The 511,773-nt window shown below is 45.4% G+C and overlaps 2 protein-coding genes and 1 pseudogene across 8 annotated transcripts; 2 read left to right on the top strand and 1 right to left on the bottom strand.

Annotated features, from left to right (window-relative positions):
- The first annotated feature begins 68,036 nt into the window (after window positions 1-68,036).
- On the top strand, window positions 68,037-447,944 carry Pdzd2 (PDZ domain containing 2). 6 transcript variants are annotated; one of them, XM_036206831.1, is made up of 25 exons: window positions 68,037-68,331; window positions 217,554-218,347; window positions 339,920-340,424; window positions 353,651-353,793; window positions 356,681-356,813; window positions 364,384-364,539; window positions 386,995-387,106; window positions 395,303-395,448; window positions 398,313-398,432; window positions 398,590-398,704; window positions 402,256-402,329; window positions 402,451-402,682; window positions 403,576-403,693; window positions 405,820-405,952; window positions 412,552-412,633; window positions 414,594-414,628; window positions 415,592-415,748; window positions 417,352-418,142; window positions 422,253-422,397; window positions 429,538-433,468; window positions 434,479-434,596; window positions 437,836-437,937; window positions 439,025-439,295; window positions 441,906-442,040; window positions 446,045-447,944. In XM_036206831.1, the coding sequence occupies exons 2-25, from the start codon at window positions 217,872-217,874 to the stop codon at window positions 446,206-446,208; spliced, it is 8,394 nt and encodes a 2,797-aa protein (XP_036062724.1). In that variant the 5' UTR covers window positions 68,037-68,331; window positions 217,554-217,871; the 3' UTR covers window positions 446,209-447,944. The 6 variants fall into 6 exon arrangements, 5 of the variants coding, with proteins under 5 accessions (XP_036062724.1, XP_036062726.1, XP_036062727.1 ...); XM_036206833.1 differs by lacking the exon at window positions 364,384-364,539; XM_036206835.1 differs by lacking the exons at window positions 68,037-68,331; window positions 217,554-218,347 and adding an exon at window positions 253,160-253,671.
- Window positions 157,185-157,334, top strand: LOC118596586 (annotated as a pseudogene).
- Window positions 447,945-458,341: 10,397 nt separating the features above from the next.
- Golph3 (golgi phosphoprotein 3) lies at window positions 458,342-492,512 on the bottom strand. 2 transcript variants are annotated; one of them, XM_036207283.1, is made up of 4 exons: window positions 491,976-492,512; window positions 471,083-471,214; window positions 466,779-466,893; window positions 458,342-460,216 (listed from the first exon to the last, which is right to left on the bottom strand). In XM_036207283.1, the coding sequence occupies exons 1-4, from the start codon at window positions 492,198-492,200 to the stop codon at window positions 459,792-459,794; spliced, it is 897 nt and encodes a 298-aa protein (XP_036063176.1). In that variant the 5' UTR covers window positions 492,201-492,512; the 3' UTR covers window positions 458,342-459,791. The 2 variants fall into 2 exon arrangements, with proteins under 2 accessions (XP_036063176.1, XP_036063177.1); XM_036207284.1 differs by lacking the exon at window positions 471,083-471,214.
- Between the last annotated feature and the right edge of the window lie 19,261 nt (window positions 492,513-511,773).

Here is a 511,773-nt window from a genome sequence, read left to right as displayed (position 1 = left end):
TATAAGTTGCCTTGGTGATGGTGTTTTATCACAGCAATCGAAAAGTAACTAAGATATCTGCCTTACTAAATAAAGTAGAGAATGAAGAAGACACCTAGACAACCTCTAACTTACATACATACATACACACACCATATACTCAAATACATGTCAAAAATAATAGCCGGGTGGTGGTGGCACATGCCTTTTGTATCCCAGCACTCGGGAGGCAGAGGCAGAGGCAGAGGCAGGAGGATCTCTGTGAGTTCAAGGCCAGCCTGGGCTATAGAGTAAGTTCCAGGAAAGATGCAAAGCTACACAGAGAAACCCTGTCTGGAAAAACCAAAACAAAACAAATAATAATAATAATAATAATAATAATAATAATAATAATAATATAACCACAACACAAGAACACTAGGATCCAAGGTATTCTAAGGACTGTTATTTGTTCAACTGTGTTGGAAAGTGCTTCTGTTGGAGGTATCTCAGAGCTGTGGTTCAGCAGACAGCAGTAGATGCAGTTCAACCTGCTGGCTCTGCTAGCTACCACACCGGGAGTCCTTCTCAGGACCCCCACTCGGAAGCAGCCAGGGTTCCCCATTTATACCACAGAATATCATTTCAGAACAAGTCAATGCAAAGCAAAGCTGCAGTCCATTAACAAAAGGCTCTCTGCCTCTCCCTCTCTTGACAGTATCTCACAAAGTGCAAACCTGCAACCCTGCCTCCTTCTGCTGAATAGTGGGATTAGGACTACACAGAGCCACCACACTCAGCTCGAAGAAAAGGTTTTAGGGGCCAAGTTCCATCATCCCAGCACTCAGAAAACAGATGCCAGAGGATTGCCCACAGTGGTGAAGGCCATGGTGAACTCCATAGCGAGTACCAGGCCAGAGTGGGCTACATAGTAAGACCCTGTCTTATAAGAACAGGAGGGAAGAGAGAGAGGAAGGAAGGAAAGAGATGGTTGAGATTTAAGTAGGGGCATTAAGAAAGTGGAAGAGAAACACATAATGGAAGGACAGTAGTACACAGCAGTATTAGCTAGATGGTCTCTAGAGTCACAGAACTTATGGAATGAATATATATGTATATGTATATATATATATATATATATATATATATATATATATATGTATATATATACATATATATATACAGGAATTTATTGGAATGACTTCCAGGCTACAGTCCAACAATGGCTAGTTGTAAATGGAACGTCCAAGAATCTAGTAGCCTGATTGGGGGTTTAGCTCAGTGGTAGAGCACTTGCCTAGCAAGCACAAGGCTCTGGGTTCAGTCCTCAGCTCCAGGAAAAAAAACAAAAAGAATCTAGTAGCTGCTCAGTCCCACGAGGCTGGGTATCTCAGCTGGTCTCCTCAATGTGCTGGCAAGGTGAGGGCAAGCAGGTGAAGAAGGACAAACCCTTCCTTCTTCCATTGTCCTTACATAGGCTTCCAGCAGAAGGTGTGGGGGCGGGGCACAGAGACTCCATCGTGAGGCCTTATTCCATCTTGACTCAGGGTCAGAGGGTCGAGTTTGCTTTGCCCTGCAAGGTTGTGTAATAGGATGTTTTGTCCAAAGGCGTGGTTATCAGGTGTCTTATACTTCAAGGCCTAATTACAAGATGCTTTGCCATAAGGCACGGTTACCAGGTGTTTTGAAAATTAAGGAACAGTCTACACTTGTTTGTACTTTGTACCTTGACCTTGAAAGAGGTCTTTTGCCTCTCCCCTTGCTGGTGTATAAAAACCCCATTAGGAATAAACTCAAGGCGACTGTGGTATTGACCCAGAGCCCTCCTGAAGCTATCCTGTGTCTGTCTTTTTCTTTGTCTACTTCTGTATTTTTCATATCTATTGTTTCTCAGTCCTCACTCCTCTTATAAAGGACTGTTCCACAGGTCATGCTAGTCCCCAACAGGTGTGGCCCAGATTAAAGGTGTGCCTTCCAGCCTCAATGTCTGAATTAAAAGCCTGTGTTTTCTCTCCTCAAGGTCTGGATTAAAGGCTTAATTATTTCCCTGGCTCAAAATCCAGATCACAAGTGTGCCCTTCATGTAGAGATTATAGTTCATTCCAGATATAGTCACGTTGACAACCAAGACTAGCATCACAACACCCTGACGTGGGCTTTGGTTTCTCAAGGGAACATAGTATTCTTAAGGATAGCTATATATACAATTTTTGGTGGTTATCCAAGTTACATTGTTCACAGCATTTAAGGGATTAAGTAAGAACATTTTGTTATATTTGTTTGCGTCTAAGGAACTTGTCTTTAGTGAGTCATGAGATCATGATGGTTCTTAGGTACTTGGTTCCGGATAACAGTCTGAAACCATAAAACAGGTTTGTAATGTTCCAGAAGAGCAGGGAAACACTCAAGAAAACCCAAGAACTTTATCTTATTGGTCTTCCTTGAATGTTTATTTGCATATGCTGCTGACATTCAGAGAAAAAAAGGAGGACCCTGTTTATCATCCATAATATATGGGCCACTCAGTGGATATGGACAGGGAATGTGACTAAATGATAAAGTGATGCTTGCCTGGCATTCATGAGACCCAGATTTGATCTCCAGCACCAGTAAGGTAATAAATGTCTAGTGGATGTTGTGTGGTCACCTTGCCCTGGCTGGCCAATGACAATAAAAAGCGGGTCTCAATCTGCCACTACTAAAGAATCGACGCTGACCTGTTTTATTCCTCTCTTCCTGTAGCCCCTTTAGGACTTAATTTTTTTTTTTTTTTTTAATTCTTGTAAGCTTAGTTCTGGCTAGTTTGTAAATGAAACCAGCACACAGGACCCTCTACTCAACTTCAGAGAGAGAGGCAGAAAAATCAGGAGTTCAAGGCCATGTGCCTAAGCCACACCAGACCCTATCTTGAAAAAGAATAATAATAAAAAAAAAAACCTTATATAGTATATATATTATCAAGCAGCATTTGGACTTACATGCCTGCTTTTGTCAATGGGAACTATTTTAAGAGTTATTTAGTATTATTTTTATATTTACTGAGTTTTCCAGCTAAGGTCAATAATGCTTTGCGGGGGGGGGGGGGGGGGGGCAGGATTTGAGGAATTCTAAACACTTAGTAAACATTTTTAGACACTGAGAGAAACGTTTCTTTTTCTGTTCATCAGTTCCAAGTTAAAAAAACAACAAAAAAAAAAAAAAAAAAAAAAAAAATGGCAGAGGAAGTCTGATTTAATGACTACCATTTGACTAAAATATAAGTAGCATATCTGTCCCCAGAAAAAAATTAATTCTATGGTAGGCAAAATAAGGTTTGCCCCCAAAGAGTAGTAAGTTAGTATATCAAACCTATAAATAGGCTGTGTTATATGGCTAGGGAGAATTAAGGTTGCAGTTAGGAGAGTGGAGATTGGAGATTATCCTGGCTCACCGTGGTGGGCCCAGAATAATCGGAAGGTCTTTGTACATGGACAAGGACACAGTGTCAGGGTGATGTACCCTGAGGAAGAAGCACCACCCATGACTGACCCTGCAAACATGAGAGGACCACCCGACAATACAGTCTACCTTGACAGGTGCAAAATTGAAAGCAACATTTTCTGGGTCCCTGAAAAGGAATGCAGGCCCTGCTGGTCCTTTAATTTTAGCCTGAGGTCTGTTTCAAATGCAGGATTCAAATGCAGGATTCTAGAACTGCCTGTGCTGTTTTTAAGCCAGCAAGCATGTGATAATTTATTGCAGCAGTGTAGAGGCTCAGAAAATGACAGGCATTTCAGCATGCTGAGCACTTTGAACTAAGGGAAATTGGAAGGCCTGAGAATCAAGGTCCCTGGGATGTTGTTTCCTCCTCCCATGGTGCAGGGAGAAGCTTTTCTCTGCAGTTCCCTTATCTACCTACACACAGGATCCAAAACATAAAACATAAATTAAAAAAAGCACATAGTTCCCTCCAATCCTCTTACTGAAATTTCATTAACCAAAGAAGATTAAATTCATCAGAGGGAGCTTCTGAGACTCAAACACCACATGGAGAGCCCAGTGAACTCTGACCCCAACCATTGTGTGTTTTGTGGACCTTTCAACTCTCCTTTAAAAATGTACCACCCACTCTGGATTGTCTAGCACCCTCTCCACCATCCCTCAATTTCCCTCTCCCCTGTAAAACCAGGTACATAAATACACGACTCTTACTGAGTTACTGGGGACTCGCCTTCCTCTAAAGCCCCGCACACACAAGCACACACACCTTTTCTCTAACCTGCTGCCACTTTTTCAGCCAAGGGAAAGACTCTAACCCTAGAAAAGTGCGAGGGATTCCCTCTGCCCCTTAGCAGCAATAGTAAACTGACACAGCATCTGCGTTCATTACTCATCATGTAATTGAGGAGTTTGGACACGAGATGGCAGGAGACGACCAGATTAGTTTGCACGTCTCCTCCCTTCAGTGCTGTTGGTCACCCTAGAACTCGGTCTTGATGCATTTCTCATTTTTTTTTTTTCTCTTTGCTTAGTTTTCTTTCTTATATTTAAATTTTTTATTTAAGTTTTAGATATCTTTTTAAATTTGTTTTTAATTACACTCGTGATATTCATTAATTACATTCATATTAATTACATTTGTGGTATTCATTGGTTACATTTGCCGTATTCATTCAATACTTATATTTATGATATTCGTTAATTACATTAATTGCATTGATTTATTACTTTCATGATATTCTGTCCTGATACTACTGTACATTTGTGGGGGTTTTCCCATCACACAAAACAGAGATTCTGTACTTAGGAAATCGTTGCTCTATATTCCTTTCTTCTCTGTCTTGAGATAACAAATTTTCTTAATTTTTAAGGAAATAGCCTCTGCGGAGCTAATGGATTGAACCCAGGGCTTTACACATGCTAGGAAAGGGCTCTACCCCTGAGCTGCATCCCTAACATTTAACCTTTTGAGGCAGGGTCCCCCTGTAACCCGCTCTGCTGTTGACCTCTGTGATTATAGCCCAGGATTGTCATCCTTCAGTCTCAGCTTCCCTAATCGATGGGGCTACAGACCTGAACGCCAAGTCCAGCTTGAACTCACTATGAAACTCCGGCTGCTTCCGGCGTTACAGCTCCCCAGGCTCCAACTCCTGAGATCTGGGACTTTAGGCTCGCATTGCCCCACAGTGACTAGTCCCGGAACACTTTGAAACCGATTTTGGCAATACTGTTTTATATCCAAATGAACTGTGGACAAATGAAATCCCAAGAATACATGTCACAACAGTAGAACATTCTGTCTTGAGTGCCCGGAACGCTAGTGACAGCCCTAACAGACGCCCAAAAAGTAATTGAATAAAAGAACATCTTGTGCCCATTTTGCATATATAAATTATTGCTTGGGTCTTCCCCCCATTAACCTGGATAATCTGGAACTTGAATTAGAATCCTTTTCCCAGGACTTTCAAAAGTAGCGCTGTTCACAGAGCACTTGTTTATTCAAATGTGCTTGCGAAGCTGTCTCTGTGCTAGAGAGGAAACAGCCATTTCTTGTTCTGTAGATGCCTCTGTGCCCTCCACCCAGGTGTGTCCAATTCTAACCCAATGCCCCCCACCCCAGCTGCCTATTCACCTCTCCTCACAGGTGAGTGATTTGGAGGGAGCGTGTGTGGTCAGCCCAACAATGAGCCAGTCAAACACCTGGGGACATAAGGGACCTTTCAGTATTCTGCATCTGTCACTGTCACCTGTGTGTATTTGGATGCTCTGTGCTAGCTGTCTCCTGTGGGGTGAGAGGTGAGGCTGTGAGGCCCTCTCCTGTTGCCTGGCAAGCCCACCATGTCCAAGGGAGAAAGTGTCCTCTCAGGAGATTCTTGCAATGGTAGCAATGAAAACAGTTTTTTTTCCCTTTATCTTTCATAGTTCTGAACTGGAACTTCATATAATGAACGAAAGAGGAACAAGAGAAAAGCAGACATGTTGGTTAACAAATTCCTCAGACCTCCTGTATGTGTGGAAGAAAACAAAGAAATCTCCAGAGATTAAAAAAACAAAAAACAACAACAACAAAAACCACACACACACACACAAAAACAAAAAACAAAACAAAAACAAAAACAAAACAACAACAACAAAAACCCAAATATTTAAATATCAGGCTTAAATACTATCAGCTATGAAGCAAAGCTGAGGATAAAGGCCTGGAAAAGCATCCTGTAACAGAAGCAAGTTGTTAGGTGAATTTAGGTCCTTGTTTTCTTCACTCTTTGTTCAGGGATCAAGCCCAAGCCTTGCATATGCTGGGGAAGCCCTCTTCTGTAAGCTACACACAGGCTCACCCAGCCCCCTCCGCCACCCCACCCCACCCTTTCTTCCTGCTGCAGAGAAGACACCTTACAAGTGGGATTTCTTTTAGAAATGTAAATTCTCTTACAAATGGGTCATTCTTCGTGTTACTGAGGCCAAACCTAAGTAGCCCTCTACCCCCTCTACTCTCTCGCTGATGTCAGAATCCTCCAGTCTGAGCTCAGCAGGGCAACCCTTCATTCTTTCCCCGCTGACTTTATTGTGGGCACCACCTCTGGAGTGTGGGCAAAGCTAGCAGCTGCCCAGGGTGGTTTTCTGGGACTTGATGCCATTGTTACTAAGACCCCTGACTTCTCTTGGGTCTGCAGATTCTGTTTTTGTTTGTTTGGTTGCTTGTTTGGTTGGTTGGTTGGTTGGTTGATTGGTTTTTCGAGACACGGTTTCTCTGTGTAGCTTTGGTGCCTTTCCTGGATCTTGCTCTGTAGACCAGGCTGGCCTCAAACTCACAGAGATCTGCCTGGCTCTGCCTCCCGAGTGCTGGTATTAAAGGCATGTGCCACCACTGGCCAGCAGGTCTGCAGATTCTGAACGGTTTCCAGGACAAGGGGGGTCTTGGCATCTCTGCCTTCATTTGTGACTGCCACCTTTGCTGCCTCGGTCTTTCAGTGGGAATCTCCAGTTCTGCATATAGAGGTGGATGATTTGATAAATGCTTTGTTTGGAACTGTAATGCATAAATCAGCATAGACTTGCCTTGTCTCTCCCTCACCGGATTTCCTTAAAGGCTTAAGAAACCTATTAGCCACCTTCTCCATAAACACCAGACCATAAAAAGAGGTGGCATTCAAATTCCTGGAAGATATGGGCCTATTCCCAAAAAGGCATGAATATATTAGGCTCTCTCATTCGTTATTCCTGTCCAGCCTCCGACTCCTCAAACCCCTAGAACCAAGAAACTGATAATGTGTGCAGAACTGCCTCTTCGCCCTTTACCACTGAGTAAAGCTGTCCCCTGATGCCGGTGTCTCCTGGACATTGGCTTTCTGCAGAAGCACCTTCTAGACCTGGGTTTGGCAACAGTCAGCGCTATTCTTACATCGGCAGTCTCCCAAAATAGCCAGCTCAAAACAATCAATATGCCAAAAAGGCATATTTTAAGGATGGCATATTCTGGTCTTGTCCTGGCTGGCTTTGTGTGCCAACTTGACCCAGGCTAGAGTCATCAGAAGAAGGAGCCTCAGCTGCAGAAATGCTTTCTTGAGATCCAGTTGTAAGGCATTTTCTTATTTAGTGATCAATGAAGGAGGGCCCAGTCCACGGCAGGTGGTGCCGTCCTTGAGCCGCAGCTGGTCTTGGGTTCTAGAAGAAGGTGAGCTGAGCAAGCCATGGGAAGCCAGCCAGTAAGCAGCACCCCTCCATGGCCTCTGCATCAGCTCCTGCTTCCAGGATCCTGTCCTGACTTCCTTCAGTGACGAACAGCAATGCTGAATTGTGAGCTAAATAAACCCTTTTCTCCCCAACTTGCTCTTTGGGCATGGTGTTTCGTCACAGCAATAGAAACCTCAAGACAGGTCCTGAGTCTCCCAGTACCCTATAAACTCTGACGCTTTTGCCTTCTCCCTTTTCATTTCTTTCCTAGCTAGCCGTGTAAAGTGGCGCAAGATTAGAACTCCCAACAACTGTGGTGCTGCATGCCTGAAATCCCAACACTTGGGAGAGGGAGGCAGGAAGCTTGGGAAGGAGTTCAAGGCCAGCCTGGGACACAGGAGAACCTGTCCCAAGAAACTCACAAAAAAGTAAAATAAAATAACAATTCCCCATAGAGAAGGTGTGTGTTGTCCTTTGATGTATTTGCAAGACCCAGCCCATAATGGGAACAATGGGAACACTCCTGGAAAGAGGGAAAGAAAGGTTAGGGGTCAAACTGATACCAGAGTATGCCACTCTGGCATACTGGTCCCTTCAAACCGAGGACAGCCAGGGAAAGGCTTTCTCTGAAGTTGCCTTCACTAAGCGATGTTCTTCCAGAAGGGATGCCCTTGTCCTGAGCTAACCTCCCCGCCGCCGCCCCCAGCCCCCCATAATGTCATCAGCTAAAGAAAACTGACTCACAGGAAAGGGGCCTAAACGTTTGTACTTATAGACTTGCTTTTGCTTTGTTGCTGTTGTTTGGGGGAATGAGGTCTTGTGTAGCCCCGGCTGGTCTCAAATTTGCCAGATAGTCAAAGGCTAGTCTCGAATTTGGGGCAATTCAGCTTTGGCTTCCCAACTGTTAGGGCTACAGGTGTGCATCACACCATGCTCGGCCGTCCCATCAGTTCTGAACACAACCACCTGAGAAACTCTGCAGCATGGCCTGGCAGCCTCTGCTCAGTGAACATTTTCATAAACATTAAAAAGTTGTTTATTATTGTTGTTGTTCTTGCAATCCTGGGGATATATGGTCCTTGTGAATGCTGGGCAAGTGTTCTACCAACCAATTACATTGAGAGCCCGCTAATTATTATAATTATGTTAGTGAATGCAAAAAAAAAAATGTATAGTTGGAATTGTATAATACCTAGAAATAGGAACCTTCAAAATATACATGGCCACACAATTTAACATAAATAAAAAATTATTTAATCAGGAATTAATAGCGAAAGGAAGAGAAGATTTGGAAAAGCCATTTTTCACTTTGTGATATACCTCGTAAAATTAGAGTTTTAAAACTGTGATAATTAATTCATAAAAGCTTGACAGTTTCATTCCCACTTTCTGAAGTGTATTAATATTTAAAGCCCGAGTCTGTGTTTGGAGCATAAAGAATTTTATCAAATTAAAGAGTGGCAAATCACTCTCTTTTGAGGGGAAAAAAAAAATTGTAAGTTGCCTTCAAATCCCTTCCTTATCTTTTAAAAAGTAAAAACACATTGGTTTTGGATCTCATCATATTTTTTATTCTAAGGGCTTGCAGACAGAAATTTTATGGAAATAGACATAATCTTGTCCCCCCCCCCCCAGTTAAAGATATACAAACATGCATTTGTATATCTTTTTTTTTTTTTTTTTTTTTTTTTTTTGGTTGGTTGGTTTTTCGAAACAGGGTTTCTTTGTGTAGCTTTTGGAGCCTGTCCTGGAACTCAAACCAGGCTGGCCTCGAACTCACAGAGATCTGCCTGGCTCTGCCTCCCTCCCAAGTGTGGGGATTAAAGGCATGTACCACCACCACCCAGCTTTATTTTCTATTTCTCTTTGGAATTTTTGTTTTGCTCTCATTTTGTATTTTGGTTTCTTTGAAACAGAGTCTCACTCTGTATCCCAGGCTGGCTTGGAACTCACTGGTCTAGCCTGGTGTCAGATTGAGGCAGTCTTTCTGCCTCAGCCTCCCAAGTGCTAGTACTTAAGGTATGCATCTACATGCTTGGCATCAGCCCTTTTATTTGAAGGAGAAAGGGGCTGCATGTGGCATTCTTGACTGAAAACTCTTCTCATGGAAATGTGTAAGTATAGCTCCATAATTTTTTACCTTCCATTTGAGAAAGTTGATGTTATTGGGATTTGGTTGGTTGGTTGGTTTGGGTTCTTATTGCTTAGTTGCCTATAAGTGAATGCCATGTGTGTGTAAGTACCTAAGAAGACAAGAAGAGGGTGTCAGATTCCATAGAGATGGAGTTACAGGCACTTGTGAGCCACCCTATGTGGGTGCTGGCAATTGAACTCGGGTCTTCTGAAGAGCAGCAAATGCTCTTAACTGCTGAGCCATGTCTCTGACTGTTGAATATTCATTATAAAACTACCATCTTGTTTTGTTTCATGGATACAATATTCTCCCCCACTTCTCTGAAAATAGCAATGGCTATCTTCTTTTTTTTTCTTTTTCTTTCTGATTCTCATCTCTCTCCATCATTTGAGTTTTCTGTGTGCTCTTTTCTTCAAAACAACCAAACAGCCACAAACCTGGTTTGGTCTGGCTCAGTAGGTAAAGGTGCCTAGGCCTGGAGACTCAAGCTTGGTCTCTGGGCCCCACATGGTAGAAAGAAAGAGCCAATTCCTTCCAGTAGTTCTCTGTCCTCCATAGGCATGCACACACACACACACACACACACACACAAGTAAAGAAAAAAAAATGTTGTATTTACTGGAGTATAATTTATATGTGATGAACTGTATATGTATACCCACTTAAATTTTTCATCCTTTCTCTAGAAAGGATCTAAATTTCTCAAGAAGACGCCTGCTCTGTTCTCCCAGGGGATCTTCCTAGCTTCTAGTGTTCTAGAATCAGGAGGGACTGGGAAGCTAAGATGTTCTGTGATGCAGTGCACAGACTCACTCACCTCCTTGGCTTTTAGTCCTCTCCTCAGTGGCTGAGCAGAGGCGATGCTCTAACAGCCTTATGCAAACCCATGGCCTCAAAAGCCTTGGGGTACTATTTTGAGACAGCAAAGAACTGAGAGAACTCAGTGGGGACTGGACATCTTTTATTACTCACCCAAGCCTCCACCTAAGCCAAGCCAAGGGCCCACGTGGTGCCTATAAGCAGCTGAAGTATTTATACAAATGCTGAACAAAGAGAATCAGACTCAAGGCTGCACTAACTCCTAGTGGGTGCATTCCCTTGTTTGCTCCACCTTAATTTCCATCACTATCTTCAGAGGAAGAAAATGGCCAGCAGCCCTCCTCCTCCATCAGACTTAAAAATCCACAGAACACCTGCATGGACAAGTTCATGGTGGCCACCTCAGGCTGCAGACGCTGGCACTGAAATGTTTCTCACACAGATTTCTCACACCCATTTTTCTTTCTCCTTCCTTTCTCCCTCCCCGCTTCCTTTCTCCCTTCTCTTTCTCCTCCTCCTTCATCATAATCTCTCATGTAGGCAAAGCTGCCCTGGAATTCCAGATGCATCAGGTTACACGAGTGGGCTACCACACCAAGTTTATTAGCAGACTGTTAGGAAATTGCTGTCTTTTCAGCCCAGTTTCTGAGTCTTGGGAGCCTTGCAGTGTAAAGTGGGCTGGCCACCTACCTCTCTGTTCTGCTCACTGCCAATTTGGAATTTGTTTCTTTGGGTCCACTGACTCATTTGCCATTTTTTCATCTACTTCCCAGTGTCCTGACATTGTTACTGCTATTGTTTTCCTACCAGTTTTTTGTTTGTTTTTTGCTTTTTTTTAAAGACATAATCTTTCTCTGTAGCCTAGGCTGACTTCAAACTTGCAGCAATCCTTCTGCCTTCAAGAAGGTGGTTCTTTTTGTTTGTTTGTTTGTTTTTGTTTTTGTTTTTTGAGACAGGGTTTCTCTGTGTAGCTCCAGCTGTCCTGGATCTTGCTCTGTAGACCAGGCTAGCCTCAAACTCACAGAGATCCGCCTGGCTCTGCCTCCCGAGTGCTGGGATTAAAGGCATGTGCCACCACTGCCCAGCAACTCCCAGTTCTTATCATGGATTTCTGCTTTCCCAAGATGTTTATTCTGGGTCAGAGCTATAGCTCAGTGATGAATGCAAGCTTCTGTGTTCCAACCCAAGCTTGGCATAAATAACAATAACATTTATTATTCGTTCACTATTTGTCACAAATGTACCATACTGAGGGAAACACTCAGTGAGGGGCACATGGGTGCTCTCCACTCTCTACAGCCTTTCTGAAAATATGAAATCATGATTTGGAAATATTATTTGAAAAGAGAAAACCTTTGTTATGTATCCCTTATTTAATATTATTTATTGTAGTTTTATGCAGTAATAACTTTATAATCTTGGCATCTGTAAGGACTGATCCTTGCATACTGTGCTTCCTCAGAATAGTGTTGGTGAGTTTTGAGCCCTTTGGAGTTCTGTATGAATTCTGTGAATCATCTTTTCACATGACCTACACCACTCTGTTGAGATTTTGGTTGACTTTGGCTTTCTAGATTTATTTGAAGGAGTCGAAATCTTTATGATATTGAACCTTCTACCTAGGATACAGCTTAACTTTATGAAGTGGGTTTGGTAGGTTTCTTTGCAACTCTATTAAGGAGTCTAGACAGGTGGCTGGCAAATCCTATATGCCCAGCACTCTGGAGGCCCATGCAGGAAGATTGGGAATTCAAGAATAGACTGAGCTATAGCCTGAGACCCTTTTACATAGAAATGAAAACCGACCTGCAGAGCCTGTTCTCGACGTTGGCTCTGGGCTGGCTTTGCTCTTTGCTTTATTTAACAGTGTGACAAAAGTGAATTTTGCAAGTCCCAGAGCGAGAGGTGACATTATTTCTGTCTTCTTTCTCTTGGAATGCTGCTGCCTGCCTTGAGAATGTCATACCATGCCAAAGTCCAGGATACAAACCCATATGAAAAACAGAAGCCCAGCCCATGTTGGCAGCCCCAGTGACTTCAGCACAGCTGAATGTATCTACATCAGTGAACCCAAACAAAAGGCAAGGGGCTGCTTGGGCTCTACATGGAGTTATATAAAATGGTAAACTGTTGTTGCCTTAAGCTACTACCTTCCATGGTATCTACTCTAGAGAAACTGGCATCTCATAGAGGGGTGCTGCTGCACTGAAACTCGGCACATGAAGCTCTGACTTTGGGTCTTGGTAGTGGACAGTGAAGGACGAGAGGAGACTTGGGGGAAGCTAGAAAAGCATGGAGGGAAATACTATAGTCTTCTAGAAAATGAACAACCCATGTCCTGTGTGAGTGAAAATCAGCAAAACCACTGCTTGGGATGACTAGGAAGACAATGTGGGAATTCTTACTTCAATAGCCCTGTTGGGAGAAAAGACTTCTCCTCTGGCACTAAGGATCATGTTTAAGAGTCCTGGGACCAAGGGAATGCACACTAGTATGCATTGATGTTTGTCTTCTCCTAAGTTCATGCTGAAACTTAAAATTGTCATTGTAACAGTATTAAAGGGACCATGCGGCGGGAGAGTGCAGCACTTTGGTGCACACAGAGGCCAGAGGGTGTTTTTTTTTGTTTGTTTGTTTTTTAATGTCTTACAAAATCTTTATTGACAAATAATTCACATTGTATACAATTTGCCTGTTTACACAATTAGATAGACTTTAGTCCAGCATCCTCATAGGCCCATGACACCATCACCACTTTCTATTTTAGCACATCACTGTCTTCAATTTCATACACACATATAATGTATGGTGATTACATTCCACCTTATTTTTTTAATGAACATAATATTTACAATTGTAACCATTTTTAAATTCACAATTCAGTGGTATGGATTACATTCAAGATATTAGCTACAAAAAATAAAAAATAAAAAGAAAAAATAAAAGAAAAATTTGAACTATTAAAAAGACATATTTTGCTAAAGTAAAAAAGGGGAACTAGGGGTCCATCATTCTTCTCCATATTCTATTCTTTCCCTTGTTTTATATATTTTAAATTTTTTATCAGTGGATTCTGCTGGAGTATCTGCTGCAGATAAGCACTGGAGGGCTCCTGTTACAAATCACCCTCTGGAGTGATGAAAGGATCTTTCTCCTGGCACTTGGAGGGGACCCAATGTTGGTGTTGGTGTGGGCCTGGGGTTCTGTTTATGTCTTTCCTCAGGACAATGAGGTTCCTCTTTGTGTTCCTGAGCGCTGTGTGTGCCCTGTGGCTGCTCCTGAAGCCCAACATGGCAGAGTCCTATTGGGCCTTCATGAAAAACTCCCCCCTTCCAATGCCAATGTGGATTGGGAGCCCAATATGGCCAGCTTTGGCAAGCATTAACATAAGCCTAGGAACTGTAGCCATGCAGTTGGATTCTCCAGAAGGTAATGTATGGTAACTTGTAGATGAACAGTCTTATTATATAAGAAACACAGAGCCAACTGCAGAGTTAAAAGCCAAAAGGTCAGAGCAATAGTTAAGATCTTAAAACCTTTTCTTACCCTTCACTGCTGCTGCTGTCCTTCCTCTCCAAAAAGAGAGCAACTTCCTGTGTGTCTGTCTTTTTTATAGACTTTCTGTTCTGCCTTCTCATTGGTTGTAAACCCAAACACATGTCCTCCTCATCACTGCCTGTCTGTGCAGACCTTCAGGTCTTCTATGGTTTAATCTCAATACCTGCCTGGCTTCTGCTATGGCTTGCTATTAGCTCTGACCCCCAGGCAACTTTATTTATTAACATACAAATAAATCACATTTCAGTACAAATAAAATATCACCATAGTAACTGCTTTTTCAAGTATGTTTGAGAATGTGTCACCCAGACACCTTGGAGATTAAGGATGACCCTGAAGGTCACTGACCTCTATTTGTTAACAGTAGCATGCCAGCTAAGCCTTTTCATTTTCACAATCCTCTTCAAGCTGGTGTGGTACCTACTTTTCAGGAGTGGCTCTGTCTGTCCCCTTTGAAGATACCTTAATGGGGGGGGGGCGAAATTCATTTAGTCCCCTTTGAAGATGCCTTAAAATTTGTGAGCCTGAATGTAGCCATTATGAGACCATTAGTTCTGCTTCTTGTGAGCTGCCTGTTTTTTTTCTTTTTTCTTTATGGTTCTTTTGCAGAGCTGCCAGCTTAAGTTGTGCTGGGATCAAGAAAAATGGGCCTTGGAAGTTCGTGTTCCTGGAGTTGTGTCCATGCCAGTGGATGCCCACACGCTCCAGAAGAGAATTTGACATCACTGCTGCCGTTGTTGCTGTTATGGCAGTGGTGGCCATCGCTACCACTGTTTCTGGGATTGCCATTTCATAACTGGTTACTACAGCTAGCACAGTGGAGACCCTGGCAGCAAAGTAGCTACCACAGTTAGTTAATCTTTCATTCTATTGGGCATGATAAATTGAATTCAATAGTTATATACATTTTGATTGGCTTTGAAAGTTATAAATTTATAAACTCAAGTTCCATTTGCTTTAGGGATACCATCTTATAAGGACTCCAATTTGCAGTAAGGCTTATTAAGGAAGGGAATGGCTCAGTTGCCTTTAGCCTACTGGCTATGGGTGGGTTAGGACTTCTGTTGGTCTTTTCTGTGTTGAACACACAGATTGCAAGCCCAGTGCCACTTTGAGATCTTTGGCAGCAGTTAACTCTGCAGTTCACACATGATTGAGCCTGTATGATAATGAGTATTCAAAGACGGGTAATACCTAGGGGGTCTCATCAACCTAAGACAGAGCACCTGTGTGGCCTGGACAGGTGTCTCCATGATGGGTAAGGTGACCTGTTGATGTCCCATGCAACCTAAGTCAGAAGCTCATTTTTTTAGTAAAAGGGGGGACCTGTAGGGCCCTGGCCCCATTTTGAGTAACTGTTGCCTTGCTTGCCGACCTTGACCTTGATACCCTCCCTATGCTAATTCCCTGCTGGGTTCCACCCTCCTGAACACTTAAGGGAAGTTCCTTGTCTGTGTATCCTGCATATTGGGCATTAACAGCTTAGATGCAAGAGTATAAAACATCGGAAGCGAACTTCTGTCCTCCTGGGTTCTCCCATTGTGCTATAAGCCTGTATTTAAGATCTCCTCCCTCCTTCAATAAATGGCATTCGGCATTCAAAAAATAAATAAATAGCCGGGTGGTGGTGGCGCACACCTTTAATCCCAGCACTAGGGAGGCAGAGGCAGGCAGATCTTTGTGAGTTCAAGGCCAGCCTGGTCTACAGGGCAAGATCCAGGACAGGCGCAAAGCTACACAGAGAAACCCTGTCTCGAAACAAAACAAAACAAAACAAAAATAATAAAATAAATAAATAAATAAATGAAAAAGAAAAAAAAGATATTAATTACATTTGTGAGACCCGAGTTCTATATACAGAACCAAAAGAAAAAAGGGGAAACCTTTAAGAGGAGATTAGGCCTGAAGACCTTGCCCTCATGAATTAAGCAATGTCATTACTAAGAAGGTAAGTCTATCATAACAGGGAGAGTTCAGTTTCTTTTCTCGCTCCTGTGCCCTCTGCTGTCTTCTGCCATCTTATGATGCTGCATGTGGTACATATGTTATGGTGCTGCCAGAAGGCCTGTGGCAGACAGATGCTGGTACTGAGCTTGGGCTTCCCAACCTACAGACTGTGAAAAAAAATCATCTTCTATTCAATGTAAACCATCCCATTTCCAGTACCTGATAATGCAGCACAAAATGGTCTAAGACAAAAAAAAAATCTACTTAATACAAAGTTTATGTGATAATGAAGAAACAAAGTCCCATCAGAAATGAAATCCCTACTGGGTGTGGTGGCCCACACCTTTAATTTCTGAAGAGGGAGGCAGAGGCAGGTGGATCTCTTCAGGATCAGCCTGAAGTGAGTTCTAGAACAGCCAGGGCTGTTAACAAAGAAACCTTGTCTTGAAAAACCAAGGGGGGGGGGAGAAATGAAGGCCCCAGGAAACTGGGAAATAACTGGTGCATTTGATAGACATTTGTGGGCTGGAGAAATGGCTCAGAGGTAAAGAGCACTGGCTGCTCTTCCAGAGGACCCGGGTTCAATTCCCAGCACCCACATGGCAGCTCACACCTGTCTTTAACTCCAGTTCCAGGGGATCTGACACTCTCACACCAATGCACATAAAGTTAAATTATTCAAAAAAAATAAAGACTTTGTGCTGAAAAGGTGAGGAAGGACAATAGGGTATGATCTTCGGTAGCATCTGGTGGTAATTTAGCAAGACTTGACTGTGGTGGTGGTGAACGCCTTTAATCCTAGTGCTTGGGAGGCAGAGGCAGGCGGATCCCTGTGAGTTCGAGGCCGGCTTGGTCTACAGAGCAAGATCCAGGACAGGCATCAAAAACTACACAGAGAAACCCTGTCTTGAAAAACAAAACCAAACAAAAAGGATCAATCAGAAGCCACCAGAGAGGCCGACGTCTGAGTACATGGGCTGCAACTGTACAAAGAACAGGGTCCCAACTGACAAAAGAAATTGCAGAGGCCACTGTCACAGGAACCCTAAGGTCACTATGAAAGGACTATGGGATTTAAGTGCGATGTTGTGAGGGTTTGTGTCTGGGATGGTTTCAATTAGAGAAAAGATAATGGCTGACATTTTAAAGACCTTGACTGTGGTGGGAACTATCAGAAGAGAAGGAAGAGCCATCAAATGGGTACAGGAGTCATTCAGGTGAGCAATGACCTTGATGAGGGCAGTAGCCAGGACCATGCTGTAAAGAGCATTGGGCAGAGGCAAGCTGTGAATATGTGTTGCTCTGACTGGTTGATAAATAAGGCTGTTTGGCCAATGGCGAGGCAGAATAAGTGTAGCTGGAGTTTTTCTGTTCCTGCCTGGCCCACGGTCAGGACAAATCTCTCTCGCCTGCCAGTCCTGAAGCAGCTCAGACCCAACCAAGTAAACACACAGAGACTTATATTGCTTACAAACTGTATGGCCTGGCAAGCTTCTTGTTATCTACTTCTTCTATCTTAAATTAACCCATCTCTGGCTGGGCGGTGGTGGCGCACGCCTTTAATCCCAGCACTCAGGAGGCAGAGGCAAGAGGATCTCTGTGAGTTCAAGGTCAGCCTGGTCTACAAAGCGAGTTCCAGGAAAGGCGCAAAGCTACACAGAGAAACCCTGTCTCAAAAAAACCAAGAAAAAAAAATTAACTCATTCCTATTAATCTATACTTTGCCACGTGGCTCGTGGCTTACCAGTACCTTACATCTCCATTGTCATGGTGGCGGCTGACAGTGTCTCTCCCCCTCAGCCTTCCACTTCCCAGAATTCTCTTCTCTGCTTGTCCCACCTATACTTCCTGCCTGGCTACTGGCCAATCAGTGTTTTATTTACTAACCAATCAGAGCAACACATTTAACATACAGAACATCCCACAGCAAATAAGATTAGGCAGGATATTTGAACTAAAGAGAGAAGAAGAAAGGAGAGTTGGAGACATGCCAGCCCGCCACTCAAGGAGCAACAAGATGCCTGCAGACAGGTAATGCCATGAACTCATGGCAAAGTGTAGGTTAATAGACATGGGTTAAGTTAAGTAATAAGAGAGGGGGATCTGGTTGGTATGTAAAATGAATAAAAAATTTCTTAATAGAAGAAAAAGCATGGGGACACAGGGAAGAGAGAGCCATTAACGAGTAAGGAAGAGCCCTTTGTCAGCACCAACTGCACTTTGATTTTGGACTTCTCCATATCCAAACTTTGGCAGAGCATGTCTTTGTTGTTTAAGCCGCTCAGTCTGTGGGCACATCATTTTAAAGTGGCAGTCCAAACAAGGTAACACGCTATTATTTCTAGGAAGACTATCAAACAGGGTCAGTATTTTAAGTACATACAGTGAAATATAGGAAGACTGGGCCAAATAAGCAGCAGTTGGCAAGCAGAATTCCAAGAAAATTGAAGCACCTATTGGGTTAGAAATTTAAACTGTTTTAAATTTCCAATCTTCCAAACTGGTGAAAGGTCCTCAGAATTATGATACATGGCCTGTGGTGAAATTCAAGTGTGTGACTGTAAGACCCCTTTGGAAGCCCTCAGGGACACTTAAGTAGAACCTTATAGAGCTGCAGAAAAGTACTTCTAAGAATCCTAACAGCATGGTCCCATCACTTCTCACATGCCACAAAGGAGCACGAGACTTTCCTTGGGGGTGGGGGTGTGGGTGGCTGAGCATGGGGGTACACTTGTAATCCAAGCACTCAGGAGACTGAGGCAGGAGGATCAAAAGTTGGAGGTCAAGTTGAGAGTCTTGGCTCACATCTACATTCACAGCATGTGAGCTAAAGCAGGAATGTGGCCAGTCTCTGCTCCAGTATGGAACCCTATCTCAATAAAATGGAAAGTGAGTTGGAGGCCAGCCTGGGCTCCGTAGGCTGCTACTGAGACCCTGTCTCAAAAACACAGAGTGAGAAAATAAGTCTTCTATTTAGGGTAAGAATAGACCCCATTCATATTCATAGGATGCTCATAAGATTTTAATGTTCTTTGGTTTGGTTTGCTCGTAAAGGTGCTGTCATGTTGGCTAAAACAGAACAGATGTGGTTGGAAGAGGTCTCTACAGATGTGGTTGGAAGAGGTCTCTAAAGTTTCCTATAGCTGGAGTATAGGCTGGCAATGCTGCTCAGCCACTTCTTACATTGTAAACATGTATTAGAGGCTGGGCAGTGGTGGCCCACGCCTTTAATCCCAGCACTTGGGAGGCAGAAGCAGGCAGATCTCAGTTCAAGGCTAGTCTGGTTCTAGGACAGCCAGGGCTACAGAGGGAAGACCCATCTCTAAAAACAAAAAAGTTTTATTTTGATTCATGGTTTGAAACCACAGCCCATCCCGGTGAAGGAGGCATGGCAGCAGAAACATCTCAACCCGTATTCCCGTGAGTGACCCCGTACCTGTATTCTTATAAACAATCCCAAGAAGCTACTGGTTCACTAAGCTAGAGTTGGGTGGTTTTTTTCTTCTGTCTGTTGTCAAGGTCCTCTCTGGGGTGAGCAGACAAAAGGATGTTTGCATCTCCCCAGAAAAAAAAGTCACACAACATCCTTGCATCTCTGCCTTCTCACATCCTCCAAGGTTGTAGTAGCTAGTATTCTACTCTCTAAGAGATCAATGCTTAAGCTTCCACAACTACAGTATATGTCTTTCTTCTTTTACTTATCCCAATGTCTTGTTCAGGTCCACCCATGTTGCTTTTGTATGTTTTGTTTGTGTTCTGACGAATAAAGTTTGATCAAAGTGCCGAGCTAGCCAACAGTTAACCATAAACTGGCAGTGGTGGCACATGCCTTTAATCCCAGCACTTGGGAGGAAAAAGCAGGAAAATCAGGAGTTCAAGGCCACCTTGGGCTACATGAGGGTGAAAGTCTAAAAGAGAAATAGAGCCAGGTGGTGGTGGCACATGCCTTTAATCTCCAGCACTTGGGAGGTGAAGACAGGCTCTAGCCTGGCCCATTTAGTCTGAGGATTGATAGAAACAGGATCATATCCCGCCGCCATTTGGTCTGAGATTTCATGGAGGTAAGAAGTCTCTGGTAGCTGGCTTCTCTTATCTTTAAGCTTTCACCCTCAGTATCTGACTCTGGGTTTTTATTGAAAGACTAATTAGGATCATGCTTCATGTTGCCACAAATTTCATTATTGTTTATGCCTTGCCTCTGTTATGCCCAGATTGCAGGGACCCCCAAAAGACCACCACAGAGACTGAATCCTGCATATAAAAGCAAAGAGGCTTTATTTCAAGCTCTGGAGCTTGGTCACTCTGTCTGAAGCAGCAGTAAGAACAGAGGGCCCTGAGCTCAGGTGGGGCAGACTCTTTATCATAGCAGAAGTTGGGGTGAGGGGACTTCCAGGGTCCAGGGCACTCACTGGCTGACAATTATCTAGGGGTATCTGTAAAACAAAAATAGGTATGTGTTAGACTTAGGGACATCTGGCCACCTTATCTAATGGTTAGAATGTTCGGGGTGTCAGGTATTTCATCATCCCTGGGTGGGTCCCTGGGTGGTATCAGTTTGAGGCTTTTCCTGGATCTGGGTGTTGCCTGTCACAGAGCTGTATATAGGCCTCTAAGCCTGTCATGGCTGCTGTCTGGTCAAGCTATTTTGGGGGGGGCCCTTCGCACCTCCTCCCACCAAGCTACTGAATAAGGCCCCCATGCATGCAGGGCAAGTGATATACTGCTAAGATATAATCCCAGTCCTCACAGCCTTTTAAAAATTATTTAGTGTGTGTGTGTTTATAGGGTGGCGTTTCCATGTCCTTGCCAGAGTGCACATGGAGCTTGGAAGACAACCTTCACGGTCATTTCTCTTGTTTGACCATGGGAGCTAGGACGGCACTGAGGTTGTCAGCCTTGTACAAGTGCTTTTGTTCACAGAGTGGTCCCTCCAGCCCCGATTTCTGGTATGAGTACTTTTGGATTTCCATTTCACCTCTCCTGTGGTTTGTTAGCCTCTCTTTTACTGTTCTTAGTGATGCTCTAGGGCTTGCGGTACTCAGTCTCTAAGTGCATCACAGCCTACCTTCACCTGACACTTCCGCCTGAAATGTAATTACCCTCTTACTTCCTCCCTTTTGTTCTTTATGCCTTGTTGTCAAAGCTCCACCGTCACCCACATTAGACATTCTAGGATATGTTATTACTTTTTGCCTCACGTAATCACATAGTCTCTACATAAAATTAAAAGCAAAAGGAAAATCTTACATTTGCAGACTTAAAAAAAAAAAAAAAAAAAAAACCACATCATTCCCATTCCTCATTTCTTTGTGAAATTCCAGGTTAACCCCTATTATCAAACTGGACTTTTTGTTACATTGCTGATTTAATTTGTAATAGTAAATTTTGTTCTTCCATACTTTCATAGATTTCCACTGTGCTTTTGTCCCTGTCCCTCCCTCACCCTCTCCCATTTCCCTCTAGCCTCTACCAGACTCCACCCCCGACATTAATCTCTTTCCTCTGTTAATTTGGTTTTGTGTAGGACACTGTGGTGTTTAATCAGGGCTGTTTGTGTGATCCTGAGTCCGGAACTAACATTCAGAGCCTGCTAGGTTCTCTGGTGTGTACACAACTGAGTACTGTGCCTCTCTGTCTCCCAGAATCTGTTGGTTGACAATGGATCAACAGTTGGTGGTGGAGGTCCCTGGGGATTCCTTTCTCTCTGCAGCTGACTACTGGGAAGGCCCAACTTCTGTGGACCCAGTGCCAGAACGCATAGCTGTTATGAGTTCTCGTTTGTTGCCATCCCTTTTAGATAGACGACACTTCAGCTTCTCTCCCCACCCTACAACTCTCACGTCCCTCTGCTCCCTTTCACAACATTCCCTGAGCATCCTTCACTCTCAGCATCTCCTGCAGTTGTGGGTCTTTGCTGCCAAGAGAAGCTTCTCTGTTCAAAGCTGAGTAGCAGAGTAGTAGGTATACACACAGGCATGGGGCAGGTACTATGCCAAGTTAGCTAAGCCTTGGGTTCCCAGGGTCTAATTCATGGGTTTTTGGTTTTTTTGGGTTTTTTTTGTTGTTGTTTTGTTTTGTTTTTTCAAGTCACGGTTTCTCTGTGTAACAGAGTTCTGGCTGTCCTGGAACTTGCCTTGTAGACCAGGCTGGCCTCAAACTCACAGAAATCCAACTCACAGAGATCCTCCTGCCTCTGCCTCCTGAGTGTTGGGATTAAAGGCATGCGCCACCACTGCCCGGCTGGTTTTTTGGTTTTTGAGACAGGGTTTCTTTGTGTAGCTTTGAGCCTTTCCTGAAACTCACTCTGTAGATCAGGCTGGCCTTGAACTCACAGAGATCTGCCTGCCTCTGCCTCCCGAGTGCTGGGATTAAAGGCGTGCGCCACCACCTCCCAGCCTAATTCATGTGTTTTAAAAGTAGGTTTACAGTAGTAAGCGTGGATTCCCTGTTATTAGGCCCCAAATTCAATTAGCAAGCAGCTAGTTACCCACACAACAGTCAGGATGTTGTTATGCTGCATCTTGCCTGGCAGGTTGGTGTTATAGTTCATAGAGTTCACAGCTGAGTGAGACTGTTAAAACCTTTATCCCACAGCACCATGCAGCGCCATGTGAGCCAGCTAGTCAGGAGGACTCCTCCAGGTCCGTTCCAGACTAATTTCTCTATAGCTTCTAGCCAAGGAATGTTTTGTCTGCCGCAATGGGATCATGCCTACTTCCTAGCTCTGGTAAGTAACCAAGAAGAGTGGTAAGATCCTCTATTGTTTTTTTGAGGGGGCTTTGTGGCTCTTTTAATCAACAGTTCCTACAGAGGTGTCCTGCAGCCATCACTGGGGCCTATGTTTAATGCGTCATTGTTTCTAGAACCTGCATTGTCTAATTTTGCAGGGTATAGTACCTCATAGGTTAAATGAGGGTGAGGAATGGGTATATTGTAGGTAGGAGTGTTCCAACACCAATGATCTCCTTGCTTATTTTTGTTTATCTTGAGGCATTTCTTTTTTTATTAATTTATTTATTTTTCTATTGTCAGCTTGATACAGTATAAATTCTTATCCTAATAGTGAAATGTTTGATTGAGGCTTGCCCAGTAATTGAGTAAAACCAAATTATAAGCCACAGTCATCCTAGGGTCCCCCCTGCTATATAGCCTCCCTGGTTCTGTGGGATGCAGTCTGATTGTTCTTTGCTTTATATCTAGTATCCACTTGTGAGTGAGTACATGCCATGTTTGTCCTTCTAAGTCTGGGTTACCTCACTCAGGATGGTATTTTCTAGTTCCATCCATTTGCCTGCAAATTTCATGCTGTCATTGTTTTTCTCTGCTGAGTAGTACTCCATTGTGTATATGTACCATATTTTCTTTATCCATTCTTCAGTTGAAGGGCATCTAGGTTGTTTCCAGGTTCTTGCTATTACAAACAGTGCTGCTATGATCATAGTTGAGCATGTATCTTTGTGGTATGATTAAACATCCCTTGGGTATATGCCCAAGAGTGGTATGGCTGGGTCTTGAGGTAGATCGATTCTCAATTTTCTGAGAAACCGTTTGAGACATTTCTTTTCCCGTATTTTTGAGACAGGATTTCTCTGTGTAGTTTTGCTCCTTTCCTGGATCTCGCTCTGTAGCCCAGGTTGGCCTCGAACTCACAGAGATCCGCCAGCCTCTGCCTCCTGAGTGCTGGGATTAAAGGTGTGCACCACCACCACCCAGCTTGTTTACTGTTTGTGAACCAATTTGCCATCCGTATTCCTTCATGTACACCCACATAGGTCCTGATTGGGTTCCTAAATCTGTAAACACTTAGAGATTAGCATTATGTTATCTAAATATAAAAATTTTTTACTGAGGATGAGCAGTTTACCAACAAAGTCCTAAGCCACCATCCCCTAATAAATAGTGGGGTCACAGAGATAACCTTTGTGAAGGACTCTGAGAGTCTGTCATCATCCGTTTTGAGCGAGTGTCGGGTGATCACCGAAACTCGTAGCTGAGAAGATACTGAGGTAAACCATCAGCAAGTTTTAGTAGGCACAGGAAGATTTGTGCATCTGTATCAGTTAGCTGGCTGTCTCATCCTGGCATGCCTTTATAAGGCCTCTGTGCATCCCCCTGCGAGCTCAGTGGGGATGGCTGTACCTGACTAGTCTAGGCTAGAGCCAATGCGGGGAATAGTTACAACAGGAGAGCTGGCCCTGCCCCTCAGGGGAGAGCTGCATCCCCCCCAACTTGGGAAACATGGCCCACCCCTCACCACAGGCACGCACCTCACTTGGGTAGCACATTAGAGCTGACCCTGTTGTCAGGGGTGCAGGTGAACCAGCCGGGTGGTGGTGGCGCACTGCCTACCTTTTGTTTCTGGGCTTTTTCCTTTTCTTACTTCTCTATATCTTACTTTCACTTTTACTGCGTGGCTGGCTGGGTGGCTGGCCCCTAATGTCTTCTTCCTTCCTCTTCCCTTCCTTCTTTTCTTCCCAGATTTCTCCTTCTATATAACCTCTCTGTCTGTCAGCCCCGCCTATCCTTTCTCCTGCCTCACTATTGACCTTTCAGCTCTTTATTAGACCATCAGGTGTTTTAGACAGGCGCAGTAACACAGCTTCACAGGGTTAAACAGATACAACATAAAAAGAATACAACACAGCTTTGCATCATTAAACAAACGTTCTACAGCACAGACACATGTAACACACCTTAAAATAATAGTTTACAACACCATGGGGAACAAGTCAGTAGGCAACACACCTCCACGGCCTCCACAGCAGCTCCTGCCTCCAGGTTCTGCCCTGGCTTCCTTCAGTGATGGTCTGTAAATAAACCCTTTCTTCCCCAGCTTACTTTTGATCATGGTGTTCCATTACAGCAACAGTAACTCTAAGACACAGACTATGTCTCCACCTGCCTCCTGGGCTGGATTAACAATCTCTACACCCAGTAGAGAAATATACATGGTTTACTCAGGGGACACAGCTGCCTACCCCACAATCAAACTTATTCCCTTAATCAATATTGATTTATATCTATGTTTATTGCCTTTGATATTCCTGGGAGTCACCAGGAACCAAAGCACACCTGCAATGCCTAATATTTTTAACATTAATAGAAATAATTAAATCTATAATTTAGCAGGGGACTTTCTGCATGGTCCCTACCGGAAAGTGCCTCTGGCCATTCCTTTAGGGAAGTGGCTTGGGAGGTTCCCATCCCTGGAGAGCTCCTTTTCTCCACTGTGGAGGGTGCTGAAAAAATCATCTGTACCTCTCTGCTTTTGTTCTACCCCTGTAGAGAACTAGTAAGCCTTAGGCTCACCAGCACCAGATTTGGTCTTCAGTCAGTTTTTCCTCTAGGGACTCTGGCTTGATGCAAATTTACCCACATTTGCCTTTGGGTGACACAGAGAGGTCCCTTTGTTTGGCTTCCTCTCTTGTTTTCAGGTTTCAGCCCTGTGTGGATCCATGTGTTCACGTGATTTTTCTAAGCCAGTGATGTCCTCCAATGTCTTTCTTATGCCACAAAGACCATGTCCTGCCATGGGGCTCACCAGAGTCACCAAAGCTCCATCCCAGTCCCAAGGCTGATGATAAACTTATTCTTTTTTTTCCTTTTTTTAATTAAGAAATGTTCTATTCACTTTACATACCAACCACAGATCCCCGCCCCCTCTTCCCTCATCCCACCCTCCAGCCTTTCCCCCCAACTCACCCCCTATCCCCACATTTTCCAAATCTAGGTCTCCCATGGGGAGTCAGCAGAGCCTGGCACACCCAGCTGAGACAGGAACAAGCCCCTCCCCCATGTACCAAGACTGTGCAAGGTGTCATACCCTAGGCACTGGGTTCCAAAAAGCCTGCCCATGCACCAGGGATGGATCCTGATCACCCTGCCTGGGGCTCCCCCAAACAGTTTGAGCTAAACAACTGTCCCCCGTATCCAGAGGGCCCAGTCTAATCCTATGGGGGCTCCATAGCTATTAGTCCACAGTTCATGGCTTTCTACTAGTGTGGCTGGTCATCTCTGCATGTTTTCTCATCATGGTCTTGACATCCTCCCTGCCTGCAGAATCCCTCCTTTCTCTCATTTATTGGATTCCCAGAGCTTAGCCTGGCGCCCGGCCATGAATCTCAGCATCTGTTTCCATCAGTCACTGGATGAAGGCTCTATGATGACAGTTAAGGTAGACCGGTCACCAGAGTAGACCACTCCAGGCACCCTTGCCAGTAGTCCAAAGTGGGACCATCCTTGTGGATTCCCAAGAGCTTCCCCAGCAACCTGCCTCTTCCTGTTCCCATGATGTCTTCATTTATCATGGTATCTCATTCCTTGTTTTCCTACTCTGTCCCTGTTCCAGCTCGACCCTCCCATTTCCTTATGTTCTTATTCCCCATTCTTTGCCTTCCATTACCCCCCAACACACAGTGGATGGAACTAGAAAATATCATCCTGAGTGAAGTAACCCAGACTCAGAAGGAGAAACATACTATGTACTCACTCATAAGTGGATACTAGTTGTAAGGCAAAGGATAAACAGACTGCAACCCCCAGCTCCAGAGAAGCTAGCTAACAAAGAGAACTCTAAAGAGAGATACATAGATAGCCCAGCAAAGGAGAAATAGATGAGCTCTACATGATAAACTTATTCTTTTTCTTAAGTCTTGGATGACGGAGTCTTGTCTGTTGAATGGAAGAGCAAGCATCACTTTTTAAAACATTTAGTTCTCTTGGAATTCTTTTTACCTGATTTTTCTTTGTTTTACTATCTTTCTCTTTCCATGGGTTCCAAGGTTTTGGATCCCAGGATAGGCTCTTTAACAGATTTAACATGTGTTCTTTTTATCCTTGTATCTTCTTAGTTAGGGTTTCTACTGCCATGAGGAAACATCATGACCATGGCAACTCATTTTTTTTTCCAGTATGATGAGGCCAAAGCATTTATTAAGGAAATGTACAGATGAATGAGTTGGGCTATGGTAGTCATATGAGGCTTGAAAAATTGTGGCCAAGGTTGGAGCTAGCTGCTGTATTTCAAACTGATGTGTGTTTAGGGTTTTTTCTTTTTACTTTTTATTTATTTATTTTCATTTTATAAACCAATCCCAGTTACCCTTCCCTCCTCCTCTCCTCCCCCACCTCCCCTCATCATACCCCCACTCCATCCACTCCTTAGAGAAAGTAAGGCCTCCCTTGGGGAATCAACAAAGTCTGGCATACTAAGTTGAAGCAGGACCAAGCCCCTCCCCACTGTGTCAAGGCTAAACAAGGGATCCCAACCTAGGAAATGTGTTCCAAAAAGCCCGTTTATGCACCCAGGATAAGTCCTTGTCATACTGCCAGGGACTCCCCAAACAGATCAAACCACACAACTGTCAGCCACATTCAGAGGGCCTAGTTCAGTCCCATGCATGTTCCCCAGCTGATAGGCCAGAGTCCATGAGCTCCCCACCACTTTGGGTCAGCTGTCTCTGTGGTTTTCCCCATCACAGTCTTGACCTCCCTCTCTTCAGTTAAGGTCAAGGAACTCAGCCAAATGCTTGGCTGAGGATCACTATCTGTTTCCATCATTTACTGGATGTTGGTTCTGTGATGACAATTAGGGTAGTCACTGATCTGATTATAAGGAACCCTCTCCATTATTGCTAGGAGACTTGGCTGGTGTCATCCTTGGACCACAGCAACTCTTATAAAGGAAAACATTTCATTGTAGCTGGCTTACAGTTCAGAGGTTTAGTCCATTATGAATGGTGGGAAGCATGGTGACAATGTAGGCAGACATGGTGCTGGAGAGGTAGCTGAGAGTTCTACATCTGGATCAGCAGACAGCAGGGAAATAGTGAGATACTGGGTATGGCTTGGACATCTCAAAGCCTGCCCCTGGTGACAGACTTTCTGCAACAAGGCCACACCTACTCCAAAAAGGCCACATCTCCTAATAGTGCCACTCCCTATGGGTCTATGGGGGCCATTTTTATTCAAACCACCGCATTTACTAACTGTAAAAACAGCATGATAGCTTCTCTACTTCATCCTCTCTTACATAAGCATGTTCCCACCGAGTAGCTATTTCAGCCTTAGACACATTTTATTTATACTTAGCTGGGGCTACACTACCTCTATGGCATCTGTTTACACTTCCTTCCCTTGTATGTTACACTTGTGAACTGCATTTTTTTTTGTTGTTGTTGTTGTTTGTTTTAAACTTTTTAGGGGCATTTTTTAAAAATGGTATTTTAAGCCTGTTTTTTGTTTGTTTTGGTTTTTCGAGACAGGGTTTCTCTATGTAGCTTTGCACCTTTCCTGGAACTCTCTTTGTAGACCAGGGTGGCCTCGAACTCACAGAGATGCGCCTGCCTCTGCCTCCTGAGTGCTGGGATTAAAGGCATGTGCCACCACCACCTGGCTATTGGTGTTATTTCACAGGAGTATGAGTGAAGTGCTACTTATAGGAGCAAAAATGACTCAGAGACAGCTGCATTATCAAAAACTTACAACAGCATGGGTGAAAGCTTGTGAGAGCTAAAAACCCTGGAGCTCACTGTACAGCCCACGCAGGACACTGTCCTTTCCTGGGTAGTTCTATTAGCCTGAGAGTCTTCTAGGTACATTGTCTGGTCTCTGTGTCTTTTTTTTTTTTTTTAAGATTTATTTATTTATTATGTATACAGAAGAGGGCACCAGATCTCATTACAGATGCTTGTGAGCCACCATGTGGTTGCTGGGAATTGAACTTGAGGACCTCTGGAAGAGCAGTCAGTGGTCTTAACCTCTGAGCCATCTCTCCAGCCCATGGTCTCTGTGTCTTTTGGGTAGCTTGGCTGACCTAAGAATGTCTCTCAACAGGCCTTACTGCTTACCTATGCTTAGAGAGGAAAGGGTCTAGAGTATCTAGTCCAGTTCAGTGACTTTATGAAACCTTTGAGTTGTTACTTCCAGGGTTGAAAAGTTTTTTTGTTTTTTTGTTTTTTACTTTTTCTATTATTTATTTACTTATTTATTCAGCTGAGGACCGAACCCAGGGCCTTGAGCTTGCTAGAGCCCTGCAGTTTCCCCTGCAGGATAAAATGTTTTATCCCACCCTACCCTTAGAATATTCTATGTCACCAGGCATAGTGGCAACCACCTTTGATCCCAGTACTGAGGAGGCAGAGGTAGGTAGATCTCTGAGTTCCAGAACAGCCTGGTCTACACAGAGAAATCTTGTCTTGTAGGAGACAGAGACAGAGTCGGAGGAGTCAGAGGTGTCGGAGGAAAGCGAGACGGGGGAGTTAGAGGTGTCGGAGATGGAGAAGACAGAGGAGTCGGAGAAGACAGAGGAGTCGGAGAAAACAGAGGAGTCGGAGAAGACAGAGGAGTTGGAGGAGACAGAAATGGAGGAGACTGAGACAGAGGTGTCAGAGGAGATGGAGGAGGCGGAGGAGGCGGAGGAGACAGAGGTGTCAGAGGAGATGGAGGAGGCAGAGGAGTTGGAGGACACTGAGACAGAGGACACTGAGACTGAGGAATCGGAGGAGTTGGAGACGGAGGAGTTGGAGGAGATGACAGAAATGTGGGAGATAGGGAGAGAAACTACAGAGATGGAGACGGAAGAGACAACAGAGGAGTCAGAGGTATCGGAGGAAATCGAGACGGAGGAAATCGAGACAGAGGAAATCGAGACGGAGGAAACAACTGAGACTGAGGAGTTAGAGGTGTCAGAGTTGGAGAAGACAGAGGAGATGGAGGAGACAGAAATGGAGGACACTGAGACAGAGGTGTCAGAGGAGATGGAGGAGACAGAGGAGTTGGAGGACACTGAGACAGAGGACACTGAGACAGGGGAGTTGGAGGAGTCGGAGCTGTTGGAGGGAAGCGAGACGGAGAAAACCAAAGAGTCAGAGGAGATTGAGACAGAGGACACTAAGACTGAGGAGTTAGAGGTGTCGGAGATGGAGAAGACAGAAATGGAGGAGACTGAGACAGAGGTGTCAGAGGAGATGGAGGAGACAGAGGAGTTGGAGGACACTGAGACAGAGGAGTCAGAGGCGTTGGAGACGGAGGAGTTGGAGGAGATAGGGAGAGAGACTACAGAGATGGAGATGGAAGAGACAACAGAGGAGACAGAGATGGAGGAGGAGACAGAGGAAATGGAGGAGTCAGAGGAGATGGAGAGAGGGAGGATACTGAGGAGGAGAAGATGGAGGAGATGGAGAAGACAAAGGAGATGGAGGGGACAGGAGATGGAGGAGATGGAGGAGACGGAGGAGATGGAGAAGTCAGATGGAGGAGATGGAGGAGTTAGAGGAGTCAGAGATGGAGGAGATGGAAGAATCAGAGAAGACAGACAGGGACAGAGGAGTCAGAGGAGACTGAGATGTAGAGGCAGTTGGCACCAGTTATATAGCCCAGACTAAAACTAAGTCCTCTCTGCTTTCCTTACCTCAGCCTCCGAGAGTGCAGGAACTCTAGACATGTGCTGCCTGGATCCAACTGTCCACTCTTGATTTTAAAAACTCAGCTCCCCCTGTATCCCCACCTCCTACATACTCTTTTCCCAAACGTTGTCTCCTTCTTCCTGGTTCACAAGCCTTAAGCATTTGAAAAGAAGCAAAAAGGACAAAGGAGGAAATAGAATACTGAGCCCAGTAAAAACTGAAAATGTGGAGAAGGGCAGGCAGCAGTCAATGGTTGGGGAGGGATGCAGCTCCTGTCAGAGGCTTAACACCAACTCAGAGGAAAGGAACCCAATTATAATTGCTTTTTCTCACCCCATCCCCTGCCATAGTTACACAATGGCTACTGCAATCCAGTTATCAGGGAACTTGGGACATCCAGTCCACCACGGTCCCCTCCTGGGCAACCCCAGTAGGGCTGAAGACCAAATGTGGGTGATAGAATTCTGCCCTCACTGCAGCTGCAGGACAGTACATGTGCAGTTCAGGAGTTAAGCAAAGGATCTTGCGTCATCGGTGTGTGCTGGTGATCACGTATGCACGCATAGTGTGGTCACACAATCTGTGCATGCATGGCATGGCTCTGTAAGCCCATCTGACTCAGACCCCACCCTCTCTCTCTTTGTTCTGCCCCCACCACCACCATCTTTCTCTCTGCCCTCCGCATCTGCTCTTTCCCAGGCCTGGTTCTTCCCGCACCCCTTCTTCCTCCTAATAAAGCTCACTACTACCGGGTAGCACGGCTGTGACTCATGACCTTTTTGTGTGTAACCAGTGCCGTTTATCATTCATTTCAGTGGGGACAAAAGGAGATCCATAGATGCATGATGACTGTAGGAAGCTTTGTTGTACTACTTAGGGGAAAGCAAGATGTGTGAAAACCTACACATACTCAATTACATAGTGACTGAAACAGAAAGCCAAAACCACTCCGTGAGAAAACATATCTTTACTTTTGAGGCACCTCTTCCCCCCCCCCACTCCTACCCCGCCCCCAACTCCCACCCCTCACCGTCCCCCCACCCTGCCAAGCTATGGCGGAAGTTTGGTGCTCCTTCCCAGCATCATACACTACTAAGTGCTGTGTCTTGTTTCCAGCTGTGGCTTCTTTGGCCAGGAATCAATTCATAGAGTCTAGAGGACTGTGAAACTCCTAATATCGTGAGATGTGGGGGCATGAATATGTTTGGCTGAGGAGGCCTACTATTCCCATAGATACGTAAGGGCTCTGCCTTCCTCAGCCTCCGTATTAATCAGCACTATCTAGTCTTCATCCTGGTTGACCTTTTTACCTTCTAGTCCATTGTTTCGGCTTATATGTTATTTATTCATTAGGTATCAGAGAAAATCTCAAGGGAGTACAGAATGTGTAGGCAAGTGTGGCCAGCTATTTTAATGTTGAGGACCATGGCTAAATATAAAAATATTGAATATCAATAAATGTTTTGGGAAGAAAATATGGGTGAAGGGTGACAGAACTGATAGTTTGTTGCCATAACATAAAATGGGGGGTTAGGAGATCGCACAGTCAGTAAAGTGCTTTTTGGTCAAGAGTGAGGAACTGGGTTCAATCCCCAGTGTCGACATAAGAAGCCAGGCATAGTGGCTATGCTGATTAGGTTTAACTGTAAAACTGACCATCTAGACACACCTGGGAAGAGAGTTTTAGTGAAGTATTGTCTAGATCAGGTTGGCCTGTGGTTATCTTTGGGGGATGATCTTGATTGTTAGGAATACCCACCCATTGGTGGTGGTACCCTTCTCTGAGCAGGGCATTCGGGATTGTATGGGAGTGGAGTGGGGAGCAGCTGAACATTAGCATGCATGTCTGCGTTCATTGCTCTCTGCTCTTGACCGTGAATGTAATGTGGTTCAAGTTGGCGGCACCTCGACTTATTTGCAGTGGTGGACCATAGCCTAGAATTGTGAGGCGAATAAGCCCGCCTTTAAGATGCTTTTATTGGGGTATTTTATCACAGCAGTGCTGTGGGATGGTCTGTCTGTATGCTGTGAATATGTATTGCTACCATTGGTTAATAAAGAAGCTGCTCTGGCCTATGGCAAGACAGGTTATAGCCAGACAGGAAATCCAAGCAGAGACACAAGGAGAAGAAAGGAGTTAGGGCAGACACCATCCAGAAGCCCAAGGAACAAGATGCCAGCAGACTGGTAAAACCAGGGCCACGTGGCAAAATATGGATCAATAGAAATGGGTTAATTAAGATGCCAGAGCTAGCTAGCAATTAGCCCGAGCCATAGACCAAACAGTTTGTAACTAATATTAAGCCTCTGAGTGATTATTTTAAAAGTGACTTTGGGACTATAGGATTGGGGCAGGAGAATGTCCCAGAGAAAAGTGTCCAGCTACACAGCAGCATGCAAGAAAATGAAGACAGGTGCGCACACACACACACACACACACACACACCTACCTATGCACCTTTACCACACAGAAAAGTACACATACCTTTATATACACATATGCCCTCTCTACAAACACGCACAAAAACATAGACTATAGAACATAACAAAAATGCTTTCCTGATAGTATTAATGGGTAGCCTTAATAGTGTTTCAGGTGAGAGTTTGGAGTGTAAAAAGTAAAAAAAAAAAGTGTGGCAATATTTTTCCCAGAATATAATGACATGTCTCTAAACATGATTGGTCTCATGATCTGGAGATGATCCATTCTCTCAACACAACTTCCCTTGTATTTTTCCAGGGATTTTTCCAGGTGATAGAACTATATTCTCCAGCCAAGGTGGTTATAGGCAATACTGATAGAAAACATCATACTCTCTCTTAGTAATGGTCTACATGTATATAGATAATTATTTTGTGGTGTGGCAAAGATTAATATACATGGGGGTAAGGCAAAGGTCTCAAAAACAAATGCCTACGGGGGCCAGGAGTCATAGAAATAGGGAAGTGGTGTTAAAAAAAGGAAAATTCTCTATGTCTGAAGGGGGCAGCCTTTACTCAACACCACTTTTTAGATTAAGAAACATTACAATTTGTAGAAGTTGGCAACTAATTAAAAACATTTTAAAACAGTGTGTGGGATGAACATATGTTTTGAGGGTGTATTTGGCCCAAGGGCTGTTGGTTTGGGTCTCTCTGTAAAGGAGTCGTTCCCAAGCCTGGCTGCAGATCAGAATCATCTGTGGAGCTGAAGAAACAGATGCCCAGTCCTCTCCAGACGTGCTGAGCAGAGTCTCCCAGGGGATGCAGACACACAGTGAGGTTGGAGACTCAGGAGAGCAAGGGCTAGCCGGTGATCAGCAGCCACCATCTGATAACTTTGAAACGACAGCAGGGCAGAGGATATCAAAGGAAGATGACCACCATCCCAACTTCTGGAAGTGCCTTAAACCAACTCTCTGCCACACCACCACCCCATCTTTTGTCTGCTCATTTTGCTTTTTGAGTTAAGGTCTCATGGTCTATCCCAGTCTTACCTTGAACTCAGGATCCTCTTGCCTCCACTTTCCAAGTGCTGGGATTCTCCCAAGTATACACATCACCATTCCTGAATTCTTTTTCTCCTTCTATGCTTTCTAAAATGGTGACTATTAGCCACGTGAGGATACTTAAGTTTAGATAGAAGCCTGGTGATGTGTCTCTGTGCTGTAGGACTTGCCTAGTATGTATGAAGCCCGGGTTTAATTCCTAGCATTAAAGAACAGTTAGTTTCTTAGCTGTGGTAGCCTATTTAGTGCTAATCACCGAGTGTGACTAGAAGCTATTTAATTGTACAGCGTGAGTATAAAGTTTCAAACACTAAAGCCAGACTCACTGGACATTCCAGGTATAGAGAATATGTATGAAGGTCAAGAGCACTTTGAAGACCTTTTAAGCCATTCACATGAGACTCTGCTATTTACAGGGTATAGCAATAATTAATACAGGATATAACATTTCAAAATTGGCCACATGAGCTTATTCCCACTAAGAGAGATGCTTACTTGAATGCAAATTAATTAGTAGGCAGAAAGACTTTTTAAGTGAAAAGGCATTTGTGCAGTCACTGGACCAATGTTGATCTAGTACTTTCTAAATGCCAAGCACTTACTCTTTGGGTTCTAAATTATTCAAGTAAGGTTAAAAAATCGACTTGGGCAGCTTCCAAGGGTTATCTTCCCAGGTATGCTGAAATGTTTTAGTTTCCATGTCTACATTTCTCTTTCAATTATATGGAGTTTTCCTTAACTACAACAGCCACCACCAGGTTATGACATGCCATTTAGTGTCTGTGATGTCACTCAGTTATTAAAAAAGAAGGGAAGTGAAGCCACAGTGGTTAATAGTCAATTTTATCTCTTCCCAAAGTGTAGCTTATCTGGTGAGTCTTGGCACAACCATGTCCAGATCTGGAACCTGACTCTCTACCTAGCACAGACCATATGACACCATCCAATTTGAGCAGCATTCTACTTGGCATTCTCTGCCTCAGTCCATACATGCATCTTCCTCGTACCCAATGGCTTTCATTGGGTCAAAGTCTCTAGGAAGACAGAACTCTAGCACCAAGGGCTGTGGGACTTGTGGTCAAGGGTAAACCTTTGTAGAGATTCAAACCTTGAATTCATTTCCTTGGTTAGGGTTACTCCAGTTGCCTCATTCTTCTGTATGTGGATGCTCTTTTCCCACATCCACCTCCTTTGTGGTCATTTGTTCTGTCTTATTCTGTTTAAGTCAAGGTGTTGTGGGATATTTGTATACTGTGTGAAGATGTGTTGCTGTGATTGGTATAATAAAAACTGAGTGGCCAATAGCTAGGCAGGAGAAGATAGACAGGATTTCTGGGGAGAGAAAGGAAAAAGAGAAGAAATCTAGGTACACAGGAGATGCCAGGAAGACACTGAAGAGGTCGGACATATAGTATAGAGTAGAGGTAACCAAGCAACGTGGCAAAAATGTAGATTGAAAGAATATGGGTTGGCTGGGCAGTGGTGGCACACACCTTTAATCCCAGCACTCAAGAGGCAGAACAAGGGGGATCTCTGAGTTCGAGTCAGCCTGGTCTACAGCGCGAGATCCAGGACAGGTACCAAAACAACTCAGAGACACCCTGTCTCAAAAACACAAACAAACAAAAAACAAATATATAGAGAGATATATTTGTGTTAATTAAGTTGTAAAAGCTAGTGGGGCAAGCCTAAGCTAATGGCCAAGCTTTCATAATTAATAAGTCTCTGTGTCCTTATTTGGGAGCTGGCAATCCAAACACAGTCCAACAATAAGGCTTGCTACATCAAGGTCATATGTAGCCCTGGCTGGCCAGGAACTCAGGATTCCAGCCTCATTTTGAAATAATTTCCCCCATCCTTTTGAATTTCAACACTCATTTTAATACTAAACCCAATTCTATGTTTGGTGATTCTGTGTGTCCTTGATAGTAAACCCAATGTTATGTTTGTTTGTTTGTTTGTTTGTTTGTTTGTTGTGTGTGTGTGTGTCTATATGTGCTTATTATGTGTTTTTTTTTCCTGAATTTTGAAAATCACAGCAAAGATAGATGTCTCCCTTCCAATATCAACCCTGAATTCCCTTAGGCCCCCTTTAGGGGCTGGTTTTCCAGCAATTGAACTTAAATAACTATACAGAAATAATCCGAAGCATCAGCCAGCACACTCTTTCTCCTGTGTCAAATATCTGATGAAGACAACATGCATAGCAGAGGAATCAGAGGTGTGCTCCTTTAGTGTCTGCACCCAGACTCAGGCATTTTCTAGGTAAAAGGTATAAAAAGAAGAGTATGACAAGCTAGTGGGTTTGGACACAGAAATGTAGAAATAAATACTGGCTTTTCCACCTTACAGCCTTGAGCTCATGGTGTTTATGTGCCCTGGAGCAAGTTCCTTAACTTTTCTGAGCCTCAAGTACTTGGTCTTTAAAATAGGAGTAATATCTAAGGACTAGCTGCAGGCCTCTAGTCAGTGCTTAGTAAAAAGTGGAAGGTTCTGTTGAAAACTCATTCCTCCTCGGAACTGAAGCCAGCAGGAGGAAGCAAGTATCATCATATTAGGATCCTGGGTTGATAATTTTCTGTTGTTTAAAAATAAATTTAATTTTAAAACTTATTCTTGGAGAAACTCATAGATATATCCAACACATTCTGATCATACCCACCCATCCCCTGACTCTAAGCCCTGTGGACTCTACCCAACACATCTTCCTCCCAATTTTTACTTTGTCTATTTGGGATATGTGTGGGTACCAGGGCTGGGGAGGAACCACCTCTGCCTCCCACCCCTAGGTGAGAAGCTATTGGCAGTTGCTGGTGGCTGGGGGGGGGGGGAGGAGAATCATATTTCTTTGGGATGGTAGTCACTGGCGAGGTTACTCATGCTTCATTGGATGGCCCTACTTATGTACATACAAGCCACACTAATTGGATGCAGTGAGATACTGAAAAAACAAAGAAGCAAAAATTGTTCTGTGTTTCTAAATGATCCAAGTAGTTTGTCTCCCTTGTCCTAAGCATCACAATAGAGTGGGGAAAGAATGATATGATTGGCAAGCATGCAAAATGCTCACAAAAGACCTTGTTGGCTTGGCTTTGCCAGCTACCAAAGGGTGCCTGAGAGTAGTACCCAGGCATAGGATTACTGTACCAGGCTCCACAGGAGCATCTAAATTGTTTATTTTTATTCTTTGAGATTTTCATACACACATAAAATATATTTTGACAATACAGCCCCTCTTCCCTCCAACTTTTCCCAGACCTATGTCCACCCCCACCTTCCAACTGCATATTCTCTTTTGTTTTCTTTCCTTATAATCCCCTGTGCTCAATTAGGGTTGCCCATGGCACATAGGTGTAGCGCTATCTTCTGGAGCATGGCCATCTCCTAGAGGCCACACCCCTGAAGAAAACTGGCTCTTCCTGACCCTAGAAGACCCCAAATGTCAATGGCTCTCTGCTGGAGGAAGAACCTCATGAAACTCTCCTTCATCCAATCTGGACTGTTGTTCGGCTTGATCTTGTGTAGACAGACGCCATTGCTTCTGTGAGCTCACATGTATGACAGCTTTGTCATTTACAGAAGACATTGTTATGTGACAGTTCTCCCTCACATCTGGCTCATATAATCTTCCTGGTCCCCCTTTTGTGGCATTGCTTAGGAGGAAAAAGATGACAGAGATCCCCATTTGAGTCTGAGCATCCCACAGTGTCTTATTATCTGTACTTTGACTAGTGGGTCTCTGTATTAACTGTATCTATTGAGATAAGAAGCCGCTGTGTCTGATGAAGGGTAAGAACTGCACTCATCCATGGATAGAAGGGTATTAGAAGGCAGCCTGATGCTGTGTCCACTTAGCAAATTATCACTAGCAAGTTCTCTTCTAGGACATGTGACCTCCTCAACCTCTTGGCCAGGTCCTTGATCATGTTTCCAGTGCCATGTATGAATTCCCTGCTATAAAGCAGGCCTTCATTTGAATCAGAAAGTGGTGGGGTATCCCCATAGCATGCATGCCCCTGCTGTGCAAAGAGGCGTATCCTGTAAAGCTGATTATTATTGCAGTCTTCAGCATTCACAGCTGTGTAAGACTCTTGATGACTCCCCCACCAAGGTAACCTGCAGAGCATCTTCTATTACCATGAAAGCTAGCCAGCAGGGAAGAAGTTCCCAGGTCGGTACCGGATTAATTTCTCCATGTCCTAGGACCAACATGTGTGGTGTCTTCAACAATGGGGCCTCACCATCAAGTTCTAGTAGGTGACCAAGAACAACGGCAGTGGCCTGTGTTGGGGAGGTCTACTCAGGGACTCCCCTGATGAACAATTGAAAGGCAGATATTCTGTACCTGGCAGTGGGGCTTATGTTTGATAACCCATGCAATCTGGTAAGAGCATCCTCTAGTCCCTCCCAACACCCAGTGTAAGGGAACTTCAATGAAACTCCTTTTAAAGATATTTTTAGGGAATGTATAAAACAATAGGTTTCCATGTGACTAACATCCTCGGTGTTAGTTGGCCCTCCCCGACCCCTCCTATGCCATACTACTTAGATGCCCCCTTTAGTCCCCTTTACTGATCTGGGGAACAGCAGAACAGTGGTAGACTTTGGAAAAAACATCTAGACTCTTGAGAAGCAGAGGATCTAAATTTAGAAAGCAGAGTGTTAGGTTTGAAAATCACACACTAGTTCAGGGGAAGACATTGTTAGATGATGTTAAGAGATGGGTAACATGAAGTAACTTGGTGGTGAACCTGCTAAGGGTAGGCAGCTGTGGGGTGAGATGGGAAGATAGATGGTGAGGTAAGATGGGAGCCTTGGTGTCTTTCTCTTCCCTCTGGTCATAAGCAGGCAGTAAACTTCTTCAGGACATGAGGATTAAACTTGAAAAGGGCCTAACTAGTTAACAGTTTTGTCTGCGGTATGTATCTAATTGGGTATTAGGTAATGTCAGTGTGGCTCTGAGGATAATAAGAAGGGTGGGGCTGCTTTGGGAAAGTAGGAAGATGGAGTGAGCAAATATTCTAATTCCTTATCTTGGTAGTGACTGTATGTGTCTAGTTGCATTAAGGAGTTCTGCATTTGGGACTTCCTCCCAGGAATTTTGCTGATAGTCTCCTTTTATTTTAGAAATCTTGGTTATCTTAGTCTTATCTCACAGTAGGAACGAGCTCCGTTACGGAAATGTCAGCCAGGTCTGTTGACTCATTATCATCAATGAATGCCTTGCACAAAAAAGGGGACTATAGCAGCCAGGCGATGGCAGCACACGCCTTTAATGCCAGCACTCAGGAGGCAGAGGCAGGCGGATCTCTGTGAGTTCGAGGCCAGCCTGATCTACAGAGCGAGATCCAGGAAAGGAGCGAAACTACACAGAGAAACACACACACACACACACACACACACACACACACACACACACACACACGAGAGAGAGAGAGAGAGAGAGAGAGAGAGAGAGAGAGAGAGAGAGAGAGAACCCTACCTGTAATGACAACCATGCTCCACGATGAAGCAAAATATCTACAAAAGCTCAGACTTGGGGCCAGTAAGATGGCGCGGTGCATAGAGCACCTAGTGTCTAGCCTGAAGATCTGAGTTCAATCCCTGGGTCCCATCTGGTGGAAGGAGAGAACTGATTTCTGTGAGTTCTCTGCCCTCCACATGCATGCTGTAATAAACACGCTCACTCATATACTCTCTCTCACACACAGAGAGAGACAAATAAATAGATAGATACAAATAAAATACTAAAAAAATACAAACCCTGTTCTTGAAGACATCACATCATATTTCTGAGGGGAAGTATGAGGACATAGAAAACTGAGGGAACAATGTGGACACAGACAGGTTGAGCCTGCGGGAAGCCACTCCCCTTTCATTACAAAACAGACAAATGAGAAGGGTGAGTACCCAGGCTGTGCACAGCGGTGCTCACCTATAACCCTGGCACTGCACCGCAATGGTAGAAGGATCAGGAGTTCAAGGTCAGCCTTAGTTCGAGGCCAGACACCCAGTCTCAAGTCCAGTCGAAACAACAAAACATGGAGTACTTGGGTGTGCTGTTAAATCCAAGGCAGCCTCTTTATGATTTAATCTTGGTCACCGTTCCTGTGTTGAAACGGCCCCGATCCTCCTACCACCAGACTGGACCCAGCTGGAGGAAGAACCTCAATTGAAGACAGAAAGGAACTAAGTAGCTGTCTTGGGGTTACTGTTGCTGTGATGAAACTCCATGACCAAAGCAACTTGGGGAGGAAGGGGTTTATTTGGCTTTCACTTCCACATCATTGTTCATCATCAAAGGAAGTCAGGACAGGAACTCAAGCAGGGCAGGAACCTGGAGGCAGGGGCTGATGTAGAAGCCATGGAGGGATGCTGTGTAATGACTTGCTCCCCATGGTGTGCTCAGCCTGCTTCCTTCCTTCCTTCCTTCCTTCCTTCCTTCCTTCCTTCCTCCCTCCCTCCCTCCCTCCCTCCCTCCCTCCCTCCCTCCCTTTCTTTTTTTATTACATATACAGTGTTCTGCCTGCCAGAGGAGGGCACCAGATCTCATTACAGATGGTTGTGAGCCGCCATGTGGTTGCTGGGAATTGAACTCAGAACTTCTGGAAGACCAATCAGTACTCTTAACCTCTGAGCCATCTCTCCAGCCCCTCAGACTGCTCTCTTATAGAACCCAGGACAACCAGCCCAGGGATGGCACCACCCCCAAAGGGCTGGACCCTCTCCCCATTGATCACTAATTAAGAAAATGCCTTACAACAGCATCTTATGGAGGCATTTTCTCCACTGAGTCCCCTCCTTTCAGATGACTCTAGCTTGTGTCAAGTTGACCAGCCAGCATGGTAGTTCATAAAAGAAGAGAGTCTCATAACATCAGTATGGGATCTAAACACTATACAAGTGAGTCTATTCTTTTGGGTGAGGAGAAGGTTGGTGATCCTGGGCAATTTGGAAAAGCACAGAGCCAAGAACCTCAGGCCAATGTCTGGAACTTTCCAGTATACATGTCTGTCTGTCACGACTGCAAGCAGGGAGATATTTGGCTGATGCTGAGGAAGAGTGACGCAGAACAGCACTAGATGCAATGGTATTCACTGGAGTCCATACACATGGAATTAAAGAAATACAAGCAAGACCATACATTTTGGATAAATTGCTTTACGACATTTTTTATGAGGGGTGTGCCTGGCCATGGGTAACCAGTTATCTTTGTATCGATGATATGAAAAACAGTGACATAAAATGCAGTTGTAAAATATTATCATGGGGAGGATAAATGAATCTGTAATACCTGCAAAATATCCTAAACCATCTGGCTGCTTTTCTCATATGAAAAGCAAGAACTGAAAACTATTTGTTCCCCAAGGGATCCAGTCTGCACCCCAGCTCCTTTCATCAAGTTGTCCAAGATTAAGAGTTCTCCCTTGATCTCTAAGTATGGCGGTACACAGCCATCATCTCAACACTCAGGGAGCTGAGGTGGAGGTTTGAGGCTAACCTCAGCTACATAGCAAGATCAAGGCCAGCTTGAGCTACATGTGAGACAAAGTCTCATAAAACCAACAGCTGGCGATGTTGCTCAGTAGGACAGTGCTGGCCTAGAACGCACAAGACCTGGATTTGATTGCCCAATATCCACCCTCAGAAGGTTCTCAAGAGTCAAACCTGCCCTGGGTGTTATACAAAGCCTTTAATACCCTAAGCTGCTCAAGGCATATGGATCTTTTATCTGTCTTATATACTTTTTATCTGCCCTGTATTCAGTCCTGACACGTTTAGGCTGGATGAATTCTGGTTGACAGCTAGTATTACCTACACACTAAGTAATGACTATTTTGAATTGAACCCAGTTGTATTAAGAATGAGTACCCATATGTAGTATAGACAAAATAAAGCCAATGGTTCTATACTTTTAAGCCAACAAACTTTAAAATAGTTTTCTTGGATCAGTCCTCATCAGTACATTTTAAAAGAAAAACAACCTTAAGATTATTTTTCCTTTAGCTATTTCTGGAAGGAAGAGATTCATTCGGATGTGTAAGTTATGGTCTGATAAGAAATTACTATTTATAATAAAGAGGAATGTGCAAGATAAATTTTGGGTTATTTAACTCAGGAAAGATTATATCAGGAAATGCAACCACCTTTCTTTTGAGCTGTGCCTACAATCCCACAAATGAGGAAAAAAATTTAAAAATTTATAAATCATATTAGTTATTGAGGCATTACTATTTGTATATTAGTTTATTGAGACATTACTGTTTGTCTCCTCAAACTGTAAAGAGTCTTAGCATTACTAGTGGCTGGGAGTCACTTAACATTGTGATACTATTAAGGTGCATCTAAATATAAGCATTAAGTTATGACAAAATAAAAACCCTAGAAGAGCTGAAAACATGTAATTTTCTATCCTGGTGCTAGAGCAGACACATTAATAGCTGATTAAAAAAAATGTAAGAAGTGCTCTCGCTTGCCCCGGGTGGCCGCTGTCTTCTAGGTCCGGTGAACTGTAGCATAAGTGCACGCACTCACCTCGAGTTCAGGGTTAGCTGGCTCAGACCCCATTCATCGATGAGCAAGGAGAGATATTTAAAACTCTAGAAATGAGCCTCTCTAACCTGTCCTTGATATTTGTCTTTGCGGAAAATGCCCCCAAATACGCATGTCCGGGGACCAGCCATGAACTGAATGAGAGGCTCTGTGTAAGGAGTGATGGATTTAGAGCTATTCAAAGCTTTAGTTGTATCACACTTGCAGGTTTGCTTTCCAAACTCTTCACATATGATCTTGGTATGCGTCCCAGGATATCTCTAGCCTCTTTTTATAGACAGAGAGCCTGCAGGAGAAGGTTTAATGATTTTACTCATCTTGGCATGCTCAGTGTGGAACTGAGGACAGACCTGCTCCCCTCAGCTCCCGACTTCTGCCTTGCTTTACAATAGCAAAGGTTTCAAGAACAGAGAAGTCGGCGGGCGTTGGTGGCACACTCCTTTAATCCGAGCACCTGGGAGGCAGAGGCAGGTGGATCTTTGTGAGTTCGAGGCCAGCCTGGTCTACAGAGTGAGTTCCAGGAAAGGCTCAAACTACACAGAGAAACCCTGTCTCGAAAAAAACAAACAAACAAAATAAGAGAAAACCAAATGGAGGACTACCCATGGGTGTGGAAGGGTCCCACTTGTGCTCACAGGTACCTGCCTACCCTCTTGCACACTTAGGGTGTCCCCAAGTGTGTGGCACAGTGCCTGGCCCCTGCCCAGAACCCTATGGATATTTGAACAGAGACACTAAAAGGCCTCCTGGGTATAAAGGAGAGAGTGAGCTGGCCAGCTGGACTCCCCACAACTGCAGGCCTTAGCTGTTAACACTCATGGAGACCTACCTTTTTTTCATCTCCAGAGGTCTCCCTGAGGGTGTGTGTGTGTGGGGGGGGGAGTTGTTTTTCTAATTAGCCAGATGAAAGTTATTTTGATTGCTCTGCTCACTATGCAAGTCCTGGCAGCCATGTGAGAAAGGAAGGCCAGCCATGAAGTTTTCATTCACTTGAAATTTGGCTTTGTTTAGTCAGTCCCAAGGGTCCTACTGTGAAGTTGAGAGGAACCGGCAAGGCCCTCCAGGAAGTTACTTGATTTATAGCAGACTGCCTCTGTGTTTAAGGTTAGGCCTGGGAGTCAGCCCTCATCAGCTGTCTTGGGGGAGAGCCCACCCTGGAGGCTTCTGCACTGGGCTCCACTAACACCACTCAGCAAAGGATGTTTGTCTCATTCAAGGAAAGAGCTCACAGTCCGGTGGCGAACTCTCCGCCACACTCCACAAGCTTCTTGCTTTCCTACACTACTACCTAACTGCAGGGCTGCGATCCAACTCTCTCCAACAAATATGGCTGCACCGTTCACCCCAGCTCCAGCCAGCCTTACCTTCCATATGTGGAAAGCAACCCTGGAAGAAAGGATGATATATGATAATTCCCAAGATGCAAGAAGGGCTTTGACAGTCTTACTCTACTTCCAAGAAAGCATTCTCACACCTTTTATGAGGCACCGATGACTCTTCAGAAATCATGTTAGCTATCGAGGCGTTACTATTTGTGTCTCAAACTGAAGGTTCTCGGGGATTTCTAGTACTGGCAAGGACGGACTGATCATTCCAGCAGAGAGTGTGCTCCTCTGCCTCAGCCCTTTTGGAACTCCTCTGTGAATTCCGGGGTTACAAAAAGCATTGCTGACGAGAGTGAGAAAACAAACCAGTGAGGACAAGGGAGAAATTGTACTTTCTTCCCTCTCCTCCCATTTCTCAGAGCAGTCATCTTAATTTCTAGGTCAGTAGGTGTCCTTCGGGAAGCTCTGAGGTTTTTGGTTTTTCGAGACAGGGTTTCTCTGTGTAGCTTTGCGCCTTTCCTGGATCTTACTCTGTAGACCAGGTTGGCCTCGAACTCACAGAGATCCGCCTGCCTCTGCCTCCCGAGTGCTGGGATTAAAGGTGTGTGCCACCACCGCCCGGCGAGCTCTGAGTTTTTAATTATTAGGAAGAGTAATTAAAGTATGAGGAAGCAGAACGTGTAAAGTCCTTGTTGCCCAAGCATGAGGACATGAGTTCAGATCTCCAGCACCTGTGTAAAAGCCTGGAGCAGTGGCATGCATCTGTAACCCCAGTGCTGGATATGCGGAGAGAGGTGGATCTTGGGGCTCACTGGCCAGCCAGCCTAGTCACTTGGTGGGCAGCCAGTTCAGTGAAAAAACCTGTCTCGAAAAATAAGGTGGAGAGCAATAGAAGAAAACACCTAATTTTGACTCCTGGCCTCCATAAGCATACACATACATGTACACACACACACACACACACACACACACACACACACACACACACACACAAAAGAATAGAAAAAATATCGTCTTAGCTGATGCCCTTAGTGCATATAGGGTCCATTCTGGAAAGGTTCTATGAAAATCAGTGGTGTATAAACATCACCAGGCATCTGGCTACAGAAGTAGCAAGACCTAGTGTGTTGTGAAGGTCAGCCTCCCTCCCCACTGGTGTGGCCAGGCCAGGACAGGTAACATGACTTCAGTACAGGCCTTGGCTCAGGAAGGCCACTGAACGGCAGTTCTTGGGGGTTACTTTTCTAGCCTCCTACCAAAGGTTTTTTTCTTTTTCTTTTTTGAGAGACCAAGAAAGTTGTGGGGTGTGTGTGTGTGTGTGTGTGTGTGTGTCTGGATGAAACTTCGTCCTTAGTCTTGGCAGGGCATTGTGAGGAAGACTCCCATGAGATATGACAGCGTGCCGTTCACAGGCATGTGACTGGCCAGAAAGCCGCACTTGGCCTTGTGATTCTCTCAGGAAGAATTCTCAACCTCTGATTCCAGCGAGGACTAGGAGCTGGTCTCCTGGTTTGAGCAATGACAGCCAGAGTACGGCGCAAAACTATCTGTAGCTCTGTCGCTCAGGTGCCATGGGAAGTTGGCACTGTGCCATGTCTGCTTATAATAAGATTTTTTTTTTTTTAACTGAGTTGGGAAGGTCTTTGTTTTTAGGGAGTCTCTATCTAGCAGAATTCCTAAGTAAGTGAGGGAGAAGGAAAAAGACAAGACTGTGGCTTTGGGTTACTGAACCACCTGACCTACTTGGTAATTCATCTCATTCCTACTATCTAACCCATCTCCCAAGGGCTATCCACCTTTCCCTGCCTCTTGGCTCAATGACCAACCTTCCTTTCCCTTTTTGCCCAGTGATTTCCCTGCCTTCCTCTCTGCCCACTAGCTTACTTACCTCATCACCACCCCAACTCAGCGCCTGCCCTGCCGGCCCTCCCCTATGCTCAATGGCCACCCTGGCTTCTACTGTGCTGCCTCTCTGGTAGCCGCAACTGTTTTCTCTCCGTATGCAGATGGACGATGTGGTTCTGTGTCTGGCTTGCTGTACTGACATAACTCTGCTGCCAGGTGGATGGCAGAGCATCTTGACTAACACCACACCATGGCAGCTGCCATAGACCAAGGCCCCCAAACACTGAAGCCAGGATTCTCCATCTTCTAGGCGGAACTTCCAGGGCGGAAGTGTATCGCCCTTGCGGAGTTCTTCCCAGCCCCCACTTGGCTCTGCCAAGCCCTTTGAGAAGCTGCTAGTGGAGGGTATACTGATCTGGCGATGATGACTGAGCCCTCGTGGCTCTCTCCAGAAGAATTCTCAGGGGTCCCTAGGTTCCATGGAGAGAAGGAAACGTTTCCCTGGGAATCGCAGACCACAAAGATGAGGAATCCAGAGCCAGTGCCCTGGAAAGTGAAGGCAGAGAGGAAACACCAAGAGCATCAAGACAAAGAGGGCCGTGTGCAAAAATGGAGAAGTGGGGTATCTTGTCCATTGAGTCCCCCGAGGAGCAGATTCTTCCAGAATGTGGCAAGTGCCTGTTATCCAAGCTCTCAAGAGTCTGGGGCAGGGGGATTGCCATGTGTTTGAGGTCAGTAGGGGCTACATTCTGAGTACAGTGCTAGCTAGGGCTACATAGCAAGACCCAATCAATCTCAATGAGGGCTGGAGGGGAGGAGTGGAAAAGGAAGAAGAGGAGGAGACCCTACATGAAGATCTGCATGCCCAGAGCTGCTCAGTGAATACCATCAAAGTCAGCCCCTGTGAGCAGACTGAGGAAGAGGACCTGGGCAGAGAGGAGCTGATGTGTGATGTCATCTCAACAGAGGTCCCAGCGAACCTGGGGAAACTGGATTAATTCTAGAGTTGCCCTGAATCAGAGCAAGGGCTCTGGGTCTTTATTCGGCTTCAGAAGGCACATGTGCCCTTGGGCCAGGCAGCTCTTTTCAGCCCAGACAGTTCCCAGAGTGCCGATTGCTAACTGATATCCTTGAAGGCACATTTCAGCAAACCGTGCAACCTAGCGTTCAGTAGACCACAGACTGTGAGATATCATAGCCAGGGTGCTCAAGGGAAGGAACATTCCACCAGGGCTGGGAGGCATTAGAGGAGAGCTATGTGGACCATTGGGACCAGGCCAGGAAAAGGTCCCTGTGTCCTGGCATAGCCTTTGTTTCCTTGATAATTATGGCGGTAGTGATGTGGTTGACTGGAGAGGGATCCTCCCAGGATTTTCGCCTCCCTGGGATCAGTTTGTCTTATAAGTTTCAGGAAAAAAGAGTGACTTGCTCACAAAGAAGTTTAGATTTTACAATAAGCTAATAAGGGGCGGCTCCCTACTACCCAGTTTTCCGGTGTGGACTTGGCCCCAGGATACCAGTTCTGAAACTAGCGGCACCACAGCTTTCTAGAAGATGGGCTGCTGTCCAGTTATTTGAGGGTCATGTGGGGATAAAGATGAACCTGAATGAACCCTGGTGTAACCCAGCTTTCCTGTGCCTGGAGTGTGAGTGTAGGGCAAATAGCCATGGCCTGTTCTGTTTCTCTTTCCCTTCAGAGGTGTGCCAGGGCTAGACTGATAACTTATCATAATGTATTTTAACCACCAAAAACCCATTGGTATATTTTGTGTTGTCTGTTTTGTTTTGGTTTTTTTGTGGTTGTTGTAGACGAAATTCTAAACCATCTTATTAAATAAGAAACACAGAGCCAAATATAGAGCTAAAAGCCCAAGAGATCAGAGCACTAGTGAAGAGCCTTTAGTTTACCACTTGCTGCCATTGCTTTCCCAAAGAGAGAGAGACCTTCTTCCTATGTGACTATCTTTTTATTGCCTTTCTATTCTGTCTTCTCATTGACTCTAAACCCAACCACATGATTTCCTCGTCTCTACCTGTCTATACAGACCTCCAGGTCTCTATGGTTGGTACTCGGATCGGATCCGTCACCGTGCTTGGCTGTGTCCTTGACCACACAGAGACTCTGCCTGCCATGTGATCTGATTAAAGGCGTGTGCCACCACTGCCAGACTTCTGCTAAATGACTCACTTTTAGCTATAATCCCCAGGCAACTTTATTTATTAACATACAAATAAAATCACATTTCAGCACAAATAAAATATCACCATAGGTTGTTGTTTTTCTTTTTTGTCAACACAAACTAGAGCTATCTGAAAAGAGGGAACCATGACCAAGAAAATGCCTCAGTAAGTCTGGCCTGTAGGCAAGCCTGAGGGAGTATTTTCTTAATTAGTGATTGATGTTGGGGGGGAGGGCCCAGTCCATTGTAGGTGGTGGCAGCCCTCGGCAGAGTCTGATGGGATAATCTAGAATGATCTGGGAAGAGAGTCTCAAGGAGGGATTATCTAGATCAGGTTAACCCTCTGGGCACATCTTCAGAGATTTTCTTGAGTGATTCAGGTGGGAACATCCATCCTGCATGTGGGTGGCACTGTTACATTGGCCTGAATGAAAAGGAGAAAGCTGATCACCGGCGTGCAAACATTAATTCATTGCTTTCTAAACTTGATGGTGGCTGTAATGGGACCGGCTGCTTTGAACTCCTGCTGCATTTGCTTCCCTGAAATGATGGACCGCAACTTGAAGTTATGAGCCAAATAAACCCATTTCCCCTTACATTGTTTTTGTCTGGGCATTTTTGTCACAGTAATGGAAAATGACATCTGTGCAAAGAGCAATGCCATCTCCTATGTTGTGAGCACTGAGAAGCCACATGGAAGTCCTCTAGGAGCAGCGGATCAGCTGGTGTCATGAGTGAGTGGCATAGCTCTGCCAGCCAGCACCCAGTAGTTCTACCCTTGGGCATCATATAAAAAACAAGCCACTGAACAACATCAAAGAGGAGAGGAAGCAAATTCTCGCTGCTGCTGGACACTCACTGGAAGATGAGGCCATTTATAGGAGGTGAATTGGCTGACACCACTGCTGCCTGTGCCTTCTTGTAGCTCTATAGACAGACCTTAGAGTCTTCTTTATGCCAGGCCTTTCTCAATACCAACTTCTGGTTCCTTGTCTGCATGGGAACGTCTTCAGGAAGGTGAAACTATATGAGAAGATGTCCTGGTTTGATGCTAAGAAGTGTGCCAAGAGCTCTATGAAGGAAAGGCATCTGCAGGAAGAGAAGTAGACATCCAAGGCCAAGTGGAAAGGGCAAAAAGCTGCCGCAGCTCCAGAAGAAAACATGAACAAAGTAGGCACTAGCTGCTGAGCTCAAGACCAAGGACCCTTTGCCCCAGTGTCTAAGAGTACCTTTGGACCGGCGGCAGTGGCACATGCCTTTAATCCCAGCTCTCTAGAGGCAGAGGCAGGCAGATCTCCATGAGTTCGAGGCCAGCCTGGTTTACAAAGTGAGTTCCAGAAGAGCCATGGTGGTTACACAGAGAAATCCTGTCTCAAGAAACTAAAAAACAAAAAAGAAGAAAGAAAGAATACCTTTGTTGGATCAATGAAGACACAAGTATTCCAATGAAGTCAGCCTTATTGGCACTGCCATATTTTGAGGAGCACTTTGGTAGAAGTGGATGGCTCCTGTGGTGTGGTGAGTACTGCCTCCTGAAGAGTTCACCAAGACCCTCATGAGTTACAACTTTATCACTGATGTCTTCCAGCGATTAGACAAGCTGGAGAATCACATCTTTGCCAGTATCATCCTCTTTGGACCCAACAATGGCAGTGCCATTTCTGAAGCTTGGGTGTTCAGATACTATAGGTCCAGATTGGCAGAGAGACTATGAGTCACATATATAGTACCAAATGACTCCTGGCAGCAAGGAGACCCAGACCCTGGTTATAGAGTTCTTTTCCTGGGAGGGGGGTATTCAAGAACGTGGGCAAATCCTTCAATTAAGGCAAGATCTTCAAGTGAATATCTCTTGATGTTGTCTAGCTGCCTATTCCCACCCTGTAAGGAGATAGGAGTCATTAAAGGAAGCTGAATATTGAAAAAAAGTCACAGGTCATCATTTGAACACATTGGATATTTTTTTAATTATTTCATTGGCTTTAGGTTTGGTTTCTGAGCTAGAATGCAATGGATTTTTTTAAGAGTAAATTCCATCTGCAGTTTCAGTGAGTCCTGGTGGGCCAAAGGGTAGATATTTCATACCTGCCATACAAGCATGACTGATGTGGGTCCTATGCATGGTCATTTCCTTTCTTCTGTCTTCCATTGCTTTACAGGGTTGCCCGTCATCAACAAAGTTATGAGGACCTGAGTTCAGAGTCCTAGACCCCACATAAAAGTCTGATGCTTAAACAGAAACAGGTAGTCTCCTGGAGCTTGCTGGCCAGAAAATCTAGTAAAATCGGTGAGCAAGAGGTTCAGCGGGAGACCCTTTCTCAAAACATAAGAGAAACAGCAGTAGAGGAAGACAGTTGACATCAACCTCTGGTCTCTACAAACGTGCACATGTTCAAACCCACCCATGTGTACCAGTAGGCAAACACACACACAAACACATACATCACACACTCAGTGCACACAATACATCCTTATTGTCATAAAGGATATGAATTGTGTTTAGGATAAGTGGAGGACATTTGATCAAGTAATGGAAACAAACAAAAAAAAGCCCCCATGTTGAGACACCCACACAGTGGTAAAGCTAGCCCGAGGAGGGTCAGATTACTTGCATTTGAGTCCTGGCTCTTCCTGTCATTGAGGCTAGAGCAGATTAATTACACTCAAGCCACTTAAGATAGATTAACATTTCAGGAAAGGTTATATTTAATGAAAACTGAAGTTATAAATTATAAAAATTTTATTTCATCCAATGGAACATAGGTTATAATTCAAGCTACATGCTCATTCTTGGAATGAAAAAGAATAAATCTCATGAATTTTTCTGGCATTATCTTTAAACTAAAATTCAATGGTATTGCATGATACAGTAGTCTTCACTTTGTGTGTAGCTTTGGCAAATGTATTAGAAAGTGGCATTCATTTTCCCAGGGCTTTCTTATAATTCATTGGCATTAAGTCATCACTTATTCTTACCATCCTTTGAATTTTCTTCTTCAATTGTTAACTGTTTTACTCAATGTGGTAGTTTGAAAGAAAATGGCCTCCAAAGGGAGTGGCATTATTAAAAGGTGTGGCTTTACTGGAGTGGGTGTGATCTTGTTGGAGGAAGTGTACTACTGTGGAGGTTGGCTTCAAGGTCCTATCTATGATCAAGACACACCCAGTGAGACAGACCACTTTCTCTTGCCTGCAAGTCAAGATGTAGGACACTTGGCTACTTCTCCAGCACCATGTCTGCCTGCCACCACCATGTTGCACCATGATAATGGACTAAACCTCTGAAAATGTAAGCCACTCTAATTAAATGATTTTCCTTTATAAGAGTTTTCTTGGTCACGATGACCCTTCATAGCAATAGAAACCTGAATTAAGACATCCAGTTTGTGATGGTTGCTCATATGCATCCAGTAATGTCTTATTACTTTCACCAACTTCATTGACTCCATCCTTTAAAATAATTTGAAAGGTACTTTGCTGTCATGTTGTAGAATATTATTTTAAGCTGTGTTACATTTGTTTATGCTCTGGAATATTTGTTTAATGATGTAAAGAGGTGTTGCACTCCTTTATGTTGCATTTGTTAAATTCTGTGAAGCTGTGATTCTTTGCCTGTCTAAAACACCTGATGGTCTAATAAAGAACTGAACAACCAATAGTGAGGCAGGAGAAAGGATAGGCGGGGCTGGTAGGCAGAGAGATTAAATAGAAGGAGAAATCTGGGAGGAGAGGAAGAAAGAAAACAAGGAAAGGAGGACACTGGGGCCAGCCACCGAGCCACACAGCCAGCCAAGGAGTAAGAGTGAAAGTAAGATATACAGAAGAGAGAGAAAGGTAAAAGCCGAGAGGCAAAAGGTAGATGAGATCATTTAAGAAAGACTGGCAAGAAACAAGCCAAGCTAAGGTCAGGAAGTTATAATTAAGAATAAGCCTCCATGTATGATTTATTTGGGAGCTGGGTGACAGGCCCCCAAAAGAGTAAAGAGTAAAAAAACCAACAACAATAACAACAAAAAATCAATTTTTCTTCCTTCCTCCCTTCTTTCTTTCTTTCTTTCTTCCTTCCTTCCTTCCTTCCTTCCTTTCTTTCTTCCTTCCTTTCTTTCTTCCTTTTTTTGTGGTTATGATGCTTTAATGGCTGAGCCATTTCTCTAACCCTCATTTTTTCTTTCTTTCTTTCTTTCTTTCTTTCTTTCTTTCTTTCTTCCTTTTTTTTTGAGCTGAGGATCGAACCCAGGGCCTTGTGCTTGCTAGGCGAGCGCTCTACCACTGAGCTAAATCCCCAACCCCTCATTTTTTTTCCTTATTTAATTCTTCCTTTCTTTTTAAAAAAGATCCATTTTTAATTCTGTGTGTTTATCTGTCTGAATGTGGATACGTGTATGTGAGTACAGGTGTCTGAGGAGGCAGAAGAAGGTGTTAGATTCCTTGCAGCTGGAATTACTGATAGTTATGAGCTGCCTGACATGGGTGTTGGGAACTGAACTCAGGTCCTTTAAACCCTCTAAACCACGGAGCCACATAACACCCCCCTCTATACCAGACACTATACTCATAATTTAAAACAAATACGGATAAATAGTACTTTAAAAAACAAAAACAAAACAGATGTAGTAAGGTGAGATGGCACAGTGAGAGGTGGTACTTGCCACCAAGCCTGACAACCTGAGTTTAATCTTCAGGTGCATGCACACACACACACACACACACACACACACACACACACACACACACAAATCTAATTTAAAAAAAAACATTCAGAGCACCCTAACTAATATCCTTCACCAAGATACTCCAAGTGTTAAAAACTTACGTATCAGGAGAACAATGTTCAGAATCAGAAAATCAATATTGGAGCATAATTTAAAATAAATTGATTGGTTAATTAATTTTGTATTGCCAAGGACTACATCCCTAAGGTGTCCTTTCCCTGATCATAGTGAAGGCGTAAGTCACATTCCCTTCATCTAACTGGGTTAGCAGAGTTTCTTAGGATCTGTTATTTCACCCTAGAAGTTATTTTAGCTACAGGAAAAAAAAATTAACAATGATAATTGTCAAGACACCGTGAATGATCAACATTCTAAATATGTCTGTCTCTCTAAACACACATGGGTAATTACTGAAATGATCATTTTACTCAAATCTTTACCACATACTAGGCATTATTCAAGGTGATTTCCTCAGTACGACTCACATAATCTCTATGCAAACCCTGAGGTAGTGTCTTAAGGTTTCTATGGCCATAATGAGACACTGTGACCAAAGCAATTTGGGGGAGGAAAGGGTTTATTCAGCTTACACTTCCACATCACTGTTCATCACTGAAGGAAGTCAGGCCAGGAACTCAGACAGGACAGGAACCTGGAGGCAGGAGCTGATGCAGAGGCCATGGAGGGGTGATACTGGCTTGCTCCTCATGGCTTGCTCAGCCTGCTTCCTTATAGAACCCCGGACCCCCATCCCAGGAATGGCACCACCTACAATGAACTGGTGCTTCCCCCATCAATCACTAATTAAGAAAATGCCCTGTAGACTTGCCTACAGCTTGATCTTATGAAGTTATTGTCTCATTTGAGGGGCCCTCTCCTCAGATGACTACAGTTTGGGTCATGTTGATCTGAAACTAGCAAGCACAGGTAGACTATTATCATCCCATTTTACAGCAGAAGAAACAAAGGTACATATGCATTTGAGTTCATATTCCCAGAAGTCCTAACTATGTTGTAACAGAGCTGGAATTCAGGATGGGCAGTCTGATTCTGCAACCTGTCCTGTCTCTGTGGGAGACGCCTCCTGCCTTATGCCACCATTAGTTTTGCATTTGAGCTAAATTAAGACTTACAGAGAGTTGTTTTTTTTTTTTTGCTTACTTTTTAAATTATTGTATTTGTGTAAATGACATGTGTGCATGGGGCGGTGCACATCAGAGGATGTTCTCTTCTTCCATGAGGGCTCAGGTTCTCAGGATTGCACAATAGGTGTTCTTATCCACTAAGTAATCTCCAAGCACTTTTTTTCCCTTTAGCTTACCTAATGGGTGACTGCTTCTCTTTTTAACGATGGGTAGAACTTTATTTTTCTGAGGGAAAAGTTGGGACATAAAATGGAATGTTGGAACATCTCTCATTGGCAAGACACCTTGGGGAATCATTGTTAAGGGCAATAGATTGATTCATTAAGAGACTAGGACCTTGCATCTGGCTCTAAAGAGGGAATTATTTCAGCTGGTCCTTTGGCCATATGTGTTTGGCCTCTTGTCATTTGCTAAAGATATGACAATGTGCTCTTTGCTTGGGTTTGCAGCTAGGAGACATGTGTGTGTCTGTGTGTCTGTGTGTGTGTGTGTGTGTGTGTGTGTGTGTGTGTGTGTGTGTGTGTGTGTTTTCCCACCTACCTCAGGAATGCAGCCAGAAAAAGCAGTGGCATCCAGGAGCCATCTGGGAATGCTTCCTGAACCTGCTCTAAATTGGGGCACAGAGCCAGCTGCACACTTACAAGCTTCAGAATTCACCTGGATTAGACTCACTGCAGAGGATTTGTCACCAAAAGAGATTTATCTGGAATGCCAGCTGTCTGGGAAGCAGCTGGGGGACAGCTATCAGTTTAGCAGGTGAGGTTTGGAGCTGAGGGGCTCCTTGACTCCATCACTGCCAACCTCTAGAAATCTGGGTATATACCTCTCTTTGATTGTTTCCAGATGTTGGTTGCCTACTGGAGAAATGGGGATAATGGGTACCTCTGCTCAGGAGACATCAGCCCAACCTTTTGGCTAGCTTAGAGGGAGCATAGAGACACGTGAGAACCACTTCATACTATTGATTTAGGCAATGGAATTGGACCAGCTGGGGTCCTCTCAGAGAGCAAAAGCATAGTCAAGGGAGAATAACTAACTAAAGAGAGTGTAATTGACAGGAAAGTCAAGGGAAAGCAAAAGGGATGAAGTATGCCAGAGGCAGCAAGTGCAAGGAGCTATGGCTAGCCACCCTGGGTCGGAAGAAACATGAGGAAGGAAAGACAGTGTCTGTGAGTAGCCAGGTGGGCCTACTGATGCGTGCCTGTAATCCTCACACGCCAGATAAGGAGGAGGAGGGTGGAAAGTTAGGATCCGGCCTAGGCTACATAGCCAGACCCTATCTCAAAACACAAAAGAAAAGTAACAAGAGAAGGTGCATGAAATGGCAGATTAGAAAGGTTCCTGGTAGGAACTATGACCTTAGGGAGAAAGGCAGATCACATTATCAATCTATAACCCAGAGGAGGAGGGTGGGGTGGGGTCAGATGCCTTCTCCTTGCTTTCCTGCCTCCAGTCTTTGTGGTATCTACTGCTCAAACCCAGAGAGGAAGCAGAAGGTAAAGAGCAGAACATGAGGTCCATTGGTGCGTCCAGGGGCCTGGAGCTGGGGAGAGAAGGGTGGGCACCAGTGGAGGGTGAACAGGCATAGTCCAAGCCAGGAGCCACACAGTAGCGTGATTTTAGACCGCTAGGTTTTGACATAGTGGCTTTTTAAAGGTCTCACCTTATGAGCAACTAAATATGCTTGCAACAGACTGCCAAGCAGGAGCAGTCAACCAAAGAACAAATCATACCACATATGACAAGGACAAAGTGCTGTTAAGATAGATGTCTCCCCCCACCCCAAATCAAGGAGCCTAGAACGAATTCAAAAACAGAGCACAATACTTTTTTTTAAAAATGTTATCTAACTTTTACAAGTACCATGAGATTAACTAACTGGTATGTGTATTTTTCCTCCTATTATCCTGACCACAGCCCTATGAGATTATTATTACTCACCAATTTCTTCAACAAATATTTTCTGAGTAGCCACCCTGTGCCAGTCACTGGTAGTTTCTTCTCTAAACCAGATAAATATAATATTTCCTATCATGAAACTTGTTCTCTGTCTGAGAAAAAGTAAATATTAAGTGGATAGTGTCACCAAGAGTTAAGAGCAGTTGAAATACAATTTTTAATATACAAGCACTGCCATGGAATAAGGCGTCTAGCCTAACCTGGGGAAAACAGTTTTCCTGAAGGGAGTGAGAGTTCTGGAGAAGAAGAAGGAACTTGAGGAAGGGCAAGATGAGAGAGGAAAACATCACTCATGGCAACAGAATCAAAAATGCCCAAGTTCTGTGGAATGAAACAGCATCGTGGTCCGTTGGAAGGATGGAAAGACAGAACACTTCTGATGTGTGTGTGTAAGATGTGGTGGTTTGGATGACAATGGCCTCCAAGAGACTCATAGTTTTTGAGTACTCAGTCACCAGTTGTTGGAACTATCTGAGAAGGATTAGGAGGTATGGCCTTGTGGGGGGAGGTGTGGCCTGTCACTAGGGGCCATCTTGAGGTTTCAAAGACTCAATGCCATCTGAGGTGTGCTCTGCCTCCTGTTTGTAGTTCAAGATGTGAGCTCTCAGCTGTTTATGCCACCATGTGTTCAGTCTGCCATCTTGGATGCTAATCCTCTGGAACCATAGATCCAGTTAAACACTTCCTTTCCTTTTACTCTCTCTCTCTTGTTTTGTTTTGGTTTTCAAGACAGGGTTTCTCTGTGTAGCTTTGGAGCCTGTCCCGGAACTTGCTTTGTAGACCAGGCTGGCCTCGAACTTACAGAGCTGTGCCTGCCTCTGTCCCCTCTCCCGACCCCTTACCCTCAATGCTGGATTAAAAGAGTATGCCACCGCCACCACCACCTGGCTATACTTTCTTTTCTAAATTGCCTTGGTCATGGTGTTTTATCACAGCAATACCACCTGGCTATACTTTCTTTTCTAAATTGCCTTGGTCATGGTGTTTTATCACAGCAACAGGTAAATAACTAAGACATAAACAATGAGAGTGAGAGCAGACCAAAAAGGTTGGTCTGGGGACGTGTTTCAGGGGCCATGAAACTTTTTTAAAAGATGGAGAAGGAATTCTGAGAAGCACTGAGGTAGGACTTGTTGAGGAGATTCCTGCAATAGTACAGATCTAGGGCTGAATGGACAAAACTCTCTTGTCAAGGGCCAGGTAGCAAATATTTTCAGCGTTACGATTCTATCATACCATGTCCAATACTCCTGCTCAATTCTGCTTTGTAGGGCAAGCAGCCATAGCCGTGGTCTGGTTCAGTTTCTTTGCCAGCCTCTAGCATTTAGAACAGAGTGGTCAAGACTATAAGTACTTGAGGAAGAATTGAGGGGACATAGTTTTGAGATTTGAGAGGCAAGGGTCTTTGAGAGTTTCGGTTTGGACAGCGGGGGATAGCTGTGTTTTATTTCCTGGGGTGGCTCAGAATAGAGCAGTTTTCAGAGAAAAAAAAAATCATGAATTTGGCTTGTAGTTAAGGAGGCAGAGGAACCTGAGGGGTTTGTAAGTAAAGTGATGCCTCCTTCATCAGGAAGAGGGAGATAGGTCTGATTCAGGGAAGTCCTATCAATCTGGAGAATTAAGAAGGAAGGTTATTTTTAGAAAAGACAAGGAAGTCATAAATTAATAGAGAAGATAATGAATAAATAGTAGAGTGGGTAGGCCATAGAAACAAGTGTTGGACATTGTTGAAAGCCACTTAAGATGGGCAACTGAAAAGTCACCATCTACCAAGGTTTCTGTATCCTTCCTATGAGCATTTCAACAGACAGTACCAACTCAGGGCAGGACAGCTTTCGTGCTGGACTGGAGTGTCCCCCCCCCCACCCCTGTAGTTGCCACCCAGGGACAAGAGTGTTTAGATAAGCAAGTGGGGGAAGTGACTGGACATAGAGTTCCTCACACTACTCCTGACCGTGCGCTATGAGGTTACACATGTTGTGATCAAACAAACAGACTCCTCTAGAGACAGCTGCTAGAGAGGCTGGGATGTCAGTGGAAGTCTGGAGCGCGAAGGAATGTTAAGAGCGGCTGAGGACACGGGGCCACTTGTTGGCTGGGGGGTGGAAGGGGGTTAGGAGTGCTAGTTGCCACAAGGGTTTGGGAACATACAAGAGGAAACCACCTCAGGGGCTAGACAGGGCATTTCAGTGACAAGTCCATGGTAAATGGGGATCACCAAAGGCTTACAGGGGGCACGGACCCATCAGAAAACGAAGGTGTGAGCACTTAAGTTTCCCATGCCTCCCGCAGGCTGCTGAGTGCTCAGGCAACAGCATTCAGTTGATGTGCAGAAAATAGAAAGCATGGATATGATGGTGCCAGAGCAGCCTCTGGCGACTGTCGGCCAAGTGTTGACAATTGTGCTCTCAGGATATGTGTGGTCATCCAGCAGGGAATGAGCGAGGGTGTGGGCAAGGAAGAGAGCTGAAGGGTTGCATCTGGACCCAGCTTTCCCAAGGTCACCCCCACAGTCATTAACAAATCCTAAACATGTCTCCAATTTGTGTCATTAATTACTACCATTGAACTTTTGGCTGCTTGGTGTCCAAGCCTTCCAGCCTTCTGAGTTCAGGCTTCTGCATTCTATGGTTCTGTAGGAGAACCAGAATCAAAATGGGGGTAAAGAAAAAGACTCTTGAACAGTCTGAACATCCCGCCTCTGTTTTCAGGGCTGTGCCCCATCCAGACAGCTGCTGCCTCTCCAGCATCCGGTTGCTTCACCCTAGTTCCCACCACGTTCGGATATGCTTCCTTTGGGACCATTTGCTTTGGATTTGAATCAAGATTTGCCAATTGGCTGGCCAGTGGTGGTGCACGCTTTTAATCCCAGCCTCAGGAGGCAGAGGCAAGAGGATCTCTGTGAGTTCGAGGCCAGCCTGCTCTACAGAGTCCCAGGACATCCAGTGCTACAGAGAAACCCTGTCTCTAAAAACCAAAAACCAACAACCAAAAATGAAAAAAATAAAGAAATAAGGAAGAAAGGAAGGAAGGGAAGGAAGGAAGGAAGGAAGGAAGGAAGGAAGGGAGGGAGGGAGGAAGGAAGAAAAAGATTTTCCAATTAACAATTCCATGAAAAAATAGGTTTGCTTTTATAATAGATTGTTAGCCTTTGCTAGGAAAAAAAAAAACCAAAAAAAAAACCAAAAAAAAAAAAAACATGTTCACCTACAGTAAAGCAAGTTTGAGAGACTTTATTCTGTGACCCAGGCAGTCACATCTGTTAAACTGTTTGATCTCTAAAAGCACTTATTTATTTATTTATTTATTTTTTGCAGTTTCATGCTGGAGATACAATATTGATAAGCTCAGTGACATTCTGACTGACAGCAGAGATTTCAAAAGAGTGTAATAAGAAAAATAACATTCTTTGAGGAGCATTTGGAATTTATCATAAGGAATTAATTTATAAGTGGGCTGCCCTCATTGGAGATTAATCATCTCCTCTGGGCCATGGAACAGAGGTATGCATCTACCCATCTGTGGGAGGGAGCGGGAATGACCTTAATTCTTGAAGCTGGCCCACAGTGTGGGATGTAGATGGAGTCCTGAGTGAATGTGTCTTGTTGACGTGAGCGAGCACGATCACGTCAAGGACCTCAATGCGTCAAACCTGTGGGAATGGCAAAGCCTTCCCCAGGTCAGATTCGGGGAAAGGGCAAAAAGCCTGTGTATGGGTGTTGACAGGTTATTCAGAAAGTGTGGACTGCAGCTTCCTCCTCCAGGATGTTTACAGCCTGAGACTGCTCGCTCCCCTCTAAGAGGTAGACTCTCTACCTCTTACTGAGATTAGCTAATCCAGCCGCCTCCTCATGTAGCTATATACAAGAAACCCACCTCCTCCACCTGCAGTATATATTAAACCTGATGCTCTATTAAACTAGCTGTATCTCCATAGAGCACATGGCCCACCTGATACATGTTTTCTGTACATGTGGCTGTCCTCTCTTCATTGCCCCAGTCAGGTGTCCAAGGCCCAGTCACACAGGTCACAGCAACTTGGTAGTACTTAGCATTCCAGTGCTCCGGAGGCTGAGGCTGGAAGACTGAGAATTTGAGGCCAGTCAGGGTTACCTGTCAAGTTCGAGGCCATCCATCCTGGATAGGGCAGGGGGTGGGGGACTTCTTCCTAGGTAATTAACAAACCATACTGAAGAGGTCACCCTTTGGAAGACTGGAGAGATGGCTCAGCAGTTTAAGAATGCTTACTGCTCTTCCTAGAGGATCTGGGTTCAGTTCAAAGCATCACCATTAGGTGATTCACAACTGTCCATTATTCCAATTCCAAGAGGTCCCTTTTCTGGAGTTGGTGAGCACCAGATACACACATGGTACACATACATATGTATAAGCATTCACATGCATGCATAAAATAAAAATAAATAAATCTTTAAAAATAAAGGGGGCCTCCGTTGGGCTCTAAAATTCTGGGATTTTTTGCTTGTCAACACCTGTTTGGCTTTCATTTTTAAAAATATGTTTAGAAATTTCATACAATATATTTTGATCATATTTATTCCCTCCCTATTTTGTGTAACTCCCCCTAGTTTCCCATTTCTCTACCCCCCAACTTCATATCCTCTTTTTTTTTTTTTAATCAATTGATTCCAATTTGAACTGTTCATAAACTCCTGGATGTGTGGGACCACCAACTAGGGTGTGGTCAATTCAATAGGAGCCACGCTCTTAAAATGGTCTTTCCCTCACCCCCAAACTATCAACTGTCCATTGCTATTCAGTAGGTATAGGGACTCATGAACCTCTTCCCACTCCATACTAGAATTTTGGCTGGCCTCATCTTGTGTCCTTCATGAGTACAGAAAGTCTGTCATGTGCAGATGACACTTTTTGCTCTGCTCCTCCTCAATCCCTGGATCTTACGATCTTTCCTTCCCATTTTTTTTTTTTTAAATGGTCCTTGAGCTTTAGGGGTGTGTGTGTGTGTGTGTGTGTGTGTATGTGACAGATGTCCCATTTGGGGTTGAGTACTACAGTGACACGTTCTTTGTACTTTCACCAATTGTGAGTTTCTACATTAACCACCATCCACTGCAAACGGAAACTTCTCTGATGAGAGCTGTACTAATCTGTATGAGCTGAGAGATAAAAATTATACTATATCCACTTAGCAGAATGATAATAATTGGTTCACCCCTGAAGCCCATGAGCTCTCCCCAACTATGGGTCCTCAACCAGAATTTCAGTGCCATGCATTTGCTTCCTCCTGTGGAGTGGGCCTTCAATCCAAGCAGAAAGTGGTTGGTTACTTCCATAACCATTGTGCCACTGTTGTACCGGTAACGCCTATCCTGCCATGCCTTCGTTATGGTACTTCACATGGTTCACAGCTGACTCCCCCAGCCATCTTAATAGCAACTTCCAGTATTATGAAAGCCTTGAGCATTCAGTCTTTGGCTTCTTCCCACTTTATCTCCGTGTGATCTAATCATTCAAACCACAACAGCAAGCTACTTATTTAAAGACAATCTAAACCCTATGTGGCAACACACACTTGTAATCTCACCACTAGGGAGACAGAGATGGATAAATCACCACAAATTTGAGGTCTGTGATGATTAATCTTCAATATCAGTTTGACAGGATTTAGAATCACCATGGAAACACACACCTGGGTCTGTCTATGAAGGCATTTCTAGAAAGATTTTAGAAGGCAAGACCCATCCTGAATGTATGTGACACTATTCCCTAAGCTGGGGTCCCCAACTGAATAGAAAGGAGAAAAAGCTAAGCAACAGCCCTCATCTGTTCCTGTCTCCGGCTTGCAAACACAATGTGGCCACCTTCCCCATGCTATTACTGCCATGCTTCCTATGCCATGCTGGAACCTTCACCTAGGAGCCAAAATAAATGCTCCTTTCTGGAAGTTTCTGTTGTCAGACATTCTGTCACAGAAAAAAAAAAAAAGTAATTAATACAAGGTCAATCCAGTTTACAAAGGGAGTCTTAAGCCAGAGTTGCCTGGTGAGATTTTTGTCTTAGAAAAGCAAAAAGATAAAAATAAAGGCAGTTTAAGTTATTGGCTTTATTGATAAACACATCATAATAAGGAGAAGGAAAAGATTCATTTTCCCTGGAGACATGAAAAATTTAACATTAAAGAATCCGTATGTTCTCCTATTAGCCAGAATGAGATGAACGCCTTCAGTTAAGTAAAATCCAGCCAAGACCGTGATCATTTGGGCTCCATCAAGGCAGCTGAGTGGAAGACCACTCGGATGGGCAACTGGTCTTTGTTTTTACTACATGTAACCTTTCAAGTTCACCTTAGCATCTCACCCAGGGTTCTAATACCTGTAGGTTTCATTGACTGATGACGCCCTTGCAGACAGCAAAGACGCAACGTGCATTTTTACTACCTTACTAATTGACACCCCATGTGGAGAGGATGCACATGATGACTTATCAAGTGTTCCTGGTGATGTCCTTCACTCCTGAGGCAAAACGTAAGGCAGCACCTTAGCTGTGCACACTTCCTGACAAACTGAAACTGGCAGTGAGTGGCTGTTGTTCACACATGCTTCCCAATCGAAGAGGAATTTAATTTCTCTGGAAGTGCTACCGTATGTATCTATGTTCTCTTTAGGGACCCAAGATCCTAATGAGACCTTTAGTGGCAAGTAACATTATCGTCATTTTAGAGAGCCTCACCCCAGGTTATGCCCACGCCTCCTGGTGTTGTGATTGGTCCCAGAACACAGTGCTCACACCCTGTTGTCTTCCCAGGTGAATTGTCATTTCTCTCTTCACGTTCCAAGCACCAGTAAAGACAGATGCTAAGATTGGCAAAAGAGATAAAGAGCAAAGAAATATATCTAAAAGAAAGGAAACAGCACACATGAGTGATACATTTCTTTCTATAATTACCTCTTTTTAGATGATTTAGTGAAGCTACTTAGAAGTAAAAATAGCGTGCGACTGACTTGAAAGTGACGCCTTCTCCCTGAGCTGTGTAGAACAGAACAAGGATGATCAGCAGGGGAGCTGGGACGGGATTGATGATGTGCTGTGCACAAAATCAAAGACGTAGCACGTGGCTTACCTATGGAGTCACGTGTCTGGATACGCAGTGATTGGACTAAATTGTCCCAAGTCTTGGAGAGTACAACTGTTCTAGTGCAGCAGAAGCCTCAAGCCAGAGAAGACTCACTGCCAAGTTCCATCTCTGGTTTACAAAATGAAGACAAATGATAAGAAAACAAAACAACTCCCCTCCCCCAAATAACCCCTCTGCGCCTATGTGACTAGTACGGTCGCTTCTCTTAGCGATTCTGATGGCTAGGCACAGGTTATGCTAGCAAAAACTGAACTTCTCCTCTCTTTCTTCCAAGTATTAGGAGATCAGTGTTGCTGGCACCCTAATTCCGAGGAGCAAGTAAGCTCAGAAGTAAACCAAATGTCCTCGTCACCCGCAGGAACCTATTGGACTGGGCTGGGGGAGTAACTCCTATAGTAAAGTGCTTTCCTCACATGAATGAGGCCTTGGATTTGAACTCTAGAACTCTCTGGAACTGGCTGTGTGGTACACACCTGTAATCCCAGTACTCAAGAGGTAGAGGCATGAAGATAAGGAATTTGAGGTTGGCCCTGCTACATGACATTTTTGTTTTGAAAAACAAAACAGGATCTATTGGATCCACACTACATTCTGGAACCCTTTTACAAAAAGCATTGAGTCATCTCTCTCTCTCTCTCTCTCTCTCTCTCTCTCTCTCTCTCTCTCTATATATATATATATATATATATATATATATATGTTGTGAACATAATAAATAATATGTGAACTGTACTTGCTAGTATAGAATTGACTTTTCCATCCAAAATGGATGAAAAAAATTAGTGCAGTAATCAATGTTTTCTTATTGTAAGTGGAGAGCTGAGAATCAAAGTAATAAAATAATAGATTGGCTTGGCTGTCTTAATCAATCAGAGCGTGATTTTGTAATGGTGAGCCCACCCAGGAGAAAGTCAAAACATCTGCATATGTGGAACTTCTAGATAGCTCTGAAAAGACAAAGCACATTTGTCCAGGTTCCAACATCATGCTGATGTCTCTCATGGAACATCATCCCGTTATGTGTAAGAGAGTAAGTACTTACGTCTTTTCCTGGACATACCTTTTAAAGAGTACCCATCATTAAGTTCATTTTCTATATTGGCTCATAAAAGATTTAGCCTGAGACCAACACACATTACAAAGTTTTCATCAGGGTTTAAACTAAAATCTATCACTGCTCTGATCAGGTATAGGAGTGTGAGCCTGGACTGCTTCTTGTCTGGTAGCTACTCACCTACAGAGTTTCTTTAAGGCTGCATTGTGCTTCACCCAAATAGCAGCCACTGAGCTTCGGGTAAAGAATGAAAGATGCAAACTCCACCTGCCCCAACAGCAGCTTCCCCATACCCAGAGCATGATGACCTCAGGGGTGAGGGCCCAAGGACAGACTTTTCCTATCTCTTAGGAATCCTTAAACATAATTTGGGGATCCAGCTGTTACTTTTCTCTTTAAGCCCTCCCTTGGCCAGGGGATGGTGTATTCCAGTTTGAAGTCATGCAGTGGAGGTTTTAGGGAGCACAATGTGCAGAAGAAAGAAAGGAGGTGATTAGCTAAGTAAACATGGAACTAGAGTCTAGCTCGGGGGATAAAATGAACCCACAGAGCCTGAGAGCAGACAGGGAACCCAGCAGGCAGGTGACTGAGGTTCCTTTTGCTCCCTGGAAATGAACTTGGAGGAGCGACAGGAAAGGACTGAAACTTTCCATGTCTCTTCCAGAAATATACAAAGAAGCAATCTGGTGGGTAGATTCTGCTTCACGAGAAGCAAGCTCAGAGGTAACTAAACGGTCTTTAATCTCTCACTGAGAGATTAACTGAGATAATAATAAATGAGATAATATATTTCTTTCTGTCTTCAATTTTACCTTCTGTCTTAGTTAAGGTTATTATAGCTGTGATGAAACACCATGACCAAAGGCAACTTGGGAAGGACAGGGTTTATTTGGCTTACACTTCTACATTATAGTCCATCACTGAAGGAAGTCAGGACAGGAACTTGAAACAGGGCAGGATCCTGGAGGCAGGAGCTGATGCAGAGGCCATGGAGGAGTGCTGCTTACTGGCTTACTCCTCATGGCTTGCTCAGCCTGCTTTCTTATAGAACCCAGGACCACCAGCCCAGGGATGGCACCACCCTCCAAGGACTGGGCCCTCCCCCATCAATCACTAATTTAAAAAATGCCCACAGCCAGATCTTATGGAGGCATTTTTTCAACTGAGGTTCCCGTCTTTTTAATAACTCCGGCTTGTGTCAAGTTGACATGAAACTAGCCAGCACACCTTCCTTTCCTCTCAAGTCTTAGTTTTCCCACATTTCCTCCTTCCCACCATGCATGTTTTCAACTATAAATTAAAGCGGCAACTTGGACAGATGTACTAATCTGTGACTAAGTATTTGACAAGAGGGCAGAAAGGATCTACATTGTGATCTTCAAACACCGGAAATGAGATGACTTCAGCTGCCAGCTTTCAAATCAATGAGACTGCAAGGGCAAAAGAAAATCTCCACGCACTTGATGGCCCTCTTGTGAGTCAAGCTGTTATCAACGAGCAAGAACTCATGAAAACATATGTGGAAAATAGCAGATGAAAACTGATTGGAGCCGGGAGTATTTTAAGCAGGTCAGCAGGACCATGTCTGAGTGAGGCAGATAATAAAAGCATTCAATTGCATATATTTATGTGTAGTCAATTCACACACAACACATGTGTATATTTAATAACTCAGTTATCTTTGTACATGTGTGTGTGTGTGTGTGTGTGTGTGTGTGTGTGTGTGCCATTGCATGCATGTGTAGGCCAGAAGACAACCTAGGATGTTAGTTTTGACCTTCCATCTCATCTACAACCTGTCTCTCTTTGATTGTTGTTGCTGTTTTCTGTTCTGTATGCCGAGATGGGGGCTCCTTCGGACTCCCCTACATCTCCTTCTCATCTCCTCGAGGGAGCATTGGGATTAATGATGCACTAACTACCATGCCTAGCTTTTCTATTTGGCTTCTGGAGATTCAAACTCAGATCCTCATGATCTCAGGCTATGTGTTCTTTACCCACCGGGTTATCTCCTCAGCACCCTGAGAATCCATTTTACTTTGGGAAATACTGTTTGAGAGGTTGGCTGTCAGGTTGGACACCATACTGCACTGCACTTTAGAAACACCATAAGTTCTGTTCTGTTTTGTTTTCTGTTTTCTAATTTCCAGGAGCTCACAAGCTAGGGATATGCCAGAGAAACGCTACCAGATCCATGATTTAACACACCGGAGAAGGGCTCTAGTCTCAGTATGGACCAGGTGATACCTTTTCAGCAATTGATGAGGAAGAGGGCACCTGATGCTGGTGCTGAGGATGCCAAGGTCTCCCAGAAGAAGTCCTATTCAATGCTGGGATCTCAGCACAACCCAGAGAGTGAGAATGCCATTCTGGCAAAAGAAAGAGAATTTCCAGGTTAGAGCACAGGGATGGGCTGAAAGGATTGGAACCGGCTGGGTAAGAAAGAACAGTGAGGACATTTGGAGCCACGGCCATTTGTGATTTCAGTTGAGTGCTGAGGGCCAGGTGCTGGGTACAGAGGCAGAGAAGACACAGGTGGCCTGCCTCTTCGTGGTTCCTGAGATGGGGGGCGGGTGGTGGTGGTGGTGGTGGTGGTGGTGGTGGTGGTGGTGGCAGATGAGCCTGGGATCACTGAACAAGCAGATAGCACTGCATAATTGTGGAAAGATCTTTAGTGGCATCCTAATGGCACCTTTCTAGACAACAGTGCCTGTTTCATTGAACACCTCCTAAGGGCTACACAGACCAACTTAATTGCTGCTCCTCACTCCGTTCTGCACGGTAAGTGTTTTCTCTATTTATAGACAGGAAAAGACGCTCCTGGTCCCGGAGACCGTGCAGTTTGTAATACATGAGGCCTGGATCTGTACAGGCATTGATCTCTGAGGGTTGGGAACTATAAAAGCCGTTTGGGAACTATAAAAGCTGAGGAAAAGCTACAAGAATGTCTTCACCCCAACCCTGGCTTAAAATACTATCTAGAAATGCCTTGGAACTACTCTAGTCTCTGATGCTGAGGGACAGTTCTGTGGGGTCTTCAGGTGATCTATGCCTATCCGCTCTTCCAAGATACCAGAGCTTAATGCTTTGCTGGGCAAATCTAGAGCCCAGGCATGCTCTCCCCTACCCCCCTACACACACATACACACACACACACACACACACACACACACACACACCTCCCTCAAAGCAAAGATTTCCAATTACTGCTCTGCAGAAAATGTCAAAAGCATTATTCAACAACTCATGATCCCGAGGTTTGTAATGTTTCGTATGTTTTTACCCTTATCTGCCAGCACTTGAAAAAGACCAGCTTTTTCCTCTCAAGAGAGCTTAATTTGCAGAGCTGTGCAGTCTCCCTATTATGCGCTTATCGTCCTCTCCCTGTGGTAGGCAGAATGAGAGGGATGACAAAAAAAAAAAAAAAAAAAAAAAAGAGAGAACCAAAAATATTTGAAGGCTTCCTGAAAATCTATGGGAGGAAGCATCCTAAAAGCCGAGGCTTCCGTTCCCCCAGTGACCTGGAACAAGGCGAAGGGCGGCTGGCCTTCGCTTTCGAGGTCCCCTCAGCAGGAGCCCATGGCTGGCGCCCTCAAGGTCCAAACCCTCCATCCCGGGGGCCCATGGAATTTCCTCTAGCGGCTTAATGGAAGGATTAACAGCTCTAAAAGCGCAAAGAGGTTCTCTCTCGGGAGGAATGCTCATAGCAATGCCATATTAAGTTTTGGTATCGTAAGAACCAGAGGAGGCCAGGGCAGCTTGGGATAGATGGTTGGCTCTTCTGCGGTCTTCCTTGGCCTCCCCACCCATTCTCCGACAAGGCAATTGACATTTTTCAAGTAGCTGTACAAAAAGCAAGTTCAAGTCTCCTAGCTCTCATTCTTCCACCTAGATGGCGCCCCAAACCCTGCTTGCATAGCAATTCTGAGCCGCAGTCTCCCTGGATCGGTTCCTCCCAGGATCCCCAGGAAGCGGGCGCACCAGGACGGCTGCTTCCCTGGGAGAGCCGCCCTGCCCACCCTGGGGCTCGCTCCGGGGGGAATCCCCGCCCACCCTGTCATTCCTGCAGGGGAATCCCCGCCCCCTGGGCCTGTCACTCCGGGAAGGTAGTTCCCGCCCCTCGAATCCAGCCCTGGGAAGGAATCCCCGCCCATCCTGGAGGCTCGGAGCATCCCCCTGCGCGGCGCAGCGAGGAGCTCACTCCCAGTGCCAGTGCGTGCTGGCGGCTGGCAGCGGGACGCGGCGAGGCGGCTGCCGCGGGCGCCCTCCAAACGCCGGGCCGATCGGAAGACGCTCGGGATCGCGCCTCCCGCCGCAACCGGCGAACCCCTGCGGCGAGGCAGCTCCCGGCAGGCGCGGCGGCGGCGGCACCGGTGTGGCAGGGGCGGCGGTAGCTTGCGCGGGCACCGCCGGGCACCGCCGGGCGGCGCCCGGGTCTGGACGCGCCTGGAGCGGCTCAAGCCTCCGCCGATCCACGAGCAGGTGAAGCGACCGGGACGCTGCGGCCGCGACGGGGTGGGGTGGGGTAGGGTGGGAGTCTTCGGGTGGGCTAGGTAACCTCAAGACGGTGTGCGCCGGGAGAAAGTTCAGTTGACGATCGGGTGCGGGAATCCTAGTCCAAGCGATGGGGTGAGTGAGGGCACCCAAGTGGGTCCCCCCACGTTAGGTGGCGCAAACTCCTCTTCCCTCCGGCCGGAGGTAAGCGGGGCGCAGTGAAGGAGAGGGTTGGGCCGAGAGGGACCGAGGCAGAGGGATAACCAGAGGCGCACTGCTTGGGACGCCTAAAACCGGCCAAGCGCCCTTACCCCCGTGTGTGGGCTGGTCTCTCTACCTTAATCTGTTACTGCCTTAAAGGCCATCCTCCCGAGCTTCATTCATCTCTTGCTAACCCCCAGCCCACTAAGTGGCGCGAGAAAGAGTAGGCATAAAAAGCTGGGACATCTTTGGAGTGTTAACGGCATCTGCCAGAGAGAGGAGGGATGTTCCAGTAGGGAAAGTATTTCCCCTTGAAGTCTCCCCCCCCCCCGCCCCCGCCCCCCGGGGTGGTGGGGGAAGGATCCAGGACCGCGAACAGAAGTTTACCAGAAGCCCTCAGCTGCCCTGCTCTGTGCATAGTTCTTGATAAGGAATACTGGAGTCAAACCAGGTCTGGCATGTGTTGGTGGCAGACACTGGAAAGACAGACACCCAGACACCGGGGCATCCCAGAGGTTGGGCATTGTCGGAGGCCTGAGCTGGGTCTCGCCTTTTCCATGTGTTTTGCTTGACAAATCATGATAAAACTCCACGATAGGTAAGTGGTTGCTGAGTGGCCAAAGAAAGTGAGCTCCTCAAGGAGACACACCCCTGGATCTGCAGGGCACCCCCTGGGGAGGGGGTGCACTGCCACACTCCTCTCTGCTCCTGGCTTGGGCTTTAGGTCCTCACTATTTCTACTGGGTCAGCCTTGTCTGGCCCGTGACTTCTGGGTGGGAGCCAGGTAGGTACAGGCTGGCAGGTACGGTGTGGGAGGGCCTCTTGTGAAGGCGGAATAAAATATCTCAGAGCACACCCCTGGCTGTGGGTGGCTGTTCTGGCTACATGAATTTCTTCTTCCATTAGGACGGGCCAGGAATTGCTGCTACTATAAAAGCCACACCGTGGTGTGAGCTTGTGTGGCATATTACGGGGTAGGAGGAGTGGTGGGGTGGTAGATGTTGGGGGAAGAATCAGAACCATGTGAAGTGTATAAATGCACCCCCTTGACATAGTTAATAAGCGCCTGGAAAAATATTGAGTCACACTTTCAATCTATCGTTGAAATTGATTTTGGATGCACTCATGGCAGTTTACTATTTAAGGAAACGTAGGATAATTCCTCTATTCATTTCAATCATTTGGTGCACCTGTGGTTTGCTGAGCCTAGCGCTTCCAGGGGACATGTGTAGGGGAGAGAGGCTCTGTCCCTGCTGGGCATCATTTCAGTGCAGCAGGAGAGACATCTCTCCACAGTGATGGACAGTGCCCTTCTGGCCTATAGTGAGTTCCCTGTGTTTAGTGGGTGACGGGTTGAAGGGATAATTAAACGAATAATTCAAGTGTGTTCCAAATGAAACATCTTGGGGGTGTGGAAGAGAAAAAGGCCTCTCTTCATGGTGGAGCTCTGAAAGCTTTATGAAGGACCCCCTAGGCGAGGAGGTATGTGCCAAAAGGTCAATCCCATCTTCAGATTCGTCCATGGCAGAAGAGGCTGAGCTCTGACCCACAGGATTCTAATTTTCCGGACAGTTGGGAAATGTTTGGGATTTTTGAGCAGGGTTTATTGGGATCAGGTATGTGCTTTTGGGCAATCTCTTGCAGAAAGATTTGAGATGGGGAGAGAGGAGAGGCGGCAAGTCTGATGGAAAGAGTCTTGCAGTGCGATGGTGGGGGAGGCAGTGAGGTCCTGAGCTGGTGGATGGAAGCTTGTGAGGAAGAGTCGAGTCATCAGCTGTGGGGTTGAAGTGTGGGCACGCGTGGGATCTAGCAAGCAGAAACAGAAGCCACCTGCAGATTCTAAGCGCAAGTAGGTGAGCTCAATTAGGGATTTGAATTTTCACCGTTCGACAAAAGAGCAATCTGGAGAAATCCTTCTAGACTTTGTGTACATGTATATGTGTGTGTAGGCGTGTGTGTGTGTGAGTGTCTGTGAGTGTGTGACATGGCTCGTGCGTAGAAGTGAGAAAGCGGTTTTGTGGAGACCGTTCTCTCCTTTCACTGTGGAAGTCTAAACTGGTTCCAGGTGGAAGTACCTTTACCAGCTGAACCACCTGGCCAGCCTTCTTTTTCTCACTGTTTGTTGTAAAACTTGTCAAGGCTCTGGGGACCTATGAGGCAAACCATTCAAAACTTAACTGTCTGCCTAGATGTCTCTCTTGCCACATTACCCAGCACACACGCCACACACGCGAGACACACACACGCGAGACACACACACACACACACACACACACACACACACACACACACACACATACACCAGACCGACACACATATGAGTCAAGGAATAGTCTTCCTTAACTGCTATTGTCTCTGCCTTGCTAAGCCATTTTCCCTGGTGGGGGATTCTGGAGTATCCTTTCTTCTCTGGCGGTCCTGACAAAGCTCTTCGTCAAGATCCAGTTACTGGGCCTCCTCTGTGATTGTACCACCATTCTCCCAGGAGACCTCAGGGTGCTTTCTTCATTACCCACCCTCTGCAGAGCCTGAGGATCTGCTCATCAGGCTGCCCTGTTTCTCTAGGACAGCGGTTCTCAACCTGTGGGTTGCAATCCCCACAGAGGTTGGATATCAGATATCCTGGGTATCAGACATTTGCATTACAATTCATAAGAGTAGCAAAATTGCAGTTATGAAGTAGCAATGAAATAACTTTATAGATGGGGGTCCCCACAACATGATGAAATATATTAAAAGCTCCCTGCATTAGGAAGGTTGACAACCCCTGCTCTAGGATGTTACTATATACTTATGCACACATAAGACCTGGAAGAGTGGCCTCAGGCTAGACAAAGAGTCAAGGGGGAACTGCCCCAGGCTGATTGCACTCTGGGGTCTCTAAAACCCCTGAGAGGGAGCTCCTGGTGGGTTGGCAAGGGAACAAGACTATAGATGTTCCCCTGACCTAGATCACATAAGAACCTACGAATCATACCTTGGTGGAGGAAGCTTCCTCATCTAAAGGTAGCTCCAGGCCTGGCTGGGTACATCAACCACAAGGGGAAAAACTATCCTAAAGAGGAGGAGCCCACCAAAGGTCACAGCCAAACCCAAGGAGAGGCTGAACCTCTGGGAAACTTTGTTCTGTCTTCAGGAATGTCCCCAGAGTGCCAAGTAGGAGGCTGAGCACAGCATGTGCTTGACACAGGAAGAGCTAGGTAGGACCTAAGTGGGTGGGGGTGGGGGAGACAGTGAAGCTGATGCCCAGAGGGATGAAAAGGAATGGTCACTGACCCGAGACTGAGAACAGACCCACCAAGTGCCAGCCGCACTGTGGCGTGTTCGGAGAAGGTAGTGGGACTTGAAGGGAGGTGTTTGCAGGAGCGAGTCCCAGGTTCCCCTCCCCGGGCCTGTTTGGCAAGCCGCAAAAAAGTGCGAGAAAATGAAGAATCCAAAATCGTGGCATTGGAGAGGGATGAGGTTGGAGATGATCAAGAACAGGTACAGGGAAAGAAAAAGGCTGCCATTTGCCCTCCTGTGAGAAGGAAGGAAGGTGGAGGTTGGGAGAGCTCGGGAGAGAGGAGGCTGGGGGGCTGTGGCAGCCAGGGGGATCATGGACTCAAGTCTTCTTGGTAACCCAGGAGCCATCTGCTGAGAGCTGGCATGACATCTACTTAGGTTATGAGTTTGAAAGGAAGAGGCTGCCGTGCCTCTGCTAGCCCTGGGAGGTGAACCCGGTTCTCTCTGAGACAGGTAAGGGGAAGAAGAAGGATTCCTGAATTGGAGAAGGAGACTTGGCTGGAATTTAGGCAATGCAGAGAACTTCTTGATGGTCAGGTCATTGGAATTTCAGAGTAGCTACCTCACAGCTGTTTTTCAGAGGTATGCAAAGAGGCGCTGAGGTGAGCAAGTGCCCAGATGACCGCGTCTGGTATTCTGTGGGCCCTTTGGAACAGTTTGATGAGAAGGGAATGAATCTCTCGCCAGAGATTTATTCTCATTTCCCACTGAATGGAACTGGGGGAATGTGAGAGAATGCTCGGCCAGGCAGGCTCGCCTTCAGTGTTGGAGGAAGAGCTGGCTGCTCTGTTCTACCTGTGCTGCTCTCGCCTCAAGGAATCCTTTGGGTTTTTTATCCATTGGCTTACAACAGTGGCTCCACCTTCTGATGTCCCTCTTAAGCAAAAGGTCCAGTGTCTGGACTCATCAGGACGATCTACCCCTATCCCCTGTCATCTGGAGAGGGACCATACATCACCGTTCCCAGTTCCTGTCTTTGAGCCCAGGAAAAGAAGAGTAGCGACCCCATCCCCCAGCTGGAACTGGAATTACAACATGCCCTTCCTTTACCAGAGAACTCTTGTCAAGTTCAAAGCGGTTGAGCCTGATGAGGTGGGTGAAGAAGCAAGCATCGTACCACCTGGGTTTTATTAATGAGTCTTTGTCTGCACACAGGAAGATGAAATAAATATTCTTAGTTGTTAGTGAAGAAGGGGAGACATAGAGCACTTAACCTTCTTTACTAAACACTGAATAGATGTATGCCGACCTAAATTAACTTGGGTAGAAATGTGAAGAGTACTTCTTAAGGAAATAGAAGTCCAGAATTTTTTCCTCTGATTCTTCAATCTCCATGTGGATCGTTCGTGCCTGGGTCATGTGGTCCTTTGGGCGTATGCATTGGTTACATGTAAAAAGATAGATGTGACATTTAAAACTTGAAAATCCTTCATATTGGCGAAATGGGGGTGTGTGGAGTTTGATCTGGGTAGATAGACATTTGAAGCCAGGCAGGTCATGTGATTCAGCCTGACTGTGAATTGAAGGGTTCTATATACTGTTGACAAATTTGTTCGGGAGAACACCATGTGTGTTATAGCCAGACCCTACTCAATGGTTGCGGAGGTCCCGTGTGCTGTGACAAGGCCAAGGAACTAGCTTGCTAAGGTGCAGGTGTGTGGACAAGACATATTTGTCTGCTCAGTCTCTGTCTCACTGGGGAGAGACCAACCTGGGGGCCATTGCTGTCACAGATGTCAGATGGTACCCTCTCCACCCGACTTGGCTCCTGTCACATCTGGTACTGGATGTCCCATGCTTTTACTACTTACTTGAATACAGTATGAGTAAGTGGTTGGTTAGAAACTTACAAAAAATTAAAAACAAACAAACAAACTTAAGATTCTTAACTCTTTGTATCACAGTCTAGTGAAACCAGACAGCCGTGAACATCGGGCCCATGAAATCTTCCTGGGTTATTTGTATTTAGGTGAATTTCTTTTCCTATTACTCAAAAGTACTCTCAAAACACGGAGGTTTGGGGAAGCAGGGATGGGGAGCCAGCGTGTGCAATGGGGATTTATTCTGTACATAGGATTATTCTAAGTTTTGGATAAAATAATAGTAAGAAAATGGAAAGATTTCTCAGAAGCAGCTGGAAATGACTAGGTCCCTCCAAGAGGATAAAAAGGAATCGGAAACTCAGCAAATCCTTGAGCAGGATCATCTACTCCCTTGCCCTCAGGTTGAAGTAAATTGAGGCCTTCCCAGATAGCATCTGTACTGGTTTAACAGCTTCCCAGGCAGAGAGGCCTCTGTGGCCTGTTTGTCCTTTGCAGAATGATGCCTCAGACAGGGTTCTCTGAGGTGTTTTGCAGGAGTGGAAATGGATGTGAGCAGATTTGTCCCTGGGCTCATTCTTATCAGCACTTGGGCACCTCTAGTACTTGACTTTGTTAAGAACTAGTTTCTGTTACCTCAACTGAACCATCCAAACTACCACATGTGGCCTCTGTTGTTCTGACCTCAGAAGAGTGAGCATCCTGCTTTTCTAAAGATAAAGATGGTATTCAGATCATGCCGAAGGAGAGTCCTACTGTGAGCAGGGGCATAGTTGATACTGTGTAAACCCGAAGTCAGTTCCTGGCTGGCACCTGCCTGTGAAGGCAGTGGGAGTTGAGTTGAGAGGAGGGTGGGCCAGAGGGCAATTTTGGATGCTGGTGTTCTCAGTAGGGGAAGGAAGTCAGGGAGCTGGGCTTCTTCACAGGAGTGATTTCTGGGTGCCAGGAGAAAGCTGGTAGCAGGGGACAGGGAGCCTGGGAGCTTTGACTTCCTGGGGGCCTGCCTGACTACAGTTGTCCCAGGAGATGTAGGAATCCCTCAGCAGGAAGACAGAATAAACGGTGACTCTCAACTCTTCACCAAAGGTCAGCCTGGCTCATCCAGTTTAAATATGCTGGGTTATTTATTACTGTAATTCTGATATTCTATCCTGTGCCCTTCCTGGACAGTTACAAGTGCCTTTTGAGTTGACTGTAATATCTTGGACTGACTTAAACATGTTTGAACACCCAATAATGCTTGAACACCTTGAAGAGTTCTAGTGATGTGGCCACCAGAAGTGTCTGCACAACCTGACCCCTCTGTATAGTGAGCGGTAGGTCGCTCATCATATGACTCAGGTTTGCGCATGGGTGAACACAGGCCATCTCAAACTCCTCCCAAGTGTTCCGGCACTGCTCTTTCTGCACCCAAGAAGCTGAAAATGGAGCCAAGGTTAATGAAACAAGATGGCAATAAACTGTGTGCGTGTGTGCATTGGCCAATAGACACTTATAAAATGTCTGATTTCAGCTGTGCTTCAGTCCATTCCCGACACCCTGTCCCCTGCCCCATTTGGCACAGTGTATTTTATAGAGATTTGGGTAAAACTAGATTGTGCTATATGGGTCTCCTGGTGAGGAAATTAACTTTCAAGGCTAAAGCAGCCATGCAGATATTATTACAAATCACCCAGCATACCAAATGGGCATGGCTTTCTCCCACAGCTTCCCCAACCCACTCTCCACTCCTTTGCTGCCCTGGTCATTGTGGTTCCCAATATCATTAGGCTAAAAGAAGAGACAGCTGTGCCCAGAAAATGTGCTCTGAGTGTCCTCATCAGCGTGGGTTCTCGTGAGAGCAGGCTGTGAGATGGCATGAAGAATGTACTGAAATGTACTGGAAAGGATTGCATTCACCCTCTCTCTGGACCTGGTGCTGATCTTGGAAACCCTGAGCAGATGTAAAGCTGATTGATTGCTTGATTGATGATTGCCGTGGAGCAGCAGTCAGCCATGTTGGGCACCAGGGAGATATGCCTGGTACCTGCAACACTTGTCTGCTGTCTGGTCCCTCACCTACCCAGTTTCCTGGGCACTGTCATTACCTTAAGCATGACTTATCTTAAGATGAGCTGTCATTCCCCTTTGCTCTTCTGGATCTGGCACAATGTTGAGTGCATGGTAAAAATTAAGATGCTTCTAACGTTCACTATTTGGCAAGCACTATTCTAGACTTTCTACATTTCAACTCATTCAATTCATAATAATCCAGTGAGGTGTATCCTTTGTTGCTCTTAGGGCTGCCAAAACAAATTAACATAAGTGTGGTGGCTTAAAACAACAGAGATGCATTCTCTCGTGGTTCTGGAAGTCAGAAGTCTGAGATGGAGCTCTTTGGCAGGGCTGTGTTCCCTCCAGAGGCTTCAGGGGGAAAAATGCCTCACCTCTTCCAGCTTCTGGTAACGGTTGACATTCCTTAAGACTGTGTTACCCATTCTCTGCCACTGTCCTCACATGGCAATCTCTATGTGTGTGTGTGTGTGTGTGTGTGTGTGTGTGTGTGTGTGTGTGTGTGTGTGTGTCTCCTCTCATGATTGCATGATTCCACTGTGTCTTTTCTAAGGACATTTGAGATTAAATTTGGTGACAACCAGATTGTCTTAGGATAGAATGAAAATATATTAAAAGGGTGTTTATTCAGCTTATACAACACCACAGCCTAGTACTCCAACAATGGTACCTTCATGTTGAAGAGGTTGAGAACTAGTGAGAACCAGTGGTTACTCAGCCGTAAAGCAGGCTTCCTCAGCAGTCCCAACTTGGTGTGGACAATCTGGAGGATTCCTGGAGAGCGACTGGCCTTTAGTCCACGTTGGAAACTTGAAAGGGCTGGGTCTGATATCAGCAAAGGAATCTTAGCATGGGCTTCTCGATGAGTCTCACACTCATGCTCAGCACCTGCATCTCCAATATGGGTGAGTGTCAGATATTACAAATCAAATCCAAGGGTATTTCTTCTTCCAGGGAGTTCTCTCCTCCTTCTATAGTGATGCAAACATCTACCAACAAGCCCAGTCTCTGGAGTCTAGAAGCTACTCTTGACCTTCTTGTCCTTTAAGCAACCCTACATCCAAACCATAAGGCAGCTTTTCCTCTAGTGTCTGCCTCCAGAGAAGCCACACTAAGCCACTGCTGATTAGCTCCTGGGTTCCCATTGTACTTGTCCAACTTGGATACGTTCTTGAAACCTTGAAAACATCCTTAAACCCTGGTCCTTTCTCCTCAGAGCACACAGAGGGCTTTTTTTTTTTTTTTTTTTTTTTTTTAAGAGTTTTTTTTTTTTTTCCTAGTATAATTTTAGATGTACAGCCAAAATAAGAGGAAAATACAGGTTTTCTCATGCATACATGATCTCCCCCAGTCTCGACATCCTCCACTAGAATGTTGTATTTGTTAAGTTGAACTAAGAAACATTGTTATCACCTATAGTCTATCTTCTCCATTAGTGTTCTCTTGGTATCATCCTTTGGCAAATACATAAAGACATGAATCCACCATTATAGTAGCATAGGAATGTATTATCACTGCCGTGAAAATCCCATGATCCTCCTGTTCATCCTCTTCTCCCTCTAACCTATTCAGATATTTTAAGCTTTTTAAATTTATATTTTTTGTTTTATTAATTTTTTTTTTGATACAAGTTCCCACTATGTCGCTCTGGCTGGACTGAAATCACTACATAGACCAGGCTGGCCTCTAGCTCCCAGAGATCCACTTACCTCTGCCTCCCAAGTGCTAACATTAAAGGTGTACCCTACCACCACGTCTGGCTCCCTTTAGGTCATTAAAAAGCACAATTCAACATTTGAAGAGGTAGCTCAGCAGTTAAGAACACTTGCTTATCTTCCTGAGGGCCTGGGTTCAGTTCTCAGCACCCACATGGCAGCTCACAACCATCTGTAACTCCAGTTCCTGGTGACTGATGCCGTCTTCTGGCCTCTCATGGTGCTGGTTATGCATATGGTACACAGACATACATGCAGACAAAACACTCAGATACATAAAATAATAACATTTTAAAAGATAGTTTTTAAAACACAGTTCAAATTATGTCACTTCCTAGCTTAAGACTACTTAAGGTGGGGATTACTTTCTGTGGTTTCTACGTTTTGTGTGTCCCTTGGGCAGACCCATATCTCCTGTGACTGTTACCACCCATTGTCCCCCCCACCTCCTCTGTGCCTAACACACTGTCCTTTCACTTCTGGAACCTACTGTGTCTCATCACACATTGGGGGCTCTTATCATGCACTGGGGCCCTTCCACTCTTGTAAGCTTTTACCCTAAGATCGTCACAAGCTGTTCTATAAAATAGAACCTCCTGGGGCTCCATAGCACGATTCCTGTTTGAAAGATAGCCTTGATTTATTTGCTTATTTTCAACATCACCTCTTAGAATACAAGCGTCGTTAAAGCAAAGACCTTGCTTTGTTCCTGTATTTTAAGTACCCATTACAGTCCTGCCATAGAGTAAGTAGTTCATGCTAGTTGGAGCTGGCTTTCCACCTCTAGCACATTGTCAACTGTTGAACACACTGAACACCTCACTGTTCTCAGTGATCCCCATTTCTCAGATCAGGGACACAGTCTCAGAAAGGTTCAGTAACATGAGGCCACGCACCCTCTTCATTTGAATCTTCATCTCTGTGTCTCCTCAGAGAGATGTGTCTCCAGAGCCTTCAGCCATATTCTACATGGAGTCTCTGAGAAGCAGCAGTGGCCTAGGATCCTGGCAGTCCCTACAGACTTCTGAGCTTTCTACAAGTTCATTTCCTGCTCACAGATGGCTAATACATAGGGAAGAAATCTCAGTCTCAGATTCTCAATTTCTCTGAGAAGTTGGCCCAGGACTTCAGCCTGAGAAGCCAAGAAGTTAATTTTGCTTTATCTTCCCTTTGGGCTCAAGACTTCCTGTCATCCATTGAGACTTGATGGGTTAAACTGTCCTCCTTGAATCCTCACAAGGAAAGTAGAAGATGACCAGGTTGAATCCTTATAGCCAAGGGTGTTGCGCATCAGTGTCCTGAGTTTATGAATAGGAAAGGAACTAGAAATCTCAGAATCTGTGGGGAGCATTGGGATCTGGGCTATTCCTGTTTCTCGGAGATTCTGTGTAGAACATGGCTGAAAACTTGGGCTTGGGAGATGGAGTTGACTTAGAAGAGTCCCAGAGGTCTTCATTAGCCTGGTTTTCCTTACACAAGAGCACTTTTCTGTCCTTTTTGGTTTTTTGTGGCCCCTGCATCTCTTTCCAGACGATGGAGCCCTTGAGTGAGTACATAGATTTCTCCCATAGGTTGGCAGACAGCTGACTCCCTTGAGTCTTACTAAAAGGTTGTTCCTCTGTCTTCAGCTTTGGGCTAGTCATGGGAGAAGCCAAGAACAAGTTCTTGCCAGATAAGAAAGCAGCTACCCTCACCCCCTTTGTTTTTCACTCAATCTTTGTTTCTTTGGTTTTTTTTTTTCTTCCCTCCCTCCCCCTCCCTCCCTCCCTCCCTCCCTCTAACCCCTCTCTCTTTCTCAGAGTCTTGCCATACTGGCCAAGGTGGTCTTGAACACTTAGGCTCAAGTGATCATTGCCTCAGCTAGGATTGCAGGCCTGACCCGCCGGGCTCAGTTTAGACATCCTTTTAAAAATAAAGCTAATCTTGACAATTACACCAGCATGCCAGTAAGTAAACATCCAGATTTTTTTTTTGGGGGGGGAACCCCACTCTTTCAGGCCAATAGTAATTATAACTGAGAATGTCCAAGACTGGCAAGTGTTGGTTGGGCTTCCCTCATGGAGAGGGCCACAGCAGCTGATCAGTACTCCTGGCAGACAAAGCTGCTTTCCTGTGGGAAGGCAGAGCCCTGGCTATTTGATACATCATGCACCCCACCTCTGCTGTCGTAAGTGGGGTTTGCTATGGTAACCAGAACTTGCCTGAGGGTTGTGCATGTAAAGTGCCACTCATTGGTAGTACCCTTTATTTTTAGCATCTACCAAAGAGTCACTGCTCATTGTTCCTGGTAACAGGCAGGTGGGTAGTCACAATGGAGCCAGGATGAATTCTCTGTGCTGTTCTCATGTGGAATGTTACCACCCACCACAGTTCTCACTTGTTGGATCATGGTGTGCTTCTGGAATTCCATTGGTTCAGATCCTCACTGGAACCTGCACGCTAAGATAGTTGGACTTACTATTTTTTAATACCATGTTCTCCACTGCTGTTCCCGATCTTCGTCTTGGCACAGCATGCCAACTTTATAACAGCGGTGGTCCTGCAGCTAGGAGGTGGGTAGCTGCCCATTAAAAATCACTGAAAGCTGGAGAAACAGCAAACATTGGGAGGAGGAGGTATTTTTCCTCTCAACATGCTGCTCAGTTTTCTCTTAGGGCTTACTCTTTGTCCTTGATGCTCCCAAACTTTTCTTCCTTTTTTTCCACTCAGTTGATATTTATTTAACACATGCCACATAAAGAAGTGTTGCATATGTCTCCCATTCTATACATGGGGCAAAAGAAATGAAATCCCAATTTCTTTGACTTATTGACTCTATCAAAGTGCTCAGGAATCTCGGAAGATTGACTGGAGAGATGGTGGCTGCCTGTCGGGCCCTTCCCTTTCATCCTGTTCTCACCCCCTGCCATTACAGTCAGAAAGACAAACATCCCATAAGCTGAGTCCAGATGAGTATGTTTTCTCCCGTTGATCCACACTTCCAGCTACTTACAATCTGCTCTCCTGAGGGTCGCTGACGGTGCCACATTTGGCATAGCTTCTGACCCTGTCCTTGATCCCTCCAAACATCTGATGTTATCAATCTGTCCTCAGCTGCCTTGAGGTGCTCCTTGGTTCTGAATGGCACAGTTTGTAGACATTCCTCTTTACTTCCCAGTCAGCATTCTTTTTCATTTTCCAGGCTGCCTCCTCACTCCACCCCAACCTTCTTGTAATAATGGTGGAGAGCCCAAGACTGAGCATTTGGAGTTTCTGTCTGTGATGTCTCTCATGCTAGGGCTCCAAATGCCACCCAGAAGTCAAGAGTGCTCACCAGTATACCTCCATCTCATACTGCTTCCATATGTAACTACTTACTTGATCCATATGGTCCATAGGGCTCACCCTCTTCTCCCTCCTAGCCCCCCCCCTCTTCCCGCCTCTTTCCCCCTTCCTTTCTCCTTCCCTCTCTTTTTAAAGTCTTTCTCAGTCTCATGTGCCCTTGGCTGGCCTGATTTTGAACTCTTGATACTCCTACCTTTACTCCCCCACCAGGACTAGGATTACAGGTGTGTACCACTATGTCTGGGTATGTAGTGTTAGGGACCAAACACGGGGTTTGGTGTATCCTAGGAAGTCTACCAACTGAGCTGTGTTCTCAGCCCTCTTTTCCTCCCTTCCTTTCTTCTTTCCTTCCGCCCTCCCCTTCCCTCCCTTCCCTTCCCCTCCCCTCCCCCTTCCCCTCCCTTCCCTCCCCTTCCCCTCCCTTCCCTTCCCCTCCCCCTTCCCCTCCCTTCCCCTCCCCTCCCCTCCCTCCCCTCCCCCTCCCCTCCCCTCCCTCTTCTTCCCCTCCCCTCCCCTCTTCTTCCCCTCCCTTCCTCCTCCCCTCCCCTCCCCCTCCTCTTCCTTCTTTCTTTCTTGACAGATAGCCCAGGCTGGCCTCAAATTCATGACTCTCCTGCCTCAGACTGGAATTACAGACACATGCCACTATGCTCAACTCAGATGATACTTGGTTCTTTAACATGTATCTGGAACCTAACCATTTCCCAGCACTTTCTCCTCCAAACTATCCCCACCTCTCAACTGGGCTATTTTAGGACACTCCCTGTTTCACCAATAGCTCCCAGTTGCTGCTTTCTCCCTTCCCCCTCATAGTTTATTCTCAGTGGAGCATCCAGAACGACGCTAGTACAATAGAGACCCTTTCATTGCCACTCTCGACCCAGATCTTCCCAGTGACTTCCTGTTGAACTCAGAAAGTCTGCTCATCACAGAGCCACTGGGCCCTTGCTGGTGTTCCCCTGCCCGGGCCGCCCCTCTCTGACTTTATCTGATAACTCCCCTGCTGGCTCTAGCCACACTTGGAGGATTCTGCCTTAGGACTATGATGCCATTCCCTCTAGAACATTCCTCCAGATCTCGATTCAAATTGGTGAAGTCTTTTTGCCACCCTATTCCATCCTGAAATTTCCTGGTTCCCACTTCTCATCTTTATTGTCTTTCAGTATTTACATATGTGTGTGTATGTGTTACAGATATATATATATGTATTGCATACACATATACATATATGTGTACACACACATATCTTGCTGACTTAATTTCCTTTTCTGCCTGATGATTGCAATGTAAGACTGATGATGTTATATATTTGGAGGGAGGGATTTTATTTGGCTTACTGCTGCCTTTAGAAAAAAATGCTTGGCTAGTAGCAGGCACTCAGGAAATATTAGTTGAGAGGATGAATTAGAATCAGTGGTATTTTTAATTTAAATATGGATGCTCCGGGGACTGTGACTTAATTGGCACAAGGTACAACCCAAGCGCTTATATTTCTTGAAGGCTCCCCAGGTGATTCTAATGTGGAGCTGGGGTTGCCAACCACTGCTTTGTGATCTGAACTTTGTGGGCTTTTTTTTTTTTTCCTCTCTCTCTCTCTTGGAATTTTACGTCTGTGGCATATGCTGTTATATTCTTAGAAAATCCATTCATCTCAAAACATAAATTGCAGTGAGTGTTTCTAATAAAACTGGTGCTGTGTAGGGTAGCATATTAGGGTTTTAATTGGCACATCCTATGAGAGTGAGTATTCTGGACATCCATCTCTGTATAACCTTGGCTGAACTTGGGAGGAACAGGTTCCATATTGCAGAGTTGTCTGTGAGAGCCCCAGATTAACCTTAGACTTTTAAATAAAAGAGGGGGGTTTGACTGTGGCTGTTTCTAAACTCCATTTGCTTGAGTGAGCTAACCACATTTTCAGCCCCTACCCCCAGACTGCCTGTCCACTGTCTAAATTCTGTCCATCTCATGAGACTCAGGTGATGACTCGTCTTTTCTTCCCTGCCTGCCAGCTCCTTCCAGGACACTCGGCACATACAGTTGGCATCCAGCTCATGCTGTGGAGCATGTGAGCCCACTGCTGAGGACATCTTGGTTTCGTTGTAACTTTATTTTTTCCCTCTCAGACTAGACTAGACTTTTTCTAGGAACACTGGGCTATGAGTCCCCAGAAGTAAGTGGTATGTAGATGCTGATGGATCGCTTAAACTATTTCTGTTTACTGTATGGACAGCATTATCTGAGAAAAGTTGCCCAGGGGAAGGATGCCACATCCTTCATAATAAGGGATTATCTCTTTCATATACACCCTGGCATTTTTTCACTCTGATTTATCATTGATCTATATCATTCTCATTTTATGATTTTTTTTTTAAAAAGCAACTGAATATACATCTTAGGAGATTTAAAACCCCAGGATTTCCGTACCCTGTTTGAAAGTGTACTCAAGGAAGACCAGACATCATGATATTTGGCCTTATTTTCAAAGATCAGATGCAAAGGGATAGAATTGTAATTGCATCCTAGGCCTACCGAGAAGACTTGGCCAAACCGGTCAGTGAGGGCATCTTAGGTCCCTCTGTCTATTCCAAGGAGTTGCCTTTCTTCTTTAAAAAAAAAAAAAATGCATGTTTTGCTTTTTTAAGAGTTATTTATTTATTTACTGTATACAGGTGTTCTGTCTGCATGTATGTCTGCACACCAGAAGAGGGGGGACACTGGATCTCATGGAACTATAGTTGTAGGTGGTTGTGAGCCATCATGTGGGTGCTGGGAATTGAACCCAGGACCTCTGCAAGAGCAGCCAGTGCTCTTAACCACTGAGCCATCTGTCCAGCCTCCAGAGTTCCTTCTCAACTAGAGTCATATCTCAGTGACATTCTTCATTTCAACAGCCTTGGAGAGTAGGTAACCTGGTACACTGAAGTTGGAGAAAGGCCTGAAACTAAGCCCTTAACACCTTTATGTCCTTTTGAAACCCTTGGCTTAGGGGGAAATGATACCATGGTGAGACTTTGGGAACCGTCACAAAGCTATTCACAAAGCTATAAAATGCCGTAAAGCGATCTTCATCTGGTTGGAGGTGAATAAGAAACAGCAAAGAAAGGGGTATTGTATTCTGACATGAAGGGGTAAGGTTACCAGAACAGCTCACCAGAGGGGTGCTGTTGATCTAGACCTTTTAGCTAGGGGTTTGGAAGGTGGATACCTCTATCTTTTCATTGTTTTGTCTAAGACAGGGTCTTGCTGTGTAACCTAGATAAGTCTCAAACTTGCCTTCCTCCTCCCTTTCCTAGTGGAGAGCTTGAATCACAGGCATGTATCACTGCACCCAGCCTTTGTGGTATCTTCACAAAGATATGGCCTGGACAGCAGTGGCCACAGCTTCATGGGGAGATCTTCAGGTGACCAGCTGTCTATCCAAAAAGGTAGATGGATTGGTGTCCATCACCCAGAGAGTGGGTTCCAGAGAGTGAGAGTCAGGCACAGCCCTGCCACTGGCATTATCCTGTTCCTGTTCTAACGTTTTCACCTACAACCTGAACAAAGGCGTGGGTGACATGTTTCTCCCATTTGCTCATGACCCAGATCTGGGAAGCATAGTGACCTCATTTCACTCCAGGAACCAGAATGGAAATGGAGGCCACGCCTCACAGAAGTCAGCCAAGGGGCTCAAGTGAAGGGCCTGCTCTCGGGTCTGAAAAAGCCAACTGCGTTTATTATGGCATGGCCAGGAGCCTGTCTGAACAGCTACCTTTGTGGAAAGGACTTAGTGCTTGATTGTGGTGTGCCTCTTAAATAAGGTCAGCCCCAGGTATGTGGGGCCAGCCAAAAGCATGGCGCTGAGTTCTGCCCTGGGGCCCCACATCTAGCCTGCACTGCTTGATGAAACATGAGGTGTAAGGCGCCATATCCAGAAGAAGGGGCCAAAGCAGGGAGTTGGTGGGAGATAATTCTAGGAAAGAAACTCGCTGTCTTCCGGGGCCTTCCCCTTTCCAGCTTGTACCCCTGTGGACCATCACTTGACCAGTGTCTTGCCTGCTGTCACAAGCTTCCTGCCCCCTTCCCAGGCCCTCCAAAGTTTCCACACCAAGTTCATCCACATCCTGCATTTCCCACCCTTGTGGTCTGACTACTGAGCATTTCTATAGAAAAACAAACAAAAAGCACCTAAGATGGGTGTTGGGGTGTATGGTCCAAAACCTCACATTTGGGAGGCAGAGGCAGGGGGCTCCCAGCAAGTTCTGGGCCAGCCTGGTCTCCAGACACCAAAAATCCTAACTCCAGTCAGATCCATCCAGCAACTTGCACTGGTGTAACTGCTGTAGAGTGAATCTCTAAAGCCATCCGATGCACAGGCTAACGCTACAACTGGTCAGTCTGGCCCTGGACCACACCAGTTACCACCCTAGCATCTACTTTTATTCTTACCCTCCTCGCGGCTCAGAGAGAGAAGCAGCAGGAATTCTCTCCCCATATTCCCTCTTATTACAGACTACCCATTTCCATGCCCAGCCTGCATGCCTCTCTTCCCATCTCCTGTCACCAGACAGTTTAGGGCTCTGGGAGACTGTCTCCTCTGGCTTTACTCAGAATCACACCTGACTGAGGAGTCTCTCTTTAGCCTGTCTGTGTCTATGAGAGTTTCCTCACCACTCTCTAATTAAGACTGCTTTGCCCTGTATCCATAGTCACAAGTCACTTGAAAAACTGGTCCCTCTTGGCTGTTCCCATCCTGAAGCTCCCCTTAATTCCTCAGTAGGCTATGAGATCTGATTTCCAGCACACACTCTAGTCAAGTGCCCTTGCACTGAATCTCCCTCTGTCTACTGTGTCTAGACCACTTTACCGGAAGGGATTGCTGGAGGCAAGTGCTTTTTCTAAGGGGATCCAGCTGAGTAGATAGACTTCCGTGAGAGACCTGCTATTCCCCAGGCCTGCTCCTTCTAGGACACCACTGTCTTCCATTTGGTAGTAGAGATAAACATCTGTTCAATTGAATGCAGCCAGTTGTTCTTCCTCATTGGTACAATTAAACCTTTGAGGACAACAGAAAGAAGCAATTCTGTGATTTGAAGCTTAAATTTGGAGCCTATGTTCTGTTAAAGGGGTCTCTATACTTCCTCCATTTCCACAACACTGAGTGCGGTTTTCTTTAGAGGCTGCCACATCTCTTTTCCAGAGGTCTTGGAGAAACATGTGAAGAAGGGTGGGTTAACTCTTTGCTTTACTTAGAAAGGGTTTTAATTAATCACAGGCCCTCGACTCAGAGGATCCTGGCTGTGGCTAAGCAGTTTGTGGTGATTTTGATGAGGTTCATCCTGGGTCTTCCTTTATAAGTTGGCAAAAAAGGAAAATGGGAAAGATTTCAAGTATAGAAAGGAAACTATGTATATAATATATATAATTACAAATATATGTATATACATACAAGTATTTACCTCCTTTTAATTTTTTTGGCCTCTAGACATTCTTTGCCAGACACTGTACTGGTAGGACACAGAAGCCTGATTGAAACAGCATATAATCAGCAACCTTGGAGACAGCATAGGACATGAACCAGGAGAAAGGACAAGGGGGTCAGCTGAGTCCAGATCTGCAATCGAGGCTGGCAAGGCTGGACTCGAGGGTCGGCTACGAGCGCTGTCTTGATAGCGCTCATTAGTGGCTGCTCTCGGCACTCAAGGAGAACTCATCCTTTTACAGACACCGAGTGTGCACCGGCTCTCCCCTTCCTTCATCTGATCCTAACATTATTGTTGTACTAGACCCAGAGCTCGCTCAGCCTGTGGGCCCGAGGGACCGCCACGGCCCAAGTAATTAAAGTTTGCAATCATTCCTTACCCTAAAGATAGATAGAAATAACCAGCTCCTCCATCCTGCCTTTTCTCAGAAGCCCAGGTGAAAAGTGTCAAGTGGAGTGGGGTGTGGGTGGGCAGGGGGGGGGGGCGGAGGAAGAGGGTGGGAACGGGGACTAAAGTCTGGAGTGGATCAGCAAGAGCTCTGTTCTCTCATTTAGACTGTCTGTCTGTCTGTCTCTCCCTTTTTCTCTCTCTCTCTCCCCCTCCCTCCTTCTCCATCCTCGCCCACCCCCCCACCCCGCCATACTCTCCTCACTCTCCTAGGGAGGCGATGATCATTAGTAATTCCCAAAGCCTCTTTTATCAATTAAAAAAAAAAAAAGTCAACAAGCTGGGTGTGGTGGCACACTTAGGCATGAGAACCAAGAATCCAAGGTTCTCGTTGGCTATAAAGTGAGTTTGAGGCCAGCCTGGGTTACCTGAGCCCTTACTGAGAAAACTAAAATAAGAGAACACGTCTGCATCAGGAGTGATGTCGTACAGATACCTGTAATTCGGGCATGTGAGACATTCAGACAGGAGTTCAAGACCTGCCTGGGCATCATAGTGAGACCCTGTGTCCAAACAACAACAAAACCAAAGTAAGCCGGGCGTGGTGGTACATGCCTGTCATCTCAGCGCTTGAGAGGAGGCGAGGGATCAGATGTTCAAGAGCAGCTTCAGTTACATGAGGAGTTTGGGGGGAGTCTGGGCTGCCCTGGCTCAAACAATGACAAAAGAAAACGTCCTAACATGGAGGGTTCCCCTGCCCCCCTGATCTCCACACCCCCTGCCTTAGTCCTTTTTGCTTCTCTGTAAACAGACTATAAATGATGTGGCTTATAAACAACTCAAATAGATATTTCTTGCTGTTCTGGTGCCTGAGAAGTCCCAATCAAGTTGCCATTGAGACTGGGGTGGTCATGCTGGTTCATGGGTGGAGGTGTGCTTCGTCTTGTCCTTGAGAGGTACCAGGGGTTGAGCTGCTTGCTCCCTGGGTCTTTCTGAGCAGATGTGTGATTGCCGTGAGCATTCGGCAGTTAGAACTCAGTCACCTTCAAAAAGGCCCATTTCTTTTGGACCACTCCATCAGCACCATGGGGCTGGATCCCCAGGAGGACTTAGGGAGAGTCCCAGACATTGAGACCTTAGCGCTGGCCATTGAGAGTGTCCCCTTACCGTCTCTTGACTAAAGACGCAGCCACATGGGTAGTGGCTTGGACTTCACCTGGCCTGGATGAATAAATTCCTCTAAGCTACTCATGAAAATACCCCATTTCTTTTTTTTCTTTTCTTTTTTCTCTTTCTTTTTTCTTTTTCTTTCTTTTTTTCCCCCAAGACAGAGTTTTTCTGTGTAGTTTTGGAGCCTGTCCTGGAACTCACTCTGTAGACCAGTCTGGCCTCGAACTCACAGAGATCCACCTGCCTCTGCCTCCCGAGTGCTGGGATTAAAGGTATGCACTACCACCTCCCGGTTGAAAATACCCCATTTCTGTTAGGAATAATTTCTATGGACAGTCAAAGATTCACAAGGTGTAAAAGAAAAAAATAAAATAATAATTTCCTCAGACCTTAGAGATCATCTCTTCTACTTTTACATTTTATAAGTGAACAAATCCAGAAAGGTGAGGCAGCTTTCTAAGGGTCACACAGCAAAGTCTCCAGCAAGACGTTTCCTCACTGCCCCAAATGGCAAGATACTCAGCACTCGGCATTTAAAAGAAAATTATAGTTTCATTTCCAAGAGGGCTATTTTTAAACAAGAGATTCATTCACCTTGGAATTTTTTTTTTTTTTTTTAAGGAGAAAAAAAATAAACAAGTGCTCTAGATTTGTCCTTTTAAGCCAATTTAAAAAGTGTGCCTTCTCTGCTGTTGAAACTGGCAGGCTGGCATCTTGCAGACAAACTGTTCTGGTCGGCTCGGTTAGTTGTTATCCCAAACGCCAATCTGACTCATGGGTGAGATCATGAGAAATCTGGACCATTTTTCTCGGTGACTTTTTCTTTCCTATCCCAGTTTTCTTTTTTGGTATTTGGCTGTATGAGATACCCATGCTGGGCAGCAGGCAGCCGAGTCTTGAAGATTGTCTCTGGGAGGGTCTCTGCTGTCATATGAACTATAGATAGCCAGAGTAGGTGTGGGTCTTGGTGCAGGAACTTAAGGGTGTGTGTGTGTGTGTGAGTGTGATGAATTTCTGTTTCCTGGGATTTGAGTCTTCCGAATAAAATAGACTACTCTCATCTAGCAAATGCTTATTTAAGGGTTGGTGAGATACCTCTGTGTGTAAAGTGCTTCCTGTGCAAGCTTGAGCACCTGAGCTGCTATCCCAGGACTCTTAAAAAGCTCAGTAGAGCAGTGCACACCTGTAATCCCAGTTGTGGGAGCAGAGACGGGGGGATACCAAGGGCCCACTGACCAGCCAGCCTAGCTGCACCAGGTTCAGTGAGAGACCTTGTCTCAAACACGAAGGTGGAGAATGAGTGAAAAAAAACACCCAGTGTCATCCTGTGGCCTCCACATGTATGCAAACATGTGTATACATTACAGGCCTGTACATATATATTCCACCCCCAGTGCTTATTAAATACATGCACTCCTCAGTGTTGAGACATCTTGGGAACTCCCACCAAAATAAATCAGTAGACAGTGCCTACTCTGTTGTTTTAGGATGATGATAGGTTTGGTGACCATTCAGCCACCAAGGATTAGTGTCGTTTATGTTCACTTAACATAAACAAAAATTATTTCTCAGCCGGGTGTTCGTGATGCGCACCTTTAATCCCAGCACTAGGGAGGCAGAGGCAGGAGGATCTCTGTGAGTTCGAGGCCACCCAAGACTGTTACATAGAGAAACCCTGTCTTGGAAAAAAAAAAAAAATTTTCTTTCACACAATAACCTCATGCGGGAGCTCTTGTTAGTGGGTGTCTTCTCCTTCATGGAAATTCAAAAACAAGGGTCTTTTTTCTGTCTTCCACAGTTTCTCAAGGTTGCAGATATTTTGTCTCTAGCTGGTAGAAGAGATTCGAGATGGGGGGGGGGGCGTCAAGTCATGCCTGTCTCTGAGCTGCATTGGCTTGGAGAGCATACCCAACACATGGCCCTACTTAGACCCACCTGGGATGGGAAATGCTGCCTGTGATGCATCTGTCTGTGCAGTCTAAAAGGGAACATCTGGGACTTCAGAAACATGTCAAAACTGGGCTGCTGGTTCTGCTATTGGGACCTTAGAATGTACTTGGGACACTAGCCACTCATGGAGAGGGGAACCCCAACATGGATCTGCAGCAGAGTTATCACTTGGCCCTTCGTGAACTTGACTTCAGTTCTCCATGCTGCCTCTCTGTGTCTTTCTCACTGTTGCATCTGGTCTTTGACCTTCCTCCCATCCCATCTTCCCTGTCCTCTGCAGACCCAGCTGTTGCGTGATATCTTGTTTGTGTTCTGACAAATAAAGCTTGCCTGGAGATCAGAGGGCAGAGCTAGCCACTAGTTAACCATAGGGGCCAGGGAGTGGTGGCACACACCTTTAATCCCAGCACATGGGAGAATCTTGCCTTTAATCCCAGCATCGGGAGGTGGAGACAGGAATATAAGGCGGGTAGGGACAGGATCTCACCCCATTTAGTCTGAGGATTCATAGACACAGGATCGCCCCCTCCCCCGATTTGGCCTGAGATTTCATAGAGGTAAGAAGTGACTGTGACTGCTGCTCTGTGTCTCTGATCTCTAGCAAGCTTTATTTGTCAGGACACAAAGAAAATATCACACAACACCCAGCTTTCATTCTATTGGGAAGAAAAGTGGCATGCATTTCCCCCAGAATCCTTTCTTGGCCCCACAAATCCAGTTCACAGGTGTGTGTTCCGGCCGACTCTGAAAACAAATTATAATTTCTTGGGATTTAAGGCCCTTGGTTACTTGTGCTTATTGGACAGAAATTTTAGGTGTCATAAACTTCAGCACTCAGAAGAGAGAGGCAAGAAAGCCTTGGGATCATGGGGAAGAACAGGTCTTGCTCCTTCTAGCCAGTGGGAGGGAACTCTGCAGCCCTCTGAGGTAGAGGGGCTAGAGAGGACAGGTTATTTGCATTCGTGAGCTGAGGCTTCTGGTCCTGGCTCTCACTAGTCAGTTGAGAAGGCTCACTTTAAAAAACAAAAACAAAAAGATTTATTTATTATGTATACAGTGTTCTGCTTCCTTGTACGCTTAAACAAAAAAGAGGACACCAGATCTCATTATAGATGGTTGTGAGCCACTGTGTGGTTGTTGGGAATTAAACTCAGGACCTCTGGAAGAGCAGTCAAGTGCTCTTAACCACTGAGCCAACTCTCTAGGCCCAAGAAGTTTCCTCACTTCTAGAGAGTAACTCTGTAGCCTGCTTTCTTGGACTACCATCCCTCAAATCATGACATGGAGAATTATTATTAATTATGAATGCTCAGCCTTAGCTTAGGCTTGTTTCTAGCTGGCTTTTTTTGTAACTTAAATGAACCCATTTCTATTCATCTATGTGCTACCCTGAGGCTCCTTTACCTCATCTACAAACTGTCCATTCCTGCTTTCCTGCTTCCTCTGTGTCTGTCTGTCTAGGCCCCAAATGCCCCCCACTACCCCTGCCACCCTGTCCTCTTTTCTCTTTGCCCACCAACCCCAACCCCCCATTCCCCACCCCCATACCCCATCCCCTTTTCTCCCTGCCCACCAACCCTACCTATCACGCCTCTGCCTAGCTATTGGCCATTCAACTTTTTTTCCCCCAGAGCTGAGGACCGAACCCAGGGCCTTGCTCTACCACTGAGCTAAATCCCCCACCCCCCACCCCCACTCCCCCTTCAGCTTTTTATTAGACCAATCAGGTACCTTAGGCAGGCAAGGTAAACAAATGCAACACACCATTATGTAGTTGAACAAACACAGCATACACAAATGCAGCACATCTTTACACAGTTAAACAATTATTCTATTCCACAACATAACTCGGGAGATTTTGTGCATGCTCACTAAGGAATGCAGTATTTCCCTGGGGACAGAGGTGCTGTTCTGGTAGTGTCTGTTCAGCCTAGGGCCAGAAGGAATTATTTACCCAGCCAGCCTCAGTCTGGCACTGAAGCTGAAGGGCGAAGTGAAGAATTTTCCTGGGCCGAGATGATCTTGGAATGCATCTTCATGTCCCAATGGTCCTTGATCTTACAAAAGGACCTTACAAAGGTTTTAATGTGGGGTGTAAGAAATTAGCATGATTCTGTAGCCAAACTTATCCCCTTGCTCAAAAACTATTTTCTCCGAATTATTTTTAATGATCTCCAGGAAAAGTGCTCTTTTGTAGTTATGTTGACAAGTTCACACATGCAAGTGCCTGCTGACCCTGCATTTACAAGGTGATGGCTGCTTTTATTGGTTAGGTTACCACTCGTGTTACCTAAAAATAGACCAGTGAACACTTGGCAGCATCCATTAGGAATGGGAACAGGAGAATGCCATTGGCTCTCTGCAATCTGAAGGCTCGACTCTCTGAAGCCACTGTCTGGTTGTACCAGGAGAGACCAGTCTTGCTATGAGGATGATCGTAAATGCCTCAAGGGCAAAGTATCAGCAATATATAGAGGTACCTTTTTAAGGTTGGGTACACGGAGCCCTTCTTGATTAGCATTTTTTATTTACAAACCCTCAGTCTCTTGGCCACCCAGACAGTGCAAGCTCAGACTTTCTTCACATACTAAATATTGACAGAGCTTTTGCTGTGTGTCTGGGGAGTCGGGCTGCAAGCTTCTGGGCCTTGTGTCCGCCGCAAAGCCAATGAAAACATAGTCAGGAAGCTAAAGGCTTCATAAAGAAAATCAAAGCAGGTTAGGGACTCTGTAGCATGGAGGCGCTGCTGTGAGGGATGGCCGCTGGAAGAACAGGGCATTGGCTCAGAGGCTGGGACAATGAGGAGCTAGGCACTGATCACAGGGAAGGGACAGCCAACGGGAAAGGATGAAAAGGACTCAAGGACTAGGGCTGGGGGAAGAGAAGATGCCTTCACACAAACTACAGTAGTCCTCTCCAACCCTCCCGTTCATAGTAGCAGACCTCTTTATAACCAGAGCAGTCCTCCCCCAAACTCCATCCTTCTTCCTAGTTACTGCGGAAGTCCAAGCTTTGGTTACATCCCTCCTCCCCATCACCACTGCAGTCCTTCCTTCCATCCCATCCATCTTCCCACGCATTTCATCAGTCCCCCCTACCTCCATGGTCCTCCCATTCACCATGACAATCCTCCCCATCACCATAGCAGCCCTCCCATCACTCTGTTGATCCCGCCCTGCCACGCTGCTCATTCTTGAAGGGCCTGTAGCGGCATAACCGGAAGGCAGGAGCTGTGGGCTAATGGTACTTCTGCGGCACTGCCCTGGTTTGGAAGGTTAAAAGGGAAGTCTGTGGAGTGAGTAGCATTCACTAGCAAGTTAAGTTTCTCATTGCTCTAACACATGAAGCTCCGGAGGTCTGCTGTCTGGTCTTTGTAGCAATTTGTTTTTGATATAAATGAGAAATTGGTGAGCACAACCAACCTTGAGCACCTGTTTACAGACAACTATTTGGAAGCTGGCAGAGTGTCAGGCAGTCCTCTGTTCCTCTAAACCCCAGAGCTGCTCATTCCAGGCATGTGCTGGCCCATGGGGGTGCTCTGACTTTCATCAGATCACTTGGGGATCATGTCCCATTTTGCAGCAACCTTGACCACTGCCCGGAGAAGCCATCAGATCTTTCTGATTAAGAGCAGCGCTGTTGTAATAAATCCTTTGAAATCATTTGCCCTTGCTGGGGTTTTATGACACATTTGCATGTCAGGATCATCCGAGTTTTGGAGTTTGGATATTTCCTGCTGTTTCTAATGTCATAAACAGATAGTGATAACTGCGGTGAGGGTTATGTTCTGGAGCTGTGAGTAGATGAACCTTAAAAACATCAATCCTATGTGCAGGCAAATGTGGCTAATGATAGACTAGGGAAAACAAAATAATCCTAACTCGGCAGCAAATGCTTCGTTGTTTCCCAAAGCCTGTTCTTTAATGAAGTGTAGTAGGGAATGAAGGATGGGTGAGAAAGGTAGGTGCTAGCTGGCTCAGAGACTCTTAACACTCTCATTGGTATTGTTAGCCTAATAAAAACAAAATCGGGCCAACCAAGGCAAAGGCAAAGGACTGACTCCTCCCTGACAAGGCAATCCAGAAAAATGAGTGTTTGATTTGCTTTTGGCTTCTGAGGGTTAGAATCCATGATGGTGGAAAAAAGGAACAGCTTGATTCACAACCACTAGGCAGAGAGAAAGAGGAGAAGGAGAATGTAACACAAATCTTAGAAGGTCTTATTAAAAACAAACAAACAAACAAACAAAAAAAAAAACAACTAGAGCCAGGTATTGGGGTAAAAACTGAAAGATCAGAACATAAGCCAGCCATGTCTTACCTCTAGGAAATCCTCAGCCCAAGAAAGTCTCAAGAGCATTAGATCCTGTTTCCTTAGACTGAAAGCCTGTGAGTCCTCACCCAAAAGGATCTCAGCTGAACTGCTTTAGTTCCTGTTTCCTCACGCCTTATATACCTTTCTGTGTTGTGCCACATTACTTCCTGGGATTAAAGGTGTGTGTCCTTCTCAAGTAAAGACATGAGCTCTCAAGTCCTAGGATTAAAGGCATGTGCCACCACTTCCTGGCTCTGTTTCCAGTGTGGCCTTGAACTCACAGAGATCCAGATGGGTCTCTGACTCCCAGTGATAGTATTAAAGGTGTGTGCCACCACTGTCTGGCCTCTATGTCTAATATAGTGGATGGCTCTGTCCTCTTATCCCCAGATAAGCTTTACTGGGGTACACAATGTATTGGGGGACAAAATATATCAACACAGGAAAGAGGGAGGAAGAAAGGAAAGAGGGAGGGAGAGAGAGATAATGCATCAGGAGTCTTTTGAGAGCTCAAACTCTACCCAAGCAACACCCCTCCCTTCAAAATGACCACACCTCCCAATCCTTCCCAAACAGTTCCACCATTTGGGGACCAAGTGTTCAAATATTTAAGCCTATGAGGGCCATTCTCATTCAGCCACCACAGTCTTGCTGTATATCTCAGGCTGCCCTTGGCTTTGCAATCCTCCTGCTTCCGCATCCTGAGTGCTAGGTATGTAAATATGAGCCAGTATACCTGGCCCCAGGCAGTTGTTCATTGCTGAATTGTCTGTGCCTTAGCCTGGGCTCTGCCCACCATGACTATACCCCTACAGGGATGCACAAAAATGTCTTTAGACATGGCCAAATATCCTGGAAGGAAAACAACAACAACAACAACAACAACAACAACAAACCAAAATCACCCTACTTGAGAATGCCTAACCTAGCTGTTCTAGAAATCAGCCTCTCAGGCTTGTATCTGCAGGACTCATCTGGGAGCCTTGTTTAAACACAGATGGAAATTCAGCAGGCCCCAGAGTCCATTGCTGTTGATTCGTAAGTAATGCTGGCACTGCAGGTTGGTTGGGTTGTGCTCTGAGGAAGAGAGGCCCACACTATTGAGTGGAAATCTTTGGCAGGACCCAAGGCTCAAGGGTGTCTGCAAAGGATTGGTAAGTTGTTTAGTCCCCCTGGTTCCTTCCAGCTTCCCCACATGAAGGACATCTGAGATGGCTGCTTCCCATCCCCACTGGCCTTCCCCCTGCTGGGTGCCTCCTGTCCTTGTCCTGGGAGGGGAAAGTTTTTCTTCCTGGTTGACAGTAAACCTGTTTTTCTTTGATGCCCTTAAGGACCTCACTAGGACCTTCTCCATCTCCAGAAAGCCCTATTTGCTCTTTTGAGTCTTCTTCTTCTTTTTTGTTTTAAAGAGAGAAATCTAGACAGGAGCTTCTGTGTGGAAAATGAGAAACACAGGTGTGTGGGCCTGAACTCTGGGGAAGTCTAGAGAGTCTCTGGGACAGAGGAAAACATTCGAAGATCTGGAAGAGCAGCCACATTATACACTGGAATGGGGAAGGCTCAAAGCAGATGGGACTGGAGGGGAGGGCCCCTTGTACATACCACTGAACCCCAGGAATTCTGCTAATGAAACTCTTTCCAGCCTTCTAGAAATGTTGTCACTTTGCCCAATTGTTATTTTTAGCCATTGTCTGTTTCCTATTGTTAGGAGCAGTGAGAATTCTTGGGAGACCTTTTCTGTGTGCTTTAGCGATACTTTTGAGATACTGTGGGAGGAAAAAAAAGTGACTACTGTCTTGAGAAAGTCCCCTCAAGAAATTACTCTAGTGTAGGGAGTGAAGGGGACCTAGTTTCGAAGGTGAGTGGCGGGGTACCAAACTGGGACTGTACTCGTTTGTCTGTTTGTTTGTTTTTTGAGACAGGGTTTCTCTGTGTTGCGTTGGAGCCTGTCCTGGAACTCGGTTTGTAGCCCAGGCTGGCCTTGAACTCACAGAGATCCACCTGCCTCTGCCTCCTGAGAGCTGGGATTAAAGGCGTGTGCCACCACCGCCTAGCTGGACAGTACTCTTACCTGTGGTTACTGGTTCTGAAGGGCTGTGAGGCCTGTGTTCCAGGCAGCACAGCATGTGATGACAAATGGTGGGAATTTCCTCCTCATGGTCTCTCTGGGACAATGAATTCCAAATTTTAAAATGGTCTGTTGAGGACTCCCATTGGCAGGCTAAGGGTACCATACCTTATGAGCTCTACACACAACAGAAGGTGAGTTCTAGGTATGCTTGAGTGGGATGGGCAGGAGAGAGACTGATCAATGCTGAGAACTGAATGCTTGTTTCCCTGTGTTGGAACCCTAATCCCCACATGATGGCATAGAGAGATAAGGTCTTTGGGAGGGGATAGGACATGAGGGTAGAGCCCACACAAGGGCATCATTGATCAGGAAAGACATGAGGAAGTCCATCTCGTTCCCTCTTTCTTCTTTCCAGTGAGGACGTACTGAGGAGGCAGGTCTTTACCAGGATCTGTCAGCCCTCTGATCTTGGACCTCCAGACTCCAGGACTGGAGGAGTTGACTGTCTATTGTTCTTCAGCCACCCGGTCTGTAGGACTGCTTTGTGATCACAGCTCCTATGGATTCGCACAGACAGGAAGATGACAGGTCTCTGAACTTGTAATGCCATCTGTGCAGAGATGGGTAATGGTCAGTGCTCAAGGGTTAGTCTGTTGAGAAACTAGGGAAGTAAAATGCATACAGTGAGGTTTTTCCTAATGCTACATAATTGTTTTAAAGAGCAGTGCTGTGAGCTGCACTGTGGTTTTCCTGCTCGGAGGAGATTAAACTATGAAAGAGTGGTGTTACTCAGTTATATTTATTTAGTATCTTTATTGCAAAAGAAATTGGAATAGTTTTGTTCCAACAACAATTTATAAAAAAAAATTTTATTGGCTTGCAAAATCCAGATGTGTAGAACTCTTGGCTTTGGGATATTAGAAAGGGAGGCAGGATGGGAAGAGAGACTCGGGTGTTATCGACAGGAAGGGCCTGGTGGGGGTGGGGGTGGGGGGGGGGAGGCCAGAGGGGTTGTGTCAGGCTCTTTGTGGGTGCCTCTAAATATGGGCAACCCAGTGGTGACAGGAACTTTTAGAACATGTAGAAACTGTGGAAGGCATGGATCTGGCCACAGATGGAACATTCAGGAAACATAACCATAAAAGTATGAATGGCTGCTGCCTGTGGAGGCTCTGGTGCTATGAACTCCAAGTCTATGGGTTTATTTCGTCAGTGTAACAGCCTTTGGAGGATAGTGGTGGTGTTACCTCAGGGTTACAAATGAGGCCAAAAAAACAGGGTTACAATGTCCTCTCACTGAGCAAGGCAGGTGGAGGGTGGGTTCAAATATGGGACTCGGGGAGCATAAAACTTGAGAGGCACTGGGTCACTGTGTTGTGCCACTGTCTATGGGAGAACTTGATTCTGGGCTTGGGTAAGATCTGTCTGATGAGAGAAATGGAAAGAGAGAGTAGAGCAGAGACTAAAAGTAGTTAGTCAGGGTCTTCAGAAGCCCCCAGATCCTGTCACCTACCAGACAATCTCCTGAAAGGAAAAAACACCTGTATATAGAGATCACTGGATGGTCAGCGAGCACTGTTTTGTGGAGGCTCCATATCCCATTGGGTAGCCTGGGATCAGCATCAACACACATGCACACATGTATGCATGCACATGCATACACACACAATGTGTAGGAACACTGCTCTGCTTGGAACGAATAACAAAATAAAGTGATTTTAAGAATCACCCAGTTGGACGGCATTACCAATAAGAGCTAAAAGCTTCAAAGTTTCCAGTGCAATTAAGGGCCATGTTATTGTCAAGCCCAGGGTTACTTGGGTAGATGGGAATGTTGTGCCTTCCCTGGTCTTGTGTTGGGCTTTGGAGAGCTCCTGGGAGGAAATCATGAGGCAATATGTTCGTATAGTGGAATAGTACTGAGCGATAAAAAGAAACAAGCTTTGGGTAGATGAAACAATATGAACCAATCTCAGAATAGTGGTCCTGAGTCAAAGAAGCCAAATAGAATGGGTCCTTCCCATATATACTCATTTGTATAAAGTTCTAAAATAAAAATCAGGCTAGTTCATGAAGATGGTACTATAGAGACACTGGCCGCCAAACCTGACAACCTAAGTTCGATCCCTGGAATCATAGACTTGACTCATACAAGTTGTCCTCTGATCTCCACAGGGGCGCCTTGGCACCCTCTCCCCCAAATAAATAAATGTTTAAAAGACACAAACTAATATTTGGGAGCAGGAAGAAGGCAAGCATTTTCTGGGAAATGGGGTTGGGAGAATGGCAGAAGAGAGTAAGAGAAAAGGAACATAGGGAACTTTGAAGGGGGGGATGGCTCATGGACTTGTTCGTTGTCTTCCTGATGGTTGCATTGATATATACATATACTAAAAGCTAGAAGTTGGACCATGGTGGTGGATACTGATCTGTCCTCCCAATCCTTTGGAAGACTGAGAAAGGAGGATTACAAGTTCAAGCCAGCCAGGGCAATTTCGTGAGGATCTGGAAGAAATAAAAAGGAAAGAAGGAAGGGAAAAAAGGAAAGGAAGAGGCTGTTAAAATTAGGGTTTCTAGTGTTGTGATAAAAACACCATGACCAAAAAGCAATCTGGGGAGGGAAGGATTTATTTTGCTTCTGCATCACAGTCCAACATAGAAGGAAGTAAGAACAGGAACTCAAGGCAGGAACCTGGTGGCAGGAACTGAAGCAGAGGCCATGGAGGAACCCTGCTTACTGGCTTGCTCCTCATGACTTACTCAGCCTGGTTTCTTATACCATGCAGGACTACCTGCCTAGGAGTAACACCACCCAGAGTGGACTGCACCCTCCCATACCAATGAGTAGTTAATAAAATGTACCAAAGGCTTGTCCACAGGTCAATTGGTGGTGGTATTTTCTCGGCTGAGGTTCCCTCTTCTAAAATGACTCTAGCCTGTGTCAAGTTGACATAAAAACCAGCCAGCATAGAGACTGAGGGAAGAGTCCAGTAGCAGAGCAGTTGGTGTAGCATGCATGCGGCCCTCACTTCAATCCCCATTCATGCAAAAAGGAAAGAAAAAGAAAACACATCAAGTTGTGTGGTTTAAGTTCATTTCATTGTAGTTCATCAATGACACCTCAGAAGAGCTCTTTATAAACCCCCAAACATGTTGGAAAGATGGCCAGCAGGTATCCCTCGGAACCCGATGTGTGTTAGTGGTTAGATTCTGAGGGGGTGAGCATGCAGAGCCTGGAAGGTGGGAGAGGCTGGGCAGAGGGACAAGCCGGGTTGCAATCCAGCAGAAAACCCCTGGGATCTCTGGGCTAGGACATCCCTTAGGAATTGTCCTGCGTAGTGGAAAAGGAGCCCGGCATTAATCCTCCCATGTTGGAACCAGCTACTGAAGGCTGTTCTCTGAGAGACTGTGGCCAAGTGCTGTGTGCAGTGGTGCGGCTGGGCTTGGCTGTCAGTTGGAACATGGTCTGATTGGGTCTTCACAATATTCTCTGGAGTCCAGACATCTAAAGCTGTGGTTCTTACGTCTGGTTATTTTTTGTTGTTGTTGTTTTGTTTTGTTTTGTTTTTTAATTTTATCAGAGGATAAAATTGATGGATCTCACAACTCCCTTCAAGTCACTTGGTGATATATATTAAAAAAAAAAAAAAAAATTGCCCTGCCAGACTATCTGGGAAAAGGTGGCATGGGAAAGGTGGTTGTGTTGAGTTCTGAGCCAGCCTTTATTGAGCTGGCCAAGGAGGACTCTCTGGTGGGGGGCGGGGCCGTCATGGCACCCCTTTATCAAGTTTCACAGTCTGTGATTTCAGTTACAGTTATAGTCAACTTCTTGCTGAACATGTTAGTATTTGTCTTGACTCTTTTGGGGTGGGACAGGATGGAAGAGAGAGAGAGAGAGAGAGAGAGAGAGAGAGAGAGAGAGAGAGAAGAGAAGGGGAGGGGAGGGGAGGGGAGGGGAGAGGACAGAGAGGAGAGAGAGAGCACGCACATCCACATAGCTTTTAGTGTAGTTAATTGTTATAATTGCTCTGTTATTAGTTACAGTGCCTAATACACATTACTCTTTACCAGAGCTATGTATGTATGTATGTATGTATGTATGTATTTATGTATGTATGTATTTATGTGTAGGGAAGTGTACTAACTATTTGGTACCATTTCCATGGAATGGGTGATTTGTTGATTCAGGAGACCACTGTACTTCTCACAGTGCTGTTAAGATGGCAGGTACTTCTCCTTTCTCTTGACTGAAAGTCTGCGATGGCACAGATTCCAGATTTTCTGGGGGAAAGCAAAATATTTGTTTTCATTTCTGCAAAGCGGCTTCTGCTTAAGGACATTTCCAGCAGTGCATGCTCTCAGAAGTTTCCCTCTAAGAAACAGGACTTTAGAAAGTGGGTGAAAGCAGCTTGTCTTTCACCCGTGAGATGTATGTGGTCTCTAAGAACCACACCAGGTTCTCTCCAGGGTCTGGGGGAACCTGAGAAGATACTTGCCACTGTACTGTCTTGCACGGCATCTAGTTATATTCTTATGTTTCAAGCAGTTAAGTAGGGATTGCCATGTGCCAAGCATTGTTCCCTGTGTCTCAAACATACTATTCCATTTAACTTACTCTTTTCATCAAGCTCATGGAATAAATACCTTTTAAAAGATGGGCAAGAGCAACCTCTGACTTATGGACTATAAATTTGGAGAGTCACATACTTATACCCACTTAACTATTATTAGTCTACCTTGAGAAATGAGTATCAGAATTTTGAACATTCCCTTCTGATTATCTCAGCTCCTGTAATACTAAACCTGTATAAACTAAGGATCACCAAATGTGCCCTTACATAAAATTTGTCCAGTTTTCTTTTTTCTTTTTGTCAAGTCTTTGAATACCATGATTTCTCCAAATGCTCAGCTCCCAAAGTTGTAAGTGCATCTTCTTCTCCCTCTTGCTTGAGTACCAGATATAGGATCATTGTGTGTCTATGGTGCACTTCATAAAATGATGTAGAAGACTTGGGACATCCCCATTCTTCCACTCCATCTTCCATGTGTAGAGTTAGAATGGCTGTCTCTGAAATACAGGATGGAGCGGGGCTGGGAAGAGCAGGACCCCAAGATGGCTGCCCACAGCAGTCTGTTTTCTGTCAATAGGATGAAATACCTGAAGCTGGTATTTCTAGAGAAAAGAGCTTTATTCAGGCCAAATTTTTGAAGATTCAAGGGTATGATGCTGGCATGGACTCTGCTCCTGTATGGACCTTATGGCATCATAATAGTGCTTCCAAGAGGGAGTGATTGAATAGGGAGAGAGAAGCCAGGCACGACCCAGCAGCCAGTTTAACCTTTTATAACAAGTCATGCTAAGAACTAACTCAGGAAACCACGAGCCCCTGGGCATTACCTTAGTCCCATCCAATCAGTGTTCTCAGTGCTCTAAGCATCTCCCAACGGTTGAGAGCTAAGCCTCCAACATGTAAGCCTTTGATGGACAAACCACATTTAAACTGTAGCACTCTCTGTCACCAAGATCGTAGGGGACCAGTCTGTTGATAACATTTGCTTCCCTTTCCAGGTAAGGCTCTTGTCAGATGGGGAAATAGAACAGGTGTGTGTGGGGGGGAGGGGATGGGAAACATTTGTTTTGTAGATGTTGCAAGGGAAAGACCTTTACCCATCCTTCAGATCAGAGAAGAAATAGGGGTCTAACTAGAAGGGTCCTAAGTCTTCTAAATCATGTTATGAACACAAAGCACACCATAGACAGACACACAATTGTCCTACGTCTGCTACCCAAGCAAGAAGGAAAGGAAAATGCACTCAGAACTTTGGGAGCTCTAGAGTTGGAGAAATCATGGTATTCAAAGAATTGACCCCAAAACTGACAAATTCAATGCATTTATGTAAGTTTAGGCATTTGGGTCCAAGTAAAATCTCTGAGACCTACTGCTACTGGGAAGTAAGACTGAGCTGAGTGTGGGGTTCAGTCACCTGAGAGCTTGCAAAAATCTTTGCATTTGGAAGGTCATTTTTCACAGTCAAACCAGCCTCCACAAGCTAAGTCTCTCTATGCTCTCTAGAGAGGAGCTGGAACCAACCTGTATGCAGCTCCTGAGTGTGTGGCCAGACCCTGATGGTGAACACATGCCAGCCAGGAACAAGCCCATGGCTCTTCAGCCTTGCCTGCCAGCCTTCTGCGTGGACATGTGAGCTTAATTACTCTGCTGCTCTCTGGAAGCAATGCTGGCTTGACCTTGAAACCTCTGAGCAGGTGCCAGGCCTTGCCGGGTTTGTAAATGCCTCCTGTTGTGGGTACAGTTCGGCAGTGCCCAATTGGGCAGCTTGTCTCCTGCAGTTCTAAGAGATGCCCCATAGCGGCAGGGCATCTTGTGTGTGCCTCTTTTACCAGGCTGGGCTTCTCAGATCATGATTGACTGGTGATGCCTCTTCAGGGGATTGGCTAAATCTGAATTTCTCCTTTTGGCTTCCTGAGCCTTCTTGTCCTCAAGGTCAACACCTGTAAGGTAATTACCACCATGTATGGAAATGGCTTTGCTTTTTCCATGAATGGAGGCTGCTGCTTGGGTGGGAAATTGCTTCTGTTTCCTGTACCATGTGATAAACATTAAGGGCTTCTAAATGTTGGTTTACCAATGCTAAATAACAGCAATTTTATTTGCCATGAATTTTTTATTCTGGAATTATTTTATTATGTGCAGAAAACTTACACATATTGCAAGAGTTGGTCCTGGCCCCATTCTGTTCAGTTATTTATTTACTTATCTTTGAGATACTCATAGAATTAATGCTGTGTCACTGACTCAAACTCTAGTGTGTGTTCCCACTGTGGTTAATGCGCCGCACAGCTATGGTATATCTGCCAGAGCTGAAGACTGGTCATGGTGCATTTTTCTAAACTAAATTCCATCCTTCATGCAGATTGCATGACTGTCCTTTATTTGTTCTAGGATCCAATCCAGGATCCCACAGAGCTCTTCAGAGCCTTACAGCTTAATCTCAGAGTATCTTATCTCAGAGCATTCAAAAGTCAATAAAAAGAGAGCAGGAAGATTGGAGTTTCTCTTGCAGAGAAGACATCTTTACAGCAACGATTAAACAACAATTAAACTTGACCGCCTGCTGTCACTCCTGAGTCGCCATAGTTTTCCATTGGACTAACTGTTCAACTTTGGCTTCATGCAGTCACCTCTGTTTATGGAATTTATGCCCTCAAAAACTACAACTCTGGGTTTTGCTCCTCTCATAGTACATTAGTGTATATATTTCTCATATATGAACATTTCATGTTTGTGATATAGATGCACACATGTCTGTGTGTGCCTGAGTCTCCACACCTGTCCACACTTGCCTTTCCTGTTATATTGACTGTCAAAGTGCCATGTGGGTTCTCAGACATGTAGAACTCTTCACAAGTTAATCACTGTAATAAAAGGTTTACCTTTAGAGAAACTAGATTAGACCTCATTTTGTATTTTCAAGCTGATTTTAGCAACTGTTATTAGTATCAGTGTTGTTGGGTCATGCTTTTGGGGAATATAGAAATCTTGATGTATAAACCTCAGCCTGCCCAAGCTAATTTCTCTGAAGAGAAGTACATTTAAAAGAAAGCACAGTAGAGAGGTGTTCACACCAACTAAATATATTGTAGTAACATAGTTTAGATTCCTTTGCCAGATGTAGAAAATGCTTAATATAGGACCAAAAGAAGGGTATAATTTTTTTTTGAAACACCATATTCTTTTTTCTCTCTAAGGCCCACAGAGATAATTATATGATTGGAAAATTATTCCTAGGAGGCAAGCTTAAAGGAACCAAGACTGGCTATATCAAAGGAGAGGAGAGGAAGGGGTGAGATAATGGCCTGCCTTTCCCTAGAGCATGGTTCTCAGCCTTCCTAATGCTGTGACCCTTTAATACTGTTCTTCATGTTGTAGTGACCCCCCCAACCAGAAGATTATTTTGTTGCTACTTTATATTTATATATGTATACACACACACACACACACACACACACACACACACACACACACACATAACATAAATATCTGATATGTAGGATATCTGATATGAGACCCCCAAATAGGTTGCAAACCACAGGTTGAGAACATTGCTGTAGATCAAGAGGCAGGGAGAGGTACAAACATAATGTTGTCTGTATCTTGGTCAGTCCTGAACATGACAGAGGCCAGCATTTGTTTGAAAAGCTTTCAGGTCAGTGATCAGTTTTAAGTTTTAGTATGCAAGGCCAATGCTAATAATTTGATTTGTTCCAAGATGCAATGCCTAGAGTTAGGAAAATGCACCCAGGGAAAATATCAGCACCTCATGATAGCTTTGTGTTTCCAGAAGCCTGGCTTCCCATAAAGTTAGTTAATTAGGAGAAGTGGAGTGATACACCCTCGCTTCCAATTAAAAGCAAGGCTTTATTACAGCAAATGACGTTAGCAATAACTGGTACTATTAACTTTGTATTTAAATAAGGCATAAACTTTTAAAGACTTTTTAAGAAGTACAAATAAGGGCTAATTGGGTACCTCTCTTTGCCATTTAAAATTCTTGGCAACAACTTAATTGAGTTTTGTTCATTTGTTTGTTTTTCTCCCAGGTTAAATAGAACCAGATCACTTTCAGTCTTTAGGCTGTGTGTGTGCGTGCCCATGTGTATGTGTGTACCTGTGTGTGTGTGTGTGTGTGTGTGTGTGTATGTGTGTGTGCGTGCCCATGTGTATGTGTGTATGTGCCTGTATGTGTTGTGTGTATGTGCCTGTATGTGTGTGCCCGTGTATATGTGTGCCCATGTGTGTGTGTGTACCTGTGTGTGTGTGCCCATGTGTATGTGTGTATGTGCCTGTATGTGTGTGCCCGTGTATATGTGTGCCCATGTGTGTGTGTATGTATGTGTGTGTGCGCGTGCCCATGTGTATGTGTGTATGTGCCTGTATGTGTGTGCCCGTGTATATGTGTGCCCATGTGTGTGTGTGTACCTGTGTGTGTGTGTGTGTATGTGTGTGTGCGTGCCCATGTGCATGTGTATGTGCCTGTATGTGTGTGCCTGTGTATATGTGTGCCCATGTGTGTGTGTGTACCTGTGTGTGTGCCCATGTGTATGTGCGCCCATGTTATGTGTTCAGGATTCACCCATTTTGGGATTTCAGGACAGTTAAACACCGAAAGCCTACAGATGAATGATCACATTGGGCCGAACAATCCATTGCCATCTCAAACTCTCCTGTTCCTTCTCTGTCCTCAGGTTTTTCTTTCCCTGGCTTTCAAGTCTCGAGTGGAGATATAAAAACCTCTTTTCCTACTCCTTTGGTAGGGCATGGACCAGCTGCATGACCCTATGACACTCCCCACCCCCAGTCAGATAGGAGCCATTGATCTTTCTCTAGGCCTGACCAAGGCTCTGACTTTCTCTCTCTGAAGGATCTCCTACCTGACCCCTGCCATCTGCTCTTTACTAGTTATTTGCATTCAGCCCTTAAGTCTTGCTCATTAAACACCCTAGTTGGCAGCCCTGTGGCCCCCCTGCAACTTTTACAGCTTGGCCTTGGATATTGGCTGTTTCCAACAGAGCCTGCAGGTACAAAATCTCAGAATATTGAAAAAACAAAGAAACAGAAACTCAAAAAGAAGGTCATACAATGTTCATTCAGGCTCAAAATGAGTTGTCCATAGTTCAATGGGAGTAGGCCCATGTTTGTTCCTTGACCTTTTTTCTTCTTTCCTGTCTTTTAATAGTACTTAACGAGGATGTTGTTAAAAATTATACAGGACTAGAGTGATGACTTGGTGGTTAAGAGCACTTAATGTACAACCATGAGCATGGGTTTGGATCCCAGCCCCTATCTAGTAAGCTGAGTGTGGCCATGTGCACCTGTAACTCTGCACCCTGGGAGATGCAGAGAAGAGGATCAGCAGGGCTTGAGGGGGGCACAAGGGAGTCACCACGTGTCCTCTATCACACTCAACTTTATGCCTTTGACAGTCTTTCCCTGATGCTAAAGTTTGTGATTTTGGGCAAGACTGGCAGCCAGCAAGCCCCTCTCAAGGGTTTCGGTTGCAGTTATGAAGACACAAATAAAAATAGCAAGAACTTTTGTCCATTTTGCTTGGTATCCATTAGTCAACATCTTGAATAGTGCCCGGAACCAGTAGGCACTTGAGCTAAGTTTTGGAAGGTTACTTTGCACTATGTCCTGTCTCTTTGCTCTCCACTGCCAAATTTCTTTTTATTATTATAGTTTCACAACAAGCTTTAATGCCTATGAGACCAGGCTTTCTCTTTCACAAATTCCTCTTTCATAATTTTCATGGCTATTATATGTCTTTTCCTAGAGGATTTTTCTAAAAGACTCCTTGTTGGCATTTTAATTGGATTCATATTGAATTTATAGACCGAGAATCAGTCATCTTGAAATTTTGTTTCATTTTATTTTTTTGCTTTTTTGAGACAGTATCTCACTATGTAACCCTGCCTGGCCTCAAACTCATTATATAGATCAGATGGTTTCAAACTCACAGAGATCCACCTGCCTTGGTTCAGGTTGGCTTAGAACTCACTATCTAGCCAGGTGGACTTTGAACTTGTGGCAATCCTCTTGCTTTATCTTCCTAAATACTGAAATTACAGGCATGAGGTACCACAGCCAACTTCAACCTTTTAACCTAAAAGCAAACTAGACCTTTTCTTTAACTTAAAATTTTTTGTCTGGGGCCTGGAGAAATGGTAATTCTCCTGCCTTAGCCTCCTAAGTGCTGAGCTTTGGGCATAAATCACCACTCCCAGACCCACTATAATTTTCATATCATTATTTATATATATTAGAACTAATAGCTTTTATATAGTGTCTAATCTGTGATTTATTAAATTTTCATTATATATATGTGTGTGTGTGTGTGTGTGTGTGTGTGTGTGTGTGTGTGTGTAGAGAGAGAGAGAGAAAGAGAAAGAGAGAAAGAGAGGCAAATGAATTTTACAATACATATTAGGCTGGTGTACAGGCTGTGGTCTGGGTAGTCAAACAGCCATTCCCTCACAATGGAAGGCCAAGAATCTGGTAGTTGCCGGGCGGTGGTGGCGCATGCCTTTAATGCCAGCACTTGGGAGGCAGAGCTAGGTGGATCTCTGTGAGTTCGGGGCCAGCCTGGACTACAGAGTGAGATCCAGGACAGGCACCAAAACTACACACAGAAACCCTGTCTGGAAAAACCAAAAAGAATCTGGTAGTTGTTCAGCAAGGCTGGCTGTCTTAGCACTTCCTGATGCTGGAGCACTAGAGGATTCCTGGAGAGTTGCTGATCTTAGAATCCCTAGGAAGTTGGTTCTAGGAAGCAGGTGAAGGGATGCCCCAGCAGTGGGGTAGATGAACTTGCCAGTGAGAGTGAAGAAGGTTAACAGGCAAAAAGCGAAAGCCTCCTTCTTCCACATCCTTTTATGCAGGCTGCCACCAGAAGCTAAGGTCCAGAGTTAGGTGGGTCTTCCTGCCTCAGATAAGCCAAACAAGAAAATTCCTTACTGGCGTGCCTGGAAGCTTGGGTTTTAGTTGATTCTAGATGCCGCCAAATTGACGATCAAGATTAGCTATCACAAAACCTGAACTGATGAGAAAGAATTGAATGTTCATAGCGAGGTCAGGTTGGTCAGTAAAGGTTACCCGAAGTAATGTCCAAGTCTGGCAGAGAAATACCAGAGCATGAGCTCAGCCAGGCTCTTGCCTGCTCCATGAGGATTGATTGCTTTTCCTTCATTTTCCAGTGTGGTGTCCTCATGGTTTGTATCTGAGACCTGACCAGAACGATCTCTTTAGTGTCTGTAATTGTTACTTTTCTGTTGCTGGGGTAAAATACTATGGCAACTTAGAAAGAAAGCGTTTAATTGGGCTTACAGTTTCTGACAGTTAGAGTCCATGATGGCATGGTGGCAGGAACATCGGAGAGTTCACTTCTCACAAGCAAGAGGCAAAGAGTATACTGGCTAGGACATGAGACTCTTGAAACCTCAAGCCTGTTCCAAAGGTCACACTGCCTCCAACAAGGTCACATCTCCTAATCCTTTCCGGACAACTCCACCAACTGGGGACTAAGTCTTCAAACATATGAGCCTATGGGGGCCATTCTCATTAGTCCACCCCAGTAACCACATTTGTGTGAACTTCTACTGAAGCCAGGCTGTGCTTTTTGTAGCCAGCATGCTCCTTAAATACCCTTTCAATCTCTGTCCTTTGTCCCAAAATACTAGTACCAAAAATATTTCCATATTTTAGTTATTTGCCACAGCAGTCCTCTGTTTCTTAGTATCAGTGAGCTAATGCTGCTATAACAAAATACCAAGGCTTTAGTGACTTCAAAGAAATGCATTGCTCAGAGTTCTAAAGGCTAGAAGCCTGAAATCAGGACACCAGCATGGGTGACTCTACTGAGGGATCTCTTCTCGGCTTCTGAGTTCTCCCTGTGTCTTGCCATGGCCAAGTAGGACGAGGAGGAGGTGGAGCTGGGGAGAAGAAGGTGGAGATCTGGTCCTTACACACATCTGTGTGTATGTGTGTTCCTCTGTGTGTACACACCTGTGTGTACTCACCTGTGTGTATACATGTGGACTCCAGTGTAAGAACCCTCTATCTCTCACCTGTGTGTGTGTGTGTGCGTGCACATGTGGGATCCAGTGTAAGGACCCTCTAACTCTCACCTGTGAGTGCACATGTGGAATCTAGTGTAAGGACCCTTTCTGTATCTCTCACCTGTGTATATTCATGTGGAATCCAGTGTAAGGATACTCTATCTCTCTTCCCCTTATTTTTTGAGATGAGGTTTCCCACTGAACATGGGGCTTGGCATTTTGTCCATACCAACTGGCCAGTGGGCTCCAGGGATCTTCCTATGTTCTTCACCCCCAGCACTGGGGTCACAGAAGTGGGTGGCTGTGACTGACTTTTACATGAGTGCTAGGGATCCAAACTCGGGTTCTCAGGCTTGTACAGCAAGAACTTGACCTTCAGCCTCCTAAATTCTGTCTTGCTGTAGTCACGTGGTACTAGTGGGATGAGGAGTATTGGGATTTCAGCATATGAACGTAGGGATGGAAAGGCTTTAATCGTTTATTCTTGGAATGGCACATCGATGGTTCTGTATTGGGAATCCTTGGGGCCAGATGTGGTTTAGAGCTCAGCCTTTCAGGGATCTTAGGAAGATCATGTGATAGCTGTACTGTGTCAGGAAGTACTTCCGGTGGGGTTTGGGCTGATGTCTTGTTTTCAGGTGAATTACTATAGCAGCAGCCCAATGTAAAAGATGACCATAAGGACCAGGTAAAGAGAGATTAAGTGGTCCAGCAGTGCAGATCAGACATCTTTGCTGCCACAAGACTTGGGAAGCAAATTCCCAGGCCAAAGCTATTTGGCTTGGGGAGTCCAAACAGATTTGTGGCCCTGCCTTAGCAAAGGCCTTGGTGATTCTAAACATCTAGAACTCCTTGGAGGTGGGAGTAGGTGGGGGGCAGGGGTGGGATGGGGGAGAGGAATCTAGCAGGACTATGCCCTCCTCTCCTCTGGGATTTTTTAACCCTTAAGATCCCAGGCCTTGGGGCTTCCCACCTAGCAAAAACCAGGGCCTTGTACCAAACATCAATCCAGGGTCCTTGCTATGCCCCCACCTCCACTCCCACTTCTTTCAACAGACCCCAGCAAGTCCCCTGCTGAGCCTCTCTTCTGCTTGTCCTTCTGTGCTCCCAGGTGACCCAGGGCAAAGAGCTGGCTACCCTTGAGACCACACAGGCTGAGAGCTCTTGGGGTGGGTGTGGGGTGGTGGCTTGGCAGGTTATCTTCTCCAGAAAGCTGCGGAAAAGCACTTCAGGGGAACGCCCAGGGCCCTACTCTCCATCTTCTCCTCTGTGGAGATTGAATAAATACCCAGCTGCTGCGTTGACTGAGCATTTGCTCTGCTTGAGATCATTGGATTTCGTTAGGAAGGGGGTGGTTAGCCAGGTCACTATGGGGCAAAACTACTCTTTGAGAGCTTTGTGTTGAGTTTACAGGCCTCCTGGAGACCATTAGCATTTTCAGTTACCCAAGCAGCCCTGTCAAAGGCATCAGCCAATTGTTCTTATACGTGAGGACCTCCGAGAGCTGGAAATACGGGGTTTAGGATGGATTTTTCCCCGCCCTACCTCCCAATAAAGTCACATGCAGCCACAAGGTATATTGCTGTTCAAATGGGTCCAGGCCATGTATAGCTATATGGAGAGTCTGATATGTTAAAATATTGGGGTTTAATTTAGTCCCCACATTTCTCCTCTCTTACTGGATCCTGCAGGATGCTGTCATGGTGGATTGTACTCACAGATTCCTGGGCACAGCCAATTGATTTTTCCCTAAGGAGGGTTCCAGAGAATCTTCAGGCATTTGTTTCTGATATACTGATCTCTGGGTCAGGCAGACTTCTGGGAAGTTATACTTTCCTTGTGAGTCTAGTTTATAATAATCTCTCTGCAAAATAGGGCAGGCTTGTGTTTTAATTCATCACTAATTAATTAATTGCTCAATAATCAATGCTGAGGCATCTCTGGGTGGTGTCTTGGCTTCCAAAGATTTCCTTGTGAAGAAGAAGGAGAATCACCCTAGAGGCCCACCCTGAGCTATTTAGGTACTGGCAAATCCAGCAGAAACACTACTCAGGTCATTTGAGATCTTGTCTTCTTGTCCCCACAATTAGTCATTCCCTGACTTTCTGAAGGAGCCAAACCTCAGAGATAAGTCTAGTAAAAATATCATTTGAGATCAGAAATAAGTTCAGCCTGATGTGCACATTCTTGAGGTGGCTCCCTAGAAGTAGGACACTGTCCAGGCACTTCTGGTCTTCCAGTTGGAGAAAGAAGTCCATGTAGGGTTATGTTCCCTCCATCCCAATCCACCTTGGCCAACTTTCCTCATTTAGTATCAGTTTGCCCATCTGATGGAAATAGCACACAGGGTTATTGGATAACCTTGTACAATGCCTGGTGCCTAGAATGTACCAGATCTGTGCCAGAGATGCTTCCTGTCCTGCTGCTGCTCAGAGGGTCAGTGTGTTACCCTCCAAACACATGACTGCTGAGATGAAACAACCAACCATTTGTTTCCTCTCAGTTCTGAGTGCAACACAACGCTAGCAGGGCCACACTGCCTCTTGAAGCTGCTGGGAGAGACTTCTCTCCCTCACCCAGCTGCAGAGGCCATACAAGTTCCTGAGCTATGGTCGTCACCATGGCTGTCCTTGGCTGCTGCCTCTGTCCTCACTTCTGTGTCTGGTCGCCTTTCCTGTAAGTGTATGTGACATTGCATGTCAGGAACATCTGGATGATACAAGCTAAGTATCTCCTTCCATGGTCCTTCACTTCATCACATCTGCAAAGACCCTTCTTTCAAATGATGTGACGTTCATACGTTCTAGCAACTAAGATGTGGACACTGGAAGGGACCGCCATCCAGCCCTCTATATGAGATAAACACTATCTGTGAGGATTATGGTGACCTTGACAACAAGGACAAGACAAATCAGTACAGAAGTGCTGACACATCCAGGGTCCTGCCTAGGAATCCCCAGAGGTGGCACCTCAAAGGCGTCTAGACTCTGGTCTGGTTCAGCTTCCTGCCCTTCACTTCTGTTCTGTTTTGTATTAATAACTTAAGGATAGGAGGAGGCAGTATTGGGATCTGGTGGTTCCCTGCATGAACACAGTGAAATTCTGGGTGAAGAGGACTCTGCAGGTTAGAGTCCAGCTGTGCAGGGAATGACAGGATCGAGGTTCAGTCTGCCTGCTCAGAGCCGGTGGGTGGACAAGAGTTGGGAAACTCTTTTCTGTCTTCATAGATGGAGCTTTGGGGTGGTGTAGCCTCCGAGAGCATCCATAAAGGAAACTCAGATGAACCTCAGTGTCTGTGTGCATTCACAGTTCCCAGGCATCAGCTTACTGCGAGAGTTACTCAGCCATTTAGAAGGCATTAGAGAGAAATCGCTCTCTGATGCGCTAGTTCATTCCCTAACTCGATTCAATGAAGAGCCATCAGCACTTGGAGACTTGGAGGGTTGGGAGACTTGGAGTCTGGTCCCAGGGCTGGCTTTCTGGTCAGGAAACTTTGAGGAAGTTGCTTAGTTACAAGTGAGAGGTGAGAGTGCTAAGCCAGCTTGCTGCCCATCCCGAGAGAAGAGCAAGTGACATGTCTTCCATGTGAGGCCTTCATCAAACCGTCATCTCTAGTAACTTCAAGGGATTAAAAATATTTGACCAAAAATGATGTAATATGGACAACTCCTATCTAAGATACTTCTGCATTGATGGTGGCATTGAAAATATCAACAGTGAAGCCCTGTATCTAGAAGTCTACTGTCTTAGTCATGGTTTCTATTGCTGTGAAGAGAAACAATGGCCACAGCAACTCTTAAACTGGAAAGCATTTAATGGGGGTGGCTTACAGTTTCAGAGGTTGAGTCTATTATCATCATGCGCAAGCAGACATGGTGCTGGAGAGGGAGCTGAGATTCCTACATCTTGATCCCACAGGCCACGAGAAGTCACCATTTCACTGGGCATGACTTGAGCATATGAGACCTCAAAGCCTGGCCCCACAGTGACACACTTCCTCCAACAAGACCACATCTGCTCCAACAAGACCATACCTCCTAATAGTGCCACTCCCTTTGGGAGCCGTTGTTTGTTTGTTTTGTTTTCAAACCACCACATTTAGCAACTAGGAACACCAGAGTTCTTCCTTCAGCCACAGCCTGTCAGGGTTGTTGTGAACACCAAGGGGCAGGTAATTGGTCCTTCTGTGTTATTCCAGGCTTCTAATCCACTGATGAGAGCAAATGGCTCTTCTAGTCTCATTCCAGACTTGGCTCTTGGCTTGGGTAGTATTATTTATTTTTCCTTCATATGTTCGTTTCTGTTTATTTTCCAAAGTCCACCTTCTGAGCCCTGAAGGAAGCTTTTCTGACCTTATCTATAGAGGGTGTCCTCTATTCCTGCATGTGTTCCTTCAGGGCCCACCTACAGTGGAGAGATGTAGTCACAAGATTGAAGAGATATCCAACATCTCAGTTATCAAGGTCAATGATATTTCAAAATATCAGCATATTTTTAAAAATCAAGATAATGCCAATAAATCTCTGTTGAACCTAATGTGTATTTGAAATAGGAGGCCAAGGGCCTGGCAAGATGACTCAGCTGGTAAAACTGCTTGCCAACCCTGACAACCTGAGTTTGAGCCCAAGGTTACTTCCCAGGTTTTGGTAGAAGGGAAGAATTGAGTTCTTCAAGTTGTCCTCTGACCTCCACATATCCTGTGGCACATGTGTCCTGTCCTAGATAGATAGATAGATAGATAGATAGATAGATAGATAGATAGATAGATAGATAGATAGGTAGATAGGTAGGTAGATAGGTAGGTAGATAGGTAGGTAGATAGGTAGGTAGATAGGTAGGTAGATAGGTAGGTAGATAGGTAGGTAGACAGACAAACAAATGTAGATAGAGACAACATCTTAATGTACACTCAAATGACTCAGCCTCACTCACTTTTATGTTATCCCAGCTCTGCCCACAGCAAGTGAGCTGGGGAATGTAGCTTGCTGGTTAAATACTTGCTTAATATGCAGGATGCCCTAGGTTTGATCCTCAGGGCCATATAAAACTGGGTAGATAATGCATGGCTATAATCCCAACACTTGGGAGGTTGAGGCTGGAGGATTGGAAGTTCAGGATTGTCCTCAGTTATATGGTGAGTTTGAGTCCACCTTATGCTAATTTGAGAGCTTTTCTCAAGTAAAATGCAAAGCAAAAATATATAAACAAAAGATTATGAATGCTTACCTGTGTGTATGTATGTGTGCCATGTGTGTGAGTGGTGCCTGAGGAGGCCAGAAGAGAGTACTGGATTCTTTGAAAAGCATTGTTGTGAGCTGCCATATGGGTGCTGGGAACCAAACCCAGGCTCTCTGAAAGAGCAGCAAGTGCTTCTGATCACAGCGCCATCTCTCCAGCCCCTTAATACTTATTATTCATTCCTTCCTTCATTTATTTATTTTGTTTGTTTGTTTTCCTTCAACTTTTTGTTCAAGGTCCGTTTCAGAGCTAGTCTTGGCACACACAGTCATAGGTGTTGCTCTATTTATGCGGTTCCCCTACCACTGCACCACAAACTGTGCAGGTAGAGACAATCTCTTTTAATTTGTGTGTGGGGGCCTCTACGCCCAGCTCTTTTTACTCCCACCTCCTCCTCCTCTTCGCGTTGAGAACAGAAATAGCGCTTCACTGGATTCAGCCCAGTCAGTCAGCAACAGCCTTTGCTGAAGGATGCGGATTTTACTGACAATTCTTCATGGCGGAGCTAGGAGCGCAGCATCTTCAGAATCCTCCTGGAGACCGTTTTTGATTCTCTTGCCCAGGGTTCTTCATTCCTGCCAGCTGCCTTATCCCCTCCCATCCTTCTTATTTCCACGGCCTCTTAAGATAGGAAGAAAGAAAACAAAACAAGAGAGAGAGAGAAAGAGGGGGGGAAAAATCAGCATTCCAGGGCTGCCCTGGGTTTGTACAGCCTCTAAGCCCAGCAAATGTTCACCTGCTGTTATTCCTTAACATTCCTCAAAGATGTCAGCTATGGCAGTGTGTGTGTGTGTGTGTGTGTGTGTGTGTGTGTGTGTGTGTGTGTGTGTTAGGGGTGGGGGGTAGGGGGTGGGCTAAGTTGATTATACTGCCCTAGTGGCTCAGTATTGCCCCGGAGATGGCCTTAGTATATAAGTGGTGAATGAAAGAATTAATGAAAGCATGAAGCCTGAGCCTGTAATCGGAGACTTTTCTCTGTCCTGCCCCATTGGGTCTGAGGCGTTGGAGAGGTAAGAAGTGACTGTGGCTGCTCCTTTGTGTCTCTGATCTTCCGGCATTTACCCTGATATCTGCCTCTGGGTTTTTATTGTAGGACTAATTAGGATGGCGCTTTGTGAGCGAGCTGGATGGGATGCCTGGGGGAGGTGTTCTTTCCCCACAGCTTTTGTTTGTCACTCTTGGGCTAGGGTCTTGCCGTGTAGCTCAGACTGCTCTCAAGTTCATGATCCTCTGGCCTCTGCATCCCAAATACTGGGACCGTAGGTGTGTGCTGCTGCTCTTCGCTTCCCCATGCTTCTTACCTGAACCCAAAGCACCTTTGTCTGCCTATCCATAAACTCTGGGTCCTCCGACCCATGAGTACTGCTAATAGAAAACCTAACAGTATCAGAGTGAACCCCCCAATCCTGTGTTAGGAAAGAAACTTACACACCACACACACACACACACACACACACACTCATGATACGCTTGGTGAGTCAAGGGTTCCATCGTCGTCATAGGACCCCTGAACCCCAGGTCACAGAGACCTGACCTTCCTGTGTCCGTTTGCGGAGCAGGACTGAGGGCTGTGGCTTGATTCCCATCACTGAGTCCCTTCGTTATTTTTCTATCACCACAATAAAACACCTGACCAAGGCAACTTACAAAGAAGGGGTTTAACCTGGAGCTCGTAGTTACGCAGGGTTCGAGTGCATGACCGTCATGGTGGGGAGCATGGCAGCAGGCAGGCAGCAGCAGCTGAGAGCTGACATCTGGTCCACAAACATGGAGAGCTAAATGAGAATAGCATGGGCTTTTGAAATCTCAAAGCCTGCTCCTGGTGACACGCTTCCTCCAACAAAGCCACACCTCCACGTCCTTTCCAAACAGTTCTACCGACCGGGGGCCAAGTATCCCAACATAGGAGCTTTTTCATTCAAACCATGACTCTGAACAGAATTTACCTGAGACCCAACCTTCCTCTGGCATGGAACTGCTCCTTTATTAAGAATAACATGAGCCCTCCTCGCAAATCCTTCCTACCTCAAAATATATTGTATGGAAATTAAACAAAGGAAAACGTTTGAAAATTTAAAAAGAAAAAAGGATGACATGGACATTGTAAATTGTAAATGCTGTCAGACTACAGAAGTATTTCATTGTAGAAAGCTGAGAAAATAGGAAACAATATAAGCAAGATACATTATCTGGAATCTTGCCCTCTGACATAGCCTTGGCTAACACAGTGTTTGGGCTGTCACTCTTACTAGCTACTAATGGGTCAGGCTGGGTAGCCCATACTTTTAGTCCCAGGAGTTGGGAGGTAGAGGCCAGTTTGGTCTGCATAGTGAGAACCTGTCTCAAAAAAACTTTTTTACTCATCAGGGAGGGGCTTATGAAATCCCACCCCTATTTGAGGAGTGATTGGCAGCTGCTGGCTTCTCGGGGAAGGAGAGTCAATTTTCTGCAAGGATGCAGCCTCCTCTTTGTCTTGTCAGATGCTTCCTCATGTCTCTTTGCAATAATAATAATGATAATAATAATAATGATGATGATGATGTCCATTTGGATTAGGGAGTGAATCTCTGCCTGTGAATCTTTCTAAGCTATTCTTCGGCCACTGAGCCAGTGGGCGGTGATGGAGGGTGTTGGCACAAAGCCCTTGAAGATGCTTCTTAGGTACAGAGAGGCCTCAGAGATACCTGTGTTCCAAGCTGAGGAGCATGGTGACCTTGGGACCTGGTTGGGTGCTTTAGACAGTGGTGTCCCTCCAGGGTCACAGTCCAGGGCCAGTCTTTGTCTTCTTCCTTGTTTCCTAAGGTCCAGTTGCAGAAGATGGGAGCTGCCAGTGTGTGTTATGAGTACAGATTTTATGAGGCTCTGACTCTGTTTTGGCACCATGGGGAGAAAAGGGGAGCAGGGCTGGGTGGAAATCAGAACTAAGCATCTAGTAAATGCTAACTGTTTTATATAATAATTTCTTCTGTTCCTTGTGACATCAATGTGAGTCATTCTTACCCCTTTATTAAGATTGAGAGACCAGGGCCAAGGAAGCTAGGGACTTGGGGTGCCACCAAGGGTACCTGTAGTCCTGAGTCATCTGCCTCCAGAGCCCTGGCTTTGGTGTGTGGTGGGGCTAGAGAAGATGATCTTTGCTTTGACTGTTTTCAGGGGGGGATCTGACTACTGAGCCTGACCTGCTTGGAGGGTTGGTGCTGTTTGGCATATACAAGGTTGCAGGTTTTCATGTATTCATCCCATTCACATTGTAATGTGCTGCCCATGGGGGTGGAAGTTATGTTTATGAGTTTCATTTCCTACTTGTGTGATACAGGGCTGACAATTGCAGCTTCCAGAAGGGTTTACTTGGCTCATAGTTCCAAGGGTACAGTCCATCATGATGGGGAAGTCATAGCAGCAGGGGCCGGAGATAGCTGGTCACATTGTATCTATAGTCAAGAGGAAAGAGGTGGGGATGAATGCTGGTACACTTCTTTCTGTACTGTCTGGGGCCACACGGCCATGGAATGGTGCTGCCCATGTTCAATGTAGGTCTTTTGACCTCCATTAACCTAATCCAGATATGCCATCATAGGCGTGCCCCGAGGCATGCCTCCTAGTGATTCTAGACCCAGTCATGTTTACACTCCGTATTAACTGTCAGGGAGTGTGAAGTCTGTCTGTAGTGGAGTTATGTTTTGGTAGAAGAGAAACACACATGTATAAGCCGTACTTTTCACTGTGTTAAGAGGACGGGGGAGGAAACCAGAAGCACTGAAATCCAGAACAGTCTAAGGAAGGTGAGTGAGGGGTAAGTTCCAGAATGCTTCTCAGAACTGGCAGTTTCTGAGCCGAAATTGGAAGGCAGAGAGGCATGAAGCCACGTGGAGTGTGTAGGGATGCACTCACGGTTCAGGGAGGCTATAAAGGAGGGGAAAAGGGCAGAGTAAAGAGCCTAGAAGTTTGCCCAGTTAGAATGGAGATAGGGGATCCTCCCCTGCTCAGCCGGACTTGGGTGTTTGGCAGGATTCATTACCTCTAGTCACATCTGTTCAGAAATGATCACATGGAAAATGTTGGAAAGGATTTTTTTCTGCAGTCACAGCAGCTTAGAGGGCCCACGGTAGGATTCTGAGACTCAGCTGCACACCATAGAAAAAAAACCACCTTTTGGCTTCTGAGTGGAGAACAGCCTGGGTGGGAGATGAGCCTGCAGCAATGGAGACGTGCTTCATCAAGTGTAAGGTGCACGGTACTCTGAATAGAGTGATGAAATCTTACCCTGTCCTGGCCAGAACCTGGATCATCTCTCGGTCCAGTGTATCCAGGATGTACACACTGTCCATTGCTTTCCTAATCTGTTTCAGTTATCAGACCCCCAGTCTCCATATCCAGGTGCTTGTGTTAAGTCACTCTTACTACTTAATAATGGGTGGGGCAGGATAGTGCATGCATTTAGTCCTAGCATTCGGGAGGCAGAGGCCAGCCTAGCCTACCTAGTAAGTTCTAGACAGACTGAGGCTACATAGTGAGACTCTTCTGGGCGGTGGTGGCTCACACTTTTAATCCCAGCGCTCTGGAGGTAGAGCCAAGTGGATCTCTGTGAGTTCGAGGCCAGCCTGGGCTACAGAACAAGATCCAGCGAGCCAGAGCTACACAGAGAAACCCTGCCTCGAAAAGCCAATAAACAAACAAACATATAAATACATTTTAAAAACAGGGGCGGGGAGTTTATGAAGTCCCTATCTGAGAAGCGATTGGCAATTAATGGCTGCTGGAAGAGGGAGAATCAGTTTTCTTCTGGGATGCAGGCACTATCCATGCTCCAGGGGATGTTCCCACACCCATGCACATATAGGCAGCACTAAGTAGACACAGCTGGTCTCTGTTTCTTCCAGGCAGCTGGTCTAGTCTCAGAGTCTTCCTTACACCTTGTCTTCTCTTAGGGTCTTTATAGCTTGTCTTGTCTCAGAGGGACTCTCAGCATTTATCACTGCCTCTGGCCAGGAGGGGGCTAGTGAATCTGGTGAGTTTCAGGGACTTCCTGGAGCTATTTAGAGTTGTTTACCTTCCTATTAAAGGAGCTTCCCTGCTGGATGGAATGTTTCAGTCTTGGAGGGAAATGATACATAAAGTTCTATCTGCCCGCCCCCCCATCTTCTGCAATGATCCCTGAAGGGTGGATGGGATAGATGTCCACCTATGACTATAGGTGATGAGTTAAGGCTGACAACAACAGTGATGTATGGGTGTGAATGCACATGTTCAGAAGGCAGTTTTCAGGCATATCACATCCATCTAGAACAACCATAGAAGTTGCTTCCTCATTGGGACCTATTACCTCCAAGCCATAGGTATCAGTTCTGGCTCACATACCAAGCTTGAACTTCCTCTTGTGGAACAGGTCTTAAATCAGCTTGGAAGGCTGTTGGTGTTAAGATAGCTGGGCCACCATTGCACAAGCAGGAGCATCCTTGCCTTGCGTGTTGGTGTTTTAACAGGCAGGGGCCATACCCAAGCAGGAATGTTGATGATGTCCATACCAGAAGCCTGCCTGGCCTCTCCTTGTTGTAGAATATTATTTTAAGGTGAGTTACTTTTGTTTATGCTCCAGAACATTTGTTTAATGATGCAAAGATGTGTTTGATTAACTAAAATTCACCTGCGGTCAGGAGGCTGAGTCAGTGCCTAGCTGATAGGAAGTGGGAGGGAGGAGCCAGGGGGAGAAGGGTTTTGAAGGAGGGGTGAGGAGAAGCACGAGGGCTTTTTGAGAACTCGAGCAAGGAGGGGAGGTGAGTTTTATGCCAAAGACACAAAATGGGGGCATGCAGTACAACCATGGGAAGGTAGCTATTAGGAAAAGCTAAGTATGTATAGGGCTCAGTACTCATACAGTGTTGAGCATCCACTGGGAATCTTGGAGGGAATTCCCTATGGGTGAGCTGATACCACTGGGGTGCTGGGGCCCCAAAGGCTTAGAAGAGCACTGTAGAATTTTCAGGAGTCCGTTCCCTGTGATAGAAGACTACCTCTTGACTTCTTGCAGGGGTGGAGATGAGCCTACGGCAATGGAGAAGGGACACATTCAAGATGAAGGACAGCTGCATGGAGGCAGGAGGAATAGACTTAAGGGGATGAGGTGTGAGCCAAGTCAAGAGGGGTGGTCCACGCTGAGATGGGGAATGGGCCCAGAGAGAGTAAGAGAGCAAAAGAGTAAAGCTGCTGCCCAACTTTGGACTGCGCTGGGGTGGAGTGGAAGGGAACAGAGGCGGGCTTGGAGGCCAAGGAAGGGTTTTGCAAAGGAGGGGGCCTATTGACAGATGAGCATAAGGAGCCCATGAGTTAAAGAGTTGGTTTCCTTTGGCTGTAAGTGTAGAATCTGAAAGCTCTGCCCAACCCCACCCACCCCCAATTCCTTTGTTCTCCTTCTGTGTCACTGATCCTTGTACCAACACATGCCTGCCTTGCCATGTCCCACAACTATCCCAGGGCCCGTGGCGGGGACTATTTGATATTCTTCCCACTTTACAAATAAGGAGACTGAGGCAAAACTGTCCAACCTGTTGAATAGTCAGAGCAAGGGGTGGATGAAGGTATTGTCTGGTCAGAGGAAGAAGGAAACGCAGAAGGCATAGTCAACTCATCCTAGTTTGCCAGGGCTGATCTGGCAATGCCAGGATGCCCTTCCGTCCTGTGTATACTGTTGATTACCTAGACTGAGTGGGGAGAAGACCCAGAGTCGCGCTATTATGATGGGAGTACTCTTGGCTTATGTCCCAGTCCCCCAGGGGCTGCTATGTCATGGCTCCCAGCCCCTCTATCTCAGAGACACACTTGCCAGGTTAAACCTGGGTCATCACACACTTGCCAGGTTGTACCTAGGTCATCCTTGACTTTGCCTGAGAGTTGGCAGGCGTGTTTGGCCTTCCAGAGCCACTTGCTGTCCAGAACATGAATTCTCTGTCCTCTGTGATAAGCCTTGTACAGACCCAGCACTGAGCACACAGAGAACCACCACCACCACCCCCATAAATATCTATCCATGGGTCCCAACTTTTATGTAGCCAAGTTGAAGCTTGGATAAGTAGTTTCTCCTAATGTATTCAACAGCACCCTGTAGCTATGTACACACACACACACACACACACACACACACACACACACACACACAATATCTCTGCTCACACACTCCTGGCAGCTTCACCCAATTTTATTTAGAAAATCCAATAACTTTCCTAATCTCCCAAAGCCCATGCCCTCCAGGGTAGGGGATGAGGAGGGGGCGGTTTCAGGGCTCAAGGCAGCTTTGATGTCATACATTTGCATCTGGGAATGGATCTCTGGTCCTTTCTCACTCTCTGAAACCATGGGGATGACGGGCAGATGTTTTTCTAATAATGAGAAGATGTGCAGGCGCCAACACAATGAGAGTAGTTTCCAGTCCCTAAGTTAATTAGCAAGCTGGGGAGCCCAGATAAATAAAGCTTTCTATTTCCCTTTCTGCAGCCTAAAATACCGGATCTGGAGGTTCCCTCCCTGCCTTCTCCTTGACTCCGAGCATCAGGATTGGAGGGGAAGCTTTTAAATGCCTAGTAATTTGTGTGAGGGGGAACTGCTTCCCACACAGCCGGTGTTCTGGATGACACATTGGCTCTTGGACATGGAGTCCATTCTTAGTAACTCACTGGCTAATTCTTGCTACCTCCTTGCAGGATTGCTTGAAGACTGCAGGAGATACGAGAGTACCACTAATAGAGGACTTGGTGGATAAAGATCCCTACCCGCTCTGCACCCAGTTATGATGCAGAAAATGTAAATACGGAGAACAAATCACTCAGCAGCATTGTTTTTCCATTGTACAGATGGGGAAATTGAGGCCTAGGCAAGTTAAGCTCTTACAGCTGTTATGTAGGGAAATGGATTTAAAGCCAGGTTTGTCTATCAGCAGGCCCAAGGTCTTTATCACTGAATGTATTTTACAGTTTAAGAAGAAACAAATCTTTGCTTGTGTTCACAGTGTTCAGGGTGGACTCTAGCTAGGGCCCTGTGTATGCTAGGCAAGCATGCTACACTGAATTACATCCTCTCTCTACTTTTCTTTTAAAGGGTCTAAAGATACTTCTCTAACAGGGACATCCCAGGCACCCTCTCCCAGATGCTGACTTGAGATGGACTCAAGTTGGATGCTGAAGACAACTTCCTTGGTTTGGGTCACTATTGTTCTGATGAAACACCATGCCCAGAAGCAAGTTGGGGAGGAAATGGTTTATTTGGCTTACATTTCCACATGGCAGCCCATCCCTGACAGAAGTCAGGACAAGAACTCAAACACAGTAGGAACCTGGAGGCAGGAGTTGATGCAGAGGCCATGGAGGGGTGCTGCTTACTGGCTTGCTCCTCTTGGCTTTCTCAGCCTGCTTTCTTACAGAATCCAGGACCACCAGCCTAGGGATGGAACCACCCACAATGGCCTATGCCCTGTCTGTCAATAACTAATTAAGACTCGAATATAGCTTGATCTTATGGAGGCGTTTTCTCAACTGAGGCTCCCTTCTCTCTGATAACCCTAGCTTGTGTCAAGTTGACATAAAACCAGCCAGCACAGCAACAAAGCCAGCCTTCCAACTCTGGGGCCCCAGTTTGTCCTCTGTGGTTCATTGGCTGTCTCCTCTCCATTCCTTTCCATGTTTCAGATGTTAGCCTATCCAATTTTGTTGTTGTTGTTCTGAGAAAGGAAACACATGGGCCCAGCTAGTACTGTCTGTCAGAAGGTAGCACAATTTTTTTTTTTTCCAGATTTCAAAGAACAGAGCATAAGGAATTCTCCAAATTTATGACCACCAAAAGAACTGTGTTTCTTCGGGAAAGAAAGGAGAAAAAAAAAAAAAAAAGTCCCCAGAACAGCAGAATGAGAGACTTGGAATTGAACGAGAGTGTCCCCCTAGTTGACGGCATGTTTACCAATTCTCAGTGTCTGTTGCTAACTGTGCTTTGAAACAAGAGACATGTGTTTTTAATAGAATTGCAAGTTTTATGCCTTGTTAAAAATACCCACATGGATGCTGGCTAGGACACTGGCGGGATGCTGCCGAGGGGCTATGAATTCCATTCCCAGCCTGCTAGGACAGACAAGAGGAAGTGGGAAGGATGGCCCATGCCCTCCCATTTGCTTGACTGTGTACAGCCCTCCCAGTTCTCTTTGGAAATGACTCCTGGCCCCCAGCCGAGCTCTCCAGCCCACCCCTGTGTGGAGCGCTGAATGGCTCCTTCCTCTCTCAGCAGGATGACAGCATACTCATTTTTCAATTCCAGACAAGCTTTTGCTGTAATTGGGAAGAGCGTCCATTGGACTTTGTGGAAAGCCTGAATTACAGGGTTTATAAAGATGTGCAGCCCATATTATGACTTAACAGAATATTTTCTGAACACCAGGAACAGGGGTAAGGGCCAGACCCTGCAGTCACTGGCCATCCTCATATTCCCCAGCGAGGCACATGTTACCAAAGGGGTCCTTTGAAGATGTTCTTTGACTTCAGTTTTCAACACATGAGCGTGAGAGTGTGTGTGTGTGTGTGTGTGTGTGTGTGTGTGTGTGTGTGTGTGTGTGTGTGTTGTGGAAAAATTATGAGAAAAGTAAATTTAATTTTGTCACCTATAGATGCTTTTCATATCAAGAAATTTCTTTTTAATTTTTGTTCTGTGTGTCTTATATATGGATATATAAATAGAATGCTTCTAAAATTATGGTCATATTCTATAATTTATATACTGCTTTTTCTCCAATATAACAGTATATTGTGAACATATTCCAATTTCACTAAGGAACCTTTGAAGTGTGTCTTTTAAAAATTAACAAGGGGCTGGAGGTGGGGCTCCATTGGTAGAGTGCTTGCCTCGCATGCCTGAGGCCCTGGGTTTGATCCCCAGCACCCCATAAGCCGGACATCCTGGCACACACCCATCATCAGGAGAATCAGAACTTCAAGGTCATCCTTGGCTAAATAGTGAGTTTGAAACCAGCTTGAAATGCATGAGAACTTTTCTCAAAAACAAAAAAAGAACAAAAATGTGTGTCTAATCTCAGCCCAGTGACTGTCTCACAGTGATATATAACTAGTGTCCTTTTCCTCAAGTATTTTGTCTGCAAATGTTTACTATCACGGGATGTGTCATAGGAGCCTTCTCCTTTGCTTCTAAGTATGGGAGGTGTCTCTTTTGCTTGACTAAAATAAAGACATGTTCTAGCAATGTAAATCACGTTTCTTTTGAATGCAGAAGAATTCTACAAGTTAAGAACCTTGTGGTGTTCCATAAACAGGGCTGCTGAATTTCAAAGGTAGAAAATAGCAAGTAAGCATAGGAGAGAATGTTTGCATAGTCCATCACCTTGTACATAGACCTGGACTGTATCCTATGGATGAAGAATACACACTGGATGTCAAACTCCGTCCAGAAGTTTACTATCTGCCCTGCACGGAAGAACAAAAGCAAAGCGCATGGGAGAATACTACAGGCTATGCCGCTGATGAAGATGCACTAAGAGGAGACGGAAAGAGAACTTGGCTTTAAAGAGTGTCTGGGATTTAGGAAGATAGAAATGACCTTGTATTGAGTCCCAGTAATGTGCTTACACATATCAATTACAATTTCCTTACAGTAACCCCGCCTATTTTCCATTAGAAGAGCTGCACTTTTCATATACACATACATACACATACAATAAATTAAAAGAAATAAATAAATGTCAAATCTAGTTTTTAAAAAATGACCAGTTCGATGACTCATTGGTATTTACTTCCAAGCCCCATGACCCGAACTTGACCCTGGGATCCACATGGCAGAAGGAAAGAATAGATTCTTGGTTGTCCTCTGACCTCCACAAGGTCTCTGTGACGTACGTGTGTGTGTGTGTGTGTGTGTGTGTGTGTGTGTGTGTGTGTGTGTATACATGTACTCACATACTAAATCATAAAAAGATAAACATATTTGGTGTGTGTATGTATACATATGTATGTATACATGCACTCATAAACTAAATCATAAAAATTTAAACTTTTATATTTGGGGTGTGTGTGTGATCACACAGACAATTTATGGGAGTCAGTTCTCTCCTTCCACCATGTTAGTTTTGGTGATGGAACTCAGGTCATCGGGCTTGGCAGCAAGTGCCTTTACCAAGCTAAACCATTTCACCGGCCACCTAAATTTTTTAAAAAGTAAATTAGGCTCTGATAAAAGCATATAGTTCAATAAGGTCATAACATGTAATAAGACTGAAAAGGTGTGTATTGTGTCTTACCCCTGTCACCCCAGCACTTGGGAGTCTGAAGCATGTGGATTGCTGTGAGTTTGAGATCAGCCTAGACTACATCATCAGTTCCGGGACAGCCGGGACTACAGCGTAAGACCCTGACTCAAAGCAAGAAATCCTGTGAGTTCGATATGTTTGGAAGTGGAAAAAGACAGTATCTTTTGAAATAAATCATAACACAGGGAAAATGAGGGCAGGAAGATGAGACAAGGTCTAAGTGGGGGCTAGAGAGATGGCTCAACAGTTAGGAGCACTAGCTGTTCTTCCAGAGGACCCGGGTTCAGTTCCCAGCACCAACATGGCAGCTCACAACTGTCTGTAACTCCCGTTCCTGGGGATCACATAAAATAAATTTAATTAAATTTTAAAAAAAAAAAGCTGTAAGTGTTATAAGAGAGGAACTTCTGCTCAATTTGTTCACTGGTAGATCCCACAAAGCTGGAGGAATGACTTCATGTGGCAAGTGTTCTATAAATATTTGCTGCATGAAGGATGGATGGATGGATGGATGGATGGATGGATGACCAGGTCATTTGCTAAGTGCACTCGAGTATTTGGGAATAGCAGATGCAGTTCTGACTCTCAGTGCCTTTGATGAGAAAGGACATAGTGAAAAACATATGAAGTAACTTCCGTTAGTGTGGCAGCACGGCCTCTAATCGTAGACCTAAGAGGGCAGAAGCAAGTGATTCTCCATGAGTTCAAGGCCAGCCTGATCTACTTAGTGAGTGACAAGCCAGCTAGAGCATGGTGAAACATTGTGTGTGTGTGTGTGAGAGAGAGAGAGAGAGAAAGAGAGAGAGGGGGGGGGGAGAGGGAGAGGGAGAGAACACACTGAGGAGATGGCTCAGCAAATAAATGCACTTGCCAAGCCTGAATCTGAGTCCAGTGATGCCCACATGCATGCCATGGCACACATGTTTGCTTGGATATTTACACATAAATAAGTTAATAATACAGTTAAGTTTTAAGGATAGAGGTAACCTCAGCCTATAAATAAGGAACAAGTTTAATGGCAGTGGGGACAGAATTTGACCTGCTTCTGTCTGAAAGAGGGGCTCCATCCCCAGGGCTGGACTGCTGTGGGTCCCTTTGGAATGGGCAGTGCTGAGTAGAAGCAGCCTGGTGGTCCATTTGGCAGGTAGGGCATGTTGGGGGTCAGAGCAACCTCCTGACTGGGGCAGAGTACATGGCAAGAACCTATGCAGAAGGTGTAGTGAGAATGCTGGCTTACTTAGAAGTAAAGCAACCTTCACACCCACTTCTCAGACCCACGCCCTTTGCTAGGAATTGAGTTTTGCCCTGCCATCTGTCAAGTTCATGAGATAAAATGCTTATACCCAGGATGACTGAATTTGGAGGTCAGAAACGTGAGACTCTAATCCAATAGGACTAGGATCCTTGTAGCAGAAACATACACCAGATGCCCCCTTTTCTGCAGCATGCATGTGCACACCAAGGAAAAGTGTGGGACATTGATACTGGACTTGAAGCCTCAGAAATGAACAAAAGGCACCTAGTCTGTGGGCAAAGACAGGAGACAAACTCATTCCCACTGGGGGACTACTGCCAGTGTCACATTTGGTCCCAGAAGCCTAAAGCATCGCAGCGTTGAGCATTTTTAGCAGACTTGAAACATGATCAGTCCCCTTTTCTGCTACATGTTGGCCCCATCTCACCTCTTCAGGGCGGTCTCATCAGCTTAGATGCCCTCATTCTTAGATGGAGGAACAATGCCAGAATCGGGCAGCGGGGAAGGCCATGCCCATATAGATTGTCCTGATGGTGTTCGATCTCCTCAATTTTGGTCTGGCCTTTTCTACCATATCTTTTGCAACCTTTTTATCTAAACCCCTGGCCCCTCCTTGCCTGGCCCTGCTCCAGCCTGATCTCAGATACTATCCACCCACAATTACAAATCAAAATTGCATATCCTGGGAGTGGATAGTACAGGGACAATCATGGTCACTGAATACCCTTTACTTTTGGCATCCTGCTCCAACCATAAATTCCCCGGGGGGGGGGGGGGGGGCTAGGAGGGACCATGTGGCAGGAACTGGGGCATTTGTTTCTCTTTGTTGGTCTTCTAGGCTTGAATTAGGCTTATTCCCCGCCCCCTCAATCTTCTAGAAGCCTCAAAGATTTTTTAAAGGGAAAATTGATGCTTGGGTTTCATAGTATGAGAAAGTTCTCTCTCTCTCTCTCTCTCTCTCTCTCTCTCTCTCTCTCTCTCTCTCTCTCTCAGTCATTTTGAAGCCAGGCTGTCATGTACAGTACATGCCCCCATCAGATTGGGGAGCAAGATTCGCCAAGCCTACATCACAGACTCAGCTCCTAGTGTGCAGCATGGTGACCCAAGTCTGGACTTGTAGTCTGGTATCAGGCCAATATCAATTTGGAATCACTTATTCATAAGTAATTTCATTCAGTCTCTCTCTCTCTCTCTCTCTCTCTGTCTCTCTCTGTCTCTCTCTCTCTCCCCTTTTTCTCTCTCTAATATATATATAATATATATATATATATATATATATATATATATATATATATATAATATATAAAAGCAGGGGAACCCCCCAAGCTTTGGTGTTCTCCTTTGGACTCCCTTCCTAAATGTCTCTGAGCCCCAGTTTCCTAAAATATAAATACAAGATAAATATCTGTGAGCCTCACTTTATCATGAATACCACTGTGGTGGTCAAGGAGATGGCTTCTGTCTTAGAGTTTCTATTACCGTGAAGGGGCACCATGACCACAGCAACTCTTAGAAAGGAAAAAACATTTAACTGGGGCTCGCTTACAGTTCAGAGGTTTAGTCTATTATAGTTATGGCAGCGAGCATGGTGGCATGCAGGCAGACACGGTGCTGGAGAGGTAGCTGAGAGTTGTACATCTGAATCTGCAGGTAGCAGGAAGAGAATGAGACACACTTCCTCCAACAAGGCCACACCACCTACTAGTACCACTCCCCATGGACCTGTGGGAGCCATTTTTATTCAAACTGCCTTAGCTTGCTTGCAAAGCCCCTGGTAGAGCGTCTGGCATACAGGGAGTTAGCTTGTGTAATGAAAAGTACATGTCACAAGCCATTTCCAGGAATTAACTATTGTTGGAGGAGCTGTTTTGATCTCCCCCTGGGTATTAAGCAGAGGTCATAGCAGCTAAGGGTATGTATGTCCAGATGCTGGGGACCAGACATATGTGACAGATCTTGGCAGAGGGATCTGGACTCTGTCCTTTTTGCTAAAACAAACCCAAGAAGCCTCCTGCCTTGTGGTTTTTTCCGCAGAACATGCTATCTAGCCCAATTAAAGGGCAGAAGGAACTCTGCCCCACTAAACCAGAAAATGTACCATTTCTAAGCTACTGTGTGTGTGTGTGTGTGTGTGTGTGTGTGTGTGTGTGTGTGTGTGTGTGTTAAGGGTGGGAAGGTTTCAAATACAGGAGTCAGCAATATTAGTTTTCTTAGGGTGAAATGTCATTGAGCTCTTACATAGAAATCCACATTAGCTAGGTTCATGTTACTACAGTAAAATACCTGAGATGACTGAGATAAACTGTTTATTTTTATTTTTATATATCCTGTGAATTACATTTAAATTTGGAGTGTGTGTGTGTGTGTGTGTGTGTGTGTGTGTGTGTGTGTGTGTGTGCATGTGGGCAGGTGCACACGTGCGTTCATTCATGTGGACATCAGAAGATGTCTTGTGCAAGGTCTGTTCTTTCCTTCCACCATATAGGTCCTGGGGTTGAACACAGGTGGTCAGCTTGGACAGCAGGCTCCTTTTCCTGGTGAGCCATCTCACTGGCGCCAGAAATACTTTATTGAGCGAGCTCACAGTTTTGGAGGCTCGGGTCTGAGATGGAGTGGTCCCCATTGGTTTGGGCCTCTGGTGAAAGACTCCAGATGGCAATGGCAGGTGTGTGTCAGAACACACAGTCACAGGTACGTCTATGGTATAATGAAAGACTTGAAAGAAGAGGAGCCCCCACAGTGGCCCCGGAGGTCTCCCATTAGGCTCCATTTCTTCAAAGTTCACAGCATCTCCCACACTGCTTCCCAAGACCAGGATATCCCCTGCATTTAAATGGTAGCAAGACCCAGAGAAAAAGCAAGCCTGTTGCTTGGCTGCATATGTGTCTAAACCCAAGAGAGCCTTAAGGACATGCACAAGCAGCATGTGATAGAGGACACATTTCCCGCATCCTGCCAGCCTCCTCTCCCCACCTCTACTGTCCATGCAGGGAGGAGGAAGCAGAGCACTTCTAAACTGAGTCAGGATGAGTACCAGCTATACCTGTCACTGTTTCTGTTGACCCTGAGCTAGTCACATCTTACATATAAATCTCAGCGCCATCTTCTAGAAAAGGCCCCAGGTGGGCCCTTTAAGCTTTAGGGCCACATATGGTTTTAACAGATCATAGCTGGAGTCTATGATCACCTGATGCCTGGACACGGGAGGGCTTTCTTATCTAAGGCAGCCTTGCAGCTTGGCTCTGGGGTCTGAACCACTACTCTCAAGTACAGGCACCGGCTGCCACCCTCAAAGGCACCAGTCTCAGGAGGAGGAGGAGGAGGTGTTTGCCCTTTGTAGCCCTTAAAAATAGAACAATAAATAGACAACACTTAGAACCTTGGAATCTTGAAGTCAGTAATTAACTTGTGTTCCAGAGGAATTGTACATGTCAGCCTAGGAGAGAGGTTGGCAGTGAGCAGAGGCCATGGCTGTGGGGGATCAGAACTATGATTTATCGTTCCAAATACAGAGTCCAGTCCTGGTCTGGATGTGGTAAGATTCTGGGGGACTTGCATGGGAACCCAGTGACCCAAGAAGTGCTTTCATCTTCCTGTAATGTGGATGGGGCCAGAGCACAGCTGATCGCACGGCCCATCTCAAAGTTAGGGGTTGCAGCAGCCATTGCATATGAGCTCATGATCTTGTGGCCCAGGAATTTGATAGAATTTAACCAAACAACTCTGTTCTTGATGTGGGATCATTGGGTCTCCAAGTGGGATTCAGCTTGTGACTGGGCTGCTCCAGAGGGTCTGTGAAGATTTGCTCTTAAGTCAGAGGTCCTGGCAGGGAGAAGTGGGAAGGCCATTGATTTTAACTGACACTCTGAAGGGACAGCAGTTTCTTTCTTTCTCCCTGTGGTCACAGGGCCTCTCCCTTCATATGTGGTCTCTTTAGTCAGGTCACCGTAGTCTTCCAGGGCAGCTCAGAGCTTAATAGAAAGATGGGGGTCACTTCTGCTGTGTTCTACTGGTGCAGCTGTCATGGAGCACCTCATCCTCAAAGGGACAGAAAAATGGGTTTACATCTCTAGGGAAGAACGATTTGTGTGCACATGAAAGGAAGTACTGAAGACCACCATCTATGAGAACAAGGTACCACTGGGCCATGAAGATGGGAAAACTGGAGCCAGTGGTTCTATCAAGGGTAATGAAGACTGATAACACCCCAGTGCCTTTGAGGTACATGTGGTGATTTGAATGGGAATGGTCCCCATGGTCTCATATATTTGAATGCTTGGTCCCCAGTTGGTGGAACTGTTTGGGAAGGATGAGGAGGTGTGGCCTTGTTGGAAGAGGTGTGTCACTGGGGATGAGCTTTGAGATTTTAAAAGCCTTTGCCATTCCCAGTTAGTCCGTGTTCTCTCTCTCTTTCTCTCTCTCTCTCTCTCTCTCTCTCTCTCTCTCTCTCTCTCCCTTGTACTTGTAGATCAGATGTGAGTTCTCAGTTACTGCTTCAGCACCATGCCTGCCTGACTATTGCCACATTCCCTGCCATGATGGTCATGGATGCTTGCCCTCTGGAACTGTAAGCCCCCAAACTAAATGCTTTCTTTTGTAAGTTGCCTTGGTGATGGTGTTTTATCACAGCAACTGAAAAGTAACTAAGACAGTGCAGAAGCGATAGCTCACAAGAAAGTATTCCTTTTGAGTCTGTGGATGAGATACTGCCACATAAACTCCTTGCTGCTTTTACCCAGGAAGTAATGTGGTCACATCCGGCTCCAGAATTCGTCACCTATCCTAGGCTTGCTTAATTATCTCTCAGGGAAGACTAGGTGATTTTTCTCATGAGTGCTGATTGATTAGTTGTAGCTGCTAAGAGCATAGTGGCCAGAGGGTCTCTGGGAAACCCACCATGATGTAAGTCCCCATGATCATCGGTGCCACGATGTAAGACCTTGTGAGCATCAGTGCCATTATATATTGATCATGTCCCTCTTGGAAATGGGATTGTGCTATTCAGATTCATTCTGTACCTGAGTCTGACCGTGCTGTTCTTGTCTCAGAAAGGAAGCAGGTATATCCATTGGTGCCTAAATGGATCATGTGGTTTCTCATATACCCATTTACAGGATTCACTTTCTTCTTGGTGTTTGCCTACAACCTGGTTTTTCACAGCCTGCCTCTTCCTCGATCTTTGCTAGGCCCCCCTAGCTTCTGGATTCCCATAACCTTAGACCGTATGGGTGTTTTTGCCATTAGAGTCCACTGTGCAGTAGTAATTATCTCTATATCTGCATGATAATTATTCCCAGTTGGGCTACCAGGCAACTGGATCACTAAAGTCCAGGCTATTTCTTGGTGTCTGTTTTTTTGACCCTGTGAATTGTCTTATATCCCGATGATAGTCACTTTAAAAAAGCATTAGAAGTTTTTTGTTTTTTGTTTTTTTCTAGAGAGGTTGTCATTCTATCCCAGGCTAGCCTGAAACTCACCCTGAAGCCCTCAGGTGGGCCTCAAACTCACGGTGATCCTCCTACATCTGCACATCCAGCATTGAGATTATAGGCATGAGCCATTACCCAACCAAGAGAGGACTGAACATCTGGAATCTATTCTGCCAATAGGCGTTTATGGCAGGAACAGGTTTATACCCACAGGCTTGGCTCTGTGGATGCTGCCAGGAGTGTCTACCTGGATTGGAAACAAGGGTCCCTGTGATGGGCCAGTCCTTGGGTACTGACTGGTTCTGGTTTTGGTTGTTGGGTGGTCATTGTGAATGTGTTTGTAATCTGTTGGTGGGTTTCATGTTATCCAGGCTTCCATGGTCCTTGTTCATGGTTTGAATTACTGTTCTAAAATGCTTAAATCAATATTCTGTTGTTAAATCAACACATGAAAGAGGCTTGAGGCCATCAGAGAAGGAAATAATATAATTGGGGTAGCAGGAGAATCTCTAAAGGAAGGTCTCCAGAATGGGAACTTATGACTGAGCAGCTGTATTTCCAACCTCATACCTCCAAAGGAAAGACTTTGTTTCTTCTTGCCCCTGGAGGGTGACTACTTACTGGGTACCCACACTCTTGTATCTGGAACCCAGAACTGTGAAAATAGCTTTGGCAGTATTCTTTTGTGTTGCTATAGAAGGTTTGTCTCTTTGGGCATATAAAATCCCCAGAGAAGACTGAGAAGAAATAGACACTACCGTTTATATTACTTATTCCCTAATAATGGAAGCGACTAATTCTGTGGAACCTGGATAGCTCTATGGTGTAGTGGGAACTTGTTCCACCAATTAGCTTTGAGGTATAAACCTTGGCGTGTGGCTTCTGATCTGAATATGTGATTGCTTAAAAGGAGAGGGAGGGAAGTGTCATGTCCCTTCTTCTTGGGGTGGATTCAGTCGGCCGGATCCATTCACTCCTGGGCAGAATGGATGGCAGCTGTTCACTGGGTTCTATGTTCGTGAGTGTATCTTCCCTTTATTACTTTAATAAATCCTTGTTACCCCCCCCCCTTAAACAGATTCTTGTGGATTTCTCATAATACTATGGGTGGTAGTGCAAGGGGAGGAAGTCAGTTCAGGGTATTATTGTGGATACCTGCTTTCTGTATCAACTCTTTAGTGGAGAGCTGGGAAGGCAGCTCAGTTGGTGGTGTGTTTGCCTCGCCTGAGCAAAGCCTTCAATCTGCAGCCTTGTGTGACAGGGTGTGGTGACACAAGCCTATATTTCCAGCTCTTGGTGGAGGACGGAGGATGAGAAGTACATGGTCATCCTCTGCCAATGTGAGGCCAGTCTGGAATATGGGAGACACTGTCTCAAAACCCAAACCAAACCAGATCTCTAGCAGAGAAGGACTTGGTCATTTTGGTTCAAGATTAAATGGGTTCTCCCCTGGAGATTTACACGCACATGGCTGATACATCTGGAAAGGGTCATAGTTCTTTGGATGTTCCACGGATAAGTCATGCTTCATCCTGGTCCAGCATTCAGCAGGTCACCCAGAGTTTCTGCAGAGTCCTTTTGTGTACACCCAAGAACCAAATTATAATCAGGATAGACTTTTTGATCATTAAGAATCATAAGCAATTCAGGTTACTCTTGACATCAGAAGCTGTGCAGCATCTTGAAATGTGCCAACATCATCCAAGGAAGATGAACTTATATATAGCCCAGCCACATTATGGACTGAATTTGATTTTACTGACTTTTTGTAGTCAGTCACCTAAAAGCTGTTAAAAAGCCGCTTGGAGAATCTGCTTACCACTTGCTGAGAACAGTTACGGCAACTCTGATGATTTGTGGAGTGCTGGCTTGTGAGCATTCACAGACACAGGGCAGCATGCTTTGGGCACCTGGGATCTCTGCATCCTGGATCTGTGGGAGCTTCTGATGCTGTCATTGAGAAAACACATGAAAGGGGCATTTCCTTCTCCTCTTTGTTCTGTGGGTTTGGTTGGATTTAATGGAGCCATTTCTTCGAAGGAAGATGTGATGCTCCACTTTGATGCAGAGTGTTGACTGGATCATCTGGTCCTGTGTTCCTGGCCTGGCCAACCTCTGTCCCTACTGAAGGAAGGCCATCTGTCTTTCTGTAGATCGTTCACTCACCACTCTTGCCCCAAACACACGACTGGGGACTGCCTGTGTTTGGGCTTGGCTCATCTTCTCCCCAAGCTGACTTCCTCTTGTATTCACTTTAAACATACACACACACACACACACACACACACACACACACACACACACACACAGAGAGAGAGAGAGAGAGAGAGAGAGAGAGAGAGAGAGAGAGAGCCATCCACCCCTCCTTCTTCTCTTTCTTTCTTTTGAAGATGTGCAATGTGGAAGTATTGGTTAATTTTACTGACTGCTTATTCACATTCAGCTGTCTGTTTTCAAACACACCTGTGATTTGTTTTAATCAGATGTGGTAAGACCTTTCTGTCAAGAAGTTTATATTCAGGGCCCTCGGAGGCACAGCATGCCACTCAGGACTCTTTGGGGAAGTGCCTTGGCTGATCAGGAAGCAGAAGGATGGAGAAGGGAAAGCGGGGCTCAATGTCTTTGTGGCAAGGCCTGGGCACGCCCCAGCAGGCTCAGGAGAGCAGGGCTGTCCCTAGTACCTGGTCCTGCAGATGAGTAGAGCCAGCAGTGGCAAGTGAAAACTGAACAAAGGAGGGGTTATGGCCTCTTGACTGAGATGAGATGAGAGAGAGAGACGCTGTAGGCCAGTGGTTTAAGGTCACACACAACACACAACACACACACACACATTGGTGCTTGGGCATGAGTGCATGGACCATTAGAGGTGGCAGAGTGTGTCAGATCCTTAGGAGCTAGAGTCACAGGTGGTTGTGAGCTGCCCAACTTGGTGTTGGGAACAGAACTTGGGTCTTCTGAAAGAGCGGTACACACTTTTAACCACTGAGCCATCTCTTCAGCCTTGGGTTGGGATGTATTTAAAAGACATTTTAAAAGACATTTTAATATAGAGTTTTAAGCACAGGGTTAAGAAAAGGCACTTGGGGAGAAACAAGACACACTTGAGACATGGGTTTGGGCTTTTCACTGGGAGCCAGCTTCATTGTGGGTTTTGAAGCTATTATCATGAAGAGGTTGCTGAGGGACCTAAAGGAGATCACAGGGTGGCTCCTGACAGGATTACAGTTGATAAGATGAAAGTCTAGACCACAGGGATGCTAGAAGGCAGGGGATCTCTGTGTAAACAACTAACTTCTTATTTGAGATTCCAAGAATGAGCCTGGGAAAAGCAATGAGGCCCTACCCAAGGTCATATATGGGCTGGCCTTAAGCCTGACTATTGCTGCAATAACAAAATATCTATGTATGAAAGGAATATTATCTTTATATTGGTGACCTTCACTGTCAATACTGTTAATGTTGAAATTCTCAGCCGGTGAGAGGCTTCGGTAATTCCAGAATGAAGGGGCTCCTTTATCTCCCATGTCCTCAGATTTTCCGTCTTTCTACTTTGCCTTAGGAAGTACCACGAAGACACAATCCTTTAAAACAGTGGTTCTCAACCTGTAGGTCACGACCCCTTTCACAGGGAGTTACCTAAGGCCATTGGAAAGAGCAGATATTTACATTACCATTCATAACAGTAGCAGAATTATAGTTATGACGTAGCAATGAAAATAATTTTATAGGGTTGGGGATTTAGCTCAGTGGTAGAGCGCCCTGGGTTCCATCCTCAGCTCCAAAAAAAAAAAAAAAAAAAAGAAAGAAAGAAAGAAAATAGTTTTATGTTTGTGTTAAAGGGTTGCAGCATTAGGAAGGCTGAAAACCATTGCTGCATGCTGAGCATCTGGCCTTGGCAGCTCTGGGTTCAGTCAGGAACTGTTCTAGGTCCTCTGTGCATGTATCATGCTGAGCCCAGACATGTGCTTGAAACACCAGCTCTACCCACAGGGAGAATACGTCTAGGCTGAGAAAAATATTGAAATATATTATCACCTGGCAGTTGCCATTAAACCTACAATCATCTCTAAACCCCTTTCTCCTGGGGGTCTCTGGTATAGAGAATGGCTGTGGTCTCCCTGGCCACGGGAACCCAGAGGGTTCCTCACTCCTCGCTGCCACGGTATTAAACAATTTTTTGGGGTCAGTAGGAAGATGATGCCCTGAAACAGATCGGTGAATTAACCTTTAGTCCCATTCTCTGTGGGGAAACTGAGATTGGAGAGCCAACAACGATTGACAGAACAGACGAACCAATCCTATTGTCCCGCCCACCCCTGGGGCTGCTGCACGCTGAAATTTCTGAGTTCTGAGTCTTGGGCCTGGGATCCCCAGGAAGCTGCAGGGGCCCTGACTCCTAGATTCCTGAACAGGTCCAGTCCTTCCTGCCTACTCAACCCAAGGCAGAGTTTATACCTTTCTCTCTCCCCTGGCTTCTCTTCAGGAAAGCCACGTCCTCCCGGCTGCCCCAGGGTCTCTCCTAAGAGCCTGTCTTTTGCCCTCTGTACCCAACAGAGCTCTGCATGTTAATTTGGAGCAGCAGTAACCCATCAGGCCTTCTAAAGGCAGCTGATGCCCACTGACTGAATGGCGGCCTCTCTATCTATGAGTAACTTACCACATTAGTGGAATTTAACAGCTTCTGTTTCTTATTGTATTTGGGCCAGAAAAAAAGAAAGAAAGAAAGGTAAGGAGGGCATAATGTGTGTGCTCCTGTGCATCCTCAGAATTTGATCCTCCACCTCCCCAGCCAGGGATGTGGGGGACAAACTGAGGCAGGGGACTTGCTTAGGGAAGGAAGTTTGGTGTGGGAAGCTGTGGGTCAGGTTCTCAAGAGGCGAGGAGGCCTTGATGGATATAATGAAATACTCCAGTCTGTGTGGTTTCGCAGAAACTTATTCTCATATTCTAGAGGTCAGAAGCCTGTGATCAAGGATACCGGGAGGTTTGGTTTCTTCTGAGCGCTGTTTCCTTGGCTTTCAATGGTCACCTTCTCCATGTGTCTTCCCAGAGCCTGTTGCCTGTGTGAGCATCTGTGTGTGTCTTTCTGTTCAAATTCTCCTTCCAAGGACGCCAGTAGACTGGTACACTCCGACAGGCTGACTTACACGAAATTACCCTGCGAGGGCCTGTCTCCTTCTGTAGTGGTACTGTAGCTAGAGGTCCAGCTAATTTTGTTTGTTGATTTGTTTGCTTTTGTGAGGGGAGAGCACCAATTCAGCCAGAACAAGATAGCATGCTCGGGCGCGTGCGTGCATGCACACACACACACACACACACACACACACACACACACACACATGCACACACGCACACACAGAGCAAAAGATGGACTATTTAGAGGATGAAGGGGACTCCACAGCAGGGAGCAGTAAGGTGACTGAGGGGCGTGTGTGTGTGTGTGTGTGTGTGTGTGTGTGTGTGTGCGCGTGCGCGCGCGCATGAAAATGTCATAACATTATTTTGTACACTTACATGCCCCCCAGTTTTTCTTCCACACATAAAAACCAGATAACTCAGGTGGCTAAGAATGGGAGCAAATCTGCTGCAAGAGAATAAGAGGTTGCCTTGTCATCTGAAATTCCAGCAGGCAAATGGCGCAGGGCAGGGGGAGCTGGGGCGAAGCTGACCAGCCCAGCAGTGTGAGGTTTTGCTGCGGCATTTGCGTGCACAGGGATTGCTGGCACAGTCACTTTTTACTGCTCTTACTGATGAAGAGCAGAAGCCACTGCTGTTCTATTTTAGAAGTTTCTGAGCTGAAACTTGGAGCTGACAACGTCCTTCTATTAAACACACTTCTCCATGTATTTGAGGAAATGGTACTACTCTGTCTCAGCCACAGAAACACCACAGTGGTCCAGGGAAATGTAGTTTGGGAAGCACCATGGGAAGCAATGTCTCTAGGCTTTCTCTCACAAACCAGAGACTTCGGGAAGAAGGAATGTTTTGATCACTGATGGAAAGAGGAGACGAGAGGCTGGGTATTTACAGCCTGGCTTCTGTGTTTATTTTTTCATTTATTCGTTTATCTGCTATCATAGATTGTCCTCAAAAAATGCGTAGCATGCTGCCAGGCACAGGTGATGCTAGAATGAGTGGGATTCTACCTACAGTGCTGAGTTGTTAGTTAAGGAATTTGGTTGAGAGACTGGGGATGTAGCTTACACTAGAGTGCTCAAGGCCTGGAGTTCGATCCCCAGCACCCCTACTACATCAAGGAAGAGACAGGATGAGAAGGAAGGGGAGGAAGAAAGGAAGTTACAAATCACACAATTCTCTCTAGCTGTCCAAGCAGAGATCCTCTAGCAGAGGCAGAGCTGGCTTGGGAGCAGAAATCGAAACAGCTGCTATAGTTCAAATCTTGAATGTCCTCTGAAGGGCCCTGTGTGAAGGCTTGGGTCCAGCCCATAATACTATTAGGAGGTGGTAGTACATTTAGGAGGTGGAATGCAGTGAGAGCATGGTAGGTAAATGGGGAGATGCCCTTGAAGGGTGTGTGTTGGTATGAGTGAACAATGTCCCCCATAGTCTTGGGCATGTCAACACTTGGTTCCCAGTTGGTGGCATTGTTTAGGGAAGTTTAGGTGATGCGGCCTTGTTGGCAGAAATGTCACTGGAGGTGAGCTTTGAGGTTAAAATCCTCTGGCCACTTCCGGTTTACTCTGCTGCTTCCTGCTTGTCGGTCAGGATGTGAGCTCTCAGCCTTCTGATCCTGCCACCATGCCAGTGGCTAGCCGCTGTGATGGACTCTTACCCCACCTGAACTGTGAGGCAAAATGGACTCTTCTTTCCGTAAGTCACTTGTGGTCATGGTAGTTCATTCCAGCAACAGAAAAATAACTCCTCCAAAGGGGATGTTGGGACTGTTGATTTCTTTTCTTTTGGACTTCCTAGATGCTGTGAGGTGAGCAGCGTTGCCCTGTTGTTCACCACATTCCTCATCATAATATTCTGCCTCACCCCAAGGCCAAAGCCCTTGGGTGCTGTGGATGATTAATGGATAAATAAAACGCTGATTGGCCAGTAGCCAGGCAGGAAGTAGAGGCGGGACAAAGACAGAAGAGAAGTCTGGGAAGTGGAAGGCTGGGAGGAGGAGACGCCAGCCTGCCGTCCAGGGAGCAGCATGTAAAGGGAGCAGGTAAAGCCATGGAACAGGTGGCGACATATAGATGAACAGAAATGGGCCAAGTTTAAGTGTAAGAGCTAGTTAGTGGTAGGCTTGAGCTAATGGCTGAGCAGTTTAATTAATATGAGCTTCTGAGTGATTATTTTATAAGTGGTTGTGGGGTCCTTGGGGCTGGGCAGGACTGGAGAAAATTCCAGCTACATGTGAGCCAACTAAACATGGACTGACACCTCTGAAATAGTGAGCCGGGGAAGAAAAAATAAAAAACAAAAAACAAAAAAACCTTTCCTCTTTTTAAGTTAACTTATCCCAGGTATTTTGTTACAGTGATGAAAAACAACTTAACGTCATTGGCCCCACTTCAGGAACCTCCTCCACCCCACACCCCCAACCCTCCTGCTCCCATGGGCACCAGGGCTTGATGCTGAGCACAAGACACTGTTTTCTGATGGCTTGGTCCGTTTTCTGTTGCTGTCATAGACCACCTGAGACAAAGTAAGTGTGAGGTTTATTTGCGGTCATGCTTCGAGAAATCCCGGGGCATGGCTCCAGCATCTTATTGCTTCTGATGAGGGGCTCTTGCTGTTTCTGAGTAGTGGGAGAGCAGAAGGCCAGTGAGAGAAAGCCAAGGAAACTGAGCCAGCAAGCCCACAACCCACCCACCCTCCCCAGCCCAAACAACCCCATTACTGCTCTTTTCTAGGTCATTTCTCTCAGCGTGACCAAACACAATTTCAAAACAGAAGCGTCTTGCTGTATAAAACTTCCCAATGCTGCTTTTCCATGGGGAGAGGAATTAGTCTTCCCCGCGTGACCACATCGATCCGTCCCTCAGAGCTCTGCCCCATGACGGTAATGAATTACTGCTCCCCCGCTGCTCTGATTAAGCCTCAGTATGCGTTCAGTGTGGACACACCGTGGGAAGAAGAGTCTCTGCCACTGTCGTCGCTGAAAATTGCATGTGTGAGCCACCTTGGCCAAATTGGCCTCCACAAGAGAGAACCACCTTCAGCCTTTTGATTGGCAGAGCCCGAGTCACATGACTACAGCCAGCCAGCAGAGGAGGATGGGAAAGCAAGTCTCTGGCGTCTGCCAAAAGTTGCGTGGCTTCACGAAAAGGGGAATTTTGCCATCCTAAAAGGTTAGGAGGAGTTGGGGAACAAAGGGGCCCGATGAAGCACAGGACAGAAGTTGCTAAGAGTTTCGAGTGATCAAGGAAGGCTTTCTGGAGGAGGTGATTGATGACTGAGCTCATCTTGATGGATGAAACTCTGTGTGTGTGTGTGTGTGTGTGTGTGTGTGTGTGTGTGTGTGTGTGTGTTGCAGCCTAGAGCTATAAGGGCAAGGATTTTCACTGTCACATGCCTTCTCAATGAATGAGCTAGCTTAGAAATGGGAGCTAATGGAACAAGAAGAAAAGACAGTTTGGAGCGCCTAGGTGAGGATGCCACATGAGAGCAGCTTGGGAAGTGCCTCAGGGTGTCTAGCCCAGAGCTGTCTGCACAGTGGCTAGCCTTGAATCTCTTTTCCTTCCCAGCTCTGCTCTCTGTATGAAGCTTCCATAGAAAACAATGTTTTCAGATTATGCAAAGCCTGATTCCAAAGGCACATATCTTTCTTCATTTTTTTTGGTTTTGTGTGTGTGTGTGTGTGTACTTGTACATGTACTTGGATATATGAAGGCCAGAGGCTGACATTGGGTGCCTTCCTTAAACACTCTTACTTATTTACTTACTTAATAATTTATGTATATATGCACTCACATGCCGTGGTGCAGTCTGTAGAGGTCAGAGCACTACTGCAGTAGTTGGTGTTCTCCTTCTAACACATGAGTCCTTATTGGTTAAAATATTAAGGCCACTCCACGTAGTTAAAAGGGAGGTTTATTTTGTGGGGTAACTTACAAGTGAAGGGATAGGTAACAGGGTCTGGGAAAGGTGCAGCGCAGTCCAGCGGTGTTTTCTGGACTGCTCAGTCTACCTCCAGCATCCAGGGTCCAGGAACCAAGGGAGCCGGCCCATCTGGATCTCGGGTCTTCAGGGTCCTCTCTCAGCTCTGCCTTGTAGGCATGACCATTACCATAGCCTCAATGGGGCTGGCACTTCCAGGTCAAAGCTGGACCGGCTACCCACTACAAGTCCTAGGCACAGGCTCAGGCCATCGTCATGCTTGGCCACAAATACCTTTACCTGCTGAGCCATTTCTCTCTTGCTCTCTCCCATATCTTTTCATCCCTTTTTTATATTTTATTTTATTTTATTTTATTTTTGGAGACAAGCTCTCTCACTGAACCAGAACCCAGCTGGCCAGCAAGCTCCAGGAATCTTCCCATCTCTACCTCCTTAGCACTGGGATGGCAGACACTCCTGAACCCCAAACTCTGGTCCTCATGCTTTGGCGGTCTCTTGCTGACTGGACCATCTCTCTAGCCCCACCCCCTTTCATTTTTTAAAGAAATGTTATTATGAAAGTATAAAGTAGGAAGTTGAGACTAGGCATCTCTCTACAACGAATAGGTGTGTATTTCGGTGCTGTCTTTCAGAGATGGCCTCCAGTGTAGTCACAGTCTGCCCAGAATTTTGCAAGCTTTTCCTGTTTCCTTACCCTTGAATGTTTAGAAAGTACTCACTTGGTAGCAGTGCTTTGAAGTGGTATATTTGGTTAATAACTAGTTATTAATAATGAGGCTAAGATGAGAATGTTTTTAAGGCTGAGAGAGTTGGAATCTGGGCCCTACCTCCATCCCTGTGGTGGTTTGAAAGAACATGGCCCCCAAAGGGAGATGGCACTATTAGGAGGTGTGGCTTTGTTGGAGTAGGTGTGGCCTCATTGGAGGAAGTGTGTCACTATGGAGGCAGGCTTTGAGGTCTCATCTATGCTCAAGCTGCTCTCAGTGTGCTACTCAGTCTACTTCCTGTTGCCTGCATATCAACATGTAGCAGTTCTTTCTCCAGCACCTCGTCTGCCTGCATGCTGCCATGCTCCCCACCATGATGCTAATGGACGGAACCTCTGAAACTGTAAGCCTCACTTAATGTAACCTCACTTAAATGTCTTCCTTTATAAGAGTTTCCATGGTCATGGTGTCTCTTCACAGCAATAGAAATCCTCACTAAGACAATTCCCTATGTATGTTTCTTGGTAAGATTTCCCCATCTCAGTTCTGTCACTCAGGAATTTCTTCAGGTCAGAAAGGCAGCCATCAACTTCACCCCACCAAGTGGCCATCAATGACTCCATGGGTTCCTCTTACACTTTCACCTCCAAGGTCCCCTGCCCAGGTACATGTGCACCACTCACCTGAGAGGTTCCTTCCAACAGAGCCAGAATAATCCCCTTACTGCTCCCATCTGAGCATTCCACTTATGATGACCAAATGAAATTTCAAAACAGCATCCTCATTGCACGAGACTTCCCAGTGTTCGCTTTCCATTGCTGGCACACAAAGTTCAGCCTTGCTGAGACAGCTGTAGCGACCTTGCACACTGGACTCTTCCTTGTCACTGCTGGCTAGCCAAGGACCACTATGAGCTGCCAGCCATGCCTTGAGTGTGACCTAATGCACCTATGCCCTAGACCTGGGTAGAGAGCCTACCCTCACACTGCTGGTTTATTCTTATCTGTTAGGCCTCAACTGAAATGTCACATCCTCTGAGAGACTCATCTTGTATCAGCCCGTGTCCTACCTTCCCCAACCTGGAATTTTCTGTGTGTAGTTTCCTGTTTATCTATCTATCTTCTAGCCCTATCACAAACATCTATAGGCTTTGGGCTTACACACACACACACACACACACACACACACACACACACATCTTCCTAGAATCAGATTCTGAGGAGGTACACATCTTATCAGCCTTTCTGAATTTATACCTATCACATCTGGCCCAGAAATGTGTGATAATGCTTCCTGAAGGAGCAAGGCAATTTGGCTCTATGCCAGAACTCTGCTCCCCTTTGAGAAGTGCTTTCTCTACCTGGAGAGGCTATCACTGACCTCACAGTTGGCCCAGGCTGTCGTACCTGCAGTATACTCTGAGGATGTGCAGGCTGTGAGTCTTGCTGGCTCACCCTCAGCCATAGTGACCCATAGGGGATGATATATTTCATCTTGTGTGGGTTAGTGAACCCAGCCTGTCTCTGCGGTTCCATTGGAGAAGAACTCCATTCCCTGCTGTATAACAGGGAGAAAAATCAAAGAGGTTCCCTTGGGTCTCTCCTGTAGATGTCTAATGGAGCAGAAAAAGCACCAGCCTCCAAAGTAGGAACACAGTGTTGGGCCACTGCTTCCTCGCCCTTACCTGTGCAACTTTGATTCCCCTTTTCCTTGCCTGCAGAATGTGAGGGGCAGTCCTGCTCTCAGTTCTCGAACAAGACTGTGGGAGTGAAATCTGTGCCTGCCTGGGGCCAACTATTCATCCCGGAAGTGTACTACCCAGCATGCCTTGTCTTCATTTGGAAAGACAGGGGCTGCTTTAGAGATGAGAGCCAGATCGATACAGTTGCCTCGACAGAGTTTCTGCATGACCCAATACATCAGAGAGTCCCGGGGCTGGACTTGGGGGACCATCTACCTGAGGATGTACCTTGCACACTCCCCTGTGGTCAACAGCCCAGATTTGACCCTAGAAGAACCACCATTCAAATAATGGGCTGAAGGAGAGCTAACATTGTAGAGAGTGGGTGCTGACTCTGCCTGCTCACTCTGAGACGGCCTCAGTGAGAAAGTGGCTGCTGGGAAATTCTCCTTTTCCCCAGTACCATCTATCACCCTTTGCAAAATTGCCAGCCTGCTATTAATGCCGGGCTCTTGTTTCAAGAACAGCTAAGACATAGTGGCTGGTCATGTGGGTCAAAAAATCTAAAGGTTTCCTCTTTGTCCCTAAGGCAGGAATTTTAAAGCTCAAAACTAATGACATTTTGAGTGGGATGGTTTTTTGTTCTTTTGGGTTTTTTTTTTTTTTTTTTTGTCATGAGAGAGACGATTTTCTTGCCCATTATAGGAAGTTTAACAGCATCTTCCAGCCTCTACCCACAAGGTGCTAATAGTACAACTCTTCCCCCATTTGTGATAACTGAATATATGCTCAGACATTCCTCTGAGAGCAAAATTCCCTCCAACCCAATACATACACCTGTGGAGAAACATTGGCCAAGGGAAATAGTACACAGGATAGATGGAAAGAATTGAGAAGAGGAGGAAAGTGGGGTGCCAGAAGCAAGTCACTGGGGGGCCTGGCTGCAAAAGAGACCATGCTTCTGCACACTGTGTGGGTGTGGGAAAGCGCCTCGTTGTAAAGGTTAGTTCGTCTCAATAAAGGGCATGACCCTGAAACTGGGATGTATTTGTAAAGTGAGTGAGGATAGGGGCTGTTGGGAGGGCTGATAACCATGCAGCTGCTCAGCCTTCAAGTCATAGCTCTTTACGAGTTATTCATTCATTTCTAAGTCATATGGTATTTATATTGTAGCTGTTATACAATGTGTCTTGCCTATGGTCTATTTCTATGTCTGTCACATTTGATGTTATAGATCTTACTTGATTTATATATTTTAATATAGACTATTGCATATTTATTTTTCTTTTGCATATATGTATGTGCACATGGGTGTGTGTGTGTGTGTGTATGTGTGTGCAGTGAAAAGGTTCACATGCATGTGTGTGCAAGCATGTGGAGGCCAGAGAACAAGAATGCTGTTCATTCCTCTGAGACAGAATCCTTCACTGGCTTGAAGCTTGCAAAGTAGGCTAGACTGACTGGCCAGCTACAAAGAGCCTGCCCATTTCTGCCTTCCTAGCATTGGGATTATAATGCATGCTTGCAGAGCAGTGTGGCACACACCTTTAATCCCAGCACTCACTCAGGAAGCAGAATAGGCAGATCTCTGTGAGTTCGAGACCAGCCTGGTCTACAGAGTGAGTTACAGAACAGCAGGGCCACACAGAGAAACCCAATCTCAAAACACATACACACACACACACACACACACACACACACACACACACACACTCTCTCTCTCTCTCTCTCTCTCTCTCTCTCTCTCTCTCTCACAATGCTGACATTTTCACATAGGGCCTGGTGGAGATTAAACTCAAGTCATTATAAGCTCTTTACTGACTGAGCCATCCCCCATCTGCGTATATTTAAATATCAATTAACATATAGTTATATGTGTATTTAATTTTGATGTTCACAGTCACCCATGAGATAGATGGTATGATGGTATGACACCCATTTTACAGATGGGAAAAAGTGTTATTTCGTAAAGTTTAGCATCTTTCCTGGGTCACACAGCCTGTATAGGGATGATGTTGGAGCTTAGCTCATTAGGCCTTCAGGACCGTGAAGAGTGGTTAGAAAAAAAAGGTCTGGTCCCAGACTTTTTCTTCCATCAGCTAATTTAAGAACAATCTTTTCATCTGAACATTGTTTTTGTGGAATAGATACATCTGTTTTTAATACATCTGGTCCCACTGATGTCACTTAGACATAGAGGACATAGCGTTTTTCCTGAAACCCTTTGGACCTCAAGTGTGATACAGAGAAAAGATGCTGCCTAACTATCTATGGTTTGATTTTGTCTCCTGAGTACTTCTGGCAAGATTCAGTGTTTGAAGTGGAGTAAAAACTCTTCCTGCCTCTTAAGGGATGGAAATTCTATCTTACAGTTTAACTCTGGAGATGAATTCTTTCTTGCCCTCTAATTTTAGACCCCAGGAACAGCAGCTGTTGTGAGAGGGTGCTTAAATAGGCACTGGCACTTTGGGTACACACCCCTCCTCCTTGTGCAGGGTGTAACTGTGTTAGTGTATGATTTTGATATGATGAGCAGCCCTCCTGAGCTGGGTCCCAGGAGAGGGTCAGTGCTCCATGCTGTTATAAGCATGATGCAGCTAACAAATATCTACTTCAGGAAATTGAGTGTGGTATGTGTTTGTATGAGTATGTAGAGTGTGGGGCACGTGTGTGTGTGTGTGTGTGTGTGTGTGTGTGTGTGTGTGTGTGAGTGAGATGTGCTTGTAGCAGTTCTCTACCTGGTAAATGGGGGCTCTCACAGTCAGCATCTTTAGTGGTATCTGGAATTAGCCTCTGGGTGAGAAAGTCGTTAGCTATATCGTGGGTTGGATCCGGAAATTATTTATATTTGAAAACATGCCATGTATTCTTACTCTAAAAGGGAATGAAGCTTTGAGGCAGAGAATAAAGGAGTGAATGTTTGGGTGCTAGCTTGCCTTGCTGAGTCTGCTGAAACAGCTGATTAGGCAGCCTTCAAAGGCTGCTGTGTCTTCTCCAGGTTGTGTGATATCGTAATTGGTGGGAAGCGAATTCCTTTGCTTGAGTTCCGCTTTAACGGTAAATGACCGCTCTCACCTGTTTGGGCTCCCAAGTTGTTTTGCAGCCCGAATTGCTTGGCCTTTTGGCTTGCAGGCTGTCGCTGCCTCGTCTCCATCGCTGGTGCTGGTATTCAGAGCCCCCAAAGCCTTCTCAGGGTGGCTCTTGTTACAGTTGCTGTTTTGGTTTAGATTTCTAAATCCAGAAAATGGCTGTGGTTTGGGCACGCCTGCCTGGGTAAGAGGCCCAGAATGATAGGGCTCCCTGATTGCTGGGCAAATTGGGAGCCCATGATAGCATACAGCCTGCCAACTCAGGATTGGCTTTATTCATGGCTTTTTGTTGTTGTTGTTGTTTGTTTGTTGTTTCTTCCTGGAAATGAACTAATTTAAAGTATATACTTCAACGAGGCTGAGTTCATTCACAGGGTTACGTATCTGTCTCCCTTGTCTGGTTCCATGACATCATTGTCACGCCTCAAGGGAGACCATGTACCCACTAGTCACCTCCATTGGTTGCTTTGCATAGCCCCAGGTAGCTCTAATCCGCTCTATCTCCATGGATTCAAACAGTCTGGCTAGCATGGAATCATACAACCTATGGCCTTTTGTGTCTGGCTTCCCTTACTTAGCATGGGGCTTTCATCTGTCCTGCGGTGTCTGTTGGATCTTTGCCCCCGTTTTGGCCCAACTGTACTCTGTTGTGTGAATAGAGCCCATTCTGTCCATACATCCACTTGTTGCCTGGTGCTTTCACCGTTCCTGCCTTTGGGCTGTAATAGATAGTGCTACTATGAGCATCCCATACAAACATTTGTTTGGTCTCTGGTCTTGGCTCTTTGGGCATGTACTTTGGAGTAAAACTGCTCAGCTGCATGGTAGTTCTGTGCTTTAACTTTTTGAGGACTTGGGGCTGGTGTACATGGTTTAGACTTTGCTCTACTGTTAGGCTTTGTTGGAATGATAAATTCTAAATGTTGGAGAGACCCTTTCTACCCTCCATCCTCTCCACACAGTTCTAGCACAGAGGTATGCCAGCCTCCCTTGAATGGCCATTTCACCAATGGCCAGTGCTAGCTGATGGCTTACAGTAGCCCTGCCCTACTGAGAAGTTCCTTCCTGGAGTCTCTAGCCTTTGGGGATCTACTGACAGCTGAGTTTCAAGGCCAGGAGGAGTTTGTGATTTTCACTAGCTCTTTAACATTCTAGGGTGACCCAGTGGTCTCTTTTCTCTCTTCTGCTCATGGAGCCTCTGGAGGCATGCTGGAACATCATCACTGAGTGACCGGTAGCCTTCTGCCAACTGCAGATACCAAGAGCAGAAAGGGCCATGTTTCCCAGTGTTCACCTGTGAAAGGACAGAGCTGAGGCTGAACAGTTGTGTAGAAGAAGGTAGGAAGCAGAGAAACATGGCAGATCACTCCCACTGGCCCTCCTTGTCCGCGATCTTGGACATCTGTGGTCAACTGCAGATACCAGAAGAATTTGAGTGTTTGGTTTGGGGAGAAAGCCATTTCTCAGGGAGCTGAGAAATCCATTGAAAGTTGCATAACTTATGTGTTGATAGGGAGGGGAAAATAAACCAGAAGCAGCTCGTTTTAAAAATAAATGACTTGCAAAGTAATATAGAAGTGTGTGCCGGGTGGTGGTGGCACACGCCGTTAATCCCAGCACTCAGGAGGCAGAGCCAGGTGGATCTCTGTGAGTTCGAGGCCAGCCTGGGCTACCAAGTGAGTGCAAAGCTACACAGAGAAACCCTGTCTCGAAAAACCAAATAAATAAATAAAGTGTGTAAATTGCAAACTAGTACCTGCATATAAAATATGAACTATAACAAGAGAAAAAAATTACCTATTGGGTTAGGAATCAGGATATTGGTTACCTTTAAGTGGTAGAGCCTGGAAGGGAGGCACCAGAGCTGTCCATGTGGTGCTGCCATGTTCTGATTCTTGATTTAAGACAGCTCTTTGTAACTTAACTAAATCTGCAGTATTATTTAATAAATGCCCAGTCAAGGAGAGAGAAAACCCAAGGGCTTGAAGTAATGCAGTCAGCAAAGCCATTGTGTTTGTAAATGGTTTTGGTGTGGGTCTCCTCAGCATCCTCTCTCTGTTCTTCTGTTTGAGATTGCCCTTGCTCATGGTTGGCCCATGTGCCCTGTGGGTGGTCTGTCTGGCATACCCTCTGGCAGAAGCAGGCATGGAAGTCGGGGACAGGCGAGGTAATGAGCCCATGATTCAACTCAGACCAAAAGTCTGCCTTGAGACCTTTTCTAGAACCATTGGGAAAGAGACACCTGCTTCCGATGCATCGTACATGCAGGTAGGATAGAAATCTCAGCTGTTGGGGTTGCCTGTGTCAACGCATGCAGAGTGCCAGCTGGAGATGAAGCTAAGTACTGAGACAGAAAGGTTAGGGTTGGGTTGGAATGAGAATCCTGGGTACAGGGTACATAGATCCAGCTGGGCTGAGCATAAACCCCGTGTGATGTGCTGTTCCCTGGCTGCAGATGCAATGTGAATGTCTGCTTGAGGCTCCTGCCTCATGGCTTTTCCACCACAATAAACTGTGCCCTCAACCTGTGAGCACAAACAAACCATTCCTCTCTTAAACTGTTTTTATTAGGTATTCCTTCCCAGAGATGTGTAAAGTAACTGACACACCCTCACGGTCTTTCCATGTACCGATGTGGGTGACATCCCCTTTGTCCTCTGCTCTTGGGGTGGGATTTCTAATCCCTCGCCTCCAAGGGCTTCTGCTTATGGGTAACAGGCTAGTTGCACAGGGATGATTAGGTCAGTTGGAACCTTTAGATATACTCAAAGGTAGCTTAGTCTCTTGGTGAGTCCTGCTGGGTGACAGGTTAATGCAGGAGGAAGGTGGAGGGGAGGGGAGAAGAGGATTTTCAGGGTGGCCGCTGACTTACTGGAGAGTTGGTCTGAAGGGACCGGTTCTGAAGTTGTGCTGATACAGCTCACACACTGCTTTAGCGTAGTGTGTTTATTTGGAATGATGGTGGCGGGTGCTTTGGACTGTCACTGGGCCACTGCTCTTGCCTATTCCCCTGGCACACAGACCTTGATTCTCTTTTAAATATGGAATATAGAGGGTAAAGAAGTCAGTGTGAAGAGCTGGGTGCTCACTCAGCTGCCTGATGATGGTCATCAGGAAGCACATAGTGGTGGCTTCCCATGACCCACGTCACGTGAATGCCGCATTTAAAAAGGTCCCCCCAGGAAGGTGTTCAAAGATGGCTTTGTTAGGGGTAATATTACTAAGAGGGACTGCTCTGATTGGCAGGGACCCTAAGTCCCAATCATGTAGCTATAGGTGACGCTAACAGAAGCATGTGTCCTGCTCTATGGATTTTCATCTGTTGACGTGGTGGGCAATAGTCTTCAATAAAACATTTAGTGATTTACGAGCAGTTTGTAAGCAAACACAGAGGAAATCATTAGAATAATCAATATCTGCCGTGTTTGGCATATCCTGCTGCTGCTGCTGCTGCATCCAGAGCTGAGGGCACTGCTGTATTGTGTGTGAGGACCTGTGCCAGTGTTTGGCCGCCAGTGACCTGACCTAGTTCCAAGCAGAGTTTTTGTGCTGAATCCAAGTCCGCCAGCAGCTCTGTGACCTTCTTTTCAACTCACTGTCCAGACTTCTTTGACTAGGGTGCTCACCCTGATGCGAACAGCTACAAATACAACAATGCAGAGGCTTCTACAAGAGCCGTAGGGAGGAAAAATAGTTTAGATCTCAAAGTCACTTGGAGGCCAGGGCCACATAATCCTGTGTGACTAGAAAGAACGTAGAGATGACCCTGACTCAGTCACCTTATTTTATGCGACACAGAAGTACTTGCTTACACAGTGGTAGAATGGGCCACACCCGCGTCTAGGGTGCTGTATCAGCAGAAGGTGCACACACCTACAGCTTAAGTTTGGCATGGTCTCGGCTGCTTCATTGAACTTCAGGGCATATTTGGATGGATCTGTGGAAGGTCCTTCAGCTGTACTGAGTTCACTAGCATGCATGGCTCCGTCTCTCCATGTCCTCTGAGGGATGCTAAGCGAAGGCTGGAACCTCCACAGGTCATTCAATAATTTCACTTTTAGCTATGGTTTCAAATTCCTCCGCCCAGTGTGGCTTACAGGAATGTAATATGGATGGAACTTTTTAGGTTTTATCTCTTTCCTTTGACTTCCTCTGGCAGGAGACAAGAAAGAATGGAATTCAAAAGAAAAGAGTGCCAATAATTTATAGCCGGATAAATCTGCTTTTGAACCATACCCTGACCAATAGAATTAAAATCATCACTTGCCGGAGGCTCTTTCTACACTAGGTACTTTATGTGGCTGCTCTTATTAATTCTCACCAACCTGCAGCAGGCAGATGTTGTGACCGGACCCACTTCTCTGCAGAGGGAGCAGAGTGTATGTGTATTAGTTACTTGCCTCCCTGCTGTGGCAGAATACCTGATAAAAGCCATCCAGAGAAGGAGAGGTTTGTCTTGGCTTACAATTCAGGTCATACAGTCTATTGAGGGAGGGCAGGAGGAGGAGGTGGCTGGTATTTGAATGTTTGATTTACAATTAGACCGTTTAGGGGAGAATTAGGAGATGTGGCCTTGTTGGAGGAGGTGTGTTACCAAGTGGGTTTTGAGCGTTTCAAAGCCCACACCAGACGCAATCTCTCTCTTTCTGCCTTCATCTTGTGTATAAGATTTGAGCTTTTGGCTATTTTTCCCAACACTAGGCCTGCCTGCCACCATCTCACCACCATGATAATCATGGATTAATCTTCTGAAACTGTAAGCAAGCCCCCAATTAACTACTTCCTTTTGTAAGTTCCCTTGGTCTTGGTGTCTCTTCACAGCAGTAGTACAGTGACTGAGACAGTCCTCAGTCAGGAAGCAGAGAGCACCAAAAGCTGCCACTCACTTCCCTTTCTCTTTTTATCCTTATTTTTATGTTTATTTCATGTATGTGCATGTATACCTGTGTGTGTGCACACACAAGTTTGCACAGGTCAGAGAATAGCTTTCGAGAGCCAGGTCTTGATCCTTCCCCCATGTAGGTTCTGGGAGATGGAAGTCATGTTATCAGGTTTGGCAACAAGTACCCTTACCTGGTCAGCCATCTTGCTGGCTCCAGCCCTTTCTCCTTTTTATTCAGCCTAGGACCCCAGCCCTGGAATGATACTACCCAAATTGAGAGTGAATCTTCCCACTCCATCTAGAAAATCCCTCACAGACATGTTTAGAGATCTGTTTCCATAGTACTTCTAATTCCTGTCAAGTTGAGACTCAAGGTCAGCCGTCACATTGAGGTCTTGTGAGGTCAGATAACTTGCTTACAGTAACCCAGGTCTGCAAGGACTATTTCAGTCACCATGAATGCCAACATTCCCGAAGAGCAGCATTGGAGATGGCGTTCGTGGAGGTTACAGAGATGGACATGACAAGGTATGATAGCCTCAATGAGTTTAGATGGCAGGTAATTTTCCTAAATCATACCATTCCAATGAGAAAGGATACTCCGTGTGTATTAGTTACTTTTCTGTTGCCCTGATAAAATACCTTGACCAAAAGCAACTTAGGGAAAAGTTTATTTTTGGCTTACGAGTCCAGAGGGCTAAGCGCCAGGATGCAGGCAGCGGGCATGGTGACCGGAGCAGGGAGCTGGGAGGTCACATCTTTGATGACAAACATGAAGCGGAGAAAGAGAAGCAGAAGTGGAGCAAGCTTACCAACTCTCCAAGCCCATCCCCCAGTGACTGCCCCCACCCAGCACAGTTCTGCCACCTAAACCCCCTCAGCAGCCAGCGACCCAGTACTATAAAACGCGAGCCCATGGGGACAGTTATTATTCATGCCACCGCACCTTCTCAACCCAGAGGGAGTTCTCAGCTCTAAACCCTTTCTTCAGGTCGGCAGAGTCTAAAAACAAGAAGAATTTACCTGAAGTGAAGGGAGACGCTGCTAGGAGAGTTGTGCTCATGTTGGCTTGTGCATTTTGTGTTCCTTGGTGTTGGGGGAATGGGGTGGGCTGTGCTGGATCCGTCCCTGTGAAGAACGCAGGGAGGCCTGGCAGCTTCTGAAGGCTGCAGGCGGATTCCTGGGGAGAGGGTGACCCCTTAGCTCCAGTTCACCTTACAAGCCTTGTTCTGCACTTTCTAAAAATACCCCTGACAAACAGCTAATGGACATTTTGGCTGAACAGACCTAAACCACTGCTTGCCATTTCAAATGGAACGCTTCTTCAGGCCTGCTCATTTTGATTTATACGATTAGGATGAACTGAGCCATTCCATAGAGCTTCCCAGCAACCTTGCTCACACAAGGCCCTTCCAAACCAGTAAAGCGCAGTTTTGCATCTTTTAGAGTTCTGCTGCCTTGCTCATCAAAAATGAAATGAACCAAAGGCTTCACTGGAAAGCACACACCGGCAGCCACTGCCCAAGTGCTGTCCAGCATAGGCATGGGGAAGACCCCCCAGCCCTCTAGAAGACTGGTTGGTTCCAAAATTGAAGAGGAAAGGGTGAGTGATTTTTTTTGAAACTGTACAATTTTATGTAAATTGCCACAGGTTTTTTTTTTTTGAAAGCACATTTACAATAAATATGAGCGCGCATTGTTACACCCAATTCCATTTCTATAAATACACCTTGAGAACCAAGTGAAAATAAGGATAGTTTTATATTCATCAAAGCTTCATTTTATGATATTACAAAATGGGCTATAACCTGAAATCCCAGAAATAGAATTAGTAAGATAAATAATTTGGTGGTTTGTTCATTGTAGTAGTTTAAAGTTATTAAAATCTTTGAAGAATTATAATAATATAGAAATGTTGATAAAAGCAGTTAAAATACATGCTCAAAAATGACATCAATGGGGCTGGTGAGGTAATTCCGTAGTTAAGAGCACTTGCTGCTCTTCCAGAGGACCCGAATAAAGTTCCCAGAACCCATGGTCAAGTGGCCCACAGCCACTAAAACAAGAGTTCCAGGGATCTACATCCTCTTCTGGCCTCCTCAACCACCTCAACATATCTCTCTCTCTCTCTCTCTCTCTCTCTCTCTCTCTCTCTCTCTCTCTCTCTCTCATACACACACACACATATTTTTTTGTGTATAATTAAACGTGTGAAATACAGCATTATGTAAATTCCAGGTAAGATTAAAGAAATCCAAAATCATCATTATCTCCTGGTTGATGACACTGTAGGTGATTTTATTTTGCATCTATCTCAAGTTCTTGCCTTTCCCTCTCTCCCTTCCTTCCTTTTCTCTACTTCTTCCATTCCCTTCCTCCAGTCCCTCCTTCCCTCCCTTTCCTTCCTTTGCTCAGCAATGAAATTGACTTAGTTAATAGGATTCTCTTTGTCTCGGAAAAAAAATCCATCTCAGAATTTTCCTACTATCGTGTATATGGACATCCGTAGCTCCATAGTGAATTCAAAACCAGCTCTGGCTGGGTCAGAAACCGGTGTGAGATAGAGCTTGTTGTAGCAGAGGAGGAACTGACCCTCATGCAGTCGAAGAGACCTGTTCTCAGAATAATAGACTTCTCAAACAAACCTCCCTCCTTGGTGGTAGAGCTGTCCCAGTACCCCCATTTGTGGGGTCCCTTGGAAGAGGAGTGGATCTGTCACTGGTAGATCTGGGCAGCTCTACAGAGGCAACAAATATGTGCCAATCAACTTCCCTTTTGATGTTTGCTGTCCCTCACCATCCTCCCAATGCCCTGTCATTCTAATCCTGTCTGTACAGGAAAGAAAGCTGCTGGTTTACAAAGGACCTGGTTCATTCCTTCAAATACACAGTCACTAAATGCATGGTGTATTGACTAGTGAATACTGAACCTATAGCCGTACTCAGAGATTGCTACATTTTTCAAAGGGAGTAGGAAATGACTTGTAGGTCAGAGGACGATGCTCTCTCCAGCAACTACAAAGTCTGGACCTATGATTGTGTAGTAGTGAGGTTCCAAGAAACCTAGCTAACTCCTGAGGACCAAGGCTGAATCAAAGCTCTTTTCTAAAAGTAGATGCAAAGTCACTTACTTGCTCTGAGCCTTTGTAACTTGCTCATCCCCACATCCATCCACCTGGGTGGGGTCGCTGTGAAAACTGGACCATTGCAGAGGAAATGGTCCTTGGCAATGCATCAGGCAGAGGTGCCCCTAGGAAGCTGTGACTTGGGCTTGTTTCACTGTTGAACAAGATTTCAGAGTTACCTTTCTCTCTCTCTCTCTCTCTCTCTCTCTCTCTCTCTCTCTCTCTCTCTCTCTCTCTCTCTCAGAAAGACTTTCCTGCATTTGAGAATCAAGTAATTTCACATTTAAAAGTGTGTGTGTGTGTGTGTGTGTGTGTGTGTGTGTGTGTGTGTGTGTGTGTGTATGTATTCACTCACATGAGTATGCGTATGTAGGTGCAAGCTAACCCCTGGGATCCTCCTGACTCTGCCTCCCCTGTCCTAGAATTATAGTCACATGCCAGTGCTCCTGGCTTTTCATGTGGGTGCTGGGGATCTGAACTCAGCTTCTCAGGCTTGTGTAGCACATACTTTACCCAAGGAGCCATTTTCCTATCCCTAAAGGTGTAGTTTTCTTTAAAAGGATTTTCTTGATTTCCCTGGGCCCTGGTATTCTGGTGTAACATCATTTTGCCAGATCCTAGTGCTGGCTACTCATGCCCAAGGGAGCCCAGACCTGAGGACCCTGTCTGTGCTTTTGAATGGATTTCCATTCTGGGCAGTGGGAGGAGGCCTGGCGGTGAAGTCAGAACTGCCTTCCCTGAGTCCTGGCGCTGTCATTTGCTGGTTGTATGAGTTTGAGCAATCCACTAAATCAGTGTATAGTTAATTTTCCTTGTTGTGATCACAGACCTGAGAAGTAGCAACTAGAGCAGTGGTCTCAACCTTCCTAATGCTTCGACCCTTTAATACAGTTTGTGTTGTGGTGACCGCCCCCAACCAAAAAATTATTTTCGTTGCTGCTTCATAACTGCCATTTTGCTACTGTTATGAATCATAATACCTGTGTCTTCCGATGGTCTCAGGTGACCCCTGTGAAAGGGTCGTTCACCTCCACAGGTTGGGAACCTCTGAACTTAAGGAAGTGGAGGGGGGGGAGTTTTGTTTGGCTCATGGTGTAGAGTGTAGACCCTCCCTGAGCGGAAGGCATGGCTGGCTGCAGGACCAGATCGTAACTGTGGCTGCAGGTGTGTGAGGCTGCTTGTTCACATCTGGATGGATCATATCACAGACATATCCTGGGACAGGAAGCAGGACTGGACTGTAGTACTTAGCCTTCCCCCTCCTCCAACAACTTCACCCTGCTCCACAGGCTCCCCAAGCAGCACCACCTCCTGAGGTACAGGCGTTCAAGTGAGCCGGTGCAGAGACAGTTCATGTGCACACCATTAGAACTTCCAAAGCTGTAGCCTACTGAGGCCTCTGTTTCTTCATTTGCACAATCTTCTCAGAGAACTTGGGCAAGAACCAAGGTTGGTGGGAAATGTGTGTACTTAGGACAGAACAGGCAGAGGTGTTTCCTAGGCATTTCCTAACAGCCTCTGAAGACATTTGGCTGTCTAGCTTCTAGCTGAAAGATGTGAATCAAGTGATAGCTATTGCTTCTGTTGCCCTACCTGACTGTTTACCCATCTGTGTCGTTTAGTAGTCCTAGATAAAGTGTGTGTGTGTGTGTGTGTGTGTGTGTGTGTGTGTGTGTGTATGTATGTATGTGTGTGTGTGTGTGTGTGTGTGTTTGGAAGGGTCTCATTATGTAACCCTGGTTGGCTTGGAACTCCCTATGTAGACCAGGCTGACCTTGAACTCATGCAGATCCAATTGCCTCTGCCTCCCAAGTGCTGGGATTACAGTTCTGTACCACCATGCTTAGCCAAAAGTAGGATTCTTAATGAATCCAGAAATTCTTCCAAAAATGCCTTTAGCTTAGTCAGTCCCCCCTTTCTTAAGAGGTAATGAGTAGCTTTTCCCCTTGGTGAATGTCCTCATATGTTCTTTGATCTAGACCTACTAGTTCCCTTTAGCATGGACTGTATAACAAATTTCCTATTTAGTTACACCCTGCTTCCCCTTGGTGACTGTCATCTTTTCAACTAGGGGGAACAGTGCTGTTTTCTGTCTTTATATCCGGCGTGATGCCTAGTGTATTGGAAATAATTGATGCATTGCTCATGGAATGAATAGCTAAAATTGTTGCTAGAAAGAGGTAACTCTTTTGAAAAATGAGTGGGGAAGCCAGCCAGTGGCATCTGAGTATTTTAGAACAATCATTTACAGTAGTAGCATTTGCCTGCCCCTTCACCTAGACAGCTCTGTATTTTGAGAGACTAATAAGTAAGTAAATAAGACAAATCCTTCTAGACCCACAAGTAGGCTAGGCAACATCAAATGTGGAGGGTTAGATTTCCTTTAAGTGTGCCTGTTTGTAACTATAAATACAAACGACTATACTGCCTGCCTTGGAACATGGAGCCTCAGGGCTGGTCTCCACAGTCCCCAGAATCTGGCTTGGCCTGGGGCTCTTTGGGGTAGCTCTGTGCTGCAGACTTCTCAGTGTTTTCTCCTTGGCTGGGCTGAACCATGGTGTGTGGTCTCTTAGAGGCTATGGCTTGGTTACCACCTTAGACAGACCAATCAAGTTCCTTTTTCAAGTCGTGCCTATGCATTGAAATTTGACAAGTTCCCTGAGATTTGGTGGTCTGAATTCTTTTCAAACTGCCAGCAGGGCAGATACCATGATCACAAAGGTGGTTTTCCTAGGCAAGGCACATCTAGAGCAGGATGGCCTCTGTGATGTCCCCAGATGTGCGAAACTTGGCTGCTTAGTTTGTCATGGTGGGAGACTGGGTTCCCAGACTCCCCTAAAAAGGAAAGGTTTAAAAATTAACAAGTAGAAGTAGGCTATGACTTACCTCCTTCATGTTTACTGGAAGGTGACAGAGGGGGTAAGGGGTGCATGTCACACTGTTAGGTGACCAACAACAGTGGACATGTCCTTCCTGATACAACCAGTGCTCAAGAGAGGCTGCTAATTCATTTCCAAGCAACAAAGGAAAGAGACTAGCTTACCTAATGAGTATGTTTTGATATTGAGCTCATTTGAATGAGTCATGCAGTCTTTTGCTCTTGGCATTTAATATCTTCTCCAATATTATCTTGATGTGAATTGTAAAGAATGAGAGAGAGATCTCCCCTCTGTAATTTGAATAGGAAAGAATCTTATTGTAAAAACATTGTATTCCCATCCCCCCCCCTTTCTCTATGTATAATTATTAAAGCTAAGAATACATTCAAATTATTTCAGAGGATTTTTTTTTGTAAACTTATAGAAAAGCTTAATAATACTAAAAATTTCTGAAGAAGTTTTTAGAGCTGGGCATGGTGATACAAAACCTTTAATCCCACACTCAGGAAGCAGAGTCAGATGGATCTCTGTGAGTTCAAGGCCAGCCTGGTCTACCTGTGAATTCTGGGCTACTTTTTTACTCTGTCTCAAAAGAAAAAGAAGAGAATTTCTTGGGCTGAAGAGATTGTAGTAAGGCACCTGCACCAAGCTTTATAAGCTGAATTTGGTCCCAGGGACTCACATGGTAGAAGAGAGACAGCTCCATTGGCTGTCCTCTGACCACCACAAGTGTGTAATGGCATGTACACTTACACATGCAATAAATACATGAAATGTAAACAAAGAGGAATTCTTAATTCTCTGCATTAAAGGAAGCAATAGATTATGAGTCACTTCTGATTTTTTATTAAGAATTTTTTTTTAATCATTTAACATACCAACCATAGATCCCCCTCTCTTCCTTCCTCCCGACCCCAAACCCAGCCCCATTCCCTCCTCAGACAAGGCAAGGAAGCCCTCCCATGGGGAGTCAGCAGAGCCTGGTACATTCAGTTGAGGCTGGTCCAAGCCCCTTGCGCTGCATCAAGGCTGTGCAAGGTGTCCCCCCATAAGTAATGGGTTCCGAAGAGCCTGCTCATACACCAGGGATGGATCCTGATCCTACTGCCAGGGGGCTCCTTAAGCAGATTTCAGTGGTAAATTTTCCTATGTCCTGCCCAGCAAACTGTATGGCCTATGGGAGGCTTTTTCCTAATTAGCTTTTTTTTTTTTTTTTTAAACTAGCTTTTATACCTTAAATTTTACCCATTTCTATTCATCTGTGTTTTGCCATGTGTTCCATGGCTTACCAGTCTGCTGGCATGCTCTTCCTTGGGCAGCAGGCTGGCATCTCTTTGGCCTCTGCCTTTCTTCTTCCTGTCTCTCTCCTTGGGTTTCCCACCTGCCTCTAAGCTGTCTTACCATAGGCCAAAGCAGCTTATTTATTAACCAATGGGAACAACATATATTCACAGCATACAGAGAGACATCCCACAGTATCAGATCAAGCTACACCACTGTCTCACTTATGCAGAGCACCTAGTCCAGTCCCATGGAGGCTCCACAGCTGTTGGTCTAAGTTCGTGAGTTCCCACTACTATGGTTTGGTTGTCTCTACAGGTTCCCCATCATGGTCTTGATGCCCCTTGATTGTAGAATTCCTCTTCTCTCTCTTTGACTGGACTCCTGGAGCTTGGCCTGGTGCATGGCTGTGGATCTCTGCATCTGCTTCCATCAGTTACTGGATGAAGGCTCTATGATGACAGTTAGGGTATTCACCAATCTGATTACTGGGGTAAGCCAGGTCAGGCCACTCTCTCCATTATTGCTGGGGTCATCCTTGTGGATTCCTGGGAATTTCTCTAGCACCCGCTTTCTCCCTATCCCTATGATGTTTCCCTGTATCATGGTCTCTCTCATTGCTCTCCCACACCATCCCTGTTCTAGCTCAACCTTCCCATTCCCTTATGTTCTCATCCCCCATCTTCTACCTTATATTGCCCCCCCCCATCCCCAGTTTACTCATGGAGATCTAATCTATTTCTCCTTTCCAGGGCAATCCATGCATCCCTCTTAGGGTCCTCCTTGTTAGCTAGCTTCTCTAGAGCCATGGGTTGTAGTCTAGTTATCCTTTGCTTTACATCTAGTATCCACTTATGAGTGAGTGCATACCATGTTTGTCCTTCTGAATCTGGGTTACCTCACTCAGGATGATATTTTCTAGTTACATCCATTTGCCTGCAAATTTCATGATGTCATTGGTTTTCACTGTGTATATGTACCACATTGTCTTAATCCATTCTTTGGTTGAGGGGCATCAGGGTTGTTTCCAGGTTTTGGCTATTACAAATAATGATGCTATGAATATAGTTGAGCATGTATTCTTGTGGTACAATTGAGCATTCCTTGGGTATATGCCCAAGAGTGGTATAGCAGGGTCTTGAGGTAGATTGTTTTCAAATTTTCTAAGAAACCACCATGCTGATTTCCAAAGTGGCTATACAACTTTTCACTCCCACCAACAGTGGAGGAGTGTTTCCTTTGCTCCACATCCTCTCCAACATAAGCTGTTATCAGTGTTTTTGATCTTAGCCATTCTGACAGGTGTAAGATGGTATCTCAGGTATCTCAAGAGTTGTTTTGATTTGCATTTTTCTGATGACTAAGGATGTTGAGCAATTCCTTAAATGTCTTCCCACCATTTGAGATTCTTCTATTGAGAATTCTCTGTTTAGCTCTGTAGCCTTCTTTCTTTAAGTTGGATTGTTTGATATTTTGATGTCTAGTTTCTTGAATACTTTATATATTCTGGAGATTAGCCCTCTGTCAGATGTAGGGTTGGTGAAGATCTTTTCCCATTCTGTAGGCTGAGTTTGTCTTATTTACTGTGTCCTTTGCTCTACAAAAGCTTCTCAGTTTCAGGAGGTCTCATTCAATTGTTTCTCTCAGTGTCTGTGCTGCTGGTGTTATATTTAGGAAGTGATATCCTGTGCCAATGTGTTCAAGACTACTTCCTACTTTCTCTTCTATCAGGTTCAGTGTAACTAAATTTATGTTGAAGTCTTTGATCCACTTGGACTTGAGTTTTATACACGGTGACAGATATGGATCTATTTGCAATCTTCTACATGTTGACATCCAGTTATGCCAGCACCATTTGTTGAATATACTTTCTTTTTTTCCATTGTACAGTTTTGGCTTTTTTTGTCAAAAATCAGGTGTTCATAGGTGTGTGGATTGATGTCAGGATCTTCAATTCGATTCTATTGGTCCAGTTAGTTTTGGTCCAATACCAAGCTATTTTTATAGTAGAGCTTGAGGTCAGGGATGGTGATGCCTCCAGAAGTTTCTTTATTGTACAGGGTTGTTTTAGAAATCCTGGGTTTTCTTGTTTTTCCATATGATGTTGAATATTGTTCTTCCCAGGTGTGTGAAGAATTGTGTTGGGATTTTGATGGGGATTTCATTGAATCTGTAGATTGCTTTTGATAAGATTGCCATTTTTACTATACTAATCATACCTATACATGAGTGTGGGAGATCTTTCTATTTTCTGATATCTTCTTCAATTTCTTTGTTCAGAGACTTGAAGTTCTTGTCATAAAGGTCTTTAACTTGCTTATAGTTAGCACAAGGTATTTTATACTATTTGTGGCTATTGTAAAGGGTGATGTTTCTGATTTCTTTCTCAACTCGTTTATCATTTGTGTATAGGAGGGCTACTGATTTTTCTTTTTAGTTAATTTTGTATCCTGCCACATTACTGAAGGTATTTATGAGCTGTAGGAGTCCCCTGATAGAATTTTTGGGGTCACTTATGTATACTATCATATCATCTTCAAATAGTGAAAGTTTGACTTCTTCCTTTCCAATTTGTATCCCCTTGATCTCGTTTTGTTGTCTTATTGCTCTAGCTAGAACTTCGAGTACTATATTGAATAAGTATAAGGAGAGTGGACAGCCTTGTCTTGTTCCTGATTTTAGTGGAATCACTTGGAGTTTCTCTCCATTTAATTTGATGTTGACTGTTGGCTTGCTATAAAATTGCCTTATTATGTTAAATGTGATCTTTGTATTTCTGATCTTTCCAGGACCTCTCTCATGAAGGGGTGTTGGATTTTGTCAAAGGCTTTTTTAGCATCTAATGAGATGATCATGTGTGTTTTTTCTTTCAGTTTGTTTATATGATGGATTACATTGACAGATTTTCATATGGTGAACCATCCCTCCTGCATCTCTGGGATGAAGCCTACTTGATCATGATGGTTGATTTTTTTATGTGTTCTTAGATTCTGTTGCCAATATTTTATTGAATATTTTTGCATCAATGTTCATGAGGGAGATTGGTCTGTAATTCTTTTTCTTTGTTGCATCTTTGTGTGGTTTGAGTATTAGGGTAACTGTAGCCCTCATAGAAAGAGTTTGGCAGTATTCCTTCTGTTTCTATTGTGTAGAACAATTTGAGGAGTATTGGTAATAGCTCTTCTTTGAAATTCTGGCAGAATTCTGTTCTGAAACCATGTGGTCCTGGGCTTATTTTGGTTTGGAGACTTTTAATGACTGTTTCTATTTCCTTAGGGGTTATTGGACTATTTAAATGCTTTATCTGGTCTTGATTTAACTTAGGTATGTGGTACCTATCCAGAAAATTGTCCATTTCTTTTAGCCTTCCCAGTTTTGTGGAGTACAGGTTTTTGAAGTATGACCTGATGATTCTCTGGATTTCCTCATTGTCTGTTGTTATGTCTCCCTTTTCACTTCTGATTTTTTTAATTTGGATGCTCTCTTTCTCTCTCTGCCTTTTGGTTAGTTTGGATAAGGTCTTGTCTGTCTTGTTGATTTTTCTCAAAGAACCAACTCTTTGTTTCATTGATTCTTTGTATTGTTCTCTTTGTTTCTATTTTATTGATTTCAGCTCTCAATTTTATTATTTCCTGGCGTCTGTTCCTCTTGGGTGAGTTTGCTTCTTCTTGTTCTAGAGCTTTCAGTTGTGCTGTTAAGTCACTAGTGTGAGATTTCTCCATCTTCTTTATGTGTGCATTTAATGCTATAAGCTTTCTTCTTAGCACTGCTTTCATGGTGTCCCATAAGTTTGGGTATGTTGTATATTCAGTTTCCATGAGTTTGTAAGCTTTTTGTAATTTGTGTTGTTGTTGAATTCTAACTTTAAGGCATGGTGGGCCAATAAAATACAGGAGGTTATTCCAAATTTTTTGTATCTGTTGAAATTTGCTTTGTGACTGTGTATGCAGTCAATTTTAGAGAAGGTTTCATGGAGTACTGAGAAAAAGGTATATTCTTTTTGTGTTAGGGTGGAATTTTATGTAGATATCTATTAAGTCCATTTGAGTCATAACATCTGTTAGTTCCCTTATTTCTCTGTTAAGTTTCTGTCTGGTAGACCTGTCCATTGGTGAGAGTGAGAAGTTGAAGTCTCCCACTGTTAATGTGTAGGGTTTGTTGTGTGACTTAAGATTTAGTAATTTTTTTTTTTTTTACAATTGTGGGTGCCTTTGTATTGGGGGCATAAATGTTCAGAATTGAGACTTTATCTTGGTGGATTTTTCTGTGATGAATATGTAATATCCTTCCTGATCTCTTTTGATTGATTTTAGTTTGAAGTCTGAAGTCTGTTTTGCTACATATTTAGATAGCTACACCAGCTTAACTTCTTAAATCCATTTAATTAGAAAGTCTTTTCCCAGCCTTTTACTCTGAGGTATGGTCTGTCTTTTAAGTTGAGGTGTGTTTCTTGTATGCAGTAGAATGATGGATCCTGTTTTTATATTCATTCTGTTAGCCTGTGTCTTTTTTTTTTTTTTTTTTGGTAAATTGAGTCCATTGATACTAAGGGATATTAATGACCAGTGATTATTAATTTTTGTTATCTTTTGGTGCTAGTGTGTGTGTATTTCCCTTCTTTGGGATTTGCTGCTGTGGGGTTATCTATTTCCTGTGTTTTCATGGGTGTATCTAACTTAGGTTGGAGTTTTCCTTCTAGTGCTTTCTGTGGGGCTAGATTTATGGATAGGTATTATTTAAATTTGGTTTTGTCTTGGAATGTCTTGTTCACTCTGTCTATAGTGATTGAAAGTTTTGCTGGGTATATGAGTCTAGGCTGGCATCTATGGTCTCTTAGTGTCTGAATGACATTTGTCCAGGTCCTTAGGCTTTCAAAGTCTCCATTGAGAAATCTGGTGTTATTCTGATGGGTCTGCCTTTATAAGTTACTTGGCCTTTTTCCTTTGCTGCTCTTATTATTCTTTCTTTATTCTGTATGCTTAGTGGTCTAATTATTATGTTGCAAGGGAACTTTTGGGGGTGTCCAGTCTATTTGGTGTTCTATAGATCTTCTTTAAGTTGGGTATGCTTAGTGGTCTAATTATTATGTTGCAAGGGAACTTTTGGGGGTGTCCAGTCTATTTGGTGTTCTATAGATCTTCTTTAAGTTGGGAAAGTTTTCTTCTATGATCTTGTTGAATATATTTTCTGTGCCTTTGAGTTGGTATTCTTTTCCTTCTTCTATCCCTATTATTCTTAGGTTTGGCCTTTTCATGGTATCCCAGATTTCCTGGGTGTTTTATGTTATGACTTTTTTGGCTTTAGTGTTTTCTTTGATGACTCTATTTCCTCCATTGTATCCTCCACTCCAGAGATTCTCTTGTCCACCTCTTGTATTCTGTTGGTTATACTTGCATCTATAATTCTTGCTCGTTTACTCACATTTTCTATTTCCAGCATTCCCTTAGTTTGTGTCTTCTTTATTGCCTCTTTTTCAATTATCAGGTTTTGAACTGTTTTCTTCACCCGTTTAATTGCTGTCTTTAAGGGATTTATTGATTTCTTCCAATTTCTTGTTTGTCTTTTCCTCAATTTCTTTAAGGGAATTTTTCATTTCCTCTTTAAAGTCCTCTATCATCTTCATAAAGTTATTTTAAGGTTACTTTCATTTACTTCTTCTACATTGTGATATTCAAGTCTTGCTGTTGGATAACTACTAGGTTCTGGTGGTGCCATATTGCTCTTTATTGTTGTATGTGCTTTTGCACTGGCACCTACCCATCTCTCCTTCCAATAGATGCAAGAGGTTTCTGTGTCTAAGGGAGCTGCTCATGGTCCAATCTGTGCTTGCTGTGTCTGTATCTCAGGGGGCCAATCATAGCTCTTTGTATAATTGGAGTTGGGGGATGCTGTGACTCAGGAAGCCACTGAGGTTGCAGAGGGATGGGTGGGTTTAGGGTAGGGAGTGGGTCTTATAGATTGCAGGGTCGGATGGGGGGTGTTGGTGGAGAAGCAGCGATGGGTGAGGGGGACATAGGCTGTGCCCCAGGGCCTAGGGCCTATAGGCAGGACTCTCTGGGTGAGAGAAGAGTCACTCACCTCTTGGTCAATCAGAGCTGGCAGATTCTGTGTCTCAGGAAGCCACTGAGGTCACAGGGGGATGGGTGGGTTTGGGGGATGGAGTGGGTCTTGTAGATTGTAGGGGGGTATTGGTAGGGAAGCCTGTCCACAGGAGTCTTCCCTGTTGGCCTGCAACTGGGGCAGTGATGGGTGGGGTAGGAGGATACAGGTTGTGCCTTAGGGCCTAGGGGCCTAGAGGCAGGACTCTCTGGTCACTTCTGTTTTTACCTTCCTTTCCACATAGTTGCTCCCAAGTCCACCTGGTGACAGCTTCACAAAGTGTCTAGAGAGAGAGCAGTATGGCAATTGGCTAGGTTTCCCTGTTCCCAACTTCATAGTCCTGAAACATAGATATCGGGACCCATAGATACTGAGAGTCCTGGACATTCCCATTTCTCTATATTGTGTGTTGCAGTGATTTCTTTTTAATAATTTAATAACTATTTTTTTTGGTTTTTTTGGAGACAGTGTTTCTTTGTGTAGCTTTGAATATTTAATTTTTTGAAACAAAACTCTAACTTTTATTCTCTCTGTGTGTGTGTGTGTGTGTGTGTGTGTGTGTGTGTGTGTGTGTGTATGTGTAGACAATAGGACAATTTTTAGAAGTCTGTTCTCCTCCTACTATTGGGTGGGTTCCCAGGATTGAATTCGGGTCCACAGGCTTGCATAGCAAACTCTGCTTTTATCTGCTGAGCTATCTTACTGGCCCTAATATTTTACTTGGTAAGTCATATTTTTTATTAATAAAGAAATTCACGCTGTGTGTGGTGGTTCATGCCTTTAATATCAGCATTCAGGAGGCAGAGGCAGGTGGATCTCCATGAGTTCAAGGCTAGCCTGGTCTATGAAGTAAATTCTAGGACAGCCAGAGCAGTTACAGAGAAACCCTGTCTCAAAAAAAAAAAACAGGAAGGAAGGAAGGAAGGAAGGAGAAAGAGAGAGAGAAAGAAAGAAAGAAAGAAAGAAAGAAGGAAGAAAGGAAGGAAGGAAGGAAGGAAGGAAGGAAGGAAGGAAAGGAAGAAAGAAGTTCAAATTTGTTCCAGAAAAATTAAACCATGATGAACGTCGAGGAGGGATGAACATCAATAGTCCCAGTGTCAAGATAAAAACATAATCAATACGGCCATCAGATATATCTGTGTCTCAGGAAGGAGGGAGAATGGTTTAGGGCCGTTTATTTTGCTCATTGTTTTTTCTCCAGTCTCTAGAATCATGCCTCATACACAATAAGTGCTCAATAAAAGTTGGTTCAGAAAGTAAAAATGGATTCCCGAGGGCACTGAAAGTGCCCCACAGGAAGCTTTCACATACCCCGGAGAGCCTTTCCCCAGGTCTGTGGCTCAGCCGCTCTCACTCATCCCTCCATGTTCTCCTGCCTCCCAGCTTCCACACGGACTACTTCTTAGCGTCTCCTGGGTTTCTAGGAAGGCGTGCAATTGACCTCTTAATCTTCCTGTGATAGCGCTCTCTCCTGTTGGGAGGCAAGGGTTTTTTTGTTTTGTTTTGCTTTGTTTTAATAGGGAAAAGGTTGCCCTCTATTTCATGTTATATACCACGTCACCATGGTCCGATGGTGGTCCTGATGCATTTTGCAATAGGGTGTTCCTAACCATGCAAATGAATCTCGATCAGAAAATAGAGTCTAGGAATCAGCAGCTAAACTTCAGCAGAATTTTTCTCAGTTGTGTCTCCTACCACTGCCAAAGTCTGAGAGAAGAGAAAAACCAGTGAAATTTGATACGCAGAGCCAAGCCGAGGGCCCAGAATTAAGCAAGCTGCCACAGACTGTTCTCACAGCAGAACAAACAGCCAAATATAGGGCTCTAAATAGAGCTGTGCACTCTCGCTGGCTTGGTCTGATTGCAGCTCAGAGGCTGCTGGTTGTGTTCCGGGCATCCTAGGCAAGCCTTGCTGCCAATCCCCAGAGAAATGTGAGAGTGATGGTCGGGGCTTTGGCTAAGACAGATGCCTAGGTGCAGTAAGAGCAGGATTTTTGTGGCTTTGTTCTCCCATCCTCAGGGCTTCGATGAGGTGTAGACTAGAAAGGGCCAATCAGCATTGACTCTGCACGTGTTTCCTTAGCTATTAAGGAAGTGTTTTCAGAAGATTCTGTGGCTTGGACTAGGATCGACGGGAAAGGTGGTCCATGCTGTGGGTGTGGAAGTGACTGCTGTACTTTCCCCAAGCTAGAGATGGCTCGAAGGCTATCTCAAACATTCACCTCTGGGAAATGGAATAAGCTGATACGGTTTTCCATTCAATTAGGACCCTGCCCCTCTTTTGAGACAAGACCTCAATGCATAGCCTTGGCTGGCCCGGAATTTATTATATTGACTAGGCTAGTCTTGAACTCACACAGATCCTCCTGCCTCTGCCTCTTAAGTGCTGAGATTAAAGGCATGCACCATTTGTTCTCTTGACGTTAGACCTTCTGACTGAGGTGAGATGCAACGTCAAAGCTGTTTTAATATATGTGTTTCTCAGATGGGCTAAGGATGTTAAACACTTTTTAAAAAAATATCTAAAATTTTAGAAATCACTTTAAAAGTGGGTGTGGTGACATACAACTTTAATCTCAGTACTTAGGGGGCAGAGGGCAGGTGGATCTCAGTTAGTTTGAGGTCAGCCTGCTTTACATACAGAGTTCTAAGTCAGCCAGAGCTACACAGTGAAACCCTGTATAAAATAAATAAATGAATGAATGAATGAATGAATAAATAAATAATAGGCCACAAAAGCTATTAATAGTAGAGAGAAAGAGGAAGCCTTATTTACTGCTGGTGGGGGTGTAAACTAGTGCAGCCACACTATAGAGATAAAAAGGGAGGTTTCACAAAAACCAAACCAAACCAAATCTAAAAATCTGAAAGTAGAGCTACCATAGGACCCAGGATGCCCCTCTGTGTACATACCCAGGGGATGCTAAGTCCTGCTATAGAAGGACCCCACACACCTGTGTTTGTGCTGTACTCTTGCTAACAGCTGGGACAGATATGGGTCCAGACAAGATGTCCACCCACAGAGGAATGGATAGGGCAGGTGTGCTTACTTTTAATAAAGAGTGGTAGTTGGAAAAATAGTCTTGCACAAAAGGGTATGATGTAACTAAGGACAATAAACTGGGTGGAGAAAATGGGACAGGGCCTGTTTATTCAAATCTATCCTGCGTCTGCAGAAAAAGGATGTTGCTTTGCAGGTCACCTCTCCAGGGAAGGTCCCAGGACCTGCTTCAGAATGGAGGGACAAGAGGGAGTGGGCGTGGCCTCCTTGCATCTGCTGTTTTCTCGGGCACCCAAGCACCATCTTTCAGGATAGTCCTGAACCCTGTCAATCTCAGCCCCTGCCCCCACCCTTCTCCCCAGTAAATGATGTCGTCAGTCTCAGCTCCCCCAGTAAATGATGAACAACCCAAGTGTCAGCTACCTCAGGAACCTGTTGACTGAGCTTGGACAACTTGCAATTGCCCTCTTATGCTTTTAAAACATGGGGTCAACATCTATTGCCAGGAAGGTCCCCGGTCCTCAGATAACTATGAATAGGCTCAGGCAGTGTGGGACTGAAGTCACCAGTTAAAAAATGATACAATAATGAGTGGCTGACCCCAGACCGCAGAGGTTCCTTCTGGAGGTGGCTCATTGGCAGTATTCCTAGTAAATGCATTGGTCCTGCTCAGATGTACCAGCTGAAAACATTGGCCCATTACCCAGACTGGGCAGCAAGACCTTTGACTTGCTACAGCTCTTCATTTATTGTATTCATTTGATCTAGCTGCCATCTTGAAATGAGAGTGTCTGGTTCAGGAGACTTTATGCAGGAACTGACCTCACACATCATCTGGATTTCGTCATGTCTTTTCACTCTCCATTCTTCCTCTGGGAAGTGGCTGGGTGGACCATGAAAATGGTCATCAAGCCATTCAGGAAGTGATGCCCTCCTATTTTTCAGAACGTAGCTTGGAATTGCAACATCCACAGTTCAGATGCTCCTGGTGGGTCTCAGGGCATCTCTTCAGTGGCAACACAATGGGTCTTTTGGACTCCCCCCAGCAGCCAATGATCGATCCTCCTTTCCTGCTCTCAGCCTCTCAGCTATCTTTCTGAGAAGGCTGTCCCTGCATGAAGGCATTCCGAGCAGGGGGTGGTGGGTGGGAGAATTAGGAGATGAAATTTAAATCTCCCCAGTTTGCTGCTTGTCAGCAGCTCTGATCACACGCTTGGCTGGGGCAGAAGTTGAAACCAAAGACGCAAAGAAGGTTCAGGTTATCTGTGCACTGCAATTCCAGGTGTGTTTATCGGTGCATTGCGGGTCCAGGTGTGAGGTTATCTCTGCGTGGCAGGAACAGATCGTAGGCTCTCTGCGCTTTGCAGTTCTGCTGGGCTAGTTTCATTGCTCCTGGGAGTATGAAGAGTGGGTGGACTGCTCCATTCTTTATCTCTCCTGAGCACCGGTTCTCCAGGGCAGTGGTTCCCAAGCCTGGAAATAGCACTTGGAATAACCCTGATCTTGAGATGCACCAGTCCCTTGTCAGCACTTATTAAAATTAGAAGCAGCCCTAAGCAAATAAACACAACAGAGTGACTTGTTCCTTTATCTGGATCTCTTAATTTCTAGTCACTCCTTGAATCCCTGCAACACCCTAGGAGGAAGGGTTTGTTCTGAAGATGTTTCCTGGCTTATTTTTCTCCTGGTGGAACTGACTCTGCCTTTCAATATCAGCCATGATGTATTTATTATCTCTAATCTCTTGACCTAGATCACTGGTACAGAGTAAACCACAATAGTGGGCGCATGGTAGCTTATTATTCAAGAGCTGGATTGGCTAATAAGTCAGGACATGAAGCTTAGAGGAACGGGTGATTCACTTGGAACTAAGTCTGGAATACACACCGGTTTCCATCCTGCCCAGCTGACTCCAGAGTAAAGAGGATAGCAGTGTGGCCCTCACTGCTTTCAACTCCTGGTGCTGGCCTGCATTGTCTGTGGCCCCTGGTTTCCTCACTTGCCCTGTAGGCTTATTCTCAGAACCAAGCTGAGCTGCCCCTGGCACCTTCTTCTTAGTGAGGCTCTCACCTGGATGAGGTGAAGTACAGCATTGGTTAGATAATTACTGTGTTGGGTTTCGGGGGTGGCTGAGTCAGCAAAGTGTCTGCTGTGTAAGCTTGAGGACCCTGGATCTTCACCACCCACATCAAAAGCTAATGCCGCAGTGTGTGTCTGTAACCCAAGGCATGCTGGGAGCTGGGAGGAGACTGGCAGATCTCTATATCCGAAGCCAGGTCAGAGTCCCTGTCTCCCAAAATAAGCTGGAGGGGCTAGAAAAATGGCTCAGTGATGAAGAACACCCACTGCTCTTTCAAAGGAGCTGAGTTTGGCTCTCAGTACCCACATTAGGTGACTAACAATGATCTATGGCTCCAGTTTCAAAGGATCCGGTGCTCTCTTCTGACCTTCTTGGGTATGCATTCTAACATATGTGCATACTAACATGTACACACACACACACACACACACACACACACACACACACACACACAAATAAAGATGAATTTTGAAAAAAGCTGAGGTGAAAAGAGATCAAGGAAGACACTTCATACTGGGCATGGCGGCACATGCCTTTAATCCCAGCACCTGGGAGGCATAGGCAGGTGAATCTCTGAGTTTGAGACCAGCCTGCGCCACAGAAGAAGTTTCAGGATGCTCAGGGCTGCACAGAGAAACCCTGTCTTGAGAAAAAAACAAACAAACAAACAACAGCAGCAAAAAGAAGACACACCTCATGCCAACCTCTTACCTCCATAGTCATGCACACATACATGCATGTGTACCTGCACGTCCACATGCACACAGACACACCAACACATACTCCTACACAGGGTGGGGGATATGAATGAAAGAATGGCATTGTCCTACTGACTGGGTTTGTTACTTTCATCACCTGCTCTGTGGCTCATCAACTAACTCCATGCAGCCATCCTGGTACTGCACCTGCTTGCTTGGGATGAAAGGTCACTCTTTAAGCAACCAGGCATTGGAAACTGGGAAAAGTCTTGCCCTTTGGACAATGTTATTGCTTGCTAAGAGACCCCAGAAACTAACCTTTGGGTCACTTGGACCAGTTTGCCCTCGTCAGCCCACTACACCAGATCCTGCTTTTGCGTTTCCAGCCATGGCTTCTCTCTTACATGAAAAGTTACTGCTCTTGCTGGAGCACTACCACAGATGGCACCAGAAACCCCTCTCTTCCTCCTCACCCCTGCCTCCTGACACTCAGGCTCCCTCAGCTCATGTATGCGTCCTCCATCCTGATCTCTGCTAACTCCTTTGTATAGAGCCTGGGGATCACCCTTATGTCAGTCGATCAAAACTGGTGGTCCATTGAGATCTGAAGCACTCCCTGAGATGCAGGGATCCTCAACAAGAAAAAAGACCATTCCTTGCCCCCCACGAACCTCACATTCTAGTGGGGAAGACGGAGAGGAAACACAAGATCTCCTAGGGGCGATGCTGGCATGCAACCAAAGAGGAGTGAGGAGCGGGATAGTGAAGGCTGACATTTACGGAAGTGTGTTGGGAAGGCCTGAGTGGGTGACAGGGTGAGCTCTGTGTGGTCCTAGGTTCGGATAGTTTCAGATAGAGGGGACTGAAGCAGTTTCATGTGGGAGACCAGCACCCACACTTATTTACCCCAGGGACTATTGAGGAAAGAGGGATAAAAAAACTTAGATAGAAATATAGAGGGGATAGAAACAAACACAAGATAGCCTTGAGATCCTTATCCACCCACCCAGAACTTTTTTCAAAAGGACTTTTTATAACAATGCCAAGGAGGGAGGCAAAAAGACACCCCACTCCACCCCCGCTAAATACAACAAAGTGTAGACGCTTCCAAACACCTGGTACCAGGCTCATAGTCCCATCATTCTCTTACACAGTCCTGCTGGGTAAAGCCACCAGGAAACCTTGGCGGGCTCCAACAGTTTCACTGCATTCAAGAAAGAGCAACAAGGGGTTAGGGATTTAGCTCAGTGATAGAGTGCTTGCCTAGCAAGTGCAAGGCCCTGGGTTCAATCCTCAGCTTAAAAAAAAAAAAAAAAAAAAAAAAAAAAAGAGCAACAAGCCAGGCATGTTAGTACATACCTAAAATTCCAGGTCTCAGGAAGCTGAGGCAGGAGAAGAGTGAATTTACATAGTCTAACCTAGACTATATAATACATTCTCTAAACTTGGGCTATTTATCCTATCTAATAAATAAGTAAATAAATGAATGGCAAGGGTGCACTTTTCCAGTGTATTCTTGGCCACAGGGGGATGCTTGGCTCCTGGTAGATACCTGGTAGCCAGCTGAACCCTGTGCCTGGAGGGTAGTGAGTGGATAAGGTTACCCCACATTTTGAAAGCCACTGTCGGGATAGTAGGTTTTATGCCAAGTAGGCAGGGAGGCTTGAATGCTAAGAGAAATTATGTTTCTGTCCTTCCTTCATTGTGGAGAGCTCACCATGTGGCAGGGCAGGGGTGGCGGAGGTCAGGCAGGAAGACCAATTGAGAGGTTCTCACAGAGGCCCAGATAGGAAGTGATGAGGACGTGGGTTGGAAGATGGCTATAAAGATCATGAGAAGAGAGTAGACTCAGCGTGAGTGCATTTTGAAGGTAGAGGTTGTGGGTTTGAAGACTAGCTTGGATAGGGAGCTTCTGCTGCGCTCTAAGGCCTTTTGTGTCAGTACCAGACCAGACCAGACCAGAACAATGATATGAAATCTATATGTTTGCCCACTTCCTTCTTTGGGGTTCCTTTTGGGGACAGAGACCATGGCCTCATCCCCAGGCAATACTTCCTGCAGGGCCCTGATAGCCTAGTGGTCACTTCCGAAGCAGCCAGCACCACACAGATCAGCAGCACTGAGCCTGAAGCCCTCCATGATGTCAGCATCCCCCCCCCCCGGGGGGGGGGATGGTCTGGATGCTCTAGCACAGAAGATCTTGGTGAGGGTGGTTCTGCACAGCATGCAGCTCTCTGTCATCGAGTAGTTAAGATGCCACCTCTGCTTACCTGAAACCAGGTTGGTGAGGAGGTGGCAGCCGCTCGACATTCAAGTACTTCCCTCCTCCCTTCCCAAGAATACTATTCGGAGAGTTACTCACTGTTCCCTGTATGCCCTGTGCTGCTGTCTTCCAGAGCGTTCTCCCACTCTCGATTGCTTGCTTGCTTGCTTGCTTGCTTGCTTGCTTGCCTTATCAAAATACTGCCCATTCCAAATACTCTTTGTGCCCCATAGCACAGGACAAGCATGATGAAGGAAGGGCATTTCCCACGTCGGGAGGAAGTGGTGGAGACTCAGGTGGGCACAGAGCACGTATCCGTTTATTCATGCGAAGTTCCAGCCAAGTCTTGCTTCCGATCCTTGCCACAGTGTTGCTGGGCAGTCGCTTTGCCAAGGGAAGCTGCAAATTGAGTCTCTTACATGGAAAGCGCTTGTTTCTGGGTGCTAACACGTGACTCGACCCTCCACCTGCCACCCCTGAAAACCCTGGGAAGGCCTGGCTGCCAGGTTGAGATCTATGATTTATACAGGCATTAGACTCGGTTCCCCCTGAGAGAAAGAGACAAATTCATGGTGAAATCCGCCCAGGTGCTTTTTGGTAAGAGGGGGATGTTCCGCATCTTGTTTTCATCTTCCAGCCTTTTGTGTCTCATTGTCCTGCTTCCACTTGGGTGGGAACTGCAGGGTTCCTATTACCAGTGTATGCCCAAGTCCCAGCTTCGTGCGGCATAAGTGCTTCAGTCGCTTGCCTTGAACTCTGTATCTCGGGCTTTTGATTTCCCTCAAGGAGTGGTTTAAATGAAGGCTGCATTCTTCTGCAAAGTATAATTGGTTTTAGATTGTAGGTTTAATAATGATGATGCTGGATTTAATGTGTTACCTCTCAGGCTCAGCTTGCAGTCCTTGGCAACCAGCAACTCATTGATCCTGTGCTCTCCTTAGGAGGGGACAGCTTCTAGGACCCAAGCCCATCCCAGAGGAGGAGAGAGCTGCAGGGACAGACGCCTTCCTTAGCCCTGGGCCACTAGGCAAGGAGGTGACGGGATCCTTTTGTGCCCTGGGCACTGGGGTTGTGCTGGCTGTATATTCGGGTTTGGGGCTGTCTTCCTCCTCCTCTTTCTCTACCTTTGGGTCTGCCCACAGCTCATTAGGAATTCCATGGGCAGCTGAGCAGAGGATCTCAAATTCCACCATGTGCTTTCTGGGCAGAAGACTTAATTGGGAGAGTGTATTAACTTAATTGGCTATCATCAGGCTTCTGGCTGTTTTCTGTATTTTAAGGAACTTTTTCTCATTTTCTCTTGCTCTGGCCAGTAGAGCATGCCTTTAAAAGATTAAATCTTGTTTTCCAGTCTCACTGAATGATGAGCACTCTGGCTTTGAAGTCAGAGCCTGGATTCTGATTGTGGTTTTTCATGCAAGATCTTAAATTCACTCACCTTTCCAGGCCTCCTCTCCTCATGGGCTAGAGGAATTAGGTTAAGTTACATGACCACTGAAGTCCCTCCCAGGGCCCTCCATGGATGGCTTCAATGTTTCTGTGAGACGACACTCATTCCCCCTAGGATGCCAACTGGCATGTTTCAGAAGTCAATCAAGATACCAATCTACATATGTTATACAACAGACTCACCAAGGCTTGGCCGAGCGAGGGCTTGTTCAGCGAAAATGCAGCATTTATGTTATAAAAAGCACGGCGAAGGATGTGGACGCTGTGTGATGTGGGGTATCCTGCTGAAAATTACAGGCAGCAGAGGCAATGACAGGGCCGTGGTGTGCAGGCCAGCCAGGGGCTGCCTGTTGCGGGCTTTCCAGGCACACCCTTGGGACAAACCACAGACGTTCAGAACTTCAGGTCTCGTTGACTGCCTTTTGCACCCCCTCACCCCGCCCCCGTGTTTCTGGATGGCTTTTTTGTTTTTGTTGTAGATACGAGTAAATTATAACATGGGAAGGATGAGTGGGAGCCAAAACACAGACAGTGAGCCTGAAGACATTTCTGTGGGCTCCAAGTCTGTGGTGGCCATGATGACGACCAGCGTTATGGAAGAAATAGGGATTGTAGAGTCTGAAGGCAGCGCTACTAGATAGTCCGTTTTATACAAACGTGGTCTCCGGTAAAGCTCATCATTCATTCTGTCCCTTCAGTGGGCACACTTTGTTCCTGAAGCCCCCCGGCTAGAATTCACTAGCATGTCTCATTCAGGGTTTTTGTTTGTTTGTTTGCTTGCTTGTTTCCCTCTAGATGGTGTGTTGTACATTTTCCATGGGTAAATAAGCAGCAGATGCTTACAAAGCTCTGTTCTCTTAAACATTCATAAAAAGGACGGGATGTAACATAATGGCAGGTTCATCAGAACAGAAAGCATGGCTCTCTTTCCAGAAACTCTGCCTGGCTTTCTATGAGATACAATCTCAGCTTCTAAATGACAGAGAGCTGTAGCTAGTGAAGGTGGCCTGGCTGTGACGGGGAGTAGGGGACTGTAACTTGGAATAGAGGCTGTGTATTTACTGCCTGTGAAAGTTAAACTTGGTTGTAGATAACTGTCCATGGGGACTCTGAGTCTGAAAAGAAAGGTCTAGGTCTTAGCTATAGAAGACTGTTGTCTTTGGATTTTAATTTTGGGGATGGGGGCAGACTCTCATGTATCTCAGGCTGGTGTCAAATTTACTGTAGCTAGAATAACCTTGAATTTCTAATCTTCCTGCTCTACCTGCTGAGTATTAGGATTACAGGCGTGTGTGCAACCACACCCAATTCCTGCAGCACTGGGGGGTTGAACCCGGGGGCTTTGTGCATCCTAGGCAAGCACTCTACCAACTGCTACATTCTCAATCCTTCAGACTTCTCGAGAAGGGCGGTCATGATGGAGAACTGCAGAAACAGCTTTGGAAGAGGGTAGATTTGGGCAAAACACTTTGGGTCGGATACTCCTAGGTCATGGGGTTTGCCTGCCTATAGCTTGTGATCAAGAATTTACCTCTGATCTAAGAGACCCTTGAGAATGAGACCAGGAGTGAAGCCAAAAGTATGGAAGGCGCTTTCCAATGGTTACTAATATGCTGTGAGAGAGGCCGCCTTCTCTCTGAGGGTAGGACCACTTTCAGTGTGTTTATCGGTACCTCTGAAGTACCCATCAGTGAATGTTACCACGCATGGATGTTTGGTAGAAACAAAGAAGGGTGGAGAATTTAGGGAAGATCTTGTATTAGTTCTAGCCAGCCTTTTCCTTGAGTTCATGGAGATCCTGTGGCCACTGCAAAGCCGTTGGCACGAGTAGCCCTGGAGCAGAGCGCCTATGGGTGGTCACGGAAAAAGAATGTAGCAAAGGGACACTGGTGTCCACAGCATTGGAGACGACACATTGGAAGATGTGGCTGAGCAGAGGTGGCTTGCAGGATGACAGTGCCTCTCACAAGGACAGTCTGGGGACTGCTGTGCTGACTTAGCATCTACAGTGTTGCTGGATACCACCACTGGGTGCCTGGGCTGCCTCATGCAAGGGACCCTTGCTTGTGTGAGCCTCGGGGGTGGGCAAGAGAAAGACAGGTGTACCCTGGAGCCCGAGTAGTCTTGTCCAGTAAACCCAAAGAAAGAAACAAAACCAAAACACTGCTCCATACATTTCAGCGGTTTCTTTCTAAAAATCCTATTCTTCATTAAGGGATGTGGGGGTGGGGGGGAGGTGAGCATCCCTTGGAGTATGTATAGAGTTCAGAGGACATCTTGCAGGAATCGGTTCTCTCCTTCCACCACGCGGGTTCTGGGGATGGAACTCAGGTTGTCAGGCTTGGTGGCAAGTGCCTTTACCCACTGAGCCATCTTATCAACCCATGTTTTGTTATTTCACTTTCCATCCAGTCGAAGTGGAACAGGTCAGGAGGTGGCAGTGTATAGTCACAATACATGGATGGAGGCATCCAGGGCCCAAGACAGCTCAGTGGCTTAGGTAGCACTCTCAAATTCCTTCCTATCAGTGGAAGTCTTCTTACGATGTAAAAGAGAACAGCCAGGGTGGTTTTGTTATCAGCTCAAGCCCGAATTCTGCAGATGGCCCTGGGGTGGGTGGGGCAGCACCAACCCTGTCGGTTTCTCTGTCCCAGTGGCCAGCTGTTCTGAGCAGTCATTTTTCCTGAGGGCTCAAGGTCAGGGGGAGGAGCCAGCCAGGACTGTGAGCTTGGCCTTGTACCCTGTGAAGTTCTCTGCTTTCTGGGGGTTGAATTAGTTCTTGTTTTTAATTGTGGCTTTAATACTAGTTGCTGCCTGTCTCCCTAATTCATTCCACATGCCGGGACCTCTCTGCCCTGGCCAGGAGCCATCAGTCTGTCCTCATCTACCCAGTGTCGGCAGCTCCATGGGAGATCTCTGAGAGTTCTTAGGTGCCACAATCAGGGTGGCCTCCTTGCCTCTCAACCTTCTGGCTTCTAAACTTCCTGGACCTTCACCACCTGATGCTCTGTGCCTCTCTGAGCCCGACAGGCAGCATAGGCTCAACAAACTATTCCATCCCTGAATGGTTCAGTGTACTTTGGAAGGCCGCCCGCCCATCATAAGCCCTGACAGCCAACACTGGAAAGAGCAGGGATGAAGTCATCCCAACATGAAGACATGAAGTTCGGGTCATTTAACGCAAGGAGGTATACACTGGGGCGGGGCACCTCATGTGGATCCCAAAATGGATCTCAGCTAGCACTTACCACTGGGGAGGCCCGTGGCACATTTGGTTGAGCTGTAGTGTCTACATGGGCTCCAGATCTAAGAGAGAAGAGACGGGGCCTTGGAAGATTTTACACTCACACTTAGGCCCTGGACAGTCCTGTCCTTCATGAGCCCATAGTCCCGTGTTGTCTTCAAGGAGAAAAGGGATCTCTATCTTGGAGTTTTGCAGATGTCTTTCCCCTCCAGCCCTCCTCTTTCCTTCCTTCTTTCTGACCAAGTCCTCTCTCTTAAGGTAGAACAGTGGAGAAGGTGAATAAATGGGTCTGTTTCGGGATCTAGCCACCTCCCCCCCACAGCCCGGGCAGTGAATGGCCTCTACCTGAAAGACAGAGTGAGAAGTGTTGCTGGTCCTACCTCCCCACATTCCATCATTCCCACTCTTTCCTTCCCTCCCTCCTCTTCCTGCTCCTCCTCCACCCCATCCCCAACAGGTGCTCACCCATGATGAGCCATTAGCTTTGCCCCCATTTTAACCCCATTAGCAATACTCTAAGAAGCCACATGGCGAACACCCCCACACCAGCAGTCAGCGGCAGCACCCACCTCCCTTTGTCTGCACCCACCCACCCACTCCCCCACCCTTGTCCTCTGCCGTTACCATTGTTGTTATTTCTGGATGCCTGGGAGGGAACAGCGTGAGCGTGCTGCTGCTGCTGCTGCGGAATGACAGTGTATTGTGACCACCCTCCTCACAACCACAGCGTGCCTTAAAAAGGGTGCGCGCCACAGCTGGCGTCACACATACACACGGTCTTTAAAGAGGCTGGGGCGAAACGGAAGCTTCCCCGGAGGAAAGGAAAAGAGCAGGTTCTTTATGCCTTCTTCATCAAAAACTTCCCTGCCGATGCTCTTGTTAAAGTTGGAATTCGAATGCGTGGTCTATGAAAATTAGTAGGTGGTTCTCAGAAGAGAATGTGAGGGCTGGGAGTGTGCTCAGTGGTATCGCATGTACTTAACATGAGGAAGGCACCACCAGAAAATGGGGGGTGGGTCGGTGTGATTTTGGAACTCACTGTTAAATTCTTTTACTGAGAGAATGCTAACTGGTTGAGTTTGGTGAGGGCAGGGCCTGTGTAACTGTTGCTCATCCCAATGCCTGAAAGGAAAAGATTTTTTAAAAAGATTTTGTTTTTATTTTAGATTATGTTTATCAAACTATGTCCATACAAGGATACATAAGCATAAGTGCAGTGCCCATGGAGGCCAGAAGAGGGCGTCAGATGTCCTGACACTGGAGAAACAGGCAGTTATAAGCCACCTGATGTGGCTTGTCCTCTTGTCCTCTAGAACTTGTCCTCTCCAAGAACAATTGGTGCTCCTAACCACAGAGTTTAAATCTCCAGTCCCTGGAAGATTTAAAAATGAAGTGATTCATGAGAGAGTTGCTCACAGTGTCTTCTGCCCTGAGGATCCCACACTTGAAGAGCATCTCTCAGATGGGCTGAGGGTGTGTCCCATTCTAGATGGAGCAGTACAAGGAGGAAGGGAACAGTATTGCTTGGTACTTTTTTTTTTTTTTAAGATTTATTTATTTATTATGTATACAGTGTTCTGCCTGCATGTATGCTTGCAGGCCAGAGGAGGGCACCAGATCTCATTACAGATGGTTGTGAGCCACCATGTGGTTGCTGGGAATTGAACCCGGAACCTTAAGAAGAGCAGCCAGTGCTCTTAACCTCTGAGCCATCTCTCCAGCCCTGCTTGGCATTTCTTTGGAGAAGTCAGATCATAATAGGAGAAAGGTCACCCTTAGTGGATAAAGGACAAATGGGTTGGTAGCTCTAATGTTGAACTCGGGCACAGTTGGTTGCCTAACAACATGTATTTACTGGGCAGCTGCCATACACCCAGTCTGCTTCCTAGGAAATGTGCATGCTGTCTGCTAAGGTGCTCTAGCGACAAGGACCTTAGCCCTGGGCATGCTTCAGGGATTCGTGAAACAAGTCTACATGAACAGAGTGATCTGAGACAGTAGAAGCCAACAAGTAATACCTATGAACAGCAAATGTAAGGAAGAAGGTGGACGGGTTTTATTATGAAGACATTTGGGGGGAAAGTAGACGTGGGGCAGATGTGACACTGATGGCCCCTTGATAGCGTGTACAAGCCCCAAAGAAGGCCTCAGTCTCCATTTTGTCCACACATGTTCCTAAACACTTAGCACTCGGCACAAGGTAGCCGCAGTATACACTTTCTGAGTCAATGGCAGAGTAGAGGAGAGAGGGGGAATTCCGGAAGTGGGCTGTAGAGCAGCAATTTGGGGCAGGGCTGCACTGATCCCTGATCCATGGGGGTAGGATGAGTGGAAATGGGGTGAGGCTGGGGATGGGTGGGAGTCGGGTAGAGAGATGGGATCAAATGGTAAGGAACCTTGAATATGAGAATGGAGAGTTCATCTGTGGTATGGAAGGTTTTTAATTTAGGAGATAATATGAGAACACAATGAAAAGCCACTAAGATGGCAAAATGGCCACAGTGGTGGTGATTTAGTTCTGATTTTTGGCCTCATCATTGGTGGTGGGATGAAAGAAGAGCCGCATTCTTCCCTGTGGGGTGTTAGTGGTGGGAGCAGAGAAGAATAAGGGGTCCAAGAGATGTTCCAAGCCAAGTAGAGTTTGTAGGAAAAGAAAATAGAGGTGATAGCCAGAAGCAGAAGTTTAGCATCTTTGCAGAATGTGAAGGCATGTCTGAAAGTCCAGATTTGGGTATGATCATGGTCACGTTAATTAACAGTGATGACCGAACAGCCTTCATAAAGGTAGCTGAAAACAGTTGGTTGAAGTTTGGGTGAGAAGCCTTAGAGAGGAACAGAGGAAAAGCGAGGGCAGTGGAATGCAATGGTATATTCATTCCTGCATCTGAACATACTTGAGATAATAATTCCTGCATCCGAACATACTTGAGATAAGGTGGGTCAGCTACAGGGAAGTTGGGGTCTGTAGTTCTATAACAACTGAAGGCCAAGTTCATAGACAAGTTAGAGTTTACTATGGGAGGGTTTGAGGAAGACAATGTATGGCCCCAAACAATGCTTCATCCAATGTGGGCCAAAGAAGCCAAAATTAAGTCAAGTATAAGAGCTGAGATGTTCTAGAAAGTTCCTGACTCAGACTTCTGGGTTAATAGGCACCTGATGCAATTCTGTGTACATTGTCCTGAATATACAGTTCTCTGCTGTACAAATCTCATGCTTGGTTAGATGTAAAAGAAATCCCACCATATACTAATTTGCTAATTCAAGCTTTCTGGTCTCATTGGTTGCTTCTCACTTCCCATAAGTGGCTAGGTAAGTGAGCTACTCTTCAGGTTCATAGCAGTAACAGGTAACTGAGATGTCAGGGCAGTTGTTCTGAAGCACAACAGCTCATTCCTATTCAGACAGAGCAGCTGGGTGGCTGTCTACTGTACAACCTACTGGCTTTACATTTTAAAATCATAAGATGAGAAACAGGATGGACTGATATTTTGTGAAGATCAAATGGAGTTGGTGGTAGTGTTACTAGACAGAAGAGACAACCATGTTCCTTTGGGTGTGTTGGACTGAAGACCATCAACTAAAGGCTGTGATATGAGTATAGCCAGACTAGGCAGTCACAGTTTCCAGGCCTGACCCTGGGAAATCCCTGTACAACATCTGGATTAATTTTGTAGAGTCCAAGAAGCCCAGGCAGGAGCTCAGCTATTAAGAACATTGTTCTTCTACAGGTTCCTAGCACCCATATTGAATGGCTCACAACTGTGTGTAACTTCAGCCCTAAGGGGTATGAGGCCCTCTTCTGGACTCCACAGGTACCTGCATCCATGTGCACATGCCCACATATACACACAATTAACAAATAACAAACATAAATCATAAAAAAGGAATCCCAACTGCAGTCAAACATCAGAAGTCACCCCCAGCAGGCACAGGCCAAAAAGCACAGTACTGAAGACAGGACAGGTATAATTGAACAACAAAAAAATTGTCCTGTGATGCATGTGCTAAAATATGTGAAGCATAAAATTGATCATTTGAATCTGCTCAAAACAGTCGCTTGAAGTAGCTTCACCTTTCATAACTGACATCACTATCTGGTTCCAGAACTGTTTGATCATCTTCCAAGCGACACACTCCCAGTTATTAACCATTCTCTCTCCATGTCCCCTCTCTACTTACTGGCAACCACTAACTGGCTATTTGTTATGTAGATTTGCTTATTTTAAGTACTCCGTATCAATGAGATCATACAGTGTGTTTGTTTTTAATGTCTGGTTTCTTTCACTTAGCATATAATAATGTTTCAGAGATCATCCATGCTACAGTATCCAATTATAACATTTCTTTCATGGTTAAATAATAGTCCCCTAAGGACTAGGCATGAAACTCAGTTAGTAGAGGGCTTGCCTAGCATGCATTTGCTTTCCTGTTATCCCAGTACCAAGGAAGGTCAGAAGACCAAAGTCATCCTCTGCAACATGTCAAAATTGATGCCAGCCTGAGATATACAGACTACCTCAAAAAAGAAAATGTGTGTGTGTGTGTGTGTGTGTGTGTGTGTGTGTGTGTGTGTGTGTGTATGCACACAGTATTTTGTTTATCTACTCATTAGCTGTTGGGCTGTTTCTACAATCTAGCTACTGTGAATAGTGTTGCTATGGGCTTAGTGTACACAGCTGTGGCTTTGCACTTGTTTCCATACTTTGAATATGGAGCCAAGGAGTGGAATTGCAGGGTTGTTGTGGTAATTCTGTTTAAGTTCTTGAGGAATTGTCAGACTTTTCCACAGTGGCTGCACCACGTTACACACCCACTGGTGACATGGGAGGGTTTCAGTTTTGTCTCATCCTTGCTGGTATTTATTTTTCTCTAAGAATTTCACTGCACGGTGCTTCTTCTTTGAGGGTCAAAGACTGGCCCCAGTGAGTTGGGAAACATGGGTCTCAAGACTCGGCTCTGTGATGGACTACCAGCGACCATATTGGTGATCAATGGGGAGAGCTGCCTTCAACCAGGTGCCTCACATTCGGCTTAATGGTCTCAATTCACCACCTCACCCATCAGGCTCCCTGCCTGGTTACTCTGTCTCTTGCCCAGTTCACCATCTAAACGGTTGGAAAACGCAAGCAAGGGAAGGATAGGGATACTTCTCCTGCCAGAACAGACCCTGCTTTCCCTTCAGTGTGACTGATCAATACCAATTCACTGTTGTCCGTCAGCTGTGATAGATGCTGTGTGTCACGCAGCTGCCGAAGACAACTGGCTGAGCCATAAATCAAAAGTTATCAGATGGGAACGCTAGATGGTATCAGAGCTGGGGAAGAAGGGGGTTTTAAATGAATTTGAGAGCTCACCCAGGCTTCTCTCCAGCTCCCAGGTGTTTATAGCTCCCTCCAGATGTTTATACTTGGCCTAACACTTACAAGCATCTTCAGCCCCTCTTCTACCCTCTCCCTCACACTTCCCCTCAGCAATGATCGAACAGGGGATAATTTGACTTGAAGTCAGGGTGGAGCTCAGCTGAGTGGATAATTAAGGATGTGATTTTTAAGAAGCGCCCAGGGATTATTTGAAAGGAGAATGTCTATTTGGTTACTGGTATATGAAGGCAGTGATTGACACTTTGTTCTCCTTGTTCTTGGAAGCTGAGGGGCTCCGAGGATGGCCCTTAGTAGCTCAGGGTGGACCTTGCCAGCACCAGCATGTCCCCATTGAGTCCCTTTGTGTCAGGGGCTGAAGCTCTTGACTCTGTGGTACCAGACGTGCAGGCTGATGCTCCCTACGGTTACCCAAGGCAGAACCCAGCATATTATCTCTCACGGCCACAGAGTGTTGAACTTAATGGCTATGCAGTTTCTGGATTAGAACAGACTGAGAGAGAGACAGACAGACAGACTCATGAGACAACAAGAGTCAACAAGACAACAACTGACCACAAAAAGCAAATGGTGTTTAGGCGCCACACTGGAGGGAAAGAATTTAGAACGAAACCACTTTGGCAAATCCTTCACATAAGTTTTAATGATATGTGTATGTTCTTAACTATAACTTGGAATTAGAAACACGGAAACTCTGAGAAGCAGAGACACAGAAGGAACAGTGTCAACAAGAAAGAGTATAGGTAGCTGGAGATGTGCCTCTCGCCCACAGAGACCTTGAGCCAAAAGCAAACAGACCGGGCCTCTTGTTAAGACTCAGAAACAAGCAAAGACGCACAACTCACACCAACACTTAGCCAGTGGCACCTAGCCGCTTTTGGCTCAAGGTGGAAGTAGCCAGTGTTTAGCAGTGGTCAGAGCATATCAGCTGAAGGAGGCAAGGCAGGCCTCTGATAACAAGACACAAGCTCAGTGTGTGACAGGTCTTGTTGGAGAGTATGAAGGTCTGAGCTGTGACCTTAAGTTCTGGCCAGACTAAAGGCATCAGAATAGGTCATCTCAGAAGGTGTTGTGACTTCTGGGGCAGTCTGGCTGTGGGACACAGTGAATGCCAGTTCTGCTTAGGACTCACAGAACCCAGTTTCTTTCCATTCTTCATCTGAGACAGTTACTACTGATGGCCAACTTGACAGGATCTATAATCACCATCTTAGTTACTTTTCTAGTGTTATGACCAAGACAACTTATAAAAGGAAATGTTTATCGAGGCTCAGAGGATTAGAGTCTGTGATCATTATGGCAGGGAGCATAGCAGCAGGAAGCAGATACGGTGCTGGAACAGTAGCTGAAAACTTACATCCTGATATGTAGGGAAGACAGAGAGAGGGAGAGAGGGAGAGAGAGAGAAAAAAAATGCTAACTAGGAATGTATGAACTTTGGAAACCTCAAAGCCCACCCCCAGTGACATACTTCCTCCAATAAAGCCATCCCTCCTAATCCTTCCCAAACAGTTCCACTAACTGGGGGGGGGGGGGGGAGTGTCAAGCATTCAAATATGGCCTATGAGAGGTGTTCTCATTCAAACCACCATAATCACCTAGAAGACAAATCTTTTGGTACATTTATGGAGGAGTTTCTAAATTAGTGTAATTGAGCCGGGAAGAATTACCCAAACTATGGGCAGCACCATTCCAGGCTGAATGATGACTAGGGCTGAATTAAAAAAGAGCAAGCTGAGTGCTAGCATCCATCTCTCTCTAGCTCCTAACTGCCGATGCCCTGTGCCCAGCTGCATCACATTCCTGCCACAGTGGTGGACCACACCCTCCAACTGTGAGCCAAAACAAACTCGTCTTCGCTTACATTGTTTCTATCATGCACTTCGTCATAGCAATAAAGAAATGATCCAGTAGTAATCCATCACTCATTCCCTTTTGTTGGACTACCTTGAGGGTCACATGGCTTAGGAGAAAGGAGTAAGGCATGGAACTTTCCTCTTTTCGTTTAGTTGCATGTTCTTGTCTGTGTGTGATTGGATGAACGTGTATGGCAGTGCCTGTGGAGGCTGGAAGAGGATGTCAGAGCTGCAGTTACAGGTGGCTGTGAGCCTCTGGTGTTGGTGCAGGGAATTGAACTCTAGTCCTCTGCAAGAGCAGCATGTGCCCTTAGCCATTGGGTCAGCCCATCAGCCCCCGCTGACTTGTTTGTAAAAGGAAGAAATTTAGGTAGATGGGAAACCACATAACTGGCATTCTCCTCTTTACTTCCTCCTTTCAGAATGGTTGGGGAACGCCGGGTCACGCTTTCTCTGTGCACATTCAGACAGCTGTGAGCCTGTTGCCGTCTGTTCTCACCCCTCTTCACCTCTGGCTTCCCCTTTCAACCCTTCAGGTCTCGGGCATGGGATTGAGTCCTGAAGATTGAGGTCACGGGTTGTTGCTCTAGACCAGATAGCCCAAACTTCTGGAACTTCTGGAATACGTTCCTCAGGGAGAGATAGGAATTTCAAGTAAATCTCCTTTTGGTTTACACAAATTCAGGCAATTTAAAGATTCTGAAAGAAAACATTTGTTTCCTCTCATAGAAATGTTACTTTCTCATTTAAAAAAAAAAATGGGGTGGTTGTACAAGATGGCTCAGCCGATAAAGGCGCTTGCCACTAAGCCTGATGACATGAGTTTAGTCTTCAGGGCCCACACAGTGGGAGGAGAGAAATGATTCCCACAAGTTTTCTTCTAACTCCCACATGTGTGCTAACGCACATAAACACGCACCAAATACATAAATGCAACAAAAGTTTGCACATGCCCCCGTGCTCACCTGACCCATATGTTAGACCCATATTCTTGATCTAGGTTCTGCCTCTCACCCTCTTTCATCACGCATTCTCCCAGTGCCCTGGTGTGCCGGTGCCCTGTTTCCGGCATCATTTCGTGAGATGGTTATCACTGCTGCAGAATTGTCCGAAGGAAGCAGGCGGAGATTGGGTGGTCTCCTCTGGCTCACCAGTGACGGCTCCCTCTTCAGGCACCCCTCACTAGTCACACCTGGCATCCATCCAAGCTGCCGTCTTTCAGGACCTGCTGACCTTCCTGCCACAGTGCCGCTGACGCGGATGGTGGCTGGAGGGGAAACCGCACCTGTCCCTCCATGGATGGTGACCCTTCTGACTCCCAGGCAGTTGATAGCGGCCATGCGTCCATCCCTTGAGGTCTCAGCCACTGTCTTTCACCCTAAGTCCCAAATCGACAACTGGGCAAGCACTTCTTGCGTGTTCAGTGAAACGGTTTAAAAATGGCAATCTAACCTATAATGAGGACAGAAGGCAATTTCCTGCCCACCACTGCGTGTTCCCTTTCTCTCCCTCCCCTCCTTCCTCTCTCCCTCCATCCTGCTGTATTCTCTGAAAAATACAGCTTGAGTCAATATGGCCCTAGGGAATAGTGGATTTGAGAAAGCTGCGGAGCCTGGGCTGAAAAGCAATTAGTTGTCCCGGAGTGGTCTCCCAGCAAGCAGAGGCACATCCCTGAGGTGAGGAGGTAGCAATATGACTTAGTTCTGTGTTGGGTGGCTTGCTGGCAGCATGCTGTATGTCCTTGAGTCCCAGGACAAGTGGCTGGCAAAGGCAGAGGCTACCGCTTACCTTTGCAGTGACCCTGAATCCGTGAGTTAGAAAGGGAAGACCAAGGTGGGCAGGGACTGTGGGTGTGTGCCTAGTCGTGAGCCATCTTTCAAACTTAATACAGTGAGTTAAAATTCTGTACGCTTGGGTTTGGCTGGACTTTGCTTTTTGTTTAAAATGCAAACAAAACCAAACTTTGGTAATGGCATTATTTCCCACCCCTTGAAACTCAGATGTGCACATCTGAGAGATGCTAATAGACAGGTATGAAAAGCTGAATTCTGTGATCAAATAGGTTTCAAAGGCTGCAGTTTACGAGTTTAAGCCTTAAGTAGCTTTCTCTAGCCCAGGACCTCCCAGAGCCTTCTCTCGGAATGGTAGCTTCAAGGATACATGCAATAGATAGCCATTCCCAAATGTCTGACAGTGGGAACCAACCCTTCAGCCTTATTTGATAATTCTCTTGCAATATATTTGGTAGAAAATGTTTTGATGTTGTTTGACAAGTTCCTACTCCCAGACTTTGATTTTTTTTCTTCTTTTTCTGTTCACTCTTTCCTATCTTTTTTTTTTTTTTTTTTTAAATTGAGGTGGGACTCCATATAGCCCAGGTTGGCCTCAAAACTGCTATGTAGCCAAGGCTGGCTTTCAACTCCTATGTCCTGAGTGCTGGGATTACAGGTGTGTGACCTGACTTTGGCTCTCTATTGACCCTTCAAAGCAATCGACTCCTTTCTCTGTATTCATTTCTCTGTTACAAACAGTTTTATTATTATTTTATTTTAAGAAATGGACCCCTTTGGACCATGTCTTTAAAAAGATAGACCCACCCTCTTGAAAGGAGATGAGGATTCTTTTAAAGTTTGCAGTTGGCTTGTCACCTGAAGTACTAATGAAGAGGAAGCATGTCTGTGATCATGTTGCAGGCCAGGCAGGCCAGGGTGAGTCACGTAGCAGGATTTCCCACAGGCTGGTTCAGTGTCCATCCTCAGGTGTGTGCTTTTCCATGCAGCATCTTCTTGGAGGCTGAGGACTCGGCTCTTCATTTGTCCCTCTGTTTTTTTTTTTTTTTTTTCTTAATCAATCTCTCTCTCTCTCCCTCCCTCCCTCCCTCTCTCCCTCTCTCCCCAACCCCCCCCCCCCCCCCCGTTGTTTTAGAAAAGGGTTTCTGTGTGTAGTTCTGACTGTCCTGGAACTCACTCTGTAGATCAGGCCACCCTCAAACTCAGAGATCCACGAGGCTCTGCCTCCTGAGTGCTAGGACTAAAGGCGTGTGCCACCATGCCGGCTTAATCCATATTTCTTGAGAGGATTTGTCTAGGTCTCTTAAGCCACTGCTGTTTTGACAGTTTCATATTGTCTGAGGTTAAGCAGAGAGATCCCCTGACAGGTATCTTTTGGGTGATATTTGAAAGCAAGTCAATAAGATGGGAGCAAGTAGGGCATTGCTCTGCAGTTCCTTCTTTGTACACCTCTGTTTTCCCTGGGTGTCACCACACCCGGAGGATTGGCTCAGACAATAGCAAAAGGATAGGGGGCAGTGCCAACCGCATGAAACCCCACGCTCCTGGAATTAGGTCTCTGCACGGGTGAGGTAGGAGTGTCTATAGTGGAGGGTCTGGCACCAGCACATAGGCTTCGGGGGAAGAGTGCCAGGCCTGCAGAGGCTGGTGAAAGTCAGAAGGGAAAGCCAGCAAGCAGCGGGTAGCACAGCACAGCCATCCGCTCAGGGGACAGGGTGACGTCCCAGATGCTACCGTGAGAGCTTGCCTGAGCTAGATGAGGCATGAACCGTTAGAACTAGGGCCAGGACCACCAGCAGCAACGAGGCTAAATTGGTGCTAAATTAAAGGGTATACTTGAGTGGCTCTTCTCTCTTTCCCACCTAAAGTCACAATTGCACCAAAGGTCCCGGTAGCACCAGACAGGAAGGGATCCATGGAGGGAAGAATGATGGCCAAGACCAGATTGCACACTGTACTTTCTCTACCCTATCACTGTATTCTTTATGTTCATGGATGCTCCCACAAACTCCCTAACATGGGGGACATTGTTTACCTCATCTTGGTACCTCCTGTGCTGAGCACAACGCTATCCCCAAGGTGTCAGTAAACAGTATGAACAAGTGCACGGGTGACCTACTTAGCAGCGGTGTGGATGGGATGAAGTTTGCATGGAAGCCTTACGACGCACACCTTCCATTGCTGTGGGCAGTGAAGCTGCTTAGCCCATTCCACACAGTGCGAACAGTGCTGGCTGGACAGCCTGGAAATTGTGTGACTGAACTAACCTGGCTGGAAGTAAACGAAATTGGCTCTCCAGGCTGCGAGTGTGTTTCCTTTGAACCCTTTGTCTGGTAAACACTGGGCAGGCTCTGTTTGCCTCCCTGAGGATCAAAAAGAAGCTCTGAGTCCCATGGAGTGCCAGAGTTTCAGGCCAACAGTGACACTTCCAAAGTCACTAGTGAGTGTTTCTCAGTTGCCACTTGTAATTTGGAGTTCCAGTGTGGGGAAAGGACACAGATCAGACATTGAAAGGTGCACATCCTCCAAGGTAAAAAATAGGGAAAGTCAATACTGACTTAATTTTGACTAATAGTACCAGGTTTCTGTCCAAACTGAGCACTCGGACTTTATTTTCATAGCTTTCCATCCTTGTCCTCTAAAACCCTGGTGTGTTCTGAGTCACTGAGGATTGGGAAGAGGGCAATGAATTTTTCATGCACAGTGCAGAGTTTGGAAGTGCCTGACTCCAGGCCTAGTCACAGCATCTGGAGGAAGAGCTCATGGACTGTTAGAGGAAGTTTGCTGTCACTCAGCTCATCAGTAACATCTTGATTCTTGTTGAACACTTTCAACTAAATGTGAACTCCCTCCAAGGGGCTGGATCTGGATTTTATTATTGTCTGGTTTGGTTTTTTGTTTGTTTTTTTCCCTCTCCTGCCTGGTCTCCTGTGAGTCTCCCGAGTGAAGTCGCTGTGACTCATCTGTCTTGGTTGGTGATGTCGCTGAGACTTAGGAGCTCTGGCAGATGGATGCAGGCTCTTCTTTTCCCAGAGATGAAAAAGCATGTCACTGGAAGTATTAGGTGGCAGAAAAAGCTTTGTGAGTTCTGCATAACCACAAAGAACGGGAAAGTAGGTCACATTTGGAGCCCGTTCTGTTTGTTGAAGAGGAGGAAGAAGAAAATGTCAGATAATTTGCTTTTGGCATAGCTTCTTAAGCCAACCTGATGGCGTCACAGGCATGAGGTGTGACACTACTGTGGCTCTCTGGCCTCTCAGAGGCAGAGACTGTCATACAATGAGCACTAACTAACACAGCTGGCCAAAGAACATTCCCTGCCTATTTCTTTCAAGGATAATTTCCATGGGCACTAAAAGGCAGGCTCCTGTATTGGAAGAAAGGATCTGGAGGTGGGTCTCTTTGGGCCAGGAGAACTGGAAGTAGCTCTTGGCCTGGTAACCCTAGGCTTGCCCTACCCCAGTTCTAGTTCCATTCATTGGCTGTTGTTGACCGGCAGAGAGGATCGGGACTAAATAACAGCCAGAGTTCTCAGAGGGGGCTCTTGCTCCCCTTGCTTTTGGGGCCATGGGATTTTTTTGGACTAAGCCACCCTGAGGGAGGTACTAAGAGCGATGTCGACCACAGATTAACCTGCCCTAGACAGAGCCCAAACTTGGGGCGATGTATACACCTGGGGTTGGAGGGCTGCTTGGCTCCCAATGCACCAAACCTGGATAGTTACTCAGCAGCTTTAGCAGAACCATCCAGATATCCCATATTCTCTCAGCTCTGGAGTTTTTTTTCTGGTCTTTCCACTTACCTTCTGTTAGTTTTTTAATTGCACCTCATATTTTTTGGGGGGGAGTTGTGGTTTGAAAATATGCATGCTTTTTCTTTCTTCCCTTTTTTCTTTTCTTCTTTCTTTCTTTCTTTCTTTCTTTCTTTCTTTCTTTTTTTTTGTAGAAGAGCTTGTGATTGAGTCATTAGGGGGGCCTGCTATTTATGGAAACACTGCAGTTACACAATTTGTAAAAGGAAGAATCCTTTGGTTGTGCAAATAAGCAGGATCTTAAGTTACTGCTTGGGGATGAGTCTCATGTATTTGCTGTTTATACGTGGAGAACCTTCGAGACATTCCGTAGCTGTATGGCTCTGCATCTGATCAAAGAGGAGACAGTGTTATTTTAAATAACCGTTGCTATTTTAACATTTGTGTATCTGCCGAGAGCTGTGGTGGCATCCCAGTCTCTGAGGATGCTGAGGTGTGTCCTCTGATTTATCCTGTGCATAGCTGTCTGTCATCCCCACGCTCCTCATCAGCATCGTTACCAACACTAAGCCTGTGCACACTACTCAGGAGGTCTGGAAGTGATTAGACTGTTACATCCTAGGCTCGTGGGGAAGGAGGTGTTGGCAGGTACCAGGGCCACCTGAGTTGATGGGAATTTGCAGTGTGGAGAGGCAGAGGATGTGGGGTTAAGTGAGCAGGCCAGGCATGTCTGCTGTGGAACTGGCCAGGGTCCACAGACAGGAAATCTAAATCAACAAGTGGGCGAGCACAGGTAGGGGCGCCAGCTCCAAAGCTATGATGTCATTTCCTCCCCATCAGGAACAAGAGCAGTGGTAAACAAAATAAAGGGTAATGGGAGCATTTCTCCAGGCTAAAGTCAATTGTTTGCCAAGATGAAGGACAGTTGAGGCAGGAGCAAGCGTGGGTTTAAAACAGTGGTTCTCAACCTGTAAGTCACGACCCCTTCACAGGATTCACCTAAAACCATCAAAAGTATCAGATATTTACATTACAATTCATAATAGTAGCAAAATTACAGTTAGGAAGTATCCATGAAAATAATTTTATGGCTGGGGGGTCACCACATCATGAGGAACTGTATTAAAGGGTCACAGCATTAGGAAGGGTGAGAACCACTGATTTAAAGGAAGGCTGGTTCAGTCATTCATTGTCCATGTGATCTTTGCACCCTGGACTCCACCTCTAGTTTTTTTCAGTCCTTTAGTAAAGATGTTCAAGTTTTGGGGTGTCTCTCACATGAGCTATTTTTAAGGCAGCAGAACCCTTTCTTAAGAAACACGCTGATAAAGAAGCCCAGTGTCTAAATCAACTAAAGTGGTCGTGCTTTGTTCTGCTGGCACTGGGGGAGAAGGGGGCTTGGGATTAGAGCCCCTAACTACTTGGTCTCTGTATTACACACCAAGGTGAATTTTTGACATCACAGGAACCACACTGGAAGATACTGCATTGGATGTTAGGACCCCACCTATCTCAGAAGATGGACAAGCAAGCCTTTGGAATAGTGTTGCCCTTTGCCACAGTTTACTAGACACGTTTCCTCAGAGAGCACCTTCTGGGTCTTCCCAGAATCCTCACATATGCACAGAGTCAGGCAGGCCTCTTTGTCAGTCAACAATGAACCAGGGCAGCTGCATAATCAGAGGAAGGAAACCACCCATGGGAGCTGGCCCATGCTACAGAAGAGTGTGTTAGCCACGGTCTGCTGGAGAAGGCCATGTAGGGGCCAAGTCTTCCAGCCCAGCTCCATCATTTTTGAAACAGAGCACTTGGAGGTATCAGGTGGCCCCGAGAGTCAGTCTCCTGGGTGAGAAAGTGAGAGCCATTGTACAGCAATGCAGCAGTAATGCCAGAGTTCACCCTGTACTTAAACCTCTCATACCAAGAACCCAGAGGAAGTAGAGGAAGAGGGGGGTGGGACTTGCACCCATCTGCCTGCAGAGACTGTAAACTGGGTTCCAAAAGCAAGTCGCGCTGGAGTTAGTAGCTTTTCCTTTAATTACAAAGCTTGTTTTGGGCTTATTGGATCATAGGACACCAGGCTCTCATGTAGCAGGAATCTTAAATGGTCTTATTAATAAAATCAAACCTGAGGCCAGTTATTGGCAAGACTGCTGGAAGATCAGAGAAGCAGAACAAGCCACAGTTCCCTCACCTCGCCAGTTCCTCAGATGGTCTTGTTTCCTCAGACTGGATGCTTCTGTGTCCTCATCCCAATGGCTCTCAGCTGAACTGCTGCCCCAAAACCTAAAAGCTTAACTAGCCAAATGCTTAACTAGCTTTGGTGCCTAGTTTTCACACCTTATATATCTTTCTGTTCTCTGCCATCACTCCCTGGAATTAAAGACTCTCTTTCTGGGATTAAAGGTGTGAGTCACCATGCCTGGCTGTTTCCAGTGTGGCCATGAACTCACAGAGATCTGCCTGGCTCTGCCTCCCGAGTGCTGGGATTAAAGGCGTGCGCCACCACTGCCTATCCTCATGTTTAATATTGTGGCCGTCCTGTTCTCTGACCCCAGATAAGTTTATTTCAGGGAACACAATACCACCACATTCTCACTTAATTCTAACTTGTACAGTGGAAAATTTGAGGTCTCTTGGAGTATTCCATGTAGTCCATTGAAGAAAATTCATCCTGAAATTTGCCAGAGCAGGTGGCACAAGCCCATGTCCTTCAGCTACTCAAGAAGCTGAGAGAGAAGGATCTGCTTGAATGAGCAAGTTCAAAGCCAGACTGGGCAATTCAGTAAGACCACTTCTGAAAATAAAACATGCAGCAAGGACTGAGGATCTCACTCAGCGGTAGAGCACTTGCCCAGCGTGTGTGAGGCCTGAGGTACAGTCTGCTCCCCTAAAATAAACAGAACTCTGAAATTCAGTATTAAGTCTGTATTGCTGTTGAAGCTCTGTTCTCCAGCCATGAGCTGCTGGGGCTTTGAGTTCCTGGAGCCCCATGTCTGTCTGCCTGCTTGCCTTACCCAGATATCTGGAATTGTTTTGTTTTTAAGGATTAATTTTTATTCCACTTAATTACATTATGTGTAAATTGGGCACATGGGAGGGCAAGTGCCTGTGGAGTCCAGAAAGAGGTGAAGGATCACTTGGAGCTGGAGTTATAGGCGGTCCTGACCCCTGATGTGCTGGTAACTGAACTTAGGTTCTCTGGAAAAGTCACAAACACAAACTGCTGAGCAGCCACTTTTCCAGCCTGCCACCCAGAGTTCCGCTGGCCTTCCAATGCGTGAGTAGTTTGGACTTTAGTACCACCCTCCTCAGAGAATGAAACCCTGGAAGGTGGCAGGGCATGGTGACACATGCCTTTAATCCCAGCAAGGAAGGCACATGAAGGAGAACTTCGGAGGTGAAGGCCAGCCCAGTCTACACAGCGAGCTCCAGGCCAGCAGGGACTACCTCGTGAGGAGGAGTCTCAAAACAAAACAAACCAACCCGGGAGCCCAGGACAGCAAGAGGCTAAGGGGAGACCAGAGACAGGAAAGATGTGATCACAAACCGGGAGAGAGAAAGAGCCCTCTTACCTCTGTAGGATTAGTGTCTGTCTGTCTGTCTGTCTGTCTCTCTCTCTCTCTCATTTGTCTCTGTCTCTCCCTTTCTGTGTGTGTGTATGTGTCAGTCTCTCTGTCTCTGTTTATTTCTCTCTCTCTCTCAAAACACACCCTCCAGCATCATACACAGGAGCACAGTCCACCTTTGGGTCAGGGTCTCTCACAGGCCCGGGCCTCACCTATTAGGCTAAACTGTCTGGGGCCCCAGCCATCCCCTGTCTCCACTCCCCAGGCCTGAGGCTACAGAGGGACACCAACACACCCCACTTTTTTACATGGGTTCTGGGGACTGAATCAGGTCTTCATGCTTGTGAAGCAAGTGTTGTACTGAGCCATCTCTCAGGACCAAAGGATTAGTTCCCATACGAAGAACACACAAACCTGTAGAAAGTAGACAATAAAGGAATATTAAAAACAACCACGTGTTAGTCTCACCACCCAGAATTAATGTTTTAGCTTCTTTGCTCCCCAACTTTTTTTTTAAACAGTTTTTCTCTTCTAATTTATTTATCTCTATTTTATGTGTATTGATGTTTTGCCTGCATGTATATCTGTGTGAAGGTGTCAGATCTTGGAGTTACAGATAGTTATGAGTTGCCATGTGGGTGCTGGGAATTGAACCTGGGTACTCTGAAAGAGCAGCCAGTGCTCTTAACCACTGAGCCATCTCTCCAGCCCTGCTCCCCGACTTTTTATACATATTAAAATTCATACGCCGTAAAAATGGAAACGGACCCTCCTCAGCTGTTACATGTTTTAACAAATAGTTGGCTTTAGGGCCAGCCTGACTCAAATCGTTCACCAATTTCCCCAGTGTAAAGACTCCTGCCGTTGCTGATTTCAAACCACCAAAATGATGTCAACCAGCTTGGAAACTTCCTGCAAATTTCACAGTCAGCTCTTGCGAACCAGCAGGAGCCAGCTCCAGCAGGCTGCCAGCTAAATCCTCCTTTCCAATTAGCCTCTCTCTCTTGCAAAAGTCTTTGTGTCTAAACTTTGAAAGTTGTCTTTTGCAAATTACTGTTTTTTCTCTTCAGTCAAAATTACTTTTCTTTTGGGAATTTGGGACCGTGTCATATTCTAGTCAAATGAGTGTAAATATATTTTAATCAGGAGTATTTTTCATGTTCCATCCCATAGATCTTTGCATGCATGGGGAGGGACCTATACTCTTTTTTTTTTTTTTTTAATTAGGTATCAGTGGTGAAAATATAGTTTTTAGCAAAACAAACAACAGATGGGTGTGTTCAAGCAAGAGAGAGCGTGGTAGCCTGGGATTGATCCTTCAGTTCATTACGTGAGGATCTGTGACTCACTAAAGACATTTCTCCTTCATGGCTACTTCTCTTTAGCCCGACACCTCAGTTGTTCCTCAGTTCCCCTGGCTCTCTGTGGAACTCTGTCCCCCTTTGTGTTTTGTCTGGTGAGATCAGGGCTACAACTCTTTGGCCCAAATAAAGCTTCCTAATCAGATCCACATTTTCCTGGTCAGATGGGAGCTGGAGGTGGGAATCTGGAAGGAGTGGAGAGCTCCCTCACTGAGCTGCAGTGGGGGAGTCGGCGCCTCTTGGCTCTGGTGTGAGCTGTTGGCCTTGCAAGGCTGGTGGACTAGCTCATCTGTGGTCCTCAGCTAGGTGGAGAAGCTATTGGTGCCAAAGGTCTCCCACGCCAGCTTTTAATTGGCCTCTGTGAGCTGAGCTTTTGTGTGGGCTTCTGATAACAAGCCTGGCTCTCCCAGGGCCAGGATCCTCCGACAGGAGCAGCTGACTCAAGCTTCATGAATGTAGGGAGCAGCATGCCCCAGGCAGGCTTTAGGGAGAGGGTGGTCCGTTGCCACATAAAGAAGAAAGACTTGGCCATTGCCTCGGCTAGTGTGGCCAGTGTGCACAAAGGCACAACGTCTAATCCAGAGTCTTGACAAGAAGGCAAAATTTGGACTTCTGGGGTATCAGAGAAAGGGCTGAACCAGCATGGGTAAGGAACCTCTCTACTGTGTGAACCCCCAGACCTCTCCAGTGCCCTGGATCATCCTCGACTGTTTTTCTTTGTCTTCTTTCCTGTCAACCAAATCCCAAGATGTCACCAAGTGACTGGTCAACTTGGTGATGCTTAAAGGGCCCACACCCATATATCACTGTCCTCTTACGTGCCTATGACCAAATGTATATTAAAACATTTTCGTGTGTGTGTGTGTGTGTGTGTGTGTGTGTGTGTGTGTGTGTACACCAGTGATTGGTTTTGGATATCTTCTATTATTAATATCCATATTCTTCTTAATAATAATAATAATTAGTTATTATTATTATTATTATTATTATTATTATTATTATTATTATCATTTGAGACTGGGTCTCTCATTGAACCTGGAGCTTACCATTTCAGTTAGCCAGTGCTGGGGTTATAGACATGTGCCACTATGCCTGGATTTTACATGAGTGCTGGGGATTCGAACTCAGGTTCTCGCATTTACACAGGAAGCCCTTGATCCATTGAAAAATCTCCCTACTTCCTAAAACATTGTCTTAACAGACTCCAACTTTCTTCTGTAAAATAAAAAGGAGCTGGGGAGATAGCTTAGCAGTCACGAGCACTGGCTGCTCTACCAGAGGACCCAAGTTCAAGTTCCAGCATTTACATGGCCGCTAAAAAATATCCATACCTCTAGTTCCAAGGGAACCGACACCCACTTCTGGTCTCTGCAGATACCAGGCATGCAAATGCTGCGTAGACATATGTGCAGACAAAACACCCCATGCATTAAAAATAAAAATAAGGAGGGAGGGTGGAAGTCAGAGACACACTGGTCAACTCTATCTCTCAAGTGCCCTGGAGAGCTACCCTTTCCCTTTGACCTCAATGCCACATCCTGTAGCACAAATCTTAAAAGGTCTTATTAATAAAAACAAAGCTAAAGCCAGGTATTGGGGTCAATGCTGGAAGATCAGAGAAGCAGAACAAGCTACAGCCACCTCACCTCACCTCGACAGTTCCTCAGCTGATCCTTTTTCCTCAGACTGGAAGCTTTCTGAGTCCTCATCCAGAATAAATCTCAGCTGAACTGCTGCTAAAAGCCTAAAAGCTTAACCAGCTCTAGTTCCTGGTCCTCACGCCTTATATACCTTTCTGCTTTCTGCCATCACTTCCTGGGATTAAAGGTATGAGTCACCATGCCTGGCTGTTTCCAGTGTGGCTTGAACTCACAGAAATCTGGATGGATCTCTGCCTTCAGGATGTTAGGATTAAAGGTGTGTGTACCACCACTTTCTGGCCTCTGTATCTATCTGGTAGCTGTTCTGTTCTCTGACCCCAGATAAGTTTATTAGAGTACACAATATTTTGGGGAGCACAATATCACCACAACACCCTTAGCTTAGAAGTATGTCTCTGCTTAGGCCTGAAGTGAGTCTTCCATAGGCTAGAGGCTGTCTGGTCTGGCTTCATAAAGGCATCCCATCCGGCTCTCCAAACACTACTCTTTTGAGCCACCAAAGTAATCTATGTTCATTGGTGTGTAGAAAATCCAGAAACATAAAGTGAGAAGCTACTGATGAACTTCCCTGAAGTGAAAAGTATATCGATAAGGGTTGTTTAGAGAGATTGCTTACGTTTTTAAACAAAATTGATATCCAACCTAAGCTATTTGTTCTTATGGTGAGCATTTTCCTTATTAGTGCTTTTCTAAGACAAAGCTGCAGATTTGGTTGCATCAATCTCTTATTTAAAAAACAATAATTAAAAACCACCACCAGCCCAAACCCCTTGCCTTACGTAAGGACAAGTGAACACAAATATAACCTGCTCTCACCTAACCCTTCACAATAGGAGACACTGCCCACTCTCTTTACCAGCCTTCTTTACTTTGAATGAATGAATGCACTGCTTACAGACTTGACCTAAGAATTCCATCCCCTTAGCTCGTGTAGTGACTCCATTCTCCACATCATGTCTTCATTATGTAAGATTCTTTTAAGTTATATATTTAAAAAAATATTTATCTGGTTATGTATTTTATGTGTATAGGCACTTTGTGTGCATAAATGTCTGCACACAAGAAGAGGGTATCAGATCCCACTAAAGATGGTTGTGAGCCACCAGGTGCTTGCCAGGAATTGAACTCAGGACCTCTGGAAGAGCAGTGTTCTTAATTGGTGAATCACCTCTCCAGCCCCTAAGGTGTACATTCTTTATGTGCATGTACTTGGGAAAATTGGCATCTCCTGGAGGTCAAAGCAGAACTCACTGAGTCTGTACTTTTCAGGAGGTTGTGGTCATGGCTGGCACAAGGCAGTAGGCACCCAGCAAATACTTGTAGGGTGAATTGGCTTCCATCTGGTATGTCTTTTTTCATTCTCTTGCCAGCCATGTGTGTTTGTTTTATTGGTACCCACAATTAATCTGAATTATTTTCCTTTCTTCCCTTATTGTAATAAGAGCCATACTAGAAGAAGAAGCCTTGGCTTGGGTCCGTTCACTACATGGGCCGTACCTTTGTTGGTGGATTGAAGATGTCATTAGTCCTAGTGTCTTTGCTGTACTGTGTAGAACCCTGAGATGGGAGCTCACTCTTCCAGAGTCAGTACCTTAGAGATAAACTGCCATCTTTCATCTAAAAGGTGATGTGCAGGTGCATGGCAATGTTTCCAGAGTAATAGCTTGAGCTGAAAAACCAGGGGCCAGCTCAGGGGGGTCCAGGAAGAGAGGGGCCTCCAGAGATGGCCTGGCAGGTTAAGCACATGTGGGTAGGATGAGCATAGATGGTTGTAGTTGGCTCACTGGTCTGCCCACAGCCTCAGAGATCCCAGGCTTGAAGGATGCCTGAGGGATTCTGCTCTCTGCCTTTGCCCATGTTACACACACACACACACACACACACACACACACACACACACACACAAGACAGTTCCAGATACCCGGCGCTGGTTCTTGCAGTGCTGATGATATGTAAAAGTGGCGTTTCTGCCGAGGAAGGAGTACATTTATTCTCCATTCTTCATCAACAAACATTAAAGCAGAGCTATTTTCATCTACACTCGAAGAAAAGGGAGAGGCAGTATTTGCAGGAGAGTAGGAATCAGCGCCTTGCTTCTACCCTCCAGGATGGAACTAAAGGCAGGTGGCCCCAGCTACAGTACTGCACATCACAGAGTTTGAATTTTCATGCCCAGCATGGACATTCTCTTTTAAGAGCAGCTTTAAACAGAGAACAATGTGGGTAGCAGGGTGTTTCCCAGGTACGAGTTAGAGAAATCTAATTGTAACCAGCTTCAGCAGAAAAGATATCAAGTGGTCCCTTATTGTCCACACATCATCAATGTCCTCACGTGATCTTCTTTCTTACTCTGTCACTCCAACTCAGCTCCAACTCAGACTGGTGTCCTGACAGTGGCAGCCATTCCAGACATCTCACTCACACTGACAACATCCAGAGGAAGAAAAGGTTCCTGTGCATGCGGGTGCCACTAAGGATAGGGCAGTGTTCTCCAGAAGACTCCTTAGACTCCCCATCACAACTTACTGACTAGTGCTGGGTCACTTACTCACTCTGAAAAGCACTGCTGACCAGGGCAGTAAGCCATTCATGATCATTGATCAATAGCTTGAAGGAAGATGATTGGATTCCTCAGCAAAAATCCCAGCTCTAGAGGGTACAAGGATTTGAGTTTGTGCAGAGACACAAATGTTCTCTACAATACAAATGCCATTTGTAAAACCGGTTGCTACTTGTATACTCTAATGGTTTTCAAACAATGTTTGGCTGATTAACTTCATTCAACTAAAATCTGTGGTGGATTGAGTAGGTTTGAACCCATAGTTTCATGTGTTTGAATGCTTGGCCTATAGGGAGTGGCACTATTAGGAGGTGTGGCCTTGTTAGAGTAGGTGTTGCCTTGTTGGAGGAAGCCTGTCATTATGGGGTGGGCTTTGAGGTCTCACAGGCTTAACCTATGACCAGGGCCAGTGTGGTACACAGTCTCCTTTTGTTGCCTACAGATCAAGATGTAGAACTCTTAGCTCCTTCTCTAGCACCATGTGTGCATGTACACTGATGTGCTTCCTGCTATGATAATGATGGACTAAAACTCTCAAACTCTAAGCCAACCTCAATTAAATGTTTTTCCTTTATAAGAGTTGCCATCATCATGGTGTCTCTTCACAGCAATAAAACCCTAACTAAGACAACATCCCAACCAGAAGTCATAGCACCTGACATAGAAAGACCATGGAAGGCTGTGGTCCAGGTTGATGGTTTGAAGATCTCAGTTAGAAAACCTCTTTGGTTACTTCCGACATTTTCCTATTCCTGATCACCTCTTGTCCTGAAACAGTTGTCTTACATGAGATCAATATCTCTTGTGTATTGAAGACAGCTCCAAGAGGTCAGCTGGCAAGAGTGGCCCAGTATTTGTAGAATTTGGACACACTGGGAACCCAGGGAAGACAGCTGGTCTGAGACTAGGAAAGTTAGGCCTGTGGCTAACAATAGGCTAGAGTGAGCTGAAAAGGAGCCAAGAGTGAGGAGCTGTGATCCAGGGATGGCCCTGGTGGCTGGCTCCATGGGTGATATTTAGGAGAAATAAAAGCCCACTATAGCAGGGCAAAGGAGCTGGGTTAGCTTACATGGATCACAAAAGACAGACAAAGCATGCAGGTCAAAGGCTCTATGAGGCTCTTTTTGGATGGGGTGGATACAGATGTGCCACATAAAATACTGGATACAAGGTTAAATATGAATTTCAGATAAATGAATAACATTTCAATATAGCTGCATCTTGCATTTCAGTATTGCTGCAAATACATAAAGCATAGGTACTACTGTATGTAAGGTGCAGTGAAACAGTCCTCATTTTTTGTCTGAAATTTATATTTAATGGGACACTGTATATTTTTTAATGATTTTATTATTCACATGTGGGTATGACACGTGTACCATGACCTGCTTGTGGAGGTCAGAGGACAACTTTGTGGAGTCAGTTCTCTCTTTCCATCATTGTGTCCTCTGGTGGTTCAAATGAGAAATGTCCCTTGTGGACTCATGTATTTGAACCCTTGGCTCCCAGTTGGTGGTGCTGTTTGGGGGAGGTTATGGAACATTTAGGATAGAGAGTCTGGCTGGAGGAAGCATGTCACTGGGGGAGGCTTTGGGAGTTTATACTCTCATCCCACTTCCAGTTAGCTCTTTCCTCACAGGCTGACAGAGTCTGATCAGCCAGCTCCCTGTCCCAGCTGCCCATTGCCATACCATTCCCACCATCAGGAATGCCAGCCTTTTAAAACCATAAGCCAAAATAAAATCTTAAGTGGCTTCTAATCATGATATTTTATCACAATATAACAACAACAACAAAATAACCTAATGCACATGGGTTCCAGGGATTGAATCTTGTCATCAGGATTGTTAGACAATCATTTCTGTTCACTGAACTATCTCACCAGCCCGTGCTGTATTTTCTTGGTAAATCTAACACCAATACACAGGTAGCCAAATAGGGATCCTCTGAAACACTGTGGTGTTAGAGTTGATTCTTTCCTGTGTTCCCAGCCTCACACAGGGCTCTACACAACCAGTAGTTTTTTGGGACAAACTACATGTCACATCAATTATCCAAATTTCTGATTAAGAGTACAGACATCTGTGTTCCATCACAGCTCCAGTTCTTGTTAGCTGGAATCTGAGTTCTGGGGATCCAGATTGGAACTGGCCAATCCAAAACAGGCCTAGGTGATTCTGAAACCTAGCCAGCCAGGCTTCTAAAGACCATTTTAGATTTGAAATTTCTGGGGATGAAGACATTGCTTTATTTATTGTGTTCAATAAATATTTGTTAAGAGAAAGAATAACTCCCTGCTCTCTTAACCAGTGTTTATCTTGTGGGATTCGGAAAGTCCAGAGGCAAAAGCATGTTTCTTCCCCTCTTCCTCCCGGTCTTGAGACTCGTGGGAAAGGACTTGAGTGGAAGGTGTGATGGACAGTCTTGGAGAACAGTAGGAAGGCAGGCAAATGGCAGAACTGAGGAGGAGGAGGAGGAGAGAGAGAGCCTCTGAGCCTGCCAGGCAGAGCCAGGAGCATCCACACTGGGGAGGAAGCCAAGTTCTTAATCACCTCCTTAGGCGAAAAGACTTGAGATTTCGAGTTGAGAACAAGTCTTCAGGTATTTTCACATGATTCCTTTAGACTCTGTCTTGGCATGGTCTGTGCACTCAGCATCTCAAGGAGAATGAGGCTGTGCTTGGAATCCTCCAGCCAGGCACCTAAGGCATATTGGGAAAGCTTCAGCGGAACTCGCTGGGTGGCAGACAATAGCCATTTGGCTAATCTCGGTAATTGCCCAGATCACTGGTGGACCTGAAAATGTCTACTTCCCATAGCGCCTCTCCCTATAGAACCCAGGAATGTTCGGGCTAGCCTGCTGTTGGTGAACATAAACCTAGAACATACCAGGTTGCCTCTGTCCCCTCCCTATAGATACACCTGAGGGAAGACGTTTTCCCTAATGAAAGAATGATATCTTGGATAACAGGATCTGAGTAACAGGTCCCCTCTCAATCTGTGCCCTCATCTGTGTAGCTGGGGAGGCTGCCACAGGACTGCAGGGCTCTGGAAAATGCTGGTGCTTTCTAGAATTTCCACAGCATAAGGCTCCTCAGTGGGGCTCCAGGTCAAGGGTGGAGAAGAGAATCTGCTTCTGTTGGTTTTTCCTTTGTGACTTTGGTTCTGCCCCCTCCTGCCCTGGCTTCCTCTAAGCAGTCACATGCACCGCTGTTCATAGATCACACCTGCCGCTGAGTCCCCAGAGTGAGCGCCCAGTTGTCTCCTGTAGTTACACCACACCTGGAAGGTGGCAGTCTTCCTTCGTCCAGCTGTGCTGTAACAAAATAGTGGGTTACTTATGAAGAAAGTATTAATTGTCGCATGTTGGGAGGTTCAGGTAAAAGTGCCAGCAGAGCACTGTGCCCTGTTGCCACATCCTCTGGAAGAGAGGTTCTATTCCCAGCTGTAGGAACAAGAGTCCTAACCTAGTTCCGACCAGCCCTTCAAAGAGCACCACCCCATTCACGAGGACAAAGCCCTTAAGTACTAACTTCTTAAATCCACCCCAAGCAAGATTCAGTTTCAAGATTAAGATAGGAATTTGGAAGGGACACCTTGTGACCACAACAATGTGTCCTTAATACTTAGGAGTTTATGCAAGGCCCCCTCCTCATAACTCTGAACTTGGAAATAAAGCAAAAATTTTAACATTACAATTAAACTATGAATACCGCATATATGGTAAAACACACCACCCAATACCCATGGTGAAGAAAAGTGCACACAAAAATATATAGAATCTAAAGCTAGAATCACAGTCATCTAGGGGCTGGGGAGACGGGCTGGAGTGTGATTGTGCCTGTAAGAGATAAAAACCAGTCTTTACTGATGTGACCGTACATGTGGTTTGGAGGAAGTGGGCTGAACAGAAGGGGATGGTTAGTGCAGAGCAGGAGAGAAACCTGCGGGAGGCAGGAGCCAACTGATGCTTTTCTCCGTGGCATCTTAGAGAGAAGTCTCCACTAAGCAGAACGTTTGCTCCACAAAGCACAGGCTGCAGATACTGCCTGAGCTGGGCCCTTCTAGGCTCCTGCTCTGAGGTTTGTCTGTTCCACATCCCCGTCCTCAGGGGAAAGTTTGCGCTGATTGGGTCAATGCAAATAGTCTGCCCACTCGGTAATTGTATTTCCAATTGAAAAATCAATGAGTGAGCTTTCTTGCTGGTAACTGTCTACACGAAACAGATAGGGAGCCTTTTCCGTGTGCTCAGAGAATTTGTGCTTTTAAGCCTAGGGTTCTGAATGCACGGGTGTGGCAAAGTCACAAGGGGAAGTTATCTAAGGGCAGGGCATACCCTTGGCCTGTCTTTGGCTTTCTGCAGGGGTGTCTTTTGGTTGTGCACATACTTCTACATGCCTTGACAGGATGGTAAGTGAATGGGAAAAAAAAAAAAAAGGATAAGCAAGCAATGTGACTGCTTCTAGGTTTATTATAGATAAAAGGAGAGCATAGCCAAGAGTAGAGACATCTGGGAGAGTCCAGAGTGGACATGACCAGACTGAGGTATGCCGTGTGGGGAGAGGGGGAGGGGAAGGGGAAGGGGAAGGGATTGGAGAACCAGGTGCAACAGTCAGGAGGCCCAAAGTACAAAAAAAGAAAAAAAAATAGCAGGCAACCAAAATGGTTGGATTATACAGGGAAGGGCATCCCAGCCCCAGGGACGGATGAGTTTAGGGCAGGGGGTGAGGCATGCCAGCCAGGAGGGCCCTGTAGCAGGTAGGGACTGAGACATGCAGAGAGACCCCAGTGGCCAGCATCCACTTTGACATGATAAATAGGCACCTCGGCCTCTGGTCCCAGGTCTGAAACCTAACCATAAGCTGCATGGTCCAGCCTCCTCACTTTCACGGACCTCTCCAGGTTTATGGCACTCCCCTATGCAGGATCTTATTGGACGGTTTTCAGACTCACTCCTGTGTTTATGTGCTCTCCTGCTTCATAGCTTCCCCACTGTTCCTCCTACACTCCTGTTAAAGGCCAGGAGAACAAGGGCATTCCCAGGAGGCCACTGAGAGAGCTGGGGCTAGAAGACCACCCTCCCTCACAGCATCCCTTCCGAGTCCCGAGTTCATAACTGGAAGGGGTCAGATGAGGACTCGATGTGCACTCACCCCTGTGGACTCTGACTTGCCTCGTCCTTGTCTGAGGCCTTTCCCACAGGAAGGCCTGGGAAAGGGGTGTGCTTCCCAAAGAGCTGTTCCGCTGGACCTTTCTGCTCCATGATCTCTGGGTTTCCTCTGAGGATTCGCTCTGCACCAGGCCTTCCCGGCCTGACCCTGCAAGTGAGCAGTCTGGGAAGAGTCGGGGGGGGGGGGGGAGGGTGTGGGGGAGGTAGGGAGCCAGTTTCCAAAGCACTTAAGCTCATGCCAAGTTGGAGAGTCTGTGGGGCCTCAGTGGAAACAGGATTTCCTGTGGACCTCGGGCAAGTTCTTCCCCACTTTTTGCAACCTTTGTTCTTTCTGCTGCTCCAGAGAGCTTTTATTCTGTCGGATATATTTCTCCTTGTCTCCCGAAAGAGCTCGGCCGGGGTTGTAGGCACATGGCTGTAAAACCACCCCTGGGGCTCCCTCCTCCCTCTCTCTTGGCAGATACTCAAAGTCTGATAAAGCAATTTGGCCCCGTCTCCTCCGGCGTTTAAAGCTTCCATGTGTTGTATAGATGCTTCCTAGTGAGCCCAGGACCTCCGGTCCTGACTACCTCAGCTCCATCGTCCTTGAGGATGCTGCAGCTGGGAAGAAACGTCATTAAACCACGTCATTTGTCAGGCTAGGAAACTGAGGCTCAAAGCTTTGCAGTGACTTGCCTGGGGATGCAGTAAGAGGATAGCAGCACGTGTAACTGGCTATGAGAAATATTTGTGCTGTTCGTCAATGATGAGGTCAGATCCTGTGCAGTTATGTATAAAGGGTTTCAATACCGTAAACAGGTTATATGCCCAAGATCTAAGGATAAGAAGTATCTCAAGTATGGCTGAGGAGGTGGCTCAGTGGATAAAGTGCTTGCTGAACATGTGTGAGGTCATGCTTTATATCCCTAGAACCCAGGGAATGACAGGTGGGAGTGGCAGCCCACCTATAATTTCCTGGTGCCTGCAAGGCAGACAGGAGATTTCTGGAACAAGACGGTTAGCTAGACTAACTGTATCAATGAAGTTCTGGGTTCATTTAAGAGGTCCCAGTGGAGAGATATCATCCTCTGGCCTACACATGCATACACACACACACACACACACACACACACACACACACACACACACACACACTATGTGCACATATGCAAACTGGAATTTAAAAAAAAAATGTCAGGGTTGGGGATTTAGCTCAGTGGTAGAGCACTTGCCTAGCAAGTGCAAGGCCCTGGGTTCGATCCTCAGCTCCACAAAAAAAAAAAAAAAAAAAAAAAAAAAAAAAGTCTAAAATAGCCATTTGTTCAGAAAGAATTTGTGAAAGAACTATCCTTTAACATGAAGACGTCAATACAGTGTGAAAAAGGGACCTGATGAATGTGTAGTGTGCACTGATGGTGGGATCTACAGTGGGTTGGTGGCATCAGGCCACAAAATGAGGACAGATGGTCTGATGGTAATCCACAGTCATGGTGGCCTCAGGGTTGTCTGGCTGTCAATACAGAAGCTAGTACTACTCCAGGTCCCTTGTCCATTTAGCAGTCGCTATTTGAAAGTATGGAATTGTCACTGCAGAGCTGTGTGTGTGATAGTGTGTATTTCCTCCTTTCCAATCTTTACATTCTTTGAGAACCAGCATATCTGAGCTCTATAAGTATTTATTTCAGAACTGGTCAAAGCCTGGTCTGCTTTGGACAAGACTCCAAACTCGGGTTCAGTATTTGAACTGATGGCAAATATATTTTAGAAGAAGGTGGGGAATAGTAATCATTCCTAACCTTCATTTACTCTTCTATTATTTATTTTTATGTATGTGGATGTTGTGCATCTAATGTTTCATACAAGTGCAGTACCTGAGGAGGACAGAAGAGGGCCTTTTATCCCCTAGGCCTGAAATTTAGACAACTGTGAGCCATTTTGTTGGTACTGGGCATTGAACCCTGGTCCTCTGGAAGAGCAATGTGCTAGGTAATTGTATGTCCATTTGACACAAGCTAGAGTCATTTTGGAAGAGGGACCTTCAACGGAGAAAATTCTCTTACCAGAGTAGCCAATGAGCAAGACTGTGGTACATCATTTTCTCAATTAATCATTGACATGGGAGGGCCCAATTCTTTGTGGATGGCACCACCCCATGGTATAAGAATACAGGCTGAGCAAATCATGAAGAACAAGCCAGTGACTAGCACTCCTCCCTGGCCTCTGCCTCAGTTCCACCTCCAGATTCCTGCCTTGAGATCCTGCTCTGACTTCCTTCCATGAGGGGCTGTGACATGGAAGTATAAAATCCACCTTTTCCTCCCTAGATTGCTTTTTGGTCAATGTGTTCTATCACAGTAATAGAAATCCTAACTAGGACAGGCAGTGAGTACTCTCAACCCAAGGAGCCATCTCTCCAACAGCCCCCCCCCAACTGCTTTCTTATACTTAACCTGGAGAGAAAACATTCATGAGTATACCTGATTTTCCACTCATCCCCACTATTCTGTTATTTAGACAGAGCCTACATATTAGTATAGATGGGCTCTCCAACTATGAGAGTCTCAATAATGCCAGCTTGTACTTTTTCATTTTATTTATTTATTTATTTTGTATTCTTTGAGGATGATCACACTTAGAAATGGAAGAAACTTGGACCTGTCTTAGGGGGCATTTTTTTTCATCTGTAGAATGGAACACTGGATGAGGTCATCCCTGAGGTACCATTAAAATCCCTACCTTCTGTGATTTACATGTAGAGACCTTGCTCATCTCTTGAAGCCCTAGCTAGCATCCATGGTGGAAAGTCTAGCTTCTCAGAATCTTTCCACTGCCCTCCTTTGCACCTTACACGGTTCATTTTATGGTTGATGTTTATTTTATGATCTCTTTCTCCAGTGGGGCCTAGGAGCTCCATCCCTCCATAGAACCCCAGGTTGGCAGAGTCAACCTTTGTCCTGTAAGATAAAGAAAGACTAAATCCAATTCTTGGTCTCAGGAGCATAGCCCATTACCCTGTCTCCATGTAGCCCTGTAGACTGATAATAATTGTGCAGTAGCTTGCTGTGTCAAAGCATAAGCAGGGTTGAGGATGCCTTGGTAGTTGCTTTTGTCCAAGATTCTTAATCCAGTATAAGCTTGCTTATAACATCCAAGACCACATGATGGTGTTAATAGACGAGCAGAAGAATTAGAACCCCCCTCTTTTCTTTTCCTGTGCCCGCCCAATCAAGGCAGTTACTCAGTAGCTGTTAATTGACAGTGAAGCAGAGCTGAGGTTGAAAGAGTCAGGATCACAGTCTAGGTCTGGAAAGTGAGGGTCACAAGTGGGTGTAAGCCGTGTGTTCATGAAAGATCCTTCTGAAGTATAACAATGTCTAATTAATGAGGGTTGGACAATGTGGAGACCTATGCAGTATGAAGTCTGAAGGTAGCTTCTGGCTGGGTCTTTTCTCCTCACACACAAGTGAGTCTCTGACAAGAAATGAGGAGAAGGAACAACATGTAGGTAGATATCATTCTCTGCTATAGTTTCTGTCTTTTTTGTTTTGTTTGAGACATGGTCTCTCTATGTATCCCTGGCTGTCCTGGAACTTATCGTGTAGACCGGGCTGGCCTTGAACTCACAGAGATCCAATTGCCTCTGCCTCCTGAATAATGTTGTGTGCCACCACGTTCAACATTTCTGTCTTAAAAAATAATAATAACGTATTTTATGTGTATGGGTATTTTGCCTGCATGTGTATCTGTGTATCACAGATTCCTTGGTACCCAAGGAATCCAGAAGAGGATCAAATTCCCCTAGACCCATAATTACAGATAGCTATGAGCTACCATGTGGGTGCTGGGACTCGAACCCTGCTCCTCTGCAAGAGCAGCCCATGCTCTTAACCACTGAGCCATCTTTCCAGCCACCAGTCACTGTCTTTTGTCACTTAAACATACCTTTCTTTTCATGCACGGGATGGGGACCCAAGTCTCAGTCAGTCACCATATCCAGATCAGAGCTCTGAGTATCTGCTCTCCATCTATTCTGGGTATGATTCCCTGGAGTAAGTCTACCACATTCACAGAGAATCCCAGGGAAGGTACAAAATAATTACTGTCAAACTTCAATTTATGAAAGGGAAGACAGAAATCATAAGGGCTGTAGTCTGCAGCGATGAGTAGAACTACCTGAGCAAGCAGAGCAAGAGCTTGCACACTGTCCGAGGGCAGCTCCCTCCTCAGGTAGGTGATCACATCTGTAGACCGCCATGGCCCTCATCTCCATCAAGAAGTCATTCCTGTTCCTTATCCTTTATGCCCCTTCTTTTTTAGGCATCAGGAGGACAACCTTTCTGGGGACCCAATATTCCCTAGGCTATTTTCTGTTCATGTAAGTTTCAGGGAGATGAAGAGTTTCAAAACTACTACGTGGGCTGGAAAGATAGCTCAGTGGTTAAGAGCATTGGCACTTTTGTAGAGGACCTGGGCTAAGTTCTCAACACCTACATGCTGGCTCACAACCATCCATATCTCCAGTTCTAGAGGATCTGATGTCTTCTTCTGACTTCAGTGGATATCAGGCATGCATGTGGTATACATGTATGTATATAAGCAAAGCACTCATGTGTAGCTACAGTTTTTCTCTTCGGGTCCCACCAAGCCCCCACAGCCCACTTATAAAATAAACACACAGACTCTTATATTATTTAAACTATTTGGCCTAATGGCTGAGGCTTCTTGCTAACTGTTCTTAGATCAACCTATTTCTATTAATTTCTCTGCCTCAGCCTTCCACTTCCCAGAATTCTCCTCTTTGTCCCGCCTATACTTCCTTCCTGGCTACTGGCCAATCAGTGTTTTATTTATTAACCAATCAGAGCAACACATTTAACATACAGAACATGCCACAGCACTCATACACACAAAGCAAATCTACAACAAATTTAAAGAAAAAGCTTCAACACTAACTAAACCATCAGTACTCTGTGAACCATCACACACAAATGCCACACATATACACACACCACACACACATACACCCACACAGACACAAACACCACATACACACATACCACACACATACCAGACATACACATGCACACACCACATACACACACACACACACACACAGAGGAATAAAATTATTCCAGGTTGCTATAAAGCAGATTTGAGGTGTTTGAAACATACAATTTCCTCTCAATGTCAATGCATGACTCTTCTATATGTTTCTGGTCAGTTCTGATAGGCTGCATCCTTCCTTTCTGGCTCAAGAGTTGCACCCATCTCCCCAACTGGTAGCATCATGACAAGCTGCTTACTGTGTGTGGCTTGGGCAGTTGAAACTGTGACTTCTGATGTGAAATCTCATTTTTTTCAAATACACTTAAAACTCTTGGCTAGTGGGGCCCAGCTCACCGCCCTCTAATAAAGCTGGTTTTCATCACACTGTAAGGGTCTACAACATGGACATCTCTGGCCATTTATACTGCATGCTGAACTGTCCAGAATGTCTTCCAAGGCAAAGTGATGTCTCTATCCATTTCTATTGCCTCCACATGGAATTGGCATTCTCTAGATTTTGCTACAGAAGACAAAGAAATGATCTAATTTTGTTCCTACTATTGTCCATAACTTCATGGCTCCTGTCAGCACAGAAATGGCCATCCAGGGCATGGCAGTTGGCAATTTGTTCAAAGAGTTCATGTTCCATAGGAAAGCTCAGCACCATGCAGTCTGCAGCCTCGAGGCCCTGACACCTGCTTCCTGGGCCTTTGCTTAGTCAGTCCCGCGGTTTAGATTCTGCTACTTTCAGCTCTTCTGCCCCTAAGTTCCTGTTGTTGGTTGTTTTTACTCTTTACTCTTCAGGGAGGCCCACCACCCAGCTCCCCACAGAGCTTATTATTTATTATTATTTATTACTTATAAATGCCTGGCCTTAACTTGGCTTATTTCTAGCCAGCTTTCCTTAACTTAAATTATCCCTTCTACCTTTAGCCTCTAGGCTTTTTCCTTTTCTTCTATCTTGCTTTCACTTCTACTCCTTGGTTGGCTGGGTGGCTGGTCCTCGGCATCCTCTTCTCCTTGTTTTTAATTCCTTTTCTCCTCCCAGATTTCTCCTATTTATTCTCTCTGCCTGCCTTCTCTGCCTATCCTCTCTCTCCTGCCCACTCTGCCTATCCTGTCTCTCCTGCCTCACCATTGGCCATTCAGCTCTTTATTAGAGCAATCAGGTGTTTTAGACAGGCACAGTAACACAGAGTTAAACAAATGCAGCATGAAAGAATGCAACACATCTTTGCATCATTAAAGCAAATGTTCCACAGCATAAACAAATGTAACACACCTTAAAATAATATTCCATAACAAGTACCAAATTCTGTATCTTTTGCATTTAATCAGACTAATCATTCGGTTTAGGAAAAGCCAGATGAAGGCAACTTAAAAAACCCGGAGCTGCATTTTTTCCTGGCATTTCTGCTTCTCTTTCTACAGGTCTTCGCATCAGCCCTGCCTAATGATTTCTTCTTGTTCCATTGATCAGCTCTATGCTACATAGTTATCCATACCCACAGACAGAGCTGTGTTTCAGCTGAATACCCTGCTACTTCCATAAAATAAAAGGATGAAGGATGGATATCAGGTGGACAGCCACAGGCTCATGACATGTGTTTATTTGTTACAGGGAGCCTGTTGGTGGCTATGGGACAGGACCCCTCAGCAGGCAGGGTGCTGACCTGGGTGAGGAGGGTGGATTATCAGAAGCAGGCAGCATGCTGATTGAGAAAAAGGAAGGCCAGGACTGCCCCCCCCCACCACCACCACCAATTCACCACAGCAAATGTTTAGAGAGGTTCTGGAGATATTTAAGAGCACACACCTTCCTAAAGTTGAGACCTACATTCACATGCCTTGATGACCATAATCGTATACACAGTAGGGTTCTCTGTGCTAGCTAGCACTCTTTTTTTTTCCTTTTTTCTTTTTTTTTTTTTAAGATTTATTTATTTATTATGTATACAGTATTCTGTCTGCATGTGTCCCTGCATGCCAGAAGAGGGCGCCAGATCTCATTGCAAGTGGTTGTGAGCCACCATGTGGTTGCTGGGAATTGAACTCAGGAACTCTGGAAGAGCAGTCAGTGCTCTTAACTACTAAGCCATCTCTCCAGCCCCCATCTAGCTAGCACTCTTGATAGCACTACTGACAGGAGAAAGGGACAGTCAACAGCTCTGAGAGAGTCATCTCTGTCTGCAGCTGGTAGTGTGTAGAGTCACAGGCAGTCATGAATCCGGGCAGTCCAGAACTATTCATCTCCTCCATCTTGTTCCCTTGGTGGACTGTTGAAAAAAAATCAACCATTTTTTAGGCCAATCCCAAAGCTGTCTTCTCCAGAGAAACATGTTCTAAGCTTCTGAGTGAGAAGATGGGGCCCATTCTTTGCTGACCACGTGATACAGTGTGACCAGCAGCAGCATCAGTGCCTTCCTGACAGGGTTAAGGTCTTATCCGCTCAGAGTTCAGCATGGTGCCTGGCACATAATAGATCCCCTGGAAAGGCTAATGGAATGCAATTGCCAACCGGCCTTCTCCATCAAAGAAAATTCTCACCTCCATTCCCCGTAAATATAGACAAATGATCCCTTTCACTCTCTCCTCTGAACTTCATTTTCTCTCAGAGAAAGTCAATAAAAAACCATGCCATCTAGGGTGGAAAACATTCCCCCACCTTCTCGGGAAGTGACCTGACAACCAAGGATAACAAATAGGAGACGGTGTCAGTAATAAACGACCTTATTACTTGGTCCTCCAAAAGAGATTTCCAATACCGTGTACTTTGAGCTTCCAAAGAACTTGAGTGTCAGCTCTTAATTAGTTCCAAATAAATCAAAAGCCTAGCAAATACCATCTACATAATCACACAGCTATTAAAAAGAAATGTAAGATCAAAGATCATCCATCCATGTATAAAGACTGAATGTCTTCTTTGGCCAAAGTAAGTAACGCCGTTCCCTGATTCTTACAGGCATATTAAGATCGTATGAATACATCAAACACTTCCAGCCTACCCACCTTCACCACTTTCCTTTCTTCATTGTGAAAATGAAGAAGTTAAGCTAAATTTCTTCCACGTTCTCTCCATCTCCACAGCGATGCCCTCAAACACAGTTACACTGTCCTGTTCACCCATGTGTGCCCTACCTCTGCTCAGTGCCTTTCACATCGTAACTCAATAATTTAAAAAAAAAAAAAAAAAGTTGTAAAGATCCTTTAAATTAAATGTTAATGCCTTGTGATTCAAGGTGTTAGTCACAGTTCAGATGATTCCTTATATAAAAATAGACCAAGTGTCATCAGCAAGATGCTCTTTCAATGTCTAAGTGAGGCAAACCAAACTCAGCAGTGGAGGCTTTTTTTTCCTTGGCGTCAGTTCATTCAGGAAGTGTTTGCTGAATATCTATTAAGAACCAGGCCTCTAAGCCATTATAAATTCTTCCATTGGGTATGCCTGACACATCTGTCAGCATCTTTGATATCTGAATGTCTTACAAAGAATTATGAAAGGCCAGGAGTGGGTGCACACCTTTAATCCCAGCACTATGGGAGTTCAAGGCCAGCCTGGTCTACAGAGTGAGTTCCAGGACAACCAGGGCTACACAGAGAAACCCTATTTCAAAAACAAAACAAAACAAAACAAACAAACAAACAAAAAATTAAATTGCTGAACTAATCAGCCTTGAACTTGTCACTGAGACTATACTGTTAGTAAGGCAAATTTATTATCACAGTATGGAGGAATTACAGGTAAAAGATGTCAGGGGCTAGGAGTATATAGCACATGGGAAGATGAAGGTTTAAGATACACAAGGTATTGGGTTAAGTCCCCTCCCAAAGCCAGTCTAGAAGAAATGGAAATTAGTATAGAATAAATCTATGATATGTCCTTAACAGAACCAACAGAAGTTGCTAGCAGCCAAGTTCACAAAATAAAGCATCCCCTAACCCAAACCATGGCTCACCAAAGCTGGGACAGAGTTTTTCCCTGAAAATTGAGCCTAGCTGGGGCCAGGAGAAAGGAGGATCCTACTTTCTTTTTTTTTTCCTTTTCTTTTTCTTTTCCTTCCTTCCTTCCTTCCTTCCTTCCTTCCTTCCTTCCTTCCTTCCTTCCTTCCTTTCTTTGTTTTTTTCCTGAGACAGGATCTATGTAACCCTGGCTATCCTAGAACTCCCTCTGTAGACCAGACTAGCCTTGAACTCAGAGATCTGCCTGCCTCTACCTCGCGTGCTGGGATTAAAGGCATGGGTCACCCCTGCCCAGTCTGGGTCCTGGAACTAAAGGTATATACCACCAAGCCCAGCAAAATTCCATTTAAAACATAACTAGGGGGGCAGTGAGAGGGATTCAAAGGTAAAAGCACTTGTTGCCTGAGCGTGATGACCTTAGTTCAATCCCCCAAATCCACAATAGGTGAGAACTCCCTAAAATTGTCCTCTGGCTCACACACATGCATATCAGTACACATGCACACAGGCATGCATGCAGGGTGTGCACACATGTACCTATACTATACTGGTTGATTGTGTGTGTGTGTGTGTCAACTTGACACAAGCTAGAGTCATCAGAGGAAGGAGCCTCAGCTGAGGAAACACCTCCATGAGATCCAAGTCTAAGACATTCTCTCAATTAGTGATCAATGGGGGAGGGCCCAGCCCATGGTGGGTGGTGCCGTCCCTGGGCTGGTGGTCCTGGGTTCTATAAGAAAGCAGACTAAGCAAGTCAGTAAGCAGTACCTCTCCATGGCCTCTGCATCAGTTCCTGCTCCCGGGATCCTGTCCTGTTTGAATTCCTGTCCCGACTTCCTTCAGTGGTGAACAGCAATGTGGAAGTGTAATCCAAATAAACCCTTTCCTCCCCAACTCGCTTTTTGGTCATGGTGTTTTATCACAGCAATAGAAACCCTAAGACAAATATTAATACTAACAAACAAAATAAATTGTAAATGTTAGCTACTTAAGCCAAGTGTTGTGGTCCACATCTGTAATTTTAGCACTTGGGAGGCAGCAGCAGGAAGCTAGCCACTTTGAGACCAGCCTCAGCTACCTTGACCCCTGCCTCAAAAAAAAAAAAAAAAAACAAAACAACAACAACAAAAAAAAACAAAAACAAAAAAGAACACAACACAAAACAAACAAAAACACAAAAGCTGGAGATACAGCTTGAAGATAGACGTTTGCCCTTGGCCCTGGGCACAATTCCCCCATACCAAAACAAGCAAAACTACTTGAAAGGTGTATGTGAGGGTCTAAGATAATGGCTCCATTATCAGGGAGAAGGTTTTTTTGTTTTTGTTTTGTCTTTTCAAATAGGATTTCTCTGTGTAGCAGCCGTGGAACTCAGGTTGTAGAGCAGGCTGACCTCAAACTCCCAGAGATCTGCCTGCTTTAATCTCTTCCATCTCTGCTGAGATTGAAGGTGTGTGCCACCACACCCAGCAGGGAGAAGGTTGTTATTTGTGAATAAGAGAAAGAACATCCAGAGACACCTGGAACAGTCCAGAGCAGAGGGAAAGAGAAACAGACTGGACATGGCCAGGGCTAGGGACACAGGAGAGTGGGAGAGAACAGTGGAGACCGTGAGACAGCAGAGGCAGGAGAGAGGGGGGGGTGGCTAGCAAAAGGTGGGAAAGCGTGGGGTGGACAAGGATCAAATGGATTATAAGGAGGACAAGTCACTGCAGGGAGGGAGGGCCAGGATGCTAGTGTGGACTTTGAAATGTATGACAGGTACTTGTGATACTGAGGGAGCCTGGAGGCCAGCATGGACTTCGATATTCTGATAACCGCCTCAGGTATGTGTCAATGAATAGCCAAAGAAAAGACTCCTTTGGGGGATGAAAATCCAGTTCCTCACAAGTTCCTAAGGAATGCTGGCTCTTATCTAACTGTTAGAACTCCTTCAGTGGTCTAGCCTGAGCTCATCTCTGGATATATGTATGGACAGCCTGAGATGAGGGAGAGAGAGAGAGAGAGAGAGAGAGAGAGAGAGAGAGAGAGAGAGAGAGAGACAGAGAGAACACACAACTTTCAACAAGAATAGTCAATGAGTTTAATTGTTCTCTTTGCAACTCAGAAGTTGTTAGTGTTTGGAGATGACAAAAAATGATTGGCTCATCTTGGGTCATTTTTCCATTTGTATCCGTTCAATTTGGGCCATGGGGTCGCAGTCAAAGGACTCTGTGACTCCTAGAAGATTACTCTTTCACCATGAGGTGTGGTGAGGGAGGGGAGGAAAGGTTATTGCAAAAGTAGCGACACAGTCAAAAATGCTCTTCTTTTCTTTTCTTTTTTCTTTTCTTTCTTCCTCCCTCCCTCCCTTCTTTGTTTTTGTTTTAGAGAGGGTCACCATTTAGACCAGATGTGGCCTTGAACTCATAGAGAACCACTTGCCTCTGTCTCCTGAGTGCTAGGGCTAAAGGTGTGCTCCAGCTGAAGATAGTCAATCTTATTCTCAGGTGTCCATGGACTACGCAATCTTTTAACTCCATTCCTATCATTGAGAATTCTGCACCACCCCTTGGGTTCCTCCTTCTCTGAACACTCATTTTCCTGTGATTTTCTGTAACAAGAGAAGCAAAGGCATTCACAGCTGCTTGGCAATTATTTGAGATGACTCTAAGCCGAAGTTAGACAGTTCTGCAATACTTAAGAATCTCTCTTCCCTGCCGGGCATGGTGGTGCACGCCTTTAATCCCAGCACTCAGGAGGCAGAGGCAGGTGGATCTCTGTGAGTTCAAGGCCAGCCTAGGCTACAGAGTGAATTCCAGGACAGTCAGGGCTGTTAAACTGAGAAACCCTGTCTTGAAAAACAAAAGAATCCCTCTTCCCGAAATGTCAGATCTGAATTGGTCCAGAATCTGAAATGTTTTCAATACTGACTGGATGCACAAGTGGGGAAGTCTATGCCACAAAGTCTTCATGTTAAAATTGTTTGCAATATTATATGAAGCTACTATCATATGTAGAAAGCCTACGGCAACCATAAATCAGTTTTATGTTGGGACGTGCGTAGATCCCACCCCAAATATTATGGATATGTAAATATTTCAAAATCTTAATTCATTTGAAATCAGAGACATCCTGGCCCTAAGCATCTCTTGTGGGCTACTCGGTCCGTACTACGTGGCTATACTAAGTGTGGGTCTCCCACTATGTCCAGTGAAACTACAGTGTATAAAATGCTGATAGTGAAAAGATAGAGACCAGGAATCACCAATTATAGACACAAGTCCTGTCACCCTTTATGGCTGATATTTCCAAGCTTGAAAAACTTACTCTTCTGAGATTGGCTATCCCATCAGGGAACAGACTTGGTGGACACAGAGGCCCTATTGCGACAGCCCAATCCATTTTTATCTGTTATATATAGGTCTCCAATTAGATTCCCATCTCAAGCAAATAGCCATGATAATTTAAATTAATTTTGAGTAGCTTGAAGCTGACAGCCCTAGCATTGAAATAAATGCGTTTGTTACGGAGGTAATTTATTTACGTGGTGCTGGGAGCTGCCTCCTCTCTTGGATCCCCTTTGCACCAAATCATGCCGTCTCAAAAGAGGTTACATACTTAGAAAGGGATGAAAGTGGTCCAGAACCATCCTTAGGCTTTCGTGGGGTCTTTTCATGCAGCCTCCTGGTTGGAGGTATGTTTGAAGGCATATTGATGGGAGAAGTGGGATTTCCCTTCCCTTCTTCTGATCAAGGACATTTCCTAGAGAAGGGCAGTGTTGCAGAGATGTGTGTGTGTGTGTGTGTGTGTGTGTGTGTGTGTGTGTGTGTGTGTGTTCAATCTATGTGCTCAAAATTGGGGAAGCTACACTGGGGACATGGAGAAGGGGGGTATTTGGTTCCTAAAACATCCCTGCATCTGACAAATACTCATGGGCCTTTCTGGAAAGGCTGGCTGTTGTAACTCCAAGTTTTTGTTTTCCCTCTTCCACTCCCAGGTGTGAATGAGCCCAGCTGATTTCCATGTCATTTGCATGAACCCTGCAGAGAAATGAGCCAAGCCCGGACTGGTCCGATACTTCCTCCTCTCCCTTGCTGAGCACTCTGGAGTCATTGTTCCCGTGTGTCCTGTCCTCTTGCCAAGGCAAACATCCATCCCATTCTCAGAGGAGGCATCCCCAAGCTTATCCGCTGGCCTGAACATGAACATGGGTAACGCTGACGCTTGTGAGCGTACCCAAGGGACACGGGTCCCCATGGGATCCAGTCTCCAGAAGCAGGACCTCTCATGATGCGGGTGTCTGGGAGTGAGCACCATGCCCATCACCCAGGACAATGCCGTGCTGCACCTGCCCCTCCTGTACCAGTGGCTGCAGAACAGCCTGCGGGAGGGTGGGGACAGTCCCGAGCAGCGGCTCTGCCAGGCGGCCATCCAGAAGCTGCAGGAGTACATCCAACTGAACTTGGCTGTGGATGAGAGTACAGTCCCACCTGATCACAGTCCTCCAGAGATGGAGATCTGTACAGTGTACCTCACCAAGCAGCTGGGGGACACTGAAACCGTGGGGCTCAGCTTTGGGAACATCCCTGTCTTCGGCGACTATGGTGAAAAGCGCCGAGGGGGTAAGAAGAGGAAAACCCAGCAGGGTCCAGTGCTGGACGTGGGCTGCATCTGGGTGACGGAGCTGAGGAAGAATAGCCCAGCAGGGAAGAGCGGCAGAGTGCGGCTACGGGACGAGATCCTGTCCCTGAACGGACAGCTGATGGTCGGAGTTGACGTCAGTGGGGCCAGGTAAGCAGGAGGATGACCAGCCAGCGTGTGGCCCACTTTCACATCTTTTTGTTTTTAACTTTTTATGTGGGGCTATAGTGTTATTCCTACAAGAAAATACAATGAGTCCTAGGGTCCTATTGCCTCATAGCATCCTAGCAGTTACAGCAGATGGCAAGGAGATTGATTTCTCAGAGTTTGCTTCCTAGAAATACCATTTATTAAGCAGCATCTACTGGAGTGGACATTTGTCAGCCAGTAGCTCACTGAATACCTGGTTGGTTGGTTTTATTATTGTTTGCTTTTTTGGTCTATTCATTAAGAGTACCTAGACTCAAAGCATTTCCCTTTCCCCAAAATTTGAGGTAAAAAGGAAATAAACACTATGTGAAAATATGATATAAGAAGCATCCCAGCCAGGTGGTGGTGGCACACGTCTTTAATCCCAGCACTTGGGAGGCCGAGGCAGGAGGATCTCTGTGAGTTCAAGGCCAGCCTGGTCTACAAAGTGAGTTCCAGGAAAGGCCCAAAGCTACACAGAGAAACCCTGTCTCGGGAAAAAAAAAAAAAAGAAGAAGAAGAAGCATCCCAGCATCTCACTGTCAAGCAGAAACCCAGGTTAGTGGTCCTGGATGTGTTTCATTTGCTCCTCACATCATCTACAACAGGCTCAAGACTCCCATAGACTCAAAGGGCAGAACCCATCCTGACATGCTTGTATTTTCTACCTATACAACCACCACCACCACCACCACCACCACCACCACCACTACCCGCCCAACACTGTAGGAAGTTAAGACAGGACAGTTACCCTGTTCCCTGGTGAATCAGCGTCCCAGAAGGTTCAGGTTCAGAGATAGGTTAGATGGACTCAGGGCACTCCAAACAGCTGTCATTGTTACAGTTTACCCCAATGGGAAGATAAAGACTGACATCAGCCATGGTAAAAACTACAGGGTGGCGTCTAGGAGCAGCTCCATGCCAAGTTGCCTCCTAGTATCAGTGTACATGGCATTCAGAGGTCCCCACACGGAGTATTGTCACTTGGAAAGCTCACGTGGGGATCAGTGTCCAGGGCTTTTAGGGGGGTTGGTCATGTGGTCCTGATCTTAGTCAACTCGTCTCTAGTCCCTCCAGTGGTAAATTAATACCATGTGGTCCAGAGCTCCCACATAAGCCACATGGTTAGTATAAGCTATGTGGCATAGCTAAGTGCCCCCAGATACAAGGAGGTATTCTCCTTGCACAGGATATTTCAAGGGCTTACGTGTTGCCTCCCAGGGCTGGTCAGAAGCCAATCTTTTCCTTGGCATGTATGTGGGTTGAATGCCTCAGACCTTCTGAGTTCACACTCTCCTATGCACCTGGAGTCCTCGACACCCATTACCTCATAACAACCCAGATGTTAACAGCGGAAGATGAGGAGACTAGCTTGATATTTTCAAGGCTCACTTCCTGGCCCTTTTTGAAGAATTGAAAGATGTACTTATTGAGCAGTATCTCCCACAGTGGGTGTCTGCCAGCCCGTACCTCATCACATGACTATATAAGAAGCTTAACCTCTACCACATTTAGATTACCCAAGATTACCCAAGTAAGAGGCAGAACTGGGATTTGAACCCAGATAAGTCTAGCTCCACAATTTGTGTTCCTAACCACAGTGTTATAGCTGTAGTCTTGTAGTTGGGTGCATAATTTCATGGATGGTTTATGGCTGCACACAATACCTCCTTGGTATAACCACAAACACCAGGGGAAAAGTAAACAAACAAACAAGGCTTCCTCCTATTCAAACCAACAGGGAAACAAGGCTTTTGCCTCATCTTCTAAAAGGACTTATACAGACTAGACTGGTCTACATTATTATAATGAAATACTTAAGGGAGGCTACTTATGAATGAATGAATTGACTCATTTCATAGTCCTGGAAGTTTAAGATCAGGAAGCCCTGTAGGTCCTAGACTCCAGTGAAGGCCTAATGGTGGACAGTGTTGCCATAGGAACATGTTTGTCAACAGACAAGAAGCCAGAAAGAGACAGAGGTCCCACCTTCCCTTTCCATGACATGCTCCCGACTGACCTAAGGACTTCTCATTTGACCTCACCCCTTAGTCCATAGCACCTGCCAATATTGCCACACCGAGGACCAACCTTTCAACATATAAGCCCTTGGGAGACAGACCACACCCAAGCCATAGCAGAATTCCTTTGGCCAATTTATGTGATCCTGCAACTTGGAGACCAGAAGCAAGATTCAGATTCTTGGTACATTTATTTCTCACAATCTGAGAAGGGTTGTTTCCAGGATCCTCAGTGAATACCAAAGTCCAAGAATACTCAAGGCTTTCATATAAATGATCTAATATTTGCCTCTAAAGTATGCACATCCTTCTGGACATTATCTCTAGATTATTTACAATAACTAATACAATGTCAATAGCTGTTAGCTATTATACTGTGTCTTCTAGGAAATAGTAACAAGGAGAATGCTCAGTAAAAATGCGAAGTCCAGTCTATAGTCCCCTTCCTCTTCAGATGCACAGCCTGTGCATATGGAAAGCTATTGCTGGGATTTTTAAAGAGGTTTTGAGTGTTTTCAAGATGTTCTTTTTTTCCCATTCACTATAACTGACAATCTCTATTTTGCTATATAGGGATTTGTCCTGAGAAGTGTTGAGTAGGAATTAGTGTTCTGCCAAGACCTCCATGTACCTCTTCAGATTCTGGCAGCCTCTTCATCCCTAGGTCTGTAAGCAAAATGTTTTGAGGGCCAGTATACCAACTTCATCTCTATCTGCTAACAATATGAATCATATCTAGTAAAAGAAACTTTTAGGGCCATCTGGTCTACCTGTCTTGAGTTTGCTTGTGAATTCCAAATTGTTTTATGGGTGGTATAGGCTGAATTGTACCCTCCCCTGATTCTTATGTTGAAGTCCTAGTCTCCAGTGCCTCAGAATACAAGCTTGTTCAGAAGTAAGAGAATTGCATATGTGGTTAAGATGAGGTCATACTGAAGTGGTGGTGGTTAATGCAATGTGATTGTCATCCTTATCCAAAGTTAATCTGGACACAGACATACACAGAAAATGGCATATCAAGATGAGTTAAGCTGTCACATGCCAAAGAACTGCCAGAAGCTGAAAGAGAGGACTGAAACAGGTTTGTCTGCAGCACCAGGGGAAAATGGGTGTGCTAACCCCTTGATCTTTTACCTCTAGTTTCTAGAGCTATGAGATTTTAAGTTTCTGTTGCTTAAGCCGGTCAGTTTGTGGTACTTAGGTACATCAGTGTTGGGGAGCTAACGTTGGCAGTACTTTCTCATCCTAGTATGTAAAACTCTCCGATAACTTTAAAGCACAGTGTGTTTTAGAGGAGGACACTTTAAAAGTTTCGTGTGTTATGTGTGAGAGGGACAGGTGCAGAATGTAAAAGATGAGGTCATGGTTGCTTATTTCAAAATTACACACATAGCCATGGGTGGCTTTGGCAGCCTTCTTGTGTGGAACCACACATCCAGTATGGAACCCAGGCGTAAAGGAGCCTCCACTATGGCTGGTATGGTTGTGGTCACAGGTTGCCTCTAGTTACTCCCAAGAAGTTTTTGAGGGGTGACAGCTTCTTCCTGCTATGAATTTCAGAGGATGTCCTGGAAGAGTGGGGATATCAGTCACGTTGTGATATCACATCCCCTTCTGCACTCCCAGACAGCTGGTAACACATGAGAGAGCCTCTGTTTATAAGAGCCATGGTCACCATACTGGGAAAGATGGAGTTTTCTGAAATGTTCCATTTACTTCTGTTTGGTGCAGGAAGAAATGGAAAGGTTTTTAGATTAGTTCCTACACGGAATATTTTGTAACCCTACTCACTCCCTCCACTAGCTCTCTATAAGTAAACCAGATCGGTTCCTGGGGGACAGATTATTCCAAATTGGTAACAAAACATGGAATTAAGATGGAACCCACACACCCAAACAAAAACAGACTTTTCTGAAAAGTAAAAGGGCCCACATTTCGCTTTTACAATTTTTTTTTTCAGAAGGTAAACTTGGGAGATTTTTATAGGTTAATAAATGTGAACAGAGCCCGGGGCAGAGGACACAGGCTTTCTAGGGAGTCGCTCTGGCTTCCAGAAGCCTGTGACTGTAGGCAAGTTCCCTTGGCACAGGAGGCTGACTCTGTTTTCCTAATAAGAGCTGCATGGTGGGTGAGAGAATGTGATTTATCAGCACAATGACTACAGAGCTGGCACAGGATGGTTCTCAGTTCATAGTAACTTTTAGCACTCCACCCATTCAGCCTCAGGGAACCTGAACCCACAACACACGCCACAACAGAGTAAAGGCCTTTGAGTTTGAAAGAGTCTCAAACTCTGCCACAGTCCCCCAGTTACAAGGGACTATGATCGTGACGTGTCCCCTTTATCCACAGACAGTCCCTACCCCTGGACTGATGAGCTATTTGCTATACCTATTCAAAGGTTAGTATGCATTAAGTATAGGAAGAGGTTAGTCACCATAAGTAATATTAAAATAAGACCATCATAACAAACTACTGTAATAAGTTATGTGAATATGCCTTCACTCTCAAAATACTTTACTGTGCTATATGATTTGAGCTTCTTGACCACAAATAACTGAAGCCATGAGTAACCAGCGGGCTCTTGTATTGTGTGTAACTGCAATAGACTGGGTGCTGGCCACTTAATTCGAAGGGACACTGACACATGCAGGCACATGATAGTGCCTGTGTGTTCCTGGAGTGTGAGGAGTCTGTGTGGTCCCACGGGGCAAATGTGGCCCTGGCACACTTAGGATGACTGACCGCATGGCACAGGAGCATGCCATGCAATAAAGACAACTGAATGTCAGCCCTAGCCAGAAGCAGCCTTCAATCCCCTCTGCCTCAAAATCATGTGTAAAAATAAATTTAGGGTTGGTACAAGCTTAGACTCTGGTTACCCATGGCAACCTTGAGTTCTGTCTGGATTACAGCAGATTTAGGCAGAGTGTCAAGAGGCTACGAGAAGGTGTTACTTGGAGATATGACTACAGGTGGTGATGTAGCAGGAGACAGAGGGGAAGAATCTCCAATTATAGCTTTATAATATGGTCCCTGGGGCCACTTAGCACAGGGTCTTGTCTCCCTGCATATATGCCCAGAGGGACCCAGTGCTCCATGAAAGACTATGTGAATATATATAGTAAGAGGTAGCCACCTTGATGACCTAGAGATATTAATGAAAGGTTAAATTACACTCAGCACACTCTTTAAGAAGCCAGAGAAGCGTGTGACACACTTTAGAAAGATTTCCATTGCCGAATGTTAAAAAGGAAAACAAGTTTCAGCATTTAAAATTCAATTATCTGGAAAATTTGCCATGTGAAACAGCCCATTCCCCCAAGGATTCCGGTTGAAGAAAGCAGCCCATGACCCACGTCGGTGGCCTACTCCGTTCTTTCCAGGCTGCTTTCTTCCCATGCAAGTTCATTTCATGACTTGGTTTCTGGAAGTTCTCTCGGGTTTATTCAAGTCCTGCTTCCTCCGTACCACAGAAGAAACTGAGGCTCGGAGAAGTGCTTTCCTGAGACCATGTCTCTTCACAGGGGTCAAGTTTGTGTCCTTTGATTTGGATTCGAGAACTTTTTCCTTCAACCGTGTAAATAATAACATGGCATTAGGAAAGTTCTCTGTGGTTTATGATCCAAACAAATAGAAAATGAAGTTTTTCTACGTGTTTTATAAACGAGTGGGGATTGCATCTCGACCCTTCCGTCTCATGAGAGTGTAGTTTGTGGTAACTTCATGCCAAGGATCATTGAGACTGTTGGGAAGGAACACCAAGCTTGCCTTCTTTCCCTCGGCTCCCAACTGCCACCCTGTCAAGGCAGTGGAGAATCTGAGAGCCGTTGCCTGCCATCTTGTGGTTGAAATCAAGCACTGTAGGAGAAAGTGCTGGGGGTTTGTCTGTCCCCGGAGCTGAGTGTGTTTCACAGCAGTGCTGGTCAGGTGACAATTACAGCAGTCAGAGGTCTCTGTGGAGTCGTACCAGCTGAACCCATCAGAATGTGAATAGGACACTGTGCTCTCCCAAGATTGACTCCTGGCCCCCCAGGTTCCCACAGAATATGAGACACTGAGTCATGTGACCCACCCTGCGGGCTCCTCAAGACTGACTAGAAGGGTTTCTTGTACTACACTGACTGACAGGGTGAGTTCTTAGAAACAGCAGGTAGTGTTGGGACACCCTCATCCACAGCCATTTATTGAGGGACGTCTTAGGGCCCACTTGTTTGAGACAGGCCCATGCTGACCACGAACTCCCTATGTAGCAGGAGCTGACCTTTAACTTCAGATACTCTTGCCTCCGCCTCCTGAGCGCTGAACCACAGGTACCTGCTGCCATTCCTGCTTTATGTGGTGCTGGGGGCTGGACCTGGGGTTTCATGCCTTCTACATCTCCAGCACTGGATCCACTTGCTTTTATGAAGGAAGAGATGACATGAAAAGGGGCACTTTTCATGATACTGCACCCCATCCAGACCTGCTTTCCTTCATCGCGACCGCCTGCTTCCCTGGTACCTGAGTGGGAACTGAATGCCCGAGGTGCAGCCACAGACTCCTGCCCAGGAAGAAGGAAATCCCCATGTCCTACTTTCCAACTGTTAGTTGTACATTTAGGAACTTCTGTCATTAGGAAGTGTAAGGAGAGAAGCATCTGGCATTACTGAAGAGTTGCTAGTCTCTTTATACCCTCTCTCTGTGGGCATTTCGGAGCCAAAAGCAGGAACATCATCTTCTGCCTCGTCTTTCATGTTTGGGTATTGAACAGGTTTGAGCACTTATAATCTTTCACTTTTTGGTACTAAATGTCCCCCAAATGAGTGCCATTTGCCCTAGAGGGCCTTTGAAATCCAAGCCTTTGGTACCAGGATCGCTTCCTGCCCCTCTTGGAGACTTCTGAAGGGGAGGCAAGGCACTGAATAGCCTTGCTCACAGAATTAGAAAAGCCAAGGTTCCCATCTTTCGACAATCACTTTGGGTAACTTCACAATGGGGCAATGAAACCTGGTGTTTTAAGGACTCAGCTGTGTACAGTTTAAAAGAAGACCAGCCAGGTGTGGTGGCGCATACTTTTAATCCCAGTATTTGGAAGGCAGCGGCAGGTGGATCTCAGAATTTGAGGCCAGCCTGGTCTACAGAAGGAGTTCTAGGACATCCAGGGTTACAGTTGTTTCAACAAAACAAGACAAAAACAGCAATTGAGGCAGTAACCTAGTTGTAGCTCACTTGTCTGAGATGCTTAAGACCCTGGCTTCAAATCCCTACCCCTGTAGAAACAAATAAATAAAATAAAATATCTTTAAAATCGTTACATGGATTTCCCAATATGATTCTTCTTTGAATATGATCTTCCTCCAAAGAGTTTGAATATGTGAGTTTCACTTATATTACTTAAATATTTGAGAGACCGTGACTACTGGTAACCTAACAGTGTGGAAATGTCCAGAGTAACATAATGTGGGGGCTTAGGGTTCTCCAAGATTCAAGGGAATGGATGCACAGGCCTGTACTGATAGTCTAATCTCCCATCTTCTCAAACAAACAAACAAAAAGGATGATCTCTCATTTACATGGCCTCCTGAACTTAAATTTAGTTGTGTTATGCCTTGCTGAGCAGAGCCTGGCTGCCTTGTAACTTCATCTTTCCCCCTAAGGGCCATCGGAAGGACTGGAGAGATGGCTCAGCAGTGAAGAGCTTGGGCTCCTCTCCCAGAGAACCCAAGTTCAATTCCTAGCACTTATATGGAGACTCACAACCATCTGTAACTCCAGTCCCAGGGGCTCCAGCGCCCTCTTCTGGCCTCTGAGGGTATAAGCATGCATAAGGAGAAAACATCCGTCGCGTATATATCCATATGCAGTACATATTGAAAACAGGGATGGTGGGTGTTTCCCCAAAGCTTTTGCAGGCATAGCATTTGTTACACACTAAGAGAAAAGTCCTACGAAGGCCCCGTGCAGATCAGTAGCAACCCCCCTCCATCGCTACTCACCGCTCTCCATGTAGGAATCATGCCACCGCTCTCCATGTAGGAATCATGCCTCCCTCATGATTACATCTCCCTGGGAATGAGATCTGTTCTGGTCTTTTCTCTGCAGCTGTGCACTGTCCCTCCTGCTGGAAAGGCTGCACACGGGAGAAAGGTAGTTGATGCTGACAACCCAGCATCAGCACTAGAAGCTTTGGTTTAGACCTTGGCTCAACCTTGCTAAGCTTTGGATCCCACTTTTAAATGGAAATAGAGCTTTGGGGGAAACACTGAACATACATTGTTGTCAGTGGTTCCTTCTGAAGATCAAGCTGATTATGGCATGTCTGTGGGGGGGTTCAATGAGGTAATGCTCAGGGGTCTCATGGAGAGTGGTGTGTGAGAGACCCTCTGGAACAGTAGGTCATGGGTAGTAGAACAACATCCTTTGAAGCACTTGTCCGTCTTGCATGCAATTTCCGGGATTCTAATTGGTTTTGTACCTCAGGACTCTGGTTCTTTCTTCCTCCATCCTATAAACCATTCCAACCTCCACCTATTGGCCATACCCCACCGGGGTAGATAACCTCCGTCCTTCTTGGAGACTTGTTTAGCATCCAGATTTGTCTTCCGGGAGTCTGGAGTTGAGCCAGTGAGGCCAGGCTTCTCAGCGGTATAAACAGACTGAAAGGTCTCATGGAAGATGCCTGGAATCAGGTCCCACAAGCAGCTGGAGCGAATCATGCACCAGTCACAGGATAGACACGCAAAGAAAGCCAACTCCTTTAGAGGGACACATGGTGGGTAAACAGGGCAGAGAGAGTTCCCAGGAAGACACGGGCAGAGGGCAATTCCCACCATGCCCCGCTGGACTCTGTCCCATGACATTTCTGTGTCCTCGTAAAAGATGTTTTGCAAACAGATAAGGCCCCGTCAGAGACTGCTGTGGAGTCAAAGCTGGTTCCCATCCACCCGAGGACAACATGCCCAATCGCTAATTCCACATAAACACAGAAGAAAATTAAATTGCCTTTTCTTTGGCTTTTTTTCCCCCTGAGTCTGTCAGCACAGTTAAATTCCCAGTGGCCTCTGGAGGGCACTATTTAATTAAGTTTATTTCGTGGTAGTGTGCAGGGCTCCAACCAAGTCTGATGAGAAACTAGGGTTTGTCCTACCATTTGGTGAGACCCTGCAATACCATGTGCTAGCCAGTGGTTGAGGCCCTACACTGTTGTACCTTAAATAACAGCAGAGGGTCGACCCTCTGCCATCTGGCACATGTAGATTGCTTCCTAGAACAAGATTGTTTGTGTTTCTACAGGCGTGTTTTAAACAGGTGCCGAACAAAACAAAGCATTTCCTGTCTTTTAGTTTCAATGAATGGAGAGACTCGAGGTTACAGCTTGTGAAAGGGAGCAGTTCAAATTCAGTCGGCTTCAATCACTTAAGAGGGGGAGACATAATTTGTGTGTTTCCTAGGCAGGTATTCCTTTTAATTAGAAAAAAAAAGACGAATTAATGGAGCACAGCATAAACAGAAAGGAGGAGTGTTGAGAAAGTGTTTAGGTCAGGGGGGATAATTGCCTGGATGTCCCGTCTCAGAAGGGGAGGTGACTCCTGCCTCAGACCTTTAATCCCCCAGGGTGTTGTGTTGTGTTGGTTTCCAACTGGGCTGATGGCTGAGAAAAGGGAGCCAGAGCAAGGTGGGGGTTTTGCTTTTTCTGTCTGCTGACTGCCACCAAGGCAGGAAGGTAAGAATGAGGGTGCCGGCTGAATTAATTGACAGTTCTTCACTAATCCTGAAATAAACAAATAAACAGCTCTCCCCTTCCCTCCCTCTATTACTCTCCCTTCCCCCTCAGACTCTCTCTCTCTCTCTCTCTCTCTCTCTCTTTCCTTCTTTTATTATATGCTTGAGTAAAAAACTATGTTTGCCATTTGACACTGGGTTTGCTGACGGGCAAGCCTCTGGGGTCCTCCATCTCTGGCTCCCCATCACCAGGACTGCAGGTGCATGCTGCCGCACCCAGCTTTTACACAGATACTGACTCCCCATCACCAGGACTGCAGGTGCATGCTGCCGCACCCAGCTTTTTACACAGATTCTGGGGATCAAACTCAGATCCTCATGCTTGTACAGCAAGCATTTTACTGACTGCACATCTCCCTCACCCCCTAGACAATCTCTTCATCTTTTTTTTTTAATCTATGCAAGGATATTTATTAGATTTATACATTAGACAGTACTGGTATTCCTGCTACACAGAGCTCTTGATTTCCTGGGACACACCTTGGAAAATCACCTTCCCCTTTTAGAAATAACAGTGATCAATAATGTGAAGGAATTTTAAGAGTAAACTTGTGTTTTATACTAGCTTTAATTGAGGTACATTTCACTTTCTTTAAAATATTTCCTTGGGGTTGGGGATTTAGCTCAGTGGTAGAGCACTTGCCTAACAAGTGCAAGGCCTGGGGTTTGATCCTCAGCTTAAAAAAAAAAAAAAATTCCTTTATAATGTATGTTCACAGAGGTAAGTGTTGCATGTCTGTAGATGAATTTCTAAACAGTCTTATTAAATAAAAAATATGGAGCCAGATATAGGGGTGAAAACCTGAGAGATCAGGGAAATAGGAAAAGCCACAGCTAACCCCACCTCACCAACTCCACAGCTTCCAAAGGTGAGCTACTTCCTGCCTACCAACGCCGATATGCCTTTCTGTTCTGCCATCTGATTTGCTCTCTCTGTCCAGCTACATCACTTCTTCCTGCCCAGCTCCATGACTTCCTGCCTATCTGTACAGACAGACCTCTAGACCTCTATGGTTGGTGCTAGGATTAAAGGTGTGTGTCACCATGCTTGGTTGTTTCCAGTGTGGTCTTGAACTCACAGAGATCCAGGTAGATCTCTGCCTCTGGAATGCTAGGATTAAAGGCATGTGCTACCACTGCCTAGCCTCTATGTTTAATATTATGGCTGTTCTGTTCTCTGACTCCCAGATAAGTTTATTGGGGTACACAATATATCAACCACACGTCTAACTTTAGAACATTTTCATACTTCCCCAAAGGAACTATATAGCCATCACCAGTCATCCTCAGTTCCCTCCTCCTCTGGGTCCCTGGAAACAGTCAATCGACTGTTTGTCCCTAAGCATTTGCTGTCTTTTCTGGACATTTTTGGTGTGGGGTCTGCCGTGGCCTAGCTCTCACTTACCTTAGTGCCTTCTGTGTTCACCTATTCCAAGGTGTGTTTCCGAACTGTTCTATCTTCATGTTTTCAAAGTTCCATGGGAGATAAGAGCATTTTTGTCCACTTGTCCATCCATTGATGGATGCTTGAATATTTGGGTCATTCTCTCTCTCTCTCTCTCTCTCTCTCTCTCTCTCTCTCTCTCTCTCTCTCCACTTTTCTTTTTATTTCAGAGAGAGAGAGAAAGAGAGAACACCACAGTGTGCATGTCACAGGGTCCACATGGTAGTCGGGAGATAGCTTCTGTCAGCTTTCTGGAGTCGGTTCCCTCGTTGTGGCTCCAGGGATGCCCAAGGCCATCTGGCCTGGTGACAAGCACCTTTACAAGCAGAGCCACCTCGCTGGCTATAGTGTTAGCGTTATAGATGGCACCGCTACAGATAGGGATGTATAGGGTTTTCCTGCACCAAGCTATGCCTTCAGCCCTCCTGTGCATGGATAGGATATATGGGATTGGAATTGACAGCGAGACGGTATCTCAAGGCGTCACTTTTTGAAGAGCAGCTGAACAGTTTTTGCAGAAACACTGCACCAGTTTTTCCGTCCCGCCAGCAGCACAGAAGCATTCTCATGCCTCACACTCCTGTCCGAACTTGTTACCATGTCTTTTTTTTTTTTTTTTAAGGGGTGGGGGTGGTGTCTTAAGGTGAAATCTGCTAATGTAGTGCCTTGAACTCACGACCCTCGATGTCAGCTTCTCAAATGCTAGGGTCAGGGCAGTGTGCTACCACCCTCAGCTTATTGGTACCTCTCTGGCTATTCCATCTACAGGGCAGTAGTACCTCACTCTGGTTCTGATTTCTAGTGATGCTAAACATTAGGTGAGCTTTGGGCCCTCAAGACTACGTCTTTGGAGGAATGGTAATGTAAATTTCAACCCGCTTTTAAAATTAGGTTAGTTACCTTGATTTTTGTTGCTAAGTTGTAACAGTTGTATCAGATGTATAATTTATGATCTTTTTCCTCGGGTGACTGCAGATTTTAAGCAGTTGCCACTGATTATGTTCACCAGTTACCAAGGGACAAGGGGATTCCATTGGTTGATTTAGTTGTGGTAAGGGGGGTAGGAAATCAGAGGACAGCTTGTGGGAGTCAGCTCTCAGAGGCCCCGTCCTCATTCCTATAAGTCACAAACCAGTATAGGACCGGCAGGCTAAGGCGCAGGGCAAGGTCTAAACCCTTCCTGTCACAGTTCATAACACCTACTGGCCGTTGCATTGCCTCAGAGTGAAGCTTTCCCAGGAGGTGTACAGAGGCCTGAGGACAGGGTGGGCCTTCACCCAAGCTGGGAACGTGATTGCTGTAGCCATCATGTGGGTTCTGGGGACCAAACTTAGGTTGTCAGGCTTAGTGACAAGTGACTGTACCTCCTGAGCTATCTCATCGGCAATGGAGTCAGAAGGGTGAGCTCTGAAGATGCTTTCAGCTGCCAGATGGTGGAGCATCAGAGGAACCCTTCTCTGGGGGTGGGTGGGCCTGGGGTCCTCCAGCCCCGGTGTGACTTACCGGCTCTTAGTGATGATTCTAGCGGACTTTGAGGGTTCTTGAACAGAAAGTTGATTTCTATCATTTTGTCCAGTTGCTTTCAGGGGAGAGAAGTGGATTGCTTTAGAAGCCTTGATCTTACCACTGCAAAAACATGTTCTGAGTGACTGAAGAATACACACTCACTCACTCACTCGTCCAAAATAGGAAAGAGAACTCTGCATAGAGCCCTCCCTTATGGCCCTTATTACCTGGTAGCCCCAGCCACCACCATGGGGAAGCCATCTCCAGACCTATAGAGTCTTACTTAGAGCCCTTCCCCACGGCCCTTATAATTGTAATCACCATAGGGAAGCATTCCAGGTGGCTGTGCTCTCTTGTCTAGGACCAACGTGGATTTTCTTCTCATGTGTTTGTTTGATTCCATTTGTTCAATTTTTCCACCAAACCACTCTCCTGAAATATTTAATGCAATGGCTTTTTTTACTTGCTAAATTTAAAAATATATATATTTTTTATTTTAAAGAAATTTGTTGTTTTGATTTTTTTTTTTTTTTTTTTTTTTTGGTTTGGTTTTTGTTTTTGTTTTTTGAGACAGGGTTTCTCTGTGTAGTTTTGGTGCCTATCCTGGATCTCACTCTGTAGACTATGCTGGCCTCGAACTCACAGAGATCCACCTAGCTCTGCCTCCCAAATGCTGGGATTAAAGGTGTGCGCCACCACAGTCCATGTTGTTTTGATTTTTTTTTTTTTTTTTTTTTTTTTTTTTTTGAGACAGGATCTTTCTATGTAGTCCTGGCTGTCCTGGAACTCACTGTGTAGACCAGGAGGACATCAAATTCACAGAAATCTGCCTCTCCAGTGCTGAGATTAAAGGTGCACACCATCACACCTGCCCTTAAAGAAGTTATTTATTCACCTATTTGGGACACCCATTGGTCTTTGTCAGCCCCCTCCTAGAATCCCTTACTGGGCCATTCTCTCATTACACCTCCCTGGAACATTGACCATAGTCCACTCTGCTTTTCCCAGACTCTGATCCATAGGCTGGAAGCTGCCAGGATGACATCAGAGGGTTTGTCCTGAGGCATCTGCACAGTGCCCAAACATCCTGAGGACTGTGGTGAAGCACCGGCCTCCTGGGCAGACCTCATTGTTTTTCCTGATTAGCCTTCTCAGGGACTCAGCCATGGCTGGCCTAGCCCAGCTGCGTGGGTTCATCCTGAAGTTGTATCTCCTGAGGAATTCTCCCAGGGGAAGAGGCCTTCCCTGGTGCTTTATGGGGTGTGGGGAAGTAGTTTCCTCCCTGTGCTTTCCTTGGTCCCAGCTCATTAACCAGGAGGACAGAGATGTTCTAGGGAGGATGGCACTGGAGAGAAGAGGTCATGGTGACAGGGACAGTCCAGAGTGACTGCCTGGGAAGCAAAGAGGGGTCAAACAAAGTAGTCAATGATATTTTATGGTATGAAGAATAAAGGGTGGGAAAAACTGAAGACGGAATGAAAAATGTGGCCAAAGCAAAGGTGTTCAAAATAGCTAATAAAAATGAGCAAAAAAAATAATAATCTTTTTAAAAATAATTTTAATTTTTACTGAAAATAGATTTTTTTCAAACAGGTTTTCTGATCATGGTTGACCCTGTTTTTTAAAGGAATATTTCTTTACAATAGATGACAAGATTAGAATCCAGTCCAATATACTGTGCATGCATTTTTCTACATTTCAGTTTTTATTTGTCTTTTTACTTCCTCTGTAATTTATTGGGATAATGAAAGCTAATGTGATGGTCCCTCAAGAAATAAATGTAGACTTAAACTATGTGATCTAGCAACTATAAGCATATTCCCTAAAGAAATGAAAGCAGTAGATTGAATGCACAGTTGGATGCATCCCGTGTTTATGTCATAATTATCAAAAGGTGGAAAACAGCTGGGTGGGGGTGATGCATGCCTTTAATCCCAGCACTCAAGAGGCAGAGGCAAGCCAGCCTGGTCTACAGAGCGAGTTCCAGGACAGCCAAGGCTATTACACAGAGAAACACTGTCTCAAAAAACCAAAACCAAAAAAAAAGAAAATGTGTATAGACATGCCATTATGGCTGAATGTGAGGTCCATCACAAGCCCATGTGTAAAGACATGCCATTATGGTTTGAATGTGAGAGGTCCATCACAGGCCCATGTGTATAGACATGCCATTATGGTCTGAATGTGAGAGGTTCATCACAGGCCCATGTGTATAGACATGCCATTATGGTTTGAATATGAAATGTCCATCACAGGCCCATGTGTATAGACACGCCATTTTTGTTTGAATAAGAGAGGTCCATCACAGGTATGGTTTGAATATGAGATGTCTACCCCAGGCCCATGTGTTGAACTGTTAGCACTGTCTTGAGAGATTGTAGAACCTTCACAACATAGATAGGAACTCACTGGTGGACATGGGCCATTAAGGGCAGGCCTTGAGGATGTAGTCCAGCCTATTTTCAGCCCCTTCCTGATCAAAGATGTCAAAAACCTGGCTGCACACTCTCATTGTCACAGACAGTGCCACCCCAACCAAATCCAATCACCATGGTTTTCCAGCCATGGTGGATTGTATCTTCTAAACTGTAAGCCAAAAACAAATCCTTCCTCTCTTGGGTGAGGCATTTTATGAAATGTGTATTTTAACCTAATTTCAGCAAGTAGGGTATAGAGCCAGGTTTGGTAGTTCATACCAGCACTCCAGACAAGAAGATTGTCAGGAGCTCAGGGCTAGCTTGGACTATATATAGTAAGACCTCTATTTCAAAAGTAAAAGTACAAGCCTGGTTGTGTGGGGACAGGTCAGAGGTCAGAGGTCAGAGGTCAGAGGTAACCAAAGCCTCTGGGGACTGTATGGGTCAGTAGCCTCTGGGAGATCTTCCCCATTTCTCAGCTGCATCCTCAACACCTGTAGGTAGGTCTGACGGATCCAGGGATGCGGTACTGTTGACCCTTATAGCTGACCATCAGCCGCTGTCTGTCCGATGCCCTTGAACATTTGTGCTTTAGCCTCCCAGAGCCTGCCTCACTGACTAAGAAGGTAAGGGGACATCTAGGGACAGTTATGTGAACCATATCCTCACTCCTCACCTTCAGGAGCTTGTGTTGAACTTTTTTTTAATCAATGAGGCTAAAGAAACCAGAGCTGCATGGTCTCGGGTTGGGTTGCCATCTTTAACTACCACATACCTAATAGGTAAAAACTCAAAGCCGGGTATAGTGGTGCACACCTTTAATCCCAGCACTCAGTGGGCAGAGGCAGGGGATCTCTGTGAGTTCAAAGCTATCCTGGTCTACATAACAAGGTCAAGGATAGCCAAGGAAGGGTACACAGTGAGACCCCACTTCAAGAAGAAGCAGAAGAGGAGGAGGAAGACAACAGGTGTGTATTGAATTTTTAAAAAATGTTCCTTCTAAAAATGGAAGTATGTCAGCTTTCTGTTACTGTAATAAACATCTTAAAAGGTCAATAATAAAAAAATAGGTTTCATTGTTCTGCTCATAGTTTGAGACTTCATTCCATGTTAACTTGGCCCTATTGCTTTGGGCCTATGATGGTGCAACCTGGTGGGAGCATATATGCAGGGGTGGGGGGTGGGGGGTGGGGGGGTGGGGGGGAACCTTTCTGTAAGCCCCATCTCGAAGTTTCACAGTAGTGTTATGCTGGAGACCAAGACACATGGACCTGTGGGGTCATTTCAGATCCAAACTGTTCTTGGGTCTTAGGTTGTGCACCCTACCACAATCCCACATTTTTGTTATGCAATAAGAACTAAGTCCATTATATTTTTCCTCATATTCCCAATGTGCAGTAGTGTGTATGATTTGTTTTAGTAATCACAGACAGGTAGCGGGTAAGTGGTACTTACCTACAAACTCAAAAGTTGGGAAGTAGAGACAGGAAGATCAGGAGTTCAAGGTTATTCTGAGCAACATAGTGAGCCTAAGGGCAGACTGGGCTATGTGACATTACTGTCTCAAAACAAAAAATATCTGGATAAACCAGGCAACTCTGTTTCTAGGCAACCTGTGTCCCCTCTATATTTGGTCCATATTTCTGGCAGGGGCACCATCATTGAGAATATTGGCATAAACTCTCCTGGATCCCAGTTTGGCATACCCATAATTATCCACCTCAAAATAAACAGAAGTGTTTTATTAAGTGAGTTTCATCTGCTGTGGGGACATAAAGGGTTCATCATTGGCACCCCCAATTCTCCAGTTTGACTTGTATATTTGGAAATGGAGTAAACACATCCTTAGAAAGAAGAGCTGGTGGTACTTGTGTATACTCATTTTCTTTTTTCATATAAACTAGTGGTAATTTTATTGGGTTTTTTTTTTGTGGGGGAGGGGAGGGAACCTAACATAATTTTTATAAATTTCCACAACTTAGTCTACAACCTTATATGCCTTCTACCAAGATGGCTCTCCAATGATCCAAGGAAAGGCATAGGCAAAAGCTTTACCCTCACTTGTAGAAATTCTGTTTACAAAAGGATGCCTAGTCTGCTGAGGATTTTTAAAACAAATCATATATCTAATCCACTGTGGAAAGAGGCAGGAAACTCTACTGGACTTAATTCTCATACGTAATATGGATCTGTGTTGAATTTTGAAACAGAATGCTGTGTCAGGAACCCTCCACACAGAATCCAGACATGCTGTGCTAGTGTGTGCTATTAAGAGTGAACTAGTCCAGCACACACACTTGCTAATTAGACTGTAGCCCAGCAGGTGAATGGACCCCCTCTAGGTTCCAGAGCACTAAAGACTCAGGAGCCAATAGGAGCACCCAGACCTCCAGACCCCCACCCAGGGCCTTATTGACACAGGACAATGAGCTCCTACCTGCCAACGAGTATGGTTTTTACATTTTTTTTAAAGGTCATAGAAAACTTGAGGCAGAAACCATATGTGGCCTGGGGAGCTACCACACTTACTGGCTACAGGAAGGTTTGACAACACCCCATACTGCACGTTAGACATACGGCTTTCACAGCTTTCTTCTGGGTGCCCTGAGAGCCCCTGACAACAAGGAACCTGAATGTGAGGCTGGAGGCTGAGGAAGGTTTGTTTTGGGGTTGAATTAACCAAGCTAGAATCTGATTTCCAGAATTCCTGGGCTAGTGTAGCCGCCAGAGGAACTTTGGTGATATCTGGGCTATGTGAAGAAAGAGGCAGCCATCTTTTCTGCTCAGAAGGTCCATCTAGGACACAGGGCACCAGCATCTGCTGACTCACTTCTGTGGAGTGGGGCTGCAGTTATCTGAGTCCCTTCCATGTCTTCTCCAGGGCTCTCATAGTCCAGGGCTAAGGTAAAGCATGGAGTCCTTGTGGCAGCAGCTGGGCCTGTGGCTTCTCCATCCTCCTAGTTCCCTAAGCTGTTCTGAAGGTTCTGGAAGCCTGGTGGGTGTTCAGTGCTACTTGAAGGACACTTGCCACACCTGGAAGTCTGCAAAATTAGTGGGGCCTGAGGCTGAAGCAGGGACCTGGGCTCCTGTTTTTTTTCTGGGATTCCAGCTTGTCCTTACACGGGTTGGATACTCCTAGCTCACCTCCATTTTACTTTTATTTCCTTCCCAATTGCCTGGCCCTAATGTTGACTGCTTACCTAGTACCCACGATTGGGTGAGGATCCCCGTCACAAGTCTATTGCCACATGTTATATTAGGTGGTTCTGCTTCTCTCCTCACACCCAACTGACCAACACACACACACACCCTTCAAGATAAAAAGAGATATGACAGAGAAAGTGGATGATGAAGTAGCATGAGAGAAAAGAGAATGAGACCATGGTGGGGCACCCTGCAATCCCAGAACTTTTGAGGCAGAGGCAAGAGGATCAGGAGTTGCAGGTCATCCTTAGCTAGTGATAGTGAGGTCAAGGTCACTATGACCTAGAAGTGCTGCCCAGAACGCTCTGTTTAAGCACACTCCCAACAGTGGAGCCAGGCTCAGCTCTGCAATCAGAGTCCAGAAGACTTTAAAAATTAACTCTATTCTTTGACTTTGAAAACCAACAAGGGCCAGTGAGATGACTCAGCAGATAAAAAAAAAAATGCTTGACACTAAGTCTGACGGAGGACCTGATTTGATTCCTTGGGCCTGCCATGTTAGAAGGAGGGAACCAATTTCCATAAACAAGGTGTCCTCGGACCTCCACACACATGTTGTGGCACACATGAGCACACATATGCACACACCACACCCACACACCCATACACTAAATACATAAAATAAATTTAAAAACCCAACAAAAGCCAGGCGGTGGTGGCACACGCCTTTAATCCCAGCACTCAGGAGGCAGAGCCAGATGGATCTCTGTGAGTTTGAGGCCAGCCTGGTTTACAGAGTGAGAGCTAGGACAGGCTCCAAAACTACACAGAGAAACCCAGTCTCGAAAAACCAAGAAAGAAAAAAAACCAACAAAAACAAAAGTGCAAAGAGCTAAATAACCCCACAAATGTGCACATGAGTATTCTACAACCTGTCTGGAGGCATTGCGCTCTAAAAATCAATTAAATAGAGCAAAGGCAGAGGGGCGCAAGTTGTATCTCGTCCCTCACTAGCCGGGGGTTCTTAGCAGTTGGTTTTCATGGACATAGTACTCCAATATCAAGGCAAATTGACCAAAAGACTCCCTGCCACCTTCATGTTCTAGCACAGTCGGGACATCTTCCTCACAGAGAGGCCAGCTGTGATGAGGGGAAGGCTGTGAACAACTGGAGGCTTCCCATCACCATGTCTTCATCTTCAACAGGATGGGAAGGCAGGAATGGACAGCCTCGGCAGCCCCAGTGTCTCCCTTGGGGATGTCTCACCAAACACCTGCCTCCAGCCACCCCAGGTCACCTCACCTGAGGGCACCCTTGAGTGGTCTCAGCAGAAAGAGTTTGAGGCCCCTGCTCTGGGGACAGGACTTTGGGTACCTCCTCCAGTGTTATGACCAGCTACAGAAAAACAGGAAAAAGTCATCACATTTGAGTTCCTTCAATTTGCTTTCGATTCCTTCCCTGCCCCACAGAGGTCTTCTTTGAAGACTAGTTCTGTTTACAAGGCTGGTGGAGTCTTTATTTATCATGGCAGCTCCCTTGAAGAAGACTTGAGAGTTTGGAGCGGACAGTTAAGACAGATGTTGGCTGTTGTGTGCTTTCATTATTTTAACCCTAACAATGGCCAGAGAAGAGAGACACTGGCTCTTAAGTTGTGCAAAGGGAAATGTGGTAAACAAAGCCACAGGTTTTTAAAAACCCAGGGCTGTGTTATGAACCACGTGACTGGGAGCTTGTTGGGTTAATATTGATGCCACAATCATGAGCAAGCTTAACATTTATAACTCAGATCTACGGCCCAGAAGACAGAGCCATGAAACCTGGGCTTTTAGGAAACAAAGAAAAATATAACTTCTATTCTGAAAAAGTTCACTTGGTTATGATGGTGTCTTAGGGGGTGGTGACCCCTGAAGGCTTAATTATAAGGAAGCTTGAATATTCTATGACCATTTATATCATTCTCCATACTCCCCCATGCATCCAAAGAATAGTCGTTTTTTTTTTCTGTGTGTGTGTGTGTGTGTGTGTGTGTGTGTGTGTGTGTGTGTGTGTATACAGGTGCCCACTGAGTTCAGAAGTGAGTGTCAGATCCTCTGGTACATTACAGGCATTTGTGAGCCAACTGATGTGAGTGCCAGGAACTGAACTCAGGGTCCTCTGCACTGTTGAGCATGGTCTGAGCCACTGAGCTAATGGAGCTTTGGTCCCCATGTTCCTATTTTTCAAAGCCTCATTTTGGTTTACTTGTTAAATTTTACTGTCAAAATAGGAAATATTTTGTAGATCTGTTGGAGGTTTTTGTTGTTGATTGTTTGTTTTTAGGTTGCTTGAGACAGAGTCTTACACAGTAGCCTGAAATTCTCTATATAGCCCAGGCTGGTTTCACATTTAAGCAATCTCTGCCTCAGCCTCTTGGATACTGGGCTTACAAGTGTGGCCTACTATGCCTAGCAATTGACAAACATATTTGAATTATAAAGCAGTGTGCTTCCATTCAGGGAAGCAGAAAAAACAATGCACCACCTGCCATTCCTCACCCTGTGGTCACCACTGATAATACTGAGGGAATATTCCTCTAAACTGGACAGTTACATAGTAACAAATATACACGACATTTATACATCTATAAGTAGGGCTCAATGGTCTCTATGTGCCAAATTCATGGACTAGGTGAACCTCGATCCCATCACAGATGAAATGTGTGACTTCAGGCAATATTTTAACTCCAAAGATACTAATTCAAAGTTTCCCTTATGAAGGGGGTAAAGAAAACACTAAGATTAAAAGAAGGTATGTACGTGAGGCTTCTCACAGTGTCTGCCATAATGAGCGCTCAGCAAAGGTGAGCTGTTATTAACTTGTAACTTTCTCTTGTCACTTTTGAAAACATAGAACTTGATATGCCTTGTGGTAGCCTTGGAAGACTACCAGTTTCCTCTCATTTTATTCCTGTTGTAGTGAGAATTTGCATATGTTTGACTCTTTTACACAAGTGAGCTCTGAACCCACAATTATAGCCCTTGTTCAAGCAGGCGCTCATGTACATTTACAGTTAGGTGCCAGCATGTTTTCCATGCCAGCTCATCGGAGCTCCCAGCACCTCTGCAAGGAAATTGTGTTATCTTAGTTATAAAAGAGAGAACACACACCAGCAAAGGAGATCAGAACTCCAAACCCTCTTCTTCTGTGTCAGGCTTCCCCTGACACAGCCCAGTGTCCAACCAATAACACATCCTTCCAGTGCATGGAAGCAAATCTAAAAGCAGCTTCCTGACCAGGCTCTTGCTAGCTCCCACACGTGTGTCTACATGGGCTCCCATGCCATGGTGCATGGGTGTAGGTCAGAGGACAACTGTGTGGAGTCTGTTTTCTCCTTTCACCTTTAGGTGGGCTCTGGGAGTCGAACTCAGGTCACTAGGTATGTGCAGCAAGCACCTATACCCACTGACCCATCTCACTGGCCCCCAGAAGTTCCATCTTTTCCACAGCATTTCCACCACTTTGAGGAGTGGGTATAATGATAGATGTGTTGTCCCTTCCTCGTGGGTGAAAAGATAGCCAGATGAAAGTGATGATACTCATAACATGATAGAAGCCTTTTATTAAGCCATCTAATGAATGCTTACTCTACTTTTACTACCCATTGCTACATCTTACTAATAGCAATGATATCATTTAGGTTTTTACTGCCATGCTTGCTTTTAGCAATGTTTTCATGACTGATGATTCAAGGTGCTTCCACTCTCCTAGTCCCTTAACAACTTTTCCTGGTCTCATGGAAGTCCTCCCTCCCCAATTCTCCACCCAGAACTCCAGCAGATACTGCTTGCTGCCCCGGCCCCTACTACCCACAGAGCTCTCATTTGCAATCCTAATTACCTTTCGTGCCCTCCTCCAGACTTTCCCTTAGACATGCATCCACAGGTGAGTTCCTCCTTCCTCTGGTGATGTTAGGTGGGTCCTTTGTACAGCACCATTGGTCAGCAACATGGTTTTGAAAGGTTTCGGTACCACCCGAGGCTTGGAGAGAACACTGTGTTTTTCATTTGATGGAAATGCTTCAAAGCTTTAGCTGGTGTTTTGCTCTCGCTAAGTGGGAGCCTCTCTAGTGGGTGGAGAGTAATGGTGGACCTGATCAGAGATCCTGGAGTTGGAGAACGTGGAGTGATTAGGAACAGGATCTGATTCTTGAGGTCAACTCAGAAGGATTGGAGGTGTTCCATACCCGTTCAGTATTCCTTAATGTGCTTCAGTGGCTTGCTCCGGGAGACATTTTGATATATCATCATTGGAGAGCAAGTCAAGGTGAAACACACAATCGGATGGTAATTGCTTGGGAAGAGAAGAAGGGTCACGGTGGTTGAACTTAATGATGCCAAAGGAGTGACCATGGGAAGAGAATTATAAACTGAGTAAGGAAGGGGAGGCGAAGGGGAGGGGCCTCAACTCAGTTGTAAAGAGAGTGATTCACCCTCCCCTTGTAAGGAGACATCAGTGAAAGACAAGCCGCAAAGGCTGTTTTCAAGGGTTCTGATTTTTAACAAGGCAACATGAAAACGTGTGTGTGTGTGTGTAATTACTTACCTATTGAGTGTAAAAGAGGTTTGTATAAAAACCAAACAGCAAGTACAAACTAATATTGCTAGATTTAGCAAATAAATAATTATATGTGGGGTTGGGGATTTAGCTCAGTGGTAGAGCACTTGCCTAGTGCAAGGCCCTGGGTTTGGTCCTCAGCTCTGAAAAAAATAAAAAATAAAAAAAATAAAAAAATTACATGTGATAATTTGATTTGATACTACATTTGATAATTTGATATTTGATTTATTTAGTAAACGAAAAATTACATGTGATTTGGGAGTTACAATGAAAATATATGCATTTGCATCTATAATTTAAATGTAACTGATTCCCTTATATTTTTATCTTCCAATACTAGCATGAACTCATGTGGGGGGTGGGGCATCAGCCATGCTAGAGGTGTTTGTAGGAAATAGGACAGCCTCTGGGGTACTCTGTAACTTTGGATCTACATAGGAGTTTAGAGCCAACCCTTCAGTGATACAGTGCTCACTATTAGAGCCACCTGGAACGACTGGGCATGCGCCAGGCCGACAGTCACACTGTGGCTGCAATGGGTTTTCTGTCAGGTGACACTTCTCAGGGGTCAATCAAAGCCAAACAGCTCTGTGGTCTGGAACATGTTTTTGGTTTGGTTTTTGGCTCAGGACAAGAGGAACTTGAGTGTGTGGTACAAGCAAGAGAGGTAGACATGAGGACGGGGTCCCCACTGCCCAGGTGTTATGTCTCTGAAGAGAGAATCAAATGATCCCCAACCGACAGGAACACTTATCAGTGGGATTAAGTCTGAGTGAGATTCTGCATCAGGCCAGGTGTGATGGCTCACATCTGTAATCCCAGCACTTGGGAGGCTGAGGTAGGCAGATCACAATTCTAAGGCCATGAGCTACAGAGTGACATCCTGTCTCCAAAAAGGAAAAAAAAAACAAAAACAAAAATTAAAAGGCTATGTGTGGATGACATAGTAAGACCCTGTCTCAAACAAGCCAAAACAGAATCTATAGGGTAGTTAGAGTTCACCGAGGCGTCTTCCAGTCAAGAGACTCTTTCATTGCTTTAATAAATAATTAAATGGATTTAGGACATCTGGTTGGAGTGGGCAAACACTCCCCACAAGTGAAGTCATCACTGGAAAACTTCCAGGGTGGAGCATGACGGGGAATTCTGGAAGCTGGAGCCCATCTGAACTTTTGGCAAGATGGAGTAGTGGGGTGAACTGGACCATGGTGGGAGAAAAGAGTGGGGTGTGGTTTTAGGAGGTAATGATACCAGAATCGAGGCCTGACATGGAAGGAGGTAGGGGTCCCCATACACCAGAGTAACTAAGTATGAAAGGAGCAGGAGAAAAGAGAATTTGTAGGCAGAGAAGATATGGAAGGCTTGGGGTGGGCTTAGGGTAGGGACCCGGTGACAGGAAAGTAGCAAGAGGAGATTGCTTTTGTGCACAAGGAATTCCATCATCCCGTATGCACCGTTTACTGAGGGCTTATCACTGTGACCACTGAGGCAAGAGGTAAGTACCACCCCATATGTACCCCCATGTATGATCTCTCTTTCCTGGATTTCAGCTTACCTGCAACTCTTAAAGATCCAGGGCTGGGGATCATTTATCAAGAAAACCTTTGTAGTGTGTGTGAGGGGTGGGGGCTGCACAGGGGAGCATCTCTGAGCTGAGCTGAATCTTGAAAAATAAATGAGTTTTTTCCAAGAGACCCAGGTAGGACAATGACTGTCGCATACCTGCCTGAGCCGATGAGCTACTCACCATTATCCAACATTGATAGCTTGACGCTATCAGGAAAGGTTGAGAGCTGTGCATCTCCGGACCCGTGACTCCACCACCAGATGGTAAGTTAGTGTGAAAGCCAACCCTTGACGCCTGCCGTATGAGCAGTGAGTACTGGCAAGCAGGGGCAGAGCCAGTCCCGAACCTGTTTTTCTAAGTTTGGCGTCCTCTCAAGCATGCTCGGCTGTCCTCTGAAGGAAGAATCACCAGACTTGGACATCAGCCCCAGTGACAGAATCATTAGGGGATCCTGGTCTGTCTATATAACCAAAGCTGGCTCATATAGCTCAGGTAGCAACAATAGAGATGTTTGCGGACCTTTCTCACCGAGTCTCTTGACAATCTCAAGTTCCACAGATGAAGAAAAGACTTCTGACTTCCATTCTGGTAGCCTTAGAACCTTCTGCTGCAGACTGGGATAATGATACGTCAAGGGCTTGCTGCAGCTACAGAGGGTTGAGGCCCGATCAGTGTCCTTCACATGTTTTAGCTCACAGCCTCTGGAGCATAGAATGTGGTTGGCATTGCTCGAGATCACAGTCTGCCCCCACATGTTTTAAAGTAAATTCCAGATGAGACAAAGAGTATAGGGATACCCAGGCCATCAGCGGGCTTGGGGGTGAATGCACAGGTAACGTTTGCTTAGCTGGTAAGCATTAAGCCTGTGTAAATAGACTCTAGAAAGTTAAATTTCAAAGGATCTTTTGCATTAAGGCCGGTGAGTGGCTTGATTTCTTTCTATAGCTATACTTAAGAATCCTGGTGATGTCTGTCACGGGGTTTGGAGATGGGCATGTGTGTAGCTCAGCTGATAGAGTGCTTGCCTTGAATACCCAAAGCCCTGCCTTTAATCCCTAGTATGGTGTAAACCAGGTATGGTGGTGCATGCCTATTAGACTAGCACATGGGAAGTGGAGGCAGGAAGATCAGCTTAAGGTCATCCTGGGCTACATAGCAAGTCTCAGGCCAGTCTGAGATACCTGTCTCAATAATAAACAAGTAGAGAATAAACACATAGGAGAGTTTAGAACAAACCCTGCTCTACAGTAAACTTCAATGTACATTAGCCATGGTTCTTTCAAATTACATTTGTGTGTGTGTGTGTGTGTGTGTGTGTGTGTGTGTGTGTGTGTGTGATGGAGAACAGAGAGCATTCCTAAATTTATTGAATGCCTATCATGAGCCATAACATGTGCCTATTCCTGTACCTGGCTCATGATAGGCATTCAGTGAATTCAGGAATGACAGCCAGAATTGGCTGTCACTCATTTATTCAACCATTACTCACCAGGCACCTGTATGCAGTAGGCACAAAGATGGGTCCATGGAACAGAACAAGAAACATGGCTAGCTGACCTTCCTTGAAAGAGTGTACAGTCTACAAGAGTGAGCAGATAGCTTAATCTTAATGGCAGTGAGGCTGCCAGCGGGGTACCAAGGAGGGTTCTGAAAATGTTCTAGGTAGGGGGTGGGTTTCCCAGAGAAGGTGGTGTCTATACTGAGTCATGAACAGTGAGTAGGAATTGATCGGGTGACTTTGGCTAGAGTCAGGATATCCCCCATTTGTGTGTTCAGGACTAGGGTAAGAGAAAACCTGTCTGCAGCACAGTCCTGGGCCGGCAGTTCATCATCCCCCCCCCCCCCCCCCCCCCCGCTCCCCAGGTGCCAAAAGATGGCTGGAGACTAGTTACGTTTTATACTTGGTCAACCACAACTACACAGACACCACTCATGTTTCCTGACTATAAGGACCTAAATAGGAAACATTGTCATCGGGTCTGGAGTGTGGGGGAGGGGGGAATCTCCCCCTCTCCTCTGGTGTCTGTGAATGTGATTTATGCTCTATCTAGGAGTGCAGCCTTTTATTTGACTGAACCAGCTGAAGGCTCCAAGTCACAGCTGCCTGCCTTTTTCTCTCCCACCCAATTTGTCATCAGCAGTCTTACAACATTGGGTGGAAGGTGACCGAGGCTCCAGGTTAGGTGGTTGCAGGAGGGGGTAGTGGATGAGGCTTGAGACTGAAAAAAAAAACCCACCCGTGACATCCTGGCTCTTGTACTGATGCTTTGGAAGAGGCAGAGAATGCGTGTGCGGAGGGACCACAAAACAATAGGCAGTCTCTAAGGAAGCCCCAGTGAGAAGTACCCTTTGTCCCAGCGCTTCAGTTCCCCTAAGGTCAACTTGGACTTCCTTTAATTGGCTTCGGGCTCCCATCCCAAACTGGTTTCTCATGGGGACTACTTTCCCTGGGCACAAGTATTTGGTGGCTCTGCTTACAGAGGTCGGTTGACTCCATAAAGCCTTGGCTGTGGCAAGGCCATATGGGGGTGTTAGCAGCAAAACTGTACTCATCTATCTACTGTGTTTATGCATAGGTTTATACAAGGCTTGATGGAGCTCCTTCTGTTAGCACTGTATTGTGGGAGCAAAAGGAAGAGGCTGGGAGCTTGGATTCTTGGTGGCTTTTAAAGGGCTCACAGCATAATTTCTCAGCTAGAGCGTTCTTCGCGCTTTGAACTGGGAAGTCACGAGAATCTGGTCTGTGTTTTGGAGGATCTATGTAGCTGTACTCCAGGTCCCTGACCCACTAGATGCCAAAAGCACTCCTCTTTGCAGTTACAACTACAGAAACATCTCCAGACATTACACATGTCCTTTATGTAGTGAGGGAACGGTGCAAAATAGGCCCTGGGCACGGCCTCAGGATTACTTTCTAAGACGTCATCCCAGATGCTCCATATACCCTTTGTACTTAATCTCCCTTCTTTGAAAAGCCTAAGTGGGGGAGGTTGACAATGAGAGTAGGAAATGTAGGGAACTACTCACCAGAACCTGGTGGGTAGTCGTCATGATTTGGACTTTCTCATTCCATAACATCTCTAAACGAACAGAGAACCCTCAGGGAAGATGTTTGGAAAGATGTGGTAAGAGCCAAGTAAGTTACCATGAGTTTATTAGAAAATCAGTGATGGAGTGCTTGAAAGAGAGAGGTAGCAGTGGGCTGAGCAGGGGAGGGGAGACACCTTCTAAAGCCATCAGAATGGTCTTCGTGTGTTTGTGAGTGACAGGTTGACTGGTACAATGGGTTATGCGCCCTCACCAAAGGTCGAAAATCAATGGGTCTACCTGACCCATTGGCACAAGGTAAGATCTGGATGCAGAGCACTGTGTAGCAACTAAGAACAGGCTTGATTTCCACAAAGGCTCTGAGGCCATATCCTCAGCTTACCGGTGTGTGGTGAGAGGCCCCACTGATGGCCCAGTTTCATTGTCTCAAAAGAGAAAAACTCCCAGTAATGCATGCTCTGCTGGAGTTTAGATGTTACATGGGACTGAAAAGGCCCATGTGTTAAAGACATTGGCCCCAGATATTAGGTCCTGTGGACCTTTAGCAGGGGGTAGAATGGAGGAAGTACCTGGGTCACTAGTGTCGTGCCTCCAAAGGCTGTGAGACCCAAGCTTTTTCTTTCATCCTTCCTGGCCAGGAGAGCTCAGTTCTCTCCAACCAACAGTACCACCCACACCAAAGGCCTAGAAACAATGAGTCTACCTAATCATGGACCAGCACTTGTTAAAACCGTGAATGAGCCAGCATCAACCTCTTCTCTTGAGAAGTTAATTCCCTCAGGTATTTTGTTTAAGTGAAACAAAATTCACTTCACTAGAATATGAAAAGATGCCAAGCCTGGAGTAAGAATTTCATGAGTGAAAATGCGGTGGGCCTAGGAAAGAACTTGGGGTCTAGAATGTGGACAATGGATGCTGGGTTTTTAGTATTTGATTCTGTTGTACTTCACTGGAGATGAGAATCCTTGCTGTAAATAATCAAATCCTGCAAAGATCTCCTATAGACACCACAGTTTCCCTTACTTACTATATGCATGGAAAAACCAGAAGTTGATATCTTTAGGTCAGTCACCATTGCACATGGTTCAGTACTTCTGTGGGAGCCTCAAAAAGTACTGTTGATGTCATCCTACCAATGAAGGTTTCAAAGGGAGAAAGAGGCAAAGTGGGCATCTCTTGAGATGTCACTCATGCATCTATCCACATACCCCACACCAACTGAAGACCCTTTTGATTCTGGGCATCATGTTCCTGTTAACTCCACCTGGAACACCAGTAAGGCACCACTCTCCCCATGTGTCGCCTGACTGGGGAGGATTGGCATTGTTAGTTGATGAGCACTGTGTCAGAATCCTGAGGTTTCTCCCTGGGCCTTGCTCAGCGTCAGCTGCTGACACTGGCTTTGTATCTATGGAAGATCATGGTCTGAATGTGACTGGGGATCTTGGTGATCTCCTGGGAATTTCCGCTTGCTGTGTCTCTCGGGCTTTTTATAGTTACATAAGGTTTAGATCTGCTAGCAACACTTGTATAATGATGCCTCTCTCTGTTTATAGACTCAGGATAAATTGTCCTAATGGGAAATATCTGTCTTTTGGAGTGACTTGGATCAAGGCTTTTTATTTTGTGTTTGTGTGCAGCTCATCTGCCTTTCTAAAAATCATTTTGATGTCTGCCTCATTCATGTGACCTCTCCCTTGCTGATAAACAACAGGACTCAATAAACCTTACAAAGCCTGTTTTGATCTAAAAGTAGCTGGCACTGGGAAATATATGACCCAACCCTGTTTGTTCCCATGGATGCTAAACCAAAAGACACCATTGGATTTGAAAACTCATAGAGGACACTGGATAAGAAGCTCAGGAAATGACTGACCAGATCCTTGCCCACCAACCAGCATGCTGGGAGTCTCCTTCCAATTCAGTTGTCTTAGGGTCTCACGACACGATAGAGTAATATTTACTCATCCACTATGTAAAGTTAACTTCTAAATGAATAATTACCAGTTTTTAAAGATGGTTTATTTTGTGTGTTGCCTACACTGTGTATCTATGCAGTGTGTGTGTGTGTGTGTGTGTGTGTGTGTGTGTGTTACCTATAGAGGCCAGAAGAGGGTGCCGACTTCTCTGGAACTGGAGTTAACAGACAGTTGTGAGCCACCATGTGGGTGCTGAGAACTGAACCCTAGTCTTCTGCAAAAGCATCAGGTTCTCCTAAATGCTGAGTCATCTCTCCAGCTCCCAGTTTTTTGTTTTGTTCATTTGGATTCTTCAGTTCTGTATACCTTCTCTTTGTACCTTCTCTGTCATGGAATGATTCCATCCATCCCTTCCATGGTTGTACAAGGAAAAGACCTCTCATTCTCTAGACTTGGTCTGTGCTTACCTTGGGACACTTTGTTTTTGTTTTTATTTTCCATGTCTCCTCCCACTGAATGAGGATGAACACTTAATGATGGGAGGTAGTAGTGTGGTAATTAAGCACACCCTTTTGAGTCAGGCTAAATGGGTTTGAACTGGGACTCCAGCACTCACTAGCTCTGTTTCTCAACCTCTTTGTGACTCAGTTTCTTTGTGTTACATAAAACCAGTAATTACTGCTGCTTCACAGAGATACTGCAGCCTAAATGAGGTAGATAGTATACATGAAATAGAATGGGCACAGTGCCCAACAGAATGATAGGAAGAGCTTAGTAATTCATCGTTACCATCAACTACTAAGTTGATGAAGCAGTGCTTTCTGTATGTTTACACAGTTTACATACGAATGAATCCATGAAATATACTTACGTTCAATATACTTTTGTTCGATATACTTATGTTCAATAACCAAGGATGGGTATATTCTGAGAGGTACCCCCCAAAATGTAAAGGTCCAGGTTGGGTAGAACATGGCATTTTCTCTTGAGTTAATAATATTATCCATGGAAGCCCGGGCCTTTGCTCTCACATTTGATGGAATAACTGAGAAACACTGAGGTTCTAACAGGGAATGGGGGCAGGGCTTCAATGTAGCTTCTGCCTAAACAGGCAGGACTCACTAAGGATGGTGGCTGAGAAGTGAAGATTATCAGTGATGTAATGTGAGGCTGTTCTGATGCTAAGCTGGCATGTATTAGGATAAGCAAGACGTCTTCATCTCTAACCCAAATTATAATGGTGTATTTAGTCTCTTACCTCTCCTGTCCTCTGTAGAGATGAAGAACAGCTGGCCTGCTTCCTCTTTATAGGAGAAGACTGTTAAGTTTGCCTGGGGCACTTTTTCCACACAGACTAAACAACTCCAGGTCCTTTAACCTTGCCTCGTAGGTTCTATTTTTCTGTCTCCTTAATCATTTCGGTTCTCTCTTGGAACTTTTCCAGTCTCTCTACATCTTCTCTTAAGTAAAGGACCTCAGACTGAACATACTCCCCTGTAAGAGTGTGTCTGCTGTCAAATTCGTTGTCACAGAATAGGGAGCTGTGGTGCACTTGGCTTTTATGGTAGCTCTCCACCATGGCGAACATTCTAGCAGCAGGTCGCCTGTTTGCTGTCAAGCCACCAGGCCGGTTCTTAGTCAGCGCATGACCCGCTTTGATTGTTACTCTTTCAGTTTGTCTTGAATCGAGACACTAAGCACATTTGTGTCTGTCCCTGCTGATTATCACCCCCGAGGATACAATTTTGTAATCAGCCATCATGCTGAACCCCCAAACTGTCTTTAATGAGCCATTTCCTTAATGTGTTGAAGCTGCTTTGGATTTTCTTAGCATATCAGCGATTTCCCTCTTGGATTCATGTTATTCATAGTCTCTGGGTGTCCACAGAAAGATTTCTACTATTATTGAAACCAGACCCAAGATAAAAATCATGGTGCACACTTGAAGTCCGCCTTTGTTTACTGAGCCATTGATCTCTTTTCCAGTCAGGAGTGGAGCCTGGGGCGGGAAACACAGGCCGGTTCCTATCTTTCTGACAGGCTGATGAGAATGTCATATGTTTTCCAAAGCTTTCCTGAAACTGAGACATTATGCAGATGTGGACAAATTGCTAATCCCCCAGCTCATACACGCCCTGAACTGATAGTCAGTAGGGAAGAGACTATTTATTTGAATTATCCTTGAAGCTGTAGCTGACTTTAAGCAGTATTGATTTACCTGTCATAAATTCTGTACCAGATTAAAGTCATGGAGAAAGCTAGAGGTGACACATGAAACTCAACCAGAAAGACACTCAAAAAGGAAATGGCACCATTGGAATTATTATTAGAAAATTATTCAAGTTGAGCTTAGCGCCCATGACACTTGTTAGATGCTGAGATGTCATGTGAAAGGATGCTAATGTGTCCACTAGAATGTCTACCTGTGACAGAGGAGCTGGAGAAGGGAAGGGAGGGAGTGTTAACATCCATGACACCCCAACTTCATAAACTGTGGGTCATGGCAGAATGTGGGGGTAGTGGAAAAATTGGAAATAGTAAAAGGTTTTTAGTGCCCAGTGGCCAAAAATAAATTCAAAATCAAATCTTTAAAGAATCAGAGGTGATTGCCTGTCTTGTAACTTCAGTGTATCTTTGGTGTTCTCCAACCCTACCCCTACCTCTCCCTCCAACACACACACACACACACACACACACACACATACACACACACACACACACACACACACACACACACACTGTTGTTCTTCTGGAGCTGTCCAGCTTGGGATTTTTAGGGATCTTTTACAGGGACCTGTGTTTACCTATCAGGCTAGACTGGCTGACCAGCAAGCCCCAGGGGTCCTCCTGTGTCAGTCTCCAGCCTCACTCATGGTACCAATCTGCTTTTATTACATAGGTGCTGGAGGTCCAACTCAGGGCCCCTTACTTGACAATCAGCACATTATAAGCTGACCTATCTCCCCAGCCCCAAACTCTTGGTTCAGATCATACAACAGGACAACGTAAGCACTTTGTACTGTGTGTGTCATCATGCCACACAGCGACGACTCTGCTGAAACACCTCCTCTCAGATATTCATGTTATGAACTGTGGTGTTTGGACTACACAAAGTTTCCTGCTTGTCTAGAAATGTAAGGGTTCAATCATAGAAAACAGCCAAAAATTTCCTACAATCATTTCTTAGACTATAAGCATCTAATTAGTTTCTCTTTGGATTGGATTCTATTACAATGTTTGATTTTAAAACCTATTGCTTACATTGCTAAACTGAGATTCATAAGACTCATTAAAAGAACACGGACTTGGAATTAGGACAGAATTTCTAGCAACTTCTGAAAATGGTCCTTAATATACTTTTGCCAGCTTATACCACATTTTTGTTTGTTTGTTTTTTAGAGACAGGGTTTTACTACATAGCCTAGACTGGCTTGAAACTCATTCTGTAGACCGGGCTGGTTCCAAGCTCAGCCTGTCTCTGCCTCCCGAGTGCTGGAATTAAAGGTGTGCGCCACCTTGCCTGGCCCGATATTTATGTGAAGCAGCATTCTCAGCAGTGATGATTATAAAATATTAGTCAACTCTGAAAAATACTGAGGATGCTCTACGTCTTGAAATACCAGATTTTCCACCCAAAATTTAGAGTTTCATGTAAAAAAAAAAAAAGCAGCATCTCATACCGATTTGCTTTCATCTTTAATAAACGATAAAATTATATGTTATACCAAAGAAGTGTCTTAAATCCATTTCTTTATGCTTTGCTGTCAGTAAATGCTTGGTTTGCTTTAAACTAATTTATACACTTACATATCCAAGGTTGTGTAACAGTTCCTCGGGCTGAAAGGAATTGCTGATGGAGAAAGTTTACCAAGGTCTATCGTCTGGAAGCAAGATACTTTTCTGTTATGAGTGGAGGTGCAGTAGCCTTTTCTGAAATCAAGAGGTCTTTTTGAGGCACTGGCCAGCAAAGCTAGTCTCCAGACACACACAGTGTTCCTGGGACCTCCACCAGGTGGTGGTGGCTACAGGGACTAGCATTTTGAGATAAACTGTCAAAGAGCCTGGCATTCCTGCCTCTTTCCGGTTTCTCTTGTGCTGGTCTGAATGAAGCCACTGGGGGTAATCCGAGGGCTGGTAATTGTGGCGATTATTTACCCGTGTGCTCCTGGGCAGCTTCTGGGAGTGGGCAGCTTTCCAGGCCTGGCTTGACATGGGCTGGCCTCTGCTAGTCTCTAATTACCGATTGCAGTGGCAGGAATGGTACTGGGAACTACAGCCTTCTTTGGCTTCCTCCATTATAATTAATTGCATCGAATTCCAAAAGATTTGTCCGTTGCAAAGCTCATTTACTTTCAGGGGCTGCCGGCTGTCCAGGCAGAGAATGATAGCTCGAAGACGCGGGATGAAGTGAAACTGCAGGATTCTGATACAAACCAAGGAGCTGGGAGGGTGTGTGCCTGTCTGTGCAAGTCCCAGGAGGGAGGCATCGGGCTGCCCTGAGTTTGTTTGTGCTGACATTCCTTCATTTAACCTCAGGAGCTCTCTCTATCCCTAGCTCAACTGTGCCTGGGAGCACCAAGTTGGAGCTCTCCAGAGCCAGGTGAAATGTGCTTTGTTTGAGCTGAAGTTCGTTAATGGTTTGAGGTTTGGCACAGCAGTGCTTTTACGTTTCAACAAGTGTTAGGAATGGAAACATAGAATAAACTACAATTGGAGTTTTTGAAAAAGCCATGGAATGATGGGGCGGGGGCTGCCGTCAGCCTTCTCTCCTACTTATAGAAAAGCAAACATTGTTTTCCTAAGTCGTTTCTTGCATTCTCATTAATTTAAGACAGGAAGCCTTCGGTGGGTGTGACATAAACAAGTTGGGCTCGTGGGTCGGGCTTCCTCGTCGTCAGTTTGCAGCTGGAGAGATGGCTGCGCCGCCCAAGCCCATTCGGGCCTCTCGGGGGGGGGGGGGGGGATGACTTGTTGACTGAGCCCCGCAGAAGGTGGGTGGGAGGGGCAGGCGAGCGAGCGGAGAAGGTATAAAGGAAATGCTTTAGGCGTGCAGTCACTGGCGATTGTAATTCAGGGGTGGTGAGTTTGGTTATTCCAGCAGAAGGAATCTGATTTGGAGTTTCTGGAAAGTTCCCTGACATCCCGCCCGGTAGGATAGTTGTGATTTTAGTGGGGGGCTCCCCCACCCCAACAAGAAGCTAGGCTTCGGCTGATGGTGAAATAAATGATGTCTGGAGGTGCAGCTTCCTAGAGTGTAGGAGAACTTCGGCCAGGGTGGGGTTATCTGGGTGCCGGGGGTGGGGTGGAGGAGTGGGGGAGCGTTTTTCCCAGTTCACCGCAGGAAGCTCCCGCGCACTAGATGTAAACAAAACTGTCTGAAAGAGAAACCCCAAACTCCGTGCAACCCTCCCAGTGGTTTCCTTTTCCCTGCAGAGGACCGGGTGAAGGGGAAAGGACTCTGGAATGCCGTGGAGTTTTGACAAGTGAGGAGTCGGGCTAGGATTGCATTACAGCCTTTTCATAACCCCCTCCACCCGCCGAGCAGGGAGGGGTCCTCACGCACATCCGCAGCCCGCTGCGAGGAGCGTTGGCGACGTCCTGCAGGAGCCGAGGCTCGGGGCCACCGGACAGCCGGGGGACCTGGGAGGGGGCAGCGTCCCGGAGAAGCCCGCCCCGCCCTGCCTGCCCCGTGCCCGGGGCTGCCAGCAGGTGCTCGGGCTAATGACGGGTCTCTGGGGCTTGCTCAGCTCAGCCCCAGAGGATTACCCAGAGGCCAGCTGCTCCTGCCCCCAAGGCTCCCGGAGTTGCTGAGGAAAGAGGTCTAAGCGAAAGCTTCCAGAAGTGACTTCGAAACTGGAGGTAAGAATCTAACGGGGGAAAGCCCAGGCCTGGAGATCTGATCCAGACTGAGGTGCCTAGAGAGGCTGGATCCGCCGATGTGGGAATTTAGCCACAGACTCCCAGAATGAGCGGCTGCCTGCCGGGCTTGTGACTTTCTGCTGGGGGTTTGCTAGCCTGGGATGATTTGTATTCACTGGGAGCAGCGATTTGGAACTGGTTTGTCAAAGGAGGCAACGTGCTTGTGTGTGTGTGTATGTGTGTGTGTGTGTGTGTGTGTGTGTGTGTGTGTGTGTGGTTGAAGCAATCTGGGTGTCGGTCCTATGGTCCTTGGACCTTCCTCCTGGCATTTGGTTAGCTTCTGGTTACCTTTTGCAGAGCGAAGCTATTCCCCGTGGATGTTTCCACACACAAGGCTGTCATCTCTGGGGACAGATCTTTGCTGCAAATTACTAAACACTGCTTGGATAACAGCCCTGTTCACTGATGCACAAACTGTTGTGATTGGACTACCCAGGAGTTAAAAGTGTTGTTGTTGTTGTTGTTGTTGTTGTTGTTGTTGTTGTTTTGAAGGAAGGATGCTTGGAAAGAGAGCGGGTTTTTAATTGCTGTTTGTTTGGGGTATTTATCTGGCTTTATGGAGACTGGGCCTCCCTCTGTGTGCAGCCCAGGCTGGCCTCGGACTAGTGGTGGTCCCCCTCCCTAAGGCTCCAGTATTAGATTATGAATAATATAGTCGTGAACTTCCTCTGGCTGAAGATGGCATTTTGAATCCCACAGTCCTGCTGTAGTGGGCAGTTGACAAGTACTGAGAGTGAAATTACTTCACGTGATAAGACAGGGAGGAAACTGTCCTCTTCAGAGAAAAGTTTCTCTTAAAAAAAGGCTATTTATGTCTATGAGAGCTCTGTCTTCATGCACACAGGAAGAGGGAATCAGATCCCATCACAGGTGGTTGTGAGCGACTATGCATTTGCTGGGAATTGAACTCAGAACCTCTGGAAGAGCAGCCAGTGTCCTTAACCACCGAGCCATCTCTCCAGCCCCAGAGAGACTATGTTTCTAAGAATATAAACATTCCTCTTTGCAAAAAATGGGTCAAATTGAAAATGACAGGAAGCATAATCTATAAAATACTGTGTGATAGCTTTTTTAATCCTAAAATCACATTATAGGTGAATGATAAAGTACGGTAAGATTCTCAGACCTTCAGTCATGCCTACATGGGCTCTAGGAACAGCTGTGGGACTCTGGGGTGACATTCAGAGCTTTGTGAAAGGAGGCTCTGTTGGGTTGTATAGAAATAGAGAAGAATCAGCCAGACAGTGGTGGTGCACACCTTTAATCCCAGCACTCAGGAGGTGGAGATCTCAGAGTCTGAGGCCAGCATGATCTACAGAGACAAGTTCCAGGACAGCCAAGGCTACACAGAGAAACCCTGTCTCATGCCTCCTACCTACCCCCCAAAAAGAGTTTCTGGATAGACCAGCCAGAGACTGAAATATGGGATATTGGGGCTGGAAATGTTGGGGGAAACCTGTATGAACTCAGTTCCTAAGGTTCTCAGCCTGCTTTGCTGAGTTTAACTGTAACTGTTGGGGGAACCCATTTAGGCAGCCCTCCCACCTTGTCCATTGTAGGTCGAATCTTAAAAGGTCTTATTAATAAAAAAACGAATCTGGAGCCAGGTATTGGGGTGAACGCTGAAAGATCAGAGAAACAGAACCAGCCACAGCTAACCTAACCTCTCCAATTTCCTCAGCTGATCTCACTTTCTCAGACTGGAAGCCTCTGTGTCCTCATCCGAATGGATCTCAGCTGAACTGCTGCTCAAAAGCTAAAAGCTTATCAAACTTCGTTCCTGGTCCTCACGCCTTATATACCTTTCTGCTTCCTGCCATCACTTCCTGGGATTAAAGGCGTGAGTCACCATGCCTTACTATTTCCAGTGTGCCTTTGAACTCACAGAGATCCTAATGGATCTCTGCCTCCAGAAGGCTAGGATTAAAGGCGTGTGTGCCACCATTTTCTGGCCTCTATGTCTATCTAGCGGCTGTTCTGTTCTCTGCCCCAGATAAGTTTATTAAGCTGTACAATCTATTGGGGGACACAATATCACCTCAGTTCATAGTGGAAGAAAGCTAGTATAGGACAAGCAGCTACACCAAGTACTTCTTCTTTGTTTGTTTTCCACTCCCATAAATTACCCAGCATCGCATCACACATGGGAGAGAGATTCAGCCTCCGCTGTTGTCAATGTCTGGATACCCTGACGTCCTCACACTGCATAGCCCTTGAAGAGATTTCATTCCTCCCTGTCCCTTGGACATGCTGTCCAGCCCTGCCTTCACTGGGGTACCAGCTCTCCAGAGCTTTGGCCTGGCAAAGGTGCCTTGCCTTCTTCAGTGGGTGCTCCAGGGAGTTGGCTGGGCTCTTCCCCATTCCTGTGTGGCTTCTGATTCTTACATCCACTTGGAAGCCTGAGATATTCTTTATCAAAGTACACCAGTAATTTTAGGTCATTGATTGATTGATTGGTTGATTGATAGAGACTAAGTATCACTCTGTCACCTTGGTTGGCCTCTAACTTGCTGTGTAGACCAGACCAAGTGCTGGAATTAAAAGTGTGCACCCACCATACTCAGTCCAAGAATCACGTATCTTTGTAAGACTTGTAACTAGGGAACAGCGATCATTTCCTTACCCCTCACCAGCTCCAGATCATTTCCTTACCCCTCACCAGCTCCAGATCATTTCCCTTACCCCTCACCAGCTCCAGTTTCTGTGCCCCACGGACAGCCACTTTCAACATACAGAAAATGAGTAGTCACTTTTTTTTTCTTTTCTTTTCTTTTCTTTCTTTTTTTTTTTTTTTTTTTTGGTTTTTCGAGACAGGGTTTCTCTGTGTGGCTTTGCATCTTTCCTGGAACTCATTTGGTAGCCCAGGCTGGCCACGAACTCACAGAGATCCGCCTGGCTCTGCCTCCCGAGTGCTGGGATTAAGAGTAGTCACTTTTAAGTGGTAGGTGCATCCTGTCCTGTGGTTCATCTTTCTCAAAGAGCCTGTACTCTTCTGATTGCACTCTGGGTTTGCTGCCCTTGAGCAAAGCTGGGCTGCATCAAGCATCGAGATTCACCCACCAGTAGGCACAATGAACCAAGAGAGTGCAGGAAATGTTTTAAGTTTAGGAGGAACAACTAACAACACCCCAAGACTGCCACCATCACAGCATGACCATGTGTCACTGGACTGGGGATGTGATCTACCTCCGGGGATGTTATCTACCTCCTCTTCATGGGCATCCTTGATCATCTGAACTCCCCCAAGCCTTGCCTTTGATGTTCTTTTCCATAAGTGCCCAAGAGAACACACTTACAAAGTTGGTGTTTTGAGAGCCTCCGGTGCTGACAGTCGGGTGGAGCTAGGTTTGAACGCCACAGTGGAGATCCCTCCCTCTTTGGATCTGCAAATTTGCTCTTCCTAGGTCTGGTGTCCAGCTCACAGGTCAACTTGCTCATAAGTCAGCTGTCATTAGACTTCCTCGTGTTTGAATCTATTTCCCCCTCTAGGAATTTTTTCCTGTCTTTTAATATCCTTTTTCTTTATAATGAAGATTTATTGTAATATGCCTTGGATGGGAGTCTATGTCCACATATCTTACTAGCTTTCTGATGAGCTATCTCAATCTGGAAAATCTGCCTTTTGGTTCTGAACAGTTTTTTGTTTTGTTTTGTTTTGTTTTGTTTTAAATAAGAGTCCAAAATAAGAGTCTCCTTCCTCAGGAGCACCATTAATTTGGAGGAAGTTTTTATGAACTGAATCATTAAACTCTTACCCATTCTATTACATTTCCTGTTTCCTTTTTTTTTTTTTTTTTTTTAAGTTCTGCTTCTTGGGAAATTTCCTCATTTTGTCCTCCAGACCATATATCCAGTTTTATGTTGGCCATCAAATCTCTAAATCCCAAGAGCTGCCGGAGGTTCTGAGTCGTCTTACAATAACCTCCTGTTATTGTTTCAGGAATGAAAAGTGTCTCTGCTCCGCAGGCCTCGGGACAGCGTCTTTGAAGTCCTTCTCTCCCCGCCTGCATTGTCTCTGTTTCCTCTGATTTCCCTTAGCTGTTTGTTTTCTTTTTAATCTCTTCCATGGTAAAGGCTTTCCCAACATGTTTGATGATCCTTGACCCGTCTCTGAGATGCTAATTGGAAAGTCCAAATGGATGGCTTGATTGCGAGGAACATTTTTCTCTTCATTAAGGAGACCCAGGGCAGTGTCTCCAAACACACAATGCCTGGCGCACGGTCCACTTCCCCTATGTGTTTGCACAGTAACTGAACGGCATAGAGTCTTGCCGAGGCCAGAAGGGTTGTTAAGTTCTTAAAGTGACTTGAAAGTGTATCCCAGGGCCTCCAGAAGATTCACTGGCTGGTGTTGTCAATGGAGAACTCACATCAACAGAAGCACTGTCCTCCCCTGGGGCAACTGCCTAGGTGGAGAGAAGTCTCTGTGAGCGGGGACTCTCCTGCAGTGACAGTCTGAAGGGAATAAGGAGCCATAAACACTTGCTCTGGAGATCTCTTCTCCCGCTTACTGGTAGCTCCTCACCCACCAGCTACAACAGGTGATGCCATGTCTGGAGCTGCTCTGATGCAACAGAGACAAGAGGCAGCAGAGTGAAGACCTTCACCTGCAGTCTAGGACTAAAGGAGATGATACAGGGATCCCCTGGCTTCAAAGACTGACCGTCAGCCAGCCTACCAGCATTTGGGGGTACCCTTGTCTGGTTGGTGCATGGTACTCCTCCTTCCCAGGGCTCCCTGGGGTGCTGGCGATGAAGGCCAGTAAATAGGCTTCCAGGCTTTTTCCCAAGGTTGTGCTAGGATCAGCTTGCTCTCATCTGCAAGTCAGGTACTGCCAGTTGATTACTGCTCGTTTATGTGCCCGTCAGCTTCCAGAACCTGCTGCAGTTGCGCCTTCTCCCATTTGCTTTATCTTAGTTCAGCTTGCCCACCATCTTGCAAACTTTTCAACTTCTAGCCATTTCTGTGTAGTCCCTGTGTGAGGCCCCCAGCTTCACCCTGAGATTTTCCTCAGTTTTCCTCCTGTGTTTATGCCCCTACTCCTACAGGCACCTGCTGCGGTAGACATGCAAACAGACCAAGCTGCACATTGTACCTGAAGGGTGCCCTAGGCCCTATATGGGTTGATTATTAGGCGGAGCGATTTGGAACTGATTTGTCGGTGACTGGATGGAGCACGGGGCAAAGGGTGTTTCGCTCTAGCTTACAAGGCTCCATGTTTGTGACTTCTGTGAAACATGTTCCCGTTCATTTGCATCTTCAATCTTCCCCAGAAGTCGCCTGGTGAGTGGTGGAAAAATCGTGTGGATCTAGAAGGGCTGTTCTCTCTGATGCTCAGCCTATCTTGTTGGGGCACCTTCATTCCACAACCCAGAGTCAGGTAAAGGAAAGGACGCCCTGAGTGATGAGGTGTGAAAACAGATCTGGGTGGAGTGTGTTCATTTCTTAGAGAAAGATACAAAATAGCGGTCTTTCATCATCATCTGCATGTAGCTGTAGGGAAACTCTGGCCTCCAGCCTCCAACCTGAGGGCATCATAAGGGAGAAAAGAAACCGATGCAGAGAGCTAGAGAACTTGGCTGGAGCCTCACCTTCTCCTCACCTCCTGACCTCTATAGAAGCCATTTGGAGCCAGGGTTTGGTATTGTTTGTCACCAAAGTGATATAGGTGGAGATGTATTCGTGAATCACCTTATCTCTGAAAGAATTAGGGAAACCACAGGCTCACTGAGATTGGAGCAACCTGTTTCCCTCATTTGATTCTTTTTCTTTGGTTTTTCCAAACAGGGTTTCTCTGTGTAGCTTTGCGCCTTTCCTGGAACTCACTTGGTAGACCAGGCTGGCCTCGAAATCACAGAGATCCACCTGGCTCTGCCTCCCGAGTGCTGGGATTAAAGACATGCGCCACCACCACCCGGTAATAATTTGATTCTTATATTGATTCCAAGTGGGATTCCTCTCCACTCAGCCTCTTCTGTAGGCAGATGAGAATAACCTTATTCTCTTCCCACTCCAAGTAGGGGTGGGGAGAAGGGTCTTTGTTTTGTTTTGCTTTGTAGATTGCAGTGAAGACTGATTTTAGTTGGCAGGCATGGAGGAAATCTAGAACAGTCTAGCCTATTAAAGTCAGAGGCCAGTTTTAACTCCCCCTGGTTCCACACCGTGTGGTTTCCTCTGTCGTCTATGCTTGGTATTTGCTTTGCAGACTTGGGGACATTTTAAAGATGAAATAAACTCTGAAAGTGCTTGGTGGTGTCAGGAGGAATAGAATGTAAAAGGAAATAGACCGTCATTCCGTGTTTTCCAGTTTGACTCAAGTAGCAGGGACAGCGCGCTGTTTTCATGAATGAAAGGTCTGTCTGAACAGTTCCATTTCTGATAAAACTCCAGCCTGAAGGGAAGTCCCTTCATTGCAGAAGTCACTATACCACCATTGTCCTCTTTGTATCTGTGTGTCTTGTTAAAGCAAGACTCCCAAGGAAGAGTGCTTCATACTGGCTGAGATTTTCTGAGTGCTCAGTCCCTGCCAGGCACTGTTATGATGTCACATGTATGGACTTACCTCCTCTGCACGAGGATCTTAATTTTTTTAATATATTAATGTGTGTATATGAGGGGGGGAGGTACACACATGCCACAGCACACACATGAGGTCAGAGGAGAACTTTTGGGGTGAATTCTCTCCCACCTTGTTTCTGGTTTCCCATCTTGCTGCAGGAACGTTGGGATTACAGATATGCATGCTATCAAATTTGGCTTTTTAAAGTGGCTTCTAGGATGGAGCTCAAGTCCTCAGGCTTGCATGGCAAGCGCTTTTAGCCACAGAGCCATCTTGCCAGCCCTGCATAGTGATCTTAGGAAGATATTCTTACCCCCATTTCACAAGGAGCTCGTGGAGCCATGCTGTTTAGGGAAATGGTTCAAGGTAGTCAACACTTCAATGATGGTGCTGAGATCCCATCGCCAGCCCCATTGAGAGCCCATTCCATACTGTGCTCAACACTGTGTAATCCATTATATCCCAAACACCCTTAAACCATCTGTGATGTCCAGCAGGAATTCAGACACTGTTGCGAATGAGTAAACACCAGGATTTTTCGTATTATTATAAACTCATTGATTTTAATGGCAGCACATTCCCCCCATCGAGTCAAAGGCCATAATTTATCTAGCTCTTCCTCAAGAATTGTAGAGCTGTAGTATGGGTTACAATAGATGGGATCTCCTGAGAGGTGACCATGCAGCCTTTTATTGATTTAGTTGTTTGGGGTTTTGAGAGAGGGTCTCATGGTGGCTTCCAACTCCTACCCTCTTGCCCTCACCAGCCAAGTGCTGGGATTACAAGCACATTTCATCTGGGTTTCTCTCCACCTCCCCACATACCACCCTTAGGAGATGACTTCATCCTCTTCCGAGTTCCAGATTCCCAATGCTCACACTAGAACCCCGCATGAAAGCCTATGGCATCTGGAAAACACAAATATTTTTGGAACTGTTTCCAGGGGTCCCTGCTGAAAATTAAGCATGAGCTGGCAGAGAGATGCTGTTCAGGATAATGACCCCTGAAATGTGTCCTGCCAAGGGCCATTTTCCAGGTGTTCTCTCATAACGTGTCTTACTACACTTTTCAATCTAGAGATAATGTATCAAACTCATTCATTATTTGTGACTCTTGGCTGACCTCTGAGATTCCTTTTTTAATTGCCAGTCGATAGAAAATGCAAATGGAAAAACACATTTGTGTGCAAACTTTGGAATTTGATATCTTTGGAGTTGGGGGGCTCATGGGGCTGGAAGGTAAAGGAAAATAATGAGATGCTTTTTCCTGGTTGGTGGGTGTCTTGACAGTTCCACTTTCTTCATCATTTATAAACACCCTTTTTGGTATTTTATAAACGAATATACTATGCCTTAGACTATTGAAAAATGTTAGCAAGTTACTTACACTTAAAGTTCTCATTTTAGCAAATTCAGTACATCTGTGATATAGCAGGTCTTTTATCTTTCCTTTTAGATTCATCATGCAATACAGTCCTTTCACAGCACGTATAATATTTGAAAAATCAAAAATATATTTATCTTGGGCTAGAGAATGTGCTCTTTGGGTAAGAGCACTTGCTCTGAAAGCATGAGGACCTGAGTTCAAATCCCCAGCACCTACAAAAGATCTGAGCATGACTGTGAACTTGTAACCTCAGCATTGGATGGTAGAAATAGGAATATCCTCCCAGAGTCCAGCCAGCATTGCTGAAACACCATGTTTCTAGTTCAGTGGGAGACCCAGTCTCAAGACGGTAGAGTGGGAACCAATAAAGGAAGATAGCCACCATTCTGTTCTTGTCACCACGTGTGTGTGCATGGATGCAAGTACTTGCACACTCATGTGTCTGAACATCCCCCCACACACACAAACATGTGTCCTAAATACATCTGAAATATGCATTATGCATATGGCAGACATGTGTGGCTTTCTTGTCGTTCCCCCCCTCTTGGCCCCAAATTCATTTTCTGGCTTCCTCTGTACCAGGAGGATCATGTTTATGATCTATAACATTGGGTTCCCTTTTCTTTTGCTGCTGGCTGGATCCTCCACTGGCAGAAGACAGGAAGCAAGAGGAGAGAGGTCAGAGTGTTCATTACCCACTCATGCTCTTCAGAAACTCGCTGAGGTTCCGAGGACAACTCTTTTCTCCCAAGCCCTTGGGGGCAGTTGACACTCACAGCTTCAGCTCCTATCTGGTCCAAGTAATGTTGCTTCCTTCCCCGCTTGCCTTTCAGATCTGGAGAGGCTGACCTCTGAGTGCTGTGCCCTGCCTGACCCTTCTGTAAACCATCCCTGTATGAAACTCTTTGAGCTCAACCCTTTAGTGTGTGCCTCTGATTCCTGGACATTGACTTATACATCTTTCTCCTGGATACCATCTTTCTTTCCTTCTTCCTTCCTTCCTTCCTTCCTTCCTTTCTTCCTTTCTTTCTTTCTTCCTTCCTTCCTTTCTTCTTTCCTTCCTTCCTTCCTTCCTTCCTTCCTTCCTTCCTTCCTTCCTTTCTTTCTTTTTTTAAGACAGGGTCTGACCTGGAACTCACTATGAGACTAACCTGGTCTTGAACTCACAGAGATCCCTTGGCTCTGCCTCCCAGGTGCTAAGATTAAAGGTACATGCAATCTTAATTATCAAATCTGGCTCTAAGATACCAAAGTCATTGGCTTGACCACATCTGAATGGAATTGTGTCTTTTCTGAGAGTTGCTTTGCATCATCTTATTTCTATTATTCTTCTCTATTAGATTCCAAATCCCAGGTTGGATGGGGATGAAGAGAATTATATAAAGAAGTCTATCTAATATGCTGTTTGGCTTCCAGAGGTTGTAACAATTTATAACTTCTGAGGTCAAATAATGTATATAGAGACGTACATGATTTGTGGATGTCATGTGTCTGTGAGTGTTAATGGATTTCATAACCTGTCTGTGTATGCTTATAGTCACTGGTTCATGAGGCAGTCAGTAATGGCCTGGGGGCTGTTGGAAGTAATGCACTGTACTAGGAACATGGGCTCATGTCCTTTGGAATCAGGGGTCTTTTAAAGGACTAGAGTACTAGAATATTCAAACTGAAGGGATTCCCACAGCATATCTAATCCAATTTCCTTCTTCTAAGGTGAAGTCCAGGTTGAGAAGTTCAGAGCTTTTGTCTGGAGCAGATTTAGTAGATGGCAGGGATATGGCCAGATTGGGTATCCTACCTATCTTGATAGGGTCTTTCCCCATCTTTGTCCGGTCATCTCCTCTGTGCTTCTGCTGCAGCAGCTGACCTGCATCAGGTGTCCTTAAGGAAGCCCTGCTTGCCACCCCTTATTGCTTCCCTCTGCTGCAAATGCAAACCAGGCAGTCATGCTCTGAGCTCATAAAAGGGCCTAATGGGATACAGACAGCAAATTCCAACCCAAGCTCCAGCATTCGTGCCACATGCACACTGCTGAGAGAATATTCAAACTGATCTGTAGCAACTCTTGGACGTAACTCCCCACCAACTTTAAACCTGGAGCAGTATTTTATGTGGGTGTATGAGGTGCTGGGGTGGGGTTGGGTGAGTTAGTCAGAGGCTCTGCTAAGCGGAGCCAGACTCTCTGCACTCCTCTGCAGGAGACACAGTCTCTTTCAGCTAGGCCAGGGCTGCTGGCCGAGGCAATCCCTCAGGGGGTGGGGGGCATTTGCGCTTGTGTGCGTGTACACACATACACACACACACACCAGCTCTGTGATGAAACAATTGGCTTTTTATTGGTCCAGAAACCATAAGGAATCTTATTTTCTCTAAAACCAGAACCTTTGACTGTGACATTCATTGTTTGTTTAAGGTAGACAAGAAAAGCCTTTTCCTAATGAACAGAAACAAAGCAAACTAGGTAGGCCACTGTAGGAAAGCTCATGTCTGCAAAGACAAGATTAGACCTCAGCTTTGTATGCTGCAGCCTTTACTGTGTGAAAGGCAGCTGCAGGCCTGATGCAGCCTTGCCCCACACCAGTGAATCCTGAGGCTAGGAAGGCAGAGAAAGAAGGGAATATAAGGATCTCATGTTTGCGTTGCTTGATGTTACCTTTGTAGTTCCAGACCATAGGCTCAGAGGAAACGCCTAAACAGTTACATTGGGTAGCGAAAGGTAGGATGATACACTGTATCCGTATACAGTTACACAGGTAGCATGAGGTAGAATGATACATTGTATCCATACCCAGTTATGCAGGTAGCATTAAGCAGGATGGTACATTGTATCCATACATAGTTACAGTGGTAGCATAAGGTGTGATGATACACTGTATCCATACACAGTTACACAGGTAGAATGATACATTGTATCCATACCCAGTTATGCAGGTAGCATTAAGCAGGATGGTACATTGTATCCATACACAGTTACAGAGGTAGCATAAGGTGGCATGATACACTGTATCCATGGGTGTCACTCTGTGAGGTGTGTAGCATTTCTGTCTTGGTTATCTCCACTACAGAGTAGAGATGAGGTTGGCCACACCCTCATGAGTTAGTGTAAGAACTGAATGGGGTCCAGCAGGTGAGGTCTTCAGTATTGTGCTGGGCATGTGGTCAGAAAATGTGACTCCTGAACCCCTTGAGCTGGGGCTTTATGCTTCTTTCTCTGCTGTTCTTTGTCACTTTGGAGCCAATTATTAAAAGGGCCTCAAATCAGTTTCCTCACTCATAAAATGCTCTTAGGTTAAAGATAAGCTTTCTTAATGGAGAGAAACACAAAGAAATTGAAGAAAGTTTTTATCATTTAAAAAATCCTCTTTAAAATCATTATTATTGTTGTTAGATTTATTTATTTTAGATGCATGAATATTCTGCCTTCTTGTATCTGTGTGCACCACATGTGTGCCCGGTGATGCTGGAGGCCAGAAGAAGGTATTGGATCTCCTGGAATTGGCATTACCCAACAATGGTGAGCCACAGTGTGGATGCTGGGAACTGAACCTGTCCTCTGTAATAGCAACAAGTGCTCTTAACTGCTCAGCCATGTCTCCAGCCCCAAGTATTGGTGAAATTATTAAGGCCACTCCACATAGTTAAAAGGGAGGTTTATTTTGTGGGGTAAGTTACAAATCAAGGGATAGGTTGCAGGGTCTGGGAAAGGTATGGCGCAGTCCAGCGGTGTTCTCTGGGGAACTCTGCTCGGTCTACCTCCAGCGTCCAGGGTCCTGGAACCAAGAGAGGCCTCTCCTTTTGATCCTGGGTCTTCAGCATCCTCTCTCAGCCCCACCTTGTAGGTGTGACCATTACCCAAGCCTCAATGGGGATTGGAACTTCCAGGCCAAGGCTGGAATGGCTACCCACTACACCAGAGTTTCTATGTTTATGCTATAATTAATTATCAAACTCCCAAACATGTTTAGTCTGTGTGCTGTTTTATTTATGTATTTATTGTAGCTTTACTGGGGACTAAGGCCTTGCCTGCTAGTTAGGTGCTCTGCCACTGAACTAAATCTCCAGCCTTATGTTCATTCTTTTCTTTAGGTGAGACCAGACTTGACTTGCCTTTCGGGAGTTTTTTATTTTTATTTATTTATTTATTTATTTATTTATTTATTTATTTATTTATTTTAATAGATTAGACAATTTACAAAGAAAAGAAGTTTTTGTGTGGTTTGTTTGGGGTTTTTATTTTAAGGGGCTGATAACTTCAGGATTGGGTAGCTACATCAAGCAAGGGTCTTATAGGAACTTTAACTTATGTGGGATGGGGAGGGGCCAATAGACATGCATGAGAGAAAAAACAAGGGTCAGGCTCACTTTATACTAATCCCTTTCATGGTTACTAATCTAGCCTTTTGAGAGCAAAAACTCACAGGGGAAAGGCATTCATCCATCCATGAGGCCTCAGCTTTCAAGGTCAAAACACCTTCCCCAAGCTCTACCTCCAAGACTGCCTCACTGGGAATCCAGCTTCCACTGACTTTTGGCGGGGACCACCATATACAAACCATAGCATTAGTTACATTCCAACCATGGTCCTTAGTTCTTAGCACTTTGGGATCTTCTGCTTCCTGATTCAGAAGTATTTTTCATCATTATTACTCTCTTCCCCATCTCTTCCTTCCCTCATTCCTTCACAGGGGAAATTGCTGACCGCTCAGAGCATCATGTACAACTGGGAGTATCGTCCACTGTTTCATTCCCCTTTGGTCAGTGATACAGGTAATGGCCCCTGGGGAAGCTCCTAAGATAATAGGCTCTTCTTTAGAACATTCTAGAAAAAGCTCCAAATTTCTTACCTATGGCTCCTTTTGGCTCACATATATGTTGGAGGTGCCTATAGCATTGCTGGAGCAGATCTCAGACACTGACTCCTGATACCATTTCCTGGGGCAGCTGGGGGTAGAGTTGGGTGAGTCTAAGCCCTCCAGAAAGCAGCGATGGCATGGGGAAGATTCATGCCAACACCGTGCTTTCCCAGAAATCTGCTCTCGGCAAATACTCTGCTGCCGCCATCAACAGCCCATGCCACTCTCCATAGGTTATTTTTAGCAGAAAGAGGAGGGAGAGCTGGTGGCTGTCACATGGCTTCAGTGTTGAGCAGCATCTACCTGGTGAGAAGTGTACCTTTTGCTGGGTCTTCAGCACCCAATATTTTGGATTCCTCTGGAGTCCCACAGAACTACCTTGAGAAAGCCCACCTACAATCCTGTGCCATGTCACAGAGGCTGCCTGCTGAGGGAAGAATGGCAGGTGACAGGGACTGTGTGAAATGAAGTTGAGCCATGTACCCCAGGTGCCTAGAATTAATGGCCCTGCTCCCATAAGAAGGTTGCCATGGGAAAAGAGAGCACTGTCCCGCCTTTGAGTCTTTACGAACTCCCCCCTCCTGCGAGAAGAGCTTACGCTTATTTTATTTTGGACATCAAAGTATTTAGGGAACACACATTAGTCTGAAGTGACCTTAGTCATTGCTGTTTTAGCTGCTAAAGGAGGTCAACTGAGGTAATAGTATTTTTAAGGCAGGGGTTGGGGAGGTACTTGAAAAACATCTAGGAATATTCCAGGGCCTCTGACCTCATAGTAACAAGTGTTGGATTTCTTTGTAAACAAGACTTTTAAAGATCATTTTAAAATGGAACAAGTTAAGAGGCTTATTTAAGTAACTTAGATCAAGGTGAAAAGGGTGTGTCCTGAGAAGCTCACAAGGAAACTGTCAGCACAGGCATAGGTGTAAAAATGATACTTACACTGAAGAATTAGGTAAATGTCCTATAGTACGAGAGCCAGCGACCCGGGACACCAGCATCTCAGTTGGCTTTAATTTACGTGTTGATGTATTTGCGCATGCATTGTATATGCATGTGCTTTTGTGTATTGCTATGTAAAGATATTAACATAGATCTAATATAATAGAACATTTATACCCAGTAATTTGCCTTTCATTTGCTTCATTTTAATCTATTTATCCCCCAAGTTTTTGTGGCTATCTTTTGAATGGGACAATAGAGGATCATTTATATTTTGAGTCACCTTCTGATCCCGTGGAAATGTCAAGAAATATTTTTATGATGTATTACCACTTGGCATCATTGCTTCAGTAATTTCATTCGTTTCTCATTTGAACTTTCACGGTTTGCAAGAGCCAAAGCAAAATATAGTGAACGGAAAAATAGCAAATTAAAATAAGTCAAGTAAATTGTCTCTCCAATTGGTGAGGGACTCTGCAGTAGGAACGGTGAGATTGATATTCGAGGTCACCTTGTATCCAGGTGTTTGGAGGTACATTGAGTGTTTCAGTTACTGCTGTATGTGGTCAGCTCAGACCGTCTGCTGCTGGTCACAAGGCAATGCTATGGGTATGCAGCAACCCTCCACGGAGACGACTCAGTCTCATCCTGCCAACCTGTGCTTTCAGTGCAGCAAACAGGAGGATTTCCCTGAGGAAACATTCCAGTCTAAGGGCAGAGCACACTTCGGGTCCTGTTCCTCTCCCAGGCGGGAGTGTGGGTGTGTATCCTCCCAACAGGGCACTTTGCCAGAGAGTCATCATGGTCAGGCATGGAAATTTCAACGGGGTGGGGGGGGGGGGAGAGGGATGTCCAGAAAGAAGCCACTTCATTGAAGAATTTTATCTTCTCGTGAAATATATTTTCCTATAGATAAACTCAAGATGCATTAAATTCCAACGTGTTAGTCTGACCCAACTTATCGTGACTCTTCCTGCCCCAAAGCAGCTTTCCTATATCAGTGTTACAAAGTTGGGGGCTGTTTTAACTACACAGAGAGACCATGCTGCCCCAAAACTGATGATATTGGTGTATAATCAGAATTCTCTAGAAGCAGAGCAAGAGAGGGTGTATGTATAAACGTCTTCAGGTTCTGTATAGACACAGACACATGCACATGGATACATTTTATATGTGTGGGAGTGTTAGGGAGACAAAGAAAGACTGAGATTGGGAAATCATATTACACAGTTAGAGTGACTAGTAATTCTACAATCTGTTGAGCAGTCCAGAGGCAAGGAATTCAGGAGAACATTAATGGCATAGTCCTCAGCTGAAGCACCACGCACAGGGTAGAAAAGAGAAGCTGAAAACATACATGTGGTATCTGTGTTGGGGTCTCAAGGACAGTGGGGTCTCCTTCGGGGTGTCTTAATCCTTTCTCTTAAGATCTTTGACTACTTTGAGGTCTTCTGCCCACATTCTGGGTAGAGTAGGGAAGGGGGAGGCAGCTTTATTCAGTCTACTGACTTGTACGTTAATGTTAGCCTAATGTGGTAGTGCATTTTCTATACTCCCAGGATTTGGGAGGCGGAGGCAAGAAGCATGTTGACTCCATGTGATTCTATGCCAACTTGGGCTACATAGTGGGCTCTGTGCTTGCCTGGGTTCTTAGTGAATGGCTGTATCTAAATTAGTCAATAAATAAACAGAGTTTCACTTATCTGCAGTGTGCCTTAATAAGAACATCTGCACAGCTGTTGCACTAACCAAGTGGGCTCCATAGCCTAGCCAGGATGACCTGGAACATTAACCATCATAGTTGGGATCCATAACTTCACTTTCCTGCCCTGTTTCTATCCTCTTTGTTCAAGAATGAACTGTGAACAATGAAAACATTCTGTAGGCTAGCCTTGAATCTACTCTGTAGCCTTGTCAGACCTTGAACTTGAAACCTATATCCTCCTAAGTACCTGGAATTCCAAGCCTGTGCCAGCCTGCTCCACTTAGACAATTGGGCTCTGCTGCCAAAATGCAGAGAATCCAGTGTTCTCACCTGTCTGAGTGAAGTGATCAGTACCTCCCTGCGTCAGGTAAAAGGCTGTCTGATAAAGTGTAGCAAATTGTAATGTATACTGGGGGGGGGGGGGGGGGGGGCAGGGCTCAGTGAGTTGTTGCAAGTACCTGACCCAGCTGAAATTTTCAATGGATGTTATTATTACTGTTGTACCTGTTGCTACATTTATACATTTCTGCCATTTTGAAACATCTCTTATCAGTAGTATAGGGTTAGGAGTGATTTATACCCTTCTTTGATTTATCAGAAAGTATTCCTGTTTTAGAATTCATTTTAGAGTGCTGTTGTACTAACAGTGCCTCTGATCAGGTCTTGCCTAATAATCATGCCAGAGAAAAGGAAGGGTTGCTTCACAGAAACTTGCTTTGTGAACTTTGCTGATAAGCCTTTTAATATTGAGATATCTTACAGCTGTATATTAATCTGCCCTGGCCAACTGAACTGGTTTGTATCTTAGTTTTGAGTCAGAGAGAAAATACCATGACTGCGATGTGTGCGCTTGACAAGTATCCCAGAACCTCCCACACTGATGGCTCCTGTGTGGACTGCAATGGGTGCCTAGGGGTGATGCCCTGGCCCCTTCTCCATTTGCTGAAAGTGCTCTAGGTTCATGCCTCCTCCCAAACAGCTGGCTCCATTTCTTCCAAATGCCCACTGTCACTCAGCCTGTCTTCTAAGTATTTAGCTTTAAAAACACTGTTCTCCTATTCTGAGACTTGAAAGAACATAAATTATCTCAAGATCATTGGGTAGAGAAATTTGTTAAGGGGTACAGGGTGAGTGAAGAGGATAAAGTACTTAGAAATGTAAAGATCTTGTCCTTTTGTGGTTGAGAGGCTTTGCTTTATTGGAATTTGGTAGGTTTGATTAGAACTTGGTGTTTAAGTCTATGTTGTTAAGCACAGCTCTACCCCATTGGCAAACTATATGGACACGATACTATCTAGCAATGACTGTGGGCTTGTGGTTGGACTTTATCACATATACAGTCATTCACTGATGCTCACTCTATTTATATTCCAATTCATGTCAATGCTGGGCTGCCCAAATATGTATTAAGAATTCACAGTTCTCCTCTGAGATGACCTGGTCACCTTGCTTGCTTTCCCAGCATCTCTTCTCAGCAAGAGATGTCAAACAGCCATTGTTCTTAAGAATGGTCAACCATTGGAGGATATTGCTCAGTGGTAGAGTGCTTAACCAGAATGCATGAGGTCCTAGGTTCTGACCCAAAACAAAACAAAAACACACACACAAAATAATGGTCAGATCATGCAGGTAAGGTGTGCATGATTCTAGCCCTTGGTATGTGGAGGCAAGAAGGTCAGGAACTCAAGGCCAACCTCAGGCAGACATGCCCAACTTCTTGGCAAGTGGCATGACATTGTCATCTACAAAGCCCATAGGTTAAGAACTACATACTAGAGTTTTAAAATGCTTACAAAAATTTTAAAAAGTGTAATTTAAAAATGAAATAAAAAACCCTCAATGTTTTAGGGAAATCTATAATCACTCATTGCTGTTCTTGGCCACATGTAGCACCCATGCTACAGATTGAATAAACATGGCTGCCGTAGTGAGTGGGGGTCCAGCCTAAGAGTAAACCAACAACAGAGTGGCTGAAGCAACTTTGGCAAGACACAAACCAAGTTTGTCTATTTGTCATTCCTTCTGGCATTTTCCTTTTTCCCACTTGCATACTGGGGATCGAAGCAAAGACTGCACATCACACATGCTCAGCCAGGACTCTTCCTCTGTGCTACATCACCAACCCGACACAGACTCTGCACAATCTCCCCTGCCTGCATTTTAGACGCCTTCTCCTTTTCTTGTCCCTGTGGTGTCTCTTGAGAGCTATAAAAATTAGTGTATTTCAGAGAATTTTAGATGTCTTCTTCTTTGTCTGTATATCTTGAATATCTACTAGATTAGAAGAAACTCAGTCCTTTCTTTTAGGGTTAGAAGGGCACCTTCAATGCCCAAACTGAGATGATTCAAAACCATATTTGACTTTGGTTCTAATAAAGACGGGGTTCTCAAATTGTACATCACTTCCTCAGAGACATCTGGTTTTAGAAAGCCAATATAGTGATGAGCCTTTTTTGTTTTATACTAAAATCTATTGCTCTTTTTCAGATTTGGTCAATTTGAGGACAGACCTTTTCATGGCTGTTGGAATCTCTTATGCTCTAACTCACCTATGCCTCAGCCTTCTACCTGCCATTTATTTCATCATAGCCTCTCTGGCCTTCTCTATTAACAGATGAAAGCAAAACCCATTCAAAATTCTATGCACATAATGCTTTCTCTTTTGTGCTTTTCCAGAGTGGCTTTAGTCTATATCCTCATTTGCAAAGACCCAAATCTGATCAGCAGGAACTATATTTTGATTGGCTGTTGGACATTCATAGCTCTGTAACTAAATGGTTATTGTTCCCTGGAGTGGTGGGCCTGGGCCAGAACATGGCCTTTATGATTTCAAGGGGCCAAATGGAAGCTGTGAATGTCCTGGCAACAGATTGAGTAAATACAAGCTCCCATAGTCTCAGAGACAGCGGTAGGTAGGTGGTTTGCTGGCACATAGCTGGAGGTTCCCTATAACCCTGTGGTCCATCTAGCATTCACTATCATGATTGGATTTAGTTTGCTTTGTAAATTAGGGTTATTCTCTCAGGAGTGCATTTTTTTTACAGTGCTGTTCATATCATTCTGTTTTCTCATATTTAATAGTCCTTAGTCTGGATCTGTCCCTTCACTGTGGATGTGCAAATACTCAGCCTAAGAGTTGACAATTTTGCAAGCCACCATGACCAACAAAACAAACTATAGCAATCTTTCTCGTCAGACTTTCTTGGACCACTAGTCTCATTAATTATGAAAGGTTGGCCTTAACTTAGACTTTTTCACAACTAGCTCTAAAAACTCAAATTAACCTGTTTTTTTTTTTTTTTTTTTTTTTTATTAATCTATGTTCTGCCATGTGGCTCAGTTACCCCTCCTCAGTAAGGTACTTCTGACTTGCTCCAAGGCTGCTGGTGAAAATCCATGCACCAAGATTCTTCTTCCTCTCTCTCCCTGGAAATCCTGTCTATTCTCTCCTGCCTGGCTATTGGCCATTCAGCTCTTTATTAAACCAATCAGAAGGTGCCTTGACAAAGACACATCTTTGCAGTGCAAACAGATGTTCCACAAACAATAACAAACTCCAGTGGTTTCACTCCTGTGGCCTTACACAGAAGAACAAACACATTTCAGTACTCATCCTTTCTACTCTTCAGGGTTAGAGCTTGCTTTCTTTCTTTTTTAATATTTTATTTATTTTTATGTACATTGGTGCTTTGCCTGTATGCATGTCTGTATGATAGTATTGGATCCCCTAGAACTGGAGCTAACAGACAGATGTGAACTGCCATGTGGGTGCTGGGAATTGAACCCAGGTCCTCTGAAAGAGCAGCCAGTGCTCTTAACCACTGAGCCACCTCTCCAGACCCAGGGTTAGAGCTTTCTATCATGTCCACCCTACAGATCAGGAAACAGGCCTTGAAACCCCACAGGGTTCAAGGCCTGAGGTTGAAGTTTATACTTAACTCAAGTTTCAGGATGTATCCTAGTTAGGGTTTCTATTGCTGTGAAGAGACATCATGACTCAGATGACTCTTATAAAGGAAAAACATTTAATTGAAGTGACTTACATTTTTAGAGGTGTAGTCCATTATCAGCATGGCAGGAAGCATGGCAATGTGCAGGCAGACATGGTTCTGGAGAAGGAGCCATCCAGATCACCAGCCAGCAGGAAGAGAGAGAGACACTGGGCCTGGCTTGAGCTTTTGAAACCTTAAAGCCCACCTCCAGTGACATACTTTCTCCAACTCTAACAAGGCCACACCTCCTAATAGTGCCACTCCCTATGGGTTTATGGGGACCATTTTCATTCAGACTACTTCAGGATTCCTCATCTCTTGTTGAGATTTTGCCGAGTGGTCCTCAAGTGCCATCACCAACAGAAAAAGCACAGGGAATCGCATGCAGGAGGAGCAGAGGTGGCCAAGCTTCTTTAGCAATGCCCTTGTCCTATGCTCCATTTTTTAGTCCACCAACCAATGGACAGCTGATCTAGCAGAGCTTACACAGGTGAACATGATGGAGTTTTTAAAAACTAACCCCATTTGCTGCATGTTTTGTTTTGTTTTGTTTTGCTATTGTGGGTGGCTTTAGAGGTAATAAATGACAGTATTAGCTAGCAACAATTAATTACTGAGACCCATCAGAGCAGATCCAGCTTGTTGTACAACACTAATCCCCAAACACAACAGCTGTCTCCTTCATCAGAAAGGCTGTGGCTGCTTGCAAGCAACCCCCAAAATATGATGTCATTGACTGTTGAAATCCTACACAGAAAAGGAGATGGGTGGGGGGTCACAGGACTCTCACGTGAGATTCCAGCCATCCCTTCTCCTCCTAGACAGCTATATATGATTTTGCCTAATCTCACATGGCCTTGTGGTCTCTGGGGCTGCTAGAATGTATAGACCATAGAAGGCTAATTTAAGAAGGCTCCATCTATGCTGGGGGGGGGGTGCTTTTTGGTGGTGCTACTGCTTTAGGGTTGCCCACACTCCTATATGGAACCCCTCCAAATTGGACTTTGGTAGAATTGTACTTTGGCTTGTCACTGGTACCCTATAGGTAGATGCTTGTCTCTCCAGGGAAAAAGTTTCTGAAACTCTGGGTCTAGGGACACAAGAGGGAATCCACAGGGTTCCCTGCTCTCATTTACTTCAAATTCTAGTGAGGAGAAACAGAAAGTTAATGTGTTAATGAATAACCAGGCAGTGGTGATGAATGCTTATTGAATATGTTTTTTGAATGAAATTCTCAGTTTATTTATAGTGCTTTCTTTTTCTTTACCAGGATAAAAGTACACAGGCAAGATGATGAAGTACCCAGTTATGTTTTCAGGTCAAATCAGAATCGCGCTAACCTCTAACTGAAACCCTAGGCTGGTTCATAGACTGGGACCTGAGGTCTGGCTGCTTCTATTTCTGTTAGGTGGCCTCAGGCTCATCTCAAGCAGATCTTTTCCTGTGTTTCTTCATTTGTTACCTGAGGGAATTGGACTGAATCTGTAGCTGTAAATTCTGCTCTCAAAGCCAAGAACACCTCTGCTCCATCCACCTGCTTTTTCTTCCTTCTCCTCTTCTTCATAACCAACTCAGTTCCCTTAGTGTTGTTGGAACATGGACAGCCTATAGCAACCACATCCCCTGGAAAGACAACTGCCTTCCCTCCCCCAGGAGACATTAACTGCCCCTAACTCTTCAGCTGGGGCTCCCTGAACACTTTTGATCCATGGTTTATGGAATCCATGGATATAGAATCTTTGGGTGCATAGGGCTAACTGCTTAGGAAATGGCAAGTCCCAGGGGGGAACATGTAAATGGCAAGAGAAAAAGGCCAGAACCCTTGGCTATCAGAACAACGCCAACCCTGGCATTATCTTTCTACTACATTTCTGCAGCATCCATCTAGACAGTGTGAGCGGTAAGGTTAGCCTCAGGGGAAAAACTTGAAAAGGTGATAAGATCAAGTCTAGTTAGTTAGGGGGATGGGTATCTACAAGCCATCAGTGAGAGTAAAATTTGTCACAGGTATTTTGTCTGGCTGTTTTAAAACTACACATAGCCTTTGACTGGAGGCTCACCTCTCTAGATGCGTGCTGATAAAATGCTCGCATTTGAACGCGTTCCCTCTGGAACGTTTGAAATGGGGCAACATGAAAATGAAACATTTATCAGTAAAGGAATAAATAAAATATGCTAGGCCTGCGTTTCTGAATGCTGTGTGGCAGTTTTCAGAGAAGTGGGTTTCTGTGAGCGGAATGATCTCACCATCATCAGTGGTGGAAAGAAAAGCTAGGCACAATCTGTGACTAGTTAGTAATAGGCGAAGTTGGTGTTCTCATACACTATATAAATTTGTATCCAGAAAGAAGTGGGGAAGAGAATACAGTTAGTTGGAGAGGAAGCATACAGATGTGAACATACATCTTAAGCAGTTAATGATACCTTAATGCACATCACTACACTAACCAGGTTCTAAGATTGGTAGACTCTAAGGTTTGATTGACAGATGCTCATCTGCCTGCAGTGGTCCCTTCCTCCCTGACACTCCTCCTTCTTCCAGCACAGAGCCCTCCATTCCTCCTCCCTCTCTCCTCCTCCTTCATTGAGGATCTGCCAGCAGGAGAAATTCCTCCCTTTGCCCTCCCACCCTTCTGGAAGCTGTGGGTTGGCAAGTGCCCATTAAATGCCCTGAGGCAACCTCCTTCTATGAAGGATGCTGGGAAATGTGGGCCCTCTGTCACATCCCAGGACCTCCCTGTGGACCTCTTACAAGCCCACAGTGGCCTTCCATTCTTAGGTTGGAACTAAGTAACTCCCACAGGAGAGCCCAAAGGTATTTCTGCACCTAGTAGACCTTGGAAGCATCTGCTGCATGCTTCCTGGGTGTAAGAATCCATGGCTGCAGCCTTTCGGACACTTAGGGCCAGATCCCCCTTCCATGCCTGAATCCTGACTGTGCTGGTATGAGCCAGGCTCATTCTTGATAGGGACTTTTGTATAATAGTCACACTCGGGCCTGGAGAGATGGCTCAGCGGTTAAGAGCACTGACTGCTCTTCCAAAGGACCAGGGTTCAATTCTGAGCACCCACATGGCAGCTCACAACTGCCTGTAATTCCTGTTCCAGGGGATGCGACACCCTCACACAGACATATATGCAAGCAGAACACCAATGTGTATAAAATACAAATAAACAAATTCTCTTTTTTAAAACATTAGTCACACTCACAAACTCTGAAACTTCTGCAAGGGTTCTAAACACAGACTTGGCCAAGTCTAAATAATTCAAATAGTCAAAGAAAGATTATCCATAGACTAATGTGTGTGGGGAGAGGCACTGAGTAGGGATTGTGTTAGGACCGTGACTTGACCTTCAGAAATGCAGAGAGCGTTAACTGCCCAGAATCACTCTCTGGAAGAGGGAGGCGGGGTGTCCGCAGAGGCCACCGTGAGATTCCTTTAGTGACCTCCAAGCTGATACAGGCTTGCACCATTCTGACTTGTCATGCCTTTGCTGGGGAAGCAGACCCAGAGTGGGAGGGTGGCAGTGTCTCCAATAGGAAGGGCTTTGGCAGCTGGAAGGCCCCACTCCAGAGATCTGCAGACTCTGCCTCCCTCCTCACACTAGCCTTGCTATCAATCACACATTGTTCTTTCTGAACAATGGAGGTGATTTTTCAGTAGGAATCTGACAAAATGTAGTAGAGTTAAAAAAAAAAAAAAAAAAAAAAAAAAAAGACAAAGACAAAATAACCCACTTCCACTTAGGAGACAAAATCAAGGCTGCCATAGGCAGAAATGCAGAGGGTTGCCTGTACATGCTCTGCCTCAGAACCGCTCTCCTCTAGTTCAGTCATCAGTCTTAATTTTTTTCCCTTCAACTTTATCTAAAAGGAAACTAAAACAGCTTGGCCCACCGAGGGCCAGGCATAGCTTTAAAGGGTTGCTTGGCTAAAAGGCAGGGACGGAGGGAGGGGCAATGTGCATTGTCAACTTCAGACACAGGCTGGGTGTTGGGGAGTACATCAGAGAGAAGCATGTCCACATCCAAGCCTGGACCCAGGAGGATAGCCCTTCCAGGCCATTGAGAACAGTGAGGTTTGAATGGAGCAGAGGAAGCCCGTGGAAGGAATATGGGTGTGGTCAAGACAATATATACAAGACACAACCGGCATGTGTGAGGTAGTGGGGCCTGTGTGAGTTTAGTTGTTAACATGGTGTTATACTCTACAAGTGGCCTTAAATAAACTTGGGGAGGTAGGTGGGCCAAAGGCTTGGTTATAAGACCTCATATACAGCAGGTAGTCGTCTGTCAAAATTGTTGATGTGATAGCTTTTCTCAACACTAAGAGAAACCATTGGATTTGTTCTAACTAGCTGCTCCCCAGAAATCTTTATGAAAATCTCCAGGAGGGATGGGAAGTCAACGTGGAGTGATCTATCACATTGCCTAGCATCTTGCCGTTTAGGCGAGTGGTCCATTTTCTTGAGGATGGATAAACACATGTCAGACTGAGCGGAAATGTTCGGAATTGAGACCTTCGTGCCCTGAGCTCTCAAAACTTTGGACTGACCTCCAAGTGTGTCTCAGTTTCTCCTTCCTCAGCTTGTGCAACCCTCCTCCCTACTTCCCCCAGTCACGCACATTCTGTGAGTTGTTCTAGTGTTTGTCTTTGAAAAGATTGATTTATGCATCTGTACAGGAAAATCCCAACGCCCTTCCCTCTTACTGCCATAAAGCTGCCATTTAATGAGGCGTTTAGAAGGCCACCCAGCCTCTTGAAATCTGAAGTGTCACACTGAGAGATTGTTACCAACAAGTATTTACATTGGAGCCACAGTTTTAACTCTCTTTTGGCAATTGATGAATTTACTACAAGAGCCAATAAATCCCTGGACAGATGAAGAACAGATTGGAGGGGGGTGGAGCTTCTGTTTGGGCCATTTTCTTTTGGAATGCTTTTAACACTTGGCCTTGGGAGGGTTGTGTCCTTTTGTTAAATGTTCAAGTCAGCCATTTCTGGGGCTGTGCCGAATGGCCTGTCAGGGCAGCATGGGAGAAGTGGTTAGGTTGTCCTGGGCCCTGCTGTGTGCAGGCCTAACACTGACATGGAGAGAATGTTTGAAAATGCATTTCCTTAGAAGTAGGGCTCAGGTCGGCAAGGCTGAACAGAGTACCACAGGCTGTAGAAGCTGAGGAAGAAAAGTCCCTCACGTGCCTACATTGTCTTATGTATTAGAAGGAAAAATTGCTGCTTCTGGAGGGTTTGGGAGTAGGCTTGGTTGTGGCACGTGCAGGTGCTATGAAGGGCTTTTTTTTCTCTGTGGATAAATGGAGTATTTAGAGGACTAGGGTGTTCAGGTTGTTTGCTTGTTTGTTTTCCAATGGCATCACCCTCTATAGCCCAGGCTAGCCTCACACACACAGGTTCTGTCTTGGTCTCTCAAGTACTGGGATTCCAGGTGTGAATGCTACCACAACTGACTTGTCCCACCACACCCATTTCTGTTCCAGATTGTGAGGGCAGACATCCAAGGGAACTTTAGAATGGTATCATTCCGTGGAACTTTCCAGAAGAGGGTACTGTTTTCTCTCTGAGGTGGCCAATTAGCCCCATATGAGATGGAACTTGCATGACCACATAATTGAATTTTGTTTTTATTTATTCTGTGCAGTAGTAAGGCTCAAACCCAGGGCCTCGTGTATGCTAGACCAGCATGCAACTGTTGACCACTGTCTGAGAAGGTGTTCTAGGGAAGGCATCCCTGAATGTAAGCCACCCCATCCAAGAACTCCACATTTCCATTGGTCTGTGTCCTCAGCCTGAGGACAGAATTCTAATTTTAATAGCCACGTTTGGTGATTACCAATAACCGTATCAGCCAGCACAATCTTTAGAGCTCTGTATTTTCTCTCAAGACCTTTGTGATAATCCTTTGATTTTTTACAGCCTGCTCATGAAGGATGAAAGTTTGCTAAGTAGTTCACTCCTATTAGGGAAACAGAGTCCCCAAGAAGACAAGTGAACGGCTCAGAACCTAGACCAATATGAACAGCAAAGCCAGGAGTGGAGCCAGGCCCCTCTCACCCCAACCCACCTCACCCAGCCCCTCTGAGCTGACTTTATGTGTTAATTGGAAGTACTACCCATCCACAAGGAGAGAAAGCTTTCCTGACATCTGGGATCTTGGCGGTGGGCCATGCATTTAATCTTTCTGCTTTAAAAAAACCAAACAGGCTTAATGAGCGGCAAGAGTTGGGAAATCCCTCTGGGCCCTTAAATCCAAGGAGGGGTTTCTCAGGAGCCAGAGGAAGTGGGCCAGACAGGTAGAGCAAGTCCCCTCCCCTCTGGCTTCAGTTGCATGGCCCTGTCTACTGTAGTTAACAAGCAGTAGACGGACCTGGGGTTCTACTTTTGTATCCCTAATGTGCAGTAAAAAGCCCAGACCCCAGGCCACATGCCATCATATACTTGGATAATCGCGATTTTATCAGCGCCTCTGGCAACCCCATTAGTGTGCCTCTTGTTGCCACTGCCGCAGGTAGAGGCCAGAACCCTCAACCCTCAAGTGCTTTAATTGGTTCCAGCCCTCTCCTCCCCCCCCTCCCTCAGTCTTACTGCTCCATCTCATGCTTGAGGATTGCAAGGAAAGCTAAGTGACGCTTCTCTTTCTGAGGTACCCCCACAGCCGTAAAGATGGCTTGACGGGCAGGATACTGGAGCGGAGGAGAGGTCTGGTTTGGAACAGTGCCACCTCCTCGCCAGCATCATCAGTTCTCAGGACTCCCTGTGGGGATTTAATGCCGGGTTGACTTGCCTCTCCACCTCCAGTCATTGACAACCCCACCCTGGGTCCCCGGTCATGCCAAAAAGCTCAAAGGAGCCAAAGACTGGCAAAGTCTATGCAGCAGTTAACGAGCCAACAAGATAATTAGGAGAAGAAAATTGTGTGTTTATCAAGGTTACTCACCAGCCTTAAAATTCTTGACAAAACCTATTTCTGAATCAGTCCTGTGAATCTACCTACAAGTGCCATAACGGGTAATGGGAATATGACCTTAAGAACAAGCATTGGCATTTATTCACTGTTTAGTGATGGAGTGGTTAGAGAATTTATCATGCCAGGACACTTCTGGGAGTGACAGGAGGCACCAATAATTACACCAGTTTAAAGCAAGGTGCTCAAAGACCAGAGCAAGGGGCCAGGCAGTGGTGGCGCTTGCCTTTGATCTCAGCATTTGGGAGGCAGAGGCAGGTGGATCTCTGTGAGTCTGAGGCCAGCCTGGGCTACAGAGCCAGTTCCAGGATGGCTAGGGCTACACAGAGAAACCCTGTCTCAAAAAAATAAAAACAACAACAACAAAAGGAACATCTCCCATGTGCTTGGGTGGGGCCATAGGTAATGGAGGCTTCGCATTCCTGTCAGGGAGCTCAGTCTGGCGGTGGAGACAGGCGTGGAGCACCAGCCATGTTCCAAAGTAAGTGAGGAAATAGATAAGAAGATGGTTGAGAGGGAGAGAGAAGGGATGATTTTGCAAAGGGAAATTGACCTTGCAGGACAACTCTTGGATTCACTGACTAAAAGGATTCCTTCTGGGAGTTATTTGTATAGAACTTGGCTGGGTCAAATATTGGTGAATATTATATAGATAAAGTCTTCCTGTATCCATACCATGCTTAGGCTTAATAGAGAGCAAGCATTGTGGGGGTAGGGAGAAGGAAACATTAAATAGGTGAGTGATTGTTTTATTATATATATATATTATATATTTCATTTGTTTGTTTTCAAGACAGGGTTTCTCTGTGTAACAGTTCTAGATGTCCTGGAAATCACTTTGTAGACCAGGCTGGCCTCGAACTTACAGAGATCCACCTGCCTCTGCCTTCCAAGTGCTGGGATTAAAGGCTTGTGCCACCACCACCCGGGTACAAATTAATTTTATTGTTATCATGTGAGTACAAGTGTATGCACCAGGTCATGCATATGGAGGTCAGAGGCAGCTGCTATGAGTCAGTTTTCATCTTCATTGTGGGTGACGGGTCTAGAACCTTCCATTGTTAGGCTTGTCCAGAGAGCACTTCATCCACTGAGCCAGCTCATCAGCCCAGAGCAATAAGTTCAAAGGGTCTAGATGACGTTGTAGTAAGTGTGGTCAGTTATTCTGAATGCTAACATGTCAGTCAGGCTGCATCTGTTCTTACCCTGTGTCTGCCTTACACTGAAACCTGATGAGATCCTCAGCAGGTGTGTGTGTGTGTGTGTGTGTGTGTGTGTGTGAAATGTGCATGCATGTGCACACACACATGTATATCTGTCTGCTGCAAAAATTGCAAAACAAAACCAAAAAGCCTTCAGAGTAGGCTTTGGCATTTGCCCCATGAATTTGTCATATAGACCAAAAATTCTCAGATCTAGTTTGAGATCCGTGCAGTGTGTTTTAAAGGTGCTCCAAGATATTGGGATTTGAGCTGAAGTTTTGACTAGCTCTTCAATCTCCAGCGTGCTGGACATTGTGGCCTGCAGCTATGTCTGGCTCACTATTGAATGGGTCAGAAGCCAGGCATGGTGTAGAGTGATTTCAACAGTGGTCTCTGGCCAAATTCTCCTAAAGCCAAGATGTATGGAGAAGATTGGGCCTGCCTGACTTGTGTTTTCATATCTCGGCTTTGGCTTTTATGCATTGCAATAATAAGGTCATAATAATTTTAAAATAATTTGAAGGGGAAAATTCCCCTCAGTCGTACCACCCAATACATATTAACTGTAGTTTGCTTTTCCAAGTTTTTCCAGACCTCTGTCTGCCTGTTCACTTATAATAACATAGTAATTATAGTGTATTCTGATTTTTATTTTGTTCTGGCTTTTCCATGGCCCAGTATTAAGTTTGGAGTGAGCTAGTGAGTCTCAAAGTAGTGAACGATAATGTTCTAAGTGTGGTTTTTATCTTCAGCCCAATGAATCTGTAATGAGGTAGGAGAGAAATGTCCCAGAAAGTAAACCCAGAGGTTACTAGAATACTGGAGTGCTTCTTTGGAGTACATTACCACGTTGCCCTTCCTTTGTTCTGCTGAGAGCAATGAGCTGAATGCTTATGTCTCCTGAAGTCTACATACAGAACTCCTGTCTTTAAAGGAAAAGTGGACTTTGGGGACATAATAAAGCCCTGAAGTAGACTTATGCTTGTGGTGGTTTGAAAGAAAATGGCCTTCAAAGGGAGTGGCACTATTAGGAGGCGTGGCTTTGTTGGAGTAGGTGTGGCCTTGTTGAAGGAAGTATGTCACTGTGGGGGTGGGATTTGAGGTCTTACATATACCCAAGCCATGTCCAGTGCCTCAATCCACTTCCTGTTGCCTTCTGATCAAGATGTGGCCAGTACCACGTCTGCCTGCATGCTGCCATGCTCCCCACCATGGTGAGAATGGACTGAACCTCTGAAACTGTAAGTGAGCCACCCCAATTAAATGTTTTCCTTGTAAGAGTTGCCATGGTCATGATGTCTCTTCCTAACAATAGAAACCCTAAGACAATGCTCATAGGACACCTGGCAAGAGACCTTTCTACTCTTCCTGTGACAATATAGCAAAAAGAAGCTGGGTAGTTAGATGTGGCATTAACATCTGTAATCCAGCGCTTGAGAGAGAGAGAGAGGCATACATAGGATTAATGTTTTTCCCTAGCAACATAGACAGTTTGAGGCTAGCCTGGGATACATGATACCCTAGCTCACCATCTCTACAAAAAAAAGTTATTTATGATGAAGTTTAGTTTTTTTGAAGGTTAGTTTTACTTGTCAAGTAACTTAGACAGCTGGGAAGAAAGTCTCAATGAGGGATTGTCTGCATCAGTAAGCCTGTGAGAATGTCTACAGGGGGCTGTCTTAATTGATGTGGGAAAGTGGGCAGCACATTCCCCCATTTGGAGCCCTGGGCTGTAAGAGAATAGAGAAGGCTAGCAGAGTACTTAGTATGCATGCATTCCTTTCTCTGTGCTCACAACTGTCGACTGTGGTGTGACTAGCTGCTTCATGGTTCCGCCCTGTCTTCCCCAAAGTGGCGACTGTGGCCTGGAATTGTGAGCTAAAACAGAGCCTTTCTCCTCTAAGTTACTTCTTGTCGGGGATTTTATCACAGCCACCGAAATGAGACCAGGACAAAGGTCCTCCCCAGACACTGCCAGGGTCTTGATCTTGGACTTTACAGCTTCTAGAGCTGTGAGAAATGCCTGCTGTTGATAAGCCCCCAGGTTTGAGGTGTTTTGTTATGTCACACACATGGAGCAAGAAAACAACGTCTCTCGATCCCTGACTTGTCTTCTGCTGAGGTGTGTCAGAGCCAAGTTCTTCTGCTGTGACTAAGCCAAGGGGACAACTTTGAACTCTTTCATGACCTTGCAAAGGCACGTTGTGTGTATTCCCTTCCTCTCCTCCCTTTTACTCAGCCAAGAAATAAACAATCCCTTACACACAGACACACACACACACACACACACATGCACACACACACACACACACACACAGACACACAGACACACATACCACATACACACACACACACACTTGCACACACACACACGCACACGCACACACACACATGCACACACACGCACACGCACACACGCACACACGCACACACACACGCGCGAGCACAGACACACACACCATATACACACAGACACACATACCACATACCACATACACGCACACACACACACATGCACACACACACACACACACACACACACACACACACACACACACACACACACACGCGAGCACAGACACACACACCATATACACAAAGACGTACATACCACACACACACACACACACACACACACGCGCGCGCGTGAGCACAGACACACACACCATATACACACAGACACACATACCACATACACACACACACACACACACACGCGCACACACACACGCGCACACACACACACACACACCATATACACACAGACACACATACCACATACACGCACACACACACACACACGCACACACACACACACACACACACACACACACGCACACACACACACACACACGCACACACGCATACACACACACACGCACACACGCATACACACACACACGCACACACGCACACGCGTGAGCACAGACACACACACCATATACACAAAGACGCACATACCACATACGCACAAACACACGTGCACACGCACACCCTGACTAAGGACTCTCTTCTCTCCTCACTTGTATCTGCTCTGTTCCTCCCAGATGGCTACTGTGTTTGTTATACCTGTGTGACAAGGACCGGCTGAGAGCTGTTTTTATACTCTGATGTCAGTTAGCCTGTGGGAATGTCTGTAGGGGGCTGTCTTAATTGATGTGGGAAAGTGGGCAGCACATTCCCCTGTTCAGCAGCACATTTCCCGTTTCTCCATAACTGTGGATCCCAGGTACCATTTTCATGCCTCTGCTGGGGAGCTAGCTCTGTTTACCAGCCATGTATCGAGGGCATCTACATACAGTCACCATGACACTGTCCAGTGAGATAGAGATCGGCTCTGTTCTATCACCGAGACTGTAGAAGTAACCATCCTTTTCTTAAGTACAGAGGCACATAGCACATTTTGGACAGAGTGACATCCCATGGAATATGGAGGGACTTAATAGTTTATGTCAGCATTGTTTTTCCTGATGGTAAATCTTAACTGTGTGAGCCTATCCTAGATGCTTTACGTCATATTCATAGCTGGTACCCACATTTGGTTCTATCTTAAACCCAACTACTTTGAGTCAGTTTGGCACCTGCTTAGGCTTGCCTGACTCATCCTTACTGTATACTTGGGATTTTACCCAGTGCTTTCCCCCAAATGAGTTCATCCATTCAAATAAAGCTTGTTGAAACCTAGTGTGTGACAAGCCCTGTTGAGAGAGATTGGAAGCAAAAAGAACAGAAATTAAAGATCATCTGTAGCTACAGAGCAAGTTTCAGGCCAGTCTGGGCTACTTGAGACCCTGTTTCAAAAAAACAAACAAACAAACATAATCAAGGGAAATTATTGATTGGTAGCTATTTCATTCAGTAAGGAAACAGTCATAGTGTGCTTGCTGTGGGTAAGCCTGGTCTTGGTTGATGCTAAGAGAATAAAATCTGTCTTCTTAGAACCTTTCAAATGGGCTTAAATCTGTAAGCATACCTGTGCAGGGCCTGAGAAAACAGTAAACACTACTTTTATGGCTTAGTAGCTGAGATGTGGAAACCGTACTCTAGATAAGTCAACACAGCATAGCTGAACACCACAGGTCATTGGAAAGGTTCAGATAAGAATGCTGGGGAAAGGCACACTGAGTAAAGCTGAGCTTGGCCTAAAGCATTGGAAGGCAGCAGCCCATCTGAATGAAATGTGCTGCTCGCTTTGCAAATTAGCCTATGCAATTAGGAGAGTGAGTCCGCTTGTACCTGTGGAGGGTCTGTGTCTGCATCGGTGTCCATGGAGAATGCCAAGGTCTGCCACCAGGATGAGAAGTAACTGGGTCCCACTCGACTGTGGCCTTGCCCCTCACCTGTCTTAGCTTCAGCTGCCCTAAGGTATGTAGAAGGTATGGTATACTTTCAGGTGGTCCTGGAATGTGGGGAGTACAGGACAGACATGCCCACATGGCTGTTTCTCATGAGGACTCTCTTCCTGGCTGATGGATGTTTGCCTCCTCACTGTGCCCTCCTGTACCAGGGATGGAGAAAGCAGGCTCTTAGCATCAATTTCCACAAGGAAACAAGCTCATCATGGAGGTCCATTCTGTAACCTCATCTAAACCTAATCGCCTCTCAAAGGTCCTCTCCAAACACTTTCACATTGGAGATGAGGGTGTAGTCTACAGTGCTGTGTTTGGGGTTTTCCTTCAAGAGTCCTCAGCATCCTGAGGCTCCACTCCGCACACTGCCCAGGTTATTGTGTGTTTTTTCAAACCTACTCCACACTATCAGCACTCTGCTGCTCTGAGTGCCTGTCAACTAAAGTCACCCACTAAGTTCTGCTTTGTAGCATATTAGAGTTTCTCTAGCCAAACCTCCAAATCTACAAATTAGAAGCATGATGAAAGCATCTGGTAAATATAACTGGGTGACATCTTTTTCCTGTTTGAAAAATATATATTTATAACACATGAAGATAGTCTATATTTCTTCAATTTTATTTTACTTTGCTGTGATCCTTATTTCCACTTAAATCTAGGCAAATGCCAGGAGTAAAACTTATAAAAGTATTAATTTGAAAATCAGAGGCCTGTGGTTTAAGATGGCTTCTTGACATCAGCTTTAATTTTCTGTGCCTATTAAAAAGTGAACGAGAACATTTTCCACTGCCGTATATAGTAGGATACATAAGCCTGCTACCAAAGTAAGATCTACAAAAACCTTTGGCAACATAATGCTAACATGAAATAGCATAGTTAATTTACTAATGGGATGAGATCTAATATGCTACTAACAATATAGTAATATGTGATTAGCCATTAGTATTTGGTTTGTTAATTTAGGTTACCTACATATTTAAAGTCGCATTGAGGGAATGGGAAGATGGTTCAGTGCTTACTGCTCAGTATCAACATTGGAGCTCAGATCCCAGCACCCATGCTAGGTGGCTTACAAACCTTGTAATTCCAGCTCCAAGAGACCTGACCATCATAGGCATATGTACTCATGTGTGCATATATAAACACATATACACACATAAGATAAAATAAAAATAAATTTATTTTTAAAATGAAATCACATTGAAAATTTAAATGATGTTAATTTTGAATATTTCTTTCCCTACCCATATAGCTTATGGAGCAAACTTATCCAAACCCATAGTTACATTTTAAATCCTCTAAGTCAGTTTTCCAGGGATTATGAGTTCACTTCCATCCTTATTATTAAAAAGATGGCAGCTTTTATGCCCTTGTATGATCCTCTCTTGGGCTTTTATCCAAGTCTGAAAGTGCACATTCACATAACCCTGGCATGGTTCTCTACCCCTTCGTCTTCTGAATGCACATAGCTTCCATTTATGTATTATCGTAAATGCCTTTTAGACAAACTTCACTGCTCCTTAAGTGACCCTACAAGATAGATTCCTTTGTCTCATTTTATGGATAGAAGTCATATCCAGAGAAGTTGAGAAACTTCCTCAGAGCAACAACTCATGAAAAGTCAGGTCAAGATTCCAACCCAGCTCTGGAGCTCCAGAGTCCATGATTTTAACCACCATGCCACTTGGTCACCAGGAAATCCGGCCCTGGAGGTTATGAGACCATTGCCCTGGGAATAATTCTTACATTTCTTCTCCCTTTTTACTTTAAACTAGATCTGTATAAATGTCTAAAATTGCATTGAATCAGAAACAATGGCATCATCTCCAAAGTCATGGTCATCAAAGAGAAGTTTATCCCTTGTTCTCAAATATAACAGTTTCCTCTTCATAAGGGTAATTTTAAGGAAGGAAAAATAATGTAGCCTTTTATTTTGTTTACCCTAGTACACAAACCTAGTTAGTTGGTGAACACTGGCTGGGATGACTGTAATATATATGTTCTTAATTTGTTTGTTTGTTTGTTTGTTCCAAGGTTTAATCACTTGTTACTCTCTTTCTGGTTTTTTTGTTTTTGTTTTTGTTTGTTTTTTGAGACAGGGTTTCTCTTTGTAGCCCTGGCTATCTTGGAATTTGTTCTGTAGACCAGGCTGGCCTCGAACTCACAGAGATCCGCCCGCCTCAGCCTCCCAAATGCTGGGATTAAAGGTGTGCACCACCACTGCCGGCCACTTCTTGCTCTTAAAGACTCATCCTTGGCCAGACTCAGATTTTAGGAGTAGAAGCTCTCAGCCTACATCTCTTGGCAGTCTGTTCCTGGCATCATTTTTCTTTGGCTTCTTTCATCCTCTCGGCCAACCAAAAGAAAAAAGGGGGCAGGGGAGGCATATCCTGCAGCTTCATCCTTGATTTTCTTAATGTGTTGTTTCTGCAGAGCAACACATTACTGTTTTGTTGCAGGACGAGTAGGGTTACCAGGTACTGAATTGTGTGCTTTGGGCTTAGGTTCCTGCTGTTATTCGAGCTGCTGCTGTTTTTTGTTTCCCCAAGATAGGGTCTCTCTACACAGCCCTGGATGTCCTGGGACTCACTGTGTAGACCAGGCTGGCCTCAAACTCACAGAGATCCACCTGCCTCTGCCTCTTGTGTACTGGGATTAAAGGCGTGCGCCACCACACCCAGCCAGGCCCTAGGTTTCTTACCTTCTTTGTTCAAGGGCTCTCTGATAACATCTTGGCCATACATCATTTTCTTTACAAAGACTGAGAAGTTTTAGGGTTCTGCTAGCTCTTTTGGGCCCCAACCACCAAAGCACAGTAGTATCTGTCTGTCTTGAAACAATCCTTCTCTCTCTTTATCTTTTAACAATAACCAACTTGAAAACTTTCAGATTGAGGTCAGTAATGCTTTGCAAACAGACTTGCACTTCCTCTCTCCAGTTCTCCGTGGTCTATAACAAGAATGCCCCTTACTCAACAGCAGGCCCATTCTCCTGTGGGTCAATGGCCTTCCTTCATGGGAAAACCTTGTTGGCCGTTCCCACCCCTGATTCAGACCACAGAATCCTTCCAGTCTTCACCCAGAGCATCAGCAGCTACTTCCATGGCCATTCGCTTCTCACAGAATGCACGAAGCTTGCATTCATCATCCCCTTCAGTGAGTTTCTGACAGCAGGTGGCAGGGAAGGAGATATTTAGACACAGCTGACAGCCTAGAAGGCGCCATGAAAAGGGGCTTTCTTTTTTGAGATGTGATCTCACTCTGTAGCCCAGGCTGGCCTGTAACGCCCTGTTAACCAGGCTGTCTCAGTGCTGGGATAATAGTTGAGAACAATCACACTCAGTTAGATTCTATTTCTGGAAAAACTTCTGGTCCCTAGACACTATACCAGGCTGTCTACACCTATTACCTAGTTTCAGTCTGTGCACACCCTGTAGGGTGAGATGAGGACCTTCAAATCAGGGTCTGAGAAACTTGCCCAGAACAATACAGAGCTTAGCCAGTGGCATGAGGATTTGACCTCTCTGCAGCCAGCTCTGAGGCTTGTCTTGTGCACATGTGGCCCCCTGGGCTGCAAGCACGGAGTCTGGGAGTCTCTGATGGACTGTGTGTGGACATCGTGTTGCCAGCTGGCATCTGCCAACCTTCCAGCTCCCTTTCATTTCTCTGTGTTCTTCTTTGCTGAGCCCAGCCAGATCTGCCGGCTGCCAACGACAGAAATTCCTCGAGCCTGTTTAAGCAGAAAAGGTGGCATTAAAGGATGCCAGGTGGTTCACGGAATTTCTGGGAAGGACCAGGGATTGGGCTGGTGGAGCCAGAAAAGAAGCCAAACCATGCCATGCTAGCAGGAAAAGCATGCCTCTGTCCTCAGGACTTCCTGGAGAGACAGCCAGAACAGTGCTGTTATCTCCAGCTGCTACAGAAGACCTGGGTCACAGTGGGCAGGCACCATCTCTACTCACTCCTTTTACATTCATGTCATATCAGAAGGCATCTGATTGGCAAAAAAGGAGCTTCTCTGCCTATGTTGTGTCTGCAAAGGAGTATGGGAAATGTGGGGGTTTGGCACTCAGTGGGATTGAGTGAGCCAATTACAGTATCAGCTACACTTCCATGAGGCCAGATGGGGATCTCGCTCTGTTAGAGATGCTCTGACAAACTGGCACAAGCAGACTTTGATTTCTCAACATTTTGGCATCTAGGAAGCCCACAGTCTAAGATCCTAGTAGGTTCAGTGTCTAGGGAAGGTCTACCTCTTATTTCAGAGATGGTATCATCTCGCCGTGTAGATAGTACAAAAGGCAAGGCAGCCCTTTCTCAAGGTCACGCTCCCATCCATCCATGAGGGTTCGATCCCTGATACCTAGTCACCTCCCAGTACCATTCACCGTGAGGGTTAGAATGTCGGGATCTTCATTTCAAGAGACAAAACATACAGAGTGTAGATCACAGCAGGCTGGTGATGTTTGTGCCTCTGTGTCTTGTCCCTGGTGGATGGAGATTGAAATGCCGAGGATACATGCACGCGTCCTAAGTGCACCAGACTTCAGTTTTCATGCTAGGCTAGATTCTCGTAGCTCAGCCTCTCTCCCTGTGACTGGTACAGACAACAGAGGCCTTAACCTGATGGTCCTTTATGGGAAGTTGCTCATCTGCAAAGGCACTTCACCATGTGGAAGGGTCACTCTAGCATGGTAGCGTTTTCTGGAAAGAGCCTTTCATCTGAAGTCCAGGATGCTCATTGGTGTTCAATCTTCCATTCTCAGCTCGCTCTCTCTGAAATTCAAGCTTTGGTTCACAGGGTCCCAAGCCTGAGGACAAGGGTAACAAAAGAATTAAGTAAAGGACAGGCCAGCGTCTTTCTTACTCAGAAGAAATACACTGTGTCCTTTAGACTTCAGATTCCCAGTTGTCTTTGAGCAAAGCATCACAGGTAGGTTCATGGTCTTAAAGTAACAGAGAATGGAGGGAAATATGTTTGTTAGAAGACTGGGATAAGGAGGAGGAGGCAGAAGGTGGTTACCCAGTGCTCTGCTTACTAAATGAATCTATCCAGCCAGCTCTCCAGTCTGTAAAAGAGAAAAGACCACAACTCCAGGAACCTGAGAGTTACTGTAAGAAAGAAATGCTCCAACTTTGGACGTGATGTCTGATGGGTAATTTTACAGTGTTAGCCTCTTATCCCTTTGAGAAACCATAGCTCCCCTGGGTGGAGCCCTTGCCCTCCGCCGCCCATTCCCACATAGCTCCTGCTGCCAATGTGGGTTTCTCTGCTCTCTTACTTTGGTCATTATGTGGGTAGTTTACATCACTAGGGTCAATAAGCACATTCAAGTCTTAAGTCATTCAGGAGAGGTTGGGGGAAAAACATATCTGTTTCTTTAACACCTTTGATGGCTACAACTATGTAATATTAGAAATAAAGCCATCATCAAAGAGTTCAATTTGCATTTTCTGGATGCCTTGAAATCTTGGTTTTTGCCAAGGGCTTGCAATATGTGTATTAATTTTCCTTCAGGGTCCATTTAGCAGCAACAATCTGCAGACTCATTTGCATTTTAATTGGGTCATTCTCCACCTTCTCCGAGCTTCTCTCTGCTGCTGCTGAGAGCTGGAGCCAGATGTTGTCACAGCATCTGGGTGACTCAAATGTCAATGTCTGTGACTCTTTAAGTGGCTGCCAGCCACATGATCCCTGAATTAAAAGGCTGAGGAAATTCTCAGTCCAAGTGCCATATGTCCAAGCAGTCCTACAGAAGAAGAAAGTTGGGTTTCTTTTTGAAATTATACTCACGAGCAATACGGCTTTATTGCGGGGGTTCTTCCCAGTGAGCCATACTCAACAACTCTAACACAAGGTTCTTGCTTTGAAAAGAAAATTGACACTGGGCAGTGGTGGCGCATGCCTTTAATCCTCCACTCAGGAGGCAGAGGCAGGCAAATCTCTGTAAGTTCGAGGACAACCTGGTCTATCTCTGTAGAGCTAGTTCCAGGACAGCCAGGGCTATTCAAAGAAATCCTATCACGAACCACCCCACCCCAGCCCACCAAAAGAAAGAAAGAAAGAAAGGAAAGGAAAATTCATAAGAAGGAGGAGCATGTCTCAGGGGACAGCTATGAGACTTTGGAAGGACAGACTTTAAATGTGAGAAAGGCAGATGGGATGGAATAGGCACCATTCTCCCAGATGAAGAAACCAGGCAATTCCGCGGAGGTCCTGTTGAGATGGAGGCTGTGACAGGGCCACCTCCCAACACAGAGTTGACACAGAAAACTGGTGAAGCAAGCCTGAATTCAGGCGAGCAGCCTCAGCGATTCTGACATTACTGTGCTTGTGGGGAATGGGGCAGCATGAAATATTTATAATAGGCCTGGTGGGGGATGGTGGACCTGGAGTGGAGATCAGCAAAATGTAGGGCGCGGAGGCGGCCTTGAGTGTGGAGTGCTTATCTAGTGCTCACCAAGAGTGAGCACTTGAGAGATGAACCGCTGCTGCTTTTAGAAGCTCGGGTAGGCATGCTCACTCTGCAGCCCACAGGACACACGTACTCATCACAAAACTGTAAACGTGGACATGGTTTTGCTTTTCTTTGGTGACTCCTCAGCCTGGGTCTCAGGTGGAACTTTGCAGATGATGTTGTGTGGTGGCGTTAAAAGGTTGGACACAGCCTTTTAAGGGTGTGGGGGGGGGGAGGTGCACATCATTAAAAACCTTTTCTTTACAAATAAATAAATAAGAGGCTGTAAAGCTGTTGGGTGTTTATAGAACCCTGCAGTGATGCCTATGCGCTGGGAAAACATGTCTTCCTTGAATTGACCAGCTCTTAACTTAACTGCCACTGCCAAATCACTTGGATACGCGTGCAGGTGAGAGTTGATGTCAGAGATTGACTTTGAGGCTCCACACCTCATATGTTGAGGCAGGTCTCTCACTGAAACTGGAGCCATTTTGACTAGTTTGGCTAGCCCGCTTATGCTGGCCTTTCCGTCTCCATTGCCTGCATGCTCGGGATCTGAGGTGGTCACCATGTCTACCTGGTTCTGGGGATCTGATCTCCAGTCCTCATGGAGTCCATAGTAAGCCCATTTGCCTCTGAGCCATCTTCCTGGTCCCATTGATATGTCCTGCCCACTAGATGGAAGCCTACTGGTGAGCAGACTTATGCCTTCTTCTCAGAGCTCCATTGTGTTTTGAGAGAAAACTTTTCACAGTGTCCCTTCAGACCAGGGCTTTGGTCCTGTGCTCCTAAACACAGCTCCTGGTTTTTGCTTTGCTTTGGTTTATAGGACAGGATTTTATGTATCCCAGGCTAGCCTCAAACTTGGTGTGTACCTGAGGATGATTTTGAGCTTCTGATATCCTGCTTCTGCCACCTAGAGGTGGGATTTCAGGGGTGCACCACCATGCCCAGTGTTTGCAATGTTGAGGGTTCAAACTCAGGCTGGGCAAGCACTCCATGAGCTAACCTGCAACCCCCACCCAGCCTTTTGTTTTAAGGAATGTTTGTTGGAAGTTAGGTTGCAGGGGCTGGGATTATCAGAAAGTATGATATGGCCCAAAGCTGGGCAGCTATAAAAAAGCAAACATGAGACTCTGAGCCTCATGTATGCCCCATTGGCCATAAGTGTCCATGAAGTCCCAAGACTGAACCCAAACAGCGGCAGTTTTTCCTGTTGGAATTGATGTGTCTTTTCATTCATTCATTTGATTTCATTCAACCTCATGTTGGAACTGTGTGCCTGTCTAGCTTGTCTGTCTATCATTGTTTTCACCGTGGGTGTTTTTAAGGTGTAGAATCCTGGTTTTCAAAACATAAGGCCTTAATCATGTGTCTTGGAGCAGGATGCTGGTGTCTATAGGGGGCTGTGGGTGCCCTGCACAGAATAGTACTACACCTTTTGGTGTTGCTCTGAGATGGCTGGCTGTGTCCAAGGCTCGCTTCTCTGTGTCATCTGCTCTGGTCTGACATGTCTTATCAGTCCTGGGAGAATGCCTTTGTGTGCCCTCAGTCAGGTGAAGAGGTCTGACTCCTCCCACCTGTCTTTCCTCATGTTGCCTCCTACCCTGGGGGCACCGGCTCTCTGGGCCCAGCAATCAAGGCCATGTGAGCAAGGTGCGGTGGTGTTGGCCTTCTGAGACCTCTGGATGTCCTAATCCAGACGCATCCATTTTTAGGCTGGGCGAGGGTCACTTTTGCAAGGCTGTGACCTGCATGTGTTCAGTGGTTTTCCTGAGAGGTCCATGGGTGTTTGTGGGTTAAACATTTCGGTCCACCTCAGACAGAAGTTCTGTGTAAAGGGACTGAGGAAGAGAGGGGCTGCAGGCTTGATGGGGGAAGTTTATGTGAGTGTGAAATAGGAGAGAGACATGAGCCTTACCACAGAGTGTTCATCAGAATTCTTAGAGGGCTCTGTGTAGACGGGCACCATAGCAGACGTGTGACCTCGTGTGTGTGTGTGTGTGTGTGTGTGTGTGTGTGTGTGTGTGTGCGCGTGCGCACGCGCGCCCGCGTGTGCATGTGTGCACAAACTCCAAAGCATTGTTGGCAGAGATGGGTGCCATGTGCTAGCAAGGGTGTGAGGGCACTGATGAAAACTGGCACCAGCACTTGGGCACGGAGGGTCACAACACCCCGCTGTGGAAAGTGAAGATACCAGGTGGAGCTGGCAAGGGAGAGGGGAGTCTGAGAATTTGGTGGCCATAGTCAGAGTTGCCTAGTCCCTCAGAGGTACTGGAAGGGGGTGAGGTGTGTATGTGTGATTATGCCTGGCACCAGCCAGGTAGATAGAATGTACTATAAACCTGTGCCTATGGGGAGTTAGGAAGGAAATAAGAAATACCATCAGTCCCACTGGAGAATACACAGAGGCATAAGAGAAATGGCGGAAGGTTTTCTTAAGAGCATAGGATAAAGGTGCCCAGTGGGGGTAGGGCACCTGTACAGGGGTTTTGTGTGTCAACTTGACACAAGCTGGAGTCATCAGAGAGGAAGGAGCCTCAGTTGAGGAAATGACTCCATGAGATTCAGCTGGAAGGCATTTTCTCAATTAGTGATCCATGGGGGAGGGCCCAGCCCATGGTGGGCGGTGCCGTCCCTGGGCTGTTGGTCCTGGGTTCTATAAGAAGGTGTGGGCTGAGCAAGCCATGGGGAGCAAGCCAGTAAGCAGCTCCCCTCCATGGCCTCTGCATCAGCCCCTGCCTCCAGGGTCCTGCGCTGTTAGAGTTCCTTCAGTGATGAACAGCAATCTTGAAGTGTGAGCCGAATACACCCTTTCCTCCCCATGTGGCCTCTTGGTCATGGTGTTTCGTCACAGCAATAGAAACTCTAACAAGGGCAGGGCCCTGCAGAGAAAAGGAAGGACAGATACCCTTGAGCTCAATGTGTCTTTGACACGACTGAAGGTGTGACTACCGCAGATGGAAAGCAGCCTCCCAGGGCTATCTGGGTGAGAACCAAGGGGCTCCCAGGGTTGAGGAGTCAAAATGGAGAAAGAACCGGTCTGATAATTAGCCATGGACATCGTTCTGAGTATTTTAGAGTCCTCCCTCTGATACTAAAGCTGGAATAAGAAAAGGACAATGATGCCCATGCTTCTCATTGGTTAGAGATGGTGTGTGTGTGTGTGTGGGGGGGGTGCTTACATGTAAGTATGTGCACCACATGTGTGCCTGGTGCCCTCAGAGGCCAGGAGAGGGCCTCAGATCCACTGGCATTGGACTTACAGGCAGTTTCGAACTTCCCAGTATGGGTACTGGGAATGAAACCCAGGTCCCCTGCAAGAGCAGCAAGTGCTCCTAACCACTGAGCCATCTCTCCATCCCCGAGATTGTTTTGTTTTATTAAGTATACAGTATTCTGTCTGCAGGCCAGAAGAGGGCACCAGATCTCATTACAGGTGGTTGTGAGCCACCACGTGGTTGCTGGGAATTGAACTCAGGACCTCTGGAAGAGCAGTCAGTGCTCTTAACCTCTGAGCCATCTCTCCAGCCCTTTGTTTTTAATAGAAATCAATTCTGCTAGCTTGGTCTTGTCTTCTGAATTTTAGGGTCACCTTACTCTTTATACGTCTTTTTCTTCTTTGCCTGTAACCAGTAAACGAGGAAACAGGACTTGGTTCATGCCTTAACTGGGAACTAATTTAGAAATTTAAAAAGCTGGAGGTCATTTTACTCCTGAGAAGGAAGATGCAGCTCACTTCCATCCCTGCTCTTGATGATGGATTGACCCAGGAGATGACTAAAGGTCTCTCTGTGCAACTCTGGGCAAGTGTTTCATGTCTCTCTTCCGGGGAAAGCTCGGGTGATGTGTGGTTCTGTTCCGCCCTTGTCAAGTATCCAGTGGCCTGATTGGAACTGGCAGCCCCTCTGGGGACCATGACTTCTGAGTCCTTTTACATGGCTGCTCACTGAAGGTTCTGTTTCTCTTCCCCTGTTTCCCCCGTTGTCACTTTGAATTAAGGCAGGGACCTCTGGAGTGCAGTCAGTCTGGCTGGCGATGTCCATAAGCCGGAATGGCAGAAAGAGAGACTGAGCTATGGTGTCACTTAATCAGTAACCACGAACAGCACGGTAGCCCAGGCTTGGCAAATGCGTCATCCTCTGCCTGAGGAGGCTTACTAGTTTCTTATCACCCAATAGCTAATAAGCAGGGGCGGCCAGGCAACTGTGGTCACTCATAGTGAAGCTCACTCTTTTTTGTTTTAGAATTTCTAGAGAAGTTATTGAGTCACAGCAGAATTAAGCATGGAGCATGTATTTCCAGTATATGCACTTTCCTGACCCTGCCTACCCCTCCTTCGCAAACACCTTCCACCAGAGGGTTGTGTTTGCTATCATTGATAACTGCTTGAAGGCCTTTCATTTCTATCCTGTTACTTTTTTGAGGCAGAGTATTGCTATGGAGCTCATGCATCCTGTCTTTGAATTCACTGTGTTGCCCAGGCTGGCACGGAGCTAGGTCCTTCCCAGTCAGCCTCAAGGATCACTAGCATTGTTCTCGTGCTCCACCACACCTGGCTACCCACATTCTCAGCTGAGAACAAACCAGAGTGGCTGGCTCCTGGGGTGCCCACCCTCCTGCTGAGTCCTCACAGTCCCAGCAGGTTCGCGCCTTGGCTGCAGTTTGATTGGCAGAATGTGAATTGTTTCTGGGCAGCAGACACACTGCTAGGCCCTTTGTTTTCGGCTGCTTTAGATAAGGTTTAAGACCTGGAAGTCACTCTTGCCTCATTCCCATGGGAAATTGCCTCCAATTATTTCTAGAAATTCTTCTTGTGGGAAGGAAAGGGAGAAACAAATAAGTGATTGTTTGGAGGCCCCGTAGAAAGAAGTTTACGTCCACAACCCAACTTCCTCAGCAGCTTCAGAAAGCAGTGGGTTTGTTGAGTCAAGTTCCCACAACCACAGAAACATCTGTGATTCTAGGAGATTCTTCGGAGTAAAGTCGATAAGTACCTTGAAAGTACAGCTCTGAGCCCAAACATGTCACCGAGTGGCCTGTGGTTTTCAATGGGGCTTCCTCCACCCTTTCCCACTTGAGGGAGATAGGCTCTGATACCTTTTGATCATAATGGAGCTGTGGTAAACTCAGAAAGCTGAATTAGCTTGAGATCTGGGAATTATAGCCTGCATGTGGCCAACAGCTGAAACCCTGAGTCCTGCCAGCAGCCTCTGTTGGGCTGTGGAAGAACATAGGAGGGGGCAGGGGGGAAGGGGCGGGTAGCCACAGAAATTGGTCTGAAAGAAATTATTTTTTTAATTATTTACTTTTATTTTATGTGCATTGGTGTTTTGTCTGCACGTATGTCTATCTGAGGGTGTCAGATCTTGGAGTTACAGATAGTTGTGAACTGCCACGTGGGTGCTGGGAATTGAACCCAGGTCCTCTGGAAGAACAGTCAGTGCTCTTAACTGCCGAGCCATCTCTCCAGCCCCAACAAATTCCTTTTTTAATTCACAGAGGTTTCACAAGCATTTTTACCACCCATTTGCAGCAGTCATAAGGGAAAGGATCTTTGCTGAATACAGGCTATGTATAGGTTCCCAAAGATGTTGTTCCCCAATACACACACACACACACACACACACACACACACACACACACACACACAGAGCCCACATGGTGTGTAGTTCTTTCATCCTCCTCCACCAGCCTCACTTAAGAACTCTAGAGTGTGTCAGGTATGTGTTTGTTGGGCAGGGATGGGTGGAGTCAGGACTATGGGCTCCAGAGATTGTTTCTTTTCAGAAAGCATGCCTATCTTTTCTCTCATGGGCTGATCTAATCCTCGTGAATGGGCCTTGATTTTGAAAATCTGGCTGAAAGATGACCCAGGTTCGTGGGCCACAGTAACATGCGTTTCCTGCTCATTTACCTTCTAGTGCCTAGTGTGTCCCGCGTTATCACCTGCCACCTTCACTCAGAATGGCTTTGGATGAAGAGAGGACACAGAGAGCTAAGTGTAGGAGAGGCTGAGCGATCAGATGCATTTGAGGGACAGGACTGTTGGGTGGGGTTGGGGTAGGGCGGGGCGGGGCAGGGCCAGTGGGGCGGGGCCAGTGGGGCCAGGCGAGGCAGGGCGGGGCTGGGCTTTTCTGTGCATAGTTGAAGTTTAAACTAAGTACTATATGCCAAAGGAAGAAGAGGTCCAACAGCAGACAAGGATGTAAAAGAATGTTTTTTGGGAAGCTCCCGACGTGCTTGTTCCAGGAATATTAATAAGACCCGTGCAAACAGGCAGGAGTGGGGACTAGATGGTAGAAGGAGGTTTGGGCACAGCCAGCCAAGGATGAGCCTGTCAGCAGCACTTTCCAAGTGGATTTGTTCACAGAGCCTTTCTTGCATACAGCATCTCCCTCAAATGACGTCTTAAAGAATCTGTTTTTAGGAAAACTAGATGAAGATCGTTAGGAAAATGAGAGAGAACCCTTAAGAAGGAAATTGAAAAAGACCACGAGAGCAGGGTCAGTGAGGTGGCCCGGCAGAGGGAAGCACTTGCCACTAAGCCTGATGACCTGAGTTCAATCCCTGGATCCCCTGTAACCATGGAAGAGAACATTGACTCCACAAAGCTGTCCTTTGTTGCCATAAGCAGTCATGGTATGTGTGTGTCCAGGCCTGTGTGTGTACACACACACACACACACACACACACACACACACACACACACACACACATTCATTTTAAAAAGCAAATGATGAGTTTTGTCCTAATTTCTTACTCCTTTCCTAGACATTAGGAGTATGCAGGGTCCTGAAGGGAAATAGAAGAGGGAATGTTATTTAAATGTTGTCCCGTGGGGCTGGAGAGATGGCTCACCAGTTAAGAGCACTGGCTGCTCTTCCAGAGGTCCTGAGTTCAATTCCCAGCAACCACATGGTGGCTCACAACCTTCTGTAATGAGATTTGGTGCCCTCTTCTGGCCTGCAGACATACATGCAGGCAAACACTGTACACATAATAAATAAATAAATCTTAAAAAATAAAATAAAATAAAATAAATGTTGTCCCAGCATTTTCGATAGAATGAATGCCAGTGAGATGGCTAAGCCGGTAAGGGTGCTTGCCACCCACCATACCTGAGTTCAGTCCCCAAGACTCACATATTGGAAGGAAAGAACCAACTCTTGCGAGTTGGCCTCAGACCTCCCCCATTCATGTGTGACACATGCGTACATACACAATAAATAAACAAATAAAATTTTAAAAAATTTTAAGCAGAAATAAGTGCCAGAGAGGAAAGCACTTCCCACCATAGCCTGGGAGGCATGTAGAAGCTGTGAACCCGGTCACGTGCTATGTGACTCAGTGCGGTGTTTGGGGAGTTTGAATCTGTGTTTGTTAGAAAAGGCATGCTGCCTGAAGTTCCCTGATGATATCTGTTGCATGTGTATGACCTACTTCTCTCATTCCCTTAACCTTTTCCGCACCCTGCCAGCATTGATGCTCATGGCCCCTAGAGTGGGAAGCAGTCATGTACTGTAGTGTTCTAAGAACCCATGTGGCAAATGCTGTAGATGAGTCTTCTTGTGGGAGGCAGTCTTACATGCTGTGAGATACTCAGCAGAATCTTTGACTTCTACCACTCAATACCAGTAGCAACCCCTCCCTCCATCCCAGTTATAAGAACTAAAAAATGTTTGCAAACATGGCAGAGTCAAGATGTTCCCTGTGAAGGACTACTAGTGACTGGTAGTATAACTTAGTGGTAGAACACGTGACTCATATGCATGGAGTCCTGGATTTGATCTCCAGCACACACACCATGTAAATGTGTAGCATCAATGGTACGCATGTAAGCCTACATACTTGTGAAAAAGCAGGAGCCAATGTATGCATGGATGTGTGCAGGTTTATTTTGTTCAAGATTTCAGTTGTGTTTGTGTGTGCGCCTGTGCACGTCCACACATGAGTGCAGGTGCTCATGGAGGCCAGAAGAGGGCACTGAATCTTAGAGCTGGAGTTACAGGTAGTTGTGAGGTAGGTTCTAGGAAATGGGACTGAGTCCTCTGGAAGAGTGGTACACAATCTTAACCCCAGAACTCTCTCTCAGGCTCCTGCATACATGTTTCTTAACACAGGAATTGGGCTACATCAAGGATGGTCTTAGATGCTGTATGAAGTAGCGGCTTTATCCTTTGGATGGTGGTTCATCAGTAGAGCATTTCAAACTGGCCTACCTGTTCACCATCCGGTACCTCTGTGTACAAGATAGGATGGAGGGGGTGGGCACCTGAAGACGTGAGAATAGTTAGGATTCAAGGCCTTAAAATGTGAAGAGGGCACAAGGAGGAGGAAGGTAAGAAAGAGTAAGACACAGAGCCGAGAGGATTTAACTACCTGATACACCTGAGTGACAGGAGTGGCAATGATCAGAAGAGAGGACACCGAGCAAGAACCTGCTTGAGGACGAACGTACGGGATTTCGTTTTAGAGCGGGATGAGTTTTGTATCTGTTGGCCTTCCCATGAGGGGTGAACAGGAGGCAGGGGCTGGCCAGAGCTCAGAGGAGAGCTGGTCACTGAGGGGCAGTACTCATTCTTAGATGCTGTAACTATGGAGACAAGAGGAAATAACCCAGAGACTAGGCAGCAGGCAGCTGGAAGAGGAAGTACTGCTGGTCAGAGAACCGGACACATCCTGCAGCTGAGAAACAGAGCTGCGTCCAGTGAAGGACCAGCAAGATGGTCATATCAATCTGCCAGATGCTGCCAGATGTGAGGGGACACCAGGGGCATGCAGGCTACATGTGGGCTTCAGGAAGAGAGGAAGACTGGAGACAGAATTTTTTCTGGGTACTTGTAAACGCTGTGTTAGGATAGTAGTTAGAAGGGAGCTGAGCCTGAGTTTGCAGGCCAGGGCTCTCCTGGCTTACACAATCCAGGGTGTTCCCAAACAGCTTCTACATACCTGCCTCTCATCACAGAACAAGGAAACAAACAGCACCATGGCTGCTTACCTATCTTCCTGTGATTTATACTAGGTTGAGATCTAGGGAAAAGATGGGGAAAGTTCACAGCTATTGTTTTCAAGGCTGTCTATGCGTTTTATTTGGGGGAACATGATCATCTTTTCATTTTGCAGTTTTCCAAACAAGCGTGACAGTTCTTTTAGAACTGGAAAGAGCCAGGGAGTAGATGGGAGGGAAAGGACTCCATTGGCATTCTAAAAATTACAAATAAGTTACCGTTTTGACCTTTTTTCGGCAAGCACGTTCACATTGTTGTACAAACATCCCTAGCAGCCATCTCCAGAACTTAGGTTTTCGAAACTGAAACTCTGGGCAGGATATGGAGGTACAGAGCTAGGATCCCAGCACTCGGGAAGCAGAGGGACGAGGATAGCGAGCTGGTTGTATGCATGTAGCACATCCTGTTTATCCATTCACCTGTGGATGGATCTCTTCAACGCTCTCCCACCATTTGGCTATTGTGATCAGGGCTACTTTTGTGTATGTGTGTTGGGGGCCAGGGGTGTTAGTATAAGTGTAGATGTATGTGCATGTAGGGCCAGAAAACTTCAAGTGTTGCTCCTGAGGCACCAACCACCTAGGGTGTGTGTGTGTGTGTGTGTGTGTGTGTGTGTGTGTGTGTGTGTGTGTGTGTGTTCCTAAATACATGAATGTAATCAGCTCCATCTGTTTAGTGTTGTTTGTATATATATGATTTCAGGGCTGATGACGTGGTATTAGATGACCAGTTGGGGATCATTCCCTGGGGAAGACTATTTCTCCCTTCTCAGCATCTCTTAGTTCTTTGTATGTGGATGAAGCTTTTCCCTTTCCATGTTAAGATACTGTCTGTGTTGGGGTTATTCAGGCCATGTCTAGGCAGCCATACTGTCAAGAAGCATGGGTGAAGCTTCTCTGTCATTTCTAGGAGACACAACCACATAGCAAATTTGCTGATCCTCTCTCTCTTTGAAGTTCTGTATACTAATCTCAGCACTCCCACCAGGCAAGCTTTCTGACCTCCCTGGGCCTACTGTCATACCTGTGCAGTGAGAAGGTATGAGGAAGTGGTCTTTAGGGTCCCTTCCAGGTCCCTAAGGGTGAGGATACAGTAGCTCTGGACCTCAGGAACCAAGGTAGGTTCCACGCTACCTTTATAGGAAGTCAGGGAGGACTCATCTCAGAAGGCAGCAAGCTCAGTATGGTTCCTGCACTTGGTACCGGGGCCGTTTTATGAGTAAACACAACAGCGATTCCCCTGGAAGCAAAGTTGCATGCTGTGCATTATCCAGACTCTGATGAGAAAATGTGATGGAGAGGTGGGAAAACTGGTTTTACCATAGAGTTTTGGCAGCCCTCACAAAATGATAGAATATGCAGTAGACAGAATTAACTTGTCACTGTGACTGAAGAAAACATTGACCCCATTCCCTCCACGGCTTTAAAACATAAATATAAGGACCAGGCTTCCTTCTTGGAGTAAACTCAGTGCAGGAGAGTGGGCTGTCCCAAAGAGGGCGGGGAAGTCGGCCACACAGTCTGCTCTCTAGCCTCTGGGCTGAATGTCCAACTCAGGGAATTGGGTGCTTGTCTTCCAGTGGTCCTGTGACCCACAGTGAAACAGCAGACAGCTTTAACTAAAGATAAATCACCTGAGTGGTGGGCTATGAGGAGGACCAGAACTCGCTTGGAGAATGTGTGAAAAAATATAGATTCCTTTGGAGAGACTTTTTTTTTTTTTTTTTTTTTTTTTTTTTAGATCTGGTCTCTCTATTTTGTATTTCTGGCTGTCTAGAACTCACTATGTAGACCAGGCTGGCCTCAAATTCAGAGAGATCCACCTGCCTCTTTGTTGTCTCATTGTTGTTACTAAAATCTTTTTAAAATTTATTTTAAGTTTATGTATGTTTTACCTGCATGTATGTCGGTGCCTGCAAAGGCCAGAAGAGGGCATGTGGTCCCCCGGAACTGGAGTTAAAGACAGGTGTAAGCTGCCATATGGGTGCTGGGAATTGAACCCTGGTCCTTTGGGAGAGCTACTAGTACTCTTAACCACTGAGCCATCTCCTCAGCCCCAATATGCTAAAAAAAATTTTTAAATAGTTTTGAAAATTGAAGATGTTCTGAAGTGACTAAAAATAGGTTGCAACAATATGTCATTTGCAGTGTCAGGGCGGGTGGGTCTCTATTGAATAAGATTCTAAAATAAATTGATAAATGAAAGAAGATGGAAGCTGCCAGTCTTGGCTTTCCAGAAGGGTTGCCCGGGAAGAGCAGCTAACGAAAGCCTATCTTGCATCGTAACCGCAGAGTGTGGCGGCGAGAGTTTTGTTAATTTGTAATAATGACACACCGTTCCCTTTGGAACTGTTCATGTGCACTTTTAAACCTACTGCTAAGGCCTTGGGGCTGCCCATCTGTTCGGACTTCTAGAAACCCCATTACTGCATTGGAAAGCAAAGCTATTTCCCCTAGAGTAGAAGTCATGTTAGGTGTGTGTTGGTTTGGGGGAGCCTGTTTTTTTTTAAGTTGTATTTCCTCATAGATACAGTCTGAGTGAGAAACCAAATCATCTTTGCAGCGGCTCACTTTCTAGAAGCGGGGTGAGTGTTCTACCGGCCGTCCCTGTGTTTGATAGGCGGTCTGTGATAGAAGAAGGCGTGAGCAGGGTTAGGAAAGTGGAGATTTGTTGTCATGGCGACAAGCAGTCCTCCTTTACCAATGAATTTCATCATAAAATTAACTCCATTTTCATATCTATTTGAACGCAGGCTTTGTAAAAACCACTTTTTGTGCATGAGAGTGTATATGGGGTCTCTGACTGAAGCCGGAGTTTGCTGTTTCAGCAACACTGACTGGGCAGTGAGCCCCAAGACCCACCTGTCTCTGCCTCCCTCCCATTCCAAAAGTTACAGATGTGAACCACTGTACTGGCTTTGACATGGCTGCTGGCAGTCCCAACTCAGCTTCTCATGCTTACACAGCAAACATCTTACCCACAGACCACCCCCTTGGCCCTTTAAAGTGCAAAATATACTTAGTTCCTTGTGAAGTGCTAGGTCACTGGGTGGAAAGTTTCTCAGCTCATTTCCTGGTGTCACATTTTTCGTGGATGCGAAATGCACACTTGGTGTATTTTTGTCGGTTCATGCCCGAAATCTCGAATCTACCTCTGTGGTGGTCTGCATCCATGTTATAAGCTGTCCTTTGCTGAGGGCAGAGCTGACCTACAGATGCCAGCAGAAGGACATCTCCAGTGATTGCTGCCAGGGGCTGGTTTTCCTGTATACTCCCCCAAAATGAAAATGGTTTTTAGCAGCCTGGGATCTCACACACTGGCAGAGCCGTGTTTGGCTCGTTCCCTGGCAGACACGGTTTAGCTGGATGCACTCATAAATGAAAAACGATCTGAGGGCTGCGGGTGGGTGGGGCTGGGAGCTCAGCAGGTGAAGCCAGAGCAGAGAGTCTGCTCAGCAGAGCGTGGCGCGCTGGCAGGAAGTTGGAGCGAGCAATGGCAAGGCTCACGTGTTTTGTTGATAGTTAGTAACCCTCTGTGAAGACCTGAATGGAGAAGAGAAAGCAAACACATCGAACTTTGGCAACCGGCCTGTGCGAGTTGCCTGCTGGAGCCCGGAGTGTTCACCTCACCAGCTCACGATGCAGGTAGGAAGCAGGCATCAGAGCCAGTGTGAGCCTCAAACCTTTCCTAGCAAAAACTTTTGACTCCCAGTGGCTTATTTCTTTAAAAAATTATGTATTGGAGACGTGAACAAGAAACGGCATGAGGAGACTTAAGCTAAATTGTGCTGATGCTTGCCCACACAAGTATTTCTGTTACGAGTTTGATAACCAACCGACAGTCTCTGTCTAAGGATAACTTTTAAAAATGAATCATGTGAAATCACGCAGAGTTGAAGTTAAAACCCAGTTTTTAAATTGGCAGATGATAAAAAGCAGGCACTGTTTTTAGAGCAAATACTTGGAAGACAGTTGACCAGAACTGATTTTCAGGCTTGAAAAAAAAAATTGCTACATTTTCTCAGTTGAGAACCAGAGAGAGGCTTGCTAATTCCTTCTGGCATTTGTACTCAAAGAGGTGAATGGCTAACAGCTGGGGACTATCCAGAAATTGACTGGGATCCAGGACAGAACTCCAGTGTGCTGGTGTTTTTTCCATGGAGGCAATCCCCCTCTGCCTAGCCTCAGAAAGGGGAACCAGTAAGAAGATACAGAAAGGATCCAGAACGTTTGTCAGAACTGGGGATAGATGGGGGCCGACGACTGTCTCGGTATGTCCTCACACTCGAAAGCAGGGACTGTTCAATTGGGGCCAGCCTTGGCTGCAGACCACACAGGAAGAAAATGGAAACATTTGATTTGCGCCCTCCTGTGATTGTAGCCGGATCTCAGAACATCCTCTCTGTGGTGGAGGCAGGGGCCTGTTGATAAAGAGAAACAGAACAAAGCCCAGCCCAGCCTGGTTTTCAGAACCATATCCAGACCTTGCTTCTCCTGGGGTCAGGGCTGACCTGACATGGGTCTCCTCCTCCAGTGATGAGGTGGGAATACTGTGAAACTGAGCTGACCCAGGGCGGGCGAGAGAAGACAGGCATGGTTGCTGTGAGGGGAGCCTTGGAGGCAGACAGAGAGCTGCAGCCTGACTTTGAAAGCCTATGAGCCACAGAGCTGTGTCTGAGAAGGTAGTTTTGGGAGCTGCTTTGGGAGCCGCGGACTGTCAGGCTATATCATCCATGGCCAGTAGTGGGCATGTTTGGTAATTTTGCATTTTTAGACCCAAGGGAGCGGGGTATGCTCACAAGGCACGTCTGATCACTGGCCCTTCCTCCTGCCTCCACATTCCAGGGCTAGCATAGATGGAAAGAGGGAACAAGGAAACACATGGGGGCTCTTAGGAAACCCCTCATTCCTACCCTCCTGCTGCAGCCTTGCTCTGTTGTGCCTGGCTTTGTCTCTCACACTTACTTCAGACCCATCCTGCCCCAAGAACTTGATGGGAGCTGAGGAGCAGGCTTCCTCACAGGGCCCATTATGGAAGCAGTTGGGTCAGCAAAGTATGGCCCAAGGGCCAAGTTCAGCTTGTTCTAGCCTGTTTTGTTTTTTGTTGTTGTTGTTGTTTTTAATATGGCCTAGGAGCTAAGAATGTGTATGTATATTTTAAAAGAGTTGGAGAAATAGGATGGAGATGTATGGCCCCCAACACCTGAAGTATTTACCCTCCAACCCCCGAGGGGAAGCCTGTCTTCTAATGCCTCAGTTTCTCTATATTCTTGAACACCATGTGCAGCTGATCGACACAGCTCACTATGTGTCCAGTACTTTGAACAGGTTGTTGTTTGGGAAGCGGTTTCTTGGTCTGTGTTAAATGGCACTACTGCCTCTAAAATATTGTGTTGTTCGGGGTTGGGAAGTTGAAGACTGTGTGAAGCATGTCAGCGGAGTGTGTGACTAGGGTTGGATTTTCGTCTCTCCCTGGTTTATGAGCCACAGAGTCAGCCACACGGTTGACCAGACTATGGAGTCACGCCTTTCACCAAGTCAACACCTGCCAGACTTGTCCCATCTCAGTATTTGGAGTTGCCACTTCACAAAGATGCTGGCGATAATCATATGTGTGTGTATATATGTATACACTATGTGTAAGACGTGAACTGAATATGGTTTTTCATTCAGAACAAAGTTTCCTTATGAGTCCCTAAGAACACTTAGTGTAAGCCTGCTAGGCTTCCCATGAATGTCCAGTTCTCTACGTCACACAATATTTCATTGTTGCTCTCATTTCTAATACGGGAAAAGGGAAATCCAGTGTGACCTTGCTTATGTTCGACTTGTGTCAAAACTGCAGGCCTGGATCCAGAGCTGGCTTCTGTAAGTGCCTTATTGTCCACTGCAGAAACATAGGAAATCTTTCATAAGGAGTTCCCAGTTTGAGAAGGAAAATGAAATGCCTGAGATTAAACCTTTTTTTCACCAGGACATTTCAATCATCCATCCTCCTCTGGAATTTGAAAACTGAGTGTTGTGGGTAAAGAAGGGTGGGGTGGGGCTTGGCTTGACAGGTGAAAACCGGGGGGGGGGGGGGGGGGAGTGAAAATGTGCAGAGTAAAAGCCTCACAGGGGGTAAAGCCTGGAAACAAGATGGCACCCGTCACCCCTGAGGAGCAGGTTGTGGAGGCCGGCAGGGGTGGGCCTTTAATTAATCCGCCATGGGAGCAGGCAGAGAGCCTCGCCTGTGTTTAGCAAAGGGGTTGGCTCTGAATTGGGAGATTAAGCAACCTGCTGTTCCTGTATGCACTGGAATTTCAGACAGTCAGAGGCCTACTTTGCAGAACTGTTGCAACCCAACCTGGAAGCGGAGCCACAGAGCTGGGGCACACAAGGAAGTCCCAGGAGCTTGCCCAGAAAGACTGGTGCTGTGTGGCCACTCTCAAGGGGCAGGAGGAAGGATCAGCTCCTGTTCCCAGAGGGCCTGAGTATGAGTGACTGTATAAGCCAGAGCCTTGGTCTACCTGATTTCTCAGGGTCAGAAGGGGCCTTTTCACTTCCTGTCTTAAAGCCACGAGTGGCCTTAATGCACCAACTTATTTATGCAGACTTTGCAGCTCTGAATGTTTGGCTGGGGCATCTGCCGCTTCTCTTTTTAAACAGGGCCGAAATCTGACATCTATTTTGTATTTTTTTTTTCAACAATGAAACAGACAACACACGTGCATAAGTAATAAAATCCTTTTGAAAAAAGGCGTGTGAACCCACAGGAGAGAAACAACCAAGCCAAGTCCAACTGATGATTTGGAGTTTGTAGAACTTTGTCATCTCTAAGGGAATCAGCAAGGTCACATCCCAGTGGCTGGCTTTGTGTCCCCCAAACACACGTTGCCCCTTTAAAGATGAGGACCTCCCAGTGGATTGCTGTGCATTTCCTGCAGTGGGGATGAGAGTACAATGCGTGGTCCTCCCCGTGAAGAACCCATGACAGCGCTGCCTTCTCGTGGGAGATAGAGAACAGGATGGCAGCCTTCCTGCCCTGGCATCTACACCGTGACACAAGGGGAAGGCACTGTGCAGTGCACCACAGGCTAGATCTTTTGGTGGCTTTGTGGCCTCCACAGGCATGTCTCCCCCAAATAGTCTTGTTTACTTCACCCAGGTATAGGCACACTGAGGTTACCTCAGCAGTGAATCAGGCCCTCAAAGCAGGTGACCTGCCACTCTGGATCTGTGTTCCCTGTCATGATTTCTCCCCAAACCGTCAGTTCGCCTGCATTTAACATGACAGGACCCCAAGTTCTGTCTGAGGGTATCAACCCAGTGTCTACCGTTTAGTAAGATCAGGGTTCGGAGGCTACTGGGTGGACCTGTCACGGAGTACAGAAAGACCCATTTCATTGTCTTTCTGATTTCAACACTGAGTCCTTTCCTCTTCCCACGTAGGAGAAGGGAGCCAAGTTGCAAGTTGGTAGAAGGTGACTTGGGGAAAGACACAGGGTGGCCCTCGGACTCCATTTGGTCATAAGCCTCTCTGTTTTAGTCAGACTCAGACTATCAGGGCAGAGGGAACACACTTGCTGGCTGCCTTTAAGGGAATGGAAGAGTCTGTTCCTACATTGTGTTTTCTCAAGATTTGATCTCACGACAACAGCAAAAATGAGGTTTTTACGGACTCTCCACCTCACTTCTGCGGTTCACAGTTGATAATCTCCGTACAAATCAGAAACAAGTGGGAGCCTCTGAGGCAGGGTGAGCAGAGGGCCCTCGAGTGGAGCGGACTTGACCTCCCCCTGAGTGACGCCTAGTCTCAGAACCTGTGGTTCTGGTTCTTAACGGGACAGCAGCCTTTCACTCTTGCCTTTACCTCCCCTTTCTACCCCTTTGGGGGAAAGTGTTCTTATGTTGTCCTGCCCTCCTGGCTCAGCCCCAAGAGAAGGGTCTGCCTTCTAAGGCACCCGTGTTTGTCTAGACAGATTCCACTTCGGCCTTCAGCTTGCAACATTTAGACTGAAGCTGAACCGCTGCCTGTGGGTTGAGTGCTGGCTACCAGCACAGCCGCTGGCTTTGGAGAACACTGCGCGTCTCCTACTGTCACAGAAGCAAAGCAGTTTTGACAGAAGAGCAATAAAGACCTGGAGGGGAAACACAAAATCACCGCTAAGGGCTGCCGAGAAGACGGAGGCAGCCAGCGAGCACGGATGCCGCTCGGATTTGTGACGCACGGGCCCCAGTGTGCTGGGCTGCCACTAGTCCCTCAAGTGAGCCAAACAGTTTACAGTGTCAGGGAGAATGAAATACCAAAGCTGAGGAAGAGACCTGGGCACCTTGGTGCGTATGGGCTTTTATTGGGATCCCATTGGCCTGACCAAGCCGTTGCATCCAGCTTCGTTAGAAATCCTGTTTTCATTGAATAATATACCAGATGTTCTTTTTTATTATTATTCTTTGAAGCTTTCATAGATGAGTACAATGTGTCTTAAGTCATATCCACGTCCACTTCTTCCCTCGACTCCTCCTGGATCCCCTAGTGTATTTCTCTTCCAGATTTATGTCCTCTTTTTTCCCTAGCCCACTGATATAAGAAGTTCTTCTGTATTAGTTATTAGGTTTACTGGTTTGTTTGGCTGATTGTTTTGCTGTTTGTTTTTAAGACAGCGCAGTGTAACTCAGGCTGGGCTCAGACTTCCAGTGTAGCTGAGGATAAACCTGAACTCCTCGTTCTTCTGGAACATCCACAACAAGTGCTGGGATTACCCAAGTGTTCCACTGCCATGCTTGCCTATAAATAGATATTCTAAATGAGTTAGGGTGGCCATAATTTAGCGTCACATCTTAAATGCGAGCAGAGTCAATTATTTCAAACTCTTATGAGAAGAAATAAACCAGGCCTGGTGACTTACACTCTGAGTGACTTTCGCTTGTTGCCATTGACACTCCCAAAGACGAAGAGCGTCTGTTGCCCGTTTTAGTTCTTTTTCTCCTATGGGCTCTTCATCCATTCCAGAAACAACCTCGAGGTCATGCTAAAACCAGAGAAGTCTCAAAGCCAAGGTGCCATGCACATACTCACCTTCCTAAGCCAGTGACAGTGACTACCCCTGGTGCTAATTGTCCTAGTGCAACCTGCCAGGGCAGGTTCTTGTTGTATACAGTCTGACTCTCCAGCCACTTCCAACTCTATTGCCTGGGTTATGCTGTAGGGTGGGCTAGAGAAATAGAACCAGGAAAGGGTGTAATTATAAGCGTGAATTTGTGAGATGGGCCCGGTCATAGGCCCCAGTAGCCATCTGCAGCAGAGAGCCAGGGAAACCTTCAGACAAAACAGAGTTCAACAACACAGCCCACAAGCCCCAAGAGCGTGAGTGGTGCAAGTCCACATGCAAAGGCTAGGATCTGGAATCCCGAGGAGGATCTGGACTCAAATCCATGGCAATAGCAACAGAAAGAACACTCCAGAGAAGAGGCAGGAGCAAGTGTCCTCCTGTTTCAACTCCACCCCATCATGGAGGTAAAGGGGTGTACCCAGATCTAAGATGCTATTTTTACTCATCCTGACCCCACATCCATCTTCCCGGTGGGGGAAAAAAAAACAACCCAGACACTTGTAGCCACACGATTCACCAATTCTCTAGGTGACCCTCAAGCCAAATATGACAACCCAAATTAACCACCCCAGGTTATTAGCTCTGGAACCCTGATCAGTAGAGAACTAGATAACAATTGTAACAACTGTGCCATGAGCCAGTCACAGGGGGTTCACATAGTATGAATTGGAATAGTGGTTCTCAACCTTTGGTTCCCCACCCTTTTGGTGGTCGAATGACCCTTTCATGGGGGTCGCCTAAGGCCATGGGAAAACAGAGATATCTACATTACAGTTCATGACAGTAGCAAAGTTACAGTTACGAAGCAGCAATGTAAATGATTTTATGGTTGGGGGTTACCGTGACATGAGGAATGTACTAAAAGGTTGCAACATTAGGGAGGTTAAGAACCACTGGTGTAGAAGTTCTTTCAGGAGAGCAAACTTAAGAAAGGGCTAATGGGCCAGGCGGTGGTGGCGCACGCCTTTAATCCCAGCACTGGGGAGGCAGAGCCAGGCGGATCTCTGTGAGTTCAAGGCCAGTCTGGTCTCCAAAGCGAGGTTCCAGGAAAGGTGCGAAGCTACACAGAGAAACCCTGTCTTGGAAAACCACAAAAAAAAAAAAAAAAAAAAAAAAAAGAAGAAAGAAAGGGCTAATGTGAATGCTGTTACCCTGTGTGTGTGTGAAGGGTGGGGTGGGGTGCATGCATGGATGTTACAGAGGGAGATGAGCTACAGTCTGGAGCTGTTTCACAGTGCTCCCGTGGACCTGGACGAGGGCTGTTATTGCACGTACAAATCTTTACATAAGGCCATGTCCAATCTGCAGTTCTTCCTTCTCCTTTGTAAACAGATGGCCCAGGCACCCCTGTGATGTCCTTTCTGTAGAAGAATGTCTCTTTGTAGCTGCAGCCTGATCTGTAGGAGTTCAAACCCTGTGTCAGAAGACACCCCGAGGCTGGTGCGCTCAGTTCTCCTTTGCTTTCACGGCACTTGGGGTGAGAGGAAAATAGCCCACAGAGCAGTGCCGGGTGCCATGGGTATATGATTTTGAAGTGCAGAGACAAATCGATTTGGCTTTTTCTGAGAATGGATCTTATTTTGAGAACCATGGCTGACATGGCTGGAGGGAGTGTCACTTTCTCTTGGTGAGACAACTGCCCTTCCAGAAAGGATGCTCATGGTCTACCAGACTGGGAGGCTGTCCCACAAGAGTGTAGTGGCAGCCATGGCTCTAAAGCTACATTTGTTTGGAAACGGCTATGCCGGGGGAACTGCACGCTCCTTTGAAGTGGCATGGTTTGGGCTGTTCTGGGTCATGGTGTTCTGAGTGCCGCATGGCATCTCTGCTTCAGAATTATTAGAAGCCAACTTAGAGTTGGCTCCTTAGTACTCATTAAAACATGCCATGCTCATCCGTGTTAGGGGATCTTGAGAAGCAAGCTGGGTACCGAAGCCTCCAGGGTAACTGTAGCAGCTATCAGAGGAAGAAATGACTGGATGAACATTGATGGGCGTGCTGACTGAATGACAAGACAGACACCAGGGGTGGCATTTGCTTCCTTCCTTTTGTACAAGATCCTGGAGCATCCTTCATGATTCTATAGAGACTTAGGGGGCCAGGGTGGGAAGTGCCCTGAACCTGGAAAGGGGAGTATTTAATGTTTGCTGTCATCAAAATGTAAGCCAAATGTAGTGTTTCCTAAGGCAGAGGCAGGCAAATCTCTGAGTTTGGGACCAGCCCTATCTGGATAGTGAGTCCAGGCCAGTCAGGGCTACACGGTGAGACCCTGTTTCAAATAACAGTGTTTCCACTTATTGGTAGATGCAAGCAATACACAGAAGGATCAAAAGTAGCCACGTCTTTGCCACCAGTAGCAAAAGCGCATGGAACTTAAAGCAAGTGTCAGTGTCATCTGTGTTCATTCCTGTTTTCATTGCCAACTAGGCCAGGGCACCTGTAATCCCAGCACTCTGAAGACTGAGGCAAAAGGATCTCAGGTTTGAGACCGGTCTGTATAAACTGGAACCCTGTTTCACAGGAGATGGGATGGAGGGATGGGGGTAGGGAGTCCAGTAATAAACTTGCTGCCATAGCTTCAGATTTAATGTGTGAATGAAGTAGCAAATCTGGGTTATAATATTGTACATTTTTAGAATATTTGTGGCATTGTTTCAATTTAATCGGTTTTCTTTGTAACTATGTATTTTATATTTGTATGTATATATTAATGGGACTGGAGAGATGGCTCAGTAGTTAAGAGCACTTGCTGCTCTTCCAGAGAACCTGAGTTTGGTTCCTAGCACCCACATCAGGTGACTCACAACCACTGCCTAACTTCAGCTCTAAGGGCTCAGACACTGTCTTCATGCCTCTTTTGATGTACACACACACACACACACACACACACACACACACACACACTTTTTAAAATACTGTTTTGAGACTTAACTAAGCAGAGAAATCCAAACAAAATATGGGAGAAAAGAAAAGACGGTCCCTATCTTAAGTGCTAAAACCTCTTGGTGTATGCTTAGATTTTCATTTGTGGGGTAAGAAAAAAATTAGGCTAGGATACATCAAAGTATCCTCAGTTATCAGTCACCTGAGGAGCTTGAAAAAACATGCAGGTTTGTTTAGTAAGTCTAGGGTGGGGCTGGAAATTTCTGCTTTTCTAACAAAGTAGCCAGGGTATGGCCTACAGCAATCCAAATGAAGGCCTGACATCCCAAATCTCAGTTCCCGTAACTTTAATATACCACAGTATGGGTAATAGCTTACTTGCCCTAATACTTGTTGTGAGTGGAGATGCCCCAGCATGGGGAAATGTTGGAGGAAGCCCAGCTGCCGGCTTCACCTACTCCAGAGGACATATGTTGCCTCATTTGGAGCCCAGAGCCATGGCCAGCTTGAGATACTGAGTTGCAGCACAGTTTGTAAGGTAGGATGGCAATGTGTACACATGGCTCCCCATGTGACTGCGGAAGCCTACATTCCCTGCTGCAGCTGCAACCTCAGAAGGTTGCTTCCTGAGCTTTTCCGGACAGGTGTGTGCCACATGAGCTGTGAACCATGGAGCACTGCCTGCCTGCAGCTGATTACCTCCACCCACATGCCTGGAAGAAGGCAGCATTTCCACTAAACGTGCTACATGTGTGCTGGCCAGATGCTCTGCATCGAGGCACGTGGCCTGTGGCTTCTTTCCCGAGGGGCATTTGATTAAGCTTATCATTAGATGATACAAGTTGTAGTTCTCTGTAGAATGTTTATAGGCATTTAAGGGTAAGATCCTTCGATGGCAGGGGGTGGGCTTGAACTTTCCACAGCCCAAGCAGATCTCTCTAATACTATTACCCAAGAGCCCCCAGATCTGATGGGCCGTCTCCCAGGGGTGTGCTGCCGGCCTTGGTGAAACTACTTAGGTCAGAGCCAGCTGTGGCTTTGCAGTGTGACCAGACGTCCAGAAATGCAATTCTGTTGGTACACCGAACGTTAAGCAGCTGCCTCAAGACAGATCCTGCAGACACTGGCACCAGCGAACCCCAGCCTGGTTTATCTACAGAGTCCCAAGAGAGGAGGAATCTCTCCTGTGACTACATGCTCGCTCCTACCACCGTCCCTCCGTCTTGTTTCTGTCATCCTGAACTTTGTCCTCTCTGGAGCGAGACCCTCGACTATGAGGGCTTCCCATGGAAAGGGTCTTCAGGGTTGTTGCAGAAATCAAGGTTTAGTGTGTGTTGGTATAGCTAGGGCCGAAGAATCCACACCAGAATTCTCAGTACTTGAACTGCACTTACTAGAATTCCCTCGAGATCCTCCCTTCTCCCCAACCCCATTTCCTTTTCCCTTCTTCTTCCTTCCGTGTGGATTGCTCTCCTAGGTGGGATCCGGGTGTTTCCTCGGCACCCTTATTTGCTCCCTTGAGGAGAGGAGTTGGGGAGAAGGGGCCCTTACAGTGTGATCCTACTATTCAACCTTTTCTACTGTGAGGCAACTCCACATATCCCTAAAAGACCCCCCAGCTTTGAGAACCACAGGAAGCCCACTGCCCAGCAGAGTCCCTCTGACAGATGTGCTGTTTTATAGTCATGTGTTACATAACCATGTTTCAGTCAATGACTTACCACACGTATGATGGAGTCACTTTCAATCATATGGTCTAGTGACATCGTAGGCATCTTACTTTGAATAAATACTACCATGTCCAAACAAAGACAAAATCATGAAATGATGCATTGCTCTCAGGACAAAGGCATGTTAGGAATATGTGGTTTTTTTAAAAAAACAAAACAAAACAAAAAAACATTGGTTTGTTTATTTTGTGGGCATATGTGTAAGGGCACATACGTGAAGGTCAGAGGTCAACTGTCAGGAGAGTATCTTTTCTCTCCTTTCTCTACATGGGTTCTGGGATCAGATCAAACTTAGTTGTCAGGCTTGAAGAACTTTTACACGGTGAACCACATCACTGGTCCCAAGCAGTTCTTGACTGCACAGATCTCTGCAGGAGTTCTTAGCTGTCTTTATGTCCCTGGTCCCAAGAGCTGTTCTGAGTGTGGCTGCCCTCAAGAGGTAGTTCATGAAACAGTTTGCTGGTCCTACAGTATGCGTGAGGGTGGGTCCAGAGCCCTGACTGTACAGAGAAACTGCGCATGGGGCCATTGCAGAATGTCTTTGTGGTGCCGTCAACTTATCCTCAATGAGTAATGGGGTCAGGGGATATCTCATATCTTACCTATGCTTTTCTGTTTTATTTAAACATTTTGCATAGTGAATAATGCATCACTGTACAAAGCAATGTTTTTATTTTCAAATTTTGCTTTCAATTAAGACTTGCCAAATTATGCACTTAATTAGCCAAATTTGGAAACCATTACTGTAGACTCATTAGCCCAGACCAGAGCCCTGGTTTTGTTGTTGTTGTTTTTGTCTTTTGGGGTTTTGGGGTTTTGGGGGGTTTTTTTGTTTGTTTGTTTTGTTTTTGTTTTGTTTTTTGTTTTTTTGAGACAGGGTTTCTCTGTAGCTTTGGAGGCTGTCCTTGACTCGCTCTATAGACCAGCTGGCCTCAAACTCACAAAGATCCACCTGCCTCTGCCTCCCAAATGCTGGGATTAAAGGCGTGCGCCACCACTGCCCAAGCCCTGGTTTTATAGATGAGGAAAATGGGGCTTTGATAATGAACTGCCTGACAGTCACCAGGAACACCAGGATGAAACAGCCTGCAGTCTGTGAGGTTAATACATAAAGAGTGTGCTCCTTAGTGCCTCATCTAAGCCTTGGGGCATCTGATTTCTGGGGTGTTACAGTGGAATTGTGATGATCAAATGCCCACACATCTGGGTTGCTGGAATAGACACACCCTAGGCTTAGTCCTCCATCTTAGAGGACAAGTGATATTAACCACCCTGATGTCCCCACAGCTGGCAGGCTGTGACACTTGAACACCCAGTGGGCTCTGACTTGATTGCTCGGCTTTTTAGTTCCTAACTTCCTCAAGTAAGAGGGAAGGAATCGGTTGATCTGTACCACCTCCCGTGAAAGATGATGTGAAAATCCAAGCAGCAGCCAAATTCCAGTTATGGAGTTATGCTTGGGGGTCACCACAACATGAGGTCACAGTATTAGGAAAGCTGAGAACCATTGCTCTGTGTGGAATCTCCACATGCAGGAGCAACACTTTCTTGGAACTAAGAGCCTCCTGGGGGGCAGGGAGAAGGAATCAGGATTCCCCTGGATTATTTCCTCATTTCCTGACTCCAGTGGCTCCGTCAGCCACTGGTGAATCATTTTACACCCTCTGCCCTTTTTGCAGTCACTTTCCCACCACATTCTAGAGCAGATCCTGCAGGTGAGCAAGTCTACGCAAGTCCCAGGACGTTGTTCTGTATGCTAGGAGGCAGTGGCTGTCTTTCTTCCCACAGCGTCTGCTGTCCCGGGTGGCGAAAACCTTCCAGGTTCTAGCCTTTTCAAAATGAGAGAGGTTTGGACGTTGGTGTTCCAAGTCTGATTTGAAACCAGACAGTTTTTAATATCTGTGAAAAGCTGATGCAGATGTTCAACAAACATCCCCCTAAATTGAAGCTTTATTCATCTCCCCAGGAAATGGTCCTGCTTGGCCAGGAAGAGATACTTCGTTCATGGTAATTAGCCTCGGTGCTGAGCTTCCAATAAGTGTCTCCAACAGAGCTGCACAGTTTAGAGAGATAAGATTCAAAGAGAAAAATATCTATAAAATATAAAAAAATGAATTGAAAATCAAAATATGTGAATTTATCACATGACAATAGATGCATGTTTTTATATGGCAGAGGTCATCCGACACTATGAGCAGCTATAGGTTGGAATGGTTGGGAACGAATTCATGAAGGAGGCTGTTCCGAGTTGGACTTTGATTCATAAGCAGGCATGTCCGGGCAGTGTGAAAGTGTGGAAACATGGGCATGGGGCTACATGAGTTTTGTGAGCCAAACACTGAGAAGGTGCTGGGGGCCTGAGAAGGTGCTGGGGGCCTGAGAAGACAGCCCCCTGTCACCTCAGCATTCACAGGTTGGTCAGGTGTGGCCTAGAAGGGGGGAGGGGGGAAGACTGAAAAGACTTTAGAGAACCGAACAAAAGATTTTATTAAAATTTTAACACAAGAGAATTGTGTTCAGGGGTTTCAGTCCTTTTCAGTGGCCCTAAGCCTGTTCACCAATGCCAGACTGCTGTAAGGGTTCCTGTGTTAGAATTACCTAGAAACTTGACAAGAGGAGGCCAAGGGTTTGTGCATGGAACCCCAAAGTTGATCTCAGGAGCCACCTTCCCCCTAGCTCTTCCACCTTATTCATTGAGGCAGGCTCTCTCAATCAAACTCAGAGCTCACAGATATGGCTAGCCCTACCAGTTAGCTTGCTCGGGGGATCCCCATGTGTATTAGTTATGTTTCTAATGCTGTTATGAAATACCATGACCAAGGCAACTTACAGAGAAGTAAGTTTATTTGGGCGAACAACTCCAGAGGGTTAGAGTCCATCGGTGGAGTCAAGGCATGGTGACAGGAGCTGATGGCTCACATGCAGAACCATAATCATGAAGCAGAGAGAGAGCTCACTGGGAATGGCTTAAGGCTTGGAAACCTCAAAGCCTGTCCCCCAGTGAAGATAGTTCTTCCAGCAAGGCCACTCTTTCTAAAACTTCACAAATAGCACCACCAGTTAGGGACCAAGTGTCCATATGCCTGACACTATGGGAGGCATTTATCATTCCAACTATCATACTCTGTCTCTGCCTTCCAAGGCTGGAATTTTAGGGAGGCTCACCAGCATTCCTGTGAGGTTTTGGGGTATTCAGGTGCCTGTGTTCACACAAGCATTTCAACTACTGAGCCATTTCCCTCCCTACTCATTTTTTTTTTTTTTTTTTCTTAATTAAGGAACAAAGCTGGGCTGGAGAGAAGGCTCAGAAGTTAAGAGCACTGACTGTTCTTTCAGAGGTCCTGAGTTCAATTCCCAGCAACCACATGGTGGCTCACAACCATCTGTAATGAGATCTGGTGCCCTCTTCTGTATACTAAATAAATAAATAAATCTTAAGAAAGAAAGAAAGAAAGAAAGAAAAAGAAAGAAAGAAAGAAAGAAAGAAAGAAAGAGAAAGAAAGAAAGAAAGAAAGAGAAAGAAAGAAAGAAAGAAAGAAAGAAAGAAAGAAAGAGAAAGAAAGAAAGAAAGAAAGAAAGAAAGAAAGAAAAGAAAAGAAAGAAAGCATACTACATGGAACCAGCATGAGAAACACGTGACCTGACAGTTTCACCCTCATGTGTAACGGTGTACAGTAGCCTATGTGATAGTACAACAGTTTTGAGGTTATAAGCATCCAACGATGACACAAAAATTAACACTAAATGCCACAGATTTGCAGGATTTGGGAGGCTCATAGAAGGCAATGGAAGTGTTGTGATCTCAGCTTATGGGCAAGAAGTAAGGAAGATTTGGTGGCCAAGGACATGTTCAAGGTCATGATGGAGACAGTCTGCTTAGTATATTGGCACCACTACCATTAGACTCCTACAGCTAGTTCTGTCTTCCCCATTTCTTAGCACCATCCTCATGTTCCAAAGTGTCAGGAAGCCTCCCCTGCCCACCCCCAGGGGACCAGATCTGTGTCAGGTTCCTGTAGGCTGGTCGTGGGGAGAGAGAACACTTTCTCTGCACTTCTCACACAATGGTGGGTTTCCTCAATTCAGAGTGCCTGCCTTCATTTCAACCATTTCTCTTCACGTTAATCCTTCCGTTCTGCCCTCTCTGAGATCACAGACCCTGATGATAGCATCCCTGCTGGCCTTTAGACAGCGCTACTCCATCCAGGGGATAGCACTAGGTGTTTGAAAAGTTTTTCTTTTGAAGCTAAATGTTTTCCATGCCTTATATTATATATTCTTTTGTTTGGTTTTCTCAAGACAGGGTTTCTCTGCATAATACCTCTGGCTGTCCTGGAACTTGCTTTGTAGCCCAGGCTGGCCTCGAACTCAGAGATCCACCTGCCTCTGCCTCCCAAGTGCTGGGATTAAAGGTGTGTGCCACCACTGCCTGGCTATATTATATATTCCTATTGGCACCAGCTCTATAATCTGGGTCACCCTGGAGTGATCCACCTTCTGTTCCACACAGCTATTCCTCTGTTTGTATGCAAAACCCATCAGCTCCCTCCCTCATATCATCTTCTCCAGAGTAGGCAGCCATAATCACTTCCACTGTGCCTCACAAGATGAATGTCTGAGGCCAGAACTGAGGCAAATTCTGTACCTTTTTCACTCCACTAGTGACATGTGTAGCTTAATTCCCTTAATTCAGGGAAAGACTGGAGTCTTTGTAGTTTGAATCTCTCATGAAGTTGTCTGTGAAGCCCTATTGCTTAAACCAGAAGCGCCCAAAGCTCTGTGGGTCTTGTTTAATACATCCTGAAGGATAATGATCTAATCCAAGAGCTTGTTCATTACCAGACACCAGCATACCCTAGTCTTTTGGTTTTGTTGAAAGAATGTTCCAGAATCTCTGTGGGAAGACTGGGAAGGTGAGCTCCAGGTGGTTGGAAAAATTAGTAACACAAATCAGCAAGAACAACTCAGTGGGATGTAATTTATTTTCATTAAGTGGATCTGGTGCACAAATAAGGTTGCAATGGCTGTTGATGTGTGGAATCTTCCATGGGGAGGCTGGAGTGAAGCTTCCATTTACAAGAATTTAAGCCGGGCAGTGGTGGTAGCACATACCTTTAATCCCAGCACTCAGGAGGCAGAGCCAGGCAGATCTCTGTGAGTTCGAGGCCAGCCTGTTCTACAGAGTAAGATCCAGGACAGGCACCAAAACTACACAGAGAAAAATCCTGTTTCGAAAAACCAAAAAAAAAAAAAAAAAAAACACCAAAACACACACACACAAAAAAAAAGAATTAAAAAAATTTATTACTAATCAATTTATAAGGCTATAAGTGAATAAGGCTCATCTGAATTCTATAAAAGATTAAATGGGGGAGGGTGAACTGTCCTCTCACCTCCACATGGGCACTGTGGCATACGTGTGTGTGTGTGTGTGTGTGTGTGTGTGTGTGTACACATACAACTAAATTTTTAAAGAATAAATGGGGTTCCTCCCATACCAAGATGATACGCCTCCACAAGAAAGAAACCACAGCAAGACCTTTCTTGACTAGCTACTCTGATGTGTATTGATCTATATTGTTCTATAAATTCTGACCAGTGCAAGTCATGGACGTTTTCCACCACACACCCAGGCCACAGTATTGTATGTTATGCAGCCATTGGGAATCTTAGTGTTTTGATTTTATTTCTGTTGCTGTGGCAGATACAGCAGTGAAAAAGGAAAGGGTTGATTACGTTTACAATTTCAAGACCAGGATTTCAGGGAAGTCAAGGCAGAAGCTCTGCATCTGGTCAACATCATAGCCACAATCCAGAGCAAAGAGAGGATAAACACGGCCTTGCTGGTTTGTTGTCAGCTAGGTTTCAGACCTCTTGCACTGTCTAGGACTCTCTGCCTAGGGAATGGTGCTGCCCACAATGGACTGGGTCCTCCTACATCAAGTAATCATCAAGAACATCCCCCACAGACATGTCCACAGGCCTACCAGATAGGAATAATTTCTAATAAAGATTCTCAGATGACTCCAGGCTTTGTAAAGTTGACAGTTAAAACTAGCACACTTTACAATAATGCATTTGTGATTCACTCACATAGTTTTGTGTCGGTTCCTTTGTACTGCTGAATAGCATTCTTGTGTATATATGAGCCACAGCTGGTTTGTCTACTGATCCTTTGTGTGGTTACACCATACAGTGATTATGAAGGGATTCCATACCCTTTTCTCTTCCTTGTCTCTTGGACAAAAATAGGTTTTCTTTCATTTGTGGTCTCTGATTTAATTATACTAGACTGACATTTTCTTTGTTGTTGTTGTTGATGATGATGATTTTGTTGGTTTTTAAGACAGGTTTTCTCTGTGTAACGGTACTGGCTGTCCTAGAACTCACTCTGTAGACCAGGCTGGCCTCAAACTCACAGAGAGCCACCTGCCTCTGCCTCCCGAGTGCTGGGATTAAAGGCGTGCGCCACCACCGCCCGGCAACTGGTCAATATCTTTAAAGGAAATGAGCCACTGTTCTAACATTATACCCCTTTATTACGGTGTAATTATTACACAGAGATACCAGAACTTAAAATCTTTTTAAACAGCACTCAGTTTAAAATTGGACATGTTCCATTGAAAGTCTATGGTAATGATTTTGAGATATTAACACCCACACACAGTTATATCATGAACACAGCACTCAGAAATCCAGGTTAGAGCTGAGAAGGGGTATCATGAAAGAGGGTGATTTGAAATAATTATGTGACGGGAATGTCTGGATTGTACCGTTTGATTTATGATCTGACAGACATAACGTAAAGAAAACCTCAGATTTCACAACCTAAGTTGCTGACTCGTGGGATGCTGATCACAGCATAGAGATCCACACTAAAGACTCAATGACACACAAGGGCTGGTGGAATGAATTGGTTGCTGCTTTTTAATGAGGAAAGCCTTGCTTTATGAAAACCTTAATTAAGGAATGGTGGTTCATGTTATATATTCATAACCACAGTGCTTGCAATGGGTGAATGGACTCTGTAGACATCTTTTTTTTTTTTACATTTTGTTTATTATTATCCTCTTCCTCCCTCTGTGCACGCATGCGCATACATGCGTGCATGTACAGGTGCACGTGCACAGCATGCATGTGGAGGTCAGAGGACAACTTTCTGGAGTTAGTCCTTTCTTACCACTGTAGGTTCCAGGGGTTAATACCAGGTTATCAGGTTTGCAGGGCATAGCTTTTACCCAGTGAACCATCTCACTGGCTCAACATTCTTTTAAGAATACCAGATTTTATTATAATCCTTTGTTACCCAGAAATAAATGCAGTTTCATCAAAATATTTTAATTTTTTTAATTCACACCAAAAAAATCTGAAAATAATTATTTGGGGACTTAAGTGAGCTAAAATTCCTCTGGAAGGGAGGAAAGTGAGTAAATCACTGAGAAATATTTAAAAACTAAAAAGTGAGGAAGGATGTGTTCTCATCAGTCTGTGAGTTAGACGTTAACACTCTCATAATTAAGACAGTATGGCACCCGACTCAACAAACAGACCCGTGGAACAGAATAGCTAGTCCAGACAGTCCCATGTATATCAGGAAATTTCACATATGGAAATTTCATAGTTTGAAACGAGTATCAATGCCAGAATAATGAGTAAGCGTTACTGAAATAATTAGCTCTAAAACTTTGTGGGGGGCGGGGAGTAGAAAGTTCAATACCGTCTTAAAGCCTACCGAGAAATAAACTCCAGATGAAGTGCTCACCATGAAGCAGTCTGTAGAAGTAGAGGATAGGCATGTATTTTCTTCTCTAGGACTGGTCAGTCGTCTTCAGTGAGACTGTAATGCAGGAAGCTGGAGGAAGCAAAATCCCACTCCACCATAAACTCATGACATCAGATCACGATGGTTTGGGGTGACGGGGTAACTCCTGGTGGACTCGGTATCCTTATCCCCCACATGAGCATTTTTTTCAAGAGTGGTTGTCAGGCTGTGTGGTTTTCCAATGCGCTCACCATCCTGTGTTGGCTCTGGTAAACACACACATAAATTAGAGCAGCTACAATTATTTTAAAATTCGTTCCTTCCGCTGGGTGGTGGTGGTGCACGCCTTTAATCCCAGCACTCGGGAGGCAGAGGCAGGCGGATCTCTGTGAGTTCGAGGCCAGCCTGGTCTACAAAGTGAGAGTTGGGGATTTACCTCAGTGTAGGGCGCTTACAAGCGCAAGGCCCTGAGTTCGATTCTCAGCTCAAAAAAAAAAAAAAAAAATTGTTCCTTCCTCACAGTGACTTGCATTTGGAAACTGTAGCCCCATATCGAATGCTTTTGTGAAATTCTCTTTATGTTCTAAAATGTGTTGCCTCTTTATTATCGTGGCTACTCTGAATTTGTTTTCCCATCATTTCTAATAACCTCCCAGTGTAGAAGGTAAAGGATTCAGTTCTGGGTTTTTGTTTTGGTTTGGTTTTTCGAAACAGGGTTTCTCTATGTAGCTTTGGAGCCTGTCCTGGAACTCACTCTGTAGCCCAGGCTGGCCTCGAACTCACAGAGATCTGCCTGCCTCTGCCTCCCGAATGCTGGGGCACCGCCACTGCTGCCGCCACCGCCACCACCACCACCACCACCTGGCTTCAGTTCTGTTTTTAAATGACCAGTGGCCACTAACTTAGAGAATGCCTCAAAGTATGCAGCATTCCAGGGAGAATGTGGGACGCAGCACAGACTTGAGGTTCCCAGAGGACCAAGAACTCTGCCTGAGTTCGTCAAGGCCTTGATTAGCATGATTCATAAATAAACCCTACTGACAGCTGTGTGGGGAGGGCCCATCCTTAGAGCCAGGCACCAGGTAAGCTGCCTTGCAGGTACCATCTCCACAGTAGTCAGAAAGCAGTGGCGCAGGAGCCCAACCATGGTGCAGAAGCTTGTGGAAACGCCTGCTGAGCTAGTGCTCCAGCATGGGGTTGGTTTGTGGGTGATCCTGCAGGATGCTGCCTCACAAGGGTGGCTTGTTTGGTGGGTGCCTGGCTTTTCCTGGCACTGCCATGGAGTTGCCCCTCTCTACCATGTGATCCAGGGCCTGGTGGCTGGTTCTCAGCTGCCCAGCATTTCATCCACTGCCTGTGGGTTCTCATCCTTCCTTTCCCGGTGGGAGATTTTATTGGTATTTGCCTTCTCCTCTCCATACGTGCATCAGTAGGTTGGGATGGAGTCACTGCCTTGTGATGCAGCTCTCTGCCTTGTGCTTTTTGTCTAACTAACACGTTGTTATCACCGTCACCCATTTCAGATGAAGACGTGATGGCCAAAAGAAACATAGCGTGTTTCATTTGTTTCTGTTGTTTTCCTGATCAGTGTTTACATATTTCTGCTTGGTTCTTGTTTCCTTCCTTCCTTCCTTCCTTCCTTCCTTCCTTCCTTCCTTCCTTCCTTCCTTCCTTCCTTCCTTCCTTCCTTCCCTTGGCTGATGTTCAACAGTTTATTCTTCTCATAGTTCCGTAAGGTTTTGTTAGGTTATTTGAGGTGTTTATTTTTCTGAGTTGGCATTATCACAGGAATCTCCCTGCTAGAAGTGGGTTTTTTGTTGGTTTGTTTTTGTTTTTGTTTTTTGTTTGTTTCCATGAGTTTGGATAGGTTGAAGTTTACACTTTAATTTCTCTTGATATTTTCTGATCGTCCCTTTGATTTTTTTCGTGTGTGTGTGTCTCTTTTATGTCCATGCATTTATGAATTTTCCAGTTTCCCTCTTGACCAACATCTAATCTCACTCCAATGTGACTGGAAAAGATACTTGATGTGATTTTAACCTTCACAAACGTGTTAATGCTTCTTCTGTGGTCTGACATTTGTTTCTGGAGGATGGTCCCCATGTTCTTGGAGACTATGCACGCTGTCTAAGGGAACGTTTTGTGTGGTTGATTTGGTTCATTTGGCCCGTGGTAGTGTTCAGATCTGCTATTTTCTTACTTTCTCTGAGTGATCTGTCTGTTGTTGGAAGCAGCACATGGCAGTACTCTGTTGTAAAGCTGTTCAATTCTTTCAGATCGGTTATTGTTTATACAGTAGGTACTCCAGTATTGGGGGCGGAGGACAAGAGAGAAGAGCATTAAAACTGGGAGTTGGTGTTTTTAAAGGATGAACATTTAGCAGGACAGAAAAAGAAAGCCAGGTGTAGTGACTCGTGCATTTAACCCCCGGCACTCAGGAGGCGAAGGCAGGTGGATCTCTGTGAGTTCAGAGCCAGCCTAGTTTAGATAGTGAGTTCCAAGTCAGCCAGGGCTACATAGTAAAGGGCTATATCTCAGGAATGGGAGTAGGAAGAGAGGGAAATTCACCAAAAAAGAGAGAAAATATTCTAACAAGTACATAAGTGAAAGAGGAAACATTGTCCTTGATACCACAGAAACAAAAATAATACAAAAATAAAGAAGTATTAAGAGTCTGTGCACAGGGCTGGAGAGATGGCTCAGCAGGTAAGGACTGACTGCTTTTCCAGGGATCAGGGTTCAGTTCCTAGCACCTATATTGTGGCTTACAACCATCCTTAACTCCACTCCCAGGGAATCCAATGCCCTCTTCTGGCTCCCTCTGGTACCAGGCACACAAGCAATGCACATACATACATGCAGGCAAAACACTCAAATAAAAATAAATAAATCTGTTTTTTAAGTCTATGAACAATTCTGTTAACAAATCAGAAATTACGTTGGTGTGGAAAGTGATGTCCATGCTCTTCCATTTATAAGAACTTGACTCATAGCCAAAATAAGGAATCACAGTGGGTAAAGTCAATGTGGCATATTTGTATACAATGGAATTGTGGGGCAGGGGAGGGGGGGCCTTCTCTTTGTGTGATCTCATCCACTTAGAAACTTTTTCATCTAATGAACACATGGGAGGATCATTGATTAGACAGAAAGCAAAAGAAATACCCATGATTGAAGTTATTGAGGAACATATTAAGGGTGGTCCCCATGTCTCTCTCAAGATTCTACACCCCATCCCACCTCCAGTCACAAGTGGGTGTGCACATACATAATCTTATTACTTAGGACATAGAGATAGGAGAATCAGAAGTTCAAGGCTAGTCTAGGCCAAATGGTAACTGGGAGAGCAACCTGGGCTACCTGAGACCCTGTCTCAAACAATACCTCTAAACCTTTAAGTTAGACTCACCTAATTAAAATTTTACACTGCAGGCCATCAAGATGGCTCAGCAGGTAAAGGCACTTGCTGCCAAACCTGACAATTGTGATTTGCTCATTGGGACCCATATGGGGGAAGGAGATGCCCAAAGATTGTCTTCTGACCTCTGCATACACCCATGCATTCATGCACACACACTGAAAAAAAAAATATAAATAGAAGTTTAAATGTTCTCTCTCACAGCCATCTCTTGCTCTGCTCAGTGTAGCCACTGGTAGTTGAAGTTGAGATGGCACCCTGTGCTTAGGTCCCCTATTTCCCTGATGAGGAAATGCTTCAGGGCCCCCAGGGGATGCCTGGGCATGCAATAGGCACATACACATTTAATGCTTTTCACATCACACACACACACTTACCTTCTGCTCTCCCAGCTCAGGGACTGGCAGAAAAAGTAACAGCTGTCTCATTATGTCTTTGAAACTATGTGGGTAAAAGATTCCCTCCTAATTAGGATCTTCATCATATGTTTCTCTCTTTCTTTGAAGTGAGTCTTCAAAGAAACTTTTCTGTTGGCTTTGAGAGAGGGTTTCTCTGTGCAGCCTTAGCTATCCTGGATCCTGCTCTGTAGATGAGGCTGGCCTCCAATTCAGAGATCCCCCTGCCTCTGCCTCCTAAGTGCTGGGATTAAAGGTGTGCGCCACCACCGCCCCCTCTGAGAACATTCACTTTTGAAATTTAAGAATGTGGTGCTGCAGCTTTTCTTTGGAATTACTGAACTTCCAGCTGCTCCTTGAGCACACTGGAGTTGCTGTTAATTAAAACATGTGCTATCCAAACAAACCACTGCAATGCCACAGCTGGAGCTGAGGTAGCTAAGCAACCACTGGGCAGGTAGTATATACAGCGTAGATGCACCAGACAAATGGGGTGACCTGTGTCCTAACAGGACAGAGCAGGGTGCCTAGAGATTGCAAACAGTTCAAACAAGGTGCTTATCTCTAGAATTTTCCATTTAATATTTTCAGGCTGTAGTTGGATGTGAGTAGCCGAACCTATGGAAAGAGAACTCACAGATAAGGGGGACTGCTGTGTGTTTCCACATCACAGCTGGAAACTCTCTCCCTCATCTTGTCATTTAGACGTTAAACATGATCATGTCAAAAACACACCAGAAAACTCTTACATAATTAAAGTTCAAAAATTCCTAGCATGGCAGAATTAGGACAGCAGGCTTGGGTTTTCTGCTGTTCATAGTGTATCACCTAAGTACTCTTTTTTTTTCCATTATAAAATACACACTTTTAATATGGTCAAATGATGTGTACGTAAATCCTAGTCCGTGTATCATCTTTGCCCTTATGGAATGATCTCAACTCACTGAAACAATGTATATCATTCATGAAACGGGGGAAATTGTCTTGATGTTTTCAAAGGGTTAAAACCAGGTTGAAAACATAGTCATGTAGTAATATATTTAATGATATTTAAAATGGTTTTGTTCCCATATAAAACACTAACAAAATTATCTTAAGCACGTCTTAGAAGGTGTGCATCTTGCTGCGTATGCTCCAGGTCACAAAGTTTGGAAAACTAAAGAGGGAGACATGGTTCACATCTGGAGAAGCATCACACTTTGGATGGAAGCTTCTCTCTGAGCACAGGATTGGGTTCTTCCAGAAGTTCTGAGGGCGGGTCCTCCTCCTGCCCCAGTGCCGAGTGGTCGGAGGCCATCTTTGTGCTGGGGTTACAAATGCTCACTCCGACCTCCTTTTGTTCCCTTGTTGTGTCTCCTTTAAGGACACTCTTTACATTGAGAGGCCATCCGAATCCCATATGACCTCCAGTTGAACCTTAATTACAACTTCAGAGACTCAGCTCCCAAGTCATATTCTTTTTACATGCTATTTATTAAAAATAATGGGTCAGATCAAGACATTTTCATACATGCATTCCAGGTCTACACTTCAGTCCTGTTGACCCTGTTCACATTCTCTTGTCTTGGTCTTCATTCCTGCTGGCCCCACCCTGCCCCCTAGTCATCCCCCATTCTATTTTCATGTCCTCCCCCCAAAAAAATCTAGAGTCCATATATGAAATATTTTCCTCTCTGGGTCTGGCTTACTTTGTTTAACACCATGATCCCCAGTTCCATCGTTTTCCTGTAAAATATTCATATCATTCTTCTTTATGGCTGAAATAATACTCCATCAAAGACGACACCACACTTTCTTTACCTGTCCCACTGCCAATCGGCACTGGGGACCGATTCCCTAAGTTGGCTCTGGTGAGTAGTGCTGTGGTGTCTCACCAGCCTGCACTGGTTGGGTCTGTCAAGCCAGGCCATCCCAAAGCAGGGGTGCTCGAGATCCGTGCCAGCATGGTTTTCTTTCTAGAGCTGAAGTCTCATGAGTCTGCAGCTGTCATCTCAGGACACACATGGTACGATCTGTCCTTTGCCGTACCCTGAAACATTTAACATGAAAAGCACTGAGTTTAGGAAACCCTCTGCCTCAGAAAAAAACAAAAAACAAAAACAAAAACAAAAACTTGGGAGCGGTCCTTTTGAGAGACAGGTGAGTCACTCGAGGCAGGGGCATCATTCAAGTGTGTGTAACAAGGGGGGGATCAGAGAAGTTGTTCTGACTGTAGGTCAGAGGTGGGCAGATGCCAGCAGAGGCACTCCTGCACACTCGCATGATATACACACACACACATGTTACAACATACGAAGGGGCCAGCTGATGGAGTGTCCTGCCCAGGATGGCCAGCCGCCCAGGCACCACCTTGAGTTCTAGGCCAATCCTAGTACATCTGGGACCAGCCTCAGAGTTCAAGTGAGGCCAGAAAGCTTGTGGTTGCTCTGCGAATTAGGGGACCGACCTCTGGCCAGATGTGGAAGCAAATCCAAAGGCTACTGTTATTTTCCCTTGTCTCTCTCTGGCAAAGAGCAAAGCCTGTCGCTAGCTCTACTCCGTGGCTGTTGTGTGCACTAGTCACCCACACCATGTGTGCACACACCAGCCTGTCATTCTGAGTACAGTGACCAGGGTTCACACGGCCTCAGGGCTTCTCGGCTTCAAGTGTATTAGCAAGGTCTCTGTCCTAGGGTGCATTTGCCTTTTTAAGACTCTAGTTTGGAAACCCCCTTCTGACACTGTCTGCCCAGGTGAACTTGATTTCTCCAGACATCCCTTTCCTGAGACTTAACTAATCCCCATTGCCCAGTTCTTGCTATCAAATCTTCTGGGAGGTTCCCACCTGGGCAGAAACAGCAGATAACTCATCTTGTTGACTTGTAATTATCTGCCACATTTCTGAGGGGAAGGGTTGATGTTTATTGACATTTAGTGCGCTTGGCTAGGAAACAGCCATCTTGTTCATCATCCAGTTTAGTATTCCAACATCCCCATTGCTAAACACTGAGATGTTGGTTACTGGGGTTAAGTTAAAGTCTTGCTCAAGGACCCAAGGGACATTGCTGAGACACAAGCCAAGGGCCATCTTGCTCCAGATGTTTTATTTAGATGAATTTTCATAAAGCTGATATTTTGTGTGTGGTTCTGGGGATCAAATCTGAGGTCTCAGATATGCTGGGTAAGCTATTTACCATGGAGCTATAGCCTCAGCTTTTCAAGCTCTATAGGAGTAAAGTATAGCCTAGTCAGAAGCAGCCCTTTGCTCTTGGTTTTTCTGGCTACAAAGCCAGTGAAGGAAATTTTTCTGAATGGCTTTCATCCAACTTCTCAAAAATGCCTCTGCTGCTGCTGAGGTTGCAGGGGGAAAGAACCTTTATACAGTGTTTGATACCAGGATGGAGGCTTCTCTGTATGCCCAGCTATCCTGCTCCTGGGTGTCTACCCGAGGGAGGTAACTGTACACTGTGGTCTGTGCAGCAACATTCACAACAGATAAGACATGGCATCAGCCTGTGCACGGAACGCATGGTACATATTCACAGGGGAATGAATCATGACATTTTCAGGAAAACAAGTGGAACTAAAGGTTATCATAGTAAGCAAAATAAGCCAGACACAAGTATTGTTTCTTTCCCACTCAAACATAGACTCTGTTTGTTTGTTTGTTTGTTTTTAATAAACCAGAAAGTAGTAGTTGGGCTGTTAAAAACAGGATAAGGGGATATGTATGTGTGTAAGATAGGGCAGTTGGGAGAGGAAATACAGTCAAACACAATAATGTATGTATGTATGGAAATGTCACAGTGAAATCCTTTCATAGATATACTAATTTTGTTATGTAATAGGCAAGTTTTATTTTCAGTTTTTTTTTAATTTCCTAAACTTTCTTTTGAAAGATTGAAAAATTTCTGTACATGTGTACAATGTATCTTAACCTTATCCACCGCTGTTCCCACCAACTCCTCCCCACCCAGCAGTTAAGAGGGCTAGCTGTTCCTCCAGAGGACCTGGGTTCGGTTCCGACCACCCGGATAATGAATGGCTCTCAACCATCTGTAAGTTTAGTTCCAGGGGACCCAATACCCTCTTCTGGCCTACATAGGCATTAGGTACACACACATACATACATACAAGCAAAATATCCATACACATAAAATAAATAAGTCTTACGAAAATAACCCACTGAGTGCAGTCGTGATGCTCGTAAGTGCCTGACTGTGGGGCATGGGCAGCCCACTTGAGCCACCCTCCAGAGTGACTTCCTCCCACAGAAGCCATCTACTCCCAACAGCTACTGGGTTAAGGGTAGACTTGTTAGAATGTTTTAAAAGCCTCCCTACTGGCTTCTAGGCTCAGATTAGCTGAGTCCTTTTTCCTACTGTTACATTCCAGCCCTGCTTTTGGGGAACTGCCTTGTGATCTGTCTATATTACCCTCATGGGCAGAGTTCTCCAAGAGGCAGATGCTGAGTTGGAGGTAAGGGTGGGAACTGTTAGTGGGGGGTAAAGCCTGAAAAGAAAGAAGAAGCCAGACAGATGGAGGAGGGGAGCCAATATACCTGATCAGACCTGAGGTCTCTCATCCCAGTGATGGACAAGGATGGTGTGGGCCGGGAGGTGGCAGAGGAAGTCAGGACTGACATCCCACTTGACCTAGTCATTGGCCAAGAATTCCCCCAGAGTAATGTTGACCTGAGAAGTTCACCACCAGAGGTCTTGACCTAGTCATGCTGGTCATCAGCAAGGTCCCACCTGAAGGAGAGCCACACATTGTAGCTCTGGAGGCCACATAGCCTGGGAATCTGCCCGTACCTCCTTGGCCCATTTTATGTGACAGCACGCTCTCTTCCATGTGACTCCACAAGAGCAGAGGCGAAGGACTAAAGGCTGGCAGGTGCTAGTAGAGCACACTCCCTCATCACAGGGGCCAAGAATTACTGAGAGTCAGGTGCCCCGGGGAGGGGCCAGCATTGCAGAGGTGTCTTGAATTTGCCATTTGGCTCTGCCTCTGCTGGCTGGAATGGCTCCTTGATGCTCTGAATTTAAATAAGCTGAACAAATACTGCCTCCATTTTTCCAGCATTCTTGGGAGACTAATGCAAGCTCATTACTCAGAGATGAAATGCAGAAGTTGGCCACTTCCGCCCACACCCTGAGAAACTACTTTACCTCCTCCCTGCCAAGTGGGCCTGCCTGAAAATGCCCCTTGCTTCCCTACAGCCCTTGCTTATGGGTGTGCGACATAGTTGGGGTGTTTACTTACCACTGAAATAGAATTCCTGGTATTGCTACGAGGCCTCTTCAGGTGGTTAGAAGTTGGCAACCCTTTTCCTGTTTTCAGGATATATATATATATATATATATATATATATATATATATATATATATATATATATATCTCAGCATCAGGACAAGACTTTGCCGTGAATCCCAAGTTCATTTCCACCGTTTGTTTGGAATTAGTTGCATTTGGATCCTGGCTCAATGGCCCTGTTAATCTTACAAGCTTTAGCTTTTCTCACATTGGAAAAATGAGTCACGGTTTTTTTAACCTGATGAAGTTGTCTTAGGTTGACCCGAGGTTCTGTGTTCATAGGACTTAACATGGCATGTTGTTTGATGTTAATCAGTACTGGTCCCTGCCCCCTGTTTGTATGATTAAATTGGCTGGTGTGGAGCACTTCTAATACAAACACGGTTAAAAGCAGGCTTTACATGTTTATCGTTGGTACCCACACATCCTGCCATTGAAGGCTTTGTGTGTATGTGTGCTCCACATGCACTTGCTTTAAAAATCCTGATAAAGAGGGAAAATGCAAAGGCACTTATATTATCTGAAAAGAACTCAGAAGCGGAGGCCTCCAACAGTGCACACTGTCAGAACCCAGTTCTAGCTACTCGGTGGATGCCAAGGTTTTACCATCGTTCCCCACACATGCACACACATCTGGAAAGACGTGCTTTGCCTGTTTTTCTAGGCCAGAGTTCTGTTGACCTGGCTCTCTTGTAATCAGAGGCCTCTAAACCAGCAAGGGTCCCAAAAGATCGCCAAGATGGATGGTCCACAGGGAAAGGCTCCAGCATTTCCTCCAGCTTCATAGTAGCAGCACCCTTTGCCTCAGGAAGGAAGACCGCAGCTGGCAGTCAGTCTGCATGACCCATAGTTGATTGTGGGACCTGTCAGCCTAGCCATGCCTGCCAGAGAGGACAGGAAAAAGGAAAAGGAAGGTTCTGTACAGGATTTAGAATTAGCAGGACGTCAGCCAGAACATGTAGATGGGGAGAGTGGCCTTGCTCTTTCTCTGATATCTTTTCTGACTTCAGAACAGGGTAAGCCATTCTGAAAAGGAGCCTGCAGTTTTGACAGAGGCTATTTTGACATAAGTGAAACCAGGCTTGGCACAAGGAGAGGGCAGGACTCCGGCCAAACCCAGAGAACGAACCCTGAAAGGATGGAGGCAAGCTGGAGAAATTGTTTCAAGATGGGTCTGGAGCCACTTGAAAGTCAGGGAACCAGAGGGCACAGACATTTCGTCAATGTCTGAATTAGCATGTGAGAAGCCTCGTATGGCCCCCTGAGACACACAGGCTAACGGGGTTCTACCTTTTCTCAGTTACCCCTGAAGAAGGGAGTCCACACTGTGTGGACTTGGGAGGTCATCTGCTGGTTGTGAGCAGCCAGCTGTGGCTGGCTTGGGGAAGGCAAAGCAGAAAGGCAGAATGTGGCTCTCGGTTCCAGAGCTCCCAGCAGCTTTTACTGTGGGAGGAATTTGGCAGGAGAGTATGGGACTTGTCCTCACATTAATTGGGAGGCTCTACTCCAGAAGATATCTTGGGTTCTAGCTCTTAAAACTTTATTCTGGGGCATTTGATAGCAGCCTCCTTGCAAGGGAAGATCAGGAGCAACAGCCTATGTGGAAAGTCTAGGAACTAGCATAGGAAGGAACCTCTCAGGACTGTAGATGGCACGGAAAAACATTGAGGAAAACAGTCTTCACCAGAGCTCATGGATGTACTAGTAAAGTGCCAGGCTCCCACTTCCCCCCTGAGAAGTTCACCAGAGTCACAAATACACATGGCAGCTAAGTGTTAGAACTTGCTGGAGAGGTGGTGAAGTCAACCCTATTACTGTGAGATGTGAGCTTCTGAGATCAAGACCAGTGATGACCTTGTTACATGGAAATGGAGGTGATGTTCCCATCAACGCCAGGACTTTGCTGCTCTGCAGTGCCCCACCCCCACCCTTTATTTTTGGAAGATCTGAGACAGGAATTGAAAGGACCCATAGTGTGCTTCAGCATAGAAGGGATGTGACAATGTCTCAGAGGTTGTAGGAGATAGAGTTGAAGCGGGAAAGGACATGTCTATCTATACTCAACACTGAGAGACAGAAATGTCTCTTGGCTATCCTAAAAGCCATCGACCCAGATTTACACGAGACGTTGTAGACATTGCATATTGGCTAGACTTCAGGGGCTCATTGATTTACATTCTAGTCACTGGTGCCCATAAAATGTTGAGCTCCTTTGGTAAGCCTGGTATTAGGAACAAAACCAGTTGTCAATCAACTATTCTGTGCGCTGTTCTGATGTAAGTGAAGAACTGTGGTTTTGCCTGACTGGAGAGACACTGGTTGACCTGCTGCTGTAGGCTCATGAATGATGACAAAAGAAGTGAGGCTTCTGGGTCCAGGATGACAGACAGTTCATTGTTCATGGGAATAATAGTACACTAATTCTTACTCTGTTTCTGCTCAGTCCCATTTATTGTGGTTTGTCTTGCCCATGGCCATTCATTCTGAGAACAGTGAATGGCAAGTTTCAGAAATAATTCATAATTTTAAATTGTGCACTGTTCTCAGGAGCATGAGGGACTCTGGAACCATCCCTCTCTGCTCTGCTCTGCTCAGGATGTGAACCATTCCTTTGTCCAGGGTGACCATGCTGTCTCTACTGCCAACTTGCTAGCCATTTAGCGGACTTGGTTAGTAGGTCAACTGTTGTGCTAAACAATTGATTGTGTTCCAGGACAGGCTCTAAAGCTACACAGAGAAACCCTGTCTCAAACAACAACAACAACAACAACAACCCCCCCAAAAAAAACAAAAAAACAAAAACAAACAACAACAACAACAAAAAAAAACCTGTAAAGGACTTCTATAACTCAAGTCTTTTCAACAAAGCAGAAATTCCTACTTCATCTCAGAATGCCAGACACTCCGTGTATATAAAGAAAACCCTGATCAAAGGAGAATGTTCACACATGAGTACTGTGAGTGTCTGAAGGGTATATGTTTTATTTTTGTGTTTTGGATTTAGGGATGAAACCCAGGGCCATGTACATGCTAAGTATGCATTCTGTTACTGGGCAATATCAACAACATGGGATCTGAGTTACATAGAACAACAGAAATCTGGAGTGGAGGCTCATATCTGTAATCCTAGGCTAGCCTCAGGTACAGAGTAAGATACACATACATACACACACACACACACACACACACACACACACACACACACACCAGATTAGGTGCTAACTGCTACTCTGTCATTGGATAAACGGAGATCAACTGTTTTTTGCCCATGGTTGTTTTCTCCTGAGAAGTAATGGAGGTTGAGTTGTCTTTCTATGATTCTTTGGAAACATGCTAAAGTCTTGACTCTCAGAGGTTGTTTAGAGGTTTTGAAGAGATGTGGGTTGGGAGGAAATGTTAAATACATGGAGATTAATTTCCCAGGGAAGATTTGGCTGAGAAACAGAGGGAGGCAAGTTCAGACAGCTCCACACAGGGGAAGGGAGCCAGTTGCCCATGGTAATCTGCGTTGGGTGCTGCCTCCCAGAGAGCTTGAAATGGAGGGATAAGACTCACCAACTCCAGAACCTCCTCTAAGAAAACCCATCAGCATCACACATTTAAAAAGTGAAAATTAAGGGTTAGCTATTAAGGAGGTGCATCCTACCCATAGGGAACCAGGGCCTGGGGAGATGGTGGAGATGCAATAATACTCTGGCTGCCACAATCTAGATTTATCTATGGGGAATGTATTCCAAGACCTCCCAGAGGATGCCTGATGAAGGGACTGTACTTGCCCTATATACTGTTTTTCTCTGTACATACATTTTCAGGTTTTCAATTTTTCACTTAAGGCTGCACTTTGGCACATCTGAATTGTCATTAATTCTACTCTGGTGCTTAATTGGCTACAATTAAGGAGAATAGGCGTTAACTCACTCTGTAGACCAGGCTGGCCTCGAATTCACAGAGATCAGCCTGTCTCTGCCTCCCGAGTGCTGGGATTAAAGGCATGTGCCACCTAAATTATATGATATTTCATGAGCAGTCCCAGTGCTGGACGTGCAAGTTATTTTGAAAAGTAAGTGTGTGTGTGTGTGTGTGTGTGTGTCTGTGTGTGTGTGTGTGTTTCAAAAAAGGGTTTCTTTATGTAACACTGGCTGTCCTGGAACCTTGCTCTGTAGACCAGGCTGGACTCAAACTCACAGAGATCCACCTACCTCTGTCTCCTGAGTGTTGGGATTAAAGGTGTATGCCACCACCACCCAGTGACACACAATTTATAATAAAATATAGTAAAATTTCATTATCAGATATGTTGGCCTTTCTTCATTTTAAAGTCCTCCTAGGAAAGTTAAAGTAAAATTCAAATTCTAATTAAATTAATAATTTTATTTGCCAAAATCTAAATTTGGGGAGTGAAGAATCAAGACACTACCATAGAGAAGCTCCAGAAAAGCCCCAGGCCTTTTTTTTGAAGAGGAAATCTATTTTTCTAAACCTCAAACATCACTCATCACATTCAATTTATCTTTTCTCAGCTGCCACACCACAGTTTGTTCAAGCCTGGTTGCCCCCCTACCCCCTCACACTCCCCACTCCCCTACACACACACACACACACACACACACACACACACACACACACAGTTGAGCTTGGAGTTAAAAGTCTGGTGGGAGGCGCTTGAGCTGGGACTAGATTCATGTCTTTGTCACATGTTAATTCTCACAGGACCAGGTTGGTCATCTCCAGAGCTGACTACCGTACAGCGAGCCCATCCTTTGCTGTCTCCCATCCCGTATCCACTCACCTCTTCCTTCTACCATGAGTTAAAGTCTACTTGTGAGATGTGCCCACCCAAGCCAGAACTCCCCAGCCTTCAGCATCCTGAGCCAAAACAAACCTTTCCTTTATGAATAGCCAAGGCTCAGATTTCTGTTAAAACAACTCAAAGCTAAGACCAACTGATTTCAAAGTTCGCTTTAAGGTTTCTAATGCTCGAGGTGGAAAGACAGCTAGGTCAGTAAAGACAGCTTTGCAACCAGGAGGACTTCAGTACAAGGAAAAGAAGAAAATTTTCAGGCCGGCCTGGTGACTCATGCTTGCAATCCTGTATTGGGCAAATAAACCTTACTGCCCATCTTTGATGATGAGGACAGGGCCAGGGAGACATCTTTCGGGGGCAGGGGGACAGCACCTGAGGAGCAACACCCAAGGTTGTCTTTGATCCTTTCTGCCTTTCACGTGCACACAAACACATGTGCGTGCATACCTACACACACACACACACACACACACACACACACACACACACACACACACACTGAAAAGGAAGGCTAGGTAAATCATTTGGATCATTTGGAGGCACTTAGATAGAGAATGTGGGTGGGTCTGTTAGATGTAAGGTGATTTTAAGAATTCTAAGGAAATGGACCCCCCCCTCAGCCAAAGGGTCTTTCTCACTGGTTTATTATGGGGTCCATAATTCATTAATTACCCACTGTCTTTGAGATGACCTTATAAAATCCAGAGTCCAGGAAGGAATAAAACTACCTGTCTTACAGTTCCTTTCCAGTGTCATGGTATTATTTATTGCTAGGAAGTCAGAAGAAGGCAGAGAGATGGTGCAAAACGGAAAATAAACTATTTTTGCCTTTATGGTTTTGCCCAGCATAGACCCCTGTAGAAAAACTGAAATGCTGTCTCCATCACAGGTGCCTTCCAAGGTTCTAGGAGCTTCCATGAGAGCACATATGGAAAAAGATATTTTAGCTCTTGTTCTTCAAAACAATGGGCTGGCCTTTTTGGTGTGTGTGTGTGTGTGTGTGTGTGTGTGTGTGTGTGTGTGTGTGTGTGTTACTGGGGTTGAACCCAGTGCCTCACACATAATCAGCAAGCATTCTTCTCTGAACATATCCCAGTCCTTATGGCACTGATCTGACTATTAAGTGTGGGGAATCCTTTGGACCAGACTCTAGCATATTCCTAGCAAGCCAGTCCCTATGGCATTACCCCCTTTCTGTCACCAGCATGTTGCTGACATGGGTGCTTATGGTGAGATGAGAGCAAAGATGAGCTGCCCTCCTTCCCACATGCTGACAGCTCCGTTTTCCCATCTGATTTTCCCTGATGACAGAATCACAGAAGAGCATCGTAATGTCTGTTTACCTAGCACCCTCTTTTCTTGGGAATCAGCACTGCCTGGAGGGAGAGCAGGTGGCTGGGCACACTTTGGAAACCTCTTTCTCTACTCACTCACTGCAGATGGAGGCTACACAGCCTCCAGGCCTGTTCTCTAAGCGCAGGAAGCAGGTTGGGTTTATGAAGGATTTAGCTCTTTGCCTGGGAACCGGCGATGTGTAGGAGGTGGCAAGATTCCTGTGATACAGGCATTTCCCCAGGATTCTTTGGGGATCTGTACATCTTGATCTTCTTGGGGCATGGAGGGTCCAGCCTGTCTTAATTTCCTGACTTTGAGGAAGTCTTTACTGTAGCTTTAATGATCTGAGCTCCTAAATACCAATCATTACTTCCTTCATTTCTTTGTATTCCCCAAGTTCTGAAGTAGGTACTGTGTACGCTTCCCATGCATGCTCTCAGTTTCATTGTCCCCTGCATCTTTGTATTTGTTAGCCCTCAAATACATTTAAAAAAAAAAGTGACTGGCTGTGACCTGCCTTCTCCATTTTGAGGGTCCCCTACTCCTCCAACTGTTCCTGGTTGATGGGGTCCAACACCGTTCTTGGTCCTTATCAGCTTTGTCAATGACTTTTTCTCCTCTAAATGTGATGCACTTGAAGGCAGTCCATGTACATGGCTCCAAACTGGAGCCATTAACAAGGAAAAAACCCACACATGGACGGCTGTCAGTGCTTCCTTAGCAGGCAACATACTAATGCCCCATGTATGCTCAGCGTTGATCAGTTCTCACTTCATCTGCCCTCAAGCAGAAGTTCTTATTGTACTGGTCATTTCCTCCTCATTCTAATATCAGAATTCATACTTTCCCTGGTCTGTTTCATCTCTTGTTTTCAATTTATTTTATTTTTGATGTGTATGAGTGTTTTGTCTGTATGTATGCAGACCATGTATACATGTCTGGTGCCTTGAGAAGTCAGAAGAATGTTGGATTCCCTGGCACTGAAGTTACAGATGGTTGAGAGCCACCAGGCAGTGCTGGGAACTGAACCCAGGTCCTCTGCAAAAGCAAGTGCTCTTGGCCACTGAGCCATCTCTCCAGCCAGCCCTGCTTTATCTGTTCTTTACTTTGGGGATTGTAGTATTACTCATCAGCCACACAGAGATGGGAGTCTTGTGTAATTCCAACGCAAGAGATTGTTAAAGGGGTGAAGTGTTTTGTTTTGTTTTGTTTTTTGGGGGGTGTTCAGTGTCTTCACCTGTTCAAATATGCATAATCATGTATACCTATGGGATATAAAGTGACATTTTCAAATATGCACCATAATGATCAGATCAAGGTAATTGGCACCCAACACCTCCAGTATTGGCCATTTCTTTTGGAACATTCAGAACCCTCTCTTGGTTGTTTTGAAACATACAACTAAATGTTGTCAACCATAGTTGCCTTATTATGCTAAGGAATAATAGAATTTTCTTCTACAAAAATTTTCTTTTGATTGATTGATTGATTGATTGATTGATTTTATGTGCATTGGTGTTTTGCGTGCGTGTATGTCTGTGTGATGGTATTGGATATCCCATAACTGGAGTTACAGTTGTGGGCTGCCATGTGGGTACTGTATTGAACCCAGGTCCTCTAAGAGCAGCCAGTGCTCTTAACTGCTGAACCATCTCTCCAGCCCCCAAGAATTGTTTTTCATTTTTTAGGGACTGGAGGTAGAGCGGATTTATTCATGAGTACTGCAGCACAAAAACACAAGAAGAATCTTAGTTTTTTAATACTGTGTTGTGACTGACTCTGTTGTAGAAAATCCCCCAATCCGGTTCTTGATTCTAGGAGAGATAACTTAAGAAGTTTCTAGACTTGGGATCTTCTGTTTGCTTGAGGCATTGGGGATCATTTCAACATCAACAATAGGATATAGTCAAAGACAGAGCTTGCTGGGAAGCACAGTGCCTCAGTCCCTTGGCCAGGTTTCGGTCACCAGGTCCTGGCTGGGCGCTGACACTGTGTCAGGAAGGGGTTGCAGTCTAACGGCGCATGTCTGTGTGTTGCAGTTACCTGGCTGAGCAGTGCTGGAATGGCGGCTTCATCTACTTGATCATGCTGCGGCGCTTCAAGCACAAAGCCCACCTGACTTACAATGGCAATAACGGCAGCCACAGCTCAGAACCGGGAGAGACACCTACCTTGGAGCTGGGTGACCAAACCTCAAAAAAGGGGAAAAGAACAAGAAAGTTTGGGGTCATTTCCAGACCCCCTATCAACAAGGCCCCTGAAGAATCCAAGAGCAGCGGCGGCTGTGATGTGGCTGATGACCCCAGCTCTGAGTTGGAGAACGGCACAGACCCCGAACTCGGAAATGGCCATGCCTTTGAGCTAGAAAGTGGCCCGCATTCTCTCAAGGATGTGGCTGGACCCCATCTGGAGAAGTCAGAAGTGGACAGAGGAGCAGAACTCAGAATTCCAAATACAGACACTCCTCTGGGGGCCATCAGTGACAAACGCCGCCTTTCGAAGGCTGGGAAGACAGACTTCCAGTCCAGTGACTCCCTGGCACGGGTAAGGCGCAGCTGGATTATAGAATCTGATTTTGTTTCCAATTTTCTGAGCATGCATACGTGCATGCCTGCCTGTGTGTCTGTCCGTGTGTTGGTATACGGGTACATGTACACATATGGGTGCATATGTGTGGAGGCCAGAGGACAACCAAAGGTATTATTCCTCAGATGCCCTCCACCTTGTGTTTTGAGATGAGGTCTCTCAATAGCCTGAAACTCACCAGACAGGTTAAGCTGAGAGGCTGGCAAGCCCCTGGAATCTACCTAATGCTACCAGGTCCAGTTTTTTGTGTGGATTCTGGGCATTGAATGTGCGTCCTCATGCTGGCAAGGTGAGCACTGTCACGTCTGAGCAGATATTTCTTTGGTCCTGGAGTCTGAATTTTAACATAAATACTGTTGAAGTTGCCTTTCAACTTAAAAAAAAAAAAAAAAAAAGATAGACCCAAGATAGCCTTGCACTTAGAAGCCAACAAACTCATGGAGATGAATGGCCAGAGCCTGTACCAACAACAGAAAAGTTCAAGTCGTTCCCTCCCACTTAAGGAGCCAGTGAAGTGATCCTAAGTGGAAAATTGAAGCCTTCTGTGGTAGCGTTTGAGCCCTCTGAGGCCCAGATAAAGCATTGCAATGCCGGGTTATCCGTCACGACTGTCACAGAGAAATTGCTACTTCAAGGCCCAAGATTCCTGGTGGCAGTTGATAATGCAAACACCCAGGCTCAGTGTGACACAGGAAGGGCGGCCAACACGGGGAAGCATCTGCTTTTATTTTTAACAGTTCAAAGCCAGCGCTATTTTTATGAGATCATGTTATTACATTGGTAAATTCCAGGGACACACAGAAGCATCTAAGTCTCTCTCTGTCGTGGCTGAGATCAGTCTTTGTGGAAGTGAGACGAGACTAGGGTGGCTGAACTTCTAGCCCAGGCTGTCTTCACCAGTGTCCTTTCTTAAGAGTTACGTTTCTGTAGGGCAGACATGCCTGGGACATGAAGCCTCTTGGCAGACGGTGCTATGGAGGCCATAGCTCCCGGAGTGGGTGCGGTCTGGCTGCTCTGACTCGGAAAACACCTCGAGGGGTACAAGGCAAAGGGGGAAAAGAGGTGTGGAAGCATCATGTTTGGGTTTGGCTTCTGAAAAAACGGTACCCCCAAGTGAACGGGATGTCCCATAAGGCTATTTGGTGCAATTACTTCTATAGTTTGAACCAATCCATAGGCAGGATTCAGAAGAAATCACCACTCTCTCAACCACAGAAAGCCTTAGACAGAGGCAGCCTTCTCTGTGGATGAATGGAGGAAGAGATGAGAAGAAAGGCCCTGTTTCCATCTGTGCTCTCTGTTCATTTTTATGCCCCCCCCCCAAGAGGTTTAAAGATTAAACGAGAACATAATCTGTACCACCCAAAGACTAAGAGCACCAAGATTCTGGCCACTCTAACTTGCTAAGAGTCTTTTCCCCCATCGTGATTAGACTATGAGTGCACACAAAGCCTAAGATGAAAACTTACACACTATTGGTTTCCTGGATCGTTTCAAGGGTTTAGGTGCCAAAGGAGGTTGAATCTCACAAACAGTCTTAAAAAACGGTTTTAATGTCCTAGGACATGATGGGAATAATTTGGGATGATTTTTAAGGAAGAAGAAAAACGAAAAACACCAAACTTATAGAAAAGCCCCCATCCTCCACTCACTTTAATTGAAAAAAAACGAGAGAGATAAAATTGAATTTCTGGGTTAGACTGTGAAGACTCTTTCTGTCACAGTCCCACTTACCTACCTTTTGAGCTCAAGGTCAAATAACCCAGAAGGTAAAAGATTTTAAAAATGTAAATCCTAACCTAGTCCTCTGGGGACGTTTTTTAAATTACATTTTGCACATTTTTATTTGGGGGAGGAGCTGTGCATGTATGGCACGTGTCTCAAGGTCAGAAGACAATTTGGAGGAGTCTGTTGTCTCCTTCCACCATGTGGTCCCAGGGATGGAACTCCGGCTGGCAGCTTAGCAGCAAGGGCCTTTACCCGTCATCCCTTCAGCTGTATGGAGCAGTTGTTTCAAGCCACATTTTTTCTGGAAGGGGGAGATCTGTCACCTGCAATTGGCACTTTTTCTAAGGACCCATAATGCACAGACCGGTTGGCTCTGGTCGTGCATGTCTGGTCTGGAAAGTGAAAATGGACGACACACCTTCGAGGATTGTGTTATCACCCACCAACCCAGAAGTTTCTTTGCTGATGGGTTTTCTCCGGATCAAGGGCTGATGAGCTCTTCACAGCTTGCCCCATTCCACAAAAGCAGCCCTTGACATAACCCTCCATGAAGTCTGACTGGGTTCTTGGACTGCAGTGAGTGGGGTTTTTTTTTAGTCTTACTCCAGCATAGTTTAAGACTAAGGTCATGCTAAAATGGAATTTCCAGAAAATAGCTATTTACCTCTTAAGTCTTTGGGGAGGGGAATTCCATTCCATTTGAATAGTAGGAGATTTGACATGTCAGTGTAATTCCGTTTCTGCTTTAATATTCCATGGAGACTTAATAAGTTACAGGAAAGGCCTACAATGCCCAGTCAGACCACTTTGGTGGGTTCTTCTTTTTTGTAGACTTACTTGTTTTAAAAAAAGATTACATTAAAATAAATCCCAAGTCGTCATTATTCTCTCTCTTAATAGAGTAATAGGAAATATATTTCTTTTTAACATTTTTTTTCCCCCAAGACGGGGTTTCTCTGTGAAACAACCCTGGCTATCCTGGATCTCACTCCGTAGACTAGGCTGATGAACTCACAGAGATCTACCTGCCTCTGCCTCCCAAGTTCTGGGATTAAAGATGTGTGCCACCACCACCTAGCCTTGTTTTGATTTTTGAAACAAGACTTCTTACACACCTCTGGATGACCTGGTACTACGTAGCTTGGGTTGGCCATGAACTCATAACAGTTCACCTGCCTCAGTTTCTCCAATGCTGAGATTACAGGTATGAGCCACCCTGCCTGGCTGCAATATTTTCCTTTTTAAAAAAAATTTTTTTAATATGTATCCATGTGAGCCCATGTGAGTTGGTGTGCATCAGGTGCATGCAGGAGCCTGCCGAGTCTAGAAGAGGGTGTTGAGATCCCCTGTACCTGCAGTTACAGGCAGTTATGTGCTGTTTTGTGGGTGCCAAGAACCCAGTTCCTTTGTAAGAGCATTAGGCATTCCAAACTGCTCAGCCATCTCTCCAGTGACAAAGTATTTTTTTTTAATTGGTATGTTTATACTGGGCAATTGTGGTGCACGTCTTTAATACTAGCACTTAGGAGGCAGAAGCAGGTGGATCTCTGAGTTTGAGGCCAGCCTGAGTCACAGAGTGAGTTCCAGGACAGCCAGGGCTACACAGAGAAACCTTGTCTCAAAAATAGATAGATAGATAGATAGATAGATAGATAGATAGATAGATAGATAGATAGATAGGTAGATAGATAGATAGATAGATAGATAGATAGATAGATGATAGATAGATATTAAAATTGCTATGTTTATGTAAAATAGTAACTCAAATAATAATACGGGGCTGGAGAGATGGCTCAGTGGTTAAGAGCACTGACTGTTCTTCTAGAAGTCCTGAGTTCAATTCCCAGCAACCACATGGTGGCTCACAACCATCTGTAATGAGATCTGGCACCCTCTTCTGGCCTGCAGACATACATGCTGTATACATAAATAAATCTTTAAAAAATAATAATAATAATAATAAATATATGAGCAGAGTACTCTTTTTAAAATGCAAAACTTGGACCCATCTTCTAAAACACAGGAATACGTCAGTACATAGAGAAGCAATTTTAAAGATAAGTTCAGGGTAATTTTACAGAGCAAAGTCATTCAAGAAGACAGTTGCTTGTCTATTTATCTAGACTGTGTCTTTTTGTAAAATGCCAAAATGCATACAACCAGAGGAAGAGCAGTTGGAAATTCTACCAGGCCAACCAATGTACTTATGACTACTGTGTAAGTCTGTGGGTACAGTGATGTCTAACCCCAGTAATCATTATTTTCCCCATATAGTGTCAGACCTTTTCTTTTCATGTGAGTCACTGGGGACCTCAGGCAGGTACCCCAGATCTGCATCTTCAGGAAAGGGTAGGGTATCTCCCACTGATTTGCACTGAAGGACAGCCTGAAGAAGATTCTCTTCTAGGCAGTCCCCAGTGTCACTGGGGAGCACGTTGCCCTTTGTGGTCCTATCTCGTAAGCCGGGGTCTACATCTTCTCCTCTCTCCCTCTCCAGCCTTTGCACCAACTGCCTGCAGCATGACCCCAGTGTGGATGTTTCATCTTGTGCCTAAGATCCAATGCAAGCCTTTCCTGAACCATGAGATCCACCCCAGTGTTCCAGTCTTGCTTGGTCTTATCCATCTGTTTGTCTGGCGCATCCCTGTTTGTCACTGAACACGCTAGGAAAGCCTTCTCGGTAAAGTCTACTGAGATGCTGCCCTCCCTCCCTGACATTACATCCCTCCCTTAACTGCCAAGTCCTGTCAACACTGGTTTCCTTGAAGCTCTTCCAGCCCCAGCTACTTTTTATCCCCCACTACCGGAACTCGTGAGTTTGGCTGGTGTAAAAAGTTGTCTCCTAAGCGACACCCCTCAGCCACTCTTCTCTGTCACTCACTGTATCTTTGAGGGACCTTTCTCAAGAGCAAATCAAGTCACACATGCACATATACACCCACACATACCATAGTCAAGCCCTTTGGGTGAGTCCATGGTGATGTCCAAACACCTTAGTATATCATTCAAGGCTCCTATTCTCTGATTCCATACTTAATTTTGTGCCTCAGACTCCCTTGCTTTGTGTATAATTATATTTTAACTGTATTTTGTAATACATATAGTTATATATTTATATTCTATTTATTATATTATATAACATTATGACATATCACATATTATACAATATAATATGTGGTGTTATATGTTATATTATATAATATAAATATATATTTATATATAATATATTATAACAACATATTATATATATTTACTGGATTTTTAAAAATATGATAAAGGATTCACATATATAACCAACTGAAGAGGTGAGGTCCAAAGCCCCACACCCCCAACACAAGAATTTCTGTTCCCATGGGAGCAGGTGCACCCCATCCTGGTACATGGATGTATTCCCAAGCCAGAGACACTTCAAGGCCCATACACAGTATCTTCATCTTGCACGGAGGCTTCATCTTGGAAGTGTGATCCGTGATCTTTTGTTGACTCAATCTTCCACCCCTCCCTGGAGGATGGGGTGCAACTGGAAATTCCAAGCTCCTGGCGTCCTGGTTTTTCTAGGGCCAGACCTGTGCTGAAGCTATCCAGGGTTTCTTAGCACACCTTGCCACAGCTGTGCTGGCTAGGATTTTCGGCGGAGGTGCTGGCTTTTGCCTTGAGCCGTTGTGGATGCTGCATTCTCTGCCAGGTGTGTCTTCCTCTTTCCTCTGGCTCTTCGTTCCCACCTTCATGGGACATCAAGCTCCCAGATGCATGCCTGCAAGAGACCTCTATGGCCTTCTGGTAATCTGCTCATCAGGCCACTCCACCCTGGGTTCCTGCATCATCCCACTGCCTGCCCATTGGCACATGACAACCCAACATATTCCAATGACCATTTAGCTCACGGTATCTCCATGTCCCTATTTTATGCTGAAGGACAGGGCCTTATATGTCTTCCTTATCACCAGTTCTAGATCAAGGCTCTGTATATCTGAAGTGCTCTGTATATCCTTATTAATGGAGATGCCCAGGGAACACCAAGACCAGATGGAACAATGGATTCCAACCCCAGTTCTTCCCACATCTCTGTGGTCTTCAAACTGCCTTGGCTTTTTCTCTCGGCTATTTTCTTGCCTATAAACTGTGCACTGTGGTCTGATGACTGGGGACTTTAAGCCCTGACATTGTGATCACACATTTTTTTTTTTTTATTTCTTACTAATCATCCTAAATAAGGAGGGATAAGCAAATAGTCTCAGAATAGGTTAGCAATGAGGGCCAAGACATTTACTGCAGTGAAATTCTGTTTAAATGATGTGTCTTCTCACATTTGGGGTAAAGATGCTCTTGTAAGATGCTATCTTGGCTTCCAGTGGAAATGAGGCCATTTAAATGCTGCACAGCAGCTCCTCGAATGTGCCGCCCTGTTTTAGTAAATAAATCCCTGTGCTGGTTTCAGTGAAAGTACTAAATGTGTGAACTCACATGGCAGTTGTGGTTCATGGGAAAGGCTAACACTCTGGCATTAGTACAGAAGTCCGTAGCAGCCTGTTTTTCATCATTTGGCTTTTTCTCCATAAACTCAGAAAGAGTATCGTTGCCCTTTAAGCCATTATAATAGAAAACTAATGCCTAAGCCATCTGTCTAGACAGGACCTGCCTTGGAATTCAGTTGTCTCTACAGCTAGATCTCTGTCCACCTGCTGATCATTGGCAAACACACTGTCCTCCCTTCTGGAAGAACCTCTAAATGTTTATCTCAGTGGTGCTCAAAGATCCATAAGATCTGTGGATAAGCACTCTATGCTGGTTAATTCCTCTCCACTTTTGGACTATTGTTCTGGTCTAGTTGTTAGAGAATCCATTTGGTAAGTGAGTTAGACCAGATTCCTGTCTCAATAGCCTTTATAGCATAGAAGGGGCTATTAGCGATAAAGAAGCCTATATAGGGCTGGAGAGATGGCTCAGTGGTTAAGAGCACCAACTGCTCTTCCAGAGGTCCTGAGTTCAATTCCCAGCAACCACGTGGTAGCTCACAACCACTTGTAATGAGATCTGGTGCCCTCTTCTGGCCTGCAGGGACACATGCAGACAGAATACAGTATATATAATAAGTAAGTAAATAAACAAATCTTTTAAAAAAAGAAGCCTATATAATATCAGATAATTATAAGTATCATCAGTGAACTAAACCAAGGTGAAGAGGGAGATGGCAGGGCATGTCTGTCACCTGCAGGGATAGTTGTTGATATGAGATATCAGCAAAGACAAGCTTCCTGAAGATAGGGTATGTGAGCTGAGCTGTGTCGTGAAGAACAGCCCTACAGACGGTCTCAGGAGAGCCAGCAAAAGCAGCTGCAAACATCAGGAGCAATAGGGTGTTCCAGGAATGAGAAATGACCCAAGGAGAGGCCACGGGTTTGACAGGCTAGCTTATAAAGTTGTTCTGTACCGTCCAGAGGATGCTCGATGATAACCACAGTACTCGCTTTTCAGTGAGTGAGTTGATTAAGTCTATATCCAGGCAGAATAAAAGAGTACAGAGCTAACGAAACATCATTAAACTGAGGACTCAGATCATCCAGCAGAAATCAAATGGGGAAACCCCTTTCCTTTAAGGCAGCCAGCTGGAGTTCCCAATAAAGAGAATCCTTGGCACATCATTCCCCCACTCTCCCCGGCCCCAGTGAGGCTTCCAAGAAAAAGAACAAATGGCAATAGATAGAGATAATGCCATCAAATCCGGAGCTCACAGTGTCTGGCAGAAACTGGCTGGGACCACTGAGACCCTAGGAGTCCTGACTAAGCTTTCTCTCCATGGCTAAGCTTTCAACAGCCAGCCTTCCAGCTTCCCCTCCCCACTGTAGGCATGTTTACCCCAGAGATTGACAATGCTAGTGTTTTGGGGGATTGGTTCACCTTCTAGCTGTTCTCAAGGGTACAGTTTTTCCTCTGGTACAGTCCTGCATGGGAATGGTAGAGCGCAGTTTTTCCTCTGGTACAGTCCTGCATGGGAATGGTAGAGCGGTAGGGTGGCCGTCCCATCCCCAGACGAGGTACCATAGAAGACACTTTGACATGAACTTGATTCTGAAATAGGGAGGAACAAGCCCCTTCGAGAACCAGCTCTTCAACAGGCTCAAACAACCCATGACAGTTTACCAATGTACTGTGCACTACAGAAGGTTGGTGTCCATCGACACAGAGTGCTGTTCCCACCAACCTGGGCTTGTTCCCAGCCCATGGCTAGTTTCAGCCCTGGAGGGGCACAGGCAAGGGATGTCATGACCTGGCCTTCTGAACTGTTTCCCCTGGATGTGTAGGAGCAAATATTCCTACAGAACAGATTAGTAAACCAAGAGACCAGTTGGCGGGCTTGTGATCACTCAAGCCAAAGATGCCAGTGGCTTTGATAAGAGGTGGGGAAGATGAGAAGAAGGTAAATGTGGGATCTGTTTTGGAAGTAGACCCTACAGGTCTCTCACATGGTTCAGATGTGCAAAATGATGGTGGAGATCACACTTGGATCTGGAGCTGACACGTCCCCTGCATCTGAGGCTGGTGATACCCTTTCCTACGGAGACGGGGAAATCTAGAAATGGGAGGGAGGAGTCTGGTTTTGACCATCCTGAGGTCTGAATTAGATACCAGAGTGGAGCTGTGAGCAGGCAGCTGCAAACATTCAGTATTGTTTTAATAAAACCTGTTTGCTTTTGACCAGTACTGACCCTAGCCTAGAAAATCTGAGATTTTTTTTAAGATTGATTGATTGATTATGTATACTGAAGAGGGCACCAGATCTCATTACAGATGGTTGTGAGCCCCCATGTGGTTACTGGGAATTGAACTCAGGACCTCTGTAAGAGCAGTCGGTGCTCTTAATCTCTGAGCCATCTCTCCAGCCCGAGATATTTTATTTTTAACTAAGCATTGCTTTAACCCTGGGCAGCTAAATTTTATAGCAACAATTGTACAGTTAAACTGATAGCATTTTCCTCTTTCGCTTGTCTTCACTTAAACTCCTCCAGTAGACCGAAAAATTCCAAGCAAGGAAATGTTCATTCATTTCATTTTATAGCCTCTTACAATTTCTCCTTTTGATTGTGGGGAGGTGATCTGATTGGATAAAAGTGAAGGGGTGGTGGTGAAAAGATGGCTCCATTTGCAAAATGCTTGCTGGACCACAGGGAGACTTGAGTTTGGATCCCTAGCTCCCATGTAAAGGCAGGCGTTGTACAGGTCTCCAACCCAGTGCTGGTGGGGTAGGCGGTTCCTAGTGCTCACAGATCAGCCAGTCTAGCTAAATAAGTGGTCCATCTCCCTCCAACATTTACATACAACACACACACACACACACACACACACACACACACACACACACGCACGCACGCACACACACACGCACACACGCGTGTGCGCACACGTGCGCATACACACACAGTGAAGAAGTCTGTTTTTTTTAATAGTATAAAAGAAATTTATTCAACTAAAGTTCCTATAGACAGAAGGAAAAGAACCCAAGATCAGGCACTAGAATCAGACACTCTGATTCACACACTCAGGAGTCCCACAAAAACCCTAGACTGAAAGCCATAATATATATGTAGAGGACCTGGTGCAGACCCATACAGGTCCTGTGTTTGCTTCTTCAGTCTCTGTGAGTTCATATAAGCTTGCTCAGCTGATTTGGAGGTCTTGTCCCTGATGGAAGTGGATGCAGAGATCCTCAGCCAGGCCCCAGGTGGAGCTCCAGGTGTCCAACTGTCGAGAAAGAGGAAGGTCTGCAAGAGCGTGAATTGTTGAATCCAAGATTGGAAAAAGCACAGGGACAAATAGCCAAACGAATGGAAGCACATGAATTATGAACCAAAGGCTGTGGAGCCCCCAGCTGGATCAGGCCCTCTGGATAAGTGAGACAATTGAATAGCTTGATCTGCTTGGGAGGCATCCAGGCAGTGGGACCAGGACCTGTCCTTAGTGCATGAGCTGGCTGTTTGAAACCTTGGGCTTACACAGGGACACTTTGCTCAGTCTGGAAGTCTGGTTTTTAACTAGACTAGTTGAAGTGGGGCAAGAACAGTTGGCCTATCTTACAGACTTTCATACCTAACTTGTGAAACGGTTTGTATTAGTGTGGGTGTGTAGGTGCATGTGTGCCACAGGATGCATGTGGAGGTCAGAGGACAGTTTCTGGGGAGGGAGTCCTTGCCTTCCCCTTCTCTGATCTCTGCACTGACAACTCCAGAATGACAGGCACACGAGCTTCCAGCTGATTCGGTTTCTGCCTCTCACCTCACCATGGGAATGCTGGGATTACAGATGCGTGCCGCCATGTCTGTTTTTTAACATGGATTCCTGGGATCCAAACTTGGGCTTTTGGAGCAAGTCCTTGCACCCACTGAGTCACCCCTTGTCCTTTGGTGTTTTCAACTAGCTGTGTGTGTTGGGTTCAGGAGCTTACGGAGCATGTGATTGTTCTTCATAAAACACAGAGTACACATGTAGGCCACTTTTCTACCTCTGTGGGTATAGTTTCATGTGTTTGCTTTTTAAATCATGGGCCCTACTTTTTAAAGCATTTCAAAATGAGGGGGAGCAAACCAAGTATCATCCACCTGGAAGCCATACCTGCATATTCTGCTTAACACAAGGTCAGCAAAAAAGATGATGATGTGAACTAATAATGGGGGTAGATACACCTTTACTACTTTGAGTTAAAACCAAATGAGTTTTGAGTTCATTATTCCAGTAGTAGACCCCACTGCTCTTTGAATGGAGAGCCATGGGTTTCCTTGGCCAGGGAAGTAGGAACAGTGTCTTATCTGCTAGAACCCGGAGGGGGGGGGGCAGAAGGAAAAGCCACTGTTCCCCTCTTCTGAGCACAGGGAGGCAGCCAAGAGGGCTGTTGGGATGCTGGCCTGGGAGACTCAGCTGACCAGCATGGAAACAGGCAGAACATCCTGAATCAGTTCCTTCCAGTGGTGTGTGCTAGGACATCAGGTCTCCTGTGTTAGAGCTATTGCCAGCTGCCTCCTTGGCAATCACTCTGATTCCCAAGGATGGCTTTTGGAAATAGTGGGGCTATGAGAGATGTGAAGGCCAGGGAAGGCGTTTCTGAGCAGAGAAGAGGAAGGTGTTCCAGAGGTCAGAGGCAACAAACCAAAACTGTGGTGTTCAGAGCAAGACGGTTGGATGAAATAGGGACCGTTGACAAGTTCATGAACTGCTGCGGTAAGCCAGTGACTTCTGAAGTTGCATTTGGCCAGACAGGCTGCGTTTGCCTGTGGTCAGTGGATGGAGGAGACAGTTGGCACCACCGCATGCTGCTGGAATGGTGGATCCCCACTGAGCAGCTCTGGACAGAAGTATAGGATCTACCAGGTCTCTGCCTGGTAATAATTTCCCCAGACATTCCAATTGCTGCACATCAGTGGTTGTTCAACATCTGGGCCTTTTACTGTCCACATAGTTTCCTTTCAGTTTCTGACAGTGTGTATATTTCAGGTTTTCTTTCTGTTTTGTAGGCAGCTTTTGTGGGCAGGTTGCCTGTTTCCAGGGGAATAAGAGCTTTATTTGTACAGGATCTTAGTGGTTCCACTGAACTTCCATGATGGATTAAAAAGGCAGATGCTGGGTAGTGTGCTGTGACTCCTGACCATAACACTACTACTACTACTACTACTACTACTACTACTACTACTACTACTAATAATAATAATAATAATAATAATAATAGAACTGAGCCTAAACTTAAAACATTTATGGGTCTAGAGAGATTGTGCAGTGGTTAAGAGGGTTGTAGTTCAGTTCCCAGAACCTACATCATGCAGTTTACAACAGAAGAAGGTTTGATGCCTTCTTCTGGTCTCTGTGGGTACTCATACACATGTACACACAGACAGACAGACAGACAGACAGACAGACACACACACACACACACACACACACAACTTTTAATCTTTAAGATTTTATAACTTAGTATCTCTGAACATTGAAGTGTCCCACCAAATGTAAACATTTTGCAGGAAGCACGTTCATGTCTTTATCATGAAACAGGTATCACAGTGGAGAATGAACCAAAGTTAAAAAGCACCCAGCAACCAAATGACTTAGAGTATCCGCCTTGGCTAAAGGACAGATTTTGATACGGGTTCAAGCAAGCTTTAATGATCAAGCAGCTTGCAAACCAATGATGCCACTTGGCCTATTGACCAACACTCAGCATTCATCAATTTTCTGTGTGGATTTCTTATGTATGTTTTTTAAGGAAGTGTGAGATTCAATTGGATCTGTTCATACATGATTGGTTGTTTTTACATGATTGCTTACATCAAAAATCCAAAATACTCTTAAAATCCAAAAATTACTGTGGCACCGTTAGTGAAAAATTCCACATTGTAACCTTTGTGAGAGTCCATAGTCAAGAGGACAAGTGAACTACAAATATTGAATGATATGACCATTAGTCTACATAAGGCACATATGAAACAAAGGAAGTTCATGTCTAACTTTGGACTCCAAACCCCAAACATCTCACTGTGCATGTGTAAATATTCCAAAATGCAAAGAAATCTGAAGCACGTTTGGTCCCATGCATCTCTGATGAGGGATAGTCAACAGGAGTATGCGGTCCCCTGTCGACATCTGTGAGGCATTATCTGCTCAGTCTTATCTGTTTCCATGGATGTTTTGTTGAACACCCTACCACAGACCTCGGGATACTAATAATGGCTCTCACTTTAGAGGCAAGGATAATTTTTGGTTTTTCGAGACAGGGTTTCCCTGTGTAGCTTTGCGCCTTTCCTGGAACTCACTTGGTAGCCCAGGCTGGCCTCAAACTCACAGAAATCCTCCTGCCTCTGCCTCCCGAGTGCTGGGATTAAAGGCGTGTGCCACCAACGCCCGGCTGGATAATTATTTCCATATTAGGTGGCTCTCTAAGTTATAAACGGCAGAGTATCCCACAAACTAGTTGAGGTTTCCTGGTACCCAAACCTGAGCTGAGCTTTCTTCCTTTTTCCTTCCCAGATGTATTTACAGCTGTACAGAAGTAAAAGGACCCCAGAGTAAACCAGTGTTTGTATACGCGGAGGCAATGGCCTTCTGTGGAAGGCGTGTTGGCCACAGGGCACCGGACAGGATGTACTGTAATTGGGATGGCTGTTTCACCAATTAGAATTCACTGGAACCAAAACACAGATACTTGGCTGCCACCACACATTTTCAAACACCCCATAGCCACACCTGGACTGTGCCCCCCATAGAATGACACAGACAGAACACGTCCATTGACTCTAGAAAGTCAGAGTACTGACAGCCAGACGTCGGTCCAGTCGACAGAGGCCTTTTTCTTCTGCACCGACTTGTGATCTCCGGGGACGAGTGACAGATGCTTGGTCGGATGTGAGACAGGGCCGCTCTCCCGTGTCAGTGCTGTGTGTCTGTCAACACCCTTCATGCTCACTTTTTCTCCCAAGGAGGAAGTTGGCCGGATATGGAAGATGGAGCTGCTCAAAGAATCGGATGGGCTGGGAATTCAGGTTAGTGGAGGCCGAGGATCCAAACGCTCGCCTCACGCTATCGTTATCACCCAAGTGAAGGAAGGAGGTGCCGCTCACAGGTGACTAGCTAATCACCCCCCTCCCCAGTCCCTCTGCCTCTTGTCTTCCTCCTCCTCCTCCTCCTCCCCTTCCCTCCTGTGCTGGGTGCTCGTGCTTCCCCCTTGATCAAAGCTCTGGTCGTTATGGTTCCTGAAGATACGTGGGAGCACAGGAGGGAACCAGACGAGAGCGGGTCTCACTGCACAGATCTCTGAGCACAGGAAGTGGCTCATTCGGGTGGAAGCTTCAGGACATTCTACACCATGGAACAGATCCGATTTCTTTGTGTTCCCTGTTAGACTGCTTCCTTATCCCAACTCCTGGAATGCTGGCACTCACTGTGGTAACGTGTGGTTATTGATTAAGAAAATGCCCCTGAGCAGAAGGTCACGTTCCTGACATCTGAAGTCCTGCGAGTCTGTGGAGTGACTCAGGAAAGTGGCCCTGGTTCAAATTGTGGCCACCAGGCAAATGTGTCGGAGCTCTCAGAGTTCCACACATGCGCACACACATGTGCTTCTAGTCACATATCACTATTGCACACGAGGAAGGGGGAAAATAAATGTGAATCTTCTCCGTGGAAGCTGAAGGGCACTGAAAAGCTTATTTTTTTGGTCGAAACAGTTGTGTGAAGTATGAGAGGGACAGTGGTTAGCTGGTGCACATATGAAAGAGGTTTTCTGAGTGTGTAAGCCATCCTCAGAGGTCAAGCGCGGTCTTTGCCCTACTCTTGTTTGCATTCATGTGCGGTATCTGCTATTTACAAGGCAAGGCAGGGTATGCCCGGTCGTATGTTGCCATGCCCACGTGTATACCCTAAGAGTACAAAGAGAATTGCACTGATAGGGAGCTGATTGTCTTTTTATCTAGTCTGGAACTTCTTCAGGCAAGCCAGCCAGATTCCAGGAGGGATATGACGGGCCAAGGCAGTATCAGCGTTTCCAAGACGAAGAGGGAAAATCGATCTCCTAAGGTGTAGTTGAAGGAGCTTTATCTCAGCTAAGTAACAGGAAACCAGCAGACTGCTTCCTGTTCTTCAGCCTCACAGAGCAGGATGCTAAAAACTCCACCAGCAGTAAGATTAACGACAGCTGTCAATTATCCAAGTGATGGTGTTATTAAGAGATTACAACCTCAGATGGTTTTAACCCAGATGAGCATCATTAAACTTCCCGAATGGGCATTCCTGATAAGCCTTAAGGAACTCCCAGCAGCCCACTGTTTTCCCATTAATGCTATGTCTTATGTTCTGGTCCATCTGGCAGGTTAGCCATTGGGAAATTCCTGTGCTCAGAGAGCAGCTTTGTGTGGTGATGCTCTTGTCCCATGCCCATCCTGTCCTTTACCCTCTTGGCCTGGAGTGGTGTGTGTTCTTTTCTCTGTGGTGTACGACTCATCGGTGGGGCATTCTAATGAGTAACAGGAGATGAGAGAATTAAAGGGCAGGGGTGTTTGGTGGTGCTGTGAGTAAGTAATGCCCTCTATCCAGCACCTCTGAATAATCTATGCCCGCTCCTCCTCCTCCTCCTCCCGGAGGATCAGCCCCTTGCCCATGCACCTCCTTGAGATCCCAATGTGTCTCTCCCTCGCAACTTTCCCATTCCCTGTCTTTCACCATGTTAAATAACTAGTGGGGTCCTAAGCATGGCTCTGCTTTAGGGATTTTTGAAGAGAGAAGGCAGAGGCTCTTGGAAGTCTCTTGTACCTCTTGTCTTTTATTAAAACCTATGCTCATTAAATAAATGAATGAATAAGTTAATTAATTAATTAATAAAGATTACCATGCGTGCCATAGAGGAAGGAGAGAGCAAGAGAGATGCTGTTGAAGGCAGAAAGAGGGAGATCAAAATGAAAGGGGAGAAACTGGTGAACTCCTTGGGAAGAAGCACAAAAGGGAGCTGGCTGGGCCTGGGAAGGCACGCCACGTGCACAGGTTTCACGGCAGCACCTGGGTGTGTGTGTGTGTGTGGCAAACCTTAGAGGGGGGTTGACCGGTAGGTCAGAATCTCTGCCTCACCAGATTGCCCGTCTGAGTGTCAGGCTCCTTTTTTGGTCATGGAAAACCAGACCATCACCAGCTCAGTGGAATCCACTGTGGAAGCCCACCCAGTGTTCTAGTGTTTTGTGCACTGAGGGCTATGACCTGCCCTGAGGAGACAGTCCAGTGAGAAGGGAGCTCAAAGTGAGCCCTGATTTAAGTGAAAAGAAACGGTTTTCACAGCCAGAGAAATGGGCCAAGTCTCCAACCTATGACAAGAGCAAATTCAACACTGTATTGTTAGGATTGAGCCTTGTGCTTACGTATTTTGTCTGTGGGGACCCAAGGGGTGAAATAAGCCTTGAGAAACTTTATCTTCAAGATCCTGTAACTCTGTTGGCGGGGCAGGCAGATTCCAGCATCCACCACATATCATCAGCCCCCAGTTTCCCAGAAGGAATCCCGTCTCTGTCTGATGAGGGGCGATAGACCAGTGAAGGGTTGCAGGTGGGCTTAGCGTGTCTTGGCCCTGTCTGTGCTCAGCTTAGCAATAGCCCAGAGCTGATGACACGGAGGATTAGGGAAAGAACGACTTGACTCTCCTAAAACCCGAGGGTTCTAGTTACTTCATCACAATAATCATCCAGATGAGGTGTCATCGACACTGATGTCAGATCTGCTTAGCTTAAGAGTGAGCGTATTACTAAGTGACCATCAAGAATCCTGGGGATGTTCACTCCTCTCCTGGGAGTCTGGATGCTAATGTTAAAGCAGTCCCACCCCAGACCCTCTTGGTTGTAACCGCCTTCCCTTCCACCCAGTCTTAATTGTTCCTTCTCATAACTTCGCCTACCTCCTAGAAGATGACCCTTCTCTAGCCCAGAATGTCTTGACAAGGGTCTTTTTTTCCCTCCTCTCCATTTCCTCAGGGATGGCAGGCTGTCCTTAGGAGACGAACTGCTGGTAATCAATGGTCACTTACTGGTCGGGCTCTCCCACGAGGAAGCTGTGGCCATTCTGCGCTCAGCCACTGGGATGGTGCAGCTGGTGGTAGCCAGCAAGGTAGGTCACGCTCGCCACCCTTAGTTATTTATGACGGTGGTGTGAAGTCGGCTGTGAGCTTTGCCCATGCTGCCCAGATACGCGCATGCTTACAGCTTACCTTGGACTATGCCATAGCTGTGATTCCCCAGAATAAATACATGTGGAGGCCCTTCACTGAAGTATGCTCAGTTGTTAAAGATGGCTGTTGTAGGGAAAGCCATAATAGAATGAAGGAGAAGGTAAGAAGTATATGGGTATGTGTGGGTAGTAGGGAAGGAGGAGACTGGGCAGTCTCTTTCTTTCTTCTTTTTTTTTCTTTTTTTTCTTTTTTTTTTTTTTTTGTCACCGTGATGAAATACCTCTAATAAACAATTCAAAGAAGAAGAAAAATTGTTATTTGGACTCATGACTTTAGTGATCCCTTGGACCCACTGCCGGGCCTATGACCAGGCAGAAACATCCTGGCAGAAAAGTGTGGTGGGCAGAGGAAAGCTGTTCACCCCATGGTAGCCAGGAAACAAAGACACCAAAATGTGCAGAGATATGAAGAGACCCAGTGACCCACTTTGTCCGGTCAGGCCCTATCTTTCAGTTTCTGCCACCTCCCAGGACTCCAATTATGAATCCATCAGTGGCCTCATCCATTGACCAGATGAGAACCCTCAGGTTCTAACAGTCCCCTTAATCCCACCTCTGAGCATTGCCCCAAGGACCAGTCCTTCAACATAGCTGGGGGCGGGGGGGTGGGGATGATGGACACTTCGCATCCAAGCCACAGCAGTGGTGAATGCATCTTCTAAGGCCAGAATGAAGGAAGTCTCAGAGCTGTCCATGGGCAGCCCAGGAGCCCTGGTCCAATCGCTCTGACAAGTTCTGGACCTTCTCTGTCCAGCCACCTCCATCTTTCCTTCCTCCCCCACTGTGGGGATAAAACAGTAAAACAGTTCATCCACATGGCTGCCATCTTACGGAGGTCATGGTGCCGTCGGCAGCGCCGGGCACCCAGGCCTCTGTCTATCCAATGTGCTGCCCCTTCCCCCTCCTGGTTTTCATGGCCTTTACGGACTCATGACACCCCCCAGGTGGGCCTTCATTCACCTGTGTGTGTAAATGTATTGACCGTGTCACGGGCTCCCAGCATCTGCATTCAGCCCCTGCAGAAAGGCTGCCGATACCACAACACTGACGACTGTCTGTTGAGACTATGAAAGAGGCCGTAGGACTCAGGGGTGAGTAAGGTGGGGCCACGTGGCTGTTTCTGCCACTGATAGGCTGGCTGGGAGAGTCCGTGTGAGGCCACACGCATCTTCGCTCTGCACAGACACTGTGGCCAGTACTTGTAATTCCTTTTCCAACTTGCCCATTTTTATTTAGAGCTTGGCATCTGTAGGTCTTCATATTTTTTTCCTTCTTAGATGACAAGATCGATTGCCAGTTTCAGGAGTGCAATTGGTTCTCCTTATCCATGAGTCTCCATCCATAGTCTTGACCAACCCCGGGTGGAAAGTACTCACAATTGCATCTTTACTGAACACAGACTCTCCCCTTCCATTACTGTTCCTAAACAATACAGTCGCTACTTAAATAGCATTCACCTTGTACTGGAAACCTGGGAATGATTTAAAGTGTACAAAGAGATGTATATAGGTTTTATACAAATATTATACCATTTTGTAAGAGGGATTTGAGCACCCTTGGGCTCTAGAGTCTGTGGGAGGTCTCTCACAGGTAGCAAAATACAAATAGATATAAAACAAATAGATTAGGACTCCATTTTGAGCTATCTGAAAGAAAAATAAACTGCCTTCCTTTCTACCTATTTTACCCCAAACCTCTGACTAGAACATTAGGTTTGCAAAGGCACAGCCTTAGTAAAGGCTGTGAGCCCCAGAGACAGAGCTGAGACCATTCTTCCCGGTAGTCCTTTCTTCCCTACAGAGGTTCAGTGAGCCCTGGGAACTTCTCTTGAGTCTGTGACACCCAGAGGGCTGTCAACAAGGAAGAAGGCGGTCCTGGGTATTTCCTGTCCCCCTGCTGACCACTCCTCATGAGGTGGGGGGGAGGTACTTCAAAGGAGAGAAAGACCACCTCCTCATTTTGCCAAGCAGACGGGGAGTTTAAAAGCATCCCTGGGTCTTTCACACAGGCCTGTGTTTGCAGTACATCTGTTTCATTTGAACAGCCACTTCTGTCCAGGGAGCAGCTCAAAAGTGTGGGTTTCTGGCCAGGACTGTACATGTACCATCTGTCTTAGTTAGGGTTTCTATTACTGTGAAGAGACACCATGACCATGGCAACTCTTATGAAGGAAAAAACAGTAAATTGGGGTGGCTTGTATTTTCAGAGGTTTAGTCCGTTATCATCACAGTATGACATAGTGGTGTGCAAGCAGGCATGGTGCTGGAGCAGGAAACTGAGAGTCCTACACCTTGACCGACAGGTAACAGCAAGTGGTCTGAGTGTCACACTGACCGAAGCTTGAGCAAAGGAAACCTCAAAACCCGCCCCCCCACACAGTGACACACTTCCTCCAACAAGGCCACACCTAATGGTACCACTCCCTATGAGCTTATGGGGGCCAATCACATTCAAACTACCACACCATCCCAGCCTCGCTTCTGTGTTGCCTGCTTTCACCTGCTAAGTTCGAAAGGTGAAAGGGGAGGTGTCTATACCATGCTAAGCTGTTGTCCACAAACAGAGAAAATAAGAGATAAAGACAAAAGTGGTCTATTCCTGGCTGGCCAGGAGAATCTATGTGAGACCACGCACAGCTTATCTCTGCACAGAGCTGTGCTGTAGCCATCCATATGAAGGGCATTCACAGGACCTCAAAGATGGTTCCCAGTGATGCCAAGTTCTTCACCCTACCCTGCACCTTGAAAGAAGAAAGACAGAGCATGTAATGGTTGCCAGATACTAAAATCATCTCACGAGATTCTAAACCAGCCCCTTGAGGCAGATGTGCATTCTTTTTATTCAAAGGTTTCCATTTAAATCCCAGTGATTATTTAACCTCCCCAAGGTCCCACAGCAGTAGACAAAAGCAGGTTTTCTGCCAAGTCCTGTGGATTGTGAAATTTCTGTTGCTTTCATATACTCTGTTGCCCTAGAGGTAAAGACGATATAAAGAATAATAGAGTGTGGTATAAGAAAAAGATCACATGCCCCTCCCAAAGGCTTTCCCTTTTGGGGGGCATATGCTGGAGTCCTTGTAGAGCTGAACAACCTCTAGGAACCAATTCTCCATCCATGGGCTCCTGGGCACCTGACCCAGACCTCAGAGGGAGCATACGTCAGTTCATGCCATGTGTCCTGTTTCCACTCAGGCTGTCAGCTGTCCCCAGCTGTCTGGAAGGACGGAAGAGGAGGATCCTCCTTTTGGCATCCAATCATTCCTCCTCTTTATCCAACCAGACAGGACATCGGAGGCTTTGTTTGTCTTTATACCTGGGATACGAAGGACCGGGGAGTTTCTGACTTCTGACTATAAATAATAATAATAATGTAAAATCTTATTATTCTAGAGCTAGGGAGCTTGTCACAAAACTTGAAGGCATTGTCTGGAAGTATAGTTACTCCTTGTGGGGAGAATTCCAGGGGCTTCCACAGAAACTAGTTGTTAGCCTGTGTCACAGGAAGAGCCTGGATGTCTGTGGACAATGTCAGACTCGCCAGTGTCCCAGTTAGGTTTCGTCCACTTGATGTAATTCAGGGTCCTCTGCAAAAAGACAGCCTCAGGTTAAAAAAAAAAAAAAAATGCCTCCTTAAGACTGGCCCATAGGCACGTCCATGGGAACATTTTCCCGATTGATGATTGATGTGGTAGGGCCCAGCACACTGTGGGGAGTGTCACCCCTGAGCAGGTGGCCTTGGTTCTTTTAAAGTCAAATTGAGCATGCCATGGAGAGGAAAGCCAGGAAGTGGCATTCTGCTATGGCCTCTGCTTCTGTTCCTGCCTCCTGGTCCTTACCTGGAGTTCTAACTTCCCTTTGTGATAGACAGTGTTAGGGACATGTAAGCCAAATTAACCCTTTCTTCCCCAATTAGTTTAGTCTTTTTTTGTTTGTTTTTATGGTTTTTGTTTTTTGGGGTTTTTTTGTTGTTGTTGTTTTTTTGTTTTTTTGTTTTTTTTTTTTTTTTTTTTTGGTTTTTCGAGACAGGGTTTCTCTGTAGCTTTAGAGCCTATCCTAAACTAGCTCTGTAGACCAGGCTGGCCTCAAACTCACAGAGATCCACCTGCCTCTGCCTCCTGAGTGCTGGGATTACAGGTGTGTGCCCCCACCACCTGGCTGTCTTTTTTTTTTAAATTTTTTTATTTTTAAAACTGATTACATAGCCCTGGCTGTCCTGAACTCACTCTGTAGACCAGGCTGGCCTTGCACTCCCAGAGATCCACCTGCCTCTGCCTCCTGAGTGCTGGGATTGCAGGTGTGTGCCCCCACCACCTGGCTGTCTTTTTTTTTTTTTTTTTTTAACTGATTACATAGCCCTGGCTGTCCTGAACTCACTCCGTAGACCAGGCTGGCCTTGCACTGCCAGAGATCCACCTGCCTCTGCTTCCTGTGTGCTGGGATTAAAGGCGTGCGTCACCACTCCAGGCTTTTAGACCATTTTTTCATCACAGCAATAGGAAAACAAACAGCCAGGCAGTAGTGACTCACACCTTTAATCCCAGAGCTCAGGAGGCAGAGTTGGGGATCTCTGGGAGTTCAAGGCCACCCTGGTCTACAAAGCAAGTTCCAGGACAGCCAGAGCTACATACAGTGAAACCCTGTCTCAAAAGAGAGAGAGAAAGAGAGAGAGAGAGAGAGAGAGAGAGAGAGAGAGAGAGAGAGAGAGAAACTAGGAAAGCCAGGGTGCTTTTGATACTTTTATTTATTTATGTGTGTGTGTAAACGTGTAAGCGCATGAGCAAGCTCACATGTACGCACATGTGGAGGTCAAGGACAATTTGTGGGACTCAGTTCTCTCCTTCCACCATGTGAGACCCTGAGACTTGAACACTGATCATCAGGCTTGAACAAGTGTCCTGGCTGAGCCAGCTTACCAGCCTCGCTTTGATGTTATTCCTTTTTTTTTTTTTTTGGAGCTGAGGATCAAACCCAGGGCCTTGCACTTGCTAGGCAAGCGCTCTACCACTGAGCTAAATCCCCAACCCCAATATTATTTCTTTTAAGATTTATTGTATTATTATAAACTCTGTGTGTGTGTGTGTGTGTGTGTGTGTGTGTGTACATACGCACACATGTGTGCAGGTAGGTACCCATAGATGCTAGAGGCATCATATCCCCCTGGAGCTGGAGTTACAGACAGTTGTAAGCCACTTTTGTGGGTATTGAGAACTGGACTCAGAGCCTCTGAAAGAGCAGTCTGTCTTCTGAATTACTGAGCTGTCTTACTGGCCCGGTTTTGATATCCTTAGTAGCATCGTGCAGCCAGGAAGTTCTCTTTCATGCTCTTTATTTTCACTCTTGGTTTTATTGGGCAATAAACTGGGACCAGTGTTTATTAAACTTACATAGGAAGCACAGAGCTGATGCCGCTTTGCCCATGCTGCTAATAATACTGGCCGCTAACTGTTTGTCCTTCTACCTAGAAACATGTGTTTGTGCAACATGTGTGCAATGTGCATGCCCATATTTTCTGTGAGTCAAAGAGACAGAGCACATCTTGGAAGCCATCCCACCTGGACTTAAATGTCAGCTCCACCCTGAGAAAAGCTGTGTGCTCTGGGCAAGCCATTACGTGTTTAAATCCCAGCTTCCTTTCTGTATAGTGAGAATCGGGAACTGTCTCTGAGGATATCACAAAGCTTGGAGGAGGCAGGGAAGCCCTGAGCAGTGTAGCTGGCCAGAAGAAACAGTGGGGAAGTGACTGCCTTCCTCTTTGTCAAATAAGAGCACACGTAGTCTGTAATTACACACACGGCTGTTGCACATGCTTTTAATCTGTCTGTTTGGTAGGTAGCATGCTGTGAGAACCTTTCCCAGGAGAAGTACATCTCAGCACCAGTTTCCAAGGCCATGGCCTATTCTAGCCCATGGCTGCTCTGCAATGTACTCACCCATTAGGACCATCATTTTCTTTAGCTCTTTCTTGTTGATGGTCCAGCAGAGCAGACAACATAGAAGAGAAACGGGCTCACGTTTTGCCCGATAACGTCATTTCTTCAGAGACAAACAGTGCCGTGTTCACAATTGCTGGTGTAACATGATTGTTCTAGGCCTGGCGTACAGCTCAGTTGGTAAAGTGTTTGCCTAAAGTGAATGTTCTTCACATTCCTCAAGGTTGGAAATGATATCCAGCTGGTGACAGACATTGCTGACTTTAGATGCCAGATCTCTAAAAACTTGTAACATCCATTACAACTTGTTAGTTGGTTTTGGCTCCTGCCCTCTACTCTATGGATAGTCAAACAAGTTGACGGTTCAAACTGTGTGGTCCGTTCCACTTCCTGTAGATGTGGCTAGGATGAAATGAGAAAACACTGCCACCAACTTTCCCTGGCCCAACTCTTCAGTCCTGCCCATCGCTGGCCTTGGTGTCTGGTAGCTTCTCTAGGAAATGTGCCAGGTTCCTGGGTGCTCCTTATGTACAGTGGAGAGTGTCATGACCATCTCACCTGCATCCCACACCTGCTCTGCCATATCTATGCCGGAGCAAAGAGCACCTCTTGGAGTCTAAACATAATGGAGACTGAGTCCATGTACTAGTATTGGTCTTGAAAAATTGTTCAGGGATTGCTTTCATTGAAAGGACATCATCGTGTCTCCAGGTTGGCATTTTGATTCCATAATAGAATCTTTACTGAGCGTGTGTGAGTAAGGTAGCCAGCAGGGCAGGGAAAAGGACATTGTCATTAGAGCTTTGGGTTAGGCCTGAGACTCAGTGATATGTGGAAATGGTAGGTGGAAATAGTAGGCATGCAGAGGAGGAAGGACAAGCGAAATTAGATACATGTGGCAGAGGATGAAAGAAACAGCCAAAGATACTGGCGAGGACAGGGCAGACACGTGGTGTCTGTCAATCAAAGCCAGGGCCTCGCATGTGCTAGGTGAGCGCTCGACCATCAGGCTGCATCACCAGCCCTAGGCTCTCCAGCCCCAGGAGGGGCTGACAGAATGCCTCCCGAGATGGTCCTGATGGTGCAAATGAACGCCCACCCTCTTCGGAGTAGGCCATGGTCATGAGTGGTCCAGGGAGAGGGTGGTAGACAACACCAGGAGGATGAGAAATGACCTGAATGGAATGTGAGTCTAGAGGAAGGGAAGGAAAGCTTGGAGCTTGAGGCGGAGACCAGCTCTTTAAGCTGCGGAGCTGATCGTCAGAGGACTTCACTCATCTGAAGAGCGACAAGGGAGGCTCATGGGAGCGCTAACCTAGAAACCCAGATCCTTTAGGAACCCCAAAACTGTTGGCCTCTGAACTGTGTCACCAACCCTGACATTGACGGTAACACCACAATGTGGACCATAAACTCCACCTGCTCTCTGGGTCGGAGCCCGTGGCTGGCCTCCTCCCGTTGACTTTCACCTGCAGCTGGTACCCGGGGGGTAATTCCTGGGCCTTTCATGTGTCCTCCTAGGAAAGCTCAGCGGAGGACCTCCTGAGGTTAACATCGAAGAGCTTACCTGACCTGACTAGCTCAGTGGAGGATGTGTCCTCCTGGACAGACAACGAGGACCAAGAGGCAGATGGAGAAGACGAAGGGGGCACGGGCTTGGCCGCTGTCCGGGGCACGGTAAGTGAGCCTCTGGCTGTTTCCAGCGCTGGGATGATGCTTTTCTGAAGACGGGGGTGACGGAATCAGAGAAGAATGCAGCGCCTTCCCTTTATGGTTTTCTCAGAACCTTCTGGAAACAACTGGAAGGGAGATGCATTTCATTTAAGAAAATTGAAACTGGAAACCACAGGCTGTTGGGTTGTATGCTTCTGTCGGTCTCTAGAATGCTCTTTCCTGTGCACGAAGACACTCTTGCTGCTTCTTGAGGATGCTTGAAAACAACTGGGGGTTTAAAGGCAGGCAGGCTTCCAGATCCCTCCTTGAAAGTGGAAGGAACCACTCAGACCTAAGTTAGTGTAGAATACATCTTTGACTTTTAACCACAACATGTCACCCACATAGCTTACAACGCTTTCCTACATACGGGAACTGCTCTGTTACCACCTGGAACACACAGGAAGGCATCCCACAACAAGGAAGCAACGTGGATTCCTGGTCCCTTTCTCTCTCAGATGTGAAGAATGCATCGTTAGTGTTAAGTTCTTACCTGCTCTCGTCAACCTTCTTTCTGCTGTTCAGAACCTGGTACTTCTCTCTCTGGGCCCTGAACTTACGTAGCAGGGGTAACGGGTCAGCATTAGAAAATGAGCTTTTTTGGTCCTGAGGCCTTCAAAAGCAAAGCAAATGAACAAAAACCTGCATTCTTTGCCAGAGTTACTAGAAAATGCTGCTACTTTTGAGGAGAGAAAAAAAAAAGTTGCTTTTTCCTCAAAGGAGAGCTTTCTCAGAAGGCCCACCCATGCAAGTGGGTAAGCCTACCCTAGAGGACCAGGGTTGGCAGGGGTGGGGGCAGGTTAAATGACCCTGTGGCTATTCCTTTCTCTACTAGTATGGTGCCCTTCGGTGGCTTTCCTTGGCTTTCAGCAGGAGTGGAAATGAACTAATTTTCACAGCCTCCAGGTCCCCTCTGCCTGCCTGTCAGACCTCTCTCTGCACCGAGCTCGTCAATACTTCGAAGCAACCATGCTCTGCCTTCCCACAGGCCCTCATGGCAGCTCCCTGTTTTCCTGCCCCAGGACCTTGGCTGGTGCTCTTCTGTCTGTGGAAGCCTCTGTGTACAGCTGAATGGGGCTCCTCTTCTAGACCTTATAGTCCGACTTCCTCAGAGGAACTGAACACACTGTCTGTACTGTTTCCCCACCCCCCCCCCCAGCTTACACCGACTGTCTGTGTGCACCCCCTGTGAGCTGCTGGTCCCAGATTTTGTTTGGCTAATATCTGTTGTGATGCGCTTCTCCGAGGAGTCGTTGGCTGCATGAGGCAAGGGAACCTGACAAGGGGTCTGGCGTATCTGTAGACTATGCATCTGGTTTTTGAGCTCTAAAACATTGATGTTTTAGGAAAGAGCTGGAAGTGTGGCTCTGTTGGTAGAGTGCTTGCCTATCATGTGTGAAGCCCTGAATTGGATCACCAGCACCACATAAACCAGGCATGGTGGTACACACCTGTAATCTCAGCACTTGGGTCAGAAGTTCACAGTCATCCTTGGCTATATAGTGAGTGTGAGGCTAGCCTGGGCTACACGAGACCTTTCTCAGAAACAAAACGAAATGAATTGCAATACAATACAAGGGGAAGCCCAAACACCACTGGCAGCTCTGTGGCACAGCACCCCCAGGAGGCTGAGTTTTCCAGAACACACCAGCACCAGAGCACGCATTCATGGAAATCCTGCCATTTGCTACTCTGTATAGGAAAAAAATGAAGACAAGATCTACCTAGGTTTGTCCACCAGTAAGTTGTATATTTTTCCACACAGCTGACTATAACACAAATTGTTAGAAAGTCTTATGAATAAAAACAAACCTGGAGCCAGATATTGGGGTGAATGCTGAAAGACCAGAGAAGCAGAACCAGTGACAGCTAACCTCACCTCGCCAGTTCCTCAGCTGATTCTGTTTCCTCAGACTGGAAGCCTCTGTGTCCTAATCTGAGTGGATCTCAGCTGAACTGCTGCTCAAAAGCCTAAAAACTTAAAAACTTAGTTCTTGGTCCTCACACCTTATATACCTTTCTGCTTCCTGCCATCACTTCCTAGGATTAAAGGCGTGAGTCACCATGCCTGGCTGTTTCCAGTGTGGCTTTGAACTCACAGAGATCCGGATGGATCTCTGCCTCCAGAATGCTAGGATTAAAGGCGTGTGTGCCACCATTTTCTGGCCTCTATGTCTATCTAGCGGCTGTTCTGTTCTCTGACCCCAGATAAGTTTACTAGGGTGCACAGTATTTTGGGGGACACAATATCACCTCAGCTGACCCCAGCACAGCAGTCTCAAAGAACCTTGAGTAACAGCTGGTGTCCTTGGCTGCCAGCTTGAGGAATAGCCTGGGGCCTGAGCATGCTGCACCTTGTCTCTGCCCAGTGCACCCACTTTCCAAGGCCAGACTTCTCCCTCTATTCCCCCCTCTTGAGTCTTTTTCAGCTGTGCTCTCACAGTAGTGTCCCCAATTTCTTGTCACCATAGTGTACGGGGGATGGCATGTGTGGCTGTCCAGCTGGTGCACGTCCCAACCCTAGCCCAGCTCCCATGTTGAGACCTGTTGTAACCACACATCCTCCTCTAGAGAATGCTCCCCCCCACTCTCTCCCCACAGGCCCACAATCTAGACAGGAGCCCCTGCTCAGCAGGTACCCAGGGGCCTCACAACCAGCTTCACTGGAGTTCAGGGGACTCACGGCCTAGGGAACAGGAGGGCTAGTAGCTCAGCACACATTGCTCCATTGTCTCTCAAAGACCAAGTCATCCAGGACCCCCACCCCCACCCCGTTGGGAGCGTCCCCTGTCATCTGTCTGTCAGTCTACTGAGCCCAGCTCCTCTAGCGCTTGGTACCCCTGTCATGTATTGTATTGACCGCTTCTGACTCTGGGGGAGGAAAGAAATGTGACTTTGGTTCTTATTTTTAAGCCACGGGTAGAGCTCTGTCCAGCGAGGTACCTTGTAATCAACACTTAGTAATTATTTCTTGGTCATCGGTCATCGAGCTGTCTACAAAGTGATGGCTTGTGATGTGGCCCCCACACCAGCAGCATGAGCGTCATCTGGGAACTTTCTAGAAATACACATCCCAGGGGCCCACACTAAACAAGCATCCCACCACTGAGCCACACCCAGCCTCCCGGGAGCCTATTTAAAATCCCATTGATTTAGATGGAGGTTTCAGAACCTCCACCATGACATAAGGACACACCCTTGTTGCTATGACTACTACTATGCTGTACCCAAGTATAAATAATTCCAGCTCACCTGGGAAAAGAGATCTTTGTGAAGTAGAGGAGGTCCATTGACTCAAGAGACAATGAAGACATCGTCAACATGGTAGGGTGTGATAGGTGTGGTGTCTCAACTAATGGAGAGTTTAATCTCCTTTTTTGTATTTTTTTACCAAAAAAAAAAATTAATGGAAGTAATCTCTGCCATATACACAGTTGTCTCAGCTCTTCTAGGAAGGTTATATTCAGCCTATTAATTAGAAAACCTGGATCTGGCTTCCCTTGGCATTGAGGAAGTTGGTTCTGGGGTGGCAAGTTTGGAAGCTCTTAGAGATCAGGGTATGGGAAGAATAAAGGACCTCACCTCTCAAAAAGAGTGAAGAGCAAGATTGGACCTTATGACCCTGTGAGTCAGGCACAGACATTTGATTCCTTTTGTTAATGGAACAGCCTTAAAGATGAGACCCTAAAATTCTGTGTCCTGGGTACCTGTTTCTCTGCCAAGAAAGGAGTGGGTGTCTTGTACTCATTTGGGATGGACAGCTGGTGAGGTGTCTGCTCTAAGTGTCCCAGACATGTCTGGACATTGGGAACTTACCGGAACATCAAATGGCGTTATTCCTGGTTGACTTGGGTTGCCCTTGCTGGGAAACTGTTTCATCTTTAGGACCTGAGCTAGAGTTTTTTTCTCTGGGGAATCTGGAGTCTCTACGAAGAATGAGGACCATGTGCGTGAGGCTGAGCTTAGGAGCATCACAATGGGGAGGCGAGTTGTCGGAGTAGAAGTCAGATCTTCACAGAGTAAGTCTGGGAATGTGGAAAAACCCAGTCCAGGATCCCAGAGCTCCTGTAAGAGGAGAGAAGGTTCTCTTCCTACAGCCTCAAGGGTCATGTTAAGACTTGGTTCTCACATGGGCAGCAGCAGGAGGTGTTCTGATCCCAGAATCCCCCTGAATCCATGACCTCTGCAGTCAATGCTTAGCAACCCCCACTCTGTTCTTCCCAGGCAACAACTTCGTATTTCTCTTGCTTTGGGATTCACGTCTTCCAAGATACACACATAGCCCCTGCCTGCGGCCCTGGCGTGCTGTGTGTCTGTGCTAGCCTTCATGAACCTTAACACAGACTATCATGACACACTTACTCAGGCATGGGACAGTTTTCCTAATGTCATTGTCCCCTCCTTAGAGCCAGATCCGGGAAGTGGCTGTACCAGGTTTGTCTCTAGTCTGTCCCACATACTCCCTTTAGACCTTTCACGTATAGAGAGGACCTAGGTAAGTGGAGAGATGGCAGACAGGTGGCCACTCCCACACGGTAGCTGGAGTTCCCACAATGCCCCTTGCAGACCTCTCATCAAAAGGACCGGTCAACCCCACTGACATTGCTATCTTCTCTACCCATCTATGAATTTAAAATGGGCATGGTTCGATGAACATTTCTTTGTTTGTGTCCTGAGAGTAGAATCCCATCTGCTTCTCTGTTCTGGGAATTTCTGCCTGGATCAAGCATGTAGGAGGAAAATGGGAATTGTATAAGCATCCCTTCCTTTAAAAGAGCTAGTGTCTTGGTAACAGATAAGCAGACTCCTTTTCTTCTGTTTGGTTAAGAGTAGAGGAAAAGCAGGTAAGCCAGTTAGGACTTGATTTTTAACATATTAACAGTAGTGACAAAGAATTAAACAGCCCAATAGAAATGGTTGAGGTCCAAATGAAATGTGGATGCAAAGACTAGCCAAAGCCTCCCAGAGCCCGAACCCCCAGCTGGAGAGAACGTGGGCTCTGGTACAGGGTCCAGTGACATGGCACACCTCTGAGGAACCTGGAGATGAGCTGGGCCACACTTCTCACATTTTAGGCTAGAAATCCTTGATGAGAGAGGCCACTTCACACCCACAGATATCAAGCTTGCCCCCCACCCACCCTCACTCGCCTCCCCCCACCTCCCCCCACCTCTACCTCTCCCTAGCCAAGGCAGCCAATAGGGAAAACACAGGAACCAGGGAGAAAACGTGACTATTCACACCCTCTACAGACATGCAGGGACAATGCAGAGCATCACTGCCCTTGCAGGAGGCTGTGACTTAGGGGAGGTCAGATTCAAGAGGTTTGCACATGCTGGGCCCAGGAGTCTGGGCTTTCTGAAGCTCCTGTGTGACTCTGGTGCTCAGCAGGATTGTAGAAAGCAGAAGGAGCAGGACTCTACTGATCACCTGGCAGAGTGGCAGGAGCCTCCCATACACACCCCTGACACCCCCCATCTCCCACCCCCCACCCCCATGCACCTCCCTGTGCAGCACACAGCCTTGAAGAGAGATTTTAGACCCAAAGTCCTCCTCTCCCCCTGCAGTTTAGGGGTCATGGAGTAGAGGTGTTTGTTGTGCACATAGGAAACTTGGAAGCCTGAGGTCCTTCAGGGCACGCACTAACACATTGTGTTCTTGCTGCCTCTGCATATACTTGTTCCTGCAGAGAGACTGGCAGTGTGCTTGTTGAAAGTATTGTGCCAGCTCACATAGGCGGGTGCACAGCTACCTAGACTGTGCGGTTTTCTCTCTGTGTCCCCAGCTATGAACAATTCCACCTTTCCTCTCAATCCTGGACTTTTCCCAGGGTGCCTCTGTTTACCCACATGTTTTAAGCAGCACTTCCACTGGCACAGGGCATAGATAAAAGGCCGTGGGGAACTCCATGCACTAGGCAGAGCTGCCAAAGCCAGATAAGTGAAAGAAGGCCGCCATTAACACTGGCCTAAGAAAATAAGATTTAAGTTTGGGGGTGGGTTTGGTTTGGTTTGGTTTGGTTTCATACTTAAGGAGATGAAGCGATTAGTGGCGGAGAGCAGAGATAAGAATAATTATTTGCCCAGGATGAATTGCCCGGAAAGCTGCTGATGTTTGGATTAGGCTTATTCCTGCAGCAATATTTGCGGGGACTTGCTGTGACTCGCCACCTGGCTCCATGCCTCCTTCCTATGCCTGCAGTTTGCAGTTCTCAGGGAAGAAAACAGCCTGTGCCATTTGTGCAGAAAAAAAGTGAATGCTGTGCCCTATGCATGGGCCTTATCATGCCGGGGTCGCCCAAGGGGAGTGGACACACCTGAAGAGAGACGTCCTCTTTCTGTTGTGCAGAAGGAAAACGTTAGGATGTTTAGATTGTATAGATGGCATCTCACTTTATTATATTTTTGGTTTTGTGGGTTTTTTGTTTTGGGTTTTGTTTTGTTTTTTTTTTTTAAGTTGTGTTTTGTTTTGATGTTTTTGTCTTTTGAGACAGGCTCACCTGGCTGATCTGGAACTTGCTATTGTAGAACAGGCTGGCCTCAGATTCATTCCCACCCCAAGTCCTAACCCTCATTTTATTTATTGGAAATTTTTATTGCATTCTTGTGTGTTTGTGTGTGTGTGTGTGTGTGTGTGTGTGTGTGTGTGTGTTAAAGAAAATTCCATCTGTGTGCACTCAGCTTTGGGACTTGAGAGATTCCTTCAAATTTCAGTGAAAATAACATAATAGGCCACTAGAACATGTAATATATTACATACTATAGAATAATCTTTAAAATAACATAATGGACCATTAGAGCATTAATAAAGTATCTTAGCCCGTCTATTAACCTCTTTTGTGAAAACTAGAAGTCATACGATTTTTATCCCTTTAAATAAGTGGCTTCCTGTCTTTGCATGGTCTAATTGTCTTAGAGACACCTTCACGTCCATCCCTTATTACACACCTCCTCGGCGTCGGCACCACTCCCTGCTCACTTAACTTGGGTCTGCTGAATTTCAGCCCTCTGGGAACTAAAGTCTTTGGTCCATACAAGGTAAAGCGGGGTACAGAGAGTAAAAGGAAGGGACGGTTCTACAATAGAAGAGGATAGGTGGAGGAAGAGGATAGCATGACTCGTCTGAGCTCTGAGAAGCCCTTGAAATATTTTTGTTTTTTAAAACTTCTCATGGGATGCTGGGCAGTGGAGGCACACACCTTTAATCCCAGCACTCAGGAGGCAGAGGCAGGTGGATCTCTGTGAGTTTGAGGCCAGCCTGGGCTACAGAGTGAGTTCCAGGAAAGGCACCAAAACTACACAGAGAAACCCTGTCTCAGGGGGGAAAAAAAAAGAAAAGAAAGAAAGAAAAAGAAAAAAAACTACTCATGGGTGTAATACTGACATAATCTAACCCTAACCTGAAGAAGGCGGTCCCTTCTCAGCCTCCCTTCCACTTGGGGTGATGGTTTTTAAGAAAGTGAGTAGTCCTGGGCCAGCAAGATGGCTCAGTGAGTAAAGGCGCTTGCTGCCAAGTCTGAGGGCTTGAGTTCAATCCTGGCACTCCGGGGGTGGAAAGGGAAAGAAGTGACTCTGCTCGAACTGTCCACCAACTTCCACATGAGCTATGACACACACACAGGCATCACACACACATAGGCATCACACACACACACACACACAGGCATCACACACAGGCTTACAAAATAAAAACATGTAAGAAAAATATTCTTGCAGTGACAGAATTGCCTTTGATGGTACCCGGATGCGTTAGATAAATGAGACGTGGTGCTGGAAACACATACCTCACTAAGAGCTTCTCTGGGCACTGGCAGGTGTAATTTCTTACCCTTTTCTACTTCCAGCTCCATCTTATGCAACATGGTAGCACAGAGCCTGGGAAATCAAAACAGAACAGACCAGAAAAGGTCAGAAGTTCTGCTGTGGAATGCAGGGTAGAAATTTCTCAAAGAAACAAAGATGCTCAGGACCAGCAGGGCTCCCCCACCCCTCCCCTGGTGGGCTGTGTGCATGCTTTATCTTTGGTTTGCTGCTTGGTGGCTTGTTTTTCTTGCCTAGCTGTTTCCATAAGTGGTGGTCTAGCTCCCTAGGTGACAGAGAAAGAAGACCATGGTCCTTGTTCCTTACTTCAAGTGTTCCTCCTTCCGGTTCTTGCTTACCAAGTCTCTACAGTCCTCATTCTTTGTAGGTTTTTTATTGTCCCTCTTGCCTTCCGTCACCTCTGCTTTCTCTGGGTGCTTATGTTGAGTGTTTCTGGCTGTTAGCACTCCGAGTCAGAAAGTCAAGTTCTGATTCATGACTTGTCAGTAAAGCTCTCTCTCTCTCTCTCCCTCTCTCTCTCTCCCTCTCGCTCTCCCTCTTCCCTCTCTCTCTTTCTCTTTCTTTCTCTCCCTCCTCTTTTTCCAATATTTGAAATTACTTCCCCTTGAAAGATATCTATTTACTCAATAAATATTTGCCTCCCTGGACAGACATCTCTAATTCTTCATAACATTCCTCCCGTGCATACTATGCCCAGCCACAGAAGTTTATCACGTGGCCTCGCAGGTGCCCACAGCCAAGCCATCATGAGTCACCCTGTCTGCAGCCAGCTCTACACCTCCATCCACAGTGAATGTTTTCTGGTGTGTTTCTCTCTTCTTACAGCCTTTATTATATCCCAGCATGAATTACTGCTATTCTGTACATTTTACAGTCCCCACTTCTGCATAATGAATACCTAGGAACCTTATACTATATTGACCTCAAGGAGACGACCTCCTCCTCCTCCTCCTCCTCCTCCTCCTCCTCCTCCTCCTCCTCCTCCTCCTCCTCCTCCTCCTCCTCCTCCTCCTCTTCCTCTTAGACCGGATCTCTCTATGCAGCTCTGACTGTCCTGAAACTCACTATATAGCCTCAAACTCACAGAGAGCCTCTGCCCCCCAAGAGTTAGGATTAAGGACATGCGCCACCACACCCTGGCACGGCAGCTATGACTTTTTCAAGGTGGATGGAATAGTATTTGATTATTTCATGGGATTTCCACAAAACCACCCACAGAAATGAGTGGCATTCCAGTGTAAAAACCACTGTTCAAAGATCAACAAGAGGTCCACGGAACCAAATGCTTGGGCTGGGCCTTTAGTCCAGTCTAAGGAGCAGGACTTCTTTTATGGGTATTCTACTCACAGATGGCTTTGCGGTTGAGTGACGGGTACAGTTTCTGTGTTGGAATCCTTGGGCAGTGAGGGAGAGGAAAAGTTTGGAGGTGAACAGATAGATGTGGAGGTCTTTGCTGACCTCACTGAAAAGGAACAAGAGCCCATGCAGAAGAAGGGGCCAAGAAAATGGAAAGGTGAAGACGGAGGGGGGTAGAGGTGGTCAGTGGGGCAGAGCCAGCCTGACATGTGAGTGGCTGGGTTCTTGCAGCAGTGGCCCTTTGGTGATGGGGGCAGGGGTTGAGGATGAAGTTTCCTGTCTTCGGTTGAAGCTGACTCTGAAGTCTGGGCTCCTCCTGAGTGGTATCATAAGAGGGTTCTATTCGCCTTTAACCGGCTCCTGTCGTGGTCTTTCTCATTGGCTGCTCTCTCTTCTAGAGTCTCTGCTCTCAACTGCTCTACACTCATCCTGGGATCCCCATAGTCCTCTGCCTACCCTCCCCCCACACCTGAGAAACTCCAGGCCCACACGCTGCCTCTCCTTCCTTTGTCCGCAAGCCATTTTCTCTTCTTCCATCACCACCAGGACCAACACAAGAGACCAAGGACAGACCTTTCCATTCCTTCCAAGCAGCATGCTTGTTAGTCAAGCCTGAACTGAAACCAACTTTAATGATGCTGAGAAGCCCCGTGCTGTGTAGCAAGCATTCCCTTTAAAGATGCACAGGCTTTTACTATTTCATGCGAGTCTCTTAGTGGTCTCATTTTAAAATGGAATTTTAAGAGAAAAGCATGCCATGTGGGTAAGTCTACGGCCTCCTCGGCTATCTCCATACATCAGTCCCTCCCCCTACTTGCTCAGGCTTGTTTCCTACAAGTGCTCACATCTCTTCACAGCTTTAGGTGGAGAGATGAGGAACGGGAGCAGAATGTGACTATGCCACCAGATGTAGAGTCGGCATCTATGAAGGCTTTGATGACCAGTCTCTGTTCCTCAGCTCTGCCTTTGTAAGGTCAAAACAGCCACAGGCAGTAACTAAGCCAAGGGACATGCCAGTGTGCTCAAGGAATCCGGTGTTGAGCAGTTCAACCTCCAGCTGTTCGTTGAGCCCTGCTGTGGGTGAGAGTTGATGGGCTGGGTCCCAGCCTCTCCTGCTGTTTCTCGTGGGCTCCACACAGCACATCTACAGTTAGTTTCTTGAGACTCTTAAAGACATGCCCTTAGGACTCAGGGTCAAGGCATGTAACTTTTTTTTTAAGATGTATTTATTTATTATGTACACAGTATTCTGCCTGCATGTGTCCCTACAGGCCAGAAGAGGGCGCCAGACCTCATTACAAGTGGTTGTGAGCCACCATGTGGTTGCTGGGAATTGAACTCAGGACCTCTGGAAGCTCATTCGTACTCTTAACCACTGAGCCATCTCTCCAGCCCTAGGCATGTAACTTGGAATGTCCGGAAACAAAGAATTCTGAATACAGCCCCTGTTGGTCAGAAAGGCCCTGAGGGTCTTATACGCAGAGCCTAACAGTGAGCCAGAGTTGGACCACAGTGACACCCTTCTCTTTGCCTAAGCCTTCCTGGATTGGATGCCCAGTCAGAACAGGCTTTGTCTAGTATCCCAATCCTTGGGAGACTGTGAGGTCTATATAGGAGTGTGTTCATGTTAGCTGACACTGCTGGGCTAGGAACCTTTTCATAGCTCACCCGCAGCTTTCCTGACGGGCCTCCTGCTTGCCCCTCCCGAATGCCGTTTTGCTGATATAGTCATTTGTTTGTTTGCTTGTTTGTTTACTTTTGCAGTGCAAATCCAGAGCCCATGTTCTACCTAGCCTATGCCTTTTTTCTTTTCTTTATTTTTTACCTTTCTAGAGCTTTATTGGGAGAAAGGGGGAGAGAGGAAGAGAGAGACAGAGACAGAGAGAGGGGAAGAGAGACAGAGACAGAGAGACTGAGCAGAGGGAAGAGAGAAGAGAGAAGGGATCTTTTCTTTCTTAAAATCAGTCCTTCCATCATGCTTTTTGAACCTCTTGGTTTTTTCCTATGGGCGTGCGCGCACGCGCGCACACACACACACACACACACACACACACACACACACACACACACACTGTTCTCACTGTTCTATCACTCTGGGTTTAGAGTAGAGCTATCATGGTTGTACTGTCAGAGATCTGTCAGTGTGGGAGCTGTCCACCAGCTCCTGCTGAGGACTGACTGACTCTTAGGATCCCCTTCACTTCCCAGTCCATAAACCTAGAAAAGAGTTCCAGACCCCATGGGTTTCTCACCCACAAGGTAAGGGACCCACCAAGCCATGAGCAAAGCTTATTTGACTGAGAATACGGGCGTGCTTGTCTGCCACATTGGAATTCTGCGCTAAGGAGGGGACGTGCTGGTGTCCTCTGCCATCACTCACATTTGTACTTAATTGAAAGTCCCTGAGAGTACTGTCCTCCTTCTAGGCAGGTCATACAAACCTACCTAAGAGGATCACACAGGCTGATAGCGGATGACATTCCAGGGGTCAGAAAGGTGACTTCTTTACCACAGCTTTCTATGTAACCAAGAAACTTACTGAATTTGTATGCATAAAATCATCTAAATAATCCCCAACACAGTCCTTGAAGCCCATTCAGATTTGCTGGGGGTGGGGGTGATGGATGGGCAGAAACTGGAAACAGGCTCACACAGAACAAGGGCAATATTATTTCACTCCCAGAGCCACAGCTTAGATGTCTCCATGGACATCAACTATAGCCCTACCCCCACTGCATCTGCCGGTTTCTGAGCTGTGCACACGTCCTATGCTCTCTGCATGTACCAGAGCACATGGGGATGACAAATGGGTCTCTCTGCATTTACTGTTTTTCTCTTCAGTTCCAAGCTCTTCATTTGGATGGAGAGCAATGGTCCAGCCGAGGGGTAGAGTCATTTTTAATTTCTGCATGCAAGTCACAGGACTCCCTACCACTCGGTGCTGATTAGGTTGTGTGCGGGAGCACACACTGTTTCTCTGATTTCCTCTCTATGAATGGTTATTCATTTTCAGCCCTGGCCTCTCTGATGGCCATCTGGTTCTCTTTTGGTCACTCACACATCTGCCCCAGAGATTTGGAAAATGGGCTTCATTTAGCAGCCTTAAAACCATCTTCCTGTGACTGAAGCAGGAAAGGGAAATCACGTTATTCTGTCCTGTGGATTCTGACCAGTGGGTGAACCAACCCAGCTTCCCTTGGGATCCAGAGATGAGATGTCTTCTGTCACATCTGTGGATTCCTTGTTTTGTTTTGTTTTTCCTTCAAGTGATGGGAACAGTAAAAAACCCTAATGTGAATTAGGAGTGACCATTTCTCCTGAGGTTTTTTCCTTGGGACCAGATACGCTTGTACAGTGGGAAAGCTGGAGATAAAAGTCATGTTGTTTGTTTGTGAGGCCTCTGAAGCCAGCTGAGGAAGCCAGATGATACTGAGGAGCTAAATGTTAGATGAATCACAGTGTTCTCAAGTAAGTGCTTCAAACAGCATCTACAGAACATCGCTAAGTGATCGACATTAGCTTAGACCCAAGGGATCAATTCCTGGGTAACAGTGAGTAGCTTTCCTCTGCTCCCACAAATGAAACCTTGATGCCCATGGTTTGTCTTATTCAAAAGTGATGCTTTTTGGTGGTGGCACAGTAAGAGAAAATGTCCATGTAATAATGATAATTACGTGAACGCTGACAAACCTAAATCCCCTTTTGCAGATTGTAATCCAAAGAGGTTAAGAATCAGGTGAAAATAGTTGTCAACAAAACAAAAACACTTAGTGGCCTTCTTTGATCTTTCCTATATCATATTTTGTTCCATCTTACCTAATGAGATTCTTGATGTTGTGTGCAGAAAAGATGGCTTTTCCATCAACTGTAGGCTAGACTGCTTCCCACTGAAACACACAACAGGGTTCTTGAGCTCCAACAAAGTTGGATTTGTTAGTCTCACGTATTTTCTGCTTCTCAGTGAAATGTAAATGAGCCAGAGTGCCATGGACCCATAACTGTGTCACATTATTAGCCTTTTACCCTTGACATTAAAGGGGGTGGGGGGCAAACTAACCTATAGACAGTGTTTGTTCCAGATAAACTCTTCTTGTTCCTGGGACTTTCTTTAATTTTTTCTAGGACAGTTTCAAGAACTGTTAAAATGGCAGTATGCTCATCTTTACTGCAGAAGACATGCAGTTTCAGGTCAGACTGTCACTGAAGGTACCACAACTGAGTTTCAGCTTTCCCTGGTCTTGGGTCTAGGATTCAGTCCCAGAACTTTCTGGTTACATCAGCTCCCTCCCCCCCTTTAAGTCCTGCAGTGCAGAGGGGCTCACAGAGAGATGGACACACTGCAGACTTGCACCACAGGTGAGGAACCCGGTTCATGGGCAACCGCAATCTTTCCTGATGGGCTTGAAGCAAACCTGACTAGCCTTTGCTCTAGAGAGGGACATTGTCTTCTCTTTTACTTCATAGTAAACAAGCTACATCTTCCTCCTGGAACACTATTTCAAGTCTCCTCACCCATTCACCCAGGGTAACATCCAGTCTATGCTTCTCTTACCAGAATGCAAAAGACCAGTAGAGAATTACGTCCCAACTGGTGACATCAGGAGCTTGTGAAGAAAAGTTGAGGATGAAAATGTGCCAGGGGGGTGGGGAGGGGTGGGGGGGGAGGGGTGGGGGGAGGGGTGGGGGCGGAGCTCTGAAAGCTCCTGTATTTTCATTTTACACTCCGAAAACTTCGAAACTAAATCGTCAGTTTCTTGGTGTCCTGCATCCTGTGTGGATCGTGCCTCTGGTGGCTCCTCTGTGTTCCGAGGAGTGGAGATTTTCAGTCCTGGGCCACGTTTTCCGTGTTTACTGCCACGTGGCCGAGAATGAATGAATCTGAAGATGGAAGTGTCTCCTTCCCACCCCACCTGGGAAAACGTGCTCCGCAGATGGAGGCCTGAGTCAGACCTGCTCTGATGGTCCTTCAGTCCCTGACCCTCTGCCTCTCACCTGATCCTTGAGAATTCATCTTGCCTCAGGTCTAAGTGTTGCAGGGGTTGGGCAGAATTGCTTTCTGCTGTACAGTTTTAGTCAGCAATTGGCAGCCTCTGGTGTTTCATATCCTTCCTCTTTGAATTTCTTTTTTTACCTTCTGCTTCAATCAATTTCTTCTCTCACAGCTCTGCTTTGCCCAAGTTCAGATGCCTTTCAGATATTTCTTCCGTTCCTTTGGTTTGGGGCTCAGATGTTTTGTTGCCAAAATACTAATCTAGATTCTGTAGGGTCCGTTGTTGTGGAGAAGTAATCAGTGAGCTCTCTGTTTAATAAAGTAGCCATTGTTCAAATGCATTGTGAACATCACTATCAGCTGAGAGCCAGCCACTGCCCAGGAAGTAGTCCCAGTCCACCAACATCAGGTTCTGCCCTCAAGGCGCCCTGCTGGCTCCTTTGCCCTGTTCACTACCAGGAGAGCAGCATCAAAAACTGTATCCCTTTTAAATTTCCTCAAGAAGCTGTTTCGTTTTCTGATCATCTTTGTAGCTCCCCTGCAAAGCTGCATGTTCTGAGCTCTGATGTACTCTTGCCGAAGCCTCTTCCTGAAAGCTTTCGTTTTCACCTTTAGAAAATTACCGGCCTCATTTTCTCAGCCTGGGATCACATTCTTTTCTCTCTACTGTGTGTGTGTGTGTGTGTGTGTGTGTGTGTGTGTGTGTGTGTGTGTGTGTGTGTGTGTTTTCAGGGTGCTGGGGGTAGAACCTGGGACAATGCTCCACCATGGAGCACACTACTAGCCTTCAGGCAAACTCCTTAGATCTCATTTCTTGAACCCAGGAATTACCAGAGTGAATGCCCACTATGCTTAGGATGCCAGTTTGGAGAGCCCTTAGGCAATGGAGTGCCTCTTTCCCCCAACTTCCCCTCACAACTGTTCCATCTGATCTCTTGGAACTCATCTTGTCTTCTAAGAAAACATCTCTCTTCCTATAGCTAATCCCCATGTCTTCCTTTGGTTTCTCTTTTCCATCACCACTACTATGATGGAAGTCCACAGTGTGTTCTCAGGTCCTTAGAGTTCAATGCAAACCTGGCTGGTTCTGCCTACGTGTTCTGGGAATTCACTTGCAATAAAAATTGCCTTCTTTTTTTGTACAGGATTGTTTTAGCTAGCCTGGGTTTTTGTTTTTCCATATAAAGTTGAGTATTGTCCTTTCAAGTTCTGTAAAGAATTGTTGAGATTTTAATGGGGATTGCATTGAATCTGTAAGTAGCTTTTGGTAAGATTGCCATTCTTACTATATTATCCTACTGATCCATGAGCATGGGAGATCTTTCCATCTCCTGATATTTTCTTCAATTTTCTTTCTTCAAAACTTTAAGTTTTTGTCATACAGGTCTTTCACTTGCTTGGTTAGAGTTACACCCAAGATATTTTATGTTTTTTTAGGCTATTGGAAAGGGTGTTGATTCTCTGATTTCTTTCTCATCCCATTTATTATTTGTATATAGGAGGACTACTGATTTTTCTTTTTCTTTTCTTTTTTTTGGGGGGGGTTAATCTTGTATCCAGCCACTTGACTAGTTCCCTGGTAGAGTTTTTGGGGTCGATTATGTATACTATCACATCATCTGCGAATAGTGATACTTTGACTTCTTCCTTTCCAGTTTGTATCCCCTGATTTCCTTTAGTTGTCTTATTGCTCTAGCTAGAACTTCAAGTACTGTATTGACTAGGTATGGAGAGCATAGACAGCCTTGTCTTGTTCCTGATTTTAGAATGCTTTGAGTTTCTCTCCAGTTGGGTTCATGGAGGGGATGCCTGGATCTCCTTGAGAAGGGGAAATAGAAGAGATTTCGTGAGTGGAATGAGGGTGGGTGGGAATGGGAACATAAGTGCTCAGGTCAAGGGGGGGAGGGGTGACCAAGATGGAGTAGGGGAGAGTACGGAAATACTGGAATTCCAGTACGGAATACTGGAAATAGGGGATGGGCATTTGGGGGTCAGGTAAAAACTAGGTACAAGGGAATCTCCCAGGAATCTACAAGGATGACCCCAGCTAACACCCCTAGAAATAATGGTTACATAGCCTGAATTGGCCATCTCCTGTGACCAGATTGGTGCCTGGCCCAATTGTCCTCAGAGAGGCTTCATCCAGCAACTGATGGAAACAGATGCAGACCCACAGCCAAACAGGTGGAGTTTGGGGAATCCCACAGAAGAGGGGGAGGAAGGATTGTAGGAGCCAAAGGGGTCAAGGACACCATAAGGAAATACAAAATCAACTAACCTGGGGTCACAGGGGCTCACAGAGACTGAACTGACAACCAGGGAACCTACATGGGACTGAGCTAGGCCCTCTGCACATATGCTACAGTTGTGTAGCTTGGTCCTCTTGTAGGACTCCTAACAGTGGGAGCAGGGGCTGTCTCCAACCCTTTTGCTGACTTTTGGGACCATAGTCTTCATACTGTGTTGCCTTGCCGAGTGTTAATACATGGGGATGTGCTTAGTCTTACTGCATCTTGATATGCCGTGTTTTGTTGATACTCATGGGAGACCTGCCCTTTCCTAAACAGAAATAGAGGAGGAGTGGATGGTGGGTAGGAACAGGGGAGGTGTGGGGAGAGGGAATGGGAGGAAAGGAGGGAGGGAAACTGTATCCAGGGTGTACAATAAATAAATAAATAAATAAATAAATAAATAAATAAATAAATAAATTTTTTTTTCCTTTGATTGCCTTCTTAGCTCTTAGGTTTGCAGTAATTTGATGGCAACCCCTGCCTCCATGTTCAGTCCGCAAACATGGCATCTTCTCTTTGGGCTCCCACTTCTCTCTCCTAAGTCTCAAACCTGCCATCTGTCTGTAGATGCGAGGCTGAAATGAGTATCCCGCCTTCTAGAGCTTACCGTGTACCGTGAGCCATCCAATCTGGAGATACTCTAGAGAGACCTGCCTTGGGAGGGAGGCTTGAGCAGTGTGTGCTTTGTTTTGTTCCTTCAACAGAAGCTTCCCTTCACCAGCCCGGAGGATTTTAGGTCCCCGCAAGTGCACCCAAGTGTACTCTCGCTAAAGCCTCACACTGACCCTAGAAGTAATCTTACCCCTTTGGAAGTAAATGCAGCCATTTGCACTTTGCATAATGAAGGAACAGCCTTGGACATCAGCACTTTGTTCATGTATCAAGGGCACCATGCATGCTGTCACCCGCAGTATATGGTACATGCTTCCTGTGCATATGCTTATGTATTGAGGGGACAGGTTTCCGTAACTGCTGATTAGAATGTATGTATTCTTAGAGTGGCATTCTAATGATGCTCCCTCCCTTTTGTCTGGTAGACACCCGAGAAGTTTCCATTTTCCTACTCTGTCTCGGGAGTGAACTGGGATGGGGTGCAGGAGAGTGGAGGACCCTGTAGCTTGGTCCAGCTTCCTTCCAAGCTGCTCCTATTTGATGTAGGGCAACAGGGTGTTCTAGAGGCCCTGCGTTGCTTCCTTAAGCCTGGGTCTCTCATGAGAGAGGGAGCTATCCTGTGACTCTGTGACTTAGTCATTCCTTGCCCTTAGGAATCTCCCTCAGAACCAGCCTACGGTGGATACCTGCAAACATCACTTTGCTCTCAGCACCTGTACCTGGCTCAGCCTTCCCTTCATGCTCATGGCCTCTGTGGGCAGCTTGAGCTGTGGGGGTTCTCTGTGCAAAGCAGGTTGCTGCTCAGCTTTCTCTAGTCCTCATTTAGGATTCCATATAGATCAGATCTTTTCTGTCACATCCGATTGCTTATTGGTTTCCAGAATATTCTTATACTTGTCCATTCATATCATTCATATTCTCTCTCTCTCTCTCTCTCTCTCTCTCTCTCTCTCTCTCTCTCTCTCTCCCTCTCTCTCCCTCCCTCCCTCCCTCCCTCCCTCCCTCCCCCTCGTTACCCTTTCCTTGACTGGTTACTGGGGTTTTCAGAGGGAAGCCTGCCTCCGTGAATCAGAAATCTACACAGTAGATTTAATTCTCCCCTGCAGCCCTGTATTTCAGATGGGGACACAGACACTCACAGAAGTTGACATGAATTACTAATAAAAGGACACAGCCAGTATGTGTGCCTCACAGCTGGGTTCTCTGCACACCTCCCTCCCCGCAAAACCTGAAGCTGAAACTGCTTCTTCACTAAGAGAGAATTTCACAAATCGTCGGATAGGCGAGGGTCTGCCACAGGCTCTTGAAAGTTCTATTTGGTTCCAAGAGTGTAATAGCAATTGCCTTGCGCAAATTGGAAACTGCTGGATTGAACTGAGGTGTTTCAGAAGAACTTCCTGCTAATTTACTTGGAGAACAGCTACAAATGTCATTTTCAGAGTGGGATCCTTTGTTCTTCCAACATGGAGCAGGGAATACACACAGCAAAAGGATTCTCTTAACTCCGGCATTTCCATACACAGGAATAAGGGAAGGCCCATTGTAGTCACAATCAAACTTTGTACAATGCTTCCTGCTAGAATGTGGAGCTAATGTGTCTCCAAAGCCCACTTCCTGTTCATTGAGTTCCAAGCCATATAATGTGACAAACCAATTTTCTGTCAGGGGAGGAAATGGTCCTCCTCAAATTCAGAACCCTTTTGCTTTTGTCTAAATAAAGCCCGTGTTGGAAACTTAACCCCCTGTGTGGGGTTGGGAGGGAGGGCCTGATTTTTCATGGAAGGATCATGTCGCCTTTGCACCAGGCCATTTACCATGAATCCAGCCTTCAGAAGGGCAAGTTGGGCCCTTTGGTCTTTTGCCCAGGGGTGACACAAGACACTTTCAACATTGGATTCCCCAGCATCCAAAATAACAAAAAATATAATCTATAACCGAGGAAGACCTTGAAATCCTGATCCCCCTGCCTCCACCTGAGGAGTCCTGCGATTATAGGTGTGTACTACCACACCCAGCTAGGTTTCCTTTATGCAGACCAGCCCTGTAGTGTCCTGTTATGGCAACACAAAATGGACTAACGTTCCTAAGCTAACACTTCCAGAAAGTTCTGATGTAAATCTTCACTCCTGCCTTGATCTCAACTGGATGTCCTTTGATGTCTTTTGTGATGTATCTAGATCCATTCATGTGTTAACCACAGTTCCCTGTAAGATTTCTTTGGCAGCAGAAACTAAATATCATTTCATTCTTTGTTGCATTAAAGGGAGGGGTGGGGAAAGCATTGTTCTTGAAGGCTTTGACTGACCATTTATCTCTACTTTGAAATCTCTCCCTCAGCTTCTGCAAATGAATGCTCATTGCATCTTTATGGCATCTCCAGAGTTTACATCTGACTTAACTGGTCTCCTGTAACTCAGGACTCAGTTCCTAGTCATTGTGGGTCTTTTTTTTTTTTTTTTCTTTCTTTCTTTTTTTGGTTTTTCGAGACAGGGTTTCTCTGTGTAGCTTTGTGCCTTTCCTGGAACTCACTTGGTACCCCAGGCTGGCCTCGAACTCACAGAGATCCCTCTGCCTCTGCCTCCCGAGTGCTGGGATTAAAGGCATGTGCCACCACCACCCAGCTCATTGTGGGCCTTGAATGTTATGAGCAAAATAATATTATTCAAGAGTTTCTGTCTTCTTTTCTCATCTATCAGATGGGTGTTGTTACTCTTTATCTTAGGAAGCATATTCACTGGAAAAATGAAATGGTAAAAAATTGGACTGAGTGAACCACACCCTTGTGCATGTTGACTGTCCAGATTATTGCCTTAGCTATAGTATTTTAGGATGAGAGGAGCAATAGCCTAATAATTATGAAGCTGGAAATTAAGGAGATGCCGTCTCTGCAATGCGCTGGGCAGCCATGAGCCAATCCTTCTCAGGGGCTCTAGAGTTTGTATGTCATTTCCAGAATCTCTCTGATTCTGCAAAAGGCCTGGGGATGTGTTGGGATGATGGAGGTGAGCAGAAGAAAGGCGTTTCTAACTCCAGAGAGAAGGCCTGTGGGGAGGGGGTCCTTCCTTGACATAAGCATCTCTGCCCAGCTGGCTGCTGCTCTTGGTCTTGGCCTTCACCCATTCAATGGCCCCAAAGCCACCATGGACTTGCAAGCAGAGAGCACGTGTTTCTTTAGGCAAGCCACAAGCCTAAGCCTGCAGTGGGAATTGCTGCTCACAATGGAGCTGCCTCTTTCTGTGGCGTTCTTTGTCTTCCTGTTTGCATGGTTCTCGGTCCCGTTGTCTAGATGGTTCTTTTTACTGCATCAAGGTCAGAATTTGAGGTTGGCAAGGGCACCCATCCCTGTGGAGAACCTATAAAATAACCCTCAGGATTCCCTTCACAATCTAGCCCTGGACACCTGCCTGTCCCTGACACTGTAAACTAGGCAAGTTCGTTATCTTTGTTTATCATGACAGGATTCATTGGTCTTCCTCCCCAGTGCCCCTTCCAAAACTGCCCACAACTCTTTATCTGCCATCCTGCATGCATTCTTATCTGAGAAGATACTTAACCTAAAGAAAAAAGGGAATTTCCAAACCTACAGACTACATATAAAGCTGATATAAATAATCACCTCATAAAAGATGAGTCATTTGGGAGATAGCTCTAAATGAATGGCTTTTTTTTTTTATCATTTACATACTGAATTAGATATACATATATCCTTTTCAGCTTTGTGTACAGTTCTTAGCATGAGCTTATCTATTTTAATATGAGGCTTCCCCCGCGCCCCCCCCCCCAACCTCAAGGGAAAATAAAATTCCAAGGGGGAGCATATTATTTGATATAGTTAATATATTTTAAATTTATCCCTTGAATTTGGTGGGGGCTGTAAATGTTCACATGCACGTGTGTTTGTGTAGGTGCAGGCAGCCGTACATGGGTGTGCATGTTTGCAGAGGCCAGAGGTTGATAATGGCTGTCTTTCTCAATAGAGCTCTGTCTTTGTTTTTGTTTTGTTTTTTTAATGGAGTTATTTTTATTTGTATTTACCTGTTTGCTCAGTGGTTTCTTGAGCTCATTCAACTTACTTTTTGAGACACCATCTCTCAAAAAGCTCCAGAGGCCTGCCTCTCTCTGCACACCCCCTCCTCTACCCTCATCCCCAGTCTTTCTACCCCTTCATGCTAGAGTTAGACTCCGGCCACCGCTATGCTCTTTCTGTGGGTTCTGAGGATCTAAACACAAATGCTCAGGCCTGCGTGAGAGGCACTTTACTGACTGAGCCGTCTCCCCAAGACCCTTTCCCCCCAACATTATAACAAAGACTCTCAAACACCCAGGGTTCCTGTTCCAGTCTACTATGTACTTTTTAGCAGGGTTAGCTTTTCTGGCCTGCCAGACACCACGACCTTTGGGATGATCTTCTCTGAACCACTTCCTGGAATTAGATGGGAAACACGACCTACAGACATTTGGGCTGACTGACATTTCCACAGAATCAGGCGTGTGGCGCACAGGACGCTGGGTGGGCTGAAGGAAGTACACTCAGGTGGTCCTTAGCATTTCAGTCACAGTGGGCTCCATGTGCAGCAAGAGCCCCCAGAAGATTAACTTTGAGACATTGAAGTTCAACAAAGGCTGTGGTGGCGACATAAGCCTGTGCCTCAAGATGGAAACACCCAGTGTATGCAGTCCTGTACAGTACATGAAGGACTGTGTTGCTCATTGATGTATTTTCTATACTAAACTTCCCATCTTCATTTTAGAGTCAGTTTCTTATCTTGAAAGGTAAATGCAAAATGTTGTGCCTTGAGCTGGTCTCTTGACAATCCAGAGCACCCCACCCCCCCCCCCAGATTGGCCTCCATCATCCATGTCTCACAGTATACTCTTTGGTAGTTCCATAATGGCAAAATTGCCTTAAACCAGAACGTGTCCCCAACAGTCACTGACACAAATCTTAGTTTTAGCAACAGGTTTGGATTTCTGGTTTAACGTTTATCTGTGGCAACCTGCATCATACAGAAAGCTCTGGGCCATGAACCAGGAGACTTGTTCTCTCAATCTAGCCTTGCCTCTGGCTACCCTGTGGGGGTGACCTTGACCAGGTTTCCCCAGGTAAAATGGGAGTGGAAACAGCCCCAGGGGTCCTTTCCAGTTTGAAATCTCCCTGGTGCCTCTGAGGGGGAACTTGCCAGCCTGTGGCACTCCGGTTATCTGAAGGGTGGAGCTTTCATCCTGTGAGCCATTCCCCCCCCCTCTCTCTCCCTCTCTCATGACATCTGGATTGCTGCTCCTCCAGCCTGCCTGAGATAACTCTTTGGAGGCCTGGCCTCTCCCATCAGCTCTATGCTCTGCTTTCTAGATGCCGGAGTCAGAAGAATCCCAGGACGTAGGCAGCTCTGAGGAATCCCAGGGGAGCTTGGAAAGTCCCAAACAAGGCAACAGCAAAATGAAACTCAAGAGTCGTCTCTCAGGTAAGTGGCAACCCTGGCTGTGGAGAATGGTGTAAGCTTGCAGCCTCGGGAATGGGGAGGCAACCCCATTCAAGGGGTGAACACTTTGGGGAGAGAGTGGTACCTTGCTCAGGCTGGCCTTCAGCTTGTCACGTGTCCCAGACTGGCCTGAACTCAAAATCCTTCTGCCTCGTCCTCCTAAGTGGAGAGTTAACAGGCTGGCACCCAGGGAGATGAGCCATTTATCTCCTTAAACTCTGACAACTGATTTCCTCCAGTGGGGCATGCCCAGGCAGAGCAGCTCCATTAAGCCTGACTGCCCACGGGACTATTTTCCTTTGAGCCATTACAAAGTGTGTGCGTGCGTGCGTGCATGGGTGTCTATGTGTCTGTGTCTGTATGTCTGTTGAACCTTCAATCTCCTGAGTGTTTATCATTTATCTTCATGAGGTTTCAGGCGACCCTTTCAATGTCCACTCTCAGGTGGCCCATAGTCTCAGCATGCACATGCTCCCAAAAAACTCTGAGCCTGCTAGAACAAGCAGAAAAGGGATTTCATCTCCCATCAAATTTGCATCTCAGCTAAGCAGGAGAAATGGCGGAAGAGGTTGTAACTTCCAGAACTGATAGATAGCATATTCCATGTGTACTAGATAGTTCTCTAGGTGGCCTGGCCTGTGCTCTGCGGGAGACAGCAGAAGACACAAGTAAAAGCACTTTTGCCTTCTTGGATACTTTTTTTTCCACCAAAAATAAAAATCCATGACTGTGCTGTATGTAGATACCGTCTGGGAACTAGGGAGATGGCTCAGGGGGTCAAGTACTTGTTAACTAAGCTGGGAGACCTGAGTTCAGATCCTCAATACCCACATAAAAGCCAGGTTTGGCACACTTCTGTAATCCCAGCACTTGGACAAGGGTGTGGCAGAGACAGGTGAATCCCCAGGGGCTCACTGGCTGGCCATTCCAGCTGAAAGTACAAGCTGCCAGTTTAGTGAGGGACCATGGCTCAAACACAGAAGTGAAGAGTGCCAGGCGGAGGTGGTGCACGCCTTTAATCCCAGCACTTTGGGAGGCAGAGGCAGGCGGATCTCTGTGAGTTCGAGGCCAGCCTGGTCTACTGAGCGAGATCCAGGAAAGGCACAAAGCTACACAGAGAAACCCCGTCTTGAAGAACCAAAAAAAAAAAAAAAAAAGTGAAGAGCAAAAAGGAAGATGCCTGCCATCAACCTCAGGCCTTCACAAGCATATGCAGATGCAAGTGTAGCTGCATACCCCCACGAATACACCTCACACAAAAATAAATGTGTAGACAGCAAACACCTGACCCGTTCCATATGCACATGTATATACTGCATTTGTGTGCACATCTATCATACACAGTAAGTTAGATAAGTAAAGACCTAATGTCAGCCTCTGGCTTCTACACACACTGTATGGACTTGCATACTCCCTCGTATGTGCACACATGCATTCATATAACACTAACATACAAGAGATGCACTGGATGCATTACTGTCTACTCATTATTCACACTCACTACTATCTCACCCAACTTTCCCTGCATTTGAAAATGCCCTGAAGCATTTTTATGGTCTCCAAATGTGGCATGGCCTCCTGGCATAGTGCCTACTGGCCTTGTAGATAACTTAGCTCCAGCCACCCACTCACAGGCATTGGGAAAGGGAGGTAGAACATAGCTTTGGGGCCTTAGCAGTTGGTAACCTTGCATCCTTAGGTTGTTTTTCAACTTCCTTCAGCCTCCATTCCAACAGCTGCCCAAGAGTTGATACCCTGACTTTGAAAGATTAGGTAATGTTATTGTTTCACTGTGTATTTATTTATTGCTGCAGATGTGTGTCTATGTCATGCATAAATGGTGGGTAGACTTGTGCGTGCCGTGGCCCAAGTATGGAGGCCAGAGGACAATCTGGAGTTTGTACCCTCCTTCTACTTGTAACTGAACTCAGGTCATCAGGATTGCACAGCGAGTGCTTATACCACAGAGCCATCTTGTTGCTCTCAAGTGTTATTTTTAACTCTCATAAAATCACCCAACACAATGCATAGTGTATTAATACCCCCTCGCCCATCATTTTCTTCTTCTCCGCTCTGATCCCTGGCAAGCAAAAGGCCGATGTTGCCAGTCAAGAGTTTCTGCTCCCCATCATCTGGCCCTCTGCTGCTGTGTTTATTCTCAGAGAAGATAAATAGCATGGGACCGCAAAATGCATCTCTGCTAAAGCTCTGTTTACAAAAATCAGTTATTTTTATTGACAATTAGGAATAATTAGGCAGCATCGTGTTAGGTTGATTTTTGGTAGAAATGGATGGCCTCAGGTAGAGGCTGGAAGCTAGATGGCATTAGGTAGAAGGCTCTCACCTGGAGCCAACAAGCAGCTCCCCATCAGCTGAGAGAGACCCTTTTAAATCCTATGTGAACAAGGGCTGAGAGGAGTCAGTGGTCAGCTTGGCAGAGTTTACCCACCCTGTAATCGGTCCCCAGGGATGTCTGTGAATTCTCTGGAGATGCAAGGGTCTTTGAAACCACCGCCGTTACATTCCTTATTTTATAGATGAGATCAGAGCAGCTAAGGAAGTCCCAAGGTCACTGGGTTGGAGCCAGGAAAAGGACCTATGTTCCAGACAGTTCTTCCCACCCCTGGCTTCCTGGGGACAGTGAAAAAATTCTGTCTCCTACTATGCCGAAGAGTTTCTAGATTCCCATGGGGGTGGGAATGTAGTTCAGAGACCTTCTAATTTTTCTAACTACGTCTGGTTTGTTTTGTTTTGTTTTGTTTTCTATGTCCATATTGTCAATTTGGAACCAGCCACGCCTTTAGCTGATCACCAGTCCAGGGTGGGCCAGTGTTTACCACAAGGGGATCTCACCTTCTTCTCAAACCACCCAAACCGGTGATAGGAAAATCAATGTGGAGGAGAGGAGGAAGCAGGCACAGGCACCAGTTGGAACTGGGTTCAGTTTCCGGCTCTGCCCCTGAGACAAGTGACCTGGGACCAGGGACTCCTTTATCTGTGAAAGGAGGATTACACTATGCACTTATTCTCTCGGTGGACGTGGGAGCCTTCCATGCGCCCAGCCTTTGGGAAGACTTATGAGAGAGAATGTGGTCTGCACGGGCGCTCTAAAGCCTGACAGCACTGCACTCTTCCCTCAGATCCGCCCATTCATTGTTTGTATTGTTGAAGTCATTAGTATCCCGGTCATTTTCATTCTTATTGTTCTTGCATCTTTCCCTCTCAAGAGGGAAACAAAAGTTTGAATGGCCACAGACAGGAAGGCCTTCGTGAGAACTTTCAGTCCCCAGGGAAGGCAACCCACACGTACACACGGTGATGGCCTGGAGAATGTGCACATTCAGGCAGCTGAGTGGCTGGGAGTCTCTCTGGATTGTGGTGCTAATCCAGGTATCCAGAACCAGTAGGATGAGGAGGGCGGAGACCCAGATGTAGAAAACTGGAGACCAGGAGGAGAAGAATGGAAGGTTTTCCAGGCAATGGGGTGGAACAATCGAAAGACATTTTGGATAACTGTTTTTAAATGTATTTTTTATTTTAATGTATATTGGTATTTTGTCTGCATGTATATCTAGTTACAGACAGTTGTGAACTGCCATATGGATGCTGGGAATTGAACTCAGGTCCTCTGGAAGAGCATCCAGTTTTCTTAACCACTGAGCCATCTCTCCAGCCCTGGATAACTGTTTTTAATCCTCTCTCATTTTGAAAGGCCTAATGTAATCTGATAGCAATAATGATTCAGTCCAGAAAAGCTTGGCAAGAATGATAGGGGGAAAACCTCAGGCTGTTGAGGTGGGAGGTGATGGTGTGCACAAAATTGGGTAAACTCGTGATATTCACATCCCAGTTCTGGAAATGAGTAGAGAGAGGAACAAATCCTTGACAGCCATCAGGATACAAAAGATTTGTAGGGGAGGATGGAAAGGGATAAAACTGGCAGCTTAATCTGCAGACATGCTAAAGAAGCTTGGGGAACGGGCCTTTGGCCGCACTGTGACCTACTTCACTCGAAAGGACATTTACATATAGGAGTTATTTATTTTTAATATGAATGTATGTGTGTCTGTGCCCAAGGAGGTGAGAAAAGTGTGGGCTTTCAGCAGCCAGAGTTCCAGGCATCTGTGAGCTGCCTGGTGTGGGCGAGGGGAATCAAGCTCTGCTCCTCTGCAAGAACACTATGTGCTCTAACCACTGGGCCATTTCTCCAGCCCCGTACAGGAGGTTTTAATGCCATGGGATCCTCACTTGTCTGTCTTCCAGATCTGGATGTTTGTTTCATATTCTGGAATGAGTCACTGTGGTATTCACATATCAGGGTATTATCAGTGGATGCTACCGTGTGTGGTTTCTCTCCTGTTGATGACAAGCGCCTCCCTGTCAACCCCAAAAGGAATTTTCTTCTAATAAATCTTTTTCAGATGAGTAAGCATGCCAAGAAAGATGAATCTGGCCCATGAATTACTGAGTTATGAATTATTTAAGCATGTGTATGGGGTTCCAGCCATTTCCATGAGGGCTTTGCCTCGTCTGGCTCCAAATTGACTAAAGCAACATCGTTTGTCTTTTCACAGAACATTTTTCTAACGTTCTAGCCCGATTTTTTTCCTCCTGCCCACCTCTTTTCTTGCCAGCAGGGCTCTGCTTTAATTTCAGTACTTTTGATTTATCCGTGTTAACCTCTTAAGTTTGTGATCTTTTTAAATGCAAAATTTTCCTTGGTTGCAAAGGGATTTCAGATGTTTGAAAACCTACTTCACAGAGTTAATATTTAGCTTTTGAAAAGTTAAGCCTTAAGTGACATCCATTAGCTGTATCAGCACCATATCATTAGTAAGAACTCAGCAACATGTGGCTTTTAGAAGTCTACTATTGTCTTGTCTTATTCCATAAAAAACTTAGAGACATTTCTAGATGGACATTGGACACCATCAAGTGAGTCAATTCACAGTCTAGGAGAAATCAGTTCACTGAAGATTCAATGTATGGAGCTGGAGAGATGCCTCTGGTTCAGAGCACATAATGCTCTTACCTCCTTTCAGTTCCCAGCACTCATATAAATTGACCACAACAGCCCATAACTTTAGCTCCAAGGGATCCAACAGCTCTGTCTCTACAGGCACCCTCACTTATGTGCATATACTGCACACAGACACACCCAAGTACACATAATTAAAATTAAATCTTTATAAAAAATCAACATGTGTATTCAAGCAAGCACATATGTAATATAGGCATTATAGTGATTTATAGCTTTATTCATATGTAATTTATCTGTCATTTCAGATTAGTATTTTTAAATCATTACAGATTTTAAAATTAAATTAGTGGGGTTTTTTTGTTTTGGTTTGTTTTTTTGTTTTGCTTTTTTGTTTTGTTTTTTCGAGACAGGGTTTCTCTTTGTAGCTTTGGAGCCTGTCCTGGACTAGCTCTGTAGACCAGGCTGGTCTCAAACTCACAGAGATCCCCTGCCTCTGCCTCCTAAGTGCTGGGATTACAGGCATGTGCCACTACCTCCCAGCTTAAATTAGTGTTTTTAGCAAAAGTTTTTTAAATAGGATATAAAAGCATCAATTATAAAAGCTGATTTGCAGTCATACTTACAAAATTAGTTTGGTCCACAATGGGCAACATATACAACTATGGCCCCATATAATTATATCACATAGTGATATCATGGCCATCCATGATGGTCAGTTTGAATTGTCACAGTTGACACAATCTGGAATCAACTGGAGGGATTCTAAATGAGTGATTGTGTAGATGAGGTTGGCCTCTGGATATACCTGTGAGAGATTTGCTTTATTGGGTTAACTCAGGTGGGAAGATCCACGCTGAATGGGGTGGTGCCATTTCATGGGCTGAGCACTAGCATGCAGACGTTGTTGCTCTCTGATCCTGACTGAATGTGATATGACAAAACTCCTCCCTGGGACTTCCCCGAGCTAAATAAACCCTTTCCCTCTAGGTTGTCAGGGCATTTATTAAAGCAGCTAAATCTAGACTATATGATATCTAAAATGATAGAAAAGAAACCCTGACACCATCTTATTTTGTGTAAGCACACTCCACACTCCTCAAAACACCCTGTCATTAAGCCATAAATGACTAACATCATCCTGTTAAAATTATGACTTTTTTTAATTTGCCAGAAAATACCATTAAGACAATATAAGACACAGATGTGGAGAAAATATTTATAATTCATAGATTCCCACAAAGGATTCATAATCTCACATATTAAATTTTTTTTAAAACTTGCTAAAAATCAATAAGAAAAATCTAATAAAATAATGAACAGAAAATTTAAGCAGATGCTTTTCAAAGGGATCGGCCAATGGCTGTATATGCAGAAATATGAGGTCATCAGTGGAATGAAAATTGAAAACCACAGTAATATCCCATTGTGTGCCCAGGAGAATGACTGACATTCAAGACTGATAGCGAGCAGGTGACACGGAGGAGACAGAGTCCATCCTGCAGGTAACAGCAGTGCAGAAGGAAGTGTGTCAGGAGCCAGCACCTCTACATGGACATACCAACATACCGTTGGGAAGATCATCCATTCACAGGAGGCATGCCTGAGAATACAATAGTTGTGGCCTTGAGCAGGAGTCAGCAAGCTATAGCCCACAGATGTATGCACGGCCCCAAAGGCTTTCTACATTTCTAGTGGGTTGTTTATAAAAAGTAATGTGTGGCAAAGCACAAAAACAAAAATGTGCTATGTATACCAACATATGCACACACACACAAACACACACACACACACACACACACACACACACACACAACTACTGTTTCACATCTAAAGCTGGAAACAAGCCAAAGCCCTTCAACAATAGAATGCATAAAATATGTGATTGTACAATAAAATGCTATACAGAATGGAAAAGAACAAACTGTTGGCACATAAACAGCATGGTTGCCTCTCACAAATATGTTAAGGATAGGCAAGATGGCTCGGTGAGTAAAGGTTCCTACCCATAATGCTACTGACCTGAGTTCCATTCCCAGGACCTACATAGTGGGAGGAGAGAACTGACTCTGGCAAGATGTCCCCTGACCTCTACATACACACCACAGCTCGTGTGCCCCACCATGCATATGTACACAAAATAAATAACAGTATAATACATGTTAAGAACAAGGAGCTCTCTGGTGGTGGTGGCGCACGCCTTTAATCCCAGCACTCAGAAGGTAGAGGCAGGTGGATCTCTGTGAGTTCAAGGCCAGCCTGGGCTACAGAGTGAGTTCCAGGAAAGGTGCAAAGCTACACAGAGAAACCCTGTCTCGAAAACCAAAAACAAACAAACAAAAGAACAAGAAGGAGCTCTATATAAAAAAGTACATATTCATTCATATAGAGTTCAAAAACAGAGGTTATCAGTGATAATTTAGATCATTGATGTTTATATCATGTTTAGATGGAAAGATCGGGTCACCGTTGGATGAGGATCAATCAGTAAACCAGATTCTAGTTAATGTCTCTTGATCAGTGTGTGAGAGGCCCTGTGAAATTTCATTCTTGTACTTTTGTGCACATTTAAGTTATGCTTAACAAACATTAATTTAAAAAAAAAATATTGTTTAGAAAGTCATTACTAAGGCAGGCACAGTTATACACGCCAGTTATTTCAGCGCTCAGAGGTTGGAAGTCACATAACACAAGAGAAATCTGAATTCCAAGCCAGCTTGGCTGCATAGCAAGACCTACATCCACTGTCTCTCAACAAAACAAAACAAAACAAAACAAAACAAAACAAAAACCAGCATTGTGTGTGGAGTAAAAGCACCCACCCAGCAGTGAAGCCATGACAACCATTAAGGGATGCTCTGCCATTACTAGACCGCCTGCCTGTGGCCCCCCACTACTTCATTGCTGTCCCCACCAGCCCTGCCTCTGATTCGATGAACACATTGCTCCTTAGGCAGTCTTGTCGCTTCAGAAACTCCTGTTTCCTTGCAGCTCAGCATCAGTTTCTTTGAACACAACAGGCTTATGCAGAACCTGGTGCTAGGGCTGGGTGAACTTGGTCCTTTGCGTATCTTTAACTCCGGATCTTCTGGAACCACACAGTGATGGTAAATGTGATGTGTAGGCCTGTTCATGTTCTTCTTGTGCCTTATCAAGTCCCGCCTCCGCCATTTTTGTTGTTGTTGTTGTTGTTGTTACAGGAGGTGTCCACCGCCTGGAGTCTGTTGAGGAATATAATGAGCTGATGGTCCGCAATGGCGACCCCCGGATCAGGATGCTGGAGGTCTCCCGAGATGGCCGGAAGCACTCTCTTCCCCAGCTACTGGATTCTACTGGGACATCACAGGTTAATCCTGGGCCTCTGGTTCACTCATAGCCACCATTGCTTGGTTAGAGATGAAAGTACAGATTTGCAAACCCTGTGTCTCCACAATTTGTGTGTGTGTGTGTGTGTGTGTGTGTGTGTGTGTGTGTGTGTGTGTGTACATTTTATTTCTTTCCAAAGACCTCTGTAGACCACTGTTCAGAAGAGTTGCCCACTGATAAGGGCCATGAGTAGTTGAGCCTAGAAAGAGAACTTGAGCCACATAGAGAATGTGGGGGTCTACCCAGAAAGATTAGAAGGAAGCCAGCTCCAGGGTTGAAGAGCGTGGGGAAATATCTCTTAATAGATCTCAGTGTCTTGGTTCTCTTCATGCTGTGTGTTTTGGAACTAAGACTTGTTCTCAACTGCCAGGAGACAATGGCGTCTCGGAGTCTGTGGCAGACCACTATTGCTTATTTAATAGGAGCATCATGTGTCAGAATAACAACTGTGTGGGTGAGTGTGAGCACGTGTGCCTACACCATGCCTGGGGTCCTACCTGCTGTGGAGGAGTAAAGTAGGTGGTTAGCATGACGGAGCCTGTTCCCTTCGAGAACTCTGACTCTACAACCTGAACAGGGGTTCCTCCTCGGTTATCTGGAAACTAGGTGACAGGCTCACAACCAACTTGGAAGGAGGCTCAGTCTCCAGGGAATTTGGAGGTTCTTTGAGGCCTGGTACCATGAGCCAAACAGGAAATCACTAGTGTCCTGCCCCAACCCCACCCTTGGCCTATCAGAAAAACAGGGCCGGAAGAGGCAGTTCCAGCAGCAGGGATGTCCCTCATATCACACCTGGGGACTCATAGGTGACAGGAGCCTAAGGGTCTTGGACCGTTATTTTTAGTGTGCTGTGGCTGCTCTTCAGGCGAAATGACTGAAACTCAACATGGCTAGCTATTTCCCTCAAGGTTACGTGTCAGACTCTCTGAAGAAAGGTTAGAGTCAGCTATGGCGTCGAAGATCAAGTATTTATGGTTTTGGGCTTTTTTCTGTGGCTCTTTACCCTGTGTCAAAGTGGGTGCTGGTCAGGTTATTTTCTGTCACACTCACTCCAAGGCAGTTGGAGGTGAGTGAAGGAATAGATTTGAATAGGGTCTGTGCGAAGCCATCTAGACCAGCCACAGGAAACAGCCAGGTCTGTGGCTTCCTTGGAATGACCCACTGGACCCAGGGGAGCGGAGGGAGATGAACAAGGATGAGAGAGAAGCCAGGGTTTACTTCAGTCATGGCTCAGCCTTCACACTCAGGTCGGTGTTTATAGCCCAGAAACACCCAGGAAACTCATGCCCGGATAGTACCAGACAGTTTTCCCTTCTTCAGTTTGTCCTTTGCTTTTTCTGCCAGGTTTTACACACACACACACACAACACACACACACACACACACACACACACACACACACACACACCCTTATTTCCTCCACTAAAAAGTGCTGCCCAGTGTAGAGTTATCCAAAGTAAAACTTTGTGCGTAGGTCTAAGTGGTATGTGCCTGTAGCATCCAAGATGGCAGCTACGTGTATCTCAGCCCAGGAGTGCATTTTTATCTTAGTGAGCCCCGATCCAAGCCTATAGCCACTGGTGGTCAGTGGGTAGCGCATTATTAGGCAGTACAGGTGTACACCTTGCTGAGCAACCCCGTAGGGTCTTAAACGGCCACACGAAGCATGCAGGCCTTTGGCTTCTGCTCGTTGCTGAGAGAGCTAGCGTGAAGCTGGGCTGAAGACTGGGATCAGAGAAAGGGTTCCCCCGGGGGATCATACGTGAACCTCTGTGTTTGAGGGTTGGCAAACCACAGGCTGTGTCTGGCGCGCTCTGTGGTGGTCTCGGTAAATAGGTGGTGACGCTGCCAAGCCCACATCATTTATTTAATGAGACCGAGTCCGGGCGGCCCATGTTACTGGCAGATATTCTGTCAAAACACACAGTGTAACTCTTCTAAGCTGCCAGGGGATGCAAACTCCCCGTCAGGAGGGAACATCTCATTCCTACATATGAATGAAGCAGACACAAACCAAGGTTAAAAGCCACTTTGTGATGGCTCTTTTCTCATATTAAACATGAAATGATTCTTTTTCTCCACTTGTACTATGATATCTGTGCCACAGAAGACATTTATTATTCTAAGAGAGTATCAAAGAACTAAAGACTAGATTTGGCAGTAGCCATTTCATCTCCCGATTATGTTATCAGTGTGCATTCTGCTGATACATATAAATATCACGGGTGAGGGCACAGAGAGGGGGTTGAGGTTGGAGCTGCTGGCCAGCAGAGGAAAGTGTGGCTTATGGGAAAGTATTTGATTTTTCCAAATACAGGGGATTAGAGCTGAAATGGCTGCCGTCTCTCAGCAGGGTATTTTATGTGGAAAAACAGTTGTCTGGGTTTGTGGTTTGTACTTTATAAGAAACCTGGGCTTGCTGAGTGTTTTGAATGAGTAAATTAAGCTTAAAATAGTGAGATACTTTTTAAGCATGATTTTGAAGTTGGGGTGGGGGTGGGAGTGGGAGAGATTTCCACAAAGAGCCCACCCCCAGGGTGGTCAACTCTATTCTCCTGACTCCATTCCAGAAGGATCTGTGATATGGTTGAGGACAGAGCAACCCAGGTGCCTGGGGTCACTAAGCAGCCCTTTGTGACGGGGCAGATATGGCAAGACAGAGCAAGGGGAGACGCTGCTCCAGTAGTATTTAGAGTGAACTTTCTTATGTAGACCACACATAGACCAGTGGGAAATCACTAACACAAAAGACAGTTGAGATTTTCAAAGTCTCTTTGCATGCCCAAGCCCGCAGCAGCTCAGGGTAAGTGAGAAGATCTGGTCTTGCCCTGTGCTGACTTTCAGGAATACCACATTGTGAAGAAGTCTACCCGCTCTCTGAGCACCACCCATGTGGAATCTCCATGGAGGCTCATCCGGCCATCTGTTATTTCCATCATCGGGCTGTACAAAGAAAAAGGCAAGGTGAGCTCTTTTATTTTTACATTAAAGAAATAACAAATTTGAAGAAGGATGACGTAACTTCCCTGGCATTCCTTCTTGTGATGCTCACAGTGTGAGGCTGGTTTTTGAAGTTCAATTCTATAGTGTCAACCTGGGTTCTTGTCCACTTTGCAAACAGGGCCTCGGCTTTAGCATTGCTGGAGGCCGAGACTGCATTCGAGGCCAGATGGGGATTTTTGTCAAGACCATTTTCCCAAATGGATCCGCTGCGGAGGATGGCAGACTCAAAGAAGGTAGGCAAAAGTCTCTTGGTGATCTGGAGTGACAGCCTGAGTCCTTGAGAGTCTGTGCCCTTGCAAGATGTGACTGGGTGACATGGCAGCCAAGGCCATGGTCTTGAGAGTCTGGTTGGTAGACCTGACCTGAATCCTGCACTTCCTCATCAGGATGTTGTGGAGGCCACATAACCCAAGGTTCACTTTCCTGGGCTACTTGGAACAAACTTGGAATGTTAATGCCCACCTTGTAGCATTTTTGTTTTTGTTTTTCTAAGTGTGTGTGTGTGTGTGTGTGTGTGTGTGTGTGTGTGTGTGTGTGTGTGTGTGTGTGTGTATGAAAAGAGATTGTGTATGGGAAGTGGCTTGATCTTTCTTGCAGACTGTAGGTATTAACCATGATTACCTGGTCCTTGCTCTGGTTCTCTGCCTTAAATATCCCTGAGAATTTAACAGTCCAGTCTTACCTTAGCACTGATGGGAAAACAGAATACTTCAATAGCTATTTAATGTCTTGCTGTTGAAATCAATACTATGTAGTTGGCTCCTACTTGAACGCCTTTCCATTCTCCATAGTGTCTACCATGTTATTAGACATAAATACAACAGACGAGTGATTTTGGGTGTAAAATATCACCAAGGTTTTAAGTTACACTTTTCAAATAAAGTTTTCAAACTTTTAACTACATCTTGTATTTTCTATCCTTTAAACATTTGCAAAGCTTGTCTATGATTTAAGTTATCTCATTAACTGTATTATAAACCTGTAGAGTAGATATTTTGGAGCAAGTCTTTTATAGGTGAAGAAACCAGCACTCAGAAATGTTCAGTAACTAAAAACCTGCTCCTCTCACTGTGTAACCCTAGCTGGCTGCAACTCCCTTTGTAGACCAAGCTGTTCTCTAACTTGCAAAGATCTGTCAGTCTCTGCCTTGTGCACGCTGCGATTAAATGCATGCACCACCACACCCAGCCATAGTAGTTTCTTTTATTCTTTTCTTTTCTTTCTTTCTTCCTTTTATTTTTTTCTGGTTTTTCAAGACAGGGTTTCTCTGTGTAGCTTTGCACCTTTCCTGGAACTCACTTTGTAGCCCAGGCTGGCCTCGAACTCACAGAGATCCACCTGCCTCTGCCTCCCGAGTGCTGGGATTACAGGCGTGCGCCACCACCGCCCGGTGTAGTTTCTTATAATAAAAATATTTTTCTTGTTGTGTATGTTTGCATATCTTCCAAAATATTTATCTGGATTAAGACTGTTTTCTTTCACGAAGCAACAGTGCCAGAGAGTTGTGAACATAACTTTGCATAGCACTCACCAAAGCAAGAAGCCTGTTTTCCCTCTCCCTTTTAATACGCTTCTTTTTTTAATCTTAAGTTACATTTATTTATTTGGGTGTGTATGTGTGTACATACAGTTGGATCACAGTGCGTATGTGGCTGTCAGAGGACAAACAGAGGAGTCAATTCTCCATTCCTACAATGCGTGTCCCAGGACTCAAACTTCTGTCATTAGCCTTGGCAGCAAGCTCCCTGCCCCATGGAGCCGTCTCACTGGGCCAGGATCTGTCTCTCCTGAGGTGGTTATGTCAGGGTATTTCTAGGTACCTTGAGAAATGATGTGATTGTCCACTTCTGTTGGTTCACAGTGTCGCGGCCACTGCGTTATACAGGTTTACTTTTTTAAAAACTGGTGCAGGGAATCGGAGAGTCCTGGTTTTAGGCAGAGCTTGTAGAAGACTTCATGTAACAGTGTGATTTGACCAGGCATAATACTTCTTGGGCAAAATATTTATCTCTATCTCTCTGAGGAAAAGTTAACCCCCAGGTGCTACTGGTATCTGGTTTCAGAGCAGTGTGAAAATCTAGCAGAGCAGTCTTAGAATGGATGTGCCATGTGTTCACTTGATTGAAATTCATCCTGTGAGGTTGGTAGAATGAAGGAAAATAGGGAGGGGGGGAATCAATCATTATGAAAGGTTAATAGTGGATGATTCTCCTAAATACTATTTTTTCATATGTGTTCATTTATGGGAAATGTAAGTCGCTGGGCTGGATTTCCAGCCTGTTGAGTGATACGCCTTAAAAGCTCTCTTATAAATTGTAAGCGCATGAGTAACTATTTCAGTGTTTCTGTCCTGCACCCATGTAGATACAACCTCCAGTCATAATTGAATCGTTGGCAATGCCAGGCCATTTTTAGAGGGCGATCATTTCCCTTACAGTGTGGCTTGTGCAGTTGTGTGAAAGAGAATGCATGGGGGCATTGCTGCATACCTCATCTAGAGGGTTTCTGTATGCATGGCATGCTCTGAGATTGGCTGTCTGGAGTGAACATGTGTGGTTTCCTACTGTTTGAGCTGTGTTGTTGTAGAGTCTCTCTCCCCTCCTGCACTGCTAGGCAGAGTCTGTCTGTTTTTCCTAAGACATCTTTTGGTGTTTGATGAGCTGTTATTCCAAAGCACAGCCCATGTCACATGAGTGCAAATGAGAAACAAGTTCTCAGAAGCCAAAAGGATGTCCACCTGCTCTGACATCCCCAGAAGGCACTATGAACAGCATGGAAAATGACCTGACTATCGATTGTCACCGTGTTGGAGATGAGAAGCTACCTGAGTTAGGGAGAAGCAAGTGGGCACTCTCCACAACTTAGCATGCCCCTGCTGTCATTTTGGCATCAACCTGCAGCGATCTCTGAGGTGGAAGCCTATTATAGTCTTGCCAGCCTACAGATGGAGCCCTGGGACCTGCCCCAATAAGACCAGACATCCAAACTATGTCTGGAAGTGGGGCTATCAATTCTCAGTCATAACTCAGCAAGATTTTCTCTCTACTATTGATTGAAACCCTATTCCGTGCCATGTTGCATCTCTAGACTTAGGTAGTCTTTCTGCAGATAGGGGAGTGGACGCCCAAGTGTGCCTCTGCCCATGCTTTCTTGCCAATAGGTTTATGTTTTTAAACAAGACTATTTAAAACCTGAAACTTCAGTTCAGTCTCTGAGCATAAGATATTTCTTGTCGATGGTGCCAGTAGTTAATAATCAGGTCTTCAAGTTTTCCATGGTTGGTTTTGGCTTGTGGTGGTGGTGGTAGATGGTTGGCTGGTTGGTTGATATTTTATACTTTTTTTGTATTTGCCTGTGTTGTTGTTTTTGTTGATTGATTGGTTAGCTTAGCTTGGGATTCTGTTTTGTTTGTTTGTTGTTTTGGTAGTGGGTTTTGGTTGGTTGGTTGGTTGGTTGGTTGGTTGTCAGTTGGTTTGGGTGGTGTTTTAAGTTCAACTAGCCTTGATCCTCCTGCCTCGGCCTAGCCAAAGCTGGGAACCCAGGTGTGCCCTACCAAATCCAGCCCCACAGTTATTTAATTAAATATCGATTATAGAATTATTGTTGAATAATATGAGTGGTTTTTAATTTGCATTATCCCATTTCGGGACATTCCTAGGAGCTAAGTTAGTTAAAATGGATCAAAGCCATAAGAGTTATATTTGTAGGGTATGCCACTGTAGTTCAAGCCAAGCAGAGTCCAGTAAATCAAAGCTCAATGTTCTGCCTTGTGTTTGCTCACCAGGAGATGAAATCCTAGATGTAAATGGTATACCGATAAAGGGCTTGACATTTCAGGAGGCCATTCACACCTTCAAGGTAACAGTGTCCCCTGGGGTCTCCTTTGTCCTCTTCCTCTTCTTCCCATCTACCGGGCTGGGTTTTGACTATTCGCTGCAAGAGCAATCTGACTGTTTCCACCTGCTGACTTGTTTTGCAGCAAATCCGAAGTGGGTTGTTTGTCCTCACAGTGCGCACGAAGTTACTGAGCCCCAGCCTCACACCATGCTCCACTCCCACACACATGAGCAGGTCAAGCTCCCCAAGCTTCAACACTGGTGGGGGAACCCCAGCAGGAGGAGGCGGCTCTGAGGAAGGTGGTTCTTCCTCCCTTGGGCGGAAGGCTCCTGGGCCCAAGGACAGGATTGTCATGGAAGTCACGCTCAACAAAGGTAACGCTAAACCGCTAACTGCTCCTCCCGCCCCTGCCTTCCCCTGAACAGCAGGCCAGGATCTATTCTAACATTCATTCTAAGTCAGTCCTTTGGAACCACCTGCCGTTGGCAGAGATGCTGCTCTCTAAGCGGCCGGGGTAGTCAAAATGTTTAATCATTTGACAAAAGGGAGAGAAAGTTGCCAGTCTTTAAAGCTTTCCCAAGATGAATCACCTTGTGTCAGGGACTTGTGTTAAAATGAGTAGTTTAAATCTAGCCTTTATTTACTTATTTATTTTATGTATATAGGTGATCTACCTGCATGCACACACTTAAGCCAGAAGAGGGGATCAGATCCCACTATAGATGGTTGTGAGCCACCATGGGGTTGCTGGGAATTGAACTCAGGACCTCTGGAAGAGCAGCCAGTGCTCTTAACCACCGAGCCATCTCTCCAGCACCCATAAGTCTAGCCTTCTAAAATGGTAAAGAAAGTCAAAAATAAGTCAACGTTAGTAGCTACAAATCATGGGTTCTCAGCAAATCCTACTGCTTTTTCTCATTTCTCCCATCTCCCACTAGTACTTACCGTAAAAAAAAAAAAAAAAAAAAAATCCACAATTATAAATAACCAAGAAATTAGTTGAAAGCCAAACAAGTCGGAAAGGTTTTATATTCACGATGGAAATATTAGTCATTCGCCAGCTAGTTCCAGAACAGACCTGAGGAAGTTTCTCAGACTAAGCAGAGAGAAGAATGTGAGATAACTCGAGAAGCAGGACTGACCTTCTGTGTCTGGACCAAACTAAGAGCTAGCGTCTGTTGTCATCCATTAGCACTGTGTGAATTTCATGCACGATTTTCTGGTTCCCGCCTAACATTTGCTCCTGTCATCTTTGTGCCTCTCCCAGAGCCAAGAGTTGGATTAGGCATTGGTGCCTGCTGCTTGGCCTTGGAAAACAGTCCTCCGGGTATCTACATTCACAGCCTGGCCCCTGGATCAGTGGCCAAGATGGAGAGCAACCTGAGGTTAGTTACGTCCCCGGCATTGTACTGGTGTGGTCTTGAGTTGTGAAGATACACATTAATATTTGCTTAGACAGACACAGACAGGGACAGAGAAAGACATACAGCCCAGGCTGGCTTTGAACTTCCTATATAGTCAAGGATGACCTTCATCTTCTGATCCCCCTGCCTCTACCTCCCTAATGCTGTGATGATTATAGGTGTGCACCGCTGTGCCCATCTGCTCTACTTAACTTTTTCTGTGGAATTCGACATCTTTGACATTCTTTCTAATAATATAGCCAAGACTAAAGTTAATAACATCTCAAAGATGAAAAGCTCCTATGAATCAAATTTGGTTGAATTTTGGACTTTGAATCTTGGTTTCTGTAGTTGTTTTAACTGTTAACTTGACATACTCTAGAATCACCTGAGAGTCTCAATGAGAGGTTGTCTAGACCAGGTTGGCATGTGGGCATGTCTTTGGGGGATTATTTTATCTTACGTTAATTGTGGTGGGAAGTCTGCCCACTAAGGGTGGTGCACCATTCTCTAGGAAAGGGATTCTGAATTGTAGAAGAGCAGTGAAAGCAAGCCAAGTGTGTGCTCTTGACTGTAGATACAACTAGAAGCTTCAAGTCCGTGTGCCTTGACGTCCCCACAGTGATGGAGTACAATCTAGAATTGTGAGCTACATAAGTCATATATCGCCTTTGTCGTGGTCTTGTATCAGAGCCACAGACAACATTGTGAAAACAGCTTGCCTACCTGCTTTGTTACATTGGACTCAGAAGTCCAGTGTTGGAGTCCTGACAAAATAGAAGAACTCTATGCAGATTATCTGTGGCTATTTCAATAGACTCTTTCACTTGGTATTCCCTCATGCAAACTTCATCCTATAACCTGGAACTGCTTCTATCAATTCAGTGACTGCATGCAAAAGAGCGCTGAAATCATGTGCACGTGGGAGCTCCTGGTGTTAGTCTGTGAACGTTTTCAATTGTTTTCATTGCCATTTGAGAGATGATCACTGAAGTCACTGTCTGTTGTCTAAAATTGGACCATCAGATTTCTTCACTCAGACAGTTGAGTTGTATAATCAGCGTTCTGTATACACAGGAAATCTTAATATTCTTTTATACAGTAATTGCAGTGGTTAGTGCCCACCTAAACATCACAAAAATGTGCACGTTACACAAAGCACTCTGTCCAAACAGTATCACCTTTCTCCCCATAAGCGTCTAAGTCCTTTGGCAGTTGAAGAATTGTCAAAACAGCATTCATTGGTTGCCATTCTGGAGGCCATGTTAATAGATTATATTACATTTTTCGTTAATCATCAGAGTGAATTTCCATATGAAAAAAAATTAGCAAATCATCCAAAGTACATTAAAGAAAATATACTTTTAGAACCCAAGGGAAAAAAATCCTTTAATGACATCCCAAGTTGATGTTTCTTTCTTGAATGGTTCCATATGCCTGGGGCGAGCCAAATGAACATTCCTCAAACCCCATGTAAAGGGGTCTTTGTTCTCTCCTGCTGAGCCCTCTCCCAATAATCTCAAGTCAAAATAGGCAACTTGTCCTAAATTTCTCATTTGTTCAAATTTGAAGTATTTTTACAAATTCTTAGGTAACCTTGGAGCTTCAGATGTTTCCTCCTTTGACTATATTACAATAATCATTTCAAGATGGTAGGAGAAAGCTGAAGATGGTGGTGGCCAAGAGGCTATTGTCTGATAATCACACAGACCTGAGATAACCCAAGTGTGCCCTATCAGAGTGCTCTCTGTGAGTCTCCTATTTGAAAGGAATACTCAAACCTATCTGGAGCGGTATTATGGAACTACTTTATGTAGGACCTCACATACAATAGGTGCTCAATAAGTGGTCCCCTTCATTGTTGTCTTTTTTATCAGTTTTACTTAAGCTTACTATTTCTGATAGTGGCCTTGGTCAATTTAAAATGTGATGTTTATATGAAAGTATTGCTTTTTTTATATGTCAATAAAGATGAAAGAATGCCATTATGCTTCTTTTGAAGAATTCAGAAAAGATTTCATATTCTAAACCCCTTCCTGAAAGAAAGCTGTCTTAGCTTTGAAAGTTCTGACTGTGGCCACAATGTGCTATTGTGTCTCCCTCTATAGCCGGGGTGACCAAATCCTGGAAGTGAACTCTGTGAATGTGCGCCATGCAGCCTTAAGCAAAGTACACGCCATCTTGAGTAAATGCCCACCAGGACCTGTTCGCCTGGTCATCGGCCGACACCCTAATCCAAAGGTAAGGAATTTGACCCTGCTTTGAGTATGGGGCAATGGTTTGGCTGCTTCTTCAGCCAATGACAGCATTCATACCTGAGTCTATCTGCTTCAGTGAGAGAGTTCCCCCAGCCAGGGTTGTGTGTCAGTCAGTGACTGATGTACATGGGAAGTGAATCTTGGATCTGGACTTCCTCTGCACTCTAGAAAATTTTATTGGAAGATGTTGTCAAGGTTATTTGGTGAACTTAAAATCTGATCTCATGGAAAGTAGGACTCTGCGTAACCCCCATGACTGGTTAGCTGCTGGTAAGATACTTAATACCCACATCAAGAAATCTTAAACATGCCAGACTAGATCATCTCTGTAACCCTCTGAGATTTGAGATAGGAAATCGTAGGGGTGGAGATGGTTCCATGAATAAAGCAATTGCCATAATGTGAAATTCATTACCTAGTGGTTCATTGAGCTACCACAGGGGAGAATGAGATGGCAGCATCCCAGAGCTACACAGATGGATGAAATTTTAGTCTCCTAAGGAGAGGCTCTTAGTCTGAAGTCCATGGAGTCTTAAGAAGACTTCACAAATTGCACCCATTTGGGAGCCTATTTGTGTTTGTGAGTGGCAGTCAATAACTTATGTCGGACTCTTCAGTCACCCATGCCCCCAAAGACAACTGTTGAGTTAGGGTGTGAGGATGTTAAGACAGATGAAAGACCTGAACCATTTTAAAGGGACGCCCCCCTCCTAATCTGCACAGATGCTTCTGTCATTAAGATCTAAGAGCTCACTAAGTTAAAAAAGAAATCACTTTTTCAACTTTTGACCCATAGAGACTATTTGGTCATCTCTCCTCTGTACAGTTGCTTTCAAATGTTTTAAGTAAGCCACAGATACCTCAGCAAGTTCAATTCAACCTGCCATATCAAATAGTATTTTCAGACTATATTACTCAATGTAAAAAAGATAGTTTCCAAAAATCATGACCAGATTGTATTTGAACTCAAAAGGCTCAAAACAGTAGCTTTTCTTGATGTGCAACATGTGAGATGTGGTATCGTTTTAGTATCAGTATGAGTGGTCCCAGGCTCCTGCTCATGTTAGACTTTTATGCCATTTAATGCCAATGAAGGCCATAGCTGCTGCTGTCCCTCCTCCTCCTCCTTCTCCTCCTCCTCCTCCTCCTCCTCTTCCTCCTCCTCCTCTTCCTCCTCCTTCTTTTCCTTCTTTTTCTGTTGTTGCTGCTGTTGTTTTTAGAGACAAAGTTTCTCTGGGTAGCCCCAGCTGTCCTGGAACTCACTCTGTAGACCAGGCCGGCCTTGACTCAGAAAGACCCGCCTGCCTCTGCCTCCCGTGTGCTGGGATCAAAGGCGTGCGCCACCACCGCTCCGCATAGCATCTTCACGATGACATCATTTTAAACACTGAGTGATGTTCATTTGTAGTATTGGTCCTGCCCCGTGCATAGAAGTGCTGACAAGTTGAAACTCCATGTCTTCATCTGGGAGTGTGAATGCAGTGTGATGACAATGCTGGGTCAGAAATCCCTTTAGACTAATTCCAAGATAACTGCACTAGTTTTTGTTGGTGGTGGTTGATTGGCTTTAGTTCTTTTTCTAGATTGTTTGATCTACATGCATTCTCAGAAATGTCTTTCCTAAAATATATACTTTGCAAGTTTTTGATGTAGAATCTGTTCTACTTTGTAAACATCTTTCTGCTGCTGTCCCTGAGGTTCTCTCTGGGTCGCGTTTAACATTGTCTTGGTTTGTGAGCCCAGCAAGTGAGGGCAGTTCCTGGCCCCTTCCTCCACTTAGACTCCAACATTCTCATCATCTCTTTTCATGCAGGACACTGCCCAGCATGCTGTCGTTGACCTAACACCCCCACCTATCACATTAGAACGTAAGCCGATGGCCAAGGCCTACCTGGCTCCCAGCATCACGTGGGTGGCGAATTGCTCAGAATCTGTTTCATCTCAGCCCAAAAGCTGACAACACGACCCACATCAAAACACTATTTCAGTGCAAAGCCTGATCATCCACATGGATGGGTGGTCTGAGACCCCCGCTGAACACACAAATGGATTCGTTTTCCCAGCCACAGTACAACGGCCTGGAATATGCTGGAGATGTGTCCAGCAAAACCACACTTGACTATTGGACCGGTTTTCATGTTTCTTCCTAGGTACACATGATGTTCTTGGCTGTCACATGATACTGTATTTTTCTTCTGGTCAAGATTCCATCTTAGATTTAATGTATTTTCATACCACTAATTCAGCACTCCGTGCCAGGAGGACGTTTTGATACAGAATATATGGGCCGCCTCAGTTTTTGTGTGGTTCCAGAAGAAACAGCACAGCACTTTCTCCTCTCCTGGGTCTCAGGATGTGTGGAGCAGTGGCTGCCCAGCTGGGCTATTCAAACCCTCCAGGTTTAGACGGCAAAGACTGGACTTGTTAGGCAAGCAGCTTCCCGCATATGTTGGGTAGAAAGAAAGGTTGAGGGGGGAGCAACAGAGATCGGCTTTTCTCCCACTTAGAAAAACAGTTGCAAATAGTGAAAGTCTATTTTCAAGAAAAACACCTTCCTTGACATTTTCCCTGGCTCATTCCTACTGTTATATTTTGCTTTGTGGAAGGGTGTGTGCATGTGCCAGCCCACGTACATAAGTGTGTTATTTTATTTCCTCTGAGCCCCACTCTGAAGTATTACATAAAGGCCATGGTGTGATTGTGATTCTTCTATTAGGGGAAACCCTGTATTTATTTATTAAGACAAATCCACATTCTTATCCAAATAGGATTTATGCTAAATATTATTTTAGTATACAAAATTACCATCCTACATTTAAAACATTCTTACCTTTGAAACAGAAACTAAGTGTATGAATTATCTTTTTGTAGATGTAACCATCTTGTTAAATAAGAAACACAGAGCCAAATACAGAGTTAAAAGCCAAGAGGTCAGAGCTAAAAACCTTACCCTTCACTGCTGCTGCTGTCTTTCCCTTCAGCAAGAGCCTACTTCCTGTGTCTCTGTCTTTTTATTAACTTTCTGTTCTGCCTTCTCATTGGTTGTAAACTCAACCACATGACTTCCTCATCACTGCCTTATCTGTACAGACCTCCAGGTCTTCTATGGTTGGTATTGAGATTAAAGGCGTGTGTCTCCATGCTGGCTGTATTCTTGAACACATAGAGATCCACCTAGCTCTGCCTCCCAAGTGCTAGGATTTAAGGCGTGTACCACCACCGCCCAGCTTCTGCTATGGCTTGCTATTAGCTCTGACCCCCAAGCAACTTTATTTATTAACATACAAATAAAATCACATTTCAGTACATATAAAATATCATCATATCTTTTGAAATAGGATCATAGTTTGGTATTTATCAAGCTTTATAAAGAAATTTCCCACAAAGGGACAGTTAAGAATAATGATTAGGAACCCAGGATATGACTCAATGGGTCAGATGCCTGCTGTACAATCACAAGGACCTGACTTCAGATTCCCACCAGCCATGTAGAAGCCAGGTACAGCAGCACACCTCTGTAAACCCAATGCTGAGAGGGTGGTGGGACCAGATGGGCCCCTGGAATGACGTCATTCAGCCTAGCCAATCATTGAGCTCTGGGTCCAGTGAGAGACCCTGTCTCAAAAATAAGATAATGTGGGCTGGAGAGATGGGTCAGTGGTTAAGAGCACTGATTGCTCTTCCAGAGGACCCACACAGCAGCTAAGAACATGATCTGTAACTGGAAGATCTGACACCCTCACACAGACATACACACCAGCAAAACACCAATGCACATCAAAATGAAAATAAATACATAAATTATAAAAAAATTAAGATGACGTGATAGAGGAAGACATGCAGTATCAACATCTGGCCTCCACATGGACACGCATGTGCACACTCACAGAAATCTATTTTTCTTTTTGGTTTTTTGAGACAGGGTTTCTCTGTGTAGCTATGGCTGTCCTGAAACTCACTCTGTAGACAATGCTGGCCTTGAACTCAGAGAGATCTGTCTGTCTCTGCCTCCCAGGTGCTGGGATTAAAGGCATATACCACCAACACACAGCCCACAGAAATATATATATATATTGAGACATGGTTTCTCTGTAGCTTTGGAGCCTGTCCTGGATCTCACTCTGTAGACCAGGCTGGCCTTGAACTCACAAAGACCCACCTGTCTCTGCCTCCCAAATGCTGGGATTAAAGGTGTGTGCCACCACCGCTGGGTCAGAAATATTTTTATATCAGAATAAATTGAAACTTTTTTAAGGAACAGGATAACAATGGAGAAAGAATTCCCGGGATGTACCACTGTATTAATAAATACAGAAAGAATAGAAGAAATTCAAAAATTAACTTCATAGTAATGATTATTTCAGCAAAAATAATAAGTAATGCTAAAGTGAAAGATGCCAAGATGAGACCCGGTACTTTGTATGCTAACAAATTAAAGTTGATAGTGTACAAACAGACACTCTATAGCACACATATGGGTGCAGGGCACTTCCATAGTCTCAAACTATCTCCATACAGATCACTCACTGGTGACAAACATCCCATGGTAACTAAGAGATGAAAGCCACCATATCCAGGTGTGGGGCGCATGGCCCCCCCAGTGGCCAATGGGGAAACCGTTTCTGTAGCCTTTCTGAACAGACAGACAACACAGAGTCTGAAGCTAAAAGTGAGGCAACCCTGAGACAGACCCTACTAGAACCTCTCCATTGTTCTGGGCTCCATCCAGATACTCAGGTCTTGGGAGACAAAAGACTGGGTACAGGTTCAGATTTCAGAAGGCAGAAGACCTTGGGAAACAGAGGCAGGTGGATCTCTGTGAGTTCAGGGCCAGCCTGGTCTACAGAGTGAGTTCCAGGACAGCCAGGGCTACATAGTAAGACCTTGTCTCGGAGGAAAAAAACAGCTGGAGACACATGGCAGCTGGGTCCTGGATGGCCAGAGTCAATCTTCCTATAAAGCAGAGAAACTGGGTCACAGGATTCACAACAGGTCTAAAACAAGGTCAGTGATGCGACGTGGCACCAGAGTGTAAATCCTTTACATGACTGTGCACATTTAGTGCAGGAGGAAAGTCCTCGCCTCTGCACAGGCTGGTGTCACATTCTGGGAGCTAGTTACAGCCTATAGATAGATACTTTTGAGGAGGAGGACTTAGAGGCGTGAGGCTAGAGTGACAGCCACAGCGGACTATGAAATGTGAACTACACTATCTCGGTACTGTCATTTCTGCATCCGTCAGAAGCCCCACGGTGATTTGATGGAGCAGCTTTGCTGTCAGGAGATTTGTAATTACGTACTTACAAGCAAAAGATCATCGCATCTGCAACTTGCAGATGATTCAGCAACAAGAGGAGGAATACTGTGAAGGTGGTGAGGTGTTCAAAGTTCATGAATTTAGGAGACCGGAGAGATGGCTCAGTGGTTAGGAGCATTAGCCGCTCTCACAGAGGACCCGGGTTTGGTTTCTGTGCAGGCACAGAAGTTCACAACTGTCTGTAACTCCAGTTCTAGGGGATCCGACACTCTCTTCTGATCTGAGGGCATTAGGCAAGCACATGGTGTGCATACACACATGCAGGCAAAGCATCCATATGCGTAAAATAAGTAAATTCAAAAAAAAAAACTGAATTTGGGCAAATAGTACAGTAGTCTTATACTGTTCTTGCCTATGTTATAGGTTTTTGTTAGAATAAGTTTTTTACTTTACATTTTTATTTTGGTGTAGGTGTGTATCTATACATGCCAGGGTGCACGTGTGGAGATCACAGGCCAACTTGTAATAGTAGATTCTTCCCTTCCACCATGCTGGTCCCAAGACTTGAACCCATTCTCTTAGGCCTGTGACACATACCTTTACCTACTAAGCCATCTTGCCACCCCAAGGTTTTTCCTATATCTATTCTTAATTTGTTAATTGCATTTATTTATTTTGTGTATATGTGTGCATGTGTGTATGGGTGTGGGCATGTGTATACCAAGGTACTGTGGGGAAGTCAGAGAACAACTTTCAGGAGTCAGTTATTTTCTGTCATGAGGCCCCTGGGGATTGAACTCAGGTCATCAGGCTTGGCGACAGGCTCCTTTACCTGCGGAGCCATGTCACTGGCCTGACTTAAGTTCTTCAAGAAGGATGAGAACTAAGTGTCCTAGAGAGGGCAGATGCAGCTAATTTGGTAATCATAGCACATAAGTGCCACTCGGGACCAGTTGGTGGTCTTGTGTCTACACTGTTTGAAGCAACCCTCCAACCAGCTGGACTTACATGCTCCAAGTTACTGCTTCTAAGGCGTTCCCAGTCTCTGACCCTCTTCTGGTCCTAGCTACTTTTACTGGGGGAAAATTAATACATAAAAAAAAAAAAAAAACATTGGGCTGGAGAGATGGCTCAGAGGTTAAGAGCACTGACTGCTCTTCCAGAGGTCCTGAGTTCAATTCCCAGCAACCCCATGGTGGCTCACAACCATCTGTAATGAGATCTGGTGCCCGCTTCTGGCCGGCAGTCATACATGCAGTATACATAATAAATAAATCTTTTTTTTAAAAAAAAAAATCTAATTTGTGCTTTCTGCTGAAAATCAGGTTTCCGAGCAGGAAATGGATGAAGTGATAGCACGCAGCACTTACCAGGAGAGCAAAGAAGCCAACTCCTCGCCTGGCTTAGGTATGGTAACGGCAGAGTCTCGTTCACCACTGAGAAGAGGTTCTCTGGGTCATTGCTAGGGCAGTTGCTGTCAGATAGTCTACGCTTTCTCTTGGTTCCTCCTTTTGATTTCTGCAGTTATTTAATGTGTCTCATTAAAGGCCTAATCATGCATGCTGCATATATGACTCATATAATTTGAAGAAGGAAGTTAACAGCCATTCATGAATCTCCATGACTCGTTTGAAATACACAGGTAGAGGAGATTTGTAGCAAGAATCTTAAAAGGTCGTATTAATAAACTCAAACCTGGAGCCAGGTATTGGGTTAAATCTGGAAGATCAGAGAAGCAGAACAAGCCACAGCTTCCTCACCTCAGTAATTCCTCAGCTGATGCTGTTTCCTCAGACTGGAAGCCTCTGAGTCCTCATCCAAATGAATCTCAGCCAAACTGCTGCTCAAAAGCCTAAAAGCTTAACCAGGTTCTAGTTCCTGGTCCTCACGCCTTATATACCTTTCTGTTCCTTCCATCACTTCCTGGAATTAAAGGCCCTTGTCACCACGCCTAGCTCTTTCCAGCATGGCTTTGAACTCACAGAGATCCAGACAGATCTCCACCTCCTCTGGAATGCTAGGATTAAAGGCGTGTGTGCCACCATTTTCTGGCCTCTACATCTATCTAGTGGCTGTTCTGTTCTCTGACCCCAGATAAGTTTCCTAGGGTGCACAATATTTTGGGGAACACAATGTCACCACAGAGATTGACATCAAAATGTGAGTAATTTGGTATGCAGAGTATTAACCACCCAAATGCTGAGTGAGGTCTCTTTATATGAATTTAATCCATACTTAATATGGATTTAAAAGTATCAATACAAACTGCCTCCCGTTTGCTATGGGAGGCAGCCAAACTCTTGAGTTTTTTCTTGTTCTCTGGAAATTTTCAGGCAGGAGAAAGGGCTGCAATTGTCCTCGGCATTTCTTATTAACTTAAAGCATTATATCAAGTTTTAAAACAGTTTCCTTAGTGTGGAGACCCAGGAGGAACTTTACAGACCTTGCCCAGTTAGCTAGAGACTTCTCTGACATTCAGATTGATACCCTGGAAAAAGAGGGACTCGGAGATATGAGTTACTGGATGTCAAAGGAAAAGGAACGGGATTTGGGACAGCCGTGAAATCCCTGATGATTTGCATCCATAATTAATATATTTAAAGCGGACGAAGCCATAATAGCTCTTTATTCAGCCTGATCGCTGGGTCCTCTTATCCCAACATTTCTGCTTGAACTGTCAGCAAAGATCTTTTTTTTTTTTAAAGCCGGAATTCTCATGCCCTAAATCTCTTTTGCCTGTGACATGTAATTTAAAGTCTACAGGCTGAGCTCTTTACCCCGAAGCTAAAAAGTAAGATCGACATCCAGCCACTTCCTTAGTCCTTTTAGGGGTTTCCTGGACGGGGCTCAGTGGTTCATTCATCCTTCTGGCCATTCACCAAATGCCACTGAGTACTGAGCAGACAGCAGGTGTGGTGTGCAGGCAAGACTCAGTGGGCTGTTGAGCAGTGGAAAGGGGGAAATACAAAGACCCACTCACCACTAAACTGTCCTGTGTGCACAGACATTGAGGTATGAGCCAGATAAGACACTCGGTGGTATCACAGAGGAGGAGCCATACCCAGGGTCCTTCAGCGTGAGCATAGTCTTGAGGGAAGGAGGGAGGGAGGGAGGGAGGGAGGGAGGGAGGGAGGTGGGGCGGGAGGGGGTAGACAGGTACCCGTAGACTAGATGAGAGGATGAGAGGGCAGCTACCCAGGTAGGCTGCATATATGCATGTACCTATGCATGTCACACAGTAGTGACTCCTAGGCAAAGACAGTTTTGTTGAATATGCTTGGTTCTTCCTTTTTGGGGGGAAATATGTGAGCCTGGTTGTGACTTTAGGTTCATCAGATTAATGGTTTTGTGAATCCCTCCCACACAGGTACCCCCTTGAAGAGTCCATCTCTTGCCAAAAAGGTGAGTCAAAATGCACTCGGGGACCACAAACCAAATTTTAGAGGCTTCTCAGTCAAGTCCCAGACCCCAGCACTTATTTCTGCAAATGAATCTTTTGGCCACTTTTATACAAGGAAGTGGCAATCACACCAATCTGAAAAACCAACACCCAAAGGTGTGTTTCTTTTCGTAAGTATTCATCCAAGAAAAGGGCAGAGCAGAAAAGTAACAGCACGGACAGACCTTTCCAACTGTTCCCTACATCATAAAGATAGCCCGGGCTGGGGAGAGCCTGCAGCTTTCAGGACGCTGTGGGGCATTCCTCAGTCGCACTGGGTCAGGATTCACACTGGGCAGCCCCGCACCCCACCCCACCCCACCCCACCCCACCCCACCCCAGCCCACCGCCAGGTGTTTCATCAGTTGGCTGGGCCTCATAACTTAGTTCTTTACTCTTTCCCTACCCCTTCCCACACTGGCTTTGTTTAGCTTTTGCTAAGATGACTGATAAACTGCTATTGTGGGGTCTGGAGAGATGGCTCAGCAGTCAAGAGCACTGACTGCTCTACCAGAGGACCTGGGTTCAATTCCCAGGACCCACATGGCAGCTCACAGCTGTTTATCACTTCCGTTCCAGGGGATCCGAGACCCTCATACAGACATATGTGCAAGCAAAACACCAGTGCATGTAAAATAAAAATAAATAAATATTTTTTTTTTAAAAAAAAACCTACTATTGTAGTTTTTCTGGTCATGGCTAAAAAGTGCCCCCTCCATCTAAAAACAGTATCTGCCCGTGTTTTGATGTACTGATTGTGGCTTTCCCCACACTACAATAATGGAGATGGGCAGTTACTATCCCAGCTGTTCCCAGTGGTCAGGGATTAGAACAAAGTACCCCTGAAAAGATGGGCAGTCGTTAGCGTTGCCATACTCAGGCTCTGGTGTATCTCCCTAGACTCTAGCATGTTCTTTTTCCAACAGGACTCGCTCCTGTCTGAATCCGAGCTCTCCCAGTACTTCACCCACGACGGGCAGGGCTCCTTGTCAGACTTCGTGGTGGCTGGCTCTGAGGATGAGGACCATCCTGGGAGTGGCTGTAGCACCTCTGATGATGGCAGTCTGCTTCCCGGACCCTCTGGTGAGCAGGAGAGCTCCAGGGGACCCTGGACTCAGTAGTGCAGTAAGCAATTGCTAGTTCCCCGATCCTGGCTGGAGACCTTGTCCAGGACAGCCAGGAGAGAGCGTGCTGGAAACCAAGCACCTGGCTGAGTAGAGGCTGCATCTACTGTCAGCTGTGGTAACCAGTGAGTGGCTCACACACGTTCTAGTAGCAGAGGTGAAGGTGGCTCATCCAGGTCCCCTTCACATGCTGTTTACAACGTGTCATCTTGAGTTCTGTGGCATCAACTCAGAGTAAGCAATCCAAGGCACTCACAATTGAGGGGATCCCAGGTAAATCCCAGATCTCCTCCTTCCCTCAGCTCTAAACTTAATTCTTTTTAGAAAACAGTAAGTTAGAGATGTGGGACTGTGAGAACCACTGCTACCAAAGGTCTCTTCTACTCAAAAATCCTCCAGTCTCTGCTCCAATGAGATCCTCCTCTAACTGTGTTGAGAACTACTTCTGTCAAGGCTCCTCTTTTCATTTGGAATGTTTGAGCATCAGAGAGGCAGACAATGGCAGCTGTGACTCACAGGAGCCGCAGATGGGTGTGCAAATGGCGAGCCTGTACTTTGCTCTGTAGTATGGACAAAAAGCATGCCAAAGATTTGCAGTCACATGCTGTGCCTCAAAGATTCCCTTTACCTTGACAAGTAGACAGCTTGGGCTGGGGACCACGCTCTTTTGCTCCAGGTAGGGAGGGACCTTGGGTGATGAGAACACAGATGTGAGGGGTTTGCCGTCCCTGTTACCTGGTAGAGGGGAGTTCTCAGCATATAGGCCAGACCCTCAACAACTTGCGAGACAAGATGAAGCTGAACCAGAAATTCTTCATCCCTCGAAATCACGCCATTCAAGTTAAATAACCTGGAATTGGGTTTTGTTGTTGTTGTTAAGGATGAGAAGATGGCTCAGTGGGTAATGAGTACAAGGATGAGTTTGGATCCTAGATGCCACAGAAAGGCAGATGTCAGGAATCCCAGTACAGAGAGATGGGAGGCAGACAGGAGAATCCTAGGATATTTTCAGGTCAGCCAGCCTGCCATGTGCAGTGGCAAAAACCAAGATCCCCTGTCTCAAACGAGATGGAAGGCGGGGGCTGACACCCAAGGCTGTGTTCCAGCCTCTGCCCATCTATAAACGTGTGCCTACTCTCCTGCAATCACACTCAAACACACACACATTTCTGGAGCACACACACAAAGATATGTGTGTGTAAATGTAGCAATACATGTCTCTGTGTGTACAAAAATGGGGGGAGGGGCAGAGCAAAAGGAGAAGCAGTAGGCTGGCTGCCCTTGCTGTTTGGATCACAGAAACCACATTGTTTACATGGATGTCCAGTGGCCAGAGGTCATGCCTGGTGTGTATAAATTCAGAGGTGCTATGTACAGGGACAGGACTGTTTGTTTGTATGTTTGTTTGTTTGTTTGCTTGAGGTGTCTGGACAAGGCAGACTTCTGATCGAGAGGGTGTGCTTGCAAGAGCAAACGCCGGGATTTATTTCTTTAAGGCTATGGAGTCAGGCCAGATTGGAAACCTGGTTTTTGTCTGACTCTTCCCTCTCCTCCCGTTGCAGCTCACAAGGAGCCAGGGAAAGCCAGGGCCAACAGCCTTGTGACATTTGGAAGCCAGAGGCCCTCTGGGCTCTTACACAAGCAAGTGACAGTGGCCAGGCAAGCCAGTCTCCCTGGAAGCCCACAGGTCCTCAGGAACCCCCTCCTCCGCCAGAGGAGGGTGCGCTGCTATGACAGCAATGACGCCAGCGATGAGGAGGACTTTGATGGTGAGGGGGACTGCATTTCACTCCCGGGAGTCCTCCCAGACCCCAGCAAGCCTCTGCTAGAGGTTGACGCGAGGCCTGCCTTGACAGCCTCTTCCAAAAGCGTCGATGCGAGCAAGCAGGAGGAAGGACCCCAGAAACCGCTGGTCAGCAAGGCCTGCTCCGTGCCTCTCCTCGGCAGCTCGCTGTACTTAGAGCACAGCCTCCCTGATGGAATGGTGGGCACTCCTCCTAAGGCGGCCAGCCTGCCAGGGTCTGTAGAAACCCCCAAGAGTGGACCCGGAGTCTCTGGGAGAAAGGAGCTGTCGGGGTCAAGAAGTTCGCCGAAGCTGGAATACAGAGTCCCTGTAGACACCCAGAGCCCAAGGAGCCCAGAAAACCCCACCTCCCCACCACAGAAGAATGAAAATCTGGTGCCCAGACACAAGCCTGTGGCCAGGATCAGCCCACATTACAAGAGGTCTGATGTGGAAGCCCCAAGTGGAGCAGCCAGTGGTCAGGCGTGTGGTCAGGACTTGATAATCCAGGTTCCATCCCTGAAAGATGCCGTCACGGACCATCATCAGCCGAGTGGAGCAGCAGAGAAGGTAAAGGACTCACTTTCCTGTTCCGTTTGGATAGTGTGTGAATGCCTACAGGGTGCTTTGTAAGGCACAGGGTAAGCTGCATGAGAGGGTGGCGACAGCTGGAGTATCTTTCAACAGTCCTTTGATGGGTGCCCATTACTATGGTGGCAGGCTGTTAGTCATGAGATCACTCAGCCAAAGAGACGCGCTCACTCCCTTACAGGGCACAGGGCCAGCAGTAGCCATGGGAAGGCATTGTGGAGTGGGGTCAGGAAAGCCCTGGGCCGGGGGCCGACTTCACTGACTGGTTGGCACAAGTCATTAAACCTTCCTGGGCCTTGATTCTCTGGGCTGTAAGGCTGGGGGTTGCTCTCTGTCTTGGTTGGCTGATGGGTGTGACCAGCAGATGTTAACTGTCATTCTGTCCAGCTGATGAGGTCATGGGGGGTCCTTGATTACTTTCAAGATCCCTACAAGGGATTGTGTATGATTAGAGCTACTTGGGCCTTTCACATCATGTGAAGGCAGGCATGGCAGCACATGCCTGTGATCCTAGCGCTCAGGAGGTGGAGGCAGGTAAGTTTGGGACTAGCTCTGGATACACAACTAGACCTCATCTCAAAAGAAGAAGAAGAAGAAAGGAGAAGGAGAAGGAGAAGAAGAAAAAAGAAACGGAGAAATTGTCACACAAAAGAGCAGGGCCATGTCCATTCAAAACTTACAGTCCACCACAGTGGATGCAAATGAATTAGTATAACTAATTGCTTGTGTGTTATTAGCTAATGGTTCGCTTATTTTTTTTCAGTAATATCTCTTCTCTAGCAAACAGGGGAAAAAGAAAATGTTCAGTTTCTGAGCAAAGAAACTGAGATGATTTTAAGGCCTTATTAATGAAGATAGTTTATTGTGATTTAAAGTGGATATGTAAATAGGCCCAGAAAATACAAGTCATAAAATCTGTATAAGTTAGAAGTCTTTTTTTTTCTTTCTTAACCTTATGCACTCACATTTTCTCCTTTCCTCAAAAATTATATTTACGGGGGCTGGAGGGATGGCTCTGTGGTTAACAGCATTGGCTACTTTTCCAGAGGTCCTGAGTTCAATTCCCAGCTACCACATGGTGGCTCACAACCACCTATAATAGGATCTGGTGCCCTCTTCTGGCATGCAGGTATACATGTAGTGTGTGTATATATGTATATATGTGTGTATACACACACACACACACACACATATATACTTTTTAAAAATTGTATTGACCCCCAAGCAGCACCTGCTTTATGATCTATTAGTGGGTATGCTCTTTCCTTTTAGAAAATACCATCTGGGCAGGAGGCCTAGCTCCATGGCACAGTGCTGGCCCTGCACATATGCAGATACACAGTCCTGGGTTTGGTCTCCAGCACCCTATCCCTCCCGACACACTGGCTCACCCTCAAGTTTTAGACAGCTGTAGAAGGCCAGATCAGGATTTTTGCGATAATTACTCATATCTATTAAAAATAGTTCTTGCCAAATATGGGGCCACCTATCTGTCATGTTAGCCGTCCTGATTAGACAGGGCTGCAAATGAGATCCTTGGTTAACACAAACACACAGATAGACACCAAGGTGGGGGAGTGTATACTTTTTAATTGTATCTAATGTGTGCATATTCTTTCTCTGTGTCTCTGTCTCATCTCCCTCTTGCTGTCACTCAATCACACATGTGCCATGCTGCAAGTGTAGCAGTCAGAGGTCAGCTTGAGGGACGCAGTCCTCTCCTCTCTGCAGACCCCAGGGATCAAACTGAGGTCATCCGGCTTGGAGGCAAGTGCTTTTACCCACTGAGCCATCCCAGCCTGAGATTTTATAAGTTTGAAATATTTGCAGTAAGAACTGTTGAGTCAGGCTGGAGAGATGGCTCAGTGGTTAAGAGCACTGGCTGCTCTTCCAGAGGTCCTGAGTTCAATTCCCAGCAACTACAGTGGGATCTGATGCCCTTTCTGGCATAACGTTGTACATGCATAGACATTAAATAAATAAATAAATAAATAAATAAATAGATAGATAGATAAATAAATAAATAAATAAATCTTTTAAAAAAATAACAGAACTTTTGAGTGGCTGGAGAGATGGCTCAATGGTTAAGAGCACTGGATACTCTTCCAGAGGACCCAGGTTCAGTTCCTAGCACTGGCATGTTGGCTTACAACCCTCTGTAACTTCAGTCCCAGGGGATCCAACGCCCTCTTCTAGCTTCCAAGGGTATGAGGTGCACAGTGGTACATTCTGGCAAACACTCATACACATAAGATAAAAATAAATGAAACCTTTTCAATGGGTAGGGGGGTGGCAGTGGAAGCGAATGCCTTTAATCCCAGTACCCGGGAAGGATAGGCAGGCAGAACTCTTGAGTTCAAAGTTAGCCTGGTATGCAGAGCAAGTTCCAGGACAGCAAGGGCTACACAGAGAAACCCTGTCTTGAAAAGCCAAAAATAAATAATTTTTTTAAAATGGGGATTGGGGTGCTTTTGAGTAATATTTTAATATAAAATGTTTTCCTCATAAAAATTTTCGTTCTAAAATTTGACTTTATGGAAAAGAAAGTGGAATGTCTCACTCACTGTAAGACGTTCGCAGATATGAGAATCCAATGTCTCCTCTTCTAGTGTTTTCTATTGTTTCTATTCAGCACTTTTTAAAAAATTTCATGATGTGGTAGTTGCTGTTGTTGTTGGTGGTGGTGGTGGTGGGGTGTGTGTGTGTGTGTGTGTGTGTGTGTGTGTGTGTGTGTGTGTGTGTGTGTGTGTGTGTAGGTGTGTAAGTACACATTCCCGTGGGCATACATGTAGGTTAGAGGAGGGCTTCAGGTCCTCCCCCTCTGTAGCTGCCTGTCTTCTTCCCTTGAGACCGAATCCTTTCACTAAACCGGAACATGCTGATTTTTCAGCTAAGGTGGCAACTAGTGAGGACCAGTGACCCACCCCGCAGCCCTGATGCTGGGGCGGCAGGCAGGACCGCCTCACATTTCGACATGGATGCTGGGATCTGAACTTACAGGTCCTTGTGTGTGTGTGTGTGTGTGTGTGGCAAGCACTCTTAGCCCTGTCCTCATTAGAACTTTGTATAGAGCTAAAATCCTTATATAACAGAAAATTAACTGTTTCAAAATACACAAGTGAGGGGCACTCCTCACTTGCGCTCTGTCCAGCTCCACACTCTTCTGCTGCCTGTGCGTTTCATTTCTCTCTTACCAGGGAACGAAAACTGAGCTAGACCCTGTGCCTTCCTTAGCTGATGGCGGACAAAGAGTTGTGAAAGGCACGTTACACCTTCACAGCCCCCACACCACCCCACCCCGCTGTCACCTTTGGGCCACTTTATGATGCACCAACTCAGTGGATTAATTTCGAATAAATATGATTGGGCTTTTTACTGAGTTTTAAATTTGTTTTTGTGCTGAGCATTCCATAGAAAGAAAGAAGATAAAGTCATTGACACTTGGCCCAAGGGAACTCTAGGAATATCACATACCGGTTTCACTTCTCCCAATTTGCCTTCTCCCTCACCATCAAACTGAGGAATTGATTTTACAGTCGTGGCTAGCCTTACAAAATGTTAGATGGTGCCTCCCACCTGTACAAACCTTACCTGCTGTCTTTATCACTATTCTCATTTCATCTCTTCTTTAAAACTTCTGAGATTTGGCAAGTCTTTTTATCCCCATTTGGAAGTTGAAAAACCTGAGGCTTAGCGATGAGAAGCCAGAGCCTGGATCTACCAGCTCCCATACCGATCTTCCTCTCCTGAGGATGCTGACTTAGGTACCCAATCCCACACTGATCTTCCTCTCCTGACAGTGCTGACTTAGGTACCTGATCCCACACTGATCTTCCTCTCCTGACAGTGATGACTTAGGTACCCACCCACACTGATCTTCCTCTCCTGATGATACTGACTTAGGTACCTGATCCCACACTGATCTTCCTCTCCTGATGATGCTGACTTAGGTACCCACCCACACTGATCTTCCTCTCCTGAGGATGCTGACTTAGGTACCTGATCCCACACTGATCTTCCTCTACTGTCTTAGGATGCAGAAACCCTGGAAAGCTATTTTAACGTGGCTTCTGCTTCTCATTGTGCCAGGAACTTCGGGGAAATCCCACCCCGGGGGACAGATATGTCCCCACCAACTGTGGACCAGCCCGTACCCCATGCCACCCAAACACTGGACTCCCCACAGAGAGCCTGCAGGGAGCTGCACCAGAGTGTGAGCCACACCCTGAGACTGGTAAGACTGTGTTATTGTTGGTGCCACTGAGAGTCAGGGATAAGTATGGCAAGAAGATGATTTTGAGGAGGGAAGAAAAACTGCTGACGGAAATCAATATTTAGATGTTGACCTCATGGAATCGTTGTCCTTGATCATTGTGCCTAACACCCCCACACACACTTATGTGCATTCCATGTTGAGTGCACCCATGTTTGGTCTTCATTTTGGGACACAGATGAGACATAAGAAATGAGATTCCCCTCCACATCAGAATCTCTTTAGTCTACTTGTATGAGATCGAGTGCACCGGGAAATGGCAATAAAAACCTCCACAAGGAAAAGTTAAGAAGTAAATAAATAATAATGTAGGGAAAACTACCTAAGCATGACGAAAGACGGACTGACGGTGTGGAAGCAGAAATCACAGCCACCCACACCTTGAGATTTTTTTTTTTAAGTCAAGCTGAATTAAGTGGCGTCCCTGCTTTCTCAGAAGGGGAAACTTCTAGTGGCTGGTAATTACTGTAGTGGCCTGATAGCCACAGAAGTGTTGGTCTGTGGTAATAGAAAAATTGGATAGCTCTCTTGTCCATCAATGCAGTCCCATAACATTTTTATTACGTTTTATTTACTTTGTGTGTGTGTGTATGTAGATATGTTCATGTATGTGTGTGTGTAGGGGTGTGTGTGTATGTGTAGGAGTGTGTGTGTGTACTGGTGCCAAGGTCACAGGACAATTTCCCATAGTCAGTTCTCTCCTGGGGATTGAACTAAGTTCTGAAGGCAGACAGCAGGTGCCTCTACCCACTGAGCCATCTCAGCAGCTCAGGGATGTCCTCCAAATTTAAAATTTGGAACTGTAGAATATCTACCTCATGGCGTATTTTTGAGACAAAGTCTCATTTTATGGCCCGTGCTGGCCTGGAACTTGTGATGGCTCAGGTGCAGTCGTGAATCCCAGGCACACACCACCATACCCATCTTCTACCTACACACTGTTGACTACTCACAGAAAAAAATGCAGACACCCCCCACTAAGCACTCAGTAGCCCCTCCTCCCTCAGTCAAAGATAAGTCCGTTACCATGGTTTCTGCTCCGTCTTTCAGGTTCAGTTCACAATCACTCACTATTGAATAAATGTTAAAAGGACAATTTTCATTAGCAATTTGACTTTACTGCTAAGTATGTTAACTTAAATGTGGTTCCATTTGTGGAAGATGAAGGTCCATGGAGGCAGTTGAGGATGGCACCTTTCAAAATAGCCTTGAGACCAGTCAGTGCCTGTGTACATCCTAAGAGGGCACGTTCTGTAAAACAACTGTCCGGACGTTCTCCTGGGATCCTACATTGCCCTCCAAATTGAAGAAGCAAAAGATTACTTTCTTTTATCAACAAAACCAATCACCTCCTAATTTGAAACCATGCAGAAAATCTATCCACTCAAGGAATTATTCTAGACAGGCTAATTTTCCTAGTCCTGAGGGGTTTGTGCCTTGAGGAGGTGTTTAGACAGGCAAGCTCTTTGGACCAAAGAGGCATTTAGTCTCCCAGCCCCAGGGCCAAAGAAAAGACATCTGTTCTGTGTTCCCTGGTGCTTCTCCCTGTGTTCCGTCTGTGCTTCCAGCCCTCTGCAGGTGTTTGTCTATCCTCTCTGGAATTCCCACCAAGTAATAAGCCTCAGAGAAAGGAGCAGTCAGTAAATACAAGTGCCAGGAACTGATGATGTTTAATATGTAACAATACATGTGCTATATTTAATTAACATACAAGTTAATCATACTGTGCTGGTTATCATTGAGTTCTCAATACAGGCAGCCTGAGAGTTGGTGTGATAATGCTCTGGCGCCCTCTAGGGCTTTGGAGGTATACCTGAAGTATTTGACCCACATATTAAATTAAATGACTCCTATAATTTTTAGTGCTTCTGACTGTCTTTTTTCGTGGTATTTCCATTCTCTTTTTCATTTAAAGAGGCCAGCAGAGACCTTGACTATTAGGCATGGCCCTTCTTCCTTCTAATTTTATCATAAATACCTTAACTGCTTTCCAGTGTACAGGAAAAATATTCTTCAAAATCTAAGTTTTATTTTTAAGAAAAGATCCCAAAACACATAATTGATAAAAGAAGGAACTCTTTACCTTAAAAAAAATTCTGATTTTGGGGCCCATGAGATGGCTCAGCAGGTAAACATGCTTGCTGCCAAGACTGAAGATTTGAATTCAACTCCTGGGACCCATATGGTAGGAGCGGGCTGACTCCTTACAGAATGTCCTCTGACCTCCACACATGTGCCATGGCACCATGGGCCCACACATACACACATACATAAAAAAATAACTAAGTTTTTGAAGTTCTGATTCCTAGAACATGTCTAAAAATGATACAAGGCAAGAAGCACATGGATCATACGGAAGCCAGGTCCAAACCCAAGCTATGAAAGAAGCAGTGACTCCTAGCAAGTCACACTACTCCTCAGTTGCTGGCTTCATGAGCTTGACTCTGAGGCATCTGGGAGGTTTGTCAGTGTGTACTGTTCAAAGCACTGTCTAGTAAAACAGTATGCATTATGTGTATGGAAAAAAAATCACATAAGAATGAATATGCCACCACCAGGCGGTGGTGGTGCACACTTTAATCCCAGCACTCAGGAGGCAGAGGCAAGTGGATCTCTGTGAGTTCGAGGTCAGCCTGGTCTACAGAGCGAGATCCAGGACAGCCAGGACTGTTACACAGAGAAACCCTGTCTCAAAAAAAAAGAATGTATATGCCTAGCATGTATTCAGTAAGTTACGTCCAGGCACACACAATTTTCCTGAGATGGTTTTCAAAATAAAAGAAAGATTGATTTGTGGTTTTATGCCAGAACACGCCATCCAACTATAGCCATGCTGGCCGTGAGGGCTGACCTATAGCCCAGGCAGCTATGACTGGGTCTCTTAGTTGGCCACTCTTAAAACCAGGGGCAGGGACCAAACCCTCCAAGGACTCGCCACAGCTGCTATGAGGAAAGCAAGAAGAGGTGTAGTGAGTGTAGACACTCCATTTGTTGCTTGCCCCATAATGAAATGCAGTTGTCTTTATTGTGAAAATTGGGAGTTTTTGATGCAACTGAGAAGGAAATTTTCAAGTTACCAGAGCCCCAAGGAAAATCTCCATTGCTGCCCTTCTGTGTCTCCTCTTGGTCCTGTTGAGTGTACAACAGTTCGGGATCAGTCAGAGTCATGTGCTGTTTCTCTTCTCAGTGTGGTACCTAACACACTTCTTTGCCTCAGATGCCCACAGAAAGTGATGTTCAAGCAGCTACCTGTCAGCAGGGCTGTAGCTGGAGAGAAGCCCAAGCCCTGTCAGCCCGACAGCCCACTTATAAATAAACACACAGGCACTTATAGTATTTAAACTGTATGGCCGTGGCAGGCTTCTTGCTAGCTGCTCTTATATCTTAAATTAACCCATTTCTATTAGTCTTTAAGTTGCCATGCAGCTCGTGGCTTACCGGTACCTTACATCTTCCTTGTCATGGCGGCTGGCAGTGTCTCTCTGCCTCAGCCTTCCACTTCCCAGAATTCTCCTTTCTCCTTGTCCTGCCTATACTTCCTGCCTTGTAGCTATAACCGGCTTGTTAAATAAGAAACACAGAATCAATTGCAGAGTTAAAAACCACGAGGTCAGAGCAAGAGTGGAAAACCTTACCCTTCACTGCTTCTGCTGTTCTTCCTCTCCGCCAGAGCGTTACCTCTCTGTGTCCTATCTTTTTTTATAGATTTTCTGTTCTGTTTTCTCATTGGTTGTAAACACAGCCACATGACCTCCTCGTCACTGCCTGTTTGTACAGATCTCCAGGTCTTCTATGGTTGCTATTGAGATTAAAGGCGTGTGTCTGCCATGCTGGCTGTGTCCTTGAACACACAGAGATCTACCTAGCTCTGCCTCCCAAGTGCTGGGATTAAAGGCGTGCCCCACTACTGCTCAGCTTCTGCTCTGGCTTGCTCTGACCTCAAGGCAACTTTATTAACATATAAATAAAATCACATTTCAATACAAGTAAAATATCACTATACTGCCTGGCAGCTGGCCAATCAGTGTTTTATTTATTAACCAATCAGAGCAACACATTTGACATACAGAACATCCCACAGCACAGGGCTCCTGCAAAACAGGTGTGGCATAGCAGGTCATGGTGACGCAGCCCTGCTCTAGGAGGAACCTACACCCTCATCCCAGAAGACCTCCACGCTGGGGATGGGCTCTTTAGTGGACATTTGGTGGGGGTTCCAAATGAAGCCTTTGAAAGGCATTCCAAGGGTTGCCTTCAGATAATGTCATCTCCCTCAAATAAAATGAAGGGCTGGGGCTCAGTTGGTGGAGTGCTTTCGTGGATGGGTGAAGCCTTGGCTTGGAACCCCAGCATCACACGGATTGGTTGTGGTGGCTTACACTTTGGGAATTTGAACACTTGAAAGGAGGCTCAGGAATTCAAGGTCATCCTCTGATATATAGTGAGTTCAAGGTTAGCCTGGCATACATGAGAGAGAACCTGTCTCAAAATAAATAAACAAACAAACAAAAACATCTGACAATACACACTTTGTAGTAACTCAGCTCACCAACAAAAACTGCATAAAAATTACCTGTTAGGGAATGTTTAGTAAGCAAATCTGAATCTATCACATGGCCTTTTACAGCCAGAGACAAGGCTCATGGGTTAGATCCTTGAGCCCACACAGTGAAAGGAGAGAGCATACCCCAAGCTGTCCTCTGAACCCCCCCCCACACACACACACAAAATAGCCTTTGAGCCCTTTTCTCTTGTCACACTGCTGCTTTTCCCTGTATTTGGTGTCAGCAGAAGTAAGGACAGTATCCTTAAGAGTTCACAGGCACCGGTATAGTGCTTGCCAGCAAAGCTGACTACCTGAGTCAATCCCCAGTACTTACATGGTAGAAGGAGAGAGGCAGCTTCTGCAAGCTGTTTTCTGACCTGCACATACACACACCATCGTCTACCCCTCCCACCCCCACACACACACATAATAAATAGATGTCATTTTAAAATTTTTGTTAGTTTGTTTTAGGTTTTTCCAGACAGGGTTTCTCTGTGTAGCTTTGGAGCCTGTCCTGGAACTCGCTGTATAGACCAGGCTGGCCTCGAACTCACAGAGATCACGCCTGCCTCCTGAGTGCTAGGGTTAAAGGTGTGTGCCACCACCACCCGGCTAATTTTTAAAAAATTTTTAAGAGAGACTGGGCCAGCTACATCATCAGTGCTATCAACCTTTAATCCCAGCACTCAGGAGGCAGAGCCAGGTGGATCTCTGTGAGTTCAAGACCAGCCTGGGCTACAGAGTTCCAGGACAGGCTCTGTAAGAAAGAAAGAAAAAGAAAAAGAAAATCTGAAGCCAGCTTGGGATATAGAAGGACCCTTTCTCATAAAACAAATAGGGACAAGGATAAAGCCTCTGTGGGAGAACACTGGGCTAGAATGCACAGAACCTGGCTTTGATTCTGGGCAACACAGAAGAAAATAATAAATTGTACCAAGCTTTCCAAAAAAAAAAGGCTTTCCTAGCTATCCAAAGCTACATAATGAGACCATGTCTTTAAGGAAAAGAGAGTGCCAAGGGTAGAGCTCAGTGGTGGAGAGCTTACTAGGTTCAAATGCTTAGTGTCACCAACAAGGAAAAGAGACATTGTAGTTAAAATCCAATCACTCGGTATGTCGCTGATTTGGTTGGTAGCTGGGCTTGCCTAGCATGTACAAGGCCCCAGGTCTGACACACACATCCCCAAGCCCTGTGCCACATAAACATGGGCACAGTGGTGCAGACCTGTAATCTCAGCATTTCAGAGGTGGGCAGTCACAAGACCAGAAGTTCAAAGTTGCCCTTAGCTACATAGCAAGTTCAAGGCCAACCTGAACTGGACTTTGTCCCCAAAACCAACTGATAGCCAGGCAGTGGCGCCATGCTCCTTTAATATTAGCACTCTGGAGGCAGAGATTGGAGGATCTCTGAGTTCAAGGCCAGCCTGGTCTCCAGAGAGAGTTCTAGGACAGCCAGGGCTACACAGACAAACCCTGTCTCAAATAACCAAAAAACCAGTTGATGATTTCATAGGGGAGATGTGAGAGGAACTTAATATTTTGGGGAACACTTCTCAAGCCAAGACTTCTCATGGGTCTCAGCCTGTTTCCCCACTGCAAGATGATACATGTCAAAGTGAGATTAGCCCAGGAGAATGCGCTCTGCAAGGCGCTCTCGGAGGGGACACCTCCAGGATAGAGTGGTTCTCAGAGCCGCTCAGGGACTTGGCTTCCCCGACTGCTCCCTGTCCCTGCACCTCAGAGCTTCCAGTGCCTCTCTGCTCTTGACCTGTTGTTCTCCTTACCGCTTGAACCAAACTATCCCTCCTGGGTCCCTCTCAAGCCCCCTCCACTGCTGGGGTTTCCCTAGCTTTTCAGTCTGTTTCTCCAGGTCATGTCAAAGGCAGAGCTTGAGCTCCAGGTCAGTGGGGACCCACCTGGAGCATTCTGTCATTCCCCTTAGCTCCATCCCCTGTCTAAAAAGCAAGCCTTTTGGCTAAGTGTGCGGGCGGGCACAGGCCTGTCTTGGAGGCTGAGTCACAAGGGTCAATGGGGCTCTCCAGAGAGACCATCTCAAAAGGCGAATGGAAAAAGTAAGCCTCTTGAGTTTGGATGTTCGACTGTTGGTGCAATCTGAGGCTAAAGTCACGCAGGATCAGACAGATGCAAGAACAGGACAGGACAGGACAGGAAAGCTCTGCCCAGTCTAGTCTAAGGGGTAAGACCAACGGCATCTCTCTTCCCAGAGCTTCAGCCGGCAGAGGGGGCTCCAGTCAAGAAATCCACGCAGGGGATTTCTGGTGTCTCCTGTCTGAAAGCAAACCGAGAAATGGGCACGTTTCAATGTCCATGCTTCCTGTTTGTCTGAGTTGCTTTAAGACCATTAAAGCAGGGTGGTGGCTGTTAGCTTCGAGCACTCTGCAATTTGAAAGACAAAACCAGAAAAACCAGAAGGTATCTATGTAGGCTGTGGAATGTCTGAGAAAGAACACTGAGGTTGTTTCTACTCTTTTAGAACACTAGAGGGTTTCCGTTTGCTTACCCTTCCCCTTTCACCTCCTCTACCACCCTATACAGGATGGGACGGCTCCTCAGCCCGCCTTTCCCCAGGGAAGAGCAGGGAAGCTCGCCATGACTCCAGCGAGACCTCCACACTCACAGAGCAGCAAGTCGGCCAGCCTGTGTCTCCCAGGACCACGGAGCCTGAGTCCCAGGGCATATCTAAAGTGAAACCAGCCAGAGAGCAGAATATGGCTCCCAGGGACTCGGCCTTGGCTCCTCCTGACTTTAGCAGGACTTGGGCTGCACCTGGGGACAGCTCGCCCAATCCCAAGAGAGCAGCTGTCCCCATGAGCATAGGAGCAACACCAGCTACTGCCATCCCTCATGTCTCCCTTACGTCCCAAGAAAGGAGTCGAGGTCCCACCGAGGCCTTGGAAACAACGGGGCTCTGCACACCTAAGAGCTTCAAGGCTGGTGCTCAGCTTGAAGATACAGCTTGTGTGTCTGGGAAGATGGCAGATGCCAGCCCCTCTCTGCCAGTGGCCACTGACAGGACCCTGTCAGGGAGCAGAGAGAGGCCTGTGACGGACATCGACAACTTCATCAGGGCAGCCTCGGAGGCAAGGTCACAGTCTGCTCAGAAAGCAGACCGCAGGTCTCACCCAGGCATTTTCAAGGACCAGCCACCAGAAGGAGCTGGGGATGGCAGTTCCCACCATGCCCAGTCAGTGAGGAGTGACCAGATATCCTCCCCAACGAAGATTGGAGGCACCAGCTCACCCCCGCCCCCACAGTGGGCCTCCCGGCCTTCCGTTTTGGATTCCATCCATCCTGACAAACATTTTGCTGTGAACAAGAACTTTTTGAACAACTACTCCCGAAATTTTAGCAATTTCCACGAAGACAGTATCTCCCTGTCGGGCCCGGGGGACAGTACACAGCCATCTCTCTCATCCATGTATGGGGATGCCGAAGAAGACTCGTCTTCAGACCCTGAGTCTCTTGCTGAAGCCCCACGAGCAGCTGCCAGGGAGAGCTGGGCACCTCCCCATTCTCATGGGTCCTCTCCTAAGGAAGGTACTAGTGAGTCTGAGGATGAGCTGATAGAAATTTGCTCCACAGGTGGTTGCCCTGCGACCCCGGCGACTGCCCATCCCCCTGCCCAGGCTGCACTCTGTCCAGTTCTACCACTACAGCACAGCGCTCTGAGTGAGCCGGTGAGAGACTCCTATGAAAAAGCCTGCTTCTTGCCAGGCACCTCACACACTTCCATCCCAAGCTCTTCCCAGCCATTGTCCTTCCTGGATGTGAGCCCTCGGGAGCACGAGACACCGGTGGGCATAAATGCTTCACAGAGCCACAGGTCCTCATGCACCGAAGAAACCACGGCCCCCACCAGCACGAGCTCACTCATGGAAGACAGCCAGTCTTCTGAACTGACCAGCCATGGGCACAACCTGCCACTGGCGCTTAGGAATGGCTTGGAATGTGACCTGCTGGATGGGGGAACCCCAAACCAAGAAGCAGTTACCGCTAGCATGATGCACAGTGTGTACACCCTGGGTGCCGAGGGCCCCAAGAATGGAGAGGCTGTTTTGGCAAACCTACACATCGCCAAGAATCGCAACCTGGATGACTTACTACAGAAGCCAAAAATGGTCTCCAGGAAGCCCATCATGACCTGGTTTAAAGAAATAAATAAAAACAGCCAGGGTACACAGTCGCAAAGCAAATGTGAGAAGGAACAGTCATTGACGCTGGTTGCAAGTCCGGGCTGTACCAGCCATAGCAAGGGGGTGGCTGTGCCTAAGAGTCCTCCTCCACTGCCCAAGAAAAGTCCAATGGAAACACTAAGTAACTGTCAGAAACCCAAGTACGGCCCTAAGATGAAGAAATTGAACAGCAAAAGCAAGGTGGGCCCCGAGGCCCCTGTGGCCAGCTCTGGTAAGGCTAGTGGGACCGATCACAGGAAGACCTTGATTTCACCCCAGGCCTCCCATAAAATGCTTTCTAAGGCGGCATCACATGGGCTCCACAGAGGTGACCAAGAAGAGCCGAACAACACTCCTGTGGGTACCCCCAAGCCTCCCCAGAGCGTGTCTGAGGGCAAGCCACCCCTCGCTGCCTCTGGGTCACCGAGGACCTTGGCATCAGACGCCAGCATCCAAACCTTCAGTTTACCCTTGACCTCCCCCAAGACTCTCCCAGAACAAAGTGCAAGTGGTAGGTTCCACATGGCTGTCTCCTCGGAATCTGACACAAGCCGTCCAGCCACCTCCAGGTCCCCTGGGTGTGGAGCAGAGGGCAAGGTGCCCCAGGGTGACTCTGGGTCAGTGAGTCCCACAGCACCAAGGAGCAGCATGGCCTTGGCAGGAGTCACACAGAGCAAGCGGTTCACGCCCAGCCAAGTGGACTTGGTGGTGTCAGAAGCAGCCCAGCCCAGGGGGATCAGTGAGACAGGAAGTGCAAAACTCACTAATGATCCCCTCGAAAAGACAAACCAGCTGAAAATGGCTGATATTTCTTCTGAAAGAATGCCAAAAAATGCACGTGGTGATAAGCCACCTGATGGTGACAGACAGGGAGGGTTCTTGACCCATAGCGGCTGTCAGGAAAAGAGTGGAATCAGCCTCTGGCAGTCAGCACAATCATCCCCAAAACATCCACCCTCTCCTCCCTCTCATACCTCCCAGGTGGAGCAGGAAATACATTGGTCCTTTGGCATGGCCAAACCAGCCTCCTCCCCGCAGCTGCCTGCTAGAACGCCAGATTCCTCCCAGGGCCGATCTAGCCAGATGCCAGCCTCCCTAGGGGTGCCCAAGAATGGTGTACCCATAGGCCCTGGGGGAGAGGAGCAACCCTACTTCACACCCAGGCCAGCCACCAGGACTTACTCCATGCCAGCCCAGTTCTCAAGCCACTTTGGACGAGAAGGTCCTTCCCCACACAGCCCAAGTCGCTCGCCTCAGGACCCCCAGGTCCCTGGGACGAGTGTCAGCCTCTCGGAGGCAAAGGCAGCCAAAGGCATGACTAATGGACAGGGTATGTCCAGTGTGAAGCCTCTGCTGGAAACGTCAAAGAACCTGCCGCCCACGGATGGCGGGGATGGCGGGGATGGCGGTGCTGCCCCTGAGACGAGCTGCCTCATCCCAGACAAAGTGAAAGCCACCAGGAGACATTACTACCATGAGCAGAACTGGCCCCATGAATCTACCTCGTTTTTCTCTGTGAAGCAGAGGATCAAGTCTTTTGAGAACCTGGCCAATTCTGACCGGCCTGCAGCCAAGTCTACAACCTCCCCATTCTTAGCCGTGAGCTCCAAGCCTCCCGTTAGCAGACGGTCGTCTGGCAGCATCCCTTCAGGGAGCCTCAGCCACCCCAGTGACGTGACAGCAAGGTCCCTGAGAAGAAGCTTGAGTTCCTGCAGTGAAAACCAGAGTGAAGCCAACAGCCTTCTTCCGCAGATGACCAAGTCCCCGTCCAGCATGACGCTGACTGTCTCCCGGCAGAATCCACCAGAGCCTAGCCACAAGGGCTCCAGTTCAGACCCAAAGAAATCACTCGTCCCCGTGGGAATTCCCACCTCAACAGTGACCCCGGCCTCACCCGTGAAGAGGCACAAGTCCTCAGTGCGCCACGCCCAGCCTTCCCCTGTGTCCCGATCCAAGCTCCAGGAGCTGAGAGCCTTGAGCATGCCAGACTTGGACAAGCTGTGTGGTGGAGAGGACTACCCAGCTGGTCCAGGCACCGTGCTCTTCAGAACCCAGCTGGAAATCATCCCCAGAAAGTCATCTGGTTCCCCAGCTCCCTCTCCAGCCGGCTCCCCAGCTCGAGGCCATCCAGGCCTTGACGGACCAGCCTCCCTTCCATGTCCTGTGAATGGTAGGACCAGAGTCTACCCAGGAGGAAACAGCCCTCCAACCAGTGAGCCTGCAGTACCCCCTGGAGCCAAGGAAGGGGATGAACCTGTGCTGGCCCTGCCTTCTGGAAGAAGCTGGTCAGTGAGGTGAGTACCCTCCCCTCTTACGTGAACCGGCCTGCTTCCATTGAGAATACTTTTAGGTTTATTAAAAAAAGATGCAAAAGTAATAAAGGGGGGGTCCCCATGCTACCTCTCCCCAGCTCTTCCTAATCAGCATCTTACACAACCCTAGTCCATTAGTGAGAAATAAGGATTTAGCCCTCCACAACCAACCAAATGCACAAAGCTACAGACTTCAGATTTGGCTGGATCGATTCCACCAATGTTCTTTTCTATTCCAGGATCCAATCCAGACCACACTGCATTTTCCTTTTTTCTTTTCTATTCTTTTCTTTCTTTTCTTTGTGTGTGTGTGTGTGTGTGTGTGTGTGTGTGTGTGTGTGTGTTGTTGTTGTTGTTTTGTTTTTGAAGATGGGTTTCTCTGTGTAATAGCTCTGGCTGTCCTCACTGGCTCTGTAGACCAGGCTGGCCTCGAGTGCCCCTGCCTCCTGAGTGCTGGGATTTAAAGGCGTACCCCACCACCACCCAGCCACACTGCATTTTCAATATCAGTCCTGGGAGCATAAAAAACCCCAGAAGCCACATATACCTGCTAATGCGTGGTTCTGAGGACATGAGTACCAAGCAAGGGAGGTGGGGGACAGCCTCAGGGCCTCTCTGGATCTCTAAAAGCAGCTGGAGTTAAGTGGGAAACTCTGAATGTTTGAAGTAAACATATCAGAAGTTGTCTGCTGAACTCTGGCACTGGTCCCTTAATATCCTAGAGGGATCCCCAAATTCTCATCCTCCACTGTCAGTGAAGGACATTCATGCTGGCCTCGCAGGACTCTATGGTTACTCTGGAGGGGACGTTATGCCCAACAGTCGGCCGGAAGTTCAGAAAACACCCACAGATGAGTCCTTAGGAAATGGCTGGGTTCCTTTTATATATATATATATCTATAATATATTATATTATATTATATTATATTATATTATATTTATATTATTATATTATATATATCTAACCTTCTTCAAATGTATTTTTCACTTAGTTTGGATCAACTCCTTACCTCACCGGGGGACCAGCAGAAATTACAGGCCATTTTATCGTTAGTGGGGTCAAAATCTACCATTTCTACTCTCATTCAGGAAGCGAAGGCACAATTGGAGGTAAGTGGACACACAACAGTCAGAGGGAGTGGATACAGGAAATCCAGGGATGCGGCAGCAGGCAGCATGGCTGGTGGCTGGGGGCAGGTGCTGGTCTGTTTGCCTCTAGCTCGAGGGGCTGGACCTTGCTGCAATGGGGAATGTCAAGTCCCCTGCAGCAACTGCTCACCAGCCTGTCCACCCCGGGGATGGAGTCTGCAGAGGAAATGCTGAATGAACCTGTACTTCGTCCTTTGCAGTGTGGACATAGACTAGTAAGGGGAGCCACCTGCTGGTAAAAGGTTCACACTGTTGTGGCCCCACTTGTGCCCTGAAGTCGTAAGTAAGAGCTGCTAACCCTCAGTCTAACGGGTCAAAGACACAGAATTTAAATGAGCCGTATGTGACCGTGAACAGTAACCAAAGAGAACGTGAGTTCGCATCTAGAATGCTGCCTGGGGTAGTAAGAAACTGAATCTCGACAGATGAGTATTTGTAGAGAAAAAGGCAAACAGGAATGACTGATAACATCCTGGGTGACTAATGTCATCGGCAAACATTATTACAGCAATTTCCCACACCCCTGGTACCATCTGGGGGTTCTCAGTTAAGATGCAGCCTTACCATCTAATGGGCCAGGATGGTGAGGAGACTGGGGAGCGGGAGTGGGGGGCACAGGGGTAACAAATAGCTTAGTTCCCACTCCATTCCGATTCTCAGCCTACTGGGTTCAGGTCTGTACAGTCGAGAGCCTTAGTGGAATCGAATGCTTTCACTTTGAGTGAAAGGGACTATTCATCAGTTTGCCACAGTTTGCCAGGCATGTGTCACAGGCCACAGTCTCAGTCTGAGACATCGTCTCATTCTTGCCAGGCCTTCTTGACTCCAAAGATGTCATAACAGACAAAATGTACAAGGACACAGACATAAGATGCATTCTCAGAAGGCAGAAGGAAAGCAGTGACTTGGGTGCAGACCGAATGCCAGGCCCTGCCGTGGGTCTGATCACCGGAACAAGTGTGCAGTTTGGTGTCGAGGCCCATTCCTGCTTCCCCTGTCCCTCCTGTGATTTCAGCTGAATTCAGAAGAGAATGCAGAGCTCGCCTTACCCTGCTGTCTCTGTGTTTTTCTCACAGAGAGTGTGGTATGCAGGCACGAAAACCAGAATGGCACAAACCAATGTCCTGTGGCCTTCTGGTGTTCCATGAAAGAGGAGAGAGGCCAAAATTCAGCCTGCTTTTCTGGCGACCACACACCCAAGCTTTGGTGGGAGGGCGCTGTTCATCTGGCTTCTCAATGCCGTCCCTAGTTTCTCAGGCAAAATGTGCCCTGACCATCAGCTGCTAGTATACTCGTTCACCCAAATACCTCTGCAAAAGTTAATTTAAATAAATGAAACTTTCAATGACAGCATACCCATTTTAAAATATACTGTCCCTGTTCTAGGAAGAATGGACATTAAAGAGTATTTGTATCCCAGCATCAGACTACCTTCCAGAAACTGTGCAAAGACCATTATTCCCTAAGCCTTGTGCTTCTGTGTTTGTTTAGAAAGCCTAGAGGCCAAAGTCACCTTTCTATCCACTTGTCTGGGTGGTTGAATTTGCCCAAGTCTCCACGACTTACAATAGAACTAAACACTCCTCCATCAGATTTCCCAATCAACTGTACCTATAAATGGTTTTCTGCTCCCTTTCACACAATCCCTAAAGGTTGTTATTAGCTTTCTCTTGTATTAGTGTGCCTGAGAACATACTGAAGCCATTGATTACTTCATTAAAAACTAAGCATTATGGAATTTTTAAATGTTAATGAATCATGTCAAAAATTCAATTTCAAATGTCAAATTTCAGAATGCTTAGCCTATTTATATGTAATCTGTCTCAAGATATCTCTTGACTGATGTTTGAAGCAAGACAGTCCAATGTTATTTAACCCTAGAACACTAATAATATTCTAATCTTGTATGGGTGATAATTTTTCACCTACTTTGTTTTATTACTACTGGTTAATCAATTGCACCTGAAATTCAATAACCCAAATATGGGAACATTGGTGTATAAAACATGGTTGCAGTGTGCCTTTATCTTGCTTGCCTTTTGGCATTTACCTTTTTGTTGTTGAAACCCAGGTTTGCTAATAATTGTGGACTTGGGGAGTTTAATGCAATTGGTGGAGTGCCTGTCTTACATGCACAAAGCCCTGTGTTTGATCTCCAGGATTACATGCAACTAGGTATGTTGTAGACAGACTTTCTCTGTATCCAAGTCAGCTCTGTCCAGCCAGCCAGCTCCCAAATAACCACACAGAGACTTAATATTAATTATAAATGCTTGGCCGATAGCTTAGCCAATTACAGGTGGTTGTGAGCCACCATGTGGTAGCTGGGAATTGAACTCAGGACCTCTGGAAGAGCAGCCAGTGCTCTTAACCTCTGAGCCATCTCTCCAGCCCCTTAGCTAGCTCTTATAATTTAAATTAACCCATTTCTATTAATCTATGTGCTACCCTGAGGCTCATTTATCTCATCTACTTACTTCCCATCTTGCTCACTCTGTGTCTCCTGGCATCTCCTCCTGACTCCACCCTTCTCCCCTTCTGCCCTGAAAATCCTGGTCAGATACTGGATATTTAGCTTTTTTATTAAACCAATTACAGTGACACATATTCACACAGTGTAAAGGGATATTCCACAGTATGGTGGCACATTGCAAGCTTAGTCCTTGCAAGATAGAAACAAGGTCATACTATAATCAGGAATGTGCCACATTTAAAAATCTATTTCCAATTCTCAAAAAAGATCAGAAGTAAACAATCACTTTTGGGAACATAACACGTTTTGAGGCCAGCCTGGGCTCCATGGACCCTACCTCAAAATAATACTATACAAAACTAATAGACTTAGAGAAGTATGGCATGAAGAGCTCCCTGTGCAGCAGAGCAGTGTAATGTGGTTAGATCTAGGAAGGCAGCAATCTTCCTTAAATGGCTTGAAGACTTGGAGACCCAGGAAAGCTCTTTCCTCCATCCTCATTCATGTTTCCCAGGTTCCACAGCTGCAGGGTGGATCCTCAAAACCTTGCACATTAGCTCACCTAGGACAGATATAAGAAGGCTAAGCTGGGGGCTCCTCTGCCATTTCCGGGTTAAATGGAGACTATGACTAACAGTCAAGCACCTCCTGCATGAGACTGAGATCAAGGGTTTCCCACTCTGGGTACAAGGGACACACAGTAAACGGTCTTGTTTCTCTTCACTAGAATAAAGAAGACATTTGCTTCATCGTCTTGAATAAAAAAGAAGGCTCAGGTCTGGGATTCAGTGTGGCAGGAGGGGCAGACGTGGAGCCCAAATCAGTCATGGTAAGAGGTCTCGTTACAAGGCTCTTGGGGCTCCACCATAAGCAGCAGAATTTGATCAGGACACGAATTCCCATCAGATCACTGAGTTTTGGTCCCTTTTACCAACATGAAAACGGGAGCATGAGATAATGGTACACAGTGTTTCCATTGTCAAAGACTGGTGTTTTTACACATAGCTAACATGATGAATAGGCCAAATGCAATATACGTCAGCACAATTATCTACATTGTAGTCATTTATGTTTAAGCACTAGAAAAGAAACGGAAGTCAAGTGCAAATGGTAACATTCTGTTTCACTTGGCGACCATGAGGCCATTTTTTTTTTTCTTCTTAAAGAAAAGTCACCTTAATTTTCTGATCTGAACTGACAAGATGGTCCTTTTCAGAGTAAAAAAATAACCCAATAGTTTCACAGAAACTTTAGGAAGTATCAACGAAAAATGAAAAAACACTTCTAAAAATTTGTAAAATATGCCCAAAAGGAAAAAATGAAATATTCAAGAGAAGAAATACTGAACAAAACTTTTTCATTGTTTCACTTTATACAGACTAACCAGCCACGAGGTCCTCAAGCACTGTTGTAACATGTAAACATGTTGCTTATACAAGCTTAAAGTCATGAGCCTGACTCAGGATCCATGCTCTCTATGTCAAGCACTTTAACTAGGCAGTCCAGAGCCTCCTGTACCTCCCCACACTCTTTAGTTCTTTGCCATAAGCTACAAGAGTCTCGTTGTCAGCAGCAGCCTCCACTGCTGGGTCCTGGGGAGGATCAACCAAAGGTTCATTTGACAAAGGCTCAGGGGCCCAGGCAGAGCTCTCTGGGGCCAGAGAACCAGGCTCAGACACAGACAAGCTGCTGGGTTTGTTTCCCGAGGATGAGGCCATCTTTCCTGGGCAAGCTCAAGTCTTATCTGTCTCTATTCCTGTTGCCCCATGGAAATATGGGTAGATGCTGCTGCAGATTTGTAATTCGACCCTGAAAGTTTGGCATGAGGAAGCTCCTTGACCATAGACTTGCAGCTACTCTCTCACTGTGTTACCAGGGTTGTGAATGGATTTGCTCTCTTTCCCTTTCCGTCCTAGGTCCACAGGGTGTTTTCTCAGGGTGTGGCTTCTCAGGAAGGGACTGTGAGCCGAGGGGATTTCCTTCTCTCCATCAATGGCACTTCCTTGGCTGATTTAGCCCACAGCGAGGTCGTGAAGGTTCTGCACCAGGCCCAGCTGCACAAACAGGCCCTCATGATTATCAAGAAAGGGAATGAGTATCCCAGGCCCTCCCTCAGGCAGGAGCCTCCCTCTGCCAATGGAAAGGGTCCACTCCCCAGAAAGACCTTGCCACTGGAGCCTGGGGCTGGTAAGTCATCCACTGATAGTGAGCGGGACATGAACAACTGCCTGATAAAGCAGACTAGACTGGACTAGCAAGATAAAATAGGCAAGTGATAAAAGAGCTCTTATAACAGGGGGTTCAGTGTTGAAGGAGAGATTTCTGAACACGGTGTCTCCTTGAGAAACACCAGTTGGCACGGTCTCCTGTTTTCAGCAGAATGTAAGGAGATGAAGGGGTAAACATGTTTCTGTGTTTGCAAGTAGAGACTGAAGACTTTATGTGCCAAGGGCTTAGGGGGGGCTCAGAATGGGCTCCCCTTGTACCATCCACACTAGCTCAGAATAGACTTTCCTTGCACCGTCCACACCAAGTTCCACATTAGTTCTGCTCCACGCCTCAGACAAGCCCGGCAGACTCCCTCAGCATCCTCTCCCACTGTCAGTCTGGAGGGCAGGTAGCCCCCAGTTCAAGGCAGGTGGGCCTGTGTTTCTTCTTAGCATCCATCCTGACAGTCAAGAGTGGCCAAATGCCTCTACGCAGTTTGGCATAGATGTGGCCTGTGCTAGCCATAAAGGCTTTTCTGAAAATGCTTTGAGTTTGATTCGGTTAGATACACAGAAACTCTCTTGTCCAGGGGCCTCTGCAGAGCACAGTGTCCTCAATATTCTTATCCTGTGAGGTCACCTACACTCCTCATAGCTGTGGTCCTTCCCAGTCTAGGGAGACACCCCAGACATCAGCCACGGTCATGCTCACCTCTGTCCAGGCAGGCACCAACCATCTAAACCGCTTGATGGATTCAGTGGGAATTCAGCTTGTCCATGGAAACACTGAGTGCTCAATCCTGACAGCTTCCAGAATGTGAGCCGCATTCGTGAATCCCTGCTGTCATTTAAAAGCAAGATTCCTGTACACTTCTGTGCATCTAGCCTGAAGCAGACTCTGCAGTGCTTTGAAGCTGCAGCCCCTTGAGGCCTTCCGCTTACTGCTGTTCTGAACTCCACTGCAACCTCCTTCCACTCTGCAGTTATCCCATGCCAGGCTGACAGACATCTCTGATGTGGGCCCGTTTGTACAGTGGAGGACCTGGGCAGCTGTTTAAAATCCTGATGACCAGGAATTCCCCTGCTCAACTGAACCAAAAGTTCTGGGGAGTGGGGACCAGGCATGGGTACACGATAATGCAGTCAGGTGATTCCAGGAGAGAGGCCCAGTTGGTGAAAGCCTCCCCCCTCTCCCCCTGGCCCCACACGTTCTTTTGTTTTTTTGAAATAGGGTTTCTCTGTGTAGACCAGGCTAGCCTTGAACTCAGAGATCTGCCTGCCTCTGCCTCCCAAGTGCTGGGATTAAAGGCATGTGCCGCCTGGCTCCTTTCCCCCTTTTAAAATTAAACCATTAAAAAATTATACCACTTACAGTAGCTCATGCCTTTAATCCCAGTACTTAGAAGGCAGAGGTAGGTAAATCTCTCCGTTCCAGGCCAGCCTGGTCTGCAGAGGAAGTTCCAGGACAACCAAGACTACTACATAGGGGGCGGGAGAGATGGCTCAGAGGTTAAGAGCACCGACTACTCTTCCAGAGGTCCTGAGTTCAATTCCCAGCAACCACATGGTGGCTCACAACCATCTGTAATGAGATCTGGTGCCCTCTTCTGTATACATAATAAATAAATAAATCTTAAGGAAAAAAAAAAAAAAACTACTACATAGAGAGACCCTGTCTCAAAAACACAAATATATATATCACTCCCAGTATTTAGCAAATTAGACCATGTGGATTGGCTCTAAACTGCAATAAGGAACTGGCAGTGAGGTGGGTTTGACTAATCCTAAGGATTGTATAGGTAGACAACAGTTTCATCCATTCATGGTCCCTCTCCTGCCTTCCTAGCAGCTAAGTACACCTTTCCACTCAGCTCCTCAGTACAGACTTACGGGAACTGAAAGGCAAGTGTACAATTCCTATTCAGTCCCCAGCCTGGCCTTTCCAAACAAGCCACAGAGCTGGTATCACCATGGAAACACATCTCCCCCCACAAGAGCCAGATGCCAATGAAGGACACCAGTGTGAGGGAGGCAACCATGCCCCAGGGATGCAGGGTTTCCTCTCATGGAAGCTCAAGGGGCACAGGGCGAGGAAGGAAGCCCCACCCAGTTCCAGGGAGCTTCCCAATCAATGATGACAGTCTCTCATGAGCTGGGCACTTCAAGGCCTCCGCTTTCAATAGCAGATGGTAACATTCTGTTGCTATGGTAGCCACGGTTGGCAGGAAATCGAATTTGATTCACTGAGTGGGACTTCCATCCTCACTGGGATGTGTGCTACCAGAATGTGAGGCTTGACGAGAGCAGTGTCCCCTGGGCATTTCTGCCCAGGAGAGAAAGCATTCTCTGCACTTACAGAAATCCACAGAAAACAGAGGATGTGAGTCCAGCAGAGAAGAGCCGGGCAGGGGACTCCCTTCCCGGAGCTCAGCCCTGATGGTGGGATCAAAGATTGTAAACAGCTCCCAGCTGACAAGACTCAGGGGTGACCAGAGTCCGTGGTACCCGAGGCAGTGCGTTTGGGGGGCTCTGGACGGGTGGCATGTGGAATGGCCCGTCATCTTTATCATGACAAACATCCTTGCCGCAGGGAGAAACGGAGCTGCTCACGATGCTCTGTGTGTTGAAGTGCTGAAAACCTCAGCGGGGCTGGGACTGAGTCTGGACGGAGGCAAATCATCCGTGTCTGGAGATGGGCCCCTGGTAATTAAAAGGGTGTACAAAGGTAAAGTACAGCTCCATGAAAACCCACCCCTCTGTATGGGAACTGAACTGTTCCCAATGTCCGTGGTGCTTTGGTTTTTTTTCTATTAAGATCTCCCTCCCCTCTCTCCTCCCGCTTCCCCCTCCCCCCAACCTCTCCCCTACAAGGTAAGGCCTCCCATGTGGAGTCAGCAGAGCCTGGTACATTCAGTAGAGGTAGGTCCAAGCCCCTCCCCCTGCATCAAGGCTCTCATCATAGGCAGTGGGCTCTCGTCTACGGTGCTTTCACTGCTCTAGAACACTGAGTTGTCTCCTGCACATATTAAAACTCCCAAGGTCCAGGTAGGTGCCGGGGTGAGCCCTATCAGCAGATAAGAGCCCCTAATCTCAACCCAGATTTCCAGTGATTTCAGACACTAGGCTGCCAAAAAGAAGGGAGACAAACAGTGTTGAACGGTTTCTTCATGAACTTTTCATTTTATGATCTTGGGAAATCGTTTGGGCTCGGGGGAACCTACTTTTTGTTTTGGGGTTGTTTTTTAGTGTGAGCACATGTGTGTATGGCATGCATATGTATATGCATGTTGATGTGTGTGCACACGTGAAGGCCCAAAGCTGGTATCAAGTCTCCTCCTCCACTGCTTTCCACTTTATCTACTGAGACAGGATCTCTGACTGAGCCCTATGCTTGCCCGTTGAGATCTGCCAACAGACTGCTGGGATTACAGGTGACGTATCTGCACACGTGCCTGGCTCTTATGTGAGTTCTGGAAATCTAAACTCTGGCCCTCACACTTGCACTCATCCTAAACAATCAGAAATTATGTAATTGTATGGCTGAAATCAGCATATAAATATTTACAAATAAACCAGAAACTCATTTATAGTTAGAAGATATAAGTAAACTATCAAGTCATGAGGTTGGTTGTTCCTAGCTTAAGATTGGTTGGTTTGATATGTAGTTGTGGTGGTGGTGTTTTTTTTTTTTCCCAGACAGACGGGGTCTCACCATGTAGCCCCTGGCTGGCCTGGAACTCAATCAGATCAAGGGAGGCAGAGTTAGGTGGATCTCTATAAGTTTCTGAACTTGTGATCTCCATCTATAACTACATATCTACTCTGAAACCTCTCCACTCCAGACACAAAGTATCATATGAGCTGTGCTTTAAAAAAAATTAATAGGTTGCTGGGCATTAGTGATGCACACCTGCAAATCTCTGAGTTCAAGGCCAACCTAGACTACAGAGAGAGTTCCAGGACAGCCAAGGCTACACAAAGAAACCCTGTCTCAAAATTATTATTATTATTTTTTATTATTATTGGGAAGAGAGGCAGAAACCACAGGACAACATTAAGCAGGGAATGCCGGTCCAAGTTGTTGGGCTGCTCCTTCCTAGGATTTCTCAGTGGATACAGAACTCCCATCATCACCCAGTCACAGGACCATCTCTGAGAGAGCCACCTCCCACACCAAGGCCATCCCTGCTCCTCCCCTGAACCTGTCACATTTTGCTCTAGTTCTGTTCTCAGCCGTGGCCCAATACACGTGAGCAGTCAATTCCTCACATCTTAGAACAGTTGTAAAACATCTCCGGCTGTACACAGTGGCTCCCGCCTGCAGTCCCAGCACTCAGGAGACAGCACAGCTCCCTCTAAGTCTGAAGCCAGCCGGGACTACAGACAGGGAGTTCTTGGCCAGCTGGGACTACATAGCAAGGCCCTGTCTGAAAACAAAACAAAATCAAATTTCCATGGTAAGTAGAAATGAAGCCCCTAGTGGTGAGCTGCCGCCCTGTGTGGCTGAGAAATGTGCAATCAGAGCTGGAACTTACAAGTCCACCAAGGGCAGGAGCCGAGCACCTCCTGGTTCAATGGGCTGCCAGATGTAGGCATCTAGTGATGGGAAAGACTGGGGCTTGTGCCCCGACAGGGAGCTAGAAGCAAGGCAGCTTACAATAGCATCCAAGACAGGCTATCTCTGTTTATGGCCTCACATGCAAGCAGAAAACAAGCGTGAATCTGGAGTCAGCCCTGTTCTATGTACTACATAGACTTAGCAGTAGTAGGCTGGAGGAAAGCCCCCATACCCATCCACTGACAGGTAGAACAGAGACCAAACAGGGAAGCATGAAGCCGGTCAACTGTAAGGGTACCCTCAAGGAACAGCTCCCAGAGGAAGAGGCCATCTGCTGCCAGCCGAACTCACACTGAGAGCCCATTAGAAACTAAAGGCAGGCTAGCAGCTGGGCACAGTCATTAGAGACCACATCTGCTGGCATCTTGATCTTGGACCTCCCCATCTTTAAAACCATCTCTGACTTTCCCACCTTCTGAGTCTTCCACCAGCGACCTGAAATTGATCATTACATTCCGCCGGGGCCTTAAACCAAAGTGAGATAGCGTTATATACACCTACCTCCTGGATTCCTGTCATCTCAGGTGCCTCCCTGAGTACCAGCTCCAGACACGGCAGTGAAGGGTGTGCAGAATGTGAATGGGAATAAAACACACCTTGGGCCATCTCCCGGAGAACCTTGCCAGCCAACAGATGGGCATTTATCTTCTAGTCCTTTCTCTCCTGGACTATAGCTTCATCAGTTTTCGGTGTATGTGTGTATGTACACACATGTGCACCATACTAGTGTAGAGAGGCCAGCGGATGAAGTTGGAACCCCTGAAGCTCCAGTTATTAGTGGTTTGAAAGCCACCAGACATGGGCGCTGCGAAATAGTCTGATCTTACGGCCTCTGCAGAGCAGCAGCGCCATCTTACCTGCTGAGCCATCTCTCCAGCACCTTTTAGTATCATCTTTATTATCACGTGTGTGGTGCTCACGGAGGCCAGGGCACAACCTTTACCCACTGAACCATCTGCCAGCCGTAAAGACCTAAAGGAGCTTTCAGAAATGTACATCTGCTCAGTCTTTTGACATCTGAAGTTTCTAAGGAAGTCCATTTTTCCTCTTCCTTCAGAAGCTCTCGCTCTCCGAACGCTGCCATTTCTTCCGCAGAGTGATTTAGTTCTGTGCGTAGCGGGAGGAAATGGAGGAAAGTTTAAGCTCATCTCTTGGAAGCCCGTGAATGTGCTCGAACCTCCACACTGCGGTAATACAGAAGTGTGGGTGGCTCTGCATGGAGGCGAGCTATCGGTTAAGCTACCCCTCGGTCCCCATGATGTGATGAACGGGTGACCGACCCACCAGTGTCAAAGCCAGACAGCTCCCACAGAGCTCCTGGTTAATCCCGAGCTTGTTGGATGTTGGCGCTTTATTTCGTTTTTGGTTTCCTTTGACCAACTCTGTGTTACTGGTTTGTTTGTTTTTAGTTTAGTGATTTTACTGTTTGAGTACATAAGACTTTATGCCAGTATCACAGGGGCTGTGAATGATTCATATTTGAGTGGGAGGACCCACTTAGTACCATAACATGCCGGCTGGTAAATGCTACTCTCTGTCCAAATCAGGCAGAATTTAGCATCTTTATCCTGTGCCTCAAGATGCTTGAAAACAAGAAAAACTTTCTTAATTAAAGGGTAGACACCCTAGGGAAGAACAAAGGCAAGTGTTTTGGATTTAAGGATTTGTGCAGCATTTTAAGTCCCTCAGGATCATACCAATTTGTGACCTTCTTGGCCAGTTCGTAAATCTGTTCCTTCACATAGACAGACATCAGCGTCAGCCGGGTGGGGATGCACTGGAGTAGGGCAGAACCCTCTGAGACAGGCCCTTCCCTGGAACCTGCATGTGACCCATGATGGCGGTGGTCTGGTAGCAAAAAAATAAAAGAAAAAAGGGGAAAAAAAAAGTGATTTGTGGTTCTTTAGTCTGGATACTCCATGAGTTGTGGGCTTGTTTATATGGGAAGGGACATGCTCTACAGTTACTTTGTATTGTTTAACTTATAGTGAGACTCTCAAAAAAAAAAAAAAAAGAAAGAGGAGAGAAAACTTTTATTTACCACTTAAATCTTTGGTTACCTTTTTTAAGGATGCGGGCGCTACATGTTTCCTCTGCATTTGTTATGACAGGTGGCGCAGCCGAACAAGCTGGGACAATAGAAGCTGGCGATGAAATCCTCGCTATCAATGGGAAACCTTTGGTTGGGCTACTGCACTTTGATGCCTGGAATATTATGAAGTCCGTTCCCGAAGGGCCTGTGCAGTTAGTGATTAGAAAGCACAGGAAATCGTGAGTTTTAACAGGGATCTCCTCCCCCAGATTCACTTCTTTTAACCAATCAGAATGACTTCTTTTAACGATGGGTTCTTGACTCAACAAACAGCTTCTGCAGATGTCCCCAATTGTACTTGACGTGAAGCCTGGACTCCGGAAACCTCCTACCTGGACCACCAAGGCTGGGGAGTGTCATTTCCTTCGGTGCCTGCCCCTCCCCCCCCCCCCCCCCCCCCCCCTTACATTTGCCGTGGGATCAAGAGCTCTGCTCTTCTGCAACACCTAGCTACACCTTTGCATCCCTCTCACCACTCCCCAGCATCAGTCCTGGTGACTAGGGACCGGAAGGGCAATGCAAATGCCCCAGCTAAAATGATGTATGAATGTAGATTTCTATAATTTTGTAAGTAAATGACATAGTGCTTTTAGGTACGTACATGCAGTGGAAGGCAGAGCTATGGGTCTATGTATGTTACCCTGGAAAAAAAAAATGAGACTTAAAGAAAATGAATTTATGACCTAATTGTTAGGCAGAGCTCAGGAATTATGTAACAGTGAAAGAGATGACAATTTTAAGAAGTGCTATTTTTTAATGAACGTAATGTATGGTGTGGACTAGGAAGTTCAGATCATTTTGTGTTTCTGAGAGTGTAAATCATAAGGCTGTTACAGAGTGACAGTTCCGATGAATTGCAATAAATAGTTGTGAGCCTCCCTGCTCGGGAGGAGGAAGGTCTAGCCTGAAAGCACCTTGCATCTAGTTCTCAAACTTGAGTATATGTTTGAATACAAGACTGGTCAACACAAGAGCAGGCAAAAGTGTCAGCGTCTTTCTGTTCCCACACACATGCACCCCCACCTCAAAGGCAATTCTCAGAGTTAAATCCTTCCACTGCAGACATAGGCATTCTGGGGTCCAAACTGAGGAGCTTCTAAGCATCCTCTTGGGGAGATTTCCTTGTTGGTTTTTCTCCTTTCCCCCACCAGACCTAAAGCAGCATGGAGTCTGTATGTAGTCCAGCTTCCTTCCCTGACAGAAGCTCTGCAGCGGCTCAACTTTTTGCTATTTTGGTTTTTACCGTTTTGCAAATTCTTCCTCTTGCCAAAACCGGGGTCCCACAGACCATTCTGACTCATGTTGAGAGTCGTCTGGCTGCTTGGAGCCTCCCTCTCCGGAGCCCTTCCTCCTCACAAAGCTGGCTTTTCTCCCTTTGCACTGGCCCTTACTCTTACAGCCCAAAGCCTCACCAGCTTCCTTTACCAAGCAAGGAGGAAAATGGAAAAACAGGGTGAGTCACTCTCAAGGAAAAGGACTATCCAGTGTTCACCACCCACCCCTCAGGTGGTGCCACCCAGTGTTGGGTCTTGAGGGTTTGGGTGGAAACTGCATTTGTCAACCCCACATGCATGATGCTACGATTCTGTTTCTTGAACCCCCAGCCAGGTCTAGGGAGAAGTCACCGAGGTGCTTGCTGTCACCTCTGTACATTTTTCCTGGCCCATCCTTGCTGACCATCTGTAGAATAAACCCAAAGAGGGTCCTCGGATGGGCACAGAACAACTGGCTCCTTCGCAGCAAGTTACACAAAGAAAACTACAGTCCGGGAGTTAGCTAGAAAAGCCTGATTTAGCATCTCCTTTTCATTACAGTTTCAGTAGGATTCTATAAGTGCAAGGTGCATGCGATGTTGTTGTCCAAGTCTCTGGGGTCAGTTTCTGCTTTCTTACTCAAATGATCATTTGAAGTCAGCACGAGAAGCTTTTTTTTTTTTTTTTTTTTTTTTTTTTTTTTTTAATGGCCTCCACTCCTTTACAGTCATGTCTGTTAATAAGAAAAGTTCAGTCCTTTGTGACCAGATAGGACTTTCTGGGCCAATGGGATGGTCTCTGAGTGTTCCCAAAGCTCCTAGCTAAAGAATACAAGGACGACCTCTGGCTTACCACACTATGTTAGGTCACCAGGCATTTGGACTAGACCTTTCCAGAAAGTCTTCCTAGGTAACAGTGGGAATGTAAGGGATGAAGCCTATCATCGACCCTGAGATAGAAAGCTATTTATTTGTCTTCAGTGTTCAAGGCATGACTAGTACTGCTAATTAGTCTAATAAAGCCCCACACCTCCTGCAGTGAACACTAATGGTATTGTTCGAAACCTTTTTTCTTTAAAGTGGTCAGTCATTCACAGTAAGCTATGAGGGTAAACTGTGTCATGACATATAAATCGTAGTTGTAAGAAAATGGCTCAAGTAGGTTGGGTTTCATTTCCACCCCCCACACATATTGCATTGTATGGTCGACTTAATTGGCACCACACCTGTTGTACATTATACATTATTCTTTATTTATGTAAAATAAAATGCCTTATATATTGAAGAGTAAGTGCAATAATATGAAATGGCCTGTACATTTAAAAAATGTTGTCGCCAAGTTATGTAAATCCACATCTCTGTAAACAATTTTTTTAAGTAATTTTCAAAAAATAAACACTGCTTACTACTTGGTTTTGCCTCATGGTTGTGCAATGGGTAATACCATGTTGTTTTGTTTTGTTTTTTAACGTGCTATTACCTTATCAACTACACTGGTAAGAGGTCCAGGGGCAAGAGACCTTGGTCAGCTGCACTCTTCCATGGCTACACACAGGATCTGGACAGGACACCTCTAACATCTGTTTACATCTGGATCTGGCTGGCTCACAAATTCCTGGTCACTTGCCTTTAACAACCTTTTAACAACCTAGTAACTGCCTTTTTCTCCCCTTCAAGGCCGATCCATTCACACTTCCTCTCATGACAGACACACAGACAGACATACTAACACTAGACCCCACAGGCTTAGGACCCTGCTGCATTGGCCTGTCTTGCCGGCCATTTGGAAGGATCTTGGCACCTACGCCCATGACTGCAGACAAACCCCAAACCCACCATGAAAGACGCCACCCTAAATCCCTGATCTCCAGCATCCACTAGACTCTTTGCTGCTCTGCAATTCTTGGCCAGTTTTTCCTCTCAATGTTCAGGAAAGACATTTTTTTTCCTAAAAGGAAACCCTATCTTCCCCCTCACACTTTCACAGGGTGAAATTAAAGACCATCTTCATTGAGGCTCTACAGCTTTACGAAACAAGCCCTACACAGGAGGCGAGAATGCACATCAAAGTAAGGCTCTGGTTGCCTTAGCAGACAGAGTGCTTGACCGTGTAACTCCCTCTGAAGCCCCGCTGAAATAAACGAGAGGCACTCTGGCTGTGATATAATATGGAAATAAACACCAGCCCATCTTATGAATCTGGAAAATTCTGTCAACATGTATATTAAGAGCTGAGACCAAACTAAAGAACAATGATGCAGGGCACTTTTCTCTCTAAGAAAAGACAATAGTGGCAGGATGTGAGGGCGCTGAAAACCATCACCAAAACTCTTCACTTGGGAGAAAGGTCTAGACTTAGAAACAGGTTGTGCTCAATTGGAATCCTCGTCATGCCTCAGGACAGTGGGGGAGGGGGAGCTGAAGTGGGGGGTAACCTTCCTTTTTCCCAAGCATCAAGTGGTTGGTCTAAGCATGTCAGAGCAGTTAGTTACAAGCAAGGAATGAGCTCATCAGAGGGAACCCACCAGGTAAGATCCCGAAATAGAAGGCCCAGCCTATCGCCTCTTCCAGAAAGGCTACAGCCACCCACCATCAATCCACATGTGCGGTTCCTGATCCCACCTCCACAGACCAGGTGATGTGCAGTGCTGATGAAATCAGCTGGTGTGCAGATACTCCTCTATTGGCCCAAGGGATGAATTCAACAATGCTAAACAAACCACACAGAAACTACTGCTGACAAGTCTTGGGCACATGGCAGGCTTAGAACTCTCCTAATTTCACTAAATTAAATTAGACCATATGAATATATGAGTGGTATGGAAAAAATATGCAGAACAAACACAACTGATAAACATTTAATAGAACACTTTAAAGTTAGTTCTGACTCACAGTTTCAGGCATCTTGCTCCATGTCACTTCATACAGCATGGACAAGGATGACTGTCTACAACATGGTAGCTAGGAAGCAAAGGATAAGAGAAAGTACAGCCCCCGCCCCCTTCAGGAGTATGCAACCCTCCTGATGGTTCCAGTGCCTCTCAACAGGGCCACACTGGCAGCCAAGCCTTTACTTAGAACATGGGCTTCAGATTCAAACCAAATGGGTGTGGTGATGGGCAGCAGAGGCAAAGGGATCAGGAGTTTAAGATCATTCTGGAGTACATGCAGCGTGTGGGGCAGCCTGAGGTACACAAGATCCCGTCTCAAAAGGAGTAAGACAGTTCAGGTAAAAGCAGACCCAGAGAGCTCAGAACCACTCTTCTGAAACAGAAAAGAGCCAGAGAAAAGGCACCTGGCTTACTTCTCTATTCCACAAGAAGAATTCATGTGGAAATAAGAATATAATGTACATCAAATCCTGTGCAAAATCGTAAGAAGCAGGAGGAGCGAATACAATTCCTGCAGACAACAGGAAAACACACACACACACACACACACACACACACACACACACACACACACACACACACACGAGCGATGTGCCCAGGAAAAGGACTGTGACTCCAAACTCCAAAATGCACACAATTACATAGAGAAAAAGGACAAAAGGGAAAAAGTATGACTTAGTAACCATATGAAATCAGGAAAGTTCTGAAGTCCACTGTTGACTGTAACCCAGCACTCAGGAGACGAAGGAAAGAGGACCGCTGCAAGTCCAAGGCCAGCCACCTACAGAGCAGAGCTCCAGGACAGCCAGGGCTACACAGAGAAATGCTATCCCGAAATAAAAAAACACAAGTGGGGAGACGGGGCAGTCCAAATTGTTATGTGGGTTCAGAAGCCAAGGATGGTCCCATACTTGTAACCACAGCTCTGAAGAGGTGGGAACTGGAAGGTCCCGGAGCTCACTGGCTCGCCAGTCCCAACCTAAGTGAGCTTCAGACCAAGGAAGCCAAAGGCAACAGCTGTTCCTGAGGATTACAAACATACGCACATTTAAAAAATAGCAGACCTCTACAGCTCAGAAAAAAACGTCAGTAGTCATTGAGGCGCGCCCATTCCCAATGAATAGACAAAAGGAAACAATGCACAAGGGGGGATGTCTAAAAACCAATACAAAACAGACAGTGAAGAACCTGAGGGAAAGTCACAAGCACAGCTTACACCAGCCAAACTGGCAAGCTCTGGGTTCAAGTGGAAGACCTTGCCTCAACAAAGATGGTGGAGAATGATTGAGGAAGACACCCTCTGTCAACCTGTCCTTCACACACATGTGTACCACACATAAATGCACATACCTACATGGGGAGGGGGGGGACAGGAGGTGCATGGCAGTGCTGCAGACTACTAAACCACCTGCCTGGAACTGAAAAGAAAAAAGCAGGCTGGAACAGCACCTAGAAGAATTCATCCTGTATAGTCAGAACCATTCTGTGGTTGTCCCTGGGGGAAATAGCCAGAGGCCCCCAGACCAGAACGTATTTACAAGGGACAGAGTATCCCTAATTGCCAGGGTTTGACAAGAATGCTTTATGCCAGAAAGAATGTTCATAAGTTACTCAAAAAACAAAACCAAAAAATGTACTTTAGAATTTTAACCAAACTGACTTCCAAGTAAAAGGTCACAAACCATCCTCGGCATACAAAAGCTTGGGACTGCATTCTCCCAGTCCCTCTGCAGGAGGCCCTAGAAGAGATGAGCAAGGGAGGGTGATGAGCATCACAGAAGTGAGGGGCGGGGTACAGCTGCAGTATAGCTGGGCAGCCCTCATCTAGCATATACAAGGTCCCAGGTTCAATTCCCAAGGCTGTCAGTAAACAATCTCTGCTCTAAGAATATCACTAGTGTCAAGAGAACCAGCAAATGAATATATAATGCTTTCATTTGAACACCACCAATCCTGACAATTAGATTCTAAGAAAAGTCCTACAACTCTGCACGTGACTCTGAAGTAGCACCAGGAAGTCAGGAAGTACTTTTTAAAATTGCTGGTCAATGTACATAAAATGTACCAATTCCATCACCAGGAGAGTACAATTCAGTAACATTAAAGTGTGGCCACCACCATCATCTCCAGAACCTCATCATGCCAAACTCAAAATGTTAGTTGTATTTTTATACATAAAAACACATATACATTTTCCTCTAAAAGCAGTAATCACAGTAGAAGCAGTTAAAAGTACAGAAGAGTGTAGAGCGTGGCCTTAAAGTACTATTTCATGGAAAAAGAATTCATAGCTTGTTGGAGACACTGATGATTCCATATATGGGGTAGGAATGTACAAAGTAAACCTAGACTCTGTTGCCACACCAAGAGGTCATCAAAAGACAACTGGAACTAAACAGTAAAACTCAAGATCCAGGCTGGAGAGATGGCGCTGTGGGTGGCAGCCTGCTGACCTGAGTTTGATCCCTAGACTCCCAAGGTGTAAGGAAAAAAGCAACCCCTGAAAGCTGTTCTCTGACCTCCACACACAAATGAGGTGCAGACACCTAGGTGTTCTCTCCCTCTCCCTCCCCTTTCTCACTCAAATAGTAACAGAACTGTATTTTGATTTTCTTTTTAAAGCCAGGGTCTCACTTTGTAACTCTTGCTGTCCTAGAACTCACTATGTAGACTGGCCTCATGGCTCCTGAGTGCTGGGATAGAAGGCATGCACAACCACACCCAGACAGAAAATTTTAATTAAAGATTTATTTCTTTATTATGTACACAGTGTTCTGTCTGCAGGCCAGAAGAGGGCACCAGATCTCATGACAGATGGTTGTGAACCACCATGTGGTTGCTGGGAATTGAACTCAGGACCTCTGGAAGAGCAGCCAGGGCTCTTAACCTCTGAGCCATTTCTCCAGCCCAGAAAATGCTTTTTAAACGATCTTTGAAGAGAACTTACCTGTCCAAAGATAGGAAAGTTGAGTATTAATGAGGATAATTATAACACATGTCTGTTATACCGTATTATGAAAAATAATCAGGCACTGAAAAATAGTTGTGATTTCACTTATATGTGGCTTCAAAAAACTAATTTATTAGAACAGAACACAGAGAAGCAGTGTTAATAAAAGGATCTAAAGTTCCAGGAGTGGGTTTACTGCACTGTGATCAGCGTTCACAGCACAAACGCAGTTCTAGCGCTGCAGAGGTAGCACAAGGGGAGAGCACAGGTTTAGCATGCACAAGGACCTGGGTTCAATCCCCAGTACCAGAAAAAAAGTAATTCAAAGCCACTGAAACATGTGCCGTTCCGACCACAAGAAAGCAAGCTGCTAAAGCTGCTTAGGTCCATTTACTCTTTCTACAATGCATACACAGATCTGAACAACATTACACCCCACAAATACAAAAAGTCCTTGTCAATTACAGGTACACAAATAATAGGTACACAGCTAGCTCACTTCCAAAAACAACTGGTTTTTATGTGCACAGGTGTGAAGGTGCCCATGGAGGCCAGAAGAGGGCGCTGGATCCCCCAAAACCTAAGTTACACATGGTTGTAAGCAAGCGCCCAACATGGGTTCTGTGAACCCAGCTCTGGTCCTCTGCACCAGCAGCAAGCACTCTGAAGAGTTGAGTCATAGCGCCAGCTTGTTACCATAAATTCTTTAGTGAGAATCAGGAAACAAGGAAACTCTCGGAGTGTGCCCTACCTCTCTGTGAAATGTGCTGGAAGGTAATGGAGCTGACCATCCTGAAACAAACATTCGAGCTAAAAAAAATGGTAAGATTTAAATACCATCACTCCACAACCCCAAAGCCCAGGATTACCTGGGGACAGTGACTCAAGACTGTAAGGGCAGCACTCAGAACGCTGAGGCGGGAGTTCGAGGACAACCCAGGCTCCACCCTGTTCAGGGTAGCCCTGTCTCAAAAGCAGAGCAAAGGAGAACAGAGGCAAGCCTTGATCTGAGGCCCAGGGTGTTCCCAGAGTCTTCCCACAGGGAGGAGGGAAAGTGGGGCAGACTACCAGAAGTCACAGGATGAGAACGTATTACCTGTCCTTAACATCACAAAGGTAGCATGATGTGCCTCCTCGTGCAAGTACACACCACCACTAACGAAAGTCTCACCAACACAAGGAAGCCAAACCCTGACACCTTCAGAGCCAATTCCCAGTTCCCAAGAGATACGAAAATCACACCATGCAGATGTGATCAGGAAAATCTAAACTTTGGAAATCTCCATAGGACAAATATTTCAGTTTCATGAACAACTGTTTTTCAAGAGAAAAATGGGAAACATTCAGGGATGAACCTACAGATTTAAAGAAATAAAAGATCTACCAAGTGGCAAACAGAACATCAAAGACATACCCGGATCTGGGCATGCTTCAAGCATCAGGAAGAGCAGAAGTGGGAGGAAGCCCTGAGCAGCTTCTCCCAGGGCTGTCTAATGACTCAAATGAGTTTTTAAGTGTATCTGCCCTACATCAACCTATTTTTGTGTATTTTAACCTTAATTTTAATAAAATACTTGGACATAGGTATGTTCATAACCCATACTTGGTTTTTCCATATGTTAATCATACCTCCTGAGAAGGAATAGCTAATCCATAATCTAACCACCAAGCAAATATCTTTAATACACCAATTAAGATCCCCACTGATTGGGACCAGAGTGATAGCTCAGCAATTAACAATAGACACTGCTCTTTCAGGACCCAAGATCAATTCACTGCACCTACATGGTGACTCACAACCATCTGTAGCTCCATGTCCCAGGAGGCTCAAGGTCCTCTTCTGGCCCTGTGGTACCAGGCACACGTGGTACAGACACACATGCAAGCAAAACACCCATATACAAAACATACATAAAATAAACTTTGTTGTTAAAAAAAGAAGGGAAAAAACTCCACTGATTTCATAATCAAGCACTGTATACTTTCCTGATAGAAAAGCAAAAAGAAAACACCACACCAACTGTAAAGACTGAGAAAACTGCCAGGTGTGGTGGCACACACCTTTAATCCTAGCACTCAGAAGGCAGAGGCAGGTGGATCTCTCTGACTTCCAGCCAGCCTGGTCTACAGAGCAAGTTCCAGGATAGCCAGGGACACACAAAGAAACCCTGTCTCAAAAAAACAAAAATAAACCAAAGGAAGACAAGACTGAGAAAACCAACAGTATCACAAACACAGGCTTATATCCTAGTGAATGAACACATAACGAGGTGCATTACAAAACATGGGTGAAAAACAGACCAGAATTCACAGGAAAAAAAAAAATCTAAATCACCGAAAGATACCAAACAATAGCTAACCCCTAACAATTAAAACAACTCACTAGTTCTGCAAAAGGCCAACATCCAGGTACTACATCAGCAAGGATCTTAGAAACCAGCCAGACCTGATGTGTTATATTTTTAATGTTTATTCTTCCACATAGTCTATTTCTGTGATTTCTCCTACAAAATCAGACACATATAAAGATGTACTCACAAGACTATATCTAATAACCAAACATAAGAATCTGAATATCCACCAATAGAAGCTAAGGGAAACAATGGAGCCACTCAAAGACAATGTTTACTCATCAAAGCAAGATAACTGCATGTCAGTGATGCTTGGAGTCTACCCACTATGCTGAGTATAAATGCACAGCGAAGTCTAAGATTAGACTGTGAATGTGTGTACAATTAAAACCGTGTTACCATCCACACCTCCCTGAAAAACAGCATGCAATGTTAACAATGCCACCACTTTCCCAGTGCTGCTCAAACTGACCGCTATAGCAAGTTTACTAAAGACGGGCTTAGAACTCCACGACTCGGTGGGCTAGGCTGAACTACCAAGTCTGTCCTAGTCAACAAGATGAAAAGAGAAGAGTGTGCTTGAACTGGCAACAGCTCTATCATAACACACAACGGAAAGGCCATGGTTGGGAATTAAATGAACTTCACAAAGATCTCACATAACTTTTGACTCATACTTCCCAGGCTACTGGGCAAGACTGGCCATGCCCGGCAGACGTGAATCCTATGATCAACAGGCTGAGGGACACTTCTCACTAGTCCCGTATTTCTTTCTTTTTTTTTTTGGGGGGGGGGGGGGATGAAAAGTTAAGGCACTTACAATTATATACCCACCTGGAGCTGGAGAGATGGTTCAGCAGTTAAGAGCACTGGCTGCTCTTCCAGAGGACCTGGGTTCAATCCCTGGTATCCACATGGCATCTCACAACTGTAACAACAGGCCCAGAAGATCTCATACCCTCACAGAGACATGCATGCAGGTAAATCAATGCACATAAAATAAAAATACATAAATCATTTAAAAATTTACCAACCAGTTCACAAGTAACAAAAAGGCCTAAATGACAGAATAAATCACAAAGTCCCAGTCAATCCTACCTCAGCAGAGCAGTGACATTCTTGGCCCGCTAACATATTTATGGTTCTTCTAAAAACAGCCAATTTCTTGAATCCCTAGAATTTAGATAAATTACACCAGCATGTCCTTTATATTGCCTTGAGAACTTGTGGCAGCTATCTGCTGCTCTGGATCTGTCTCTCAGAGAAAAACGGCCTCCTCCTAATGCTCAAGTAAGAAAGGAAAAACTGGATTTGGATGCCATCCCTGTTTTGCTCAGTCGCTTTGGGATCCAAAGTTTGAGTAGTTACTAGAGGCTGGGACGATCATCTTCTGAGAACTAGGGTAAGATGTCACAAGGACTTCACAGGCAGAGAAATGTCCTTACACAGCATCTGTTAGACCACTGCACTGGCTCAGGATTTTTTCAGAAAGCTCATCAATTAAACACTGCATGAAAAAGTCAAAAGGAAACAGTAACTGTTCATTCTTAGACACAACAGACATTCACACAGCTCTTGTAAAATTCCACTGCCATTGGTATCTTGGGCTAACGGCTTTTGTTACATGAGCAGCAGGAATAATTATTTCCGTTAGAGAACCATCATTCTTGCTTTTAAAAGACTTATAAGTGCCGGGTCTGGTATTGCACTCCTTTAATCCCAGCATTTAGGAAGCAGAGGTGAACAGGTCTCTGAGTTCAAGGCCAGCCTGGTCTATATAGTCAGTTCCAGGACAACCAAATACATAGATTTAAAAAAAAAAAAAAAAAAAAAAAAAGATAAAATAAAAGCTGGACAATGGTGGCGCATGCCTTTAATCCAAGTACTTGGGAGGCAGAGGCAGGTGGATCTCAGTGAGTTCGAGGTCAGCCTGGTCTACAAAGAGAGTTTCAGGGACAGTCAGGACTGTTACACAGAGAAACCTTCTCTCGGAAAACCAAAAATTAAAAAATAATAATAGTAGTAGTAATAAAATAAATAGAAGAGAGACTTGTAAGCATCAGTCTTTGATGGGAGAAGGTTCCCTTCTGGATCTGGAGCCACTCACAGGCCAAGCCAGGTGTAAATAAACTCCATCCTGAGATACACACAGAGGTGCAGGCCAGACCCCTAATGACTGTGCTGAGGATGATCTGTTACTGATGAAGCAAGTACATTAGAGATACCTATTCCTTCTGCTAGTTTACTTCTAAACACTTCAAAAGAAAAACAGTACATTTTTACCAAATAAAATAGTCAGTGGGGTGGAGAGAGAAGCAGTTAAGAGCACTCACTGCTCTTACAGAGGACCTGCCCTCAATCCGCTCTCTGCACCACATAGAGGCTCATACTCTGGCAGACACCAAGCACACACACATACATACAGGAAACACACACACACACACACACACACACACACACACACACACACACACGAAATAGCAAAATTAAATTTTAATGTATTTTTTAAATTTCTGTGTACTAGTGTCTGTTTTCAGTATCCATGTTTTAAAAAACAAAAACAAATAGGTTATTTTAATGTCTTTGCCCATGCATTATCATAAAGGGGACGGCAAACTATTACCCACAGCCAGCTGTCTGTCTCTCTAATAATTTCCTGCCGTTTATTTGTATTGTCAGTGACAGCTTTCGTTCAGCAGAACTGAGTTTCCACAACAAACACCATATGCGGCTTGCTAAGTTTAAAGTGTTTCCTAGCTGGCTCTTTTAAGACAGTTTGCCAAGCCATGCAGTTGAAATGTTACTATGCCATACTAAGTAAAACTTCACTTGAAGCAAAGAAAATGACACAAAAATCAAATGACAAGCTCACTCTGATTCAGGCACTTTCAAGATCATAGTTTATTTATTACTTCAGATAAAAAGATAGTATACATATTAGGAAGTCCCTTAAAATTCAACTCTAAAGTTATACGCATCTAGTATTTTTGCATCAAATGTTAACCAAAAGTTTCTAGACACCTGAAAGCCCCACTATTAACATGAACTATGGTAATAAAAAATTTGACATTTAATTTGTTCAATGTATAGTATTTACATTATGAAACCAATGGTACATAAACAGTGATAAAGAATAAAATCAACATTAAAAAGCAGAGGTTTGTAGTCTTACAATGTGCTAATTGTCATAATTGTATATAAAATTAAAACATAGCAGAGCTTTCTTACAAAATTCTTAATCATCTGAGTTGCAGTCGTTACTTGCTACCAATTTACATGCACCATCTGCTAGGACTGATATCTGATTTTCTTCTCCTCAAGAAAGATGAGCAGATAAATGATATTTTTGGAGCAGACATTAATTTACTTGAAGATAGGAAAAAACAAGTACTCAAGATTAGTACTGGTCACAAGCCTCTTTCCTACAGAAATCAAAAAAACAGGGAGAGTTTTAAAAAAAAAAAGTCCCAAAAGAGATGTACAGGCACAGTATCACAAGGGGCACCACTCCGAAGAGCCCTGAACGACCACACACCTTCCTCTCCTCAAGGATGAGAGGTCCACTGTGCCATCAAATAACAATGACTGAAGCAAGTGAGGGGCACCAGGTGCACAACTAATTCAATTTTGCAAAGTACTAAGACGAGGCAGAGGTGGCCAGAAGAAGGGGCGATTCATATATAATTCCAACTATATACAGCATAAATGGAATGCAGCCCATCTCCAACTGGATCTGTGAAACAACTGGACCTTTATGATTTATAGCTAAAATTAGAACAGATTTACACAGGAAGCAAAATCCAGGGGCATTTTATATTACCTATTTACTGTGCTGTTTCAATTGAAAAATAATTTTGCTAAGTATACATCTCAACTGAGGTCTATGTAGAAAATGTCCTAATAGATACAGATATTTACCTTTGGTGAGTTGAAGGCCTTGTTGTGACTTGTCTGAATCGTAGGCAGAATGCCAGGTGAATGTGCACGTGTGGGGCAACTCAAGCTGAGGTAATCCAAAGCTGTGCATGAGGTGACTGGAGGGACTCTGGAGTCCAAGTTCACCAGAAACCCCAAAGGTAACAGTGAGAATGGCAGAGGGAATGGAGTGCCAATATGGCAGTAAGGTTGGTTACGAACAGAAAGAGGAAGGCCTCTCGTACCAGCAGAATCCTGCGTACACACAAAAAGAAATCGCCACCCACCATTTTGTAGAACAAAAGCCAATTATTAGTGTGGGAAAGTACAAACTACAGAAAACCAGAAGTCAATAGAAGAAAAACTACTGGTTCACATGAGAAAAAGGAAACATTCCATTCTGACAGTTACTTGGTAAACGCAGCTACCACGGCCCATAAAACTTCATTGGTATTGGCCTTCAGACATTCCACTTCTGGGTCTAAATCGAGAAGCTGCCGTACTCTCTTGGTGGCTAAATCATACTGCTCGTCCAGAAGAGGAGCAAAGGCATTCTCCAAAACATCCGAGGCATGGGCTAGGTAAATGAGGGCCAGCAAGCGCTTGTCCATTCGGTGAGGGTCATTTACCCATTTGTCAAGAACAGCTTCTTGTACCTTCTTGATGAGGCGCTGCTTAATGTTGTTATTGGTGAGAGGATGTGTCGTCATGTCAAACAGGAGGAAGTTCTGTTTCTCTGTCGTCAGTACACCCTTTTCTACCAGGTTCTTAGCTAATCGTTCCCGTACATTTCTTAACTGATAGTGCAATTTTAACGGATTCCACGTCTCACCTAAACAAGAACATTTCAGAAGTTAGAAATGGTGGATACTATTTGCTGAACTACAACAACAACAAATGAACTATTATAAGCAAAGGAACTTTAATTCCTGCCCCCTCCCCACTAGATCACGCAGTCAAGTGCTGGGTTCTCTCAGGCACTGCAGTCTGCAAACCACAGGCGCCCTTCATCGGAGAAAGGTGTACTGCGTCGCACAGGGGGTTTGTCCCTGCCTGCTCTGGCTGTTACCAAAAAAAGCAGTCAGAAAGGCGGACGGTGATGTGGTGGGGCACACACTCACCAGGTGGAGGCAGGAGGATGGCCAAGTGTGGAAGCGTCTGGGCTACAGGTATACAAAGCATCACAAAGGACTAGGTTCAACCCTCAATACTACAAAACAAATAAACAAACAAACAAAAAACAAAACCCAAAAATCTCTACAATATAAAAGCAGCAAATTTGTCCCCACCAATCTTCAACAGATGAAAGGAAAATAAAAATAAAACTCTTGATTATAAGCTATTCCTGAAACTGCCACTAAGACTGTCTGTAAAGACAGAGAAGTTTGTATGGACAAGGATGAAAAATTACATAAAGCTGACCCCTCAAGAGAAAAAACATTTTTGGGGGATTTGTTTTGTTTTGGAGACAAGGTTTCTCTGTGTCATCTTTGCTGTCAGGAACTCACTCCATAGACCAGGCTAGCCACAAACTCAGATCTGCCTGCCTCTACCTCCTGAGCGTTGGGATTAAAGGCATGTGCCACCACCACCTGGCATCATTTTCAGTTCTTAAGTCTGTCATCTATAAACCCTTACTTTTGAGGCAAATATTTAGTTAAACTAAGCATTTCCCATTAAAATCATTTATTTTCACCCTAGCATAGTGTCACATGCCTTGAAGCTACAGCCTGGTCTACAAGGCAAGTTCCAGGAGAGCCAGGGTTACACAGAGAAACCCTATCTGAGAAGGGGAGGGGGGGGGGGGGAAGGAGGGAGGGAAGGAGGGAGGGAGGGAGAGAGAGAAAATGAATGAACTATTTATTTTTTGTACAAAATTTGGTAAGAAACATAAAAATATGAGTAACTTTGTTTACCTTTCAGATTATATATAACAAGTTTAACTGTATTTTCCAAATGACCACCAATGAACACACAACTATTTTCTGTAGTTTCGGGGCGGGGGGGGGGGGGGGGGGATACCAAAGTACTTTTCTAAATTACAACACATTAAAAATCAACCTCAAGCACCTTTCTTCAGTGTGAAGACTCTAAGCTACATTACTGAAGCCAGTAAGATGGAGCTATTAAACTTAAAATGTACTTAAATTTTCAGTTCCTCAACTTTACAAGACACATTTTTAAGTTCCAAAAGCCATAAGTGGCTGGTCATTAGTTGCTCCCTAGCTAGTACAGAACATTGTTAGCATCATAGGAAGGACTACTGGACTATGGCACCTGGAATGTATTTCTATTCAGAAGGCCACAGAAACTATTCTAAATGTATCACCTAACAGTAAAGAATATCCTTGACAGGAGCTCAATGGTTAAGAGCACGTGATGCTCCCAGAAAACCAGAGTTCGATTCCCAGCACCCACATCAGATGCCTCACAGCCACCTGTAACTCCAATTTCCAGGGGAAACAATGCCTTATGACCTTTGTGGGCACTTGGTACACATACAGGGACACAAACATAAAATAAAAATTCAAAGACTGGCTGGGCAGTAGTGGTGCACACATTTGATTCAGTAGTGGTGCACACATTTGATTCCAGCACTTGGGAGGCAGAGGCAGGTGGAGCTCAGTGAGCTTGAGGCCAGCCTGGTCTACAGAGCGAGATCCAGGACTGTTAACACAAATAAACCTTGTCTTGAAAAAAATTAAAAGACTATCCTGGATAGCAAAGCAATCCTTGCTGTCATTAGAAATATGTGGAAAATTAGCTGGGCAGTGGTGGCACATGCCTTTAATCCCAGCACTTGGGATTCCAAGCACAACACAGCAGCCACCCTGACTCAGTCACCCCGCCCAAGTCTGTGGTCAATGATCAAGACAGCTAAAGCAGCTGAACAATATAAGGCAGAGTACAGACAGTCCAGAGACCTGCACTATATTCAAGTCTCAGAAAACTAAGCCACACAAGCTGAAGTGAGGAATTGCGAAGCTAAGCAAAAAGACAAATACCAAAAACGCTAGATTGGGACAAGAGTTTTCAGAGAGGGGAGGAAAACCTGAATGCCAAACTAAGCTGAGAAGGCCTGAGTGTCCAGGACATAAAGGGACCCAAAAAGACCACGCTTTAGCACAAGGCTGGACTAATCTCAAGTGAAAATACTCTAGGCCTATATATCCAAGCTTAGAGCACGATCTACAAGTAACTTAAATGTCTGTCTGCCAAAGCAAAAGCCCACGCACTTTTCCCCCTGGGGGAAGGGAGACAATACTGAGATTGAATTTAGGACCTCCCATATGCTAGACAGGTACCCTAAAAATCAAAACACTCTTTAGACGAAGATGGCCAAGTTAAGCACTTGACAATCTAATATTCACAATGCTGAGTGTTCAATTTTAAAACAGTAACAATAACACATTAATTAGATTTGCAAAGAATAAGATGTGCCCCAAAACTAATGGGAAATGGAAATAGCCAGAGATGAGAAAATCAGCAGACAAAGACTTTTAAAGAGAGCTAGTACAACATCTACAAAATTTAAAGGAAATGTGTGCAAAATGGGAACTATTTCTTAGAAAGAACAAATTATGTGGGACAGCCTTTGATTACATTATTTGGTATGTATTGGTGTACACATGTACATGACTCAAATGTGGAGGTCAGAGGACAGCTTGCAGGAGTCAGTTCTTTCCATCATGTGGAATCAAACTCAAGTTCAGGTCATCAGGCCTGGCAGTCAGTACCTTAACTGCTGAACCTCTCACTGGCCCACAGAAAAGTCATTACAATTTCACAGTTTTACTTTTGGAAAAGTAGTTAAAGTACATGATAAAAGGCTGGTACTATGAATTACTAATGATTAAGACCATTTTATGCATTTAAAGAAAAACATTTCAAATAGAAAGTCACAATAATCAGTGTCTGCAAGTGCATGCAGGCTTAAGCGCGCTCATACACACACAAAAAAGCAAGTTACTTGATAAGGTAGTATTTACAATGTTCTTGGGAATCATAGTACCAAGAATATAAACATTAAGACTTAATTATAATCTTCTAGGAATTACAATTAAGTGAGAGAAACCTTCATAATTTACTGGCTTAAAATAAATTGGGAATGAGGCCGTAAGAACAAAACGAGGCACTAGAAATGATTTAATATTATGGGTTATTTCTAAGAAGGGAGCTACATGTAGACTTCCAGAAAGAACAAACATCAAAGAACAGAAGAAACAGGAAAGCGCACAACAGTTTCGACCTTTGTTCCAAGGTCTTAGGACTTCCAACTTTAGGTTTCCAAAGTGTCTACTTGTCACCTAACAGCTGGGGTTTGGGATTTTACTGTTTCCTAATGCCTCTGAGAGGAAGGCAGACAACCCTAAACTAGAATCAAAAAGATATATTAGCGGACTTTGGAGAATTCAAATTAATACAACATAGGAGGATAACCATATTTACATAAAATGAATTTTACAACTAACTATGCCTACACTAATCTCTAAGTTATCAAAGAAATACTATCTCCTAGCAACACTCGCTAATTAGGTATTACTGTCTGAATACACTAATATTTTCACAGACCCACAGTGCAATACAACTGTGTGCTAACAGTAGTCGGACAGGACAGGTCTCGCACTCCAGACATCTTAGCCATCTATTCCCAAACACTGGACTCAGGGAGCCAGGCTTGGCAGCAGTGCCTGATTGGTTATATGCTGGGCCTTCTCACTGGCCCACTCTAACCCTCCTGAAAAGGCACACTTCCTTTGTGTGTGGAAATTTTCCCTTTCAAAGGTCTAGTCAAGTCTTCCTTCAACGTCTATGCTTCCTCAGATTTTTTTTCTGAACCAAACTTTTAGCGAGCCCTAAGTATGAAATTTGACACGTAGGTGGTCTTGAACTACATTTTAAAATCACTTCAGTCTGTAATGTTTCTTCTCAAGTTCACAGCACCTATGTCAGCACTATACAACACTGGCGTTCAGACAGTGTACCACACTTTTCTGTTGCTGCACGCATCAAATCCAGGGTTTTGCAGTCTAGATCCTTAAGGACCTCTGATGAGGAAAACTTTGAAACAATTGAAATTTTAAAAGAAAAAAAAAAATGTTCTCACCAGCAAACTGGTCACAGACCTACATACTTCATTGATAGAATGGACGGCTCTGTGAGTAAAGCCACCTGCAGCCAATCATGACAATCTCAATACACCTGGGGCTCACATGGTGAAGGAGAGGGCTCTTGCATGTTGTCCTCTGACCTCTACCCTGGGCCAGGGCACACTCACCCCTCCCATACACACTAAAATAAACAAACATAATTTTAAAAACTTAGTTATTAACCAACCAGCTGAAATCTGGTCCATTTGCTCAACAGGAAGCAGGTGACTGTTTTTCCCCTGGGCTTATGCATGCAACTCCATCACTAAGCTCCGACCAGAACCACTGTTCCCACACTAGCAATGGGCTGTTTTCTGCTCCCAAACTGGGTCCCCTTCTTTCATGTTAACATGGCAACTCTTCCCTATTATGTCCAGGGCCATGATAGTATAGAGCAGTGATAACTGGTGTTCATGTGTCACCCACCAAATGAGTGACACATTTGATGGGAAGCCCCACCTGGCAAGGCCATGAGGTTACTGACTATAAATGACCTTGTATTTCTCTCATGTGCTACTTCATTTCTTCCCTGAGAACTGCATTCCTTCCTTAAGAACAGCTATATCTCCCCACTGACCATGCATTTCCATGTAATGTGTAACATGTACTCTCATGATTATGTCTCAATTTTATGGGCACACATAAGTGTGGATAGTCAAGATGATGTTTTATTTAACTGTGTAATTTTGATGAATAGAAACATACTAAAAATATACTTCATAACTAGATCTATTGTTCCATGTGGACTGTAGACACTTAGAGATCTTGTTCTCCAACCTGAGCCACTGACAAGACAAACTGGCCAGACAAAGTGTCCTCATGGAACTTCACAGAGCGGAACTGCAGGTACCTAAGCCCTTCAAAGAATTATAGTGGGCTAGAAGTGATAGTGCAGGTGTCTGGCCTTGTTCTATCTCCTATATTGTATATCTTATATTCAAGAGATCAATGGCACCTATGTTGCCTTAAGCCTCCTCCACCAGCACCGCCCCACTCTGTTTCAAAAAGCAATTAACATTGTGCATATACTTCTACACCAGTTATTAATGCAAGCTTTCAGGCTTAGTAGACCAACTCTTAAACCACATAAAATAGTACCCATATTCCTTGCCTCTTCTTTAGACCTCTCACTGGTTCAGCTTCTTCCCGTTTTTAACCCTTGTAGCTATCCTTTTAAGGGACAGCAAAACTACAACCTGCAGCTGCTGTCATCACTAAGCTGACCAAGTCTTGGCCACATGTGACTTCTACGGCATCTTCAAAGAAAGGATGCCTGTGTTCTTGAGATAGGACTTTGGAAGCTTTTTTTAAATTCCTAACAAGTTGCTAAGGAATGTATGTATGTGCACCTGGGATTTTGTAACAGCAGGAAGACAGAGGAGTAAGGATGTAGAAGGACTAAGAATGGAGAAGAAATGAAGGGCAGGAGAAGAGTGAAGAGCACTGGCCCATGCGTATGAAATTATTATAGCAATCTCCAACTGTTCCCTCACTCCTGGAAGCATTTCTCCTATGGAGCTCTAGGTAGGGGTTAAGGGTGGTACCTTACCCCTACACTAATATATTCCTAATAAGAAGATCTGCTAAACACAACATTCTGACATTTATAGCCAATCTAAAAACATGGGATATTGTCTAAATATCTGCCTCATGAATTCTGACCTAATCTAACAGACATCCTTCTGTATTTCAATACTTTGGGAGAAAGCTTATAGAATCTCTTCAAAGCTCACTCCAGGGAGAGGTACACAACAGCAGTTCAAGCTGAAAACCAAGTTCAGTTAGCAGCCATACAATGTTAACTAGTTAAGTACAACCACCTTAACCTATCAACCCAACCCTTTCGGACAATACTGGTTTGGGTCGAAGACACTGGCGAAGCCCAATGAGCCTTTGTATACGTAAGATCAAGAGATAGCTTATAGTTTATGAAGACATCCTCACAGCGTGATCCACTCTAAACATAGTAAACTGTGCCAGTAATTCTGACAAATGACTGGGGATAGGCATGGTGATGCAGGTCTTTAACTCCAGGAGGCAAAGGCAGGTGGGTCTGAGTTGTAGTTCAGCCAGGGCTACAGAGTGAGGAAGCCTTGACTCAAGACAAACAAACAAAAGATGAAAGTTGAATGCAGACTATTCCACCTTTTTTAGTATCTGTTCTCGTATAAAAGGAGGTAAGAATTTTTTTAAATCATCCCCCCCACCATTTTCCATAATTAAAAAAAAAAACCATCAGCTTACCACTAAGTAACTCAATCCAGTTTTGGACCGTCTCTGGAGGCTGCGTCTCCTTAACATGCTTTAGAGCTTCGTCAAGAAGAACATCCCCTGTTGGAGCATCCGATTTACAGATTACCTAAAACATAAGCGGTCAGAAATGATCCAATGGAACCACCTTCCCTCATAAACTCATTAGATGAAAAACAAACAAGTATGCAAATATTTTGTGCTGAGGCTTTACAATTACAGTAATTCTAGTTGATGCTGAACCTTGAGTTATTTAATGCAGAAAATCATTCATTAAAACATTCTTAGACCCAGAAACAGACTCAACTCTATGGTAGTCCAAATAGTAAAAGCATTTCACTTAAGTAACAAAATGAATTTTCTCAAAAAAAGGTCATTAAGGAAACTTTGACAAACTGGAGCAAAAGAAGAAAATTAAGAACTGGCTCCCTTGAGCATAGATTAATAAAGACATGAAGGAGTACGGTCTTAGGAGTAAGAAAGGTGTTTTAAAGCCACTGCTGGCGGAGCCTTAATGATTATGTAGAATTACTCCATCTCCCGTACCCAGAGGGTGAGGATGGGAGGGGCCAAGAACAGACTCTACATCTGTAATTAAAACCTGCATGGGGTTCAATTCTTCATGTGAAAGGGGGCTCAAGAGTCAGCACACTGGATGCTATTCCAGGACTCGGGCTGATTCCCAGCACCAGCTCACAATCACCTGTGACTCCAGTTCCAGGGAATCCAACACCTTCTTCTGGCCTCTGTAATTACAGCATGCACATGGTGCACAGACATGCATGTAAACAAAACACCAGACACGTAAAACAGATAAACCTCAAGAACAAGAGTGGAAAATCCTGGGGGGTGAGTAGGAAAGCAGCCCACACTGCCACACTTCCCAGCCATCTTAGGTTCCTATGGGCTTCACTCAGTTATCTCCTAACACATTTCTAGTTGAAATTCTGTAGTACCAAAATTCAATCCATTACAGTACCTTAGAGTGGCTGTTAAAAATGTTAAATACAAATGTTCTCTCATACTTTTCTTTAAAAAGGTACCCTTCTTTTTTTTTTTTTCTGAATCTCACAAAAGATTAAAATATATAAGATCTTATTCTTCAGGATTATACAAGAAAAATCATGTCAACCATAAATCTAACCTTAAGGAAATGAAAAAAGTGAAATTAATTTTTAAATAATTGGTTTTAACCCAATATAGCCAAAAATTGGCCCCAATAGGTATTTCTTTGAAAGCTGAGATATTTAGTGTTTTTATCAATACACTTTTTTTCCCCCAAAAAAATCCAGTATGTTTTTTTATAGTATAGCTCAATTTTCAATAGTGGCATGATTGCTATGCTGGACAGTGCAGATCCCAGAAATATTCAGGATGTTCATTTCATAGTACTTAGACCAAAGTTCATGGGAGAGAAAAGGATCGTCAGAAGTTCCTGCACATGGTGTGAGGCCATCCAAGAACCACAGTACTGGCAACCTACCAGTGGTCACACACACACACACCAACCACCCCCCCTCCCCCCACCCCCCCACCCCCCCACCCCCACCCCCACCCCGCAGCCATCAGTTGCTCCTCAACTGGGGGTGGAGCCTCATGAGAACCCTCTACTCCATGCTGGGATGCTGACTGGCTTCATCTTGTGCAGGTAACCACAGTTGCTATGAGTCTGTGAGCTCTTCAGGGGGCAAATCTTAAAACATTTCATTGTTCCTGCTCAAAACGAATCGAAGATTCAAATGAGTTCTAAATTCCTTTAAATTTTCAATAATAGCCAGGCAGTGGTGCTACACGCCTTTAATCCCAGCACCTGGGAGGCAGAGGCAGGTGGATCTCTTGAGTTTCTGAGGCCAGCCTGAACTACAGAGTGAGTTCCAGGACATCCAGAGCTACAGAGATAAACCCTGTCTTGAAAAGCAAAAAAAAAAAAAAAAAGAAGAAAAGAAAAAAGAAAAATAATTTCAAGGTATGTGTGGCTTTGAAATAAATGTGCTCTATTTTAACAAATTCTTGCTACATCTAAGACAGAAAAGATGGAAAGGAGATAAATCAAGACCTCTGAGGAAATGCATTATATAGATTAAAAAGAGTTCCGAAAGGCCTCAGGGCTTTAAGAGAAAGACGTTAGCTTCATACAACAAGAAACCCCATTGGAGCTGCAACCTCAGAAGGAGAGGCCTGGGGTCAGTCGTGCAGCAGTGACATGGCACGGGGTTGGGAGGCAATGAGGACATGTGGGCAGGAGCGGCCAGAAGCTAAGGAACAAGAGTAAAGCCACCAAAAGCCGAGGCCTATAAACAGATTCTCCCTTAAAGCCTTTGAGAAACAAATCAACTACATCTCCTAACTCTGGCCTCCAAAACTGAGAAACTTCTTTCTGGCTTAAAGTCACTATGGCTATCATTTGTTAAGGGGGCTTTAAAATGAACTAAAAACAGAGTGGTATAACATGCCTTTAATCCCAGCACTCAGGAGGATCTCTGTGAATTTGAGGCCAGCCTAGTCTACATACTAGGCTCCAGGACAGATGGGACAACAGAGAGACACTGTCTCAAAAAAACAAAAACAAAAACAAAAAACCTAAAAAAGTTGTCTTCCAGGAACAGAAGTAATGAATGGGGAAAAACAGCTACCTTTGGACTATATCACTTTCTTAAGTAAATCAGCAATTACTTTTAAAATTTAACACACTAAATCATATAGAATATTTTCCAACAACCTTCCCCCCTTCTTCACATCTCTCAGAACCAGACTGACTTAGTAAGTTTTTCAACTGTTCCCCAGAGTCTAGCACAGTTCATGATATTTAAACACTGGATGCAAAATGAATAAAGGACAGACTATCACCAGTCAATGGTTCTTGCTCATGCACAGTTCAAAACTGACTCCTGTTAGCACAATCTTTTTACTTAGGACTCTAAGGAAAAGTTCCTAAATTACTAAGCTGTGTATGCATTCTATTGATAACTACAATGACAGCTTCCTCGGGTTGTTTTTCTCCTGAAGTTACTATGGTTGCAGACAAACAAAATTGTAACCTGTTTTATGATACAGAAAAGAACAATTTGTTAAATTCTCTCAATGCCAGCTCACTTGTCTTAATGGCAAAGGGCTGGCTTTACTGCAGAGATGCTCTAAGAGCGTTTCTATAGTGTCAGCCTGTTAATAATCTCAGCAGTTCAGGGACTGTCAGAAGATCTAAATTCAAAGCCTGCATAAGCTACACAGCAAGACTGTCTCAAACACGTCCACGTTATTCCACCAACCCAGTAGTAAGCTCAAACACAGGCCTCACACACATGAGGGGAGCATTCACCCTTAGCCAAATTCACTCCAACCTGCAAGTAACTTTCATTAACACATTAACAGCATGCCTTCTTATAGAATTATCATTCTCTGGCTTATCAGTCAGAAAGTTCAGAATAAGGAATGAAGCACAGGCTTATAATCTTAGTGCTCTGGAGATAGAGGCAGGAGATCTCCAGGTCAAGGCCAGCATGAGCTACATAGTGAGTTCCAGGTCAGCCTTGGTTAAAAAGTGAAGACTTTTGTCTTAAAAACTAAAAGGCGCTAGGCGGTGGTGGTGCACATCTTTAATCCCAGCACTCAGGAGGCAGAGACAGGTGGATCTCTGTGAGTTCAAGGCCAGCCTGGTCTACAGAGCAAGATCCAGGAAAGGCACAAAGTTACACAGAGAAACTCTGCCTCCAAGGGAAAAAAAAAAAAAAAAGCACTAAAAGGCAACAAGATGTTTGGTTCTGGCCTAATTTTTGGATTTATAATACAATTACTAAAGAAAACCTGGTTTTGAAATACCAGGTTTTAAAATAACATGCCTGAAGTGTAGAACAGACTGGAAGAGAAACAGTCTTGAACAGGTGAGATGGAGGCCAAAGTTACAAGTCCAAAAACTAGTGTATACATTTCTGTTCTACCAACAGAAGTGCCCACCTACACCTTCACGTGGAGAAGAGACAGAAAAAGCAATGGCAGTCTTCCCAAAAGATGGATGTCTATGAGTAATTAATATGCACAAAGGTTCTGAATTTTCTCAAGTTCTCTCAAGGTCTGAAGAAGCAAATAAAATGGGGCATCTTCCTAAGATGCAGTGGTCATCGATCCTAAGAGTGACTGACATCCTTTTTGCACATGCAAAGAACCAGAAAAACCAAGAATGCCATCCAAAAAAAGACAATTTTAAACTATTTAAACATTTTAAAGCTATTAGGAATATTCATCATTTATACAGAACAAATTCTTGCAAAGGGGAGAGGGGTAGTATCTAGAAGTCCTCTTACCTTTCTTGTTAAAAGACTTTTTCTTCTCATCCCACAAGCCTCTAGTTGTAACCTTCCTCTCAAGGCTAATTCAATTAACATACAGCCACGCAATCCAGATGATATACAGTCATTCCAAAATGATGTGTAACCCTATTTTAAAAAAACAAAGAAAACAAAACAGCCAATTTACCTTAACTCAAATGTAGAAATAGCTTTAGCCAAAGCCATTTTGAATACCCTTCACCACACATGTACTAAGCTTTTTCTTTTAGGCCACCAACCAGTTCCCAAACCATGACACAGAGACTTATTAGCTTTGAATGTCCGGCTTTAGCTCTTTCCTTGTTAGCTCTTGTAACTTAGCCTGTTTCCCTTCATCTACGTTTTGCTTTAAGGCTTTCTACCTTTCTTTCTGTATGTCCTACACCTGTCTAGCTGGCTAGCCACTGCCTGGTTTCTGGCTCCAGGAGTGTCCCTTTTTCCCTTATTCTTCCTCCTCTCACGAAAGCCTAGATTTCTCCTTCTATTTATTCTCTGGCCGCCAGCCCCACCCATCTCTCCCGCCTAGCTATTGGCCGTCCAGCTCTTTATTAGACCAATCCAGTGTACCTTAGGCAGGTAAGGTAAAACAAATGTAACACATCTCTACATCATTAAACAAACATAGCATAAACAAGTGCAGCACATCTTTACATAGTTAAAGTAATATTGTGCAGCATAGACAAATATAACACATCTTTGCCTAGTTAAAATAACATTACACAACACAACATCTTTTATAACAAAACACTAAAAATGTACTTAATATATTGTTAAACAAAGAACTGAGGGAGGGTTGACTTTTTAACCACACATTCTTACATATGGATAAACAAGAAATAACTTTAGAGTCAAGCTGGGCAAGGTAGAACATGCCTGTAATTCTAGCAATGGGGATATGGAGTATTCTAATAGCTCAAAAGTTCAAGGTCAGGGCTGGAGAGATGGCTCAGAAATTGAGTACTTATGCTCTTACAGAGAACTCGAGTTCAATTCCCAGTACCTACATGGTGGCTTAAAACAGTAACTCCACTTCCCAGGGACGCAAATCTCTCTTCTGGACTCCTTGGACACCAGACATACACACAGTGCAGGCATACATGAAAGCAAAACATCCATACATACAAAATAAATTAAAATTTTTAAATAAATAAAAATGAAAATCAAGTCCCAGCAATGGTGGCTCACACCTCTAGCATTGAAGGGAAGGAAGGCTTCCTGTACTCTCTGCCAGGTCAAAGTGCAAAAATCTTGTGGAATATTATTTTAAGGTGTGTTACAGTTGTTTATGCTGTGGAACATTTGTTTAATGATGCAAAGATGTGTTGCATTCTTTTATGTTGTATTTATTTAACAATGTGAAGCTGTGCCTGTCCAAAACACCTGATGGTCTAATAAAGAGCTGAATGGCCAATATCAAGGCAGGACAAAGGATAGGTGGGATGGCAGGCAGAGAGAAAATAGGAGAAATCTGGGAAGAACAAGAAGAAAGAACAAGAGAACAGGGAGAGGAGGACGCTAGGGGCCAGCCACACAACCAGCCACAGAGTAAGAATAAAAGTAAGATACACAGAAGAAAAAGGTAAAAGCCCAGAGGCAAAAGGTAGACAGGATAATTTAAAGTTAAAAAAAAAGCTGGCAAGAAGCAAGCCAAGCTAAGGCTGAGCATTTATAAGTAAGAATAAGTCTCCATGTGCAATTTATTTGGAAGTTGGGTGGCAGGGCCCCCCAAAAGAGTAAAAGCCAACAACATCCCAACTACCACCTTTAGTTATTGCTGCTGGTTTTTTAAGATAGGGTTTCTGTGTGTCCTGGCAGTATCAGAATTCACAAACATCCGTCTGCCTCTGTAATGGGATTAAAGGCTTGAGCCATCACCGCCAGGTTCAAACTACCACATTTTAACAAAAAACGAGGGTTTTTTTCTAGAAGGAGAGCATTTAGACAAAGGGAAGTGAAGAGGGGAAGCAGAGATAGTTCTGTCAAGGTATGGTGGCACATACCTTTTAATCCCAGTGCTCAGGAGGCAGAGCCAAGAAGCGGGTGGATCTATCATCTATGTAGACCAGCATCTGTCTACACACTGAGATCCAGGGCAGCCAGAACTGTAACTCAACTAGTAACTGATAGAAATCAAATAAGGTCTGGAACAAAGTCTTGAGAAGCCCGGGAATTGATTCCACATGAAATTACATTACAGATGTTTGGTTCTCACACACAAATGGGTTCCTAGGTAAAACACCACAGTATAGGCAGAGTGCACTTCATGAAGTAGAGTGAGTGTGGTGAGTACACCAGTCTGAAAATGCTAGCTGGACAGAGTTAGCAGTTTACCTTTGATGGTAGATAGCAGAAGGCTAAATATGACTGTCCCAAAATGTTCTCATGTTATGAGTCACCCAGAAATGTCAGCAAAACAAGGTCTTTAGTATGGAGTTCAGGGTTACATTTTATGAAAACCTGGGTAACTCACATAGGAAAGTAGATGAATGGAAAAAAAAAATTCTGTGCCAAAGTTTCTGGGGTTTATCAGAAATAAACAAGATAAATGAAGCCAACAAAGCAACAGAGTAGCCCAGTATTTTTGATAACCTCCCTGTAAAACCCTTATCACAAAAGCATGATCAGGAATTACCAGAGGGAAGTTTTTGGTTTTTGTTTTCTAAAGGTCAAATGAAACGGACCCAAAAGAATAGTGCGGGTAGTATAACTGACCAGATAACAAGGCCACATGGGATTGGGTATCTTAGGGGAAAAGTCAATCAGGAGAGTACCAAGTGACTGTAACCAACCTCAGCCAGCCCAGTTCACCAATGAATCCACAACATGGTCTAGACCACAAGTTAGCAGGGGAAGTGCTCAGTCAGGAGCTAGAGAAACACTTGGCCTTGTTTCTTAAAAAAAAAGAATTGCAATAGCCTATTGGAGGACTATATACTCAGAGCATGCTTTATGTGTGTCTCAGCAAAAATCTTTCCTCTCTCCAGCACAGCAAGTCAGCCACTTTTGTTTGTTTGTTTTGTTCTTTGTGTTTTTCCAGACAGTTTCTCTGTGTAGCTTTGTGCCTTTTCCTGGAACTCACTCTGTAGACCAGGCTGGCCTCGAACTCACAGAGATCCGCCTGCCTCTGCCTCCCGAGTGCTGGGATTAAAGGCGTGTGCCACCAATGCCCGGCCACTTTTAATGAAGGAGCTGCAACCTGTGGCAAAGACTAGTAACTGGCGGTCTCAAACAGCTACATTTTTAGTTCAAGAGGTAAAACTAGTTGTGTTTACATATACAGCTGTGAGAGAATAAAGAACCAATGATGTATCCAGGTGGCCCCCAACTCTAACTCCTAGAAGCCAAAGGACCAATCCAACCTTAGAGGTTTGAAATTCTCTAATCAGTAATGAAGGAGGCATCTTTGAGGCTCAGTCCAACAAAGGGGATAGAATAGAGCAGTCAGAGTCACACTCAAAGAGTACTGGCTTATCAAATAGCTGTTGATGAAGCACCAGCAGCCAGAGAGACCAGTGGGCTGTAACACAGTGCCTCTCTCCTCATTCATCCTATACAAGAAAACTCAGACCTGGGTTCAGTCAGAGGACCACAGAACAATCTGAGACATTAAGATTTCAGAAGTGTGATTTAAAAACAAACAAAAAACAAAACATTTTTCCCCTAGTCCCTATGTCCTAAAACTTTAAGACTGGGAAGGACAGACATTCCAAGATAAAGTGGGTTATTTGTGTATTCCCCTCAAGAACCCAGGCATGGCAAGGGTCCAGAACAGGACAAAGCATGCAACAGAGCATGTCAGAAACACTGTACTGGTCAGGTGAGATGCCAGCAAACCTAAAACAGGCCCATTCAAAGTCCCAGCACATGCAGCTCACCACCCTGTTCGGCTGTCTTTAATAACTGCCAGTGCCCTGGCAGACGCACCAGCTGATGGGCTGCATCCTCCTAGCTGACCTGCCCTCTGCGGCTGCCACGGGTCCTCAGCCAAACCAGCTGCCAGTCTTCAGGGTGGACCTCATAATGTCGTATAAAACTAAAGTGAAACTGGCCAGGTGTGCACACCTTTAATCCCAGCACTGGGAGACAGAGAGGTGGATTTCTGTGAGTTCAAGCTCAGCTTGGTCTACAAAGTGAGTGCCAGGACTACAAAGAGAAACCCTGTCTCCAAAAACAAAACAAAAACAAAAAAAGGAAGAAAAAATAGGAAAGAAAGAAAGAAAGAAACCACTCAAGTAAAATACACACTCTTTCTCGTTCTGTGTACCACTCTGCAAGGAACCCAGCCGAGAACTGTATAGGCAAGGGAACATGCTCCAAAGACACAACCATCCCCACCATGGGCAGTTTTATGGTCAACATTAGGAGACAAGACTGCACTGCACATTGGAGAAGACCTCCAACCCCGATGTTCCTCGGTAATGACCATGACTGGCATGGATCTCCAACAGCCTGCTTTCTTTCCTCTCCTGTAGTTGGAGTTTTCCTGTCTGGCCCATAGTCAGGACAAATCTCTCTTACCCACCAGTCCCACAGTCTCTCAGACCCAACCAAGAAAGCACACAGAGACTTACATTGTTTACAAACTGTATGGCCGTGTCAGGCTGCTTGTTATCTGCTTCTTCTATCTCAAATTAACCCATTTCTGCTTATCTATACTTTGCCACATGGCTTGTGGCTTCCCAGTGTCTTTACATGTTGCTTCTCCTGGCGGCGGCTGGCGGTGTCTCCCTCAGCCTTCCACATCCCAGAATTCTCTTCTCTCTTGTCCTGCCTATACTTCCTGCCTGACTACTAGCCAATCAGAACTTTATTTACACAGAGCGATATCCACAGCACTTCCCCTTTTCTTTTTTTTTTTTTTAAAGGAAGGTTTTAACTTTTACATAGTACAATTACATATAACAAAACAATTATCAAGCAAGAATTACAGTTACAATATTAAAGAAGATATCCTATCTATCTTATATTTGTGAGTCTAAGGTTTTATATCTAACTTATCTTTTATCATAACTGAGGAAATTATAACTATCTAGTCTTCAACCACATCAAAGACCTCAGAAGGATATAATATTACTTGAGAACCGGGAGAAGGATGCAAGCGCAGCACTCTCCAATGCCTGACTTGAGTGGGAATGGTGGCATTGTTTACTAAGCCCTCAAAGGTGCCAACGAGAAAAGCCCTCTCCACTATGGTGAGGTTACTTCTTGGTTCAGTTCTTTCTTCAGAAGGAACTTGAGAACTGCTCACTCACAATGAAATACAGTGTAAACATACTCGGTAAGCCTACTAAGAGGCTACAACAACCAGATGCGGTAAGATTTTTTCATGTATTATACAAACATATACAATATGAAAAAGTGTCCTTGATCCATATTTTACATAAAATACAAAATAAGACAAAATGAAATATGACCTGAATTTAAAATAGTATGAAAACATGAGTACAGGTCTGTACTTTAAAGTTTTAATTGTTAATTCATGTGTGAGAGTTTTCACACGCAGGTACATGAGTGCACTGTGTGTGCTTTGTGCCTGATGAGGCTGGAACTGGAGTCACAGATGGTTGTCAATGGGCATGTGAGTGCTGGGAACCTAACCGAGGTCTCTCTGGAAGAGCAGCAACCAACGTTCCATTTCTTTTCTTCTGTTCCTCCTTCCCTTCCCTCCCTTCTTTTTAATGTATATGTCCTAATTCCAGCACTCAGGAGGCAGAGGCAAGCAGAGTTCAAGGCCAGCCTGGTCTACATAGAAAATTAGGCCAGCAGGGTAACATAGTGATGCTGTGGATATTGCTCTGTATAAATAAAATGCTGTTTGGCCAGTGGTCAGGCAGGAAGTATAGGCAGAACAAGAGAGAAGAGAATTCTGGGAGGCGGGGAGAGACACTGCCAGCCAGCCGCCATGACAAGAAAGAGATAAGGTACTGGTAAGCCACGAGCCACATGGCAAAGTATAGATGAATAGAAATGGGTTAATTTAAGATAGAAGAAGTAGATAACAAGAAGCCTGCCACGGCCATACAGTTTGTAAACAATAAGTTTCTGTGTGTTTACTTGGTTGGATCTAAGTGTCTATGGGCCTGGCGGGTGAGAGAGATTTGTCCTGACTGTGGGCCAGGCAGGAAAACTCTAACTACAAATGGCGCCCAATGTGGGGCAAGAGTTTCCACCTAAAACCTGAGAAAAAAGATTCTAAAACGGAGCTAAAAACAGCTTCCTAGTTGTCTCTCTCAAGTTAGCGGCAGCCTGCCTTGTTGAACTACTATGGCGGGTTCCTGGCATGTGCATCTAAATGAGGAGTCTACAAGCAGCACTTTACTCTGCTACATGGTGGATTTAGCCTTTGCGAGTTTTAAAAAAAAAAAAAAAAAGTGTTTCTGGACTATGCACTGCTTTGATAGAACTGCTTCTGATAGTTGATGGTACACATGGCTCCAGACCCAGAGCTGGTGGTAAACTGTACCACCAACACATTAAAAAGCTGAGGTGGGTGGAGCCAGCAGCCACAACAGCGTTTCAATCTTACAAAGATGGATATTACACAAAGAATCTGGTTTGTGTTGTCTTTGGGATTTTTAACTGCAAAAAAAAGATTTGATTGTAAAAGCTGTTGAGTTAAACAAATATGTAAATTTTAAAGGTACCTTGACTTCAAAATTTGGATATAAGGATATGTTGCCTTGGAAAAGAGTCTCTGCTTTTGTTTCCACAGAAAGCCAGAGGCCATGGATTTGTTCCAGATTAAGATACATCAGGTTGATCAGCCAAGACCACCTGAAAGGTCTCTGAAGACACCATGGCCCAGATGATCTGACATCCAGAATGGTTTCGAGGCAACTGGCTCAGAGGTTTACCCTCATGGACTACTCCATAATCCTAAAATTTTCTTTATGTCTCCATAAGATACAGCGCCCCCCTACAGCAGGAAGTAGTAAGAAAAACTACGCCCAAATTCCCAGCTGGCTTTGGAGATGGAATTGGCTCACTCCTTCTCTAAACCCAGGCATATTGTTAAAAGAAAAGGTTAAGAGATTCTTGTGTCCCAAATCAGAAGAGCCCTCTGGTGTGGGACAGAGAAAACCCAATATTTTTATTTAAAGCAGATTGATTATAAATGTGATCTCTTTCTAAAGAAGAAAAGGGGATATGATATAGATATAATAGGATGAAAGGGTAGATTAATGAACTTACTTTTAAAGAACAACAACTTGTTGAAAATGTCTTACACTGGTATAGATTTTAGTCTACTGATAGAAACTTGAAGTTAATTTTGTTATATTGTATCTATATTTCTACTCTCGTTTGAGGTATTATATTTATGCAACTCATTTAAATTGTAATGGATAATTAAATACAGATCAATTAGTATTCTATGGTAGTCAAACTTATAGTCATGTTAAGTTTTCTAGGTATACATAGATATATTTCAGATTCACAGGTAATCTTCAAACACTTCAAAGGTCTACAGAATATGGCATTTAAAATATTTTTAAAATTTAGACTTTCTGGACAGTGAGACATGTCTGCTCCTGGCAACACCGATTTACTTCAGAGAGGAGGATGGGCATTGAAGACACTTCATATCTTATCTTCACCTTGGCAAAAACAGCCATTTGGACAAGAAACTGTTCTTGCCTGGACTGCTTGATCGACTGGACATGCAGGACCCATAGAAAGGTGACCACTAAACTTTGCTTGACAAAATGGTCCTTCAGGTTCCTGCTTCGCAGAGGAAACTGCCAGACATTCTACAGGACACTGAGAGAAGTGACCGAGAGACTCTAGCCCTGTGGGCTGAAGACAAATGCCCCAACTTTACAAAGGAACATTAGGTGACTGTCCAGGCTGCCAGCTGTCTCTGTCTACTGTTGCAAGACTCCTGAAAAATGCTTGCATCCTCCCGGTTCTTGGGTAATATTATATCCTTCTGAGGTCTTTGATGTGGTTGAAGAATAGATAGTTATAATTTCCTCAATTATGATAAAAGATAAGTTAGATATAAAACTTTAGACTCACAAATATAAGATAGATAGTATATCTTCTTTAATATTGTAACTGCAATTCTTGCTTGATAATTGTTTTGTTATCTAAAATTTTACTATATAAAAGTTAAAACCTTCCTTTTTAAAAAAAAGAAAAGGGGAAGTGCTGTGGATATTGCTCTGTATAAATAAAATGCTGTTTGGCCAGTGGTCAGGCAGGAAGTATAGGCGGAACAAGAGAGAAGAGAATTCTAGGAGGCGGGGAGAGACACTGCCAGCCAGCAGCCATGACAAGAAAGAGATAAGGTACTGGTAAGCCACGAGCCACATGGCAAAGTATAGATGAATAGAAATGGGTTAATTTAAGATAGAAGAAGTAGATAACAAGAAGCCTGCCACGGCCATACAGTTTGTAAACAATATAAGTTTCTGTGTGTTTACTTGGTTGGTTCTGAGCATCTATGGGAGGCAGGTGAGAGATTTGTCCTGACTGTGGGCCAGGCAGAAAAACTCCAACTACATAGTGAGACCCTGTCTCTATTTAAAGAAACAAAGGAGGGGAAGACGAGGCAAAAAGAAGAAATGCAAATTCTTTGGCACAGTTCTGTAGACTGTAAGTTACATTACTTTTTTTTTTTTTTTTTAGTACATGGTATTCTGTATGTACAAAAACACTGATCTTGTCACTTACTATAGAAAAACAAGAAAACAATCTAAAAGTAAATAAAAATAAATTCAGCATCTGCCAAACTTTTTGCTGTTGGATCACTTTTATTTTCTGCGTGTAACAACTTGCTAAATATTGTAACTGTCTAGGAACCAGGTTTTTAAGTCCTAGTACAGCAGAGTTGAGGAGATGGAACAGTGGTTAAGAGCTCTTTCCAGAGGACTTGAGTTTGGTACCCAGCTACCTACTACACCAAGTCACTTACAACTGACTAACTCCAGTTCCAAGACTATCCAATACTGGTAGCCTACCAAAGGTACCTGCACTCAACATATAGTACAGACAGACACACATTTAAAAATAAAGGCCAGGTGTGGGGTCGCTTCTTTAATCACAGAATATGACAACAGAGTAAGGTGGGTCTCTTGTGACTCAGGGGCCAGCCTGGTCTATATAGCAAGTTCTAAGACAGCCAGAGTTACTAAGTGAAACTATCTCAGAGAGTAGCCTTGGCTTCTTTTTCTTTGCCCTAGGAATAGCTCTCCTACCATGGTCCCTCACCCCCTAATATGTAACAATGCCTGCTCCAAGTTCACCTCTACAGGCTCCGTGGTGTCTGCAGCGCTACCAACCTGACCTGAGACACAAGGGAGAGCCTCAGCAGCCTGACGGTCAGTCCTGTGTCCTCTGACCTCAACTCATCCCTTAGCTACAGCTTCCAAACCAGCAAGCGCCACCATTTCAAGGGACAGCAACACTCGTTCATTGGGAAGGGCTCCCACAGGGCTGGTGTGGGGACTGTTTGGGGAACTCCAAACAGCAGCTCTTCTCCTCATGTCTGGGCTTTGCCTTCTCACAGGCCACAGGCTCTTCTGCCTTGGGCATCCTCCTCTCCAGAAGCAGCTGTCTCCACTTCACCTCCTATAGTTCTTTCCCCCATGTCTCACCTGCCCTGTTATGTCCCTTTTTCTGTACCTCCTAGGAAGTCTGGGGAAAGTGGCTCACTTAAAGATCGCCAGAGAGGAGACAAATAAATGCTGTATTTATGGAGGCACCAGTGGGAGGTAAATAAAGACATCGTTTTAATGACCCTAGTGCAAAGATTACAAAATTGGAAAAGCAATTCATTTTTATGTAAGCAGGCAAATATATGTATTTTCACACACACACACACACACACACACACACACACACACACAGCCCACTTTTTAAGTAGGTGAGAAAACTATCAGTACTAACAGCTGACAGTAATAGCTACTTTCACTTTAACCTTTTCTGTACACATCAGAGAAAATGGAACAAGAAAAAATGACTATAGTTATTCAAACTTACAAGATAATAATTAAGACGCTATCAGTAATATGATAAAGGCAAAGTACCAAAAACACTAAAAATTTGCAACTGGCATACCAACTTCCAGTTTTTCAAAGCTAACACAGGCCTCTGAATATATGCTCTCATCACTAAGCCTGGCTCTTCCAATCCTTTGGGTCTCAAACAGCATTTCTCTACTGGGCCCAACCCCCAAATTCATTCCCACACAGCATCCTCTAATTTTTTCTTCACCATAACTATAATTTTTAATTATACACATGCACACTCATCTTTGTATATTTATTTATGCATCCGTCTCCCTTAGCACAGTACCTAGCATAAAGCAATTATCATAAGCAGAATTTTGAGTGGATTTTTTTTTAATTCCTTTCAGTACTAAGGAAACATGGAGTGTCACACACACCAGGCAAGAGTCTTTATCATGGAGACATTCTCCCCAGATGCTAAGATTTTATTTTGAGAGTGTGTGTGTGTGTGTGTGTGTGTGTGTGTATACTCAAGGAGGCCGGAAGAGGGTGTCAGATGCCCTGGGGCTGGAGTTAAGCAATGTTGAACTTGAAACTCAACTCTAGAAAAGGAGCAAGCACCCTTAACTGCTGAGCTCTGTTTCCAGGCCCTATTTCTTATTTTTTGGTAACCTATACTTCCCTAAATGCAGACTATTTGTATTTTGTTTTAAAAGGCATATTTCTACCATACTCATGCCTTAAACTCAATCCAGCCATTTTATTTCCTTTCTTCCATAAGCTATAGTGATAATAAATCTTAGTTGTGTTTTCTTTATCTTCTGAGGCATTGCATGCATTTGACGTAGACATAAACCCAAGTCAAAATACCCATATATGTGTGTGTGTATGTATGTATGTGTGTGTATATACATAAATGCACATTAAATATATCTTTTAACCTTCACCCAAGACTGGCACCAAATTTCCTAAGTTCCAATAATTTCAGGCCAGTGAGACAGCTGTTTGTAAACCTGTTATCCTAGGACTCACAAAGTGAAGAGAACCATTTTCACAAGTTGTAATCTGACCTCTAAATGTTCGCCATGATACACACGTACATGCACACACAAAAATAACTGTAAACATTTTCAGTAATTCCAAGATCCCCCAATGATTTTGGTGTCTCTAGTTTTTCCACTCCTTTCTACACACACATCTTTTAAAAATCCTATTTTTTAAATCCTATTTAAAGCCCACTACTGCTTCTAATATCAATCCCAGCTTTTTACCTTCCTGTGACAATAATTTTCGTGTTCCTTGTTCCATACATAATGTCCATCATAACTTATTTTGACACAATTTTTATTTGCTTTTATAGTTGAGTAAGACCGCTTATTTTCAGAAGAATAAGCCTTCTCATATAGGTTTCCTGTGTGTCCTGTCTAAAATGTTTGTTTCCGGTCTGTTACATCACAGCCCATAGTTCGCTGTGCTCAAGTGTCTCCAAGTACAGGAGCACAGAGCACCTGGATCCTAAACACTTGAGAGCCTGAAGCAGAGGACCACTTGAACCAAGGAGTTTGGGACTAGCCTGCACTTCACTGTCTCAAATAAGACAAAGAGGAGGAGCTAAGAACGCAGTTCCATGATAGGAACTCTGGTATGTTAATGCCCTGGATTCAATCCTCAGCATTGTTAAAAAAAAAAAAAAAATTAAGAAATATGGAAATAGGGACTGGAGAGATGGCTCAGGTGTTAAGAGCACTGGCTGCTCTTTCAGAGGACCTAAGTTCAATTCCTAGCAACCACATCGTGGCTCGTGACCATCTATAACAGGATTTGATGCCTCTTCTGGTGTGCAGGTATACATGCAAAGCATTCAAACATAAAATATAAATAAATAAAATTTTAAAAAAGAAATATGAAAATAGAAAAAAAAATGAGGACTGGAAAGATGTCTCAGTGCACAGCATTGCCTGCTACGAAAGCATGAGGATGTGAGTTCAAATATCTAGGACCCAATGGCCGGATGTGCCTGTAACCTTAGAAACAGGTGGATCCTGGGAGCTTGGTGGCCAGCCAGATTACAGCATCGCCCCTCCCCACTACACACACAAATTACATTAACTTTTACAATTATTTCTGAGATTATAATACAATTACACCATTTTCCCCTCTCCTTTTCCTCCTTGCAAACCTATCCTTACTCTTTCAAATGCATAGCTTTTTCCATTAATTGTTGTTACTTGCAGTCTGTGGCACAGGGCTAGAGATTTTGCTCCATTAGGAGATTTGCCTATCCCCAGCATGGCATAAGCCAAGAGTGGTGGAGAACAGGTGCAATCCCAATCTCCAGAAGCAGAGGCAGAAGGAGCACGTGTTCAAGGACCTCCTCAGGTACAGAGCTGGAAACCAGTCTGGGTTACCTGAGACCCTGTCTCCAAAATAACACTGGGTAAAAACGCTTGCCACCCAAGACCTGGTACTGCAAGTCTGATCCCCAGAACCACATAATGGAAGAAAACAAGTCCCACGAGCTGTCCTCTGGCCTCCATTCGGAGGCCATGTGCTGCACACCCACACACAAATAAAGATAGAAGATATTGTCTTAAATATTTTTTTAAGGTTGTAGAATCCTGGCCTAATCACCTTGTATGAAAATTCTGGCCTTAAGGTAGTAAGGATTATTTTCTCCCCCCCCCCCAAAAAAAAAACAAAAAAACAACCAAAGCACCAAGAAGAAGTAATAGAAAGTCCAAATGTGGGAAGACCTGATTACAACAATGGCAGAAGAGGCCAGACAGTTGGCAAGCTTTCTTCTAGAACCAGAAGGCATTAGCAAACAAGACTCACTGTGTGCCAACTACACCTGGCACTTAGCTCAACACAGCTGTTAAAAAGTCACTGACTTCGGAAGTGTGGAGGCCTGCTATCTCAGGAAAGAGAACAGTATTCTAGAAGAGAAATTATGAAAACAATCACAGACTCTGGGCTTACATTTAGGGAAAAGAAACACAAAATACTTCAGGTTCCCAGATTTCCCAGCCCAGATGGTCTGGGATTACAAAACGGGGGTGGGGGATACTTTATGCACACTCACACACAATGGAAGTTTCAGTGAAAAGGCATAGAAAATTTAGTGGATATTTGCCTCATTCAGTTACGTATCAAGTCCAAGAGGGTCAGGAATAACGGCAATAATGGAAGCTGGGCTAAGAGGTAGAGCACTTGCCTAGCATGCTCAAGGCCAGATTTAGATCCCTAGCACTGGAAAGGGAGAGGGAAGAAGATGGAATGTCAAGCATCAGTCAACATTTTTTAATGTAAGTAATATAACAACCCTTAAGTCCTATAACAAGTTATGGGGCAGACCACAAGCAGAGGTTTGTTTTGCCCAGGAAACAAAGTAAGTCTAAGAATTCAAAACATTTAATTTAGCTCTCCCAACTGGGAGTCAAAAAAGGCAAGGCTGTAAGTCAAAACCATGGATAGTTTGTGTTGGTTAGTTTTTTGCTAACTTGACAGAAACTAGAGTCACCAGAGGAGAACCTAAATTGAGAAAAAGCCCCTCATAAGATTGATTAGCCTATAAGCACCGGGCAGTGGTGGCACACACCTTTAATCCCAGCACCTTACCACATACACAAAACAAAAAACAAACACACACAAAAAAAACGTTTCTAAGGTGATCTAAGTGCAAACATGTGTAAGATTTTTTTCACTGTCTCTGGACCAGTTTTCATCATGCCCACTATCTCTTCCCTCGTGAAATATAAGATGAACTATACTCTATATTTACACGCTGGATGTCTAAGCTTTAAACATAAAGGAGTTTTTTCCAGCACTACCTTCAAGCCAGTGTTCATTCTCTTGGGAATAATTTTACCTGCATTAAGTGTAGTGCTTACTTCGAATGTTTACTGAGTCACGGATACAGATCAAGGTGAGGGAGTCAACCATAGAAGCCAAATGTCTAAACTACATTGCTGTGGGATGTTCTGTATGTCAAATGTGTTGCTCTGATTGGTTAAAATAAATAAAGTGCTGATTGGCCAGTAGCCAGGCAGGAAGGATAAGGTAGGCGGGACAAGGAAGAGGAGAAGGCTGGGAACAGGAAGACTGGGGGGGATAGACTGCCAGCTGCTGCCATGACAAGATGTAAGGTACTGGTAAGCCACGAGCCACGTGGCAAAGTATAGATTAATAGAAGTGGGCTAAATATAAGAGTAAGAGCTAGACAATGGTAGGCCTGAACTAATGGCCAAGCAGTTTAAATAATATGAATGTCTGTGTGTTTATTTTAGAAGTGGGTTGTCGGACTAATAGGGCTTGGGGGGGGGGGGGCCTGGAGAGAAGCTCTCCAACTACACGACCTCTGTTTCTGTTGACAACAACTGAACAACTTCACTAACAAGGCAAGTGAACCAAGCACAACTCACTAAGTTTAAAATGAATTAACTTAGGGATGGCCATGTCGTTTGGCTGCCGAGTGCTGCTTGTTCAACAGGCGCCAGGCCCTGGGTTAAATCCCAGCACCATCAGAACCCTGAGAGGAAGGACAGTGCTATTATACTGTTTGCTGTCCCTGTCTCGTGTGCGTGCGTGTGCGTGAGTGTGTGTGTGTGCGTGCGCGTGAGTGTATGTGAGAATGTCATTGTGCAGTTCCAGGACCAACCTCAAATATCAGGGCTTGCTTTCTACCACTCAGATTTCACTCCATGTACCTCCCCACTCCCGCCAGGGGACACAACATTGACACACACCACTTCATTGTAGCCCAGAACACCACTTGCTGGAGTTGGCTCTGTGCTGTCATGTGATCAAACTAAACTAAGGCTTGGTGGCAAACACCTTTATCAGGTGGAACCATCTTCAATGGACCCCTTCCCACCTTTCTTGAGACAAGGTCTTGTGTTGTTCATTGGGCACACACCAGGCTAGTTACCTGGAAGCTTCCTGGGATTCTCCTGTCTCCAGCAGCCATTTGGTTGAGGAGCATTAGAATTCCAGAAGGGCCTTGCCCAGACCCAGCTTTAGGAGCGCTCTGGTTATCTGAACTGAGATCCTCCACTGGTACAGCCGGCACTTTACCCTCTGAACCATCTCCTAGCCCCTATTAGTTGTATTGTAACTCTAATATTTATGAAACAAGAAGAGAAATACCCTGCTTTTTTTAAGTCTGTGAGTGTGTGTGTTAGTGCATGCTGCAGTGTAACACTGCAGTATATACACAAGGTTACATTGCAAAAGTGCAGTACACTAACAGGCTGCAATCTCTCCAGCTTTTTTTTCATATAGGCTATAAATTTCATACTTGGCTTAAAGAGATGAAAATTCATACCCTTTAAAAATATCAAGGGGATATAATTTAGTATTAGAAAAGGGAATATAATTAGTATTAGTATCATAAAATTCAAAATTCTTTTATTAGATTTTTTTAATTACTACAAACTTTTAGCACATCTTGAAGTTCTGAAAACATGCTGAATAGATTTGAGAGTAGAGCAGTTATACAATAATCACAGAGAGAGGGGTAATTTTTTTTTTCTAACAAAGCAGTTATACATCTTGGTAAATACTGCATTCCAAAGCTTCTTTTCCAAAGGAACTCATCTTTGGACACAGTGTGAAAAGCACACGAAGTCATTTCCATCTTTTAAACTTCCAAGCTAAGTTTGGCAGCACACCCTGTCATCTCAGTACTGGGGAGGCAAGGAGGGGGAGGATCACCAATTCAAGAACAGACCTCAGATTCCAAAACTGCCCAGGCTATACAGTCAATTTGAGGCCTGCCCACTTATCTTTTCTCTAAATAACCACACCTAATCACTGCTTACTTTTTAAGAGTTACTGCAGTACAGCTCTTACAAGCATTAGACATGCTATCTTTAAAGATGTTACTAAAGGCTTTTTTTTTTTTTTTTTTTTTGGTTTTTCGAGACAGGGTTTCTCTGTGTAGCTTTGCGCCTTTCCTGGAACTCGCTTTGTAGACCAGGCTGGCCTTGAACTCACAGAGATCCACCTGCCTCTGCCTCTGCCTCCCGAGTGCTGGGATTAAAGGCGTGCACCACCACTGCCCGGCTACTAAAAAGGCTTTTAAAACTTAGATAATCGGATGACTGAAAAAAATAAACCATACTAGAAAAAGACAGCGCAAGTAGACCAGGACAAAAACTCAAAGAACCATGTTCAAGAACATGACACACAAGAGCACTGATCTGAAACGTCTCCAGAGTACCACCACCACCACCACCACCACCACCACGACCCCTCAGCCTACTACTCTTCCCTTTGAAGACCCCAGGAGAACGAGTGAATGGACAGGTCTAACTGCAGCACAACACAACAGAAGACACCAGAAGACGCCATCCTAAAGCTGTCAGTAGCCCTAACATTTGGGAGGTAGGGGCAGGAGGATCCAGAGAGGGTTCAAAGGAAACAAAAAGGAGCAATCCCAGCACTCACTTGGGAGGCAGAAGGATCTCTGTGAAGACAGCTAGGACTATGTAGAGAGAACCTGCCTCAAGAAGGAAGGGGTGGGGAGAGAGAGGGAAGAGGAGGGAGAGGAAGGGTACAAGGGGGGAGGGAGAGAGAGGGAGAACCCCCTTCCCTAGCAAGACAAAATGGGGCAAATGTTAACAGTAAGTAGCACAAAGTATGATCCCAAGCATTTGAAGTGATCATTTCCACTTTTTATGAGAATTCTGAGACATCTGCTAGTATGTAAAGGATAGGACTACAAAGCCTCACTTCTATTCAACAGACATACTTTCTTCTTTTTCACTGTGCGTGCAGGTGTGTGTGTGTGTGTGTGTGTGTGTGTGTGTGTGTGTGTGTGTGTGCGCGCGCGCGCGCGCGCGCATATACGATCAGGGGCCAACCACCTTGTTTCTCAGACTGCTCTGGAGCTTGCTGAGCAGACTAGGATGGCTGGTTGAGGAACTTCCCTGAGCCACTATCTCTGCCTCAAATTGTGACAGACACCACTCCCAGCTTTCAGTTTTTCCCATGGAGTGCTGGGGAGCAAACAGAGCCTTTGTGTGGTAAGCACTTTACCCACCCCACTATCTCCCCAGCCCCCCATACTCCAGATTAAATTGGTCATTTAAAAATAGTCAAATTGGGGGACCGGAGAGGTAACTCAGTGGTTAAGAGCAATGGGAACTACTCTTCCAGAAGACCCAGGTTCAATTTTAAGTGCCCACATGGCATATTACAATCACCTGTAACTCTAATTCCAGGAGATCCGATGCCCTCTTCTGGACTCCTCAGACATCAAGAACACACACTATCTAGATGCACACAAACATGTGGGCAAAAGACTCACTCATAAAATAAAATACATAAAATAAAAATAAGTAAATCTTTACATAGGTAAGTACATAGGTAAGTAAAAAAATAATCAAATCCAACCTCAAGTATTTAGATCTGTTACCAATAAAGTGATTCAAAAGTTCTTATTTAAGGGGTCAGTGTTACAGTTGCTGGTGCTACAGTACCTGTGAGACTCTTGAGTTTAATCTTCTAAAACCAAAGAAAAATTGTTTTAATATAACTTTTTGATTATTTAAGATAATTCTTACTGAAGTATCCTGAAACTACTCTAGTGGAGGCATCTATGGAAAAAGCACAGATAAATCATGGAAAGAAAACCTACCCACTTGCCCTGCCCTACCCCACATCATCCAAAGAAATCTTGCTAATCAATTAATTTGACTTGATGGTGAACCTTTGTGACATCCTAGCAGTGGCCTCTATCAGTCACTGACACTTCACCCAGAATTACTACCAGAACCCTTTAAAAGGCCCCAGGTAAGGGCGTTTTGAGGAAAGAAAAAACCTGAAATGCCAACTTGAATTTAAAACAAACAAACAAACAAAATCAATTGTCAGGACTGAATGAAACAAAAAAAAAAAAAAAAAAAGAAGACATGACTACTCCTAGGTACAGGCTGTGGAAAGAGTTTATTGTAGATGTGAGGGAGGTGAGGGGGCCTTGAGAGAAGAGCCAAGGGCGAAGAGGCTGGGAGTGAGCCAGGAGACAGAGAAAGAGACCAAGAAGCCAAAATGGTTGGGTTACATAGGAAAAGCAGGTAGGGAAGGGCAGTGAAGCTCAGGGGCTAGAGAAGCTGAGGGTAGGGGACTGGGTGAGAAGTCCGGAGAGGAGCCAGGACTGTAACAGGTATCGGCGATGCTGAGAGCGCCGGGTGGCCAGCATCCGCTTTTTTAACCATGTGTCCCAAGTTTGAGACCTAACAAGGTCTCTAAACAAATTCCATGTAAGTAATCTGAAGCCAACTGCTTCTCATGTAGCCCAGGCTGGCCTCCAACTTACTATGTGGGTGAAGATGACCCTGGAACTTCTGATACTCTCGACACCCAAGAGCTGGGACTATAGGCATGAGCCAGCAAGCCGTTTGTACAGAGCCAGAAATCAAATTCAGAACTTCCTGCAACTCACTCTACCTACTAAGAACTTTAGTTAATAACAAATTTACAAACTGAAATCTAATACAGGCTTAAGTGCCTAAGGACAAGGGAAGAAAAACTCCTGGCCCTGAAGAGAGTATAAACCATGCCTAATTCTAGCACTAGGCAAATAGAGGCAGGAAACCAGGAGTTGGAAGACGGTCTTCACTACACCAAGACCCTATCTTTAATTAAAAAAAAGGGGGGGGGCCAAGAAAGACCCTCCCAAAAAAGACTGGATGACTAGTTTCTAGGACTGGTCACTAATGTATATACATTTGATAAGAATATATATAAAGCCGGGCTGTGGTGGCGGCGCACGCCTTTAATCCCAGCACTCGGGAGGCAGAGCCAGGCAGATCTCTGTGAGTTTGAGGCCAGCCTGGGCTACAGAGTGAGTTCCAGGAAAGGTGCAAAGCTACACAGAAAAACCCTGTCTCGAAAAGCCCCCCCCCAAAAGAATGTGTGTGTGTGTGTGTGTGTGTGTGTGTGTGTGTGTGTGTGTATCCCTAAAACCAAGAAGACAATGCAAAATCCTAGCCTACATTTTTAAAAACAAGAAAAAATAATGCTAAAGAGTAGCTAGTGTCTGGCTAAACCTTGGCCATGACTTATGAAGTAGACTATTTACAAAAAATAACAACAACAGATGATTTCAACTACCTGGCATCAAAGAACTTCAATAAAAAAAAAAAAAAAACTATGTAAATTCTGTAATACCATTAAATTTCAACAAATTCTTCCAATTATCTTCATGGGAACCAATCACAGAAAAATAAGTGCTGGCAGCTTAATCATTCAGAGTAATGCCTCTAAAATAAAATGTACTTTCTCACCATTATTTCTCAGTGTGACAATACCAAAAACAAGTTTGTGTTAAGTTTCAGCTTTACAGGGCTCTATCCACTCGGAACCAAACTGCTAACTCAGGAATGTAGTCCTCGTTTTGCTTTTCTTGTATTTTCTAAAAATGTCTCATAATCTGTTCTGTTCCAGAGGGGGCAGGGAGCAAAGAAAAATATACAGTACCAAGAAGCTTACTTTCTAAATCTAGTATTTTCTAAATGAATACTTCTAAAATCGTATTACGACAACACTAGCATCTAGCTTTACGAAAACACAACACACATAATACCACCAGCTTCCTTCATTGAAGCTGTAATTAAACAGGTACTGTGCCCCCTTTACAGCAAGAGGGCCATCAAGGAAGTGTCTTCAAGCTGACCGATATCAAGGCACGTGACCATTTCCATTAAAGAAATCACTTCTCTGGACAGTACCTAATATCTGGGGAACACAAACAGTCCATGGAAAAAAAATCACCCTTCTACCGCTGGTAAGTTTTGGGGAACTGGAAAACATTTTTAGAGGGATGAATTGGGTTGTTTTTTTGTTTTTGTTTTTTGTTTGTTTGTTTGTTTGCTCTCCTTCCTGAATTCTGAAAACTTACTGAAAAAACAAGACCCATACCTTTCTGTCTGACTCTCAAAGCGTGTTGTCTAGAGTTTCCACACTGAAACGAAACAAGCTTCCGGGCCACCTCATCATACATGATTTATGAAATAGCCAAACCTGCAAGTCTGTCATTACAAATAAATAACTTTTTTAAATGGATGGGTATGTAAGGTGAAACGTTATCTACAGAGTCCAGGTGTTGAAAAGAGACGGTCACTAGCATTTCTTCAACTTCTGTGCAAAATTCCTGAATATCTGAGGGGCGAACGACCTTTCCAACAGTCAGAATACAACTTAAGCCGATCTCAATCTTAGCGGCCTTTCCTCAGATCGCAAACTTGGTATTCCCAGCACTTCACGACAAAGCCCTCCCTCAAAATGGCAAAACTGACGGCCACAGCAGATGAACATAACCGCAACTCCATCTCTCACTTAAACCACTTCACCCCCCCCAAAAAAAGTTACTTCCTACGTTTCCTAACAATTTTGCATTGACTTTTTCAACAACACCCAGTAAAATAACTTTGCTAATTCTTAACAGCACGTCGTAACTGAAGTTTTCCATAAAAGAGGCCGGCAGCAAGTGGATCCGTGAACCTCTCCCAAGGTCTTAAAACCTGCAAAAGACTCAATAGTTGGGAGCGGCGGCACCTCCGAGTCGTTGGGGCTACCGAGCTGTCGGCCTCAGGTTGGAATCGCAATCGTTTGCAGAAGAAAGCGAGGAAGAAACGCAGAGACTGCCCACACTTCGAAAGAAAGAGTGCTTGGGAACAGAAGAAGGAAAAAAATCCAAGCACTTGTGGGGTCGGTACCGGGAGGGATCTGGAACGCACAGGACTCCGCCAGAGAGAGCTGACGACTCCCACACTCCTCGGGACAAGTTGATCGCGCCAGGACGCAGGGTCCCCGAGCCAGCGGGGCAGGTGCGGCCTCGGCCGGCGCCCACCTGGAGCCCCCCGCGCCTCCCCGCCGCCCGCCACCCCGCCACCCCGCCCGGCCCGCCGCGCCCGCACCTCTCGGTCCTTGAGGCCCAGCAGGAGCACCTCCTCCATCAGGGTCAGCCGCGTTTCCTTGGAGTCGCCCTTGTCGTCGTCGTCCTGCTCGTCGCGGCGGCTCTGCGCCTCGTCCTCGCCGCTGCCGCCGCCGCCGCCCGCCGCCCGCTCCTTGTCCGCAGCGTTCCGGGAGGCCTCGGTGCGCCGCTGCACCAGGCCCGAGCTCCGCTGGGTCAGCGAGGTCATGGCTCCGGCCGAAGCGCCCCACCGGACCGACAGGGACGCGGGACCGGCCGGCTCGTCCTCACCGCCCCGGCCCCGGGAGCTTCCGTGTTAATTCTCGGCGCTGGGGCGATGTCCGTGGGCTGCGGGGCCGAAGGCAGGCATGAGGAGCCGGGTCTGGGCGAAGCCGGCGGGCCGGGGAGTCGGCGGGGTACACAGGGGTGCCTTCCGCCCGCGCCCGTGGCCCCACGCAGCCCAGGATCTCGAGCCGAGGCAGCGGAGGCGGCGGCGGCGGCGGCGCTTCCCAATATGGCGGCGCGCGCTGACGTCACCGGAGGATGTGGCAGCGCCGGCGCGGGGCGGGGCCGGGGTGCCGGAAGCGGCGCGAGCGAGGGGGCGTGGCTAGCCGCCTCCCACCCCGCGGCGGACTGCGGACCACCCCGCCGCCGCCGCTTTGGAGTTTCTCCGTCGTGGGACCTGAGGCCGGCAGCGGTGACGGACCCCGCTTTCATCCTCCTCCTCTCCCTTCTCCCTCACGGTCTGGCCCTGGCGCCAGCGACCAGCAAGGCCTCTCCTGGATCCCGGAAGCCGAGGCCACGCGAGGGCGGACGCCGCTGTGCCCTTAGCATCCCTATCAGTTCTCAGAGGCAGCTCCTGAGCCAGTGTGGCCCCGGGTCCCCACGACCCACGGGAAGAACTTGGATCGTTGCCTGGGCGAGTCCCAGGCATCAAAAGAAGCCATCTACACCCAGCTGTTTAAAAGCGTTCGTGTTCTGTGTTCTAGCGTAGAGAGGTGAAACAAATTAACGAGTTGTGTTTGTAAAACTTTTATTTCCTGCCTCCAGCTGGGGCTGTAAAGTAGCCAGGGCGCTGGAAGCACACTGTACAGTTAGGACAGCCGACCTGAGGATCGTTTTATGGCGACACTAAACCTCTTGAGTCTCATGCCACGTCTTTGTAGCCCTAAATCTCTTTCGATGTAATTACTGCGTTAAATCCTCTTGGCGTGCTTGGCGGTTTGTGCAAATCAAGTTAAAAGAAAAGCTGCCAAACCCGAGACGGGTTTGGAGGAGCAGAAGGGTGGAACTTGTGAGAAAACATTATCCAGAAACGGGATCGTAGAGCCATCCACTGTTATTTAAAATAAACAATAACCACAGGCAGTGAGTAAGCGAGGTTTATTAGACAGATTCTTCCCCTCCATAAATACATTGTCTCAACTCCTAAAAGGACACTAAGTCCCCGTAGGCCCTCCCACCCCCAGCCCCAAGCTACCTTCCCTTCTTTCCTGAGAAAACAGTTTGTTCTCAGGCTTTTTCTCCCATTCACATCATCTGCATCTTTTTGTTGCTTGGCCTCACTGCTGATTTTTTGCCAAATGACTTGAAATGTTTCTTTGTATTTTAACTGATTAACTAACTCATGAGGTTAAATCCAAAGGTACAAAGTTGTGTGTACAGGCTGTGCCTGTTCAGCTAGTTGCTTCTCTCCCTGTGGAGGTTTAAAATGTAGTAAAACGTGAACCCTCGCTGGGGAGGGGGTCAGTGGGTAATGAGCTTGAGGACAACTTAGAAACTGGCTCAGGGACGACAAGCACGTTCCTGGAGGCTTCCTTGCCTGTGAGTGGAGCCTAGCCAAGTGGGCAAGCCCCTTGGTCCAGTTAAGAAACCTTGTCTCAGAAACAGTGCGAGGCCCGAGTGGCATGAGTAAGCTACATGCAGTGCTAGCATGAGGACCAAACTTCAAATCCCAGCATACTTGGGCACAGCAATGCATTCCTGTAATACCAGCCCTGGGGAGCTGAGAAAGACAGATCCTGGAAGCTTGTGGAACTGTAAAGAATACCTGAGGTCAACCTCTGGCCTCCACAAGTGAGTGCACAGGCAAGGGAAACATACATAACACTCGGGAATACTAACACACGCACACACACACACACACACAGAGAGAGAGAGAGAGAGAGAGAGAGAGAGAGAGAGAGAGAGAGAGAGAGAGAGAGAGGCTCCTAAGGAATGATAACACACAATTTTTTGTTGTTTTTTATCTTTTGAAACAGGGTTTCTCTTGCCTCTGCCTCCCAAGTGCTGGGATTAAAGGGGTGTGCCACCACAGCCTGGCCACAATTCTTTTTTTAACGTGATTCCTAATCACCTTCACCTGGAGTATGCCCCCAAGCTTCAGGAATCTTCCAATGAATAAAATGAGGTCTAACCTACCTGCCTTTTCAACTGTGGAAGTCTTGATTACACCACTCCTGCCACCCCAACAACAACCACATCTCTTATGTTCTGGTTCTGCCTATTCATACACCAATACTTAATCTTCCAATTCAAACTTCATATCAATTTTGCTGCTTTTTTTTCTCCTGCATTCTTCTGGTATTTCTCCGCTGATTTCTCTATGTGGACTTCAAAATCATCTCAGTGAGAGAAAGAAAAAAAGAGAAAGACAAAGAGGGAAGAAAATGAAGGGAGAAAGAGGAAGATTTCAAAAACAAATATTTATTGCAAATAGTAACTGACTTTTTAATTGATCGCTAAATCTGTGCCAGGTGTGTTTGCTAGTCACACACCTCGAACCTTCCAGGGTAAGTCTGCTGCTGTGCTAGCCAATTCCTTGTGGCTCCTTCCATCGAAGTGCAGCTTAGGGAGCCACACCTGTATCTGTCTGGAGGTTCTAGAATCAGAGAAGATTAGCATTTAGAGCTGCCTGTTTGCTACCCTTCCCTCCCTAGATGTGTTTTGTTTTTATTATCTGTGTAGCCCAGGCTAGCCTCAAAGTTGCACTCCTCCTGCCTTGGGCTCCCCTGAGCTAGGATTACAGACACATACCACCATCACACCTGGCTTCTCCAATGGATTGTTGGAAAACAGGTTACATAACTTCTCAGAAGCTCAAGGGTGCCTTCAGTCCCTCCTTCCTGTAGTTACACTCCCCCAACAAAACCGTGCCACAGAAAGCCTTTGCTTTCTAGGGAATCTAGACTAAGACACCCATCTCACAGGGGAGAAGAGAGTGTCTAGGAAATTCAGTGATCTGCTCTACATAGCACATCTTGCAAATTGCAAGCAAGGGTTGTTTTCTTGTTTTGTTTTGTTTTGTTTTTTCCTTTATTCAGTCACCAAACAAGTATTTCTACTTGTTTTCTGTTGGCAGTCACTGGGCTAAGCAGTAGGGTTATGATAGTGGGCCAGGATATACACAGTCACATTTTTTCATGAAGCTGATAAGACATGGGTGCTAAGAAAGTCAAAACATATAAAGTGGGCCTGGGGGTGTAGCTCAGTGGTAGAGAACTTTTTCTTGTTAAAGAGTTATTTATGAATGTTATGTATACGGGTCTTTTGTCTACATACACCAGCAAACCAGAAGAGGGCATCGGAACCCTTGTTGTGAGCTGCCATATGGGTGCCGGGAATTGAACCCAGGACCCCTGAGCTAACACTCCAATCCATGGTAGAGCACCTGCATGTGTAGGGTTTGAACCCAACACTGAAGAAAAAAAAAAAAAAAAAAAAAAAAGCAAGACCTCACAATCACCCACGGTGGCTTTAATAAAAACTTAGCCTGGCGGTGGTGAGGCACGCCTTTAATCCCAGCACTTGGGAGGCAGACGCAGGCAGATCTCTGTGAGTTCGAGGCCAGGCTGGTCTACTGAGTGAGATCCAGGAAAGGTGCAAAGCTACACAGAGAAACCCTGTCTGGAAAAACAAAACAAACAAACAAAAATTATAATGACAAAGTTTGTGAAGGATGTAAGGAAATGTAACCCTCATATAGCATTTGTAGGGATTCAAAGGATGGAGACACAGTCTGTCAGTTTCTCATAGCATTAATCAGAATTCCCACATGGTCCAACCCTTCCACTTCTAGGTAAATACCCAGATGAACAGAAACCTTGTTTACACAAAAGCAAATGCATATGTTCACAACAGAACTGTTAGCAACAGCAAACAGTGAGTTATGTCCATCAGCTGATGGGTGGGAAAATAGTGTATCCATACCACAGACTGTTGTTAGGAAAATAGTATACAGTGTATCCATACCACAGACTATTGTTAAGAATAAAAAAGAGTAAGGTGCTGAAACATGTATGTCATGAATAACCATGTTCAGTGGGGGAAAGCAATTACATAGCATGGGGCTCTATTTATGTGAAATATCCAGAGTAAGTTCATCTGAACAAGTAGATAATAAATGTTTGCCTAGCATCATCAAAATAGGCAGCAATGCCTCCTGAGTATGGGTTTCTTTAAGGGTGACTTTTTAAAAAAGTCCTAAACTGATCATGGTGACATATTTGAATATGTTAAAACACTGAAGTCTACTTTTCAGGGGTAAATTTTGTAGTATATCAAATTTATTTGAATAAACACAATAAAAGTATGGCTTTTTGCATTAAGTTTGGGTAGCAGTATGTTCCAAGATAATATACTCTTGACTTTCTGGAATGTGCTTTTCTTTATTGTTGTTCTTTTATCTGGGGGGTCTTTGAAAATATTTTTATTATTTGACAATTTCATAGATGTATGCGACATGCCTTGACTGTATTCACCCTCAACTCATCCTCTCCACTCTCCCCACTGGATCTCACAGCCCCCCCCCCACCTTCTTATTCCCCACTTTAAAAAAAAATAATAATAATCTACTGAGTCCAGTTAGCTCTGCATGCATGCCTATGGGGGTGGGGCCATCCACGGGAACGTGAGCAATCGACCTGCAGCCACACCCACAGTGACTCCTCTTCCTCCCTCCAGAAGCTATCTATTGCCAGGATCAACTTCACTGGAGGTTGAACCTGGGGAGTCCTCCTCCGCCCTGCTGGAGTGCTGGCCAGCTTGATCTCCTGCATGTCTTGTGCAGGAGATCGTAGCTGCAGTAAGTGCAAGAGTGCAATAGCCATGGCATGCCAGACTACAGCATGTTCTAGTTCCCCTCCCCATCTTCCAGCCCTTCCATTATCCCAGTCCCTCCTCCGGGCTATTCCCTGGGCCTCGAGGAGGTGGAGGCAGCTTGGGCTCTCAGCAGTCACTCTTGGTGTGGACAGCCGTGTATCTGTGTTGGGATAGGTGTGCACCCATGCCAGAGCATGCATGTGCAGGGCAGAGGGTGACTTGTGGGAGTAGATTCTCTCCCTCCATATGATTTTTTTTCCCCCAGATTGGACTGAGGCAGTCAGGCTGGGCAGCAAGCCTCTTTGACCATCTTACCAACCTCCAGCAGTCACTAACTCTCATCATTTTGATGAGTTATGAGTCTCATTGACACTGCTGCCCACTTCTAAAGCAGCTTCTCTGGCTACGGTTGAAAGCAGCATTAATCTCTGGATGTGAATATAAATTGCCAGAGTCCAGCTCCAGAAGGGTTCAGGTCCCAAAGAGCGGAGTCAGAGAAGGGAAGGAGGAAACTGACACCATCTGAGGGTGAAGAGGATGGCTGCCACTTTATGGGAAAAAGGCTCCACCTTTTATATTCTGTAATTGTACAATAGTCTAGCCAGAGGCAAGATTGAAAGGAGGCTCAATGATTCAGGGATGAAAGAGACCATTAACTTTATTAAGCATTTTTCCTGAGACAAAAGCAAGTATCTAAATGCCTATTGTTCTCAAAGGTTCAGTAGCTCCACCCCTACATCAAGGGAAGAGCCACAAGTTCCACAAGAATGGCTCCCTTTAGCAAGCAGGAACTTTCCTCTAGCCTTTGAGGGAATGGAGGCCCTTGTCCAAATGTCTGACCTTGGGAAAAGGACTTCCTCTGGGGACCAGACACTCCACGACAATGTTTGTTTGTTTGCTTGCTTGCTTTTTCAGACAGGGTTTCTCTGTGTAGCCCTGGCTGTGCTGGAGCTCACTCTATAGACCAGGCTACAACAACTATACAGAGCCAGGTGGATCTCTGTGAGTTTGAGGACATCCTGGTCTATAGAGCGAGAAGCAGGACAGACACCAAAACCACACGGAGAAACCTTGTAAAAAAAACAAAACAGAAAAAAAAAAAGTTTTGAATTTAGGTCAGTAGTAGAGCGCTTGCCTAGCAAGCTCAAGGCCCTGGGATAGGTCCTCAACTCCAGTGGGGGAAAAAATCAAGGTGACGGGGTAAGGCAGCAGCCCCTCAGGGAATCACATGTAGTTCCCATTTAAGGATTACCTTGCATTGCGAATGCACATTCAAAGGACTTACATGAAGCACACTACACATATGAACTCACTAGCTAGCACTTTGTCCTCTTTTATTATTACCCTTTCTTGGCCGGAGGAAAAAGAGGAAAATGAGCTGATCGTCAACATTCACCTCTCTCTGCTTCCTGACCGGATGCAACAGGACCAGCTGCCTCATGATGCGGTGGCCATGCCTTCCTGCCAGGATGCACTGTATTCGCTAGAACTGTAGGTGGAAATAAACCTTTCCCTCTCTCCTTCCTGTGGCTACAGGACCGACCGCACATGCGCAGTCCAGAAGCCAAGCAAGAGGCTTAGTCAGCCCTTACATCCTTGTGTGTGATCGTGCAATTGGCATGCAGTGTGATCACGCAGTCTATGTATATGCGTGGCGTAGGTATGTGAGCCAAAACCTGCATGGGGGGGGGGGATCCATAAAAAGCGGGTCACAGACTCCTCCCCTGTTCTCCACCTTCTTCCTCTCTCTCCATGCACAACCTCCCATGGGCCTAAAGCACATCCCCTCTGTTCCTTCTCCTAATAAACTCTTATAGTGGGTTTTGTTGAACCTCATGCTTCTCTCAAACGGTAAACAACACCACTTAGTAAATAACAGCTCCGCCACCACATAAAACCAACACTAACTTAAGGTATCTGCTTTTATCAAATATTTTGCTGCAACCATGAGACAGGTCATCAATGCTGGTCAGTGTCAGGTTACAGGCACTCACCGGTGTGCCTATATCAACCTTTAATCTTAATAAATATTTCAAAGTACATAAGTCATAAACAGACCAACGAGCACCATGATTGGATTGTTTTATAACCTTCAAATGAGAAGTCTTGGGTTAGTGAAATGACTCAGCCGGTAAAGGTGCTTAGCACAAAAACCAAGAGACCTGTGTTCAAACTCCAGAACCCACGCAAAGTTGGAAAGAAAGAACTGACTCCATGAGGTTGTCCTCTACCCCACCCCTTAAGCACCTGGCACACATGTCCTCATACACATCATGAATGTAAATAGACAATAAGAGAGAGAGAGAGAGAGAAGTAGTCCTTCTTAACCATCACCCCCAATCCAGAACAACAAAATTATATATTAATAAGTGTGATCTTCTAAAAAGCAGTAACTCTAGCATGGAAAAAGTTATAAAGCCACAGTACATGACAAATAAGATACTAACTGTCAGGCTGGAGAGATGGCTCAGTGGTTAAGAGCTCTGACTGTTCCTCCAGAGGACCTGGGTTCAATTCCCAGTACCCACATGGCAGCTCACACCTGTCTGTAAATCCAGTTCCAGGGGACCCGACACCCATGGCAAAACACCAATGGACATAAAATAACCAGGCAGATCTCTGTGAGTTCCAGGCCAGCCTGGTCTACAGAGTGAGATCCAGGACAGGCTCCAAAACTACGCAGAGAAACCCTGTCTTGAAAAACAAAACAAAACAAACAAAAAAACAAAAAACAAAACAAAACAAAAGATATTAACTGTCATAGTCAAGGTTTCTGTTGCTGTGATGAAACACCATGAGCAAAGCAACTTGGGGAGGAAAGGGTTTATTTGGCTTATACTTCCACATCACAGTTCATCATCAAAGAAAGTCAGGACAGGAACTCAAACAGGACAGGAACCTGAAAGCAGGAGCTGATGCAGAGTCCATGGAAGAGAGTTGTTTACTGGCTTGCTTCCTGTGCCTTGCTCATCCTGCTCTCTTATAGGACCCAGAACCACCAGCCCAGGGATGGCACCACCCACAATAGGCTGGGCCCTCCCCATCAACTAAGAAAATGCCCTGCAAGATTGCCTACAGCCCAAATTTATGGAGTCACTTTCTTCCTTCCTTCCTTCCTTCCTTTCTTTCTTTCTTTCTTTCTTTCTTTTTTTAGGGGTTTTTGAGATGATTCCCTCCTTTCAGATGACTTTAGCTTATGTCAAGTTGACCCAAAACCATCCAGCACTTCAATCTGCAGGAAAGTGAACTGAACTGGCTTCTAACTATAAAAAACACTCATCTTTACTACTTGTAAGAAAAAAAGATTAAAACCATACTGATAATACTCTTCCTCCAATTACATTAAGTTCAGTAACATGTAGGCAAAATAGCAGGAAATGAGAACTGTTAAAAATTTCAGGTAGAACCATAAAACATTGCTCTCGCAGTCCCCCTCTCTGACTTCATATCCTGGATTTATCTGCCTATGTATAAAATGGCGTATAAGCGTGGTTGATGCCAGAGCATTGTTTGAGCAAGTAAAAGGCTGGAAATAATCATCAGAGAAGTTTCCTCCTGCAGCAGATGGGAACAAATAGACCCGCAGCCAGATATAATGCAAAGTAAGAGATCTTGGAACACTCTGTCCTAAACAGAATGTCTCCATCAATTCCCTCCCCTCAGGGCTCAGGGAACCCCGTGGAAGGACTGTAAGAACTACAAAAAAGGAAAGTGTAAGAACCAGAGGGATGGAGGACCCCAGGAGAACAAGGTCCTCTGAATCAACTGAGCAAGGTTCATATGAACCTCAGAGCCTGAAGCAGCAAGCACAGGGCCTACAAGGGTCTGCACCAGGCCCTCTGCATATATACTATAGCTTTCAGTTTAGGGTTTTTGTGGGACTCTTGAGTGTGTGAATGAGTGGGTCTTTGAATCTTGTGCTTTCTCTTGGGCTCTTTTCCATCTATTGGGTTGTCTTGTCCAACTTCGATGTGATGGTTTTTGATTTGTCATGTTTTATTTTGTTATGTTTTGGTGTTATCTCTTAGAAATCTTTTCTAAAGACAGAAAGGGAGTGAATCTGGATTGGAGGGGAGGCAGGAGGGAACTGGGATGATTAGAGCAGGGGAAACTGTAATCAGGATCATGAGTAAAGAACCTATTTTTAAAAGGGGAGGGGGTAAAAGAAAATACTAAGTAACAAAAAAGAGCAACAACAAACAGCTCCGTATCTCACACTGTTCTGTGAGGCATTGTACATTTAAACTGTCAGGTCCCTTTGCTAAACATCCTGGAAAAATTCCTTAGGATATCAAGGAGTATTTATGATTAAAGAATTAAAGCTGCAACTATCTTTAATAAATGTAACCAATACCAAAAAAAAGTAGAACTACAAATGACATGTTACAAACTATACATTAATGTGGCCTTGTAATGATAGCCTACACAAGGTAAGGGTTTTTAAAAACTATTTTTGAAGTTTAAATCTTGGTTGTCAGCTTAACTGGACCTGGAATCAGCTGAAAAACAGCTCACAGGGCACACCTGTAAAGGTTATTTGAAGGGGGAAGATGTGCCCTCAATGTGAATTACACCTTCTGGTGGCAGACCAGCCAAAAGGAGATCTAAGCAGTTCAGATATTTGCCTGCTTTTCTTCATTCAAACCAGCAAGTTCATCTACTGTGCTGCTGCTACTTTTGCTGCACTCCTTCACTGATTCCAGAACCCAGCTTCTTTGGACTTCCAATATCAACTACAGACCGGCTTTCCAGGAATCCTCCAGGCCTTTGATGCCAGACTGGAACCGATGAAGCATCTAGCCTCAAGGACTGAGCAGCTACTGGATTCTTGGCCTTTCAGGTGTGAGGCAGCCATTTTTTAGTGATCCACACTGTATCTTGTAAGCCAATGTAATAAACCCTCTCATAATATACATTGACTCTATAGATTCTGTTCCTCTAAAGAACCTTGACTAAGACCCCACCTGAAAGGATGCCTTATTAGGACTCAGGATGTAGCATAAAGGGGAACAGCAAACAGACTCCAGGTTACAAAGGTGTTACACCGGCCGGCAGTGGCGTGAGAGCCCCCAACCTCCCCACCAACAAGACCACTAAGGAGCCGACTTTGGATGCAAAAACAAAAGGTTTCTTTTTTCAAGCCAAGCTCTGGCAGGGACTTTTTCCGACATGCCACTCTGTTACAGTGAGTGAAGGAGGAAGCCCCGAGCACTTATTAGAAGGGGTTTATATAGGAAAAGTTTATATGTGGTGGGTTACACATCTTAGTGTCTTAGGATTGGACAAGGGAGCTAGGGGTGAGGTAGTTCTTTGAAGTTATTGGCTGAACTATAAGCGTGAAATTACTAATGGCTGAAGGCATGCAAGGTATCTATGAAGATAAATTTTTACTCCCTATATCCTGTTCCGCTGGGTCCAGGATATATATATATATATATAAAATACTGGTCAGCTTCTGGGTTCATCTACAGGTCAGCAGATACCTTGAGATGGGGACCACTCTCAAGAAGGCTACTGATTTTTCCCCTTCAAAAGTACATGCAAATCAGCAAGTAATACTCAGTTTTGTACCACCAACATGATTAGCACGAGAACCCTAAGTTTCAAAAGTCTGGCTAAGGTAAAAGACACATGAATCATACAAGAGGATCTAAACCTAATTGGTTTTCTAGGTTTAACACTGTAATAGCTTTTGTCCTGGTGGATAAGTACACCCAAGCATAACTGATAAGTGGGTGTGTCAAATCCAATGTGAAGCCTCCCAGCTTGAGAACAGCTGCTGTAATATGGAAGTTTGTTGAGATGTATAGACTTTGGATCTGGCTAAACTTGCTATCCGATGTTTTTTATTTGCAAGTTCTGTGTAATAACCTTTTAATTAAAAAAAAAAAAAAAAAAAGGCTGGAAATAACCCAAGCTGTTCATCAGCAGAATGGAGGATTAAATGAACTACAGAAACACCTGCTTCATGAACTGTGAAGATAAATGAGGAAGCTCCTGTGTGCTAATACGGAACCGTCCTTAGCATATGTGGCATAGAGAGAAAGACCAAGAACAGAACTGTTTACAGTGGGTGGTGCTTCATGTAAGCGGGAGGGGGAACGGAACGGACACAGATAGACACCCACAGGCCTATTTATCTTTGTTTATGCATGCTCTGTTTTTTTCTGTTTTAGACAGGGTCTGAATGTATAGCCTGGAACCCAAATGCTGGAATTAAAGGCACATGTCACTACGCTCAGCCACACATGCCCTAAACAAATTCTAGAAATATAGGAAGCCTGAGCAGGTGAAGTCCTGAGTAAATGTGTGTTGTTGATATGGGCACAGGTATGTCAAGAAGCCTGATGCCTCAGACCCACAGGAAATGGCAAAGCCATGCAACTGTAAATGCTGATAGTATGTGCAGAAAAGGCTCGAGGTAGCTTCCTCCCCGCCCTCTCACTTCCCACCCCTGTGCTTTAAAGGCCTGAAGACTGCTCCCCAACAGAGACCGCTCCTGCCTCCTTCCTTGCTCGGCTGTACACAGTATTCTCAACTCCCTGTTCAACTGTATGTAATAAACCCTCTGAGCGTGTCGGAGTGCCAAGGTCTCTCCACCAGAGAGCCCGGTCCACCTGATTGCAGCTTTCAGTGTGTTTGTATGTCTGTTTTTCCTCATTCCCTCCATTCCCCAGTCAGGTCCACCCCTGGAGTCTTGCTGGATGAGGCATAGGAAGGCACAGAAGCAATGAATAGGAGTCACAGGATGGCACTTAGCACAGGAAGTTAGCCCCAGGATGGAGATTAACACTGGAGTCCTATGGTATTTGTTCTATGAAGCAGGTTTTAAAAATCCATACAGGTGTGTGTGTGTGTGTGTGTGTGTGTGTGTGTGTGTGTGTGTGTTTGTATTTGTATTCCATCTTATGTTTGCCTTTTGAAATGTCAGCTCCATTGAGACATAATCCATATGCCACATAGTTCATCCAAATGGCACACGTGGCTTTTGGCATATTCACAGAACTGTAAGCCATCACCCCAAACAATTTAGAATATTTTCATCTTTCCACCTTCTCCCAAAATGCATGTCCACTAGCAGACATTTCCCATGTCCCCCACCCACCTCCAGCAGCCCCGGCTCTACTTCCTGCCTGTGTGGATCTGCCTGTGTATGAGGTGAGGGCTCCTATTTTCTCCTCCTGTACAAATTTAATCCACGTGTTCATTTACAGCTACTCCTGCTTACTTTACAGCAATCCAAACATCCCCAACTGTCACCATACTTTATTTAGCTCCGTTTCTATAAATGTTCTATGGCAGTAACAAATGACATCTGCCAACTTCCCCATGGCCACTGTCCTTAGCCGACATGGAATTTCTCACTAGTTTCCCCGTTTCCCCTTTGGCTCTCTGGCCCATCTGATGCTTCACCTGCCACAGGGCAGTACTCCTCATGGTACCATTCTGCGACCACTGTCTGTGTCTGTGTCTGTCTGTCTGTCTGTCTGTCTGTCTCTCTCTCTCTCTCTCTCTCTCTCTCTCTTTGTGAGCGCGAGCGCGCAGATGCATGCTATGATACTCATGTGTGTGGATCAGAGGACAACCTTGGAGAGTCAGCTCTCTCCTTCCATCATGGGTTCCAGAGATCTAACTCAGGTTGTCTGGTTTGGCTGGCCACTGCTTTTCCCTGCTGAGCCATCCCACCAGACCTCTGGTTGCCTCTAGTGCATAATAAAATGTAAACGCCATGTGAACAGCTGCTGTAATGTATTTGTTAGGGAATAATGACAAGGACTTAATATCTTTCTAATGTTTTTTAGTTGGACATTGGCTATATTTGCAGATTCAAAACCTGTGAAGGTAGAGAGACAACTGTATTTGTCTGTATCCAACTTGAAACTTACTATCCAAGCCTTTCTCTGGCACCTCTCAAAACCGGAGAACGACCAAGAGATGGTTTATATGCTTAGAATCTTTCACTCCCCTATGCCCTTCTCAAACCAAAAGATGATGTCAATTTCCCCATTTCTTGAGCCAGAGCAGGCCCTGAGACTGCCGCCAGCCATGGGGTTTGATGAAAATTAGCTACTCAACTTCTGGGATTCGACTATCAAAACGTGTGGGGCTGCTTTGTCCTCTTGCGATGCAGACTCTAGAAAGGCAGCCAGCAAATTGTGAGAAAATACATCGCCCAGCAGGAAGCTCGTGTAGACAGGGACTAAGGTCCGTGGGCCATGGCCCTAACTGAGCTCTCAAGTAATTGGCCAGCCATGGACGTGAACCATCTTGAAAATGAAGCCTTTAGCCCTCAGTTGAGTCATTCCTGCTGAGGCCCTGCGAAGCACATATGACCACTGAGTCATGAGAAATAGAGAGCTGAATGCTTACAGAAATAAGTCATTGGTGCTAGAATTACAGCTCTGTGGGGGAGTGCTTGCCTATGTGCACAAGGCTAAGGGTTTGATCCCCAATGATGGAAAATGAGATAAAAAATACACAGAAGTAATTGAATCAAGAAGAGGAGGAGGGAAAGGAGGAAGAGGAGGAGGAGGAAGAGGGAGAGAAAGAGGAGGAGGAGGAGGAGGAGGAGGAGGAGGAGTAGTAGTAAAAGGTGTTTTCTTGGCTCAACCCTCTCCAGAGCAGGCTCTGACACGGCAGTCATGCTCCACTTAACCACAGGACAGTGCTGAGAAAAATGTCTTGTTTGGAAAGGGGTTAGTTTGGGTCTGATATAGCCCAAGCTGGCCTTCAACTATCTGTGTAGCTGAGGATGGCCTGCAAATCCTGATGCTCCAGGCTCCATCTCCAAAGGGCTGGGATCACAGGGGTGGTACAGCACCATCCTCATTGAGAACAGCGTCTTAAGTGCTTTCGTCTCTGGGCAACCATCACCGTGTGCCCTCCTGTAAAGTAAGGCAGCTAAGGTGTCACTAGGAAATACATTTGTGGGGGCAACCTGTAAATTCATCTGTGGGCCAGCTTTATTGAATAGTGCTTTTACATTACTTCCTTCCTTTGGAAGCTAATCCATGTCGGTAATGGAGACTTGTTATCAATTGCCTATAAGGTGTGGTGTGATATTTTGTTTGTGCTCTAACAAATAAGGCTTGCTTGGAGTCAGAGGGCAGAGCTAGCCACTAGTTAACCATAGAGGTCTGGAGGTCTGTCTGTACAGACAGGAGACAGGAAATGATAAGACGGGGTGGAGACAGCATCTCGGTTCTTTTGGATGGAGGAACTGAAGAGGTAGGAAGCAACTACTGAAGAGGCAGGAAGCAACTGGCTGCTGCTCCCTGTTTCCTGATCTTTCAGGTTTTTACCCCAATATTGGACTCCCAGTTTTTTGTTGATAAAGATTAATTAGATTAACACTATAACAGGGCTCATAACTTCCCCACCAGCTTTCTTTATCCAGTTAAATAACTTAGCAGGAGCGGACTCTGTAACTCATTTTGTAGGCTGGAGGCTTTAGGAAAACAGTTATCAGTGGACACCAGGGCCAGGAGCCATGAGGCTGGGAAAAATAATTGGCTGAATGCTATTCACTAGAAGTCAGAGAGAACTCTCTTCATTAGAGTTGTAGCTGTCGTGGGCTGGGGAGATAGCTCAGTCAGTAGAGGGCTTGCTGCACAAACCTGGGTACTGGAGCTCAGTACCCAGAACCCATATAAAACCTGGACAAGCGGGGTGGTGGTGACACACGCCTTTAATCCCAGCACTCAGGTGTCAGAGGCAGGTGGATCTCTGTGAGTTTGAGGCCAGCCTGGTCAACAGAGTGAGTTCCAGGAAAGCTGGAGATACATAGAGAAACCCTTTCTCAAGAAATCTTGTTTCACAAAAACAAATACAAAAACCCGGGCATAATGACATAGCACTTGTAATCTCAAGGCTGGGGAGGCTGAGACAGGCAGATCGCTGAGGCTCGCTGGCTAGACAGCCTAGTGTAACTGGCCAGCCCCAGGACCTAATGAGAGATCCTACCTCAAAAAAACAAGGTGAGGATTGGCTCAGTGGGTAGGACACTAACTGTGGAAGCATGAGGGCCTGAGTTCAGATCCCCAGAATCCACGTAAGACTCAGAGCTCCTCCTGGGAGGTGGGAGGTAGAGACAGAAGACTCCTCTGCTCTGGAGACCAGCTGGCCTGGCTTCCAAAGTAGTGAGTTATCTCAACTGATTGTTCACAGTCAGTTACAGATTGAGCAAAGCGTGAAACAAGAGACTCTGTCTCAGATAAAGTAGAAAGCAGGGACCCACATCTGAAGTCATTCTTTGACCACCTCTAACATGTGTGCCATGGCATGTGCATGCCTGTACTCATACAGGTACATGTGTAGACACATAGAGGTGAAAGGGAGGGAGGGAGGAAGGAAGGAAGGAAGGAAGGAAGGAAGGAAGGAAGGAAAGAAAGAAGGAAGGGTTGATAGCTTCAAAGATGTTAATACTAAACCTCAGCCAATTAAAAGGCTACTGGTGTAACCACTGCTTGCTTAACCAGTTATGTCTGAGATGACCTGACTGTCCCTGAAACTCCCCTTAGCTGTGCCTAAAAGGAGCCTCCATGCTCCTCTTGGTGATGCCATTTGTAGAGGTGAGCGAAGCCATGTATGCTGGAATATTAGTAAATGCTCTTTGCTTTTACAAACTATTTGAGTCTGGGGTCTTCCTTCAGTGTTTCTTCAGACCCTAACAACACACACACACACACACACACACACACACACACACACACACACACACACTCAGAAGAGACAAAACAGAAGAGACAAAATCAGGGCCTGGAGACATATCTCGGCAGTGAAGAGCACTGGTTGATTGTCCAGAAGACCCTGATTCAATTTACCCACAAGATGGCACATAACCATCTATAATTCCCGTCCTAGCTGAGCTGATGCCTTCGTCTGGCTTCTGTGGGTACTAGGCCTGGCATGTGGTGCACAGACATGCAGGCAAAACACATAAAATACACGTAAAATAAAATAATTTACAAAAAAGAAATTAAAGATGATACTCAACAATGTACAGCTCTCATCAACAACTATTTTCTTTTTAAACTTTTTAAAATTACATTTACTGTGTTTGTGTGTGTGTGTGTATGTGTGTGTGTGTGTGTGTGTGTGTGTGTGTGTGTGTGCCTGTGTGTTTGTGGCAGGTGTGTGTGGTATTGAGGTAAACACACATGCACACATGTACATAATGCTAGGTCTCAAACCTGGGACAAATGGCTAAGTGAGGTACTTACCTAACTTATCAAAACGGACCTGGCGGCCAGGCTCTCCCAACATCCCTCAGTCCCTACCTGTTACAGGGTATGGCTGGCATACCCCTCCCTCTGCCTTAAACTTCTCCAGCCCAGGGGCTGGGCTGTCCTTCCCTATATAATCCAGTCGTTTTGTACCTGGTTCTTTGTCTACTCTTTACTCTCCTCGTGTGGGCCGGCTTAGGGTCGCGTTCACTCTGGACTCTCCCGGATGTTCCTGCCTCTGGCCATACTCTCCCTTTTATCTACAACAAACCCTTCCCCCACCACACCTAGGAGCAGCCATGTCCTTCCTTTTTTACTTTCTTTTTTTTTTTTTTCATTCACACGCCACAACTCCTGTGTGGAAGTCAGACGACAACTTTCAGGAAGCTGGGATTCCTCTCTTCCACCATGTGAGTCCCAGGGCTCGAACTCAAGCCATTAGGCATTGCAGCAGGTACCTTCATCCACTGAGTTATCTCACCCGCCTTCATCTTCACAACCTGAAACAGTTCCGGCATCTCTCCTTTTGAAGAATCGGAGTCGGTTAGTTTAAGAAACGTTCCCTAGCTGTTACAGCCCAGTGCTTCCTCACGCCTTCATGGAGGTTTGGGGTCACCAGGCTGAGTACACAATCACTTCTTGAGGCATCTTAGCTGGAGGTACCCTGTCAGTCAGCCTCTTGGGGTGGAGGTTAGCTGAACACCTGGTCCACAGGTTACCTGGTTCCTCCACGGAGTAGCTATAATTTTCTCCTTGCAAATGGCAAAGCTTGTCTCCTGAGAGACACTTCGGGACTGAGGAAATATCCTGTCCCTTAGCAGATATTATCTCTAGATTTAGAGATCATTGCTTCCTGCCCAAACATTTTTTTTTTACTGTGAAGACTGTGAAACAATATTTCAACCTATTCCTCCACTTATTTTTCATGTCCTCCTCTCTCACCTCTATTTATCAATTCACCTATCAGTGTAAACAGATGGGTTTCCTGTATGTGTGTGTGTGTGTGTGTGTGTGTGTGTGTGTGTATGCGTGTGTGTACACATATGGGTATACAAGTCTACATGTGTGTATCAAGGTGTGCATACATGGATGAACATGCATGTGAAGACCAGAAGTTGATATGGATGGGAGTCTTCCTTAATTAATTTTCTATACCTCATACATTGAAGCAGGCTCTCACCTGAGCACAGAGTTCGCCAATGTAGTCAGCCAGCTTGTTTGCAGATCCCGCCTCCTTCTGAGCGCTGGAGTTACACACAGGCTGTAAAAGGCAGGCTGGAATTTACCTGTGCTCCGGCAATCTGAACTCCGCCCCCACCCCACCCCCTCCTCCCCCCAGTTGCATGGCAGGCAGGTCTTTTCCAGACTAAGCCATCTTCCTGGCTGTTTGCTTTGTGTGACACAAGGCTACCTTTTAGCCCAGGCTGGTCTCAAACTTGCTAAGCAGTAGAGGATGACCCTAAACTCCTGATCCTCCTGCCCCCACTTTCCAAGTGCATCCCCACACCTCACTGTGCACTATCCTTGTGTAGGGGTGGGGTTTAGTTTTAGATTTAGTTTTAAGATAACCCAAGGGAATTAATCCTAGCACGTCCCAGGAGCACATATGTTTTCCCATTTGTTCGGGTCTTTTGTGTCTGAGGATTTTATTGTGAAATTCGCTTAACTGTAGAGTTCTTGAGAGTAGAGCTCATTATTTATTTCTTTTTGGTCCTCCTTCCAGGCAGAGCACTTCGACACCAAAGGGGCTTCAACTACTAGTTAACTGAATGAATGAAAGGCTACTCAGGGTTCTTGCCACACCCTCTCTCAAGAACAACCCACTTGCTGTCTCCAACAGAGCTCTCTTCTGTGTGGTTTTTTTTTTTTTAATGTGTATGTATGAGAGTGTGCAGTGTGTGTTGGTGGTGATGTATGCATTGTTAGACTTCCTAGCTACTCCCCTAGCTACATGACTACACATACACTGTCCAGTAGCCAGGCAAGATGTTTAGTCATCCCAGGGCCTTACGTCCTAGGTAATCTGTGCGCTGTGTAATCACGTAATTTGCATGCAGCATGATCATGTAATCTATGCGTATGCGTGGCGATCATGTAATCTATGCGTATGCGTGGCGTAACCTATAAAAGCAGGCGGGTTCCACTTATCCCTCCGCCCTTCTTCCTGTACAATCGCTCCATACGCCTGCACACACCGCTTCTGTTTCCTTCCCTTAATAAACTCTTACTGTGGGTTCTGTTGTACCTCGAGGCTTTTCTCTCATGGTAAACAGCGCAGCTTAGTGAATAACACTGCGCCACTTAATAAATAGCAGGCATGTCCCCCTATGCACAGAGGCCAGAGGAGGGACACCCTATGTCCTGCTTTCCTTCCCACAAGACAGGGTTTCCCTGAACCTGGAACTAGGCCAGCTACCAGACGATCCCAGGGATCCTCTGCCTCTGGCCCAGCCACAGCAATAGGGTTACAGGGTCACATAGCCACACCTGGCTTTGTACATGGAGTTTGGGATTTGAACTTGGGTTCTCATGCTTGCACTTGCTCTTATCTGCTGAACTATCTCCCCAGGCCTGCTGTATTTGAAGACCTAGGTGGATGTGGAGAGTGAAAGTAAGGATAAACATTGTCCTTGTGTAAGGCTGGGGATATCATTGGCCAGGCGCTTGTCTAGTATCACAAGGCTCTTGGTTCAGTTCCTAATGCTGGGAGCAGAAAAAGACTGGGCAGGAAAATTCTTGATTAAAGTATGCAGAATAATTCTTAGTGAAAATGGAATAACTGGCACCTGGAGTCAGATTTGAATAATTCCTCTTCATTAGTGTGGTGTTTGAATGAGAATGGCCCCCACAGGCTCCTATGTTTGAATGTTTGCTTGATAATGAGCAGATCGGTTTGCAGATGATTAGGAGGTGTGGCCTTGCTGGAGTGGGTGTGGCCTTGCTGGAGTGGGTGTGGCCTTGCTGGAGTGGGTGTGGCCTTGCTGGAGTGGGCGTGGCCTTGCTTGAGAGAGGTTTCAAAAGCCTAAGTTAGGCCTCTACTGTCTTCCTTGGCCTGCTGCTTGAGGATCAGATATGAGCTCCCAGCTGCTTCTCCAGCACCATGTACCGGCGGCCATGCTCCCTGCCGTGATGATCATGGACTAACCCCCTGAAACTGTAAGCCAGGCCCCCATTAAACACTTTCCTCTATAAGGTTCCTTGGTCACGGTGTCTCTTCACGTCAATGGAACAGTAACCAACACCATGAGCATACATTTGTCCTCCAGCTCTGTGTTTATGTCCTGAGTGCCGATGTTAGTTTGGTGGTGAGAGGTCAGTGCGGCAGAGGGAGGCCAGTCACAGCCTGTGAAGTTAGAGACACTGGTGATATGTTCAGGCACTGTCCACCAGCAGAGCCTTGCAGAAATCCATGCATGATGTGGATAGGAGTGACCTAAAGAAGACAGTCTCGCCAGGCGGTGGTGGCGCACGCCTTTA

This window comes from Onychomys torridus, chromosome 15 (genome assembly GCF_903995425.1).
Source record: "Onychomys torridus chromosome 15, mOncTor1.1, whole genome shotgun sequence".
NCBI lineage: Eukaryota > Metazoa > Chordata > Mammalia > Rodentia > Cricetidae > Onychomys > Onychomys torridus.
This window is presented reverse-complemented; position numbering and strand designations above follow the sequence as displayed.

Coding starts and splice junctions, on each gene's coding strand:
- Pdzd2 (XM_036206831.1), top strand. CDS start 217,872: ATGCCCATCACCCAGGACAATGCCGTGCTGCACCTGCCCCTCCTGTAC. Junction 402,683..403,575: donor GGAAGTCACGCTCAACAAAG/GTAACGCTAAAC, acceptor TGCCTCTCCCAG/AGCCAAGAGTTGGATTAGGC. Junction 403,694..405,819: donor AAGATGGAGAGCAACCTGAG/GTTAGTTACGTC, acceptor CTCCCTCTATAG/CCGGGGTGACCAAATCCTGG.
- Golph3 (XM_036207283.1), bottom strand. CDS start 492,200: ATGACCTCGCTGACCCAGCGGAGCTCGGGCCTGGTGCAGCGGCGCACC. Junction 466,894..471,082: donor AAAGTCTTTTAACAAGAAAG/GTAAGAGGACTT, acceptor CTTATGTTTTAG/GTAATCTGTAAATCGGATGC. Junction 460,217..466,778: donor CTGGATTGAGTTACTTAGTG/GTAAGCTGATGG, acceptor GTTCTTGTTTAG/GTGAGACGTGGAATCCGTTA.